Here is a 490,311-nt window from a genome sequence, read left to right on the forward strand (position 1 = left end):
TCATATATCTGCACAGTGTTTCACTAATAACAATAGTGAGTCAAGAGGATCCATGCCTGGCATGGATTACTGAATGAGATTCAAGTGTGAGACATACACATAGGAAAGCTTAATCCAAACCTGTATTTTCTATCTATGTATATAAAAGCCTAATATGCAAATTGTCCCCCCAAAAGTTCTACCAGGAGACCCGGAGTTTGATCGCTTGCTATGATGTGCACTGACCACCAGGGGGGGGATGTGGAACAAAGGAAGGTCCTGGCCGGCAGCCAGAAGACCCTGATTGGCTCTGATTGCCAGCCAGGCCTAGGGACCCTACCTGTGCATGAATTTCATGCACCAGGACTCTAGTACTAAATAATTCTTTTTAATGCCCTGGTGTCATGATGTAGTATTAATGTAATTAAGCCTAAACACCTCCAAATTAGATAATAACATTCACTTTCTTCCTAGGGGTTAAAATTTATCCGAGCCTGCTAGGGTAACCCCTCTACACAATGGGAGACTCAAGTGGTTACAGAACTCTGGTTTTTAGTTCAGGTGTGTCATCTAATTAGGCAGCATCCTTTGTTTTGGCTAAAGCTTTCCATCAGAGGGATGATATTTGGCTCATGAGCTACCTGCTAGATAACTATGATCCAGAATTGCTTCCTTTCTGCACTTTGTGTGTTATTTGCTTCTCTGGTCAGTTCTCCTCTTACTAAATTCTCTGAGCCCTCCCACCCCTTTCCCATTTTATCTGCAGCCATCGTTTAGAGAGAAAAAGAAAGAATTAGATTAATTATATAAAAAATCAGAGGATAGTGGTAACTAGACAACTGATTTTTCCAGTTAACTAAGGATTAATTGGGTTGTTTTGGGTTTTTACTTCTTAATGAAAATGAATTAATCCACTTGTTTTGTTTTGTTTTTACCTTGAAATATATGAAAGTCTTTGAACTTTCCAGGGACCCTCACTTTGCATACCTGTACTTATCAGGTAGAATCTGACAGGATATTATTGAGTCCAGCCTTACCATGTAATTTTTTCTTATCGACTGATATTTTCTGACTTCGTTGATGTTTTCTTTCTCTAAAAATGTCCAATGCTGCAAAAGTAACTAAATGAGAGCTTCTGACTGAATGCTAGCCAGGCTCACCACAGAGCTCTGGCCTGTCCCACAGTTCCTGTTAATGCAGTCCCAGAATGCCAGTTTATGGAATGTGTGCATGATGCAAAACTCTAAGAGCTAACACTTGGATAACAGTCAGCATTATAAAGATTGCAACAAGATGAGAACATGAGCTGAAATGAACAAAATTACAGTTAAAAGGCATGAGAGAATTGAAAGGTATTTAGGTTAAAAATGGTCTGTAATCTCAAAAAAATTTAATAGTTGAAGTAGACAACTACCTCTTCATCAAGAGCAGGTGTTCTTGGAGGCCCTTAAGGGGGCCTGACTTGGGTGAAGAACTCCCTGACTGGAATGGCAAATCCCACAGCCCCTTTTTGGCACACTCCCTTCCCTAAACTAGCCATCCTCATGGGTATCATGACTCAGGCTCAGCTACTTTTTGTGGTATTTCCTTAGCTGTCAAGAATGTCCACTCATCATGACTGGTGTGAAAAATAGGAGGCCATCCCCACCCTGCATCTGATCTCTCTCCTTTCCCACCATCACTGACTCCCCCAGTCAGCCTCTGGCTGCAGAATTTCCCACCTCCCAGGGCCATGGGTCAGGCCTCTCCTGAGCTGCCTCATGATGCTCTACCCTGGTGGCTCCACTGAGATGGGCAGCTCCCTAAAGCATCTTGCCGGAGACTAAGACACTCTCTCCCAATGGTGTTCATCTCCAGGTGTGGTCCCTTGCAGGCTTCTTTCTATGTCTACCAACAATAACAACAACAACATAAAGCCCTGGGCTCTAGTTTTCTGCTAAACGGGGTGAGAGTTGGCGGATTTGTTTGGCCACTTCTTACAACAGTGGAGGCCACATCTGATGGCTCCTTGGTTTCTTTATAGAATGTGGGGTATCACCTGTTGTCCTTGGGGCTTTAGCTGAAATCCTGAAAAAAAGAAGAAAAATCCATTCGCTATCTTGCCATACAAAATATAGGACAGTAAGCAAGATTTTAGAAATGCAAACATACTGTTCCAACTTGAGAGCTTCTCTACTAGTCTCATCTACTATCAATCACTTCTTATTCTCTCTAAGAGTTTCATCTTCTTTGCTTGGTAAGAACTGGTCAGGGCTTTTGATTAGATCAAAAATCCCTAACTTCGAGCCTGCTGATTGCCATGAACTTTCCCGCTGTGCGAGCCAGCTCCAGTGCTCAGCATGTGGGTTGTCCATCAGTGCAGTCTCTTACTTCCTTCTCATAAAGGAGAAAATGTCTTTCTGCAGCATGAGGCTCAAGAAAAACTAGAAAATAAGAGGGCGGAGGGGGGGATAAGGCAACCAAGTGTGATCATTATTATTTAATCATAAGGAATGGTTTTCTTCCTCAAAGCAGAGAGTTTTCTTCATATTATTATACATCCCACCACTGTAGGGATGCTGAGTGTCTTCAGGGAGCAGTTTCCATTCTGAGCATCATTGCTGATTTATTATAAAACTAGATCATTTCTAAGGTCCCTTCTAACACTAGAACTATGCAATTTCATGTGCTCTGTATTTACTGGGAGTTTTAGAAAGTTCCTAACCCATCTTCAATACTTGTCCAGATTTGTAAGAAACTTCGATCCTCCTGTCATTTCCGTCACATGCATCTTGTTCAAGCATAGGTTTTTGAATCTGTGTCAGGGCATCTCGACTGAGCAAGAGCTCAGATTTGAACACGTGTCTGTTGAATTACACAGCTTCCACTGGAGGTCCTAGGTACACTCTACACAGGCAAATGCTTTCAATATCACAGGATGCTCTGGACATTTCCATCGCTGTCTGGGCACATGGCTGATTTGCATGTGGCCTTGGAGGCTCAGGAAGAGACACTTGAGCCTAATTACCACTGACGGATAAGTATGTCTGTTAAGCATGGTGGGCCTACTGAAGTTCAAGGAAAAATGTTTCTCCTCCAGAAAAACCATGTCAGACAAAGGATGTTTGCAGGACAGGCTAGAATTAGAAGATGGGGCACGAGGAAGCAGAGATTCAGGGAACAGTGTGAGGTTGTCCTGGAATCCGCTTCGGCCCCATTTTCCCCCAGGAACATGTTTGCTTTGAGGAGGGCAGAATCCTTAAGGGCCCAGGCCATTCTCCTGGGACCTGCCCTCTTCCAAGGGGGTGTAAGCCTGAGAGAACCATGTCGAGAGGAGTCCTAGACCTTCATTTCTACCTTCCTCTGCCACCTCCAGGAGAGCTGGACTCTAGAGTCTCCAAAAGGAGAGAAAAAGTGAGAACCACAGAAATAGAGAGATAGCAGAAATAGCCAAGCATTTCAAGTGGCTGAGAAAGCAGCCACTAGGGATCTGAGCAGAGTTGCAGCAGCACTGGGGCTGGGCATGGGTGGCCACAGCCCCACTGAGCAGGAGGGCGCAGAGGAGCCACGGGTGGAGCTCAGATGATAAAACCGGCCTCTCTGCTGGGCAGACTCCTAGATAGGCACAAAGTTGGGGTGAGCTGAGGTCCTGGCATTTGCTAAGTGGAGGACGGAAGATCTTGGAAACTAAAGGCCAGTGGTGTTCTTACTGCAACATGAGATGGGCGGGGGACACCCCGGGGACATTCACATAACTCCTGTTTTAATAGAATCTGGAACAGTGTCTAAAAGATTCATACTGTGTGTGTGTGTGTGTGTGTGTGTGTGTGTGTGTGTGTGTGTGTTCTATGATAATTAATACCCGGGCAAAACTCATTGAACATTCAGCCTCCACCATTAGCCACCTTGGAGTTATACCAATATTTCACATTGAACCTTTGAAAGCTGAATCTTTGAAAATTCAGTTAAGTGCGATTTAACCAATATTTACTCAGCAATTATTTTGAGTACTATTGTTATCAATCCTCATTTTATAGATAAGAAAACTGAGGCTGGGAAAGATCAAGTGGATCCCTCGGGACCACACTGCTAGTGAGTGACAAAGGAGGGATTCAAACCCAGGTATCTGTAGCTGACTCCAAAGAAAATGCTCTTAGCTGCTATACAAAGAACTTGAGATGTATAATAGCAAAAATTGAAGATGACAACCTGAAATGGCAATGTTGGTGTCTATCCCTTTGATTGTGAGAATTAAAGTGTTAAAAAGCATGCTGATGGAGCTCAAGTCTCAAAACCTGCTTTGCAACCTCAGGGTTGAGCCTGTAAAAAAATAAAAAGATGTGCAGCTAATTCTGATGAGACGAAAAAAGGTGTCCCTCCCATCCATATCACTTAGATGCCGCTTGCTCAAGCTCCACTTCTACCCTTTGTGAGCCAGTCTTTTGGATTTGAAACCAAGCTCCAAATTCAAACGAAGCAGAACTAAATCCCCCTGCTCGGAGGAGAAGCGAGAATAGTCCTGATAACAGGTAGCCTGCAGGGAGCATTGGTAGGACTGGAGGGAGAAACCCCTGGGTTTCACAGCCCAGTGAATGCTTGCTCTGTGGGCTGCCTGATGACACGGATAACACCAGTGCAATAAAAAAAGGTTACAAGCTGAAGCTTTAACCTGTGAATTCACAAAGGAAACAAATTACATCTCTTTGGGGGGAGGTGGGTGAACAGGGCAGGGCATTTGAGGCTGAATCTGAGCTGAAGGGAGGAGTTGAGTGGTTAAATCTTGTAAGAAGGGGGAGAAACCCCAATTGAAGTGAGAAGGAGCTGAAGAGCACCCAGGTTCACCGGGAATACATGCCAATCTCACCAATTATGCATATGGAAAACAGACCTTTACAGCGCGGGAATGAAAGATAACCCAAGCTCTCCTGAGAGCCTCAGGATTCCTCCAGAAAGCTGATGATTTTTTACCCCACGGAGAAATAAGACTGTCGATGGGGAAAACCAGTTGTTGTTTTTTTCTTTTTTCCCCCCATTATGGAGGCGTGTCAGGACTGTTGCAAAATCGATGAGGAAGCAGGAGGATATGCTCATTACAGTTGAACAACCTCGGAGCCCAAGGAGGGAAGGAGGTGGAGAGGCAGGGTCAGGGCATGGGGGCGGGAAGCTGAATGGGCCAGATGGGCAGGTCACACTGTGGACAAAGAGCCCTCTCCTTCCCCGCTGGGCCACCGCCCTGACCTCCAAACAAATACGCAGGGCACAAATTTGTTCCCCCTTATCAGCTGCTCAGCTCAGCAGCTGCTGCCACGGATTTCTGTTTCTGCATCTTGCCTTTTTCTAACAGTTGCCTTTTTGTCTAACTTTTGTGTGAGGAGGGAGGAGGCCGAGGGGCCAGGAGCAGAGAGGGGGAGGATGGCCTGGTGGCTGCTGGAGGACTGAGTGCTTGGATAGAGTGCTACAAGAGGGGCAGAAAATAGATTTTTAAAAAAAATCTCTGGGAAATCCAGAGGCCTACAAAATATACAAGAAGCGCCGGTCATTCGCTCTCTCTCCGGTCACTCTGATCACGGGCATTTTCCTCTTGGAATTCCTGTTGCAGGGCGGAAGCGGGGGGTGTATGAAATGGATTATACATTATTGGTGCCTAAGCCCGCCGTGAAAATAAGGGCTGGCCCATAGGCCAGGCCAGGGAGGGACGCGGGCCTGCGGAGGATTAGTGCAGAACTAAATGAGAATCAGGCAGGAAGTCTGATGAGAAAGTAATGCAATAGGTTGTATCCTTATTTCTGGAAGCAATTATGTTTGGTACAACAATTACACGAGTAGAGGCCTGAGTGAGTGTATAAACAGATTTCAAAGTGTTTGTGTGACAGCAGTACACAAACTCAGGGATAACTGAGTGTGGTGGCCACCTCTATGAGAAATGTGGTTACTTCAAAGATATGCTTTTGTTGTTCGAATTGGGTATGAAAAAAATTATGGCAACGCAACAGAAGAATAGAGAAATAGAAAGCCATGCAGTAATAAAATGAGAAACATGTTTGTTTGTTTTTTGCTACCCAACACAATTTCTGTTTCATTTCTCTTTGTGGCATTTTCAGAACTCCAGAGAACAGTTTATTCCCACTTAATGGGACGGGGGTGGATGGCAGAGAAGTGGGAAGAGGGATAAGAAGAGAAGGAAAATCTGTTACCCTGGAAACAGCTCCAAAGGAAGGAGGTCAGAGGGACCGATGCAAAGGCTCTGTGGCCCCACTGGCTCCTGCACATCCTTTTCTAACTCAGGCCCCTCTGTGCCACTGTGTCCTTCCCTCGTCAGGAGAATCAAATTCAGTTCAGAGGCACTTACTGAACACAGCCCTGTGCTCAGGGCCAGGTAGGATGCAAGGCTGCGAGTCACAATGAGGATGACGATGGCAGATCAGATAACCACTGAGTGTTTGGTGCTCACCCTGCACCAGCCCTGACTTAGCCCTTCCCAGGGGTAAGGACTCTGGAGCGGCTTGAAGTCCCAGCCCACTTCAGATGAGTTATTTGACTTCTCCATGTTTTGATTCCTCATCTGCAAAATGGGGATAATAATAGTACCAACCTAACAGGCGGGATCCGGTCAAGAAAACCAGGCCATCCCTGACCGGTTTGGCTCAGTGGATAGAGCATCAGCCTGCAAACTCAAGGGTCCCAGGTTTGATTCCGGTCAAGGGCATGTACATTGGTTTCGGGCACATCCCCAGTAGGGGTGTGCTGGAGGCAGCTGATCAGTGTTTCTCTCTCATCGATGTTTCTAACTCTCTATCCCTCTCCCTTCCTCTCTGTAAAAAAATCAATAAAATATATTAGAAAGGAAAAAGAAAACTAGGCCACATTAGGTATATTTCAACAAAAAGAATGTAATAGGAAGAACTGGCTCAGTAGGTGCTAGGGGGCTGAACGAGAAGGGAGTGCTGAGGCAACCTCGGGTAGTGGCGTAGGAAGCAGCTCCCATCTCTCAGGCTGGAGGAACAAAGGGAAGAGGCTGGGACCATCAGAAGCAGGACACATGGAGGAAGAGACCCATTGCTAAGTTTTCGGGGCCTGGTGATGCTGGTTCTGGAATGTAGGAAGCTGGGACCAGAGGCTGATGGTGGGCAAAGGGCTGTGGCTGGGTCCTGGGAATGCTGAAAGGAAATAATAGCAAGCCAATAGAAAGGAGAGAATTTCCCCTCTCCAGCCTTCAATCTCCCTCTAGTGCCCCCTATTGGCAGAAATTAACCGGAAACCTGCTTGGGAAGAACTAGTTTGCAGAGTCCAAGCTCCAGCCATAAACCAGAGAATTGGAAGGTATATCTGGAGCTGAGAGAAATAGCTTACTAACCAGCTCAGTATTTCATAAAAATGTTATGAGATTAAGTGAGTTAATATCTATAACCCCCTAGAATAGTGCCTGGCATGTGGCAAGTGCATTCAAACGCACTTTTAAAAAGCACAAATAAATACATTAATCCACCAAGAACCCATGTGGGAAGTAAATGGAAATCCCAGTTTTATCCATGAAGATGAGGGGGCTTTAAGAGGTCATATAAAATGTCCAAGGTCACACAAGCTCATCACTGGTGAAGTCAGGACTGTCTGAATCCAAAGCTGTTGTTTTAACCTCCAAGAACCCCTTTGAGGCTCAGAGAAAGCCGGCACAACAATAAATCACTCACAGAGAGACAGACTGTGAAAGTGCAACAGGAGAAGTACAAACCACAGCCTCTGGGGAGCGTGTGGGTGGGGGGCAAGCTGCTGCAGGCTGGGGATCTGGAAAGACTTGCTGGAGGATGAGTGGAGTTAGGAGGGAAGGACAGGGCTGCAACTGGCAGGTGCTGCAGCAGAGGAAACAGCTTGAGCCAAGGCCAGAGTGCAGGGCATATAACTGGAGTGGTGAGCATGAGGACAAGGAGGAAATAAATGCTCCCCGCCACTCTCCTTTGGTAGACAAACTATAGAGTTGAAGTATCTCCAGATATTAGTAGTAGCAACGTGAATTAAAGAGTTCTTTGAGGGCAATCATAAAAATACATCTTGTGTAGAATGTTATGCATTTGTGAAGCAATAGGATTAACCAAAATATAATGAATTGTTAATGCACCTCCATTGTTTTTAACCCATATGTAGGGTCATTAAAATATGCTTACAGAAAACAAATAGTCTTGTTTAAAAATAGCCGGCATTAAAACTCTAACTTGAAGCTACTTGATACTGTTTTAACAATGTACAGCATTTGGTTTCAATCAAGTCCACTCCTTGGAAGGTTATATTCAAATTTGATTCATATCCGTTTTATTTATTTCAACAAATTGAGTGCATTCTTGGTTCCAGGCACTGTCCCAGGTACTGGAGATGCATTGACATGTAAATAGGGGTTCCAGTCCTCAAGGAACTCCACCTAGTAGGGAAACAGGTAGATATGCAAATCTCTGTAGTCAGAATTGAAAAGCAAAGGTATTCTATGAGCTGGGAATATGGACGCTCTGGCCAGAGAGGATAGAAATGGGATTCCTTTCCAGCCACCCCAAAAAGCAACACTACAACTATGGCAGAAGTCAGTGAGCGGGATGTGAAGTAAAAGGGGCCAAGAAGAACAATGGAGACTTTTTAGTTCAACACAGTGCTGGGCCAGACCACAGGGCTGACAGCTAAGGACGTTAAAGTTGTCTGGAGTTAGAAAAATTTCTGGAACATTTTCATGGCTCTGAACCTGGCCTCTGTGATCCTACGATCTGTTCTAAAAGTAAGGAAGTTGCCATGAAACCAGAGATAAACCATACAAGCCAACAGTTTCTGAGCATCCACTCCATGCCAAGCACTTTCTTATAAAATGAGCATTATATCTGGATGTGCAGTTCCCCAGGAACCATTCTCTTCTACCTTTTGGTAGGAGGCTACCCACTGAGCTTTAGCAGAGCGCATGCATGCCTTTCCCTCTAGAGACAATAGTTTCCCAGCTCCCTTGTAGCTTGATGTGTCCACGTGACTTAGTTTCCACCAACAGAACTTGAGCAGAAGTAATAATGTGTGCTACTTCCACATCACTTCCCTAAAGAATTATTTGCCCTCCCCTTCCTCTTTCCCTTTTCCCATTGGCTGGGATGCCGATGGGCTTTTAATGCTTCTGTGGAGAGAACAACAGCCTGGAGACAGAGCCTGAGTCCCTGGACAGCTCTGTGGAAGAGCAGTCACCTCCCCTTGCTCCTGCCTTCTGCAGCTGCACCTGAACCTGCCTTTTGCACCTTTCCTCTGCTATGGCCAAAGATCAAACGCACAAAAGAAAAACAATATAGCTAGAATTATGTCTGGGTTAAGAGAATATAAGCCATGGGTTGGGACATGCAAGATGTTCATACGTAAACTGTATGTGCTTTAGTGAACAGACTGTATAAAAATTATCTTGGCTTGTTTGGGAGATTGTGTTGTTCACCTCCTGGTTTCTAGCTGAATTTTAAATGACTTAGGTTACCTATTAAGTGTCCTCCAGGTGAGATGGAGGTCACTGTGTCGAACAAAGGCAGACTCGTTCAACAAATAGTTCTTGACAATTACCAGAGGTACCGAAGACAGAACACACACACACACACACACACACACACACACACACACACACACAATCTACCCCCAGGATGTTTGTCAACTGGTAGGAAGATGTGCAAATATAAAAACAGTGTTGAGAGGAAAGTATCAGTTAATATTCAAGTTGACTCAAACTGGTTTAAGAAGGAAAAAAAATCACTTATGGGCTTATGTAAATATACAGTCCAAGAGTAAGCCTGGCTTCAGGCATTCAAACCCTATTGAATTAGAATCTTCATGGCTAAGCCTAGAAATCTGTGTTTAGCCCCACACCATCCCCCTCCCCCCACAACCAGGTAATTTTGATTCTGTGTCAGAAAGCACTGCTTTATATAGATCATTAGAGCTTCAAATTGGAGATTGGACTGGAAAGGGGAGAGCCTGAAGGAGAGGGTCACTCCTGAGGGACAGGAGGGGATCCCTGAGCACTGTGATATCCGCTTTGCACTTAGAACAGGCCGGGGCGCACATTCTGAAGGCTGCCTGCATGGGGAGCTCCGAAGGGGAGTCAATAGAGGATGATGCCATCTGTCTGGTGGTCAGTTTGAGCGTTCACAACCGCTATGAAAGTGGCTGCCACTTCCCTTCATTCGCCCTTTATTGTGCGACTATGTATCAAGCACTGAGCTAGCTAGGCAAGGAGGATACAGGGCTGACAGGCAAAGAGCCTTGCCTCATGAAGTTCACATTCTAGGGAGAGACAGACAGTTAACAATTAGAAAAATGAGTTAATACTGGCTGTGCTAAGTTCTTTGAAGGGAAAAACTCTTTAGTTTCTAGTGGAGGCCAACATTGGATAAAGCAAAGAAAAGGCCTTTGAGCTGACAACGTAGTGGAGACCTGAGAGTATGAGCATTCCAAGTAGAGGCAATAGCAGGTGCAAAGGCCCTGAGGTGGGAGGGGCCTGAGTGGGGTGGAAGCATGGGATGGAAGAAGGGTAGCTAAAACTCAGTGAGGGGGAGAGTGGAGTGAAATAAATCTGAAAAGTTGGCAGGAGCCAGGCTATGGGTTAACCTGTAAGCACCCAAAAGAGTGGATTTTATTCCACACACAATGAAATGTTTGCTTTAAAATAAATCTTCTGGCTACTGAGCGGACAACGTGTAAAATTAAATTCAGGACTAGATGGACACAAGGTCCCTGTCTGGCCCCAACAGCCCCTGGCAGGCTCCGCGGGGTCCCCAGAAGCCCTCTTAGTAGCTATGGACCCTGTTTCAAGCAGTGTTGCCCAACAGAACTTCCGGCAAAGATGGAATGTTCGTCCCTGTGCCGTCCAACCCCATAGCTGCCATGTGCAAGTGGCTCTTGAGCATGTGAAATGTGGCTAATGTGACTGGGGAACTGGACTTTTCACTTCATTCCATTTCAATTCCTAGAGCCACGTGTGGCTAATGGCCATGGTACTAGATGGCACGATGCAACACTGAGCACTGGATGTCTGAGGCTTTCTATTCCGAATCGCGGAGCCAGGGCCTTCCCCCAGTAGTGGGAGCTTCAGAGGGTATGTGGACCCCTACATGCTAACCCTCTCCAGGCGGTCAGCTTGTTAAGATGGAGAGGGCCAGGGGGGCGGCGTTCTGCGCTTCATTTGATCTCTGGGAAGGCACCCGCAGGCGGTTATGAGGAGCTCCGCGCGCGTTCCCAGGGGAGCCCCCGCACTGCGAACAAGGTCTCTGGGACCACTCTTTCTGGAACGCACCACCTGGCGCTCTTCAGCCGCCAGCCACCGCGCGGTCCAGCCATTGGCAGGAGAAAAACAAGGGCCCGCAGCGCCTCGCCCAGCCTGCCGCGCGGCGGGGGCCGCGGAGACACCGGCTCCAGGCGCAGGACGCGGCTCAGGTGGGCTGGGGACGGAGGGGACCCAGGCGAGCGCGATCGCAGGTTCGGGGACTCCTCGCCGCGCGGTCGCTTCTTCCCGGGAACGAGGGCAGGGGTGACGAGGCCGTCACCCGCACAGATCTGCTTCCTGGGCTTGCTTTCGCTTTGCCCTGCGCCTGGCGAGGCCTGCGCACCGCAACCCGAGAGCGCGCGCAGGTGGCCGCCGAGGAGGGGCGGGGCCGGCGCCTCTCAGCCTCCGGACCCCGGCCCTGCTCCCGAGGACGTGTCCGGGCCCCAGGCACAGCGCCCTGCAGCGCGCGCGGGCCTGCCTGGCCGGAAGGCGCCCCTGACCTTGGTTTCTCCCCGGTGCCAGGTCTGCTCAAGGACCATGGGCACCGCGCTGAGCACGGGCCCCAGGCTGGCTCTCCTGTCCAGTCGGGCCGGCGGCGCCATCCCGCGTTGGGCGCCCTCGGAACCCGCCCGCTGCAGCCACTCCAAGCCCGGCCCGGTGCTCCCTGTGCCCCTGAAGAAGCGAGGATACGATGTCACCAGGAACCCGCATCTCAACAAGGTAACGGTCCTGCAAGGTAGGATGGCTCTAGCGGAGATCCTGCGGCGGCGCCCCGCCTCCTGGGCCTGGGACGGATCCTCCCAGGCGCCCTTCCAGCGACTTAACATTTTTGCCCTGCAGGGGCTTGATTTATCTCGGTTTGGCTCCCCCACCCTTCCCCACCCCCATCCCTCTTCTGCTTAGAAAGAGGTGACCAGTAACGCAGGGAGCCCAGTTTCTTCTGTGAGAACACTATAGACCGGGTTCAGGTCTTCGTGGCCAGTCTGACCTGGTGTCAGATCTCCCCTCAATACAGAATAATTAATTCTGATGATCTTGGGCAGTTGCGAGTCCAAGTTTCCTTATCTGTAAAAGAGAGACAGTTGTCTCCGTGTGGTGAGATTTAAAGAGAAAATGGAGGTAGCGTTCTTTGCATAGTACCTGGCACCCTGTGAGAGGAAATGTCAACTGAGGTTATTATTCTGAGATAAAAATTAACGTGAACCAGGGAAAGTCTAGAGTTATAGACACTTTAGACCTTGAAGAGGAATCAGACATCTTAACTCAAGCCTCTCCTTTTACAGATGAGAAACTAAGACAAAGGGAACGTGCCCAAGGTCACCGACTAGTTAGTTCTGGCAGCTGTGCCACAGGAGTCCAGATCTGGATCTCTGGTACTTTGGTCAAGTTCAGCCCACTGCTAATGTGGTGCTTAAAGCACACACGTTTGTTTCTGGGGATAGAGTTTAGTGCCACTGGTTCAGAGGACTGAGCTGAGGAAGACGGAAGAGTATTAAAACCCAGGAAGCAAGAGGCCTGGATTTTGACGCCTGTCACCCTACACCTTCTCAAATTAAATTTCTCTAAGGTTCAATTTTCTCTGGCTTAGAAGGGATATTATGACAGATTCACCATTTCTACCTCATTTAGTTATTGTGACAATCAAATGAATGGCTGAATTTGATATACTTTAAATTATGTGAAGCCCTTGATAAGTAATTACTGCAAAATAAAAATTGTAATAATTTCTTTTTCTCAGGATTGTGTAATTCAAGTGTGGAAAACGTGTTGTTCAGAAATAGGGACAATTGTGTAGATGCTAAGTCTTGTGATTGTTCCCTGCAGAAATAATAGAAGAAGATAAGAAAAAGTCTTTCTTTCTAAGTCTATATATTATATTATATTATATTATATTATATTATATTATATTATATTATATTATATTATATTATATCCTTTAAATATTCCTACTTGGGAGTATTTAAGATGTTTGGTGAATTTGAGTTACTTTGGTAGCCAGTGTTAGAAAATAAATTAACGTACTCAAGCAAAATGTGCCTTTTAACTAAAAATACCTAGAGGGAGGGTTGCAGGCAAGGCTTGATCCACCAGTCCAGATGGCATTCCCTAAGGACGAAGGTTTTCTCTGGTATTTTGCTCTGCCAATGCAATGTCACCTTCATCTTCAGGTCCCATTCAGTGCAGTCTTTCACCTCGATGCTGCCATAGTCCTGCATCTCCTATTTCACACCATCCAGGGATAGACACTCTCTTCTAGTAGCTCCTATGGAAAAGACATTTACTCTGAAGCCTCAGAAAAATAATCCTTCTGTCTCATTGACTCTGATTGGATCCCCTTCCCATTCCCAAACCAATCACCATAACTTAAGCCAGTCAGGGCCCACATCTGGAGTTAAAGATAGAATTTAAGGTAGGGCCACCCACACTAATGGATTTAGAATAAAGGGGATGTGGTCTCCCTACAGTAAAATTGTGTTCTGTCATCAGAGGGAGAAGGGATGGATGCTGGAAGGCAGTGGCCAGTCTGGAATGAGGAGGGAGTCTAGGGTGGTGCCAGGAGAGTCCATTCGGGTTTCCATTCACCCTTGGGGAGAGAGGGACAGCAATGGAGCAGCAGCACTGCCTGGTAGCTGCTGTGAATCGCCTTCATCCCACTGGAGAGCCACTTTCTTGCTGTCCTGCTTACCTCCGACACTCAGAGTCTCTGAGGAAGGCTTGAAGCTTCGCACTGTCTGTCAATTAACAGAGCACCTGCGTTTACCATTGAGAACATTTTTTTCTGCAAAACTATGAACTCCTGCCCTAACTGGTTTGGCTCAGTGGATGGAGCGTTGGCCTGCGGACTGAAAGGTTCCAGGTTTGATTCTGGTCAAGGGCATGTACCTTGGTTGTGGGCACATTCCCAGTAGGAGGTGTGCAGGAGGCAGCTGATCCATGTTTCTCTCTCATCGATGTTTCTAACTCTCTATCTCTCTCCTTCCCCTCTTTAAAAAAATCAATAAAATGTATTTAAAAAAACAAAAACAAAAACAAAAAACTATGAACTCCTCCAGGGCAGGGACTGGTTTCATGCGTTTGTGTCCAGCAGGAGGTCGCTCCTGAAGCATCTAGCAAGGGCATGGACATAAAAACTAACACTATGGTTTTGGAATATGTTCATTTTTGACAGATCAGGAGAGGCCTTTCATTTGAAGCCTGAGGGCAGAGGGTTGTCAGGAGGTGAAGTTCTCTGAGAAGGAAGGGCCAGTGAGCAGGCCACACCTGGCTGCCCTTGTGCAATGACAGAGTCTGCCACAGCTTTGTCATGTCCTCGCCATGCGATCTAATATTCTTTTTTTCAGCATATTCTTTTTGTAAAATATATTTTTATTGATTTCAGAGAGGAAGGGAGAGGGAGAGAGAAATAGAAAATCAATGATGAGAGAGAATCATTGATCAGCTGCCTCTTGCACACCCTCTACTGGGGCTGGAGCCTGCAACCAGGCATGTGCCCTGACCAGAAATTCAGCCATGACCTCCTGGTTCATAGGTTGAAGCTCAAGCACTGAGTCACACAGGCCGGGCTCAGCATATTCTTTATGACTACAGAATTGGAACTAGATGATTCCAAGTTCCCTCCCGGAGTCTAGATTCTCTGAATGATGCAAATTCACCAGTACATCTACTTCTGTTTCATTTTTATTAATATTTTGCCTTTCTCCTAAAATTTATGTAATGACCTCTTCTATTCTTTATTGAGATTGTAGCAACAGAGTAGATCTTTGATTACATATTACAGGACATCAGCCATATTTTATTTACGTTAAACAGGCAACTACCAACCCTGTTTTACAGGGATATCTTCATCGGCAGGTATCATCCCCATTCTATTAATGTAGGAAGTGGACCCTCAAACGGTTTCTGCCCCCCAGTTCACCTACAGCCTCTTTTGGGCAGGGCTGTTCGATTTCCCACTCCCCAGATTGGATGCGAGTCCCCTCCTGTTCGTCTTACCACTCTGTGTTGATTTCCTTTTGGCGTGAGCACCTGTTATGGCTGAGCACCTTAGGGACAGAGTCCCTATCCTGTCACCTGACACTCTCTCTGACTTGAGATGCTCAATAAATATTTGCTCTTTAAGTGATCCAATCAGCTGATGACCCCTGCTCTCTGAACTTCATTGACCTGACTGCCACTTTTACCGTTGGCCTAATGCTCTCATTGCCCAGAGAAATGATGATAAACAGCCCATTGGAAGAAATGCACCTACTTGCCCCAAATCTTCCCAAACTTCAGGGTGTTTCACTGAAGGGGTGTGTGACTTCCCAGAGTGCATCAGCCTTTCCTTTGGACCCACACGCCAACAATGATTTTCCCGATAAAATTCCATGGACTCTTCCCTTGTCGTTTTTAAATCTCTTGATCTTAAAAGTCTTGGGGAAAAGGAATGAAAAGGGTGCTTAGTCAAGCCCCTTTGATTAAGGACTAGCACATTTCATGCAGTGGGACCCCCAGGAACTGCAAAGCACCGCAGGTGACCACCCTCCCACATGGACTTGATGTGTTTAGATCACTGACCCCGTAAAGGCTTGGTGGCCAGCCCTGCAGCATTGGCTGCCCGTCTGAGGCTGCACTGGCTTCAGCTCACTCCCTTTTAGATCCGGTGGTGATTTATTAGACTCCCACACAGCTAGGATTTGCCTTTGATTAAAGTATATGTTTTTGTTCGGTGCCAGCTTAGAACTTGATCTTGCCTCCTTTTGATGGAGGGCGGGAGGACCTCTGTGATCACACACTTGGCTCACTGATCAATCAGGAGATGATGGCTGGGTTGTGCAGAGAATTAGAAGTTTGTGAATGATGCTTATTCTGCCCTAAAGGCAGATAACATAATATGTCTTCCCAAGACCTGTTTCTGATGTGATGTTGGATTGGGCCTCTGATCGAAAGAGAAGCAATGGATTATTAAGTAAACATTGGGTCCATAACCAGCAGTTTACTCTAGGTTTGAGCCTCTTGTGCAGGCACTCGGGCCACTGGAGCTCAGATACTGTTCACACATTTTAAGAACAAACAAGCAGAGGCAGGTTGGAATGAAATCCTTTCCTGTCAAATACTGTCCTGGATTCATGGAATTGATAGCATTGGTATTAGAGCTTTGTGCTTGGAACAGCTAAAAGAACTTGTGTTGGTTAGGCTAAAGGTTAGGCAACTGTAACAACGTGAACACCAAATACTGAGGCTCAAAAAAATAGAAGTGTCTTTCTATCTTATAAACAAGTCTGGGTAGGCAGTCACAGGTTGGTATGAGGTTGGATTTGTTGCTTTTCCCTCATCAGTGTGCATTTACATTTTTCATGGTCCAAGGTGGCTGCTCTAGCCTCTGCTATTAAAAGCCAGTGGAAAGGAGAAATGTCTTTGAAGGGCACGAATTTGGCATTGCAAATATTATTTCCATTCACATCTGATTGGCTGGAACTTGGTCATATGCCACACCTAGCTGCAAGAGAACCTGGAAAATGTAACCTTTAGCAGGACACTCATGTCTTCAGTGAAAAATTCTACATATTAACAAATGACAGAATGGATATTGAGGAACTGCCACGAAATTTTTGTGAAACTTTAATTTTTTTACTGTGACCTTTAAAATTTTACTCCAACCTTTAAAATCTATCAGTTTCTCTACATCCCCACTACCATCAGCCTTGTTCACTCGGTCATCATCTCGTGTCTCGATTATGCAGGAGCCTTGTCACTGGTCTCTCATCTTCCAGGCTTGTTTCTTTCAACCGCTGCTCTGAGACTGTTAACCACACCTTAAGAGGCTGAAACCTTGCACACATCCCTAACCACTCTCTTTCTTTCAGACCCTATATATCCAATCCTCCAGATAATCCTACTCTATCTTCCTGGTCTATCTTCATACTAGATCTAAAATCCAAGCCCTGGTCACCATGAGCCCCACTCTGACCCAAACTACAAATATTTCTCTGCCGGATGATGGCAGTGGCCTCTGAGCTGGTCTCCTTGCTTCCACTTAGGTTCCTCTAGTTCAGGGGTGGGCAAACTTTTTGACTCGAGGGCCACAATGGGTTCTTAAACTGGACCAGAGGGCCGGAACAAAAGCATGGATGGAGTGTTTGTGTGAACTAATATAAATTCAAAGTAAACATCATTACATAAAAGGGTACGGTCTTTTTTTTCAATAGTTTTATTCATTTCAAATGGGCCGGATCCGGCCCGCGGGCCGCAGTTTGCCCACGGCTGCAGTTTATTCTCCACACTATAGCCAGCACGATCCTTTTAAGATTTTTAAAAAAATATATTTTATTGAGTTTTTACAGTGAAGAAGGGAGAGGGATAGAGAGTCAGAAACATCGATGAGAGAGATCAATCAGCTGCCTCCTGCACACCCCCCACTGGGTATGTGCCCGCAACCAAGATACATGCCCTTGACTGGAATCGAACCTGGGACCCTTCAGTCCGCAGGCCGATGCTCTATCCACTGAGCCAAACCGGTTCGGCAGCACGATCCTTTTAGAACTAAGTTTGATCATGTCACTCTTCAGCTCAGAACCCTGCGAAGTCAACATCCTTACAATGCCTTGTGTGATTTGGCCCTCTCTGACCTCATCTTTGCTACTCCTCAGCCTCACGCACTGCCCAAGCCACTCTGGCCTCCTCACTGTTCCTCAAACACTCTAAGCATACTCCTACCTACAGTTTTTGCACTGACTGTTTCCCCTTCCCGGAACACATATCCCCTAAATAGCCATGTGGTTAACACCCTCATCTTCTTCAAGGCTCCTCACTTTCTCAAGGAGACCTATTCTGCCCACCCCATGTGAAGTTGTAAATAGTCCTTTCCACCTTCTTGGCCACCCTTAACATGGTCTGCTTTCCCCCATGGTATTGGTGCTTACTAACATACCTTTTAAGTTCCTCACTTATTATATCTCTGGTTAATTGTTTGTATTTCCCCACTATACTTAAGCACCTTGATCTTGGACCTCCAACCTACAGAACTGTGAGAAATAAATCCCTGTTGTTTAAGCTGCTCAGTCTATGGTATTTTGTTGTAGAGCCTAAAGTGGACCAAGACACCGTACTCCTCATCTCCCAACGGGTCAGAAAATTGGGGAGTGTAGGATGGGATGCCAGGATCGCAGGAGGGAGATTTGCTACTCTTGGAACCCGAAGTTGATGCTCAGGGAGTATTTTCTCATAAACATGTTGTTATGGACAGTTGAATTGATTCCCAAAGAAAGTATATTAGGTCTTTGATTAGCATCTGTGTGATCATTATGAAGATTTCAGAAAAGCTGCCTTATGTTTATGAATGCTTAATTCAAAATGCAAAATACTAAGTGGAATCTATAACCATGAGTGTTACTGTAAAAGATGTAATTGTAAAAAAAACTCTTGGGAATAAAAGTGTAAATATGATTGTGTTAGGGCAGTGGGATTGTGGGATATCTATTTTCTCTTTATATCATTTTCTTTAATGTTCCATTGTCTTTTCAATGTTAGGTTACAGTTTCTGTTGGGAATTAAGTTTCTAGAACCAAGGTAGTAACATTCAGAGCAACTTTTGCAAGTTGACCCTTCTGTAACACAGGGGTGGCTTTCTTATCAGGTGGAAATGCCTGTAAAATGGTCTTATTTCAAGATTTGCCTGCATGTAACTAGTTATCTTCTAGAGGTGACAGTTTAGATTCACGTAATAGGAATCCTGCTTGTTCTAAAGAGAGTTGTAAACGACAATATCTAGATTATGTAAGCAGCTGCGTGGAGGCAGATCCCATACAGAAGTGCATGCTGTCGGGCGCAGACTTGGGTCAACTGGCACCTACGCCAGGCGGAGTCTGGGCTCTCCATGGAGTCTCTGTGGACACCTTTTCAGGTTCATGTTCAGTTTCCCTGTTTCCAGTTTCTCTTGATCTTCTTGGGCTTTTGTTGACTCTGGGGGTTATGGCTTCATTTTACTGTGCATATTTGTCATTTCTCCCAAAGGTTTCTTATATCATCTACCCTCTTCTTTGCAAATGCCAGTCTCAGAGTGGGGGGGGGGGAGACCTTCTGATTCATACGCCCATTGCAAAGGGGTCACTAATGTGCAGCACTTCTGTTGGCAACCGCATGGATTAAAGTCAGCCTCCGAACCTCCACTTTGATGTGGTAAATCCTTTGGGGTGGTGTCCGGCTGCCTCTCCGGTGCAGAGCACAAAAGATGCTCTATGATGGTGCGATGAAAATCTGAGGGCTATCCTACAATTGGGGATGCAGAGGTCAGCAGTAAAAGCATGCATTCATTCTGCACCCAAATGGTTGCCTAGCAGCCTGGTTAAAACATGACTCTAACCAAAAGGACACAGTAAAGAGAAAAACATACTCAGTCATTTGAGGAGAGGGATTTTTGATGGAAAGATCATCAGCTTTTGAGGAACTTGAATAAGAGAAAATCAAAGCTGCATTTGCTTTTCAAAGTGATATTGAAAGCTAGAAGGACCATGGGGGATTGGGTTGAATGATGAGCAACTTGAGAATATTATTCTTGGAGAGCATTTTGTCTGGGTTCTGTACTGTTTGGTGGTAGATCTATGTGGAACTCATTGCATACTTGAAACACCCCGCATGGTGTGGAACTCTGGAGAAGGCAGACTGTGCTACTCCCTTGGTTTTGTTTTACGTGGTTCTTTCACAAAACAGAAAGGGGGGGCCAACATCTGCTCACAAGGTGGCATCCCTTCTGAGTTACTGAGCTGTCCGGTGACTTCCCCAGTGGGAGAAAGGCTTCAGGTGCCCTCATAACTAAGGTGGAGCTGGGTCTCCTCACCCTGCAGACATCCCCCTTCCTCTGGTATCTGAGGGAGGTTTTGAGGATTCCAACCCAGATTCCCATTTTACTGAATTTCCTTTGGTAGGGAATGCCTTATGGAGCAAATTCAAATGCTAATGATAAGAACTAGCATTTTGTCAGGACATACAATGTGCCAGGAACTGTCCTAAGCACTTTCTATACCTTAACTAAGTTAATACAATACCACCACCTTCTGAAGCATAGTGTCATAGTACAGGTGACAAATCTGAGGCCCAGCGAGGTTAGCTACTTGCCCAAGGTCATGCTACTTGTGACCTTGTGACCAGGCTCATAGTGGCAGCGCTGGGTCTTGAGTCCAGGCCATCTGGCTTTAGGGCCCACATCCTAAACCCCTCTGCTCTGCTGTCACTCCCTGTGTGCAGGTGCCCTCTGGCTCACTACTAGTGCATGGAGTCTGATGTTCTGGGGCCTTGCTAGGTACTGAGAGGGGTGTTCCCTGCCATGGGCCTCTGATAGGCTGTCATCACATCCATGGTCTGTTAGAATCAGAATCTAACAGAATCAGAGTTAAAGGGAACTTTAAAGATCACTGGATGCCTTCTCTTCACCCTTTAAATAAGTGTAATTCTCCCAAGACTCACTGGTTTATTTATTAAATGTATTCGCTAGGCATTTGCTGAGTGCCTGTTACATTGTAGGCAATGGAAACCCAATGGTGAAAGCAACACTGCTTTTGCCTTCAAGGAGTTAACATGTAAGAGGGGCACAAGAAGAAAAAAAAAAAAGAATGAATAAAAAAATAAATAAATAAATAAATAAATAAATAAATAAATAAATAAATAAATAGAGGGGTACAGGTAGAGACCAGTTAGTAAGCAGGCATTTCAGTTCAATAGGTTGGTGTGAGGAGAGAAGCATAGGCCCCAGGGCTATAGAAGCAAGGGAGCAGGTGCAGATACACTCCCTGTGCAGTGTTGTGGGTGCTGACATGGATGGAGGAGGAGGATGTGGCAGATGAAGGTGGTGGAGGAGAAGCCGTCTAGATCACACCACGAAAAACAATGGCTTTTTCTCTGAGAACAGGCACCATTTGTGCCAAATGTGCAGGGGCCCCATTTTCAGAGAACTAAATCTCTCTATATAAAAGGCTAAGCGACGGTCCAACCAGCCAGTAGCTGTGATGCACACTGACCACCAGGGGGAAGACACTCAACACAGGAGCTGCTGAGCTGCAGTCACTTGGCAGCAGTGGTTCTCGGGTGATGCATCCCAGAACCAGAGGGGAGGGAGCCTGATTCTGGGGTGCATCACCAGAGAACCACCCTCTTGCAGTCCGGGACCCCTCAGGGGATATCAGAGAGCTGGTTTCAGCCAGGCCAAGGGACCCCACCTGCCGGAGGGACCCCACTCACTGCAGATGCCCTTTGAGCTGTGTGCCGCCCCAGGTGCAGCTGGCCAGGGAGGGACCGCAGGAGGTTGGCTCCAGGGTGTGTCTGGCCCCTCTAGCCCAGTCCTGCCCCGCCGGTCACATTCTAATTAATTTCCTTTCAATGTGCACGAATCCATGCACCAGGGCACTAGTAACAGTATAAACCCTCATTAACTCAGGTAGAGTTAATGCTGTATCTCCAGTGCTGTGACATGCTCTTTGATTTTGTTCTTTTCCTTGCTTTTGTGTTGCACAACTCCACAGGGTGCCATTGAAATTAGCTCACTTATCAAAAATTTTAGCCTACTCGAGGGTGCAGTTCTCCAGGGACATCACTGCCACGCTGCCTTCCCTGATAATGCCACGTGGAAGTGACTCGTTCATCCTCTGCACTCCTTTGGCAGTTAGCTTGTGTAGTCATGCTCTTTCCACATTGGTCTCAGTGTACATTCACAGTGGGTGTGTGTCTCCATCTTGTCTTCTTCAGAGCCAGGGCTGTCTTAGGCACCACATGGCCAATGCAGTGCCCTCTTCCAAGTAAACCCGCAATGAAAATGAGTTATATGATCCCTTCTGCATTTCCTTCTGGACAGACCAGAAACCATCACGGTGAAGACTATGAATATCCAACCCGATCTGCCATCTCTTCTATTTTCTATAAACTAAATTATATTTAGATCTTTCCATGGAGCCTGGAGAATTTTGAAGCCAAGATACATCTTTTATTTTGATCATATACATTTCAGGAATCTATTTCTTTCTTTTTTTTAAATATATTTTATTGATTTTTTACAGAGAGGAAGGGAGAGAGATAGAGAGTCAGAAACATCGATGAGAGAGAAACATCGATCAGCTGCCTCTTGCACATCTCCTACTGGGGATGTGCCCGCAACCCAAGTACATGCCCTTGACCGGAATCGAACCCGGGACCTTTCAGTCCACAGGCCGACGCTCTATCCACTGAGCCAAACCGGTTTTGGCAGGAATCTATTTCTTTAAGAGAGCTTTCTACTCTGATGCTGTACTTGATCTAAAAAACAGCACCTTTATGATGAGAATATGTATTCTCATCCTTGAGGCTGCTATAAAGACATTAGATTTAGACCTACTACCACTAGCAATAGGTTAAAGGGTTTTGGAGGTGAAGGAAAGTATTTGGCTGAAACCAAATGTGTGACTTCTCTACCTCCCAGTGGCATAGCCCATGACCAGGTGTTAGGCAGCAGAGCATACTGGTATGATCTAGGGATTTAGAGTCAGAAAAGCCCCAGGTTCCCATTCCAGCTCTGCCATCCACTAGATTTGAGATCTTTGGAAGGCCACTTCATTTCTCTAACCTCAGTTTCCTCATCTGTGAGTGGGATTGACAATAAAATATACCTACTTCACAGGGTGCTATAATGATTAATGTACATAAAGCACATTGTAAGTGCTCAATTCTCAACTAACCCACATCTCTAAAGCTTTTGCTGCATTTCTAATACAGTGAGAAGTCCTGCATGGGATCCAAACTCATTCTCCATGAATGTGAACACATCTGATTTTGCAGTGACTTGATAAGAGAAGAGTGAGTCAGGGAAGAAGCAAGTTGGCTGGAGGTTCAGTGATAATTTTTCCATTCCTGATAGAGTTTAAGGCTGATCTAGACTTTTGTCTGAAAGAAACTTAAAAATATCACTAGCTTTGGAAAACTCAAGTGCCATTTGAAGAGCTGGTATTCTGGGAAGTTGAGACTGGTGTTGAAGGGAGTGGCTACCATCACACTCAGCAGGAATCTCAGGATTTTGTTCCAACATTTGAGCACATTCTACCCAAGTTTTTAAAAACTAATGCTGAAAGACATATTCAAATTTAGCTTGATCTGTTCTCTCTCTCTCTCTCTCTCTCTCTCTCTCTCTCTCTCTCTCTCTCTCTCCCCACCTGTCTGTCTATCCATCTGTAATCACTATGACACTCCTAATTTCATGACATTATGATAGCAAAATAGCATGACAAGAGAATATCAGCTATGATAGTTTAGCATAAAAGTTAAAATGTTGCTGTACATCCAGCTAATGAGGGCCTGGCTATGCCCACTTTCCCCAGCAAGGAGTTTAAGATAGTCCTACAATCTCCATGGGTAGTTACTAAATACTTGCATGCACACATTTTAAATGAGCATCTCTCCTCTGGCAGAAGCCAGAATGAACATTCCCCAGGAGACCATTATGAAGTCATCGTGCCCAGCCCTTTGTTTTTGAGCAGATACTATCCTAACAGTTACCACCATTTTATAGATAAGGTTTCTGAGGCCCAGAGAGACCGACTGTCCTGCTCAGGAAGCGAGTTGTGGCCTCCTTTGGGTGGTGTTCATCTCTTAGACCCACTGCCTTTGAAAGGTAGCAAGAACAGCATGGATGGACCTGGAGAGCATTATGCTAAGTGAAATAAGCTAGTCAGAGAAAGATAAATATCACATGATCTCAGTCATTTGCAGAATATAATGAACAACATAAACTGATGAACAAAAATAGAGCCAGAGGAAAAAAAAGTATTTTAGAATATAATAGAAGTAATCCTGTTATTTGCAGATTTTTTAATATTTCCTACAACTTGTGTGGTCTTATACTGTGTTGTACAGTTTTGGTAATATTATTTTAAATTGTTTTTCTTGAAATATTAATGTTTATTGCATATAACATTATTATATTTAAGATCATTTTTCTTGAAATATTAAAAAATTCTCACCTGGAAAATAAAGTAAATAAATAAAATTGGAGATTAAAAAAGAAGAAGAAGAAAAAGAAAAAGAAAGGTAGCAAGTTGCTTGCCATCCTGAAATAGTACCGGAGTCCGCCTCAGTGGACAAGCACAGTGCTTTTGAGTCTCTCCATGGAAGGAGATGCTTTAATATTGAACATTGATGTATGTTGCAAACCTACACATCTGCTAACACAGGGTCCTGCTGTCACTCCTATGTGTCCATTTCTGATGAATGGGCATGCTCCTGACTCCCAGCTCGTTTCAGGTTTTCTATTTTTTCTCTACAGTAACATGATCTTGAAGACAGGTCCACAAACCATTTGACAGAATGCTCAGCCCTCATGTCAGACTCTCCCTTCTTATCTCTTTTATTTTTGGTCTCTTCCAGCCCATAACTACTTGTTTTGACTGGTGAAATCACTTCGGGTCACAGGACAGGGAATAGCCATGCAGTTGCCACCTGATAAAGCAGGAGTAAAGATAGACGGTGTGGAGAAAACACTATTAACAGCCATTTTTAGAAAGAGGCTTTGCAATCTGCCTGTCAGAGCTGAAAGATTTCCTCTGTTCTCGCACTCCATGAGCTGGCAGCCGCTTCTCCTCCTGTCTGAGACGCCTCAGGGTCTGCCTCGCCATGCCTGTGGGAGATGATGGCATGGGTGCTGGCTGGGCAGTGGCCAGGTGGTACCGGGAGGGAGGCCCTGCCAAGCAGAGGGATGGACCTGCTTCTAGTAACCAGCCTCAGCTGCAGGGCTGCAGGCTCAAGTGCTCTCAGCTGTTCTCTAGTTAACCAAGCTGTTCACTTTTCTGTGGCCTTCTAGCAGTCAACTGGACACAGAGTCAGCTGCCTCCTCTGGGACTCATAATTGCTAGAATAATAATAATAATATATATATATATATATATGTAAAGAGCCAGGGGCCATCACATCCGAAACAACCAAATGGACGACCGAACAGCCTGAGTGGGGCGACCAGGCCGGCACGGGGCTTAGTGAGGGCCTACCAAACGACTGAGTAGCAGGCTGTGTGGGGTGACCAGGCCAGCAGGGGGGTTAGTGAGGGACGACCAAACAACTGAGCAGCAGGCTGTGTGGGGTGACCAGGCTGGCGGGGGGGGGGGGGTGTGGGGGGCAATGAGGGGCTACCAGGCCAGAAGGGGGAGCAGTTGGGGGCAACTAGGCCAGCAGGGGGGGCCATGAGGGGCGACCAAGCCGATGAGGGGGGGGCAGTTATGGGCAACTAGGCCGGCAGAGGGGCAGATAGGGGTGATCAGGTCGGCAGGCAGGTGAGCAGTCCTGGATTGTGAGAGGAACATCCCCTGAGGGGTTCCGGATTGGAGAGGGTGCAGGCTGGGCTGAGAGTACCCCCCCCCCGCCCATGCACAAATTTCATGCACTGGGCCTCTAGTATTAGAAATAATAATAATAAAACTTACATAAGACCTACCATGCCAGGTACTCTTACAGGTGCTTTACATATATTATTCCCAAGCAGAGGAAAACCTGTGGAGAAGGTAAACTGCCCACAGCTCTCTCACCTCCTGTTTCCATGGTTTCCTCTTCCTTATAGATTTCTGTACCAGGCATCCTGAGGGTCTTCATAGTAGCCCTAGTCTTCCTAGGGCTGCCAATCTAAGTGGACCTTTTCATCTTACAGAATTATGCTTTGTCCTGGATCTCACCTCTTATTTACTTACTTCCCTGCCTCCAATCCATCCATCCATCCATCCATCCATCCACCCACCCACCCGTCCATCCGTCAGTCTGTTCATTTGTCCATCCATCTGTCCATCCATCTAACCATCAAATATTTGCTGAGCATCTGAACTCTCTACCAGGCACTGTTAGGTGTTGGGAATACCATGGTAAACATGACAGCTATGACCCTTCTCCTTATTGAGCATATAATCTAGTGAAAAAGATAATTTAGTAAGCAAACAAAATTATGCAGATGGTTATTAGTGGTAGAGAAGACATAGACAGGGACAGTGTGAGAGACTAACAGAAGGTCTACTTCAATCATAAGGGAAGACCTCTTAAGAGGTGATACTTGAGAAGAGACCTAAAGGAAGAGCCATCCGTAATAAAGCCGGGCGAAAGTGTTTTGAGTAGAGACAGCAGCACATGTAAGCCTGGGGGCAACAGGCAGCTTAGCATGGCAGGTTCTGGGAACAGACAACAGGCAGCTCAAAAGGAGTTTGATGAGCAAAGGGGGGGGATTGCCTAAAATCAAGGTGCAGAGAGCTCAGGGGTCTCAATCCTGTGTAGTGGGGTCTTGGGGTCTGTGGGATACAAGCTAAGTTATTTCCTCTGAAAAACAGGACACTAAGCCCAGATGCGGTGGCTCAGTGGTTGAAGGTCGACCTATGAACCAGGAGGTCATGGTTCAATTCCCCGTCAGGGCACATGATTGGGGTTGGGAACAATCCCCGGTAGGGGGCATGCAGGAGGCAGCCAATCAATGATGTTTCTCTCTCATCAATGTTTCTATCTCTCTTTCCCTCCCCCTTCCTCTCTGAAATAATAATTTAAAAAATTTTTTATAAAAACAACCAGGGCACTATTAAATGGTTCTAAGCAAGGAAGTGGTCTGATTTATATTAATGAACGGTCTCTCCAGCTGCCATGTGAAGAACAGATTGGAGGGCGAGAGTGGGAGCAGGGGGACCAGTTAGAGCAGCGGTTCTCAACCTGTGGGTCGCGACCCCTTTGGTGGTTGAACGACCTTTTCACAGGGGTCGCCTAAGACCATCCTGCATATCAGATATTTACATTATCATTCATAACAGTAGCAACATTACAGTTATGAAGTAGCAATGAAAATAATTTATGGTTGGGTCACAACATGAGGAACTGTATTTAAAGAGCCAGAAGGTTGAGAACCACTGAGTTAGAGGCTCCAGCAGCCCAGGACATAGGAGGAGGTGGTGGCTGGGGTGTGGAAGGTGTCAGGGCAAAGGAAAGAGGGTTGGATTGGAAATGGAGTTTGAAGGTAGAATGGACAGGGCGCATCTCCCATGTCGTCCTTCAGATTCACTGGGATTTGGTCTGTATTTTCCCCTGTGGTGCCTCGCACCCTTCACACAGGTACAACCAGTGTTTATTGCAATTAATTTCTGTCCTTCCCTCAGCACACCTCATCATAATAAGGAAACAGAATGCGTTTTACCTTTGGCTCTTATGATGTGCTTCCTGATTGGTCATCTCACTTGAGCCCCACAGAAACCTGGTGAAACAGGCGTTATTACCTTTGTTTTATAGGGGACCCTAAGGCCCAGAGAGCCCAAGTTGCCCCAGACAGTAAGGGGCAGCAGCAAGACTCAATCCAGATTCCCTGGGGCCATTCACTGGTTTATCCAACAAACATCTATTAAGCACCTACTATATTCCAAGCACTGTTCTAGGTTTGAAAACTAAAGAGTTGAATCAGTCATGGTCTTTGCTCCCAAGGAAATTAAGAGTTCAGAGGAAGAGACAGACTTGCAAGCATATAAATGTAATGAAGTATAATAGGTTTATATTATATTAAAAGTATGTTATTAATAATGTCCAAGTCATTTTTACCTTGGTGGGGAGAGAAGTGGGTGAGGTTTCTTAAAGTGGGTGACCTTTGATTATTATATTAAATTACATAAATAATATGTTTCATAAAGGAAAAGGGGCTCTAACCAGTTTGGCTCAGTGCATAGAACATCGGCCTGCAGACCGAAGGGTTCCAGGTTTGATTCCAGTCAAGGGCACATGCCTGGGTTGTAGGCTCGATCCCCAGTAGGAGGTGTGCAAGAGGCAGCCGATCCATGATTCTCTCTCATCATGGATGTTTCTATATCTCTCCCTCTCCCTTCCCATCTGAACTCAATAAAAATATATATTAAAAAAAAGAAAAAGGGAAATTTACTTTGACCTTCCTCATGAGATAACGAATTATTTTCTTCAGTGTGTCAGTGCAAAGACCTAAAAGATATACAGGATTCCCTGGGCAGACAAGGTGGGAAAAGATGTTCCAAGCAAATATAGCAAAACTGCATGGTGTGTGAGAAGCCATGAGGATTCTGAAGGAAGATGGAGTGTGTGGAGTGATGGGCTGGAGGGCAAGGTGGGGGTCCCACATGAGTGGGAGTCTAGGGCTGCTCTTTGCCTAGGTGAGGAGTTTGACCTTCGTCCTGAAGGGGAGGGGGTACACTCTGGGATTGAGCTGTAGACAGACCACTCTGGCTCCAGGGCGGGGACAAGATCAGATTCAGGGAAACTAGTTAAGAAGGAATTCAGTTACCATAAGGGAAATGAGGACGATCTGACATGACAGGTGGTGAGGAGGACACAGGTGTGAGAGGTGCTAAGGAAGCTGAAGATTGTGTCCCAGAATTCCTTGGACTCTATCATAGCAGCAATAGGAGTCTAGATTTATTGCCAATATTCCAATAAAAACCCTAATGGAAACCTTATTTTTATTCATCAAAAAAATTTACACAGCTTAACCAGAATATCATATTCCTTTGTCTTTGCCCAGAATTAAACAAAGTAAAACTATTAACACTGTTTCTTTCATGCAAGTATAAGAAGTTCTTCTTGTCAGTTATATGTCTTAAACATTGGGAAATAAATTAATTATTACAAATGCAAGATTTCTCAAAACATGAAATTCTTTAAGGAGTATTTGGGACGGGGGTGGGGGGGAGGGGAATTTGAAGATTTACTGACTAGGGCTGTCTTTATTCGAAGTGTTTTATTGTTAATATTGGTGTCATTGGTCTTTATCTAACTAGCCACCCTTGTTCTGGTTCTGTTTGCACAAAGCAACACGGGTATTAATTTTATCTCTCAAATTGGAGAGAAGGTGCTAACTCCCTGAGTACCTGGTCACGTTAGCTGGCATTTTGTCACAATGGGGACATCACCCAGCCTCCCGTGCAGTACCTGGCCTTACTGCCCCATCATAAAGATGTGCCAAGACTCTGTTTTAACCTATGGGAGCTCCTGAGACTTTCTTCTCCTATGGTTTCCTCAGTCCCCTGGAAAAACAGTAATTCTTTCCATTGAAAATAGAAAAAATATTCATAGGTTGGAAAGGAAATTTTCTAGATGAGAATTTCCTTCCCTTTGGTTATTTTTTTTTTTCTTCCTCTTCTCTCTTCTTATGAGAAGACTTAGGTGGAATAGAAACAAGGATTTAAGGTTCATGCAATATGAGCCTCTCACAAATTTGGCCCACCACAGGCAAGGTGTTGTCACTTTCTCCACTGGATTGAATTTTAGCTTGTCTTTCTCTGCTGAGTCCTGGCTTGTCTTAGGAACCGTGACTCCTGGAGGAGGAAAATAGAAACTCAGAAGCTTGCAGGAATGATTTTCTTGGCTAATTCAACCCAGTATCAGCCACTTTTCTAGGTAAAAAGCTGTCTAAAAAATTTTTTTTTAAAGAGGTGAAGTTTTAATAGAATTAGCAACAAGAATACCATAGTAAGCACACTCTTGTTTTTCATACATTTTTTTGGTGTCATCTGGGCAAGATTATCTTTCACATGATATGATACTAGTCATACGACTACTGACATCATAGAAAGTCTGATGATAAGGAGGACAGGTTTTCCAGAATACAAGTTCTTGGAAAGCTAGGTCTTACTGTTCCTGCAGAAGTGTGAAAGAATCTTTGGTTTTACACAGTGGGTTTCCCAAGTCTTTGATCTTGGGTAACATACTCTGTATAGTAAAACTGCAGTGGTCATCTTTAATTCACATCCTCTTCAAAAGAATGAATTTTCACAATGGGTCTTGACACTAAACATTTCCTAATATTGCAGCTTCAAAGAAGGATGACTGTAAACACATTTGCATCCACTTAGCTGATGGTTTATAGATCTGACGGACTCTTAGGTGTCTATATTCCACGGGGTGAGGGGGCAGGGGCTGTTGCTTTCTCATATTCCTTTACCAAGTGAGTGAGAAGACTTTTCTCCAACTTTCTACTTAGTGTCAGGACATGCTGTTTAGCCCATCAAAATTTCAGAAGGGTTACTAAAAATTGTAATTCACTTACATATAGAGTATGCATTCATTCTTTGGACATATACTAATGTGTGCCTTTCATTGACCCCAATAAAACAGAGACCAGATTGTGTGTGTTTAATTGGCTCCCCAATTGCTGAACATGATGATGTTATCCTCGGGGAGGAGGATCAGAAACACTTTCTCTTCCATTTCTTTCTATCAGGACTTAGTGCTCACTGGGTGATGTGGGGAAAGGGCAACATCCCAGAGACGAGATCCTGGGGGCTGAGATGAAAGGGAGGGGTGTATCCTGGAGTATCAATGGTGGAAACACCAAACCAAGAAGAAGAGAAGAAAACCTGAGTGGGGCAGTGGGCCAGTGATGGAGGTCAAGAATTGGACTGTGTATCGTGTTGGAGAGCATAATTAAAGGTATAGCATGGAAAATAGGAAGAGAAGTGAAGAGACAGAATAGAGATTGAGGTCTGCAATGAGTGAGGTTAGATCATTCAAGGTCAGAGTGAATGACTGCTGGGTACCTATGGAGCATTACTGTTCGGGTGAGTCTCTTAAAGAGGTAATGCTGCTCCTTAAGAGACTCAAACTGGGCTGCATGGCTGCAGCCTGGCCAGTCAGTGAAGAAGCCTGTGTCATTTGAGCACTTGGTAGTCACATGCGAAAGCTGTTGCCTCGAACACTGGGGTCATAGACACTCAGCTCTGCAGACCCTGGATGTTGCCCTGTCTGCTGCAGTTTGAAGGATATCATGGCTCCTGAGGTTCAAGGAAATAGGACCCAGAGGCCTCCTAGCTTGGGAAACTCCATACTCTATTTCCATATTATGGTCACCGTTAGTGCCCGAAGTTAATATGCTCTGTGGATCGCCACCAAGCCCAAACCCCCTGTTGTAGGATCCAATGTAACAGAAGCTGTTCTTGCAGGAATCTGACCTAAGCACCATCGTGCAGTATTGGTTTAGTTGTCTCTTCTTCCTATTTTAAGGACCTCTCAAATGGCTATCATTTAACTGTACCCCCATCTTACTAGTAGGGGAATGGTAGAGGCTGGGGCAGAAAACTACAGGAGGCTAAGGTTTGGCCTTGAGGCCAAACATTGATTCTGGCCTTATGTCTACACTTTCTGCCTAGTAGTAAATGTTCAGGTCTGCCGGAAGCTAATTCCAGTAGGTCATAAATGCAAGAAGTTCATCAAAAGGTTGGTGGAACTTGAGCCTTCAGCAAGGGCTGGAGAATCATACATTATTACCTATTGGAATGGCCAAAGGCATTTCCCCAAACCTGAAAAGGATGCATAAATGATTGCTTGCTGCCAGACAGCTTGAGGGCATTTCAATCTACATGTTATTGCCTCCTGCTGGCCAGACACCTTAACAGCCATGGGCAGCTCCCCCAAGCTGATAATGGATGCTTTATACTAAACCTTGGCCTTTGATATGTATGTCTACCTTGCTTTAGGACAATTGGTGTTAATAAAAAGCAAGGGGTCCAGAGAGACAGCAGAACTCGGTTCCTTTAGCTAAGTCTTCTCTGGCTCCCCAGAATGCCTTCCAAAATTATGTTTCGTCTCTGGACTCTTGATTAATTTAGGCCACAGCCCTCCTCCAGATTCTTGAATCCTTTTAGATGCCGAGGAACACCCCCCCACCCCGCACAGGTCATACACCCAGAGGTGGGTTCTGATTCCCAGCAGCTCCACTCGTTCAGTTCTCTCCCACCTGCATCTAACCACACCTGCCCTCAGTCACCTGCTGATGCCAAGCATAGTGAGAGGACTATGTCCCAATTATCTGCCCATCTTAGAGATCACATGACTCTTAGAGCAACACTACATTTATAGCTTAATTTGGAAGAGCGTTCTGGTTTCTTTCACTTTGAAGTTCTCTGCTTTAATATGGAGCTTCATTTTTATTTCACTTAGCATCTCAGTCTGTAGAAAATAGAGGTTATTTCTGTTCCAGACATCATTGAGATCAGCATAACTGAGTTCATGAATTCTTCTTTTCCTTTAAGAGAAAATTAGTTTGAATCCAAGCCCAATAGAAAGCTCAGGTCCAGGATCCTAGGACAGGAATCACCACCCAAGGGTGTCCTGTGAGCCTTTTTTTATGGACGAGTCCTGTATATACTGAGATGGGTGCCAAGATATATGTTCTGTGCCAGCAGGAATCAGACATAGCAATGGGTGGGGGAGATGTTTATCCTTGGGATAAATATTTGACCAGGAAGTTTGTGTTTCAAAACACTGAGCACAGGTTGTAAATAAAACCATTTCTCTGTGATTTGATCACTTATATTTTCTTGTAGGATCTGGTGGAATCAGATTATGTACATTAGGGAGACCGCTCATTCATTTCTATTGAGTAAATCTGCTAGGAAAAGGTATTAATTAGTCCTCCAGCTCCTCTTTAGACTCAGGTGAGGATAGGAATCTCATTATTGAACAAAAAACAAGAACAACCAACTTTTGCAGGAAACCATGAACGCCTGAGACAGGAAACCTCCGCCTGATATGGTGAAAAGAACATGGGCCAGGGAGAGAGGGAGACCTTAGATATAGACTGAATGGCCCCCCTTCTCAGCTGTGGGACCTGGGGAAGTGACCCACTCCCATCTCCGAGCTTCTGTCTCTGGGCGATTGGAGTTGATGGCTTCCAAGGCTCCCTCCATTCGCACAGTCCCTGGACATAAGAAATGGGCGCTCAGAGAGTGACTTCCTCAGGGGCTCTCCAGCCTGCTATGGTGGTGCATCCATTCACATCTCTATTGGGAGACAAACAAAGGAGTACAGCGGAAGGAGCTCATGCTTTGGAATTCAAGGGACGTGGGTTTGCATCCTGCCCCTGCCCCTTGCTAGCTGTGTGATCTTGGGAAGGCTACTGATCTTTCTTTCCTGCAGTCTCCTGTCTATGTCCTGAGGATAATAATTCCAGCCTCCAAGATTATGTTGAGCATTAAAAGAGATAATGTATGTGTATCTAAAGTGCTTGCTTAACCCGGTATCTGACATTGTAGGCACCCAGTAAGTGCTAGTGAGTGCCCTGACCCTTTTACCAGTGTTGACCTTATGTTAGTAAGAGCTCCAGAAAAATAATGTGTCATCTGCCCTCACCCTATCCTCCACAAGGGCTTCTATCTTTTTTCCAGTACGAGTTTTTATTTTAACAAAAGCACATTAAATATTACTTATTTCCTTCACTGAGTGCTGTGGGTTGTGAATTTTTTTTCATCTGTTTATAAAAATCAACAGTAAATGCTGCTTTCTCTGGCCCTGGGTAGCTGTAATTGCCATGTTAACCTAAAGGCCTGATTGTAGAAACAAATGCAGCTGTGTGCTCCCTATTGGCACAGCCCTGGGTGTGCTGTGTGGGTGTCCAGGCACGCAGCGCTCCCTGCACTCACATCGCTGGGGAGGAAGTTTCCAGCACCACAACCTCACAGGCGGTATTTAATCACCTCAAACTCTGGGTTTGAGGTTAGTCTGGAAATGAAAGGCCATTTGGGTTTACCACAGCGGAGAAGGAAGAGGATAGGGTATATTTGAGGTAACCCCACGGGAGGCAGCCAGGCCTGGGGGCTCCTGTGGGAGCTGGAAGCCAGGTGTTTCAGTAAAGGCAGAAGAGCTAGTTGCGTGTGCATGTGCGTGTGTAGTTGAGTATCACATCTTTTCTCATCTGGATATTCCTGTGTAGCCTCTTTATTGCCTTATCTCCAGTTTCTCCCACCTCCAGTCCAACTTCTACTTCAACCTCCACCAGATGAAATTTTTGAAAACATGGACACTCCCCTTCTCAGAAAGCTGTGTGGCTTCCTCACACCTGTACTACAAAGTTTAGACTACATCACCCCAGGTCCGGGGCCCTTCTCCAGGGGACTCTCAATCTAGCCTCCTTGCCTGTACTCCCCACATGTGGCCCATGCACAGCTACAACCCATTCATCTCAGTTTTCAAGCGCACACCAGGCCGTCTCTCATTACAGGTCCTGGAGCCTGCTCATCCCTTCCTCCTCCAGCCCTGAGGGGGGTCCCTTCCTTTGGAAATCCCCCTGACAGCTCCAGACCAAATGTAGGCTTTGTCCGTTGTATCTCCACATTTATTCCACTGCTGTGGCTCTTACCACAATTTTGTGGTGTGTGTGTGTGTGTGTGTGTGTTACCTTACCTACTGATCCCCCACAGACAGTGCCTGTCCTATTAGTTTTATAGCCTCAAGAGTCTGGTGTGGTGCTTCACATACATGGCAGATGCTGCATAATATTTGTTGATTGAATGAATTTGTGAAGACTCACTAACAGCGCATGAATAGACATTAGTGATGGAGAAGATACAGCCACTGTTACTCCTGAAATCCAAGACTGGATATGGGCACCATTTGTGATTTGCTCACTTTGGGCTTCATTTTATACATCTTTTATTCCTTCTGTAGGTACAAGAACAGTGACGAGCAAACAGCAAGTCCTTTGACACACAGATCTTCTCATTTTCTCTGTCAGTCCACTCCTGTGGTCTCATGGTGTCTGAAAGCCTAGATTTTATACCCCACTCTGCCGTTTGCCAGCTGCTGTGTAACTACAAGAAAGGCACTTAAGAAAAAATGGAAACGAACCTTTTAAGGGGCAACCTTTACATACCTTGCTCATTTAATCCCCACAACACCCTTGGAGGCATTCATTTATCGATTCTTTGTTTCTTTTAGGATGAAGAATATGAGAAGTTAAGTTACTTGCCTAAGATCACATGCACAGCAAACAGAAAAGCCAGGGTCCCCGTGCAGCTCCGATTCTCAGACCTGACTGCTGTACTCTCTCTGAATCTCACTGTCCCCATCTGCAGTCCCTCAGGACTGTTGGGGGGTCAGGGAGCCATGGTGGCTGGGCAGGTTGCCACGTGTCTCTGGCTGTAGGGAGTGTCATCATTCTGGCCTTTCACCTGGACGATGCCCACGCTCCTGAACCAGTGCTGGCTGCAGTGGTCAGGCCGTGCTCAGCCGAAGCTCTCCATCCCAGGCCATGACCTTGATCCCTCTCTTGATGAGTGTTTACTTTATGCCAGGTAGCATCCTAAAACCACTTCACAGTCATTATCTCAGTTTATGCTTCATAAAAACTCTAAGAGCCATATGCTATACCATAATTAGTTCCATTTTATAGGTGAGAAAAACTGAGGCGCCGAGAATTGAATAGACATCCCAAAAGACTTACAGGGAATTAAACCCGAACAGTCTCAGGGCAGATCTCCCCCACCAATGCTCTTAACCCCCACATGACCTGCCTCCTGTTTCTTCAACCCCCTCAGCAGCTTCAGGTTTCTGCCAGGGCCCAGGCTTCCTCCCTCTGATCATGATGGGCTGGTAAGTGGCCTTGGCTGTCTCTGCCTGACACTGTGGGAACTTGAGTCCTGAGCCTTTCTGGGACATGGGGACCAGGTTCAATAAAGCAGCTCCAGAAGAACCAGGGAAGGAGACAATCAATTCAAAAGACCAGGGTTCCACTCCTGGCTCTTCCATTGCACTAGCTTATGTTGGTCCCCCAACCTCTGTGAGTCTGTTTCCTTGTCTTATAAAATGGGGGTGATGACATCACGGGGAAATGACACAAGTTCTCTGTAGTCTGTGAAGTCCTCGTGTTAGTCAGCTCTGGCTGCCACAACAAAACACCATAGATGGGGCCTTAATCAACAGACATTGATTTTCACAGTTCTGGAGGCTGGAAGTCCAGGGCGCCAGCATGGCTGGGTGACAGCATGGCTGGGTCCTGGGCAGAGCCCTCTTCCTAGCTTGCTGGTGGCCTCCTCCTATGTGCTCACATGGCCTTTCCGGGGGAGCATGTGCATGAGGAGAAAAAATGCTCTGCATTCTCTTCCTCATCCTACCAGGACACTAATCCCAGCATGAGAATCCTTCCCTCTTGACCTCATTTAACCTAATAATCTCCCAAAGGCCCACCTCCATGTTGGGGTTAGAGCTTCAACATATATATTTGGGGGGTGAGACACACACATAACGGCCCTCGACCTGCGATTTTCATCATCATGATGTTAATGAGGAAGAGGAGGGGGACTTTCAGACCAGTCACCTCCCAGTTTGGGGGACATATTGAGGTCACCTGCAAAGCTCTCATGCCTCAAGTTCATGAGCAGTTCCTAATTTTTTAACAGTGCCTGGTGACATCCAGGATGGAGCAAAGATACAATTCACCCCTCAAAATTGCCTTGGAGAATTCTGTCTGAATAAACGTTTATTGTTCCTTATCACCAATCACCCTTTCAGTTTGTCCTAAGAGAGCAAGCCAAGGATAGTGTTCAAAGGGACTTGCCAAAAGGTTTCCCAGAGAGACAACAATAGACAAACCAGCTGCTATCTGTGCCCCTCATTTTGTTTTTCAGAATAAAAAGCAAAAACTCAAAACCTAGAACCATTTTCCAGCCCATGAATGGGATCCTCTCTAACCTGAGCCTTCTTGCACAGTAAACAATGCCCCGTCTCAGGTAGGAGACTAAAATGCTAGTGATCAGCCTTTCTTGTTTGGATAATTTACTTTCAAAGACACAATCATTTATTTCAAACCAAAAGCCACAGATTTGCTGAGAGACGTGTCAGCACTGGATCTGATTGTGAGCTAAGAAACCTGGGGAGTCTAACCTTTAAGGGTCGTGCAGTTGATGAGCTGACAGGATGCAGGTGTGAGACGCAGGCTGCTGGGGGGTGGGGTTAGACTAGAGTCAGCAGGAGCTAGCCTGGCAGGGGTGAAGGTGACTCACATGTAGAGGCATGTGCCCCCGGTTTTGGCTCCCATGCTCCCTGGTTCATTTGGGGGATTTAAATCAGAGCCCCCACTTCTGACTAACTAGGTAGAAACTTCCTGAACACCTCTCAGGTCTTCCGCCTCCTTCTCACTTTTCTTCCTCCTCCACCTCTTTCTTCCTCCTTTCCTTCCTCATGTCCAAGATGGCTGTGTATTGGGATGGAAGGAGAGGGGGTGTGTGTTTTGGGTGGGATTGGGAGACTGAGTTAATGGAATGGTTCAGGGTCAATGGAGAATAAGTACGAGAAGGAAATTCTAGCTCCTTTTCATTCCTCCACTTTGGACCCCAAAGGCAGTGAGCCCATGGCCCCGCTGCCATCTCAGCTCTGCCATCACAACTCTTGAAGTCCCAGGTCCCCCATCTAGATGGTGGGATGTCACCTCACAGCATTTCCATGATAACCCAGCGAGGGGACAGATGAATATGGCTTGAAAAACCATAAAGTTTTGTTTATGTTAGCACTTACATTAGTAATAACATCAACTACCAGTCAGATTACTTTCTGCATGCCAAGTACTGATCTCAGCGTTTTGCATATATTAATTCTTTAATCTCTCATAATAACTTTTGGAGGTAAGTACTATTATTATTCCCATTTCACAGATTTTGAAACTGAGGCACAGAGTTAACACACTGGCTTAAGATCACGTAGCTCATGGGTGGTAGAGCTCCAGAGTCTCTGCTCTTAACCTCTCTTCTGTAAACACCAGCCACAGTCTTACCAGCAGAAGGAGGCATGGTCACAGTCCTGGGAGAGGAGACAGTGCTTCACTCCTGTCTCCACTATTCCTTGGCCTCCCTTTGTCCAGTGGCCTCAGTCTTCTCTCCGGGTAGCCACCCAGCCTCCATGCCACCCCCTTTTGTCTGCCACATCATTAAGATCTGCTCCATCTCCAGCATTCTAAACTATCTCAGGTGAAATTCAGCCCTCGCCTACCTCTTCCACCAGACACTCACGGTAGGCATCTCTGAGTTGTTGACTTCTTCTGTCCCTTGACCTCCCCCTCCCATGTCTCTTGTCCCAGAGTCCTGTTGACTGTTCCTTCCCTAACTTTTGGTTCCTGGTGCCACCTTCCCAGTCCAGGTCTCATTGCATATTGCCTGTCTGTCCCAGCACCCTCCTGACTGCTTTCTGTTCTCGCAATTCAGTCAGCCACACACCCTGCCCCAAGACAGCATGTGTGGCCAGCTGCTACCCACTGCCTGACAAATAAGATCCAACCTCCTCAGCCTGTCATTTAAGGTCTCCTGTGATCAGGCCCTTTCAGCCTGGCTTCCCCATTACTGCCTTCACACATGCTGTGACCCAGGAAAACACAACTGCTCACTCTTCCTGAAAGTGCCTTTGTTCAAGCCATTCCACCTCCAGAAAGGACCTCCTCCGATCACCTTCTGTCTTCATTTATGCCTAGGAAACCCCAAGGCCCACGGCAGATACTTCTTATAAAATCATCCATGATGCAGCTGATGGACATACTCTCTGCCTCCTATGGGCGCCTCTAGCACTGTTTTCTGTTGCCCTTTGGCCTGGGGAAGAGCGTGCATTTGGGTTTCAGTTCAATCTGAATTTGTATCCCAGTTGTCTGTGCAGATACCTTCCTCTCCCTCACTTCCACCGCTCCCATGGCAGTGAGGTCAACGCCCTGTCTGGTCCCCTTTTATTTCTTTTATTACATTTCTCCTCCCTGCCCTTATTTTCCAGTTATTTAATGTAAACAGTGGAACATGGCATTTAGCAACAAGGGCTCTAGAGCCAGCATTGTGTGGGCTCATTCTGGCTTTGCCTCTCCTAACTATGTGACTTTGGCCTAATTGTCTAAGCATGCTGTGCTTAGTTTCCTGATCTATCAGATGGAGTTAACAGTGTCCCTCCTGTGGTTGTTATGAGAATGACGTGATTTCACGTCATGAAACTCTCAGAATAGTGCCTGGCACAGGGTAGGTGACTAAATTTCAATCTGTCCTTGGTCATGTCTCTTCTGTGTGTCAACTAAGCCACCTTATACTTTGTAGAGAGGAGTTTCTGTGGCCAAAATATAAGTATCCAAACCCTCAGCCAGGCCACACACGCCTTGATGGTGACTCAGTGGTCATTACTGGAATGCATGCCAGAGGCCCACGGCATTCTTCTGTGGGAGCCCGCGCCATCCGGACTCTGTGTTCCCGGGTGCTGGGGCTTGTGTGGTGCTCCGGTGGAGAGTGACTAAGTGCTGCCATTCGGCTGTGGTGACTGATGCATGAATGAGAGGGTTGAGGGATGGGGGCCTTGAAAGCCCAGGGCTCCTGGTTCATTTCCCATCAGTACATTCTTACTAGTACTCCAGGGCCTGGGACTTTCAATGAGAAGTGATGCTCAAGAGAGGTTCATGTGACCTCACAGCACTGTGGGTTACCCTGAAGGAACACTCCTGCCTTTGCCATCACTCACACCTCCAATGACCCCCATTTCTGCCCTTGATCCCCTCACTACCACCCCTGCAGTTGCCACAGCGAATTGGTGCATGTGGTGCTGGAAAGAGCCTTGGGGTTGGGGCCCATAGAGGCTCCTCATTTTGCAGACACAGAGAGCAATGTCCCAGGGGAAGCAGGGTAGTTAGCAGTACAGTCTGGACTGGAACCCTAAGGACTGATTTCCAAGTCTGTGTTCTTTTCAGGAAACTTCATCAACGTGAATGGATGGGTCTGCTTGACTGTGGTATGAGGAATTGGCAGATGCAGGTACAGGCGAGCAAGTCTCAGGTACACAGCTGAGCAGAGCCCATCCACCCGGCTCCACCGGGCTGCCTGGCTTTGTTTCTTAACTCCTTCACTCACCCTCTCAGCAGAAAGCTGAGGCCCAGGAAACAGCCCTCCTGTGAAGGCACGGTGCTCGAGCTCTGCACCCCTGCCCCGTGTGTCTCTGGGACACATCTTCTGGTCATACCACCATGACCTTGGCATCAGGCAGGCACTGCGGGGCCTGGTCAAGGTGCTCAGAGCCCCTGTTTCTTCTGCAATCTTCCACCTTAAAGATTAAGTGAAATCATGGACAGCCAGCCCTCAGAACAGTGTCTGCATAGAGCAGGCATCCAACATGCAGCCCCTATTATTTTTCATTACCAGTTATTTTTAAGTCTTTCTCTCAGATTGTCTTTATTTGCCAGTGGCCCTGGATAAAACAGAATCACCCAAGGAGCTTTGCAGATGTCGCAGCCTCTCATCTGTTTCATGGAAACCCAGTAGATCTGGGATGGGGCTGGGCACTTTTTAAAAAATGCACCAAGGAATTGCTGAGGTGTATTTGAACTTGGGAGCACAGAGCCCCCTCACGCCCACAGTATCCCTGTCATGAGTGTTGCCCTGGTTCTTTCACATGTTTTCATTCCCTGCAAATTAAAGGCAGTTTTGTAGGTGGGCTGGCCTCAGCTTTGGAAAATTAACTGAGGTCTCTAATTTTTCTGTGCCTCTTAATGACCTACTTCCCACCAAACACTGATGAGCAGAGAAGGAGACTCTGTCCTCACAGGAGGTGGGAGATTGAAAACACTGGACTCTGGCCCAGCCAGTGTGGCTCAGGGGTTGAGCGTCAACCCATGAACCAAGAGGTCACTGGTTCGATTTGTGGTCAGGGCATGTGCCCGGGTTGTGGGCTTGATCCCCAGTAGTGGGTATGCAGAAGGTAGCCAGCCTATGATGCTTCTCGCTATTTATGTTTCCATCTCTCTATCCCTCTCCCTTCCTCTCTCTCTAAAAATCAACTTAAAAAAAATATTTGCTTGGCTGGCATGGCTCAGTGGTTGAGCATCGGTCTATGAACCAGGAGGTCACATGCCCAGGTCGCAGTTTCAATCCCTTGTTCAGTGGTGTGCAGGAGGCAGCCAATCAATGATTCTCTCTTGTCATTGATGTTTCTATCTCTCCCTCTCCCTTCCTCTCTGAAATCAATAAAAATTTTATTTTTAAAAAAAAAGAGAAAAAAAAGAAGAAAACACTGGGCTCTGAATGGGAAATCCCCAGGTTCAAATCCAAGTTCTCTCATTTACTGGCTGGGTGACCTTGAGCAAGTTGCATGATCTCCCCAAGCCACGCCCCAGGACCACCATTTCAACCCCTTGTGGAGCATTTTGTTCTACTCAGCACTTGCAATTCAGTATGTAGCATCCTTCCTCCCTTCTCCCCCCTTCTCAAACCAGCTGTTTTCTGGCCCCCTGTTTCCCAGGGCCTCAGAGACCTGGGCTCATTGGTGGCTTGGTCTGTCCTCCTTAGCATCTTCCCTATTCATGTCCTTCCTGCCATCCCTGCTGCCTTGGTTGGAAAGGAGGCACCCACGGCGCCTTCCAACGTGTAGCCTCTCGCTCTGCCCTTTCCAGGTTCCTGGGGGCCAGAAATCAGTCTCTCTCCGGGGCTCCTGGTTAACGGCCACTCCCTGTCCAAGGTCCCCTGCCTCCCCAGTGCCTACAAACTTGTGCAGCCGTGCACAGCTGCCAACCTCGGCCTGAAAAGTACTGACTCAGGTCTCTGACAGATGAGTCACACTTATTAACATGATTATTCAAGAAATAACAACAGTTCCTGAGGAGAAATGCTGGAGGCTAGTATTCTGAGAAGAGGCCAAGAAGCCTGTTTTCTCCAGGCCATGGGCCCGATTTGATCCAATCTGCTTCATCCTGTTGATTTGTCTTGGCATTTGGACTTGCTGGAGGTAACCACTGCCAGAGATATAGTTTGCACCTAGAACTGTAATGTTGCTTTGTGCTTGAAAGCTTGTGTTTAAAGCACCGAGTTGCCATTGAAACTCTTGTCTGTTTCACAGAATCCCAGGGACAGTGTGATCCATAACATGATGAGGGTCACAGGAGAGTCACTGGGGACAAAATCCATTCAGGTACCCAGCTCAGGCATCTGGGGTGGGAGGCCTGAGCCTGCAGAGTCAGGGTGAATTTGCCAATGCCTTTAAGCAAGTGTTCTCAGTCAGGGGCTCATGATCAGAAATCCATACCTGTGCTGCTTGCTCATGTCTTTTATTAATATCAGAGGTGAGTCAAGGTGGTTCAAGCCTTCCGTTCATGTGCTATTAGCATGGCCTTGAACTCTCTTGTCAAAAGGGCTCTTTTGGGAAACACTAAACAGAAAACAGATAAAAGCAATGAAAGTTTCATCAGGGGATTTGGGTCTTTATGCACGTAAGTCATTGTTTGCAGAACCTTTGAAGTTCCCCAGTTCTGGAGCGCTGAGACAAGTGCCCCCGCGGGCGTAATTCAGACGCAGCTTCCTCTTCTGTGTGCTTCATACAGCCTCATTGTCCTGGTACGGGGTTAGCAGAATTAAACCTTGACAGTTCAAATTTAGATTGTTATTCACCTCCAACTTCAATCACAATCTGTCTCCCCATTAAAGCTGGCGAGGGAGGCGCCTGACAGCAGCAGGCGTCTGGGACGCCCAGCCAGCAGGGTAATTTCTGTGAGCTGCCTTTCTAGGTAAGAATAATTTCTTCTCTCAAAACCTCAGACACCCATGGCCTGTGTGGGGTGGGCCATGTTTGACTTCTGGAAGCAACACTGGCAACGCGGGGCTCAGCAGACACCAGGACACTACGCACTGACCTTAGGGTTGGAAGGCAATGTACACTGACCGACATTTCTTCTGTCTGAGAGGAATCCTAACGCTTAAAGTGGTTTAATTTTATACAGTGCCTAAGGCTCCAAGAGAGATGAGGAAATTGTAACTACTATACCAGTTCCATAGGTAACAAGAAAGCGGGTGGTCTTTATCCATTGCGAGGGAAGGGTCTTGTCTAAAGCTTGATATTTGGTCAACCTCCTTCCTTCGGCTTAAGAGAATACCCCTCAGTTTTTTAAAACTGTTGTGAGGTTAAGGTCTTCTTTAAGAAAACAGATAGATAAGTACAAGCCCTGCATCTTTCTCTTGAAGAGCATTTGGAAACCCCACAGACAAAGCCGTACCTCTGGGAATAGCCCAGCTGCTCTCAATGTTATGACAAAGGAATACAAGCCCAGGGACATGAACTCGCGATGCTAGACATTCTCATGACCCCTGTGAGAAAGATAGTAGGGCTCCAGTTTCCAGGCCTGGGTTTCCTTTCTCCCAAAGACAAATCATCAGGCCATTCCCATTGAATTCTCTGTATCACCAGTCAGCTTTCCCCGGAGCAAGGGGCATGCATGTGGCTCACGGGTTTCTCTCTACAGAGACTGTTCAATTGGGTGTGTTAATGTAGGGCCTCGAGGAAGAAAAGTGGACTGGCTCTGTGCTTGGGGCTAATCAGATGACAACTAGTCCCCTTCTTTGTTTGATTTTTCTATCCCTTCTTTTCCAGTGGGAAATACTAGATCTAGAGGCTTCTCTCCATGTGACATTTCTTTTTTTTTGTTTGTTTTTGTCATAGACCTTACTTTGAGAATATGAAAGTAGGGCCCCATCATTTAATCAAGGCCCACACAGTGGAGGGGTTGCAACACTGGTCTGCATCCATTCAGTCTGTTTTCCCATCTCCTGTCCTGATTACCTAACCCATGACCTAAAAAGGACCTGGGATCCTAGGCAGGCAACCAGAGCAGAATTACGATGAAGAGTTTCCAGATAGGACTGGTCACTGGGTCAAGGACTAGGTCGTATTGTCAAATAGTCTACAAGGTCAGGGGCAGATCCGTTACGGGACACTGGTTCTCAACCTGGACTGCACTTTATAATTATTTGATGAATTCTTAAAAACACGAATGACAGATCCTACCTCCAAATATTCTGATAAGCTATGTCTGGGGTAGGACCTGGGCCTCAGAATTTTTAAAAGCTCCCCAGGTGACTCAAAGGTGCAGCCAAAATTAAGACCCACAGACAAAAATGGTATTTTGGAATGTGAGGCTGGAGCTGCTTAAATATCTGCTGTGCCCAGGGCAGGACCCAGAGGGGTTCCAGTGGTGGGAGGGCTGGAGATGGGGGTGGGCAACAGAGCTCAGCCAAGCCCAGGAACCAAACTCTCACACTTACTCCCCATGGTCATCCCATGGTCATCGCTGTAGGAGCCAAAGGGCGACTCTAGGTTCTGGCTTGTAATTACTTTGTGGCCTTCAACCTGAACTCGCCAAATGGATTATAAATTCCCTGGGAATTTGAGATGCCAGTTCCCAAAAGACTTCCTCACTCAATGCTAATCTCTATAGGGTAGGCCCTATAGGTCTTCTTGCCAATCGCAGGCTGCAAGGCCCAGGGCCTCACATACGGTGACTGCACACAGAGAGGATGGTGGGAATGATCTGGGAACTTCAGCCAGAGGCATGGTCATCCCTGGAAATGGTAACATTCTCATGTTAATTCATCCCAGAGGCCATTCTGCTTTGGTGTCAGAAATTGGGAATGTGCTTAGGCATGATGTAACTGAAGCCGCCCTTTCCCTGCGAGTCCAGGGGCCTCCTGCCAGGAGGGCGGCCTCCGCGCTCTTCCTCAGCAGGTACACAGGCTCCTGCTGCACAGTAAAGGCAGGGCTGGCGAGAGTGGTGTCGGCAAAAGGGGCCTAAGGAGATTCGCTGGGTCTTGGGGGCTGTAATTTTGAGGTTGATACTAAATCCTTCGGAGCGGAGAGAGGGGGGCAGACTTCACAAGTCAGCAGAAAAGCTTCCAAGAACGTGCTTGCCAAATGGCTGATTTGCCAAATGTCCATGGTTCTCAGAATCTTGGTAATTTCACTCTGTGTCTGATTGAAAAATCACACTTGTGGTCTTGGACCAGGCAAGAATAAAAAATAATACCCTTAATATTTGTCTGCATACGGGCCAGGAAACGTTCAGTGTGAACAAGCCATCCTCCCAGAATTAAAAATCACAAAGGGCAAGCAGATCTGGCCACAGTTTTGTCAGAAATCCAGCAAGTCCTTGTAGCCGTGATGCAGAAAGGGAATAGAAGTTGGAAATCGACATTTGTGGTACATCCATTTATACAGGTTGTTTCGTAAAGGATCGATCATTTCATATTTGCCACACTCTCACCCATGAAGATCGTTTCAGAATAAAAACATGAGCCTATAACCCATCTGCTTAAGCGCTTCAGTGGCTTACTTTCCAGAGCTCTTAGAATAGAAAACCTGATCCTTGGTGTGGCCCACCAGGTCTTGCCTGTGTGGGCCGCAGGCTACCCTGGCCTTGATGCTCCAAGCACAGTAGGGCATTCACCCGTGCACTGCCTTCTCCAGAGCACCCCTTTCCCACCCACCCTCTCCCCAGCCTGTTCTTCCTTCTCTTCCTTCAGATCCCAAAGAGTAGCAGCTGGTGTCCAGGCAGGAAGCTGAAACCACATCCATTTGAACTGAGGGGATATAATATAACACATTATTAAATAAGTGCAAAGTGATTAACTAGATAACAAAAGGAGTGAAAAGAAAACTCTAAGCTGGGGTCCGAAACTATGGTCCATGGACCAAATTTAGCTCATGGCCTGCTTTTGTATAAAAAAGATGAGCTAAGAATGGTTTTTACATTTGTTAAGGGTTGTGAGGGGGCAGGGGACAAAAAACAAACAAACAAAAAGATCGCATGTGACCCACAACGTTTGAAATATTTGCTATCTGGCCCTTTACAGAAAAAGTTTGACATCTGTGCTAAGGCCTCACAGCAGTAGCAAATGTAGGAGGCAGCTACGCCTCTGTGGGAACAAAAGTTGGAATTATTAAAACTTAGACACTTAACAAAGAGGCCCAAGGGCCTGAGGCCCAAACCCCAAGGTGGGGGTGATGAAGCTGGTTCCACAGCAGTAGAAACCCTGCACCCTCGTACCCTCTTCGTAGAGCCCAACATAAAGGCAGTTTGCAAAGCAAACGTGTGTTTTGCCCCCAAATCATAACACGGACTGTAGAGGAGCAGGTTTGGAGCAAAGAGATAATGACACAGGAAGCTCTCCCTGACTTTCTGGATGTGCTCGGTGCCCTCTGTCATATCTTGATTGTATCTTTTCTCCATAGCACTTACTACAGTTAGTGGTCCTAATAGCAAACACTAATACAGCACTTAACTATGTGCCAACACAGTTCTAAGTACTTGTCAAGATTTAATCCTCACAAGAGCCCCTATGGAAAGACAGATACTCATAGTATCCCCATTTTATAGATAATGAAACTGAGGCACAGAGAAGCAAAATAACTTACTCCAGGTTATATTCAACTAGCAAGTAGGAATACCAGACTTTGAACTAGTTTTGTTCCAGGGACTGTGTTCTTTACACTGTGCTGCCCCTCAGTTTTAGTGTAATGTTTGTGAACCTTGACTCAATGCGTGTTTCCCTCGTTAGACTGGCTTCATGGGGGCTGGCACTGGGCCTCTTTCTGCTGACCACTGGACCCCCGTGCCTGCCAGAAGGTCTCACACACAGAATGGATGAATAAATGGACGAGGAATCGGAGTCGCAAAAAGTTAAGCCAACAGTTGTCAGAGCTGGAATTCAAACCCAGGTCTGAATCCCGGCCCATATTCTTCCCAGCATGAGCTGGCAGACAAGTGCTTGCCAGCCAGTGATACATGAGGTTCTGCTGATGGCCTGGCGGCACTGTAAATTCATCCCTGCTCTCTGTGTTTTGAACAAATGATAGTGTTCCTTGTGGTCTCAGAGTTATCCAGACTGTGTGACCAGCTGTAATTCCCCGTTCCCTGATCATGCAGCGTGAGAGAACTCACTGTACTCCGTAAGTACAGTCCCCAAGCCCAGGGAGCTGGGGTTTCCAGCAAAGCTCTCTCACATGTACTGTGTTAACTAACCGTACTTATGTCTGGTGAGGAGCTCGGCAATGGGGGAGGGATTCTTGTACTTTTTATTCCATATGCTATGCAAGTGTTTGGATTTCTTTTACAATGAGCATACTAAAGAAAAATATTTTTTAAAAAAAATACTGAACAAATGGTGTTTCTTCTGGCAAATTTGAGCAAACCGGATGGTGCTCATAACGTCAGGACATTTTTGCCCCTTAGCACGTCATCTTTAACTCCTGTCTGCCTCTCTGGTCTTATCTCCTTAGCACATGGTTCAAAGACTCGCTGGGCTCTGTGTGCTGCGTTTTCTCTTCTCTCTGTGCCTTTTGTGTTCGCTGTTTAGTAAAACCAACATCCCCATCACGTGTATGAGCACTCCATGATCTGACCCCAACGCTGCCCATTGGCCCTTCTGTTCCTCTGTCTCATGCCAGGTAGATGCTCAGAGGAATCACAAGGAACTAACAGAGAGAGGCAGAAGAGTGGTAGGTTTTACAAACATTTATTCACTCAGTTAACCTTTTAACCAACTACCTCAGGTCACATTGTTAATGAGAGGCGGAGCCAGAACTTGAATACAAACAGCCTAGCTTCAGAGTCTCTGCTCTCAGAGGGAGTGGATGGGAATAGCTGAAAGGCCCCAAAGACAAAGCCAGGATGATACTCTGTGATGGATCAAGTTGCCACATGAAAAGGAAGGTTTCTCTCTCAGTTGACAATGGCAGCTGGAGCCAGGAACAAGAGAAGCTGCACCAAGAAATGAGATGAGAGATAAGAAAACATTAAAAATATGGACAGAAGGAGTAAGAGACTAGACAGAAAAGGTGGTGTGAGGGTGGCGTAAAGTAGGAAAACCATAGAACAGAACTGGCAGAAAGAAAAGAAACACTATCTCAGTGTTTACCAAACTGTGGTCCATAGACCTCCTTAGCTCTTAAGAAAAAGGCAGTTGTCCTGGCCCCACTCTGGACTGAATCAGAAGTCTATCACATCTACCAGAAAGCCACATGTTTTAACAAACACCGTGAGGCGTTCTCATTTCATGAGAGCACTTGGTGAGCAGCAAACAGCCTTGTGCACCCCACAACCCTGTAGGCACCAAGGGACAGGGCGGGGTCTTCCTCTAATCTATATGCAATGGCAGAGAAGTGGGCAGTACATTGTGTAATGCTTCCCATTGACAGGAGGATCTAAAATGAGAACCCAAAATGCTGCGCTTTAATTCTAGCTCTGTCACAAAACAGCAGTGTGACCATTGGCAGACAATTTCTCTGCAGTCTCAGATTTCTCCTCTATCAAGGGGTTAGGTCAAACCGGATCGGTGAAAGCTATCTGAAACATGTTCTTCCACCCACGTCCTCCACATGTCCTGTGACCTTCCACATCCTCCCATGGCCATGGCAGACATTATTGCTCAATCATGACACTCCTAGCTGCGCTCACCGGTGTTTCACTCAGCTCCTTAAGCATCCATTAACAATTGCTTCAAGTTGGATTCCAGTTGAAACTTACTTACCTCTAGACTGGATGATCGACAAAGTTCCTGTAAGCTCTGAAAATTCATAGCTCTCTAAAGGATAAAAGTAATTTTATGTTTTGCTCTAATGAGTTCATTTTCATTTCTATGAAAATTCATTCAACAAATATTCTAATACTTAATAGTTCAATATTCTGACTTCTTTGTCTCATGCAGAACTTCCCTCTTCCAATTACTCCAATCTAGATTATAATTATGATTTGAATGTTGCTGTCCTAAAAACCCTTTAAATCTCCGTTATTAAATTATGCTAAGAGGTTAGACTTACTTGACCTTAAACTTATGTTTTAGGTCAGCTTGAATTTGAAGATAGCTCTATTCACACATACAAACTTAAAGAAATTTCCCATTTTAAAATAAAAAGTGAGGGAGGGAGGGTGAGTTGTGAAGAAAGCTCTGAATTTAAAATACTTGAGGGAAAAAATAGATAAAAACTTTCTGATGTGATGAAATCAGCCCCAGACTGTTGATTACTCAAAAGAAATTCTCATGCCAACTGTAAACAATTCTAAGTTCTACATTTTAGTTTAAGAATTCTGAGAATCATGCTTACAAATTACTAAGACTAATGGTGGTGGGGGGGGAGCTCTTTAAGATATGATGCAGTTGACCCTTATTGGGTCTCAAGTACCATGAATTCTATGCCAATGAAAACATTGTTTTTCTTTCCATTGAACTGGGTAGAAATTCTTGAAAATGATGATACTGCTTCATTTATTAACCTCAAAAAATGTTGTGTCAGAATGGGAAATGAATATTTCAAGTACGTTAACAATCTTCCCAAAGCAATTATGGAGAAATCTGGAGTTGGTCTGAATAGATGGTTTTGATACCGATCTGGACTTAAAACAGAAACATTTTGGTTCTGGATGCTCTGTTGTGAGGCCTGGAAGACTTCCCTTGACATTAACTGTGCCCTGGACCCAAAGCCAGACCTAACTTCCGAGGAGGCCTAGTCAGGAGTTTGGACTATGTTGCATTATTTTTTTTTTAATTTGTTTTTTCATTTATTTTTTTAAATGTGTTTTTATTTACTTTAGAGAGAGAGAGGAAGAAATAGGGATATAGAGTTAGAAACATCCATGAGAGAGAAACATCAATTGGCTGCCTCCTGCATGCCCTCTACTGGGGTTTGAGCTTGCAACCTGGGCATGTGCCCCAACCAGAAATTGAACCTGTGACCTCTCTGTTCATGGGCCCATGCTCAATCACTGCATGACATTGGCCAACCCCTGTGTTGCATTATTTAACCAATTACAAGGCCTGAGAAATCTCTTACTTTGGTGGGGAGATGTACTGGACTAGTGGCCCTCGATCAGATGCAGCCCATTATGTAAAACCTCAGGAAATTGGACTGAGGCTCTGCCGGGAGCTGGTCCATCCTTGCTGTTTCAAGGGCCTGGCATATATGGAATACTGTTCTTAATATGTTTGCTCACCTTCTTGGCGCTGTGTTTTAACCAAGGTCACCTCTCCGAGAAAGGTTGTTTCCCCAGGTAGGGATTTTCCCCTGAAGTTAGGGAGGGAATAAAACCTTTTAACTAAGTGACAGGCGGGTAGTTAATCAATTTAACTACAAACAATCATGCTTAAGCTACATAATCTTTACTCCCTGGAATGGAGATAAGAAACGCCCTAACCTTTGTAATAGAGATTGACAGGATTAAGATGAACTGGTATAAATACAGATGTAACAAGACAGCAAGAGACAGAACTCAGAACACAGAACTCAGGAGACAGAACTTAGAACACAGAGCCAAGAAGACAGAACCTACACAGAACCTACAGACAGAAGAACTTCGCTGGAGAGAACATGGCAAAAGATCCTGGACTGAACCTGACTACAGAAATTGGCAAGAGAACCTGACTAGAACCTGGTGACTGAACCTGGCTGGAGAACCTGGACAGAACCTGGCTGGAGATCCTAAGCAGAACCTCTCTGGAGATCCAGACCAGAACTTGGCTGGAGATCCTGGCTGGAGATCCTGGCTAGGCTGCTGATCAACTGAACACTGTCTCCGTGTCATTCCTTCTTCGCCGACTCCGTCCACGCCTTTGGGGACCCCTGGACCTGCTGGGGCTGGATCCCGGCAAGGCTCTAGACTCTACAGGATAGAACTAGCAAAATGCCTGAATTATAAAATATTTGACCAGAAAAAGATGTATTTAGATACACAAGTAGCTGAAACTAACTCCTCAAAGTGTATTCCCAGATGAAGGTGCCATAAGGTGACTCCCTTTGTAAGCAGCAGCATCAATGTGCAAATGAATGGTGCGATCAGCTTCCTTAAGTGGGTGTTTCCTTGCATGTGACCAACTCCTGTGACTACATGGCATTGTGCAAAGTGCCTTACAAAAAGCCTGATGTATTAGCAAAGAAAAGACATATATTCTAACATATTAGAAAAGACCCTAAAAGGAGGCAATATGACAACAGCTAACAGTGGTCACTGATGCCTTAAATTTATGCCTAAACTCTCTGATCTTGAGTTGGTTCATCTGTAAAATGAAGCCATGGCTGCTGCCCCATTTACCTCACAAGGAAAACCCATTGGCCTATAAGGCCCTACCTGTTTGTCCTCTCCCAGGCCAGTCTCAGCTCCTCCTGGTCTTTCTCTTGCTCCTGCCACCCTGGTCACACTTGCTGTAACTATGGCCTTCTTGCTTTACCAGCTCTGTTGTGCTTTGCCTTCTGCCTAGAACCTGGTTCCTCCAGTTAGCTGCATGGCAAACTCCCCCACCTCCTTCGAGTCTCACCTGCTCAGAGGCCAACCTTGACCAACCTCTTCAATACCATGACCTGTTCTCCCCCATGTCACACTCCAGATCTTTCATATCCCACTTGACTTTCCTTCCTTAGCACTTACCACTAACACACCTCTTTGCTAACTTATTGTGTTTTTTACTTATTATCTGTCTCCCAAATGGAATATCCTTTAAAGTAGAGATCTTTGTGTCATATTTTATTGATGTTGTATCTAGAACAGTGCCTGGCACTGAAGAAAGGCACTCAATACATATTTTTTAAATGGATAAATGAAAGCTAAGCCTCCAAACAACCAGAAAAGCCTCTGAAACACAACTCATTTGTTTTATTCTGAGGGCAGCCCAAGAGTCCCTTTCCTAAAGTTTATTGGCTCTTATTTTTAGATACCATCCCAACCAAAAGACCCCTGGTTCCCCAGCTCACAACCATGTTAGAAAATAGAACAGCCTAAAAGATGGCAGTATGACAGCAGCTAGCGTGATTGTTGACAGCGTGGCAATAAGGAGGACATTGAAAACTTAAAAACAGCTGGAAAAATGAAAGGTTACATGTCTGAGACCATTTTATGAAGGCAGATAGCTACAGAGGACTTCCGTCACATGAAATGATATGCACTTATTGTGTTTAGATAACCACTGTAGTCATGACGATAAAATTGGATCATGTTGCCTTGGCCAGTATGACTCAGTTGGCTGGAACATCATCCCGTGCACCGAAGGGTCACAGGTTTGATTCCCAGGCAGAGCACGTGCCCAGGCTCAATCCCCAGTAGAGGGCGTCCAGGAAGCAACCGATCAATGTTTCTCTCTTACATCGATGTTTCTGTCTCTCTTTCCCTCTCCCTTCCTCTCTCTGAAACTGAAGGAAAACATGTCCTCAGATGAGGATAAAAGAAAATTGAATCGTGTTCATTAAGCTACTTAGAAGAAGTAGGAATATGTCATACAGTGCAGTGAGTAAAACATTTATTGAACATCTAGTAGGTATCAGGCATTGTGCTAAGTGCTAGAGATTTAAAGAAAGATATGTTTGTACTCTAGGGAGTGAAACATATATTGTAAGCAATTTTATTTTAAAATGTCCAAAAATATTGAAGCCCCAGCACTTCATAGGGGATGATTAATTACACTGGAAAATATACTTATATGGAAGAGCTCATCCCCTGGATCAGTGATTCGTTGCTATGAATTATTATGAATTCCAAACTTGGAAGAGCATTCATCAGCTAATCAAGCCTACACCAAAGGGATAAATTTGCTGCCCGAATTAATGTATGGTATTTAATCCAAACCCTTCCTTCTCTCCACTTCCAAGAGGTAGCATGTTAACAAGTAAGGCCGAATTTGGCAAGCAGAAGGAAACTGACATTAGTTTTAACCATAGTTTTAACACTCAATTTAACACTCTATTATGCAGTTTCAGTGGCATTTTATAATATGAATAGATTTTTCACCAACAAGATTCAAAATTTCTTAACATTAGAAACAAGGTCACATCCAGGTCAGTGTTGTGTGTGTTCGGACTTCAATTCAGCTAATATTTATTCGTTGTCTATTATATGCGAGCTCCGTGCAAGTCATTTTTCAGGTTATATCATTTAATCCTTATATTGTTTCTCAAAGAATCTTGTGATGGAGATATTATTGCCACAATTTGTGTAGTGAGGAAATAGACATTATGCTAAGTAGATTTATGATTTATGTTAAGTAACTTATGAGCCTACATCTTACAGTGGATTTGAATTCAGGTCCTGGACTTTGGGTCCAGTGATGTTGAATAATGGGTTTTAGCCATGCCCATCCTTCTTCTTTTACTGAAGTTAGTTTAATATCATCTCAGAATCTTTTTTAGATTTTGGATTATTTATTTTCTTTTTGTCATTTGGACCCTAACTTGTAGATCAAGTCTCACATCTGTGCTACAGCTTAGCACCTAAAATAGAAATTTTATATGTTTTGATCCAGAGTGTATTTTTCTTTATCCTTTGGTTATTTTTTCTTTCCTACTCACATAGCTTGTGGTGAAATTATTTTCCTTAGATGTTCCTACTAAAATAATTTGCCTTTGGGTAGAGGCCAAGTGCAGACCATTTTCAGTTCTCTACAAGATTGTTTTTCTAAGCAGTGCTAGCAAAGAATTCTTGTGTCTTACAATGGGCATTTGTAAATTAGTTACTTGGGGCAATCAATGCTAGAATATAGTCTCTTTTCAAAACCTTTTATCGTCTACACCTACCCTTAGGAAACAACCCAATAACTAGGCAGAAAACAAGAGCAATGACCCAAAAGCTCACACCTATTACCATTTCCAGATTCATGTAACAGTTTGTTTCCTTTGCGTTGAGTTTGACATTTTCATGAGGCTATTTAATGTTCCACTTTTTACAAAGCTGTGGATAAAAATTGCTTCTTACCTTACAGGCAAATAAGAATTGGAAAGAAGAACCTTCAGACTTAATAAAATAATCATATGGCTTACATCAGTCAAGCACTCACCTTGTGCCAGAAATAATGCAAAGTGCTTTAGCCGCATTATTATGGTTAAGACTTACAACCCCATGTGGCAGATAATTTTCTTCATAAAAAAATAGAAGAGCCAACACTCAAAGAAATAATTTGTCTCTAAGATCACTCAGCTATAATAAATGTCAGATCCAGAACTCAAATCCAAATCAGACTGCCTCCAGAACGCTTGTTCTTCATCTTTTTAAAAATAAACCTTTATTTTAGAATATTTGAAAATTTCAGAAAGGTTACAGAGGTAGTACAGAGCATTCGTGTATACCCCTCATCCAGTTTCTCCCCGTGTTCACACCTTACATTTCCGTGGTATATTTGTCAAAACTAACAAACTGAGGTTGGAAAATGACTATTAACTAAACTCCAGACTTTATGCATATTTCGCCAGTTTTTCTGCTAAGGTCCCTTTTCGGTTCCAGGATCCAATCCAGGGTACCACATGGTATTTGGTTACAATGCCCACCCCCTACCCAAAAATCTGTCTAGTCTGTGGCAGTTTCTCAATCAATCTTTCCTTATTTTTAATGACCTCGACAGTCGTGAAAAGTACTAGCCAGGTATTTTGTAGAATGTCCCCCAGATGTTTTCTCATGGTTAGACTGGGGTTATGAGTTTTTCAAAAGAATATCATAGAGAGGGAACCCTTGCTGGTAACCACTTCCTGACACCGTGTCACCTATATTACAAGTGGGAAGCCTATTTCTATTTACCATTCTATCAAAGAATGAACTATAGCTCTAGTGTGAATTGGAAAAAAGGGGGGGGGCCATTTAAAAAAATAATATAATTAAAAATCTCACGATAACTTCCTTTTTTCCATATTGAAGGTTGACAGTTTAGTAATTAATGTCAGCACTGGGAAGTTCTTAATGAAGTGATGTTTCATGTGAAGAGATGTTCCAATATTTTCATGTTGGAAATATTTCCAAGAGAAGTCATCCTAAATATGGCTAAAGTTTTATTGAGAAAAATGTCTTTAGTGCTATTTATGATAATGAAATATTTAAAAACTAGCATAAATGCCTAACTACAGAGGAATGTTTACCCTCAATTTACAGCATATCTCCATAATGGCATATTATACAATCTTTTAAAATGATGTTTGTAAAAGGTGGGTAAATAGTATAGGTAATATTTAGTGGAAAAAGCAAGCCACAGCATTGCATGTTTGTTACAGTCACAGCTAACAATATGTGCATTGTCCATAAATGTCTGGAAGAAACTATTCCAAAATGTCAGCACTGGTTATCTTTGGGTGGTAGGAGGTATGTTTTCTTGTGTTTAAAAAAAATCTTTTCAAAGGATTATACTCTTAAACAGTGATGGCGAACCTTTTGAGCTCGGCGTGTCAGCATTTTGAAAAACCCTAACTTAACTCTGGTGCCGTGTCACATATAGAAATTTTTTGATATTTGCAACCATAGTAAAACAAAGACTTATATTTTTTATATTCATTTTATATATTTAAATGCCATTTAACAAAGAAAAATCAACCAAAAAAATGAGTTCGCGTGTCACCTCTGACACGTGTGTCATACGTTCGCCATCACTGCTCTTAAACCACTACAAGGACATTTTGTAATTTTAAGAAGTGATTACACAGAAGAATCCTTGAGAGTAAGACACATGAATTAGGCTTCATTCTGTCCCTAACCCAGGGGTGGGCAAACTTTTGACTCGAGGGCCACAATGGGTTCTTAAACTGGACCGGAGGGCCGGAACAAAAGCATGGATGGAGTGTTTGTGTGAACTAAATATAAATTCAAAGTAAACATCATTACATAAAAGGTACAGTCTTTTTTTTTTTTTTTTTTTTTTTAGTTTTATTCATTTCAAACGGGCCGGATCCGGCCTGCGGGCCGTAGTTTGCCCGCGGCTGCCTTAACCCCTAAGTCAAGGTCAGGATGCTAACATTCCCTGGGTGTGGGGAGTTGAGGAGAGGAAGGAGGTACTCCACCGCTTCCCACCATCAACACCCCGCATCTACACACTCCCCACCTCAGTGGCCCTCCAAAGGTAAGGTGCATACCTGCAACAACTTGACTCTAGACCAGTGGTTCTCAACCTTCCTAATGCTGCAACCCTTTAATACAGTTCCTCATGTTGTGGTGATCCCCAACCATAAAATTATTTTCGTTGCTACTTCATAGCTGTAATTTTGCTACTGTTATGAATCATAACGTAAATATCTGATATGCAGGATGTCTTTTCATTGTTACAAATTGAACATAATTAAAGCATAGTGATTAATAACAAAAACAATATGTAATTATATATGTGTTTTCCGGTAGTCTTAGGTGACCCCTGTGAAAGGGTTGTTCGACCCCCAAAGGGGTTGCGACCCACAGGTTGAGAACCGCTGCTCTAGACTGAGACAGAAGTGGGTACTTCCTAGCTCTGTGATCTTGAATCAAGGAGCAGTATAAAGAAGTGGCTAAATGAAGTCCCACTGCCTAGATTTGAACCTGGGCAGTTCATTTAAATCCCTGTGTTTCCATTTCCTCATCTATTAAATGGGAATACTAACAGAATATACCTTATAAGATTTGGGGGAGGACAAAATAAGTTAATATATGCCTGGCACTTGGTAGGTACTCAGTGCATGGTATTGAATATGGTGGCTTATAATTGAACATTGATTTCTATTCAACAGGAATTTGAGAATCCTCTACTAAATGGTTTCTCAGGTAACCTCTAGCTCTGAAATGTTATAATTCCAATTATCCAGAGGCTATAGCTTCTCAGACTATGACTCTGAAAAATATGTGTAGAGTCCAAATGCAGCCAGAATCTAACACCCGTTCGTGGGGGAGAATTGTATATAAATTCCAGCTCTGATTTCTGAAAGTCAGGAAAGCATGTCCCCAAAGGACATCCATCTGAAGGCCATAGCTGTTGATGTCTCATGCTGGACCATAGAAAAGAATAATTTGGTCTTGCCAGCTTGGCGGTATCTTACAGCCAAAAACCCTAAATGTTCTCTTGGGGCCACATGTGACATGATTTAATATTTTAGATATTTTATAAAGAAGTAGCTCATTAAATCATTTGAAGAGGTATGTGCTGTGGAACTGGGAGTGCCAAACCCTTAATATTTAATATAATATTGAAATAATAAGAAAAGTGCCTTGAGCTGTTCATAGGTTAGTGGATACAGAGAAGCTATTGAAAAGCTTCATTTCCAGAGCACTTAATTCAGGGAAGTGTTTGGCAAGCAAAGTGAATACTTGAGTTTGAGGACTTAACTTGGGGAGACTACAAGAAAACATACTTAGGCACTTGGTCGGTGACCATTGCCAAGAAGCTAGGAAGACATGGAACTGAGGTCCAAGGGAAGAGCACCACTCCGAGGATTGGGAGACCTGGGTCTCCCACGGAAGGTTGTTCTTGCTTTGGGAGCCTTTGGTGTCCAACCTGGCCCCCTGAGGACTCAGACAGAAAGGCATATGGGCAAAGAGGGTCTTGAATTCATAGCAAGGACGTGATCCAACCTCTGTGTTTGGGATTTAAACCAGTCCCCAGTCAGGTCAATTTAAGAGAGGATGAGTCTATAACTTCAATGTGAGTAGTTGAAGTAACGTTTACACCGCCTCTGGTGGTGTAATCGTCCATGGAGCTAGGCACACCTGGGTTTGGATTCCAGATCCAGAATTTATAAGCTGGAAGACTGGGGCACATTACTTAAGCTGTCTGTTCCCCAGATCCTTTTTATAGGTGCTGGGAAACCTGTGTGAGACTCAGTTTCGAAGTGCTGCGCACAGTGCTAGGCACATAGTGAAATGGTAGCTATTGGTGTACTATTCTTTTTTCTTTTTTAAAAAATATATTTTATTGATTTTTTACAGAGAGGAAGGGAGAGGGATAGAGAGTTAGAAACATCGATGAGAGAGAAACATTGATCAGCTGCCTCTTGCACACCTCCCACTGGGGATGTGCCCGCAACCAAGGTACATGCCCTTGGCCGGAATCAAACCTGGGACCTTTCAGTCCGCAGGCTGATGCTCTATCCACTGAGCCAAACCGGTCAGGGCTGGTGTACTATTCTTGATCCTGACAGCATCCCTTTGAGGTGGTTGCTGTTAAGTCCCTATTTTAAAGATGAGGAAACTGAGGTTTAGAGAAGCTGAGTAGTTTGTTTAAGATCAGGCCGATAGAAGCAGAGAAAGAGCCAACATTCAAAGCTCCATCTTCAGACATAGCTTCAACGTCTCTGATTGCATGACTAGGCAATGCCTTGTTCTGAATGCAGCACCAACCAGATATTTCTATCAGCCAAACAGCAAGTGTGTTTTGAGTGTGAACTTGGGAAGCCAAGGGGTAACAACTCACCCCAGAGGCTCTGGCAAAGTGGTCTAGGCTCTGAGTTATGCCGTCGCAGGTTCTGATCCAGACCACAAGCAGTTAAGTGGCCAATGAGAATGGGCCAGAAGTGTGGCCAGGCATATGAGTCCCCATAGTTACAGGTCGTAGGGTCAGGGATGAGACTGAGGCCCAAGTTCAGGACAACGTTTGGGAAGTCTGCTTGGCTTGGTGCAGTGCCCGGCGTTTGGGGCAGCCCAGACCCAGCACCACAGCTGCCTGAAACTGGACTGTCTGAGGTCTTCCACGGTGCCCTGGCCTTTCTGACCAACAGTTGGTTCTGTTTTGTTCAGTGAAACATTTATTTCTTATTGTCGGCCCATCACTATCTGGGTTTTGAGTTGTAGAAAGTCCTCATCATTCCCCCAACACTCAAAAGCAGACACACTGTCAGTCAGTATTCACACTTGTGAACACAGATTTCCACATCCCCCCCAATCTGCTTAGAGTAGCAGACAAGTGCCCGTCTCCCATGCAGTCTGAAAGGAACACAGCATGCCAGCTGATTCAAGCATTCCCACCACCTGTGGCCACCCCTGGCAGAGAGGGGCCCAATTTCCCTGCTCAACGGCCACAAAAAGGGGACCAAGTAGATATTGGAGCCACCGAGTCCAAGGTCTGAGTCCCCCAGGCTGGGCCTCCCAGGGACTCTTGGAATGGAAAGTGGCATGTCTTTCTAGCAATCTGAGCTCTGCTGCACCTCCCAGTTTGTGCACTCATCCCTCTCCCAGTACGCACTGTGACCCCCCACACTGGCTAGTCCTACCCCAGATGTTTAGGTCCAATTTAAATGCCCCTTCCCAGAGCAGGATCAAGAGGAACACTTCTTTCCTTTGAGCCTTTAAGGTATTTGGTTTCTGCTTATTAATCACTGTCTTTATTATGAAATATTTCAGACATAGAAAATGTATAAATGTAGAGAATATCTATGCGCCAATCACCCAGCTTGAGAAAGGAGACATTCTAAATACATTTGATGTTCTCTCTGCTCCCCTCCCTGATCATGTACCCTCCCTTTTCACCACCCCAATGTAATCAGTATAATAAAATTGTTTAATTATTCCCATGCTTGCTTTAATACCTTTAATATTCTTAAATTATAGACTTTTGTGTATGTCTAAACAGCTTAGCAATTACATCAAATGTAGGTGTCCTTCTTCAACTTCCTCATTTCTGTGATGGGTTTGGTGCTAGTACCTACACTCAACAGGTTGTTGTGAGGACTAACTGAGTTAACACATACAAAGCACATAAAGTAGTGTCTGATACTCTGTGTTAAATAAATGTTAGCTATTACCGGTATTTTTCCACTTATCCATGTTGTACATTTAGTATCACACCACTTATTTTAACCACTATACTAATATATACATAGCATTCCATTGTACCAGTAAACTTAAATATACTTCTCCATGACTTGGTTGATGAGCATTTAGTTGTTCATTTACGTTTTGCTACGAGGAACAGTTTTGCCATCAACATTCTTGTACATGTCTCAAGTTTTTCTGACTTATGTGAAGAGTGTGGAATTGCTGGTATGTATCTTCAATATATTTAAGTCCCTTTTGACTTGTAATGGTGTGTGTGTGTGTGTGTGTGTGTGTGTGTACACACACATACATGCGTGCATGCGCACAAATCTTTTCTTTCTAGCAGATTGTAAGCTCTTAGAAGACAGGTTTAGTGGCCTTCAATCATTCATTGATTCACTTAGCAAATACATGTTCAGCAGCCAGTACAGGCAGCATAGAGGTCTAGGTGACAGGATGCAAACATTAATGGCATGGATTGTCTCCCAGGGGTCTCTTCTCTGGGAGACACACTCAGGACATGTCGGATTTGTGGTCATTTCAGAGGAGAAGGTTTTCACTGAATATTTGAGCAAGACTCTCAGCCTTACCCTTCATCAATGGATGCCTGGAACTAGTGATTAATCTTGACTCCAGTTTCTGCTGATGAGAAAGCATATTTTATTGTGTTCAAAAGCACCCACCAGAGTACCAGTCCCAGCAACACCATATATGAACTGCGTGAACTTGTACAAAGGATTCGATGTCGCTAAGTTCCTGCTTCCTGGTCTGGAAATGGTGCTAATAATAGTATCTATCTAAAAGGGGCTTGTGAGATTACATGAGAAATTGAATTAAGGTATTTAGCACAGTGCCTGGAACCAAATAAGTGCTGAACAACTGGTGGCTATAATGATCATGTTGAATATGTCATCCATTAACCGAAAGAATCAGCACAGCGGGAAGTCTTTACGGTACTTGTGCTTCCTTCATTGCACTGGGAACCATCAGCCTGTTACCTAATTTGACATTTTAGAATATTACCAGTTACTCCCTCTTCTATATGAATGTGTATGTTCACGATATATTTGATCTCGGCCTTTATTTAGAAGAATGGAGGTACTTCGTTTTGTTTTTTAATTTTTTCATCCCATAAATTTGGCTCTAATTAACAGAAAGAACTGATAACTCCCTGTGTTTCTCTCCACTCCCCCCTCTGCTCCCTCCACCCCCAGGCTGCCAGCCCCCGGAGCTCTGCTGGCAGCTGCACACTTGAACCTCTAGAGGGAGCTTAGTGGTATGTGAGTCAATAGCTCATCCTATGGGTTAAACCTGCCTTTAAACCATAACTGAAAACATGCGAGTGGATCCTCAGAGAAAAATTCCAGCATCATTTCCCAAAATAGATTCCGACACTGCCCAGATAGATTCCATCACATGCATTCTTCATTTTACTGGAACTGGATTTCATTTCAGAGTGGTCTCCAGCTCCCCACAGTGGCCCCTCCTAGGAATTTTTCCTAAATTAAGCAAGCGTGCCTGGACTCTGAGGGACACACAGGCCTTATCTTTTGGCTGCCTCGTTGTCCCTCTGCAAGAAACAGGCATAACATTTCACAAATAATGAGCTGCAGCTGAACTTTAATCTGCTGCATCCATGACAGAAGGCTTAAAACATTTCTTGTCTAAGAAATACCCTCTGTTATTTTTACTTTTTTGCAAGTGTAACCTTATATTTAAGGAGTGTACTGCTTCTGCTAGAATTAATCAGGTCTGAATAACATGTATTTATATTCCCCAAAAACAACAGCTTAGTGCCAAACACTTGGGAAATAACCTGATAGGTGTATTAGGCTTGTAGGTACAGTCATGGCACAGTCCTCTTCCTAGGATGCCAGAAAGAATGATTCTGGGACCCCAGTCCACTGGAGCACAGAAAGGATATGAGAGCCCTTCTCAAGTATTAGAAGGACCATCAGTAGAATGGGGAGTAGATGTATTCTGCATCTTCAGTAGACAGACCAACAGCATATAAGTCGAGTTCATTGCAATATCAACTTTTGCTCAGTGTAAAGAAAAGCTTTTTTAAAAACCCTGACTTTTCCATGTCTAGAAGTGCTTGATTGGAAGCTGAAAAAAAACATCTATCAAGGATTCTGCAGAAGGGGGTGGTGGGAAGGACCAACTCTAAGATGCTGTAAATCTCTTATGGGAATTCGACTTACTTTCCATGTTGCTCTTTTTCTAATGATATTGACTTGACTCTTTGGGGATATTTTTCTTCTGTAGTGAAAGCTGTATCTCTTAACTCACTGATGTTATAGGCTGCTATAGAACCAGAGAGGAAAGAATACCTAACAACGTGTATGGTGGGAAACAAAAGAGAGGAAGGGATTAAGGAAGGTTTCATAGACCTGAGAGCATTGAAGGATGAGAAGAGTTAAGGAAAATTGGGACCTTCCAAGGCAAAGGTCTGAGAAGATAAAAGATCTTGGTTTATTCAAGAGATGTTTTCTGGAGTGTCTTAACTTAGTATCACAAGGGTAATGGTTAACACCATAAGAAGTAGAAGTTAATATGTAGGGGTGATATCCAAAATATTTATTCAACTGTATACTTTGACTCTAAGCCAATCAAAGTGGAGGCCAACCACTTCACAGAGCTGCTAGAATACAGGTAAATGTCAGTTCAACCAATACATCTGACATTTGGACGAGAATATCCCAACTAAGGAGTAGCAAATCACATTTGCAATTTAGAGAGATCACGGTGAGAGGAGAATGGATTGCTGAAATTCTTAATGACTGTGAAAGTGATGAGTTAAATAGGATTTATTCAGCAAGTTTCAAGAAGCAATGCTACATGAAACTATAAACCCAGCCATGGAAAATAAGCCTATCCTTCGGTCCAGAACAGCCACAACAACAAAACTCACAATGTGCCAAAACGAAAATCAAGCTGTTGGTTTACAAGAAATGTAACCCTAACTCCTTCTCTTGTTGTTGGTGCCAGACTGGTTTTCAGGCAAAGCCTGGCTTGGCATGGATTCCTGCGTGAATTTGCTGAAAACAGCAACCTCACATGTTTACACTTCTTTCCCCTGGTGACACATGGATTAGAAAAAGAAGTAGGATGATTAAGACAGGGAGGGGAAGCATCAGATAATCCAAAGCCAGACAAATGACCTCCAAGTCAAAATTAGTCAACCAACCAAAGTCAGCATGTCATTCTACCAAAATTCCCCCACTTTATCTACAGGGACAGTCATCAGCTCTGTGGAATATCAGTCAGTTCCCAGTGGGTAATGGAGAATGTTCTCATCATCCCCATGTGACAACGTGAGCCCTGAGCAGCATTTGGTGAACTTCAGTCACTGGGTTTGCTGGGGATATTTTGGGGGACTGTCAGGCTCTTTTGTTGGAGATATTTGGGGGGACTGTCAAGCTCGTGGGGGCACACAGGGAATCCTGTGTAGTGGAATGTGTGAGCACTAAAAGGAGCCTGGAATAGCTTCCCTAAAGGGCCAGCACTGATGGATTCTTTAGGGTCAAGCCTGGGGTTTCATCTGAGTGGCACTTGTGTGTGTGTGGCTATAAATGGCCAGAGACACTCCTTTCCCTTTGCTGTGTACAAAGAGAACCTTAATGAGGCATGTCCCTGAGATATCTTCCCAAACTCCAGCTCAACCTAGTATGTCAAAGGCCTGAGGAAATAAGCCTTAGTCTCCTCCTCTATAAAATCAATCCTCACTTAACCTATGGGATTGCTGTTGCCTTCTCATAAGATAATAGACAACAACGGATACATTGGTCATTGCTATGTAAGGGTCACATGTTAGTGTTGTCTTTGTTATTCTCAAATGAGCTCAGATAGCAATGGGGAGGGAGGAGAGGTGAAGTCTTCTCTCTGTGACCTGGAGTGGACCCCCAGATCCTTCAATGGGAGGGACATACATGGGCTTCCAAAGCCCTTAGAAAATCAGTGCAGTGAAGAAATATCCTTCTGGGCAGTTGTGGGAGGCCCATGGGACAGGGAGGGGAGGTGAACTCAGGGAAGAGAAAATTATTCAAAGAGTCCTGCAGGAAGAGATTTGAAGTGAAAAATCTGGGCTTTGAAGTCATGCTGCCTGGGTTTGAGCCCCAGCTCGCTCCTTCCTCCCTGGCTGTATGACCACAGAAAGTTACTTGTCCATCCCATCTGTAAAGCAGGCACGATTTTTAAAGGGTTGTTACAGAGATTTAAAATAATGTAGTTAAATAGAACCTAAAATAGTAAGCATCAATAAATAATGACTATTACTAAGGACTACTGACGTCAATGTAATTCAATGAAAAATACTTATTCATGCAAATACTGCTTGTATCACTTATATGTGGAATTTTTAAGAAGTCAAAAACAGAGATTAAAAAAGTGGTTGCCAAGGGCTGGGGTGTGGGGGAAAAATAGATGGTACAAGTCTTCAATTATAAAATGAATAAGGTCTGAGGATCTAATCTATATCAGGTGACTGTAGTTGATAACACTGTATGTATAACTAAAATCTGCTGAGAGTAGAACTTAGGTGTTCTCACACACACAATAAAGAATAAACAAGCGTATGAGGGGAATCTGTATCTGTATATAAAATCACATTGTACATTTTAAATATATTACAGTTTTGTCAATTATACCTCAATAAAGCTGAAAAAAGTACATGTTCATGGTAGAAATGCCAGTCAGGGCTTGAAGGAACTCTGTGTTCACTAATTAACAGATGAGGATGCTGAGGCCTAGAGAGGCTGGCTCAGGGTCACACATCTATGGGTGACAAAGTTGAGCCCCCAACAGAAATCTTCAAAAGTCAGAGTAGTTTCCTCCCCATCACGCCCCTAAGATGCTTCCCAGGATCGACACCTGGTTAGACACCTCAGATCCCTGACCCAGAAGCATATCCAGCGTCTGAGCACTTGTGGAACAGTATGTGCAGATGTTCCAAGGGCAGAGGTGTTGAGGCTACACATGTTCCACAGAGTAGACTTCATGGAGCTGGGAAGGGGTGGGCATGGGGCTGGCAACAGGCCTGTTGTCAGTACATGTCTAGTGGTCCTCCCTCTCTCTCCAGCAGCAAGATCTGTGGCTGCCATGGTTTGGTCTCCACTTCCCCTCATAGTCCTTTAGCCAGAAATAGTCAGATGGCCCCTTTCTAGCTGCAAGGGAAGCTAGGTGATATGTGGAAATACATAGACCATGTTGTCAGCTACTAACTGTTTCTACCACACTGGTCTTGGGGAATTTAAGGAACTCTGGGCCAGTAGTTCATTGCTGCTTCTATCATGACCTTGTAAACTTGTTCCTTAGGACTGAATTCCAGATTCTGCTTCCAGTTCCATGCACTAGCACCCCGTGTTCATATCTCTGCCTTGGAACTATACCTCAAGTCTTATGAATTCAAGTCCTGTCACTGAAAAGGAATATATGAGTCTGGGTCTCTGCTTAACCTAATCTGCTTACTACACCTCTATGTACCTGATATTAAATTCCCTGCTCTACACATACCACCTGGCTGTCTGGGCCTCTGCGTTCTGCTGAACTTGTCAGCCAGACTTGTTGCCAGAACCTTCTGTTGCCTGTTGCCTGTTGCCTGTTGCTCTCTTGCGGTGGCTGTTCTCCACAACCTGATCCATTCTGGTTTGACCTCATCCTTACCCAAGACCTGGTTCTGACAGGGAAAAACATAAAGAAAAGGAAGAGAAGGCCCCATAGAAGGAAAGCAAAAGAGAGAGGCAAAATGATAGAATGAATGAACATTACAGTTAGAATAAGGTTCAAGCCTAATCTCTGTCACTCCCAACCTTCATGACCTCAGCCAAGTCACTGAACCTTTCTGAAACTTCCGTTAGACCAGATGACTGCTTAGGTCCCTTTTAGTATTGTCATCTTATGATTTTACATGTAGGTAAGAAATCTTAAAGTTTCTTAGACATTTGAGAGTGAGGAATAAAGAGGCTGAAGCATAAGCACTAACTGGGAGGTATTATGGGCTACATTGTGAGTGAGACTACTTAGGAGTTTCCAGTCCTTCTGGTTAAACATTTTCCTGGGCTTTGCTAAGTAAAGCCTGAAACCCGGGCCTTCCCAATGGAGAAAGAGGAGAGTTGGCTCTGAATATATTTTATCTGGCTATGATGAAAGTATTAAAATCACATAAGGAGGAAATTTCTAGGGCACTTTATAGCCTGCTCATTTTTGCACTGGTTAGAAGAGACTGGAATTCAGTATGTTCTCAAATTGGCTAAAGAAACCCCATATCAAAGACCCCCTCAATCAATCTGGTTATCATTATTAAAGCATTATGGGGTGGGGTGTGCTTTCCATGGGGGGAAAAATGAATAATCCCTTCAGATATGTAATTGCATAGGTTTTGAAATATGAAGGCAACTGTAAGGGATCTATCAAAGCAGTTCAAGGTACAGTGTGAGTTGTTGGGGTGTGTGTGTGGGGGGGTGAATATAAGAGAATGTTCAATAACTGAAGGTTCAGCTGATTCTGAGGCCAAGGCCTAGGATTGTTAGAATACTTCTTGGAATTCCTGAAGACTGCTGTTCATTAGATGGAGGCATCTGAACCACCTGGACCATATTAGAGTGTCTGGTGCCTAGAGGTGTAGAGAGGGGCCCACCCAGATGTGGTCTCCAACACAGCTGCCCTCCCAAGCACAGCTCGGCTGAGCGCTTCTGTTCCTCTATCCGTGGCATTTCATTTCAAGAGCAGTGGGCTCTGTGGCTGCTTTGCTGCTGAACATAGCAACCCTAACAAGGAAACATCTTTCCATAAGGAAGAGACAGTAGGAACAGCGAGGACGTCAGATGAACCTTGTGCCAGATCCAAATTTCAAGCCCTCTCCCACTCATGTACTCTGTGACCCTGGGCTGACACAGTGCCTGGTTCATAGAAGACACTTGGTAAGTCCCTCGACCTAAACCATTGAACTAGGGCGATTACTTACTTGATCTGATAATCAGTTTCCTCCTTATAAGATAGCGTTTAAGAGCACAGGCTTGGAAGGTGTAGGTAGTAACTGGGATCAGATCCTGACTTTACAAATATTTAACCTCTCTATGCCTCAGTTTCTCCATTTCACAAATGGAGCCAAAAGTGCTTAAAACAGTGCCTGATACATAGTAAGCATAATATATTTATTGATTATAAAGAGAATATTCTGAAAATTTCTTGTACATGATAAACACTCAAAAATATTACATATAATATTTTCATTTTTTTGCTTATACTTTACTTATTTTAAATATATTCTTATTGATTTCAGAGAGGAAGGGAGAGGGAAAGAGAGATAGAAACATCAATGATGAGAGAGAATCATTGATCGGCTGCCTCTTGCATGTCCCCTACTGGGGATATAGCCTGCAACCCGGGCATGTGCCCTTGACCTGACTCAAACTTAAGATCCTTCAGTCCACAGGCCGACACTCTATCCACTGAGCCAACCCGGCTAGAGTTATTTACTTATTTTTATGTATTTCCATATATATTATAAGCCCCTATCACAGTCTTCAACACCTTTCACAGGTCTCCATGAAAAAGAACAAAAGTCTCTTCAGCTGACCAAGTACTTTCATGAAAGAATCTCATTTTATCCTGACTTCAACCCTCACCCCTGCAGGGATCCCACTTTCCCAACTTGTCCTGGTGGATCCCCTAGGAGAGCTGGCATTTAGCTGGAGACACTTGCCACTGACTTCTGTCCCAGACACATCAGGTCATAGTGGGACACAGATTTGTCACCAGCAGTTCTGCTACCTTCAAGGGCTACCTTGCAAAGCATGAGAGGTGATTCCACTGTTGCCATCCCTGGTTTTGGTGGGGGATTGTTGTCTCCCTGGAGATAAGTACAGTGACTTTGAAACTTGCCAATTGGATGAGAATTTAAATGTCTCTGCAATTTACTTGTGTTTTGTTAGTTGGTGAATACATGGGGATAGAGATGGAAGGGGGAAGTCCTTAAGGAGTGCAGCCTCCCCATTAAATGTAATGAAATTACAAAAAAAAAATTAAACCATGACGCTCAGTGCTGGTGACAAGGCAGTGAGATGGCTACTTAGGTACTACACTGGGGGTTGTAGGTTGCTCTGGCCTTTCTGAAAGTGATTTGCCAAGATCCCTAAAGAGCCTTAAAATTATTTATGCAGTAGCTCCTCCCTCATCTGAAGTTTCATTTTCCACAGCTATTTGCAGTCAACCACAGTCCAAAAATATTAAGTGGAAAATTCCAGATAAACAATCCATCTAACTGACTTATTTCACTGAGCATAATACCCTCTAGATCCATCCATGCTGTCAGAAGTGGTAAGATTTCATTCTTTTTTATGGCTGAGTAATAATCCATGGTATATATGAACCACAGCTTTTTTAGACACTCATCTATTGATGAGCACGTTGGTTGCTTCCACATCTTGGCTATTATAAATAACACTTCAGTGAAAATGGGGGTGCACATATTCTTTTAAATGTAGGAAAAAGATATATGTTATAAAATTCATATTGAACTTAGAATCAGATGGAGACCAGGCTTGTGGCCCAGCTCTGCAACCTGCTGGTTGTGTGTTGACATGCCAAAGACCCTGCGGGACTCATATGATATACTAGTATGTGGAGGTGTTGTGTTGTTTTGCAAAATATTAAGCATAAAACCAAACTATGAGATGGTAGCTGTTGTAGCAAGGAGGAACTTGTTGAGAAAGGTGTCCAGAGCGCCATCAGATCCTTTCGTAATGGATGCTAAAATTCCCAACAGGTTGAGAATGACCTTCTCATTTCCTGGAGGGGGCACCCTGTGTGTTTTGGATAGTTTGATGCCTGGCATTTTGCAGGTGCTTACTACCTCTTACTGTGTGAGTAAAGGAGGGTTAAGGAATCGCTGATCTGCTGCCTTAATTTGTCAGAGTACCAGTGAACTGTAACACTGGTGTGCAGAGGTGAGTCATTCTCCTGGCAGTGGACCTAACCCATTATCATTGTCACACAGCTTCTGTGTTCCCTCTGCATAAGGTCACACTGAGTCCTCATAACCCTGTGCAAGGTTTACAGATGAGGAAGCTGAGGCCAATGGAAGATTAAGCAAATTGCCCAAGGTCACATTCTTCAGTACCATTGGAGCCAGGGTTCAAATGAAGGTCTCTTTGGCTCCTGCATTCTGTGCTCTCCCCCGCTCACTGGGCCTCTTTCCATGGGAGCGACTAGGCAGTATATTCTGCAGGTCTTGCTGAATGTGGGGGCTTCCTGGGTGTTCCAGGCAGGACCGCTCTAACCTTTTCTGTTGTTGCTAGCCAGAAACAAAGAAAACGCCACATCTCCCAATCTGGACAGGAGTTGGGCCAAATGCTCCTTTGTGACTGGTTTCACTGGGAACCCTTAGCTAAATGGCTTATCTCAGATGTGGAGACTGAGCCGGCCACATCCAGCAATTGTCCGTGAAAGCCGCGTCTCCCCTTTGGTTACCAGGAGATTCCCTATGTTTGCCTAATTAGGGCTACAGGCCTCACACTTCTTTCTCCTTGGGTTTAGTCATGAAGTAACCACAGCTGGGGAAGTGCTCCCTGACCTCTCCAATAGCCCGTGCCTCTTGAAGATGAATTCCATTTGTATTGTTCTTCCAAGTGGTATTTATTCAACAAAGTTCAATAGCCATTCTGGTACAAGTGGAATATCCTCCCTCCCAACGCCTAAGAAACCAGCTCTGCGCCTGTGCCAGTAGCTAGGTATTGTCAGTTTTGTGAACCAATTGACTGGTTCTTTAGACCAAAGCAGCTGGTAATAACCCAGTGCCATTCTTGTTCAAGCAATTGAATTCCCTGAACTCACATGCCCATCTGTTGCCATGGTGCCCATGGCTGTAATAATGGACTAGGCCAGTGGATAAGCTGGACTGGCTGGAGAAATGAAAAAAAGGGGGAGGGGGATCATGGTTCCAGTTCCCAGCCTTCACTTATCCTGCCCAGGTGGATGCAGGCCGGCTTGAGCTGAGAGAGATTTTGTTTACTAGAGGCGTATTAGTCTACCCGGGTTGCCATAACCACAGACAGGATGGTTTAAACAATAGAAATATATTTCCTCACAGTTCTGAAGGCTAGACATCCAAGATCAAGGTGTCGGCCGACTTGGTTTCTTCAGAGGCCTTTCTTTGGCTTGCGGATGGCCATATTCACTCTGTCTTCATCTAGTCTCTGTGTTGTCTGTGTCCTAATCTCCCCTTTTTTAAGGACATCAGTCACACTGGATTAGGATCCATAGTAATGACCCCATTTTAACGTAATTGCCTCTTTAAAAGCCCTAGCTCCAAATGCGGTCGTATTCTGAGGTACCAGGGGTTAGGATTTCAGCACATGAATTTGGGAGGCCACAATTCAGCCAGTAACAAGGAACCTGCAGAGAATCCGAGAGGAACCATCAGAATCGAACAATCACTGCCACAGTCCAAACCATGAGGGCTCGCGTCAGCAGTTCCTCCCATGCCTGGGGTTTGGGGAGGGCATGTTAATCAACCCCAGGAAAGGACAAGGGTCACCGAGATGGCAGAGATGCCTAAGCAGTGCTGAGGAACAGAAATGGGGACTGGCCCCAGTCTCCCAGGCTTGAGACATCCAAGGCCTGCATATCTTCTACCTTCCCCACATAGGTCAGGATGCAAGGAGGCATCCTGTCTTGCTTTTCTCCCTCTGACTTGTACCTTGAAGCTGTCCCTTCTCTTCCACACTGCCTTGGTATACAGCGTCTCCCTCCTTCACACGGACTGTGGTCACAGCCTATCACACACAGCCTCATAGTCTCCAGCCTCCGCCCTTCCCCAGTCCTCTCAGCTGCCTCTCAGGCTCTTTAATGTGAAGGTTGGACAGTACTTGCCCACTTGCTTACCTTTCCCATTGCCTACAGGATGATTAGCATTCCTTAGCATGGCACATGAGAACATACTTCCAAACCTTCAGTGGCTCCCCAGTGCCTCCAGAGTAATAGAATTAACTTGCAGGGCCCATTTCAACCTGGTCAGCCCTATCCCTGCACCCTGACTGCTTAATGTCCCCCTGCCTCCAAGCCCCACCCCCGTAGGTTCTAGCACCTAAGTCTTCCCTCAGGGGCTCCACACCTGCCCTGTTTGAGGAACTTTCCTGACCCCAGGATTCAAAGTCAAGGTCTAATTTAAATGCCACTTTTCTGCAAGCCTTCCCCACTGCTATTCTCAGCTCTCAAGGAGAATTGCTCTCGCCCTACTCTGTAATCCTATCACTTGATAAACTGCTGTGTCTGCTTAACATCTTGAATTGTTTCATTTTCTTAACTTTGTCTCTTTAATAAAAGAACTTTCTCTCTCCATCTCCGTATCTCCATACTACACACAGCCCCACACCTGTTCAATAGACTGGTGCTAGGTGAGTGAATAGATGAAGTCATGGGGGTCTCTTCAAAACCTTGTTGGTGGTCCGTGCTGTGAGATTGTCTGGTTGTCTGATGATGTCCTTTTCCAATTTGAGTAAGAACTCTTCTTTGATCGTGTCCATTACCAACCTGTGTACAGCAGCATGACCGTCCTCTGTGGGCCCAGTCACCAGTCTGGGACAGTCAGCCAAAGTGCTGTAAAGTGCAGTGTAATTATGTTAAAATTAGACATGAGAAAATAGAGCTGGAGATAGAAGCTAGAAACACCGCTTGCCTCAAGAGTCTTTGCACCTCATCTGTGTGATAGGGGACCTGTAAGGAGAACTACCTCATGCGGAGGCCGAGCACGGCAACTTCGCTGTCCGAGCTCTGGCCCGAGTAGAACACATCGTAGATACTTGGCAAAGCAAATTCCCTTATTTGTGTTATTCCTCCTGCAACCTCCCAAGAATAAGATGCAGAAAAAATGTTCTGACAGTGGTCAAAGCAGAAAAGATACAAATATTTGCCCAGCAAAGCTGGAAGAGACCTAAGGGGGGAAACAAATCTGGCCCAATATTTTTCCAATAGTTATCTTAGCCACAGAACATTTTATTCAAACAAAATCTCAAATAAGGAAGCCTAATGTGTAAAACAGATGCAAAAAACTGGGTTAAACTGTAGTGGGGGAAGCAAGACAAGCCCTATTCCATGACTTTCCCCGCTGGACACCTGTGGAATGAACCGCTGAGGACGCAGTAGAATCTCTAAAATCAAGACTAGCATTCCTAATCTAGTTGCCCAACCTTGAGACCAATATTCACTTATCTATTCCTTCATCTATTCATTTGTTCATTCATTCATTCATTCATTCACTCACTCATATTCTCTCTGTGTCTCCTTCTATCTCTCTCTCTCCCTTTCTCCAAATATTTATTATGCTTCTACTACAAGACAAACACTAAGGTAAAATTAAGTAAGACCCAATACTTGCCATAAAGAAACCTTATTGTCTAAATGGGGAGAGAAACTTATATACAGACATTTGCTGTAAATCTGAGAAATATTTTTAGAGCTCAGGGCTGTGCAGGTGACACTAAGGTAACCAAGAAAGGAGATGGTAATTGATTTTCCAGCCCATGATCAAAATAAGGACGCCTGAATGCCCAAGCCAGTGCTATCTGTTCCCCACTGCACTGCTGCTACAGGAATAACGGAGAAGCTTTTCTGCTAAGAGCCTCCACCCACACTTCCCAGCTCAGCCCTTACTCCCCGCGGTGCTGCGGGCACAGAGCAGGTGGGCCTGGGAGGTGGGGGAGGGCAGGGGGAGGGAATCTCCACATCACTCATGACCTGCAGCTGCTGCCCCACAATGAGCAGGGCCAGGGCCTCAGCCTGATTGATTCTTTTGTCCTAGGCCACTGGGGAGGCAGGAACGTCTTTGTGCCCAGAGATCTTTAAATGGTGTTGTCACTCATGAGTAAACCTTAGGAAAGCCCAGGCTTTCATTCAACAGAAATGAACTGAGCCCATTGGTGGAGGAAGAGTGCTCCCCCGCCCTTCATATTTTAGTGGATGGACGGGCTGTGGAAAGGGCCAGGTCTCCGCACTCAGTAGCCACATCGCCAGGCCCCATTTGAGCCGCTTTTAGAGCCTGAGTCCTGGGACAGTGACTCATCCTGTAGTTTGATGTGTTTGCTCTTTCTGCTCTAGTGAACCAAAGGTTTTGAGATTGAGATAGATGACCTGATGGGGTCATTTTTTACTGAGTCTTCTCTGACTTGGGAGCCTGGAGAGGACATGGACTTAGTCCCTTGCCATGGTTTCCTCAGTGCCCTGCTTGTGTTTGAGTTTGGCCAACTCAGGCCAGAGATAATACCCCCTTTCAATGAGAGCCCCTGAAAACTTCTAAAATATATAATTAGTGTGTACTAGCAAACAGCCCTTGTTACATTACTTTGACTGAAAGAAGTTTCGAAAGGCAGGGAACTAATTAATGTGTAGAGTAAGGGTGCATTCTGAACCAGGCACTGAGCTTGGTGCCTGGCTCCCCAGATTATTATGTTGGCAATTATTGTGATATTATTTTTCATTCTCTCTCTCTCTCTCTCTCTCTCTCTCTCTCTCTCTCTCTCTTTCTTCTTCTTCTTCTTCTTCTTTCTCTCTCTCTCTCTCTCTCTCTCTCTCTCTCTCTCTCTCTCTCTCTCTCCCTTCCTCCCTCCCTCCCTCCCTCCCCTCTCCCTCCCTCCCCTCTCCCTCCTCTGATCCACAAGCTTCAGGAGAGCAAGGACTGTGCCTGTCTTGTGCCCTGCCATACCCCAGCTCCTAACACAATGCTGGCACATAGTAGGGCACACAGTAAATATCCTCTTATGTTCTTCACAGATGATCTTATATGATCTTCTGATGACCTTGTGGACTTGGTATTATTAACCCATTTTACAGATTCATAAATTGAGGTTCTGAGAAGTTGAGGGACTTATTTAAGGCCACACAGCCAGTCATTAACTAAGACAGAATTACCCAGGGCTTTCCAACTGAGTGCTTGTTTATACTTGCACCTGAAGGCACTCCCTGCCCCCCTTTTTTTAATAGTAAAACAGAAAAGAGAAGGAATCCTTTTGCCCAGTGCTCATAAACAACTCTTGTTCTGCCTTCTTTCTAAATGAGAGAGGCAGGTTACTCTCTCATCATTATTAACGTTATGTCCTACAATGCTTGCTAACACAAATGGTGAATGGTGGCCTTTTCCACTGTCTTTATTTTTGGGGGCTGTGATTCTGATTATAAGAATAAAAACTTTTGTGGAAAAGGAAGAGGTGTAAACTGGAGTAGTCATGGGGAACCTTATTCCAGGGCTAAGATTTGAGTTAGGCCTTGCGGATGATTAATATTTACCTAAAACGTTGAGGCTGAACTCTGTAGGGACAGTGAGAGCCAAAGCATGGAGGGGACAGTGAGGGCAAAGAGAACCACATGTCTAGAACAGTCAGGGAATGCCTTGGCCCCTCTTCAAAGCCTGCAGAACTCCCTGAGCCACAAGGCTCCTCAGCAGGACTCCGTGACCAGGGCCCACCAGTCCAAGCCTCTGGCCTTGTCACCCACCACTGCTCTGCCCAGAAGCCTCACTGAAGCAAACTGCACTGGCTTTGAGCTGCATGTTCCCTGGCCTCTGTGTCTTTCTGCATCAGGTCCTGCTACCTGGAATCCCTTGCCCATTGACAGAACTACTGGATGTCGGCTCAGATATGGCCTCCTTTGCAAAACCTTCCTGTCCACCTCCTTTGTAACCTCAAGCAATTAGCCCCTTTCTTCACACTCCCGACTCCTCCTTTACTTGCATCTATTTCTCCATCAAACTTTCATGTATGTACACCCTTTCCCCTGACCCAGCCTTCCATTCTCACCTCAAATCCCACTTGGATTTCAGGAATAACGACCTTTCCTTATATTTTCAATCCCTTCTGGACAGTCTCTCCACCTCCATCTATTAACTAAATCCTACCTCATCATAAGTTGACTGCTTCTTCCAAACCCTTCTAATGTTTCTGTTTACACTCTTCAACCCCCCAAGTCAGGACATAGGTAGGTATCCTTTTACTCCCCAAGGCCACTTTAGAACACTCCCATAAAGTCTGCATCTCTGCCACTTTTCTAAGAGGTGTGCTATTTAGAGATACTGACCTTTTCTCCTTTTCATCACTATCATTTACCACCTTTCATTCATTGAGGACTTTGGCCCAGCTATAGACATTCTCCACCCCAATCCTGTCATCATCTTGGATGACTTCAATATCAATATGGCTGGCTCCTCCAACATCCTGGCCTCTCCCAGCTGGAATACTTCCCTCTGCATTCCCCCTCGGCTACTCCCAGAGTCACACCCTGGACCTTGGCATCGCGTGGAATTCCTCTATGTGAATCATAGAAATCACAGAATCATAGAAATCAGTGATTCTAACACACTCTGGCCAGAGATGCTGCTTGGTCAGCTGTGTCCTACCCATCCATTTCCCTACTCCAGACATCGCTCCCATCCACAAACCTAATCCAATCCAGCTTGGATTCCATGGTCCATCATTCCCACTCTTCCTGACAGTAACCTCAACTTTTTGCTCCTGTATCTTTGTATTGAATTATTTTGAAAAAAGTTACAACCCTGAATAAACCCAGGATTTGCTTTCTCCAGGCAGCCAAGCCATGTTGGAGGATAATATGTGAGAGAAAAAGGTGTACAACTGCACGTTTATGATCACCAACCTCAACTGGAGCTCCTGTCAGTGCCCAGAAACCTCGTGTGTTTCTCCAATCACCTTGCTCTCACACTCCCCATAACTCCCTTTCAAACGTCTCTTCTCTGACCTCTCTGGCCCTCACTCCCAGCAGATAATTTCCCTGTCAAGCTTGTACACACAGCACCTCCAAGTGTTCATTGCCCCTTCCCTCCTGTTACAGAGAGATGGCCTCCTCCGTCTGTCACCAGCCCCTCCACCTGAGCTCTGGCTCCCGTTGTCTCCCTTCTTAAGGAATCGGGCTATCAGCGTTTAAACATGCTCAAGTCTGTCCACCTTAAACCACTCCCCTTTTGTAGCCAAACTTCTTAGAAGAATTTTGTGCATTTGCTGTTTCTAACCTCCTGCTTTCTCTTCAGACCACTCTGGTCTCACGGAGGCAGACATCCGCTGGCTGACAGGGACCCTCCACTTTGCTGAACCCAGTGGACAGTTTTCAGTCCTAGTGGTACCTGACCTTTCAGAGAAATTCAGCAGTGGTGACCACTCCTTCCTTCCGGAAACATTATACTCCTTGGCCATCTCGTGACAACCCATTTTCTGGTTCTTCTTCCATTTCTCAGCTGTCCCTTCTCATTCTCTTCCACCAGCTTATCCTCCTTTATCTAGTCTCTAAATGCTGGAGTTTCTCAGAGCTCAGACCTAGACTCTCTCCTCACTCTAAACCAGTGGTTCTCAATCTTCCCAATGTCGCGACCCTTTAATACAGTTCCTCATGTTGTGGTGACCCCCAATTTCATTGTTACAAATTGAACATAATTAAAGCATAGTGATTAATCACAAAAACAATATGTAATTACATATGTGTTTTCCGATGGTCTTAAGCGACCGCTGTGAAAGGGTCATTCGACCCCCAAAGGGGTCGCGACCCCCAGGTTGAGAACCACTGCTCTAAACTCTCCCCATAGAGCTCTAGTTACCATGTACTTGCTAACATCTTTCAAATTCATTCTCCGGCCCTCTCTGGAAGACCCAGACTTACAGATATCCAACTGCCTACTGACATCTCCAGATGGATGTCTCAAAGGCCATCAAACTCAATGTGAATAAAGCACAACCTGAGATGCAGTTCTCCCATTGCACCCCCTGCCCACAAAATTCTGGTCCCCATTGTGTAGTGTCCCATCTCAGTGATGCCACTACAGCCACCCATCCAGTTATAATGACGGTGACCCTTGACCACTCTCTCTCTCTCTGACCCCCCAGTCTCATACATCCCCAGGTTCTGTGCTTATCTCCTCCATGTATCTCTTATCCTTCTACTTATCTCCACCTTCACTCCACCGTCCTAGACCAAGCTGCCAGGACTTTTACCTGGAAAGTAAGGTACATATTGCAGGAAACTCCTAATGTATCAGCACATTCTTACTGCCCTCCCAACATTCTTCTCACTGTAGTCAAAGTGATCTTTTGAAGCAAACCAACCAACAAACAAACAAAACCACACACAACGTGAATTATGTCCCTACCGTTTAAAACCTTTCAGTGGGTTCCCATTACCCTGAGGCTGAAACCTAAGTCCTTAGCAAAGTCACCCACACGCTGCCCAATCTTGGGCCTGCCTATGCTCCTTCCCCTTTCTGAGCCTTTAAACTTGCCATTTCTTCTGCACTTAGCAGTGCTTCGCTGCTCAACTCTACCCTGGCACTTGGCCTAATTAACTCTGTTTATCTTTCCTATCTCACCTTAAATGTTGCTTCCTTAAGGAAGACTCTCCTAATCACCCTCCCCCCAAAGGAAACCATATCAGGGCTCCCAGTTCCTGCCATGCTCTCATAGCATCCTCTGCGGAGCATTTCTTATCATGAAATAATTACTTAGAAAATTATTTAATAATTGTCTTTCCTACTGGAATGTGAACTTCTTTTTTTCACAGCTATAGCCCCACTACCTTGCACATTACCTTGCACAAAGGTTAGTGCTCAACAAAATTTTGTCAAATGAATGGCATTACCTTGTTTTGTAATGTTGCTTGAATGACAAATAATTTCATCTTATAGCATTGTGTTCATTGCCCCTAGAGCAGTGGTTCTCAACCTTCTGGCCCTTTAAATACAGTTCCTCATGTTGTGACCCAACCATAAAATTATTTTCGTTGCTAGTTCATAACTGTAATGTTGCTACTGTTATGAATTGTAAATATCTGATATGCAGGATGGTCTTAGGCAACCCCTGTGAAAGGGTCGTTTGACCACCAAAGAGGTTGCGACCCACAGGTTGAGGACCGCTGCCCTAGAGGAATATGAGACAGGCTTTTTTCATGTCTCTTTCATTTGCACCTAGAATTAATTATGCATGTCACACCATACTGCTAGTTAAATGAGTGAATGAATGAATGACTAGATTGAGAAAGTAGGGTAGGCCAGATGGTGGACAGCTCAACAGAGACAACTGAGAAAAAAATTCTATGGTCCTTATCTTCAAGCCTTGGGCTATCTGGTTTGCATTAACTTTCAGCCATAAAAATGCTTCAGAGATTTGTTCCCTATAAAAAGCCAGTCTCTGATCTCAACTTCTAACCAAGGTTTAACTGCTCCTAAAGCCCAGCTACTTAACTTGAAGCTTCTGTCCTACCTCCCCCTGCCCCACTTACTATGGAAAATAACGGAGGAATCCCTTTCAGTCTCAATGGGATCTCTTCTTATCTTGTCGATAGGCATGCAGTTGATTCTCTGTTACACACTTACCCAGCGCCAGGACACTCATCAAGGGTTTCCGCAAGGGACAGAGAGAGACCTCACTACCACAGTGTATGATGATTGGTACCATCATTGCGCTTTGGTGGTATGCAGTCTTCCTATTTTAAGGCAATAACATGAATAGATAATTATATTAAATCTATGAAATTAAATAATATTAAATAGCAATATTTTCCCTTCCTATCACTACTGCTCATTTAACAAGATATATCTTTACTAATAAGTCACCCACCCTCCTTAGGAAATTCTGCTAACTGAATTTCTATTGAGACATTTCCCGAAGACAAGATACTCATCTTTACTCCTGAATGTGTGTGTCATGGATTGGAGTTTGGGCACAATTTCTGTCTCCCCGGTGGTGCAATTCCTCCGCATCACCAGGAGTGCAGCCGGGAAGCGCCGGCTGTGCGGCAGGCAGCATTCACAGGTAGAGGCCTAGAACTGGAATTTTAAACCAGCAACCCTGGTGCTCCTGGTGTACACTGGATTTTGAGAATCAGGGTACTTACATGTAAGTTTAAGTCAGAGACCTTTTCCCCCTTCAGTGCACTGGAGTGATTGGCAGACAGGCACAGAAGGGCGTTCTCAGCAGAGGAGCCAGCACCTGCACACTCCGAGGCGCGAGCACACCTGCTTCCCTGGGAATGGTAAAGGCCTTTGCTGTGTTGAAGGCTACCCAGGGAGGCTGGCAGGAGATGAAGCCCAAAGTGATGTACAGCTTATGAAAAGTCTTGGAGGTTCTGAGAAAGATGTTATACGTTAGGAAGTGAAATGATCATATTTGGTTTTTGGAAAATGTCCATCTGGCAGAGGTTTTAAAAGGTGTGTTGCAGGGGCAGGACGATGAGAGTGTGGGGAGGGGGTGGTTAAGACTAGAGTCCAGCTGTTGCAGAACCATTAGTGTATTAGCAGACCAGGGAGGATGTTGGTATTGAAGAGAACAGAATGATGAGAATGAGGAAAATGGATAACGAAGGAAGAAATTAGAATTATTGAGGAACTAGAAAATCATAGCAATGACTGCATGTATGGGTTGAGTTGAAAGGTATCTGGGAGCCTCTTAAGATCCTCCTGGGCTAATGGGTGGTACCATTAGCCCAGGGAGGGAGGTTTGGCACCGGAGATGAATTTGGTTTGGGGCATGTGGTGGTTTCACAGGCCTATGAAACATGTAGATGGGGGTGCCCAGGGAGCAGATAGATATATGCATCTGGGGTTAAAATGATTCTGGGGACATCATGCAAAGCATTGCTCTTGCTTGCCACCAACTTATCACCCAAACTGCTTTATTTAATATAACAGCAGCTGGCATTTAGTTAGTGAGTCCTTACTAAGAGTCAGACACTCTGTTACACACAACACACATGAGTAGGTACTATTGTCATCTGGTTTTATAGAGGAAGAACCTGAAACTTGAAAAGTTAAGTAATGTGTCCCGAGTCAGAGCTGGGAGTCACACTGGCAGTCTGCCTCCATCACTCAATCATTACTCTATGCTTCGGTGTTTCTGAAAATATTTGAACCACAACTTGCAGATGAAAGTACACCTTACATCACAAGACACTATTCATAGGTACACATTTCACGTATGCGCACACACTCACACAGGCAATTTAGCAACAGTTTAGCAGAACAATGCTTACCCTTAGGAATGTGAGGCAGCCTGATATTCTCTACTCAAGTCTATTTCGTTTTTTTAAATATTGATTGCTCCCTATTAAATTGATTTCACTGCCAGAGTTTAATTGGGTTTGACACACACTGCTGTGTTTTATTCTCCTGGACAGAGTATTTCATTTCTGCTCCCAGCCCCTGCTGTTTCCTCAGCTTTGGGGCGAGAACACTGGATGCTTCTCCAAAATTCCTTCTGGAAAAGGTGAAAGGCTGGGTGAGTGGGATAAGGCCACTCCCTTCGGCAGACGGATCATGTCTTGTCTTTGATGTGGCTGAAGAAGATGTTTGGAGGATGTTCAAAATCACAACCAAGAAAGCAATGCAAAACAGTGCGTGCAAAATAGTGATAAGTGTATGGGCTTCAGTGGCACGCAGACCTGGGTTCATTTTCTAGCTCTACAACTTATTAACTGTGTAAACTTGGGCCAATATTTGACTTCAGAGGGATGTTGTGGAAGGATAAAGTTAAAATATTGTGTTGGTTCATTCAGTACCTACCACAAGTCTGCTTCTTAGTAGGCACTAAAGAAATAGTATGCATGTCTTTATAATTTAATGTAAGTTATAAAACATAGACTGATCTACAAATGGACTGTTCATCTGTAAAAGAAAGTTTTCAGACTATTCAATAATGACCCAATCAATTAACCACTGATATAGTTAATCAATATTAATTGTAGAAGAGCTTGGTAGCTAGATGTCACTAAATACAGGCTTTGGCATAGAGTTGTTTATTTTGAGACATTTGGAGGAGAGGTCACCCTGCAGGTCTCTGTGAATGTCAACATCACTTCCTTCAGGGTAGACAGGATCAATCTAGAATAGCCACGTGTGTAGGAATTCCAGTGGCCCTTCAGAAAATTGTCAACAAAAAAGAACTATTTGATTAAGAACATGTAGTTCTGACACGTATAGACCTCAGAGCTAATCATGTTTATGAAATGAGAAGATTTTTAGAAGACTCCAAAATTCATTAAATGCCAGAATTAGATTCTATCTCAGGAGGTAATAAAGAAACAAGCTAAATAAATTAAGCACTGGTAAAGAGAAAAGCTCACATGGTTTGAGTTTCTCTACATTTCCTTTCCCTTTCTTTTAATATAAATCTAATTTTAAAATGCAAATATAGTTCAAAAATACATTCTTAGTACTTGAACTTTTAATATTCAGTCTAGCCCCCTATGAGTTTCCTTCATTAGTTTTAGATTTGCATTAGGTCCCCATTAACGCTTAAAATTTATTGGGCACTTGCCCTTAAGTTTTAAGTAAATGGTGTCCCAACTGTGATTACCAAGGAAGGTGAATAGAATTGACTGAGGATAGACATTGGAGAGGGAGGATGGATAACAGAGGATGAGAAAGTCTAAGGACACTCAGGCTGCTGAGTCTCTTGAATCCTTGTGTTCACTGGTAAGGACCAGTCCCGGCTGTCTGTGTTCACTAAGTGCCTTTGATGTGCCAGCCACTATCTGGGCACACCATGCAAGGGGTGTCAGTTCTCATGACAACCTTTCGAAACAGTATTACACTCTTCATTCCATTGATGAGGAAATCGAAGATCAGAGAAGTTAAGGAAGTTGTCCAGCACCACACAGCTGATGAGGGCAGAGCCACAATTTGAATCCAGATCTCCCTCCTTCATGGCCTGATCTACCTCCTCCATGGCCTCTCATGGGAAAACCTGAACTCCAGCAAAAAATATCATTGGTGTTATTTTGCTGGGCACCCCAGCCTGCCAGGCACTAAACTAGCCTGCAGAATTCCAAATTAACCCCAAAATGTAAAGGAGTGAAAAGAACACTGGTTTGAATAAAAAGATCACTGGATTGAAACTCCATGGAGGCAGGGGCCATGTATATTTGGTCTCTCATTGCATGCTCAGTGGCGGGTATATGGCTGGTCCTCAAGACATACTTATTAAATGAGTGATTATGTAAATGAATTAATGAACCAACAATTTTAAACGGAATTCCGGGTTCAAGTCCCATTTCTGCAACTTGCTAGGGCCTTGATTTTAGATGAATTATTACACTTCCTTAGCTTCAGCATTACTGTCTACAAAATGGGCATGACACTTCCACCGCCTACTTGATAGTGCAGTGATTCCTAAACTTTGCTGTATCTTGCAATCACTTGTAGCCCTTTCAATAAACTCCTCATCCAGGCTTCCATACCCAGAATTCTGACTTAATGGGTACGGGGTATGACCTGGGCATTGGTTTGTAAACTCCCTAAGTGGTTCTAATCGCTAGCAAAGTTTAGGAACCACTATCATAAGGTTATTCTTTTTGTTTTGAGGTAACTGTCAAATACAACAAAAGTAATAAAACTGCCTTCTACCCCTGGCTGGTGTGGCTCTGTCGGTTAGGTGCCATCCCATGCACAAAAAGGTTGCCGGTTCGATTCCCAGTCAAGGCACATGCCTGGGTTGCAGGATTTAGCCTGGTAGGGGATATAGGAGGCAGCTGATCAATGTAACACTTTCACATCAATGTTTCTCTCTTTCCCTCTCCCTTCTTTTCTCTCAAAATCAATTTTAAAAATATGTTAAATAAATAAATCTGCTTTGTAAAACCTAAAAGAAAGCAGTCAAATATAAATAGTTGTTATAAAATCAGTCCAAAATGACTCTGAACCTAGAACGTCTGCCTCCTGATGTCACAACAGAGGAGGAGATTAGTTACTCTTTTCTCCCATGCGCCACATCAGTCATTCTGTCTTCAGGTCAAAATGACCTTCTTCCTGGTTCACCTGATCAGGTGGCAGAGTTGAGGTCCAGACCCAGGAGGAGAAGGATTGGGTTAACATCAGGGCTGGAACAGATTAACAGGGATCTACTGGATAGTTGTCCTGTCGAATGAACTTGTCCTTAGTTGGTCTCACATCCAGTTCTGGCACCCCACCCACTCATTCGCACGCACCAGGCATGCATGTACAACTCCTATTCAGAGACCCTCCCAAATGTGTCTGTTTGTTTTATTCCTACCGGTCATAGTTCACTCTTTGCCCCCCTCCTCCCAGGCTGAGCCCATCAAAGAGCTGTTGTGTTGTTGGAGGAAGGAAGAGGTACTTTCTTGTCCTCAGCAGCTCCCCTGCCCAGCACCTTCCTCTTGCCCTTTGCCCTCTTGAGGTTCAGCTGAGTTAGAGGGGCTTCGCAGGGCCAAGAACAATATCATTAATTTTTAAATAATAGTCTCTTGGGAAGAGAGGTCATGAAGCATTCAAATACCATGGGGAATTTTGCCAGGAAAATGATTCGTAAGCCTTTCAACTATCCACCTCTGTTCCCTTGGTTCGGTCAGGACAAAATCCTGCAGTTGCCAAGTAATTCAGAAGATGCTTTCATTTCTCTTCCATATTGGTCCTTACCCAACAACTGTTCATAAAATGGCAGAACAATGGCAATAGTCTTTTTTTCACATGCTTTTGAGTAGCGTGTACTCGCCACATGCCCCCGCATGTCATTGACTAATCTGAGCCCCAATTTCCGCTTCTCTAAACAGGGATAATAACACCAGCCCTGTCCAGGGTCAAATGACATGAACCATATGAGACCATTTTAGAAACAAGATGTGCTAAGGCAGTGGGTCTCAACCTTCCTAATGCCACGACCCTTTAATACAGATCCTCATGTTGTGGTGACCCCCAATTTCAGTGTTACAAATTGAACATAATTAAAGCATAGTGATTAATCACAAAAACAATATGTAATTATATATGTGTTTTCCGATGGCCTTAGGCGACCCCTGTGAAAGGATCGTTCGACCCCCAAAGGGATCGCGACCCACAGGTTGAGAACCACTGTGCTAAGGAAAAGAGGCACACAGCTCAGGTAGACAGAGTCCCTGCCCTCAAGGAACCTATTGTCTTAAAGGGATGAGAGACAAAAGGAAATCACTACTATAAAGTGCAATTGCTAAATTGCTCTTAGTCCTGAACCTGAGGGATATGACACTGCAATATCCATGTTCTCATTTTATTAACAACCACCCGGTGAAAGCAGCAGCCTCAGAGAGGTGAAGTAACTTCCCTAGAACCACACAGCCTGACAGTGGAGGAACTAATGTAGAACATTGTCTTCCAGTTTCCTTCCCACTGCCCTGTACTGGCTGTGTGAGTGCAGCGCCACCCGTCCTGGCCGTTTTCCCCTGGAAGGGAAATTGAACTGTATCTCATGCTAGTTCAAGAGCTTCTGTGTACACCATAGATGGAAAGATCAGAGGCAGCCTCCATACATTGCAGCCCACAGCCCAAATCTGGTTTAGGGTTGGGTTCTGGACAGTAATGAACAGTCTGTCATCCACTCCCCTTTCGGGAATTTACGATGTGTTTCTGGATCTGTAATTCTGTACCTGATCACAGAAGTATGTCTGGAAGGAAGGCTGTTCTCAGGTCTATGTCTGCCAAGACTTGTGTTTTAAGGCCCCCATATATCCATCCCAGGAGTGTGCTTAGGGACCCTCATAAACCTGGGGTTCAGCGAGAGAACAGCAGCCACAGTAATCCCACTTCCTGTCTCCAGCCGGAGTCCACATCATCCTAACTCATAAAAATCCCAGAGTTGTGAAGTACAATGCAAAAGGGGCAGGAAATGCCTGCCGGTCCCCTAGCAGCTAATCAGCTCTAGTTGTACAGTTTTGGAGCTGATTGCCCACAGCTCGGTCCCAGCCATGGCTACTCTCTGTTGTCACAGCTGATTGATGGAGGAAGCTGCTTACAACACAAGCAGTCAGCTCAGAGCATGACGTAATGATGGAGGAATCGTAAACCTTTCCTAACACATGTGCCTGTTAATCCTCCCAGTAAGGATGCTAGTCAGAGGAAACGTGGCTACACGGGTGCCCTCGACATGCTTGATGTACATCACAGCAGAGGTAAAAGCACACCTCACACCTGTTTGCAGATGGGCTGCCTGCCCTGGCGCTCAGAGGCTGAACCATGAAGGTAACTGGCTGTAGATGGAGACGCAGAATAACTTTTTCTCTACTCAAATCAAAGGCAATTCAGTCAGCAGCCTGTTTAACATGTTAACTCTCAGGAACCATTGTTTAACTCAGAGGAAACAGGGTGAATTTTGGAAGCATGTGGACCTGGGTTCTATTGGTTCTTCCAAGAACTTGCTGTGACCTTGGGAAAGTGTCTTAACCCTCTGGCCTCAGTTTCCTAGCCCATAAAATAGGGACAATAACCACAGCATGGTTAACTCAAGGTTGCTGTGAGGACTAGAAATGGAAAGTGCCTGCCTCAGTGCCTGACCCAGCCCAGTGGGTGCTCAATAAAGGTGATGTTGCTGTTATTGATGATGTTAGTATTATTGTGCTACAACCCTGTTAGCCGCTTCCGAGTGTCTCTACCCCCATCTACCCCAACTCCACTTCCTAGTAATTAATGCTCAGTAAATCAAACAGGAAACACGTTTCATGTGCTAAACTTTATGACACCAAGAGAAGGGGGGAGCTGTGTGAAATGGGGTGTCTTGGGGGAGAGTCCTTGCCTGTGGACTGGAAGACAGTGGAGGGAAGTGGTCAAAGCATGGTGAGCAGAGGTATTGCTGTGAGTCAAAGCATGGCAGCCAGAAAGAGTGTGCCTGGTGGGGCGTGGGGAGAATGCCCGGGGCTGCAGAGGCAGGAGCCTTGCACAGCCTTGGTCAAGCAGTTATGCTGGGTGTGGTGACATCACTTCACCGTTATTCCTCCCACCCCCTTTCCCCAGGCTAGCTCCTGACCACCCTGCAGGGCTTATCTCCAACATCTGCTAATGAGCTCTCTTGTGCCACCTTGCCCTAACGATAAAATAGTAATAAGGAGAACAGCTGACATTCACTGAGTACTTCCTATGTGCCAGGACCTGTGCCACGACATGTGAAATGGGAAACACTCCATTTTATAGGTTGGAGAAGTGGCTTGCCCAAGGCAGAGGCCAGGATCACCTTTGTATGTTAATCCATGTGTCTTGTCTAGTAGACTCTTGAGGGCAGTGACCAGTACCTATCCCTTTTAGGGACTCTCCAGTCCTGACATGGTAGTCCTGGCACACAGTAGGAACTCATAAATGCTTGTGAATGAATGAGAAGATATTGTCATGGGTATAGCAGGCTCTGGATCCAGAGGCACCAGGCAGATCACCAAGCTGAATAGGGGAACCTCCCCTCAGCAAAGCTCAGTCAGGAGAAACGTGGGGCGGGGCGGGGCGGGGGGAGGCACTAAGAAGCCTGGGTTTCTGAACAGCCGGAGGCTGGGGCAGGGGCCCAGCCTGGTGGACTTCCTGTCTCTGAGCCCTGCCACTCTATTCAAATATCTTCTCTCTAATGTCGTAAGATTTATCCTGGGAACTTGGGCAATGCTCAGCCCACCAGTAGAGTTCAGTGACTGGGCCAGAGATGATCACTCAGGGAAGGTGATGAAATAGGTGAAGTCAGGTGACAGCTAAAAGTTTAACACTGGTAGAGCATTAAACCAATTGAACCAGTTCCGGGCCTTTATGCTAGAGGAGGCTCTTGAAGTCACCCACTTTGCCTCTGTGAGGTCTAAAGATTCCCTGGAGAAGCCAGAGCTGGTGGAGAGGGACATTTGGCTGGGGGAGTGGCCAGAGCAATGATTCTGTAACAATAAAAATAGGTCCCTACTGGTATGCTCTGAATACCACCAGGGTATGAGGTTGAAATATAACTAAGAGAATTAGCCATTTTTCAAAAACCACTTGCCCTATTTTGAGATCTTTGTTAAAAATAGATAACGTATGAGTCTGTTTTTGTTTTGTTTGTTTTTAGATTCCATATATATTTGAAACCATATTGTCTTTGCCTGATCTATTTCGCTTAGCATAATACCCTCTAGGCCCATCCAGGTTATTGGAAACAGCAAGATACCATTCCTTTTTATTACTACATAATATTCCATTGGGTATATGTACTGCATCTTCTTTATCCATTCATCTGTCGATGGATACCTAGGTTGCTTCCATATCTTGGCTATTGTAAGTAATGCCGCAATGGACATAGGGATGCATATATCTTTTTTAATTAATGTTTTTGTTTTCTTCAGATAGAAAGGAAGATTATCAGAAGGGAGGGTGTAGGGATGGGTGAAAAGGGAAAGGGGAATATAGTCAATAATATTGTGATATGTTTACACAGTGAAAGGTCATTCCTAGAATTAGTGGGGTAATCACATCGGAAGATATAAAAGGGTCAAATCACTATATTGCACTGAAACTAATGTAACCAATATAAGAATATATACCAACTATATATAAATAAAAAATAAATTTAAAACATTAAGACAAAAGAACATATATGCATAACCCATAGACACAGACCACAGTGTGGTGATGGCCAGAGAGAAGGCGTGGTGGAGGCTGGGTGGCAGTAGCCAAAGTGGGGAGGGGAGTAGGGATATCCGTAATAATGTCAACGATACAAATACAATGTAAATAAATAAATAAACAAACCAGATAATATAATCCATAACTCTATCTAACCAGGCGCACAGAAACTGTAATTTCTCAATGTGGTAAGAATAAGGGCCCCACTGCCAATTCCTCCATGTTGTAAGACTTAGAACCCCTTGTATAGTTATGGGAATTGTGACTGTTGACATACAGACCAAGAGCCTAAGTGTCAATTAGCAAAGTTTTTTCCCTTTGTAGAGAAATGCAAGTTCTAATACTTTCCCCCTACACCCTAGTGAATCTTCCCCTGCCTGTGCTATTTCAGAGGCCAGGGGACAGCTAAAGTGCCTGCATTGCTGTTCTACAAACATGTAAATCTGAAGTGGCCTTAACATTAGCTTCAGGATGAAAAGAAGCTTCTAGTGGTACTTTCTTTAAAAATTCCTGAAATTACCAGTGGCTAAATGGTCATACTTTTTTCCTCAAATACAAAAGAAGCTGATGGCAGCCAGCCAAGAGAAACACTTAGATTTGGAGAGAGAAGCGGACTGCTATTAAAAGCCACAGCAGTCATTAACGAAGATGATGTCATTAGTAAATTCCTGGGCCGCCCTGGGATCCCCAGGGCCAAGGAGACAGGATCACAGTCTTTACTAAGCCAGTGAACACTCACCTGCCGAACGGTGTCTAGTGAAAGCCCTCAGTCTCCAGGGCCAGCTGGTTTCCTGCAGAAGGACAGGGGCCTCTGCTGCACCACTTGCGAAGCTGGTGGCCAGCACAGGGATTTATGAACTGCTGACTTTGGGCTTTGATGAGGAAAAAGGTGGGAATTTTATGTGTGGGGAGTACTTTGAGAAACCTCTGTGAGTCACACGTTCAAACAGAGTCGAGCCTGTCTCAGGATGCTAGATCTTTCTTACAGTTCCAGCAGGCCTTCTGAGAGGAGGACCCATTCTTCAGGATTTTCTTAAGCTAAGTCATCGTCGTCGTTATTTTACGAAAACACAAGAGGAGCCTGGTATTTGTAGCTATAGGGACCCCCAAGTTACCAAACAGAGAGGAAATTGGGAGTAGCCAAGGAGCCTGACTTTTATTCACGTTTCTTCTCTATTTCTGTTTTTTTCCACTCCTTCCTCACCCCCTCCCCTCCCAGCTCCCATTTCTGAGGTCATCTCACCAAGGCCCTGGCAGGGTGCACACTGTAGTGGCAGGAATGCAGCCTGTGATCAATTCCTGGTTCTGCCCCTTAACTCTCGTCAAAGAAATTATTTTGGGGGGGGGGGGGATTATCACATATATAAAATTATCAAATATACTTATTAATTATTAAATAACTAGCATCCTGGTTTAAGAAACAATAAAGTATGGGCAAGAGCTTTGCAACTTCAAGAGCATCACCTAACCTTTCTTGCTTAGCCTTTTCATCTGTCAAATGTGGTTGTAAAACCTCCCCCAATGTGGTTGTAAGAACGTAGAGAGTAAGATTAGATACTCATCAGACTCCCATCCTTAGAGCTGACGATAGCAATGACATTAGGGTGGGGCTGGTTAATATATGGGCTTGATCTCCTTGTCATTATTTAACTCCCTGTAAAAGAGCTGTAATCATTGTAGATGAGATAGTTTTTAGCTGGTGGAGAAATGAAAGGTGTTCTCATGCTCCCTCCCTTTTCAAGCTTCCTCTCCCCAAAGGAGTCTGAGGAAAGCTAGACTCCGGTCAGCATAATTCAGGTCTCACTATCACCTACCCAGCCTTCTTCACTTCTAGGAGGAAAGTCGAATTACTTGGAGCTCATTACCCAGAGTTGCCTTAGGTGTCATCAGCCTTGAATACAATGGGGGTCATATTGACAGTGTTAGTTTAGTTAGTTAGTAGTTAGTTAATTGGTTGGCTGATTAAAAATTTTTCTCAGCCCCCTACACAATATCCCCCCCCCCCCCCAAGGACTGTGGTCCCTACCTTGTTGATGTCCCGACCCAGGGGCCACTCAGGGGTTTGGCACTGTCTCGGTTCAGGGCCTCCGTGAGAAAGCTGAGTAAGCGGAGGCAGTGCCAGACCAGCCCCCACACCAGCAGAGCCACCCGAGTGCTACACAGAAAAGGACTCTTTTTCACCATGTGTGACACCTTCTCATTTTGGGTGGGGCAACTTGTGTGCCCATGTCTCATAGTGACCCTTATGAAGACGGTTCCTGCCATGTCTGCCAGCAGACACTGTCCCCATAGGGCTTAATTGGGTCAGGAAGCAGATTCCATGACATTCTATTCATTCCCCATCTCTCCTGCCAGTGCCCAAAGCAGAAAATGCTGTCCTCTGAAAGACACTGGTAAAAGAATAAAAAGACAAGGCACATAGTCAGAGATATAGTTATACAACACGTGTCTGATACAGGACTTGTATTTAAAACATGCAAAGAATTATTTTAAGACAGGTTTTGTTTTGTTTTTTGTTTTGTTGTTTTGTTTTTGCTTTTCAAAGTTGTTTATTTAACACTCGTTAATATCATTTCCTTTAAACATTATTTTTGTACCAAGATTTCTAACAGTCTGCCCCTCCCCCTCAGGCAGTCATACCTACTACCATACCTATTTCTCAAAAGCAGAAAATGAGATAAGAAATTGAATATGGTGGTTTTTATGCAACAGTGATTCTAGGGAGGACAAGTGACTATCAAGGAGAGTGTGACAGAAGATGAACAATTGAACTATAATTCACTACTACACATGATACCCATTTAAAGTGTACGATTCAGTAGTTTTGAGTATTAAACACACTATTAATTTTTTAAGTTGTGGCAAAGAAAAATATAACAATATTTTCCATTTTAGCCATGTTAAGTGTACAATTAACTGGCATAAGTCCATTCACAATGTTGCACAACCATCACCACTATCCATTCCCAAAACTTTTCATCACCCCAAACAAAACTCTATAGCCATTAAGCAATAGCTCACCAATCCTTCCACCCCCAGACTTTATTATAATCTCTAATCTACTTTCTGTCTCTATGAATTTGCCTATTCTAGTTATTTTATATAAGTGGAATCACATAACATTTGTCCTTTCATAGCTGGCTCATTTCATTTAGCCTAATTTTTCAGGGTTCATCCATATAATAGCATGTATCAAAACGTCATTCCTTTTTTATGTTTGAATAAACTTTCATTGTACGTACATATGTTCTGTTTATCCATTTGTATGTTGGTGGACCCCTGAGTTGATTCCACCTTTTGGCTGTTGTGAATAATACTGCAATGAACATTGGTATCCAAGTATCTGTTCAAGTCCTTGCTTTCAGTTCCTTTGGGTGTAGGCCTAGGAGTAGAATTGCTGGGGTCATAGCTTTTTGAGGAACCACTAAAATATTTTTCCATAGAGGCTGCAACATTACATTCCTGCCAGCAATGTACAAGGATTTCAATTTCTCTACATCATCACCAACACTTGTTATTTACTGTTTTGTTCAATTACAGCCTTCCCAGTGGGTGTGAAATGGTATCTCATTGTAGTGTTGATTTGCATTTTCCTAATGGCTAATGATGCTGAGCATTTTTTCATGTGCTATTGGTCATTTGTGTATCTTCTTTGGAGGAGTGTCTTTTTTGAGTCATTTGCCTGTTTTTTAATTGGGTTGTTTTTCTTGTGTTGAGTTGTAGCAGTTATTTATAGATTCTGGATATTAAAGCCTTATCAAATATATGATCTCCAAATATTTTCTCCCATTCTGTGGGTTGTTTTTTCACTTTCTTGATAGTGTCCTTTTATGCAAAAAAGTTTTTAAATAAAGTCAATTTATCTAACTTTTGCTTTGTAGCTGGTTCTTTTTGTGTCATATCTAAGAATCCATTGCCAAATCCAAGATCACGAAAATTTACCCCATGTTTTCTTCTATGAGTTTTATAATTTTAGCTCTTATAGTTAGGTTGCTGAGTAATCTTAAGTTAATTTTTGTATTTGATGTGAGGCAGGGTCCAACTTTATTTATTTATTTATTTATTTATTTATTTATCTATTTATTTTTGCATGTGGAAATCCAGTTGTCCCAGCACCATCTCTTAAAGAGACTATTCTTCACCTTAACTGCTATTGCTAAATGAAGAAGCCAGTCTATATGATTCTAAATGTATCACTACTGGATCATTAACTCTAACGAATGTACCATGCCAATGTAAAATATTAATAATAGGGAAAACCAGGTGAAGGATCTTTGACAACTCTCCATATTATCTTCTCAAACTTTCTATAAATTTTGAAGTTATTAAAAAATAAAATAGCTTCAACAAAAACAAGCCAAAAAACCCCAACAATGTAGGTATTTTCCCCATTTTTCCAGGAGGAAGCTGAAGCTCAGAAGAGTCAAAGCAACTGGCACAGGCTGCCCGGCCACTCAAATGGTAGAGGTGGGGTTTGAGTCCCGGGCCTGTTCTGTTGGGTCACAGTGAATTGGCCTGTCTGTAGATAACCCTGTTCTGTTCCTTGGTTTCCTGCATATCCATTTATATGTCTGTGTTTCGCTCTTGTTCTCCCCAGGGGATGGCCTTTACACTTGAAGAAAGAATGCAGCTTGGGATCCATGGCCTAATCCCCCCCTGCTTCCTGAGCCAGGACATCCAGCTCCTCCGGGTCATGAAATCCTACGAGCGGCAGCAGAGCGACCTGGACAAGTCAGTGCCTACATCTGCTCTCTCTGCTTAGACCTGGGCTCCACTGTTTCCTATGGTCCAAAGAGTGTCTTCTGTTTACTCTCCAACCAGGAAAGACTGAGAGCCTTTCCAAGAAATTCCAAACCCAGCCCAACCTTCCAAAGGGGTGGTGATCTCCCTAAGGGACAGGGATTGTTATGATGGAGGCATGTCCTGGGAGGACTGGGAAGAGAAACTGAATTCCAACCAGTGGAATTTGGGAGGGCCACTGGGAAGAGGTGGGACCTGAGTCAGCCCCAGAAGCACCGACAGGACTACAGCAGACAGCAGTGGGTTCACGGATGGCATTTCATAGGAGAACAAGTAGAGTAAAGCTATAGGGACAGGTGTGTTAAGTAAGTGGTACATGGCCCAGCTTTCTGGAACAAGAGGAACATGGTAGAAAAGAGGAGAAATGGACAGGGACACCTTGGGAAGGACCTGGTATGTCATATGTTGGCGGCTTATGGGGAGCAGTTAATAATCCTGCCACCCTCCTGGGTTCTCACCAGTGGGATCATAGACATGAGGAGGCAAATGGGAATGACAGGGTCAGCTTTACTAAAGAAGGTTGTGACCACATCGTGACCACAAGTCACATGGAAAAGCCAGGACTTGACCACAAGTAGCTGGCTCCAGAATCTGTGCTGTTGACGACGTCTCTGCTACCCCACAGCTAAGAGTCTCAATTCTAGTGCTAGAATGAATTCAAACCATCATTTTACCTTTAGTAGTGAAAGTTACTTAGCCTCTCTGGGTCACTCCTAACTCAGAAGGCTGTAATGAGGATTAAACACATTAGTATTTGTGATGTGCTTAGAACAGTGCCTTGCATATAGTACATACTATGTAAGAATGTGTTAAATAAACATGTCACCTTGCTGAAGTGTAGGAAGCAGGGAGGGTTCCCCCTACGTATCTATAGAGCTCAATGGCCAAGACTTTGAATCGTTAAGAGTGTGGCTGTCCCCCTAGGGGCAGAGCTCAGCCGCTTGTCAGGGTCATCACACCCATCTGCCTATGTCCCCCCCAACCCTACCATGGCATCCATTGCTTCTAAGCAGCAGTGGATAATCCCCCGACTGCTGAAGCACTAACCTCTATGTGTATTATTCACATTAACTCCAAGGCTATACACTCCAGCACAGGCCAGATATTCTCTTCCTCTGTTCATCCCACTCAGACTGGGTCTAGCCATATCACCCTGGAGAGCAAACCAGAAAGTACACAATGAATCCAACTAACAACCTGAGATGTGTCCTAACTTTGAACAATCTGAACCTCCTTCTTTTGTTAAATTTACAAAGAAGAATTTGTAAATCCCAAAGTGATATCCTCTCTCCTAAAGATATTCAACTCTAAGAATTAAAGTCAGCGGGACGGGCATCATTTATATGCCTGGGAAGACACGCCAGGCTGGGGGTAGGAGATATGTCTGATCCTGGGAGCTCCAGAGGGCTTATTGCACATGCTCTGTTGACTATTCTGACCGCCCCCCCTCGTTCCCAGGGGCCCCCTCATTCCAGCAGGTGCTTGAGGAAATACTAAGGAGGCTCCCAGCTTCTTTTGGATAAGGGCAGTGGTGTGCTGGTAAATGTTTAATAACTTGTTCTGGGGTGGAGGTGGGGAAGCCCTGGTTTCTAGTATTTGCCCATTTTCATGGTGTGAATAATATCACCATGACTGAGATTAAGTTATCAATTTGATATTACTGAATACAGAACTTGGAAGAGATGTGTACAAATGGCTACTGCATAAGAAATTCTTACACTAGAAATGAGTTGAGATCCTCACTATTCTAAGCATAAATCCTCCCTTCCTCAAAATATCTTCTAAAACACAATTTTTCATTCTGGACCAGTGCCTTGGGTCTGGGGCCCCACGATATTACAAGACTTCCCCAAAGTCACATAGTTAGTAAACAGCAGAGCTGGGATTCAAACCCAGGACCCTGACTTCACACCTAGAAGTCATTCCCCTATTGCAGGATCTCACCCGCTTCTAGTCTAGGATCTCAAGTGCCTCCATACTCTCTCCCAAACTGTGGTCAGTGCAGAAAGGTTGTGGTATCAGCAATCACTCACACCTCGTTGTGAATTCTAAGCCCTGAGTGTTTTTGTTTCTCCCAGAGGCTTTTCATTTTTAGGCGTGTGAATGAAAGGCTCTTTTCCTGGGCTTATTGATTTCAGTTTTCAAGGACTAGACAAGAGAGAGATTTTGGAGGAACATGCTTCTTGAGATCAGTTGGTCCTTGGCCACTTGTGAACTCTGGTGTGACAGGAACCAGCCCTGTGTGATAGGAGAGGCCAGTTCTCATAGCACCGGTGTGCCCTACTCCACCCTACTCCACCCTCAGAATGTTACTGTTCTGTTTTATTCACATAATAGTAACATAACTAACCCTCTGGCACAGTGGTTGAGAGCACAGACTTTGGAGTCAGATTGCTTAGGTTCAAATCCCGACTCTGCCACTTGGCGAATCATTTCATTTCTCTGTGCCTTGGTCTCCTTTGTCTCTCAAATAGCAACCATGGCAGTACCTACCTCACAAGTCACTGGAAGTTTTAAATGAATTAATGTAAAGTACTTAGGACAGGACCTACACCATGTATAGTAACAAGCACCATAAGACAGATAATACTCTTCACATTCCATAGATGGTGAGATCGATGTTTGGGGAGATGGGTGACTTGCCTGTGAAGGTAGCTGAGTGGGAGCCCTGGGTCTTTGCATGAGCGGCCTCCCCTGCTGCCACACAGGCTGCTCATGTGAACAGTGTGGTTTCTTGTCTCCCTTTACAAGGTACATCATTCTCATGACACTCCAAGATCGGAATGAGAAGCTCTTCTACCGCGTGCTGACGTCGGACGTGGAGAAATTCATGCCCATTGTGTACACGCCTACCGTGGGGCTGGCCTGTCAGCACTACGGCCTGACCTTCCGCAGGCCCCGGTGAGCCACCTCGGGGCCAGGGCGCAGGGAGGGAATGTCTGCTAGAGAGGAATCAGTTCTTTCTGCTGCCCTTGGTTATTGGGACTCAGGAGGCTACATCCTGATTGGGCAAGCAGCCCAACAAGGAGGCATTTGATTTTAAGCCCTTGCTCAGGAAAATGACCCCGTGAACGGAGATATGAGCTGAGAGAGTATCTAGCAAGAGGATAGCAGAGCTTCTGCACCTCAGAATAAATGCCCGATGTGTTGTCCAGAGTTGGCCTGAGAGGCATTTCAGTTTTTTTCTCTCATTATCAACCTGATATCTCCCCCACTACCCCTGTTTTTCTGGTCCTCTCCAAAGTACCAACAGCTCTATTGCCAGTCCGCACCAATGAATAACGGAGTGTCAGACAGCAAAGAATGAATTCTTTTGCTGACTCAAAGGACCAGTATTCCTTCCTTTGGGATTGACTCAGATTCCACATAAAATGTCATTTTGTTAGGCAAAAAAGGAATTGGCACTACGTTTTCTTTTAGAGCCAAAGAATTTGGGAGCAATTTTCCAAAGAGATTGCTTGGGTGTTTTTGTTTTTCATGGGAGAATTTTCAAAAGGTCTTCAGTGCAAGGTGCCTGGTAATTACCAATATATATATAATTCTAGCACTAATGATATAAGAGCCACCAGGGTTTATCGTACATAATGGAACACAGTTTTAGTCTGTGGTGGAATATGTACATATACAATGTACTGTGCACAGATGTGTAATTCACATTCATAGAGAATTTATAAATCCATTTATAAATTATGTGCCATGTGAGGCACATGCAAGTATGGATCTAGAACAGCAGTCCTCAACCTGTGGGTCGCGACCCCTTTGGCGGTCGAACAACCCTTTCACAGGGGTCACCTAAGACCATCCTGCATATCAGATATTTACATTATGATTCATAACAGTAGCAACATTACAGTTATGAAGTAGCAACGAAAATAATTTTATGGTTGGGTCACAACATTAGGAACTGTATTTAAAGGGCCAGAAGGTTGAGAACCACTGATCTAGAACATCTTGTTAATTTGGAAAAGCAGTCCTCCAGTGCTAAAGCCAACATTTGGGATGAGCACTGAACACCGATCCCTGGCACCCCTGATGCCCGTTCTCATCTTTTCCTGGTCCCACTGTTACCACTGGCAGAGACATCGTATCAGGCCTCATCTTGATGGGGGTGTCCAGCTGTTGAAGCAGACATGTCCTCACCACTCAGAGCAGCCATGCTTCTGCAGTTCTATTGGGGTGAGACACTGAACCATGGTCCCGGAGCAGTCGTGGTGTTTAATCTGCCTCCTTCAACAGGAAAGAGACATGGGGAGCTCGTGGTACATTTCTAAAGGATGCAGGACTCTATTTACCTCCCAGTTCCTACTCAGAAACAGTGCTTCCAGGTCCTCCCTCCTGCACAGTGCAGCTCAGTTCCAGTCATTCTCTCCTCCAAGGCCATCAGCAGCCCCCTAGGCATTCAAGAAACAAGTGCAACACTTTGACAAAATTAAGCCTGTCGTAGCCCAGCTCATAGTCAGAAATCCTATGTTCTAGCTACACTGATCTATATTCTCCATGCCCAGAACACCTGGTGTTTTCCTCCTGCACACCTTTGCAGATGTGGTCCCCTCTGCCTCAAACTCCTGCATTCTCTCCTGTCCTCATTCTCTACCCATCAAAATTCAGGTGATCCCTCAAGGCCCAGGAGTCAGCTTCTCTGTGGAGCTTTCCTTGGTCACCTCACGCTGAGCTGATCACTGCCTTCTCAGCCTCTCCCACGAGCTCTTACACGTACTTCTAGTCCATAGTTTTATTTTTGCACCTTGTGTTTTTAATTATCTGCATATCAGTCTCCTTTCCCGGAACACTCATTTCTTGAGGGGTAGGAAACATGTCAGATCCATTGTGTATTCGAGACCAGTGCTTGGCAGGTAATTGCCTCGCAGATGGGGAAATAGCCTTGTGTGATGGCTGGGAGTTGTATCTCCTTGACCTTGGGCAAGTTTCTTATCCTCTCTCAGCCTTAATTTCCACATTTCTGAAATAGAGCTAATAATACCACCCACCTCAAATGATCATTCTTGGGGTAAGATGTGATCATGGATAAGGTGCCTGGCATAAATGTATGTGTCTGTTTCCTTCAGTAATTATTAAAGAAGGAAGGATTAATAAATGTAGAGTCATGTTATGCATATGCACTTCTAAATTTGTAGAAACAAATCAGAGTCATTGACCATATAATGAACTAACACATTTAACTACAGACATGATTTGGCTCTTTCAAAACCCAGTGTTACCTAGAAAGGTCCTTTAGCCCTTAAGGCATAGATCACTGCCTCCTCTGGCTTACAGCTGAGACCTTATGGAACTGTGAGGCCGTCCCACTTCCACCTCCCACTCCCAGCCTGTGTGGAAGCCCTCCTTCCACAGACTCCATGCACTAGATTGTGGATTCTGATTGAGATCAGTTGGTCCTTGGCCACTTGTGAACTCTGCTGTGACAGGAACCAGCTCTGTGTGATAGGAGAGGCCAGTTCTCATTTTTGAGAACTTGTGCTCAGATTGCTTAGGTTCAAATCCCGACTCTGCCACTTGGTGAATCATTTCATTTCTCTGGAGACAAAGTGCCTTGGTCTCCTTTGTCTCTCAAATAGCACCCATGGCAGTACCTACCTCACAAGTCGTTGGAAGTTTTAAATGAATTAATGTAAAGTACTTAGGACAGGACCTACACCATGTATAGTAACAAGCACCATAAGACAGATAATACTCTTCACATTCCATAGATGGTGAGATCGATGTTTGCGTAGAAAGAAAGCAGAGTCATTGACCTGGTGGATTAATGGGGAGCTGTTTCAGGTTCAGGTGCAGGCCCCACTGGTGGTTCTCAGTGGATCAGAGATGAAGAGGAACATGGCAGAATGGGGGTCCATGTGGGTAGAAATGGGACCTTGCCAACCACTTAAGCTCAGAGGATCTGGTTAGCCTTGAGTGGGTAGAGGGGATGCTGCAAGAGCTGGGCACATAGCATGTTGTTGGTCCCAGGAAAAACCAGTCTAAGGGTCAGAAACCTGAAGAGGCAACAGTCCCATGAAGGTAGAATTTGCCTCCAGAGCCCACTCCACAATCCAGGGAACACACCAGACTAAATTTGAATTAATGAACACTTATGGAGCAACTAGTAGGTGCTGGGCATCGTGTAGACACTGTAAAGTTATCCCAATGAACGAAATCTGTTTTTGACCTCAAGCTATTTACTAGCAGAGTGTGGGCAGGGGGGAGGTAATAATAATATAAGTTAAATGTAATAAGAATTATAAGGCAATAGAGTATATAACAGGGACAAAGAATTACAGGAATACAAGGGAGAGGAAAATTTATTTTCCCTCTAGGCAGCAGGAATGCTTCACAGAAGAGATAATATTTGGGTTGGTCCTTGAAGGTTGACTAGGAATTCCATGTGTAGAGAAGGAGGGAACAGCCATTCCAGGGAAAGGCTTGGTTTTATAGGCTGTGTAGACACCAGGGTAGTCAGCTCACTTGGGTATCTTCCCATCTTCTGCACCTGAAAAGGAGGGTTAGGGGAGGGGAGCTAGGTCTCCACACCCATTGGCTTATAATGGAACCTTCCAATGTCCTGTAAGGTTAGTTCAGTAACAGTATCTCCATTTTACAGATGAGGGTATTGAGGTGGCCAGAGAAGAGGAACTTGTCCAAGATCACCATTGGCAGGCAATTGGTGAAATCAGAATTTGGACTGAATCAGGGAAAGCCACACCAAAGAGGCGATGTTATATCTGGGTCATGAAAAGTGAATCCAAGTACCTTACCTCTCTCTTGCTAAAATGCATGGCTTCCGGGACCTCATGGTGGGTGAAATAGGAGAGTAGAGGGGCTGGGTAGGAGAACTGACCAAGGATTCTGCCCATCCACTTGGGGGTGGATTAATGGGGAGCTGTTTCAGACTCAGGTGCAGGCCCCACTGGTGGTTCTCAGTGGATCAGAGATGAAAAGGAACATGGCAGAATGGGGGTCCATGTGGGTAGAAATGGAGCCTTGCCAACCACTTGAGCTCAGAGAATCTGGTTAGCCTTGTGTAGGTGTAGAGGGGATGCTGCAAGAGCTGGGCACATAGTATGAAAAACAAGGGTGCAAACCCACATGGAACCCAAAATTGAACTGGAACCAGAACAAAAAAAAAGCATACTGATAACTGCTTGCTAAAGGCCAGGTTCTATCCTAAAACCATTAATGTATTAACTCATTTAATTACTACAAGCCCCATAAGTAGTTGGTGCTATAATCATCCCATTTGTAGATGAGAAAACTGAGTCACAGAGAAATAATTTGCCCAAAGTCACAGAGCTCATAAGCTGCAAAGCCAGGACTCAAACCCATGCAGTCTGAGCCAGAGTGGGACAGGTAACCACTCCAGTTAGCTGCCTCCTGTCATTTGGGAATGGGCACCTTTGGTGGGCATTGGGGAAAGGGTGTCCTTGCAGCCCCAGGAATATTTGGCTGCCCAGGGGTCTAAGGTGAGGATTGCTAGATGCCGTTTCCAGAGCCTCTCCTGGGAGGGAAGGCTGCAGCCAGGTCCTGGGCCCAGGCTGGGTGGGGCTGAAGCAGGCTCAGGCAAAAGGAGCCATCCTCTTGAATTCGTCACTCTTGGTACAGACTTCCCTCATGTGTTTTGCGAACCCTTCTTCAGGCGATGTACCCAATTAAGCCATATGACATGTGACATTTTGAGCTGCTCCAGGTTTCCACTTGGCCGCTTTCCAGGTGTTGATTCCACACCTGCCTTGCTCCTGAGGGAAATGAGAGTTTGGGCCCCACCCCAGCCTTGAGCTTCATCTGAGGCCTGGCTGGGAATGGCTTTACAGAGGATTAGCATCTAAAGGGAGGACAGCTCTGAGGCCAAGATGGAGAGAGCCAGCTCCTTCTGAAATGATAGACATGCCTGCCAGCTTCCCAGCAACAATGGAGTCCTCTGTGAAAGGGACTGCCCCTCTACCCCCACGCTAATTAGGTCCAGCTGGTGCTAAAATAGAACCTCCAACCAGCCTGGGGCTCTGCATCGCCTCACGAGGGTGATAGCGGAGTGTCTCTGGGGCACCTAGTATCCCTGCAGAGGAGACATAGCAGAAGGCCCTGGGCTCTGTGGAGCCTCCCCTGCCCATCCTGCTTCTTCCCTGGCAGACCCTCTGCATGGGCCAGGGAGCCTGGCTAGACTAGCGGGAAGGAATGCCCCTGGTGTGTGACTTGGAAGAGATGAAAGCCAGAGGTGAGGCTGGGTGGGAAGCCAGGACGGAACAGGCAGGTTTGCAAGGAGGAAGCCAATGCACTGTAGTTTGCTGTCCAGGGTGAGCAAACACTGTCCCCGTCCCAGGCCGCCTCCCTCTAGACCAGTTCTGACTTCACCCTCCTTGTCCTCTGAGGCTCCCAGCAATAGGCACACACCTGGGACATTTCCCAGCCTCTGTGTGGAGCCCAACCTTCATGGGTGACGAGGGCTGGGTTGCAAGTGGTGGAAAGAGCACAGATTTTGAACCCAGCAGGCTTGGCCTTGAATCCCAGCTCCTGGTGACGTCTGATAATTAACTTAGCACCTCCTCAGTCTCCTCACGTGAAAAATGGGAATAACGCCCATTCAAGTGGCTGCCTGTGAGGATTCTGTGAGATTCCACGTGAAAAGGACCCAGCCCATCTAGGTGCTTAGCAGCTGTGATCTGCCTGACCCGGCACCCCCAAGAGCTGCCATCTGACACAGTCACCCCACCCAAGAATCTAAACCAGTGGTTCTCAACCTTGGCTGCACATTAGAATCACCTGGGAATCTTTTTAAAATCCTGATTTCTGGGCCTCATCCTCCGGAAATTCTGTTTCTTTGTTACTAATGTTGTGGCCCCACCCCATAACAGAGAAACAGAAATTCCGGAGAATGAGGCCCAGAAATCAGGATTTTAAAAAGATTCCCAGGTGATTCTAATGTGCAGCCACGGTTGAGAACCACTGATCTAAACTATAAACCAACAGGGCAACTCAGTCCTCTGAAATGCCTCCAAACTCTGTTGTTTGCTTCATACCTTATGTGATCAGTACTTGTGCTTAACTAGCAAATCCTAGGTACCTGTGAGGACTTAGCTGAGGAGAGTGAGGAAGGTGAGGATAGGACCTGGGACCTGGTTTCACCAGTCAGAGGCTCTGTGGGGCTGCTACCTGAAGGCATATTTGGATTTGGACAAAGCCAGCAGCCGATGGCCCTGAGCCAGGCTGCTGTCTGTCACATGCAGACAGGTGGCTTGCTGCACACAGGCCAGTAACATGCACACAGGATATTAACAGCTGCCATTTAGTGAACATGTATGATGCTCATGGTGGGCCCTAGGCTGCCTACTTCACATATTTATCTCTGAGCCCTACAACAATCTTACCCAGATGAAAACTAAGGCGAATTTATCTGAGACTTTGCAGCTGACCCAGAGCCCTGTGTTTACTGCATTCACGGTCCAGCTTCTTGTGGCCCTGGTCACCATGACACCTCAAAAATCAACATCTGCATTCTTGCCTTCACATAAACTCCCTTGTGTGACCTGTCTGTGCGTTTGAGGGGGGCGTGCATGCACACACACACACACACACAAACACAGCATGCTATGGTAGACAGAGCCCTGGGGCTGGAATCGGAGGGAGCGGGCCAGCTCCCGCTTTAATAGCCATGTGGCCGTGGAGCCCGGCTGCCCCACCTCCCCAAGCCTGGATCACAGGAACTGCCTACCTTGTGCAGTTGTTGTGAAGGTCAGATGAGCTAAATGTGTGCGAACATGCTTCATCACTTGAAAAGTTCCTCACAGGCTTAAAGGGGCATTACTTCTCTTATCTCCTCTCCCTCGCCGTAACCTCCTCAAAAGGTGGGATAAGGCTCCCACTCACTATGTCTGGTGAGCCCTTGCCTCATGTTTGTTTGTTTGTTTGTTTGTTTGTTTGTTTGTTTGTTTGTTTCTGTTTCTACATGGGAACCCTTATATCTTCAACCACCTCCACCACTACCCCCTCTCCCACAAAGGGGCTCCTGGGCACAGGCCCATGCTTCCTAAATGCCCACGAAAGCCATTTCTAGCCACTTACATCACAAACGGGTGCCAACACCTTAACCAAAGCTATTCTGGAAAATGAAGGCAACCTTATCTCAGCAAATGCCAGAAGACCCCTGACATAGGGCACAGTTCCCAGTCTGGACTCCAACACAGCTGTCAGCCCATCAGGAACACCACACACACACACTCGGCATAACTGGGAGGCAGGCAGAAAACAAAGATTAGCCTGTCAGACCAGCCGCCTCCTCCCCATCCTCAGGACCCGAAAGTGCTGATTCCTTTGGCCGAGCCTGCGCCACGTCCAATTACGCCCAGGCTCCTCTGCCAAACTGTTCCAGCTGTGCGCTGGCAGGGCTTCCCGAGCAGAGCGAGCACGAGGTCTGCAGCTGGGCCTGCTTAGCTCCTCATCTGGCCCCTTCTGTCCTCCAGCTGAGGTGTGATGGACAGAGCACTGGGCTAGGAGTCAGGCGACATGGGTTCGAGCCCCTGCATCCCCCTTTCTGACTGTGACTCCGTAGGCAAGTCACTTAGCTCTTTAGTCTCAGTAACAATGATAGGGTGGGAGTCCAGGCCTCGGTGATCTCTTCCAGCTCCCTTTATGATTAATAACCCAAACTCTAGAGCCAAGTTAGAAATGAGATACTTCAGGGAGCCGCAGTCACCTCATGTAACTGAGCCTAAGTTTCCCCACCTGTAAAATTAGGAGGGTCAAGCTAGAGCAGTGGGTCTAGGTTACAGGTGTGTATTAAAAACACTCAGGGGAGGGGGGCTTTAAGTCAGAATCCCTGAGGTGGGGCCCAGGCAGTATTCATTTTAAAAGCTCCCCAGGTCCCTAGCCTGTTTGGCTCAGTGGATACAGTGTCAGCCCACAGACTGAAGGGTCCCAGGTTTGATTCTGGTCAAGGGAACGTTCCTAGGTTGCAGGCTTGACCCCTGGCCCTGGTCGGAGCATGTGCAGGAGGCAACCAATCAATGTGTCTCTCTGTCTCTCCCCCTTCCTTCCACTCTCTGTAAAAATCAATGGACAAAATATCCTCAGGTGAAGATTAACAAAAAATGAATAAATGAAACTCCCCAGGGATTCTCATGAGCAGCCAGGGCTGAGAACCGCTGAGCTGGGTGGTGGCTGAAGTGCCTCCCAGACACAGATATTCTGTGACTTTTAGGGATTTGATAACCTGAAGCCCATATTTCCCAGGTCACCCCAGCCTGGCAGTATAGTGAAGAGTAGGGTCATGTAATATAACACAACCTTCACCTCCAACTCAGCCCTCAGTAAGACAAGCTGGTGCACCCCACTGTCGAGTTCCCTCATGTCTCATTCACAGGGTAGTGGCGGGGGAGTCTCACGTGTGGTTTCATCCTCCCTCCCCCAATTTCCTCCTGAAACCCATATCACTGGGAGCAGGCACAGAAGTCCCCCCTCTCCCAAGTGGCTCACTCATCCTGCCAGTGGTTGGTTAGACGGGAAAAAGCATCAGACCAAAGGTAGGCGGTCATTTGGATGAGCATCTGACCCATGGGGCCAGATGGCACCCTTTGCGGGAATGTGAACTGAGCCATAGGAAAAGCTATATGGAAAAAATGTTCCAGTTAGGAAGGGGAAAAGCAAAAGGATGCAATGGTTCAGACCTCATAGTCGGGTCATGGTAGATCAAAGGCAAATACCAGCTATGGAGGAACAAAAGAGTAGGAAGGAAAGGAATGGATCTGTGGGGGAGAGGAGCCCAGCACAGGTGGGAGAGAATGAGGGGGAAACAGGCAGAGCAGTGACAGTCCCTAGTGCTGCCTCGGTTCATGGTAGCCTTCACTCCAGCGCCTGTCCACAAATTTGCAATAAGCTCTCCTCCTTCGCAGGTAACTAAGGGAACTTCTGCCTTAGGTCTCCAGAAGAGCCAAACTGAAAAAGTTGTGAAACTAGATGGATCTGATCCCTTTGCTAACCGGGTAGGTGGGGCTAACATTAAAGTAGGGCATCTCAAACTGCAGTATGCATTAAAATCCCCTGAGGGGCTGGTGAACACAGATTCAGCAAGTCTGGGATGGGGCCAGAGGACTGACATATCCAGCAAGTTCCCCATGATACTGATGCTGCTGGTGCACAAACACTTTGAAAACCATTAGATTAAAAGCTGGTGAAAAGTTGTTCACTGAAAAATGAATCGAGCCCAGCTGGCATGGCTCAATGGTTAAGGTCGACCTATGAACCAGGAGGTCACAGTTCAATTCCCTGTCAGGGCACAAGCCCGGGTTGCAGGCTCAATCCCCAGTAGGAGGCGTGCAAGAGGTAGCCAATCAATGATTCTCTCTCATCATTGATGTTTCTATCTGTCTCTCCCTCTCCCTTCCTCTCTGAAATCAATAAAAAATATTTTTTTAAAAAGAAAAATGAATAGAGCCCATCTGACTGAAGCAGAAGGAGTAGAAACTTCCAGGCTTCACCGTGCATGAGTAGAAAGAGCTAGGGTCATGAGATAGAGGCCTTATCAGGGTGACCTTCAGTCAATCCCCACCCCCCCCCACCCCCCCACCCCCCGCTTTCTGGGCCTCAATTTTCTCATTTATAAAAAGAAAGGATTTTGCTAGGTGAGCTCAGGGGCTCCTTGCAACCCTTACAGTCTTTAATTTTTTAGCAGATTAGAGAACTGTGCTGTAAATTTGCCTCTAAGGTTTCTGACATTTAAGGGAGGGAAAATTCAGAAGTAGATGAAGACATGTACTTTTCATTTTCTGCCAAGAATAAGCTTGCAGGCTTATCTGCAGAAGTGTCACTTTTGCTGAGAACTCTGACTCACACATGGCACCTGCCCAGGCAGACCAGCTGGGCAGTCCAGGGTCTGTCTAGGACTGCTCGGTGCCATGGCTTGGGAAGTGATGCTGGAATGTATCTGAGGAAGGTGGCACGAGGAGTCCTTCCAAAGTGTGAGGTTGTTCGGCTCTTTGACCCCAATGTCACCATGCCGTGTGGAATAAATTAAATTGTATCTGGATCCCACATCACTGAAACACTTTGGGACAGAGAGATGAAGGAGAAAAGGATCATTTGTTTTTGTGGCTGAATTACATGGGTTTCAATCACTGAAGGAATTGGTTTATTCTTTTTTAGAGGGAGTTTTGAGATTGACATACAAAAAAAAAAAAAAGCATGAGTGATTTTTTATGTAATACATGTGCCCTGCCTGGGACTTGAGCTTCCAGCAGGAGCAGCTTGCTTTGTGGGAAGGTCCAAGGACACACCTCGCCATCCATGGATTGGAGGCTGAGAGTGAAGGTGAGAATGGTTGAGCAGCCCCACACAGATGCAAGGATTATCTTTTCCTGCTCGTTATTTATTAACTAGACTAGACTGTTCTGGGTTTGACTTCCTTTAGCCAAAAGCAGATTTCCCTGACAATTTAAGCAAACTGATTTTTAAAAAATATATTTTATTGATTTTTTACAGAGAGGAAGGGAGAAGGATAGAGAGTTAGAAACATCGATGAGAGAGAAACTTCAATCAGCTGCCTCCTGCACACTCCTTACTGGGGATGTGCCCGCAACCAAGGTACATGCCCTTGACTGGAATCGAACCTGGGACTCTTGAGTCCACAGGCTGATGCTCTATCCACTGAGCCAAACCGATTAAGGCAAGAAAACTGATTTTTGTTTCTTTTTTATCTGACTGAACTTTTCCTCCTTTGTCCCTGGCAGTCCCAGTCATGGTGATCAAAGGAATCTGTGTGGGAGAATTTCCTTACTGAGAAGAAAATACACCCATACAGGCAGGCTTTGGGAAGACCTCTCCTCAAGTGACCTCGCTCTCCCGTTAACCTGTACAGTGCATGAGAGCTTGTGTTTGCTCCCACTAAGTTTAGTCCAGAAAAAGTTGCTTCTTAAGAGATGCTGCAAACAGTGCAAATGTTTTTGAAAGGTTCTGGACGAATAAAGGTAGAGGATGAATAAAAGATCATTGTTGTGGAATTTCTTAAAGAAAAGCAAAGACCATCTTGTCAGAAAAGAACCCCACCAGCTGGCCAACCCCTAAATTCCATTATTAGATTCATGTCCTTGTGTTAGTCCATTGCACCTACAGGAATCCCTTCAGATTTCCCAGGTGCCCTGGACGGGTAGCATTGCAAACTTCATGCATGAACTGATTTCTTAGAGACTCATCTTAAACCAGCATTTCCTGAGACCATAGGGATTGGGGCTTAGGAAGGATAGGCTTTTTGTTTGAACGGATGAGGGATGAGAGGAATGGATCACGAAGATCCTGTCTTAGGTACTTGCGATGGAAACAAGCTCAGGTAGGGCTTCCAATGTGGTGTCCACATGGTCCAGAAGGTGACTGGAGGGGAGCAAGTGGAAAAGCTGAAAGGAAAAAAGGTAATGTAAGTGGTGGAAGATGGACTTCTCCAACTTCTCATGGTTTATCATAGGTGGTCCTCTCTGGATCACAAGCTTCAGGGGGTAATGAGCTATCTTGCTCTCCCCTGGATCTCCCATGGTGCCAAGCACAGTACCTTCAGGCATCTACCAGAGGAAGCACTTAAAGACTTTCTTCTGATTAGGTTCAACAAGCACTGACTAAGCACCATCTTTATGATTGGCCCCCATTAGTGCATGAAAGATCCAAATGGAATCGTTTATTCTTGCTGCTTGTCCTTGAGGAGTTTACAGCCCAGCGTGAAGGTGCCATAAGCCAGTCAGTAAAGTGTGGTGTGCATCGTCTAGTTTACTTTGAAACGATTGAGGTAATTCAATACAGTAAGAAATCTCTCCGCTGAATTGTTGGTTCTTGATCAAAATCTTGAGAGAAAGACTTTGAATTGCATTGGGAAGGTGGCCCAGCACAGTCCCTGGCATCCAAAGTTTTATCGGATGGGTTCCAAGTGGGAGGGACTGCATAAGCAACACGTGTGGGTGGAACAAGCCAGGAATCACAGACTCTCAGGACTGGGGCTGTAGAAGACAATGCTAATTGCCCCTTCCTCCTTTTTAACAAAACCCCAGCTGTATGTGGGGGTTTTTCCAGTTCTCTTCCTTTCCCTAAATGGCCATATGCCCAAGGAAGACTTGGCCCTTCCCAGCACTAAGCAGTTGGTACTAGTAAATCCCAGCCAATGATAGTGTCCCCTTGCAAGTGACAATTCTGGCCACAGAGATGAGAGGGTGATTTGCCAGAGGACTTCTGGGAAGGTTTTTCTTATCACACGAGAGCTTCTTCTTGCCCGACGTTTTCCTGTCTGCCTGGGACGCTGGAACGGGGATGCCCTCCTGCAGTCATGAGGGAAACAGCCCTGGGAACAGGCCTGTAATGCCAAGGATGGCAGTGCTGGGAGCCTGCATCCTTGGTGGCATTGTTGACCCACTCAATAAACAATTCCTGGAGCCACCTTCCCCTGGACTTCTTGTTTTCTGAAGTAAATTTCCTCTTTCCGGCCAGTTGAGTCACAGTTTTCTGTTACCTACAGCTGAAAGCAGTTCCCCTTCCTGAATCACTCTGTCATATAACAATAGCAAACGTTTATTTATTCAGAGCTTCCAGTGCGCCAGGCTGTCTTTAGGTGTTTGGCTCTCTGAGGCCCCTCAGCATCTCTCGTGGTATGTAGTACTCTAGGCCCTGGTCATGAAGAGGAAGCTGAGGTTAAAGTAGCCTGAAAAGGGTTACATATCTAGCGCCCGATAGAGCCACAAGTCAAACCCAGGCTCCACAACACACACCCCGTTGCTGCCTGCCATGTCCTTCCTGGTCCAGACAGAGGACTCCCCACCCCGACGGCCCCAGGCACATAGAGTGTGTGTGAGGAGATAACTCTGCTGACGAGGTGGGAAGGGAAGGCTGATAAGACCGAGTGAGGCGTTTGGCTTACATGAGTCAGGGATCATGGCTCACTTTGGAGAGGGGGGTTGTCTCAAAGCATTTCTTAAAGAGGATAATTCTCAGAAGACTGCAGAGGAGAACTCACTGGAACCTGCTGTATTAACTGAAGCAGGAGGAGGGAAGAGCCTGATTGGTGTGGAGGTGAAGGGTGTAAACGCAGGGTGCTGACAAAGAGGTGTAGACAGCACACGGTCACTGCTTGGATGTGACGGTGAAAGTAAGAGGCAGAATCGTGAGATTTGAACTGTCGTGGTATGATGACAGTCCTAGAACACTGAGTGTGGACTCCAGAAATGAGGTGGATTATAATAACTAGGACCACCTCCTGTCGTTGAGTGGCCAGTACCATGATAGTCATGGGACCTTTAGTATCTTTGAGAAATCAGAATGTATTGTTGTCCCCATGTCACAGAGGAGCAGTTCAGGGTGACGGGAAACTTGCCTGGAGCCAAGTGGCAGGTTCAAACCCAAGTCTGTCCTACTCCAAGGCCTCTCCCTCCTTCCACAGTGGAACTCCCTCTTGTCCTGCAGTGCTCAAACTCAGCATCGTTTCTGAGTCGTGTGTCCACAAATATGTCCTCCAAAACGGCAACAACAAGGCAAACACGGTCCTTAGTGAAAGTGGCAACAGATACCAGCCAGAGTCCCCTGTGCCTCAGTCTCAGCTGCAGTCCCCTGCGGGCACACGGGGTGAGGCGGGGCTGTGATTTGCAGTGCCAAGTGGCAGTGCCCGGTTAGAGTCTCAGGAAGAGAGCCAGGGCTTGCCCTTGGCAGGTCCTTCGCACCTGCACAGACAGAGCTCTTTAGGCATGTAGCAATGACATGCCAAGCACTTCATGGCTCCTGCTCCCATGATACGCCCTTGATTTGGTGTCTGGATATTTCATGTCCTCTCATTTTAAAAGCACCCTATGAGGCCAACACAGATGTTACCTGTATGCCCCCTACAGCTCGCTACCCAAAACTCCCAGACAGCTTCCCACGCTGAGCTCCAAGGCAGGCTGAGGCCTTTCCCACCTTAGAGAACTTTGAGAACAGCCACAGGCCCCTTAGGTGAAACCCTGTCTATAAAGAGATGGAATTAATTAGCTCGACACAGTTCAAATCTCCTTTTAATCTAACTTAATTCATAATTATTACTTATGTTTATTTATATTGCACTTTGAAGTTTTAGAGTGAATTCAAATGCAAACCTGCCAATAGCTCTGTGAAACACACAGGGCAGCCCCTTTTGCATGAGGAAATGCGGGTCCCAGAGGTTAAGTGACTCCCTGAGGTTGTACAAAGAGTAAAAATTAGAATGGGACCTAGAGTTTGGAACTTTCTATTTGCTATCCAGGACGATCTTTCCACTGCTGGACTGGGAACCTCTGATGGGCAGGAACCATATTTGTTTAGCTCACTATTGGATACCTAGCACCCAGCACAGAACCTGGCGTATGTATGGTTCTTATGAGATGGATGGAAGGAAGATGGTTGGAAGGATTGGTAGATAAAAGAATAGGATCAATGGATAGGGGAAACTTGGAGACTTTTTTTCCTGATGACTTCTAATAGAATCTTAGAGGAGTGAGCATCTATCATTAATGGCCACTTACTTAAAGACAAAGAGCTTTAACTCTGTAACTTTGTTTAAAATGCATTGTCTTAAAATTTTCAAATGGTAATGTAAAAGTGGTTTGATCCCTTTAAGACTCTTCAGCAGGAAGACTTGATAGGACCTGGAACACAGTAGGCACTTCAAATGTGTTTCTGGAATGTAATTGTATTTAAAAGCTAGGCTAGAGAGATATAAGTGATAGCAAAGAGTTTCCACCTTACTGCAATAATTAAAGAACAGACTTCATCCATTATTTGCAAAATAACTTTATCCCCAATTCCAGTCCTGTCAGTTGGGAAGAACTCAATAGCTGGAGTGGAATGAGATCATGACCTGCATTTCCAGAATCCTTGCTTCCAGAGCATTAAGAACAATGTTGGGTCCTCATCACAAATAAGGTTGAATAGGTTGCTTTTGCCTGCTGGTGCAGGATGGACCCTGTGTGAGACACTCGATGCTTCTCATGTGCAGCCAAGGGGAGGGACATAGATGTGAAGTTGCCATGGTAACCTTTTTACTGATTGGAAGAATAAATGAAGCTAGAATGAACCTCCTTGAATTGTATGGGGAGGTGTGGGGGTAACCAATAGTGAGGAATAGAGAAATTCTCTCTCTAGACAAAGACAGTACAGGAAATTTGGATTCAAATAATAGTCAAACAAAATCAGGTAAGGCGTTGCATAGAATAATTAAGATAAATAGGTAATTAAATTATTCTGATGATCAAATTGGGAGGTCAGTGTTTGAGAGTAAACCTCTACCTAGGCCAGTGGTTTTAAACTTTCCTAAGAGTCCACTTTTTAAAAAGTACTAACTCCAGTTCCCTTTCCCAAGATTTGGATTTGTTGGGTCAGGAGTGGGGCTCAAGAGTCTCCATTTTAAAACTACCCACAACTTATTTTCCCATGAGAAGTTTATGAACTACACTGATCGCACATGGACCATATTTTCATAAACTCTACTCCAGTAAGCACAGAGCACCAGAAATCAAACTCAAGCTGGAGCTGACTCAACTATTCTCACTTAACGGAAAAACTTAGGGGAAATAAAGGCCGTCTTCTACTGAGTCCTAGTTTAAAAAACAAAACAAATAAAAAAAACAGAGTTTAATTAGTTAGTGATTGATAACAGTTGAGTTTCCAAAACATGTTACTTTAGTTCATACATTGTACTTTCTTTTCATCTTACATTCTACCAAATGCCTTACTAATTGACAGAAACCAGCAGTTGTTCGCTTTGCTTGCTGGCCTTTCTCCACTTACCCACATGACAAACTCCCATTTCCCCCTTCAAATCCAACCCAAAGGTCTTCATCTCGTGCCACCTCCTCAGTCTCTGTCCTCCCTCCCCTACTTGCAGAGTATTTTGCTCCCTCGTTGATGCCTGTCCTCGGTAGCCTCTGCTAATACTCGGAAAGGATTTACTGCATAATAATCCAGTAGTCACACTCTGCCTTAATGGACTGGGAGCTTATCAGACAGCGTGTCTTTTCATCTTTGTATCTTTGTCCTTTCTCTTTCTTTCTTTCTTTCTTCTTTATTTTTTTGTTTTGTTTTGTTTTGTTAATCCTCACCTGAGGATATTTTTCCAATTGATTTTTAGAAAGAGTAGAAGGGGGTAGAGACAGAGAGAGGAATATCAATGTGAGAGAGACACATTGATTGGTTGCCTCCCATACGCACCCCAACCAGGTACATGCCCTTGACTGTAATCAAACCTGGGATGCTTCAGTCCAAGGACCAACGCTCTATCCACTGAGCCAAACTGGCTAGGGCCCTTTCCCTTTCTTTATTGGTATGGCATTTGCCAAATACCAGAATGAATGAATGAATGAATATCAGCTCCATAAGAGTGGGGATTTTTGTCTGTTCACTGAAATAAATATCCCAAGTGCCTAGATATGTGCCCTTGGTCTAATAGACAATTGTTGAAATAATTTATGAATGAGTGTTTTCTATACATAAGCTCATAGAAAAGAAATACCAGACCTACTATGTTTCTCAGCATAACAATAAAAAGTTTTTCATGGTAGCACCCAAATTATGTCAATCTCCTGAACAGATCAAGTCAACTTACTTTTTAGCTTTACTCATCACATTCTAATGGCGAGTCTGGGACGTGAAGGATTCTTTACGGTAGTTTACATGGAAAAATAGCTTCCGTTTATTGAGCACTCACTAAATGTGCCAGGCATTCTATTAACTGCTTTCCATATATTATCTCTTGTCACATACAACTTCATTAGAAACGTTTTACTGTTCTTATCTTACAGATGAAGAAACTGATGTTTAAATGTAGTCATTTGCGAAGGTCACTCAACCAGGAGACCTGAGGTCTGAGACTAAGCTGTCTGAGTCCCTGCTCTGGAGCTTCACAATAACACTGGTGTTTTTAATTGAATGGGTCCATTGGGACTTATTACTGATCAGAGAAGCACACATCTTTCCCCAGTCACTTCAAAGCAAATACTTTCTTAGCCTTGAACAGTCTTGATCTTGAGTTTTCTCAGATTTCTCCCTTTAAAGAGCTATATAGTTTAGACCTAAACCCAGTCGAAAGGACTAAGTCAAATGTGCCCCACACCCCCTTGCTTAACTGCACCTAATGAGTGGCCCTTTCGGACATTTGGTTCTAGGCACTTAGCTGTCTCTTTCTTACGTTTGCTCCCAGGGATCAGGGTCCCTAAAGTTTGCACACATGTTTTCCCCGTGAACTTTTGTCCTCTTTGAAAACTGCATTCTGATCTCCTTTATTAAATTCCAGCTTTTGTGACTAATAGGCAGTGATAAGCTCCAGAAATGTTTATATGATAAATTAAAGTGGGCAGAGCTTTCCGCTTACAAATTGCTTCAAGATAGGACTCAGAGGCCTGCGTGACGAACTGTCTCATAAATGTTAGTATAAAATGCAAGCAAGCTTCTACCATTTCAGCGTGGCCTTGGCGTAGGGGCCTATTGTTTCAGGGACTCTTGATCCGGTTCTGAGCTTCAGCCTATTTCTCAAAATGACGCTATGAGATTTATGAGTCAGTGGGGAAAAGTAGGTGTGACTACTTCTCAAACCTGCTTTGGAAAAACAAACAGGATGTGTTTCTCTCCCTATCTTGCGTGTACCTGTAAACAAGCCACGTGGTGGCTGGGCCTCTGAGCCAGGGGGGTAGTGACTTCAGGTTTGATGATTATTTGCTTTGGATGTTTCAGAAGTTCGTGTTAGAACAGAGCCACGTTCCAAAATCCTTATTGCCCAGAGACCCAGATTAACAAGAGGCACTCTAGACAGCAGGAAGGTGTTTGTTTATTTTATAAAGTGGAGGCATGTGTGGGTCTGGGCCGTGTTCACAGCCATAAAAGAAGAGTGTGAAGTGTGACTTCTCGGGGAAAAGGGGGCCGAAAGCCTTGGTGATTATTATTTTTGGAGGAGTAAATAGTTCAGTAGAAAAAGAAACTCCTTTTGTACCAACTCTCTCTGAGTTTTCTTGGCACATTTTAGTATGTTCAAGTAACAGCTGAAACCCTGGGCTAATGGGAAGCATCTGGGAGTTGCAAAATTAGAAATTTCAGATTCTGGAGCGATTTGCTGTTTGGACAGGGGTGTCAGTTTCAGCTGAAATTTCCCTCCATGGGGTCTTTTTTTTCTTTTCGTGTGATTATAGATTGTTCAGTCAGCTAATGATGTGATAGAGACACAGGGTACCCTTGGTCAGCCCTTCCACATAAGGACACTTTTTTCACGAAAACTGCACTTTCTTCTTCAGCTATTTGTACACCTTATCGGGATTCTTACCCAAGGAGAACAGATGGAAACATTCCCCTAATCCTTGGAATTTGACTCGAACAATTTTCTCCTGCCAAAAAGTATCTCATAATCAAAGACACTAGAGCAATATATGAGATTCACAAATTCCAGGAAGAAAAAAAAAAATACTAAAGACAATTAGAAACCTATTCCAATTTTCCTCTATGTTAATGGAAGCCTGTCTTCTAAAGGGATTCGTGTTTTACAAACATCTCCGACCTAAAACATCCACAAGAGAGACAGGAGGACACTGGCTTCTGACCTGCCGCCTACACTACTTTTGTTACTTCCCATCTCAATGGCATTGTTTCATCTCACCAAGACTTAGTACTCTCAGGTATAAGTGAGAAGGATCCTTGCCTCCCAGACACATGGTCATGAGTGAATGGTGTAATTTTCCCAATGGGAGCTGTTAGTCCGTTTGGGCTGCTATAAAAAATACTGCAGACTAGATGGCTTATAAACAACAGAAATTTATTTCTCACAGTTCTGGAGGCTGGCAGTCTGAGGTCAGGGCACTGGTATGGTTTGGTGAGGACTCTCTTCTGGATGGAAGACTTCTTGCTGCATCTTCACATGACAGAAGGAACTCTTATATACAGGCACCCTCATGACCTAATTACTTCCCAAAGGCCCTACCACCAAATACTATCATACTGGGCATTAGGATTTCAATGTCTGAGTTGGGGGCAGGGGCGTAGTAAGGGATACATTCAAACTATAGCAGGAGCTAAATAAATGTTAGCTTCTTTCTTACTTACTTTTTTATATATGACAACTAAGATAACAACAACATGACTTAACCTGAAGCCAAAGATCAGGCCCTCAAGGAGCCAAGACCAGGCCTGAGGTCTGTGGCCTCACACCCGGAAGGCTCCATTCCTTGTCTGGGTTCAACACCAGTTCTGCAGAGTTTGGCTCAGAGTGGTAGTAGACTGTTGTAAAAAGTCATGGAGAGCAAAAGACTATGGGTGATAGGAGCCACTTCACAGATGCTTTGTGTCATTAGCAGGATTAAAATTAATGACCACAACAGGGAAATGATGCCACCAAAAAGATGAGCTTGACTTTTCATGTAGACACCCAATAAATGTTTGCAGGATTGAATTTAATGGAGTGGCCCTGAAGATCAGAGAATTTTTCAGAGTGAAAAGGAAAACAAATAATTTTGTCAAGATAGAGGTGAACCTGAATATGTAGTCACCCTACCTGTGAACCATGGCATGAAATTCTGTGTCTCATGGAGGGAATCTAGCATCCATTCCTGTGACAAACATTTCTTAGGTTCCAACTTAAGATATATAGGAGGCCTCTTGGTGACTGACATTGTATTACTTTATTTAATGTTCATACCAACTTAGTGAGATGGATTTAATCATTAAATTAATTATTAAAGCTCCACTTTAGTATTAAGCAACTGAGACTCAGTGAGGTTAAGTAATTTGCCACAGTTGCACAGTGAATAAGGGTTAGACCTGGGATTTTAACCCAAGTCTGTCTGGTTCTAGATTCATGCTCTTATATATATTCATGCTCTTGCAGCTATTCCACAGATACCTATGGGTCTTGCTAGATTGTGTCATAGAATCATAGATTTTTAAAGGCTATCTGTCTATATTTTTCTGATGAGGAAACAGGCCCAGAGAGGTCTGGTAACCTTCCCAAATCACAAAGCTAGGTATAGTATGGTAAGACTCCTACTGCCCTGGCCTCACTGCTCTATTCCCACATTCAGGGAGGGAGAGGAAGGAATAGACCATTTATTCTGAAATCTTTTTCTGAAGTGGATATGAGGTTTATAGGGCTGTATTAGGGAATCCAGGGAAATCAATGGAAGTAGAGGATATGGTCACTGCCTATCTGATGCTTCAAGTCTACGTGGGGGAAACCATCCCACAGCAGCAAGAGGGCGGGAAAGTAGGAAGGGAGGGCCCCAAAACCCTGGAATAGGCATTTCCTTCCCAGCTTGTACTCTCCTGCTCTGCCATTATCCATCCTGAGCCTGCTTGTTCTGTGGTTCTCCCCGTCTTCCAATAATGTCTCCTTTATGCCCAGCTGTGCTGTATTTTTTCCTGCTCTGCCTAGATCAGAAAACCATGCTGGATCAGAGGTAAAGTCTTGGCCATTGTTTCCCATGCCCAGCACAGCGCCTGGCACAAAGCAGAGTGCAAGAAGCCTGTGCAGGCTGCAGGGCAGTTGTTCACCTCAAACATGAGAAATCCAGGACGCCCAGCCCACTCAGAGGTCCACCCATAGTCACATGGGCAGACATCACTGTCTGCACCATTACATCTCACTCCAAAGCCTGGAGAATTCAGCACTTGTTATGTGGGAGGGTCAGAAGGAAAGGGGCCTCCAAGGAGGCATGGAGGGGCACATCCCCCTTCTTTTGTAACATTGCACCTCAGAGAGAGACAGAGTGGAAACAGGATGGGCTGTCCATCCGAGGTCCAGGAAATTAACTGTAGTTATTCAGTGGGTTCAAGTAATCGAAGGTTCCTCAAGACAGAAAGCTATACCAAAGAAGGATTGTGAGCCACCTGCCACTCACAGGTCCCCCACTTCAGTCACACTCCCCTGAGGACTTTTCACAGAACCGGGGAAGAAGGTGATTTTTAAGTTCCTCCAAGGCCTGGACAGTTACCTGTCTTCGGCCTGGCTCTGCCTCACCAGGTGCCAGCTGTGGAGGCCCTGGACTTCTCACACCTACTCTCTCCTGCTGTGCTATCTCATCGGGGCTTTAAAAATAGCCTCTTGTGGGTTTTCAGAGGACAGGTTCCCTTTCTGCCAAAAATGTGTGGAATGGTGGTTTCGCAGCCACAATGAGTCTTTGTTTCAGAGTTGAAAGTGCACGTTGCTCCCTCTGCGCCCGGCCTCGGTGGCTTGCCTAATGTCACTGACCCCGTTTTAATTAAGTCCTCCTTTCGGTTGGACTTGGTGCCAAGAAGCCTAAATGAATGTTGTCTGTTTGAGAGAGGGGTGTTTTTTTGCAGGTCTATTTTAGGAAACGTCTAAGGGTCACTCCTCTGCAGGCCGAGATAAGGGTTAAGAGTCTTTTTCTCAAGAAATAACATTCTCCTAAGTGAACATTATCTCTGTTTGTCTTTCTCCCCCATGTAACTGAAGTCTAAAATTCAAGAGGATTTTTCTGGCTGCTGATGGAAACCGGAGATAGCAATGTAATTTATGGGCCTTTGTTAGATGGAGGGAACGTCACCTGCGCTTGCCCTTATGAAATTCCAACAGGCAGAGATTTCAGAAATGGACAGAGAAGGAATTGTGATCGCCACTGCCCATAGCTACTGCAGAACCATCGGATAGCTGGTATATTAGCTTCCTAGGGCTGCTGAAACAAAATATCCCAAAGCGGGTGAAATCTGTAGCAGAGAATCCCTCCTTCCCTCTTCTAGCATCCGTTTGCCGGCAGTCCTTGGCGCTCCTTGGCTTGTAGATGCATTGCTCCAGCCTCTGCCTCCATCGTCAGAGCATCTTCTCCCTGGGTGTTTCCATCTTCCCCTCTTCTTATAAGGACACCAATCATATTGGATTAGGGCCCTTCCCAATGACCTCATCTTGACTCCATTACGTCTGCAAAGACCCTATTTCCAAATAGTCACAGGCACGTGGCTTTAGGATTTTAATATACCTTTTTGGGAGGACACAATTCAATCCATCACAGTTGGCTTGGAATTTTTCTTTCACCCAGAAAATATACGGATACGCTATCACTGCCTAGCATAAGTCACCAATATGAGCTACCACTTAGGGAGCACTTACCTCATGCCAAGCACTACTCCATGTACCTGATACATATTATTTCATTCCACCCTCCCAGACGCACCTTGATATGCCCAGTTTATAACAGAAAAGGAAGGCCTAGGTCTGTCTGATTTCAGCACCCATGTTCTGAACCACTCGGCATACCCAACACATATAGGGAGTGCCTGTTGTGTGCTTGGCCTTATGCTAGGCCCTGGGGCTACTGCAGTGAATAAGACAGCTGTCCTGCCCTCAGAGATCAAGTCTAGTGGGAGGAGATATGCATTAAAGACACAGTTTCCTAAGTGCCAATTGTTAACTTGCAATACCATAGCTCCGTTTCCACTCAGAGGTTCCTTTCCTCTGCTGCCATTGCCCAAAATCTGTTGTAGGAGTAATGACTGCTGAGACAAAAAGTACTGAGAATACCCTCAAAGGAGGGTCCTCCCTTCTACTTTCCTTTTTCAAATATGTTTTTATTGATTTTTTTTTCTTTTGAGAGAGAGAGAGAGAGAGAAACATTGATGAGAAGCATCAGTCGTCTGCCTCCCACATGCCCCCTACTGGGGAATAAGCCTGCATGTGCCCTGCCTGGGTATCAAACTGGCAACCTCTCGGTACATGGGACGATGCTCAACCACTGAGCAACACCGGCCAGGGTCCTCCCCTCTGCTTTAACCAGAGCTTCAACATTTTGTTTTATATCTATGGCATCTCAGGAAGATTTTGTTGAACAGAGTGATGAGGTTATGCTGAGAAACAACCCTAAAATCTCAATGCTTAGAACAAAGGTTATTCTGTGCTTCCGCATCCTGCCCCTTGGGAGGTCAGCGGGGGGCTGTTCTTTGTGTCTTCCTCACTCTGGATCCCGGCTAAAGAAGTTGCCTTATCTGGAACTGTACAGGTTACTATGGCAAGGGAGAAAGAAAAGATGGTGAATCACATGGTGGCCCTTAAATGCTTCCACCCAAAGTGTCACATCAACCTGTTCCAGGGGGAAAGTCATAAAAAAAACATGACTTTCTGGCCAAGCGAGTTAAGTACATGAAAGAAGAGGGTAGGTGCTCAGCGTGGTTGCTGTGAAGCATGAATCTGTGCCTTCTCTCTCCTGCACTCACCCCAGAGCTCCGTGCAGGAGGAGCCGCCCCACAACCTGACCACTCCTCTGCTGTGGTCCGTGGGCCCCAATGACTGTGCATCAGCTCAGAAAGACCTGTGTTCTGTTTCTCGAAACTCAAGTAGGAAAGTCCAAACTTGAGAAAGCCATAAATCAGGTGAGAGATTTATGTTCCAAAAAAAATTTCTCTGTAGGTTCTCTTTGAACAGCAACCTCCCAGGTATACATACAATATAATTTTAGGTTTGGACATTTTATTTACTCATAACTTTTCAGGAATATGCTGTGTGTTGTTGAAAGCAGGGCGTGTATTCATCTAAGCTCTGGATTCCACGGAGTGGCAGCTTACCATGTTCATTATATATACTCTTCTTCTTCCATCAAGTTCTAAAATTGTTTCCCTGAAGTAAACAGGAAAAACTTAGGGGAAGTCATCAGTAGCTAAAATTATTTTTGCCTTTTTCCTGTTCCACTTAATAGCTATTAAGAGCGAGAGACTTATCCCACGAGTGCCCCTATCCCAGATGCCCATCTTCACAGCACCAGGAGCAGTGACAGTGAGGGACGCTCTGTTCTAAACACTCAGAGGAGTCATTAGCCCTGACGGATGCTCAGGTTGCTTTAGCTCACTGCAGGATGCTCAGCGCTCTGGGGTCCCCGGGGGCAGCCTGGAATTCACTCCAAAGCTGGAAGTGTTTCTCCGCCTCAGTGGAGCCAAGCCCAGGACTTCCTGGAGCTTCCCACCTTCCTGCCTCCCTAGGCCCCAGAGAGGATAGCATCATACCAGCTGTCTGAGGCTTTGCCTCACAGGGCATCATTCATGCTGGGGGGTTGGCACCTTCTCAAGGAGAGAAGATTGAAACAGACCCAGCTGTGGACTACAGAGAGCTCCTTGACACCTAAAATACTCCCCCATGCATCCAGAAAGGGCCGCCAGGAAACCAGACGGAGGGGCAGCCTCTCAGAGAGCCTCACTGTAACACCTCCTCTCCGACATACAGCTTTGGGCCAGGTCACGCGAATGTTAAGATTCCCACGTCTACTGAACTTTACAGGGTACAGAGTTTTCATGACTCTGCCCTGATTGATCCTCAGAGTTGCTCCATAGCGGAGAAGGAGCCATTGTTCCCATTCCACTGACGAGAAACCAGGGCATGGAGAGGTGAAGTGTCTTGCCCCAAATCACATACCTAAAGAGGCCACGTTTCTGGGATCCAAGAGACCTGTGTTTGAATCTCACCTCTACCTTCACATCTCCACCACTTAATCTCATCTATAGAATGATAGTGATGCCCGCCTGATAGCGAGGGAATGTACACAAAGGGTCCCCAAAACAGACACTCAAAGCTGCCTATTGGGTTTGTGGGTGGATTGGTGGATCTGTGGATGGATAGGTGATTGACTGGGAGAGTGGGTGAATGACTAAATGAATAAAAAAGTAATTTAGGTAATGAATGAATATTGCCCTTTTGTGACTTACTTTCCCTCTCAGGTTGCCCTTGGTCTTACCTGCATTGAATATTAGCACTTTCAGGGAACATGGAAAAGTTTTAATCCCAGCTCTGCATCACCAAAGTTGCCGCTGAGCACTCAGTGACCCACATAATGGAAGATTTTCTACCAAACTTTGACTGCCTTCCTGTTTCACAGAAAGCACATGTAACTGTCAACAATGGCTCCTGACAAACATGCACATAGACCTGCTATAATTCTAGTTAAAATAGGAATTAATAATTAGCTACTAACATTTACTGAGCACTTATCATGAGCCAGGTACCTCGCTGGGCATTTTGCCAGCATTTTGCCTGGTGGTAAGACTCCAGAACCTGCACCCTTAACCACTACACCAACTCAGCAACACTAAAAGCTGCCAATCACCGAGTGCCAATAGGCACCATAATCAACTCCTTACATATGCATCGTTTTAGTTAATTCTTATAACAAAGGTGCCATGTCCTTCATTTTACAAATGAGGACCCGAAACTTTCAGACGGGGAATGACTGGTCCATAGCTACACAGCTTGGGAGAAGCAGGGGCAGGCTTTGAGCCCAGGTCTGTGATTGCAAAACACAGACATTTCACCCCACGTCTGTGCTACCTTCCATCTGCTTTTTCTCTAAAGCTTCATGTGAGTCCCTCATAGCCTCATCGCTTTCAGTGCTTTGTATTGTTGGAAATCACTGGACAATCCCATTCCAGCCTCAGGAATTCCCATAGGTCAGGAAGTCCCAGGGCGAGACTGAGCAGGTGTAGGTAGGAGCACCTCCCTGAGCACCTAGAGTTCTTCCTGAAGCCACTAAAAAGGGGTGCAGAAGAATGTCAGCATGTCTCACTGGACCAGAACCTCATGGAAGCAGAGATAAGAGCCCCCAAAACAGTGTCCCCTGAGTGAAAAGTGGCTAACCCTGAAAACAGGTTGCTCGGGGCATTTAAGAGGTTGTCTTTCCTGATATCTTCTTTCTGAGCTGGTCCAGATGCAGTTCTGCCAGGAAATGGGCAGCTAGACAAGAGAATCCTGCTGGAACCTGTAATCCATGTGTTTATCATCATAATCCCTCACTCGGCACATTTTACTTCCTCCCCAACACGCATCAAAAATGCATCTGTTCGGTACATTTCACTCCCTCTAGCTTGTTTGTGGGGCACTAGATCCCCAGAGAGAACAGGCAGTCTGGGTCAGTGGAGAGAGCACTGGACTCAGGACCTTGGGTCAGGCAGATTCTGCTGCTTATGAGCTGTGTGACCTTGGACAGATCACTTCACCTCTCTGGACTTCAATGTCCTCATTTATGAAATGAGGTCTTTGGACTAGATTTCTCAACATCCCCACCCAGGGCAATCCTTTTGGGATCATTTGTAGCTGCAATTTAGACAATAGATGGAAAAGCACTTTGAGAAGTGATTAAAATTTTAAATACATTTCAAAAGATGTTGTTTTTGCAGCATGATCTCTGCAAAGCATAAAATTATATATGCAAAAAAGAGGAAAAGGGTCTTTTGAAATTTAGTAGCTCAAATTAAATATAAAAAAAATTTATCTTAAGCATCCCTCCTCCCTCTCCTTATCTTTGACAAAGAGGGCCTATTTTAATGTACCAGATAATTTCTGTAATCACATTTTTCCTGTGTTTAGAATTAACCTCAGCGGAACTTTGCTTCTAAATAGTGCCTGGATCTTACCCTTTAACCTGTGAGCTTTTTGCTAAGTGCCACTAAGCCTCTGTCTGGTAAGGGGAATGTTGAGGACCGGAGCTGTTTAGGTGAGGGGCATTCCCAGAACAGGGCAGTGTTACCGGAAAGGGGTTCAGGAGGCTGGGAATGTGTCATTGGGATTAATTAGTGTGGGTAAATGACTTCCCCAAGGTCACTCGGGTCATCAGTGAGCCTGGGACTGGGCACCTCTTCCTCCAGTTCAAAAGAGTTGGCTTCCTTGTTAGCATTGTTGTTCCATGTGACTAGCTCAGGACGACCTGGGGGAATTGCTTGTGGGTATTAGTGCTACAGCTGTAGGAAATAGAAACTAGAGAAGTAGGCCCCCATCAAGAGCTCCACAGGCTGTGCCTCAGAGCAGCAGCTGGTGTGGAGGTAGAGAAGGTGGTTCTTTAAAAGGCTTATTAGGCTCCATTGGCCAACTACCCTTCTGCTGCCACCAAGGCAAGTACCCTTATCTAAACTTCAGGAAGCTCACATGCCTGCTTTTCTCATCCAAGGCAGTCCTTGAAGTTCATGATTACTGACACAGTGTGATTTTCCCAATTCAAACTGCCTGGCGATGATCCTTAGAAACAAGTTCCAAGAAACCAATGCAATGCTTAGCTTTTGTCTTGGTTGATACAACTGAATGCCCCACAGTCGTTCCCAAATGGCGTGGCAAATGCCTGGAGCCTGCTCGCAAACAGTATGAGTAAGTTCATTCAGACCCCACATTGCCTCCTTCAGTGTGAGGGAGAGAGGCCCACAACCCCCAAGGCTAAAGCTCTGAGGTTTTCCTCCTCCCTGGCCTGTCCCACCTGCCTTCATTTCCCCATTCTAAGCCATGGCCGCAGCCCAGCCCAGCACCACCCAGCCCAACACCATGATCCCTTGGGCATGATACTGCAGAGCACACGTTAAAGTGCCTTCCCTCCAACTTTATCCAACACTTTCCGCCCTCATCCCTCAACCCTCACCCTCAACCATTAGTATCATAGTTCACTTATTCACTTCTCCACTCACTCAAAAATTAGGTATTGAGCATCTATTATTGACTAATCCTGGGTATTCAGTGGTGAACAACAGCAGCATGCAGACCTTGCCCCATGAAGTTTACAGTATAATAAGGGGTGGGGGACTAGATATTGACCTAAGAGCCAGACAAATAAATGTAGTCAGTTTGCGTGTGTAGGGGGGGGGGGGTACTTTAAGAATATGTAACAGGGAGCTTTAGCTTAAGTCATCAGAAGAATGAGTATGAATTAACCAAAGAGTGAGGAAAGGCAGGGTGTGCCAGGCAGAGGGAACAGTATGTGGAGTGGCCCTGGGGTAAGAAAACCATGGCACGTGGAAGAATGGGAAGCAGGCCAGGACGGCTGATGATTGAGAATGAAGTAAGGATGAGTGAAGAAGTTGACAAAGACCAGACCACACAGCGCCTTGTAGGTAGGCCATGTTCAGGACTTTGGCAAGAGATCTAGGACTAGGAAGGTGTTCTGGATGAAGGAAGTGTATGAACGAGGAGCTACTTAGGAAGTAGAATTGAAGGACTGAGCAATGGGTTGTATAAAAGACAAGAAGGGTTTGGAATTGTTACACTAGATGTATGCAGGTAATATTCACTGAGAAAGGAAATAGGCTCAGGTTGTCTTGGGTCTTTGTTTTGTCTTGTCTTTGAGTCATTATGGTAGAAGATTAGATCATGAATTTGGTTTCAGACGGGTTACGTTTGAAGTGCCTGCAAGAAGGCACAAACTACTTGCCATCCTCTGCACCACTCCCCCTCCCCATCTCTAATCCCAGGGAAGAAGACTCGGGTCCACATACATGATCTAAACATTAAAAGTTCTAAGTCAAGCTAATAAACTGTTAAGTAAAATATGTCCCAGCCTCCTGCCTTTACAAATATACCTTCATGATGGTCTGGAAGACCAAGTTTAAGTTTAGAATTCTCGGACTCTAGTGGTGCAGAGAAAACGGGCTCACAGCTGGCAGCCCATGCCTCTTCCCATCCCCAGTGCCATCTCCCACTGCAAGGGACCTCATGCACATGTGTCTGGACACCCCAACACACGTGTCCAAGGTCACAGCCCAGGCCTAGGGGTCCACCCACTGAAATATAGTCTGTACTCAGAAGGAGGGACCCAGAGAAGAGCCCCACACAGTCCCTGAAAGCAGCACTGGGGCCATTTGGGCAGAGAATTCTGGGGTGCTGTATGCCTCGGGGAGGATGGGGGGTACAGGCTCTGTTGGGCACAGCTCCGGTGGGCACATCCCTCAGCCCAATGGACTCCTTGCCCTGCAGAGTGGAGAAACTGGAAGAGGACTGGAGCAGAGCCCGCTAAACTGTTGGGGCTTTGGGCAGGGCGCCCTCTTGCCCAGCCCTATGGGCAAAATTAAGTGATAATGATCCACAGTACTTGCAGTCTTTGCTATGTTCCCAGTCTGACTGCCTGGCTTCTCTGTGTGTCCGTGTTGTGTTTCTCCTAGTGGGCTGTTTATCACCATTCATGACAAGGGCCACCTTGCAACAATGCTGAACTCTTGGCCAGAAGACAATATTAAGGTATGGTTCTGCTTTCTTTGCTGTTGCTCTATTGTTGGGTGAATCCTTTCAGCCTGGACCAGAGTCCTTCCTGGCTACAAAATGAGCCATTGCAACACTGAAGGCAAGACACTGCACGCCTTTCCCAGGCCCAGACAACAGAACTGGCACAGCTCAGCACAATGCACACAGAGCAGAGGCTTGCATTGACCAGGCACCCATGTGAAACGGCCTTTTATTATTATTTTAGTGTATTATTAATATGTTATAATTATTAATATTAGTAGTAGCAGTAGTCAGAAGATGTGCTCGGCATGTATGGAATACCTAGTGAACACACAGTGCCAATTAGAAAATCAGACATAGACCCTCTTCTCAAGTAGCTGACTTTTCATGAGGAAAATAAAACAGAGATGCAAAAACACTAACAAGGTGGATTTGATTAGAAGCAAACAAGACACACAGAAAGAGCTGGTGGTGTTCAAAGAGGCAGAGATTACTTTTAGCTTGAGGGGAATCTAGAAAGACTTCATGGGAGAGGTGACATTAGAGCGGGGTCTTGAATTGAGGGATAGCATTTGCACAGTTAGTCACTGGAGAGAGTAGGATGTGGGGTGAGGATATTTTGCAACAAAAGGAAAAACCTTATGATGAACAAAACTTCACACCTGGTTGCAAACAGCAGTGGGCCGGGGAGAGGACATATATATGCAGAGTAACAACATAACCTGCCACTTCTTCCTGGAATATCAATTTTACTCAAAAAATGTATATGATAAACAGGATATAATATAGAATGCAAAATTTGTGTTAATTTAAAAATATGAAACTTGCAGCTTTGTAGCCTCCTGTTGAGGGGCTCTGGCATCTAAGGTCATTGTCACTTTTACAAAAAAAAATGGGTAAAGCAAAAATGCAAAACATCTGCTGGCTGCTTGGTGAGGGCGTTTCTGGCACAGGAGCTGGAGAGAGGCTGGAGCTGACTGAACGAGCCCAGTGTGAGCACCTCTCAGGGCCAATGCTGGCACCATCCTGCCTCCATTGGGAAGCTGGGACACTCCAGTGCTCCCTCGCCAGCACCTCCCTCCCTCCGTCCCTGCCAGTTCCCTGAGCCACCCCACCTCTCTCCACCAGACCCCATACTAGTAGAGCTTCCCTCTCCCTACCTCTCTTTGTGTCCCACCCTCTTTGGCCCTCTTGGAGGACTGGTGGCATGAATACCAGAGCAAGTAGAGCAGGACCTTAAACTTCAGTCCCACCCCCATGAAGAGCTCATTTCATCCCCTCCGTCTGGCTGTGATCTCAACCTATGCCCCTCCTTCCTGCTTATCTGCTTAGATTCCAGTTACACGCAGGCCTTGGCCCTGCAGGTTTTGGTCCCAGTCCCAGAAGAAGCAGTTTCCAGGGTGTGCCCAAGGTGAATCTATAACAAAGTCTTGAGGACATTGAGGGAAGGCAGCTCACTCGATGGAAAGGTAACTCCAGCTTGCCCTACAGAGACATGCTGCTGAGGTCCTGCAAATAATCTTTCCGCCTTCCTGGACAGCCCACCAGTTGGGCATAGCGGGCACTCAGTAGGTGCTTGCTGAGTTGAATGAACTCAGTTGAATGAACACAGTGCCAGGCACTGTGCCAGGAGAGGCACAGTCTCTACTAACACACACAGTGCCTTTGTGCCAGTTACAAGGAATTAGAAGGAATGACAAAAAGACATCTCCCCTCAACCAGTAAGAAAAAGGCGCTCCTGCCTCCAGGTTCCAATTGTTCCTCCTGTCAGGGCACAAGCTCCAGAACTGCAGCCAGGGCCCTGCGGTGAGGATGAAGAATGAGAAAAACACAGACTCTGGCCCCAAGTTCGTTCACTCCAGTTAAGAAGTCAAGACATAAACTCAAAGCAGAACCTCCGCTGCTAAATATTTGTTGGCTTCAACAGACATATTTTGAGAACCTTGTAAGTTCTGAGCGCTAACTACTAGAGGGATGGAGACAGCACCTGCTGTGATTTTTTAGGCAAAGAGAAACTGGGGCTCTGGAGTCACTTTGGAAGAGGTGGGACTCGAACAGGCCTCAAATAAAGAGAGACACTCAGAGTCTCTAAGGAAAGTGTAAGTTACATGAGCACATCTGGGCCAGTGCAATTTATTCAGTTGCAGTCAACAACCATTTAGTAAATTTCTACTCCGTAAGAGTTCCCAGGGGGTTCGGGGATGAAGATGTACAAGCCCAGCCTCAAGGAGCCAATCTAGGGAGAGAGAACTGGAAACAATTACAGTGAACTGTGTCTATGCTACCTAAGAGAGGAGCCTGGGGACGAGGAGCAGGTGGCGTGGCTGACTGACCACTGGCCCTGTGGTACCCGAGTAGATGAGTGAATGCTAGGGGGCCCCTCCTCCCCTCCATCCTCTATTCCCATCTCACTTTGGAGGAATTTCCAGGTCAGTCCCAGTAACTAGGTTGAAGACTCAGCTCTGCCCTTGCAATCAGACCTGGGTTCTCATCTACCTTCCAGCTACCTGCTGTGGGTGAGAGAACCTCTCCGGTCTTTGTTTTATGTGTTGGGAGGATTAACTACAATAAAGTCTGTACGAGACTGAAGGGCATGTGAGTGGATGGTGTCATCGCTGGAGGAGGAGGAGGTGGCTTTGGCCCACACAGCAGTGCAGGGAAGAGACCAGAGGCTTAAGCACAGCCATGGTGGGGCCCCTTACCTGGGAATCACAGGCCACAGACAGACAGACGTCCAAATTTGGCCCCAGACAAGTTTGACTTGGCCCTCAGTGGTTTTTTAAAATTTTGACCTTATAGGCCACATTCTAAAACCAGGAGACTTCATTTCAAAAACAAAACACTTGTACTTTTTGCTTCTCTGGATAAGCCAGGAACTCTGAATATTGGGCCTACAGTTTGGCATGTGAACAAGTTAATTAAGGCTGATTGGGCTGCTCCTAGCTTATCCCAATCCCTGCCCTGCCCTTTCCACCAGCCATTACTGGTGGATCCTTCCTCCTCACCCAGGGCTGCTCTTTCAAAGGTTCAGACTGTTCTGAGCTGCCGTCTTTCTTGTTAATTGGTGTGTTTTCTCCAGTTGCCTCAAAAAGAGGAAATGAAGGTTTCTCTTACTTACTAGGGAATCTCTACTCGTCATCCCTTTCATGGTACTTTGGATCTGACGCCAACTCCGCCTTCGTTATTTCATTTTATTCCCACAGTCACTGTGGAGCAAGGAGTGCTTCTGAAAACCCCTCATGGGGTCCTAAAGCATGGCAAGTTCCTAAAGTCTGCTCAGAGGAGCAAGCTGAGGTCCAGGGGTTCCTGCAGTCCCAGAGCCCTGCTGTTCAACAGAGGTTTTCAAGGCACAGGTATCCCTGGACCCTGGTGTTACTGGCTACTTGGCTGGAGGAAGGGGTGATTCAGAGGAGCTTCTGAACTGGCTCGGAAGATAAAAGACGATTTTCAGTGGTTTCCCAGCCAGAAAGCAGAGCTGCAGGCTGGGATGTAAGAGAAGTAAGCTGCGAGGGAAGTGAGGCCACAGCCCAAGGCAGGGGACATGAAGTTCTTTAGGCCTCTCTTGTTCAAGGAGGAGGAGGAGGCATGCCTGACCGCCCAGAGCTGCCCAGCATAAATCACAAAGGGGGGTGAGAACTGCTCTTCTGACTCTTTCCCATAGCAGCCATTGCCCGAGCTGGACGAAGGCTGAGCTGAGAAGAGCCCTCCTCCCCAACAGCTTTCCCAAGGCCCCACATCTCTCCCTCCTCCTGGTCCCAGCAGCTTCTGGAAGGAGGTGCTGGATAGTGGAGCCAAGGGAGCATCCTTTCCACTGGACACCAGCCTCTGAGACATTTAAACTTGGACCAGATACAGGTACCAAGTGCCTGCCTATCCTGTATGGGCCGACCACGTGCTAAACCCCACTCTACTCACTATCAGAAGTTGCATTTTCTGGGGAACAGTTTGAGATGGAAATTAGCATATTGCAGTGGTTCTCAACCTTCCTAATGCCGCGACCTTTTAATACAGTTCCTCATGTTGTGGTGACCCCCAACCATAAAATTATTTTCATTGCTACTTCATAACTGTAATTTTGCTACTGTTATGAATCATAATGTAAATATCTGATATGCAGGATGTATTTTCATTGTTACAAATTGAACATAATTAAAGCATAGTGATTAATCACAGAAACAATATGTAATTATATATGTGTTTTCCGATGGTCTTAGGCAACCCCGTGAAAGGGTCATTTGACCCCCAAAGGGGTAGCGACCCACAAGTTGAGAGCTGCTGGCATATTGGGAGCATATTAGGAAATACTTACAGGATCGACACCTCTAGAAAGGCAGGAGGCAGGGTAGAGCAGAAAGAGAAGGTGCGCTGAGTGAGGTGTTGAAGACTCAGCTAAGCCCACGAGGAGGCTCTGAAGCTTGATGGCTCTTCAAAGTCACCCTGAGTTGGGGCCTTTATCTCTTGCATTCATCAGTCATTAGTTGCTGCTCTTGGAAGGAGGTATGACTTTGGTCAAGGTGGCTCTCTTCAGGAAAATCCCAACGTCGGCTAAGGGTACAGTAGGGAGAATAACCCATTTATTTCTGAAAGGGGCTGTCTATAACACATCACCATACCCATCATATAGGGCATTCTGCTCAAGGCTGTACATAGATTAACTCACTGACTTCTTCTAATAACACTCTCAGAGGTAAGGATTATTATCATCCTCATTTTATACCAGGTGTACCGGTTAATGAGTATTTTTTTTCAATAGATGGACTTACACATATGTTGACATATATGCAACTTGATATGTGTGCTATTTTGTTGTATTGACAACAAGCTTCAAAACTTCATATGTGAAATTTTCTGAAGGTGTTACCATCATAGATATTTTTACACTTAAAAATGTCGACTCTCGTGACAAAAAAAGGAGCATTTGCAGGAAGTTTTAATTCATTACTTTATTTTGAAGAAAAGTGCTGCTGAAAGTTATCATATACTGCGGGAAACTTATGGTGAACATGTCCCTTCTCAAGATACTTGTGAAGGCTGATATAAACGCTTTAAAAGTGATGATTTCGATGTGAAAGACAAAGAAAGTCCAGGTCAACTGAAAAAGTTCGAAGATCAACAATTACAAGCATTATTGGATGAAGATGTGTGTCAAGCTCAAAAAAAACTTGCAGAAAGATTAAACGTTGCTCAGCAAACAATTTCTGATTGTTTACAAGCAATGGGAAAGATTTTAAAGGAAGGAAAATGGGTGCCACATCAACTGAACAAAAGACTAATGGAAAACCAAAAAGTCATCAGTAAAATGTTGCTTCAATGGCATGAAAGTCTTTTTTGCATTGACTTGTGACTGGCGATGAAAAGTGAATTTATTTTGAGGATCTTAAACGCACAAAATCATGGGTTGAACCAGGTCAACCATCAACATCAACTGCAAGGCCAAATTGCTTCGGAAAAAGGACAATGCTCTGCGTTTGATGGGATCAGGAAGATGTGGTGTATTATGAGCTTCTAAAACCAGGTGAAACTGTTAATACTGATCACTATCAACAGCAAATAATCCATTTGGACCACACTTTGATCGTAAAACGACCAGAATGGGCCAAAAGACACGGCAAAGTAATTTTGCTTCATGATAACACACCATCACACACTTCAAAACCAGTTAAAGACACATTGAAAGATTTTGCGTGGGAAATATTAACCCACCTGCCATATTCTCCAGACCTTGTTCCTTCAGATGACCACTTGTTCCAATCGATGGCACACGCACTTTCTGAGCAGCACTTCAAAACGTACGAAGAAGTGGAAAATTAGGTCTCTGAATGGTTTGCCTCAAAACAAGAAAATTTCTATTGGGACAGTATCCACAAATTACCTGAAAGATGGGGGAAATGTGTACCTAGTGATGGACATTACTTTGAGTAGAGCACTTTTGATGTTTCTCTTGAAATTATTGTGTTTTCTTTGATTACAAAATCTGCATTATTAACTGGTATAACTGGTAGACAAGGAAGCTGGGAGGTTAGATTTTTTGCTTGTGAGGAATGGAACCAAGATTTGAAACTATGCCATGGAGAGAAAAGAAGAGAAGGAGAAAAGGAAGAATGAGAAGGAGAGGGACGCACACACAGTGCTGTGGGCAGCCCGTGACCATAATGTCCGAGGAAACCAGAGCCAGTGAAAGGAGTCTTGATCCCCAGGTTAGTCTGGGGTTAGCCCCTTTGAGTGGAGGTCCAAGCTGGGTGGACAGAGGAAGAATGTGGCACACCATGCCCCTAGTCATCTGAAATACAGAGGAATTGTGAGTTGTTGAAGCCATCCAAACAAGAAAACTGTGGTCCTGTACTTTACTGATGGTCATTGCTGGGCTCTAAAACGCCACCATGCTACTTGGGTTTGCCCTCAGCCTTTTGACCTCCACAGCATGAAAAATACGATGCAGCCTCTTCTCTCTGAACTTTTCATCTACACCAGGTCTGAGTTCAGTCCCACAGAGAAGACCTTTTGCTGTCTCTGGTAGATCTATCACATTGTCCACTGTTTATTGAATGCATAGCACTTTGCAGGGACCAAGTCAAGTGCTGCAGAATCAAAGATGACAAGGCCTGGTACTTGCTCAAAGAGCTTAGAGCTGCTAAGAAAGACTAGGAAGCAACACAAGATAGCAGCAGGTGTGTGTGTGGGGGGGGGGGGGGCGGTGACGGGAAGTAAAATGCTATGGGAATTCAGAGGAGGGAGTGACAACTTCCAGAAGGAAAGCTTCGTGGAGGGAGGTGCCTTGAAACATAAAGGATGGTAGGATTTGGATCCAGGAGATACAGGGATTGAGAAGTAAAATGGCATGTATTCAAGAGAGTACAAACCCAATAAAAGGTAGGAAATATTTTAGTGTGGATAAAGCATGGAGTGGGTAAAGGGAAAATTCAAAAAGCAGATTGGATGTAGACCATGGAAAGCCTTAAATGCAAGTCTAAGACGTTTGAGTTGTATTTTATAGGCATCTGGAGCCACTGGAGCTTTGGGGGCAAGGAAGTGACAAACCTGGCTGTGCTTTGGAAAGATGGAATGAAAGGGAATAGGGAGACTCTAAGAATATTGACACCAGTCTGGAGATCACAAGTGAGGTGAGGGATGGATGGACTGACCCAAGGCAGGAGCAGTGTGGATGAAGATCATGGACCAGATGAGAAAAGTATAGAGCAGGTCAAAGCAGCAGAAGTTGGTGACCAATTAGCGGTGGTTAACTAATGACAGAGAGGAATCAGAGCAGACTGAGCCGTTTTTGAGCCTGGGAGATAGAGGGTAACAGATGGGGTGAGGACAGCAGAAGTAAAAGGTTTTAAAGACATAAAAGGGAAAGCGAATTCCTTTGATTAAGGATTTGGGGAGTGTGGGGGACTATTGGACATCCCGGTGTCAGTGGCAGCAGACTGTTTGCTTAGAGATGACAAGTAGAAGCCACCGGAATGGGTGCAGAGTCACGATAAGAATGCTGTTGAGCTTCACATGGCCAGACTTAGGCAAAGCTGCGTTTGCCAAGCTCTCCCTCTCATTTCTCTTTCATTTACTCGTTTCACAGATATTGCATGTTTTTTCTGTAGTAATACCAAACTAGAGAGAAATGAAACAATTTAGAATTCTAGTATATGATCTTTGCCCCAATAATCAGTATTATAATTCTAAGCTCAGCACCATTTACTAATCACTTGCTTTATACAAGCCACCGGGTTAAAATAAGATATATTATTTCATTTCATCTTTACCACAACCTGATGAGTTGGGTATTGTTATTACTCCCATTTTATGCAAAATTGAAACTCATAAAAGTTACCTGTTAACCCAAGATTACATGTGGCAACTCATCAAAGGGCCTAAATTCAAATAATAGTTATCAGACTCCAACATTCCTGGCCATTCATCTTTAGGCTATGTGGTGAGATAAAATCTGCATTTTTAAAATTATTAAATAAGAACCCAAATGCTATCACCATCGAATGTTTAAATAGTAAATGTGGGGCTTGGCAAGCAGTAGGTACTTAATAAATATTTGTGGAAGGCAGGCAGGCAGGAAGAGTGAAGAGGCCAGGGATGGGGTAGATATAACAAGTGCTGGGAGAAAGCATATTCAATTGCAATGGGCAGGATTTGCACGGCTGGGAAAGGAGAAGGGCCTTCTAGGACAGGGGGATTTAGAGACTGAGAGGTCAGAGATTATTGGTGAATTCATAGTGTGTCTAGCAGTGAGTGAGAAGGCCAGTTTGGCTGGAGTAGACAATTGTGTGCGGATGAGTAGCAGGAGATATGTTTCAGAAGGTATATTGGATTTAAGTCATTAAAGAGTTAAGCATTTTGAACACTATTTTATGGACAGTTAGAAGTCACTAGAGGTCTTTGAGCTTTGGAATGGCATAAGGAAAATGGGCTTCTGAGACAGTGATTTTGGCATTAGTTGGCAGGAGAGATTGGCAGAAAGATGACTCTGGTTGTGAAGCTGTTGCAATAACCTAACCATTGGTATGGTAGGAGTGAGAGAGATGACAGATCGAGGTGAGCCACTCCCTCTGAGGAGCAGGGATGCAGTCAAGTGTCCTGGGACCTTCCATACTGGGAGCACATCATGGCATCTCTGGTACCATCTTAAAAGGCCCCAGAGTCCTAGAGTTAACGCCATGGAGTAGTAGTTGATTTAACTCCATGTCACTCACTGGCCCTCAGCAGAGAGAAATTCTAAGGGAATGGGAACCAGAGTAAGGAAGCTTTAATTAGAAGAGATGGTAGAGAATTAACCAGAGTTTGGGTACCCTGGGGCAGCATGAGAGCACAGGTTCCACCAGAGGGAGTTGCCAGGGGGAGGTCAGAGGGAGACTGTGGAGAGGGTGGCCCTGAGGCAGGGCAGAGCTTTGCCAAGAGCACAGGTGCTTAACCCAGTTGAAGGGGATGGTAGAAGGAGCCCTGAGCCAGGAACCCAAAGCCTGATTAAAATCACAGCCTTCCACCTATATAAGCAAGGTGCTCTTGGTAAGTCATCTAATCTTTCTGAGATAACTAATGTGGAAACACCAAGTCCAGTGCCTTGTATAGAATATGAAGGTCTATGAGCTTCTGTTTGCTCACCTGTGAAATGAAGATAACAATCTCAGACCTGCCTACCAATGAGGGCCATGGGAGGGTCAGGTGAGTTGTGGGTTGTGAGCACTTTTCATAGAGGCAGCAGAGCAATCTAAGGGGGATGGTCATCTTTGTGGGTCTGTTGCACTCTCCAGAGACCCCTTTTCAGAAGTGGAAGAGTGTTTTTAAGAATCTCTACAGCAATTTCTACAAAAAAGGTAGCACAGCCCTTGTCTGTGCTCACCCCTGGAGACATAGAGAAAATAAGTGAGGAGATGCCATGGACCCTTTTGATATGGATCATAAGTTCTTACAGGACAACGATGGGTCTTCATCTTTTTATCCCCAGTGCTTAGCATTGTACTTTCATTGTACCCGGTGCATGAACATTCATGCACTGGAAGGAGCATCCCTCAGCCCAGCCTGCTCACAGTCCGGGGGCCCTCAGGGGCGGGAGGCTACTGGGCCATCAGGGGAAGGCAACACCCCCATCACACCTCTGCTGCTACCACTGCTGGCAGCGCAAGCCTCAGCCAGCCTGGTTACCTGATTCTCGGGCGGCCCTGGGAGGCTGGGCAGCCACCATCTGAGGCTTGCCCGTGCCTTGGGCATTGGCTGGGCAGCCAACTTCCAAGGCTTACCTACACCTCGGGCCAGCCTTGGGCAGCTGAGGGGCTGAGGGCGGGTCCAGCCACACCGTGCACCTGCCGCACCCCCCCCACCCCCCCCCGGCTGGGCTGGGCTGAAAAGACTGTGGGACTCTGGTGGTAGGCGCGAGGAGCGGCTGGACCTGCCCTCAGGCGGGTATGGTCACACCGCAGGCCTGCCATCCCCAGTGGGGCTGATAGGACTCGGGGACTCTGGTGGGGCTGAGGGGACTGGGTGCCACCATCTTGTGGCTATGGGCGCCGCCATCTTTGTGATGGTGTGATGGTCAATTTGCATATTCTGTCTTTATTAGATAGGGTAGTGCCTATGAGTATCATACTTGGGGCCAGCCAGGATACCCATAGCTCAGAGCTGGTCCTATGTCTGGCCCAAAACCAGTTCCAATGAAAGGATGGGTAGCCCCTAAACTTAACTCATTTAGAGAAGGAGGGAACCAGTGACAGTGAGGAGGTTGGGATGACTTATAAACAACTTCATTGTCACTTGGAAGGGCTCTCCTTGGCCTGACATTCAAGGCCCTGCACTGTTTGATTCTTGCCTGACTTTCCATTCTTTCTTTTCATGCCCTGCACCCCTACACACACAGCCTACATCCCCCCACCTCTACCCTGGATCTTAATTTCCTTTTATATCAAATGCCTTTCTCCCAACCACACCCTTGATGGACAATCTCCACCTGTTCAGTGTCTGGTACATGTGTCCCCTCATCTCTGCTGCCTTTGTCCTGTTCTGCTGTGCTCACACTTTCCTCCCAGAGTCATAATTATAAATGTACATGTTCCATCTTTCTTTGGGCCCCTTCGTTCGTCAGGGCTGGACTCATGCAAACTTGTTTTCACAGATGAGCAACTAAAGCTCCTTCCCCCAGGATCTGGCACTGTGTCTTATGCAAAGTAGGTGCTTCATAAATATGTATTAAAGGGATGAATAAATAAATATCCATCATCATAATATAATGATTTCCATCCTCTGCTTCATCAGCATCTGTTCATTCACAGTAGGTAGGCCTTGAACTAGCACTATGTCTACGACCTGTTATCCCTTCAGTGATTATTTGCCTAAACACAAAGGCAAATCCCAGTACAGCTTGAGAACCATCCTGGTTTCCTGTGAAATAGTGAGCCCAGCAGATGTCACGGGAGCTCTGTCCTTTGCACACTGGATTTATCACACTCCAGAGCAGGGCCAAGAGCAGGGTCTCTAAACCCTAGGGCCGTGGTCGGCAAACTGCAGCTCACAAGCCACATGCTGCTCTTTGGCCCCTTGAGTGTGGCTCTTCCTAAGCCTTAGGAGTACCCTAATAGAGTTAATAACAATGTACCTACCTATATAGTTTAAGTTTAAAAAATTTGGCTCTCAAAAGAAATTTCAATCGTTGTACTGTTGATATTTGGCTCTGTTGACTAATGAGTTTGGCAACCACTGCCCTAGGGTTGTAGCAGCAGCATGAACACTTGTTTTTCATTATCTCCTTTGCTCATGTCCTTCCCTCCCTGCCCCTCAAATCTCAAGCTGAGCCTGTCTGCCTGGTTTCTTTGAGGGAGAGAGTGACTAGATGTGTTTTCCCTCCAGCTGTTTCTGCAGCCCCCACCCCAACCTCTGAATGCAAGACAGGTGTCTTTCTGTCATCTTCTCAGTGGGGTTCCTCACCAGCCTGCCACCTGCAGCTGAAGGGAGCTTTGGCCTCACCCCAGACAAGCTGTTTCATCCCCAGCAGAGGCAGCGGGCATCAGCTGTCAGCCTGACATGCCAGAGCTGTCAAGACCAGCACTTGGTCACAGGAGGCGCTGCCGGTGATTGATGGTGTCCTGCTTTGTTTCTCAGGCCGTGGTGGTGACTGATGGGGAGCGCATCCTGGGCTTAGGAGACCTGGGCTGCTACGGCATGGGCATCCCTGTGGGCAAGCTGGCCCTGTACACGGCGTGCGGAGGGGTCAACCCACAGCAGTGCCTCCCTGTCCTGCTGGACGTCGGCACCAACAACGAGGTAACATGCTACGTGGGCAGGAGATCGGGGGCCAGAAGGCGGCAGCTGGGATGGGGTGGGGAGCACCTTCGTGGGGCAGTTGTATCTACGAAGCATCAGGCCATTTCTTTGCTGGGTCCCCTTTGCCAGGGCTCTGTCTCTACACAGCTGTGGAGTGGAAACCATCCTCCTCCCGGCTTGCCCGCCCCACCCTCCCAGCCCTTCTTCCCTCAGCCACGGCTGGGTCTTCCTGCTCCTCTGCCTCCTGAGACCCTCCATGGTGACCCCTGTTTGGGCTTCCCCTGCTTCCTTTCTCCATGATCCCAGGCAGCCTCCACACCCTCAGGCTTCTCTCTGGTCCATTAGTGAAGAGGCCACTGATGGAAGTGGCTGCAGGCTGGGTGTTTTCAGCATTTTAGAGGCGAGCTTCCTCAGTGAAAGGGTTAAAACTCAACACTTCAGGGCCAAGGCCTGGACCAGATAACTAAGGGTCCTGTAAACCCAGGGGGGAGAAACTGACCCAGCGTGTGGGTGAGAGCCACCTACTGGGCCCCAGGTGGTTTAGGATTTAAGCAGCTGGGAATACCACCACCCCGGGAGTACCACCACCCTGGGATATGGGCTTTGTGCATGCCTGTGGTCTCAGCTCTGTGTCTCTGTCAGTGAACATGAAGAAATATCCAAGAATTCCTTCCTAAGGACATTTATCTCTGAGTTTAAAATGAGGGCATGTTCATATTTTTTAAATTGAGAAAACCCAAAGAAGTATTAAAGTAAAATATCAGTCACGCAGCCAACACCAATCATTGCTTACAGTTTGGTAATTTCCTTCTAACCTTTTCTCCTCAAGACATTTGTAAAAGCAAATTTGGGATTTTGTCACACAGACAGGTCTATATCCCGCTTTTTAAAATGTAATGTCATTCATCAGCTTTCTCCGAGGTCATTAGCCATTCTTCCACAAGGTCATTGGCAGAGCTGCCAGCTATCCCATCATTTGCATAGGAAACCCTCCCCGGTGGGATGCTTAGATGGTTTCTGATCTTCTTGCTGATGTAATTGTGCTCCGATACCCATTTTTGCAGCTCAGTCTGTTTCCATCTCTGAGTTTCTCCTAAAGACAAATTCCTGGAAATGGAAATATTGAAGCAAAGGGAATGGTCACTTTTTAGATTCTTGACTCATATTGTCAAATAGGTTTTATTTATATGCATTCTGCGATGACCTCTCTCAAGAAAACTTGCCTTGACTTTGCATGGCCTCCTCCTCCCTGGACACTACACGTCCCTGCTTCCGAACAGAATGAGCGCTGTAGCTCATGAGGAATGATGCTTATTCAGGCTTCATCCACAGATATCATCCATGAGTGGACAGGGGCAGACGTTGCTTCAGAGCTGGGAAATCATGGGAGCAGGAGGCAGGACAAGGGGAGGGGGAGAAGTACTGAACTGGGAGGCAGGGATGCTGGGCTCAGTACCCCTGGCAGCTGGGTGAGTCCCTGTTCAAATCTAGACTTGATTCCCCTTCTGGTACAAGAAGGAACAGGACCAGGAGGTTTCTGTGTGTTCTTCCACCCCTAAAGCTCCTCTCCATATGTCTCCCCACCAGCCTAGGAGACAGGAGGCGGATGGTGGTGCAAGATTTAGAGTTGCTCGTCAACAACAGCCTTCAAGGTTGGCTCTGCACTGTGGTTCCCTCCCCGGAGCCAGATGCCTGGGTTTTACTGAAATTGTCCCTCAGCCACAAGGAACATGTGTGAAACCATGCATGCATGTAACACACTTTGTTTCAGTGACTATTCGCATCTGACACCTCCTGCTGTGCTTCAGCTGGGTTTAATATAGACCTTCACTCTCTGTTTCCTAAAAGCTAGCTCTTGGCAAAAAAAAAAAAAAAAAAAAGGACCATTGCATTCCCCAGAAGCGTATTGGTGGCCTCTAGCAGATGCATTAAGATCCTTTGTCATTACCCGGCCGGTTTGGCTCAATGCTTGAGCGTCGACCCATGAACCAAAAGGTCACTGGTTCGATTCCAGGTCAAAGCACAGGCCCGGGTTGCAGGCTCTATCCCCAGGAGGGAACATGCAGAAGGCAGCCAATGGTTCTCTCTCATTGATGTTTCTATTCCTCTATCCCTCTTCCTTTCTCTCTCTCTCTCAAATCCGTAAAAACATATTTTAAAAAAAAATCTTTTGGCGTTGAAGGTCCAGCTCCCAGCAATGATGTGCTGAAGTTTAGAGCGGGCCCCAACCTGTAACAAACTCAGCAGAAGAGATAGCAGGACCCCATGAGTAACCGTGGCCGTGCCGTGTGCACAGACCACCCCACTTAAGCCTGACAATAACCCTGTGAGTAGAACATCCATTATTGCCCTCTTTTTACACAGTAGGGGAAACTGAGGCCCAGAGAAGCTCGGCTAAAAGCAGCCAGGCTGGGATCCTCGTCCCCACCACACCACCTGCCTGGGTTTCTGTTGCTTTGTAACTAAAGGTCATTTTTTTTTTATTTTTAGAGTTTTTATTACTAAAGTTGCTTTAAAATCTTTATTTAAAAAAAAAGAAAAGGGAAATGGCATTTCTCCCACAACGCTCCATCTAATCTTTGTCTATGCATATACAGTGGGGCCTTGACTTACGAGTTTAATTCGTTCTGAGACCGGGCTCGTTAAGGAGCTCGTTAACTCAAATTACTCTGTCAACTCAATGCAAAAAATCGGCCCAGAGACAGCTGGTATCTCAAAAAACTCGTAAGTCAAGGCCCCACTGTACTGTACACAGATGTAGTTATTACCTGATTGTAATCATAATGTGCCCATGATTTTGTCCTAGATTTTTCAATGAAGATTATTCTGTGAATACCTTCTCTTTACTGAACAAGTTAAATTTATTTATTGACTTTGACATTTATTTATCTATTAAATGTATTTATTGAGTGTTTAGTCGGTGTCAGGCAGTCTGCTGGGCATGAGGGAGACGGATGAGAGCCAGGCGTGGGTGGAATACCTCCTTGTCAGTGTTTCAACATTGGCACCTAATTGATCATTTTCATAGCTAATGTGCCACATCTGCTCAAAGTGTCTGCTTCTCCCCCTGCGGCTTCAGGCCTCTGAATCACCTCTTCCTGGTTGTGAAGGGAGAGAGCTCCTCCAGGCCTGCTCCCTCCTGTCGGAAGGAACCAGAGTGTTCCCCAGCTGAGAGGAGGAGCACAGCCTGGCCCGCCCTTGCAACACCTAGTGAGAAAGAGCTGTTCCCACCCAGGCCACAGGGACCAACACCAGCACCTGCGGTGCGCCAGGCATAGTTCTAGGGATTATGTATCTTCATCTCTTTTCATTTTTACAACAGCTACAGGAGATACGGTTCTCCCTGTTTTACAGATGAGAAAACTGAGACAAACCTGTTAACTACTCACCCCAGGTCTCACAGCTCCTAATGTCAGAGCTGGGATTTGAACCCAGGTCTCTGGCTGCAGAGCAGCCTTGTCTGCCATGGCATGCTTCTCAGAGAAGCCAGGTTACAGGCTAGGAAGAGAAGACTGGGAGGGTAGGTATTTCACATAGTAGGGGGTCCATAGACCCTCAGGATCAAGTCAGGATGACTCATGCTATTCCCATGGTCTCCTCCCCCCCCCAAAAAAAGGTGAACCCCCATCAAACCTTCTTCGATAAACTCAGGACACAAAAATCCAGAATCACCAAGTGACCACCAAATGGATGTATTGTGTGATCTCTCACACTACAGTTCTTATTTAGGAAATGAATCCATTTGCAAGATTTTCCCACCCAGAAGTCTTGGGGCACATCCCTCCCGCAGAGCAAGCCGGAGCAATATGTCAGTGCGGGGAGGGTGCTGCGTGACGGTGTGTAGTGTCGGAACAACTGGACCATCTGTGTGTGTGTCTCTGTAAAACCTCCTGGGGCCACAGGAGCTCTCGAGTCAGAGAAAACACCCCCGGGCTTCCTGTTGAAGGAAAACATCTGGGTCCGCAGCCCTGAAACTCTGAGTCACTTTTACCTGACACATCCAGAAGGTTTGGAAAAACAAATATGTGAGGCAGTGAGAAGGGACATGTGACTACCGTCCAACCGGGTGGGGGGAGGGAACCCCAGTCAGGCGGTGCACCTGCTCTCGGCTCTCCGGCATGGCTGTGTGCAGACTGGGGTGTACATTTTGCTTCAACCACACACAGCAGGGCCACAGACTGTCCGTGTTAGAAGAGACCTGACATACTTCTAATTCAACCCCATCATTTCATACGGGAAAAGAGGTCCCCGAGCAGAAATGGCTTCCACTGTATTTGAGTCCAAGCCCCCAGTCCTCATCCCACTCTGAGCTAAGGGTTCTATGGGGCAATCTGGGGTGGGGGGGGGGGCAGTGACTTTAAAATGGCCCCTGAGCCCTAGAGGACTTCTCCTGGCAGAAGTCTTGAATTTTGATGGATCCACCTCCCAACAAGATGCTGCGTGAATCTCTGTGGAACTGACTGTTGGGGGGAGGGGAGGGTGGGAAGGGGGAGCAGGCCTGTCGGCTTATGGGGAAACACACATGGAAACAGATTATCAACAGAGCCTGGTAAACGGTGCTTAGGTGTTACTGAATAGCTGGGATCGCCAAACCCCCACCTCTGGAGATGCTCCTTTTGCAGCTAATAAATCATCAGCAATCACCATGCGGTGCCAGTGGAGGCGCTCACTGTCTGCACACCTGTGGCCAATGAGGGGCCCCTCCCAGGATCTGTACAGCTCACCCTTGGGCTTAATGAGCTTCCAGAGAAATGTGCGGTGGGCATGACTGTCTCCCAGGTAGGGGGGGAGGGGAGACAATGAACTGTGTCCGCAGTGGGAACCCAATGCCATGGCCTCCCCAGGCCTCCAGATGCCCTCTGAGTAACACTGTGTGCCTGTCGCTATGCAAGATGAAGATTTTCCCAGACCAGAGGTTCATCTCTTTTCCAGCTTCAATCTAGTACATGGCAGTGAGGAGGGGGAAGCCATTCTATTTTCCTTGCATTTCAGCTGCAAGAAAACCCTTAGGAGTCAGACCTGGGCAGACAGCCACAGAGGGCACCTTCAACTCCCATGGCAGAGGAGGAAGTTCTGGCTCGCCTGCTTAGGAGAAAGGCCTTAACCTAAAGTTACAGGTTTATTTAGTTCTGAACCTTAGTAACTACCTAATAAGGGGAAGCAGCCAGGCTTGAGTTAGTTAGTCCCTCCTGGGAAGACCCCTGATCTGGAAGCTGTCCTTTCCACCCTGCTGATCCCACCTAATTTGCTTTGTGACCTTGGGCAGCTCACCTAACCTTTTCGGGCCTTAAAAACCCATTTACAGGAAGCTGACCCAAGTGATTTCTAAGACCTTCGTAGTCCTTAATCCAGCATCTCCTTAGTCCAGTTCTAGAATTCATGCCACTCAATCAGTAAGCACCTTTCAAGGGCCTGCTATGTGCAAAATCACTGAGAAGATGCAGATGAATACAGGACCTTTCCCTCAAAGAGCTTGCGTTATGCAATAGAGATCATTATTATCCTGATTTCACAGAAGAAAAATGAACCAGGGTGAAGTTAAATACCTTGTCCAAAGTCACAGAGCTAGTTAAGTGACAGAGCCTAAATTCATACCCCACCTATTCCAAAGCCCAGAGCCCTTTCTGATTCTAAAGCCAGGCCATATTGAGGGTGCTCATGGGGGCCATACTGAGGGTGCTCGTGGGGGCCACACTGAGGGTGCTCATGGGGCCATCCTGACCAGGGCCAGCAGACCCAGCAGTGCCTTCTCCACTGCAGTGCCCTGCCTGCCAACTTTAAGATTCCCTCTGCCTCTCTTGATAGGGTTACTGGATTTAGCAAAGAGAAATATAGAACAGCAGTTGAATTTAAATGTTAGGTAAATAGCTAACATTTGTTAGCATAAGTACATTCCATGCAGTACTTGGGGCAAATTTATACTAAAAAATTATTGTCCATCTGAAGTTCAAATCTAACTGGCCCTCCTGTATTTCATCTGGCAATACTGCCTGCTAGAAACTTCTTAACAATTATGTGAGGAAGTCCAGGATGGAGGAGGGCTGCAAGGAGACAGGGTCCAGCCCCTTGCGGGCAGTCATTCTTAGAGACACATTGCTCAGTGGGATGCGGGGCAGAATGTGGACTTCTTGTTCCACGTGGTGCTAAGACAGCTGAGGGAGCTCCACCCCTCCTGCCAAAGGAGACCCAGCTGGCGGAGATGTGGACATGGACTGTGTCCATTCTGGCTCCCGTGCTCCCCAGCCTGGTCTGCAGGGTGACAGCCTGGGCCTTCCCAGCCACTGCTGAACTCTTTCAGGGAGACCAGGCGGAAGGGGAGGAGCCACCTCAGGCTCCCTGGTCACCACGCCATCAAATGATGGGGCCAAAAGGGCACTGTCATGAGACCCAGGCAAAGCAAGACTCGGTTTCAGCTCGACGACTTTCCGGCTGTGTCAGCTTGGGCAATGTATTCAAGCCCTGGAGCTCCACCTTCCTCATCTGTCAAACGGGGATGAGAATGTGTAAGACCAAAGGATCAAATGACTTTTGATTCCGAAGGAGTGAGATTACTCGAAAGTTCTATACGAATATAAGAAGCTATTTTTAATGTCATCTCCATATAGAAACTTTCTTTACAATATTTTTGTATGCTAACCTTTGAAGCATTTCAGGCATAAAACATCTTATAAAATTAAATATAAGGACCTTTTAAAGCTTTGTATTGTCACCCTTATAGGTCAATGGTACCTCATTATGATTGACCGTTTGTGTTAAATGCAGATATGCTGAGAAATGTTTGGAAACTCCTAAAATTCTTCAGTACCACTAGAGAATTTGGCTCACCCCAGAAACCGCATATGCAGCACTAAGAAATTCACTCTGCTGCCTGACCCACCACCAGTCACATCTGTGGCTTGGCAACATTACAAAGTGTAACTTAACATGGACCCTTTCATCTCTATAAGAACTAAAAAAGTGAATATTTTCTGCAAATGCCAAGAGTTTTACTATTTTTATCAGTATTTTTGTATGCCCTTCCAGGCTATATGTGTGTGTTTCAAACGATTGATATTAGGATAGCAATTCTGTATCCTGCTTTTTTCACTTTAAATAATCTCACCTGCATTTGTCCAGGCAGCTGCATAGTCTAAAAAACCACCCATTTGCTCTAGCTGGTTTGGCTCAGTGGATAGAACATCGTACTGCAGACTGAAGGGTCCCAGGTTCGATTCCGATCGAGGGCACATGCCTGGGTTGCGGGCTCAATCTTCTGTAGGGGGCATGCAGGAGGCAGCCAATCAATGATCCTCTCTCATCACTGATGTTTCTATCTCTCTCTCTCTCTCTCTCCCTTCTTCTCTGAAGTCAATAAAAATAAAAATATTTTTTATAAACCATCCATTTTAATGAATGTCTAGCTGTCCATCAAGTAGTTATACCATCATTTACTTTATTGTGCACTCTTACCTGATTGTTTGCTGCCTTCAGTGGCTTTTACATGGTCACTTTGAAAGTGACATGTGCAATGGTAGGCACCATATGTATGCCACTATCATCCTTTAGTCACACACACACACACACACACACACACACCCCTGCCAGAATCCTAAACAATCTCAAGGATGTGTCATCCAGGGGGTGAGGACGTTAAGAAAAGGTAAGGACCCATCCTCTTTCTAAGTTAGACCTTGGTGCCTTGGAAAATGCATTAAACCCACCTCAAGATTCTATGGACTCAGGATTGGGGGTGAGGGGCTGGGAAGGCAGGCATTCCTGTTCTTTCCTGTCCCCTGCACCTTTGCCCAACCACCTCCCATAGCACCATCAAGACAGTATGGAACTAGAGCAGGGTCTTTAACAAAAAATAAGTCAATTCTGGTTAATGTGCAGAAGAGCGACTAAGAGCTTGGTGGTTACACTCATGAAATCTGGAGCCAGGCAGCTGAGTTTGAATCCTGGCTTTTGTGCTTACTAGCCCAAGGTCTGGGCAGGTTGTTTAGTCTCTCTGTGGCTTGTTGCCCCATTTTTTTCATTCAGGTTCTCCAGGAAACAGGTGACAAAGGTGTGTAGAAAGAAGAAAAGGAGGAAGCAGAAGTTGTTGTAGGTGGGCAGGGCCTTAGATGATGATGCAGGTATGGCATCGGTGAAAGGAGAGAAGGAAGGAAGGAAACAGTAAGAAGAGCTCTGTCTGCAACCCAGCCCTGAGAGAAAGTCTCAGGCCAATAGGAATCCCTGAGCAAAGATTAGGAGTGCCAGCTGTGCAGGACTGGCCCACTGTAGCACCCACCATGCTCAGTCACAGGCTGGTAGCAGCCTGGAGAGAATGTGGTGGCTGGAAGCTGTCCACCAACTACCCACCCTCAGCAGTTTGTGAGTTCACTCATCAGCCACCTGCCAGAGACTGAGCAGCTTAAAGGCAGCAACCATTCCTCACTCATCTACAAACCCTGCGAGGCCCAATGTCAGTAACAGATGCTCAGTAACCATGTCATACACAAGTGAGTCCCCTGATTCTATGAGGCGGGCTGGGCAGTATAGAAGAGGTGGGAAGTCAGCCAGTGGGCATGGTCATCACACCAGTGCAGACACAGAAGGTGTCCAAACAGTGTGTGAATGCTCTGACAAAGAGCTACAAGAGGTGGAGTGGGCAGGGGTGGGGGGGATTCACCTAACACAGGCTAGCATTAAGGTAGGCATCTTTCTTGAACTAGAATTTCAGGTTGTATCATTCTATTCTTGTATCCTCAGGGCCTAGCATACAACCAGGCACATGGTAGGTATTCAGTAAGACTTTGGAGGGAGGAAAGGAGGGAAGGAGTTTTTCTAATTTGAGTCCAGATCAGTGGCTTTGGACCAGATCCAATACTCCAGTCCAGATGCTGTCTATGGCAGTTCTCAACCAGTGGCATTTTGCCCCCCCAAAAAAGACATTTGGCAGTATCTACAGACACGTTTTTATTGTCACAGCTGAGAGTGCTACTGACTTATAGTGGCTAGAGATCAGAGACCAGTGCTAAATATCCTGCAGTATGCATTCAGCCCTCACATCAAAGAATTATCCAAGACAAAATGTCAACAGCACCACTGCTGAGAAGCTCTGAAATACACCCAAAGCCACAGCCAGAGGTGGGAAGACTGCTTCAGGGAGAGGCTCACCTGTTCAAAGCAGCCTTGGTTTCTGAAATGGGACCACCTGGGAGTCCACCCTCAGTCAGGGGCTTAGCCTTCAGACCTTTTGGAGGTAATACCTGGGGCTCATCTGGCTTCCTCCTCCCTCTTCCCCTCTCACCCCCTGATCCTTCCCACTAAACCAGGACACTTGAGGATATGGATGCTGTCTGTTCCAGGAGCTGCTCAGAGACCCCCTGTACATCGGCCTGAAGCACCCGCGTGTGCGTGGGGAGAAGTACGATGAGCTGCTGGACGAGTTCATGCAGGCTGTGACAGACAAGTAAGTGGCTCATCTGTCCCTTTTGAAAGAGGGCTCTCAGGAGATAGCATGACTAAAGTCAACATTGGTTTTGGCAGATACACAAAAAAGAGGCGATAGGCGTGTGCTTTTCCAGGTGGTCTGAAAAGTCCAACTGGACCCATGTACTTGGAAGCCTCAACGCCAGATGGGCTCATTGTCTGGAAGAAGGTTTGGGAGCAGAGAGGGGATAGGAGAGGGGTGATGGTTGAAGGCCTATGATCTGGAGATAGTTAAGTATCTGGTGTTTCAGGAGGAAAACCTTCTTAGCCTGAGTTTTTCTGGGTTCTCGGCATAATTAGGGATGTTGTGAGTGGTTGTCACTTTCTACCTCTAAGTGGGGACCAGGCAGCATTAATAAGCCACCATGGGCTAAGCCTGTGAGATTTATGAGGTGTCATCTCTGCATGGGGGTGCACGATATTGGCGCTTCCACCCACTCTTTCCTGCCCCATCTGTCTGCCATCATGGCTACTGGCTCACCCTGCCGAGGCTGGCGTGCTGCTGGGAGGGAGTTCTAGAAATAGCACCCTGCACACCCACACTTAGTCTGACAGGCAAGTCAGTCAAGATAGAGTTTCAGCAGCTCAGCAGGTCCCCGCAGTCCCGGCAGGTCCCCTTCTCACTTGAAAGCCTACAGCTTTGCTTGCTGACCCTGGAGTGCCCAGGCATGACACAGCTGGCCTGGATGTCTTTGGCGAAGTGGTCTCTTACCGAGTTCAGCCATTCAAACCAAGCACTGGCTGGAGAGCTGCTCCATCGTCTGCAGCCCATGAAGTCACATTTGGGTGGGCTTTTGGGGTGGGAAGACTGACACACACACACACACACACCACACACACACACACACACACACCGCTTCTAGGTTTGTGACCTTGGGCAGGTTACTGAACAGCAACATTTTGTTGTTTTGTGTGGTTTTTTTGTTTCCTAAAATGAGAGAAAATGATATTGTCGTTATATAGGATGGGAATGACCTGTAGAAAAAAAAAAGGAAGATAGCAATAGAGTATGGGATGTGGGGGCAAAGTTCCTTATGAAGCAAGAGGGCAAAGTTCTAGTTCTTAGTCTTAGCTGGGAGTACAGACGCCCATCCGCGGGACAGAGGGAGGGCAGAGCAGTGGGATCCAGAGCCTGTGGAATCCCTATTGGGTGAAGGCAGGATCATCTGCTGAGAGTAAAGATGGGAACGGAGGTGGTGGAGGCTTAAGGATGGAGGCGGTATGACCTGGAATGCCCAGACTCGGGAACTAGAGGATGATTACTGGGCAGCTCCATGGGCCCCCTTGAGGTTACTCTTCATGAAGTTAACTGGGGCCAGTTAACCTATTTCTGTGTTTTTCTCTAGCCAGTTTCAACTGTCTGGGTGCTGTGTAGAAGTAGACAGAGAGTAGGATTTAATCAGTGCTGGGATTTTGCTACACAAGAAAGGAAAAGAGAGAGAAAGGAATTGGGAGTGTATTCAAGGGTGTGATTATAGCAATGTGTCGTGAGGTCTAGACTGGGTAAGAAGGGACATGAGGACATGGTGGAGGAGAAAGGTCAGGGACAGCACTATGGTCAATGGATGGGAAGTCCTGGTGAGGCCGAAGAACTATTGACTTGGGTACTGTTGGGAAGCATGGGCCTTGGTTGGAAAGCCTGTAAGGAGGAAATTCCAAAAGGTCTGAACCTCCAGGGGAATTGGCTGAAGGCAACTGCCCCTCCCCTGCTTTGACTTTTCCAAACAAGTCTGAGTCCCCAGGTGTTTACTGGAATCTTTATGCTTAGTCTTTAGACATCCTTGCTTAAAGGGCACTGCAGTTGCATATGTCTTCTCAAGAATGCTTACCCTGCTGATAATAACTAATAGTTAATTTTAGTTCAAGCTAGCCTATATAATAAAAGCCTAGTATGCAAATTGTCCCGTCCACCAGGAGTTTATCCAGAAGTTCAACCAGGGGTGGGGCCAGCCTAGGGAAGGGAGGGAGTACCTGACCGGCAGCAAGCAGCTGCTAGGGACCCTACCAGTGCATGAATAACATGCACTGGGCCTCTAGTTGTTATAATAAAGACCTAAGAAGACAGGTAAATGAGTCTGTTTTGTTTCTCTAGCCAGGCAGTCCCTTAGGCCTCTCTTTCACAGAAACATATGTCAGAGTCATTATTCATCAGTCGCTCAGGGCCTGCTGGTCAGCCCCAGCAGGGTACTAGATGGAATGAGCTGGAAAGAAAGGATATAGTAATCAGAGCATTGGGTATTTGAAGCTGAGATTATGGGGGAAGTGCTGCTAATGAGATGTGGCCACCAAAGCAGCTAATTTAAGGGTCAGCTACATCTATCAATAGAGGCATAGCATCTAGAACAAGGTAGGTGAACATCCACTTAATTCCCCGCCCCCCCCCCCCCCCGCCCTTTCAGACCATCCTGAATACCACATTTGGTTCTGGACAAGATACTTTGAAGATCATAAATTCCCTAAAGTGCCTTTGGAGAACAGCAAGCCTGATGGTGAAGGAAGTTAAAGGCTTAGCCTGGTGGGAGAAGACTTAGGGCTGCTCTGTCTATATCAACAGCATGGTACTTCCTCCAGATATCTGAAAGCTGTTCTTCCAGAAGAGGACTGGACTTGTTTCTGTATCCTCACATGGAGAAAGACCAATTGGTAAAATGCCAAAGGAGGCAGTTTTCAGCTCAAAGCACTGGGCCTTCTGTGAGAATGAGTTCCCTGTCCCAGAAAGAGTTCAAGAATAGGTTTCTAGTGCTCTTATAAGAGGAAATTTAAGCTTCAGATACTCTTTAAGATGCCTTCCCACCCCAGCATTCTATTAGGACTGCTTAAGATCCCTGGCTGGCAGGATAGGTATTATTATTGCCACTTTATAGAATAGGAAACCAAGGCCCTGAGAGGCCAAGGAACTGTATCAGGTCACACAGCATCTGGCAGGGCAGCAAATTGAACCTGGGTCTGCTGACTCCGAGGCCAGACTGCTTTCTACAATGCTGAGTTCCTGTGGATGACAAGAGAAGGGAATGGCATGGGCTGTGAGAGCCTCTCTTCTGCTTCCTGTTTCCAGGGATCACTGCTTATCTAATGAGTAACTACTCATTCCATGATTCCCCACAGGGAAGCCTTGTTATTCGTGTGAGAAGGTTACATAAATTAGGATGTAAGAGGCCCTTCAAATTATCATTAAAGTCAGCTTATGGTCTCACAGACACACAAGCAGTCCAGGGGTCAACCCTTGGGGAGAGCCATGAGTCAGCCAAGAAGAATGTGTCCTTGACAGCGGGTTGTTTTGAGTCTCTAATAAGCTAACGCAGATGTTTGTGGATACTGTAGGTGGGGAAGGAGCTGGTCTCTCCAGGCACTCTGGGGAATATAGTAGCCCCAAGATGGAATGCCCGGCCTTGCGTGAGTCAGCAGCCCCAAAGCCAAATACAATGTATTTTAAGAAAGAACCTTAGGAAACATTGACTCCTACCTTCAACATCCTTGCCTCTCTCCAAACATCCTGCTAATAAAAAGCTCCTCTTCTTGCGGATGTGTTATAAGATTTGGGGGGAAGGGGGGCGGGGGGGCGGTGGTGCTGAAAAAGAGTCAGTATGGCCCTGGCTGGTGTGGCTGAGTGTTTGGACTCACAGCAGTTCTCAACCTGTGGGTCGCGGCCCCTTTGGCTGTTGAACGACCCTTTCACAGGGGTCGCCTAAGACCATCCTGCATATCAGATATTTACATTACGATTCATAACGGTAGCAACATGACAGTTATGAAGTAGCAACGACAATAATTTTATGGTTGGGTCACAACATGAAGAACTGTATTTAAAGGGCCAGAAGGTTGAGAACCACTAGTTTAGAGTGTCAGGCCTCGAACCAAAGGGTCTCAGTTTCTATTCATGTTCAAGGGCATGTATCTGCGTTGCAGGTTTGATCCCTGGCACCAGTTGGGGTATGTGCAGGAGGCAACCAATCTATGTGTCTCTCTCACATCAATGTTTCTCTCTCTCTCTCCCCCACACACACCCTCCCTCCCTCCTTTCCACTCTCTCTAAAAAATCAATGGAAGAAATATCCTTGGGTGAGGATTAACAACAACAACCAAGCGTCAGTATGGTTCAGTTACGATCCTGGAGTTTGGCCACTGGGGAGGACCCACCGGGGCAGGGGCGTCTCCATCTAAAGCTGTGAACCGCAGCAGTGGGTAACTGTGAGTGTCCTGCTCACAGCTGAGACAATGCTTGATGTTTCTGTGGCAAAGACTAGTTGTCCCATTCTTCCTGCTCTTTCTCTGCTATGTGGTGGGACCTGGAGCACTGCACCTGAGGGACAAGTTTCCCGCCATGGTTCCCACGTACATTGTTCATTTCTGTTACTTACAGTAGAATGGATGGGCATGGTCTGTTGGATGTGCTCCTAGAGCTCAGGCCTGTCTGTTACTGGGCCTGGGTTGGACTGAAATTTGATGTCAGCAGCAGCTTCAGCCTTTCAGTAGACCAGAAAGGAAACCACCCCCTTTCTCTCTAGCACCCCAAACCCTAAAGAAAGAAATTGCTAAGCTGCTGAGATAAAAGTGATAAAGAAGAAGGGAAATGATAGTTTTTTTAAAAACTGACTTCTTAAGTCATCTGCTTTTTAACTCCAGGAAAATTTCTTCTTTTTGAGTCTCTTCATCTTTCTACCTCTGGATAAATTATCTCTACTGTGCAGTGATCATGAGGGAGAAGAGTAGGATTTTTTCCCTTCAACTTGCATATATCCCTGTATTTTGCATGAAGGAGAGATTTCCCATATTTCCATCAGAGTAATATAATTGCTTTAATTCTTAAGCATAAATGAACATGATAAAAAAAACACATATGCTGAATTACTTATGAAGAATACATTTAAAGCTATTTTAAATGTGCTGTAATTTGTAAGATATTACTTATTAAGAAATTGCTTGTTACGTTTATTTTTATCATCTGGTGGTAAAGGCTTTCTTAAGAACTTGCAAGTACTTAAGAACTAAATGAGAGAGAACATTGTATAACCATCCTGCCGTTCCTTTAATGCAATATAATAAAACTCTGAAATTAAGACTTATTTTCAATGCATTGTTTTAAAGATTACAAATAGCTATTTCAAAAGCTTGTTTAATCCATAACAAAGACATATTACTGTCAATTTTTTTAAATCAAAATGAGCCCAGCTGGTGTGTGTCAGTGGATTGAGTATTGTTCAATCAGCAAGAGGTTGCTGATTCAATTCCTAGTAGGGTTTCTCTCCCATCAATGTTTCTATCTCTCTTTCTCTCTCCTTTCCTCTCTCTAAAAAAATATTTTAAAAAATCAAAATGGACATTACCAAGCATCTGTTGTATACAAGACACTGTGCCAGGCATAGTCAGCAATCCACGAAGAAATAAACAGTCCCGCCCTCAAGCTTTTCATTTCAAGATGTTGTTATGTATCTAGTGGAGCTGAGAACTGACCTCTAAGCTTTCATAGCCTCTGCGTCTCTACATAAGTCAGGAGCTCAAGACAAGTTCTAGGATGGAAATATATAGTTGGGATTTGCCAGCATAGATGATATTTAGGGTGAAGGCAATGGCGAGTTTGGCTAGGGAGAGAGAGTAGAGCACGAAGAGACTTGTGGCTCCCCACCGTTTGCTTAACCATGCGCTATGGACAATTGCAAGTCAGAGTACTCACATATTTTGGCTCGAATATGAATAAGCAACAGGAGAAAAAACACATTCCATACAGATGATACACCGTGGGAAAAGCAAGAACCCAGGAAAGGCAAGGATTATGCAGAAGACGCTAGGAGACTGGCCCTAATTATCAGAGCTCAAAAGTAGAAAGGGCTCCAGCCATCTAACCCAGGGGTTTGTAAACCAAGCTTCTGCGAGCACCAGGCATTTACAGAGGTGCGTCGGGGGGACTACAAATGAAGTCTTTCCCACCTGCCATATAAGATTGAAACTGCTTGAGAAACATTTTCTTGTTTTTTACTTGCTTTCTGTTTCAGGGTTCTGGTAGGGGGTCTAGTGTTGAGGCCTCTACAAGGCAGGGCATTGGGATTGAGGTTCTTGCAGAAATCTTGGAGCTTCAGACGGTTGCCCTCCCATGAAGAAGAAATAGGCTCTGCTCCCCAACATAGGGAAACGACTAGGAACTTGTGGAGGGAAATGTTTCTTGGACAAAACTAAAACCAAACCTTCACCACATGTAAATTTAAAGTCCACATTTCCCATACACACCTGGTGCAAAAAATCCCAAGTTAAGAAATGCGTATGAACTATTGTCCCCTCCCAGTGCGATGGCTGAAGAACCGGGCAGAAGGAAAAGCATAACTCCCCCGTGGAGGCGCCCCCACACCCGTGCTGTGTGCAATTCCTGGAGGGGAAAAACAGTGCTCCAAGGAAAATAAAGTCATGATTCACGGAAACAGTTCACACGGTGGGAAAAGCAGATACACAGCTAATAGAACAATTAGGACCCCAAGAAAAAGAAATACTCTGAGAAAGATTACAAAGCAGCTATACTTCAATGCGTGAAAGAGATGTTTTTCTAGGAAGTAAGTAATAAGGAAAGCACCCAACACTGTGGAAAGAAAATGTCAGGCAGACTTTAAAAAGAACCAACGGAAACTTCTAAAGTGAGGCATGGGCATGGAGACCCAGCGGGGTGCAGGAGTGGGAGGGCAAGACACCCTCAGAAAACCCAAAACCTCCCGAATTCCCGCCTGCAGGTGTTCCCGGGACACCCTCCGTTCCTGCTCCTGATTATCCAGAAAGGAACTGGGACACCAAGATGTTTCACTAAGAAAGAGCCTTCTGAGCTGCTGTTGACGCAACAGCATTACTTGAGGGAAAGAGAGGTTGGGTAAGACTGGAATCCCCACATCCCAGCATGATCACCCAATGCCGGACAGTCCAGGGCCTGGTATAGTCACGCTCATTTCCTCCGTTTCTCCGTTTCTCCGTATCCTGCGCATTGAAACACACGCATCCGCAGTCTCATCTTATTCAGCATTCATTTTAGTAGGCTTAACCACATTGGGTTTTTTTAAAATATATTTCTTTATTGACTTCAGAGAGGGAGGGAGAGGGAGAGAGAGAGAGAAACATCAATGATGAGAGAGAATCATTGATTGGCTGCCTCCTGAATGCCCCCTACTGGGGATCGAGCCCACAACCCGGGCATGTGCCCTTGGCCGGAACTGAACCTGGGACCCTTCAGTCCGCAGCCAATGCTCTATCCACTGAGCCAAACCGGCTAGGGCAACCACATTGGTTTTTAATAAAGTTGGGTAACTAGAAAAAAATTCCTGAAAACAAATGATTCCATCAAGATAAGTTATGTAAAGAAAGAAATACACCCAACTGTTCACAGTGATTACAGTTGAGGCGTGAGATTGTCAGGGGGTTTTGTTTGCCAAGCCATTCATTTCTATAATGTATGATTGTTGGTGAGCAGGCATTTCTTTTGTAATTAAAAAAAAAAATGGATTTTTTATCATGACTTAAGCAGCAATTCTTTACTAAAGACAATTGTGCCTTGCATTAAAAAATAATAATTAAAAAATAAGCAAGCATTTCACCCTTCACTCTCTGGTGATTGAGTGCTGAGCTGACCTGGGGTCCTACAGACAACAAAGCAACTCACAGGCAGGGACTCATTTAACACAATAATCCTATTAAGTAGATGCAATAATTGTTCTATCTCACAAAATAGAAGTTCCAGAAAGGGATCTTTGTCTACTATTCACTGCTGTTTCATCTCAAGCACCCAGAAAAATGCCTAGTGCAATGTGGATTCTCCACAAACAATGAATGAATGAATGAATGAATGAATGAATGAACACTTTACAGATGAGGAAAGTGAGGTACAGAGAGATTAGGGAACTTGTCCAAGGTCACACCTGTAGCAAATGATGGAGCCAAGCTGTGAGCCCAGGTGGTCTAACTCCAGAAACCACCTTCTATACTCTCTCTTTCTGCTCTTTTAACATGAAAGCAAAGTTCAACATATTCTAGACACCTTCTTGATACAAGGAAGATGAGTGAGAAGGTCTGTGGAAACTGTCCTACTCAGCACACTCCTGTTTTCTCTCTCCAGTTTGCTCTGGGGCAGGCTCAGTGCCCCGCCTGCTTCTCCATAAAAGGGGCTCTGGGGGGACCAGCCATCAACTCCCATTTTTAAAACTCTAGCTACTGGTCGTGAGGAAAGCATCTTCTTTTTTACTTTGTATTTTTAAGATATAATAGACATATGACTTTGTGTAAGTTTAAGGTATACACATGTTAATTTGATACATTAACATATTGCCATATGAGTGCCACCATAACATTAGCTAACACCTCTATCATGTCACATAATTATAATTTCTTTTTTGTGGTGGAAAAAGTCGCCAGCATCTTGGTCAGTTGGCTGGCACTCCTGGCTCCTCCTTTTTAAAAAATATATATATTTGTATTGATTTCAGAGAGGAAGGGAGAGGGAAAGAGGGATAGAAACATCAGTGATGAGAGAGAATCATTGATCAGCTGCCTCTTGCACGCCCCCTCCTGGGGATTGAGTCTGAAACCTGGGCATGTGCCCTGATGGGGATTCAAACCATAACCTCCCAGTTCAGAGGTCAATGCTCAACCACTGAGCCACACCAGCCAGGCATGGTTCTTCCTTCCTAATCACCAAGGTCAGTGGTCCCCTTGACCCTCCATTCACCAGAGTGAGGCACCCCCTGCAGGCCTCTCCACAAACTACAACACGCCCACCCCTCCCTGTATAACCCACTCCCAGGAGGGTGAGGGGGTGTAGCTGAGAGGCTCTTTGGCTCCAAGTTTCTTCTGTTGCATTTAAAATGATATAAACAAAGGAAAACCCCCAACCTATGGCATCCAGACTACAAAGAAAGTTTCAAAATTTTACTCTAAGCCTTGATTGTAAATTTCAAGGGAGCGTTCACATTCTGAGTCCTTCTCAGCAGAGACGGTCACTGGTCAGTATTTTTGAACTTCAGGAATATCTTACCTCATTCCCCACCTGGTCCTCCCTAGGACTCAGATATCACAGTTTTAAAATACCTGAGCAAGAAACCCCTATTCATTTGATCCAACTCCCTCACTTTAGAGGTAAGGAAACTGCGACAGAGAAAATTATTTCCCCACCGTCAGGTGAGAAAAGCACTGGGGAATTAAGGGAACCTGTCCAGTTGTTTGCTCTCCTTCACAAAATTCATGGAACCTTTGTCTGTATTTATCCTGTGCTTTCTCTGTACAACCAGAGTGTGTCCAGTAAAAAGAAAAGATCTGTCCTAAAGAATTCGATTCTCCCTGAAATGGTGATATGAACACAGGAAATAATCAGAAATTGGTTCAAGGCAGCATCGAGTTATCAATTTCTTCTTGTATTCATCATCCATTCATTCATCCAATGGATAGATGTTTGCTGAGCATAGGGATAAGTCAGAAACAGACTTTGTTCTCCAGGAGCTTACAATCGACCAGGAGAAAAAGAGACTTGCTCAAAGATTTACTGCTGGGTCTGTGTAGATTGAACACTCACCTAGTTAACTGCTCTTCCTGTGGTGTCAATCAAGGCTGGTGAGGGTGGAAGGTGGTCAAAGGGACTGGGGCATTTGGTTGTGTTTAAAAGTCATGGTCGTCTGCCCAGGAAAGAGCTAGCAACTCACTTTTACAGAGGCCCTACTCCGTGCTGGGTGCTTTACATCTAATTATCACAGCAGCCCTCAGAGATCAAGCACTGAGGCTCAGAAAGGCTAAGCAACTTGTCCAAAATCACCCAGCTAGAGATTGGAAGATTGGGACTCACCAGAAACCCATCTGACTCCAGAGCCTGAGGTTGTTTACCACGGACCCTCTGCTGCCTGCTCTTCCACCCGGCCCTCCCCACAGTGGCTCATCTGTAATAGCTTGAATCCTTGAGGGTAAAGGAAATGACCCAAGTGGTTGTGAAACAAAGATGCTCTGGCATTGTGGCCTCTGGAAAAGAGAGTGCAGCTCCAACGGGTGAAGTCCTACGGGATGTGCACCACCAGGCACTCCTCTGGTGCGACTATTCTCTGCCATTCATTCATTCATTCATTCATTCATTCATTCATTCATTCCTATGTTCAATATCTAGGGAGCCAGGCGAGGGTAGGGCCTGGGCATAGGGCAGCCTGTCTGCTTGGTGTTTTAACGTGGGTGTCTGAAGCTGACTTGCCCAGAGGGCAGGAAAGGGGCCCGGTAAAGCTCCTTCTTCAGTTGTCCTGCCACCCGTGGTGAGTGAGACACTCCCCCGCCCTCCAAGACATGCGTCCTGCCTGCTTTGATCTAGTCTGTCACCCAACCTGACTCACTCTTCCCCTTTCTTCTCCATCGTGACTTGGGCTCACTTTGGTCCCAAAAGCCCACAAACACAGACTGGGTTTTCCGACTTTATTGTCTTCCACCCCTAGACTCACTGTCATCATTCAAGGTGGGATTTAGCCCATTCTGTGAGCGAGGGGCAGGCTAGACTCTCGGGGGAGGTTGAGGCATGACTGTATGACAGGCTGTATGATGCAAATGCTAGGGTAGTTCAGCTGAATAGAGAGGTCAGAATGGACCAAGCTAATCAGAGAAGCTTCACGGAAGACACCAGGGGCCTCATGACATGCCAAATGCTGGCGCTCCCAAACCAGCTGGTGGGCTGGTGGCTGGGAAACATGCACAGGCTTTATGAGCACAACGTTGAGGAGTGAGTTTGCCGTGCCCTAGAGGAAAAACTCAGCACCGGCCTCTGACCTTTGAGAGGTCAGGGGTCAGCATGTCAGCCACCATCCTCTTCCCAGCACTGGGATTTCTGGCGCCATTTGCGTGCTTGCCCAGGAACTCAGACAAACAGGGAGATTGAGGAGGAAATCCAAATTGTTCCTGAAGTGGTTTCTGTCTCGCCGGGGATTGAGTTAGAACAGTGACTGAGGAATGGCCACATTATTCTGGGGCTTTTGCTTAGAAGTTGCTGCTTCCTGTCAATATCTCATTACGTGATGGGAGTTTTCCCCATTGGGCCAGAATGCCAGTCACAGGAGCCCGCCAGTCTGGCTGCAGGAGCTGTGCTCACAGGGGAATCTCCCAGTGAGGGGCCTGGGAAGGAAGGGCCTCAAGGGTCCACCCTCACTCCCCATCTCCTGCAGGAATCCCTTCCTCCACTTCTTTGCCAAGTGGAGCCTCAGGGACCACAGCATCACTTCCAGGGCCTGGCAGCCCCTTCCCATCCAGTGTCTGAAATCTCTGCCTTATGTGGCACCGAGAGGTGTGTCCTCCTGACGTCCACCTGTTGGCTCTGCTGTTTCCCAGGCCAATAAACAGAGCAGTCCATCAACTTTTTGAAGCTATGATTATACTTCATTCCACTTGATGTTATCTTTTTCGGTCTCAATATTCCCACTGTCTCAAATCCATGGTTTCCGGTTTCTTCACCTACAGAACAGTTTCCCTGTCATCTCTGTGGATCATCTCCAAGCCCCGCCCCCAGCAGCCTGACTCCCTCCCTCATACTTGTCCGGTAGAGCTGGGGCCTGAGGGCTCCACTTCCTTCCCTCCACCAGCCTGGGAGGTCCTAGCGAGAGGGACCATGTCTTCTTCACGTTCTAACTGGACTCTGGCTCCCACCTCCTCCCATCTCCTTAGGCTCACCCCATCCTTATTCATCTCGATCCATACGGGCTCCATTATCTCATATGCACGCTTCCCATCTCAAAAATGAATCAATCCATCCTTCAGTCCCACATCTCCCAGTGGCTGTCACCCTCCCTCTACTTCATAGCAAAGCTTCTTGAAATTCAATGGCATTTCCTCCCCTTCCAGTCACCCTTTAAGCCCCTGCAGAATAACTCCCTCCCCACCACTCCACTTCTAAATGCCAACGCCCATAGACAACTCGAGATCCCTGTTTCTCAGGACATCTCAGCAGCACCTGACACGCCTGCCCTGCCCGCCCACCTTCCACCTGGCCAGTCCTGCTCGCTTTCCCTTGCTGGACTCCCTTCCTCCGCCCCCTCTGCTCTTTGGACGCAGGTGTTCTGTCCTTGGCCCTGCTCCCTGCTCCCCAGGGTTCTGTCCTTGGCCCTGCTCCCAGCTCACTGCACATGTGCAGCCTGAGACCCTCATTCAGGCCCATGACGGGCGGCTCCCAGTGCCCTGAACTCCCCGTTCCTTTTTGGTGAACCCCGTGGAGTCTGCTGCTCATGAGCACATCCCTCGGGCATCTCGGCTCCTCAGGCTCAGCACACGCCAAACCTGTCTTACCAAGTAAGCTTGCCTGCCTTTCCCATCCTCAAGCTCACCGAGCAGTGGATACACCATCCCTCATCCTGGGCTCCTCCTCCTCCTCCTCCTCCATCTTCCACTGGCCATTATGAAAGCCTGTCCTTGATAACCATTGCTCCGTGGACTCAGCGCCTACGGTGCCAGGCTTTTATAGACAGCATCTCATTTTATTCTCACAACAGGACTGCAAGGTACTATTCTCCTATTCTCTTATCAGAGAAAACTGAAATGTGGGTTCATTTAGTAAGTGAGGGAGCCAGACCCTCTGGAGCCCAAAGCTCTCCACACGCTGCCATTCCTCCCTCACATCTTTCCCAGCCCCGCCTCTCCCGCTCCGTGCCCATTGCCTCATACCAGATCTCATGATCTCTCACTGGGGTGGCACACCCGCCTCCTCGTCTCCAGCATGTCCTGCCCACTGTCCATCCCATCAGCCACTCTGCTGCCCGAGTGAACTTCCTAAAACACATGCCACTTTCCTGCCTAAAGCCCCTCAGGGGGTCCCCATTGCCCTCCAGACTATCTAGGCCAGAGGTTCTCAACCTTCCTAATGCCGCAGCCCTTTCATACAGTTCCTCATGTTGTAGTGACCCCCAATTTCATTGATACAAATTGAACATAATTAAAGCATAGTGATTAATCACAAAAACAGTATGTAATTATATATGTGTTTTCTGATGGTCTTAGGCGACCCCTGTGAAAGGGTCGTCCGACCCCCAAAGGGGTCGCGGCCCACAGGTTGAGAACTGCTGATCTAGGCTCTTTACACAGGATGGCCCCAGGCTCCACCAGCCTCATCTCTCCCCACTTCCTTCCCCTTCTTCACACTCCTCTCCCAGCCCTGACTCTATTGATTTTCTTGCAGCTCCAGGAAGGCCCCCTGGTCTCATTCCACATGCATTTGCTGTTCCCTGTGCCTGAGATGCCCTTCTCCTCACCCTCCCCCCCTGCACCTGCGCCCCCCTCCCTCCCTGCCGCACACAGTCTGCCCAGGAGCCTCTGCTCTTTTCAAGCCGCACTTGGGTCTCCTGGGCTGTGAAGCCCTCACTGCCTCCCCTGCAGCAGACCTGCCTGCTGCCTTTGAGGCCTCCCCACACCTAGCACATACCTTGTTATGACCCTTGCCACAGTATGTTGCAGCTGCTTTTGCATTTTCTTGTGCCCCCATCAGACTGTGAGATTCTTGTGTTTGCCTTTGTAATCCCGCCGGTAAGACAGTCCCTCATTCACAGTGGACACTTAGGAATGCTTGCTGAACTGATGTTTTATGTCGCGCCTAAGATAGTTCCCGATACAAAGAGGATCCCCTGCCGTACAAATTTCTTTAATACTTAAAACAGAAATGTCATAAATAATTGTGATGTTGGGCGATTATAGAGATGTGCCCATGAGTAGCATGGCAGCCCAGAGGAGAGAATTGCTGCTACCCTGAGGGTAGAGAGAGTGATGGGTCAGAGAAACCTTCCTAGAAGAGGTGACACTTCAGCTTGGACTTACAGTTGGAGGAGGAGTTGGCCTGGTGAAAGGAGGCCTTCGAGGCACTTGAGGAAACCGTGGAGCTGTGCAAGGGCCCACAGTGGTGGGGGAGCAGCAGCATAAGCCAAGGATGTTGGAAGGCATGGGCAGGGGGTGGGCATTGAGGTTGGAGCCAAAGTGAACACCACCTGAGGAGTTTGGGCATAATCCGAGAGGAAGTGAGAGCCGTGTAAGGACTGTGAGGAATTAAGTGGCCTGAACAAGTTTGTGTTTAGAAAGACAGGGAGGATGGATTGGGGGAGGGGAATAAACCTGGAGGAGGTGAAATCAGTTATTACAAAATCCTGGCCAGAGCGGCGATTGCAGTGTTCCCTGGGAGAGGTGGCCTTGCCCTGGATCCACCCCACCCCACCTGGTAAAGTCCTTTCTGCAGAGGGTCGTGTCTCTCCAAGTTCACTCCAGCTTAGAAAATGCTGGGTTAACTGGTTTCTTAATGCAGGACTTTTCAGAGCCTTTAATATGCATTGCATATACTGTATGTAACATTCAGAGTTTCCCTAATGGAGTTAGCCACGGAAACGCTTTCTGAGAGCATCTAAAGCAGTGGTTCTCAGCCTTCTGGCCCCTTCAATACAGTTCCTCATGTTGTGACCCAACCATAAAATTATTTTTGTTGCTACTTCATAACTGTAATGCGGCTACTGTTATGAATCGTAATGTAAATATCTGATGTGCAGGATGGTCTTAGGCGACCCCTGTGAAAGGGTCGTTTGACCGCCAAAGGGGTCGCGACCCACAGGTTGAGAACCACTGAAAAGAGACTTGTGTTTAATGGACTGTGTAAAATAGAAACAAAGACCAGAGCTGCATGATTCTGTCAGCTCCAGTTCCTGGAAGGAAAGCGTAAATAAATGCAATCGCTTTGCATCGGGTGACGACTGATACTCTCACTGAGCACTCTGCCCTGGGAGTCGTGGATGCGTGTTTTTCGTTGGGGGGACAGAGTGGGCTCCCATGGAAATCCGAGTGGTACTTTTTAGTCATTCTGTTTGGACACAGGCTCCTCTCAGGTCCCTTGTGTTTGTCCAGGCCTGAAAGAGGTCGGGCCCAGGTGTTGGAAAGAATGGCGGGTCCTGACCTATGGAAAGAGAAACCAGGTCAGCAGTCTCTGGAATGCTTTGCTCTCACCCATCCCTCACGCAGCCTCCGGTTGGCTGGCTGGGAGGAAGGACAGGGCAGCCACCTCAGAGTCTCCTCACCCAGGTGGCAGGTGCCCAGGAGGCCTTGTCACAGTGTCACACACAGCTCACCAGGGCTCCCAGGCACGGTGCTGGGGGAAAACATCCACCCACGCGACAGCCTGGAGTCTCTAAGTGAGCCCTGGCCTCGGACTGCTTTCCCTGGCAGCGCCAAGGCCATTTCCCAGCCGAGTCCCCAGGGTGGAGAAATCCGGTCAGCTCAGTGTGTGGCTGGGAGGTGCCTCTTTCTCTGTCGCAGGAATCCTCCCCTGCAGACACATCAGATGTTCCTGAGCCCCTGCCAGGCTCAGAGTGAAGAGTTCAAAAGTGCAGAAGGGGACAGATAAGCAGGAGCCTCCTTTGGCCTTGGGCCAGCAAGGATGTCAGCAGTAGCTGCCAGCACTAAAATCGGGAAACTGCCCACAGCCCTGAGGAGGGGCCTACACAGGGTCCCTTCCGAGGGGCTCCTGCCGCTGCAGCTGCAGCTGCACCACCGGGAGGGTGGCTGCCTTGGCCGGGCCAGGGCATTCAGCCAGTCTGGTGAGTCTCAGCTCAGAAAGGACTCTACAGTACTGACGCAGGCTTTCCCTGTCACGTGCTGCTCTTACTCAGGACCATCAGCAATCCCTACTTTGGACTTGTAGAAATGTCTGCGTGAAGCTCCTAGTATACCTACTCCAACCCTGTCCGAAGTAGCCCACGCTGCTCCACCAACACTATCAGAGCAGGAAACTAAGACCCAGAGAGAGGGGACTCCGCGCTTATGTCAGGGACCAGAGGGAAAACGCAGTTGTCCTCTCTCCCAGGACAGTGTTTTCTTCATCACATGGCACTTCCTTATCTTTTACAAATTTTTTTTTAATTAAATCTTTATTGTTCAGATTATTACATTTGTTCCTCTTTTATTCCCCCCATAACTCCCCCCCTTCCAGTTCCCACCCCACCCTCCGCCCTCACTCCCCACCCACTGTCCTCATCCATAGGTGCACGATTTTTGTCCAGTCTCTTCCCGCCTCTCCCACACCCCTTTCCCCCCCAAGAATAATCAGTCCATTCCCTTTCTATGTCCCTGATTCTATTATAATCACCAGTTCATTCTGTTCATCAGATTATTTATTCACTTGATTCTTAGATTCACTTGTCAATAGATGCATATTTGTTGTTCATAATTTGTATCTTTACCTTTTTCTTCTTCCTCCTCTTCTTAAAGGATACCTTTCAGCATTTCATATAATCCTGGTTTGGTGGTGATGAACTCCTTTAGCTTTTCCTTATCTGTGAAGCTCTTTATCTGACCTTCAATTCTGAATGATAGCTTTGCTGGATAAAGTAATCTTGGTTGTAGGTTCTTGGCATTCATCACTTTGAATATTTCTTGCCACTCCCTTCTGGCCTGCAAAGTTTCAGTTGAGAAATCAGCTGACAGTCGTATGGGTATTCTGAGTTTCTTTCTCTTGCTGCTTTTAAGATTCTCTCTTTGTCTTTTGCTCTTGGCATTTTAATTATGATGTGTCTTGGTGTGGTCCTGTTTGGATTCCTTTTGTTTGGGGTTCTCTGCACTTCCTGGACTTGTAAGTCTATTTCTTTCACCAGGTAGGGGAAGTTTTCTGTCATTATTTCTTTAAATAGGTTTTCAATATCTTGCTCTCACTCTTCTTCTGGTACCCCTATAATTCGGATGTTGGTATGCTTGAAGCTGTCCCAGAGGCTCCTTACACTATCTTTGTATTTTCGGATTCTTTTTTCATTTTGCTTTTCCGGTTGGGTGTTTTTTGCGTCTTCGCATTTCAAATCTTTGACTTGATTCTTGTGCTCCTCTGGTCTGCTGTTGGGAGTCTGTATAGTATTTGTTATTTCAGTCAGTGTATGCTTAATTTCTAGTTGGTTCTTTATCATAACATCGAGGGTCTCATTAGATTTCTTATAGATCTCATTAAGTTTATCGGTGGCTTCTAGACAGTTCTTGAGAGACCTTAAAAGTGTGGTTCTGAACTCTATATCTTCCATTGACAATTTTGTCCTGTTTCTTTGTCTCCGCATTTTTTTATGCTTTTTTGGTGCACCCCCTAGTGGTCTTTGTGCACAGTCTTGTTGTAGTTAAGCCTTGATTGTTGTAGTTAATACTGGGGGGATTTGACCTCCAGGCCAAGTGGCTGTGAGAGTCAGCTGTGTCTGCAGTGGGAAAACTTCTGTCCTCTGGGGAGGTGCTAATCTACATCTTTTACAAATTTACAGCGCCATTAACCCCTAGAGTGCCGGGGAGCATGATCGTGCTCCTCCTGTCTTTCGCCAAAAGTGCCAGGAGCACTATCAAAGCTTCGAAATGGCATCCAGTTCTAAGTCTGCTTTTATTAGTGATGATGATATTGCTAAATATGTCAATGTAGTAAAGGTTTCCTTAAGTTTTTGAATATGTAACTTCATTTACTTGCAGTTCATAATTTTTTCCCTAAACTGCTGTCAAATCAGCAAAAATGCCTTGGCAATTTTAGCATAGTTCCTAGGATATTGGTTGGTACTCAAAGGGTTAAAACTAAACTAAGGTGAGTTCTACACTGGGCTAGAGCCAGCTTCAGATTCCAGCCCCACCACTTTCCAACTGCAATGGAATCAGTAACCCCTGGGCAACAGCTCAGGACTCCTCCAAAATAATGGCTACTTCATAAGGTCACGTGAGGGTTAACTGAGATAACATGCAAAGAGTTCAGGGAGATGCCCCCCAGGTAATCAACACTCAGGGAAGTTTAGCTATTTTTGTTACTATTGTTGTCAGTAGTGACAAGTTAATGAGTCCATGTAAGTCAATTATAATTAACATTTAAATTGGCATTATGCTGAAAGCTCATTACCTGTATTTGGATGTCCATGGATGAATTGAGAAAAGTTTTTTTGTGTTTTTTTTTCACTGAAGCCATTTATATTTTCACTTTGAAATTGTGTTTCTGGTCTTAATTGGCTTTTAGTTAGTTTCACAAGTTGGCAGGCAAACTCACAACACTAAATTTTTACCAGCTTCTTTATGTATACCCTTTTCTAAAGCATCAATAGATGCTTTTGAATGCATGGATGGATGGATGGACAGATGTACACGTGGATAGCTGGATGATGCTAAGAGTGCAATTGAAACAACCACCCTTGATTCAGACTAGTGAGTGGTCTGGCCTAATGAAAAGCTGTAAAGGAGGGGGCAAGAGGCTGGGGGACATTAGTGAAGGGCCAAAGGTCTCCGTGGAGACAAAGAACAGGTGTAGTGGAAGTGAGGGAGGTGGAAAGAGAGGCTGAGTTCAGAGACTGAGATGGGCAGTGTGAGATGCTAGAGCAGGACTGGTTTCTGGTGAGGAAAGGTCATGGAGCAGCCATGGGGAGGGGTGTCCGAGATGAATAGGGTTGTGAAGTCCAAGCAGGTCTAGGAATCCCGTCTAGGTTATTGGATGGGCGATTCACATAGCCTTTGTGCAGTCCCGAGTTAGGGTTAAAGCATCCTGAATTAATGAAGGTTTACTCAATATCTCAGCATATTGCTCCCTGAGAGGTTCTCTTATATAAAACTGAATGTAACATGAAAGAGTAATAACAAAAGCGCTTATTTATAACTCTCGCCTTATTTTTACCTCCAAGTGGTGCTATTTAAAGGTCAAGTGTGTGTGTGTGTGTGTGTGTGTGTGTGTGTGTGTGTGTGTGTGTAAGAGAGAGACAGAGAGGGAGAAAGGAGACCATGTATCACATTCTTTTGCTGTCTGACCTTTTCAGCATTTAGCTCCAGGCCAATTGTGGAGTTACACTAGGATTCTTGTGAGGATTATATATAGCAAAATGTCACCAGCAACCAAAGACATTCTGTTCCCCCTCCCAACTCAAATACTTGAAATTCACACCCTCAACAAAAATTCACAGTAAATTTTGGCTTGGCAAGCATAGCGCTATATTTGTGCACAGGAAATCTTATGTATCCTTTCTCTTCATCCTACAAGAAGGGAGCTGGAGGTGGGTCAGGAGACAGAGTGAGCCCCCACTCCTACCCCATCAGCACTTACTATGCGACTGTGAATAAGAATTGTGGCCAGGATGACACATGTGTTTAGCATTTTATAATTTAAAGCCACCTTCAGGTCTTGAGTTCGATTCCAGTCAAGGCCATGTACCTCGGCTCAATCCCCGGCCCTGGTAGGGGTGTGTGCCGGATGCAACCGATCGATGTGCCTCTCTCACATTGATGTTTCTTTCTCTCTCTGTCTCTCCCCCTCCCTTCCACTCTTTCTAAAAATCAATGGAAAGAATATCCCCGGGTTAGGATTCACAAAATAAAATAAAATAATAAAAGCCACCTTCAGCTTTTAGTCCTCAAAACAACCCACAGAAGTTGTCCAGGCAGATATTATTGTGCCCATTGACAGATGGGGAAACTGAGGCAAAATAGAAAAGTGACATGACTTGTGCAAGATCACTCAATTGTATGTGGCACAGCCAGGTCTAGTCCACAAGCCTCTTAACCTCGGCCCAGAGCTCTTAGCCCTGGACTGCGGCAGGTTACTGCCCTCTGTTTCTGCCTCTGTAACATGAACCTGCCTCCCGATCCCCCAGCAACAGCCCCAAATCACTAAGGTTCTGGAAGGCTCATTGTAGGAGCAATATTTTCATTTCTACTATACAGGGTGTCATGCACAAAAGTATGAGGTTGCAAAAAATGTTTTATGGGCCATTTCCGTGCTACTCAACCCCTCATAGCCACCAGCCTCATCAGAGACAGATGTCCCCCATAGCACAGGGAGCCCACACAGAAGTGTGTGCCCCACCCACCTTTTCAGCAAGGTCATAAATCCTTCTGTCCCAGCTGGTCCCGAGCCTCTAGGCCACACCTGGCTGTGGATGGCAGAACACTTCTATCACCTGCCTCCTGACAATCCTTGCTGATCAATCGGGGCATTTTTTTCTCAATGAACATGACCTCAGATACTATTAGTCACAAATTGACCCATGAGATGAAGTCTTTTTATCTGTTTGGTCCATGGACTGAGTGATTTTTAATAAGTCATATCACTCTTGCTTCCAGAAAGACTCCAATAAGAGACACAATACAACAAAACTACCAAAACCAGGGTCAAAGGGCAAGAATGAGTCAGGGGGAGGTGCGTGCAGAAAGCCCAGGCTGAGGGAACCCACTGTCAAAGAAGAGAAATCTTAGCTCTCACCTTTCTCACAGACAATGTCAACAGCAAAAGTAGGTTATGAGTCTAGTCCAGCTGTGGGCAAACTACGGCCCGCGGGCCGGATCTGGCCCGTTTAAAATGAATAAAACTAAAAAAAAAAAAAAAAGACCGTACCCTTTTATGTAATGATGTTTACTTTGAATTTATATTAGTTCACACAAACACTCCATCCATGCTTTTGTTCCGGCCCTCCGGTCCAGTTTAAGAACCCATTGTGGCCCTCGAGTCAAATAGTTTGCCCACCCCTGGTCTAGTCATTTTTAAAGGAACACAAACTTTAGCCTGACCCCGGAATCTAGGAGGCGGTTCTGGCATAGATGATAAATAAGGCATCTCAGGTGGCTTTGCGGGCGTGTCTTCACCCACCAAGGCAGCGTTTCTCGGAGCTCTCTGCACTGTCAGATCAGAACCATCAGGGTGCTTGCTAAAATTCAGATTCCTGTACAGTGTGGGGACCACAGTTAATAATTAATATGTATCGGATACTTGAAGCTTGCTAAGAGAGGAGATCTTAAATGTTCCCACCATTCAAAAAAAGGGGGTAACTATGTGAGGTGATGGATGTGTCAGCTGGACTGAGCCAGTGGTTTCACGGGGATTTGTGTATCACAATAAAATGCAGTTTCCTGAGCCCCTCCCCAAACTCTCTGAGTGAGAATCCCTGGAAGGAGGGCCTGGTGACCTGCATTTTAGACTGAGTCTTCTGTACTCTGTACCTTCAAGATGGAGAACACCCTCACCAAGGAGTGAGCAGAAGACAGGGCCTAATGCAGTCTCCGGGAACAGTGCCGGACCCAGAAGAGTCTCTGGTGGAGGAACCGGAGGCCTCGGGATGCACCCAGAGAACATGAGGAGGCCACAGAGGCTCCCCAGGCCCTGGTGCTGGAGAAGCCGGGCTCTCTGCATGCACTTGAGTTTAGAATGGGATTTCTATTTGAATTCCAGATGGCCCCATCTCAGCCCTTCTGCCCCACATGGGTCTGCCCATGGGAGACCCATGGGAGCCACCATTAGAGACAGTGATGTGTGCTCTACTGACCACCAAGCCCTCATTAGAGACAGTAATGTGGGCTCTACTGACCACCAAGCCCAGGGCCCTTACTCTTCCCCTTCCCCATCTCATCCATAATGGGGCAGGCAGAGCTGGGAGTCCAGGAGCCAGCTGGGTGGCAAAGACCCCAGTGAATGAGCCATGCCACACTGGAGCCTTCCCACACCCAGTGCAGGCTGGGGAATGCTAGGGATCAGCCTTGGGAGGCAGTCACGAGTTCTTTCCTCTCCCTCCCCACAGGTTTGGCATAAATTGCCTCATCCAGTTTGAAGATTTTGCCAATGCCAACGCCTTCCGCCTGCTCAACAAGTACCGCCATAAGTACTGCATGTTCAACGATGACATCCAAGGTAGGTCTCTACCCCCCCCCCGCCCCCCGACAAAGCCCCCGAGGATGAATGCCTTCTCACAAGGCTCTCCTGGATGCCAAAGAGGGGGCACCTGGTAGCTGGTTTGCTGCCAACAACTGTTGAAGAAAGAGCATTAGACTTGCTTTCAACTCCCACGTGGCTAACTCTTAGCTCTGTGACCTCAAACAAGTCTCTTAAGTGTGCTAAGCCTCAGCTGCCTCATCTATAAAATGGAGATCATCACAACTTCAGAGGAAAGTAAAAATTATATAACGTAATATCTGAGATAAATACTAAGCAACACTGTCATTTCCTAGCTACTTGAACTTGGGCAGATCAAGTCTCTCAGCCACAGTTTCGTCATCTGTTCAATGGGGATAATAACTGCCTTGGAAGATTATTGTGAAAATTTAAAGAGCTAATGTAATGGAAAGTACCAGCGCTTACGACTGTCATAAAAATGGTCTTCCCCGGCCACAATAACTTGCTCTTGGATTTTCCCAAACACAAAATGTATTTCTGTCAGGGAATCAGAACAATCCCTCCTCGTATCTTAGCTGGAATGTATACTACTCAGAATGATGCCCCTGAAAGACATTGGACCCCGGGCCTCAGGCCCCAACGCACTCCAAAAGCCAATGGGAAGCATCTTCTAGTTCAGAGTCAACCTGGCCACCTGTTCTATGGACCAGAAATATATGAAGGCCCTTGCTTCTTGCTGTGGAGATGCCAGTATGTGAACCTGGAGTGGCAGAGGTGGTCCCTCAGGGATCATCTCTCCCGATCTAGGCGTTCCCAGTGAGCCATTCCTAGTACTTTATAAAGCCTCGATGACATGCGGGGTATTTATTTTTTATTGCTTTTGGTGGGGCACAGGTGTTGATCTTTGGGAGTAAAAGGTGGGCCAACCCCTCATTTTGCAGATGAGGCTCAAACATGTCACAGCTTTTCATCAAATGAGCTAAGAGGATCAAACCCAGGTAATAACAGCTAGGGATTAGAGCTAAATATGTATTATACATCAGGCACCATTGTAATAAGCATATTACACATTTACTCCTATAAGATATTATCATCTCTGGCCTATAATTGAAGAAAGGGAGGCACAGAGAGTAACTTACATAGCCAGTAAGCAGAGAGTTGAAATTTGGACTCTAAATTTCAAGTTCATTGACACTGGCTATACTGCTCCCAGATCTCACACTCGCAAAAGCAAATGCCTCTTCCTTCCCAGTGGTCCACATAAAGGGCTAAAGAAATGCGGTCAATTGTTTTTGCATTGGTTATCAAATTTCAAGAGTACAGTTAAGCATCCTATATAATAAAAGGCTAATATGCAAATTGACCAAAAGACAGAACAACCCGTCACTGTGATGCACACTGACCACCAGGGGGCAGACGCTCAACGCAGGAGCTGCCCCTGGTGGTCAGTGTGCTCCCACAGGGGGATCGCTGCTCAGCCAGAAGCTAGGCCAGCTGTGGGCAAACTACGGCCCGTGGGCCCGTTTGAAATGAATAAAACTAAAAAAAAAAAAAAAAAAAAAAGACCGTACCCTTTTATGTAATGATGTTTACTTTGAATTTATATTAGTTCACACAAACACTCCATCCATGCTTTTGTTCCAGCCCTCCGGTCCAGTTTAAGAACCCATTGTGGCCCTCGAGTCAAAAAGTTTGCCCACCCCTGAGCTAGGCTCACGGCTGGTGAGAGCACAGCGGCGGTGGCGGGAACCTCTCCCACCTCCATGGCAGTCAGGCATCCCCCAAGGGCTCCCAGACTGCGAGAGGGTGCAGGGTGGGCTGAATTTCATGCACTGGGCCTCTAGTATTTTAGATAATTAAGATTAATATATATGACTTCAGTGCCTGAAGAGTGGGTGCCCAGAGAGGGCAGACCCAGGAAGGGAAAGCTAACCCATTCAACTTTCCAGCCATTCACACTTTGTGCCCTAGCCCTGATGCAGGGGCCTGGGATGGGCATTGGGGTCCAGCAGCACTGGCTGCAGGAGGGAGCATTCACTCATGCCTGCCCTGGAGGAAACACCTGCCGCCAGCCCCTGACCAGCTCCCCCGTCATGGCAACCACCCGTGAGTCAGCAGCAGGACAGTCATCCCCCTGAGCCCCTGGGCTGCCAAGGCCAGAGGGTGGAAGCGGAAAACAAGGCCCTGTGGGCAGCATACCTGGTGCACTGACTCCAGATGTGCAGACACACACACCATGTGTTGGTACATCCTCATAAACACAGGCAGAGGGACACATCCAGGCCCGGCAGTGCATCGGCCCCTATCCCGCCCCGCCCTCCCCTCTCCCCCCCCCCCCCCCCCACACACACACTGCTGCCAGAGCACCTCGGAGATGAAACTGTGGCTGTCGACACCCTCTTCCTGAGAAAGCTCTCCCTTCCCTCCCTGGAAGGATAAGGCTTGTGCCCCTCTCCACCCCCACTCATCTCTCTCTCTCTGACCTCTGACCCACCCTTACTTTAATCCTCCCACCCCCCCTTCTCAGTCAGTTCTCTCTGCATGTGAAAGTCCTGTTCTTCATCTTGGGATGTGTTCCCCATCACATTTACATGAGTAATGAACTCCTACTCACCCTTCAAGACTCAGCTCAAGGGTCTCCTGTCCCAGGGAAGGTCCCACATCAGCCCCCACTTCCCCAGTCTGGTTTGGATGCACACCAGATGCTCCCACAAACACCTGTGCTCCCCTGACAGTCTCCTTACCACACTGTACCCCAAATGCCTGCATCGGGTTGTTGGTCTCCCCAAGAGAGGCATGAACCATTTCCCAGCTCCCCGCACAGTGCCTGGCACATCGAAGATGTTTCACACATGTTTGAAGAATGAATGAATGAAGTCTACACATGCAAATTGACATTCTCATGAGCACACCCCCCCCCCATGGATGCCACGTGGCTCAGAATCTGCTTCTCAGAGAACCCAAGCTGCGTACGAAGTGGTTTTCATTCACGCTGTCTCATAACTTCCTTGTAAACTGCACCCCCTCCCCCCCGCCCCCTGCTTTGCTGTCTCATGTCATTGATGAGGAAACTGAAGTTCAAGGGTTGAGTTTTTCTCCAGGTCACATAGCCATCCATAGTTATTTCTGGATAATAGTAACTGAACCTAGTTATTTCTGACTCGGAACTCTCCACCCTCTCTCCACGATACCAGGCTGTCTCTTCTTATTTGTGGATGAGGTGGTGCAGTGAGTCTTCTTGCTGAGGATTAAGAGTGGGCATCACTGCTCTCCGGCATCCTGCTGCTCACCTCACCTTCCCCATTCCCTCCTCTTGCTCCCAGAGTTTATAGACTCAAAGATGAAGCTTACAGAAGTCAAGGGTCTCACCCACGTCACCAGCTGGTTAGTGAGGGGCCCGGGGCCAGAAGCCTATGATGAGCACTCTTGTTGCCAAGTGGGCAGTGAGGGGACTGGTGAGGAGCTCCAGGACTAATGGGGCAGCATAGAAGATTAAGCTCATACTAGAAGTGCCTCCAAACACAAAGTTTAAAAAAAAAAACAAGAAATGTAAGACTACACGGCCTTGCTCCAAACTAGGAAAGGAACGCCGGCATGCACAGAACTGAAGAGGGCTGGGAGAAAGGGAGAGCGCAATCACGGGGGTGATCAGAATCCAAAACCATGCCACAGGCGGTGGCTGGGGACAGGACAGGCCACCCCAGCAGGACCAGTGGCCGGAATCCACTAGCCCCCACACAGGGCAGGAGCTGGGATCAGGCTGCCCAGATGACCATGAGACTGGGCCATCCTGCCTGCTCTGCACATCAGCCCCGCCTGGTGTCCTCCGAGGAACAAGGGAAGATGCAACTAAAGGCCTCGGGGTCCCAGCAGACTGAGCCCAGGAGAGCAGGGCCAGGCCTGGTGCTGAACGGGAGCTCGGGCCCAGGACTGGAAGTGTCTCTCAGCCAGTCTTGCTGTAACACACACACCTGGGGTCACCGACCCACAGGGCCAACCAGGGGTGGGGCCTCTGGAGCCCCAGCAGGAGGACGATACTCCCCAGGGCTGCCCCTGCTCCCCTGCCCCCTCCCCATCCCATGGAAAGTCTCTGCGCCCCAGGCTGGTTCCAGGTGCCCAAGGCTGCCGATGGCCCTGACTCATCGCTGGCGGCCTCCTCGGGAATTCTGGAAAAGCCACAGGTGACTTTGTTGTTTCAGCTGGGACCCGGGAGGCCTCCCTGCACTGAGGAGGGGAGAGACCTGGAGGAGGAAGGGCAGGAGCAATGGCCATGCCTGTCCTCCCAAAGGAGCCAGGTCCAGGACACTGCTGACCAGTAACCGCGGGCACCTGGCCTCCCTAATAGCTGCCCACGACATGTGGCTCAGACAGGAAACCCAGCAGCTTGTCAGCCCCAGAGCACCCTCCTACCCACCAGCCTTCTGTGGGCTGTCTTGCCCAAGGCCTGCCTCATCCCCAAGGCCAGTGGTGCCCGTGTGGTATGTCAGGCATCGTCACCTCCTCACACGGTTAAGTTTTTGAGTTTTCCGTTGTGAGCCATAGAGCTTACCTGTCAGGCATTGGAGTGAGACAGGCCTAGGTCAATCTCCACTTTTCTGCATTGTGGCTTTGGCCAAATGGCTTAAATCTGCGCAGCCTTCTTTTCCTTATCTGTAAAATGGACATAAAATAGATGTACTATTAACAGCCACATCTGGTCATCAGCCAGTTCCGCCAGGATGACCCACATGCTTTTGCAAAGCTATGCTTTGTGCTGTTGGCTGCAGCCCATGCCAATTCACTGAGGATTTCTATCATCCCTCTGTCTGTGGCACCAGGTTGTTGTAAGGACTGGAGTGATGTGTAGCAGGAACCTGGCACGAAGACCCCTAGTGCATAGTAGACCCCTGACACTTACGTATGGGAAGGGGAAAGGGTGGAGACCTGAGATAGAGGCTTTGGGGGAGGTGAGGAGAGGACCCCTGTGAGCACAGGACTGGAAGTCCTGAGGAGGAGAGAGGCAGGGCCCCACCTCAGCTCTCTCCTTTCCACACATACCTTCCAGCCCAGTGAATTATTCCATGTCTGTGAATTCTCTGCCAACTCTGAGACTTTTATATACTTTTATTGTTATTGATTTCAGAGAGGAAGGGAGAGGAAGAGAGAAAGAGAAACATCAATGATGAGAATCATTGATTAGCTGCCTCCTGCACTCCCACTACTGGGATCGAGCCCGCAACCGGGGCATGTGCCCTTGACTGGAATCAAACCCAGGACCCTTCAGACTACAGGCCAATGCTCTATCCACTGAGCCAAACCGGCTAGGGCCAACTCTGCGACTTTGAATGTGCTGGCCCCTCTGTCTAGAACTCTCCTCTGCTCTTGGCTCATTTCTCTTTGTCCTTAAGGACTTAAGCCTCGCCACTCCCTGGACACTGCACCCAGGGCCGCGCCTGTCCCCACCTTTCCCCAGGGCCGGAAGGAGGTGACATTAGGCAGTGGTCACCCACCTTGCAGAATGCTTCTCAGTATCAGTACTGCAGGGCTCAGATGCCACAGTAGGAAAGGGGCGGAAGGGGAGGAATGGCCCGGCTCTGAAGACTGTTCAGCCGGTTTGTCCTGTTTATGAGTTATTTCTGGCTGTCAGGGGTCTGCGACAGCCACACAGCCACACAGCCACACACACACACACACACACACACACACACACACACACACACACACACCTTTCTATTCTCTCTCCCCCACAGTGAAACTAGTCCTGTGTTCCGAGGCTGTCCCAGGCCTGAGGTTCTCATGAGTCTCCTGCATCTGATCCTGGCTCCTCTGAGACACCCCCATAACCTGTTGATTCCATTAAATCCCCAAAGAAGCAGAGAAGATGGTAACTATTCCCTCTGGTTCCTTCCAAATTGCAGCAGAATAGGCCTAACCCCACCCTCTCCGTGGGCCAGGAAGCACCTTCTTGAGAGTCCGAGGTCTTCAGAAAAGTTCCCTCATGACACAGAAATAGGGTTGAGGCCTTCGGAGAAGCCCTTTGCTTCATATCCAATAAGGAGAACTTGAATTTTCTGAACCTTTATACTGTGAACTTCCTGTGAACAAAACTGTTCATTCATCCAACATACCCAAGGCCGAGCCCAGTGAGGCCCCAGCACTGCCACTCAGTTGCTAATGAACACGCGAATGGTGGTAGTGCAGTGGCTCGTGGAAGCAAGCCTGGCCTGGGAGTCACCGCCCCAGGGCCCCAGGGCCCCAGGCCTCCCAATCCACCTCGGCCAGATCCCAGGGAGCTTAATTCCCTGTCCTGCTCACAGCCTGGCCTCACCTGAGAAACAGCCATTTCTTTCTCTTTTCTCCAATCATTGGTTGTTTAGCATGGAAGCTCCTTTAACTTTGTGTGACCACTAAAAGCAGAAGAGAAACCACGTTTTCAGCCTGCCCTTGTGCATTTCCTGAACCTGCAGCCTCCAGTTCCCAGCTTGCAGGAAGTGCAATTATGGAAAGCTCCCTCGGAAAAGGCAGATTTGTTTTTCTTTCATCATGAAGGAGGAACAACCAGGCATGCTTTCTACTGCCCATGCCATTTATGGCACAAGCCAAGTTCCAAAACATCCTTGGACCCCGGGGCTATTCCGGGGGTTTCCTCCAGCGAGCTAAGCAGCTTCCTTCCTCTCCGTTTTTAAATCCCTAACATGTTACCCAGGCATCCCCCAAAATGAAAGTTAATAACAGAGATAACTTTATTTGCCAACCTTTATAATATGGGCTTGAAGAACTGCTTTTTTCCTCTTGAGTTTCCGTCTGTAATTAGGATAACTTGCCACTTCAGAGGGTGGACTCAGAGGAAGAGCCCAGAAAGGTGACCATGAGTGTGGGCTCCAGAAACCAAATACCAAGAGTTTCCCAAAGGAAAAATGAGCAACAGTGTCAAATGCTGCTAAGAGAGAGATCAAGGACCAGGAGGGCTGCGGCCCGACCACTAAATTTGGCAAGATGGGCCCTGGCCAGTGTGGCTCAGTTGGTTGGGTGTCCTCCAGTGCACCAAGAAGTTGCCGGTTCAATTCCCGGTCAGGGCACATGCCTGGGTTTCAGCTAGACCCCCAGTAGAGGGTGTGCAGGAGGTAGTCAATCAATATATCATTCACATCAATGTATCTCTCTCCATCTCCCTTCCTCTTTCTCTATAAAAAAAGTAATAAATCAATTTGGTAAGGTGAGGTGCTGGTGGCTTGACAAGAGGTAGTGAGAAGTCACTTGATTGGATTGGGTTTCAGGGAGACCAAAGGAAACAGAGTCAATGAGTAAATTCTGCTCATTAGCAGAGTTTGGATATAAAGGGAAGTAAGAAATAGGGTGGGAACTACAGGGTCAAGAGAAGGCTTTTCTAGGATGGAGCTTTATGGCATATTTGTATGCTAATGGCGGTGATCCAGGAGATAGGGAGGAATAGGGGATGCAGAAACAAGGGGAGGGAGCTACAAGACAGATTCCCTGAGTGGGCAAAAATGATGGGATCCGAACAGACAGACCTGGAGACAGCGTTAGCTAGGAGCCGGGGCAGTTCATCCATTGTAAGACAAGGGATGGCAGGGCATATGGGCTTGGAGGAGGAGGTTTATAGACTTGGTGGTGAGAGGATTCAGAAGTTCTCTCCTGATAGTTGCTCTTTTCTTCGAACTTCACTTTCCACTTTGGAGAGGGACATGGGGGAAAATAGAACCAACTTCACAGAGTTGTTGTGAAGACTCAATGAGCAAATGCAGGTAAGCACATACATCGCATAGAGCCGAGGTCACGGTGAGAGTGGTCATTAAATGACAATTGCCTGGTATCCTGTCGTTGAATTTTTCCCATAGGTTTGTGCTCTCCGCCTCTTCCAGAGTCACAACTGAACATGTATAGCCACTGCCTAAATTCATCTCCCTCTACCTCCCACCCCTCAGTTCTCCTCCAGGGAAACCCCATCAATGCCGCTCCTGCCACCTTCACCTTTAGAGTCAGGAAAGGCTGGCTGAGCTGCCTAGACCCTGAAGCAGCACCCAGGTTTCCCTGCTCTGCTTCCAACTGGGTGACAGATGGGCAGGCCACTGCCTCTCTCTGGCCTCGTTTCCTTTTCTGTACAATTGTTGGATGTCATGCTCTCCAATCCCCATCCAGCACTGTATTTTAGCACTGAAAATTCACCTTTCCATAATAGGCCACTTCTGTATTTCGCAGGTAAGCCATTATTCAACCTGCAGGTTCTAACCACAAAAGATATTTAACACCCAAGAAAAAAAAGACTCATCAAGATGGCAGTGTTTGGGGGATCTTTGGTGATGAAATATCTTTTGGCGCCATCTGGCGGCAGGTGCTTTGTACTTCTCCTTTCCGAAAGCAGAAGGCAGTTCAGAAATAGAATCAGCTGAGCAGGAAACACCCTCTCTGTCCAGTGGAAGGAAACTAGTACTTCACCTAGAGAAGTCATCTAGTTCAGTGAGTCTCAAACTTAAATGGGCACATAAATCATCTGGAGATCTTTTGGATTACAGGCTCTGACTTGGAAGGACAAATGAAAGTGGGTTTTGAGAGGCAAAAAGTAAGACAGATGAAGTTGTTTGCAGGGAGACGGAAAACTGGGGAATAGCCACCACGATAAGTGGACTTTGAGAAAATGATGGACAATGGGGTTTGGGGACTTGGGAGGAGGTTTATACCATGCAAATCTCACAACCTCTGTGAGTGATTTAAATAGCTATCTAAACCACTTTTTTATGCTTTCTTGGATGTCAGATTGGGTGTTCCTTTTAAATGCAGTGCAGTGATCAGCCTGGCCATGACATAGCCCAGCTTAGATAAAAAGTAGACATCAGTGCAGCCCGTGTGGCTCAGTGGTTGAGCATCGACCTATGAACCAGGAGGTCACGATTCAATTCCTGGTCAGTGTTCATGCCTAGGTAGTGGGTTCAATCCCCAGTAAAGGGCATGCAGGAGGCAGCCGATCAATGATTCTCTCTCATCATTGATATTTCTATCTCTCTGTCCCTCTCTCTTCCTCTTTGCAATCAATAAAAATATTTTTTTTAAAATACACATATATATTTTAAAAGTAGATATCAGAGCCCTGGCAGGTGTGCTTAGTGGTTAGAGCATCATCCTGCACACTGAAGAGTCGTGAGTTTGATTCATAGTCAAGCACATACCCAGGTTGAGGATTTGATCCCAGGAAGGGGATCAATCAATGCATGAGGCAACCTATCAATGTTTCTCTCTCATGGAAACAGCAGGGGCAAAACACAAAAGTGGAAAAAATGGATGTGGCCTCTTAGGGAATGGTGAACGATGCAACTGGCACATAGGGTGCATGCAGAGTGATGAAGCTGCAAAGGTGGGCTGATAGTGATAGTATACCTTTCTACATGTAAACTGACAAAAAGAGCATCATGAACAACTCTGTAACAGTCATCACACTTACACTCATTTAGTAGCTTCTTTCTTCCTGAAGCAGGAATGAACCTATCTTGTTACCAATGGTATCCTCAGTACCCTCCAAAGGTTTCCTTAAACCGGCAGTCGCCAACCTTTCGGATACTCACAGACCACTAGTGGTCCGTGCACCACCAGTTGGCGACCGCTGCCCTAGAGTCTGGTAGATAATCTATGCTTAATTGATAAATGAAGAAATGCAATGGTTTGAAACAATGACCTCTGTGTTACAGTTATTTGTATAAACTGGGAGATACCTGAGTGCAGGGACCAGGTTTGATTCATCTGTCTTCCACGGTGGTGCCTTCGCCTGATAGGCCTTCATGAAATGCACACTGGGCTCCTTTGGGACCTTCAGACAGTGTTAGAAAGCCCCTGAGGTCCTCAGCCCTGACTCTGGATCCGGCTGACATTTCAGCAGTCCCTCCAGGCCATAGGTGTGTGAAGGCTGAGAGCCTGGGGAGTATGTTCCTGCCTCGGGTCCTGCCTTCTGCTATCTGCAATGATGAATGTGCATTCATTAGACTCTGAGGGTTTGCTGTGCCCCCTGTCTCAGCCCACCACACAGCCTCTAAGCTAGGCATAAATCCAACCCATGTTCTGGGAGAAGGCTCCACCCTGAGCTAACAAAAACAAACCCCCTGGAAAACAGAAAACGAAAATTCACTCATACTCCCACCCTGCAACCATTAGTATTTTGTAGTTCCTTCCAGATTTTCTGTGTATGTTTTTTATAATTAGAATCATGATATGTAGACTATTTAAGGTTTTCCTCCTTCTTACTAACACAATGAAGTGTAGTTCAGGGATTATGAGCAGAAGCCCTAGAGCCTGATTCCCTCGGTTCAAAGCTTCATTCTGTTATGTGATCTTGAACCACTCAACAAACTGCTCTGTGCCTCATTTTCCTAATCTGTAAAATGGGGACAATAGTGAAAACGGAACCAAGGTCCAACTGCCTGAAGGCCAACCTGGTAAGGCAGGTGCTGGTTAAAAAAGAAAGAGGTTCATTTGCGTGCCAGCCTCTCGAGAAGATGGGAGACTCTTGTCCAAAGCCCATCTCAACATTTCAGGACAGACAGAGCTTTTTATAGGGAGGGAGAGGGAAAGCAGAACGAAGAAATCAATGGGCGGGGATTGTAGAGTTCTCTATGTGCAGGCCAGCATAGTCCATTCCCATAAGGATCTCAAAACTGGCCAAGTGATGGTCTGGTGTGCGTCATCCTGGTCTTTGTCGTTCTGGTTATACATTCTCCTTTACCTTTGAAGGTCAGCAAATCTCCTGGAACTGGGGTGACTGAAGGTCAGAGTCTGTATCTTCTGCAATTAGTTCGTAGGATGCTAATGCAAGTGTGCTGTTTATCTACAAGCTACATATTAGTCAGAGTCAGCATTTACAGAAACAATGTCAAAAGAATGAGGGTGTGGGTTGCAAAAATAGGATTAAATAAATATCTTTACATTAAAATATATAAAGGGGGCTCACCGTCAGAAGCCAAGATGGCAGAGGTGGCCAGTGTACCCTTGAGGCGCCCAGAGTATTCTTGAGGCGCCATTCCCAGCCACAGCCCTTGATGGAGTCTGCCTGCTGAGGGACCCAGACTGTGCAGGCACAGCTCCCCAAATCAAGAAATTTGCCATCTATTGTTGGGACACAGACAAGACTGGAGATAAACCTCATATACAAACTTAGGAGATTGATTTGAATAAATGTGGTCCTGTGGTGCTGAATGTTAAAGAAATTTAAGAATGAGCCCAGCTGGCATGGCTCAGTGGTTGAGCATCGACCTATGAACTAGGAGGTCACAGTTCAATTCCCGGTCAGAGCATATGTTCAGGTTGCGGGCTCAAACCCCAGTGTGGGGCGTGCAGAAGGCAGCCGATCAATTATGTCACTATATCTCTCTCCCTCTCCCTCTCCCTCTCTCTTTCTCCTTTGCAGGTTCAATCCCTGGCCCTTGCCCAGGCATGTGCAGGAGGCAACCAATGCATGTGTCTCCCTCACATCAATGTTTCTCTCTCTCTCTCTCTCTCTCTCTCTCTCTCTCTCTCTCTCCCTCTCTCCCTCTCTCTCACTCACTCTCGTTCTCACACTCTGTCTCTTCCTCACATCCACTCTCTAAAATAAAATGGGGGAAATATCCTCAAGTGAGGATTAACAAAACAAAAACCAAAAATTCTGCAAGTGAGTTATTAGGTGAAATGGTGAGAGGAGCCACTCCCACTTCAACCCCTTGAGTTCCAGAAGCAAGCATTCTGGCTGTGGGAGAAGAAGCACAATACATTGTTTGCTAAGTCAAATTCTATATTGCATTCTGTAAAACAGAACCTTACCTTCTTCATAGAGTGTTACCTGAACTAAGTCTTAAGTAAGTCTTCAGTAGCCCATTCTACTGATCTTTGAGGCCAGCTGCTCCTGGGTGAGAGAGTACATGTCAAGACCACTGAATCCAAGGGTCTGAGCCTATCGCTTCACTTCTGTTACTCTGAAATGAATTCCTTGATTAGAAAGAAGCCTTGTTGTCTGGAATATATCAGGATGGTGAACAGGCATTCCAAACATCCACAGATGATGGCACTGACAGAGCATTATGGACAGGGAAGGAAAATCCATATCCAAAATACAAGTTTATCCCATGAGGACAAATCTCTTTCCTGTCTATAATCAAAGGAGTCCAATGTAATCATTCTGCTGCCAGCTGGATGGTCCTCCCAGGGAATGGTGCCATATCAGGAGCTTGGTCTCTGCCATTGACAGGTTAATCGTTTGGCAGTCACAGTAGTGAGAGGAAGTCCATGCAAAGCCTCCATCCTTGTCACCATGACTACTTTGTACATAAACTTGTTGAACAAACTCTAGGTGACTGGGGAAAGATGCTGACATACACAGGACATGCCATGCTGTCCACCTGATTATTAAGAACCTAGTCTCATTATGCCCTATGGTTACCTTTCATATGGGGCACAAATATCTTCACACTCTGTACCCATTTCAAGAGGTCCATACACCCACACACACACCAGACTTCCTCATCACCAATCTTACTGTTTTGTTCTTTTTTAAATCCCTGACCATCCAGCTAAACCAGGGGTCCTCAAACTTTTTAAACAGGGGTTCAGTTCACTGTCCCTCAGACCGTTAGAGGGCCGGACTATAGTTTAAAAAAAAACAAAACTATGAACAAATTCCTATGCACACTGCACATACCTTATTTTGAAGTAAAAAAAACAAAACTTCAAAAAAAAAAGGCTCCCATAACTTCAAAAAAAAGGCCCTACTAACTGCAAAATAAAAAAAAATAAAAAATAGACCTCCTAACTTCCAAAAAAAATAAATCCTAACTTGTTCTTACCTCAATCCTCAGGCAGCAGCAGGCTCTGCACAGGCAAGCTTGTGACTCGTCTGATCACACCCGAGACTGAGAGGAGGAGTCGAGAGACAGAGAGAAGGAGGGGAGTCGGAGATTGTGGCGCACATTCCACACATGCGCACATTCCACACATGCGCACTGCGGGCCCGGGATGAGTCGGCTGCTAAGCAACAGGCAGAGGCGGCAAAAACACCCAGCAGGCCGGATAAATGTTTTTGGAGGGCCACATGTGGCCTGCGGGCCATAGTTTGAGGACCCCTGAGCTAAACCATTAGCAACTGCCCATGAACTAGTGAGGACCTAGCCAACTCTTGGACCAAAGTGGACAACCAAGTTTGTGATTTGAAGTCATGTGCACAGGAAAGATTTCCTTCACCAATACCCTTAGGGCTACCTTTATATTGGGGCTGTGAAACTACAACCATACACTTGTAGTTGATAGTAGCAGATCATTAAGAATATATACTGCCATCAAGTCCAAGTTATTTTCTCCTTGGTCAGCTGGTCATGAGGAATTCCTTTTGGGGTCTTAGGTGTGGATTGAGAGAGAAGAAGTCACGCAGCAGGAGTAGGTGTTAAGCAAATCTGAGCCACCTGCTCATGGAACTTAAACCTTCTGAGCTGCTCATGCCATTTGATGATGGTATGCTTCTGGGCCCAGCCAACCTTATGACTTGGTGGATAAGATAGACAGCTCAGATCATATGGTCACTTAATGTCTCATAGTTTGCAGCCTTGTTTTTAATATGGTTATTGTTTACCTTAAACAAAGAATTTCTTACACTTTATTGGGGGTTTCATTATATTTGTCCTTGTCATTTCATTTATAAATGATGGTCATAGCAGCACCTGACTCTGATCTTCTCTCCCAGGATTGAGTAACAATCAGGAGAAGATTGTTACAAAATAACAATCATCTGCTGAAGAGGGCATGGATTTGCTTTAAAACCCTTCATCCCTTCAGGCTTAACTTCTAAAAGGGCTTAGAAAAGTGGCTTGTCCCACCACAAATTCTAGGTGTGGGAAACTCTGCCAAGTCTTCTCTTAGGGGTTGAGACCCAGTCGCCAGAGGTTGACCTCAGTCCATTCTGTTGCAGGCACAGCCGCCGTCGCTGTGGCAGGGATCCTGGCTGCTCTGAGAATCACCAAGAACAAGCTCTCCAATCACATGTTCGTTTTCCAAGGTGCAGGTGAGGTAGGTGCCATCAGGGGCTCTCTACTGTTGTTCCAGTCGGAGAATAAGAATGGGTGGTGGTTTGCCCTAGCTGGTTTGGCTCAGTGGATAGAGTGTTGGCCTGTGGACTGAAGGGTCCCAGGTTCGATTCCAGTCAAGGGCACATGCCTGGGTTACCGGCTCAAGTCCCCAGTGTGGGGCATGCAGGAGGCAGCCGATCAATGATTCTCTCTCATCATTGATGTTTCTATCTCTCTCTCCCTCTCTCTTCCTCTCTGAAATCAATAAAAATATATTTAAGGGGGAAAAAAATAGTGGGTGGTGGGGTGTCAAGTCGGGAAGTGCTCTGGGGTTCTGAAAAGAGGAAGAATCACAGGTGCGTTGTGATCATTGCAGCAGCCTGGGCCCCAGCATTTGATGACTCGAGGCAAGGACTTAACTGGGTCTCCTGAAAGTAAGGGGGAAGGAGACAGCATCTTGGTGAAACATCTGGTAAATGCTGAGTAGTTGTTTGCCCTATGTCTGAGCATTCACCCTTTGATACCTCCCAGGCAGCCATGGGCATCGCCCACCTCCTTGTCATGGCCCTAGAGAAAGAAGGCATACCCAAGGCAGAGGCCAAGAAGAAGATCTGGATGGTGGATTCCAAAGGACTTATTGTCAAGGTACTGTCAGTTTGCAGACCTGGAGGCTTCCTGACACCTTCAGCTATTGGAAGTAGACAGGATGAGGTCTCCAAGGGACAAACTGCTCAGACAGAATAGAGGACAAAAGACTCCAAAGCAAAAGACTCATTGTAAAGTAGCCTTAATCGCTTCTGTCCAACAGCTTTGAATGTGTGTGCAAGTGTGTGTATGTGTGCCCCATCCGGCCCTATCTCCCACCACTCCCTGCCTGTACTAACCTCCAGCCATAATGAATCATGTCCAAAAGTAACACACGCTCTGTTCCACATATTTGCATATTTTGTTCCTCTGCTTGAAATGCCCTTCTCTTTTCCCTCACACCCACTCTCAATTCCACACGTCCCATCCATTTCCTCCTTAACCTGCTGGGTTAGCTCAAATGTTACCTCCTCCAAGAAGCTTCCTCTGAGCATCTAGGTCTCAATTTACTACATCTATACTCATTTAGCCCCCTCCCCATAAATTGCACTTAGCACATTATAGGGCAGTTGCCCCTTTACTAGTCTGTCTCCCCACTAGTCTCTGTAGTCTTATGTCAAAGTCTGGCATATGGTAGGTGCATAACTAATGTTTGACGTATGAGTGAAAGAGTGAATGGGAGAGAGACAGTCCAGCTTCTGACGGGGATGTGGTGAGGGGCACAATCAGATGACCTCCTCCCTTGGGACTTCACTCAAGAGTTCCACGTTTTTATTCCCAGAATGTCACTAACACAGAATGTCAGTGAGAGATTAAAAAAAAACACAAACACACACAAAAAAAACAGAGATAGGGACAGGGAAAGTATGTGGGACCACCAACCAAGAATAGCAGAGACCCCTTAGTATAAACTGACCTTCCTATTGTTCCATATAGAGCCAGGTTACTGCTGGAAGGAACTGAGGCCTGGAGACACCTCCTCCCACCCCAGGTCATTCCAAAGCATAATCTAGGCACAGGTAGAGGCTGCCACACTTCCCTCTTGCCCATCTTTCAACATCATTTTGCTAACCCCATTGAGCCACCCCTACTAAAAGATCTCTCAAGCTGATCCCTTCACTCTTCATGAGGAGAGCAACCCAAATGGGTCATCAGAAACGTTTGTACCCATTTACCAGCCTGTCACCCACCGACTCCTGTTAGGTGAAACAGAAGCAATCTGGCTGATCTGGCGGTGTAGCCAGCCATTGTAAGCCTGTTCTGGACCTTGGCCTGGTATTGTTCACAGGGAGGTTAATGGCTCATAAAATGCATGCAGATTCGTTCCCTCAGGCCCCGTCTGTCAATTGGACCTGGGTGCTGGATGCCTTGGGGCCAGGGGTCTTGGTCAGACTCACGCATTTCCTGAGAGCCTCTCTGTTCTGGCCCAGGAAGCCAAGACCCAGCAGTTCCAAGATGGGCTTTAGAGATTCTCCATAGATGGTTTGGGTTAAATAAAAGCACCATACACACACACACACACACACACACACACACACACACACACACACACACACTAAAAATCCTTAAGTTCTACCTTCAGTTCTGCCAGGAAATATGATCAAGAGGGCAGGTCCCAAGGCTCCTGATGGCTCAGACCAAAGCACGGGGCTCAGCGGGAAATGCTCCAAGTCTCCAAATGCATCCATGCCCCTCCCTAGAGGTTCTCACCACAGCTGCTTCGAGTTCTTCCTTTTCCTGCAGGGAAGAAGCCACCTAAACCATGAGAAGGAGATGTTTGCCCAGGACCATCCTGAAGTGAACTCCCTGGAGGAGGTGGTGAGGCTGGTGAAGCCCACGGCCATCATAGGTAGGAGGAGGGAGGCAGCTCACTGCCCAGCCCAGCTAACCCTCTTGATTGCAGGTGGGGACTGAGGCTCAGCAAAGAGGCGTAAGTGGCCCATGGAAACACAGCTCTTTCCCCTATCCCATGTCTAATTCAATACCAAGACTTTTATTGAGCGACTACTGTATAAACACCATAGAACCAAGGCATCAAGGCATCAAGGGGCTTAAAGATGCAGTTGTACAGTACTGTGGAAGAGCGCAGAGCTGGTCTCTCTAACCAGGATGAAATGAGCATTCCTTCTCTCAGGCAGGGACCCTGGCCTCCCTCCCTGTATGGCAGGAGTAGCCTACAATAAAGGACAAGGTCCAGAAATGCCTTCACGGGTGCACCCTACCTGGGTATGGCCCTGAACTAGACCAGTGGTCCTCAGGGATCAACAGGAGGTCTCAGCCAGCTCAACCAGAAGGACCCTTTTCTCTCTGCTCCCCCCACCCCTGTGTCAGATGCCATCCCCAAGACTCATGAGTCTTTCATGTTGCACCTCACTCCCCCACCCTACCACCAGGAGGGGAATGGGCTGTTTATACAGATGGGCATCCCCACTACCCACCTTTTCCCCTGTAGGTGTTGCTGCCATCGCAGGAGCCTTCACGGAGCAGATTCTGAGGGACATGGCCTCCTTCCATGAGCGCCCTATCATCTTTGCCCTGAGCAACCCCACCAGCAAGGCCGAGTGCACAGCTGAGAAGTGCTACCAGGTCACCGAGGTCAGCAAGGAGTCCTTCCCTCCCCAGGCTGAGAGGACATAGTAGCAATAACTATGAGTAACCCTCTGAGGGTGAAAAAAGTCCCCACATTGCTGATGATCAAACTGAGGTTCAGAAAGATGAAGTAACTTGCCCAAGGGCACAGAGACAATAAGGAGCTGGAGCTGACCCTCAAACTCAGGTCTGACTCCAAAGCCCAAGCTCTTCCCATTGAGCTACACTGCTCACGGGTCTTCTAATAACACAGAGCTTTAACCAGACGCAAGGTCACATATGTAACTGTCAGGTCCTGGGTTGGCCCTCCCAGGAAGTGACAGGTGAAAAAGGTACACTTCCACCTCTCAGCAGTTTCTTGGTTCTACCAGGTAACAGTGGGGCTAAGATCATGAATGAGTGCAGTGTGCTCGGCATGATGCTGAGCATTGGGGAGAGGATGAAGGAAGGTCCAGCATTGAGACATAAGACTAGGCCACCACTGCTGCCCGAAACCGATCTCCAGTTCGTCTCTGACTTTCTTCCTGCCTCCAGGGCCGAGGGATCTTTGCCAGCGGAAGTCCTTTTGAGAACGTGACTCTGGAAGACGGCAGGACCTTCATTCCGGGCCAGGGAAACAACGCCTATGTGTTCCCTGGAGTGGCGCTGGGAGTCATCGCCGGCGGGATCCGGCACATCCCAGATGAGATCTTCCTCCTGACAGCAGAGGTATCACTCTCAATCCTCCCCATAGGACCTGTTATCTACCCCAGGTCTTACATGGGGCCCCCAAAGATTCCTCCTCTGGTCTCTTCTGCTCACCTGCTGCCAACTCTGGCAATGGATGGCAAAGGGCCTGGACCTCAAGCTTCTCTCAAAACCACTGTGAGGCTTGAACTTCTCTCAAAACACACACAGGGTTTTTAATGGGGGGAAAGGAAATAGTCAATGGGAGGGGTGCCAACAGGGGGCGCTGGCAGTAAGGAGACATACCTTGTACTGCTCCCTGGCACCCAGCAGTGGCCATCTAGATGCCTAGTACAGAGGAGATGCCACCTAAGACGTCTGAAACTGTGGGCCTGCGAACCATGACAGGCAATGGGTTCTTCCAGTCCCAGGTCTGGGCCACGTCACTGGGGAAACTGCTGGCAGAATAAGCCCCACTAGGGCAGCTGTCTGTAAGGAAGGGGATGGACTGCATGTCTGGTTTGCCTGCTCTGAGTACCGGATCTTGAGCACAGGTCTAGAGGCATGGGATGCCCCTGCTACAGGTATCTCCCTAGAAAAGCTCCCAGAAGCAATCTTTACTAGACACAGTGAAAACAATGAAAGAATTCTTTAAGAATGACAGCACCCTTCATAATAATGCTCACTGATCATTACAGTTACAGTTATTATTTATCAAGTGCTTCCTAAATGGTGGGCACTTCACATTTAACCTGACTCTGAGGCATAGAAATGTCTCTGTTTGTGCCCACAAGCTCCAAAGACTCTACTTGATCTCCGAATCCACTCACACCCCCTCCCCATGGCACTGGAGAGAGACCAAATGCAGCCCTACTTGGCCCCATTCCTGAGTCCCACCAGTTACCACCAGGTTTCTTCTTCCTATGTCTTGGTCTTCGAGTGTCAGCTCTGTGTAGCCATGCAGAGATGTCTCCTAGGGTTTCCAGCCTCCCCCAAACTATGTCAACACTAGCTACAGCTCTGTGCTGTGGTTCTGTCTCCCGTATTCTGTACTTGTGTTTCTTCTCATTGCTACAGTCAGTGGTGGTGGTGTGTCCTATGGCTGTGGGCAGGGCTGTTTGAAACTCCCACTGGTTGGAAATAGTCAGGTCGTGCTTGAAGTCGGCCTGAAAGCAAATCCCCCCATTGTGCAGAAACATGGTTGCTAGAGCCTTCCTGTGTGACCTGGGAGAGGAGTCTTCGGTGTGATGGGTTGGGCTTGTTCTGGGAAGGCGGAAACTGAGCTTCTTCCTCTTGGTTCTCTCTCCCCAGAAAATTGCCCACGAGGTCTCTGAACATCATCTGTCCCAGGGGAGACTGTACCCACCACTCAATACCATCCGAGACGTGTCTCTGAGAATCGCCGTCAAAGTAAGGAGAACCCTACTCCCTACGATACGGGTAGAGAGGCTCATCCACTGTCTCTGTGACTTCAGAAGGACTGAGGGGGTGTGGCGACAACCCGAGCTCCTTGGGCTGGACTGCATACAGCCCAGAGGCTGAGTGACAAACTCCTGCCTGCAGCTCCAGCCCTACCCCCAACACCCACTCAGGCCAGTTCTGGGAATGATCCTGACTTTCCACTCAAACACCAGGCAGAAAGGCCATCAAAGTCCGAAGTTTTGTGGACCGGAATGTGGGTGGAATTTTTTTTAATGAATCATAAGTACCCATTTATACAGAAAGGACAACTTGCATAGCATCATGGAAAGAGCTCAAGCAGTGGGGTCCCAGCTCTTCCAATCAGCAGCAGAATCACCTGGGGCCAATACATCACTTCCCTGAATCTCAGTTTCCTCTTTTTTCCAAAGGCCCAGTAATTCCTCTCTCCCAGAGTTCTGGAAAATTTTAAAACAGAATTCCACACTCAGTGCCTTCCTGGCCAGAGTAGGTGTTCATTCCTTTCCTTTCTCTCAGAATGAGTGGCCATGGGCTGATCAGGTTCATGGAACATTTCAAGGAAAAGTTCCACCCTAGAGACCATGCAGAGATGATAGGTTTTCAAAGAATCAGAACATGGTGCAATGAACACTGACCCAACATTGATAACTGTTGAATCTAGATGATGAATACATGAGGATTATTATACTATTACTTCTATTAGTATATATAATTTACATTTTCTATAATCAGTTTTAAAAATAATTTCAGAAAATGCATTGCACAGTAACGTCACTCCCCATGACTTGTCCAGTGCAGGATCCAGAATCAACCCTCATGACCAACATTCCAACTCAGAGTCCAGCTATCCCATGTCCAGTTTCTTCCTTTGGGGATATTTGGATTAACAATGCATTTAGAAGCAGAGGCAGACTTTAGTGTAAGACTTCTTTAAAAAAAAAAAAAATATATATATATATATATATAGAGAGAGAGAGAGAGAGAGAGAGAGAGAGACAAACATGCAAATTGACCACACCTTCGTTATGCCTTAAGCCACGCCCACCATCCAATCAGAGCGACTATATGCAAATTAACCCAACCAAGATGGTGGCCAGCAGCCACGGAGCTAGAGCAAGCAGGAGTCTTGGTTGCTCCAGTGATGGAGGAAGCCAAGCTTCCCGCCTGCCGCGGCTGGCTCTGAGCTCCACTGAAGGCAACAAAGTTTCAATTATAGAAGATAAATAAACCCCAGATACCTGCTTTCAGCCAGCCGTGGCCACGGAGCTGGAGTAAGCAGGAGGCTTCCCTCCCACCCACCCTGGCCTGCTCTGAGCTCCTCTCAAGGCTACAAAGTTTCAATTATAGGAGGTAAATAAATCCCAGAATTAAAAAAAGAAAAAAAGGAGAGACTGGGAGCTTCCGTCACTGGCGGGCTTGGCCAGCCTGAAAATGGCCCTCAGCCCCTCACCTAGACTGGCCAGGCAACCCAGTGGGGACCCCCCGAACCTAAAGGGGGTGTCGCCAGCCTGAAAACAACCATCAGCCCCTCACCCAGGCTGGCCAAACCTCCATGGGGTGAGGGTCCCCACTGGTGAGGGTTTGACCAGCTCGCAACCTGGGCCTGTGCCCTTGACCAGAATTGAATTGGGGACCCTTCAGTCCGCAGACTGACACTCTAGCCACTGAGCCAAACCAGCTTAATGGTTTGGACAGAAAGCTCAACATCTTTCCTCTCCAGTGGGTCCCAGCTCATGAGCAGCACACACACACCTGGTTCGTTAGGGTATATTCCCTTCCACTGGCCCCCAAAGAAGGGTCCTTAGGCAGGTTTCTCCTTCGATCCAGTTCCTCAGCCAAAGATCTTTTTCCCTAGGTTCTTGACTTCGCGTACAAACACAATTTGGCCTCCTACTACCCGGAGCCCAAGGACAAGGAGGCTTTTATAAGATCCCTGGTCTACACTCCAGACTATGACTCCTTTACACTGGACACCTACACGTGGCCCAAGGAAGCCATGAATGTTCAGACAGTCTGATGCGGTCCCAGAGGCTGGTGTGGAGCTAGATGAAGCCCAGAGTAAAATAACACTGATAATATAAATGGATTCCAAAATGGCCATCCTTGTCACTGTGTTTTTCCTTTGAACTTTGTGGTGTGAGGGGAGATGCCCGGGCATACGGTAAATAGTAAATGAGAGCCTTGTCCCTACAGGCCCTGAGTTCACTTTTCTATAACCTTCCTCTGATCTCTTTCCAAAAAACTTCCTTGTCTATTAATGGCTATATTGGCTAGCCCTGGTGGGAAAGCCAGAATCCTGCTAGAACTTTGCTTTCCAAGATCACAATAAGGCAGGACAGGTACGTGTCTTCAAACAAACAAAACTCAATCAGAATCTTCCTCTGACTTGCGTTTCTCCAGGAGAGGTCTGGGAATCACTTTTTAACATGTGGATATGGTCTACATGTTACTCAGGACCCCAAATTGGACTGTGATCAATCTACCTAATCATCAAAATTGACTAGTTAGAAATAAGGCTGGGAAATCTCTTGCTAATTTTGAGTTGCTATGGATACTTCTGATCACATGAGTTCAATAAATCCTCTTGAATACTTGTGGGGCCCACTCTGCAAATCTCATTTTTCTAACTGTCGTTACCATATCCTTGAGCCTTTCAGAGTTCAAAATCTAGTGAAAGAAATGAGATATGGACACAATTCATTTTGCTGCAAAGCATAAAGTGGTAAGTCCATGAAAGAAGTGCAGGTAATGGTGGAGGGTGTTCAAAGAAGGGAGAGGATACTTCCTATGAGAGCAGAAGAAAAGGCTTTAGAAGGAGCAGTGTTTGCACTAAGTTCCAAGAATGAAGGGTGGTGGGAACAGCCACTGGCCAGAAAGTGTGACCCACCCATCAGGGAGTTCAATCTCAGTTGGAGGAATACACACCCTTCGAGTCGCCAATGGATGCAGAGGCTGACTTGCTGGAGGCAGTTCACTAACTAGTCAGAAATGATCATTGCCCTGTAAGTTGCTGAGTAGTACACATTCCTTTTTGGTTATTACTAAAAGGGAAACCAGAGAAATGTAGGTGCGGAGGGTCAGCAAGCCAAGGAGGCAGAAGGAAGTGAAGTACTGAGGGAGGAGTGCGCACCGTGGGGAGTTCTGGGAAAGACTTGATTTCATTTTCCTGGCTTCGGAACACTCTCTCTTCCACCCTTCATACTCTTAAATAATTCAGCAAACCAAGCAGTTTTCTTTTAGAATGGTGTCAGTCTGTCCTGTGTGTTTCTTAAACTAAATTCAACTATAGCCTTCACTTCCTCATGTTCATCAGAGTCTACCATGGAGTGGGGACAAGCCTGAAGCCCCTGCAATCAGAGACTCTAAATTGCTAAAATCTATTGGGATGGTAATTTCCAACCTCTAGCTTCATTATAGAACAAAGAAAACAATAAACCATGATTAGGGACCTACCACTGCCCACCTCTATGTGTAGAAGATGCCAAAGAATAGAATAGCACTTCTCTCCCTCTCCCAAGCTTTCTCTCTTTTTTTCCTCTCTCATCCCCCTCCAATAAATGAGTTTAGAAAGTTCATAGGATGCAAAGTCAATATACAAAAATCAATTGAATTTCTATATACTAGCAGCAAACAATATAGAAATAAAATTCTATTCACAATAGCATCCAAAAAATACTTTAAAATTTAAGAGTGCAAGCCTTATACACTGAAAACTAGAACTAAGTTGCTCATAGAACTTAAAGAAGATCTAAATAAATGAAGAGTGTACTATGTTCATTGAATTTGAAGACTCAATATTGTCAAGGCTGCAATTCTCTCCAAATTATCTATAAATTCAACCCAGTAACTACCAAAATCCCTGTAGGATTTTTTGTAGAAATTGATAGGCTGATCCTAAAATTTATATGAAAATGCAAAGGACCTAGAATTGCTAGTTTTTAAAAAAGAAAAACAAAGTACACTATCCAGTTTGAAAACCTACTATAAAACTATAATGATCAATACTGTGTGTCATGTAGATCAATAGAACAAAATGGAAAATTTACAAATAAGTCCTTACATTGATGATACTTTGATTTCTCAACAAAGCTACCAAAATAATTCAATGAGGTAAAGAATGGTCTTTTCAACAAATGAAGCTGAAACAACTGGATATTCACATGCAAAAAAAAAAAAGAAAGAAGAAAAAATGAGTTTAGACATTACCTTATACCGTACACAAAAAATTAACTCAAAATTGATCACAGACCTAAATGTAAGCGCTAAAAACCATAAAATTTCAAAAGAAAATATAACAGAAAAATCTTGGTGACTGATTAAAAGTATGATTTATGAAAGAAAAATTGATAAACTTTACTTCATCAAATTTTAAAACTTTTTCACTTTGAAACACACCAATAAGAGAAAAAAAAGCAGCAGAATATATATTCTTTTCAAGTGCACCTGAAACATTTTCTAGGATAGACCACATGTTAGGACACAGAACAAGTCTCAATAAATTTAAAAAGATTGAAATCATATCAAGCGTCTTCTCTGACCATAATGCTATGAAACTTGAAATCAATCACAAGAAAAAAAAAAACTTAAAAACACACAAAGACTTGGAGACTAAACAACATGTTACTAAGCAATGAATGGGTAACAGGAAGATCAAGGAATAAATTAAAAGATACCTTGAAACAAATGAAAATGAGAATACAACAACTCAAAATCTGTGGAACACAGGGAAAGCAATCCTAAGAGGGAAATTCATAGCATTACAGGCCTATCTCAAGAAACAAGAAAAAGCTCAAACAACCTAACTTTATATTTCAATGAACTTGAAAAAGAACAACAAAGCCCAAAGTGAGTAGAAGGAAAGTAGTAATAAAGATCAGAGCAGAAATAATAGTCTAAAAAGAAAAATACAAAAGATCAATGAAATCAAGAGTTGATTCTTTGAAAGGATAAACAAGATTGACAAACCTTTAACCAGACTCATTAAGAAAATGAGAGGACCCAAATAATTAAAATCAAAAATGAAAGAGGAAAAATAAAACTGACACCAAAGAAATACAAAGGATTGTAAAAATATATATATATATATATATATATATATATATATATATATATATATATATTATGAACAACTATATGCCAGTAAATTGGACAATCTGGACAAAATGGATACCTTCCAAGAAACATGCAACCTCCCAAAACTGAATCAAGAAGAATCAGAGGATCTAAATGGACAGACTGCAATTAGTGAAATTGAAGCAGTAATCAAAAAATTCCTAACAAACAAAAGCCCTAAATAAGTTGAGAAAATTGGACAGATACATGCAAAAAAATTAAACTACACCACCTTCTTACACCACACACAAGGATAAACTAAAAATGGATTAAATACTTAAATGCTAGACACAAAACCACACAAAAAAATCACATGAAAAACATAGGCAGTAAAATCTCAGACATTTCTCATAGCAATATTTTTTTCTGATATATCTCCTCAGGTAAGGGCAACAAAAGAAAAAATAAACAATAGGACTAAATCATACTAAAAAGTTATTACACAGCAAAGGAAACCATCAACAAAATGAAAAAATAACCCACTAAATGGGAAAACATATTCTCTGATAAATCTGATGAGGGGTTAATATCCAACATTAGAAAGAACTTATAAAAATCAACACCAAAAAACAAACAATCCAATTAAAAAGTGAACAAAGGACCTGAATAGACACTTCTTCAAAGAGGGCATACAGATGGCCAATAGACACATGAAAAGATGCTCAACATCACTAATCATCAGAGAGATGCAAATTAAAACCACAATGAGATATTACCTCACACCTGTCAGAATGGCAATCATCAATAAATCAGCAAACAGCAAATGCTGGTGAGGATGTGGAGAAAAGGGAACCCTCATGTACTGTTGGTTGGAATGCAGGTTGGTGCAGCCACTGTGGAAAGCAGAATGGAAATACCTCAAAAAAATTAAAAATGGCTGCCCTGATCAGTTTGGCTCAGTGGATAGAACGTCGGCCTGTGGACTCAAGGGTCCCAGGTTCGATTCCGGTCAAGGGCGTGTACCTTGGTTGTGGGCACATCCCCAGTGGGGAGTGTGCAGGAGGCAGCTGATCGATGTTTCTCTTGCATCGATGTTTCTAACTCTCTATCCCTCTCCCTTCCTCTCTGTAAAAAATCAATAAAAAATATTTTAAAAAAAAATTAAAAATGGAACTGCCTTATGACTCAGCAATTCCACTTCTGGAAATTTATCTAAAGAAACGTGAAACACAAATATGAAAAAATACATGCACTTCTTTGTTCATTGCAGTGCTATTTACATTAGCCAAGATCTGGAAGCAGCCCAAGAGTACATCAATAAATGAGTGGATGAAACAGCTGAATACACAACGGAACACTACTCAGCCATAAATAAATGAATAAATAAATAAATAAGAAAAATTTACCCTTTGTGACAGCATGTATGGACCTGGAGAACATTATTCAAAGTGAAATAAGTCAAAGAAAGACAAATATCATATGATTTCACTCATATATTGAATCTAATTAACAAACTGAACTAACATCCAAAATAGGCACAGACTTTAGAGAATAGACTGACACCTGAGGGGGAGGATGCTGGGAGAGTGGAGGGATTGAGCAGGGGGGGAAAGAGAGAACTCATGGATATGGACAACACTGTGGTGATTATGGGAGGTAGGGGATGGGTGAAGGTGAAGGAGGGTATAGGAGGGATAAAAATGGTAATGGGGAAAAATAAACGGGGGGGGAGGGGACGGAGACAAGCAATAGACTAGGAGACATGGTAAGATTGTAACCTCTACTTCTGGCAGGACTTTGTCTCTTAAGCACAATGAGATTAAGGGAGATTTCGTCTGTCTTTTAAGTCTGCATTCTAACTCCCCAGCCTCTCTCGGCCTCAGAATTCAGCAAATGTTGTTTAGAGTGGTGGGTGCTGTGGTTGCACCTCCCGGGTCGCTCTTCTGCTCTGAAACACTCCTTACACCAGCTGTCAGGAGTATCAGCAGCTGAAGGTTCACAGGTGCACCCTCCCTCCCCGAGAATTACACTTGACTAAAGGAAAATGCTTCACCCAAGGTTACGCCCTCATCCCCAGGAGACAGCCTGCATCCAATGACTACTTGATTCAAGTCTAGAGGCCCAGCCCCCTTACCTCAATTGGGGACATCTCTAAATGGCCATCCTAGTTTCAGAGCTCCCTGCAAGACTGGCTGAAGCCATTGCTGCAAAACTACATGTATCTCCACTCAACTTCTTCTGCCGCATGCTGGTACTCTAGCTCTCTCACAGGCATTGCTGAGAGGACTCCCCAGTAAACCTCCAAATGCAAATCTCAGATTCAGTATCTTGTTTTCTGGAGAACTCAACTAGCAACATATGGAGGAAACGGGCCAAGCTTCTCAATGTTCCAGTCTGTTGCAGCCACACACACACGACCACCAAAAGCCTTGCTGGGTTTCTCTTTCCCTCAGTAGAGGAGACCCACTACAAAGATCAAGCCTGTTTTTTAATCCCAGACCAGAATTAGTAAATGCTGCCAGCGACCAAAATGGCCACTTACTTCAGCTCCTTCCTCTGGAATTCCTATTCACCTAGTCTTTGTTGCTTTCACAGTTCCCACTTCTTTAAACATATGATTTAAAATTTTTATCCATATTTTTCTGGTTGTTACAGGGTGGATGCTGGGTTTCCATGACCTACTTCATCCTATCTAGAAATAGAAGTCTCTAAACATAGATTTTTTTAAATTCCAAATGCATGGATATTAACTTTTTTCCTAGCTTAACTGTAGTCAGAAAAGTGTTTGTATTATTCAGTTATTTTTAAATTTACTGAAATTTTTATGTTTGTCTATCATAGTCAAATTCAATAAAATATTTCATGTACTTTGAAAAATATATGGATCTTCGCTGTTGGATGCAATGCCCCTTATGTGTTCATGGGATCAAGCTTGTTGTTTTGTTCAAATCTTTATTCTTACAGATTTCTGAAAGGACAGTAAAATTTCCCACAACTGTGGTAAACTTATCAATTTTCCTTGTAGTTCTGTCCATATTTGCTTTATATATTTTGGACCAATGTTGTTTGATGCATGAAGTTTGGAATTGTTATAACTTCCTGGTGAATTGAAACTTTAAATAATGATTTTCCTTATCTTTAGTAATGCCTTTGTTTCTACTTTTACTAATTGACACAACTATACCATCTTACTTAAATTAAGTCTCTCTCCTGAATTTCATTATTTATTTCGATGCTTAAGCTCTTATATCAGCTGGTGAATGGTGAACAATGACAAATTATTTCTCCTACAGAACTGTGTTTTCAGACAGACTGAATATATGTTTAAACTAACATTAAACATATCACCATTTTAGCAATCCTATATAATAAAAGCTTACTATGCTAAGTGTTCAGTCGGCCATTCAACCAATCAAAGCATAATATGCTAATGATATGCTAAGGCTGCTCAACCACTCGCTATGACGTGCACTGACTGGTAGGTTAGCTTGCTGCTTGCATCCAGCCAATAGGGACTGAGTGAAACAGGCTAGACATGCCCTGGAGCCCTCCCTCCTACAACCCCTCCCTGGCTGGCCAATTTCCCTTGTCTCTCCCCAACCCCAATAATGCACAGGTGGGGTTCCTCAGCCTGGCCTGTGCCCTCTCTCAATCCGGGACCCCTCAGGAGATGTTGGAGAGCCGGTTTCAGCCCAATCCCGCAGGGCAGGCTGAGGGACCCCAATGGTGTATGAATTTGTGCACCAGGCATCTAGTTATATAATAAAATAAAGTATCACGTACCCAAATATTATCTTAACACAGTTCAAAAAGCATGTAAAATGTCTAATCAATTCATTGGTAGAAACCCACTTTTTTGGTTAGGAAGACAAGGAAAAATATCACACTTCAAATAAAAATAATGGTTAATAAGCAGCTTCTAACAGATATGGCAAAGAACTATAAAGATTTTCAGAAATTTTATAATTAAAATTGTTTTAGCTACAAAGCATCTCTACCTTTTAAAAATGTTTATTAAGCCCTGGCCAGTGTGACTCAGTTGGTTGACCATTGTCCTGTACACCAAAAGCTTGCCAGTTCAGTTCCCCGTCGGGCTAATTGGTGCTTCTGATTGGTGCCTCCCTCTCTCTCTCTCTCCCTCCCTCTCTCTCTCTTCTCTTTCTCTCCCTCCCTCTCTTTCTAAAAATCAATAAAGACAATTATTTTTAAGTTTACCAATATGAATTGCTAGACACAGTCAGGCGTGTAGAAAATATTTATTATGACTAAATTATTCATCATATATGAAGGAAAGATACCATGTTTTACACAAAGTCACAGAGGGAGTGGCGAGGCTGAGTCAGCGGAACCCCCACAGCCAGAATAAAGCTGGGTGCCTTCCCCCCTCCAGTGGCAGCAGGGTTCTATGGGACTGGGAGGAAGACAGGAGGGGAGACCCTGTCTTTGTGAATTCGGTAAGCGGTTAAAACGCAAGCTACCCGAAAGCACTGAAACCGCACAATACAATTTTTCAGACATTAAAAAAAAAAGAACTTTGACCAGGAAATGCAGGTCCAAACTCTTGAGTTTCACACAAACAGCCCGGAGCCCTGCAGGTGCTTCTTCAGCGGCCACTGGTGGCTGTGGCCCCCGTTGGAGGTGCTGCGCTGGCACTGTTTGCAGCGCCGGTACTTGTCACACTGGTCCAGGAGGAAGAGCTTGTCCGAGGCCCTGAGGAGAGGTGAGGAAAGGCAGCCATGAGCAGGCGTCCCCAGAGTCCTTGCTGGGGGCCTCGCTAGGAAGCCAGGGCAGTGGAAGGGATACAAAAGGAAAGTCACACCTGGCCCCTGCCCTCCAGGAGCGTACCATCCACTTGTCATCTCCCACCTGCTTTGGCTTTGTTTTCTCTTTCAAACCAACCAGTTCCTTCTTCCTGCCTGCTGCCTGCTGGAGTCCCTGCCCACACCTGGCCTAGGTCTTCGGGACACAGGTCTGCTCTGCTATGCCCTTGGAGCAGCTGTGTTATCCTGCTACTCAAGGTCATTTCTGTGTCTCCTCTATCCTTGGTCACCATGTTGGCCAAGCATGCTTCCAAAATCCAACTCAAATCCCCCTGTGCTTAATCTCACTGCCTTTATCTGCTTGCCCCCAACACTGAGAAAATGGCTTGAAATCTCCAACTCCCCTTTTACTTCCTCTTCCAACCAATCAAACCACCTCACTTCCACTTGGGAACCTATTTTCCATGTCATCCCTCATACTTTCATTGTCACAAAATATGGGTTTTGCACATTACAAAGACAGGCCCAAAAAAAATGCCTTAAAAAAAAATCTAAAATGAAAAGGAGAGTTACAGATCAAGATCCATTATGACAAATTTTGCCCATGATAACAATTAGTTGATAATTGGCAATTTAAAATATTATTTGGGTATGTTCAAATTTTTATAGCATTTGATTGTATAGGCTTGGCCTGTTTTTTCAAGTTTTTAGCATTCTATGAAGTCACACCTTACATTTGTAACGTGTTTTAATTTTTAAGAGTATTACTTCTCCACCTCCTTATCTGAACCCCAAAACTCTTGGGTTAGCAACGCCAGGGAGGTGTTTACTTCCCCATCTCACAAATAAGAACATATTAGCTGCCTCTGCAAAGTGAGTGCTAAATTTTCAAAACCAAGCTTGATTCCCTAACTCTAGAATGTAAAAAGGTAGCTGCAGAGAGGAACAATGATACATTCCAAGAAGATGTTTTTGGTTGATTCCATACTGGGTTTCTCATTTTTCCAGTTGCCAATCTTGCCCACAACCCCTTGACTCTGCTCTTCCATGACCATTCTGTAAGCCTTGCATGTGTTCAGATGGAAACTCAGTCTCCCTATTTCCAACTAGTTATTTCCAAAGACAATTCCCTCCTCCCCCCATACTTCCCCACCCTCCACAAAAAAAGAAAATAGAGCCATCCTGTACAGAGGCAAAGATTAGGGCAGAGATGGCAACTGCATAACACACAACACAATATTCTCCAATCCCATATTCATAGCAGACGTTTCTAATACATTGGAGCCATTTTTCTCACTGAACCAGAATTATTTTCCCCATAAAGTTCACTAGGCAGCCACCACTGATCAACTGGAGTTGGCTCTTGAAATCTATTGGCCATCCCACGATTAGAGGAAAGTAAACGAGGAGCAGAAGGGATTTTCTTTGCAAACCCAGAACTTCTGGTTCCAGTCAGGTATTACCGCTCAAAAGCCTTCTCCTCCCAGTCCCGCTGCCTCTTCATCTCAGCACTCTGCTTCCAGTCCTCCAGTAAGCTTTGGTTCATCTTCTTCACTCTCTCTAGCTCAGCATCTCTATCCGCCAAGTGCCTGGGGAGAGCGGAATAGTCTGATTCTGTTCACAATATCGGGGAGAGAATATACACCAACCTCATGAGCCCCATTCCTTTTATGGTAAATTAAACAAAAACCTTCTGTTTTGTTTCTTTGAAATGTACCGAAAGATATGAACACTGTACAAGAATACCACAGTGAAACTCCTACCTCTCAAATAATGTATGGGTTTAGGACCTTTCATCTTCAATCCTATTTAAGTTAGCAGGATTGAAACCTTTTTCCAATTAGCAAATTCAGCCTTGAAAGCTATTAATTTCCTTTGAGGCTAATTTTTAAAATATAGTTTTAGTATTGGTAGTATTACAGATATCTCCCACTCCCCCTCCTTTACTCCCCTGCCTCCCTGCCCCTACCCACTCCTCCAGGTCTTTACTATCCTATTGCCCAAGTCCATGGGCTATGCATATCTATATATATGAGGCTAATATGCTAAGTGTCCAACTGTCCAACCAGTCACTATGATGCACACTGACCACCAGGAGGCAGATGCTCAATGTAGGGGCTGCCGAGCTGCAGTGTTTCTCAGGTGATACACCCCGGAACCAGAGAGGAGGGAGCCTGATTCCTCACTGCCCGATTCCACCTTTGCTGTGGGTTATGTTGTTGCTGGGGCACTGTCGGCCCCGAATCTGCTTTATGGCACACTTGTGTTTGTGTTCTACACCACATTTTAAATCTCACCTTCCTACCTTGCCATCTTTACTCACTGGAGTAGAGTACAGAATCACTGTATCAGCAACTTTGCAGAGTGCCCTCTCGCACTCCAGGACCCCTCGGGGAATGTCGGAGAGCCGGTTTCGGCCCTATTCCCACAGGCCAGGCCGAGGGACCCCACCTGCCGGAGGGACCCCACTCACTCTGTAGATGCTGGGGAGGGACCACGGAGGTTGGCTCCAGAGCGTGTCTGGTCCATCCTGCCCAGTCCTGCCCCACCGGCCACCTTCTAATTAATTTCCTTTCAATGTGCACGAATCTGTGCACCGGGTCACTAGTAAGTATATAAATTCTTTGGTTTATCTCTTCTCGTAACCCACCCCCACCCCCAATCTGAGGCTAATTTAACTGCTCTGAAGAATCATCTCAAATGGATTTCCAATACTTTATGCTTCTTTCCCTTTATTCCAGCCTCTCAGATGTCAGTAATCAGCCTCCCAGTTGCTGCAGGCATTTTACAAGACAAAGTAGCCAGGTGTGCAAAGGAGAAAAGAGACAGAAGTGACTAGGCAAAAGAAAATGATATTGAGACAATATCTAACATTGTAAAGAAGGTAAAACACACAAAAAAAGGAGTGTTTGATCAAGGTCATATTTTCAAAGTGACGGCTGTATAATGTCTCCTTCAAGAACAATGTTCCAATATTCCTAATGTTAAGTGCTTCTATGACTGATCTCCAAATGCATAGTCATTGCTTGTCATGAATCACCTTAGACCAAATTCTTTATATGCGCCTATTTCTTGCCCAGCTCAAACTCTTACCATCAACTCTCACTAAAGTCTAGAAGAGACTTCACTCTGGTATGTGACAATTGATTTAGCCAGCTCTGAAGGGCTTTGTTATAGGTAGCAACCACCACTAGGTGTCAGGACCCACCAATGAAAGGCAATAATGTGCTGTGCTCATTCATTTCCAAGAGCATTTTCCTCTAACAAGCATAGCAGTCATTATAAAGATTAGATGAAATAATACACAGAAAGTATCAATGCCTATCACATAATGGGAGCTCAGTGACTGAATGGTACCTATCGTACATAATTTATTAACCTTTTTTTCTTTTTATAGTTTTTTTCATTGTAGTCAAAAACACATAACATAAAATTGAGCATCTTGGCCACTTCTAAGTGTACAGATATATGATGTTAAGTATACTAACATCATTGTATAATCAATACCCAGATCTCTTTTCACCTTGTAAAGATGAAACTCTAAACTCATTAAACTACTCCCCATTTCTCCCTCCCTCTGGCCCCTGGCAACCACCTTCTACTTTGTTCCGTGAATCTGACTTCTATGAATACCATACACTGAAATCATATAGTATTTGTCTTTTTGTGACTGACTTATTTCACTTTGCATAATGTCCTCAAGGTTTACCATACTGTAGCATGTGTCAGAATTTCCTTCCTTTGTAAAGCTGAATAATATTCCATTGTATGTATATACCACATTTTGTTTATCTACTCATCTGTGGGTGAACATTTGGGTCGCTTCCATTGCTCAGCTATTGTGAATAATGCTGACATCAGCATGAGTGTGCAAATATCTCTTCAAGATCCTGTGTTCAGCCCTGGCTGGTGTGGCTCAGTGGATGGAGTGTCAACCCATGAAGCAAGAGGTTACTGGTTCAATTCCCAGTCAGGGCACATGCCCGGGTTACAGGCTCAGTCCCCCGTAGGGAGCGTGCAGGAGGCAGCCGATCAATGATTCTCTCTCATCATTGATGTTTCTATTTCTCTCTTCCTCTCTGAAGTCAGCAAAAATGTGTTTTAAAAAAATAAAATAAAACACATTTTAAATCTCACCTTCCTACCTTGCCATCTTTACTCACTGGAGTAAAGAATCACTGTATCTCAGGTTCACATAAGTAAATATTTAATACATCATGAACTATCTCTTATCTTGGAAAGGCAAAATATAATTAAATGCTAAATGACCTCTATTTCAAACAGAGCAAATGATGACAGCTGGTGGTTGAATAAAGCTTACCACACACATTTCACAGAATATGGAAACCATTTGTTAATGGGCAGCTATCTCATTGTGGGTTTCATTTGCATTTCCCTTATAACTAATGATGATGAGCAACTTTTCATGTGCTTTATGGCCATTTTTATATTATCCTTGAAAATATAGATTAAAAATTCAGTTTAATTTAAATGCCTATAAAGTAAGAGAATGAAGTAGGGTTAGAGGGGAGGCAACAAGACTGCTGGTGGAAATGAATTAGGGTATCTTTATAGAAAACAAACTGTCAGCACCTGGTAATATTGAAAATGTTCCATATGCTTGATCTAGCAACTTCAGTTTTAGGAATTTATCCAATAGAAATTTTTTAAAAGTATAAATTATATGTAAAACCAGTATATATTTAAAATGTTTAATGCAGCCCTGGCTGGTGCTCAGTGGTTAGAGCATCAGCCTGTGGACTAAAGGGTCTCGGGTTCAATTCCCAGTCAAGGGCACGTACCTCAGTTGCAAGTTCAATCCCCAGCCCGGTTGGGAACCATGTGGGAGGCAACCAATTGATGTGTCTCTCTCACATTGATGTTTCTCTCTCTCTTTCTCCCCCTCCTCCCTCTTTTCCACTCTCTCTAAAAATCAATGGAAAAAATATCCTCATGTGAGGATTTTGAAAAAAATTGTAATGCAAATTTGTTACAGCAAAATATCTGGAAACAAAGTGAATGTTCATTAATGGTGCGGAAGTTAAATTATAGTAATCCATATTATAGATATTATTATTATTAAATTAGAAGAATGAACATATATATGTACTGACATAAATGTAAATTAATGACACATTAGAAGGTTAAGAAAGGTTGGGCAGTAATGTATAAGAGCTCATAGGTCTTATTTTCATTTACAACAATGAAGGGGAAAATACATGTGCATTGTTTTAATATATTTGTAAAGAATAGGAGAAAATATAAAAGTTTATATATTAACCTTAACACTGACTACTTGGTCAGGGGAGATTATTCATTTTTATTTTAGTCTCTCCACCAATAAACATATTAATCAGCATAAATTGTTACATTTCTTTAAAAACAAAAACAGAATGGCACAAAACACAACACAACAAGGCACAACGTACCAGGCACTGAACACAAATGTAGCCCAGGAAACCAGAGACACCAATCAGAAAGGATATATGCACCCCCGTGTTCATAGCAGCACAGTTCACCATAGACAAGATCTGGAAACAGCCTAAGTGCCCATCAGCAGATGAATGGGTTAGAAAACTGTGGTACATCTACACCATGGAATACCATGCTGCTCTCAAAAGGAAGGAACTCTTACCATTTGCAACGTCATGGATGGAACTGGAGAGCATTATGCTAAGTGAAATAAGCCAGTCAATGAAGGAAAAATACCACATGATCTCACTCATTCAGGGATAATAAAGACCATTATAAACTTATGAACAATAATAGATACAGAGGCAGAGCTGCCTCAAACTGATTGTCAAACTGCAGCGGGAAGGCCAGGGAGGGTTGCGGGGCAGGAGGGAGGGGGGTAAGAGATCAACCGAAGGACTTGTATGCATGCATATAAGCATAACCAATGGACATAAGACACTGGGGGGTAGGGGAGGCCAGGAGATTGTCAAGGGCGGGGGGAAAAAAGGACACATATGTAATACCCTTTGTAATACTTTAAGCAATAAAACAATAAAAAAAAAGAAAAGTTTTTTTTAAGTAAAACAATACTTTAGCAGACCTGTTTGGATTGCACAGGTTAAAGCTATTCCCTCTGAAAGAAAATGACCTTCTATTTGCCACACAAAGACCTGAGATCACATCCTGAGGTGGCCAGGAGGGCGAGGAGTTAAGAAAGATGAGAGAAGTAGGAGAATCTGGAATAACCACTAAAGGATATAGAACCAGAAAACAAGGGTCCGGCCCACACAGAAAACGGGTCTATGACTTTGTGGTCATAGAGATAATCAAATACAGACCACAGTTCGTATTTGTTCAGAGCCTTGCAGTTTCCAACATCCTCCACATACATAATCTCATAGACAGGACAGGAGGGCAAGCAGGGTTGTCCTTTTGCAGGAGGAAAGGAGCTCAAAGACCTCATGTGCAGTTTGGCTCAGGTCATACAGCTTTTCCTCCTAAATCCAAGTTTAGGAGACCAACCAGAGCAGCTGAGGGCTAGCAGCAGAGGAGGAAGCTGCAATAACCTCTACAACAGATGCAAAGGGCCGGAGCTGCCTGGGACAGCAGCATGGGAAGGCGGGGCCACCATGGGACAGCAGGAGGCTGTTTGCTACAAAACAGAACCTCTTTACAAGAATCATTTCATTTAACCCTCAACCACCTTGGAGGAAGATACTGGTGTTATCCCTAACAACCGATAAGGAACCCAATGCCCTCAGCGGTGTGTGACATGCCCAATATGCCACCAGGAAAATGGCAGAGCCACATCGATCAATCAGAATGGACTGGAAGTGGTCTTTCATGGGGGGTGGAGGAGGGGAATCCCAGGGAGGGGCTGGACAGCCTGAGCAGCAGGGGTGCACTTGTGGCGTTTGAGGCAACAGCTAGTTTTCAAGAAATATAAGACTAGTTCAATATTTTAGCAAATATAGACATACAAATATATATTGCCCTGGGAAGATGCAAGACTATCCCACATGTGACTTGGCTCTAAAAGCCAAGCATTTAACTACTCCTACCTCTCTCTCCTAATAACACATCCCCACCCTTATCACAATATACTCCTTCTTCAACCTGCTGTTCTACTCATATTTTCATGTGTGCACCTCCCTGGTGTAGAACATTAACACTTCTTCGCACCATCCCACTGACCATTTATAAAATGTTAATAAAGTAACTTTTTTTATTTCTTAAGTACAACCACCTTCTAAAAAGAGGAGATTCCTTTGAAGAAAAGTCCTTTTGGAACTCCTGAGCACTTTGATGATTTTATAAAACTCCCCACTGGCAGGTTGCCTAAGTCAGGGCTTTTAAAGAACTAGGTGTCTGGTGTTTGAATGTAAAGGTACTTGCATTGCTATGGCATGAAGTCCTTTTCTGACTACCCTGTCACCCTCCAGCAATCATCAGTACAGCTACTACATGCACAGTTCTTTGAAGGAAGGGGTTGATCAGAGGTTGAGAAAGGGCCCGAGTTTCATGCCTGAGTCTATTTGAGCACAACAGCACATTTGTGGCTCCCATTGTATTTCCAATGGCAGTGCTGATGTGGACAAGTCTTTCAAGAAGTTGTACAGGAAAGGGAAAGAAAAATATGAAGAGGTAACCAGAGAGAGAAATAGGATCAAGAGAGTTTAGAGTGTTTTTTTTAAAATTTGATAACTTTTCTTTATAGGGTGAATTGTGAGGACGAAGCATGCAATAAACTTAGGACAATATTTTGCACATAGTATCTCCTCAATGTGATCACTATTCTTACTGCTTTTCTGTTGTTGTATGAGAAAGAGAAAGAGAGAGAGAGGAAGATAGGGGAGAGGAAGTAGGGAGGAGGAAGACGAAGAATGATCTGGGGTCTCTTACTGTTGCTGTGTCTTCTGCAGCATCAGCAAATCCTGCTTTTGGTCCACCAGATGGTTCAGGATGGCTTTCCTCTTGTGGCTAGCAGCTGCCTCCTGCTGCTGTCTCATGCAATTCTGTTCTCGCTTTCGCGTTTCTACCATCAGCTCAGTCTCATCCCTGCCAAAGAGGGGCTCAGAAGAGTCGGGCTCAGATATGGGCAGCTGGGGGAATCTGTTCTTTATCTGAAACAGGGACACACATAATGCAGATTACAGTTACACCAGGGAATAAGCTTCATGCACGAGGCGTCAGCACAGTAGTAACACACCAATTCCTTCAGGAAGGAATGGGGGCCCCCAAACCACCAAATGGATAACACATAAGGGGATTCATAACATCACAGTATTTAGACATATTTTAGAATGCTACGGAAGCACTGTACAATCCTTAAATTAATAACTGTTCCCCTACCTGTGCATCCAAAGCCCTCTTGTAACACTCCTTTTCTTCCATCTTGTCTTGTATATATTTGGCTCGTTGGGCAGCAAGTCTGGCAGTTAAGAATAAGGGAAGGTGGGGGGCAAAGTTTGTTACTGAGTATTTAGTAATACAGATTAGCATCATCAAAACATGTCTAATAACTATTAGGAACAAGAGCCTGGTGAGTAAAAAGTGAGCGTTCCTTTAAGGAGCATTCATTTTAAGGAAGAAAACAGTCATTCAAATCCATAGCCTAGTGGACAATGTCTTGGACAGACAGGACAGGGATAATAAGCAGGTGCTGATCATATTATACAAATGCACTACTACGGGGGCAGGCAGTGCTCCTCACCCCGTACATTAAAAAAATCTAGATAGGAAAGCAAAAAGTGCCTCTACAATCTATAAAATGATTCATCATAAGATTCCTTTCTAAGAAAAGTGATCTTGCCCGGCCTACATGGCTCAGTGGTTGAACCAGAGGTTACAGTTTGATTTCCAGTCAGGGCACATGCCTGGGTTTCAGGCTCAACCCCCAATAGGGGGTGTGCAGGAGGCAACCGACCAATGATTTTCATCACTGATGTTTCTATCTTTCTCTCCCTCTCCCTTCCTCTCTGAAAACAATAAAAATATATTTTTTAAAAATTCCGGCTCTGTTTTCCTGAGCTCATCTAGCTAGACTCACTCCTCTGTGAGTTGCACTTGTTCTAGGCGTTCCATCAACTCTTTGTTTTCTCTTTGCTTTATTTCCTTTTCCCGTCTAGTATTAATTTGTTTCAGGAGACCTTGGATATGTTCCTCTTGCTTTAAAGCCTTTATCTCAGGACTGAATGGCCGTTTATCAAATAGGCAGGATTTCTAGAATGAAAGAGAAGCAATTTATTTATTCTAGAACTAGGGGCCTGGTGCACGAAATTCATGCACTGGGTGTGTGTATGGGGGGGAGTGTCCCTCAGCCCAGCCTGCCCCTTCTCACATACTGGGAGCCCTCAGGCGTTGACCCCCATCACCCTCCAATCGCAGGATCGGCCCCTTGCCCAGGCCTGACCCCTCCGCCAGAGGCGTCAGGCTTGGACAGGGGACCCCCATCTCCCCCTGATCACTGGCTCTGGCCCCCGCCCAGGCCTGAGGCCTCTGGCCCAGGAATCATGCCTGGGCAGGGGACCCCCATCTCCCTCTGATCGCTTGCTCCACCCCCCGCCCAAGCCTGACGCCTCTGACCCAGGCTTCAGGCCTGGGCAAGGGGACCATCATATCCCCCCAATCCCCGGCTCCGCCCCCCACCCAGGCCTGATGCCTCTGACCCAGGCTTCAGGCCTGGGCAAGGGGACCATCATATCCCCCCAATCCCCGGCTCCGCCCCCCACCCAGGCCTGATGCCTTGGCCAGAGGAGTTGACCCTCATCACCCTCCGATCACCAATCACCGGATCGGCCCCTTGACCAGGCCTGAGGCCTCTGGCAGAGGTGTCAGGCCTGGGCAGGGGACCCCCAGCTCCCTGTGGTTGCAGGCTCCGCCCCTGCCCAGGCCTAACACCTCTGGCCTAGGCGTCCGGCCCCGGGCAGCGGGGACCCACAGCTGCAGCAGCCCCGCGATCGTGGGCTCTGCTTTAGGCCCAGGCAAGGGGCCCCTAGCTCCTGGGACTGCCAGCTTCGACCGTGCCCAGCTCCCATTGCTGGCTCCACCCCTACTTCCTGCTATCACTGGCCAGGGTGGCAAAGGCGCCTGATTCTCTGATCATGGCTGGGGGGCAGGGCAAAGGCAGCCCCAGGGCCGCCTTTGCCCTGCCCCCCAGCTCTTAGCTCCCCCCTGGGTTTCCGATCACTGTCAGTGGCAGGGGGCTTCTTCCTGCTTTCCCTTTTGCCTCCCTGCATTGTGCTTACATATGCAAATTAACCGCCATCTTGTTGGCAGTTAACTGCCAATCTTAGTTGGCAGTTAATTTGCATATAGCCCTGATTAGCCAATGAAAAGGGTATCGTCGTACGCCAATTACCATTTTTCTCTTTTATTAGATAGGATACCAAAGAGCAACAAAGAATAAAGGTAATAATTCAGAAAGTTAAAATAAATCAGGAAGTAGTTATTAATTTATAATATTTATAAATCCTCAACACATTGACCAGCTAGTGTTGAGGTAATGCACAGAATAATATGAATATACACAAGGATAAATCTAGCAGCACAGACCAAAGCCCAGTGTCTGAGATAAAACAGGACTTCATGGAGTAGGTCCAGAGCTGGTGCATACACAACACAGAGAAGGAAATAAGAAGGAATTCTGAGAATGCAGAAGCATGAGCAAGGACAGTGAAGAGGTGAACTGCAGGAATCAGGAGAACTGCACCCTTGCTCTGGGTCTGGCTGTTCTAAACACTAATGATTCAACAGTGACCAAGAACTGAGACCCACAAACCACCCTGCTCTCATTGAGCCGGCACCCTGGAGCAGGAGACAGACAGTGAATCAGTAGACAATACAAAGGTCATTTACGGTTGTGGTAAGTGCTATGAAGCCCTTATCATGGCAAGTGGCTGGGTGGAAATAGGATTAAATTGGTTGGTTATTAGGGAACGCTTTTCGGTGGAGACGAGGAGACCGTGTCCCGTACAGTAGGAACAGCGAATGCAAAGACACTATGAAAACAAGATAGGCATGTTTAATAAGCAGAAAAAAGTCCATGTGGCAGAGGCATAGTGAGCAAGGGAAAATAGAAGTAGATGAGCTCAAAGAACAGGGTAGGACCTGACAGGTCAGGGTAAGTTTAAATTTTATTTTAATTCAATGGGAAGCCATTAGATATGTTTTGATTAATCATTCTGAGAGGCTGCTGTGTGGACAATAGATTGTAGAAAGGCAAGCCTAATTAGGGAGGGTGTTACAGAAGTTCGGCCTTATAATGTGGCTTGGACTAGGGTGGTAACATTGAAGATGGAGAGATGCTAGATCAGTGATGGTGAACCTTTTGAGCTCGGCGTGTCAGCATTTTGAAAAACCCTAACTTAACTATAGTGCCGTGTCATATATAGAAATTTTTTGATACTTGCAACCATAGTAAAACAAAGACTTATTGATATTTATTTTATATATTTAAATGCCATTTAACAAAGAAAAATCAACCAAAAAAATGAGTTCGTGTGTCACCTCTGACACGCATGTCATAGGTTCGCCATCACTGTGCTAGATCCATGTTGGAGGTAAAGGCAACTGGACTTGCAGATGGTTGGGTGTGGGAGACAGAGAAGGAGGAATCTGGAATCTGGGTGTGCAACTGTCTGCCTGGTGATGCCACTTACTAAAATGGGAAAGCTGAGAGAACAGGATGAGAAGGGAATCAAAAATTTTGTTCTGGTCTTTTTAAGTTTAAGATGTCTACAGATATATCAAATAGGAGATACCAAGTGGGCAGTAATACATATAATGTGCAACTTATATCTAAGAGGACAGAAAAATCATGCCTAAGTTTCAAAAGCACTGTGCTCTATCACCTTCCCTCCCCACCATCCCTGCCTGGAAGGTTCTTCTTCCATTCAGGTCTTTTCCTAACTCTTATAGGCCAGGAGGTCTTCCCAGATCTCTGGTCTGGGTTAAGTGACTCTCCTCTTTGCCCACATAGTGTGGTATTCTAAGATTATCATAGCATTTAGCATACCACACTCTTGACTCTTTAAATCTGTCTCTCCCACTATCTTCTTCAGACCTCTTTCAAAGGGAACCTTGTCTTATTCATCTTTGTATTCTTAGCCACCAGCAAAGTGGCAAGCACCTAGAAATGCATTAATAAATGTTTGACAATGGACAAAAAATATGTATTTTATTAGATTGATGTCTAGAGGGTCAGTCTACCACTTAGATAGTGAGTGAAAGGGGAAAGATTCAGGCAGAAATAAAGGTAGACATATAATGATTGAAAATATTAAAATCAGCTAGAGGGGAGAACCAAGATGCTACCATCATAGGTTAACGCGGGTTTGCTGCTTTGAACAACTACTTCAAAAGTGAAACCAAAAAATGGAAGGGACATCACCCAGAACCACAGGAACGCTGGCTGAGTGGAAGTCCTACAACTAGGAGGAAAGAGAAACGCATACGGACACTCAGAGGAGGCACAGTGCTGAAGTCAAATTCTGAGGTGCGGAGTGCGCGAAGTGGGCTGGTGGCGGAGGGCGCGGTTGGCGTTTTCAATCGGGAGGGAGTCGCAGACTCTGAGCTCCAGATCCAGGCGAGTCTTTAGGGACCCAGACTCAAACGGGAGAAGCAGGACTGTCTGGCTTCGGTCAGAGCGAGTGCAGCTTTCTCTCCGAGGTTTGCAGCGGGTGCTGGGACTCAGAGAGGCAGAGCCCCTGGGGACAGGACTGAGAGCCGCCATAACTGCTCTCTCCGGCCCACCCTATTGATCCTGTGGGACCCGCTCCGCCCAAGCCCTGCACAGAGGCATTTGCCGGATAGCCTCAGGCAAAGGCTAGATTAGCACCTCCCTAGAGGACAGAAGTTCTCTCACTGCTGACACAGCTGATTCTCAGAGCCACTTGGCCTGGAGGTCAAACCCTCCCTGGAATTAGCTACAACAATCAAGATTTAACTATAAGACTGTGAACAAAGACCACTAGGGGGTGCACCAAGGAAGCATAACAAAATGCGGAGACAAAGAAACAGGACAAAATTGTCAATGGAAGATATAGAGTTCAGAACCACACTTTTAAGGTCTCTCAAGAACTGTTTAGAAGCCGCCGATAAACTTAATGAGATCTACAAGAAAACTAATGAGACCCTCGATCTTATATTGGGGAACCAACTAGAAATTAAGCATACACGGACTGAAATAACGAATATTATACAGACTCCCGACAGCAGACCAGAGGATCCCAAGAATCAAGTCAATGATTTGAAATGCGAGGAAGCAAAAAACACCCAACCGGAAAAGCAAAATGAAAAAAGAATCCAAAAATATGAAGATAGTGTAAGGAGCCTCTGGGACAGCTTCAAGCGTACCAACATCAGAATTATAGGGGTGCCAGAAGATGAGAGAGAGCAAGATATTGAAAACCTATTTGAAGAAATAATGACAGAAAACTTCCCCCACCTGGTGAAAGAAATGGACTTACAGGTCCAAGAAGCGCGGAGAACCCCAAACAAAAGGAATCCAAAGAGGACTACACCAAGACACATCATAATTAAAATGCCAAGAGCAAAAGATAAAGAGAGAATCTTAAAAACAGCAAGAGAAAGAAACTCAGTTACCTACAAGGGAATACCCATACGACTGTCAGCTGATTTCTCAACAGAAACTTTGCAGGCCAGAAGGGAGTGGCAAGAAATATTCAAAGTGATGAATACCAAGAACCTACAACCAAGATTACTTTATCCAGCAAAGCTATCATTCAGAAGTGAAGGTCAGATAAAGAGCTTCACAGATAAGGAAAAGCTAAAGGAGTTCATCACCACCAAACCAGTATTATATGAAATGCTGAAAGGTATCCTTTAAGAAGAGGAAGAGGAAGAAAAAGGTAAAGATACAAATTATGAACAACAAATATGCATCTATGAACAAGTGAATCTAAGAATCAAGTGAATAAATAATCTGATGAACAGAATGAACTGGTGATTATAATAGAATCAGGGACATAGAAAGGGAATGGACTGACTATTCTTGGGGGGGAAAGGGGTGTGGGAGATTCGGGAAGAGACTGGACAAAAATCGTGCACCTATGGATGAGGACAGTGGGTGGGGAGTGAGGGCAGAGGGTGGGGCGGGAACTGGGAGGAGGGGAGTTATGGGGGGGAAAAAAAGAGGAACAAATGTAATAATCTGAACAATAAAGATTTAATTAAAAAAAAAAGAAAATATTAAAATCAGTGACAAAGCAGGTGGCTCACCTCCATTTGAAACAGGGCTTCTCAAACTTTAATGCACCTACAGATCACCTAAGGATCTTATTCAAATGTAGATTCCCATTCTGGAGGTGGAGGGTGGGACCCTAGATTCTGCATTTCTAGCAAGCCCTCAGGTAACGCAGGTTCTCCTTTTCAATCAGCTGTTCCTGGGGCAGGACTTTAGTAGACTGTCCCCTACGACCCACCCCAGCTCCTGGTTGACAATTTCTATCATTAATAAGCACTGTCGTGACAAATAAGGACTGTATGCTGAATGTGAACACTGTGCAGGCACAGCCCACTTTTCACGTCTGCCAGTTAAAAACCAGCACAACCTGCAATACGGTGTGAAAGAAAAGGTGGCCATAAACTAAACCTGACATGCTCAGGGGAGCCACCTGGCAGGTCTTACAGACTCGGTGACCAAAAGTAACCACACAGGATGCTCTGATTATAAACTTCCACCTGGGCAGGTCATCTAGCAGGTGGTCATATCCCAGGCCTATAGCTTCCTTAGCAAAGGTCACCCTTTACCTTGTGAACTCTATTGCTCTTATGCATCTAGGAAATGTCAGAGTAATTTTCTTTTCCTATTCTTCAAAGGCATAACCAACAGCACAAGACCATCAAAACCATTGTCATCGTGTTCCCCACACACCATCTCTATGTGCTGTGCTAATTATTAACTCTCCTTTACCCACAAATCTAAGAAGTATGTGTTTTTCTCTTTTGCATTTTTATCTAATCCCAGAAATTCCCCCACTTTGCTTTTTTTCCTGTCCCCTTAATTTACAACCAATGGATTTCATGTAACTTTCTTTAGGTTCTCTCTCCTTTGATTCTAAAGTGTAAAATAAGCTACAAAATTGCAATTCTCCAGAGCATTTTCTCAATCCTTTCAGATTTTGCTCCTGGGCATATCCTCAAATTTTTGACTCAAACAAACTCCTATGAAACTTTTCTATAGGCCGGACATTCTTTGTTGACAACAGAACCCAAAATTCACAGAGGGGGCAGGTATTCACAATAGAAATTCTAAAAAGACCCTTACATAAAATCCAGGTTTCTCGTTCTTGTGGATTCGCACAGCTTCAGCAACTCCAAGATTATAGGCAGCATTTTTTTGATTCTGTTCTCTATTAGCCAGACTTCTCATCTTTAGAGGAGGGAAAAAACACATTAAAATATAGCCTTTAAAAAATTAATTCAACTACATTAAAATAATCCACCCAAGCCCGGCCCATGTGGCTTAGTGGTTGGACATTGACCTATGAACCAGAAGGTCACCATTTGATTCCTAGTCAGGGGCACATACCCAGGTTGCAGGTTCGATCCCCAATGTGGGGTGTATAGGAGACAGCAATCAATGATTCTTTCTCATCATTGATATTTCTCTCTCTCTCTCCCTCTCCCATCTTCTCTGAAATCAATAAAAAAAAATAATAATAATAATAATCCAACCAAGGTAGAAACCTGCCTTTTGGAGGCAATGGTTGGGGAAAGTTTTTATTCCCTGTTCTTGGGCTTCAGGCAACACCTCTATAGGGTACATAAGAAGGAATGGAAGGTTCCTTACCTTATATCACAAATGCAGGAAAGGGTCAATTATTGGTGACCACACACCAGTTATTGACAGTGCACCTGCACAGGTGCCATTCTGTCTTTGCTTCTTGACATAGGTCATGAATTTGAAGGAAGCATTGACCAGGATTATATTTTACCAGAAATGAACAATAAAGCCATATAAGTCCAGGAATTCCACCTTTAAAACTCAGGCCTTATGGGGGAAGGGGTAGAAATCAGCTGCTTGAATATTCATCCCAGTGTTCTTTATTATTAGTGAAAACTTGGACACAAACCTAAGTTGCAGTCCTGCAGTACGTAAGTGATTAAATGTGTTCCATTACAGGCATGTGATAGGACATTTTAAATGCCTTTTTATAATCATGGTCTACTGTCCCATGTTAAACACTCTTTCATCAAGGCATTGAATTACCTGGTGCTTGAAGAAAGTATCTTGATCTTTCAACATTTGATACTGCTGTATGAGTTGCTCCTCTTCTATCTCTCTCCTCCTCCTCTCTTCACTGTAGTACAATGGGGAATTTTGTTGTGCTCGTTGCAAACATACGTAACACAACTCCTGCAATATCAAGTTTTAGGACAAATTAAGTTTACCTTGTACTTTTTTGCCTTCACAAGCTCTCCAAAGGTTAGGTGTATCAAAAAGCAGACGTTATAAAAGGGATATGTTAATGATAATTAGCAAAATGAGATTTGCAGAGTGGGCCCCACAAATATTCAAGAGGATTTACTCAACTCTCACTTAATAGCAACTGAGAATTAGTAAGAGGTTTCCCAGCCCTATTTCTAACTAGTTGATTGACTAGTAGATAGATTGATGACAGTCCAATTTGGAGTCCTGACTACAGGAGCCATATCCACATGTTAAAGAGTGATTCCCGGAACTCTCACTGAGAAACAGAAGTCAGAAGAAGGTTCTGGCTGAGTTTTGTTTGAAACTCTGTACCTGTCCTGCCTTATTATGATCGTGGCAAGCACTGGCTGGAGGAGTTTTAGGTTTCATTTCATTGTCACTTTTCCGACACCTTGAAGATGATAAGCTATAAAAACAACACAACATTAATCCATGTTTAACACAGTGCGACATTGAGAGCAATGATAATTTTAGAGGCAAGTGTAAATATAAAAGACAGAGTAAATATCTCAGTGGTTTTCTTTAAAGCATCTGTATCTATAGAGGTTAAGAGCCTATGCTTTGTGTCAGATAAACGTGGACTTGACCAGATTTTTTGCTTACAAGCTGACTGGCATTAGCCAAGCTGGGTAGTCTTATAAAATCTCAGTTACCAATTCTGCAAAATGAGGATAAAAGTTATTCATTCTACAAAAAAATGTATTGAGTGCTTACTGTGTACATGGTTCTCGGCATGGAAGATGCAGTGAAGAAAACACACACACAAGATCCCTGTGGAATTAACATTCTGATGGGGACAGGCAGATAGCAAATAAACAAGAAAAATAAGTGAACTATATAGTATTTTAATGTTTATGTAGAGAGAGAGAGGAAGGGAGGGAGAGAGCGAAACATCGATTTGTTGTACCACTTACTTATGCATTCATTGATTGATTCTTATATGTGCCCAGACTGAGGATCGCACCTGCAACCTTGGCATATTGGGACAACGCTCAAATCAATTGAACTACCTGGCCAGGGCAACTATATAGTATATTTTTATGGTGATAAGTGCCACATTGTGCTGGAAGAATGGAGTATTAAACCATAACTAGAATGGCCTGGAAAGTTCTCACCAAGGATACAATTGAGTAAATACCTGAAGGAAATCAGGAAAAAATAATGTGCGTCTCAGTGGTTGAGCATCAGCCTATGAACTGGGAGGTCACAGTTCAATTCCCAGTTGGGGCACACGCTTGGGTTGTGGGCTCGACCCCCCATAGGGGCATGCGGGGGTGGGGGGAAGGCAGCCGACTGGCAATTCTCTCTCATCATTGATGTTTCTATCTCTCTCCCTCTCCCTTCCTCTCTGAAATAAATATATGTGTATGCATGTATACATACACACACACACACACACACACACATATATATTTGTTGTCATCCTTGTGCAGGAGCCATGTTAATCTTCTCTGGATCATTCCAATTTTAGTATATGTGCTGTTGAAGCGAGCACTAAAAATATATTTTTAAAAAGTAATGCCGATGCCCTAACTGGTTTGGCTCAGTGGATAGAGCGTCGACCTGGGGACTCAGGGATCCCAGGTTCGATTCCGGTCAAGGGCATGTACCTTGGTTGCGGGCACATCCCCAGTGGGGAGTGTGCAGGAGGCAGATGATCGATGTTTCTCTCTCATCGATGTTTCTAACCCTCTATCCCTCTCTCTTCCTCTTTGTAAAGAATCAATAAAATATATTTTTTTAAAAAGTAATGCAGGTATCTGATGAAGAGGGCATTCTAGGCAGAGCAAATGTGTGCAAAGTCCTTATAGTGGGAGCATGCCTGTGTTCAGTGCAGCTATAGGGAGGTCAGAGATCAGGCAGGACCTCACAGGCCATAGTAATGCCTTTGGCTTTTGCCCTGGGTGAGAATGGGAAGCCACTAAGGGTACAATGTCCATTATTAGCAAAGCTGTAGAGAAGACAGCAGTCCCTCATGTTACTGCTACTAGGAAGGCAATTGGGTACAATCTTTTTGAGGATAATTAGTAAGTGCAACAAAGGCATAAAAAAATGGTCTCTTTCCTGCTCTCTGAAATTTCACTTTAAAGTTTTTATCCTCAGGTGTGTGCAAGGAATTATGTGTAATTATATTTATCACAACATCATTTAAAAAAATTGAAACTCATCTAAATTATTCAACAAGAGATTGGTTAAACAAAAGGTTTAATCAATGAGATGATGTGCAATCATTTGTTCACGTTTTGTAATATTTAAAGCCATAGGGATCCTCACCACTTATTGTTAAGTATAACAAAGGTTCAGACAATCTCAGTTTTATTTAAAATATGTGTATATGTTGCAAATATAAATATATGTATATATTATATATGAGTTAAAATGAAGAATACACTGGGATTATTGGTAATTTTTATATCTCTTTCTTTTCTCATTCTTTCAAAATTTTTGTGATAAAAATGTATTATTTTAGTAATCAGCACAAAAAACATTTGTTGGTCAATTTCTATAGGAAACCTCTACTAACAATTACTTTCCCCTCTTTGTAACCTTTGTACTTTTTTTTGTTACTTTCATCATATGCATTATTTCTTTAGTGTCAGTCCTCCTACAAGACTACATATTTTATTAAAGCAGGTTTATGTCTTTTATATGTCGTATAGCTCTGTATATTCAGTGTCTAAAAACTTCCTGGCACAGGATGGTGCTCAATGTGTGTTGGATTGAACTAAATTACCAAGTACTAGACATTCAACTCTCAATTATATTTAATAACAGTGAAGTTATCCAAAACAAGCATGCTTAGAGTTTTGAACAGGATTTTAGTAACCCAAAAAGTATACATTGCACTCGTAACAGCTGATACAGTAATAAATTGAAAGTTGACAGCACAGTACAAGGCACATAAAAGTACTCAATAAATACTTGCGTGTGGTTGACTGATTTGTGGTCTTGAAAAGTATCCTACTCAAAGGGAGAAGAAAGTAGAAATTTTTTGACATAACATAACAAGAAAAAGACACAGCCATCATAACTTGCAATACATTCACTCAAAGAACATAATTATTGAGTGTCAGCATGTATGGCAAAACTGCTTTCCAATTTGGTCTCACTATAAAACTGTGTCACGTCATAATATCCAAGCACTCAGAAAACAAAAAGGGAAGTTTTCCCAAATCCACAAGAAAAGTTAGATGTTCCCCCTCTGTGCTATTTTGTTTCCACCTGTGTCATAGCATTTTACCTACTGAATTTGTTGTTCTATGTATATCTGTCTTCCCCACTAGATCGTGAGCTCTGATTGTCCCTACTATCCCTGTCACCTAGTACATAAACTGTACTCAAGAATACTGGATGAAGGAATGAATGAACACTTACTTAAACTCCCTACATCAAGAAATTACTCAAAACTATATTTAGCCTGGTCAATGTGGCTCAGTGATTGAGCATAGACCCATGAACCAGGAGGTCACGGTTCGATTCCTGGTCAGGGCCCATGCCTGGGTTGTGGCCTGGATCCCCAGTAGGGGGAGTGCAGGAGGCAGCTAATCAATGATTCTCTCTCATCTATATTTCTCTCTCACCCTCTCCCTTCCTTTCTGAAGTCAATAAACAAAACAAAAACAATAAAAAACACACAACTATATTTAGTAAAGTGTAACAGAAAAAATACCAATGCATTACCTTTCAGAGCTCATATTCTTCTCCCTATCCCCACTCTGCTCAAACTTGTTTGGCAAGTTGAGGCCTTTTGCTTTGCCAGAGGAGAAAGCTTTTCTGTCTGGACATTTCTTGGGTGATAAGATATCTGTAGAATAAATGAAAGTAAGTGTCCTTTCAACTTTAAATAAGTGGTTTGTACTTAACACAAATTTTTAAACTCATAATTTTACCAGGGAAAATTTTCACATGAGATATATTTTCTTACCTTTAAATTATTGTCCCTTGCCCTAGTGTGGTTTAAAAATACAGGGTAAGGCAAAAGTAGGTTTATAGTTTTAAGTGAAACAGAGTTTATTTTTGTATTATTAACTATTGTCTTATTTTCCATATGAACAACTATAAACCTACTTTTTCCCCACCCTGTATATATTTTTGCTTTCATCATCATTGATGTTACTTTCTCACTCTCACTCTCCTTTCCTCTCTGAAATCAATAAGAATATATTTTTTTAAAAGAAAGAAAAGGAAGGACATTCAAGGCAGGAGGAAAAAAAGTGAACAAATGCATGAGGTCAGGGAAGGGAGGGTAAGACATGTTAGAAGAACATGAATAGACAATTTTGCTCAAAGAAGGAATCTGTAGGGAGCAGTGACATATGAGGCTAAGAATATGAAACATGTGAATTTTAAACTAAAAGTCTATATGTAATCCCATAGGCCACATTACAAAACCAACATGTCCAAGCCAATGTTTACTCATTGATATGTTTTGTTTGGTCCAATCATCCTTTTTTGTATCAATGTCAATTAGCTGTCAATATTTAAAGTCAGTCGATTTCAGGATCTCTGCTTCTCTTAAAATATCAGGAAATGTGATACCACTTGGCTCACATTTACACAAATCAACAATCTGATAGAGGAACAGTCCTCTATAGTCTGGCAACCCCTGGGGATCCCTAAGACCCTTTTGAAAAGTCTTTGAAGTTTTCTAGTTTTCTTTCATATGCTTTAACCAAAACAATGTTATCACAACAGATTAAATGAAGACCCAGATATGAGAATCCACTATCTTCTATAAGCCAGGTATCAAAGATATACACGTACCATTTTTCATAAAAATTATTATTTATGCTAACATGTCTCCCTATCATGTTATAACCATCCCACTTTATGCATGTGTGTTACCTGCCCAGACCCTGTAGGCATCTGAGTTGTTTTTTTCCACATTTTTTTCTGTATTGATTAAGGTATTACATATGGGTCCTTATTCCCCCATTGCCCCCCCCCACACACACACACACACTCATGCCCTCACCACCCCTGGTGTCTGTGTCCATTGGTTAGGCTTATAAGCATTCATACAAGTCATCTGAGTTTTGACCTCTTTAAGCAATGGGGAGCTAGCAAAGAGATCACAATCTAAGTACCTAAGAGTCATAAAAGTAGTAAACTAAGATACAGATTCAGGGAATTGGTGTTTGAGAGAAGAATACAGTGATTATTCGTGAATCTAACTTTATTTGCTTTGGGTAAAGGAGTTCTAAGCAATATGGGTGGGCTCATTAAGCAGTAAAGAGTGACAGATTATACCATTGGCGTACCTCTGACATCTTCTACTTTGTCTGTCCAGTTGTTTAACTTGTGCTTCGCTGGTTTATACCTCTCACCTTCTTCCACAATGGTCTCCATAAGTGGTTTGTTCTCCATCTCCTTGAGCTCAATCCTAGGAATGAGCCAAGATGTTTGTCCTTCTGGACCTGAATAGGTGACTGTGTGAACTTTCAATTCTGAGAAGCAACCCAGCTAGCTTGCTGATTCTGTCATAAGCCCAAGGGGGTGAGTGATTTGCTTTGCTGAGTACAAACTGACTCACACTCTTTGAGGCTAAGTCTGGGAGCTGACCAAAACCTTCCAATTCTATCCTGAGGACTCAAAAGCTGGTCTTATAGAAAATGCTTTAAAGGCCTGAATTTAAGTTTTTATTTTGGTTTTAGTTTGAATTTGTCTGTCTTTTCCAGTTCTGTAACCAGATGCCATAGGGATGCTACAGTAAAAGCTTGAAGGCAAAGGGTTCAGAGCCTGGTAGGCAGAGTATGCCCAGAAATAACCATTATATCCCTTATTCTTTCTCCTCCCCACTTCTCCATCCTTTCCTCAGGCAAAACAGAGGGACTTGCAATGGCACAATGGGAGAAGGGGTCTGTCTGTTCAGTTCATGTGTGTAATTGCAGATTTTCTTTGGTCTCAGGTACAGAGTGTTGGATTAAAATTTGGGTGTCGGGGGTAGGGAACTTCCAGTAAAATCAGGGGCCAAACATCAAGTCAGTAAAACACCTGCAATTGTTTTGAGTATTTGAGTCCTTGTGTCCATTTCTAGAATTTCTAATTTTCCCTGCCTCACTGCAATTATTTCCCTCTTGGAAAATATGTCCAAGGGGGCACCCAAATTTGCCTTCCAAAATATAATCATAAAATTATTTTGAACCCATTGATTGATTTTAATGAGTAAGGCAACATTATGCAATGGGAAGACCACTGGAACGAACAGTCAAGAGCCATAGTTTTATTCCTGGCATAGCCCCTAACTAGTTGTGTGGCCATCTTATCTGGAAGATGATGGGGTTGGACCAACTATTCTCTATGGCCTGTTCTGACCTTCACACTGATTTTGCTGAGATATGTGTCATACAGTCCTTCCAAGAGGAAGCTGTTCCAAACCAACACACAGAAGATGCCCCAGACTCAACAAGTCATAAGAAAATAATATTCTTGGGAGCTGGTTGTGATTCCCCAAACTTCCTTCACCTGAAAGGCATAGTAGTTTATGGCACAGAAATTAAGAACATGATTAAGAGCACACGAGTGAGTGGTAACCAAAATGGAAATAAAACCCAAGTCTTTTACTTACTTCAGTGTTCTCAGCATTGAACCATGTTGCTACACTTGTTTAAAAAATTAAAACTAGGATGGAGGGGGACAATGGAAAAAAGGGGGGACATCTGTAATGCTTTCAATAATAAAGATTAATTTAAAAATTAAAATTTTGCACCCTTATAAAATGGATAAAATTATAATACATATATGAAAGGGTTATAGTGAAGATGAAGTATATTAATATTTAGAAAGTGCTTAATAGTACCTGGAATCCAGTAAGGGCTTCATAGATGATGTCTTATTCATTGTCATCATCATGATTTTAATCATTGTCAGCAGCAGCCACCAGTAACACTGGGGTAAGGCTATTACTAAAAGGAGCATGAGCTACAAAAGGTTGAGGAACACTGCCCAGTTAGGTCAACAGAGCAGCAAGGATTGCTGGTGCCTGGAGGAGCTTGTGGGCCAAAACACTCACCTTGGAAATGCAAGCACAGTGTTAGGCAGCTTCCTGAAGGACTCTCTGCTAGACAACACTGAGTCCACAGTGCCAGGCCTCTGCAAGACAGGGCAGAGAGGGCTTACACCTGAGTTATGGTCCAGGACACAGACAAAGCAAAGCTACAGGGCATCTCAGAGGCAAGGCTACTGTGATCATCTTTATTATTGTTTTTATTTAGTACTCAAAGTCTAGAGCTTAAAATCCAATGAGGAAGGATCTCAGTTATCAAAACTGTCTTCCTGGGTAATCACAAAACAATGTCACACAACAGTCCCAATGATGCTGCCTTTTCTCAAACCACTTCCTCTTTGGAAATTGCCTTTGGAAATGACAGCTTCTTTGACCCATCTTTAAGAGGACAGCCGACTTATTGAAACTGTCAGGAAAATGAGCAAACTGATGAATTCACTCTTGAGCCAGGTCATTCTAAAATCAGGCTCTGGATTTTAAATGAAGGGTTTGGATTCAGGGGGACTCATATTCAAATCCCTATACTGCTGACCACTATGTAGCCTTTAGACCCCAGGTATCTGTGGATAATAATAGGGTCTAATTTATAGGATTTTTATGGGCACTTTATGAAAGTGGCCAGCACATAGTAAGCACACAAGAAACAGCAGCTATTATAATTATCAGTACATTATAAAAGCATCACATTATCACATATACTAATATAGAGTAATATATGCAATTATTCTCTTTGGATTAATGATATAACTCACAAAAGGCTCCAAAGGGAATTCCCAGGAAAAGGTTTTAAAAATGTTTTGAGCAAAAGCAGCATCCCTGACCTGAAGCAAGCAGGCAGCTGCTTCCCAAGGGAATTATGGGCAGGAGAGCACTCAGGTTAAGCAAGGAACATTTGGGGGAGGGGGAGAAGGGATCTTGCCACTTTACAGAAATTTCCCAAAGTGTGTTTTAGAGATGTTAAGTATTGGATTAACCTAAAGTTCCATGATTAGATATGTTCAGACAGGTAAAGTGGCTTCTTTCTGTCCAGACTTCTCAGATCCTTCACCGTACTCTGTCCTTGAGGATGATACAGGCAGCAGTTCCCCATCTGCAGTGGCCTCCAAACCCTTTTCTCAGACATCTCTCAGGACTAGTTCTTTAGAAAATGTCCCTTAAAAATCGTGTCTTAGCGTGCAGCAGGCCAATTACAACATTACCCCCCCCCCCTTTGAAAACATCTATCGAAACCACAAAGTTCTGCAGAATCCCTGAATGTTCAAGATGGGCCAGTGCTTTGGCCTTGCTTCTGATTTTGCAGACCTTGCCTCGCATTTTTATGGAAAAGAGAGGGTTACAGCTGTATATGTTTCCACTTTCCACCCACAGGCCCAGCATCCCTCTTAACAATCCTGTATGGAAGCCAGATTGTGGGAAAGACACTAAAGACACATAATGCAAATGCCATCACCTAAATCCACACCCCAGAGCTCCAGGAGAGGAGAAAGTAGAGGGCAAATTTAGACCATATTGATAGCCTTTCATTTTATAGATTTTTCATTTAAAAGTCAGGCTTTTGCTCTCTAGAGGGACACAGGATTTTATAACATTTGTGATCATCCAATTCATTCACACCAACTATGTTAGTTCACAGAGGGGCCCCTAGAGCACACTGAGTATTCAATGAGTCCTGCAGAATGACTCTTTCATTGCCTCCTTAAACTCTATGTACAACTTTCCCTGAAGGCCACACCAGCTACCTCATGGTGAACAATGGTCACCATAGTGAACAGTGATCAGCTAAAAAATTTCTTCTACAACATGGAAAATTAAAAACTAAAGGTCCACCTCCATGACTTGATTAGATTTTGTTATAGATTTTATGTAGATTTTTTTGTTGTTGTAGAATAGTATAACCAGAAAGAAAGAAAGAAAAAAAAAGAGTGATTAGAAAGTCTGGACTTGAATTTCAGTTCTACCACTTACCAGCACCCCGCCTTCAGGCTTCCCAAGCAACCTCTTTGAGCTCCCATTTTTCTCATTTGTAAAATCAGATGATGATAATGCTGGTTTTATAACATTTCGAGATGCAAATGAAATAATACATGGGAAAGAACTTTATAAGCTACAAGGTACTATAAAGCGTTCAGAATTATAAGAGTTTCTATTACTACCTATATTTTTCCAATGGTATGCACTCAAAACTTGGTTTAAAGTTCCTTTACCCTTCTACCCTTTTTGTCAACGTTATCATCTATAAGTAAGCACTGTTTTGCACGTGAGGTAACTGCTTTTTAAAGTACAGTCAGCCTGAATTTTCCTTAATGACCTATGAGGGGGCGGGGAGAAGGGAGGGGATTAGGAGAAGGAAAACATTAATTTACATTTGCTAGGGCTTTTGCCAAAGTCCCGCTTCCATCCATTTTACAAAGGAATTCCTTCAAAAATCTCATCTTCACTCTGCCGTCTTTGATCATGAGGACTCCGATTCCTTTGAATGTAAACTCCACATTTTGTTTGATTGAAATGGATCGTGATAGAAAAAGCAACGTCTCCTTCACACATCCTTCCACTGTATCCCTGTTAAATGAACCCTCCAGGGATATCATGACAAAATTTAGTGGAATAACTGCGATGTCACCTAGAAGAGAAAAAGACAGTTGGGGTGGGGGAAAGGAAGTGGAAATTACAACAAGGGCATATTATATACACTTACATATAATCATCTGATTCTCAATACTTGAAAATAAAATTGTCACTATGAAGCCTTTAGTTGTACCCAATGTAACACTATTCCTACAACTAACAACTGGTTATTAATAGGTATTAATCAGTACAAATCAATACAATTTCCCTAAAAATGTAGTGTGTGTGTGGGGGGGGGTTGCTCAAAATAAAAATAATTAGCTTTCTAAATAATACTCTAGACACAATTTAGATTTCCTCTTAGAGACATAGTAATAAATGCTTCTCTCATCAGACAGTTTCTGAATTTTTCAGCCCCCTTATCTTTTAGAACATGCTGCAGCAATATTTCTCTCTCCTCCAGTTATCATATAATTTTTTAATGATTGTAAATATCTATAAACATGAAGCATTTTGAAAGATAGTCATCTTCACTAGAAGTTACCTTGCAAATGAAATTGGGTCTTATCAGAGGATAACTTGAAGAAAGCTTTTCCTCTCTAATGAGTCCCACAAATGACTCTGCAAAGGAATATGACTATACCTAGCTGGAAGGAAGAGCAGGGTCCTTTCAACTAGAACGGATATAGAGTTATGCAAGGTCCACAAGTCAGGAAGGGGTAAATAGCAATGATCAACATGACAAACAAAAAAGGTCCACTGATAAAGGAACGGGATAAAGAGGAGATGACATTAGCTCTGGCCAGTGTGGCTCAGTCAGTTGAGTGTTGTCCTGTGTACCGAAAGGTCACTGACCAATTCAATTCTTGGTCAGGGCACAAGTCCAGGTTTTGGGCTCAATACTTGGTTGGAGTGCATGCATAGGAGGCAGCCGATCAATGTTTCTCTCTCACATCAATGTTTCTCTCTCTCCTCTCCCTTCCCCTCTCTCTAAAATCAATTAGAAAAACGTATTTTAAAAAGATGACGACATTCTAAACAACCATTCAGCAAGCATTATCCCCATACTGCTAGATAATGATTAACAAGCTTCCCTAGCCCAGTCAGCGTGGCTCAGTGGTTGAGAGTCAACCTATGAACCAGGAGGTCATGATTCGATTCCCAGTCAGGGCACATGCCCACGTTGTGGGCTCAATTCCCAGTAGGGAGCATGCAGCAGGCAGCCCATTAATGTTTCACGCTCATCATTGATGTTTCTATCTTTCTCTCCCTTTCCCTTCCTCTCTGAAATCAATAAAACTATATTATTTTTTAAAAGTTTCCCTATATTAGCCCACTGTCTCCTGCACAATGTTAATGGTAATTCTATACCATCTCCCACCATTTCATTTTTAAAAATAAATATCTTAAAAGAGGAAGCTATATTGCCTGCCTCTAGATTCCCCCTCCCATTTACCCAGTGGCTCTCTGCAATCAGTCCTCTGGTGGACTTGTCTCAGTAGGGGCACTATGATCTCATGAACAAGCCAGTGGATACACTGCAGATCTTATTGTCATGACCTCTCTTTAACGTCTGTTAACCAAGCCCTCTCTTTTCTAGTATCCATGGTGCCATTCTTGATTTTCCAGTTTCCTCTTTCTGGGTCTCCTTTGCTGGCTTTTTCCCTCTTGTATTTCTTATAAGATGGGGGTTTGTCTACTTTACAGGATTTTGTCCTTTGCTATCTCCTCTTCTTTATATTCTCTCCTGGGTAAACTTATCCAAATGTTGATCTCTAGTCTCCACCCCTCTCCTGAACTCTGGAATCATTTCTACCTAAATATCCCTACAAAAATCTCAATTTCAACATGTCCAAAAGCAAACTCAGTATTATACTTGCCACCACGATCTGCCTTTTCTCCTTGACTCCCTATGGCAATTAATGGCATGAATATTAATCTATTCTCCAAGAAATCTGAGTCATCTTAAATACCTTCCTTTCTCTTACTACCCAATACTCCAATCTGTAACCAAATCCCATCAGTTTTATACCTGAAACGTCTCGTGAATAGATTCCCTCATCTTCCCCTTGACTGCCACTGCCTTCACTCAGGCTTTTACCATATTTTACCGAACTATTAATTACAAGATCCATCTTCTTAAACTAACAACTGGACCAGTACAGAAAATCCCCTGCTCAAACACTTTCAATGGCTACTCGGTGCCTACAGGATGAATTCCAAAGTCCTTATCACACCATTTAAGGCCCCTCACAATTTGAACCCTAGCAACCACTTTTGTTTTACCTCCCTCCACTTGCCTCCACAATCATTTGCCCTGGTCACACAGGCACCTTTAACAGGATTCACTTTTCCCCTTATTCTTGAATTGTCCATACTGTTCCTGAAACATCTTCCACAGCTTCTCTATCAGTAAAGTCCTGTCATCCTTTAAGACCTCCCTCACATGTCATCTTCCTAAACCTTCCCAAGCAGAGTTAGCCAATCCTAGCATCAGATCCAGTTCTGATCAACACTGCTTTTGTAGCACTTACTAGTAACTACTTTGCATCATTTGCTTATATATCCATCTCCAATGCTAGATTCTGAGTTACTCAAAGCATTGACCATGTATTAATCATCCTTAAGAATCAAAAATGTTTTATTAGAAACCCAGCTAATTAATGATGAAGAATCATAACCCAAAAGATAAACTGCAGACAGAATTGTTCTTGTGAACTAATTCAGTCATGTATATTTAATTCTGAAATTCCCTCAACCTTGTGAAAATAATTAAAGACCTAAACTACTTTTGTGGACTGCATTACAAGATAAGACAGAAAATAAACTCCAATTCTAAGACACAGGTGTTTGGGGGTGCGGGGGGAGACTTTATTTTTATTTTCATTTTGTAGGCTTCTGATGAATTAGGATATTTCTTCTGTCATAAAACTGTAGGTAAAAATGGTTGAAGTCTGTCAAACATCATACTGAATATGTGCATAATGAATTCTAAGTATAGTTTGTATTTTTTCAATATATAATTTTTTGGTGGAAAGTTACTCTGAAATTTTTCAGGAAACTAAGTTTCAGTGTTTCACCTGCTGACGCTGCAGGTAGACTGTCTCTCTTCATCTGTATATGAATCTGATGCAGTGGGGATCATAAGAAAGGTCAAAAGAAATAGAGCCAGAAATCAGGGAGAGACCCCCAAAGGTCTCTAAGTGACCAGGGCCAGTGTCACAAAGCCCACCTCCTGAAGCTGGCATGTAAGCAAGCATTCTGGGACAGGCATCATGTCTGTCTTGTTTACCACTAATCTCAAGCACCTGGAACCAGGCCTGACACATAGTTGGCCCTCAGTAAATATTAGCAGAAGGAAGAGAGAATGGAAGGAAGAGAGAAGGGAAGGAAGAGGGGAAGGAAGGAAGGAAGGAAGGAAGGAAGGAAGGAAGGAAGGAAGGAAGGAAGGAAGGAAGGAAGGAAGGAAGGGAGGGAGGAATTTCTTAGGGTCTGAAATATGAATAAAGTCTGTACAGCACAAATGTGGCTTTTATAAAGATTTGCTTTGATGTCACATTAGGTCTTCTCAAGCCTGCCTCTTAAGCTACTGCCCCAGCCAGTTTGGCTCAGTGGCTAGAGTGTTGGCCCACAGACTGAAATGTCCCGGGTTCAATTCCAGTCAAGGGCATGTACCTCAGTTGCAGGCTCCATCCAGCCTTGGTCTGGGGCACATGCAGGAGGCAACCAATTGATGTGTCTCCCTCACATTGATGTTTTTCTCTCTGTGTCTCTTCCCGCCTTCCACTCTCCATAAAAATCAATGGAGCCTAAACCGGTTTGGCTCAGTGGATAGAGCGTCGGCCTGTGGACTGAAGGGTCCCAGGTTCAATTACGGTGAAGGGCATGTACCTGGGTTGCAGGCACATCCCCAGTAGGGGGTGTGCAGGAGGCAGCTGATCGATGTTTCTCTCTCATCGATGTTTCTAACTCTCTATCTCTCTCCCTTCCTCTCTGTAAAAAATCAATAAAATATATTTTTAAAAAATCAATGGAAAAATATCCTCGGTGAGGATTAATAACAAAAAAAAAATATATATATATATAAGGGCCTGCAGGAAGACTGGAAATTATGTTTCTACTTTAGCCCCTCCCCTCTGCCAAAAGGACCATGTGAAAAGTGAACCCCAGCTGACCACATTTTTGCCCTTTCATTTTCATTCACAGGTTAGTCACCCTCTGGAAAAATCTTAAATATTAAATATATTTACCAGGAGTATATACTTTGTTTTGTTTTAGTCCATGGAGCTGTATTAACTTCTTCGCCATGATAAATACGGGCCTCTCAAACAGAATAAGCTTGTTTCCCACATCAAATTTTTGCCTCATGAAAGTGAAAGTTCCAAGTCCTGGAATCTGAACCCCCTGAAAGGAAAAAAAGGATAAAAGATAGCAACAATTTACTGAAGGAGTGAAGAAATATAATCTATAGTATTGTTATTTTAAAAAATGAATAGACTTAACCTTAGCCCTTAAAAATTCAATGATCCTACAATCCTTTACAGCTACAGCATTTTATGATTCTATGTCTTTAAATAAGTTTAGTATAAAATGTAATATAACAACCCATGATGCCTTTCTGACATCAGATCCCTCATCTCCTTATCATTCAGAGGCTGTGAGGACTAAGAAAACTTGCATATGCTACAACTGCTCTTAATCTACTAGTATACCTAAAATTATTCTTGTCCTAAACTGTGGGACATTTTAAATTTTAATCATTTGTCATTGGAAGGAGAGAATTTAAGGGATCCTGAGAATTTCTGCTTTCCCGTTCCTTCTTTGAAATGTTATATCCCGTCCTTAAAATCAGACAACCCAGTGCCCAAGGCATATGGTGCAGTGTGGCAACCTCTGGTTCTTAAACTAGGTCTCTGTCTCTCTGGAAATATTAAACATCGAGGTTTGAATCTAGTCTCGGGAGAACCAAGATGGCGGCATAGGTTAACGCCGGAGTTTGCTGCTTTGAACAACTACTTCAAAAGTGAAACTAAAAGACGGAAGGGACATCACCCAGAACCACAGGAACGCTGGCTGAGTGGAAGTCCTACAACTAGGAGGACAGAGAAACGCACACGGACACTCAGAGGAGGCGCAGTGCTGAAGTCAAATTCTGAGGTGCGGAGTGCGCAGAGCGGGCTGGCGGCGGAGGGCGCGGTTGTTGTTTTCAATCGGGAGGGAGTCGCAGACTCTGAGCACCAGATCCGGGCGAGTCTTTAGGGACCCAGACTCAAACGGGAGAAGCAGGACTGTCTGGCTTCGGTCAGAGCGAGTGCAGCTTTCTCTCCGAGCTTTGCAGCGGGTGCTGGGACTCAGAGAGGCAGAGCCCCTTGGGACAGGACTGAGAGCTGCCATAACTGCTCTCTCCGGCCCACCCTGTTGATCCTGTGCGACCCGCCCTGCCCAAGCCCTGCACAGAGGCATTTGCCGGATAGCCTCAGGCAAAGGCTAGATTAGCACCTCCCTAGAGGACAGAAGTTCTCTCACTGCTGACACAGCTGATTCTCATAGCCACTTGGCCTGGAGGTCAAACCCTCCCTGGAATTAGCTACAACAATCAAGATTTATCTATAAGACTGCGAACAAAGACCACTAGGGGGTGCACCAAGGAAGCATAACAAAATGCGGAGACAAAGAAACAGGACAAAATTGTCAATGGAAGAAATAGAGTTCAGAACCACACTTTTAAGGTCTCTCAAGAACTGTTTAGAAGCTGCCGATAAACTTAATGAGATCTACACGAAAACTAATAAGACCCTCGATCTTATATTGGGGAACCAACTAGAAATTAAGCACACACAGACTGAAATAACGAATATTATACAGACGCCCGACAGCAGACCAGAGGAGCGCAAGAATCAAGTCAATGATTTGAAATGCGAGGAAGCAAAAAACATCCAACCGGAAAAGCAAAATGAAAAAAGAATCCAAAAATGTGAGGATAGTGTAAGGAGCCTCTGGGACAGCTTCAAGCGTACCAACATCAGAATTATAGGGGTGCCAGAAGATGAGAGAGAGCAAGATATTGAAAACCTATTTGAAGAAATAATGACAGAAAACTTCCCCCACCTGGTGAAAGAAATGGACTTACAGGTCCAAGAAGCGCGGAGAACCCCAAACAAAAGGAATCCAAAGAGGACCACACCAAGACATATCATAATTAAAATGCCAAGAGCAAAAGATAAAGAGAGAATCTTAAAAACAGCAAGAGAAAGTAACTCAGTTACCTACAAGGGAATACCCATACGACTGTCAGCTGATTTCTCAACAGAAACTTTGCAGGCCAGAAGGGAGTGGCAAGAAATATTCAAAGTGATGAATACCAAGAACCTACAACCAAGATTACTTTATCCAGCAAAGCTATCATTCAGAATTGAAGGTCAGATAAAGAGCTTCACAGATAAGAAAAAGCTAAAGGAGTTCATCACCACCAAACCAGCATTATATGAAATGCTGAAAGGTATCCTTTAAGAAGAGGAAGAGGAAGAAAAAGGTAAAGATACAAATTATGAACAACAAATATGCATCTATCAACAAGTGAATCTAAGAATCAAGTGAATAAATAATCTGATGAACAGAATGAACTGTTGATTATAATAGAATCAGGGACATAGAAAGGGAATGGACTGACTATTCTTTGGGGGGGAAAGGGGTGTGGGAGATGTGGGAAGAGACTGGACAAAAATCGTGCACCTATGGATGAGGACAGTGGGTGGGGAGTGAGGGCGGAGGGTGGGGCGGGAACTGGGAGGAGGGGAGTTATGGGGGGAAAAAAAAGGAACAAATGTAATAATCTGAACAATAAAGATTTAATTAAAAAAAAAAAAAAACATCGAGGTTTGCAAACTCAGGGGCCAAGAAAGGATGTGAGTGAAGTTATGCAGTCAGAGAATGTGGTGGACAGACAGAGCATGCCCCATCGAAAGGGGAAAGCCCATAGCCAGCTCCAGCCAACTGTCACACACACAAATGAAAATCTGGTATTGTTAAATCTGATTTTTTGAGGAAAAAAAATCCAAAATTTTATATACACTCTCCCAATTTTAAGTGGCGATGACTAATTCAAATTACTAGACCAAACAAAATTAGGTTGAAGGATGACTTCAGCCCAAGCGCTGTCACATAGGGTATAAAAGTTCCACAACCTCGAAGCTCCCTCCAAACTCCCCAAATATCTGTCAGGAAGAATTAGTCCAGCCCTGAGAAAAGTTTCTCATTTTTAGCAAGTTGAGTTCAGTCCCTGTCTTCTTATATTGCAATTAAAATCCAATCTCTACAAGGAGGAAAGACACGAAGCATTATTATATCCTTCTAGATCTAAGCCAGGAACTATCGGATCACAGATAAGCAGAATTCATTTAGTTGCTCTCCACACACACAGGCTGATTAGTGATATACTGTGTATCCTAGAAGAGCAGAACTTTCAAATATTCACAAGTCCCAAGTGTGCGCATCATAAAATCACGAGACCAAAAGTTAAACCGGGTGGCTCTAAAGTCTGCTATCCTGCTCCCAGCAAAATTACATGGGACTAAGGTGGAAAGATTCTTTGGACTCCTACCTTGTGTAGGGATAGCTGCCGTTCCACAAATTCCGATACATGCTCCCAAATAGTAGAGACATCTGTAATTCAAAGGAAACCAAAAATAATTTATTTAGTAGTACCTTAGTGCTAATAAATAAAAATGTAAATATTAAATGCAGATCAAGTAACCATGATTCCCAATTAATTTCAAATTAACAGAAAACAAGATTATTTCCCAAAATTAATTTTCCAGGTAACTAACCCTTTAAAGTTCCAAAAATGAAATTAGAAATATAACAAGTATAATGAAGTTTTAAAGAAAATCTTTCCAGAATGAAGGGAACTCTGTCACATATTTCTATTGATGTGATAAAATTAACCCAGTATAATCTACCCTCTTCTTATTGACCCATTCAACAAACAATTGAGTGTCGACTCTGTGCCATCTGATTCATGTGAACATTCATTCTTATACCATGCTGTAACATAGGAATAAAGCCAAGGGTGTCGTCCGATATGTCAAGATGCCGCCTTCAATCTGCATCATGGATACACAGTATACTATAATTAGGTATTTCCTTTATTCTTCCCATACTATTGTTTTCCCCACTCTTCCCCACACCCATAGACAAAAGAAGTCTACTGCCAGCTTCTAAGAAGTAAGGTCTTTCACCCAGTCCCAACTGTACACTAAATTAAAAATATCATGACCGAAAACATCAATTCATTAATAATACAGAATCTCCGTATCCAGTCTCATGGAGGCCTTTCAAAGTTATTAGGTCAAGCCGGCCAGCACGAATCAGTGGTTGGGCATCAACCTATGAATCAGGAGGTCTCCTTTTGATTCCCAGTCAGGGCACAAGCCCAGCTGCCAGCATGATCCCCGGGGTGGGGCGTGCAAGAGACAGCTGATGGATGATTCTCTCTCATCATTGATGTTTCTATCTCTCTCTCTCCCTCTCCCTTCCTCTCTGAAATCAATTAAAAAATTTTTTAATGTTATTAGGTCAAAACTGTTAAGTCTTTCACCTAGACTCCTGATATGCAGCTCAAATTTCAGGAAAACAATCTACAGCAAAGGGAAATGATTTGATTAGGCTCAGGAAAAACTCTATCGCCTGCAACCAAACCCTAGTGAAAAGACTTGACTGATATTTCAGTCCACCCTTGTTGCTTTACTCTATAACAGTGGTTCTCAACTTTCCTAATGCCACTGTGTAAATTACAGAATAACATATACTAGTATGCTTTAAATGGATATTAATATCAACAATTAAAAGTAAGTTCCTTGACTTTATAAAAGATCATCTTCAATTAAAATACTGGCATGCAAACAGAATAAATTATTACTGAGAAATCTGAACAAAAACCATGTTCCCAGAGCCTAATGCAGTGGAAAGGTCAGTGGGCTGCATGGATTCCTAGCTGTGTAGTCACCAATAGTTTCACCAGCTCACCTCTGTCCTTCTAAGTACTATAACTGCATAACATTAAACGGGTGAAACATACAGAAGCAGCAGGGCTTCATACATACAATGATGAAAAGTTAATTTATGTGTTTTGCTGAAATTGGGGCGGGGCATTTGTGAAAGTTAATAAGTAGTCATTTGACTTTTGCTTCTGTCATTCAACCAATAAAGCTCTTGCTGAAGTCACAAATGGCCTCCTTGTCAACAAACTCAATGGGCATGTTTAATTTTCACCTCTCTGACTCCTGTCATCTCTGACACTGGTTACCACTTGCTGACTGTAAATTTATATTTTTATTTCTGTGAATATTTGATTAATGCATCTTTCTCCAGTAGATTATGAATTCCAAGGTTTCTGTTCACCAGCAGTTCTCTAGTACCCAGCACATAGTATGTTCTAAAAATTACTTGAATGGCCCTAGCTCAGTGGTTCTCAACCTTCCTAATGCTGCGGCCCTTTAATACAGTTCCTCATGTTGTGGTGACCCCAACCATAAAATTATTTTCGTTGCTACTTCATAAATGTAATTTTGCTACTGTTATTAATCGTAATGTAAATATCTGATATGCAGGATGTATTTTCATTGTTACAAATTGAACATAATTAAAGCATAGTGATTAATCACAAAAACAATATGTAATTATATATGTGTTTTCTGATGGTCTTAGGTGACCCCTGTGAAAGGGTCATTCGACCCCCAAAGGGGTCGCAACCCACAGGTTGAGAACCGCTGCCCTAGCTGGTTTGGCTCAGTGGATAGAACATCAGGTCTGTGAACTGAAGGGCTCAATCCCCAGTAGGGGGCGGGTAGTAGGCAGCCCATCAATGGTTCTCATCATTGATGTTTCTATCTCTCCCTTTCCCTTCCTCTCTGAAATCAATACAAATATATATATATTTTTAAAAATAAACAATTAGTTGAGTGAATAAATTATCTATAAATTTATAAATATGGCAAATATTTTTGAAACCATAGTATTTAATGCTTCTTTTAGAATTATTTTAACAGGGAAAAATAGGAGTGAAGCAGAGGAAAGAGTAAGAAGACGCATCTACTTATCTACTTGTCTCCTCAAATGATTTGGTTCAAGCCTAGCCAACATCACTAAGTTACAATGAACTGATAGTAACCCCGAATTCCATTGCTGGAGCACCTTTCTTCCCAAGGGCTCCTATCTCTTACAGAATGATCTCAGTGTCGCTTTGGGGTGACTCTTCTGAGAAACTATGCTTTCAACCAAGCCTAGCACGTTTTCTATGAAAAGCTGCTGGGTCCTCTTGCTAACACCCAGCTCTTATGATCATCTCACTTCCTTCATACAACCCCAAGATATCAAGGGCAACAAAAAAAGTAGCTGTATTTTTGCATGAACTTTGAGGAGCGGGCGTGGGGTGGATGTTATAAGCTAACATTTATTGAGCATTTACTTTGCCCTAGTCCTGGAGCTAAGTGCTGTATAGACATTGTCTTACTCAATCAAAAGCCTTAACTGGCCCCTGTCTCTTATTACGGCAGTCAATACAATTGTTTTTGGGCATCCAGCCTGAGCCTGATATGCCAAGGTGGTTGCCAAGGTGACATGGCCACTTCAGGGGATAGAGAAGGTCTTCCACTTGGTCCCCAACCAGCAGATAAAGGTTTAGCCCCAGGGCCCCCACCTCAAGTCGCTTACCCTCCTGGCTCAGCAAGGGCAGTGTGGGCAACACATTCTTGCCCACATCCTGCAGGCAAGGGAAGATGGTGTCCAGCATCTCCACTCCTCAGTGGGCTCTTGCTGGGTCCTCAACTGGTCTTTTGTCTTCCTTCTGGAACTTATACAAAAGTGATTTTCCCACCCGCCAGTCCTCTCTTCCCAGACCTTTGGATAATCCTTAAACATACAAATTACCAAATATTGAAAATTTTCTCTCTTAAATGTCTTTCCTAGCTGTCCCTCCCCCTGCCCTGGCTCTCCCTTGAGCGGCTTCCACCGCGGGAAAACCAGAGCTGAAAAGCACAGGAATGAGCGCCTGCAAAGCCTTGCTAGCACTGCGCACCACAGAGAGGCAAGAGCCTCAGCCGGGGAGGGACCGGGCCAACCCAGGGGAGGGAGGGGCGCGTTGCTAGGATGTAACAAAGGGTCGCTCCATTGCTAGGGCCTTGGCCCCGCCCCCTAAAATGATCCCCCAGGGTGGCCCAGTGATTTCAGCAGCTCCAGATAGCGAGGTTGGGAATGTATTTTAACGTTGTTTGCTTCCCCTCTTACCCTGGGCAGCAAAGAAACTTGGTCCTTTTTGTAATCACCTTATACAAATCAGGGACTACCTTTTGCCCTAGCGATGGACATTGGAATCTCCGGATCTGTTTGAGGGTTTAAATTTGAGCTGGAATTTGTTTCCCAGTTTGGGTTTTTCCTGGGCTCCCCCTCCGAGGAAAAGGAGTGCTGGAGGATTGAGGAGGGAGTTGAGTATTTTTGAGTCATTTGACTTCAAATTCAAAACAGTTTGTGCACTCAAAACCGTGTTTTAAATACAATACCAAGTAGCAGGAATACTGTAGCTCATATATAGTCATAATAAAAGGGGATAAGTGCCCACTGTGTAAATTATAGAATAACATATATTCTTTAAATGGATATTAATATCAACAATTAAACATAAGTTCCCTGACTTTATAAAAGATCATCTCCAATCAAAATACTGGCATACAAACAGAATAAATTATTACTAAGCATATGAACAAAAGCCATGTTCCCAAAGCCTAATGCAGTGGAAAGGTCAGTGGGCTGCATGTCTGCAGACCGCCCCGCCTCCATGGATTCCTAGCTGTGTAGTCACCAACTTAAAGAATTAGAATGAGTCCTAGCTAGCTTGGCTCAGTGGATAGAGCGTTGGCCTGAGGACTGAAGGGTCCTGGGTTCGATTCCGCTCAAGGGTACATGCCTGTGTTGCAGCCCAATCCCCCGTAGGGGGTGTGCAGTAGGAGCCAATCATTGATTCTCTCTCATCACTGATGTTTCTCTTTTTCCCTCTCCCTTCCTCTCTGAAATCAATAAAAATATATTTTTTAAAAAATAGAACGAGAACATCAAGAAAAGCCCAGAATAAGTAGAAGGAAGGAAATAAAAATTAGAGCAGAAATAAATGACAGAGACTAAAACATCAATACAAAAAAAAAAATCAATGAAACCAAGAGATGGTTCTTTGAAACAAATAAACAAGATTGAGAACTTTTAGCCAAACTCATCAAGAAACAAAGAAAGAGGACCCAAATAAATAAATAAAGTCAAAAACAAAAGTGGTGAAGTAATAACTGACACCACAGAAATACAAAGGATTGTAAGAAAATACTATAAACAACTATATGGCAACAAGCTGGACAATGTGGACGAAATGGACAAATTCCTAAAAAAATACAACCGCCCAAAACTGAATCAGAAAGAATCAGGAAATCTAAATAGGCCAATAACAACTGAGGAAATAGAAGCAGTAATCACAAAATTCCCAGCAAACAAAAGCCCTGGTCCGGATGGCTTCACAGGCAAGTTTTACCAAACATTCAAAGAACTAAAACCTGTATTCCTCAAACTATTCCTAAAAATCCAAGAGGAAGGAACACTTCCAAGCTCTTTGTATGAGGCCAGCATTATCCGAATTCCAAAACCAGATAAAGACACTACAAAGAAAGAGAATTATAGGCCAATATCCCTGATGAACATAAATGCTAAAATCCTCAACAAAATATTAGCAAATCACATCCAGCAATATATGAAAATAATCATACACCAAGACCAAATGGGATTTATTCCAGGGATGTAAGGCTAGTATAATATTTGCAAATCAATAAACATGATATATCACATAAACAAATTAAAAGACAAAAATCACATGATCATATCAATAGATGCAGAAAAAGCATTCAACAAAATCCAACACCCATTTTTAATAAAAACTCTTAGCAAAGTGGGAATAGAGAGAGCGTATCTCACCATAACAAAGGCCATATATGACAAACCTACAATGGGCAAAAACTAAAACCATTTCCCCTAAGAACTGGAACAAGACAGGGATGCCCACTGTCACCATTCTTATTCAACATAGTACCAGGAGTCCTAGCCACAGCAATCAGATAAGAAGAAATAAAAGGCATACAAATTGGAAAGGAGGAAGTAAAACTCTCATTATTTGCAGATGACATGATATTGTACACAGAAAACTCTAAAGACTCCACCAAAAAACTACTACATTTAATAAATGACTTTTGCAACATAGCAGTATACAAAATAAACACCCAAAAAATCAATGGCTTTTTAATATACCAATAATGAATTCTCAATAAGAGAAACTAAACAATCCCATTTACCAATGTAACAAAAAAATTAAGATACTTAGGAATAAATTTAACCAACGAGGTAAAAGACTTGTACTCAGAAAACTACAGGACAAAAGAGATAGAGGAAGAAATAAACAAGTGGAAGAATATACTGTGTTCCTGGATTGATAGAATTAACATCATTAAAATGTCCATACTGCCCAAGGCAATCTATAGACTCAATGCAATCCCTATTAAAATACCAAGAGCATATTTCACAGACCTAGAACAAATACTCCAAAATTTTATATGAAGCCCTAACCGGTTTGGCTCAGTGGATAGAGCGTCGGCCTGCAGACTGAAGGGTCCCAGGTTCGATTCCGGGCAAGGGCATGTACCTTGGTTGCGGGCACATTCCCAGTAGAGGCCTGCAGGAGGTAGCTGATCGATGTTTCTCTCTCATTGATGTTTCTAACTCTCTATCCCTCTCCCTTCCTCTCTGTAAAAAATCAATAAAATATATATAAAAAATTTTATATGGACTTAAAAAAGACCCCCCAAGAGCTGCAGCAATCTTGAGAGAAAAGAACGAAGTTGGAGGAATCATGATACCAGATATCAAGTTATACTACAAAGTCACCATAATCAAAACAGCCTGGCACTGAGATAAGAGCAGGCATAAAGATCAATGGAACAGAACACAGACCCCAGAAATTGACCCAAGCCATTACACTCAAGTAATATTTGACAAAGGAGGCAAAAGCATACAATGGAATCAAGACAGTTTCTTCAATAAATGGTGCTGGGAAAATTGGACAGATACATGCAAAAAAAATGAAACTAGACTACCAACTTACATCATACACAAGAATAAACTCAAAATAGATAAAAGATCTAAATGTAAGTTGGGAAGCCATAAAAATCCTAAAAGAAACCATAGGCAGCAAAATCTCAGACATGTCTTGTAGCAATATGTTTACAGATACATCTCCTAGGGCAAAGGAAACTAAACTGACATTTTCTCCTCTTTTAAGGAGAAAATAAACAAATGGGACTACATCAAAACAAAAAGCTTCTACACAGCAAAAGAAACCATCAATAAAATGAAAAGGGAGCCCACTGTATGGGAGAAGATATTTGGCAATGATACATCTGATAAAGCGTTAATATCCAACATATATAAGGAACTCATGCAACTTAACAAAAGGAAGACCAAAATCCAATTACAAAATGGACAAAGGACCTAAATAGACACTTCTCCATAAGGGACATACAGATGAGCATTATACAGAAATGTTCAAAGTCATTGATCATCAAAGAGATGCAAATTAAAACAACAATGAGGTATTACCTTACACATGTCAGAATGGCTACCATCAACAAATCAACAAATGACAAGTGCTGGCAAGGATGTGGAGAAAGGGAAACCCTAGTACACTGCTGGTGGGAATGCAGATTGGTGCAGCCATTATGGAAAACTGCATGGAGTTTCCTCAAAAAATTATATATGGAACTGCCACTTGACCCAGTGATCCCACTTCTAAGAATATATCCTAAGAAACCCAAAACACCAATCAAAAAATGTATGCACCCCTATGTTCTAGCAGCACAATTTATAATAGCTAAGATCTGGAAACAGGCCAAGTGCCCATCAGTTCATGGGTGGATAAAAAAGCTGTGGTGCATTTGTACCGTAGAATACTATGCAGCAGTAAGAAAGAAGACTCTTGCCCTAACCGGTTTGGCTCAGTGGATAGAGCGTCAGCCTGCGGATCCAAGGGTTCCAGGTTCGATTCTGGTCAACGGCATGTACCTTGGTTGTGGGCACATCCCCGGTAGGGGGTGTGCAGGAGGCAGCTGATCGATGTTTCTCTCTCATCGATGTTTCTAACTCTCTATCCCTCTCCCTTCCTCTCTGTAAAAAAATCAATAAAATATTTATTATTTTTTTTTTAAAGAAAGAAGACTCTCTTACCCTTTGAGACAGCATGGAGGGAACTGGAGAGTATTATACTAAGCAAAATAAGGCAGTCAGAGAAAGACAAGCATCACATGATCTCACTCATATGTGGAATCTAATGAACAAAATAAACTGATGAACAAAATAAATCCAGAGACACAGAAACATGGAACAGACTGCGGAATCTCTGAGGGAAGGTGGGGGAAGATGGGTGGGTTGGAAGTGATCAACCAAAGAACTTGTATGCATATATGCATAACCCATGGACACAGACAATATGGTGGTGAGGCCTGGGGTGGGGGCAGGCTAGAAGGGGTCCATGCAGGGGGAGGGGGGGAGAATATGTAATACTTTCAACAATAAAAAATTTTTAAAAATAAAATAAAATAAAGATTATCAATGCAATGACATCTGGCACACTATGGTTGTGAATATGCTTTATTTTTAAGTAAAAAAATGAATCACAGCCAAAACAAAATGTTTTGTCTCTGAATATTTTAAACTTAAGGGGGAAAAGTCATTAATGAGGAACATATTTTCGTTTTTCAATGTTTTTAACTTTTTATAAAGATTTTAATTAAGCTTCATAGTCACTAAACAGTTTTTAAACTTAGGTTTCATGATCCTTTTGATTTCATGCTTTTAAATGGAGTCATTTATATTCAAAACAGGACAAATTCCAAAATCCATTAAAAATTATTTTATTCAAATTATGTTTTCCAAAAGAGAGGGTTCTGTGCTAGTCGTCTTTGAAAGTTTTCATACCTACAAAAGAAAAGACATATTTACAAGAAATTTAAAATAGAATCTTTCATAATTTGCCAAATGATATTAAAAAACAAACAATTTTACAAGTCATTTCTAGAAAGCTAAGATAAAACACCAAACAGTTAATCTGAAAGTTTAACTATTACTTTATAAAACAATAGTAACCAGCTGTAGCTGGTTTGGCGCAGTGGATAGAGCGTTGGACTGTGGACTGAAGGGTCCCAGGTTTGATTCTGGTCAAGGGCACATGCCCGGATTGTGGGCTCCATCCCCAATTGGGGGACATGCAGGAGGCAGCTGATCAATGATTCTCTCTCATCATTGATGTTTCTCTCTCACCCTCTCCCTTCCTTTCTGAAATCAATAAAAATATATTTTAAAAAAACAACAACAATAGCAACCATAGTGATTCTAAGTATAAATGGCTTAGCCTTGGCTGGTGTGGTTCAGTTAGTTGAGCATTATCCCATGCCCCAAAAGGTCGCCAGTTCAATTACTGGTCAGGGCACATGCCTGGGTTCGTGGCTCAATCCCTAGAAGGGGACATGCAGGAGGCAGCTAATCAATGGTGCTCTCTCATCAATGTTTCTCTCTCTCTCTCTCTCTCTCTCTCTCTCTCTCTCTCTCTCTCTCTCTCTCTCCCCCTCTCTCTCCTCCCCTCCCTCTCCCTCTCCTCTCTCTCTCTCTCTCTCTAAAATCAATTTAAAAAAACGTATTTACGTATAATTGGCTTATATTAAAGAGCACAAATCATAATGAATTTTATTATCTTCTGTAAATCTGAGAGTGAGAAGTGATCTAAGAGGGGAAAAAAATCAAATCTAACTCTTCTTTCCTCATTTCAAAGATAAGTAGATGAGAGTAATTTGTTCAAGATCATATAGCTGCATTATAACAAAGCTCAAATCTAACACATTTCAGTGTTATCCATGCTACACTATGCTACCACTTCTCAGTAAATTCTCCTTAGGCATTCCCCCACTACTGAAATATTCAAAGTGAAAAAAAAATACCCACAAAACAGAAAAAACATGGCAAAGTTGAGGAAATGTATTTATTAATCATTCATATACAGGACATAGTATAAACCACCCTGATGCCTCATATGTACATACTTACTTTAGGTCAAGACTTTCTAAACTTATAAAAAATTTTGCTTGGTATTTTAAGCCTCATACATAGTACTTATAATTCAAAATATTTAAAAAATTACACTCCTTAATTGTGGTTTCTAAAACACAACCAATTGTATTTTCCTGTCTTTATAAATTCAAAATGGATACTATATAAGAATATTTAGGGTAAGAACCATTCCTAATCTGAACTCTATAGTACATACTTTGTAAGGGTATGCAAATGTTCATGTATGATGTCCACAGCAAAAAAATATGTTTAAATGTCAAAGAAGAAATACATTCATGGGCAAAAATATATATGGTTACCAAAATCCTTAATATTAGAGATAAGAAAATGCCCCATACCATTTCAGAACCACATTTGCTGGAATGAACATTTCTGATGGATTTGGGGTCATCTGGGCCTGAGAGATAGCAAATGACGAAGCGAAATTGTAGAAGTTGTCCAACATCTTTTGTGTGAACTGAAAAGTTAATAATGAATAGATTAGTCTATTTTACTAAATACTCCATTTAGACCTTAGTATTTTAAACTTAAAATGTTCCCACATTAACTCAGTTTTAAGGACTGAGTTCTAAGACAGTCTAATGCTGAAAATTAAGGGAGGTCATAAAATTACATTACGGCATAAAATCAAAACAATCTGCCTTCAGTACTTTCTTTATATCGCAAAGAATTTATGTTGTACAATATTTTATGTTCCTAACATTCATTGGGGGGGGGGGGGGGCGGGTGGACAAAAAAAATGTTTTTCCTTCAAAATATCTTCTCTTATCTCCACCTCTATATCAACTGTGCTCATTTCCTCAAACTGGTATCACCCTCCTAAAAGCAACTTATTTTTTCATATAAAGCAGTAGCCATGTCTAAGAAGTCTTTTTCTTGCCAAAAAGATAAAACTTAAATATAATAGCTGGTTATTTGTCATCAACTGTAAAGAAGAGAAAGATAACACTGTACCATTTCCTCCTGGACTGTTTTTTCTCATTGACCCTCAAATGGGCAACTCCACTAACATCCTTCACACCTGGGTTTAAGCCCCAAGAAAATGAACTACAAAACATAACACTACCTTCAATTCACTCAAAAGTAATTTTCCCAACATCACTTTCTCAGAAACACAAAATTAGCCAATAGGCTCCTGCTGTCTCTTTTCTACATAAGAGAAAATATATCATTAGGGTTTTTGTGTGTTTAATAATATCAAGGTAATTTAATCCAAGAGAATCTACCATTATGGTACTTGAATTAATATCAGAGCCCAGTGAGATCACTAAAAGATTGGTATTGGCAGCAGGTGGAGAAGAATCAACAGCAACCCTTCACATTAGCAAAAAAATGTTTAATGTTAACGTTAAAAAAATCCAATTCAGAATAGAATCAGTCTTTAAAATACCTAGAAAAAAGGCTAAAACAAGCTGATAATAACACTTGTGAAAAATATTCCAAGACTCTCTTTAAAAAAATGAAAAGGACCTATATATACCATGTTCAGTGGAAAGATAAAACATGTTCATAGATGGGAAGATAATATAATAATGGCAGCAATTCTCCCCAAAGTAAGCCTATAAATGCAGTGTTATTTCCAACTAAATTCCAACAATATTTTTCATGGAACTCAACAAGATGATACTAAAATTATTATTGTGAAGATTATCTAAGCCTATTTTGATGATTAGAAGGGACTTGACCTACCAAACAATAAGACTTTTACTGGCAAAGGGACAGGCAAATAAACTAATTGGAATATAAGAGAGACCCCAGAACAAACCAAAGCACATGTGACTGTCTATGTGATATATAACAAAGATGCTATTACTTAGAGTTAAAAAAAAAGTGAACTAGCCATTTAATTAATGGAACTAGGTCAACTAGTTTTCCATAGAGGAAAATGAATTTAGGTACCTTCCCAAACCATACACAAATGCAATTCAAAAAGTAAAACATTAAAGCTTCAAGAACTATAAGAGAACCTAATGATAACATTTTCCCATATCAGGGTAACAAAAAATTCTTCAAACACCAAAAAAAAAAAATCACAAATTATAACAGAAACAATTGATAAGCCTGTGTACATAAAAATATATTATGTCTCACCCTGGCTGGTGTGGCTCAGTTGGTTGGAGCATCATCCCATATACAGGTTGTGGGTTTGGTCCCATCTGGGCACATATGGGAGGCAGCCAATCAATGTTTCTCTTTCACATCAATGTTTCTCTCTCTTTCTCCTTTCCTTTCTCTAATATCAATAAACATATCTTCAGGTGAGGATTTTTTAAAAATACATTAAAAAAAAGTAAATCTCTCATTTAAAAAAAATATATATATAGTGTCTATGCAAAAGAAACTATAAACTATATTAAAAGACAAGCAATATACTAGAAGAAACTTTCCTGGCACACAGTGGGTACACAATAAATATTTGTGGAATGAACTTTTCTGTATACTTAATATATATATTGTAATAAAATATCTAATAAAAAATGCATATGCTTTATAAAAAAGTTCAAATACAGTAGTCCTGCCTTACCCACAGGTGCTAAATTCCAAGATCCCCAGTGGATGTCTAAAACGTCAGATAGTATCACGTCCTATATATACTATGATTTTTTCCCTATACATATATACCTGATAAAGTTTAATTTATAAATTAGGCAATTTCATAGATAAAACATTCATTCTTACCACAGATCTTAGCCACCTCAGCATATGATTTCTGTCCTTTATTAAATAAAGAACTTTCACCTTTTCACTTTAAAAGAAGCACTTTATGACTTCTCTTTGGCATATCCAAATTGGCTTCCAAAATTTTTAGGTCTTCTCCTATTTCATTCAACCTACTCCTTTTATTTCTCTTCATCTCTTAAGCTTCACAACTTTGAAATGGCCCTGAGCTCAGTCACTGGCCAACTATTCTATTTACAGTTACTTCTCCAGTGATTGCACCTCTGCAACTATAAATACCATCTCTGTACTGATGACTCCCAAATGTTGATCTCTATCCCAGACCTCTCTCTGAACTCTAGACTTGTCATCTGAAATGGATATCTAACAGACATCCAAATACAGTACGACCAAAATCCAATTCCTGATTCCATTCCCAGCCCCATACTTTTCACAATATTTCTGTGTTCCATTCCTCAAGACAACATCTTTGGAGCAATAATTTAATGTCCCCCTTTATCTTAGACCTCACATGTGATCCCTACCATGAAACACTACTGGCTCCATCTTCAAATAATCTCCAGAAATCAATTACTTTTTACTTCCTATACCCCCCTGGTTCAAGTCATTATCATCTCTCATATAGATTTTTCACAAGAGTTCCCAGAAGATCTTCCTTCTTGCATCTTTGCCCCACTAGTTTCCAAAGATGCAAAAGTGATCCTTTTAAATGTGAGTTATGCCCTAGCTGGTTTGGCTCAGTGGATAGAATGTTGGCCTGAAGACTGAAGGGTCCCAGGTTCGATTATAGTCAAGGGCACATGCTTGGTTTGCAGGCTCAATCCCCAGTAGGCAGGAGGTAGCCAATCAATGATTCTCTCTTATCACTGATGTTTTTATCGCTCTCTCCCTCTCTGAAATCAATAAAAATATACATATTTTTAAAAAGTAAATTAGATCATATTACTCTTCTGCTTAAAACTCTCTTTCCTATATTTTCTCCTGCAAACAGAATATAAGCCAAAGTTCTTACAAAAGACAATGAAGTTCCATATGATTTATCCTGCAACAATCTCACCCATAATCTCCAACCTCATCTCCAAAGTCTCACTTCTGTTCACAGTACTACAGCCACAAAAACCCTCATGTTATTCCTCAAACATAACAGATTTCTACCTCAGGGCCTTTGTACTTGCTAAACCTCTGTCTGGATCCTCCTCCCCTTAAGGCCTTTGTCATACAGAGGTTAAAAATCAACCCTTATAGAATTATACCCCTTTAAGTTCAATGAGGACAGGCATCTTGCTTATCAGGTTCACAAATATATTCTCACAATCTAGCATGCTAATTATGAAAGGAAAAGAGAAAAATGTATAAGTAAACCTATTTTTATCACCATAAAAACATTAAGTCTCATAAAAGCATTTACAAATTGTAAAATACCTATAGAGAAAGAAGGTGAACTGAAAATATCCATGGAAGCCAATAACTTCTGTCATGGGGCAAAAGTAGGTTTATAGTTGTTCTTATGGAAAATAATACAATGAATAACAAATAATATTACAAGAATAAACTGTTTCAGATTGTCAAACTGCAGCGGGAAGGCCGGGGAGGGTTGGGGGGCAGGAGGTAGGGGGGTAAGAGATCAACTAAAGGACTTGTATGCATGCATATAAAGCATAACCAATGGACATAAGACACTGGGTGATAGGGGAGGCTAGGGGACTGTCTAGGGCGGGGGGATAAAATGGATACATATGTAATACCCTTTGTAATACTTTAAGCAATAAAAAAATAAAAAAAATAAAAAAAAAAAGAATAAACTGTTTCACATACTCATAACTGTAAACCTACTTTTGCCCCACCCTGTACGTTTACCTTCATTTTTACATGTTTCCTACCACCAGGCTAATTTTTAAAGTATAAAGTAGAATTTTTTAATTACTTTAGAAAATAATAAAATCTGCATTGCATTACCTGAGTGAATGAGTCAACTGAGGATACAGCAGCATTACCTACAGGAGTCTGCTGAGCCAAAGTGTCCAATAATTCCACTGAAATTCCAATCTGAGCAACAGATGGAGTTCGGACAATATTCATGGCTCCAAAAGGGTGTTGGCTTCCTTCTCCTGAAAGAAATGAACATGTGCCACAAATTTCAAATTTAACTTGTATCCCATACAAATTCCTTTGAAAATATAAAGAACCTCTGATCTACAAGCTCAAAAAAGTTCTGCTACATGAAAGTTTCTCTTTTCAGATAAATGTAAAAAGCTACCTAGTTTTTATCATATTAAAAAACTAAAAATTTCCCTACCAGAAAAATAGCTGTTATCGTTCTAAAATGTATTAAAATTACTGCATCTTATTAAAAATTAGTAAAATTACTTTATTAAAATAAAATATTGAATAATTTCCCATTAAAAATAAACAGAATGAGAGAAAAAATAATGAATGAGCATTAATTAGATAAAAGATTCTCAATGCTAACTTGGAGGAAAGAATATTTTTAGAGTTTTAACATTTTCTGATTTTTCAATTAAACTGCCATTATTACTAATAAATAACATGGCATATTTTATTAAATGTCACGATCATCCCACTCACCACCTGGGATCTGTTATCAAATAGGCAATAAAGGCATGTGCAATTTATTCATGAAAGATATTTAATAAAATGTGTATTCTACTATTGTTAGGTAGAATGTTCTAACAGTAGTCTTTGAGGTCTATTTCCTTGATAATCATCTATCTAGTTGTTCTATGCATTATTGAAAGTAGGATATTGAAGTTTCCAACTATTGATGTTGAACTATTTCTCCCTTCAATTCTGTCAGTTTCCACTTCATGTATTTTGCTGTTGTGTTAAGTGCATACAAGTTTATAATTGCTATATCTTTTATATGGATTGACCCTTTCATCCTATATAATAAAAGTACAATATGCTAAGTCAGTGGTCGGCAAACTGCGGCCCCTTGAGTGTGGCTCTTCCACAAAATATCACGTGCAGGTGCGCACATACAGTGCGACTGAAACTTCGTGGCTACATTCAAGGGACCAAAGAGCCGCATGTGGCTCGTGAGCTGCAGTTTGCCGACCACTGTGCTAAGTATCTGAAAGATCGGCTGACTGTTCAGTCAACTGCTTGACCAGTCGCTATGATGCGCACTGACCACCAGAGGGCATACATTCCAACTGGTAGGTTAGCTTGCTGCTGGGATCTGGCCCACTGGGACTGGGTGAAAGGACCGGACACACTCCGGAGCCCTCCTACAGTCCCTCCCCAGCCAGCAGCCCCAATCAGCCTGATCACTGGCCAGGCCGATGGACCCCACCCATGCACGAATTCATGCACCAGGCCTCTAGTCATTATATAATATCCTTCTTATATCTCCCATAACAATTTTTATCTTAAGTCTATTTAGACTTATTTTAGTACAGACACTCCAGCTCCCTTTTGGTTTCTATTTACATATCTTTTTTTATTCCTTTACTTTCAACAATTTGTATCCGTAAGTCAATAGTTAGAACACATTTATTTATCCAGTCTGCAAATCTCTTTTAATTGGGAAGTTTAATTTTATGTTAAATAGATACTAGTATACTATTTTAATTCACCATCATTTTTTAATTGTATTTATTGGGGTGACATGGATTCATAAAACTATACAGGTTTAGGGTGTACAACTCATCAAAATATCATCTGTACACTGCATCATGTACCCATTAACCAAAGCAAAGTCTCTTTCCATCCCCATTTATCTACCCCCTCTGCCCACCTCTATCTACCTCAACCCCCTTTTCCCTCTGGCTATCACCACACTGTTGTCTGTGTGACTGTGTTATATATATATATGATTTTTTGCTTAATACCCTCACCTTCTTTTATCCAGCCCCTCAATTCCTCTCCCCTCTGACAGCTCAGTCTGTTCCATGAATCCATGCCTCTATTTCTATTTTGTTCATCAGTTCATTTTGTTCATTAGATTCCACATAAGTGAGATCATATAGTATTTGTCTTTCTCTGACTGGCTTATTTCACTTAGCATAATAATCTCTAAGTCCATCTATGCTGTCGCAGATGATAAGATTTCCTTCTTTTTTATTGCTGGGTAGTATTCCACTGTGTTAAGTCAATGGTGGTCAAAGGTCACTTGGTTATTTATAACATCATTATTGGGCCATACAAAAATATCAAGTTAAAAATTAGCTTGCTATATTTGGTCAAACATTTAATTAACTCACCCCTAATGCTTTGGAAGGACCAGACCAAATGATTTTGCAGGCCTTATACAGCCCGAGTGCTGGACATTCCCCACTCCTGGTGTAAATGCACCAAAGCTTTTTTATCAACTCATCTATTGATGGACACTTGGGGTCCTTCCAAATCTTGGCTATTGTAAATAATGCTGCAATGAACATAGGGGTGCATATATCCTATCTATTAGTGTTTCTGGTTTCTTCGGATATATCCCCAAAAGAGGGATCACTGAGTCAAAAGACAGTTCCATTTTTTTTTTTAATACATTTTATTGCTTTCTCTACAGAGAGGAAGGGAGAGGGATAGAGAGCTAGAAACATCGATGGGAGAGAAACATCGATCAGCTGCCTCCTGCACACCTCCCACTGGGGATGTGCCCGCAACCAAGGTACATGCCCTTGGCCGGAATCAAACCTGGGACCTTTCAGTCCTCAGGCCGACGCTCTATCCACTGAGCTAAACCAGCCAGGGCAAGACAGTTCCATTCTTAATTTTGAGGACACACCGTACTGTTTTCCACAGTGACTGCATCAGTCTTCATTCTCACCAACAGTGCATGAGGATTCCCTTTTCCCCACAGCATCATCAGCACTTGTTTATTGATTTATTGATGATAGGCATTCTGACAGGTGTGAAGTGATCTCTCATTATGGTTTTAATTTGTATCTCTCTGATGATTAGTGACATTCAGCATTTTTTCATATGGTTATTGCTTATCTTTAAAAAGTGTCTATTCAGGTCCTTTGCCCAGTTTTTAATTGGGCTGTGAGTCCTCTATATATTTTGGAAATTAACCCCTTATCAGATGTATCATTGGCAAATATGTTCTCCCTTTCAGTGGGTTTCCTTTTAATTTTGCTGATGGTTTCTTTTGCTATGCAAAACTTTTCAATTTGATGTAGTCCCATTTGTTTATTTTTGTTTCCCTTGTCTGAGAAAATATATCAGAACAAATACTGCCAAGAGAAATGTCTGAGATTTTACTGCCTATGGTTTCTTGTAGGATTTTTATGATTTTGAGCCTAACATTTGTCTTTCATCCATTTGGAGTTTATTCTGGTGTATGGGGTAAGTTGGTGGTCTAGTTTCACTTTTTGCATGTATCTATCCAATTTTCCCAACACCATTTATTGAAGAGACTTTTACCTCATTGTTTTTGCTTTGTCAAATATTAACTGACCATAAAAGGGTGGGTTTATTTCTGGGCTCTCTATTCTGTTCCACTGATCTACATGCCTCTTCTTGTGCCAGTACCACGCTGTTTTGATTACTATGGCATTGCAGTATAATCTTTTTAAATGTTTTTATTGACTTTTAGAGAGAGAGGGAAAGGAACAGAGAGATAGAAACATCGATGAGAGAGAAACATCGTCCATTAGCTGCCTCCTACAAGCCCCCTACTGGGGATCGAGCCTGCAACCCAGGAATGTGCCCTGACTGGGAATTGAACCAGTGACCTCTTGGTTCCTGGGTCAATGCTCAACCACTGAGCAAAACGAGCCAGGCTGTAGTATAATTTATTATCAGGTAGTATGATACCTCCAACTTTGCTCAAGATCACAGCAACTACTGGGGTCTTTTGTCATTCCATATAAATATTTAGAATATCTGTTCCAGGTCTGAGATATGCCTTTGGTATTTTAACAGAAAGGGGTTGGTCCCACACCATGTGGCAGGTGAATAAAAATCAGGAGGGATATCTAGGTTGCAGAAGTGTCCTCTGAGGAATGAGAGGTCTCCGCCCCACACCAGACCCCCCATCCCAGGGTTCTAGTACCGGGAAGAGAAGTCCTCATAACTTCTGGCTGTAAAAACCAGGGGGATTGAGGCTGAGTGACACAGAGGACTGCTGAAGACCCAGGCAGTTCCTCTTAAAGAGCCTTCACTCAGACTTACTCAGACTCACTTCCTCTGAGCTCCAGTGCTGGGGCAGCAGCTTGAAAGGCACTAGAGACATATGGGAAGGAACTGAATTATCTGGCATCAGAGTGAGACCTGGGGGGGAGAGGGGAGGGAAGGGGAGGGGGACAAGGGGGGTAACTTTTGCCCAGACAGAAGTGCTAGCAGAGACTATTGCTCCTTTGATGAGCCTTCCCCCCCAAAAGCCAGCAGGTAGGGGCCATATCTGAGACTCCATAAACCTGACTCACACTGCTTGCCCCATCCTGGTGATTCCTTGAGCCTCCGCCTTACCCAACTTTCAGGCCCACCCAAGCTGTTTCCAGTGGGTTTTCCATACAAATGGCCCATCTTGGCTCATGCTTCAGATTTTCCTGAAGTCTCTCAAATAAGCAGCACCTGGCCTCAGCATACCCTGTACCTCTTGCTAAGTAACCCCAGGCCCAGCACTAGCAGCTGCTGGCCTGGTTCCCAACTTGGCTTTGCCTGGGCACCTCCAACTCCAACACAAGTAGCAGCCATGTGCTGATTGCTTTGCAGCTCATGCCAGATGGCCCCGGACAGAACACAGGCAGCAGCTGACCTTCGCATGCACCTCTCGGAAGGCCCCCACGCAAGCACACCAGGTGGACAGTTTCAGACCAGGTTGAAGAATCACCACCCAACCACCTTCACATGCAACACACTCAAGTGGCAGACTCAGCAGACATCAGAGCACCACTGGACCCTACAGGACACCTACTGTATTAGACAACTCTATTAAACCGGGGAAACGTAGCAGCTCTACCCAATACATAGAAACAAACACAGGGAGTCTGCAAGATAACCAAGACAAATAAACATGTCCCAAATGGATTCTAGGGAGGGAGAACCAAGATGGCGGCATAGGTTAACGCCGGAGTTTGCTGCTTTGAACAACTACTTCAAAAGTGAAACCAAAAAACGGAAGGGACATCACCCAGAACCACAGGAACGCTGGCTGAGTGGAAGTCCTACAACTACGAGGAAAGAGAAACGCACACGGACACTCAGAGGAGGCGCAGTGCTGAAGTCAAATTCTGAGGTGCGGAGTGCGCGGAGCGGGCTGGCGGCGGAGGGCGCGGTTGGCGTTTTCAATAGGGAGGGAGTCGCAGACTCTGAGCTCCAGATCCGGGCGAGTCTTTAGGGACCCAGACTCAAACGGGAGAAGCGGGACTGTCTGGCTTCGGTCAGAGCGAGTGCAGCTTTCTCTCCGAGGTTTGCAGCGGGTGCTGGGACTCAGAGAGGCAGAGCCCCTGGGGACAGGACTGAGAGCTGCCATAACTGCTCTCTCCGGCCCACCCTGTTGATCCTGTGCGACCCGCCCTGCCCAAGCCCTGCACAGAGGCCTTTGCCGGATAGCCTCAGGCAAAGGCTAGATTAGCACCTCCCTAGAGGACAGAAGTTCTCTCACTGCTGACACAGCTGATTCTCAGAGCCACTTGGCCTGGAGGTCAAACCCTCCCTGGAATTAGCTACAACAATCAAGATTTATCTATAAGACTGCGAACAAAGACCACTAGGGGGTGCACCAAGGAAGCATAACAAAATGCGGAGACAAAGAAACAGGACAAAATTGTCAAAGGAAGATATAGAGTTCAGAACCACACTTTTAAGGTCTCTCAAGAACCTTTTAGAAGCTGCCGATAAACTTAATGAGATCTACACGAAAACTAATAAGACCCTCGATCTTATATTGGGGAACCAACTAGAAATTAAGCATACACGGACTGAAACAACGAATATTATACAGACTCCCGACAGCAGACCAGAGGAGCGCAAGAATCAAGTCAATGATTTGAAATGCGAGGAAGCAAAAAACACCCAACGGGAAAAGCAAAATGAAAAAAGAATCCAAAAATGCGAGGATAGTGTAAGGAGCCTCTGGGACAGCTTCAAGCGCGCCAACATCAGAATTATAGGGGTGCCAGAAGATGAGAGAGAGCAAGATATTGAAAACCTATTTGAAGAAATAATGACAGAAAACTTCCCCCACCTGGTGAAAGAAATGGACTTACAGGTCCAAGAAGCGCGGAGAACCCCAAACAAAAGGAATCCAAAGAGGACCACACCAAGACACATCATAATTAAAATGCCAAGAGCAAAAGACAAAGAGAGAATCTTAAAAGCAGCAAGAGAAAGAAACCGAGTTACCTACAAGGGAATACCCATACGATTGTCAGCTGATTTCTCAACAGAAACTTTGCAGGCCAGAAGGGAGTGGCAAGAAATATTCAAAGTGATGAATACCAAGAACCTAAAACCAAGATTATTTTATCCAGCAAAGCTATCATTCAGAATTGAAGGTCAGATAAAGAGCTTCACAGATAAGGAAAAGCTAAAGGAGTTCATCACCACCAAACCAGGATTATATGAAATGCTGAAAGGTATCCTTTAAGAAGAGGAAGAGGAAGAAAAAGCTAAAGATACAAATTATGAACAACAAATATGCATCTATCAACAAGTGAATCTAAGAATCAAGTGAATAAATAATCTGATGAACAGAATGAACTGGTGATTATAATAGAATCAGGGACATAGAAAGGGAATGGACTGACTATTCTTGGGGGGGAAAAGAGTGTGGGAGATTCGGGAAGAGACTGGACAAAAATCGTGCACCTATGGATGAGGACAGTGGGTGTGGAGTGAGGGCAGAGGGTGGGGTGGGAACTGGGAGGAGGGGAGTTATGGGGGGGAAAAAAGAGGAACAAATGTAATAATCTGAACAATAAAGATTTAAGAATTCTAGGGGAAAAAAAAAAAAAAAAACATGTCCCAAATGAAAGAACAGAACAAAACTTCAAAAAAAGGAACTAAAAAAATGGAGACAAGCAATCTACTAGATGCAGAGTTCAAAACACTAGTTATAAGGATGTTCAATGAACATATGGTAAGAGTTGTTAAACTTAGAACTTCAACAACATAAAAAAAGGACATGGAAACCATCTCTCTCATCATTGATATTTCTATCTCTCTCCCTTCCTCTCTGAAAAAGCACCCTAGCTGGTTGCTCAGTGGTTAGAGCATCACCCTGTGGACTGAAAGGTTGCAGGTTTGATTCCAGTTAAGGGCACATCTCAGTTGAGACTCAAGCAGGAGGCAACCAATTGATTTGCTGCTCTCAGATCAATCCTCGATCATCAAATTTTTTCTCTCTCTCTCTCCCCTTCCCTTCCACTCTCTCTAAAAATCAATAGAAAAAAATATCCTCAGGCTAGGATTAACAACAACAAAAAGGAAATAAAGGTATAAAAATTGAAAGGAAAGGAGTAAAAAAATCATTTCCACAGACATTATGATTATACTAGGGGCCCGGTGCACGAAATTCGTGCACTGGGTGTGTGTGTGGGGGGGGGGAGTGTCCCTCAGCCCAGCCTGCCCCCTCTCACATAATGGGAGCCCTCAGGCATTGACCCCCATCACCCTCCAATCGCAGGATCGGCCCCTTGCCCAGGCCTGACGCCTCCGCCAGAGGTGTCAGGCTTGGACAGGGGACCCCCATCTCCCCTCGATCACTGGCTCTGGCCCCCGCCCAGGCCTGAGGCCTCTGGCTCAGGAATCATGCCTGGGCAGGGGACCCCCATCTCCCTCTGATCGCTTGCTCCACCCCCCGCCCAAGCCTGACGCCTCTGACCCAGGCTTCAGGCCTGGGCAAGGGGACCATCATCTCCCCCCAATCCCCGGCTCCGCCCCCCACCCAGGCCTGATGCCTCGGCCAGAGGAGTTGACCCTCATCACCCTCCGATCACCAATCACTGGATCGGCCCCTTGACCAGGCCTGAGGCCTCCGGCAGAGGTTTCAGGCCTGGGCAGGGGACCCCCAGCTCCCCGCGGTTGCAGGCTCCGCCCCTGCCCAGGCCTAACACCTCTGGCCGAGGCGTCTGGCTCAAGCAGCGGGGACCCGCAGCTCCAGTGGCCCCGCGATCGTGAGCTCCGCTTTAGGCCCAGGCAAGGGACCCCTAGCTCCCGGGACTGCCAGCTTCGACCGTGCCCAGCTCCCATCGCTGGCTCCACCCCTACTTCCTGCTATCACTGGCCAGGGCGGCAAAGGTGCCTGATTCTCCAATCATGGCTGGGGGGCAGGGCAAAGGCGGCACCAGGGCCGCCTTTGCCCTGCCCCCCAGCTCTTAGCTCCCCCCTGGGTTTCCAATCACTGTCAGTGGCAGGGGGCTTCTTCCTGCTTTCCCTTTTGCCTCCCTGCATTGTGCCTACATATGCAAATTAATCGCCATCTTGTTGGCAGTTAACTGCCAATCTTAGTTGGCAGTTAACTGCCAATCATAGTTGGCAGTTAATTTGCATATAGCCCTGATTAGCCAATGAAAAGGGTATCGTCGTACGCCAATTACCATTTTTCTCTTTTATTAGATAGAAAATCTTAGGAAATTGCTAGAATAAGGGAGATTAGCAAGATATTTTATATGTTACCTTTCCTTCATCCTTCAGGATACAGTCAATATACAAAAATCAATTGACAACACCAAATGCTAGCAAGTATGTGGAGCAACAGGAACTCTCATTCATTGCTGGCAGAAATGCAAAATGGTACCGTCATTCTGGAAAACAGTTTGGCAATTTCTTATAAAACTAAACATACTCTTACCCTATGATCCAGCAATTGTACTCCTTGGTATTTACCCAAAGGAGCTGAAACTTATGTCTAAACAAAAACCTACATGTGGATGTTTATAGGAAATTTATTCAAAACTTGATCTTCCCCAGTAGATGAGTGGATAAATTGTGATAAATCCAGATAATGGAATATTACTCAGCACTAAAAAGAAATGAGCTACCAACATAAAAAGACATGGAAGAAACTTAAATGCACATGACTAAGTGAAAGAAGCCCATGTGAAAAGGCTTAATACTGTATGATGCCAACTGTATGACATTCTGGAAAAGGCAAAACTATGCAGTCAAAGCAAAAAATAAATCAGTGGCTGCTGGGAGTAGGCATAGGGTAGGGCAGTGAATTGGGAGAGCACAGAGGATTTTTTGAGCAGTGAAAATACTCTATGATATAATTATGTATATATGTCACTATATATTTGTCCAAACTCACAGAATATACAACAGCAAGAGTGAACATAAGGTAAACTGTGGACTTTGAGTGATTATGATGTGTCATTGCAAGTTCAACCCTTGGTAAAAAATGTGCCATTCTGGTAAATAATACTGATAATAAGAGAGGTTATACGTGTGGGGGGAAGGGTATTCAGGAAATGTACCCTCCTCTCAATTTTGTTGTAACCTAAAACTGCTCAAAAAAAAATGAAGTCTTAAAATTCTATTATATTTCTATGTACTAGCAACAAACAACTGAAAATATAAAGTATGTTCAGAGATTTGCCCCAGGGGGCTTGGGGGTGGGGGGCCAAAATGCCCAGCAAGGATAGGCAATCAAACCATAATTTATCAACAAAGTACTATACTGGCAGAAAAAAGGTTGGTATTCTCTACATCCGTGCTTATGAAACTCATGTCACCACTTCCTTTTAATAAAAATAAAAATCTATTCTTCTATTCCCACTCTAGTCCATATGAAGATCAGAATGTTTCTGTTACTTGCTTTATTTAGTTAATAGTAAAGAAGGGAAAGAAAATAAGGGAAAACTAAACATTTAACACTTTTGAACACATCAAAATTTCATAGTCCACAGCCCATCGATGTTATGCTCTCACACAGATGTCTCCCTCTTCTCCCTCCCTCTCTCCCTAAAAATCAATAAACTATTCTTTGGGGAAAAAATGATGGCAATTTATTATTTTTAAATGTCAGCCCTAGCCAGTGTGGCTCAGTTGGTTGGGTGTAGTCCTGTGCACCAAAAGGTTGTTAGTTCGATTCCTGGTCAGGACATATGCCTGGCTTGTGGGCTCTCACAATGAAGTTTCTTTCTCTCCCTCTCCCTTACTCTTTTTCTAGAAATCAATTTTAAAATTTTTTAATTTCATAACCCATTATGAAATAATACTAAGTAAAAATGGCAGAAACTAGCAGTTACAAACATATCAACTATATATACACATAAAATAATGAAAAGGAATTTAAATGTAGGTTTCTCCTTAAACTTACTTTGTGTTACTATCACTCTCTCCCTCTCCCTTCCTCTCTCAAATCAATAAATATATAAAAATAAAAAAATGAGTAGCTAGATCAGCCGTGGGCAAACTACAGCCCGCGGGCCGGATCCGGCCCGTTTGAAATGAATAAAACTAAAAAAAAAAAAAAAAGACCGTACCCTTTTATGTAATGATGTTTACTTTGAATTTATATTAGTTCACACAAACACTCTATCCATGCTTTTGTTCCGGCCCTCTGGTCCAGTTTAAGAACCCATTGTGGCCCTCGAGTCAAAAAGTTTACCCACCCCTGAGCTATTTTAAGAACACTCTAAAACTTTCCAGATTTTAAGAGTCTCAACAGTAAAATTAAGGATTATATTAAATTATTCTTCAGGTCTTCCATTCTAATATTCCATGGCTTACTCTGTTAACATCCTTAGCAAGAATATGCTCTATTAGTTTTTGGTTTTTTGTTTGTATGTTTTTTTAATCCTCACCCAAGGACCTACTCAGAGAGGGGAAGGGAGAAGGAGAGATACGCCAATGTGAAAGAGAAACATTGATGGGTTGCCTTCCATATGCACCCCAACCGGGGATCAAAGCCACAACCCAGGTATATGCCCTGACCGGGAATCGAACCAGCAACTCTTCAGTGCACATGATGATGCTCAACCAACAAAGCCACTGCAGCTGGGTTGCTCTATTAGTTTTTTAGGTAGTACTAAGTACACTGTACCTTTATTACGACTTTCTAAAAACTGCCATGACAATCATGATCGAGTATCCACATTCAGTACCCTTTTTCCAGGCCTCCTATACCGTTTGTTTTAAAGGCCATATTAATCCAGGAATTCAGTTCCACTTCTAGGAGTTTCTTCTACAGAAATACAGTGCTAGAAAATATGTACAAAGATATGTGTAAGAATATTTATTGTAGCATTGTTAGTAAAACAATAAAAAAAATGGAAACAGCCCAAATTTCCATCAAGAGGTATTTGTTAAATAAATTATGGTATTACCAAACAATATAAAACGGTTTGAAAAAGGTAGATGTATAGATACTGTGTAAAAGCAGACTTTCTTCTCTGAACAAAATATTCAATTTCTCTGACATCTAACCTCTTAAAAACCAGAGACTTGTAATACCCACCTCTAAATGTTGTTAAAGATTAAATAGATAGTACATGTAAAAGCCTAGCACAGTGCACTGCACAAACAGATATGCCATATGTTACCCTTTGCTTTATCCCTCAATCACTATAAAATCTTCCTAATTGATTTCTCTAGCTCTAATTTCAACAAGACTCCCCAACCCATCCCAATGATTTTCCTAAAACAACATTTGTAATAATATCATTACCTTGCTCAAACACTTGCCTACTAGGAAAAAAAATTAAGCCTCATATTGCATGACCAACACATAACAGCTCCACTTTACCTTTAAAACCTTAAAACCTTATCCCATGCCTTTTACTTCATTTGTGTGTGTTTTTAGTATGTTATTTTAAATTGATTTCAGAGAGAGGAAGGGAGAGGGAGAGAGGGAAAGAAACATCAATAATGAATCATTGATCAATTATCTTCTGCACACCCCCTACTGTGGATTGAGCCTGCAACCCAGGCATGTGCCCTGACCAGAATCGAACTGTGAGCTCCTAGTTCATGGGTCAATGCTCAACCACTGAGCCACACCAGCCGGGTATATCATGCTACCTTTAAAAGTCTCCTCCTCACTGTCACTTGAAGGTACAGTGCACTTTTATGATTTTGATCATCTCCAAATGCAATTCCCATCCTCCCACTTCCATACCATCCAAACCTATTCATACTTCAAGTTCATGTTCCAGTCTAATCTCCCATAGTGCCATTTTCAATGATCTCCATTCTAATCTGTTTCAACACTGTCTTAGAATAATTTTAATGTATACACAAAGATGAATCCTACTGAGGGCAATCATCAGTCTGAAAAGTATGTGCTAAGAAGGAAATAAAGGCCCTGGCCAGGTGTCTTATTTGGTTAGAGCACTATCCACTATGCCAAGGTTGCAGGTTCGATACCCAGTCAGGGAACGTACAAATATCAACCAATAATTAAATGCATAAATAACTGATTTTAGGAAAGGAAGTTATTTCTTGTTTCTTAATACCAAACCCTTCCTTTTATAATTTTTTTTAAATATATATTTTTATTGCTTTCAGAGAGAAAGTGAGAGAGATAAAAACATCAATGATGAGAGTCATTGATTGGCTGCCTCCTGCATGGCCCCTACCAGGGACCTAGCCCGTAACCCAGGCATGTGCCCTTGACCGGAATCGAACCGGAATCTTCAGTCCACAGGCTGATGCTCCATCCACTGAGCCAAACCAGCTAGGGCTCTTCCTTTTATAATTTTAAGTTCAGTCCTATCCATCACCCAGATTGGTCCAGCATCAGCCTACAAATGTATTTATCATAACTCCTTTTCAGAACCCAAGAGTCACAAAGAATTTTCTCTCAATGAAAATAACTCATAGTAACTAGTTTCAAGACCCCATTCCAACTGCAATTCTCCCAACAGAACTCTCTTGACCTTAACCAAAACTGTTCTGTTGAGTTAAGAAATCTGTTCATCATTCATCAGAGAATTGCAAACATTGCCAAAGTTTCTTAACATGAAATCTGCTTCACCTAAACTAACCTTCTACTCTCCCTACTCCAATAAAATTCTGCTAGATTTGTTACTTAATAAATTTTCAGTTCAATCACAACTGCCTAAAGTTAGTTCAGTATGTCTCTCTCTCACCCTGATGCGTTATTTAGCTAGATTTGCTCAATATAATAAAACATATATTTTAACCTTATAAGTCCACCAATTCTTATATTTTAATAGTTCCCTAACACAAATTTTAATAATTCCCTAATACAAATAACAAGTCTAATCTTTTATATAAATTAAGAAGAATTCTAATACTTTAAACATCTAAAAAGTACTATTCCAAAACATACTACAAAAAAAATTTTTTAACAGCATTTTACCATTCGTTTAACGTTGACATGAACTAAGTCTCTCAGTATTTTAAGCTGCTTTATTTTTCTTAAATAAAGCATGTGATTTATCCATTACAAATACTACACTGAAATTGTTTTGTTTTCATAGATAAAACTATCAGTACCCATATTATAATGGAAATGATGAGAAATAATTTATTTTTTAAAAGGCAAGAGAATACAAGAAATAGTAATTATCATAATGGAAATAAATCTATTATCCTGTACTGAATCAAGTATTACTCTGGGATTAGAGTTTGGACTGTTTTATCTAATGCCACAACAGAAAACATTATCTCACTAAGTATTATTGTTAAAGTTTTGGTTAGAGCAATTTGATTAACTCATTTTTTACTGCTCAATTTTTTCCAGATTGGATGAATGCTGAACTTTTTCCAGATTGAATAAATATTCTTATGATCCCAGAATGCACCCAACCCTAACCCCTAATCTTTTCGGTGTCACAAGAAAAAAGGGAAAAGACAAAGACATTGCAAAAAGTATAGGAGAAAGCACTTTTCACAACTACCAAAGTATCTCCTACAGGGAATATAGTGATGATCATAAATAAAAAAGAGATGTTGTATCCCTTTCCCAACTCAAAATGTTGGCAGAGCTGGAGCAAAGAACAGAGAGTGAGGTAGGGACAATTAAATTGACAATTTAATTAGTGTATCTCCAAAAACAACCAATGGGTCCTGGTCTACTGGCTAGTGGCCAATATTAACCTTAATCAGTGCATATGAGTCTGGGTGCCAAATAGAACTACACTTTCCAACTATGCAAAAGGTTAACAGCTGACTACTAGCCTATTGCTACACAAACGAATCAACCACTTAATATTTAAGGCACTGCTATTGTGTTCCACAGGACCCTCCAACCAAAAGCAAAAACATATCTCTCTTCCCCCAAATTAGTTGCTCTGCTTCCTGTATTGCTTATTACTATATATACCAATATCCATCTAATCTACTAGAATGTTTTCAACTAGTGATTTATTGTTCAAAAAAAACAAAACACTATAGCATCTATTTCCATTTCTTTCTTTCCTTTGTAAACCAATACATGAATACTCATATATTCATTTGTGTATGCTTACAGTAAATTCTCATATATTCATTTGCATATGTTCATATTCTACATTAAAATGGAGCAGTTTAAGAGTTCCCAACAGAATGTCAAGTGAACATGCTTATGATGGATGTAGAAAAATGTTGTAACTTCATCTTTTCAACAAATGATATTGGAACAGTTTGATATCCACTTGAAAAATAACAAAATAAAATTGAACTTCAATCCATACCTTGCACTAAAAATTCAAATTGGATCTCAGATATAAATGTAAAATCCAAAACTGAAAAGCGTCTAGGAGAAAACCTTTCTAACCTTGCATTAGGCAAAAATTGCTTACACCAAAAGCACAATCCAGAAAAGAATAAATTTAAGAATGGACTTGATCAAAACTAGACTTCAGCTCTAAAAAAGACACTGTTAAAAGATAAGCCAAAGACCAGGAAAAAAAAAATATATATATATATATATATTTTTTTTTTTTTTCTTTTAAAGATGATTCCTGGGCCCTCCCCTGGAGTATCAGATATAGTGGATTTGGGATGGAGGCCAGGAATATCTGTTAGTTTGTTTTTTTGGGTTTTTTAAACTATATATATTATTGATTTTTTACAGAGAGGAAGAGAGAGGGATAGAGAGTTAGAAACATTGATGAGAGAGAAACATCGATCAGCTGCCTCCTGCACAACCCCTACTGGAGATGTGCCCGCAACCAAGGTACATGCCCTTGACCGGAATCGAACCTGGGACCTTTCAGTCCGCAGGCCAATGCTCTATCCACTGAGCCAAACCGGTTAGGGCAGGAAAAAAATATTTTAAAATCACATATCTTATAAATTTATAACTTGAATCAAGAATATATATTTTTTCTCTCAAAACTGAGTAAGAAGACAACCCAATTTAAAAAAGCAGGCAAAAGATTTGAACAAACACTTCACCAAGGAAGATATATAGATAGCAAATAAGCACATGGGGAAAAAGCTTAACATCATTAGTCATTAGGGAAATGCAAATTTATAAAACACAACGGGAGACCACTATACACGTAGTAAAATGCCTAAAACTAACCATACCAAGTGTTGAAAAGAATGTGGAGGAACTAGAATTTTCATAAATTGCTGGTTGAAATGTAAAATGGAATAACAATGTTGCAAAATACTCTGGCAGTTTCTTGAAAAGTTATACATACAAGTACCATATGATCCAACCAGTGCACTCCTCGGTATTTACTCAAAAGAAATGGAAGCATGTCCATACAAAGATGAACACAAGTGTTTCTAGCAGCTTTATTTTATAAGCCCAAACTGGAAACAATCTAAATGTCCATCAACAGATAAAAGGATAAACAAGTTGTGGTATATCCAATAATGGAACTACCCAACAATAAAAAGGAACAACATGCCCCGCTGGTGTGGCTCAGAGGTTGAGATGAGAAAGAATTATTGATGGGCTGCCTCCTGCATGCCCCCTACTGGGATGGAGCCTGCAACCTGGGTATGTGCCCTGACCAGGAATAGAACCTTGAGCTCCTGGTTCATAGTTTCATGCTCAAACCACTGAACCACACTAGCTGGCTGTCCTTAGCCTTTTTGATATAAAGGTTAATTAGCTTCAAAATATAACTAGGTAACTGCCTCTTTTCCTATTTTCTGACAGTTTATAGAAGACTAGAGACCCGATGCATGAAATTCGTGCAAGGGAAGGCCTTCTTTTCCTTGGCTGCCAGCACCAGCTTCCCTCTGGCACCTGGGACAGGGCTTCCCTCCAGCTGCCAGCAGGCACCTGGGACCTGGGCCGCTCGCAGCCCCAGCTTTGTCTGGAAAGATGTCCAGTCTAACTAGCATATTATGCTTTTATTATTATAGATAAGAACAATTTGTTTCATAAAGGTTTAGTTGAACTTTATAAAACTGTCTGGGCCTGATAGATGCCTGTGGAAGGGAGAATTATATTTTTAAACACTGGTTTTAACTTCTTTATTGGTATTATATCTATTCAGGATTTTTAAATTTATTGTTTAGTCAGTTTTTGGTATATTCTTCTAGAAAATAGCCAATTTCATGCTCCTTTGTCATTCTCAAATTTATTGGCACAAAATTGCTCGTAAACATTCCTCTCTACTATACTTATAGTCATGTCGCCATTTTCACATTTTTAATTACATTATTTGTGCCTTCTTTTTCCTCAATACTATCTTTTCAGTGGCTCATCATAAGTCTCTTCAAAGAATCGAATTTTTTTAAAATTAAGCCCTCTGTTGTTTCTTTACTTTGTCATTAATTTCTATTCTTAGCATTATTATTTTCTACTTTCTTTGAGTTGCTTAAGTTAAATACTTAGTTCATTAATTTCAATCTCTCTTTTTATATATATACATACACAGTATATTTAAGCCTATGAGTCAATCTCTTTAGTACTATCTTACCTGCAATCAAAAGGTTTGATTTGTGATGGGGTTTTTGGTTTGTTTTGGTTTCTGTAAAAGTTTATTTTCCATGATCATTTCTTCTACAACTCATGAATTATTTTTAAATATTTTTAAATTTCTAAACATGATAATGTTTTATCTTTTGATTTGTAATAACATTGCATTGTGGGTTGTATAAATGACTGTCTGCCATTTGCTGCAGTGTGCTTTGTAACTTGATATGTGGTGATATTTCATAAATGTTCTGTGAACTTAAAAATGTATACAGGGTGAAAAAAATGTATACAAAGTAGGTTTATAGTTGTGAGTACATGAAACAGTGTTTATTTTTATATTATTAATTATTGTGTTATCTTCCATACAAACAACTATAAACCTACTTTTGCTTGATCTGTGTGACCTAATTATCAGTTGCAGAGTTCTATAAATATCCATTAGCTCAAGTCTGTTAAGTCTTTTATTCAAATCTTCCTTCTTTACTAATAATCTACTTGATATGTTAATTATCAAGAGGTATATTAAAATATTAAGGCTGTCCATTTATCATGTCAATATTTTTCTTTATATATTTGAAGTTATATTATATATACACACAAATTTATGACATTTACCGTTTCCCAGAAATATTTAAATCTTCCTAGTAAATTATCTCATTCCTAGTGAATAAATCTCTTAATCCTTGATAATGCTTTTGCCTTACTCTAAGTTTTAAGATTAATATACTAATGGCAGCTTTTTTTCTTTTTTGGTTCCCTATGTTACAATGTTTTAGACCCATTACTCATAAGGAGCAATATAATTATTTGTTTGCTGCCTTTTTAAAAAAAAATCCCATCGTATAGTCTTTATGTTTTCTCTGGTATATTTATATTCCAATAATTTACCATGTCTATTTTCATCTAGATTCAAGGAAACTGGAGACTCAATGGGAGTAAATGATATCTAGGTTTACTCTCACATTTCTTCACAACATAACTAAATAGAATCAAAGCAAGGATTATGTCCCCCTAAAGTCTAAAATCTGCAATGCCAATACAACCAAAAGAACACTGAAGGGGTAATCAAATCTAAGAGATCAAACATCTTCATAAAAGAAAAAATGACTCTCGTTTTATTTACTGTATGAGTCTACTTGGTTTATCTGTTCATTTAAAACAAAGATATGCATATTACAAATTATGACAAGATTCTGCTCATTATTTATTAAAACACCCACGGATTCAGGAAAATCCCTTTACAATGGCATATACCATACAAAGAGAACAACAATGAGTGGTTTCTCCAGGGGCAGAGGATGGGAGTGTGAGGAATTAAAGTCTTTCAGTTACTATTTTTCGAATGTTTGAGGATCATCTAATTTTGTTTTAAAAAGTTATGTATTACGTTAGCAACCAGAAAAATATAATGAAATGTTTTAAAAGCCACATTCTATGTTATGCTATTTAAGAACACAGTTTAATTATGAAACTATTTCAATATATTACTCTTACCAGATTTAAGACCTGAAATTTTGAAGATGGCACTTGGTTTTCCATTCGTGACAAATCCTAAGAGTTGCCACACTGGCATTCCACTGGAATCAGGATAGGAAAAATAGACAGATCCTCCCATCCCCTCAGGAAATGGGATTGTTCCCAGCATGAAAACCACAACATGGTTGATATTTTCATAGTCAGGCAAGTCAAAAACGAATTTATCTTCAGCCACTTGCTGTGCAGCTGTTTGCACCTAGAAAATAAGAAACTCATCTTAACTCAATAGTTTGATGAGTTTTTATAATTCTCATAGCAGCGATTTTCAATCTTTGTCATATGGCACACATAAACTAATTACTAAGATTCTGAGGCACCCCAAAATATATTTTTTGCCAAGCTGACAAAAATAAAATAGAATTTTGATTCATTCACACCGGACGGCTATTGTCATTTTTTTTATTTGGCAACCTAAGGGAAGAGAGGTCAGTGCCTCTGACTAAATAGTCAGGTATTGTATGTTTTCAAAATTCTTGTGGCACACCAATTGAAAATCGCTGCCTTATAGTATTGCTATAAGCTATTATCAAGTACAGTCAATTATAGACATTATACCAAGTATAACATTGGGTTAATCTGACTCTAATTATGGAATTACCAACTATATTAGATAGAATGCTAATATTAATAGTGAATCCTGCCGGAACCGGTTTGGCTCAGTGGATAGAACATCGGCCTGCGGACTGAAAGGTCCCGGGTTCGATTCCGGTCAAGGGCATGTACCTGGGTTGTGGGCACTTCCCCAGTGGGGGATGTGCAGGAGGCAGCTGATCGATGTTTCTCTCTCATCGATGTTTCTAACTCTCTATCTCTCTCTCTTCCTCTCTGTAAAAAATCAATAAAATATATATTAAAAAAAAACAACAACAACAAACAATTCAAAAAAAATAGTGAATCCTAGTAAAATATGGGGTGCAAAATATAGCAAAGGGAATATCCTATATAATAAAAGGCTAATATGCAAGTCGACCAAACAGCAGAACAACCGGTCGCTATGATGTGCACTGACCATCAGGGGGCAGACGCTCAACGCAGGAGCTGCCCCCTGGTGGTCAGTGCGCTCCCACAGGGGGAGGGCCGCTCAGCCAGAAGCCGGGCTTATGGCTGGCAAGTGCAGTGGCGGTGGTGGGAGCCTCTCCCACCTCCACAGCAGGCAGACATCCCCCAAGGGGTCCCAGACTGCGAGAGGGCTCAGGCCGGGCTGAGGGACTCCCCCCGCCCAAGTGCAAGAATGTCGTTCACCAGGCCTTTAGTAGTCAATAATATAGTAATAACAATATATGGTGTCACCTTAAACTAATATAATACTGTATGTTAACTGTAATTGCAAACTTAGAAATATTTTGAAAAAGAGAATTCAAAAATACTTAATCTTAAAATGATTTCATTAATGTAATCTTTTAAAAATATAATTTCAGAAGACCCTGGAAGGATTTTACTTACAAAAGTAAATCACTATCGCTTCAGAGTGTTATAAAAATGAAAGGTTATTCAAAACATACCACCAAACCTTGATCTTCTCGTTGAAGGTAAAGAACCTCAGGTAATTAGCCCTGGCTTGGTAGCTCAGTTGGTTAGAGCATCGACTGGCTATGCTAAGGTTGCCGGTTCAATCCATGGTCAGGGCACATGCAAAGATCAACTAATAAATATATAAATAAGTAGAACAAATCAATATTTCTCTCCCTTCCTCTCTCACTAAAATATTAAATAAGTAAAATTTTTAAGAGAACTTCAGGTAATTAAAATGGGCAAGCAATTCGGGAAGTATTTAGTCACTCCTCATTATTTGCAGATTCCATACTTGCTAATTTGCCTACTCACTAAAATATATTTATAACCCCCAAATCATTATTTCTTGCACTTTCAAAGCAGCAAAACGTTCCAAGCTGCAGAACAAAACTACAGTTTCTGTCAGATCCTTGTGCCTTCTGGTTTCAGCTCTCATACTGTAAACAACTGTCCTTTTCATAGTTTATTTAGTGCCATGTTTATATTTTGTTGGTGGCTTGACTGTTTATTATTTTATTTTTTTAAAAATTATTTGATGCCCTAACCGGTTTGGCTCAGTGGATAGAGCGTCGGCCTGCAGACTGAAGGGTCCCAGGTTCGATTCCGGTCAAGGGCATGTACCTTGGTTGCCGGCACATTCCCAGTAAGGGGTGTGCAGGAGGCAGCTCTCTCTCATCAATGTTTCTAACTCTCTATCCCTCTCCCTTTCTCTCTGTAAAAAATCAATAAAATATATATATATATTTTTAATTATTTGATGTGGGAGAGAAATCTCAATTTGTTGTTCCATTTACTTATGCATCCATTGGTTGATTCCTGTATGCTCCCTGACTAGAGATCTAACCCACAACCTTGGCATACTGGAAGGACACTAACCAACTAAGCTACCCAGCCAGGACTACAGTGATTTGCCTGCTTAAAACGGCCAAGCTGAAATAGTGTTCCTAAACCCAAGAAGGCTGTTAGGTGCCTTACTGAGAAAATAGGTATTACATAATTTCATTCTGACGTGAGTTACAGTGCTACTGGCTGAGTCCAATGTTAATGAATCAATACATATTAAATAAGATGTCTTTAAACAGAAACACACATAAACAAATGGATAAAATTGTGATCAGATCCTTACAGGAACCTAACCCTGCATTTCCCCTAAGGGCAATAATTCGATACTTACCAGTTCAGTATTCACAGAGACGTTATAGAACACAATTACTACAAATAATGAGAACAGACTGTAAATAAAATGTAAAAATTCTACCTTGAATGTGCTAGGTGGAAACTTTAAAAAGTTTTCTCGACTCATTTGAAAATCTAATCTACTGTTCTAGAACTGAACATGAATTTATAGAATGAGATCTTATTTTGAAGTCTCAGAAATCTTTCACAAAGAATATTCATTTTACAAAATTTTGTATTTATTTATTTTTTAATCCTCACTCAAGGGCATGTTTGTATTTTTTATTAATTTTAGAGAGAGAAGAAGGGAGAGACAAACAGTCAGACAGAATTAAATGTGAGAGGGAAACATCGATGGGTTGCCTTCTCCACACACCCAACCGGGGATTCAAACCTGCAACCTAGGTATATGCCCTGACCGGGAATCAAACCCGCAACCTTTTGTTGTATGGGACAACCCTCCAAGGAACTGGGCCACCCAGCCATAGCTTTACAAAATTTTCAGAAAATTACTATAATTTCCTATACCACATCCATTAGCAAAAAGTAGTATCCATTTTGAGCAAACTCCAGTCAAATGGCTAAAAAGTTTACCCTCTGTAAGGTTTTTGGTTTTCTTTATAATTGCTATTGCCTTCCTATTCAACAAACCACAAAATCTGAATCTTTATATATATATACATATATATATATATATATATATATATATATATATATATATATATATTTTTTTTTTTTTTTTTTTTTTTAAGAAAGAGCCTTAGCAGGTTTGGCTCAGCGGATAAAGTGTCAGCCTGCAGACCAAAGGATCCCGGTTCAATTCCAGTCAAGGGCATGTATCTTGGTTGCAGGCTCCTCTTTGGGCCCTGCCCTGGTCAGGCCTCTTGCAGGAGGAAACCAATCAATGTGTGTGTTTTTTTTCACATCGATGTTTCTCTCTGTCTTTCCCTAATTCTTCCATTATCCCTAAAAATCAGTGGAAAAATATCCTCGGTGAGGATTAAAAGAAAGAAAGAAAAAGAAAGAGCCCTAGCTGGTTTGGCTCAGTGGATAGAGTGCCAGCCCACGGACTGAAGGGTCCTGGGTTCCATTCCGGCCTAGGGCATGTACCTGGGTTGCAGACTTGATCCCCAACCCCGGCTGATGCGCGTTTGGGAGACAACCAATCCATGTGCCTCTCTCACATCAATGTTTCTCCCTGTCTCTCCCTCTTCTTTCCACTCTCTCTAAAAATCAATGGAAAAATATAAAAACAAGTCACTAACAGAAAAAAGAAAGAAAACACTCTTTTTTTTTTTTTTTCTCAAAGTCACTCATTGATGACACTTTTCATCCGAGTCCAACACTCATCCCAGGCTGGACCTTTCAATTTTCCTATCAAGAGCCAGGGCAATCCAGAGTTATCTCACCGGCATTACCGATTATCACCAGCACCAGAAGAGGCCTCCCAGCCACTCAAGAGATGGACAAAAAAACTTTCTCAGGCCGGTCATCTCCAATTTATCTTTGTGATTCCTTAGGATGTGTACATAATACAATACATTAACATCCAACTAAAGGACTGCATGCAACATGGAACAAATCGGGGAGGGAGGGAAAAAAAGTAAGAAAAAGAACTCCAAGTGAAAGGAGTTAGGTCTGAAAGGAACCTCTAGGTGTTTTCTAAGGAGGCAAGCAACGCACACCTTCCAGACTATATTCCTGAACAATTCCAGGTGCTGGTCTTTCATTCTTACGTTCCCGCAAGGGAAGTTGTTATCTCTTCTGACCGATAAGGAAACTAGCTGCTCAGATCTTTCCAGAGTCATCTCGGATTTGACTCACTCTTCAATTTCAGGCGTTTCTATCAGCCAACTTACAATTCGCTCCGGCATATTTTTATTAGACGCCTTCCAAAAGGAACCAGCAGATCCACCAGCTCCGAGCACCCTCATCTTTGATGAGCAGGACGCCACGGGCTAGATTCAAAGGCCACATGTACATCGCACGCCCTCCGCGAGTTTAGGCGAGTGATCTAGACGGAGCTTCAGCTCCCCAGCTGCAAAAAGGACCGGAGGCCGGCAACCATCTCGCACGCTGCGAGGGTTGGTGAGTCTGAGCTGCCACATCCGCGCTAGACAGAAGGCTAACATGACAGGAATGGACAAAAGGCGTGCGTTCCCCGGCACGTAACGCACATTCCATAAATGGCAGCGTGGCCACTCCGACTAGGAACAGATCCCGGGCAAAACAGAACGAACGCCCAAGCGTCCGCGTCTCCCCTCCCCACCCTCAGCCAGAGAGTGGACAGGAGGGGTTTTCCCCGCAGCCCTCCACCCCGAGCACCTCCCCTTTCCAGCGCTTCGCCCCGGCATCCTGCCCCCTGCCGGATCCCACGCGGCCCCATCCTCACCAGCCTCCCCGCCACCAAGCAGCCAAACATGGCGGCGGCGGCTCTGCTCAGCCACAGGGGCCCAGGCTGGCGACTTAGACGTCCAGGGGCTGCGACGGCAGTGGAGCCCAAGCACCTTCCACAACAACCAGGAGGATACCGGCCCCGCCGCTACATAGCGGCTATGCCAGCGGCGGGCACGCCTTCTGCCCCGCGGGAGACAAGTACTTCCGGGGCGTACACCCACCCGCCCCAATTACGAGAGAAAGGCGAGCAGAGCCAGTGCGAGACTACAAGTCCCAGAGGGCTCTGCGTGGGCTTCCGGGAAGGGTTCTAGGAGTTTTTACCTGTTGGGATTGATGGTGCGGATCCAAATTTGGGACTTCAAGGCCGGAAGCTGTTTCTCACGGTGCGCTTTTACAGTCATTCCTTTTCGAGGTCCTGACAAAAACCCGGTGAGGTAGGCGTTATCATCTCCCTTTTGTAAGCGAGGAAATTGCCCAGAGTGACCAGCCCCAAATCTTGACACAGCACTAACTATTGGAGTCTGAATCCAAGTCCTGATCCAAATCGGGGTTCTTTCTGCTACACCATAGCTCAGTGCTAATTTTTAACCAGCTATTTTGTACTAATTGACAACTTTTTACAGGTGGAATCAGCCTCTCCCTAGTCGAACTCACGGTGGAGGGGACAATTTGCATATTAGCCTTTTATTATATAGGATAATTTGCCTCTCCTGGGGTTGCTGTGAGGATTAAGTAAATTAATACATTCACAAAACACTTAAAATAGAACCTGGCAGTGCTTAATTAATGGGAGTTTTATAGTAAAATATATTTTTTTTCTATACCCATTTTCAGAAAAGGTTCTAAGGAAATAAAAAACAATAGCCCAAACAACCGGCATCAAGTGCCAATTGCCATCAAGATTCATTCTACCCGAGTAGAAGAATAGAACAGACTGAGGAATCTCAGAGGGAAGATGGGGGAGAGTAGGTGGGTGAGACGAGATCAACCAAAGAACTTGTATGCATGTATGCATAACCCATGTGAAGCATCCATCCTATCTAATAAAAGAGAAACATGGTAAGTGGCGAACGACCGCTACCCTTCCCATTGGCTAATCAGTGAGATATGCAAATTAACTACCAGCCAAGATGGCGGCTGGCAGCCAGGCAGCTTGAAACTAACATGAGGCTTGCTTGCTTCAGTGACGGAGGACTCCAACATTCCCCCGCCTGCCTTGCAGGCCTCTGAGCTTGCAGTTTAAGAAACATTGTAACAAATATAGAAGCTAAACAAAACCCCAGAAACCTGCTTTCAGCGAGCTGGGATCTCAGAGCTGGAGTTATACATTGTTTTGATTATAGAACGCAAACAAACCAGATACCTTCTTTTAGCAGCAGAGGCCTCAGAGCTGGAGCCAGAGCTAAACCTGGCCCAGAATTAAAAAAAAGAAAAGAAAAAAACGAGCAGTTGGGAGCTTCAGTCGGCCTTAAAACAGCCCTCAGCCCCTCACCCAGACTGGCCAGGCACCCCAGTGGGGACCCCACCCTGAAGGATGTGTGGCCAGCTGCAAACAGCCATCATCCCTTCACCCAGGCTGGCCAGGCACCCCAGTGGGGACCCCCACCCTGATCCAGGACACCCTTCAGGGCAAACCAGCCAGCCCCCACCCATGCACCAGGCCTCTATCCTATATAGTAAAAGGGTAATATGCCTCCCAGCACCGGGATCAGCGGAGCCGAGAGGCCTTCTGGCACTGGGATCAGTGTGTCGGGGCAGCGCCCAAACCCCCTGATGGACCTGCGGCTCTGTGTGTGACGGGGCAGGGCCACAACCTCCCTATCTGCCCTGCTCTGTTTGTGACAGGGGAAGGTGCCCCAATCCCCTGATCAGCCCTGCTCTGTGCCTGTTAGAGGGGAGCTCCCCAACCCCCTGATTGCCCTGCAGATCTGTGTGTGACAGGGTGCGGCGCCCCCAACCCCCCCACCCCACCCCACGGGCCCTGCTCTGTGTGTGACAGTGGCGGAGCCCCAACCCCCTGATCTGCCCTGCCCTGAGTGTGACAGGGGGTGGTGCCCCAACTCCCCTATCTGCCCTACTCTATGAGTGACAGGGGGGAGCTTCTCAACCCCCTGATCGGCCCTGCTCTGTGGATGACAGGGGGGAGCTCCCCAACCCCCTGACTGACCCTGTTCTGTGCGTGACAGGATACGGAGCCCCAACCCCCCTGATGGGCCCTACTCTGTGCGTGACAGGAGGTGGCGCCGCAACCTCCCCATCGACCCTGCCTTGAGTGTGACAGGGGACGGTGCCCCAACCCCCCAATCGGCCCTACCCTGAGCGTGACTGAGGGTGGCATCGCAACCTCCCAATCTGCCCTGCTCTGTGCATGACAGGGGAAGGTGCCCGAACTCCCCAATCGGCCCTGCTCTGAGCCCAACCAGGGGCTGCACCTAGGGATTGGGCCTGCCCTCTGCCACCTGGGAGCAGGCCTAAGCCAGCAGGTCGTTATCTCCCAAGGGGTCCCAGACTGCGAGAGGGCACAGGCCGGGCTGAGGGACCCCCCTCCCCCCCGAGTGCACAAATTTTTGTGCACCGGGCCTCTAGTCTATACTAATAAAAAAGTAATATGCTAATTAGACTGAACATCTTCTGGACGACCTTCCAGACATCCTTCCACACAAAGCCATGGTGACAGAGCTGAGACAGAGGCGGTTATGGGTGATTAGGCCAGTAGGGGAGAGCAGTTAGTGGGATCAGGCTGGCAGGGGAGAGCAGTTAAGGGGACCAGGCCAACAGGGGAGAGCAGTTAGGGTGATCAGGCAGTCAGGCAGAAGTGATTAGGGGCGATCAAGCAGGCAGGCAGAGCCAGTTAGGGGCAATCAGGCAGGCAGGGGAGCAGTTAGGGGCATCAGGCAGGCTAGCACAGTGGTTAGGGACAATCAGGCAGGCAGGCAGGTGAGCGGTTAGGAGCCAGCGGTCCCGGGTTATGAGAGGGATGGGCCTAAATTGGCAGTCGGACATCCACCGAGGAGTCTCAGATTGGAAAGGGTGCAGGCCGGGCTGAGGGACACCCCTCCCCCACGTGCATGAATTTTGTGCACCGGGCCTCTAGTCTTATATAAAAACTGCTGGTTGAAATTTTAACCCTGATAGTATGGCTTCTGTAAATGCTTGCTGGCTTAAATAATAGGGAAAATAAGACTACTACCATTTCAGAGAGGCCATTAAACCTTCCCCAGACGAAGTTATCTGTGCTGGTGTCAGGCCAAGCCTTTGGTCGAGGTCTCAAAGTGCCAGCACATAGGACCCTTTAAGAACTTGCAAAGGGAACCGGAAAACCCCCATATTTGGGAGACAAAGAGGGTAAGATAGTATAAATACAGGAAACTTCCTATGCGATTTCACCCAGAATTTGAGAGACATTTTCCTCTGGGCCTGTGCGCGTAATAAATGTAACTCCATCTCTCTAGCAATGCTTGGTTCTTCTCCGGTTTGTCTGTAACACATGGACACAGACAATAGGGTGGTGAAGGCCTGGGGTGGGGGCAGGCTAGAAGAAATTACTGTGGGAGTGGGGGGGAAGGGGACATATGTAATACTTTCAACAATAATGATTTTTTTAAAGATCATGTTCCTGGGAGAGGTTGAAACTGCAATTAATAGAAAAAAGAAAAGAAACTGCAATTAGATCATCAGAGGAAGCTCTCTTTAGGTCAAGGTCAAGCAAATGTTTCCTGCAAAAGACCAGAGAGTAAATAGTTTAGGCTTTTTAGGCCATGAGGTCTCTGTCCTGTCATGCCCTTGTAACACCAAGAACTGTGGAACCAACCAGACATGGAGCATACTCTACCTCCATACTTCTGGTTATGCAAGAGAATATATGTATTCCTTTACTGGTTAAGCCAGTTTTAGCTGGATTTGTCACTTACAGATGAAGATATGATTAACACAACCCCATAACAAAAATATAAGCTCCAAGAGGACAGTAAACTTAGTAAGTACATAAATAAAAGAATAAGTGAAGAAGTGGGTATGGCTCTGTTCCAAAAACTTTATGTTCCAAAAACAGCTGGCCAGGTTGGACTAAGCCCTGCTTAGTAGGACATGCTAAAACACTGTTGGCTGGCCCTCACCTGAGTTTCTGATTCAGTACATCAGGACCAAGAATTTTAATTCTAAGAAGTTAGGGGTTGTCAAATAAAATACATAATGCCCCATAGATCTTGAATTTCAAATAAATGGTGAATCATTTTTAATTATAAGTATTCCCAAGCATTTCATTGTTTTATCTGAAATTCAAATTTAAGTTGGCATCTTATATTTTATTTGCTAAGTCTGGCAGCCATAAACAAGTTCCCAGGTGATGCTGATGCTGCTGGTACAGAAACCACACTTTGAGCAACACTGGCCTAGATGTATAATCTCATGTATACAGGAGCTTTGCTAGTTCACAGGTGTTGAGCTAGAGGAGAATAAATAGCCACCACCCCAACTTAAGAATCTGAACACTCAGTCTGTATATGTGAACATGCTCCTACTTCATTCACAAAGGTTTTGTTTTTTGTTTGCCTAAGTTAGATACTTTAAATATGCATTACTTTCCAACAATTATTTATTTATTATACCCCTGTGTGAGCTGTTTTCTAGGCTCCCGAGATAAAGCAAGGAATAAGGATGTTCAGGCTCCTTGCTGTCAGAGCTGGCATTTGATGGTTGTCAGGGGGTAGATACGATTGGGCATTCATCTCAGGAGTTACTGGACTGCATGTTGTCAGGTATTTACTTAAGACACATAAACTGTGTTGGATATTATTATGGTTATAGATATGGACCCTGAAGTTAGAAATTAGTTCAAACCTCAGCCCTGTCCCTTAGGACACTAGACAAGTTATTTTAAAACTTTGGTCCTCAAAAACAAACAAACAAAAAAACCCTTTAGTCCTCAGATTCCTCATCTGTAAAATGGGATAACTGGTACTTCCTGGGGTTGTTGGATAATAAATAAAATAACTTATATAAGGAGCTTAGCACAGTACTGGTACATGGTAGGGAGTAAAACAGTACTTAAGTATAGCTACTACTATTAAAACTTCAGTGGTTCTCAAAGTGTGGTCCCTGGGCCAACAGCACCAAGGGACCTATGAACTTGTTAAAATGCAAATTCTCTGGCCCCACCCCAAACCTACAGAATCAGACACTCTGGAATGGGGCAGAGCAATGTGTGATTTAACGAGCCCTCCTGGTGATTCTAGTACATGTTCAAATGTGGAAAACAGTGCTAAAGAAAATATAAGGGCTAAGCTGTGTGTGCTAGGGCTAAGGCTAAAGGCCAATAAGGTACACATCTTCCCTTTGTTTTCCGCGGACAGCTCTACATAGGGAGTAGGCCTTGTGGTGTTCACCTCTGTGAATACATGTGCACAATCTATACTGCCTGAAATTCATCAGAAATTCATTTAAGCAAAGATTTCTTAGCTAATTTTTTGCTCATTCAACATTTCACTGAATGCCTACTATGAACTAGTGTGTTAAACAGTGAGATTCAAAAACTAAGGAAAGGCTCCCAAAGCCCTTAGCCTGGCACTGATTTTCTGGTGTAGGAAACCACAACAGTGCATTCATTTCCGTGAGGTGCTAAAATGAGCAGGTTCAACCAGACATATTGCAGTGGTTCTCAACCTTCTGGCCCTTTAAATACAGTTCCTCATGTTGTGACCCAACCATAAAATTATTTTCGTTGCTACTTCATAACTGTAATGTTGCTACTGTTATGAATCGTAATGTAAATATCTGATATGCAGGATGGTCTTAGGCGACCCCTGTGAAAGGGTCTTTCGACCGCTAAAGGGGTCGCGACCCACAGGTTGAGAACCGCTGTAAGGGAAGTGGAAGATAGGCAGTAACTCACAAAGGTGGAAACCCTTTCCAGAGACAAACATTTTTTTTTTTTTTTTTTTTTGGAATTACAAAGCTACTTTTAATACTTTGGGGTGAGCCCCACAGGAATAAAAAAACACTGGGAAGTGGTAACCCTCTCACCCCCAGGAGTGGCCCAGGGGGAGAGAGGCTACCTGAGGGGAAGGAAGCACAAAAGGGGCCCGCTGCAGACTCGGGGCAAAGGGAATGCCATCGGTGCTGGGACCTGTGAGCACTACAGGAGGAAACGCGAGCGTGGTGGGACTGGCTCCAGGCACACAGGCGAAGGGCAAGAGGGTTGGACACGAAGCCACAAAGCTACTTGGGTTCCTCCTTCTTCTCGTTTGCCTTTTTCTGCTTCTGCTGCATGATCTCCGAGTCCCTCTGCTTGCGGGCGGCAGCAGAAAGCCCGTCATCTCGGCGCTTTCCCTTCACCGAGTCGCTCTGCTTCTTCATATTCTTCTGGCGTGCGAGCTCGCGCTGGTTACCGCGGGTCATGGCGACGGCAGCAGCGGCTCCGACCTCCAGAGACAAACATTTAATGGAGCCCTAAGATGGGCATACAGAAAGCAGCCTGACTACCTGGAAGGCTGGCCCCAGAGGCAGCCTGGCAGGAGCTAGTCCCAAGACTGGCAAGGCCACCAGAAGGAAAGAGACAGCGCATCAGGCAGTGAGGGGTCCTGGCCAGGAAGAAGGGAGACCTCAGTCTATGTGGGACCTCGAAGAGTCTGTTTGCAGCTCCCTTTCTTGTATATCCTGGTCTTGGTTGTGGCCTAGAAGACTGGAGAGCAAAGCCATAGAAAGGAGCCCTGGCAGGAAGCTGAATCAGGCCCAGATGTGGGACCTGGGATGGAAACAATGCTAAATCCCAGACACTGAGGTGATCCGACAAACAGAACTATTAACAATTCCCCACCATTCCCACCAGTGCCCTTGAACATGAGTTTGAGAGGTACTAGTTAACCACAGTGAGAAAGTTTCAAATGACTGTGGAAAGTTGTGCTGGGCTACGATAAACTTAATCTGTCTTTTGGAATTATCTGGACAAACTTAAAAAGACAAAACAAAACTGAGCTTAGATCTCTGAATCAGGTTGGGACTCAGAGATCTGTCTTATGCTCCCTAAATGATCCTTTTTCCACAGACCAGCATTTGGGACCATTGCATGGCACAGGTTCACACAGGGGCCTAAGTAATGCAATGTTTTGCACACCTGGCCAATGAAATTATAAGTGATTCTCTTTGGGCTACTTGAAGATAACATTTTAACGCACAAATAAATTATTATTTTGGAGCGCCCCTCACAAAGGGTTTTGACCTCTGAGAGTTACAAATAGTGTTGCAGCCAGTTTTATTCCGAGATCTGAGGGAAACAATGCAGAATGCTTACTCAGAACTGGGATTATTAAGCTTGGACTCCCAGTCTTTCAGAAAGATAAACCAAACCTTTTGTAATACAAAATTTTAGCAATTTAAAAAGTAATTTTGGAGAAACCAAGATGGTGGCATAGGTAAACACCGGAGTTTGCTGCCTTGAACAACCACTTCAAAAATACAACTAAAAAACAGAACGGACATCATCCAGAACCACAGGAAGGCTGGCTGAGTGGAAATTCTACAACTAGAAGGAAAGAGAAAAGCATACCTAGACTCAGAGGAGGCGCAGTGCGGAAGTAAAATACTAAGGTGCGGAGGTGCATGCGGAGCGGGCTGGCGGCTGAGGGCGCGGTTGTCGTTTTCGATCGGGAGGGAATCTCAGGCTCTGAGCTCCAGTTCCGGGAGAGTCTCTAGGGACCCAGACTCATACAAGAGAAGCAGGACTGTCTGGCATCAGTTGGAACTCGAGGGCAGCTTTCTCTCCGAGGGGCTTGCAACGATTACTGGGACACTGAGAAGCAGAGCCTCTGAGGGCTGGACTGAGAGCAGCCATAACTGCTAGCCCCGCCCCGCCCAAGCCCTGCAGGGAGGCTTTTGCTAGATAGCCTCAGGCAAAGGCTAGATTAGCACCTCCCTAGAGATCCAGGAGCCAGGAAACCCAGAGGTCAGAGGGGGACCATCCAGTTTGCAGCTCCGTGGAACCATAAAGGACACACTCAGGGCAGACTCAGTGAGCACCAAAGCCCCATTGAAGCAAGTCTTGCCTCAGAGGGCTGTCTCCAGCACAGAAGTTCTCCCATTGCAGACACAGCTGATTCTCACAGCCAATTGGCCTGGAGGTCAATTCCTCCCTGTGATAACTACAACAATCAAGGCTTAACTACAACAAGACTGTGCACAAAGACCACAAGGGGGTGCACCAAGAGTGTCCTCCTCAGGTAATTGGGGAGTCTGAACCACTGGGCCCTAGAGGACACTCAGCAGAGAAAACCACTTTATCAACACAGGAAAGCATAAAAAATGCGGAGACAAAGAAAAAGGACACAAATGATAGAAATGGAGGAAAGCAAACTACTGGATATAGAGTTCAAAACCACACTTTTAAGGTTTTCAAGAATTTTCTAGAAACTGCCGATAAACTTAATAGGATCTACAAGAAATCTTGATGTTGTGATAAAGGACCAACTAGAAATTAAGCATACACTGACTGAAATAAAGAATATTATACAGACTCCCAACAGCAGAATAGAGGATTGCAAGAATCAAGTCAACGATTTGAAATACGAAGAAGCAAAAAACACCCAACCAGAAAAGCAAAATGAAAAAAGAATCTAAAAATACGAAGATAGTGTAAGGAGCCTCTGGGACAGCTTCAAGTGTACCAACATCAGAATTATAGGGGTGCCAGAAGATGAGAGAGAGCAAGATATTGAAAACCTATTTGAAGAAATAATGACAGAAAACTTCCCCTACCTGGTAAAAGAAATAGACTTACAAGTCCAGGAAGCGCAGAGAACCCCAAACAAAAGGAATCCAAACAGGACCACACCAAGACACATCATAATTAAAATGCCAAGAGCAAAAGACAAAGAGAGAATCTTAAAAGCAGCAAGAGAAAGAAACTCAGTTACCTACAAGGGAATACCCATACGACTGTCAGCTGATTTCTCAACAGAAACTTTGCAGGCCAGAAGGGAGTGGCAAGAAATATTGAAAGTGATGAATGCCAAGAACCTACAACCAAGATTACCTTATCCAGCAAAGCTATCATTCGGAATTGAAGGTCAGATAAAGAGCTTCACAGATAAGGAAAAGCTAAAGGAGTTCATCACCACCAAACCAGTATTATATGAAATGCTGAAAGGTATCCTTTAAGAAGAGGAAGAAGAAGAGAAAGGTAAAGATACAAATTATGAACAACAAATACATATCTATCAACAAGTGAATCTGAAAATCAAGTGAATAATCTGATGAACAGAATGAACTGGTGATTATAATAGAATCAGGGACATAGAAAGGGAGTGGACTGGCTATTTTTTTGGGGGGGAGGGGAGGAAGGGGTGAGAGGGATGCGGGAAGAGACTGGACAAAAATCGTTCACCTATGGATGAGGACAGTGGATGGGGAGTGAGGGAGGAGGGTGGGGCGGGAACTGGGAGGAGGGGAGTTATGGGGGGAAAAAAGAGGAACAAATGTAATAATCTGAACAATAAAGATTTAATTAATAAAAAAAAAGAATGCAAAAAAGGGTAATTTTTCCTCAAATTAAAAAACAACAAAAACAACAACAAATAATGGTCAATGCAGTACTGTACATTTCTCACAACCAGTGATTTTCTGACAACTCACAATTGACTAGTTTTAGCATTAAACATAAATACACACTCTTTCACTCATTACATAAAATGTAACAGAAATCACCCAACTTTTTACACTTCACATCATCCTGGGGTAAAAGAAGAAACAGCAGGTGAAATGAGTCTGCTTTCAATCTTACTCTGCATCAGAAAATGACCACAAAATACCAAGAATCTTTTTGAAATCCACTCTCTCAATTTCAGAATGATGGTCATTTTCTATAAATCAAAACAGGGGAAACCCAGAGGTGATAAATGAAAGTAGGCAAAGTTACAAACTTTATAATGTTAGAGCTATGACCTGTGGTTAAAGACACCATGTAGCATTTTCTGTTTGCTTGTATTTCTGACAGCGTGGGTCCTTGATAAAAAGTCATCTAGACTCATTTCCCTTAGATCAGAGTGTTCCAAACTGCTGGTTGAGATCCATTATTCATTGGGTTGTGAAATTAATTTAGTGAGTCACACTGCATTACAAAAACAGAAAATTTCAGATGACATCAAACAAGTGTATTTTGTTTCATGGGACATTTTTTTAGGTATATGTGTGAGATTGGCATATAATACATGTAGTCTATTTCTTACTGTGGATTGCATTTTTTAAGTTTAAAAATTACTGTCCTAGGGTGGGAAGAGATCAACCAAAGAACTTTTATGCATATATTCATAACCCATGGACACAGAGAATAGGCTGGTGGAGGCCTGTGGCTGGGGTTGGGGGCGGGCTGTAAGGGGTCAATGGGAGAAAAAAGGGGACATATATAATACTTTCAACAATAACGATTTTTTAAAAAAATTACTGTCCTAGCCCTAGCTGGTTTGGCTGAGTGGATAGAGTGTTGACCTGGGGACTGAAGTGTCCCAGGTTTGATTCCAGCCAAAGGCACATGCCTGGGTTGTGGGCTTGATTCCCCCCTCCCCATAGAGGGCGTACAGGAGGCAGCTAATCAATGATTCTCTCTCATTGATGTTTCTATCTCTCTATCCCTCTCCCTTCCTCTCTGAAATCAATAAAAATATATATATTTTAAAAATTACTGTCCTAGATGATACCTCATCCAAGCTTGAAGATGCAGTTAAGCCAAATGACTCTCCCCTTTGCCTCAATGAACATTTTACTTCTTTAAGTATTTCTAGTCAAGGTGACCATTAACTCTTTAGACCTCTATCCTTCTTTCACATTAGCTTTTAAGCAACTTTAAAAACATCTAATTTCTATCCAGTCCTTTTCCAAAGCCTATAACTATAAAGCCACATCCCAGTCCTTTCTGAGCCCATCTCTGCAACAGCAACCATCTACATTCTGGTCCCCTGCCCACAGAGCCAATGTGGCTCCCAGCTTCTCCCCTATTTCCTATCGTTGAAACAAACAGTAAATTATATTTCCTCTGGAGAAAAATGTGGGGCAGAATTGTTCTATTCATTTTACTTAAATGGACCAAAGAAACCAAGATAGAGCCAGAAAGAGACTGGTAAGACTAGTTTAGAAAAGAAATGAAAACCTATCAACAGATGTCAGTTGCTAGATGAGAGCTGCTAGGGAAAGGAAAGCACAGGGCCTCAGGCCAGCCTCAGGCAGGGCCAGCGTCATGGGCTCGTGGCATAGTATAGGGCACTGGGCTCAGAAAAACTCCATAGGTGGTTTGACGCTTTGCTGTTTCCAACTTCACATTCTTAATAATTTTATCTTTGAACTTTTATTTTAAATATATTTTTACTAGAGGCCTGGTGCATGGATTCATGCACCGGTGGCATCCCTCGGCCTGGCCTGTGGCGATCAGGCTGAAACCAGCTCTCTGACATCCCCCGAGGGGTCTCAGATTGTGAGAAGGTGGTTCTCGGGTGATGCACCCCGGTATTAGGCTCCCTCCTCTCTGGTTCTGGGTGCATCACCCAAGAACTGCAGCTGCCAAGTCACTGCAGCATGGCACCTCCAGCATTGAGCATCTGCCCTCCTGGTGGTCAGTGCATATCATAGCTACTGGTCGGAGCGTCTGCCCCCTGGTGTTATTGCATGTCATAGCTACCGGTCAGATGGTTAAATGATCGGACGGTCGCCTAGGCTTTTATTTATGGAGATTGATTTCAGAGAGGAAGGGAGAGGGAGATAGAAAAAGGGCTCCATGATGTGGAGTTAAATGGAGAGCTCATGGCTCATCAAAGCACTGGAATACTCGTGGTAAATGACTGGTAGAGGGAGTTTAGCTCAAGCATTAAATCCTGGGGAGACCCATAGTGTAGATGTCAGTCCTTGGTTCCCATTGTTCAAGAAACAAAACCACCCAGGGACTTCCACATCTTGTACTACAATTGTCCTTGTAGGCAGCCTTAAAAATTTATACTGGTGAGCACCTTGCCTCATCACAAAAGGCAATAATACATTATCAGGGTAAAGTTCTGGGTTTCGTAGACTGAAGTAACTTTCATTAGTGGCTATACTGCAATGGAAAGTGGGAGGAGACATGTTAAGGAAGATGCAAGAACCACCACCTAGTTCAGTGATGGGGAACCTATGACATGCGTGTCAGAGGTGACACGCAAACTCATTTTATTGGTTGATTTTTCTTTGTTAAGTGGCATTTAAATATATAAAATAAATATCAAAAATATAAATCTTTTACTATGGTTGCAAATATCAAAAAATTTCTATATGTGACACAGCACCAGAGTTAAGTTAGGGTTTTTCAAAATGCTGACACACCACCGAGCTCAAAAGGTTCGCCATCACTGACCTACTTCTATTATAAATGCCCACATGGTGCTCTTAGTTATCATGATAGCAAGTAAAATAATTCAATATTCTTTTTTCCCTGAATCTCCAAATGTATCATTAGACCTTTTTATCTCTTCCACAGTTATAGCTCCTCCTATTCTCCATTTGATTTTATATGCCATATTCTAAGTACTGCATTTATCCATGTATAAGATGCTATGTTTTTCTAAAATCATTAGACTGAAAATCGAGGGGCATCTTATACACGGAAGTCAGCTGAGGAGGGAGCCAGGCAGGTGCGTAGCTGCCCATACCTTGTCAAACAGGCTTCCTCCAATCAACAAGCCTTATTGTTACTGACATCAGATGATGCCCTAATTGGAGATGGAGGTGGAGAGTGAGCAGATACAACAAGGACTGGAGCATTCTGAGCCCATAAAGATGTCAAAAAATAGGAGAAACCAAGATGGCGGCATAGGTTAATGCCGGAGTTTGCTGCCTAGAACAACCACTTCAAAAATACAACTAAAAGACGGAACGGACAACATCCAGGACCACAGGAAGGCTGGCTGAGTGGAAGTTCTACAACTAGGAAGAAAGAGAATAGCATACCGAGACTCAGAGGAGGCGCAGTGCTGAAGTAAAATACTAAGGTGCGGAGTGCATGCGGAGCTGGCTGGCGGCTGAGGGCGCAGTTGTCTGTTTCAATCGGGAGGGAGTCTCAGGCTCTGAGCTCCAGTTCCGGGCGAGTATCTAGGGACCCAGACTCAAACGGGAGAAGAGGGACTGTCTGGCTTCGGTCGGAACTCGAACGCAGCTTTCTGTCCGAAGTTTGCAGCGGTTGCTAGGACTCTGAGAGGCAGAGCCTCTGGGGACGGGACTGAGAGCAGCCATAACTGCTCGCTCCGCCCACCCTGTAGATCCCCTGGGACCCGCCCCGCCCAAGCCCTGCACAGAGGCAAAGGCTAGATTAGCACCTCTCTAGAGGACAGAAGTTTTCTCACTGCAGACATAGCTGATTCTCACAGCCACTTGGCCTGGAAGTCAAAACCCCCAGTATTACCTATAACAATCAAGGCTTAACTACAACAAGACCGTGCACAAAGACCACTAGGGGGTGCACCAAGAAAACATAAAAAAATGCAGAGACAAAGAAACAGGACACAAATGTCAGAAATGGAAGATATAGAGCTCAAAACCACACTTTTAAGGTCTTTCAATAATTTTCTAGAAACTGCCGATAAATGTAGTGAGCTCCTCAAGAAATCTAATGAGACCCTCGATGTAGTGATAACCAACTAGAAATTAAGCATACACTGACTGAAATAAAGAATATTATACAGACTCCCAACAGCAGACCAGAGGAGTACAAGAATCAAGTCAAAGATTTGAAATGTGAAGAAGCAAAAAACACCCAACCGGAAAAGCAAAATGAAAAAAGAATCCGAAAATACGAAGATAGTGTAAGGAGCCTCTGGGACAGCTTCAAGTGTACCAACATCAGAATTATAGGGGTGCCAGAAGATGAGAGAGAGCAAGACATTGAAAACCTATTTGAAGAAATAATGACAGAAAACTTCCCCTACCTGGTGATAGAAATAGACTTACAGGCCCAGGAAGCGCAGAGAACCCCAAACAAAAGGAATCCAAAGAGGACCACACCAAGACACATCATAATTAAAATGCCAAGAGCAAAAGACAAAGAGAGAATCTTAAAAGCAGCAAGAGAAAGAAACTCAGTTACCTACAAGGGAATATCCATACGACTGTCAGCTGATTTCTCAACAGAAACTTTGCAGGCCAAAAGGGAGTGGCAAGAAATATTGAAAGTGATGAATGCCAAGAACCTACAACCAAGATTACTTTATCCAGCAAAGCTATCATTCGGAATTGAAGGTCAGATAAAGAGCTTCACAGATAAGGAAAAGCTAAAGGAGTTCATCACCACCAAACCAGTATTATATGAAATGCTGAAAGGTATCCTTTAAGAAGAGGAAGAAGAGAAAGGTAAAGATACAAATTATAAACAACAAATATGCATCTATCAACAAGTGAATCTAAGAATCAAGTGATTAAGTAATGTGATGAACAGAATGAACTGGTGATTATAATAGAATCAGGGACATAGAAAGGGAATGGACTGACTATTCTTGGGGGGGAAAGGGGTGTGGGAGATGGGGGAAGTGACTGGACAAAAATCGTGCACCTATGGATGAGGACAGTGGGTGGGGAGTGAGGGCGGAGGGTGGGGTGGGAACTGGGAGGAGGGGAGTTATGGGGGGGGAAAAGAGGAACAAATGTAATAATCTGAACAATGAAGATTTAATTTATAAAAAAAAATGTCAAGAAATAAAAAGATAAATACCGGTAAGTGAACTTTTTAATCTGCAAAATTGAAACTGAATGTAATCAGCTATGCAAAAGAGCATGGAAATAGAGTTGCAGAGACAATTTGGACCACCGTCCACTGAGTGTCTAATCAGACAGTGGAGAAAACAGGAAGAACAACTCCTTAAAGATGCCAAAAAACAAGGCCTTAAAAGGAAAACCAGCAAACTGTTTAACATTGATTTCTTAATCTTGGGTTGGAAAAGTGGGGGGCATCTTATACATGGAAAAAATACAGTAATTTCTTAGGATCTTTTCCAGTTCATTAATTTCTATTCATTATTTCAACAGTTAAACTTTTCATTCCTAAAAGTTGTTTTTTTCAAATCCTTGTTCATCTTGGTAGCCTCTGCTTGCTCATGTTTCTTGCCCATGTTTTATTTAAGTGTTTCATTTAACAAATATTTATTGAGCACCTACTACATGCAAGACAGATCTAGGTGTTGGGAATTATATAGGAAACAACAAAACTACAGCCCGCCTGGCTGGTGATGCTCAGTGGTTAAGTGCCAACCTATATGAACCAGGTCATGGGTTTGATTCCATTATGGCATATGCCTGGGTTGTGGGCTCAATCCCCAGTATGGATTGATGATTCTCTCTCATTATTAATGTTTCTCTTTCTCTTCCTTCCTCTCTGAAATCAGTAAAAATATTTGAAAAAAACACCACCTCATAAAGCCTATATCCCAGTGGAAAAACTGCAACAAATCAAATAAGTACCCTATATAATAAAAGCCTAATATGCTAAGTGCCCAGTTGTCCATTCAACTAATCAAAGCGTAATATGCTAATGATGTGCTAAGGCCACTCAACTGTTAGCTATGACATGCACTGACGACTGGGGGAAGACGCTCTGACTGGTAGGTGAGCTTGCTGCTAGGGTCTGGCTGATTGGGACTGAGCAAGATGGACCAGACACACCCTGGAGCTCTCCTATAGTCCCTCCCCAGCACTGATCATGCACTGGTGGGGTCCCTTGGCCTGGCCTGCACCCTCTTGCAATATGGGACCCCTTGGGGATGTCGGAGAGCCGGTTTTGGCCTAATTCCCCAGACCAGGCTGAGGGACCCCACTGGTGCACGAATTCATACACCAGGCCTCTAGTACAGTGTATTAGGTGACAATTGAAATGGAGAATAAGCAAGGAATGAGGAGAGTACACATATTTTTTTTTTAATTGCTTAAAGTATTACAAAGGGTATTACATATGTATCCATTTTATCCCCCCGCCCTAGAGTCCCCTAGCCTCCCCTATCACCCAGTGTCTTATGTCCATTGGTTATGCTTATATGCATGCATACAAGTCCTTTAGTTGATCGAGAGTACACATATTTAAATGAGGCTTTTATTTCTGATAATTCCAAAATCTGATCTTCGGTGCTCTGTATATTGTGTATTGTTTTAACTGTCAGAGCAGCTTATTTCATTATCTACTTGGTTTTAAAAGCTAGTGTTGGCAACAGGGGGGGAGAACCAAGATGGCGGCATAGGTTAACGCCGGAGTTTGCTGCTTTGAACAACTACTTCAAAAGTGAAACCAAAAAACGGAAGGGACATCACCCAGAACCACAGGAACGCTGGCTGAGTAGAAGTCCTACAACTAGGAGGAAAGAGAAACGCACACGGACACTCAGAGGAGGCGCAGTGCTGAAGTCAAATTCTGAGGTGCGGAGTTGCGGAGCGGGCTGGCGGCGGAGGGCGCGGTTGTTGTTTTCAATCGGGAGGGAGTCGCAGACTCTGAGCACCAGATCCGGGCGAGTCTTTAGGGACCCAGACTCAAACGGGAGAAGCGGGACTGTCTGGCTTCGGTCAGAGCGAGTGCAGCTTTCTCTCCGAGCTTTGCAGCGGGTGCTGGGACTCAGAGAGGCAGAGCCCCTGGGGACAGGACTGAGAGCCGCCGTAACTGCTCTCTCCGGCCTACCCTGTTGATCCTGTGCGACCCGCCCCGCCCAAGCCCTGCACAGAGGCATTTGCCGGATAGCCTCAGGCAAAGGCTAGATTAGCACCTCCCTAGAGGACAGAAGTTCTCTCACTGCTGACACAGCTGATTCTCAGAGCCACTTGGCCTGGAGGTCAAACCCTCCCTGGAATTAGCTACAACAATCAAGATTTAACTATAAGACTGCGAACAAAGACCACTAGGGGGTGCACCAAGGAAGCATAACAAAATGCGGAGACAAAGAAACAGGACAAAATTGTCAATGGAAGATATAGAGTTCAGAACCACACTTTTAAGGTCTCTCAAGAACTGTTTAGAAGCTGCCGATAAGCTTAATGCGATCTACACGAAAACTAATAAGACCCTCGATCTTATATTGGGGAACCAACTAGAAATTAAGCATACACGGATTGAAATAACGAATATTATACAGACGCCCGACAGCAGACCAGAGGAGCGCAAGAATCAAGTCAATGATTTGAAATGCGAGGAAGCAAAAAACATCCAACCGGAAAAGCAAAATGAAAAAAGAATCCGAAAATGCGAGGATAGTGTAAGGAGCCTCTGGGACAGCTTCAAGCGTACCAACATCAGAATTATAGGGGTGCCAGAAGAGGAGAGAGAGCAAGATATTGAAAACCTATTTGAAGAAATAATGACAGAAAACTTCCCCCACCTGGTGAAAGAAATGGACTTACAGGTCCAAGAAGCGCGGAGAACCCCAAACAAAAGGAATCCAAAGAGGACCACACCAAGACACATCATAATTAAAATGCCAAGAGCAAAAGATAAAGAGAGAATCTTAAAAACAGCAAGAGAAAGAAACTCAGTTACCTACAAGGGAATACCCATACGACTGTCAGCGGATTTCTCAACAGAAACTTTGCAGGCCAAAAGGGAGTGGCAAGAAATATTCAAAGTGATGAATACCAAGAACCTACAACCAAGATTACTTTATCCAGCAAAGCTATCATTCAGAATTGAAGGTCAGATAAAGAGCTTCACAGATAAGGAAAAGCTAAAGGAGTTCATCACCACCAAACCAGGATTATATGAAATGCTGAAAGGTATCCTTTAAGAAGAGGAAGAGGAAGAAAAAGATAAAGATACAAATTATGAACAGCAAATGTCCATCTATCAACAGGTGAATCTAAGAATCAAGTGAATAAATAATCTGATGAACAGAATGAACTGTTGATTATGATGGAATCAGGGACATAGAAAGGGAATGGACTGACTATTCTTGGCGGGGAAAGGGGTGTGGGAGATGTGGGAGGAGACTAGACAAAGGTCGTGCACCTATGGATGAGGACAGTGGGTGGGGAGTGGGGGCGGAGGGTGGGGCGGGAACTGGGAGGAGGGGAGTTATGGGGGGAAAAAAAGGAGGAGCAAGTTTAATAATCTGAACAATAAAGATTTAATTTAAAAAATAAATAAAAAATAAAAGCTAGTGTCCTTATTTTTATAATTAGTTTTACTGGACTACAGCCAGGCCCATTCTTTTACATCAAGTATGTCAAATTCAAAGGCTAACACAAGCCAAATAAATGAGGCATGTGGCCTGTGGGCTGCGAGTTTGACATGCTTGCTTTACATATTGTGGCTGCATTCACATTATATATAGCAGCAGAGTTGAGTTGACGTGATAGAGACTGTATAGCTCACAAAACCTAAAATATTTACTATCTGGCTACTTACGAAAAAGTTTGCAGGCCTCTGATCTACACAGAGATATACACAGGAACTAAAAAGAAAAAAACTGAAATGGGCACTAACATATACTGTTGGAGCAAGTGAACTGGTACAACCTTAATAAAAATACACTTTTGCCGAAACCGGTTTGGCTCAGTGGATAGAGCGTCAGCTTGCAGACTGAAAGGTCCCAGGTTTGATTCCGGTCAAGGGCATGTACCTTGGTTGCGGGCACATCCCCAGAAGGAGATGTGCAGGAGGCAGCTGATCGATGTTTCTCTCTCATCTGTGTTTCTAACTCTTTCCCTTCCTCTATGTAAAAAACCAAAAAATATATTTTTTAAAAATACACTTTCATTCAGTAACAAATTCTGACAAATAAGTCTAAGGAAATAATCAGGGAAGTACACAAAAACTTGTGTGGTAGGCTGTTAGTCAAAACATCCTATATAATAAAAGCCTAATATGCTAAGTATCCAGTCATCCAGGAGGCCGTTCAACCAATCAAAGCATAATATGCTAATGATATGCTAAGACCGCTCAACTGCTTGCTATGACATTCACTGACTACCAGGGGGCAGACGCTCTGACTGGTATGTTAGCTTGCTGCTGGGGTCTGGCCAATTGGGACTGAGCGAGACAGGCTGGACACACCCTGTAGCCCTCCTGCAATCCCTCCCCAGCCCCGATCGTGCACTGGTAGGGTCCTTCGGTCTAGCCTGCACCCTCTCGCAATCAGGGACCCCTTGGGGGATGTTGGAGAGCCAGTTTTGGCCTGATCCCGCAGGCCAGGCCGAGGGACCCCACTGGTGCACGAATTCGTGCACTGGGCCTCTAGTTATTTATAATAGCAAAAAGTTAGAAGCGCCTGGCTGGTGAGGCTCAGAGGTTGAGTGTCAACTTATGAACCTGGAGGTCAGTTATGGTCAGGGCATATACCTGGGTTGCGGCTCAATGCCCAGTGGGGTTTGTGCAGGAAGCAGCCAATCAATGATTCTCTCTCATCACTGATGTTTCCATCTCTCTCTCTCCCCCTTTCCCTTCTCTGAAATAAAAAAAAATTTATTTTTATAAAAGTTAGAATTAACATATCCCAAAAGATATTAAATAATGGTATGTTCATGGGATGGTATGGTTTTATAGAAATATGCTCATGAATTTAAAAACTTGGTAAAATTCAGTCTTTTATATTTTACCTTGGCTCCTCTCATTTTACCTCCGACCTCATTCTATAATCACCCAGGTTTTCTTCATTTGCTCTGCTTCAGGTTAAACCCTCCACTTGTCATCTTGGTGCTAACTCTTTGGGGATTTTTCTGGACTTTCATATCTCATTCTCACTCTTGCTGTTTCTTGCCCATAAACATAAGCAAAACACTATGTTTGAGACAAAATAACCAACTACTCTCAACCTTATGACCTTTTTTAAGTGGGACCAAAGTTTATTTAGAGAAGACAGTCTATTTCTTTTAACCAATAACCTTCCAGAAAGGGGGATAGAAGCTCACTATACAAACATATTCCCCATTTCTTCCATTTTTCAACTCACTACACCTAAGCTTCTATACCCTACCCTCCCTTGCTCTAATGATATTTCCACTATAACTAATGACCAAGTTGTAAATTGAATGGCAATATTTTTTAACTGTAAGGATAGGTTATTAGAACATTACTGTTACAACTCTAAAATTTTAAACATAATTACTTACTATTACATTATATAGCCTACTCCAGTTAAGTGAACTACAAGAAATTGATCATTACAAAAAGATAAGGCATAATTTTATTACTTTCAACATTTCTTTTCATCACAATAAAAATAAACTAAAATAACACGTGGCTTTATAAAAATAAATTTTTATTAAAAGCAGTAGAGTCTGAGCAGGAGACAGTACAAAGAGTGTAAACAATGTAAACATCACTACATTCAGCTCAGCCTGATTGAATGCTGAAAGACAACTCTAAATGCTCTATGTGCCCTTACTAGCAAGATACATTAATTCTACTATACACAGAAAACACACTCTAATTTGATTAGGAACAATATTTCATCGAAGTCGGTCCCATCGCCAAATACTGGCATCATCACAAACAGCTATGAGAATGCTGCTATCCCTGCTAAAACTGGTTTGTCGAATAGCAGTAGCACATTTTTGATGAGTCAGTGTTGTACATCTAAGGAGAAAACATGACAACAGGTTAAAATACCATACATACATAATGTTGCCAATATCTAACTTAAAACAATAAAGTAGAAAATGATTAGCTGTCCCAACGCATAGAGAAGGCATCTGAAAACAGAACATACTTTATTAAGAGCTCAATCTCAGATTTTAAAATACCTGGGTATATTTTAAATTCAATAGGCACCATATAACTTATATGAAAAAAATAAGTTGTTATCAGGTACTTATGAAAAACAATCATTAGAATAAAAAATATTTTAAAGTACTCTAAGACATGCAAATATTACAAATGATTTAAAGATGGCATTGTAAGTATAAGTTACTTCCTCTATATTTGGTGTAGCAAAAGACAAGATATGGAAGGTAAAAAAGAGTGAGGGCATGATAGTATACGTTCTCTAATAGCTACAGTTAATCTCTTGAGTTCTTGGTTTTTATTTCTATTACAGCTTGCATAAGATCTGCCTAATGGTACTTTTATTTGTGCACTGATCTGTTCTTTCAAATTATGAAGTATTTGGAAACAAGAAAAAAAAGAATATGAAGGCAGGAATTTCTAAATACTTACTTGGCTTTATGAGGATCTTCTACTTCTAAATCCCAAACATAAAGTTTGCCAACCTGATTGCCCAATGCAAGCATCTGTATAAATATATTAAAAAAAAAACCCACCAAATTATTAAAATAAGCTTTAAAGATTTCAAGCAATCCTAAGAGAGCTTTCTTATTTTGGGAAAACGTCAGCTCCATCCTCTGGTTATGCTCTTGATTACTTCTTTGCATCTTATATTTCTGATTTGTAAATGGGGATAACAGCAACTAATACTTCACAGAGGTGTCTTGAGTAAAAAAGAAGGCATGTCGCAAATTTATGACGAGCTTTACAATTTACACTATAATACATGTACTCTTTATTATGTCTTAAAGAACTGTAGCAGCCCTGGCTGGTTTGGCTCAGTGGATAGAGCGTCAGCCTGGGGACTGAAGGGTCCTGGGTTTAATTCTGGTCAAGGGGACATGCCTGGGGTTTCGGACACAATCCCCAGTAGGGGGCATGCAGGAGGCAGCCAATTGATGATTCTCTCTCATCATTGATGTTTCTATCTCTATCTCCTTCTCCCTTCCTCTCTGAAATAAATAAAAATATATTTTTAAAAAAACTGTAGCTAAAGCTATAGAAAGATCTTCCAAAAATGTTCATATAAATACTCAGATAATTCATTACCAACAAAAACCTAATACCAAATTTCTTCAAAAATTTAGGTAACTACTATTTTGTTTCTAACTTTCATGTTTGTTAAGTTTTTCTGAGGTAAAGACACATAAAAACATTAATTTTAATCACCAAAACATTACATTTTAGTAACAGATGTTGTAGAAAATAAACACCTAACTACCACTCCTGACACCTGTCAATTTCATTTTTAAGCATTGCAGATGGTGTTCAGAGCCACAAGGATAGAATAAATAATATCAAAGGCCCAAACAATTAATACAAACCATCAAGATAGAGTCTCAAAACTACAGATGCATAACAGAGAAAACTAAAATTACCATGGCTTTAAGTAAAATAATTTCAAAATGGAAAAACGTTGCTACCTTTTGCCAGAAATCCATAGAAAATCTCATGTACCAAATGTCACACTGGCTGTAATCAAATCGCCCAAGAATAGTCACATTAGACTCACTGGGCTTAATTTTGTCTATATCATCTTCCATTTTGCCAGGTTTCCAGCACACAATGGCATTTTCACAAGACTTTAAAAGAGAGATGAGAAAAAAAAAATTACTTGTAGAACTGAATTATAAATACTGAAACAAAGCTTTTCTCTATTATCATTTTAGAACTGACAGCTCATAGAACCTGGTTATCCATCTAAGTAAGTGATATACATTCATTTATATTTGTAGAGTTAATGTTCACATTTGAGGATAAGAAGTCTGATTTATTAACAGATTTTGGCAATACAAAGGCATTACACTGTCTGAACTATTTATTTTAAAAGTCACAATTTGTTTTCCAAACCAAACCAAATCCAGCTCTTGATACATTAGCATCCAGAGACTTGAAGTGTTTTATAGCAAAGGTAAAAATTACAGTGTAGTAGAATACATAGCTCTTCAGTATGGCTCCTGCTTTTTACTTCACTAGTTTCATCCTTCCCTATCCAACTGGTTCCCTTTATCTGTTAACTATAAATCCTCATTCATTAGCTTTCCTATGAAATTCACAAAAAGGGATTTAGAGACCAGATTATATGTACAAGGCATAAAAGCAGTGGTTTACTTTTAAGACATTGATATGAGGATGAGATTGAAATAGGCTAAGTTATATCTTTCTTATCGTCTAACTTCAAATCTTTGCATACATTCTACTTAAGCAACAAGTGGTAAACAATATAATGGAAAAATATTTGCAAATCAGTGGGCACTACTCAGATTACTATGTAGGTCTCTGGTTTGCCATTAAGGGACACCTGGCAATCTCTCTGGCCTCTACTGAATACAGGCTACTGAACACCTTACAATGTATTTCAACAGGTGTCAGGACTGAAAATTACTGGTGTAGGTAAAGTTTCACAGGACACAGCCTACATAATTCCATGTGGCAACCCTGTGGGGGTGACCAGCGTTGAAACACTTAGGGTGGGGACAACATTCTTTTTTCCTTCTTTACCTTTTTCAAATTACATAAAATCCCAGGACTATTTATTTACAAGTTCTTTACTGTAAAGTACCTTAGATATCACCTAGTCTGAATGACTCTTCCCTAAGTGCACAGTTGAGTTGATAGCCTGTAGTTTTCTCAATCATCCTGGCCCCCGCCCTAATTAATCAGAATCTTTGGGATAGGAGGCTGAAACAGAAGTGTAAAATAGCTGTTCAAGTGCTTCTTATTGCCTACATTGATAAAGGATCCTAGTAGAGTCCCCTCATGGATAACTAAAGCATAGGGAGGTAAAAAGAATTTATCCACATTAATGGATGGCTGTACTCGAAATCACCTAGAGAGCTTTTTAAAATTACGCATTCCTAGGCCCTTGTGCCAGATTTATAATCTGTGGGGTAAGGTCTACAATGTTCTCCCAATGATTTTGATGCAGAGCCAGATTTGAGACCACCAGTATAGTTTATTCAGTTCAGCTTCTCACTTAAAATGCAGAAATCCTTTCCCACCATCTGATGAAGTTCTAAGAGCAGAAATTTTACAGCCTTTTTACTTCCAAAATGACAGACTAGACAGACATTCCCTTATTTGTCCCACTACATACAACTTTAGAAAGTCTAAAAAATAGAGAGGAGGCAGAATGATTAGGTATCCTGGGACATGCAGGAAATGTAGCTCCCCAATTTTCTTTTCCCTCATTTATGTATCTCAGGCAAGATGCTGGAAAAGTCAGCAACTCAACAATTCTAACGGGTGAAGCTAGACAGACAAAAACAAAACAAAACAAAACAAACCCAACCTCCTAGTCCCCAAAGCCTGCTCTCTACAAGAGACCAGGAAATGGCAACCTAGCAAGAGAGAAAATTTTCAAACAAATTCTCTAACTACAGCCAAATACCAAAAACAAAACAAAACAAAAAGACGCCCCAAACCAACTGTGGACCTGCACCTATATGGTCCAGCAAAAACTCAGTGGGAAACCCTTCCCAGGTAATAACTAAACATCTCAGTACATAATAACCCTGACTCGCTCTGTAATGAGGTGACTCTTCCTTCTCTTTGGCTGGGGTGGGATCAGAGGGTACCATCTACAGTGTCAGTGGAGACCACCCAAGGAGCAGTAATGAGTCCCATCAGCCCCTTCTGCTAGGGTGGTGTCACCTGAGCTGCAGTGGAAAGCCTGAACTCCCATCCCAGCAATAATGAAACACCATCACCCAATCAAGGGAGAATGTGAACTTCCCTTGCTACCTGCCAATCATGAAGCAGTGCTCCCCCTCCCCAGTTGAAGAAAATTTATCAGAGGAAGCCTGATGTAGATCTAAATAAAAGACCCAGAGATTGTAACATAATACCCAAAATATCCAGATCTCAATCTCAGCGCTCTCCTTGGAGCGTGCCCATGCCCTTTTGTAAGGCACCTACTTTTTGTAAGCTCTTGGAGTCCCCATGGGACTTGCAATGAGAGGAAGAGTGGGCAGCAAAACCACTGAACCTGTCCCCAAGGCCCCTTTTCTCTAATTTCAGGGAGCCAATAGCAGCCCCACCTAGGCTCTCCTGTTGCTGCTTCTACTCTAAATCCCCTTTTTTCCACTGTCCCCAGCTTTAATAAATGTACTCTACAAATAAATAAATAAAACATGAAAGTCTCAACTTTAATGAGAAAACAGATGTCAACCCAGAGATGACATAAATGTTAGCACTATCTGACAAGGGTTTTAAAGTAGCCATCATAAAAATGCTTCAATTCAAGGAGTTGAGTGAACCCCAAAAAGATAAACTTAAAGAAATTTGTGTTAAGATTTATCATAGTCAAACTTTTGGAAACTCCACACAAAGAAAACAATATCCTGATTGCATTTAAGACAGAAAGAATAATTCCAATGATGGTAGATTTCTCATCAGAAACCATGGAAACCAGAAAGAGGAGCCACGACATTTTTCAAATATTTAAGAAAAGAATTGCAATACAAAATCCTGTATACAGTGACTATACCTTTAAGGAATGAAGAGGAAATAAGGACATTCTCAGACTATGAAAAATGAAGATAATTTGTCACTAGCAGACCTACCCTAAAAGAATGGCTACAGGAAGTTTTATGAACAGAAAGAAAATGATATTATGAAGGGTTCTTGAAACATCAAACATTAAGAAGGACAAAAAAATGCAAAATGAGTAAATACAATATTCACCATTCCCTCTTGAGTTTTTAAATTACATTTAATGGTTGAAGCAAAAACTGTAATACTGTTTGATGTAGTTCTTCATTCTAAAGGGAATGTTTCAGACAATTTTAAGTAGAGGGAAAAGTGAAGTAAAGGAAAGTTTCTACACCTCACTTGAAGGGTAAAATGTTGATTTACAGTTAAGTAGACTGATATACAGGTGACCCTTGAACAACAGAGGTATGAACTGTGCAGGTCTATTGAAAAAAAGCTATTTTCGATCTGCAGGTGAGACTCAGCATATGCAGAGGATCAACTGCAGTTACACACAGATTTTTGACTGCATGGAGGTCAGCATCTTCTAAACCACCATATTGTCCTAAGGTAGCGGTTCTCAACTTGTGGGTTGCGACCCCTTTGGCGGTCGAACGACCCTTTCACAGGGGTCGCCTAAGACCATCCTGCATATCAGATATTTACATTACGATTCATAACAGTAGCAACATTACAGTTATGAAGTAGCAACGAAAATAATTTTATGGTTGAGTCACAACATGAGGAACTGTAATTAAAGGGCCAGAAGGTTGAGAACCACTGTCCTAACGTCGAATGTATATATATCACAGATATATCGATATATCATATATATAACACATAGGGCAAACCTCAAAAAGGCTAAACAAAGAAATATACTGAAAAATACTACAGGCAAATAAGAGTGTAATTCTAAAACATGTTCACACAACCTACAGGAACTTAGCAGAAAAAAACCCAGAGAAATTAAAAGGCAGAATTATGTAATAATTGATATATTAAGGCTCAAATATAAATGGTCTGAATATATCAACTAAAAGTTGGACAGTGTGGATTTAAAAAACATGACGCAAGTACACTGAGTGTCCAGATTGTTATGACCACCTGACGTTTGTTGGCAAATTAGCTATAGTTTTGCACTGAAGTTGCTATAGGCCCAGACCATTATAAATAAGGAAGCAGGTTGTTTACCACGACAGAAGTGATTTTTTTTTCTGAAGATATGGGTAAACAACGTGATTTAACAACCTTTGAACGTGGGATATATATTATGATGAGTGGCCAGATTATTATGACCACCCCATCAGTACTTTGTTGGGCCACCTTTTGCCTTCAATACTGTGGCAATTCTTCTTGGCATTGACTCCACAAGATGCTGAAAGGTGATGTGAGGAATCTGACACCATGCCTGATGAATAGCACTGTCCAGTTCTGTGAGATTTGATGGTTGTGGAACCAGCTGCCTTATGGCTCTTTTAACTTCGTCCCACAAATGCTCAATTGGATTGAGATCTGGTGATTGTGGGGGCCACCTAAGCAAGGTAAAGTCTCCCTCATGTTCTTGAAACCACTCCTGCACATAAGAGCACCATGGCATGGCGCATGGTCTTGTTGGAAGAAGCCATCTCCATTGGGATACGCCATCAACATGATAGGATGAACTTGATCAGCAACAATACTTAGGTATGTTGTGCTATTCAGACGTTGTTCCACACGAATTAAAGGGCCCAAATCATGCCCCAAACCATAACACTGCCCCCACCAGCTTGAAGGGTTGTACTCATGCACGTGGGGTGCATGCTTTCATGCCGTTTCCGTCAAATTCTCACTCTGCCACCTGCATGATGCAACTGGAAACGTGATTCATCGGACCACATGACTTTTTTCCAATGCTCGACTGTCCAAGCCTTGTGTTCCTGTGCGAATTGGAGATGTTTTATCTTGGTAACTGCAGACAGCAAAGGTGTTCGAACAGGCCTTCAGCTTCCATATCCCATATGATGCAGTGGATGGCTAATTTGCCTACAAACGTCAGGTGGTCATAATAATCTGGCCACTCATGTTCAAAGGCTGTTAAATCGCATTGTTTACCCATATCTTCAGAAAAAAATCACTTCTGTCATGGTAAACAACCTGCTTCCTTATTTATAATGGTCTGGCCCTCTAGCAACTTCAGTGCGAAATTATAGCTAATTTGCCAACAAACGTCAGGTGGTCATAATAATCTGGACACTCAGTGTATATGCCACCTACAAGAAACTCACTTCAGATATAATGATATATGTACATTAAAAGAAAAAAGTTGGGAAAGGATATACCATGCAAACATTGATCAAAAGAAAGCAAAATGGACTAAATTACTCCCCAGATAACAGAGACTTCAAAGCAAATTACTAGAGGTGGACATTACATAATGATAAAAGGTCAAGCCACTAAGGCATAGCAAAGTGTGTAAGCACCAACCAACAGAGCTGCAAGATATAGAACTAAAAAGGAAAAAGCCACAATAATAGCTGGAGACTTCCAAACTCATCTCTCAATAACAACATGAGTAGAAAAATCAACAAAGATATAAATTCAACCACATCATCAACCAATAGGATCTAAATGATATTTACAGAACACTCCACCCAATAGCAGACTATACATTCTTTTCAAGCTCCCATGGAACAAACCAAAAATAGGGTTATGAAACATATCTGAAAAAAATAATCAAAATAATAAACAGTGCGTTCTGACAGTGAAATCAAACTGGAAATGAAGAACAGAAAGGTAACAAAAATGTCTCCCAACACCTAGTAACTACACAATACACTTCTTATCAGAATTTTTGAGATGCAGTTAAAGCAGTACTGGTGGAAATTCATAGCACCAAATGCTTACATTAAAAGAGTCTCAAGTCAATAATCGAATCTCCTACCTTAAAAAACTAGTAAAAGTGCAAAATATACCCACAGCAAGCAAAAATTTTTTTTGAACTGACAAATCCCTAGCAGGACTCATAAAAAGAAAAATTTCCAATTTCAGGAATGAAACAGGCTATCACTAGAGACCATAAAGATATAAAAAGGATAATAAAGGACTACTACAAACAACTCCATACACATAAATTTTACATTAAATGGAATGGACCAATTCCTCATACAAGAAAAATTACCAGTAAAAATTCATTAATATGAAATAGCTAATTTGAATGGCCCTTTAACTATTAAGGAAATTGAATCTGTGTTTTAAAAACTCCCCCTCAAAATTTTCTAGACTCAGATGATTTAACTGGAGAAGTCTATCAACCATTTAAAGAATTAACACCAATTCCGTATCATCTCTTCAAGAAAATAGAAGGGTAGACTTGAAATTCATTTTATGAAGCCAGTATTCTCGATACCAAAACCAGACAAAAACAGCATAAAAAGAAAACTTCAGATCAGCATCATACCTCATGACTACAGGCACAAAAATCTTTAACAAAATATTAGCAAAGAGAATTCAATGCAATCTACTGCATTAACAGACTGAAGAAACCACATGATCATATCAATGGCAGAAAAAGCACTTAATGAAAGTCATCACCCACTCATGGTAAAACTAAAAATATTAGGAAAAGGGGACAGTTCTGAACTTGATAGAGAATATCTACAAAACTATACAGCTAATACACGTAATTGTAAAAGATTAAAAATTTTTCTCCTTTATATCAGAAATAAGTCAAGATGTCTGCTCTTAACACTTCTAATCAACAAAGTACTGGAAGTCTGCCAGTGCAATAAGGCAAGAAAAGGAAATAAAAAGCATCCAGATCAGAAAGGAAGATATAAAACTTATTTTCAAATGACAAGATGGTCCATGCAGAAAATCCCAAGATATTAATAATTCCCTACCAAAATGTCAGATAGGTTTAACACCATTCTGAGCAAAATCTCCCCCACCCCCCTGCAAATAAACTCTGCAAGATTTTTTATAGGTGTAGACAAGATTATTCTAAAATTTATAGGAAAGGCAAAGCAACAGAATAAAATAATTGTAAAAATGAATAATAAAATGGAAGAAATCACTCTACCTACCCATTCCAAGATTTATTACAGAGCTAGAGTAATCAAAACTGTATGTAGTACTGGTGGAGTACTAGAACAAAAAAGAAAAACCAGAAAGAGCCTCACACAAGTATGTCCAAACAATTTGACAAAGGTACAAAAGCAATTAAAAGGAGAAAGAATAGTCTCTCAATAAGTGGTGCTAAAACAATTGGAAACCTATAGGCAAAAAATAAACTTCTACCTAAACCTCATAAAAAAATTAACTTTAAAGGATCATATATTTAATATAAAGCTTTTTGAAGAAAACACAGGAGAAAATCTCTAGGATCTATGACTTAGTAAAGAGCATTTTAAACACATCAAAAGCATGATCCATAAAATAATTTTTAAAAAATCAACAAATTGAATTTCATCAAAATTAGAGACATCTGTTCTGCTAAAGACCTTGTTAAGAGGATGAAAAGACAAGCTACAGACTGGAAGAAAATATTTGCAAACTACACATCTGACACAAGGATTCATATTTAGAATATATTGAGAGTTCTCACAAAACTCAACAGTAAAAATAAAAACAAAAACCAATCCAATTAGAAAATGAGCGAAGACGTGAAGAGACATCATCAAAAAGGATATATTAGATGGTAAATAAGCACATGAAAGATGTTCAAAATCACTAGCCATCAGGGAAATGCAAATTAAGACCACGATGAGATATCACTACACTCCTATCAGAACAGCTAAAATAAAAAATAGTGACAATACCAAATGCCGGCGAAGCTTCCGAGACACTCGATCTTTCATACATTTCTGGTGGGAATGTAAAATGGCACGGCCACTCTGGAAAATAGTTTGGCAGTTTCTTAAAAAACTAAACAAACTTAACCATGACCCAGCAATTGCCCTTCTAGGCATTTATCCCAGAGAAATGAAAACTTAAGTAAGTCCACACAAAACCTATACACAATTGTTCATTAGCAGCTTTATGTTTAATAGCCCCAATCTGGAAAGGACCAAAATGTCCTACAATACATGAATGGCTAGATAAACTGTGGTACATCCCATACCATAGAATACTACTCAGCAATAAAAAGGGAGAAGTACTGACACACAACAACTTGGATGGCATTATAATGAATGGAAAAAAAAATCTTAAAAAGCGCCATACTGTAACATTCTTACAATGACAAAATCACATGTGATAAAATGACACACACACATTGTACAATGTCAAGACTTTATATATTGTATTATAGTTATGTAACCATTGGGGGAAATTGGGTGAAGGGGCCTCTCTGTACTATCTTTCAAACTTCCTGTGAATCTAACTTCAAGATCAAAAGTTTAAATAAGCAAAAAAAAAAAAAAAAAAAAATAATAATAATAATAAAATAAAATAAAACTAGCTGCAAGTCAAGAAAAAAATAGATTAGGCTCTGCCAAGAAAATGTGAAATGACCTGAAATCCACACAAGAAACTAGCAATTTCTCCAAATTTAACAATCCCAAATGTTCAGATGACATCACCAACAACTTCTCTAAATTATCAGTGAAGGATACATATATACATCAACATGCTAGAGAAGGGGCTGGCAAACTACAGCCCATGAGCCAGCTCCAGCTGTCTGTTTCTTTAAATGTAAAAGTGTATTGAAATGAACACAAAACATAAAAAAAAAAAACAACCCTACTACTAGCTTTAGATATTGGTTATTTTATAATAACACTGATTATCACAACAATATCATCTTACAAATGAAAATTTTTCATTTTATTGGAGCACAAATTATAAAATTCATTGGAATGTCTTATGCCTAGAACAAGTTTCCAAACCTATCAAAATATCATGAGACTAAAAAAAAAATTAAAAAAAGAAAGAAAAGAAAAAGCAATTCCCAATTTGCCATCCAATTTACCAAACTGCATTAAAAATCGAGCTCCCTAAAAAAAAAAAAAAAAAATCCAACTCACACAAACAATGGAAGTACAGCTTAACAGCAGTTACCATACCTTGGAAAGTATCAAATCACCTAACCATCGCACACAATCAACATAATTCCTATGTATGTCTCTGGTAGAAAAGTCAGGAAAGTGAATTTTCTGAGAAATAAATGGCCTGAAATGGAAATGTAAAAGTTAAGAGAAAAAAGTATAGTCGAATCACACTAACTTTTATTTTTGGATTTATAAACTTTGAAAAATAAAATGCATGATGATTTTTCTTTGATCCTAGAAAACTGAATACCTTATCTTTCTATTGAGAGCTACAGTCTTACTCCATTTTTGTTTCTATATTTTTTTCCATTATCAGCTCAATTCAATTGTTTTTATCCTATGCAATTTCATTTATAAAAATTGTAGCTTCATACCATACCATGTATATATAGGCCAAATTTAATCAATTCTGGCTATCCTAACCAATGATAAGCAAAGATATCTGATTATAGACCTAGAAGTATTTTTACAGAAAATACCTACTCAATCCTTTAAAATTAAACTATGAGCCCTAGCTGGTTTGACTCAGTGGACAGAGCGTCGGCCTGTGGACCAAAGGGTCCTGGGTTTGATTCCGGTCAAGGGCATGTACCTTGGTTGCAGTCTCCTTGGGCACTGGCCCTGGTCGGGGCTTGTGCAGGAGGCAACCAATCTATGTGTTTCACTCACATCGATGTTTCTCTCTGTCTTTTCTTTCTCTCTCTTCCACTATTCCTAAAAATCAATGGAAAAATATTCGGGTGAGGATTAACAACAAAAATAAATAAAATTAAAGTAGACTATGAAAGTCAACACATCTGGGTTATTTCAACAGATGGTCATTTTATTGGAGCTGATTTGGCTCAGTGGATAGAGCATTGGCCTGCAGACTGAAGAAGAGTCCTGGGTTCGATTCAGATTAAAGGCACATGCCCGGGTTGCGGGCTTGATCCCCAGTGGGGGGGGGGGGGGGGAGAAGGAGGCGTGCAGGAGGCAGCCAATCAATGATTCCCTCTCATCATTGATATTTCTATCTCTCTCCCACTCCCTTCCTCTCTGAAATCAATAAAAATATATTAAAAAAAAAAAAGATGGTCATTTTTCTAGGAACAATGATACATAATTCCAAAGGCTGCTAAAGGTAAGATTACATTAGAGTACTGCCTTGAGCAACAATTTTGAAAATGGTATCTGACAGGAATCTGACATGTATTAGTTAGGACTTTTTTGTATTGAAGAAAGTAAAATATGGTAGCATTTCCCCCCCTTAAAAATGTTTGTGTAAAGACCATAAGCTACAAGTTGCTACCAATCCTACAGTTAATTAAAAGTAAACCTAACATTTCTAATCTAGCGAGTGATTCACTTTCTGTACTGAAATAACTGTATAAGTTTGATATGCCAGAAATTAGTTATGTCTCAGGCAAGTCACAAATCCTCTCTTTACTTTTCCCACAAGAATGCTGGACTGAATCATTTCTAACATCCCTTCCAATACAAATTCTGGGATCTTTTATTAGCCCTGGCTGGTGTGGCTCAGTTGGTTGGGTGTCATCCTGTGCATTGAAAGGTCCCTGGTTTGATTTCCAGTCAGGCACATGCCCAGGTTTCAGGCTAGGTCCCCAGTTGGGGGCAGAAGGAAGGGGGAGGGCGTGCTGGAGGCAGCTAATCAATGTTTTGCTCTCACATCATCAACATTTTCCTTTCTTTCTCTCTAAAAGTGAATACAAAAATCTTTAAAAAAATTAAAATATTATTAATGATCTAATAAATGCTTAATTCTGCTATAATTATGTTATTTGCTTTTAAAAAATATTTTTACTGATTTCAGAGAGAGGAAGAGAGGGATAGAAATATCAATGATGAGAGAAAATCATTGATTGGCTGCCTTCTGCACTCCCCACACTGGGGATTGAGCCTGCAACCTGGGCATATGCCCTGACCAGGAATCGAACCGTGACCTCCTGGGTCATGGGTTAATGCTAAACCAGTGACCACATGGGTTAGGCTATTATTTGCTTTTAAATCAAATACATATTATAAACTATTATTAAATCTTTCAAGGAGAAGACCAGCATAACCCCGTTTTTTGTAAACTGTGAAATATAATTTCTATGTATTCTAGAGCTCCAGAAAATATAAAAACGTAAATTTAGGACTGTATAATCTTTTGGTGTTTTAAAATAGAAATCTGAAAGTTGTGCTAATCATTAGAGGCCACTGAAGTTTGATGAATATAAGTGCAATGAAATATCTACTGATGGCTACAAATTTAACTAATAATCTATTAATAGTCTGATTTGATAACCAGAAAATTCTAGCTTTGCTTAAAACACAAAGTGCAAACAAAGTTAATATACACAAACATGATAACTATGGTCAAAGTATTATATTAATAGGCTAAATAAGATTCTGAAAAGATAGTTATTGAATCAAGAACTGAGGCATTTCAAAAATATATGAAGATAACCATTAAAAACAAACAAACAAAAAACGAACAAACAATAAAAAACTATATGAAGAACATTGCAAAGTTCCCACTTCTTAGTCTCAGGGAGCAAGGCTCCCACTTTTGAAATTTCTCCACTTAATGAAATGAGTAGCAATTAAAAGAAAGCATTATATTAACATGAATTAAAGCTAAGAACCCCATTTAAAAAAAAGGTTTACTGCACTGAATTAAAATTTACACTGAAAGAAACTAAGTAAAATGTGCTGCTAAGTTAGAGAAAATACAATGTAAAGCCGATTTAAAAAAAAAAAAGAAACATAAATATATTAGATTAAAAATAATGGCTTCCGTTGAAAATTTGTGAATTTTATGATATATAAAGTTTTTAAAGTTAACTTCTAAACTCAGTGTTGGGGACTTATATAACAATTTTGGAAAAAGTAAGACCCATCTATATTTCACAGCATGAGATACTTGTTTTAAATGCCACAAATGTTACCTGTTAGTTTTATTTGGGTTATAATCATAGGAGTCCTTAATTGCATTAATCATTCTCTTTGAATTAATCCTCCAAAGTTTAAGAGAGTGATCCATACCACAGGACATTATTTTTTCACCCAAAAGATCATAATCCTGTATGTAAAACAAAAAGCTTAAGTTAAACATTTAAATTATTTTTCCAAACTATACTATTCAGTTTTCACCTATGTACAGTATTGTGAAAAATTTCAAACCACAACACTAACATTTTGGGTTTCATCTATGTAGAAAATAAAACAGTTTTTATTGCTCTCAAAATTTAGTTTTAAGTGATTTGTCACCACCACAGTAGATGATGAGCTTGTAAGCTAAGGAAAGCAAAAAATAGTGTTTAAATTTCATTTATCTTTCAATGAACTTTAAAATATTTTCTTTGCTTGATTTTGAAGATAAACTGAATGCCAAGCCCTAGCCAGTTAAATCACTGGTTAGAGCATCAGCCCTCAGACCTAAGAGTCTTGGGTTCTATTCCCGGTCAAGGGCACGAGCCTCGGTTTGTAGGCTCAATCCCGGCCAGTAGGTCGGGGTGGGTGTTGTAGGCGACCAATCAATGTCTCTTTCTTACAGTGATGTTTCTCTCTCCCCATCCTCTCCCTCCCTTCCCTCCACTCTAAGGGGGGGAAAAAAATCACTGGAAAAAATATCCTATAGTGAGGATTAAAAAAAATTTAAATGCTGATGTATGACATAAAACCTGAATAGTTATATTACTTTTCTTTGTCCAACCCTAATCAAGCAATGAAACTGACATCTGTATGTGCAGCTACTAAACAACTAAAATTTTATCTGTGTTGTAAGTCAAAATCTTCAGTTACACTGGTCTTAAGAGTTCATTTTTTAAATGAATTTTTAAAAATGTCTAAAAAAGGGAAACAATGTAAATTTATCATTTGCTGTTCACTAATTTTTAATAGGCATCTAACAAATATCTATTATAACCACATTATTTCATGGATAAGACACTGTGGTACATGGATGCTATTTAATTTAGCACATGATACATGCGTCATATATTAATTCTTCTACCAGTGAACTCCTGTATTATAGAAAAGAAATACAGACTGGCACCTGTTCTCATTTTAAGAAATAACAGTAGATGGTGATGGACCAAAAATACAATATACAGATGATGTATTATAGAATTGTACAACTCAAACCTATAAAATTTTATTAACCAATGTCAGCCCAATAAATTCTATTTTAAAAATAAAGAAAAATACTCCCATTAAAAATAAAAGGAAATAAGAGTAGGGAGTTCTATTTAAGGAAAATATTTTCCTTACTCACCTAGATAGTATATGTTAATCCAACCTCTGGATTAATTGTGAACACTGTTTCACAAGAGCTTAGGAACTTTAGGTTTGTTGCTTACTGAATTCACCAGTCTGGTGAACAGCAGCAAGGCACTCACTGACTCACTGTTCGTGCCAGTAACTCTAATTTGAAATTCTTAATAAACAATGGTAGTCTTTAAAAGCCAAATGGAGACTGCTACTGCAACTACTAGAAAATCCAAGTTGGCAGGGCATGATTCTCACAAAAGCACACAAACTCCAACCATAGGAACACTTAGTACCTCCAATTAAAATGCTACATGATTCAAAACGTGGTGCCCCTGCCCTAGCTAGTTTGACTCAGTGGATAGAGCATCAGTCTGAGGACTGAAGGGTCCTGGGTTTGATTCCGGTCAAGGGCATATGCCTGGGTTGCAGGCTCAACCAACCAGTGGGGTGTGCAGGAGGCAGCAAATCAATGATTCTCTCTCATCACTGATGTTTCTATCTCTCTCCCTCTCCCTCAGTAAAATCAATACAAATATATTAAAACAAAAACAAAAACATGGTGCCCCTTTACATAGTTTAATGAATAAGGACTGAATAGCTGTAAAACTACTAAGTAAGCTATGAATGAAACATAAGTAAAGCTAAAATAATATAAAAATATGAAACCTAAAACACTTATATTATAAAAGATCAATAAATCTCTCTATATAAAAGCCTAAGCAACCGGCTGACCGGCCAGGAGCTATGACATGCACTGACCACCAGGGAGCAGATGCTCAACGCAGGAGCAGAAACCACAGGCATGTAAACATGGAACAGACTGATAAATATCAGAGAGAAAGGGGGAAGGAAGAGGGCAGGAAGGGATAAATCAAAGATCTTATATGCATACTAGAGGCCCAGTGCACAGATCCATGCACAGGTGAGGTCCCTCAGACTGGTCTGTGCCCTCTCGCAATCCGGGACCCCTCAGGGGATGTCGGAGAGCTGGTTTCAGCCCGATCCCTGCAGGCCAGGCCAAGGGACCCCACCAGTGCACGAATCTGTGCACTGGGCCTCTAGTTATAACATAAAGATAACAATGTGCCATGAGAGAGAAAGCTATCCAAAATTCAGCCTGTGCACAATAAAACACTCCTAAAAATGAATAATTTAGATTTCAACTGCAAATAAAACAAACTTTCTTAATTGCCAACTAGTTATTTTTGTTTGTGTGTTTTTTAAGAGGCATGGTCTCACTATGTTGCCCAGGCTGGAGTGCAGTGACTATTCATAGGTGCGATCCCACTACTGATCAGCATGGGAGCTTTGACCTGCTCCATTTCCAACCTGGGACCATTTACCCCTCCTTAGGCAACCTGGGGGTCCCCAGCTCCCAGGAGGTCACCATATTGATGCCAAACTTACTGTTGTCAGCAGATCGGCATAGTGCACTACAGCCCAGAACTCCTGGGCTCAAGCAATCCTCCTTCCTCAGCTGGGACTACAGGCATGCAGCTCCGTGCCCAGCAATTGCTAACTAGTTTAATCTTTTCCTTTAATAACTGAGAAACAGCAAAACAAAACATAACTTGGTGACTTTTTTGATCAATATAGGAAAAAAAACAAGTTCATAGTTAGTATTCTTTCATGTGAATGAGTACAAATTAAATACAAACAGACTTTCTTGCTTTATTCCTTCATTTATAAGATAAAAACCTTGCATATCACAAGTAAATGAAATGACTGCCTGCCAGGCTATATGAAAAACAACAACAAAATATGGTTTCATGAAAGAGTTCGATGGGGATTGTTCACAACAACGTGCACCTGAAAGTCACTGCCCTGCAGCTTTCAACTTACAGCACTTAGAACTTCATCTCTGTGCCCTTCAACACCTCCAAATATTGCCACCAGAGTGTCCGTTTGGATATTCCATAATCGTAAAGCATGATCTAGTATAGAAATAAAAAAATTAAGATGAATTTTTATCATTCATTTACTGTGAATGTTCAAAACCTCTTTAAAGTAAAACTTACACAAGTGTGGACTTAACTTATGAATACTAAAGACTAATAACGAAACCCGTATCACTTAAAACATTTACATCACATACAGATTTAGGTATGTATCAGCACAAACTTTCAAGAAAAGAAATACTTGTAGTTTTAAAAATATTTTTAACTTATTTACCGAATTTGACAGAGTTTTACATTATGCCACAGAACAAAATATTAGCTCTGCCCTCCACCATATCCATTTATACATTAAAGAGGACTGAGTAGCTGATTTTGTTCAATGGTTAGAGCGTTGGCCCTCAGACTGAAGGGTCAAGGGCACATACCTTGGTTGCAGATTCCCCAGCCCTGGTAGGAGCCAGTGTGGGAGGCAGCCAAACCATGTCTCTCTCTCATGCTGATGCCCCTCCATCTCTCCCCCCCTTCTCCCTCCATTGCATTTTCTCTAGAAATCAATGGAAAAAAATATCCTCAGGTGAGGATAAAAAAAATACGCACACACACACACACATATATATATACATATACATACATATATATAATATATGTATTATATATATATAATTCAAAAAGAGTAAGAAAAGATGACAGTAGAATTATTTTTGGAGTGTTTTTATTAATTTAAGAGAGAGAGAGGAAGGGAGAGGAAAAAGGAGTGAGAGAGAAAAACTTTGATCAGTTGCCTCCTGCATGTGCCCCAACTGGAGAATTGAACCTAAAACCTGGGCATATACTCTGACCGGGAACTGATCTTTTTGTGCATGAGACAATGCTCAACCAACTGCGCCACACTGGCCAGGACAGACTGCGTAGATTTATAAAATTTCTACAGTAAATCTAATAATAGTATTGAAATCTACATACAGTATATATCAGGACAATTTTATAGTATTACAGACCTTTAAGACCTCAAAGGGCTGATGACATGTGCCGGGAGCCGGTCCATCCTTGCTGTTTCAAGGGACCTGGCATATATGGCATACAGTTCTTAATATGTTTGCTCACCTTCTTGGCACTGTGTTTTAACCAAGGTCACCTCTCCGAGAAAGGTTGTTTCTCCAGGTAGGAATTTTTCCCTGAAGTCAGGGAGGGGATGCTTCTCCTAGAAAGGTTGTTTCTCCAGGTAGGAATTTTTCCCTGAAGTCAGGGAGGGGATGCTTCTCCTAGAAAGGTTGTTTCCCCAGGTAGGAATTTTCCCCTGAAGTCAGGGAGGGGATGAAACTCCTTAACTAAGTGCCAGGCGGGTAGTTAATCACTACAAACAATCATGCTTAAGCTACATAATCTTTACTCCCTGGAATGGAGATAAGAAACGCCCTAACCTTTGTAATAGAGATTGATAGGATTGAATCAACTGGTATAAATACAGATGTAACAAGACAGCAAGAGACAGAACTCAGGACACAGAACTAAGGACACAGGGCTTGGAAGACAGGACCAAGAGAGACAGAGCCTAGGCACAGAACCTACACAGAACGTTCTCTAGAGACAGAAGAACTTCGCTGGCGAGAGCATGCCAATAGATCCTGGACTGAACCTGACTATAGAACATGGCAAGAGAACCTGACTAGAACCTGGTGACTGAACCTGGCTGGAGAACCTGGACCGAACCTGGCTGGAGAACCTAGCAAGGGAACATGGCCACAGAACCTGGCTGGAGATCCTAAGCAGAACCTCTCTGGAGATCCAGACCAGAACTTGGCTGGAGATCCTGGCTGGAGATCATGGCTAGGCTGCTGATCAACTGAACGCTGTCACAGTGTCCTTCCTTCTTTGCCGACTCCGTCTACACCTTTGGGGACCCCTGGACCAGCTGGGGCTGGACCCCAGCAGACATGTTAGTTGGCATTCCATTTCTTGTAAATCTAAATAAAGCCTACTGAGCCTGACTGGTGTGGCTCAGAGGTTGAGCATTGACTATGAACCAGGAGGTCACATGCCTGGGTTTTGGGCTTGATCCCCAGTAGGGAGTGTGCAGGAGGCAGCCGATCAATGATTTTCTCTCTCTCTCTTTTTTTAAGTCCTCACCCAAGGTATTTTTACCACTGATTTTAAGGGAGAGTGCAAGAGAGAGGGAAAGACAGAGAGAAACATCGATGTGAGAGAAACACATCAGTTGGTTGCCTTCTGTAGGAGCCCCAACCAGACCCCAAAGAAGAGCCTGCAACCAAGGTATGTGCCCTTAACCAGAACTGAACCCAGGATCCTTTGGTCCACAGGCCAACGCTCTATCCACTGAGCCAAACTGGCTAGGGCTGATTCTCTCGCATCATTGATGTTTCTATCTCCCCCTCCCTTCCTCTCTATGTCAATCAAAATATATTATAAATAAATGAATGAATGAATAAATAAATAAATAAATAAATAAATAAAAAGAAGCATACTGACGGAGAAAATAAAAATTATAACTGTAATTCAAGCAATCTCATTTTCTACTAAATATTAACAAAATAATGTACAGCAATAATATAAATGCCATGTGAAGCTTGAACTGTAACAATGTTCATACTATACATGAATATTAACATACTACACTAATGACAATGTATTTATACTAATTGTAATGTACATATTAGACTAATACATTATGTTAATATGTAGTTGAATAAAACACTGCCATAAAAATAATTCGATTCCAACTATGTACAAATTTTATGTGGACATTTCATTCATCTGGAATACACACACACACACATCCAGGAATGGTAAGTCTATGTTTAACTATAAGGAACTGCCAAACTGTTTTTTGATGTGGCCACATTTTACATTCCCACCAGCTATAGGGGTGAAGAAGGGTATCTCCACATTAGCCAACATGTTACTGTAACTTTGGTTATAGCCATACTAGCAAGTGTGAAGTGGTAGCTCCTGGTGTTTTTAATTAGTATTTCCCTAATTATTAATGATATTGAGTGCCTTTTCATGTGCCCACCAGACATTTGTGCATGTTCTTTGGAAAGATGTCATTCAACCCACTTTTTAATATGGATGTTTTATTACTGTAGAACTATAAGAGCTCTTGATACAAGTCCCTTATTAGATATACTAGGGGCCCGGTGCATGAAATTCGTGCACTGGGTGTGTGTGGGAGCGGGGAGTGTCCCTCAGCCCAGCCTGCCCCCTCTCACATACTGGCAGCCCTCAGGCATAGACCCCCATCACCCTCCGATCGCCTGATCGGCCCCTTGCCCAGGCCTGACGCCTCCACCAGAGGTGTCAGGCTTGGACAGGGGACCCCCGTCTCCCCCTGATCACTGGCTCTGGCCCCCGCCCAGGCCTGAGGCCTCTGGCCCAGGAATCATGCCTGGGCAGGGGACCCCCATCTCCCTCTGATCGCTTGCTCCACCCCCGCCCAAGCCTGACGCCTCTGACCCAGGCTTCAGGCCTGGGCAAGGGGACCATCATATCCCCCCAATCCCCGGCTCCGCCCCCCACCCAGGCCTGATGCCTCGGCCAGAGGAGTTGACCCTCATCACCCTCCGATCACCAATCACTGGATCAGCCCCTTGACCAGGCCTGAGGCCTCTGGCTGAGGCGTCCGGCCCGGGCAGTGGGGACCCGCAGCTGCAGCGGCCCCGCGATCACGGGCTCCGCTTTAGGCCCAGGCAAGGGACCCCTAGCTCCTGGGACTGCCAGCTTCGACCGTGCCCAGCTCCCATTGCTGGCTCCACCCCTACTTCCTGCTATCACTGGCCAGGGCGGCAAAGGCGCCTGATTCTCCGATCATGGCTGGGGGGCAGGGCAAAGGCGGCCCCAGGGCCGCCTTTGCCCTGCCCCCCAGCTCTTAGCTCCCCCCTGGGATTCCGATCACTGTCAGTGGCAGGGGGCTTCTTCCTGCTTTCCCTTTCGCCTCCCTGCATTGTGCCTACATATGCAAATTAGCCGCCATTTTGTTGGCAGTTAACTGCCAATCTTAGTTGGCAGTTAATTTGCATATAGCCCTGATTAGCCAATGAAAAGGGTAGCGTCGTACGCCAATTACCATTTTTCTCTTTTATTAGATAGGATGATTTAGAAATACTTTCTCCTATTCTGTAGGTTGTCTTTTCACTTTCTTAATGATATTGTGTGCAGCAAAATTCTTATTAATTTGAAAAGCTGTTTGATAAAAAACAAACAAAAAACCTCACTGACACAACGGGAAGAAAGAGCAGTGTTACAAAGTTGTAATATATAGAACAAGTAAGGCTTTCTGGCCTCTGTCACTTGGAAAGTAATACCTGAGCCCAACTACTACTGCTATCAAGAAAAAGTCATCAGTTCTTAGGTGTCAATTTCCCAAAATAAACATTTTCTTTTTTTAAAAAATTTATTTTTATTGATTTCAGAGAGGAAGAAAGAGAGACAGAAACATCATTGATGAGAGAAAGTAATTGTCTGCCTCCTACATGCTTCACACTGGGGACTGAGCCCAAGATGGGCATGTGCCCTGAGCAGGAATCGAACCGTGACCTCTGGTTCATAGGTCGACACTCAATCACTGATCCACACCGGCTGGGCAACAGGGAATGCTTTATAAAACAAAAGTTTTTATATATAAAGGCAACATAGATTTTCAGATGCATTATTGCTTATTACATGATTGGATAGAGTGATAGTTGCAAAACTATCTTAAAAATTCTTAAAAATATAATTTTTGAGAAAGATAAATATCATGTGATCTCATTCATTTGTGGAATATAATGAACAACATAAACTGATGAATAAAAACAGATCCAGAATATAGAAGCATCGAACAGACCATCCAATTTCAGAGGGAAGGCGGGGGGGGGGGGGGTTATGAGATCAACCAAAGGACTTGTATGCATGTATATAAGCATAACCCATGGACACAGACAGTAGGGGCGTGTGCTGAGGGGTGGGAGTGGCCGGGGAGAGGTCAATGCGGGAAAAAGGAGACATATGTAATACTTCAAACAATAAAGAATTTAAATTAAAAAAAAAGAATTGGTAATCTGCCACTTAAAATTAATGAAGATGGCCCTGGCCAGTTTGGCTCAATGAATAGAGCACTGACCTGCGGGCTGAAGGGTCCCAGGTTCGATTTTGGTCAAGGGCACATGCTCAGGTTGCAGGCTCAATCCCCAGTGGGGAGCATGCAGGAGGCAGCCAATCAATGATTCTCTCTCATCATTGATGTTTCTCTCTCTCTCCCCCTCTTCCTTCCTCTCTGAAATTAATAAAAATATTTTTAAAAAATGATGATGAACATAATTCAATTGAAAAAAATTTCATTTGAGGATAAAGTTCTAGAATTATCATAATGCAATATGGTAAATAAGGGTAGCATAACTAATCCTCAGTACCAATTATGCTTCTCTCTTAAAAATAATCATTTCTACCCTCGCCAGTGTGGCTCAATTGGCTGGAGCATTGTGCTGTGCACCAAAGGATCTCAGGTTCAATTCCCAGTCAGGGCACATATCCAGATTTCGGAGTATGTGGGTTCAGGGAGAGTTCAGAAGGCAACCAATCTGTTTCTCTCTCACATTGATGTTTCTCTCTCTCTCTCTTTACCTCTTCCTTCTCTCTCTCTGAAATCAATGGGAGGAACATATCCTCGGATTTAAAAAAAATAGTAAAAAATAATTTCCTTCTCTTACCTTTACTGACTGACAGGAGAAGATTTGGGTCTCTTGGGTGGAATTTCAGCTCATTGATAGCATTTCCATGCCCAACATAGTGCTACAATAAATTTAAAACATATCAACTTTCATATACAATAACAAATTCTATTGTAAAATATTTAATCTGTGAATTAATGTTTGCTAAGAAAAATAAATTATTTTTCATTAATTTTAAGAGAATGAAAAACTCGTTTTGCTTAAAGTAGTGGTTTTCAACATTGGCTGCATATTAAAACCATCCAACAAAGAAAAAAATGCATAAAAAAATAAAATAAAATCACCCAACAAATTTGAAGGGAAAAAAATAAAAGATGCTCAAGGCCCACCTGCTGATAATCTGATTTGACTGGAATAGCAGAGGCAAGGCAAAGATGGAAAAGATCCTCATGTGGTTGTATTGTGCTCTCAGGGTTTAAAACTTCTAATTAAATTGATTTGTAAAACTTAATATCAACTTTCAAGGCTTCAAAACCCTAGTTAGGGTGTGTGAGAATGGACTCACTCTTTTGTTATTCTTCATTCAGAGTCTCTCGGAATAAGGCGAGGTAGAAAAAAAGAAAATATTGTAAATAATAAAATTTTCCCACTCATTACTTAATTTGCATTACCCAATTGTAACAAAGCTATCAAAAGACTTGTCTAAAGGATGAAGTAAGCACAGTACAGATCAAATTAGAAATTGTAGACACTGATTCCTTTCGTTTTAAATTTAACCTGACAAATTTTCACAGGTGTTCATTCAAAAGAAAGCAAATCTACAATTTAACAAGAACGCCCACCTTAATGCACTGCATTGTTATGGGATTAATTATCCTGATTATGCCTCTAGATCCAGCCACAGCCAGCAGAGGATGGCTTGTATTGCTATCATATGTCCATGCACAAGTGTAAAAGTTTTCATCAGCCTACAAATGCTGGTTAAGAAATGTAATGTTTTTGAAAAGTAAATACATACATAAACGATTATAATACATGGAAACTTCCAAAATACTGCTAAAGTTTTTGACACAGAAGTTCTTATTCTATCACCAGATTTAAACAATGGAAATTTTTAGGTCTAAAACTTATACAAAATGATAGAACAAAACCAGTCTTTCCACTGCATTTTAATTAACTATTTAGCTATTTATATAACTCAACTTTGTGTTTGAAAGCAGCCAGACAACATGTAAAGGATGTGTATGGCTGTGTCCAAATAAAACTTTATTTACAAAACAGGTGGGTGGACCATTACCTAATAAAAAAAGCAAAAGCAAACAGATGGCAGCCCCAGGGGCTGTACTTTGCAGACTCTTGCCCTACCCCAATAGTTCTCTGTGCCTCTAAAGATGACTTACTATTCATTTTTCCACTTTTTCCTGTGTGAGACCTTTCCAGTATGGCTACAGGTCACTTCTTTCCATATCATATAGGGAAGACTGAAAAGTCCTTGTCTTTTTTTGTTTGCTAAGTTTTTCAAATGGATCTAGAAGAAAAATCTTATCTACAAGCTTTTCTATCTATCCCTTTGGGTTTTTAAGTCTTTATCTTTATGAACCCATGTTTTGCAATATTTTACTTTCTAAACAAACTGGATATGTGTTTTTCCCTGTAGGCTTTATTGATCAAATACTTAGCATGATTTCCAGTCCTAGCTTCTGATCAACTCAAGTTCATCAATATAACTACTTTGAAATGATAAAATTCTAGGCAAGGTAAAAAACAAAACAAAAAACAGGAGGTTTTAACTATTCTAATTTTCTATTACTGGATTTCCAATAAACATCTCCAGTCACCTGCACCATTTTCTCTCATACCCATCCTACAATGGATTTCTAGGGACGAGGAAAACTAGATACCAGAAATCTCTTGGATGGTAGTGAAGGAATAGCATTGGTTAAGGTTAAGAAAGAACAATATAACTTTGGGGAACTAATTAATTTAGAAAAGTTTCAGTGTACTTATGAAAGTCGATTTCTTTAGCCAAAGATATTAAAAACTCAGGAAAGGATACATCAGCATCCACATAGGATTGCAATAGCCGGATTTCTCCCTGTGAGTGACATTCATATAAAGTAACCTAAGGAAAACAAAATACAGTAAATTTTACCTCAAATACAGAAACACATGCTTTTAGCTTTTAAACATATTTTAGTCACAACTGTGTTTTTAAAATATTACAGAAGCTACTGCTTTAAAATAGCTCCTTTGAGGAAGCCATTATAATATTTATGGCATTACATAATTTCCAGAATATATTAAATACTGCAATACTAACTTGCTTATCAAGTTAATTTTGAGGAGAATTGGTGCAAAACTACTAGGCAGTCTGCTGGCTCAAGTCCAATAAATAAATTACCCTAGTTTCAGTGTGCTTATGAAAGACAATTTCTTCAGCCAAACATATTGAAAACTCAGGAAAGGATACATCAGCATCCACACAGGACTGCAATAACCAGATTTCAATATAAATTGTTATATTCTGTTAATTCTCCTTCCTCTTTTGGTCTGAAGATTCCTTCTTGTTACGGTGGCCATTAGATAATAAGAAACTGCATTAAAAATGCACTACAAAGCCCTACCTGGTTTGGTTTAGTGGATAGAGCATCGGCCTGCGGACTGAAGGGTCCCAGGTTTGATTCTGGCCAAGGGCACATACCCAGGTTGCAGGCTCAATCCCCAGTGGGGTCTGTGCAGGAGGCAGCCGATCAATGATTCTTTCTCATCATTGATGTTTCTTTCTCTCTCTCTCCCTCTTCCTCTCTAAAATCAATAAAATATTTTTAAAAAATGCACCACAGGCAATAGAAACTGTGTGCATTAAAAATCATGTTCCTGCCGAAGCCGGTTTGGCTCAGTGGATAGAGCGTCGGCCTGCGGACTGAAAGGTCCCAGGTTCGATTCCGGTCAAGGGCATGTACCTGGGTTGCGGGCATATCCCCAGTAGGAGATGTGCAGGAGGCAGCTGATCGATGTTTCTCTCTCATCGATGTTTCTAACTCTCTATCTCTCTCCCTTCCTCTCTGTAAAAAATCAATAAAATATATTTAAAAAAAAAAAAAAATCACGTTCCTGCCCTAGCTGGTTTGGCTTGGTGGATAGAGCGTCGGCCTGCGGACTGATAGGTCCCAGGTTTGATTCTGGTCAAGGGCACATGCCAGGGTTGCGGTCTTGGTCCCCAGTAGGGGGCTTGCCAATCAATGATTCTCAACATTGATGTTTCTATCTCTCTCTCCTTCCTTCCTCTCTGAAATCAATAATAAATATATATATATATATTTATATATTAAAAAAAATCACGTTCCTTTATTTCTTTAAGAAGCTTATCACAATTAGTTAAACATAAAATTTTATTTTACTCAACTAAAATAACTTATGGAACATTTCTCAGATTCACCTCAATTCCCCTCTTGAGCTGAAGGCAGAGGAAGTGGCTTGTATTTGTTGTCAAACCATATCCAATTAGTCTATTTCCTCCACCTTTCTTTTCCAAATACACCAATCTAGTTTTATGTTATTCCTCCTAACTTCTACTATAGTATTAATGAATACCCAGAATGTTATCTAATAAAAAGAGAACAATTTTTCCCAAAGTGATTTCAATTCAATAGAAAAACTCCAGAGACTCTCTAGAAAGCACTAGGGAATTTCCCCATTCTCCATTTACTTAGAAGCAAATAGAATGAATGAATAAATCTTTATAAGTCACATGTTCAGCCCCTAGTTCAATTAAAAAGTTAAATAATGGTTTATATCAAGCATGTCAAATTCGCGGCATGTGGCCTGCTGGCTGTAACTTTGACATGCTTGGTTTATATTAAAAACGTGCCCAGTACGGTTTTTTCTCAGTTCAAGATACTCTTGGCCTCCTTAAATAAAAACAAATAAAACAAATATTTACTACAAATATTAAAATACTTTCAGTAACTATTATATACATACACTGGATCTATACTTTAGTAAGAGGCATTAATTACATTTATTTTTAAGAAATGGGAGACTTGCCCTAGCTGGTTTGGCTCAGTGGATAGAGCATCAGCCTGTGGACTGAAGGGTCCCAGGTTCGATTCCAGTCAAGGGCACATGCCCGGATTAAGGACTTGATCCGGATCAATCAATGATTCTCCCTTATCAATGATGTTTCTATCTCTCTCTCTCTCCCTTCCTCTCTGATATCAATAAAAATATATTTTAAAAAAAAAAGAAATGAGATTTCTTATTCAAATTAGAATAAAAGAACATGAATTCTTTCAATCACTCAAAACAGATCATTAAGACAAAATATAAACAGAAACCTGTTGTGTGAATGATTTTGAGTAAAATCATCATCATAATAAAAGGCTAATATGCAAATGGTCATCATGCCATGATGCCATAACGGCTGATCAGCAGGAACTTGAGGCTGGGTGGCACGGGCCCAGGGGACCTGAGGCCATGGCCCCCTGCCCCGGCACTGGGCTGGGGACCTGAAGCTGCGCCCCCTGCCTAGCAGGGTTTGATGGGAGTGGGACTGGCCGGATCACTGGGTCTTGTGCGATTTCGAGGCGCACACGCAGGTAGGTGGGAACTTGACTCTGGGTCCCACGGTGCGGCCCAGACTCTGACAGGAGGGAGATTTTCATATATACTTTATTAATTTTCTTTATCTCTGACACTTCTATTATAGAGAAAGGGCAAATAGCAATATTAAAATATTTCCTCTAATTAATTCCCTCTTAATGTGTACGAATTTTGTGTACCAGGCTACTAGTATGAAATAAAGATGTATTTTCAGTCATGAATACTAGGTTTAATTAGACAACTTCTAGAATGCTTCATGTTCACACAAAGGAATAATAATGCCAAACTAGCTACACGAAATTTATCTCAAAATCATTACATTTATTATATTAATACCAGAATCTAATCATCAAACCAAATGCCAAACAGATCCTTAACACTTACTCTGTTGCTTCCTACAGTTGCAAACACTAGTGGATCTCCTTCTTTACTGTGCCAGTTAAACTGAACTCCAAACAATGGCTGATTATGATCTTCCTATAAAATAATCATGAAATAAGAAAAATTAATGTATTTTAGAAACAAAAAAATTATAGTAGACTGACCATCCTCCTTATAACTTTTTTTGAACATGGAAGCCACTATTTTGAAATAGCACACATAAACTGACTTTTGACTCTAAAAAGATATCTACTTGTCCAGTTTTCACATTTTAAAATACTCGTATATGATAAAGTTTTATGATAACCAATGACTTAAACCAGAAGTTAGGTAACAAGCACTTATTTATGAAAATACTTTTATATTTGCCTTCTATGTTCTCACACCCAAGCATATTTTTTGGAATCAAAACAAAACTGGGTAATTATGGCAAATGCATTCATTTCTCAGGACATAAGGACAAAATTTATTTTTCTGAAATTGTAAACTAACAAATGACCTAAGTAAGAGTGGCTTAGCACTAGCTAAACTTTATTAGGTTTAATTTTTCCCTTGTAAACTGAAGCACACCAGACGCAAATCACTGCTTTCTATTATTGCTATAGAAACAATTTTAAATAACCTTGAATTTGAGTCCTAAAAGAAAAACATCCCAAGTTTTGTAATAAACAAGTATGGTAATTGAACAATAGGGGGCAGGGGAAGCCATGGACTATACCTTTAGTTGTTAGTAGGCTGGCTATAAGGACATATATAAAAAACAAGTGTTCACAAAGTTATTCTCAGGATTTTACTGGCAATCTCTTGGCATTTAACATTAATTTTCATATTCACTTCAAGGGACTGTTTTTACTTTTAAAGTCTAACAACTTTTATTTTTTTACCCTTAAAAAGCCATAGATTTAATGCTTTGAAATATTTAATTAAAATATTTAACTGACAGTTAAAACAGCCTTCTAGACATACTATCTAAAAATAGGTTGATATAACTGAATATTAATACGAAACTAATGGGCACTTTCCTTTTATAAAAAATATATAACCAAGATTAATCTCTCTCTTTTAAGAGTATAATTTGACATACACTGAACAAAGAATTTTGCTACAGACAGAAAATAATTTCCACATAGCCCTAGTCGCTTATGCTTTCTGAAGACTTTACCTGAAATACATATTTAGAAAAGATTCTTTCATACATGTATAAGACAATGTAATGCACATTTCTGCTCAGCGAAGGAAAACACCCCCAAATTTAAACCAATAATGAATACATGTAAAGAAAAACATCTTAAATTCCACTAATCCCTTTTATAAATAAAGATACTATTGAGGGAGTAGTCATTTATATAACCTCAACCACTTGTTTTCTACATAATCAAAAATTTTTTAATTTATATCCTTTTCTTTGAAAACAATCAAATAAAACAACAGATAAGAGTTAAATTCTTTTAAACTGCAGAAACTAAGGCATGGGTTTCAATTTATGCTGGCTCAAAATTAATGAGTCACATTCAGTTCTTTTTAGGAATAAGTACCTGAAAGTAGCATATACTTTTAAATTTTATCAAAATACATTTTCCAAAACCTTTTATTTGAATATAAACAATAAAGAAAAACTAGCCTGCAGTACTAGGTATTATCCATTTAAGACAAAACGAAACGCTAAATGAAAGTAGAGTGAATTATAACTATGCAGTCTATACTCTAAAAACAAAACTTCAAAAAGTACTGTAATTTAAAAATATTTTTAACTTGACAGAGTATCTTGAGCATAAAATGTTTACCACTGGTAAATAATTTTGCAGCTTAGCATTCAACTAACAGGATTTGTCTTTCTGCACATACCTTGAGACTATTTACACATTTGAAAGAATATTTGCACTTCTTGGACTTCCATTTCCCCTTCCCCCAGCTTTTCCTTCCAGGTGCATTTGGTGTATTTGTAGGTGTATCAGGGCGTTCAGTGTTTGTTCCACTTTCTATACTGACAGCATCATCCTGTAAGCAGTAAGTTAGAAAAAAATTACATAAAACAGTAATACTACACTCAGGCAGCAAATGACTTTTTACTGGACAGCTACTGAATGACCTAAAAGAAATAATTAATAAATTCTGTAAATAATGGAACATTTTATTCCTATCTCCAAAGGATAAAAAGCAAACCAGCTACACATTAGAACTTGTGGATATTTGATATTTCAGCAAAAATATAAACAAAAAAAGCTAATCAGAAAAACAGTACTAATGCTGCCTTTAAATAGCAACACAATGGTCTCCACACAGGTACTGTTAGATAAGAAGTCTAAGAGAGCCTAAGTAGCAAATAAAAAAAAAAAAATAGAAAGAGAACCAAATTTAAAAGAAAAAAGAAAACAAACAAACAAAAGGAGAGCCTAAGTCGTCTTTTGCATGTTAGGGTTGCTGAAATTCACACCCAAAGCTCTGACTCCTAAATCTGACTTAATGCCCTAGCCCAGTGGTCGGCAAACTGCGGCTCGAGAGCCACATGCGGCTCTTTGGCCCCTTGAGTGTAGACACGAAGTTTCAATCGCACTGTTCATGTGTGCCCGCACGTGGTATTTTGTGGAAGAGCCACACTCAAGGTGCCGCAGTTTGCCGACCACTGCCCTAGCCCAAGCATGTCAAACTTGTGGCCCATGGGCCACATGCCTTGTTTATTTGGCCTGTGTTAGCCTTTGAGTTTGACATGCTTGCCATAGCCAGTTTGGCTCAGTGGACAGAGAGTCAGCCCTCAGGCTGAATGGTCCTGGGATCGATTTCCGTCAAGGGCATGTACCTAGGTTGCAGGTTAGATCCCTGGTCCTTGTCAGGGCGTGTGTGGGAGGCAACCAATGTGTCTCTCTTACATGGATGTTTCTCTCTGTCTCTCCCCCTCCCTCCCAGTCTCTAAAAGAAGTCCCACATATTCTGTACAACTGAAATTTGACTCATAGCTCTAAAATAATGATACTCATAAATACTGGGTGGGGCAAAGTAGGTTTACAGCTGTTCATATGGAAAACAATGAAATAACTAATATAATAAACTGTTCCGTTAACTCACAACTCTTGTTCTACTCTTGCCCCACCCTGTATGTTAGAGTTCCAGATACTCTATAAAGTAATTCCCTTTCAAAGTAGAAATGGCAGCAGAAAACCTTGAAAATTCACCTAATTTTTACCTAATCTCGAGTCCACAAGATATATTGATGACCCTCTAATCTCAGAAGAGGATTTCACCTCCTTTGATTACATATTACAATGTATTTTTAGAAATAGAGATTTATTAAATCTGTAACATTAGGGCAGTAGTGAACCACATTCTAGAGAAAGCCTTTTTTCTTGGAGTGCCTATTAACATCTATGAGAATACAGTCTAGGAACCATTGCGCCTTAGGGGCTGTTTCTAAGTTACTGCTTCCTAAAGATAGCTTTATATTATAAAGGTTAAACTTAACTAGAGGGACAGAAGTATATTAAAATTCATTTAATGGGGGTGGGAGGGAGGATGGGAGTGGGTTAATAGGAGGAAAAGGAGGACCTATGTAATACTTTCAACAATAAAGATTTATAAATTTTAAAAAAGTAATTTTTGGGGGTGGCTTTCAAAGCTGTAAATGGTTCCTACCAAAATGACATGCTAAAAAAACTTGAATTGTAACTTAAACATAATCTGCCTTTAAAGAGATATAAAAATGTAAAATTTTAAAGTTCAGTTCCTAGGCTAAAATCACTGTTTTTCTCTTTCCCAATTTCTCCCCACCTCCCAGTTGTATTTAAACAGTTAAAATCTAGTATAGAAAACAATTTTGGGTTTTGATGGAAAACTATGCATTATCTATGGTACACTCTTCCATGGTATCAGATTATAACCCTCTTAGTTGCCTTTGACTAACCTTACATCTCTTTTTCAAGTTGTGGATAACTAACTAGTAGTGCAAATTCTGTCTCTAAAGGTAGAGGTGCAAAGTGCCTTCCCTTCCACTCTGAAAAAAAAGTGTTTGACCCATTTGCAATTTTATCTCAACATTCCTTTATTCCTTATTAATTTGTACTGTTTGACTTGCCCAGTTCCCTTACATGAGTAAAATAAAAATTTTAACACATATTCACTTGCCTTTTTCTGAAAATTATCTTTTAACACTAGAGAAGTAAAATAATAAAACTATTACATGCATTATTCATGAGCTTCTTTACATTCTAATCCAGAAGCCAACTGGGGGTAGGGGAGGTAGGAGTGGGTAAAGGGTGAATTAATAAATGGTGATGGAAACTGACTTGATTTGGGGTGCACACAATATACAGGTGACACATTATAGAACTATACCCCTGAAACCTATTTAATTTTATTAACCAACATCACTCCAATAAATTAAATTAAACAAGAAGTCATACAAAACATTGTTAATAATACGGCACAGCCCTGACCAATCTGGCTCAGTGGATAGCACATCAGCCTGCGAACTGAAGGATCTCAGGCTCAATTACAGTTAAGGGTATGTACCTTGGTTGCAGGCTCGATCCCCAGTGGGGTTGTGCAGGAGTCAGCTGACCAATGTTTCTCTATCAGGTGTGTTTCTAACTCTCTAACCCTCTAACCCTCTCCCGTCCTCTCTGTAAAATCAATAAAAGTATATTTGAAAATAATAATAGGGCACATTGCATTCTTATCTCCCTTTTTTTTCCAGCTTTTTAGTTTAATACTAGAGGCCTGGTGCATGACATTCATGCACTGGGAGGGGGGCGGGGGTTCCTCAGCCTGGCCTCTGTCCTTTAGCAGGCCAGGAGCCCTTGGGGGATATCTGACTGACATCCTTAGCACTGCTGTGGAGGCGGGAGAGGCTCCTGCCACCGCCACTGCGCTCACCAGCTGTCAGTCTGGCTTGTGGCTGAACTGCACTCCCCCTGTGGGAGCGCACTGACCACCAGGGGGCAGCTCCTGCGTTGAGCATCTGCCCCCTGGTGGTCAGTGTGTATCATAACGACCGGTTGTTCTGCCATTTGGCCAATTTGCATATTAGGCTTTTATTATGCAGGATAGATGACTCTCATATTTAGCTTTATATAGAATACCAAAACCAGGAACACATTTCTTCCCTTAACATCTTTTAAAAAATATTTTTATTGGTTTTTAGAGAGGAAGAGAGAAACATCGATTTGAGAACACATTAATCAGCTGCCTCCTCGCAGTGCTGAAGTCAAATTCTGAGGTGCGGAGGGCACGGAGCGCGCGGTTGTTGTTTTCAATCGGGAGGGAGTCGCAGACTCTGAGCTCCAGATACAGGCGAGTCTTTAGGGACCCAGACTCAAACGGGAGAAGCGGGACTGTCTGGCTTCGGTCAGAGCGAGTGCAGCTTTCTCTCCGAGCTTTGCAGCGGGTGCTGGAACTCAGAGAGGCAGAGCCCCTGGGGACAGGACTGAGAGCCGCCATAACTGCTCTCTCCGGCCCACGCTGTTGATCCTGTTCGACCCGCCCTGCCCAAGCCCTGCACAGAGGCATTTGCCGGATAGCCTCAGGCAAAGGCTAGATTAGCACCTCCCTAGAGGACAGAAGTTCTCTCACTGCTGACACAGCTGATTCTCATAGCCACTTGGCCTGGAGGTCAAACCCTCCCTAGTATTAGCTACAACAATCAAGGTTTAACTATAAGACTGCGAACAAAGACCACTAGGGGGTGCACCAAGGAAGCATAACAAAATGCGGAGACAAAGAAACAGGACAAAATTGTCAATGGAAGATATAGAGTTCAGAACCACACTTTTAAGGTCTCTCAAGAACTGTTTAGAAGCCGCCGATAACAATGAGATCTACAAGAAAACTAATGAGACCCTCGATGTTATGTTGGGGAACAAACTAGAAATTAAGCATACACGGATTGAAATAACGAATATTATACAGACTCCCGACAGCAGACCAGAGGAGCGCAAGAATCAAGTCAATGATTTGAAATGCGAGGAAGCAAAAAACATCCAACCGGAAAAGCAAAATGAAAAAAGAATCCAAAAATGCGAGGATAGTGTAAGGAGCCTCTGGGACAGCTTCAAGCGTACCAACATCAGAATTATAGGGGTGCCAGAAGAGGAGAGAGAGCAAGATATTGAAAACCTATTTGAAGAAATAATGACAGAAAACTTCCCCCACCTGGTGAAAGAAATGGACTTACAGGTCCAAGAACCGCGGAGAACCCCAAACAAAAGGAATCCAAAGAGGACCACACCAAGACACATCATAATTAAAATGCCAAGACCAAAAGATAAAGAGAGAATCTTAAAAACAGCAAGAGAAAGAAACTCAGTTACCTACAAGGGAATACCCATACGACTGTCAGCTGATTTCTCAACAGAAACTTTGCAGGCCAGAAGGGAGTGGCAAGAAATATTCAAAATGATGAATAGCAAGAACCTACAACCAAGATTACTTTATCCAGCAAAGCTATCATTCAGAATTGAAGGTCAGATAAAGAGCTTCACAGATAAGGAAAAGCTAAAGGAGTTCATCACCACCAAACCAGGATTATATGAAATGCTGAAAGGTATCCTTTAAGAAGAGGAAGAGGAAGAAAAAGGTAAAGATACAAATTATGAACAACAAATATGCATCTATCAACAAGTGAATCTAAGAATCAAGTGAATAAATAATCTGATGAACAGAATGAACTGGTGATTATAATAGAATCAGGGACATAGAAAGGGAATGGACTGACTATTCTTGGGGGGGAAAGGGGTGTGGGAGATGCGGGAAGAGACTGGACAAAAATCGTGCACCTATGGATGAGGACAGTGGGTGGGGAGTGAGGGCGGAGGGTGGGGAGGGAACTGGGAGGAGGGGAGTTATGGGGGGGAAAAATGAGGAACAAATGTAATAATCTGAACAATAAAGATTTAATTAAAAAAAAAATCAGCTGCCTCCTGCACACACCCTTTACCGTGTCACCCAAATAAATTCAATTTTTAAAAAAAGGAAATGAGAAATTCCAGCAAAGGCAGATAATATGCTAAATGAAATAAGTTGGGCAGAAAAAGCTATGAACCATATGATTTCACTCATATGTGGGATATAAATCTGAAACTCATGGACACAAACAGCAGTGTGGTGGTTGACAGAGGGAAGGTGTGGAGGTGGGGAGGGGGGAATGAAGGGGACCTAATATATGGTGACAGAAGATGATTTGGCTTTGGGTGATGGGCACACAGTAAAACATACAGATCTTGTAACATAGAAATCCACACCTGAAACCTATATGATACTATTAACCAATGTCACTCCAATAAATTAAAAGAATGCTAACAGTATTCGTGACAAATGTTAGTGTTTTGATTTATAAATAAAAATAAAATACTTTATTAAAACAAATCTCAAAAGTATTTTATAACATAAGTTTATGATTACTTTTATAATCTTTTCACTGTATTTTACACTTTTAAAAATGTTATTCTCTTCACTGATGTTTCTATGTCTCTCTCCCTCTCCCTGAAATCAATAAAAACATATACATAAATATGAAGTCCTCATCCAGATGGAGGAACCAAAACAAAGGCTTCATCCAATCATTTGGTTGTGAACAGTTTTCTAATGCATCAAATATATTCCCTACGAGTCTGCAAAAATAAAATAAGCTTTCAATTTATTTGGCCCCCTGAAGTTTCCTCCGTCTAAATAAATTTCTATTTTCATTACATTTCTGCCTGATTATTTAGTATGTGGAGAGGTCAGAAACATATGATTATACTATGTGATCACAAAATTATAGTAATAGCAATTATATAAAATTTGAATAGTACTTATTATGAGGCAGTCACTTTTTTATTTTTAAATAAACTTTATTGATTTTTTTACAGAGAGGAAGGGAGAGGGATAGAGAGTTAGAAACATCGACCAGCTGACTCCTGCACACCCCCTACTGGGGACGTGCCTGCAACCAAGGTACATGCCTTTGACTGGAATCGAACTTGGGACCTTTCAGTCCGCAGGCCAACGCTCTATCCACTGAGCCAAACCAGTTACGGCGAGGCAGGCATTCTTATTTTAAAATTCTCACCTGAGGATATTTTTCCACTGATTAGAGAGAGTGGAAGAAAGAGGGAAAGACAGAGAGAAATGTTGATATGAAAGAAACACATCGAGTGGTTGCCTTCTTCCAGCACGCCCGAGTCAGGCAGGAGAGGAGCCTGCAACGGAGGTACTTGCCCTAGCCAGAAATCAAACCTGGGACCCTTCAGTCTGCAAGGGACCCTATCCACTGCGCCAGACCGGCTAGGGTAGAGGCAGGCATTCTTGCAAGTACTTCACCTACACTACTTCACTTAATCCTTACAAATGCCCCTCCAGGTAAATGCCATTATTATCTCCATTTGTAAGATAAGAAACTGAGGCAACTAGGTCAAGGATCTTGCCTTGCTCAAGATCAAGCAACCAGTAAGTAGTAGAGGGAAAATGTTAACCTAACATTTGGATCTTGTCTGTGCTCCTATTACTAACCTAATCTGCCCAAAGAAATTTAAGAGAAGGCAAAAGAAAACAGGCTCCAAGGACTGGAATGAAAAAGTGAAAAATGTTACTTTTAAAGTAACTTTCAACACTGAAGCTTTCCAGAAATTTCAAGTCCAAATCCCACAAACTGACAATCACCTAAAAATCTTTCTTCTATCTACAAAGAGTTCTTTTCCCATCCCTTCCGTGAAAATTTTGGTCATGACATTATGTGATTCATATAATATTATGCTCCGATCAGTAATGCAGTGATGTAGAATTTAAGAAATGGGTGTATAAGATGTCCTATTTATTCCTAAAACTAGCCAAAAAAGAAAATGAAGAACTTCTACCACCCTCCTATAACACTTTACAGATTTTAAAAAAGATAGCCATATGTTATTGCCGTATATTATGAAAAGGGGCTCACATTTTGGAGTATTATCTTTACATGAATTGTCAAGACATTTTGCAGAACTTATTGGCCATATTAAAACATGAAACTGGAAGAGCAATGTCAATTCGGTTGTTACTGGCATCTCACCTAAACACAGTTGGGACTAGAAGATGTTGATCATGATCCGTTTTGGTTTTACTGTTATTTTTAAATCTCATTCCCCAAATCAAACACCGCGAGGCCATGAAGCCCACTCCTTAAGGACAGCTACCTATGCCGCCGAGTCCGCCCAGGTCAGCGGTTCTCAACCTGTGGGCCGCGACACCTTTGGTGGGGGGCAACGACCCTTCCACAGGGGTCGCCTAAGACCATCGGAAAACACATATATAATTACATATTGTTTTTGTGATTAATCACTACGCTTTAATTATGTTCCATTTGTAACAATGAAAATACATCCTGCATACCAGATATTTACCTTACGATTCATCACAGTAGCAAAATTACAGCTATGAAGTAGCAACGAAAATAATTTTATGGTCGGGGGTCACCACCACATGAGGAACTGTATTAAAGGGTCGCGGCGTTAGGAAGATTGAGAACCACTGGTCCAGGTGGTGCCCTGTATCTCAGCAACTTTCGAAAGCGGAACCGTCCCTTCTTTCCTTCCTCGCGGGTGGTTTTCCCCTCCAAGTCAGAAGACGACCCTCCCATCGGCTCCTCCTCCAGAAAAGCGGACTGACCTCATTCATCTCCGAGGACAGGGCAGGGGCAGGCACCAGACCTCCTTTCGGGAGAATCACCGAAACCCCTTACGGTCGGCTCTTCCCATCCAGCCGTCCGCGAGGGTCGAGGAGGGACACGGTCCCTAACTCCTTTAAGAGAGTCCCTAACACGCCGGGTTCTCCCTCCCAACTTTCCCAGAACCACCTCTAACTCGCCTTTTAAACGACGGGAATCTCAGCTCCCGCACTCTCCCCAAGTGCCCCCAAGGCCCGAACGCGCCCGTCCACGCGAAAGGATTCGAGCCGCTCCCCCCGCCCCCCGTCCGCCGCCCACGCTCCGCCAAGCCTCTGCTCACTCTCGGCCCCACGTCGACACCCCAGCGACAAGTCCGATTCTCTCTCCCACGCCCGCGTTTTCCAGAGCAGCGAGTGACACCTCGCCCTCCCCCCACAGCCGCCCGGCCGCCCCGCTCCCACAGTTTAAAAAGACTTCAAAACTTTCCCCGGAGTCCCGCCCGCACGACTCGGCGTCCCCACTCACATTCTCGTCTCCGGAGAGGTCCGGGTTGCTGTTCTCGTCGCTGCTCAGCTTCTGCTTCTTGGCCGCAGGCATGTCTGTTCCCGCCGGGGCTGTCGACACTTCCCTCTCGGACATATTCCTCCGCCTCCCTCCAGGTTCCTGCCGCCGAGGGCGGGGCCTCCGCCACACCGCCGTCAAGCAAGCCCGGCCGGAGCCTGCCGCAAAGCTGCCCCCGCCGCCGCCACCGCCGCCGCTCCCCCCACTGTCGCAAACCGCGCCCAGCCGCCGAGGCGGGCGTGCGTGCGACCCCGCCACACTGCTGAAAAAGGGGCGCGCGCGCGCCCTCCCGCGCGGCTTCCCGGCTCCTTCTCGTTTCCCACTCCCGTCCGGCCCTTTTCCCGCCGCCCTCCGGGCAGTTTGCACGGAGAGGGGTGCTCCTTTGGCTGTCGAGGGCAGGACGTCGTACTTCCCCCTTCCCTACCACCGCCTTGGAGACGGAGAGGCGGGACTCAAAGGGATGCTCCCGCACCCCCTTCCTCCTTCCAAAGACGTTTCAGTCGCAATTGGCCCAATTCGTCGGTCTCCGACCCGCTGCAAGGACTCCAAAGTCTGGGGAATGGACTAGACCACCCATGTCCCAGGGGACAGGGAGGATACGAGACGTAACCTCTTGCGTTCGCGGTGTAGGCCAAGTATTCTTCATCCCGAACTCGGAAAATAAGGCTCGCAAGTTATTCACGGTATTGTTCACAATTAAGTTTTTGGTTAAGAATAGGAATTTAAAAACTGTAGCCTGCTTTCCACTCGCCCCCCCCCCCCCATCTAGCAAATGGAAGTTACCGGCTAAGAAGGACGCATGCGTCGGGGCGTGTTCTCGCGCTGGGACGTCCGGGCCCGCCTCTCCCAAGCCCCGCCTCTTGGAAGTCGTGTTTGCTGAGCCAGGTAGTCCTCCTTGGGTTTCCGTAGCTCGGGGTGGGTATCACAGCGCTACCAAATCGTAGTTTTTGGATGCGTGCTAAATTTTTGGTGAATATTTATTGAAATGAATGGTTGTCCTCACCCAATTGGTACCAATACTGGATCAGGTTTAAGTAGGGATAACAATTGTAATGATTTTAGACCCCCCAATGAGTTAGAGTCCAGAGTGTTCTTTCTGTTAAAGAATTATCAAGGCCCCCAAACCAGTGGTTATCGCCCACTGCGGGTAAGGCGGACTGAAAGAACTGACTGTCATTTTGGTACACCAGATACAATAAGTTGTAGGGCAGTGGTTCTCAACCTTTGCCGCGACCCTTTCATACAGTTCCTCATGTTGTGGTGACCCCCAACCATAAAATTATTTTCGTTGCTACTTCATAACTGTAATTTTGCTACTGCTATGAATCGTAATGTGAATATCTGATATGCAGGATGTATTTAGGCGACCCCTGTGAAAGGGGTCGGGACCCACAGGTTGAGAAACGCTGTTGTAGGGGAAGACAGCAAAACTGTTAGACATCACCAAAATGGTTATCCCTGTAAATGTTACCATATCTTTGTGCTTGACAGATGCCAACTACATTGGTGAGCCTGGAGATTTTGTTACGTGGTCATTAAGACACAAAAACGAATGAGCAGCAGGAAAAGGAAAGTGATGATAGCCCCCCCCACACACACACCCTCTTTTTTGTAGAACTTGGTTATCACTCCTTGGTTTTGGGAGCCTCATTGTCTTCATATGTAAAGTGAGATAGGAAGGCACCTAAAATTTCTTGAGCATCTACTTGATATATATATATTTTTTTCTCTCTCTCTTTTAGACCTCTTTACATCACCAGTGAATAACCAATATAGAGTGCCCCATCCGTAAAATTCTAGTGAACAGAATTACTTTTGCAGGATGCCTTAACAGAGAATATCATTATCTCTGTCCGTTTCATTATCAGCAGGTTGCAAGTCACTCTTCCTTTTGGAGATAAGGAGAGAACTCAGTTGAGAATGAGAAAAGGAAGGTAAAGCAAAGACGGGGTAGAATAAGACTTCTTTGCAGTGAAGACTCAAGAAAATTATAGAAGCTGTTTCAGCAGCACATGTATTAAAATTGGAATGATACAGAGAAGATTAACACGGCCTCCAGGCAAGGATGACATGAAAATCTGTGAAGTGTTCCATTTTTTTAAAAAATAAGAAAAAGAAGAAAGGTGACAAAAAAAATTAAAGTTCAGTTCTTAATATTAATTGCAGTTTTTTGTTGAACTCTTCTAATGTGCCAGGCACTGCTAAGCATTCTTCAGTTGGTGACAGATAAGACTAGTATGGCGTCAGTCACAGAGGAAATAAGATGTGCTTTGGTATGACATTTACATGAGCAGAGATGAACCTATTCCCCTTTCTTAATATCCTCACCTGAGAATATTTTTCCATTAATTTTTAGAGAGAGTGGAAGAGAGAAATATTGATGTGAAAGAAACACACCAATTGGTTGCCTCCTGCACGGGCCCGGGCCAGGGAAGAGGCTGCAACAGAGCTACGAGCCCTTGACCGGAATCAAACCTACAACCCTTCAGTGCGAAGGTCAACGCTCTATCCATTGAGCCAAACCAGCTAGGGTTCCCGTTTCTATTGAAAAGTATAATTGTGAATATAGTTAGTCAACTAAAGGATAGTCAACTAAAGTATTTCCAAACCAAATTAATCTACATGTCTCAGATCAGTGGGAGGTAGGAAGTAGGAATCAACTGCTAGTCATAAAATTAGAAAAGTGCTGAACATTTGGTTAAAAGACACATCAAAGTATCATGGCTTTCAGTGTGCATGTACTTCCTAACAAAGCAAAAATATTTTTATTAAAGACTTATTAAAACTCAGAGGGATATTTAAATTTTTTTCTGGTGAGTTAGGGATAATAAATAGATATTAGTTAATCATTAATAATGCTAAAAATTATTCTGGCACTTGTTAAAACAAGAGGGAATTATATTCAAGGCTATTATAATAAACTAGAGGCCCGGTGCACAAAATTTGTGCACTTGGGGGGAAGGGGGGGTCCCTCAGCCCGGCCTGTGCCCTCTCGCAGTCTGGGACCCCTTGTGAGATAACGCCCTGCTGGCTTAGGCCTGCTCCCGGGTGGCAGAGGGCAGGCCCAATCCCTAGGTGCAGCCCCTGGTCGGGCTCAGAGCAGGGCTGATTGGGGAGTTGGGGCACCGCCCCCGTCATGCACAGAGCAGGGCAGATCGGGAGGTTGCAATGCCACCCCCAGTCACGCTCAGGGTAGGACCGATTAGGGGGTTGGGGCACCGCCCCCTGTCACACTCAGGGCAGGGCCGATGGGGAGGTTATGGCTCTACCCCATCACACACAGAGCAGGGCCCGTGGGGGTGGGGGGGTTGTGGCGCCGCACCCTGTCACACATAGAGCAGGGCCGATCAGGGGGTTGGGGCGCCGCCACTCTCACACTCAGGGCAGGGCCGATGGGGAGGTTATGGCTCTACCCTGTCACACACACAGCAGGGCCCGTTGGGGGGGGGGAGGGTTGGGGCGCCGCACCCTGTCACACACAGAGCCGCAGGGCAATCAGAGGTTGGGGAGCTCCTCCGTATCAGGCACAGAGCAGGGCTGATCAGGAGGTTGGGGTGCCTTCCCCTGTCACGAACAGAGCAGGGCGGATAGGGAGGTTGTGGCCCCACCCCCTGTCACACACAGAGCTGCAGGGCGATCATGGGGTTTGGGCACTGCCCCCTGTCACGCTGATCCCCTGTGCCGGTGCTGGGAGGCCTCTCGGCTCCGCTGATCCCGGTGCTGGGAGGCATATTACCCTTTTACTATATAGGATAGAGGCCTGGTGCATGAGTGGGGCTGGCTGGTTTGCCCTGAAGGGTGTCCTGGATCAGGGTGGGGGTCCCCACTGGGGTGCCTGGCCAGCCTGGGTGAGGGGATGATGGCTGTTTTCAGGCTGGCAGGTGACTGAAGCTCCCAACCACTCCTTTTTTTCTTCTTTTTTTTTTTTTAATTCTGGGCCAGCTTTAGCTCTGAGGCTCCAGCTCTTAGGCCTCCGCTGCTGAAAGTAGGTATCTGGTTTGTTTTGGTTCGAAACAATGTATAACTCCAGCTCTGACTACAGCTCTGAGATCCCAGCTCGCTGAAAGCTGGTTTCTGGGTTTTTTTTTTAGCTTCTATGTTTGTTACAATGTTCAAACTGCAGGCTCAGAGGCCTGCAAGGCAGGCGGGGAACGTTGGTTTCCTCTGTCACTGAAGCAAGCAAGCCTCATGTTAGTTTCAAGCTGCCTGGCTGCCGGCCGCCATCTTGGCAGTCAGTTAATTTGCATATCGCCCTGATTAGCCAATGGGAAGGGTAGCGGTCGTACGCCAATTACCATGTTTCTCTTTTATTAGTGTAGATGTTAAGACTTGTAGTAGAGAGATAGGGCTAAACTCTGAAAGCAGCAAGGACAGGAGAGGATTTGTAATCAAGGAGCAGAGTGGAAGTGAAGGAGTTCAGGAAATGCCATCCACAATATGCTGCTATGGAATGTTGATTGTTTTGAGCTGAAAGCACTTGAAAACACATTTTCTATGAACTCCTCTTATCTGCTTAAAGCAGTGGTCTCAACCTTGGCTGTACATTAGAATCACCTGGGAATCTTTTTGAAATCCTGATTCCGCCGAAACCGGTTTGGCTCAGTGGATAGAGTGTCAGCCTGCGGACTGAAAGGTCCCAGGTTCGATTCTGGTCAAGGGCATGTACCTGGGTTGCGGGCACATCCCCAGTAGGAGATGTGCAGGAGGCAGCTGATCGATGTTCCTCTCTCATCGATGTTTCTAACTCTCTATCTCTCTCCCTTCCTCTCTGTAAAAAATCAATAAAATATATATTTTTAAAAAAATCTAGTGATTCATGTTTAAAAAAAAAAAAAAAAATCCTGATTCCTGGGCCTCATCCTCCGGAAATTCTGTTTCCTTGTTATAGGCGGAGGCCACAACATTAGTAATAAAGAAACAGAATTTCCGGAGGATGAGGCTCAGAAATAAGGATTTTAAAAAGATTCCCAGGTGATTCTAATGTTCAGCCAAGGTTGAGAACCACTGACTTAAAGACCGGTCCTCCATGCCCATCCAGCGTGACTCAGTGGTTGAGCATTGGCCTATGAACTAGGCCAGTGGTCGGCAAACTCATTAGTCAACAGAGCCAAATATCAACAGCACAACGATTGAAATGTCTTTTGAGAGCCAAATTTTTTAAACTTAAACTATACAGGTAGGTACATTGTTATTAACTTAATTACTCCTAAGGCTTAGAAGAGCCACACTCAAGGGGCCAAAGAGCTGCATATGGCTCGAGAGCCGCAGTTTGCCAAGCACAGAACCAGGAGGTCAGTGACTCAGTGGTTGAGTGTCAACCTATGAACCAGGAGGTCAGGATTTAATTCCCAGTCATGCCCAGGATGCAGGCTTGATCCCCCCCCAGTGGGGGGTGTGCAGAAGGCAGCTGATTAGTGATTCTCATCATTGATGTTTCTATCTCTCCCTCTCCCTTTTTGAAATCAATAAAAATAAATAAATAAACAAAAAAAAACAGAGCCTCCAAAAGGAACCCATCTGTTATAAATCCCCTTTTCAGGAGTTTCAACAACCAGTGAAGACTGACTCTTACCACAGGAGAGGAGATAGAAGTCCACACCACACTCAAAATTTGTCTCAAACTATTATATCTCCCATCTATTTTAAGTGCCCATTAATCTTTCCAAAATATCTTTTACTCTCCCCTATATGGATATTTTTTCCACTGATTTTTAGAGAGAGTGGAAGGGAGGGAGGGGAAGAGAGAGAGAAAGACATTGATTTGAGAGAGACACTTCAGTTGGTTGCTTCCCAAACACTCCCCAACTGGGGCTGGGGATCAAACCTGCAACCCAGGTACCTGCCCTTGACCAGAAATTGAACCTGAGACCCTTCAGTGTGTGGGCTGATGCTCTAACCACTGAGCACACCAGTCAGGGCTCTTTTTTTGTTTTTTCTTTTTTTTTAATATTTTATTGATTTTTTAAAGAGAGGAAGGAAGAGAGATAGAGAGTTAGAAACATCAATGAGAGAGAAACATCGATCAGCTGCCTCCTGCACACTCCCTACTGGGGATGTGCCCGCAACCCAGGTACATGCCCTTGACCGGAATCGAACCTGGGACCTTTCAGTCCGCAGGCCGACGCTCTATCCACTGAGCCAAACCGGTTTCGGCTGTTTTTTCTTTTTATAAAATAGATCTTTAGATTTTTAGAGAGAGAGAGAGAGAGAGAGAAACATCTATTTCTGTTTTCCACTTATTTATGCATTAATTGGTTGCTTCTTGTATGTGCCCTGGCTGGTGATTGAACCTGCAACCTTGGCATATTGGGACAGTGCTCTAACCAACTGAGCCACCCAGCCAGGTTTGTTTGTTTTTTAATTTTTTATATATATTTCTTTATTGATTTCAGAGAGGAAGGGAGAGGGAGAGAGAGATAGAAACATCAGTGATGAGAGAGAATCATTGATCGGCTGCCTCTTGCACGCCCCCTACTGGGGATCAAGCCTGCAACCCAGGCATGTGCCCTTGGCTGGAATCGAACCTGAAACCCTTCAGTCTGAAGGCCGACGCTCTATCCACTGAGCCAAGCTGGCTAGGGCCCGAGCCAGGTGTGTTTTTTTTTTGTTTTGTTTTTTTCCCTTTTAGTTATTTTATTATATTTTTCTTGCTTCCTTTTCTTTATTATTTTTGGTTTTTTTCCTTTTTTTTATACACTATTTTTAAACAGTAAATTCTTTTTCTAAAAAAAAAATATGTTTTTATTGGTTTTAGAGAGGAAGAGAGAAGGGGAGAGAGAGAGAAAAACATCAATGAGAGAGAACATCAATCAGCTGCCTCTTGCACCCCCTACTAGGGATCGAGCCTGCAACCTGGGCATGTGCCCTGACTGGGAATCCAACTGGCATCCTCCTGGTGCATGGGATGATGCTCAACAAACAGAGCCACACTGGTCAGGCTTTCATACACTTTTGAAGGACAAAATAACATCTCACTTGGGACAGAAACAGGACATAACTGGAGAAACTGGGAACATCCAAATAAAGTCTGCAGATTAGTTAATAGTTATGTATAAAGGGGGTGGGAGCAGCAGGAGAGAGCTCAATGGGGGGAAAAAGGAGACACGTGTAATACTTTCAACAATGAAGAATTTAAATAAAAATAATAGTTATGCGTATATTTCAATTTCTAAATTTTGACAAATGTTCCTAGTAATATAGTAAGATATTAACAGTGAAGAAAATTGGGTATTTTCTGAAGGGTATACAGGAACTCTCTTTACTAGTTTTGAAGCTTTTCTGTAAAATTATCTCCCCTCCACAAATACACCAAAAAAAAAAAAAAAAAAAGTCAAGTCTTTAACGAATTTAGGGAGAAAGGAAGGGGAGGAATAGAGAGATAGAAACATTGACCTCTATGGGCTGCCTCCTGCATGGCCTGGGGATCGAGTCCATTGCCCTGGCCGAGAATCAAACTGTGATTTCTTGGTTCATGGGTCAATGCTCAACTACTGGACTTATTAAAAAATAAAATTGATCTCCTATTTGACTGATGAGAACTCTAGTCAGAAATACCCCTTAGCCTTCAAATAAGTGATTGTTCTATCTGGGAAATTTTTCAAAAGATCATCTACTTAAAAGAAAATTCACAATCTCCCTTGGTACTGTCTTCTGTTATCTTGTAAGCTTCATATAAGGAAATGAGTTTCAAAAGCTAAATTAAATCCTTCCCATTTCAGTTGATGTTGATTTCTTATTCATTCAACATTTTTTTTTTGTCTTTTCAGCTTCATAAATAGCAGCTGTTCATCATCACTCATTCAGTGTGTAATCATATACTTGCAGATCTAGTTTCCTATGAACAGAGCATCATATGGCTTCTTTGAATATTTTTAAATCAATCAGGAGGAATTTACTGAATGCCATGGAGGAAATAAATAGGGAAAATTAGACACTGTCCCTATCTCCAAAAAGCCTAATATTCTTCCAACATTAAAAAATGTCTCATGTATTTAATAAATGTTTCCTGAATACCCACTATGTGACAGGCACTGTTCTGGGAGCTGGGAATCCTTGATAATAAGCAAAACCAGACAGTTTCTTACTGTCATAGAGCTTACTGTCTAGTGGGAAAAACAAATAATCAGGTTAGTAAATCTAAACTTACAATTGTAGTAAATACTATGAAGGGAAGCCTGTGGTCAGGGCTGCTGCTGCCGCCATTGTATCTTTATGCTGTCTTTAGAAAGGTGTCCCCATATAGACAGAACCAACCCAGAGTAGCAGAGCTTGGCAGGCAGACTATGTCTCTGATGAATTAGCCAAAGGCAGCCCAGCTGGTGTGGCTCATTGACTGAGCATCAAACCTATGAACCAGGAGGTCACAGATCCATTCCTGGTAAGGGCACATGCTCCGGTTGCCGGCTTGATTCCCTGTAGTGAGTGTGCAGGAGGCAGCCAGTCAAAGATCCTCTCTCATTGATGTTTCTATTTCTTTCTGCCTCTTCCTTCCTCTCTCTGAAAGTCAACAAAACATTTTAAAAAAAGAAAAAGGCAGCCCAGCCCTGGCTGGTGTGTCTAAGTGGTTAGAGTGTCGAGTGCACTGAAGGGTTACAGGTTCGATTTGGGTAGCAGATTTCATCCTGGCCCTGGTCATAGAGCTTACTGTCTAGTTGGGGAAACAAATAATCACACGAATAAAGATACTGGTCGGGCGCATGTGGAAGGCAACCAATCCATGTGTCTCTCTCATATCAATGTTTCTCTCTGTCTCACACACACTTTCTCTCTCTTTCCCACCCCGCTCCTTGCCTCCTTACCTCCCTTGGATTCTCTCTCTCTCTAAAAAAAAAAAAAAAAAAAAAAAAATCAATGGGAAAAGTATCCTCAGGCGAGAATTAAAAAAAAAAAAGAAAGAAAGGCAGCCCTTCTTCCAGGTTGACACAGTCCTGCTCCATGTGCAAGGCTTTGTAAGTGAAGCACAAATTGAATTTCAGCCTTATCACCTCAGCTAGAACCCTTGTTTAGATTAACAACCTGCATAAGCATACACAGTAGCCCTACAAAGGGTTCCATGGAAACAGACAATAAAGTAAGATTTGGGATGGTTTTCCTTAGGGACAAGCAGAAGAATTAGAACTGAAAGAAGAATGGGAGTTAACTAGGTAGAAGGGAAGAAAGAGGAACATTCTAGGGAGCGGTAACAGCATGAGCAAAGGTCCTGGGGCAGGATGGAAATATGTATCATTGGGGAACTAAAAGCTTAGTGCTGGTCAAGGTATAAAAAGTGATAGGGGTTTGGTAACAGATAATAGGATAGTAGGTAGGGGAGAGCTTGGTAACATAATATTAGAAAAGTAGGTAGGGGGTCATATCATGTAAGATCTTGTAGATAGTTTTAAGATTGCTATGTGCCCTGGCCAGTGTGGCTCAGTTGGTTGCAGCATTGTCCGGTGCTCCAAAGGATAGTGGGTTCAATTCCTGGTCAGGGCACATACCCAGGTTTTGGGTTCCATCCCCAGTTGGGTGCATACAGGAGACAACTGATCAATGTTTCTCTCTTTCCCTTCCTCTCTCTAAAATCAATAAAAAAATAATAATAATAAAAATTAAATAAAGAAAAAGGAAAGGATTGCTATGTAAAACTACACCTAAAAAAAACGTAAGCAGCAAGAATTAGAATGGCATTAATATATTTTATTTTAATTTTTTTTGTTTGTATTTCACTTATATAAAATGCACAGATCTCAAGTATCCAGTTTGATATGTTTTGACTTGGTCATACACTCATGTAATCTACATTCCATCAAGGTTTAGATAAAACTTTCCAACACTTTAGAAAGTTCCCTCATGCCTTTTTCCATTTAAATATCTCCCAACCCCAGGCAACCACTATTGAGGTTTTGAATAATTCATTGTGTGCTCTTTTGTCTCTGACTTCTTTTGCTCAGCATAATATTTTTGAGATTTAGAAAATGTTATTCACTTTTAAAGAAAAATACTGTCTAGATTAGTGGTTCTCAAAGTGTAACAGGCATAAGAATCATCTGAATAGCTCATTAAATTAGTTTGCTCAGCCCCATACCCAGATATACTAAGTTGCATGTGCGTTTCTAACAAACTCAAGGTGATGCACATGCTGCTGATTTAAGGACCACTCTTTGAGAACCGCTGGTGTAGCTGACAAAATCAGAAATGTCTTATTAATTTATTGATTCAATGAACATTTTAAAAAGATTATTAGTTGTTTTTTAGAGAGAGAGGAAGGGAGAGGAAGAGAGAGATAGAAACATTGATGGGCTGCCCCCTGCACGCCCCCTACCAGGTTTGAGGCTGCAACCCAGGCATCTGCCCTGACCAGGGGTCAAACTGTCCTGGTTCATGGGTTTGATGCTCAACTACTAAGCCACACCAGCAGGACAGAAACATTGATTTGTTGTTCCACTTATTTATACACTAGAGGCCCGGTGCACGAATTTGTGCACTAGTGGGGTCCCTCAGCCTGGCCTGCAGGATCAGACTGAAACCAGCTTTCCGAAATACCCTGGGGGGTCCCGGATTGGGAGAGGGCGCAGGCCAGCCTGAGGGACCCCACTGGTGCACGATCAGGGCCGCAGGAGGGCTCCAGGCATGTCCAGCCCATCTTGCTCAGTCCCAATCAGCCAGACCCTAGCAGCAAGCTCACCTACTGGTCGGAGCATCTTCCCCCTGGTGGTCAGTGCACGTTATAGCAAGCGGTTGAGCGGCCTTAGCATATCATTAGCATATTATGCTTTGATTGGTTGAATGGCCGACTGGATGACCAGACACTTAACATATTAGGCTTTTAAATAGGATTCATTGGTTGCTTCTTATATGTTTTGACTGGGAATCAAACCTGAATCCTGGCATGTCGGAATAATGATCTAACAAACTGAATTACCCAGGCAGGGCAAGTATATTGCTGTTTGAAGGAAAAGTTTTATCTGATGCATGGTTCCTATTATGTTCTTAATTCTCTGTAAAACAGACTATAATTATTGCCAGGTTAAGTAACTCTTATTATCTGGGAGTCTGGAATATTATTGGTAAATGCACAATTCTGAAATAAAATGTAGCTATCAAAGCCAAAGAAACAGGAGTTTAAAAAAAAACCCACACATTTGTAATCTGTACATTGTCTGAAAGATTGTTATTCCGCCATGAGAAATTTACTCCTGTCTATGAGTAAAAAGTTCCCAAACAATCCTGCGATCCGATGTTTAACTTAGAACTGTGAGGTCAATCCCTTAAGAGTGTAAAACTGCACTTTAATTTCTTTGTCAATATTTGGTTTTCTTTTTCCCGGTGTTCATATTGGTTTGTTATTGTATGATGTCTCAGGAGTATTCATCTGTTGGATCAGATAATGCTATTTTTGCTAGAATAAGGCAACATCAGGGAAGTTTTTGTGTTGAAAGGGTGATTACATGAATTAAATTACATGGACTTTGCAAAACAACATGAGGCACTTAAAGGGAAACCAGTCTCTAAAAAGGTTGCATTTTGATCAACTGACCTTGACACTAATCCACCACCATGTAACCTTGGTTACATATAACCAAAGCAAGAAAATAAATATATTTAATATATTTTATGCAAAAATTACTTGCTACTTTTGGTTTCAGGCTAGCGGACTGAAGGGTCTGGGGTTTGATTCTAGTCAATGGCAAGTAGCTCTGTTGCAGGCTCGATCCCTGGCCCCTGCCCAGGTGCATACAGGAGGCAACCAGTCAGTGCATCTCTCTCACAACAATGTTTCTCTCTCTGTCTCTCCCCCTCACTTCCACTCTCTCTAAAAAATTGATGGGAAAAAATATCCTAAGGTGAGGATTAACAAAACAATAATAAAAGAAGAAAAAGAAGGAGGAGGAGGAGTAGAAGGGGAAGAAGGAGGAGAAGGAGGAAGGGGGAAGGAAGAAGGAAGAATGAGGAAGGAAGAAAAATGAAGGAAGAAGGAGAAAACAAATCATCTTTCCTGAAAGTTATGCACATATTATTTTCAATTGTGAAGCCTAGGGAACAGTAATATTTTATCATCTGTGTGTTCCACAAGCCTTTAGCATTATACCTGGTATATATAGTATCTCTCACACTTATAGAGGTATAATTTACATACAATAAACTGCATTTATTGAAAGTATACAGTTCAATGAATTTTTTTAAAAATATATTTTTATTCATTTCAGAGAGGAAGGAAAAGGGAGAGAGAGATAGAAACATCAATGATGAGGGAGAATCATCAATCAACTGCCTCCTGCAGGCCCCTACTAGGGGTCGAGCCTGAAACCCAGGCATGTGCCCTGACCAGGAATCAAACCATGACCTCTGTATGTGCCCTGACCAAGAATCGAACCATGACCTCCTGGTTCATAGGTGTACGCTAAACCATTGAGCCACACTTGCTGGGCACGTTCCATGAGTTTTGACAAGAGTGTAACCCCTGTCACCAAGATAGAAGAACATCCCCTAAGTGCCCTTTTACAGTCATGTGGGGTACTCTCCACCTCCGTCCCAGGCAATCACTGATTTACTTTCTGCCACTGTAGGTTACTGTACATTTTTTAGAATCTATATATATAAAAGCCTAAGTGACTGAATGACCAGTCAACCAGTCACTATGGTGCACACTGACCACCAGGGGCCAGATGCTCAACACAGAAGCTGCCGAGTGACAGCAACTTTGCAGAGTGCCTTCTCGCATTCCAGGACCCTTCAGGGGATGTCAGACTGCTGGTTTCGGCCTGATTCCCGCAGACCAGGCTGAGGGACCCCACCTGCTGGAGGGACCCCGCTCGCTCCGCAGACACCCTTTGAGCCCCGGTGCTGCCCCAGCTGTGGCTGGCTGGGGAGGGACCGCAGGTGGTTGGCTCCAGGGTGTGTCCAGCTCGTTTTGCCAGTCCCACCCTGCCGGTCACCTAATTAATTTCCTTTCAATGTGCACAAATCTGTGCACCGGGCCTCTAGTTTTATATAAATGGAATCACACAGTATGTATTTGGTACATACATATGTCTTGAGGTTCATCCATGTTGCATGCACATGTAGTTTGTTCCTTTTTTATGGCTGGGTATTTCATTGTCTAGGTATATAATACTTTGTTTATCTGTTTACCTGTTGATGAACAGTGGGGTTGTTTATAGTTTGGGACTATTATGAATAAAGTTGCTATGGATATTTATGGACAAGTCTTTATGTGGACCTGTTTTAATTTCTCTTGGGTAAATGCCTAGGAGTAGAATTCTAGATTGTATGTCAAGTGTATGTTTAAGTTGATAAGAAGCTATCATGCCCCGGCCAGTGTTGCTCAGTGATTGAGCATTGACCTATGGGCCAGGAGGTCATGGTTCGATTCCCGATCAGGGCACATGCCCGGGGTTGCAGGCTCTATCGCCATTAGGGGACATGTAGGAAGTAGCCAATCAATGATTCTCTCTCATCATTGATGTTTCTCTCCCTCTCCCTTCCTCTCTGAAATCAATAAAAATATATTTAAAAAATTTTAAAGAACAAGAAGCTATCAAACCATTTTCAAATGGTTGTGTGATATTTCTATTACCACCAACAAGGTATGAGACTTCCATTTTTCCTGCATCCTTCTGGGCTTTCTATTCTATTTCATTAATCTCATTAATCTGTATGTCTATCCTTTCATCAATAGAACAGTGTCTTTTTTTTTTTTTAATACACTGGCTTCATTTTCAAAGTGCATCACTTTACTGTCTCATAAGGCAGTCATGCATTATAAACCTTAAGCACATGTCAGTCACATGATTTCTTCAGTAAGCCCAGTGCTTCCATAGCTATCCTGGAGCTCATGGCCAGAGCAGTCCTGAGGAGTCAAACATTAAAGCTTTCTCCACAGCCACATGCTCCTTTGATGTTTGGGTTATTGAACACAACTGCACTGGGTAATTTGTCTTCAACATAGTCCATTTCTGTTCTTACAGTGTTAGCTGTGCTTTCTTTCCCATGAACCCTCTGACCCCAACTTGAACAACTTCATCGGAATCTCCTCTGTCTGTGTATTCTAGGCATATGAAAGGCCATTACAACTCCTGATTCAGCACCAACCAAGAAGTATTTTATCTTGTTTACTGCAGAAGGTGTCAGGGTGAAGGCGGCCCTGGTGGGCTGCAGCTTCCTCTCTTACAGCCTGGACAGGGGCCCAGACTAAGGAAGCAACATCCTCGCTGTCCGGGCACACGGGTGCCTTGGGTGGGAGCTCCACTGCCACAGCCTCTCTCCATGGACACGCGGCCATATTGATACCAAAAGCTCCAGTTAGAAGTGTCTTGTTACTGTAGTTTGATAGGAAATCTTGTAATCAGGTGTTATCCATCCTGAACTTTTGTTCTTTTCTGCATATATTTTCATGTCATTTAAATGTTCATCCTGAAGATGATCCTACTCACCAAGACCAAGCATAATCTTGCTAACTTTTATCTCCCCTGATGCCTTAAAGTATCTGTATAGCTATAAAAAGAAAGAGTCATGACTTTTCTTACTCTGTTACTAGTATTTCTAGTTTCTTCCTCTGCCCCTGAAGACCACTTTATGTTTTGGCCAAGAGATTCTTTGACTTACCAATAGCTAGAACTTGGTATTAACTAGAGATGTGGAGGGTCAAGATGGGCAGTTAGGGTATTTTTATTCATGCTCAGGTGAATTGCAAAAAGATTTCTATACGATATTACAAAAATTATTTGAGGCCCAACTGGGATGGCTCAATGGTTGATGTGGACCTATGAACTAGGAGGTCATGGTTCCATTTCCTGAACATGCCCGAGTTTTCAGGTCTGATCCCCAGTAGTGGGTGTGCAGGAGGCAGCCGATTGATGATTCTCTCTCGTCATTGATGTTTCTAGTATCTCTCCCTCTCCCTTCCTCTTTGAAATTAATAAAATATGTTAAAAATTATTTGGAGATAAAAATTATAATAAATAGATGTCTTATTATTCATAAACTAAGTCTAAACTTCTTTCTGGCATTCTTGTCTCCTAAAGACTTTCTTTTCTTTTTTTTAATCCTCACCCCTGGATATTTTTCCATTGATTTTTAGAGAGAGTGAAAGACAGAGAGAAATATGGATGTGAGAGAAACACATCTATTGGTTGCCTCCTGTATGCGCCCTTACCAGGGCCCGGAAAGGGGAGGAGCCTGCAACCGAGGTATGTGCTGTTGACCAGAATCGAACCTGGGACCCTTTGGTGTGAAGGCCAACACTCTATCCACTGAGCCAAACCGGCTAGGGCCTAAAGCAGTGGTTCTTGACCTTGGCTGCACATTAGAATCACCTGGGAATCTTTTTAAAATCCTGATTTCTGGGCCTCATCATTAGTAACAAACAGAATTTCTGGAGGATTGAGGCCCAGAAATCAGGATTTTAAAAAGTTCCCAACCAGAGAAGAAAATGGCGGAGGTATAGACGGATGTGTCCTGTGCCTTGTCCTGGAGCAGGTAAGGGTAAGCAGCTGAAACAGGTAACATACAGCCCTGATAAGCGGAAGATATTCAGCTGGGAGACAGTGTGCAGCTGGGAAAGACAGAGGACTCCTGGAGAAGGGACAGTTGGAGACAGCAGCTGAAATTTCTCCCGGCGCGCCAGCTCAGCTGTGGAGAACACCATCTTGAGTGGCTGTTATTGGAAGGGTATTCATCCAAAGACCCGGCATCCACGGCATCCAGAGATCTGCTACTAACCCGGAAACAACGGATCCCAAGCAGTGTGACTATGTGAACTTAGAGGAACCCTGCTTCTCCCCACAGAAAGCAGAGAGAGAACTACATAACCAAACATCTGAAGAAGAGAGATCATGGTGAAACAAAGAACCAGCCCGTGTATGAAAGAAAAACAGGCATCACCAGAAAAGGAAGTAAATGAAATGGAGGCAATGGAGGCAAGCAACCTGTCAGAGAAGGAATTCAGAGAAATGGCCATAAGGTGGATGAAAAGAATGGAAGACAAGTTCAACAATATGTGTAAGAACCAAGAAGAAATGAAGAAAAACCAAGAAGAAATGAAACATGACATCACTGCTATAAAGAACTCAATAGAAAGCATCAACAGTAGACTAGAAGAAGCAGAGGACTGCATCAGTGAGCTAGAAGACAAGGTAGGAAAAAATACCCAAGCAGAGCAGCTTCTAGAAAAAAAAATTAAAAAGCAGGAAGAGAGTCTAAGAGAACTCTGGGACAACACAAAGCGAAACAACATCCGAATAATAGGGGTGCCTGAGGGAGAGGAAACTGAGCAAGGAATAGAAAACCTGTTTGAAAAAATGACAGAAAACTTCCCTCATATAGGGAAGAAAAAACTCACATGAATCCAAGAAGCTCACAGAGTCCCAAGCAAAATGAACCCCAAAAGACCAATGCCAAAGCACATTATAATTAAACTAGGGGCCCGGTGCACGAAATTCGTGCACTGGGGGGGGGGGGAGTGTCCCTCAGCCCAGTCTGCCCCCTCTCACATACTGGTAGCCCTCAGGCGTTGACCCCCATCACCCTCCAATCGCAGGATCGGCCCCTTGCCCAGGCCTGACGCCTCTGACAGAGGTGTCAGGCCTGGGCAGGGGACCCTCATTTCCCCCCATCACTGGTTCTGCCCCCAGCCCAGGCCTGATGCCTCTGGCCCAGGCGTCAGGCCTGGGCAGGGGACCCCCAGACCCCTCCGATTGCTGGCTCTGCCCCTTGCCCAGGCCTGATGCCTCGGCCAGAGGCGTAGACCCCCATAACCCTCCGATCGCCTGATCGGCCCCTTGCCCAGGCCTGACGCCTCCGCCAGAGGTGTCAGGCTTGGACAGGGGACCCCCACCTCCCCCCGATCACTGGCTCTGGCCCCCGCCCAGGCCTGAGGCCTCTGGCCCAGGAATCATGCCTGGGCAGGGGACCCCCATCTCCCCCCAATCACTGGCTCTGGCCCCCGCCCAGACCTGAGGCCTCTGGCCCAGGAATCATGCCTGGGCAGGGGACCCCCATCTCCCCCCGATCACTGGCTCTGGCCCCCGCCCAGGCCTGAGGCCTCTGGCCCAGGAATCATGCCTGGGCAGGGGACCCCCATCTCCCTCTGATCGCTTGCTCCACCCCCCGCCCAAGCCTGATGCCTCTGACCCAGGCTTCAGGCCTGGGCAAGGGGACAATCATATCCCCCCAATCCCTGGCTCCGCCCCCCACCCAGGCCTGATGCCTCGGCCAGAGGAGTTGACCCTCATCACCCTCCAATCACCAATCACCAGATCGGCCCCTTGACCAGGCCTGAGGCCTCCGGCAGAGGTGTCAGGCCTGGGCAGGGGACCCCCAGCTCCCCGCGGTTGCAGGCTCCGCCCCTGCCCAGGCCTAACGCCTCTGGCCGAGGCGTCCGGCCCGGGCAGCGGGGACCCGCAGCTGCAGCGGCCCCGCGATCGTGGGCTCCACTTTAGGCCCAGGCAAGGGACCCCTAGCTCCCGGGACTGCCAGCTTCGACCATGTCCAGCTCCCATTGCTGGCTCCACCCCTACTTCCTGCTATCACTGGCCAGGGCGGAAAAGGCACCTGATTCTCCAATCATGGCTGGGGGGCAGGGCAAAGGCAGCCCCAGGGCCGCCTTTGCCCTGCCCCCCAGCTCTTAGCTCCCCCCTGGGTTTCTGATCACTGTCAGTGGCAGGGGGCTTCTTCCTGCTTTCCCTTTCGCCTCCCTGCATTGTGCCTACATATGCAAATTAGCCGCCATCTTGTTGGCAGTTAACTGCCAATCTTAGTTGGCAGTTAATTTGCATATAGCCCTGATTAGCCAATGAAAAGGGTATCGTCGTACGCCAATTACCATTTTTCTCTTTCATTAGATAGGATTGGCAAACACCAATGACAAAGCAAGAATCTTAAAAGCAGCCAGAGAGAGACAGAAAATTACCTACAAAGGATCCCCCATCAGACTAGCGACTGATTTCTCAACAGAAATACATCAGGGATGTGTTTGGGAACACATCAGAAGGGAATGGAGTGAAATATACAAAGTCATCCAAACGAAGGGTCTGAATCCAAGAATACTGTACCCAGCAAGGCTATCAATCAAAATTGAGGGTCAAATCAGGAGCTTCACAGACAAAAAAGGACTACAGGAGTTTATTACCACCAAACCAGCAATGCAAGAAATGCTAAAGGGTCTGCTGTAAAAAGAAAAAATAGGAAACAAAGAAGGAACACAGGGGTAAAGAATGAAAATGGCGACAAACAAGTGTCTATCAATAATAACTTTAAATGTAAATGGATTAAATGCCCCAATCAAAAGACATAGGGTAACTGAGTGGATAAGAAAACATGACCCATATATCTGCTGTCTACAGGAAACCCACCTCAGAAAAAAAGACGCACACAGACTGATGGTGAAGGGATGGAAAAAGGTTTTTTGGGCAAATGGAAACGGAAAAAAAGCCGGGGTAGCAATACTTATATCTGACAAATTAGATCTCAAAGTGAAGGACATAAAAAGAGATAAGGAAGGCCACTTCATAATACTAAAGGGAGCAATCCAACAAGAAGAAATAACTTTGGTAAACATATACGCACCCAATATAGGAGCACCCAAATACATAAGAAATCTTCTGGAGGAGATCAAGGGAGAGATTGACAGCAGCACAATCATAGTAGGGGACTTTAACACCCCGTCATCACCATTGGACAAATCCTCTAAACAAAAAATCAGCAAAGAAACATCAATCCTAAATGACACACTAGATCAGATGGAATTAATTGACATCTTCAGAACATTTCACCCCAAAGCCACAGAATATACATTCTCCTCAAGTGCACATGGGTCATTTTCAAAGATAGACCATATATTGGGTCACAGGCAAAGTCTCTTCAAATTCAAGAAGATTGAAATCATATCAAACATCTTCTCAGACCTCAATGGCATAAAACTGGAAATCAACTACAATAAAAACAATCCAAAAAAATCAAAGACATGGAGACTAAATAGCGTGCTATTAAACAATGACTGGGTTACCAGAGAGATCAAAGAAGAAATAAAAAACATCATGGCAACAAACGACAATGAAAACACAACAATCCAAAACCTATGGGACACAGAGAAAGCCGTCTTGAGAGGGAAGTTCATAGCTCTACAAGCCTACGGCAAGAAACAAGAAACAATGAGAATAAATTACCTAACCCTACAACTCAAAAAGTTAGGAAGAGAGCAACAAGAAAAGCCCAGTGTAAGCAGAAGGAAGGAAATAATAAAGATCAGAGCAGAGATAAACGACATAGAGACCAAAAACACAATACAAAAGATCAACAAAACCAAGAGCTGGTTCTTTGAAAGGATAAACAAGATTGATGAACCTCTAGCCAGGCTCACCAAGAAACAAAGAGAGAGGACCCAAATAAACAAAATCAGAAATGAAAGAGGAGAAATAACAACAGACCCCACAGAAATACAAAGGATTGTTAGAAAATACTATGAACAATTCTACTCCAACAAACTAGACAACCTGGAGGAAATGGACATATTCACAGAAAAATACAACCTTCCAAAACTTAATCAGGAAGAAACTACAAATCTCAATAGGCCAATAACTATGGAAGAAATTGAAGCAGTCATCAAAAAGCTTCCAGCAAACAAAAGCCCAGGACCAGACAGCTTCATAGGGGAGTTTTACCAAACATTCAAGGAAGAACTAAAACCTATCCTCCTCAGACTATTCCAAAAAATTCAAGAAGAAGGAACACTTCCAAGCTCATTCTATGAAGCCAGCATCACCCTAATATCAAAACCAGATAAAGACAACACAATGAAAGAGAATTACAGGCCAATATCCCTCATGAACATAGATGCCAAAATCCTCAACAAAATCCTAGCAAATCAGATCCAGCAGTACATCAGAAAGATCATACACCATGACCAAGTATGATTTATTCCAGGGATGCAGGGATGGTACAATATCCGCAAATCAATAAACGTAATACATCACATAAACAAATTGAGAGAAAAAAAAACACATAATCATATCAATTGATGCAGAAAAAGCTTTTGACAAAATTCAACACCCTTTCTTGATAAAAATTCTCAGCAAGGTAGGAATAGAAGGATCATACCTCAACATAATAAAAGCCATATATGACAAACCCACAGCCAACATCATAATCAATGGGCAAAAACTAAAACCATTCCCCCAAAAAACAGGAACAAGACAGGGATGCCCCCTCTCACCACTCCTGTTCAACATAGTACTGGAAGTACTAACCATTGCAATTAGACAAGAAGAAGAAATAAAAGGGATCCAAATTGGAAAAGAAGAAGTAAAACTGTCCTTATTTGCAGATGACATGATACTGTACATAGAGAACCCTAAAGACTCCATCAAAAAATTATTAGTCTTAATAAATGAATTTGGCAATGTAGCAGGATACAAAATTAATGCCAAGGAGTCCATGGCATTTCTGACAGCTGATTCTCACAGCCAGTTGGCCTGGAGGTCAAATCCCCCCCAGTATTACCTACAACAATCAAGGCTTAACTACAACAAGACTGCGCACAAAGACCACAAGGGGGTGCACCAAGAAAGCATAAAAAATGCAGAGACAAAGAAACAGGACACAACTGACAGAAATGGGGGATATAGAGTTCAAAACCACACTTTTACGGTCTCTCAAGAACTGTCTAGAGGCCACCGATAAACTTAGTAAGGCCCTCGGAAAGACTGGTGAGACCGCCGATAAATATAGTGAGATCCTCAAGAAATCTAATGAGACCCTCGATGTTGTGATAAAGAACCAACTAGAAATTAAGCATACACTGACTGAAATAAAGAATATTATACAGACTCCCAGCAGCAGACCAGAGGAGCACAAGAATCAAGTCAAAGATTTGAAATGCAAAGAAGCAAAAAACACCCAACCGGAAAAGCAAAATGAAAAAAGAATCCGAAAATACGAAGATAGTGTAAGGAGCCTCTGGGACAGCTTTAAGCGTACCAACATCCGAATTATAGGGGTGCCAGAAGATGAGAGAGAGCAACATATTGAAAACCTATTTGAAGAAATAATGACAGAAAACTTCCCCTACCTGGTGAAAGAAATAGACTTACAAGTCCAGGAAGCGCAGAGAACCCCAAACAAAAGGAATCCAAAGAGGACCACACCAAGACACATCATAATTAAAATGCCAAGAGCAAAAGACAAAGAGAGAATCTTAAAAGCAGCAAGAGAAAGAAACTCAGTTACCTACAAGGGAATACCCATACAACTGTCAGCTGATTTCTCAACAGGAACTTTGCAGGCCAGAAGGGAGTGGCAAGAAATATTCAAAGTGATGAATACCAAGAACCTACAACCAAGATTACTTTATCCAGCAAAGCTATCATTCAGAAGTGAAGGCCAGATAAAGAGCTTCAGAGATAAGGAAAAGCTAAAGGAGCTCATCACCACCAAACCAGGATTATATGAAATGCTGAAAGGTATCCTTTAAGAAGAGGAAGAAGAAGACAAAGGTAAAGATACAAACTACGAACAACAAATACATATCTATCAACAAGTGAATCTAAAAATCAAGTGAATAAATAATCTGATGAACAGAATGAACTGGTGATTATAATAGAATCAGGGACATAGAAAGGGAATGGACTGACTATTCTTGGTGGGGGAAGGGGTATGGGAGATGCGAGAAGAGACTGGACAAAAATCGTGCACCTATGGATGAGGACAGTGGGTGGGGAGTGAGGGCCGAGGGTGGTGTGGGAACTGGGAGGAGGGGAGCTATGGGGGGAAAAAGAGGAACAAATGTAATAATCTGAACAATAAAGATTTAATTAAAAAAAGAAAAGAAATCCATGGCATTTCTTTGCACCAATAGTGAACTTACAGAAAGAGAGACTTAAAAAACAATCCCATTTACCATCGCACCAAAAAAAATTAAGATACCTAGGAATAAACTTAACTAAGGAGGTAAAAGACCTCTACTCAGAAAACTACAGGACGTTGAAAAAAGAGATAGAGGACGATATAAACAGATGGAAGAATATACCATGTTCTTGGATTGGTAGAATCAACATCATTAAAATGTCCATACTACCCAAAGCAATCTATAAATTCAGTGCACTTCCCATTAAAATACCAATGGCATATTTCACAGACCTAGAACGAACTCTCCAAAAATTTATCTGGAATAAAAAAAGACCCCAAATAGCTTCAGCGATCCTGAGAAAGAACAAAGTAGGTGGGATCTCAATACCAGATAGCAAGCTGTATTACAAAGCCACTGTTCTCAAAACTGCCTGGTACTGGCACAAGAACAGACATATAGATCAATGGAATAGAATAGAGTGCCCAGAAATCGACCCAATATGCTCAATTAATATTTGACAAAGGAAGTAAGAACATACAATGGAGTCAAGATAGTCTCTTCAATACATGGTGTTGGGAAAATTGGACAGAAACATGCAAAAAATGAAACTAGACCACCAACTTACACCATACACAAAAATAAACTCAAAATGGATAAAGGACTTAAATGTACGACAGGAAACCATAAAAATACTAGAAGAATCCAAAGGCAACAAAATCTCAGACATATTCTGAAGCAATTTCTTCACTGATATAGCTCCTAAGGCACTGGAAACTAAAGAGAAAATAAACAAATGGGACTACATCAAAATAAAAAGCTTCTGCACAGCAAAAGAAACCATCAACAAAACAAGAAAGCCCCCTGCATGGGAGAACATATTTGCCAATGTTATCACTGATAAGGGTTTAATCTCCAACATTTATAGGGAACTCATACAACTTAACAAAAGGAAGATAAACAATTCAATCAAAAAATGGGCAAAGGACCTAAATAGACACTTTTCAAAAGAGGACATTCAGAAAGCCAAGAGACATATGAAAACATGCTCAAAGTCACTAATCATCCGAGAAATGCAAATCAAAACAACAATGAGGTACCATCTCACACCTGTCAGAATGGCTATCATCAACAAATCAACAAACGACAAGTGCTGGAGAGGATGTGGAGAAAAAGGAACCCTCGTGCACTGCTGGTAGGAATGCAGACTGGTGCAGCCACTATGGAAGACAGTATGGAGTTTCCTCAAAAAAACTAAAAATGGAACTCCCATTTGACCCCATGATCCCACTTCTAGGAATATATCCCAAGAAACCAGAAACACCAATCAGAAAGGATATATGCACCCCTATGTTCATAGCAGCACAAGTAACCATAGCTAAGATCTGGAAACAGCCTAAGTGCCCATCAGTAGATGAATGGGTTAGAAAACTGTGGTACATCTACACAGTGGAATACTATGCTGCTGTAAAAAAGAAGGAATTCTTACCATTTGCAACAGCATGTATGGAACTGGGGAGCATTATGCTAAGTGAAATAAGCCAGTCAATGAAGGAAAAATACCACATGATCTCACTCATTTATGGATAATAAAGACCATTATAAACTTATGAACAAAAATAGATACAGTGGCAGAGCAGCCTTGAACAGACTGTCAAACTACAGCAGGAAGGAGAGGGAGGATTGGGGGGCGGGAGGGGAGGGTGGTAAGTGATCAACCGAAGGACTTGTATGCATGCATATAAGCATAACTAATGGACATAAGACACTGGGGGGTAGGTGAGGCCAGTGGATTGTCAAGGGCGGGGAAAAAAAGAAGACATGCAATACTCTTTGTAATACTGTAAGCAATAAAATAATTTAAAAAAATAAAAAATAAATTTTGTTCTATAATGTGTTCTTTAATCTTTTATTATAACAAAATTGGGAACTTTTTGAGGGTAGCTTGTTATATGGAGTTCATTTTATATCCTGTAGGCCCATTTTCACTTTATCTAGTGTCAGACATATCAACAGATACTTAAGAGAAAAAATGAATAAATGTCTCAATCAGTAGATTATGTATGATTTGCTATCTGTTACCCAGACAGCAACAAGTTTGAGCTGGAGTGTCTATAGTGGCAGGCCTGATTTGTTCCCTTAAATTATCAACTTATTTACATTTTGTACTGGAAAGTATCTTTTGATATGTTAAGTTTTTAAGAAGAGGAGGAGCAGTCTCCTGTGGAGCCTAAGATTGTTAAAAGGCATCTACCTTTCTCTTTCTAGAAAAGCTATCACAGTGCCAGAATATTTAATTAGATCACACATTCTCATGAGTGTCTGTAGTGTCTAATTGTCAAATACATGATGCAGAGCAAGATGGTATTGGGGCTAGATGAAGTGAGGAGGGTAGTGCTGTAATTACTGAGTGAAGACCTGCTGATGTTTTTAATTTGCTTACTTATGAAGTTAGTGGGAAATGAAATTCAAGTGTAACTTAAAACATCATTACTTTAAAAACCTGGTTAACAACATTGTTGGCATCATCTTTACAAACTACTTATTAACTATATATTCCCATAAATTTACACCCTTAAATTCATTGCCACCCTATGGTATCATAGAAACATTTGTTTTTGTCTCTGTTCCTGGTTCCTAAAACCCTTGGAATTTCCTGAGTGATAAGGGTAATAGAAAAATTTTTAAACATATATATTTTTTATTGGTTTCAGAGGGGAAGGGAGAGGGAGAGAGAGATAGAAACATCAACGAAGAGAGAATCATTGGCTGCCTGCTGCATGTCCCGTACTGGGGATCGAGCCCACAGCCCAGGCATGTGTCTTTGATTAGAATCGAACCCGGGACCCTTCAGCCTGCAAGCCATCGCTCTACCCACTGAGCCAAACCGCTTATGGTGTGGAATGTCTTTTAATGAGGCCACTTGGGTGAGCCTCTAGATAGCTTCAGGATAGGAACTGGAGGATGCAAAGGTGGAACCTTTATTAGAAGCTTAGAACTTTCAGCCCCACCTTCTGGGAGGGGAAAGGAGATGGAGATTGAGTTTAATCACTGATGGCCAGTGGTATAATCAATGATGCCTACGTAATGAACACGTCCAGAACCCTTCACCCCTAAATGACAGGGTCCAGAGAGCTTCCAGGAAGGTGAACATATTGAGGTCCTGGGAGGATGGCACCCCCTAACCCCATGGGGATTCTTCCAGACCTTGCCCTATGTATCTCTTCATCTGGCTGTTCATTTGTGTTCTTTATAATAAACTAGTAAAGTGCCTTCTTAAGTTCAATATTTTAGCCAAATATTGAACCTGAGAAGGGTGTCTTGGGAATCCTTGATTTATATCTGGTGGGTCAGAATTATGAGTAGCGTGGCACTTGCAATTGGTGTCCAAGTGGGGGAAGTCTTGTGGAGTGAGCCCTTTAACTTGTAGGATCCGATGCTAACTCCAGGTAGATAATGTCAGAATTGAATTGAATTGTTGGATATCCAGTTGGTGTCAGCAAGTTAAGGAAGTAGTGTTGGAAAAGACATCACACATAAAAAGAAAAAAGGCCTGGCCAGTGTGGCGCAGTGGTTGAGCATTGACCCATGAACCAAGAGGCTGCAGTTCAATTCCGGGTCAGGGTACATGCCGGGCGTTTTGGGCTCCATCCCCAGTAGGGGGTGTGCAGGAGGCAGACAATTGATGTTTCTCATTGATGTTTCCATTTCTTTATTCCCTCTCCATTCCTCTTTCTAAAATCAATAAATATGTTTTTTTTTAAAAAAAGAAAGAAAAGACATCACATGTATGGTGTCAGGAGGAAAAAATTCTCTTATACCCTGTTCATTCTGGCGATCCCATCATACTGATCATTAGCAATACTGCTATTCCCTGTAGACCTGTTTCAATTCCCTTTAGCCTATTGCCTTTTATGACACAATATTAATTTGTTCTAAAAATACTGAAACCCCATGATATGCCAGGCTCTGTGCTAGGACCTAGGGTACAGTGGTTAGCAAAACTAGATATGAGTTACTAGATATGGGAGGTATAAATGCTATGATTTTAAAAAAGCAATAAAAAAATAAAATAATTTCTTTCAGCTGTGTTTTATATTTTTCTGTGTACATCTTTTACTTCCTTGGTTGAATTTATTCCTAGGTATTTCATTTTTTTGGATGCTATAGTAAATGGAATAATTTTCTTTAAAAAAAAAAACAGCGACAAAAAATAAAATATGAAAAAAAATGATTGTTCTAATCGGAAAGGGCATGACACACTTTCCTGAGGAAGTTGAAATCTGAAGACCTGTAGGAGGATAAATAACTAAGTGAAGACGTGGGAGTGGGTACACTTAGACCTTGCTTCCTGCAGTCTTCTGAGGGTGAGAATTTTTTATCTCACCCTCCTCTTCTAGATTTCCTCCCCCACAATTCGGTTTCTATGAAATGTCTCTCAGAATATACTCAGAATTGTATCAGAAGAAAGAAAACATTCTGTAAGTTTTTTTAAAAAAACAAATAATAGATTTAGGTGCTCAATAAAAATGGGCCCCTAACGTCTCAGAATTGAGTACTGTTGTCCTAATCAGTTTCCTCCTTTCTCATGCTGATCCCCAAGTGGGTGCACTGGCATTCACCCAGGTAGAGACCCAGTGATTATGAAAGTAATAGAGCTATGAGCAAAGACTGTTGGACACTGGAAGCAACTTACTTTGCTGACTTGAGTCAGGGACGTCTTCTTGAGATTTAAAATAGATTTTGGCCCGGGCAGCGTGGCTCAGTGGTTGAGCATCAACCTATGAACCAGGAAATCATGGTTTGATTCCCAGTTCGATTCCCAGTCAGGGCGCATGCCCAGGTTGTGGGCTGGATCCTCAGAAAGGGACCCGCAGGAAGCAGCTAATTGATGATGTTTCTCTCTCATTGATGTTTCTGTCTCTCTATCCTTGTCCCTTCCTTTCTCTCTAAAAATCAATTAAAAAAAAAAAACATTAAAAAAACCAAAATTGGTTTTGAAGGATGGGGGAGGAGGGGACCACACCCACAAAGGCACAGAGTTGTAAAAGAACACCACATATTTGCAGGGCCAGGAGATAGTTTGGATTCTCTTAAATAAATCAGGAAAACATTATAATAAATAATGCAATTTAATCAGCTTTGTAGAAATAGAAAGAACTAAACTTTAGTGAACTCTAATAGTCCCACAAATAGAACTTATTTGTATAAAATCCTTGATATCAAAGCATTTTATTTTATTATTTAAAAAAATAAGTATGTTTATTAATTTTTAGAGAGTAAGGGAGAGAGAGAGAGAGAGAGAGAGAAACATGGATGAGAAACATTGATTGGCTGCCTCCTGCACAGCCCACTACTGGGGATTGAGCCTGCAACCCAGTGATACTCTGTGACTGGGAAAAGATTTTCAGTCTATTGGGAGATCCAGCCACCTAAAGGTTCTCTAATAAAGTACACATCCAGAGGGGAAGACAAATGTTTCTGCAATATTTATGATTAAACAAGTTGTATAGTTCTCTATTGCCATATTATGAGATAAATATTCCTTTATGCATCCATCCTCAATGGATAAAGGCAAACTCTTCCCTTTCTTAAAATTGAGAATGTTGTGGGTTCTGGCGGGATAGCCCAGTTGGTTCGAGCATCGTCCTGATGTGCCAAGGTTGCAGGTTCTATCCCCGGTCAAGGCGCATACAAGAATCAACCAATGAATGCATGAATATGTGGAACAACAAGTCAATGTTTCTCTTTTTCTCAAAAATCAGATAAATAAATAAATAAATAAATAAATAAATAATTGAGAATGTTGCAAAAACATTTTCATTATGTGTGAATAAAAGAAAGTAACATTTATTTATTATGTTAGGCTCTGTGATAGGTGCCCTATGATGCTATCCTGTTTAATCAGCTATCAGTGTATCTAAATGGAAGATGGGCATACAATTTCAGCATGGTGGTAAACTTCAGACTTTATATAACCCACTGCCTTGGTTCTTTAGGGGATAGTTTAGTTTAGTGGTCATTAGTTCAAACAATGCATAGTGATTCTCAGGACATTTATCTTCTTATCACTTTTCTTCCTCCCATCTCCCCTCTTTCCTTCTTTTTTAACAGTATAGTTATCTCTAGTCTTTGAAAATGGGATGTGTGAAATCATCTTTCAACATCTTAATTCAACATTTATCTAATGATTATCTTATGCAAGCTAGACATGACATACTAGGTATTTGGAAGGACACAGTAAGGTAAATTATATAGAGATAACTAAAATGGATTTGTTTTCCATTTATTCATACATTCATTTGTTGATTCTTGTATATGCCCTGACCTAGGATTGAGCCCACAGCCTTGGTGTATCAGGATGATGCTCTAACCAACTTGAGCTTCTGGACCAGCGTCCTTTCTTTTAAGTCTGAAGTAGCTAAATCTCAAACAGGATGTGAGCCCCAATCAGGTGTCATGGAGGCTGTAGACAGGTCACCTAGAAGCTGACTGGAAATGGGTGAAAGTCAGCAACCGGGTTAACTAATAAGGCTGCTGACAAGATGAACTGGGTGGGAGGAGTCAAGAGCCACAGTCCAGAGACTTTTACGAGGCATGCTCCCACCTCCAGGGGGAGCTCAAGGTTTCTATCCTTCATTCCAAAGAAAAGGGAACTCTGAAGTGAATCTAGAAAATGGATATTTTATATATAGAAGCACTGATTCTGCAGGAAATTCTGTTGGAGGAATGAAGGCATTATACATGGAAGTGGGTTGAGAGATCATTTTCCCTGTCAGTTATCTCTGGAAACTCTTGGCTTTGGTTTGCTCTTGAAAAGTCTTCTTTTTTCACCTCTTCTCTGCTTTATTATTAGTGCCTGGCCTATTCTTCACTCAGAAAGGCAAAAGTACCCTTGGGGAGTCCACATTTTCTGGCCCAGCTTCTGGAGCAAGAGCCCTGATAGGATTCGGGGCCAGCATGAGCTGGCAATAAAAAAAAAATGGGCATTTTCTGGACTGTCCTTTCTTCATGTGATAAGCTTGTGCAGCTACACCCATGATTCGGGACTCTGGTCAGATAGTTTCCTCCTAACTGTGTAATTAGCACCTGCTGTGGTCACAGAGGTGACTAGGATTAAGGACGCAGGCTTTCATGGCTGGGACTGCTGCTGAAAGGGGATCTTGCTCAAAGCTTCAGCTAGTGATTACCAAGAGGCAGAGGTGGAGAACTATTTCTGGCACCAGAAAAGCTACTTTTGGGAGGCTCAAGATTACAAAGGCACCTAGATTCACATGAGTGCAGCTCCATACCTTGTGGAACCGAATCTGCATTTGCTGGCACCCACTTCTTGGACTAGAACAGTCTCATCAGCAGAAGCCTAGAGTTTGAAGAAATGCAATGCCAAATGTGAGGCTCATAACTTCTTTAAAATGAAGCCTGTCTTGTTGAATAGAGCTGGCCAAATGTTTGGCACATGTGTTCATTAAAATGAAGGCTGTCTTATTGAATAGAGCTGGCATTTAATGTGAGAGTGAGGAGCTGGAAGTGCCAAGAGCAATGGCATAACTCTAGGGCTCTGTAAAGGTGTTCAATCTACAGCAAGGAAGAAGACCAGTCAACTTAGAGAAGAGAGATGTTAGTATTGTAAATTCTTAGTTTTGCAAGTTTACAACAGCATTTAGGTACAAGTGTCTGGGAGGGCAGAAAGCCTACGTAGGTGTTGGACTTGCCCTAGCCTTATTTAGTTTTATTAAGTACAGTTTTTTAAAATTAATTTTAGAGAGAGAGGGAGGGAGAGGGAGAGAGAAACATTGATGAAAGAGAAACATTGACCTCTGCCTCCTGCATGCTCCCTACTGGAGATGTAGCCTGCAACCTGGGTATGTGCTGTGACTAGAAATCAAACCAGTGACCTTGGTGCATGGGACAACACTCAACCAACTGAGCGACACCAGCTGGGCACTCTAGCCTAATTTTTTTTTATTTTATTTTTTTTTTATTGCTTAAAGTATTACAAAGGGTATTACATATGTATCCATTTTATCCCCCCGCCCTAGACAGTCCCCTAGCCTCCCCTATCCCCCAGTGTCTTATGTCCATTGGTTATGCTTATATGCATGCATACAAGTCCTTTAGTTGATCTCTTACCCCCCTACCTCCTGCCCCCCAACCCTCCCCGGCCTTCCCGCTGCAGTTTGACAATCTGTTTGAGGCAGCTCTGCCTCTGTATCTATTATTGTTCAAAAGTTTATAATGGTCTCTATTGTCCATGAATGAGTGAGATCATGTGGTATTTTTCCTTTATTGACTGGCTTATTTCACTTAGCATAATGCTCTCCAGTTCCATCCATGCCGTTGCAAATGGTAAGAGTTCCTTCCTTTTTACAGCAGCATAGTATTCCATCGTGTAGATGTACCACAGTTTTCTAATCCATTCATCTACTGATGGGCACTTAGGCTGTTTCCAGATCTTAGCTATGGTGAATTGTGCTGCTATGAACATAGGGGTGCATATATCCTTTCTGATTGGTGTTTCTGGTTTCTTGGGATATATTCCTAGAAGTGGGATCACAGGGTCAAATGGGAGTTCCATTTTCAGTTTTTTAAGGAAACTCCATACTGTCTTCCATAGTGGCTGCACCAGTCTGCATTCCCACCAGCAGTGCACAAGTGTTCCTTTTTCTCCACATCCTCTCCAGCACTTGTCGTTTGTTGATTTGTTGATGATAGCCAGTCTGACAGGTGTGAGATGGTACCTCATTGCTGTTTTGATTTGCATCTCTCGGATGATTAGTGACTTTGAGCATGTTTTCATATGTCTCTTGGCTTTCTGGATGTCCTCTTTTGAAAGGTGTCTATTTAGGTCCTTTGCCCATTTTTTGATTGGATTGTTTATCTTCCTTTTGTTAAGTTGTATGAGTTCCCTATAAATTTTGGAGATTAGGCCCTTATCAGATATGTCATTGGCAAATATGTTTTCCCACACAGTGGGTTTTCTCGTTGTTTTGTTGATGGTTTCTTTTGCTGTGCAGAAGCTTTTTATTTTGATGTAGTCCCATTTGTTCATTTTTTCTTTAGTTTCAAGTGCCCTAGGAGCTGTATCAGTGAAGAAATTGCTTCGGCATATGTCTGAGATTTTGTTGCCTTTGGATTCTTCTAGAATTTTTATGGTTTCCCGTCGTACATTTAAGTCCTTTATCCATTTTGAGTTTATTTTTGTGTATGGTGTAAGTTGGTGGTCTAGTTTCATTTTCTTGCATATATCTGTCCAATTTTCCCAGCACCATTTATTGAAGAGACTATCTTGGCTCCATTGTATGTTCTTGCCTCCTTTGTCAAATATTAATTGAGCATATTGGTTCGGGCCGTCTAGCCTAATTTTTAAAAAATATTTTTTAATTGATTTCAGAGAGGAAGGGGGAGAGAGAGAGAGAGAGAGAGAGAGAGAGAGAGAGAGAGAGAGAAACATCCATGATGAGAGAGAATCATTGATTGGCTGCCTCCTGCACGCCCCTACTGGGAGTTGAGCCAGCAACCCGGGCATGTCCCCTTGACCAGAATTGAACCTGGGACCCTTCAGTCCACAGGTCAACACTCTATCCACTGAGCCAAACCAGCTAGGGCTAGCCTTATTTTTTTCTACATACATTCAGAAAGCATTTTTTTCTCTGCTCCCTTCTATGTTCCAGTCGTCGGAGCCACATTATTATTCTAGCATGCTATCTGATTTTCTAATATGAAGGCCTATGGGTTCCACTCCAAATAATCTCTTATTCTATCATTTATGTACTTCTAAATTTTTAAAATTTATTTAATAATATTTATTTTAAAACCTCATCATAAAATTTATGATTAATGAGAATATTTGGAAACACAAAAAAATACAATGTAAAACAAAAATTAGCCATAGTTCTACTACTTAAAGCAAGTACTATTAACATTTTGGTGTCAAAATGTGCCTTTGCTTTTTCACTGTTTTTTACTATGTATGTGCATATTTTGATGCAAAAATCATAATATTCTGTTTTGTAGCTTATTTTTTTTCATCACCATTTGTCCCCTCTATGCCCTCATTTACCTCCACCCACTCCCCTCCCCAGTCATAGCTTTTTTTTTCCACTTAGTAATCTATTCATGGGACTATTTCAATGTCAATAAATAATCTACATCATGATTTTTCTTTTCTTTTTTTATATTTTATATTTTATTGTATTTTATGAAGCATAATTTATTATTATTATTATTAGTTAAGGTATTGCAAATGTGTCCTCATCCCCCCCATTAGCCCCCAACCTCCCCCCACACACAAATTCATGCTCCCATCCCCCTGTTGTCCATGTCCATTGGTTTGGCTTATATACATGTATACAAGTCCTTCGGTTGATCTCTTCCCCTTACCCCCGCCCTCCCCTACTTTCCTTCTGGGGATTGATAGCCTGATCGCTGTTTCTCAGTCTTTGGGTCTGTCCCTTTTCATCAGTCTATGTTGTTCTCTATAATCCACAAATGAGTGAGATCATGTGGTATTTATCTTTCTCTGACTGGCTTATTTCACTTAGCATAATGCTCTCCAGTTCCATCCATGCTGTTGCAAAAGGCAAGAGTTCCTTTTTTTTTTTACCGCAGCATAGTATTCCATTGTGTATATGTACCACAGTTTTCTAATCCACTCATCTGCTGATGGGCACTTAGGCTGTTTCCAAATCTTAGCTATGGTGAATTGTGCTGCTATGAACATAGGGGTGCATATATCCTTTCTGATTGGCATTTCTGGTTTCTTGGGATATATTCCTAGTAGTGGGATCACTGGGTCAAATGGGAGTTCCATTCTTCTGAGGTAGCTCCATACTGTTCTCCACAGTGGCTGCACCAGTCTGCATTCCCACCAGTAGTGCAGAAGGGTTCCTTTTTCTCCACATCCTCTCCAACACTTGTTGTTTGTTGATTTGTTGATGATAGCCATTCTGACAGGTGTGAGATGATAACGCATTGTCGTTTTGATTTGCATCTCTCGTATAATTAGTGACTTTGAGCAGGTTTTCATATGTCTTTCGGCCTTCTGTATGTCCTCTTTCGAAAAGTATCTATCTAGGTCCGTTGCCCATTTTTTTTTATTGGATTGTTTATCTTCCTTTTGTTAAGTTTCATGAGATCCCTGTAAATGTTGGAAATTAAACCCTTATCGGTGGTATCATTGGCAAATATGTTCTCCCATGTAGTGGGTCTTCTTGTTGTTTTGTTGATGGTTTCCTTTGCTATGATTTTTCTTTATAATTTTATACTATACAAGTATTATCTTTGTTGTGAGCTTAGAAAATGCAGAAAAGTTGTACTGAAGGAAATGTCATCTAGAATTCTATCATCCACATATTAATTGATTTTTAATATTTTTACCTATATCCTAGCAATCTGTTGTTTTTAAGTTTTGCAAATAATAAGTAAATGCATTCTCACTATAAAATTTCAAATAATACAGAAATATTTTAATGTTTTCTTTGCATGTAATAAATAAAAATCATTTTGTTGTTTCTTTTAGAAAAATTTAATATATTCACCTATATTTTAATTAAATACATAAAAGCATAAAAGAAGGTATAAATCACACTAAAACCCACGATCCAGAGGCAACTACTATTAAAATTTTAGTAATTTAGTCAGTTTTCTTTGCTATTACTTTGTTTAAGTTATTTAATTTTTACAACATTACTAAGGGGTAGATACTGTTATTATCTTGAATTTATAGATTAGATACTAAGGCTTAGGGGAATTACATACTATGCCCAAGTTTCCACAGTCAAGAAGTGTCTGAGCCCATAGCATTGAGTACAGGTGTCTGATGCTGAAGTTTTAGCCTTGACCCACTCTATAATACTGCTCCTCATATTTGAGGGCTCATTTGACATAGGTTGCCTTATAACTTTTTATAATTTGACAATATGTTATAGAGATCTTTTCATGTCAGTGAATTATAAAATATTTCATTTTGATAGCTTTATAGTATTTCATTGCATGGTGTCCTAACATTTATTTAATCAATCTCCTACATTTAGATTATTTCTAGTTTTTCCTGTTATAATTAAGACTGTAATGTACATTTCTGTACATTGCTAGTTCTTCTGGATTATTTCCTAAGAATAAATTACAGGGAGTAGTTTTGCCTTTTCCAGAATATCATTTACTTGGAATCATGCATATGTAGTCATTTCAGATTGGTTTCTTTCATTTAACAATATGCATTTAAGATTCCTGCATGTCTTCTTGTGGCTTGGTAGATTATTTGTGCTTATTGCTGAATAATTCATTGTCTGGATGTACCACAGCTTACCCACTCACCCACTGAAGGGCATTTAGGTTGCTTCTAAGTTTTGGCAATTGTGCATAAAAAACTTCCATAAATATTCATAAATATTCCATAAATAGGTTTTTTGTGGAGATATTTGAGTTTTCAATTCATTTGAATAAATATCAAGGAATATGGGTGCTGAATCTTATGGTAAGAGTATGTTTAATTTTATAAGGCATACCTTACCATTTTGATTATAGAATTTATGGTTAAATTTTTTTCTTTTCTTTAAAAATAAATATATTTAAATATATTTTCTTGATTTCAGAGAAGAAGAGAGATATAGAAACATCAATGATGAGATAGAATCATTAATTGGCTGCTTCCTGCACGCCCCCTACTGGGGATCAAGCCCGCAACCCAGGCATGTGCCTTGACCAGGAATTGAAACGTGTTCTCCTGGTTCATATGTTGGCGCTCAACTACTGAGCCACACCTATTAGGACATAATTTTTTTTTTCTATTTTATTAACCAGTTAGCCTAACATCATTATAAGTAATATTTTTTTCCTTTTTCTTTTCTTTTTATTTTACTTTTTAAAAAATCTTTATTGTTCAGATTATTACAGATGTTCCTCTTTTTTCCCCCCATAGCTCCCCTCCACCTGGTTCCTACCCCACTCCAGGCCTTCCCGCCCCCCACTGACCTCATACATTGGTGTAAGCTCTTTGTCCAATCTCTTTCCACACCCCCTACACCCCCTTCCCCCCGAGAATTGTCAGTCTGCTCTCTTTCTATGCCCCTGATTGTATTACATTCACCAGTCTGTTCTATTCATCAGGTTTTTTATTCATTTGATTTTTAGATTCACTTGTTGATAGAAATGTATTTGTTGTCACTTTGTTGTTTATAATTTTTTCTCTTTCCCTTTTTCTTCTTCTTCCTCTTTCTTAGAGAATACCCTTCAGCATTTCATATAATACTGGTTTGGTGGTGATGAACTCCTTAAGCTTTTTCTTGCCTGTAAAGCTCTTTATCTGACCTTCAATTCTAAATGATAGTTTTGCTGGGTAGAGTAATCTTGGTTGTAGGTTCTTGCTATTCATCACTTTGTATATTTCTTGCCACTCCCTTCTGGCCTGCATAGTTTCTGTTGAGAAATCAGCTGACAGTTGTATGGGTACTCCCTTGTAGCTAACTAACTGTTTTTCTCTTGCTGCTTTTAAGATTCTCTCTTTGTCTTTTGCTCTTGGCATTTTAATTATGATGTGTCTTGGTGTGGTCCTCTTTGGATTCCTTTTGTTTGGGGTTCTCTGCGCTTCCTGGACTTGTAAGTCTATTTCTTTCACCAGGTAGGGGCAGTTTTCTGTCATTATTTCTTCAAATAGGTTTTCAATATCTTGCTCTCTCTCTTCTTCTGGCACCCCCATAATTCAGATGTTGGTACACTTGAAGTTGTCCCAGAGGCTCCTTATACTATCTTCATATTTTTGGATTCTTTTTGCTTTTCCAGTTGGGTGTTTTTTGCTTCTTCATATTTCAAATCTTTTGACTTGACTCTTGGGATCCTCTAGTTTGCTGTTGGATCTCTGTATATTATTCTTTATGTCAGTCAGTGTATGCATAATTTCTGATGGGTCCTTTTTCATATCCTTGAGGGTCTCACTAAATTTCTCGGAAGTTTCTAGAAGATTCTTGAGTAACCTTATAACTGTGATTTTGAACTCTATATTCACTATTTTGCTTTCAGCCATTTCTTTCATTTGTGACTTGTTTCTTTGTCTCCGCATTTTGGCTACCTCTCTGTGTTTTTTTCTATGTACTAGGTAGCTGTTAAGTCTCCATGAGTTGATAGAGTGGCCTTGTGTGGTAGGTGTCCTATAGGGCCCAGTGGGTCAGCCTCCCCAGTCACCTGAGGTGGACACTCTTGGTGCACCCCTTTGTGGGTTGTTTGCACAGTCTTGTAGTTAACCCTTGATTGCTGTTGGTATCACTGGGAGGAGTTGACCTCCAGGCCAATTGGCTGTGATGACCAGCTGTGTCTACACTGGAAGATCTGTTGCGCAGGAGACACCCTTATGGGGCAGGACTTGCTTCAGTGGGGGTTTGGTGCTCACTGAGTCTGCCCCTTGAGTGTGTTTCTTATGGATGTGAAGAGTTGTAATCTGATATGGTCTCTATCTGACCACTGGGTACACTGGCTCTTGGATCTCCAAGGAGGTGCAAGGTTAGCCACTGTCTGGGGCTACCCAGCAGGAGCTACAGAGACATGTGCAGATTCCTCCTCTTTGTATGGGTTTGGAAGTGCCCAGACAAGGCCCAGCTGTGAAGCAAGGCAGGCTGTTGCTGCTGGGCCTTGGGCCTTCTTTTGGAAGCTCTGGGGCTCTCTGACCCAGCTGTGCAGTTTGACAGATTTTAGGCAGAGAGAGGACAGGCCATTCATATGCAAAAGCTGATGCACACAGCTTGGGTGGGGTTGTAAATTGGGTGGGGTGGAGTCTCAGGGAATCACCAGGGCAGAGCAAACAGCAATGGCTGCCAGTCAGCCCTGCTCTGGAGAGATCCCTGCATCTCTGCCTCCCATGCCCCCATGCAGGAATAATGATTGCTGCAGCACCTCTGAGAGAAAGCCTTCCTTGCGTTCCAGCCTGATGCCAGACAGTCCAGTTTCTCCCCGTATGTGTCTGGGTCCCCCAGAATCTCACCTGGAACTGGAGTTCAGAGCAAGCAGGAGCTTGTATCTCCCTCCTGATTAAAAGAGCAGTACATCCAGGTGACAGCACCCTCCGTGCCTCCGCACCTCTTAGCAGTCTCAATGCGCTTTCTTCACCTCTCTAGCTGTGGAACTTCCACTCAGCCAGCTATCCTGCGGTTCTGGGTGCTAGTTGTTCTGCCTTTTAGTTGTAATTTTGATGTGTTGTGAGAGGCAACAAGTATAGGTGTTTACCTATGATGCCATCTTGGTTCTCTCAGTAATCTCTTGATAGAAATATTATTTTGGTTCACAGAAGATGAAATCTAAACAACTATGATAGATTGATGGAAAACCTGGAGAAGCCAAGTAAATAAAGACATCCCCATGCCCAGCCAGTGTGGCTCAGTTGGTTGAGCTTTGTACCATGCACTGGAGGTCCCCAGTTCATTCCTGATCCAGGCAGGTGCCTGGGTTGCAGGCTCAATCTCCAGTAGGGGGCATGCAGGAGGCAGCCGATCAGTGATTATCTCATCGTTGATGTTTCTATCTCCCTCTCCCTCTCCTCTCCTCTCTCTCTAAAAAGAAAAAAAAATCAATAAAAGAAGCTTTTTTTTTTTTTTTTTTTTTTTTTTTTTAAAAAAGACACCTCCTTTTCCCTTCTGTTCTCACATCCTACAAAAGCTAGTAAGGTCAGCCCTAGCCGGTTTGGCTCAGTGGATAGAGCATTGGCCTGTGAACTGAAAGGCCCCAGGTTTGATTTCTGGTCGAGGGCACATGCCTGGGTTGTGAGCTCGATCCCCAGTGGAGGACTTGCAGGAGGCAGCCTATCCATGATTCTCTCTCATCATGGATGTTTCTATCTCTCTCTCCCTCTTCCTTCCTCTCTGAAATCAATAAAAATATATTTTTTTTAAAAAGCTAATAAGGTCATGGATAATCAACCCACCTGGGACTTGGGACTTTCGGTGCCATAATTGAGACAGTTGGTCACCCTGTAACCAATAACTGCAATGTGGTTCTAGATTGTAATATATAAGGTAGATCCGATTCTTGAGGTTCAGCTTCTGTTTTGAAAATTTTTTTAGGGAAACCAGGCATTTGTAAGATATTGCAATAGTCCGTGATTTGGTTCTTTGATTTCACCATATTTATGTTTTGTTCTTAAATTTACTGGTGATGTGGGTCTTGTATTTGGAGGTATTCTGATGGGTCCGCCAACCCACTGGATCTTTGGATAACAACAGAGACTTTTTATTTTCCTGAAATTAATTCTCTTGGGTAATCAGTTCATCCTGATTTGCCCAGTTTTTGAACTAAAAGTCCTGCATCTTTGGAAACCCTTCTGTCTTGGGTAAAAAAGAAGGGTGTTGGATCACTTTGTTTTGGCTAGTTATCTTGACTTTTTGCTTAAAGGATCTTTTTTTCTCCTTACAGGATTTTGATCAATGCAGTGGCATACATATAAGGAAGGTTTATCTGGTGGTGGTATACAGAAGGACTGGAATGGAATGAAGTTATGATCAAGGAAACACATCTGCACAAAGGTAATAAAGGCCCGAACCACTTTAAAAATGGAAAAGAAGGGGGAAGGATTTAGAGAATAACCTCTAGAGTACTGGCTTTTGTTATTATGGGATAATTGCTTTTTGAAGTTCAGTAGTAACTCCTTGACCACAATTTTAGCAGCCTCTTTTATAATTATTCTTATTTCACTTCTCTAATTCATTTCACATTGTTAAAAACAAAAAACCCTGCCCTAACTGGTTTGGCTCAGTGGATAGAGCGTCGGCCTGCGGACTCAAGGGTCCCAGGTTTGATTCCGGCCAAGGGCATGTACCTTGGTTGTGGGCACATCCCCAGTAGGGAGTGTGCAAGAGGCAGCTGATCAATGTTTCTCTCTCATAGATGTTTCTAACTCTCCTTCCTGTCTGTAAAAAATCAATAAAATATATATTTTTTAAAAAAACCCAAACACACACATATTCTTCTTGACCTAGCAATCTTCAACATCCTTATTACTAATCTTAATTTACTGAGATTTTTTCCCTTTCTGGTCACAGGCCTCTTCTTGCTTCTTTCCCCTGCATGTCCTAAATGTGTGCATCCTAGACAAACTTGGCGCCCACATGGAATGTCAATCCAGCACACATGACCTTCTGACACCAATGCCCTTTGCCATCATCTTACGGAACCTACTCGAGTCCTGCCTGGGGACCTTGCCATCACCCACAGCGCCAACCCTTACACTATGTCAACTCTTAAACTCCTCTAATCAATCCATTTTTATTCTAGCTTTTTTTATTCCTTGGCTTTTGCTATTACCTTACTAAAATCTCCAGTCCCTTGATCCTCCCATTTCTCCTCAACCTGTCAGCCTCCTGGCTTTAAGACTCTCTCTATGTAGTTTGATGATCTAGATAAGTTTAATGGTTATGCCTTTTCTAAAGATATGGAGAAATGGGTAAATTTAACATTTCTTTCAGTGTCTTAAATTTTTTTTAGGCTTTTGCTAGTCTTAAGGGCATCATTATGAATACCATCACTGTACTGAAGATCTCAGAAGTATTGGTTAATTAATGGCGAGTTTTGGTAGAGAGAGTACCAAATATACTAACTCGTATAATACTTTCTCTTCCATTACTTATTGAGAGAGAGTAAAAGAGAGAAGAAGAGAAAGCATTATCCCAGAAGCCTCAATCTTCTAAAGAACTTTTAGAAAATGTCATATGCTGCTGTTGGCAAAGGTGGCTTCCTTCCTGAAAAAGAGAGAAAGGAGGTGATGGTAATCAGAGTGACTTGAAATTAAGCTGAGCATGCAACAGTGAGTGAAAGGCAGTAGAAGGATGTTTGGGGCATGGCTGTTGTCTTAGTTTCCTGTGGCTACTATAACAAATTACTCCCACAAGCTGGGTGGTTTATCCTCTCACTGTTCTGGTGGCCAGAGCCTGAAATCAGTGTCATTAGGATAAAATCAAAGTGTCAGCAGGGCCAGTCTTCCTCGGGAGAGGGTTCTATGAGAGAATCTGTTCCTTGCCTTTCCCAGCATCTGATGGCTTCCAATATTCCTGAACTTGTGGCCTTGTGGCTCTAAGCTACAAAGCCAAAGCCAGCATCCTCAAGGCCCTCTGTCCTATCTGTCTTCACATCACATTCTCTCGGTGTCAGATCACCCTTTGCCTGGCTTGCGATTGCATTTGGGACCCACCCAGATCATTCAGGGTAATCTTCCCGTCTTAAGACTGTTTTTCCAAATAAGGCAACATTTTTGGATTCCAGACATATTTTGGAGTCATTATTCAGCACATTGCAGCTGCCATCGTTGGGCAGGGACGGAAATTCTGTGAAGCAATTAAAAGAAGAGATAAGGAGAATTTTCCAAGGGCACCAACCCTAAATCAGTTTCATTTCCAAGGGAAAAAAACATGATAGCCAGGGTCAATACATTGGATCAGGGAGAAGAAAAGACAACTACACTGAGGGAATTGAAGTATAGATTTGGACTTCCTGTCAGTTAAGAGTTCAAATGTTTTACTTGATTTTATTTCTTTATTTAAAAAAATACATATATTTTAATTGATTAAAAGAGAGGAAGAGAGAGGGAGAGAGATATAGGAACATCAATGATGAGAGAGAGTTATTGATCAGCTGCTGCCTGCACCCCCCCAATCGAGCCTGCAACCTGGGCATGTGCCCTGACCAGGAATTGAACCGTGACCTCCTGGTTCATAGGTTGATGCTTAACCACTGAGCCACTCTGGCAGGCATAACCTTGTTTTAAGTAGCTTAGCAGGGGCCCGGCCAGTGTGGCTCAGTTGGTTGGGTGTCATCCCATGCACCAGTAAGTTTCTTGTTTGGTTCCTGGTCAGGGCACATGCCCAGGTTGTGGGTGCAATCCCCAGTAGGAGACGTGTAGATGGCAGTTGATTGATGTTTCTCTCTCTCTTCCTCTCTCTGAAATCAATAAAAACTTTTTTTTAAGAAAGTGGCTTAGCAAGGGGTCAAGCCACACCTGCCTGTCTCTTCATATGCTCTTCTCAGGAGTGTGGGAGGGGAAGTAAGCTGATGGGGTGATCATCTTTCTTGGGTGACTGATGACTAGAGGACCTTATGGAAAGAGTACACCAAAAATAACTGTTCCATGCAGAAATAACTGTTCCATGCAAAAATAACTTCTGCAGGTTGAGTCTGTCATTGTCATTCTGATTAGATTGGGGGATTATAGGGATGGCGTATTTTTCTCTGAGGCAGTAGAGCACTTTGGAGAGCTTGAGTCGAGGAGTGTGAAATATTGAGTGTGGGTGGGGACAGTTACATCTGCGACCTCTCCCCACCAAAAGCAACCACAGTGGAAGATCAGGGGCTTCATTCAAAGGTCGTCAGAGATGACTAGGCTGGACTTCCCCAGCCACATACAGAGAAGCCTTGAGTAAGAGCAAGGGTGTCACACTGTGGGTGACACTGAGGCTCTCACCAATGCTCTCTACTGCCCTGGGCATTTCCTCCAGAGAGAGGCCCTGCTCAGAGAGTGAGCAGCTTGGGCTGTGCTTTTGCTGCCCTCAGAGGGGCACAGCTATTTTCTGAGTAAAATGGAGAAAGGTTTGATGACTAAGTGAAACGGAGACAGGTTGTGCTGGACCAGTGATGGGCCCTATGGTGGCACCTTCCAACCAAGGAATAAAGAGCGGGGAGCTGCCCAGCTGGCATGGCGTTGACCTATGAACCAGGAGGTCACAGTTTTGTCTAAAAGGTATAAAAGCCAAAACCGGTTTGGCTCAGTGGATAGAGCGTCGGCCTGCGGACTGGGGGGTCCCAGGTTCGATTCCGGTCAAGGGCATGTACCTGGGTTGCGGGCACATCCCCAGTGGGAGATGTGCAGGAGGCAGCTGATCGATGTTTCTCTCTCATCGATGTTTCTAACTCTCTCTCTCCCTTCCTCTCTGTAAAAAATCAATAAAAGAGGGAGAACCAAGATGGCGGCATAGGTTAACGCCGGAATTTGCTGCTTTGAACAACTACTTCAAAAGTGAAACCAAAAAACGGAAGGGACATCACGCAGAACCACAGGAACGCTGGCTGAGTGGAAGTCCTACAACTAGGAGGAAAGAGAAACGCATACGGACACTCAGAGGAGGCGCAGTGCTGAAGTCAAATTCTGAGGTGCGGAGTGCGCGGAGCAGGCTGGCGGCGGAGGGCGCGGTTGTTGTTTTCAGTCGGGAGGGAGTCGCAGACTCTGAGCTCCAGATCCGGGCGAGTCTTTAGGGACCCAGACTCAAACGGGAGAAGCGGGACTGTCTGGCTTCGGTCAGAGCGAGTGCAGCTTTCTCTCCGAGCTTTGCAGCGGGTGCTGGGACTCAGAGAGGCAGAGCCCCTGGGGACAGGACTGAGAGCCGCCATAACTGCTCTCTCCGGCCCACGCTATTGATCCTGTTCGACCCGCCCCGCCCAAGCCCTGCACAGAGGCATTTGCCAGATAGCCTCAGGCAAAGGCTAGATTAGCACCTCCCTAGAGGACAGAAGTTCTCTCACCGCTGACACAGCTGAATCTCATAGCCACTTGGCCTGGAGGTCAAACCCTCCCTGGAATTAGCTACAACAAAGATTTATCTATAAGACTGCGAACAAAGACCACTAGGGGGTGCACCAAGGAAGCATAACAAAATGCGGAGACAAAGAAACAGGACAAAATTGTCAATGGAAGAAATAGAGTTCAGAACCACACTTTTAAGGTCTCTCAAGAACTGTTTAGAAGCTGCCGATAAACTTAATGAGATCTACACGAAAACTAATAAGACCCTCGATCTTATATTGGGGAACCAACTAGAAATTAAGCACACACGGACTGAAATAACGAATATTATACAGACGCCCGACAGCAGACCAGAGGAGCGCAAGAATCAAGTCAATGATTTGAAATGCGAGGAAGCAAAAAACATCCAACCGGAAAAGCAAAATGAAAAAAGAATCCAAAAATGCGAGGATAGTATAAGGAGCCTCTGGGACAGCTTCAAGCGTACCAACATCAGAATTATAGGGGTGCCAGAAGATGAGAGAGAGCAAGATATTGAAAACCTATTTGAAGAAATAATGACAGAAAACTTCCCCCACCTGGTGAAAGAAATGGACTTACAGGTCCAAGAAGCGCAGAGAACCCCAAACAAAAGGAATCCAAAGAGGACCACACCAAGACACATCATAATTAAAATGCCAAGAGCAAAAGATAAAGAGAGAATCTTAAAAACAGCAAGAGAAAGAAACTCAGTTACCTACAAGGGAATACCCATACGACTGTCAGCTGATTTCTCAACAGAAACTTTGCAGGCCAGAAGGGAGTGGCAAGAAATATTCAAAGTGATGAATACCAAGAACCTACAACCAAGATTACTTTATCCAGCAAAGCTATCATTCAGAATTGAAGGTCAGATAAAGAGCTTCACAGATAAGGAAAAGCTAAAGGAGTTCATCACCACCAAACCAGGATTATATGAAATGCTGAAAGGTATCCTTTAAGAAGAGGAAGAGGAAGAAAAAGGTAAAGATACAAATTATGAACAACAAATATGCATCTATCAACAAGTGAATCTAAGAATCAAGTGAATAAATAATCTGATGAACAGAATGAACTGTTGATTATAATAGAATCAGGGACATAGAAAGGGAATGGACTGACTATTCTTGGGGGGGAAAGGGGTGTGGGAGATGTGGGAAGAGACTGGACAAAAATTGTGCACCTATGGATGAGGACAGTGGGTGGGGAGTGAGGGCGGAGGGTAGGGCGGGAACTGGGAGGAGGGGAGTTATGGGGGGGAAAAAAAAAGGAACAAATGTAATAATCTGAACAATAAAGATTTAATTAAAAAAAAAAAGAAGAAAAAAAAAAGAAAAAAAAAAATCAATAAAAATATATTTTTAAAAAAAGTATAAAAGTTCACTGGTCTGGTCACTTCTCTGAATCTTATGTTTTCACTAGAGGCCCAATGCACAAAATTCGTGTGTGTGGGGGTGTCCCACACCCTGACCTTGCAATCCGGGACCCCTCACTCCTAACCACCCGCCTGTTCGCTCCTAACTGCCCGCCTGCTCACCGCTCCTCAGTACTGCCACGAGGTGGGAGAGGCTCCTGCCACCGTGGCTTGCTTGCTGCTCCTACTGTGGGAGGGCACTGACCACCAGGGGGCAGCTCCTGCATTGAGCATCTGCCCTCTGGTGATTAGTGTACATCATAGCCACCAGTCGTTCAGGTCGTTCCACCACAATGGTCACTGGGCTTTTTTTTTCTCCTGTTAACCCGTGTTCTGTCACTTTAATTATTAGAGAAGCCAAATAACCTAGTATGGAAGAAGGAAACATTTCTCCCCTACATTACACAACACTTCCAGATTCCTATCACCTTCCTACTCTAAACATATCATTTGGTTCTTCTTTGCCCTGGTTAATCAGTAAAATTCTTGAGAAAGGTTTAGATATTTTATATATTTGAATCCCACCCAGACTTACTAAATTAGGTGGGACAGAAGCATGTGTAGATTTTGAAACTACACAGGTGGTTTTACTTCTGGGGCTGATAATCACCAATGTGTAAAGCAAAAGCAGAATACGGATTACTGGAGTATAAAACTGTACCACTTTCATTTTGTTTCCCTAGCTCATAGCACCTTGTAAGCACTCAGGATGAGTTATTTTGAATATATTAAATAAACCAGCAAGCAGATAGAGCTGGAAAGTATGTGATGTGGCAGAGTAAGTTTTAGTGAAAGATTCATTCTGGGAAGGCAAGACAGGTGGTGTGGGTGGGTGGCATTTAATAAAGTATGAGTTCAGAAAGCGAAGCCTAAAATGAATAAAGTCTCAGGGGCACTAAAAGAAAGAAGAGGGTATGAAAGACCAGCTTGGCCTTCCTTTGACAAAAAATTGTCCCACAGTTGGAATGGGATGACATTTGAATAACCTTCTAGTCAGGACAGGGAGACAGGCATTGTATCAGGTGCCCTTAACAGGAAAGGAAATAGATGCTAATACGAAGGAGTTTAAAATCTAGCTAAGACCCAGTTGAAAAACATTCACAGAACAACAGGGCAGTTAAGCTTAATGTTGCCATTGTGAATACTTTGTGTCAGGCTTTACATGAAACCAGTGGTTCTCAACCTTGGCTGCACATTGGAATCACCTGGGAATCTTTTTAAAATCCTGATTTCTGGGCCCCATCCTCCGGAAATTCTGTTTCTTTGTTACTAATGTTGTGGCCCCACCCCATAACAAAGAAACAGAATTTTAAAACAGGATTTTAAAAAGATTCCCAGGTGATTCTAATGTGCAGCCAAGGTTGAGAACCGCTGCATTAAGCATTTTATAATCATGCCTTAATTAAAAACCATTACTGTTGCCCTTGTTGAAGAGATGCAGGCTTGGAGAGGATAATTAACTGGTTCAAGGTTATACAGCTCAATGAGTGTTGGAAATTAGATTTGGACCCAGATTGAGCTGTTTACAGAACCTGTGTTTTTGTGCACTACACCACTAGTCTTCTTCCTCAAACCCACTATCTATATATATAAAAGCCTAAGTGACCATTTGACCATCAAGACTGTTCAACTGTCCGACCATTTGATCCTCAGTCAGTAGCTATGACGTGCACTGACCACCAGGGGGCAGACACTCAACACAGGAGCTGCCGAGCTGTGGTGACTTGGCAGTTGTGGTTCTTGGGTGATGCACCAGAATTAGAGAGGAGGGAGCCTGATTCTGGGGTGCATCACTCGAGAACCGCCCCCTCACAATCCGGAACCCCTTGGGGCAGTGGTTCTCAACCTTCTGGCCCTTTAAATACAGTTCCTCATGTTGTGACCCAACCATAAAATTTTCGTTGCTACTTCATAACTGTAATTTTGCTACTGTTATGAATCGTAATGTAAATATCTGATATGCAGGATGGTCTTAGGCGACCCCTGTGAAAGGGTTGTTCGACTTCCAAAAGGGTTGCTCAACTTCCAAAAGGGTTGCGACCCACAGGTTGAGAACTGCTGCCTTGGGGGATGTCAGAGAGCTGGTTTCTGCCTGATCTCTGCAGGCCAGGCTGAGGGACAAATCTGTGCACTGGGCCTCTAGTATATATAAAAGGCTAAGTGTCCATCCATCTGACCAGTAGCTATGATGCTCACACCACCAGGGGGCAGACGCTCCACACAGAAGCTGCCATGATGAGCACTGGCCATTTAAAAATAAATGGCACTACGGACCTGGTGCCAACAAACCAACACTCAGCTTACCCCAAATGGGATAGAGGCTCCACCACCACCCTGGAGCGACACCCCACCAAATCTCAGCCAATGCTGCCATGAACCCATGGCGCAAAATGTGGCCCTCAGCCCACCCAGCCTGAAAATGGTGGCTGTGAGCACTGGGCAATGACGTCACGTAGCAACGCCCAGCTTCCTCTCCCTAGCGACTAGCCTCCTTGGAGTTTCTTCAACCCAGGAACATGACTTGCTTTATAGCCAGGTGGCAACATTTTACAGTTTAACCAAATGTTTGTGAAGCGTTTTCCTATGCCTCATCTCACTTGATCCTCACAGAAGTCCTGGAGTAGGTAGACAGGAGACTTGGTAGAATCCTATTTTCTTTTCATTAGCAAGACACGAATAGTGATATTAAAATATTTCTTCTAATTAATTTCCTTTCAATGTGCACAAATCCATGCACCAGGACCTAGTCTATAATAGCCTCTGGTTTAAGTGATTACCTAAAATCACATGGCAAATTTTACCATGTTTTCAAGGCTTAATTAAAATAATTCCTTGGCTCTCCATTGCCTTGCAGAGTGTGTTAGAAAATGGAGCATTTGGCAGAACAAAGTAGAGAGGTAACTGAGTGGGAAGGGATGATATTGGTTTCCAAAAGCAGTGAGTTAACTTGGAATTTACTTGAAGGAAGGAAAGAATAGAGGAGAAAGAACAGAGCAACATTAATCTAGACCTGGAATGTTTGAGTACAAAAAATCAGACCCACCTCTGTATCTACTAAAGCCATTATTCTGAACTTCTCATGATACACACACACTCACATACACACATGCAGATAACCTGTGAGATTTTGCTAAATAACTAATTTTTAAACAAAGACAATGGTAACATTTGAAAGATATATTTACATAGGGTGAGCTGTAAAAACAGTACTATAAGTATTGTAATACTTATAACACCAAAATTATGTATTTTTTTTCTCACACCAACCAATTCTCTGGTTCTCCGGACACAAATTGAACGGTCCTTCAATTCAATTCCGTACTGATGCTAATCACCTGGAGGGAGCGTCCGACTCTACAGGTTTAAGGGCTCAGTCCCACAAGACCCCCTCACTTCAGATGCCAGTCACAAATATTAGATCACCTGTACTTTTTTTCTTTTTTAATGATGATTAGGTGCCACGAAGTAGGTGGCAATGCCTTAACTGTGTGCGTGTTGTTAGGCCCAAGAGCCTCTTCCTTCCTTGTCGGGAGGACTGCTAACCATCTCTCTTTTCATACAACACTAGGCCGCCTGTACTTCGATTCAGCCAGCTACAAATCAGGCATTCCCATACCCCTCTCCTTAGGTTCAATACTTTGCTAGAACAGCTCACAGAACTCACTTGTTTATTATAAAGGATACAACTGAACAGCCAGATGAAGAGGTGCACAGTGCAAGGTCTGAGAGGGTCCAGAGCACAGAGCCTCTGTCCCCAAGGAGTTAGAGTGCCAGCACCTCCCTGTGTTCGCCCTCCTGGAAGCCATCTATCCAAACCCATCATTTAGGGGTATTTATGGAGGTTTCATTGCGGAGGTATAATTAATTAAATAATCGGCCATTGGTGATGGAATTAAATCTTTAGCCTCTCTCCCCTGTCTGGAGGTCGCGCGCGCGCGCGTGTGTGTGTGGCGGGGGGCGGGGGGGGGGGGGCGGCAGCGTGAAGCTGAAAGTTCCAAGTTTCTAATCAAGGCCTGGTATTTCTGGCCACCCCCCCCAATCCTGAAGCCATTTATGGGGTCGCCAGTCATCTTATTAGTATACAAAAGACACTCATCACTCCAAGTGTTTTAGGAGCTGTGTGCCAGGAACCTGGGACAAAGACCAAATACTTATTTTTTATTATTATTATTATTATACCATAGGCCTCATCTTTGCAGAAAATTAATGCTGCTTTGTGTTCTCTGGTGATGTGAAGTATGAAGAAACCATCCTGAAATCTGAGGCAGAAAGTTCATATAAATAAATGAAATCCTAATTCAGGTTTAAATGCCTGTTGACTCAACTTATGATGCACATCCAATTTAAGATGTTCGTACATACACCCACAGATTTGATACCTGTACTGTGAAAAACTGGTAATCCAGGGGGCTCTGCAGCTCTTAGCATTTTGTATTTCCTCCCTTGCTTTTTATATTACATGAACTTGTCTCATGATGGCACCATTGTGACATGTGTGCAGGCTGGACACACCCTGTCTAACTGATATTTACTTAGAGAGCCTTCTCTCCTTATGGACAGATCCAAAGCACACATTTCTCCCCAGTTTAAGGATGGCAGGCCAACATGAAGCTTCTGCCCAGAAGACTGTAGCTTCTGCTCTTGCCGTCATGACTTTTAGCCGCCCAACTTCAGTTATGATGGGTGATTCACACACATACACACAAGGTTTGTGAGCAGCATCGCATTGTCTGAACTCATGTTTTACATGATCTCAGCCACTGTTTCTGGGTTACTGTTGTTATGGAGACTTATACCATATGACTGCTAAAATGGTTGTGTTATATTGTTCTTATATTTTAGTTAGTTTTTCTTTGAGGGGTTTATTTTTTATTGTTTTCTTTCTTTTTAAAATATATGTTTTTTTATTGATTTTAGAGAGGGATAGAGAGATAGGCACATCAATTAGCTGTCTCCTACATGCTCCCTACTGGGGATCGAGCCCACAACCCAGGTATGTGCCCTGACTGGGAATCGAACTGTGACCTCCTGGTTCATAGGTCTTTGCTCAGCTATTGAGCCACGCTAGTTGGGCCTGTTTTCTTTCTTAATGCGTATGATTTAAATTTGCATGCCTGAGATACTGTTGAAAAAAGAGGTTAGTGTTACATTTGAATAGCTGGGTAAATAATATAATTTCAGTTGACATTTATTAAAAATAAATAAGAATGAGTTCTTATGTGTTTGTACAAAATTCGTTTTCCCGTGGCATTATGCTCACGTAACATATAAATAGACTAAATAAAAGCATTCTTGTATTTAACAATTAGCAGCAAATTCATATCATTCACTAAATATTTATTGAGGACTCTAGGCCAGATACATGTGGGGGAGGGCTCACAGGACAGGACGAGATGCTGTGGGCCTAGAGTTCAGAAGACAGTGAGAGTCCCTATCACTCTTCTGCGTAAAATCCTTGGAGGGCCTCAGGCCCAAATTGGTTCAGAATATTCTTCTCCCACCCAGAAAACTTGCTGAAGGAGCCCAGAAAGGGGGAAGGAGACTTTCAGAAATCAGACCTCTGATCCTCTGTTTTGACCTCTTTTCTCTTGTCTTTCAGTATATGTTTCATATTCATTATTCCTGATTTTTCTTCTCAACTTTGAATAAATCCTGGGTTTGCCTCTGGGCCGTCACTTTCAAATAATCTTTTTTTTTTTTAATATATTTTATTGATTTTTTACAGAGAGGAAGGGAGAGAGATAGAGAGTCAGAAACATCGATGAGAGAGAAACATCGATCAGCTGCGTCCTGCACATCTCCCACTGGGGATATGCCCGCAACCCAGGTACATGCCCTTGACCGGAATCGAACCTGGGACCTTTCAGTCCGCAGGCCGACGCTCTATCCACTGAGCCAAACCGGTTTTGGCATCAAATAATCTTAATTCCATTCCCTGCACTACATGGGAAAATCTTACCCTATTCATAACCAGACCCAACTTCTAGAACTATAATTTTAGAATGGCATCCTAGATCCCACCAGGGAAGGAATTCAGATATGCGCCATTGCTTTGAAGTTAAAATGCCTTTAGCTTAGTACACAAACCCCTTTCAGATCTGACACCTGCTCATCTTTCTAGCTTCATCTGTCATCCTTCAGCCTGTATGTTATGTTTCAGTCCTATTTACTCTCTTGAGCAGTTCCTAGAGCTTGTATTTTCCCCCCATTTCAGTGTCTTTGCACATGGCACGTTTCCTTCTCATAAAGAGCCTTTGTTTCACCCCAGTTCCCTACCTATCTCTTCTTAACCTCAAAGCGATCCCAGGGTCCTATCTCCCAAGAATTCCCAGTCAGATTTAGATGCTTCTCCTCTGTGCCATAGCACTTATCACATTGTAGCAATTGCTTTCCTAATCGGTCTCCCACCTGCTCTCAGATTTTGAAAGAGGCCATCTTGCCTTATTAGACTTTCTACCCATGTCTAGCTCATAATAGGCACTCATAGGTAATCATTGAATAAATTAGTGAATGAATAAATCAATCAATTTACTGCCTTATATCTATTCAAAGCCCTTTGGGAGGTAGGTGTAGTATGAATAATAAACAAGCAATAATATTACAGTCTAATATGAGAGGTAAAAGGTAGAGAGGTCATCAATAGAAAAATACTGTATATTCCTTTTTTTCCTAGATATGAATGAGAGTTTAATAAGTGCCATTTGCTGAATCAAGATATATCTAATTGTTACCAAAAGCAATAGTCAATTAGGACAAAAATAAGATTCATCAGTGAGTTAACAATTATTGAGTATCTACGATGTGCAAATCACAGCTTAATCTATAGGATGTGAGAGAGCATATGCAAAAATAACCCTGAGACAGAGCAGACTGTGATAATCATATTAGAGATTCAAACAACATTCTGTGGGATACTGATGGGAAAAAATTAATTCTGATCAGAATTAATCAAGTCAACAATTGATGGGATGTACACAAGCTGTGAAAATCAGGGCAACCAACTAATTAATGTCGAACAGAATAAACAGTGGATTGAGTAATATCTATTGCTTGTCAGCTGGTTATTTTGCTCTGGGGTGGCTGTCAACTCTGAGTGATAAGGAAGTGAGAAAGTAGAAGAAGGAAGTGTGACAGGACCTAGAGGGAAGAAATTTGTTATTGAGAAAGAAAGAAGCGGAACTACAGGGAGGACAAAGGGGGGCAAAAAATTGGTTTGATTGCAGGTATAGCATTTTTTTTGAGTCTTTAGTTCCAAGAATAGGGAAAGGAAGGATAAAAGAGAGCAAACCATGGAACCAAAGGAAGGCAGTATCAAAATAAGGAGAAATCTAAAAGAAAAGAAGCTGAAATAACGTGTTCACGTAGGAATTATGCTGTTACCACTGATTATAAAATGCTAATACCAGGAACATTTTAGTGATGATACAGATAAAAGGGTGGAGAAGGCATGGTTGCAGGTAGAAGGAAAAAATTTTGTTATGTGATTGTTGCTAGAACTGTTTACAAATATTCCCACTCTCAACTAATGCGGGAGAACTGCACATCCACTGCTTTCAAATACTGACTTGCTGTGTGACTTCCTTTGCCCAATAAAATGTGCGTGGAAGTGAAAGACATAGAATGAGTGAGAAGTACTTTTCAGCCACTGACATGTTGTGTGCAAGTATAAGCTAATCTATCTTACAAACACAATTATTCAGAGATGAAAAGATAGCTAATATTCATGCCGAGGAGAGAGAGAGAGAGAGATTTGTGAGACAGGCCAAAGGAATACCATTATTTTTTAAAATATATTTTATTGATTTTTAGAGAGGAAGGGAGAGGGATAGAGAGTTAGATACATGGATGAGAGAGAAACATCAATCCGCTGCCTCCTGCACACCCCCTACTGAGGATGTGCCCACAACCAAGGTTGAACCTGGGACCCTTCAGTCTGTAGGCCAATGCTCTATCCACTGAATCGAACCTGGGACCCTTCAGTCTGTAGGCCAATGCTCTATCCACTGAGCCAAACCAGTTAGGGCAATACCATTATTATTATTCCTTTTTTCTTTCAATAATTTACTTGTATGACTTTCTTTTTGTAATATTCTCCTTCAAACATAGTATCCACTTTTATGGTTTTGAATACTGCCTTGGTGACAATGATTAAAAACCCTATATATCTGGTTCTGACAATCATTTCTAACTGCCTACAAAGACTTGCTTATGTTAGAAGACTTCCAGTAAAACTATTCAGACGTGTTCATGTTCAAAAATGAATCTATGAAACTCCCCAACAGACCAACTGTTCCCCAAAGAAATACCCTCCACCCTTGGTTGTGAAATTTGATTGCTTCCTCTTCATTCCCCTCTTTATTCAATCTCTTCTTCAAAATGCCTCTCAGGTTTTCCACTTCCTCTTCACTCACACCTCAGCTCCCTTGCCCAAAATTACATAACTCACACCTGGACTGCTGTCATCTCCCTCCCAACATATTCTTCTCCCCGTCCATCCTGCCCACTATTCCCAGACCCTCTTCCCTCCTCAAGGACCCTCTACTACCCCTCAGTCTTGCACCCAGCATCCTCCATAACCCGCCCACCTACTGCTTCCCTGCTGCTTTGCTCAACAGGTGTGTTTTCTGTGCTGTAAACCACTTTGCTCATTCCTCCCTCCCTACTTGGCTAATGATGTTACCTCCAAGCTGGCAAGTGTTCTCAATATTTTCTGTTAATCCTCACCTGAGGATATTTTTTCCATTGATTATTTTTAGAAAGAGTGGAAGGGAGAGAGGGGGGGAGAGAGAGAGAGAGAGAGAGAGAGAGAGAGAGAGAGAGAGAGAGAGAGATGTGAGAGAGACACACATCAATTGGTTGCCTCCCACACATGCCCCAACTGGGAATTAAACCTGTGACCCTTCCATCCCAAGACCAACACTCTAACCACTGAGCAACTGCCCAAGGAGTGTTCTCAATCTTGTCAATCTTCGGTCAAAAATCCCATCCATCCTTAAGACTTATTTTAAATTCTATTTTGTTTTGTTTCTGGAAGATTTACCCAACAAATGCCACCCAAATGGATCTCTCCCTTTCCCCCCTCACATAGTACTTAGTCACAGAGTTTTAAGTGCTCTTAGAAATCATGTAGAACGATCCCCCAACTTTATAGTAGAGGTTCAGAGACCTGGCCAGTCCTTCAACCAGTTAGTGACTGCTAGAACTGAATCCCAGGTGTCCTGACTTAGTTTTTTCTTTCCATACACTTTCCTGCCTTTTCTTTACCCAACTATTGTATTTTAGAATTTAATTCTGCCTAATCTTGCATTTTGTTTAATGTTTATAAATTTTGCATCCCTGATTAGGTTACGAGCAGCTTAGGAACAATGAGTGCAGTCCATAATAGGTGACAAGCCCTTATTTTTAGGTTTCTGAGGCAGAGGTTCAGAGTAACCTAAAAAGCAGAGCCAAGCCATGAAACCAATAAGTTTTGGAACAACTTGGAATCAGCCAGGGACACAAATAGAGCAGTAGAGAATAAGTAAGGTAGTAATCTAAGGTCAGGAGCTTAGAAGACCAGAGTCAGGAAAATTTAGAGAGATTCCAAAGTACCAACTCTCTGAATAAAATACAGTTGATCAGAGAGAGTTGGATCAAGTGGCAGGACCCTTACTTAATGCCTAAAATAGGGGGAATAAGGAAAAGAAGAGAAAAAAAGACTCACCAGAAGTCCCCACAAATCTCCTCTGTCTGCTTGGAGGTGACCCTAAAAGAGGACACCAGCCCTAGCCAGTTTGGCTCAGTGGATAGAGTGTCGGCCTGCAGAACTGAAGGGTCCTGGGTTCGATTCCTGTCAAGGGAACATGCCAGGGTTGTGGGCTCGATCCCCAGTAAGGGGCGGGCAGGAGGCAGCCAATCCATGATTCTCATCATCGATGTTTCTATCTCCCTCTCTCTTCCTCTCTGAAATCAATAAAAAATATATATATTGGGGGGGGGGGGAGAAAGAGGACACCAACAATGAGAAAGCCTGATTTTTAATTATGGAAGTTCTGCCCAGCCAGAGAGAGGCTGAGCAGGGAGGGCAGAGCTGCTCTGATCCCAAAACCAGTAGGTGTTCTTAGTTGGCTGATGGTGCAACCCCAGCCATGCTTCTCTCCTGCAGCTCCATCCAGCTGCAGGCTCCTGAGTACGGCTCGCCAGATCCCATCCTTCCTGAATACTGGCCCAGACAGCGGAAGCCTGTGCCCCTTTACCCCTGTCCTGGCTGCAGGACAAGGTATCCAGTCTACCAGACTTTGCTGACCTGTGCTTTTATCTTATTAACATAAACTACTTGGCGTGGAGTATACAAGATTTTGCATACCTTTACCCCACTTTTCCTCCCCAATTTTTATTTTCCACTGTATCCCTTGCAGCAACATAGTCAGCCACCATTTTTTAGAAGAATATATACTTAAAAATTTTTTAATTTGTTTATTGATTTGAGAGAAACATCAGTTTATTGTTCCACTTATTTATGCATTCATTGGTGATATCCTGACCAGAAATCAGACTTGCAATCTTGGTGCATTGGGATGACTCTCTTACCAACTGAGCTACCTGCCCAGGGTAGTGTATGTACACTTTCGTGCCTCCAAGTCTTTCCCTATGATATTCCCTCTGCCTAGAGTGCTCTTCCTGTTTAACAGCCACACTATATCTGACTGACAACATTTATGTTTCAAGATCCAACTCACATATTCTTTCTTTTAATATAATTTTTATTGATTTCAGAGAGGAAGGGGAGAGAGTGAAAGAGAGATAGAAACATCAATGATGAGAGAGAATCATTGATTGGCTGCCTCCTGCATGCCCCCCACTGGGGACCAAGCCCACAACCCGGGCATGTACCCTGGACTAGAATTGAACCTGGGACCCTTCAGTCCCCAGGCCGAGGCTCTATCCACTGAGCCAAACTGGCTAGGGGCCAACTCACATATTCTTGCCTCAGTCAAGTATTCTAAGATCTACTAATCAGAACAGAGCAAACTATTCTTTTCTCTGGATTCTCATAACCAGTTCTTTGTGTCTCTATTATAGCACATTAGAACTTACATTTTACAGTATGGTATAGTTTTATATCTTCATCCATTATATTTAAACTCTCTGAGAACAAGAATTATGTTGTTTTATTTATTTATTAATTATGTTTTAATTATCACCAGACCCTCATAGCACCTAGGCCATTGCATTGTGCATAATAAAAATTGAATAAATGTGTTGGGCTGTCTTAAATTGCTGTCATTTCTTTTATTCTCTATTTTTAAAAATAGATGATATTTTTTGAGCAGTTTTAGGTTTACAGAAAAATTGAGTGGAAAGTACACAGAGTTCCTTCTTACCCACCACATAGCCTCCCCCACCACTAACATCCTGCACCAGAGTGGTGCATTTGTTACAGTTGATAAACCTACATCAAAACCCAAAGTCCATAGTTTATACCAGGACTCATCCTTAGTGTTATACATTCTGTGAGTTTTGACAAATATTTAGTGACTGTATTCATCATTACAGTTTCACTGCCTTACAAATCCTCTGTGATCTACCTATTCATTCCTTCTCCCCACTTATTCCTGGCAATCATTGATCTTTTTACAGTCTCCATAGTTTTGCCTTTTCTAGAATGTTATATTTAGAATCATAAAGTGTGTGGTGTTTTCATATTGGTTTCTTTCACTTAGTAATATGCATTTAAGTTTCTTCCATGTCTTACCAGGGATATTTTTTCCATTGATTTTTAGAGGAGTAGAAGGGGGAGAGAGAGAGAGAGAGAGAGAGAGAGAGAGAGAGAGAGAGAGAGAGAGAGAGAGAGAGAGAGAGAGAAACATCGAAATGAAGAGACACATTGGTTGATTGCCTCCCAGATGCACCCCGACTGGGGGCCAAGATGGAACTTGCAACTCAGGTACATGCACTTGACCAGGAATCAAACCCAAGGCCCTTCAGTGGGTGGGCCAATGCTCTACCACTGAGCTACACCGGTCAGGGCTCTTCCATGTCTTTTCATGGCTTGATAGCACACTTCTTTTTTAGCACTGAATAACATGCCATTGTCTAAATGTACAACAGTTTATCAGTTCACCTACTGAGGGAGATCTTTGTTGCTTCCAACTTTTGCAGTTATAAATAAAGCTACTTTATTTTTTAATTTTTTAAAAATATTTTATTTATTCCAGAGAGGAAGGGAGAGGGAGAGAGAGAAACATCAATGAAGAGAGGGAATCATCGATCGGCTGCCTCCTGCATGTCCCCCACTGGGGATCAAGTCCAAACCTGGTCATGTGCCCTGACGGGGAATTGAACTGTGACCTCCTGGTTCATAGATCAACACGCAACCACTGAGCCCTGCTGGCAGGGTTGAATAAAACTACTTTAAACATCAGTGCGCAGGTTTTTGTGTAGAATGAAATTTCAATTTGGGTATAAACCGAGGATTACAATTGCTGGTTCCTGTGGTAAGAGCATATTTAGTTTAGTAAGAAACTGCCAAACTACCTTCCAGAGTGGTGGTGCCACCAGCATTGAATGAGAGTTCCTGTTGCTCCACACCCTCACCAGCATATGGTAGTGTCAGTGTTTTGGGTTTTTGCCATTCTAATAGGTAACGGTATTTCATGATTGTTTTAATTTGCAATTCCCTAATGACTAATATGCTGTGGATCATCTTTACATATGCTTACTTGTTATTTGGATACCTCCTTTGGTGAAATTTTTTTCCCTATTTTGTACATAATAAAAATAACACATGCCAATTGTTCAAACAATACACAAGTTTACAAAGTAATAAGCCAGTGTTGTCTCTGCTCAATCTCATAACCCAAATGTAATCACTGTTAACATTTTCTTTGTCTTCCTTCTAGACTTTAAAAAAATGTTTTTATTGATTACAGACAGAGGTTTGGAGAGGGAAAGAGGTATAGATAGAAACATCAATGATGAGAATCACTGATCAGCTGCCTCCTGCACACTACACACTGGGGATCGAGCCCACAACCCGGGCATGTGCCCTGAGCGGGAGTCGAACCACAATCTCCTGATTCATATGTCAACACTCAACCACTGAGCCATGCTGGACGGGCTAGACATTTCTCTATGCATTTACATACCTACATAAACATATTTACACAACCATACTGTTTTTCCACACAGTTCCTAATAATTGCAACAGAGATTAGAAAAAGAGAATTTACTCTTTTCCAGCCATTATAGAGGAGGCAGACAGATATAAGCAGGTTGGGAGTAGATGTTGGGTGAGCCAGCCACCAGACTCTGTTACCAGGTGCTCGGTGCTCACCCCACTACAGACTAAAGACTAAAAATGCAGTTAGAAATAAGATAGTTCTTACCCTGAAGGTGTTAACAGTTGAAAAAGACATGGAAGTAAACAATTTTATTGCAGTCAACATCAATTTTCAGTTTTTCATTAAAGCTGGAGACCGTGAAACAGGAACGGCTTAGGATAGAAGAAACAACAGGAGAGAGCTAGGCAGGGCTGCTTTGGGTCTCTAGAAATGTTATAGGAAAGAAATGAGCCTAAGTGGGGGCTGCTTTGGCTCACTTAGAAGTCAGAGAAAAGGGGGCCTTGGGAACACGTTCAGGGTGTAAGTCCAAGACGAGCTGCTGCTGCCCATTGCTCCCCCAGTTGCAAGTCTCATGGAGATCCTTGGAATTTAGGAGGTGCGTGCCTGAAAGGGAAGAAAGGCATGGGCATGCTCCTTGGAGGGAGAGCACACTGCAATAAACATTTTTATTGCATAAAATGATACAATAAAAAAGTAAAATTGGTACAAAACTATGGCAAGGAAATGTTAGAGGCCCAAAGGAGAGAATGGTTGATTCTATCTCAAGTGGAGGAGAGGGGGAAGGAGGCTAGGTAACACGTAAGCAGGAAGTGACACTTAAGCAGTCTTAGGAAATGAGTATAGGGCTCATGGGGTACTCAGAGGGTGAAGTGCATTCCAGGAAAAGGGAACAGGGGCAGAGACACAACCCATTGGGTGACTTCCAGGAACTGTAAGCAGATCATTAGGACTGAAGAGGAGGTTTGGGGTAGGTTGTGGCAGGTGAGGCCTGACAATAGATGAAGCTGGAGATTTATGCTTGGCCAGGTCACAGAGGGCCTGTATGTCCCACAACAAGGAATCTGGAAACTCCTGTGATCTGAACTGAGACTGTGTCACCTAAGCTGTCGAGTGAAACCAGAGTGGAACCGTGTGAAAATAGTTTTAAATACTTGCCCCCTATGTTGGATTTCCCTCTTTCACCTGGATGCAGCCACACCTTAATTCCTGAGTGACCTGCACATATACTAGCCCCACTGAGTACTTGTTAGATTAAAACAGGCCACCAACTTCTGAAGGAAGTTACTGCACTGCTCTGGCCTCAGTTTCTTCATAAGATGCATAATTCATGAGCATCAGTCTGGTTTAATTAAGTGGAAAACAACAACAACAAAGACTTTTGCGGCAGAAAGACCTGTGTTTGAATCCTGGTTTCCCTTGTGTTACCAGAATAATGATGTGACAGAATAATGATGAGAACCTTAGTTTTCTCATGTATAAAACAGGGAAAATGCACCTCTCAGTGCATAGTTAGTGACCAATAAGTACCAGTATTTTTTTAAAAAAATATGTTTTTATTGATTTTAGAGAGAGAGACATTGATTGGCTGCCTCCTGTATGCCCCCTACTGGGCATCAACCCCGCAACCAGGGCATGTGTCATGACTGGGAATCACTCAACCAACCGAGCCATGCTGATTGGGGCTAAGTACCAGTGTTTTTATATCTACCCAGTAAGGTAAGTGGACTAGGTCTAACGTTACCCTAAAGTCAGAGATTCAGAGGCTTACAGATAGATGGTGGCTTGCCAAAAGAGCAGCCAGCCAAGTAAGTGATGGAGCTGGGCTCAAAGCCAAGTCGTGACTCTAAAGTTAGCACTCTTTCCACTAGGCTATGCAGCGTCTCTTCTCCAAGTGAAAGGGTGGGCTTCGGGTCTCTGTGGCACCTGTCAAGTGAATGATTTCATGAATACATTAGACAGCCCCACACCCTCCTCAAACGTGTGCTTAAAGAGCACACCAGTTGGAGTGGCTTCATGTTTTACAATAACTCCTGAGTGTGTGACCCGGATGCTCCAGCTCGGTGTCTAGCTTTAGCATGACTATAACCTGCAGGGACAAGTAGCTCATATGGACTCGACCTGTCTATGCTCAAGGTCCAATTTCCTGGTGACCTAAGGACCACAGTACAAGTCATAAAGAGAAGGGCGGAACTTTCCTTGTTATGGGTAACATGCTGTAGCTTTCTGCCAAGTTTGCAGTAATGCAAATTTTAGGAAAATGACTGTCACTCTTTAAAAATAATAAAAAGATGGGATCGTGACACTGAGAGCAATGACTTTTACCACGAGGAAGTAGATGGGAAAAAGGAGAAAGTGGCTAGAGCAGTGGTTCTCAACCTTCTGTCCCTTTAAATACAGTTCCTCGTGTTGTGACCCAACCATAAAATTATTTTCGTTGCTACTTCATAACTGTAATGTTGCTACTGTTATGAATCGTAGTGTAAATATCTGATATGCAGGATGGTCTTAGGCGCCCCCTGTGAAAGGGTCGTTCGACCGCCAAAGGGGTCGCGAACCACAGGTTGAGAACCGCTGGGCTAGAGCAAAGGAAAACCAAAGGAAATTTGGCACAATAGGGTCAGTTTTGTTAATGCTGCATTTGTATTTAAATAGAAGATAGGCACATGAAATACTTTTAGACTGGCATTGAAGGAAGATCAGAATGGAAGGAATGCATTACAGAAATATTCTGAGAAAAGAATTTGCATGTGTCCTCCTAAAAAATTATTTTCCTACTTTGCCTTAATAAATACTAACCTACTGGCACAAACCCTTTGCGAGACACTAGGGATATGGAAGTGGAGGACTGAGTTCTGATCTTAAAGAATGGTCAGCCCAGTAGAAGAGATTTAAAAAGAAACAGACAATTTCAGAAAAGCTGCTACCTTCTATGCACTGGTTGCTAAAGGGCACAGAGGAGGAAGTTCTTATACTGGAGGGGATGGTCAAGGAATATTTAGGATGATAATTATAGGTAATTTGTGAGCAATTACCATCTGTCAGGCAGCCTGCTAAGTGCTTCTCATAGATCATGTCATTTGATTCTTTTTTTTTTTAAATTTTTTTTTAAAATATATTTTATTGATTTTTTACAGAGAGGAAGAGAGAGAGAGATAGAGAGTTAGTAACATCGATGAGAGAGAAACATCGATTAGCTGCCTCTTGCACATCTCCTACTGGGGATGTGCCCGCAACCCAGGTACATGCCCTTGACCGGAATCGAACCCGGGACCTTTCAGTCCGCAGGCCGACGCTCTATCCACTGAGCCAAACCGGTTTCGGCAATGTCATTTGATTCTTACAATAATGTATGTAATATTTTACGAGTTCATTCTTTAAGTACAAAACTGCGACATAGATAAGTGAAATAACATATTCAAGATCACAAGTAAGTGGTGGGCTAAAAGTTTCCCAGAAGAAAACTTGGGCCAAGTGATCAAAAAAAGTACTAGAATTAGTGGGGTGATCACATTGTAAGTTATTAAAAATGTCAAATCACAGCACTATGCACCTAATATAATTAATATAATATTGTATGCCAATTATTCTTTTTTTTTTTTGGCCAATTATTCTTTAAAAAAAAGAATTGAAAGGGAAGAAGGATGTTAAAGAGGGGGAATTGGAAAGTATATCTGTGCAGCCATAACAGTAGGAAAGAACATGGTCAGGAGGTGAGAGCAAGTTGCAGTTAAAAAATTCATACGACAGGTGATTTATGTTACTGGAATGTTCAGTGGCTGGGGGGCAGTAGAACGAGTTGAAGCTAGAAATGTAGGCGTGGGTCAGATCACAATAGGCCAACCCTGTCCTGCAAGAGTTTGGATTTTATCCTGAAACCACTGAAGGATCAAAGAAGGAGAACATTGTCATCATCATCATCAATACATTGTTACTGCAGTAAGCTGAATAATGATTCCCTAAAGATGTTCAAGTCCTAATTCCTGGAATCTGTGAATATGCTACCTTACATGGTAAAAAGGACTTCGCAGATGTGATTAAGTATCTTGAGATGAGATCTTCTGGATTATCTGGGTTCGACCAAGGTAATCATAAGGGTCCTACTGTGAAGAAAGGGGTCAGAGTCAGAGAAGGAAATGTGTCAAGGGAAACAGAGCTCAGAAAGAGAGAGAGATGGAAACATACTACACTGCTGCCTTTGAAGATGAAGGAAGGGGCCATGAGCCAAGGAATGTAGGCAACCTCTAGAAGTCGGGGAAAAACCCCAAGGAAATGGATTCTCCCTTAGAGCCTTCAATAGGAACCTGGCCCTGCTGATATTTTTTTGGTTGCTTGTTGTTAATCTCACCTGAGGATATCTTTCCATTGATTTTTAGAGAGAGTGGAAGGGAGGGGGAGAGACACAAAGAGAGAAACATAAATGTGAGAGAGATACATCAATTGGTTGCCTCCTGCATGCACCTAGGGCTGGGGATTGAGCCTTGACTGGAATCAAACCAGGGACCCTTCAGTCGAGGGCCAACGCTTTATCCACTGAGCCAAACTGACTAGGGCACTGCTGACATTTTGATATTAACCCATAAGACTTTTGACCTACAGAATGGCAAGATAAATTTGTGTTGTTTTAAGACACTGAGTTTATAATAATTTATATAGCAGCAATAGGAAGCTAATAACAATTATTATAGCTACAATTTAATGAGCATCTGTTCTATACAGTGTATTTTATTTATATAGAATGTCCCAAAAATGTGTACACACACTTTGGATAATTATAAAGGTAGTGTTTATTAAAATACATTTCATTTTCAAAATTGAACTATCAACTATGTGGATACTTTTTTTTTGGCCCTGCACATTAACCCTAATTTCAGGGTCACCTTCATGGGTTTTCTGGATCACTCTAGGCCCCATGTTTACTAGTAGAAGGGCCCTGCACTAAGTTTAATGCTCTTCTGTTGCTGTCTTGAAGCTGCTGCTGCTGCTCTCCTTCTCCTTCTCCTTCTCCTTCTCCTTCTCCTTCTCCTTCTCCTTCTCCTTCTCCTTCTCCTTCTCCTTTAAGGAGAAGGCGCAGGAAGCACGTCAAGACGAAAAGAAGACGCAGACGAACCGACTCCTCCTCCTCCCTCCTCCCTCCTCCCCTCTCCTCCTCCCTCCTCCTCTTCCCTCCTCCTCCTCCTCCCTTCTCCTCTTCCCTCCTCCTCCTCCTCCCTCCTCCCCCCTCCCTCCTCCTCCTCCTCCTCCCTCCTCCTCCTTCCTCCTCCTCCTCCTTCTCCTCCTCCTCCCTCCTCCCTCCTCCCTCCTCCCTCCTCCCTCCTCCTCCCTCCTCCTCCCTCCTCCTCCCTCCTCCTCCTCCCTCCTCCTCTTCCCTCCTCCTCCTCCTCGCTCCTCCTCTTCCCTCCTCCTCCTCCTCCCTCCTCCTCTTCCCTCCTCCTCCTCCTCCCTTCTCCTCTTCCCTCCTCCCTCCTCCCTCCTCTTCCCTCCTCCTCTTCCCTCCTCCTCCTCCTCCTCCCTCCTCCTCTTTCCTCCTCCTCCTCCTCCTCCTCCTCCTCCTCCTCCTCCTCCTCCTCCTCCTCCTCCTTCTTTTCCATTTGAACAATAGGGATATTAGTTCCTACCTCACATGGTTACTTAGAGGCATAATTGTTTAGCGGGTTCATTTTCCTGCCTTTTTGGATTGCTTAGGCATGAGGTTAAAAAATGTGGCAATAAAAGTGAGATAAGCCCTGACTGGTGTGCTGTGGTTAGAGCATCTGCCTACGCACCAAAGGGTTGAGGGTTTGATTCCCGGTCAAGGGCATGTTTCCTGGCCTGGGTCAGGGTAAATGTGGGAGGCAACCAACAGATGTGTCTCTTTCAAATCGATTTCTCTCTCTCTCTCTCTCTCTCTCTCTCTCTCTCTCTCTCTCTCTCCCCCCCCCTTCCCTCCCTCTCTCCTTTCCATTCTATCTAAAAATCAATGGAAAGCCAGGCCAGTTTTGCTCAGTGGTTGAGAGGTGACCTATGAACCAGGAGGTCACAATTCGATTTCCAGTCAGGGCACATGTCCAGATTTCGGGCTTGATCCCCAGTGCAGGAGGCAGCTAATCAATGATCCTCTCTCATCATTGATGTTTCTAACTCTCTCTCCCTTCCTTTCTCTGAAGTAAATAAAAAATATTTAAAAATAAATAAATAAAAATCAATGGAAAAAATATCTTCGGGTGAGGATAAACAAAAAAGAGAGTGTGTGTGTGGGGGGTGGGGGGGGTGGGAGGGGGAGTGAGATAACATGTGAAAGGGATTTGAAAGTGAAATCTTCCCTAACAGAATAAGAGAGTCTGGATCCTGATTTCATGCTTGAGGCTTAGGAAACAGCATCAGCATAGCCTCAAACACAAAGGACCCTGTCTTTGTCTGTGTGCCTTGTGAAACGCCTTATAACTGGCTGTGTGAAAATTAAGAAAAGCTTCCCACGTTCTGAAACTGTACTGTAGTTATAAAGGTAATTTGGGGGCGACACAAAGGAGCCAAGGTGTGTTAATGCTGAGTTACCATAGCAACATGTTCTGCAGCTCTATTCTTCCCAATCCTTAGCTACCCCTAGATGAGACGATGAGCCCAGTGAACACCGGAACTAAGCCATTCTACATGAAATGATTTTCTCCATATGCAGATAGGGAAGGCATTCTCACTGCCCCACAAGTAAGGTCTCAGTGGAGAAGCCCCCTGAATTGTTACATAGCAATCTCCTCTCTTTTCTTCAGAATCAGAATCAAGATTTCATACACTCTCCACAATGCCTGGCATGTGATAGGTACTCAGTATATACTAGTAGCTGTATAATGAATGAACTGTCAGAATTTACCTAGAAGTCCAAGGTTGGAATAGAACACCACAGTTTATTAGTAAGAAGAGACTAATAAATTGTATACCAGGAATTTCAGAGAGGAGATCTAAATTTATTCTTCGCATAATTTAGTGTCTGTTACAAGCCACACAGCATTTTCCCATTTGGATCTGCCCCATTTATTATACTGCTTCGGCCTGTAGCAAAATCCCCATCATGCTTACTATCCTGAAAGGACAGAGTGTTACTCCCCCAGTGTTGTTCAACCTGTTATATTGCGGAACAGCAATTCTGAAGGCTGTGCAGGAACAATGTGTGAAAACGGCTGGTTAATGGATGTGCTGTCCTCTACCCTCCTGAGCTCTGCGTCCTGATCTTGTTAGAGAAGGGAGCCTGACCAGGCCTGCGTCTGGGTAAATTGTTTCCTCCTCAGAATGGGCAGAGACAAACCTTCCTAGTGCCATGAGGGTTGTTTTGAAATCATTCTTGTGGGATTGGAAAGCCTTCCTCAACTCCAGGAGGCAGGCCCTTGGTCCTACCATGGAGTCAGGCTTTGGAAGGGGCTCAGATCAAGATATACTTCATATCGACTCCCTCCTCACCCCAGTATGATTCTCAAATTTTCGGCACAATCTGTAGGCCCCTTCTCTCATGGAAGGTATTTTCTTTCTGTGATCTCCCACCACTGGATGAAACCCCTTAGGGTCAAAGGGGAAGAGCGGAGCGGCATCCCCCTCATCACCAGTCTCTCAGAGAACTGCCTCAAACTGGCAGTCAGAGCACCTACCAACCTCCGAGTGATGGCAAAGCTGATCTCCGTTCATCCCCACAACTGCCTTGGAAAGTGTGTACTTTTGATTCTCATTTTACTTTTGAAGAAATTGGGCATCTGTGGCACACAAATCATCATAGCGGTGAGGCTACAGGTGAAATGTCCAACTTTTAAAAAAAATCTATTTTTATTGATTTCATAGAGGAAGGGAAGGGAGAGAGATAGAAACATCAATGATGAGAGAGAATCATTGATCGGCTGCCTCTTGCCCCACACTGGGGATAGAGCCCCCAACCCAGGCATGTGCCCTGACTGGGAATTGAACCTTGATCTCCTGGTCTATAGGTTGATGGTTGATGCTCAACCGCTGAGCCACACAGGCCAGGTTCTGTGTCCTCTTATAAGGACACCAATCATACATATTGCATTGCCCCCCTCCCCCCATGACCTTATCGTAACTTAGTTACATTTACAAAAAGTTCCTATTTCCAAATAAGGGCATACATATTTCACAGGTACCAGGAATTGGACCTTCAATACATCTTCTGGGGACACAATTCAACCCACAAAAATGGTTTTCTTCCTGGGATGCTCTTTCCCCACATGTCTGCATTTCTCACCCTTTTACCTCTTTCTGGTCTTTACTCAAATATCACTCACTTTCTCAGTGAGGACTTGCTTAGCCACCTTATTTGAAATGGCAACATCTATTTCCTAGCATTTCCTAGCCCCCTGTGCTGCTGTATTTTTCTCGCTAGCACCGGTCATTAGCATATTATACTAGTAAGCTGTATTTCACATCATTATATGGTTCATTGTCTGTCTCCCTGGTAGAATGTGAACTCCAGGACAGCAGAGATTTTTGTGGGTTTCATCCACTGCTGCAGCTTCTAGAACAGTGCCTGGCAAGAGATGCTTGCTCAGTGTGCACAAGAGCTCCCTTCGGAATCCGGGCATGGGGTGTGTTCAGAGCTCCAAGACTGCTGCTGCTTCACCAAGGGTCAGAGCCCCAACAGACCTTCTTCTGCAGCCACGGGCTTTATTCCCTCAGCATGAAGCCAAGTGTCTCCGTCCCCCATACAGAGGAGTCAGGAGGGGAATTATCTCAGCCCCAAAGGTCTGGCTGTTAGAACTCTGGCCGACAAGCATATCTGAAGGAAGAGCAAGGCAATGTCTCCTCTGTCTGGTCTTTGGTCTCTGGATTGTCCTCCTTTTCATCTATGAAACAGAACAGTAGGAAAAGGATGAGGGCTAGGGAACCTCTAATTTTCCAAAAGAAAACCCCCTTCTGATGGTCTTTCCTAACTGTAACATTTCTGTCCACCTGAAGGTTTCTCCATCTTTGCCAGGCTTCCTTCCTTCTCCCCTGATGCTGTTTGATTAGGTTCACGAGGACTTTATATCCATGGTTCCCCCATCAACTGACACCCATGTGGCTACTTCAGAAATATATGACTCTTGGGATTGTAAAAATCTCAGCTTATAGGTTTGAGATGGTTAATTTGTGCCAAGATATTTGGTCAAACATTATTCTGGATGTTTCTGTGGAGGTATTTCTGGATGAGGTTGACATTTATTTTTATAATCTTTTAAAAAAATATATTTTTATTGATTTCAGAAAGGAAGAGAGAGGGAGAGAAAAATCAAAACACCAATGATGAGAAAGAATCATTGATTGGGCCCAAAATCCAAGCATGCGGGACTGGGAATCAAATCATGACCTCCTGGTTCATAGGTTGACACTCAACCACTAAGCCACATGGCCAGGGCAAGATTGGCATTTAAATCAGTGGAGTTTGAATAAAGCAGATTGTCCTCTGTAATGTGGATGGGCCTCATCCAATCAATCAAAAGCCTGGATAGACAAAAGACTGACCATTCCCTAGCAAGAGGGAATTCTGCCAGCCAATGAACTGCAGCAGTGGCTCTTCTCTGGGTCTCCAGCCTGCTGGCCTACTCTGAGACTTTGGACTTGGCAGCCTTCATATTGCATGAGTCAATTTCAAAATTCTCTCCTCAACTCCTCTCTCTTTTATTGGTTTTGTTTCTCTGAAGCACACAAACTAATACAAATACTATCAGTATTTCTAACAGCATAAATTTTTTTAAAAAAACATATTTTTATTGATTTCAGAGAGGAAGGGAGAGGGAGAGAGAGATAGAAACATCAATGATGAGAGAGGATCATTGACCAGCTGCCTCCTGCACATCCCCTACTGGGGATGGAGCTCGAAACCCAGGCATGTGCCCTTGACCCGAATCACACCCGGGGCCCCTCAGTCCAGGTCGATGCTCTATCCACTGAGCCAAACCGGCTAGGGCCCTAACAGCATAAATCTTTCAGACAACAGTGAAACAGAACTTCATGCTGTCTTCTGACAGAGTTAACATTCCGCTTCCTGTGAAAAAAATAAAACAGGCCGCATGTTTTTCCTGGTCCTGGAGCTGCGGTTATAAGACTGAGAGCCTCTGTGGGGAAGAGGGTTTACAAAGGACGCAGAAGACAGAGTTCCAGAGAATGAGGAAACTCTGGTTTATTACTAACAGACCGCGCTTAGTTCCAGAAAAGACAGGGTAGGAAAATATTTACTTTCTCCAATAATCAAGAAGCCAAGAAAGAGATTTACTGAGTTGGGACAGAAGGGAAGGAAGATAATGCTTTTTTTTGCTTCCTGGATAACTTCAGATCAGGATCTTAATTGAAAAGTAGAACTATTTTCTTTATCTGGCTTTGCCATGGACTAACTGTGTGACCTTCAGGGAGATACGACCTTTCTCTGGGCCTTCATTTTCTCACTGTTAAAATGAGGCAGTTGAATGAGTCTTTGTGGTCTCTTTCAACCACGCTATTCCGTGTTGCCTTAAACGCTAACCTCCATGAGGGTGGGCTGTCTCCTGTTCGCTTCTGGGTACCCAGAACCTAGCATGGAGCCTAATATGTAGATGCTGCTACATATTAGGCTCCTATAAATCCTATATAATAAAGAGGTACTATGCAAATTGACCATCATGCCCTTGCTCAAGATGGCCACCCCCAAGGGGTCACAAGATGGCCACCACAAAATGGCCTGCAGGGGAGGGCAGTTAGGAGTGACCAGGTTGGCAGGGAGGGCAGTTAGGGGTGACCAGGCCGGCAGGGGAGGGATGTTGGGGGCGATTGGGCCATCAGGCAAGGGCAGTTGGGGGCTATTGGGCCAGCAGACAAGGGAAGTTGGGGGCAATCAGGTCAGCAGGGGAGGGCAGTTGGGGGTGATCACCCAGCAGGGGAGCAGTTAGGCATCTATCAGGCTGGCAGGGGAGTGGTTAGGGGGTAATCAGGCTGGCAGGCAGAAGCGGTTAGTTGCAATCAGGCAGGCAGGTAAGCAGTTGGGATCCAGCAGTCTTGGATCGTGAGAGGGATCACAGATTGGAGAGGGTGCAGGCTGGGCTGAGGGACAGCCCCCGTCCAGTGCATGAATTCCGTGCACCGGGTCTCTAGTGTTAGTATAAATGAGTATGTAAAAAACTAGACAAGTTTAAAAACGTTGTTTTAAAAAATTGATCTTAGAGGAGGGAGGGAGGGAGGGAGGGAAAGAGAGAGAGAGAGAAACATACTTGTGAGAGATAAAGATCAAAAGGCTGCCTTCTGCGTATCCTCTACTGGGGATGAAGCCTGAAACATAGGCATGTACCCTGACCTGGAATTGAACTGGTGATTTTTTGGTGCATGGGATGAGAGCCATATTGGCCAGAGCTTATCTAGCTAACTTTTTAAAAAAATATATTTTATTGATTTTTTACAGAGAGGAAGGGAGAGAGATAGAGAGTTAGAAACATCGATGAGAGAGAAACATCGATCAGCTGCCTCCTGCACATCTCCCACTGGGGATGTGCCCGCAACCCAGGTACATGCCCTTGACTGGAATCGAACCCGGGACCCTTCAGTCCGCAGGCCAATGCTCTATCCACTGAGCCAAACCAGTTTCGGCTCTAGCTAATTTTTGAAGGAGAGGGAATCTCATTTGTGAAGTATTTATATATATATTAAAAATATTTTTATTGATTTTGATCGGGAATCTAACTGTGACCTCCTGGTTCATAGGTCAATGCTCAACCACTGAGCCACGCTGGCCAGGCTTATCTATGAAGTATTTAAAATATATTTTTAAACAAACCTGAAATCTTGATTGTAATCAAAAGGTCATTTCCTGCTCTGGCCATTGTAGCTCAGTTGGTTGAGCATCATCCTGTGCACTGAAAGGTCACCGGTTCGATTCCCAGTCAGGACACATGCCAGTGGTGCGGGCTCGATTTCCTGTCGAGATATAGCAGATCAATGTCTCTTTCTCTCTCTTCCTCTCCCTTCCTCTCTGTCTAAAAATCAATAAAAACATATTTTAAAATTTCCCCCTGAATTATTGTATATATTCAGAGTATTAGACAGTGGGGTAGGAAGTTACTTAAATCACTCTGTGCCCTGAGTGATAGGAAATGCATACCAAAGACACTCAGTGACAATGGGAGGAATCATCTGCAGAGCCTGGCCAGTGGGCTTTTTTGTTGTTGTTTTTTTTAAATTTGTTTTATTTTTGTCCAGTGGTATTTTTATTCTAAGGTCTCACAGTTTCCAAGGTTCATGGATAAATTAAAGGGAGAGGACCAGCTGAGCAACCTCTTGTGGTCCCAGCTCTTCCTCTCCATCTCTTTGACACCTTTCCTCCATCCTACTCGGATCAAGAAGTGCAGCAGCCTGGTACTCACCGGCTGTCCCCTAGGCCCTCTGGGGTCACAGGCAGATAGAAAACAACCCGCTTTCTGCTTTTCTGTCCTGCCCCAGATTCTTTAGTCAAGTCACACTTTTGCCCAGTTCACACCGAGAATTGCTCTGTGTCAGCTACTCCATGCAAGTCAGCTGATTAGCGGTTTTCTATCTTCATTTTTACAACAGCCTAGGACAGTCTTGCGTTTATGGAGAGTCCCTCTGAATCATGACTCAGAACATCCTCTGCAGGGTCATCCTATTTGATTTTGGAAAGGCCTTCAGCTTTCAGACCAGAGGAGCTGTCTCCCAGTTCTTAAATAAAGTTAGTGTGGATATGGACCTTCGACAAGCAGGCCTGCCTTTCAGTTCCAGTGGCACCGCTTAGGGCCAGTCGGTGTTTGACATGTAATTTCTCCTCTCTTAACCATCTCCTTGGTAAAGGAAATACTGTAACACCACAAACATCACTCCTACCCTAATCCCAACTCCTGCCACATGGTTATTCTAAGAATTAAATGAGATCATGTATATGATGATATTCTGCACTATGAAAATATAAGTTCTTTTTAAAAATTTTATCAGATTTCAGCTTTTTCATACTGTCTTTTAAAAAAATATGTTTTGTTTTTATTGATTTCAGAGAGAGGAAGGGAGAGGGAGAGATAGAAATATCAATGATGAGAGAGAATCACTGAATGGCTGCCTCCTGCACGGCCCCCACTGTGGATCGAGCCTGTAACCCAGGCATGTACCCATTCCAGGAATGGAACCATGACCTCCTGTTTCCATAGTTGGATGCTCAACCACTGAGTCACAACGGCCGGCCTAGGCTTTGATAAGTCATTTCAGACATCAGTTCTTGATGTTTGTGTCCTTCACTTAATCCCACCACAAACTATTTTCCCTTATTTTTCTTTCCTTGTTTCCTGGAAAAATTACAAGGTTAGCCCTATGCAGACTCCTGAGAGAGTCTACTCCTACACTTTACCAAACACTTTCCTGGTTCTAGTCTCCCTTCCCAGTGTGGCCTACCAGCTCATACTCCTTACTTCCTGGATAACTTCCTGTCGGTAGTTATCCAGGAAGGTTTCTCCCAGCCCACACTACCACCATGCACACTTGTGTATCTGACATTGGCATATTTAATGTCTGATTTATTTATTGTCATGTAGAAACCTAAGTAATGATGGACTAAAAGTCTAGAGTCCTGTGTTCTAAAACTAGCATATTTTTTTTGTATTTGTTTTTTTTAAAATATATTTTATTGATTTTTTTTTACAAAAAGGAAGAGAGAGGGATAGAGAGTTAGATCGATGAGAGAGAAACATCGATCAGCTGCCTCCTTCACACCCCCCACTGGGTATATGCCCGCAACCAAGGTACATGCCCTTGACTGGAATCGAACCTGGGACCCTTGAGTCCAAAGGCCGACGCTCTATCCACGGAGCCAAACCAGTTAGGGTCAAAATTAGCATTTTTTTAAAAAAATTATCCAGGGAGCTTTGGGGTCATTCAGTTTGATAAAACCTATTCAGGTCAGGGGACAGGATGTTGCCTGTAGTGCTCAAAATTTTGTAGGTCATACAGATAAGTAAACCTACAACTCAGAATGATGTGCTAGCAGTGGCGTGCAACACACGAATAATATGGGTGCATAGAGGAAGGAACAATTTAATCCACCTTCAAAGATTGTAGAGGCACCACATCAGACAGGAGGTAACATCTGAGCTTGGTCTTGAAGGATGACTAAGATTTTACAAGACGAATAAGGAGGCCAGGTAGAAAGAAGAACATTAAGACATGAAAAAAACAGCATGATGAAGAAATGGGAAGAGCTTGGTGTGGCCAGAGTGTAAGATGTGTGATAGGGAGGGCAGAAGATTAGGCTAGAGGAAGATTGGGCTGAAGTTGTGTGGGACCTAGTATGCCAGGCTTAGACATTTGGATCGTAAGCCCTCTTGATTTAAGGCATTCATATGTAAATCAATTCATATCCTGGTTACGTAGAATGTTACCAGGTATATATCGTCCTGGAAAGGACAGAGAAAATAGTCACTCAAATAATTTTCTGTAGGGCTTGATTCTCCCATGGAAGCCCTGTTGTGAAGGCTTCCAGGCAATGGTAAACCATCCAACATTTATGGAAAGCAAGTGATATCTTCACGTATTATGGAAACATCCCTCTGGTGACAATGAGAAGAATGCATTATTACAGGTAGAGGGGGAGAGGTGAACCAAAATTCAGCTGCAATAATTTGTGTGGGTGATGGCCAGGGCTCAGGATGATGACAATAGAAATGGAGGAAAGGAACATTCCAGAGACACTTGGGAGGGAGAATGGATGGAATACTTCAGAGCTGTCTTCCCTGGCTCCCCAGCTATGCTCTGGAGTCACTTGCTCTTTCTAGCTACAGGCTGGAGTCTTCAAAAAAAGAGTGAGGAGTCCTAGCTGGTTTGGCTCAGTAGATAGAGCGTCGGCCTGTGGACTAAAGGGTCCCGTGTTCAATTCCGGTCAAGGGCACATGCCCGGGCCGTGGGCTTCGTCCCCAGTAGGGGGCATGCAGGAGGCAGCTAATCAATGATGCTCTCTCATCACTGATGTTTCTATCTCTCCCTCTCTGAAATCAATAAAAATATATTAAAAATAAATAAATAAGTTGAAAATCTGCACTTAAAAAAAGGGTAAGGAGTGCATCAACAACCACCACCTTGGGGTGGAGTCTGCTGCCACTAATCTGGACTTTGTCGTGCCTCTGGTGAACTCTGCACACCCTGATAGCTTCTGCGCTATAACTTTTCTCTTCATACCCAGTTGCCTGCCTGGACATGTTGGTCCAGTCCTCACAACTGACCTTCAGCCCAATTCCCCTGCCCAGCCCCACATTTCCCGGCTGGCACAGAAGCCCTGCCCTGAACTCCAGACTGCTTGGCTGGGATCCTGACTCTCTGCTTCCCTTTCCCAACCCATTCTTCCAGGAGGCCAGATCTGCTCCCTGTGCCGACCACAATCCCAGTAATCCTGCAGGGGAGTTAGTATTGCCAGCTTCAGTGTGGCTTGATCCCAGCCTCCTCCTCCTGCCTGACAGGCCCTGTTACTGAGGTCCCATCATGCCTCATACCTTATCCTACCCACGTCCAGACATCACCAAATCTTGTCTGGGGCCCGTTTTCTCAATTGTAACACGAGGGGGTTATACTAGGTGACTTCGAAGGTAGCTCCCTTCCAACACTAACATCCTGCATTTCTAAGTAGGCCAACTGTATAAGAAGTCTGCACTGGCACAGAACAATTGAGGCTGGGAGCGAGTGAGTCAGACTCAGCAAAAATGTCAAGCTAACTGTGAGGCCAGGAAATTAGAGTGCAGCATGCCTCTGGGCAGACAGCAGCTAGAGACGCAAGACACAGATTAGCGGGCCCAGACAGCTGTGTGGACAAGATGCCTGATGTCATACCCAGCGTATTAGTCACGTCCATGTTCAAGGAATTAACATCATTATGTTCTCTCTCCCTAAAGGACAACATTTATTTATGAACTAAAACTATTTAGTACTAGTATAGTGAGAGTCATTCTAGCTTTTTTCATGATTTTAGACTCAATATTATTCCATCATCATTATTCCATTATTTTGCCAGATTCCTTAAAATAAGCATACAGTGGGTATTTCCTACGCATCTGACTTTACTCTCAAGATTTCCTAAATTTCTCCCAGGTGCTTCTCAGGGGGTGCGTGAAGAACTCAGGTCTTTGGAGACCAAGGTTTGAACTCCACAGCTACTTACTAGTCATGTGACTCGAAAAAGTTGGTTAATTAATCTCTCTGAGTTTTGGAAATAGGATAACACCTACCTTGCAAAATTATAGCCCAGATTGAAAGTGCCTGTATACAGAAGGTTCTCGAAAAAGTTCTCGCCCTAACCAGTTTGGCTTAGTGGATAGAGCGTTGGCCTGTGGATGGAAGGGTCCCGGGTTCAATTCTGGTCAAGGGCACATATCTCAGTTCTAGGCTCCTCCTTAGGCCCTGGTCAGGGTGTGTGCAGGAGGAAAACAATCAATGTGTTTCTCTCACATCGATATTTCTGTCTTACCCTCTCTCTCTCAAAAAAAAAAAAAAATCAATGGAAAAGTATCCTCTGGTGAGGATTTAAAAAAAAAGGAGTTCTCCTTCACACCAACCCTGCTGCCTTCCACCTCCTTTAAAACATATATTTATTTATTTATTTATTTATTTTCACTGATTTCAGAGAGGAAGGGAGAGGAAAAGAGAGACAGAAACTTCAATGATGAGAGAGAATCATTGATCTGCTGCCTCCTGCACACCCCTACTGGGGACCAAGCCTGCAATCTGGGCATGTGCGGTGACTGGGAATCAAACCCTGAACTCCTGGTTCACAGGTCGATGTTGAACCACTGAGCCACACTGGCCAGGCAGCCTTCCACCTTCCACCTTCTGAAATCTCTTTGGCCTCAGGATTGCTTCTCCTGGGATTACCTGGCTTTTTTCTCTTTCCTACTGGAGACTGCAAGGTCCTTGCTGATCCACACAAGTTCCTGCTCCAATTCTAGACATACAGCATGCTGAGTCAGTACCAGCACTTCCTGAAGCAGGCCTTTAAATATCTATATATCTATATCTATATCTATATCTATATCTATATCTATATCTATATCTATATCTATATCTATATCTATATCTATAATTATTGATTTCAGAGAGGACAGGGGAGGGAGAGAGAGATAGAGACATCAATGATGATGAGAGAATCATTGATCGGCTGTCTTCTGCACTCCCCCAACTGGGGATCAAGCCTGCAACCCAGGCATGTGCCCTGACCAGGAATTGAACTGTGACCTCCTGGTTCCTAGGTGGATGCTCAACCACTGAGCCATGCCGGCTGGGCTAGACTTTTTTGTGTTTTTTGTTCAGAGCTGAGCCAAGAAAAGTCTTGGTCAGTAGATGAGATCATAGCTGAAGGATCTAAGAGCTCCACTGTCTCAGCTCTACGGTCTATTACATTGAAGATGGAAATGCCAGTGCTGTGATTCAGTGCAGGGCTGGTCATGAGATTACAAGAAATGGCGCTGAAGTGATGCAGGCGGGAAAGCAAGGGTGTCCCCATTCTGCTGAGCACGGGACTTAGCTGTGGGACACACATCTTTGGCTGGCTAGGGGTTAACATTCTTGGTTTTCCTCTCAAGGGGATTCTAGTATCAAGAACCAGAATAGACATGGCCTGAAAGAGCCCTAGAGATGATTTAGATCTACCTTCTTTTATGAAGATGGAGAAACTAAGGCCCAGAGGAAGGAAATGAGTTCTCCAAAGCCACAGAGAAAGAAAGGGCCAGAATTGCACCTAAACCTAAGTCTCTAGATCCTATGTCCATAACTGTTCCTTGTGTACTTTGTGAAAAAATAGTGATTGTTAAAATTCAACATGTTGTGGACACTCAGTAAATTCAATCGTTGAATAACAAGTGGAGAAAATGATTGCCAAAAGGATGCCTAAATAAGAGAGTATTCACTAATTCACCAGATATTTGTTGAATCCCAGAAGGTAAGGAAAGGCCAGATTGTGACGGATATTGAATACCATACTTAGGAGCGTGAATTCTATTTTCTCAGCAACACGAAGCCATCAAAGAGTTCAGAGTAGAGGATTGGTATGGCCGGTTTTAGAGAGATCATTCTGTTAGCAGGAAGGTGTCAGGTTAGATACATGAGGATTAAAGGGGGATTTAAGAGTAGTCTTGGCAAGAGATGACTGATGGAGATCTAAAGAAGGGCAGTGAGGACATGGAGGAAGCAAGAGACCCAAAGGCATTTTCTTAAATGTAGCCAGTGAGGCCTATGGACAGTGGAACCACAGGTGGGGCTATGCAGAGCCCTAGGCCTGCTGAACACAACATCTCAAGTCCCTAGACTCCTGCTCAGGGTCCCAGGCTAACCCAGCAGGCTTCACTCATGGCAGCTGTCTGATAGCCACACACTGGCTGCTAACAGTCATTAACAGTCACTGAAATTTTGACTTTGTGATAAACTAAGGGTGTCTGTTTTCCCAGCAAAGTGCATCAAAGATGGTTGGCTGAGACACAGACAGGGAGACCTGTGAGAAGTGTTATCTATTGAGAGGCTTTCAGTAAGGGAGAAAATTATCGAAAATTAAGCCTGTTTTTGTACCTTATCTGGATGATTAATATTTCCTGCTAAAAAGGTTAAGTTTCAACCATGACTAGCTATGGAGGTCAAATCTATAATAATAAAAGTGTAATATGCTAATTAGACCGGATAGCTGAATGACCTTCCAGATGAAGCCAGGGCTGTGAGGGCTGAGGCAAGCCGCTGCAGCTGCGAGGGCCGAGCCCCTTGTACGAATTTTGTGCATCGGGCCTCTAGTATTATAATATATATATATATCACGCTAATATGCAAATAGACCAAATGGCAGAACAACCGAACAACCGATCGCTATGACATGCACTGACCACTAGGGGGCACACATGGAACACAGCGGGTGTCGGCAGCAGGTGGCAGAGTGCTGAACATGGCGGGCATTGGCTGCGGTGGGTTGGTGGAGCAGGTGAGCAGGACGCCAAACCAAGATGGCGCTGGTCGCTGTCATTGGGGCGAGCCTCTGGTGGTTACTGAAAATTCTTTGCTCCCGAGCACCGCAGTACTGCCAGGCACAACATTTGCACCTGCTGTGGGCGCCTGGCACCGGCCCTGATCACTTGGTGCTGTCAGCGGGTGCGAGCAGTGGCTGCCATCCCTGATCACCCCTCAGGGCTTCTACACCTCCCCCTGCTCCTGGGGGACAATCAGGGCCGGAAGCTGCCTCTTGCACCCACTGCCAGCACCGGCCCCACTTGCACCTGCAGCTGGTGCCAGAGCCACCACTCACACCTGCTATCAGCACCGGGCACTGGTCCCAATTGCCCCTGATGGCTTCTCCACCTCCCCCTGCTCCTGAGGGGTGATCAGGGCAGCAGCCGCTGTTCGCACCCACTGGTGGTGCTGGCCCCAATTACTCTGCGCAGTCAGCGGGTGCAAGCGGGGCCGGTGCCATCAGCAGGTGGGAGTGGCGGCGGCAGGAGCGGGGCTGCTGGCAGACAGGGGACCGCGCAAGGGGGGGCTGTGGTGGGAGGGACCAGTCAGGGCCGTGGAGGATTGGCTGAGACCCACCACTGTGCCCACCGCAGCCTTGCAGCCCACAGTTCCTTTCAAGGTGCACAAATTCATGCATTGGGTCCCTATTAGTTAATAACACAGTATTTGGTGTCAGGTGGTCCTGGGTCTGAGTCCAGACTGGTACTCATTAGCTGTGTAACCTTGAGCAAGTTACTAAATCTCTTTAAGTTTCCTTGACCAGAGAATGGGGATAATAGTAGTACCACTGTGAGTGCTATTGTCCTAGCATTTGAGATAAAGCATTTTAAGTGCTCAGCACAATGCTCACCACTGTGCAAGTGCTCAAGCAGTTTCAGCTGCTGCTAATTTTAATATCTCTAGTGAGTTGTTTTGTAGCATGGTGTATTTTTAAAAAGTTCACTTTCTAAGTGAACATAAAAATATTGTGTTCAACATTTTAAAAAGCCTCCTCTTGGGCTATTGTGTTTTAACTAACATTGAAAGATTCATGAGGAAATAGTGGAACGGCAGAACATTGAATACTCCCATAAGCAGATTTTATAATGTGCAATAAAAGCATTGTTTTACTTCCCCAAAACTTTGTGTTCAAAACATGGTTTTACTATTGACTTGCTGGATGATTTTGAGTAAGTCCATTTAACCTTTTTAGCTTTCTTTTTTCCTTTTTGCTTCCTCTGCAAAACAGTAGACTACATGGTTTCTAAAGACCCTACCAATTCTAAAATAAACATAGATTTATTTTATACTCTAGTTACACATTACTTGCATAGCTATAAGAACAAGTCAGACTTCAGTTATTTCTAAAGAAGCTCTAGAACACTTCATGATTATCAATGGTTATTACCAAGAATCTGACTACCATCCCATATGATGTTGCACTTATTTATCTAATGGTATAGCTCACTTGCAACATCTGGAAGGATAATTACAGGCGACAAGCAGAAAACTGGAGCCAGAATTGAGTCCCCTTGCACTTGCAGTTCCTTGGGGGAAAGTGACTTTTCTTTCTTTCTTTCTTTCTTTCTTTCTTTCTTTCTTTCTTTCTTTCTTTCTTTCTTTCTTTCTTTCTTTCTTTCTTTCTTTCTTTTTTTTAACTTTCTCATCTGTTAATTTGTATTGTCAAGGTTTTTGGTGATAAGTTGAATTTGACAAAGTACTGGCAATAGGTTAGTAAGGACCATGAGCAAACCGTTCAGGTCTGTCCCAGCTTGCCCTCCCAGCCCCCACTACTTTGCTTTCTGGTTGTACACGAATACAACCAGACCGATCTCGGCTGTTTCCTTAGATCCTGTGTGTTTACTGCTTCATGTTTTACTAATGCTGCTCTCCATTTGGAAACACCTTGCTCTTTGTCTCTGAATTCACCTTCCATTCTCACCGTCAACATTTGTGTGTTCACATCGTCCCCATCCTTGAAGGCTTAGTGCAAATGTCATCTCTCCACAAAGTGTGGGTAATCTTTCTCCTGGGGTGCAGTGAGGATTCCCTGAGCTGAGCTCCCAGAACACTTTAGATATACACCTCTCAGTCCCTGGCAGGCAGAATTGTGCAGTGGCTAGGCACACAATGTCTGCAGTTGTATCACTGGAGTTTAAATCCCTATTGGTATCTTACTGGTGATCTTGGGCAAGTTATAAACTTCGCCACACCTCAGTTTCCTCATCTGTAAAATGGAGCTACTGGTAGTATGTACCTCATATGCTTTTTTGTTAGATTTAAATGAGCCAATACATGTAAAGCATTTAGAATGGTGCCTTGGCCATAATGAGTATTTAATAAATGCCAGCTATCATTATTATTTCTTCTCTTCTCCCTTACTTTAAGGTATAATACCCCTGTCTTATGTTTCCTCCTAGACTTGATATTCCTTGAGAACAAGAGGATTTGTGCTTGTTCATTTTTTTTTTTTTTTGTAGCTCCCATTGTACCTAGAACTTAGCATACAAAACTAGTTATCTGACAGATTTTGGAAAACTTAAGCCTAAGTCCTTCCTCCTTTTTCATTTCTAATATTCACAAGATGACTTTAATCATGAAAAAAGAGATTGCATGAATTAAAGAAGCTTATGGTAATTAAATGCCAAGTTGGACATTAGACTAAACATTCTGTAGTCAGTTGCATGCTAATGCATGGGGCTTTTAAAAGAACATTCCATGTGGTGTACAGCTATTTGACCCAGGGCCCCAATCCCTAGTCCTCGCCCCATTCCACGACTCCAAGCAGCCAAGATTCTATCACCTCTGTTTCCCATGCAGTGGGTCAGCCTGGCTCCAGCTGGCCATGCACGACAATGACCAAGGCCACCGTAGAGTGCAGTTCACTCTGCAGGGAGTAGCCTCCCCCATGACCCAGGGACAAATCGGTGAACAAATATGTACCAAAGGAAAACATTATGGATTATTTCTGCAGGACAAAGCTCAGTTGTAGACAAAATTTCAGGTCAGACTCAGATCTTTTTCAGAGATATTTTCTACAGATATTTCTCATGTCTTTGCAGAGACATTTCTTGGTCTGTGTTCATGGATTTGTGCCAAACAGCAGTTTACCCATCACTGTGATTCATTTATTTGTTTTCTATACACTATTTGACTTTTCTCATATTTGGCTTTGGCTGAGAATTCTCAGCATATGTTTTGCATGGCTAGTCAGTCGGACTTTTTAGTATTTTTGGATCTTAATACAAAAAAAGAAAAAAGAAAAGTAAAGTTCAGATCACAGGCCAGGATTTTTCTACTAATAAACTAGGGACTACTCTTTTCTTTTTTGTGAGCATTAATTTCAATTTAGGTCTTCTCTTCTGTGAAGTTTCACAGCATTAATGTTAAAACATAATTGAGGTCAAGTATAATATCAGCTCCTGGTGTGTCATTAATAGCTCCTAGTTCATGAATAAGAACCATGCAAAGTAGCACAGGCCCACAGAAATGGGCCTGGAAAAAGTAGGCCAGACAGGGCTCAAAGAATTTAAGGTATAAGCTATCGTCTTCCTGTCTCCAGAGCAGCATTTATCTTTTCTCAACAAACCTTAGACCAGGCAAAGTAGGGACTGTCCTATAGCAGAGAGGCATACAGGTTCCTACACTTGCCATTTCTACCTCTAGAGCAGCGGTTCTCAACCTGTGGGTCGCGACCCCTTTGGGGGTTGAACGACCCTTTCACAGGGTTCACCTAAGACCATCTTGCATATCAGATATTTACATTACGATTCATAATAGTAGCAACATTATAGTTATGAAGTAGCAACGAAAATAATTTTATGTTTGGGTCACAACATGAGGAACTGTATTTAAAGGGGCAGAAGGTTGAGAACCACTACTCTAGACTCTAGAGTCTAGAGTGTCATTCTATTGGCAGAAGTTTGTTCCAGAGACTTCATTCCATTACTTTAGTTATTAATTTATTCAGATGTTTTATTATTGCCACTATGTGGAGGAACTGGGAAGAGAAAAACTGGGTAGGATACAGAACTTTTTGTGTGGAGAGAAGACCACAATAGGGGAGGTGGTTAAAACTCTGTGTGTTTCATAGAGCTTTACCTATGGGGCTGCCAAAGAGGTAGAGAGGTGGCTCCAAAGAACAGGATGCCACTAAAAACTACAAGTGGAAGAATGATGAAGTCATGCACCTCACAGAACAAATAAGATGAGGAAAGAAATGTTGAGAGCAGACACCTCTGACAGAGTAATCCTTTATTTAAGCTGGCCAGTAGTTCTGACCAAAGTAATGTAGTTGTGAACAATGTAAACCTATCTAAAAGCTGGACAGAATTTAATGCCCAAGCTAAGACATGATAGGGAAGTGAGTGAGAATGGACAGAGACTGGGAACCTGGGCCACTGCCTAGGAGGGGCTGAAGTCAGCTCTTGATTGTAGGAGAAACAACTTAGGGCATTGAGGCCAGGAGTGGAAATGCCCTGAGACAGGCAGCACTGAAAGAGGAGGTCAGAAAATGTCAAGCAAACTTTGCTTATTTGGTAATTTTGGGGAAAGTGGGCACTGGCTTAGTCTTGTATAGTGAGGTGCCAGAGGGAAGCCATACATTAAATCTGAATTAATGTGGTTTATGTAATTAAAATAGGCACAGCAAGTGTTTGGCTTCAGGACTAGGAAGACTGTTATATTCTCGAATTCTAGTCACTCTCACCATTGCACTGGAACCCCAAACAGCATCTGCTCTTCCTTCTATTTAGAGTACCTTTGTACCCTCTTCTTTGCCCTTCAGGGCTTGACACAAGTGTCCCCTCCTTCCATGTTTGCTCAGACTGTTGCATATGTCTCTTCAGCTTCCATAGTAATGAGCACACACTTCTCACTGGATTAGCACTCATCATCTTGGATTGTCTGTCTGTTTTTCTGTCTCCCTCTCCATCAGAGGCTGTGAGCTCTCTGATGGCAGAGATCGCCTTTCCTCTCCAGGACTTAGCCAGACTAGAACATAGTAGCTGCCAGTGCATTTCTGTGGATGGATGGATGGATGGTTCCGTGGTTCCGTGGATAGACGGATGAATTGACCAAATGGATGAATGATTGGCCCAAATCAGTAAGGATTTGCATTCTCCTTGGGAGTGCAGACCTCACGGAGTGGACGCTCAGAAAAATGCTTAATGCGGTGGTAAATCATGGATAAAAATCAGGTGCCTCACTCCAGTTCGAACCTAGTTGCAAGTTTGTGTGCTTTATTTTCCTGTCCACATGAGCACTGTAATTTTAGGTCAAGGTTTGCTTAGTAGGCAGGTTTCAAAGATGTGAAAGGAGGAGCAATCTAATCGAAAAAGCTCAAACCAGGAGCCAGGAGGTCTAGCCTCTCTTCCTGGACCCCCACCAACTTCCTGATTATGTAACCCAGATGAGCTTCTTATCTCCATATGCTTCCAGTCTCTGGCCTCCAGTCTTACTCCTTTGCATCCATCCTCCACCCAGTCACCTTTCCCAAAAACAAATTAAATCATTTTGGTTTTTGTTTGTTTTAAAACCCCTTTGTTACCTCCAGAGCAAAGTCCCAACTCCTTAGCAAACAAGCAAGGACTTTTTAGTATCTCTCAAGGCTGACGGCCTTTTACCATGTCTCTTATATCCACTTACTCCATGGTTCCAATTCCCCTAACCAAGCCCTCTCATACCTCCGTGTTTTTTCCACACACTGTCTCCAACATCAGCAGTGACCTTTCACCCCCATTTCACCTACTAAACTTCTGTCTGTTCATCTTTTCAGTGGAACTCAAGAGTTGCTTCCTCAGCAAGGCCTCTTCTAACTCATTCAGAGAATGTAAACACCTCCTCCAGTCTGCTCCCACAGCATTTTAACGTGCTCATCTCAGACCACTTAGAATCTGATAGAAATTATTTGCTTACTCATCCATCTCAGTTCCAGAACTCTGAGTTCCTCTAGGTCAGTGGCCATTGTTCTTACCTCTCCTTCTAGTTGCTTTGGAGGTTCTCTAATATGTGCCGGTTGAAAAAAAAAAAAATCAAAGGAGTTAAATAGAATTTTACATGTGCCATCTCCCTAACTGTGCCTGTCACTCACCTCTCCTCCACCTCCTCATGAGAAAGATTGGGTTTTTGAGCACTGATCAGGCACCAGGCATTTATTTTATACCCTTTATACATGATAACTTTATTTAATTTTCATCTCAGCCCTACAAAGCAGGTATTACTATTACTTTACAGAAAAGAAACTGAAGCCCAAAGAGGAAACGTATCTTTCCTAAGTCATAGTTAGTCAGCGGTGGAGCTGGAATTTAAACCGAAGCCTCTCGAACGTCAAAGCCCATGGCCTTTTCCCAACACCACCTGCTTCCTCAAAGGCTTAACCTGCTAGGTTCTCTTTCGGTTGTTTAATTGTTCTGAGCTGCATTGAATAGGACCGCTCCAATTTGCAGCTGGGGCCAGCCATCTCCACAGCCATCCGTGAAACTCCAGACAGCTCCATCTACATGCTGGCGCACATGGAGACAAAGCCCAGCTCCTCTTCCTGGCGGGAAGCTGTCTTCTAGCACGCGGAACGGGCAGTCCATTTCCTGGGATCAGACGGGGCTCTCGGCACAGAGGCTCTCACAGTCCATTGGTTTGTCCCTGATGTTCAGCCCAGAAACTGTCTGCTCCCTGGGTCCCTGGAGAATGAGAAATCATTGGCTTCTGGGATGTTTTTATGGTCAGTGAGGCCTCAAGGGGAAAGGTCGGTTGCATGGAAGTGAACAGGCCAAGTTTATCCAAACTTTATCAGGGCTGCCAGGCGTCAGGCAGCCCTGAGCCGCATTCCATCAGGACCCACAGAACAGCTGGGGCTTCTTCTCCTCAGCAGGATACCTGCCCTCCAAGGATGGGAGTCTTCCTGCTCCACTGCGCAGCTGACATAAAGCAGAAATCCCACTGTGAGCTCCCTTCAGGCTGGAGACTGCACAGAGCCCTCAGAAATTTCCTCTTCTCCCTCTGCTCTCCATGGCCACTGCTAAGCCGTCAGCTTATGAGGAGAAGCGGGGCTCACAAGAGGATGTGTGCCCCTGTCCTGAAAATGTCCCATAGGAAGACAAGAGAGAACCAGAGGGGAGAAGAGTATTTACATGCTTGCGAATACCCATTACAGCCATTTCACATACATCATCACATGTCCTCATCGTTGCAGTCATTTTCCCCCCCACTTTAAAGAGGTGCAAACTGAAACTGACTCTAAGCACAATAGCACATTTCCTTTCATTGATAAAAGGGATGTTGTGCAACTTTTGACCTTGGGCCAAAGAATTAGTGACTGGAGCTCAGCATGAGGGTGAGGTGGGACATAGCCAGACAGGTAGAATCCTTGCATTAGTCATGCCTTCTCACTGTCTGAGATTGTGTTATCTTGCCCTGTGTGCCACTGCTGGAATCAGGAATTCTGTCTGGAGTCCAAATCCAGCTGATAGGTACTGGGAAAAAGAAGTGGTTTGAGTTTTTTAAAAAGAGCCTTGAACTAGGAGTTTGAATACATTTGCTTGCGTCCCAGCTCTATCACTTAACATAGGTGAGATCTCTACTTGGTTTTCTCATCTGTGAAGTGGGAATAAAAATAACTGATTTCCTATCTTAGGATTTTTATGAGGATTGAATGACATATTGAATGTGGGGTACAGACCTGGCCTGTGTATAAATGAGCTACTTTCTTGTCCCCTTCTATGGAGCTCCATCGTCACTGGGCAGCACCCCATCTCCAGATTAAATTTTCTCCTAGCCCATCTGCCCTCCCACCACCCAAGCTAAATGAAGAGCAGTTTGGTATAGAGAAAGGAGTATAGACTAGGATATGGATTACTTGGGTTTGAGTCCTGATTTTATTAATTACTGGCTATGAGATATTTAAGGAAGTCACCAAGCCTCAGTTTCCTCACCTGTTGAATGGGAATGATATTAGTACTTACAGTCTAGTGTTCCCATGAAGCCTATTTGAGAGAATGAATGCACCAATGCTTTCCCAACTCTAATATGCTGCACAAATCAAGTTATCAATCTAACAAAGGTTTTTGACCATCTACTATGGGCCAGGCATGTGCCAGTTGATGAGGTTACAAAGACAATAAGACAAGATCTCCATTAATCTCACAGTCTGAGGAAGAGACAGAGATGTAAAGGATAATTACAACACAGTGTGGTAAGTGCCATGACAGGAGGAACAGAATGCTTGAAGCACAGAGGAGGGGCACTGTATTAGTTATCTATTGCTGTGAGACAAATATCCCCAAATTTTGTAGCTTAGAACAAGTATTTATTGTCTCACAAATGAACTGAGTCAGGAATTTGGGAATGGCTTAGCCAGGTAGTTCTGTCTCAGGCCCTTTTATGGGGTCAAGCTATTGGCCAGAGCTGTAGTCTCTGAAGACTTGACTGGAGCTGGAGAATCTACTTCCAAGTGTGCTCACATGGCTGTTGGCAGGAGGCTGCAGTCCCTGACATGGGGGCCTCTCCGTGGGTCTGCTGGTTATGACTTTCCCCAAAGCAAGTCATTTCAGAGAGAAAGAGTGTATGTGAGAAAGAGTGCATGAGAGAGAGCACCCAAGATTATAACCCAACCTTAGAAGTGCTATGATAAGTACATGATTGTCTAACCCTGTGGTCGGCAAACTGCGGCTCGCGAGCCATATGCAGCTCTTTGGCCCCTTGAGTGTGGCTCTTCCTAAGCCTTAGGAGTACCCTAATTAAGTTAATAACAATGTACCTACCTATATAGTTTAAGTTTAAAAAATTTGGCTCTCAAAAGAAATTTCAATCGTTGTACTGTTGATATTTGGCTCTGTTGACTAATGAGTTTGCCGACCACTGGTATGCTGCACACCTGAAACTAATACAAAGTAATATTGAACCTAAACTGTAATTGAAAAATAAAATTAAAATAAAGAAAAGAAGTGCCATGACATCACTGCCTGTCCCTATTATCAGTGCACCTCACATTGTACTACAGGCATGTGCTTGCATGTCTGACATTCCTGTAGACTGTCCTGAGCAGGCAGGGAAAATGTCTGCCTGGTACTTGGCTATGTCCAGCTTCTAGCATGGTGCCTGGCACTGTGCCCAACTGTTTGATAAAATTCATGGATACTTAATGTATATAAGATGCACTGTAAATGTAATAGGGTCCATACAGGTAAATAATTATCACAACTGCCCTGCCAGCATGACTCAGTGATTAAGCATCAACCTATGAACCAGGAGGTCACGGTTTGATTCCTGGTCAAGGCAATGCCCAGGTAGTGGGCTTGACCCCCAATGTGGGGCCTGCAGAAGGGAGCTGATCAATGATTCTCTCTTATCATTGATGTTTCTATCTCTCTATCCCTCTCCCTTCCTCTCTGAAATATATTTTTAAAAATAATTATAACAACCTTTAAGGAGCTATGGTGGGTGTTTTCTGAGTGTCCAGCCTTATACTGCACACTTTACATGTATTATTTTATATATACTCATAACAATCACATAGGTGAGGAAATTAAGGTCACATGCCGGGAGCCGGTCCATCCTTGCTGTTTCAAGGGACCTGGCATATATGGCATACGGTTCTTAATATGTTTGCTCACCTTCTTGGCGCTGTGTTTTAACCAAGGTCACCTCTCCGAGAAAGGTTGTTTCCCCAGGTAGGGATTTTCCCCTGAAGTTAGGGAGGGGATGAAACTCCTTAACTAAGTGCCAGGCGGGTATTTAATCAATTTAACTACAAACAATCATGCTTAAACTACATAATCTTTACTCCCTGGAATGGAGATAAGAAACGCCTTAACCTTTGTAATAGAAATTGACAGGATTAGAATCAACTGGTATAAATACAGATGCAACAAGACAACAACAGACAGAACTCAGAACACAGAACTTAGAACACAGAATTCAGAAGACAGAACCTACACGCACCCTAGAGACAGAAGAACTTCACTGGAGAGAGCATGCCGGAGGATCCTGGAGAGGGACTGGCCTCGGAGCCTATAGACAGAGCCTAGCGGGAGAACATGGCAAGGGATCCTGGACTGAACCTGACTACAGAGATTGGCAGGAGAACCTGACTGGAACCTGGACACTGAACCTGACTGGAGAGCCTGGACAGAACCTGGCTGGAGAACCTAGCGAGGGAACATGGCTACAGAACCTCGCTGGAGATCCGAAGCAGAACCTCTCTGGAGATCCGGGCTAGAGATCCTGGCTAGGCTGCTGATCAACTGAACATTTTCTCCATGTCATTCCTTTTTCGCCGACTCCGTCCACACCTTTGGGGACCCCTGGACCCGCTGGGGTTGGACCCCTGCAGTCACACAGTTAGAAAATGGCAGAGCCTGGATTTGACACCATGTCTGACAGACTCCAAAGCCTGTACCACAAATCATATACATCTGATAGCAGATCTTCTCAAACAAACCAAAATTTACAGATCTGAAGGACTTTTGGTGATTAACCAGATAAAAGAAAATCAGACAGCTTTAAGGAACAGTTTAATTAATATCTAAAAATCAGCTGTCTCCCCTTCACACACACACACACACACACACACACACACACACACACACACACACATTATTTTTCCAGGAAGCTCAGCTTAAATCCCACCTCTTCCAGGAAGCTTTCTTGATTCAGTGATGCTTGTTTCCCTTAAGCTCCTGGGGTACTTGTGATAGTGCTGTTCATCTGATACTATATGTAGTCTTTTTTTGTTTTTGTTTTTTTTGTTAATCCTCTTCTGAGGATATTTTTTTTTAAATAGATTTTTATTGATTTCAGAGAGGGAGAGGGAGAGAGAAAGAAATATCAATGATGAGAGAGAATCATTGATTGGCTGCCTCCTACAGGCTCCCTACTGGAGATCAAGCCCACTAACAGGGCATGTGCCTTGACCAGGAATCAAACCGTGACCTCTTGGTTCATAGGTCTATGCTCAACCACTGAAGCACACCTGCCAGGCTCTGAGGATATTTTTTCATTGATTTTTAGAGAAAGTGGAAGGGAGGGAGGGAGGGAGGGAGGGAGGGAGGGAGGGAGGGAGGGGGAGAGAGAGAGAGAGAGAAACACAGATATGAGAGAGAAACATCCATTGGTTGTCTCCTGTATATGCCGCAACCCGGGCCAGGGATCAGACCTGCAACCCAGGTGTGTGCCCTTAACCGGGAATCAAACCCACGACCCTTTGGTGTACATGGGCCAACGCTCTATCCACTGAGCCATACCAGCCAGGGCCCATATGCAGTCTTTTTTTTTCTTTCTTTTTCCATATGCAGTCTTAATTTGCAGTTTATAACTCAGGTTCATGGTGTCCTCTATACAGGAGGGAGCTGGACTACTTCTCAAAGGCCCTTGCTGGATTATACATTGTAGGAGGCATTCCCTGACTCCCCACCGACCAATCACTTCCTTGCAGAGAGAGCCACGTGGTTGCAGGTGAAAGGCCCTCCCTGATAGCAGACCTTTTACCTGATTGTGTTGGAAGAGCCTCTTTCTACTGTCTCCTGACTACGCTGTAAGTACTTGGGAACTCCTTACAGTGCCCCAGCACCTAGCGCAGACCTGGAACACACTAGGCTCTCTGTAAATGTTCCCTGGATAAATATACGAGTGAGCAAATAAATGAGGCAGTGGTGATGACTGTAACCTTAATTGGAATCTCTAACATTATTGGCATTATTAAATTGGCAGTAGTAATTTCTTTTACTTGTTTGGTGCTTTGACCTCCCCCTGGCAGCATCTCCTTCGGGCCCTTCTCCTCCTCCCAAGGCTCTGTGTCCACAGTACCAGGTCGAATACGAAGCAGAGTGGACAGAATGTAGACACATGGACAGACTTGGACTCTGCTTGTTTCAGACTGCCTGCCGATTCATCACCCTTCTGTTTGGACATATTACCACATCCTTTATTGCAAGATCTTTCCATAACACGAGGCAATGCCCCTGCGTACTGCTTTATCTGCACTGTTTGCATATATGATTGGTTAGCTCTCGGATGCCATCACCCATGTCTGGCAGTGGGAAGGGGGTTCTGACTTCATCTCAGCAGTAGCCTTTCCCCCACCTGGGTCTCACTCTCAAATGGGAGCTCTTTAAGAAGCCTCCTACAGCAGCTGCTCTCTCCCAGAGGGAGACAGGATAATAGGAGCCGCCTCCTCATCTCCATTGATGCCTCTGAGAGGGCCTTTGCCTGTTTAACTTTTTTCCTATTTTCTGCCTTACTACTGGGAAGGAATACAGTGCAGTGAAAGAGAGCATGGGTTTTGCAGTTGGAGCTGGATTTTCATGCTGGTTCCGCCTCTTTATTAGCTATGCCTCTTGGGCAAATTATTTAAATTCATTAAGCCTTACCTTTCTCATTTGTAAAGGAAAAATAATATTGTTTACTTCACAGGGTTGTTGTGAGGATTACGCTAATACTATAAAGGATTTAGAACAGAGCCTGCAAATATAAGCCCTCAATAAATGTCAGCGATCACAATCAGCTATTATCTGGTGTCTCCACTGCTCACACAGAGGACAGAGTGGGTAGTAGAGGCTACAGGGGGGTTTCCATCATCACGTCTACATTTTGATGGGAAAAGAAATTCAGATTTCTTCTTCTTCGTTTTAAAATATATTTTTATTGATTTCAGAGAGGAAGGGAGAGGGAGAGAGAGATAGAAACACCAATGATAAGAATCATTGATCTGCTGCCTCCTGCACACCCCCTACTGGGAATCAAACCCACAATCCAGACTTGTGCCCTGACCGAGAATCGAACTGTGATCTCCTGGTTCATAGGTCAGTGCTCACACCTGCTGGGCAAGAAATTCAGATTTCTCGAATGCTGGCCTGAAAGCTTTACTCACCTGAATTCATTTAATGTTTAGAAAAACCTCCAACTCGCAGGTAATGGTCAGGGGGTTAACAACTTACTGGACATGAGGAGCAGGTCTTCTTGACACATGTTCTTTCCCTGTTCCCCAGCAGAACACTCTGGGGCTCACAGGAGCCTTTCATGTTCTCTTTCTCAGTGATGGATCCATGCATTTACCTTGCGCCCTTCCTCACACTTAGAACTAAAACTACTGTGTACATTTAGTTCTTACCTTTCTCCCACTTCCTTCACTGACCCCAAGATGGTCTGTGAGTTCTGCTCCAACTTCTCTTTTCCACTCAGCCTGTTTTCCTGGCAAACTCTTTCCTGTTTCTCTGGGTCTGTCACCCCCCATCCTTTCTGTACACAGCAATTTCATTTCCATGGCTCAGCTTGCTCTGTGCCTGGGACTGTCTGTGCTAGTCTCAGCAGGATTTGTATCAGCGGCCCAGGCAGGGCTGGCTCAGCTGCACCCAAGGTGGGAGGAGGCATAGTGGCGTGTGAGGTGGGTGCAGCTGACCAAGTTGGGGGTGGGGAGGCCAGAAGGGAAGCAGAGGGCTGATGGAGAGTCAGGAAAAAAGCCACCCTCTCAGGCAAGGGCAGGCAGTATGCTTGGGATGCTGCTGAAGCAACTGTGAAGTTCAGAGTACTGCATCAGGGCTCCCCGTAGATCTCAGGGGGAGCAAAGTCTTGGACTTGGGGGAGTTTGAGTAAGATACACTGAATGCTAAGTTTTAAGCTGACATACTATCAAGAGGGGTTCCATTACAACAGGATCCAAAAACAGAGTGGGATTGGGGATTTATAGGCAGGCCCGGTTTCAAATAGTCTATTTGTAATAATAAGCCATCAGAGTGCCCCAGAAATTTCATCATTTTGGCATCCAGATTGGATGTCCCAGGCTGTCTCTCCTCAGAAGTTACATCAAAAACCCTTTGGCAGACACTGGGTTCTGATTTTTAATTTTGAAAATGCAGTCACTGTACCTAAGCATAATCTAAAATATTTGGGGGGATGGTTATATGCTGTAATTGTACCGCATTTTTCTGACTTCCTGGGATAAATCCTTGTGCCTACCATGTTATTTCTTTTTTCAAATTAAAATTTTTTTAACTATACAAGAAAGTAAGCATAAATAAGTGAATATATTCTTTGCAATAATTTAAAAAACACACAGATAACTAGTAAAAAGTAAAAACCTTACTCAAATATCCCCATTTCTTTCTGTAAGTTATTTATCTATCTGGTAAGTACTATAAGTTTCTGCTATAAGTCTTTTAATGCGCTTGGGAAGATTCAGTAGCAGGCAAGGATAGAGGTTGGGGGGAAAGGAGGAATGGGTTGCCCTGGCAGGAAGTAGTATTTTATCACTGACATTGTTTATTTTCACTGTTCATGGTGATAATAAGTAGCAGACCAAGAAGATTTTATTATTATTATTGTTTTCAAGTTAATGTTTAAAATTATCCTCTGTTGGTGAAGCCACTTATTGCCTACACCCTGGGCAGACAGCTCATGATAACCTTTGATACATACTTCCAATGGGCACTCCCACAGAGGTGAGCGTGCCATTCGCCCTGAAACCTTGCTAGTGCTGGGTTTGATCAACTTTACCCATTTTTGGCAACCTGAAGGATAAATAGAGAATGTCTTCATTTTCCTCTCTCATGTGAATGCTAGTTTGGCATTCACATGAGAGAACAGTAATTCTAGGCTCCAAATGAATTTCTTTCAAAATTTGAAGTTATTGCTTCATTGCTGCCCAGCATTCAGAGTTACCTTTCAGAAGTCTGAAAGCCAATCTCGTCTTTTTCCTTGTAGGTAAACTGTTTTTCTTCTCTGACTACTCTTAGGCTTTTCTCTGTGTCCTTTTGGCTCTGAAATATCCCTAGTGTGTGTCTAAGTAAGGATCTCTTAAAATTTACGTTGCCTGACACTTGGCAGGTCCTGTGAAGTCTTGAGTTTTTCTTTGGGTCGGGGAAATTTTCTTTTATTATTTCTTAGTGGATCGCTTTTTCACAATTCTCAGTGCTCTCCTGGCACTTCTTCTGAATGAATGGAGACACTTTTGAATAAACCCTTTGTGTCTCTATATTATTATGCTTGGGTTGTCACAGCAAAATACCATAACTGGGTGGTTCAAACAACAGAAATTTATTTTCTCACAGTTTTGGAGATAAGATCAAAGTGTTGGCCAACTCAGTTTCTAGTGAGGGCTCTCTTCCTGGCTTACAGACAGCTGCCTTCTTGCTGTGTCTTTCTCTTCTTATAAGGGGACCAGCACTATTGAATTCGGGTTTCACCCTTATAGCCCCATTTAAGCTTTCTTTATCACCTTTTCAGAGGCCCTATCTTCAGAAACAGTCTCAATGAAGTGAGGGCTTCAACATATATGGATTTGGGGTGGGCAATGGGGACACAATTCAGTCTGCAGCAGTCTCTTAATTTTTCTCTCAATTCCTGATTTTTTTTGTATATTCAGGGAGATTTCCCCACACTTACTTCTGAATAACATCCCCAATTTTTGTTATATTCATTCTATTATTCATCCCATCTATTGCTTTTTTTAGTTTTACTATCATAATTTTTTTAAATGTATTTTATTGATTTTTTACAGAGAGGAAGGGAGACGGATAGAGATTTAGAAATATCAATGAGAGAGAAACATCCATCAGCTGCCTCCTGCACACCCCCTACTGGGGATGTGCCTGCAACCAAGGTACATGCCCTTGACCGTAATTGAACCCGGGACCCTTCAGTCCACAGGCCGACGCTCTATCCACTGAGCCAAACCGGTCAGGGCATATCATAATTTTTAATTTCCTTTGTGTTAGTTGTTTTTCCTTTGTCATAGTAGTTGTTCCTTTTTCACAGTAGCCTACTACAATATTCTCAAGCAACTTTCTAAGGATGATGTTCCTTAGAATTTTTAGCATGTTCTTTTATCTTCCTTTATCTGTCTTTTCTCTCGGATCAATTTGTAGTTTGTTCATCCTGGACCTTTTCTTTAGAGTTGTTGAATTCCCTCAAGTATCTGGTGATCCTTGGTTTTCTATTCAGATCTATGTTTGAAGGATAGGTTCATTAGTAGCTATTTCATTTAAGTTTTTATTTCATCTGTGAGCGATCTATTTCCCTTACAGGCTCCTTTGGAACTCTGTGAGTGGGAACATTGACTGCAGACTTCCCTGAAAGTAGCTTGGAGGAGGTAGAGAGCAGATTTAGGACTGTTTTCCTCCCCACTCAGGCCTTCGCCCATCCCCAAAAGCCATAATAAGGAAACCTTTACTTCCATACAGCCACAGTTGACAGGTTACTTCCCGCTTGCTTTTCTCACAAGCCATTACATGCCAGCAGGTGCCCTCCCCAGACATAATTTCCTTCCTTAACTATCATAACGTCTGCCTCCTCTCTTGTTTGCCAGGACTGATAAGTGTGTTTTATCCCACCCACTCCCTCCATTCCCTACAGTGCCATAAAGTTGGAGGGAAGAAAGAGGCCTGTTGTTCAGAGGGTAGTTTAAAGATGAATAACTCTTGCCCTGGCCAGTGTTGCTCAGTGGGTTGGGCATAGTCCCATGAACCAAAAGTTTGCTGATTTGATTCCGGGTCAGTGCACATACCCAGATTGTGGGCTCCATCCCTAGTAGGGGGCATGCAGGAGGCAGCCAATTGATGTTTCTCCCTCTCCCTTCCTCTCTTTCTTAAAAAAATGCAATAAAAACATCTTTAAAAAAATTAACCCTGATGACTGCTTCACAACCCCCTACTATTTTTTCTGTTTGCTTCCTCTGAGCTAGGAGATTCTCTGCTCCTACCCTTAAAGTAATTTTCTCTTAAAAGTGTTTGGAGTGTGTTAATACTCTGCTTTGAGTCCTCTGTTAGTCAGATCCCAAGTGCTTTCTATCCATATTTTTATCATAACTTCTGCCTCCTCTCTTGTTTGCCGGTGCTGGTAAGGACTTACTAATTTTTAAAGCTATCTTTCTTGTCTTTTAAAGGATTTATGGTGGAAGGGCAGGCATATGTTTGTGCTTAGTCCTCCATCTTGATTTGCTTCCTCCTTGTCCATATTATCTCTCCTCTTGATAATGAAATTTCTGACAACAAAGTGTGCTGCTGGAATATGGCTTCTTTTTTTTTTTTTTTTTTTTTTAAATATATTTTATTGATTTTTTACAGAGAGGAAGGGAGAGAGATAGAGCGTTAGAAACATCGATGAGAGAGAAACATCGATCAGCTGCCTCCTGCACATCTCCCACTGGGGATGTGCCCGCAACCCAGGTACATGCCCTTGACCGGAATCGAACCTGGGACCTTTCAGTCCGCAAGTATGGCTTCTTTTTTAATTAAAATAATTTCATTTAATAACAAGTGCCAGGCACTTACATATATTATTGATTTGAAACCTCACAACAATCCTGTGACTGAGGCATCAAAATCCACATTCGGTCAATGAGGAAGCCAAAACTCAGGAGATTAATTGAGTTAATTGATGTCATACAGAGAATAAGAAATAGACTTAAAGGCTGACTCCAAAGGCCACTTCATACTTCCATACACTGTTCAAAAATTTCTGTTATATTTGTTTATCTTTACTTCCTCCATTAATATATAAGTTTCTTGAAAGTAGGGGCACTAGCTGTAGTTTTTTTTATTTCATTTTTATTGTGAGGTCCCTGATAATCCTATATAATAAAACCCTAATATGCAAATCGACCAGTAGCTATGACTTACACTGACCACCAGGGTATATAGACACTCAACACAGGAGCTGCCCCCTGGTGGTCAGAACGTTCCCATGGGGGAGCGCCACTCAGCTAGAAGCTAGGCTCACAGCTGGCAAGCGCAGCAGCAGGCAGACATCCTCCGAGGGGTCCCAGACTGTGAGAGGGCGCAGGCCGGGCTGAGGAAACACCCCCCCCCCTCAGTGCACGAATGTCGTGCACTGGGCCTCTAGTGTTCTATAAGCAGCAGTCTGTTTAAATTTTGTAAACCAACTAGGTAAAGAAGTTAATTACAATTATGTTATTATCATGCACATAATTATATATTAGAGTGGCACAAATGCTTTACTTGAGGTCTTTACATGTTTTATTATGTCCACTGAAATGAAAGGTTGGGTTGCAAATCAAAATTAAAACTGGAGGAAAGGTCAAAGTTCAGCTTCTGGCTAGAGTTGTTATGGCAACTCTCTGAGCAATAAGTCCACCTAAACAGAAGGGAGAACAAGAGGAAATACCACTGATCTCTAATATTAGCTCTAGCTAAATGTTTTTCTTTTTATTTCTCCAGTGTTGCAATATCTTGAGATTCCTAGAATTATAATTCTGTCCTGTATTCCACTATATTCACCGTCATATTATTCTCTTTAAGCCTGCCCCAGGAAGAGGCAACTTTCTGGGGGACAGAATTACATCGATATTCCTAAGGATGGGATCACCTGAGTTTGTTCATTTTGAACTCATTTGTTTCATTCAACAAATATTCACTGAGCACCTATGACATTGGCTGCATAATAAAACCAGCTGGGAATTTTTTCAAAATGCTATGACCAGATTTCACTCCGAGAGCAGTGGAGCCTAGGCCCATGTATTTTTAAAGCTCCTCACCTCAAGCAATAATGATGCATATGAAGGTGGAAAAACCACCGATCCATGATATATTACAAACTGTGCTAACCACTGAGGATACAAATAAAAATAATAATTGCTAATATGTATTGAGTGGATATTACATGTCAAGCATTGTACTATGTGCCTTATATGTGTTAACCTATTTAATCCTCTCAACAACCCTGGAAGGTAGGTATTACTCCCATTTATAGATGAAGAAACTGAGGTCCATAGAGGATAAGCAATTTTGTCAAGGTTATGGTATACACTTAGGAGCTGGTGGAGTCTGGCCACGGAGACCATGCACACTGTTCTACAGCCTCTCAGTACCATCACAGTGTAGTAAATAATGAAAAGACAGAAGATATGTACAATAACACCTAAAGTGGGAGGTGGGGGCAGGAGGAAGGGGCAGGAGGGCTTCCTGTAGGAGGTGGTATCTCAATTCAGGTACCACCTCCTACAGGAAGAATGGGACCCAGCAAGGAAAAGGGGGGGAAGAGCTTTTCAGATTCCTGCCTTCTTTGTCTTGCTAGACAACCTGCCTCCTCACCTCCCAGGAGTCCCTTCCCCCACTTCCCAAGTGAAAACATTGGAATGTCCACAATTACCCTTAATACGCCTAACATTTCATCTGGGAAGACTGAGCTCATGCACAATTACTCATGCAATCTTTCCTCCTGACAATAGGTTCTTCTGTGTGCTTCTCACTCAAACATATAAAGCTCCACTCTGTTGTTTTCAAAAAAGCCTTTGTTGTAGGAACAATTCACAAACGTGTCAAACACACATTGGTTCCCCACCCCCCTCTCTTGCCCCCTCACCTGATCCAGAGGCTAGAAAACAACCCCCTGGCTTGCCAGGGACCTGTGTCTGCTTGCCGACTCTGCCCAGATGGAAGCTCACACTGCATTTCACGTTGCTTCTTACCATGTAGGGCTCTAAGTTTTGAGTTTGAGGTTAACCTCCCGGAGCATGTAGCCACACCTGCCACCTCTGCCTGGCCTCAGGAGCGGGAACAGACTTTCTGTTGAGGAAAGGGAAATGCTCTGATGCTGCTAATTAACTGTGAGAGGAAAGGAGGCCCTTTCCAGACACCAAAAATACCAAGGAAGCACATTATAAAAGCAGCCTTTGTACAGCCAGCCCCACCAGTCAGTCGGCCGAGGCCGGGGGTGGAGGGAAAAATAACTCCTGCCGCCCGCAGGTCACTGTATCCCAAGTGGGTATGTCAGGAGGCCAGGCCCTGAGTGAGTGTCAGCTGGGAGACAGGAATCTCAGGAACATGGTTGGAGTCTGGCTACTCTTCCTGGTTTGCGCAGTGGTCAGCAAACTCATTAGTCAACAGAACCAAATATCAACAGTACAACAATTGAAATGTCTTTTGAGAGCCAAATTTTTTAAACTTAAACTATATAGGTAGGTACATTGTTATCAACTTAATTAGGGTGCTCCTAAGGCTTAGGAAGAGCCACACTCAAGGGGCCAAAGAGCTGCATGTGGCTCGCGAGCTCTAGTTTACTGACCACGGGCTTAGGCAAACCACAGGAAGCTTCCTGAAGCTGGCATGCTTTTAGGCGACTTAAGAGTCTTTGCTAAAAAAGCCACAGGAGTACAGATCTGTTGAGGTGTGAGGTGGAGATTGCCTCAGAGTCTGGGTAATCTCACCGTAGCAGGTCCCTTGCCCATCCTGTGCTTATCAAACTGGGGGCTGATCCCCACATTAAGGACAGGACTATCATAAATGTAGAGACGTGTCACTGTCTGCCCTGCCCAATTCCCTTGGGCTTGGCTGCTCCAGGCCTGAATAGAGTCTGCAGTGTCTGGAAGACTCAGGGTCCTGCGGTTGCTGTTGAGAGAAGAGTTGAGTTGCTACGAAAGTTGGATTTGGCCTCTGGCCGGGAATTGGAGGCTTTCCCAAACAGGAAAGCAGTAGGGCCATTTGGCTGGGACCCTAAGCTCAAGAGGCTTCAGAATTTGGCTGGGGATCAGTGTAAGGGAATGAGGTGGAACCTGGGGGTGGCCCCAAGGATTGAGGACCTTTGCATCTGAAAGCTGCCAGAGCCACACTGAGGTTCTTAGAGAGCCTGTTAACACAGTCTGCCTTATTTTACAGGGGCTGGGACAGATTCCCAAGACTTTAAATTGCCAAGACCAGGAAGTCGTGGTACTAGGATTTCATACCAGGCAAGTTTCCCAGTCTCTCACTCTAACATTTTTGCGTCTGGGCAGACAAGGGAAAATTCCTCCATCATTATATCACGTGCTCACGATCCTTGGCAGCCAAGTGTGTGGCGGCACATTGTTCTTTCCTTCCCTGCCTGCTGATACGGGTTCTCCTTAGAGATTCCTCCAGTGTCTGAGCCGAAAAGATTTTAGAAGCCATGCAGACCATTTCTTTGATTTGGCAGAAAAGGAAACAGAACCAGAGAGAAGACCGGCACAAAGGCACACAGCTAGTTAATGAAACCAGGTCTTCTGACAACCAGTCCAGGGCTTTTTCCAGAATACCACGCCCTAGATACCAAATAACATCTGGAGCTCCTGCCCAGTCCATATTCTGTTTCCCATTTCACTCACTTCCATGCCTAGGGCCTTGAACTAGACCTTGTAATGTGGTAAAATGACTTTCTGAAAAGTTTCTAGTATTTGGTATTTTGATGGAAAGGAAACATTAGATTAGAAAGAAAGAGGTTATCGCAGCCAGAGGTTTCTAAAGGGAAATGCAGTTGGGCCAGAGTGGAAGAGCAAATTCCCCGACTGAGACCTGTTGCTCAAAGTTGTCCATGGACCAGCAGAATGGGTGTCACCTGGGAGTCCCGCCCAGACGTGCTGCATCAAAATCTGCATTTGCACAAGATCCCCAGATGACCCGAATACACACTAAAGTAGTCCTGCAAAAAGTCTTCCCCTCCAGTTCCTGCCCAAATGCTTACCTTTCTTCCTCCCACCTCCCTCCGTTCCTGCACTCCGTGGTCCACTCCTAAATGTTGCTCTGTTCATCTAGTCATGCCTTTTCTTGAAATTTAAAGCCATGGAGTGGCGGTGGAGGTGTTATATTTTTAAAGGGGACTCGAATGGAAATTTTTTAGAAAAATAAAATAGAGCCAATGTGAAAGAACTTGTGCAGTTCCAATGTCATGTTATTAATATAGAAGTATAAACATTTACTATGTTTATATTGGCTTGCTTGTAAAATCATCATCTTTGGTTATGGTTAGGAACTTGATGGCCTGGAAATTATCCTGAAAAACTCTGAGAACAAAAATATTTTTCCCCTCAACTCTATGGAAAATAAAAAAAATCTCTTTTAAAAAATCCCAATAACATCTCTTCCCTACATTATTCTCTGCCACTATGCATTTCTTCCTCTTACCTTTCTCTCTTTCATTATTCCTAGCTTAGTTTCCTCATATCATTTTATTTAAAATATAATTTCTCCTATTATTCATTCCTAATAGAAAAATTAAGAAATAAAGAGGAAAAGAAAACACAACTAGAGCCCCATTGATGTAGAAACAACTGTGAACTTTTAATATAAAATTATCTCAAACCTTTTTATGCATATATTTATTTTTTAAAAATGGAATAATTCAGAACATAATAATTAGTACCTTCTTTTTTTCCTCTTTTTGTTACTCCTCACCCAAGGATATTTTTCCATTGATTTTTAGAGAGAGTGGAAGGGAAGGTGTGAGACAGAGTGAGAGAGAAACATCAATGTGAGAGAGAGACATCGATTGGTTGCTTCCTGAGCACACCCCAACCAGGGCCAGGGATCGAGCCTGTAAACCGAGGTATGTGCCCTTGTCAGGAATCGAACCCGGGACCCTTCAGACCCTACTGAGCCAAACTGGCTAGGTCAGTATCTACTTCCTTTTAAATGGAAGTATAAATTACTAATTTACATCTGTGAATATAAAAATGAACAGCATTGTTTTTAATAAACTTTGCCAAATAGATAGTACCAGGATTGATTCTTTTAGACCATCATTTCCAGCCCCAGTTCTCTTCCCACCTTGTCAGAGGTAATTGCTATTACCAGTTTCTATGCATTTAATGCTTCTGTATGTAGCCACAGGAAACAAATCACTGTTCGAGGTTGTCCTCTTGTCATTAGTTATTTTTCACATCAATGATATAATATAATACCTAACATTCTTCAAATTGCCTTACCCACTAAGCAATTAGTCTTGGAGTGCTTTCTGTATTAATGCTTATAATTTTAGCTGTTGCACAGTATCCTGTGTTATGAATATGCTATGGTTTATTTAGCATGTATTGTATTAATTGACTGTTTTTATTTAGGCTGTTTCCATTTTTCCTCTCTTGTAGGAAGAATACGTTTATCCATTGTTCTTTGTGTACATATGTCTCTAGAGTAGATTTAGAGAAGTGGCATTGCTGGATCTTAGGATCACCTGCTTCTTTCTATGAGTGAATGAAAGGAAAAACTCTTTTGAAGATACTGGAGGAAAGGGGATTAAAAGGAATAGATGTTCATTTATTTGGGATTTAGATCCTCAGAACCTGAACTGTAGTCCCAGTTCTACCACTTAGTAGCCTAAAAAATGACCCCTTCTCCCCCATAGTTTGTCTTTGGCTTCCAGTATTATCTTGAGGTTTCCAGCTAAGGTAAGTAGGTGCAACTGAGAAAGAAAAAGACATACCAGGCTTTGGAAGGGACGGATAACACGCAGGTTTGGCTGAGTTTAAGATCTGCCTATTGCCCTGGCCAATGTGGCTCAGTTGGTTGGAGCATAGTCCTGTACACCAAAAAGTGGTGGGTTCAATTCTCTGTCAGGGCACATACCGAGTTTAATCCCCAGTTGGAGAGAGAGAGAGAGAGAGAGAGAGAGAGAGAGAGAGAGAGAAAGAGAGAGAGAGATCTGCCTACTCTCTTATGGGAGGAAGAGTGCCTGTGGTACAGAGTAGAGGGAAAGTCTTCTCCTTCTTCCCCTTTTCAGGACGCCTCACTCCCACTACAGCTGGGTGAATCCAGTTGTCAACTTGACTTTTGATACGTGCACATGGGGTACAGAATATAGAATTTAAGTGCTGTAAGGATTTTAGTAGATGGTCTCTGCTCCTATGAAGGAGAACAGACATCCATTCAGGGAGAGATTCAAGCCAGACACTGTACCACCAAGTGCAACTCAGTGCCAGGCAAACTGAGTACAGTCAGGAGTACTGTTGAATGAATATCAAGTCCTCTTCATCTTTCACGGGGTTACTGCCCCAGGTTTTTACTTCTCACCTATAATCTCTCCCTTTCAGCCCATTCAGTTGACTTCTGATAAACTAATCTCAAGACCACTTTCATGGTATTTTTAATCTTGTTCATTCCCTGGTACACTTCCCCTCATCCTTTAAGACTCAGCTCAATAATGTTATGGTGGTAATCATTTGAATATATAAGTATATCAAATCAACATATGGTACAGTTCATATTCACACATTGTTACATGTCAGTTACATCTCAATAAAGTTGGGGTGGGGGGAAGACTCTGCTTAAACTGTTATTTTTACAACATGTATTGAGCACACACTATGGGGCCAATCGCCTCTTCTAAAAATTTCACCTAACCCTAGGCTCTGTGAGCTAATCCCTTCCTGTAATTCTTCTCTTGTAATATATCCTACTTTATTGTGATTACTTATTTATTCTTCTGGTCTACCTGTACCCCAAACCGTGGGCTCTTAATGTACAGGGCCTCTATCTTAGCCACCTCTGTATCCCCAGCACCCAGTATTTACATGATTGATGCTTGATAAATGTTTGCTCAACTCAAATAATGGATAAACAAACTTTCCAGAAATGTGTACACTGGTTTTCAACGTCCTTTTAAAATTTGGAGGCTAATTCTTGCATAGAGGGAACAGAAACTATATTAGGTGGCTGGAGCAAAGGTGGCTTATCCTAGATCCTGAAAGGAGAAGTGGGCACCTGCCTAAAGCCCTTTGATCACTTCCTGTTGCCCTTAGGATCAAATTCAAATATTTTAACTTGACTTTCATACCAGCATCCTTTCATACCTTTTTTCCTGGAGCCCCTTACACTCCAGGCACACAGTCATTTCTTTATTCCTCAAGGCATCAGACTTCCTCACCAATGATGACCCACACCCATTCCTCCCACCTCACCTAGTTAATTGCCACTCATCCTTCAGATCTCAGTTTAGCTGTCACTGCCTAGGGAGGCCTTCCCTCAGCCACACAGGAGCTTAGCTCAACCTACTGAGTACTTGCATAATGCTCTGTATTCTTCCTTCATAACACTATTACTGCAACTTGATTATTAATTGTGTTTCACTCCTCACCTCCTAAGTCCAGAATACAAGGTCCTTGAGGACAAGATCTGCATAGTTTCTGTTCACTGCTTTATTGAAGGGGCTTTCCCTGCATTATTTTATTGTGTGACAGTCCTGTGAGATACATATCCTCGTTCCCTTATTTGACAAAGGAGATGTGTAATAGAGTCAAGTCTTGAGCATAGTTCAATCTGCACTATTGAAGGATTAAAAAGGTTCATTTATTTGGGATTTAGATCCTCAGGACCTGAACTGGAGTCCTACTTCTACCATTTAGTAGAAGTAGGTTTAGTAGAATTAGGTTTCTAATTCTGGGTGAATGTCCCCATCTGTATAACAGAGATATTATTTACCTTACCTAGCTCATAATTTTCCTTAGAGGAGCAAATGAAATAATATATATGACATGGCTGGTAGACCATAATCCACTCTACAAATATAAGTGAAACAAACAGCATTTTCATCAGGCTCAAGTGGTAACGGCTGCTGCTTATCTGGTCTGCCCACTCTGAGTATCAGTTTTTTGAATAAAGTGGTCAGTTTGGAGATACTGAGTCCAGATGCCCCTGTATGTTATCTAGAGATAGTTGTTAGCCCAGACCTATATTGCCAACTAAAAGATTAATTTAGAAGAACATTCATCTTATAAGATGAGAACTATACATTTAGCTTTTACATAAATATAAGTAAAAAACATTAAATAATGTGCAGTATTTCTGATATTTTACCTCTAAGCTTGCTTACCACGGAACTGATGACATGGTTAGGCAAATGCAGTTAATGATTAGCATTAATGTTTAAGAGCTTAGACTTTGGAGTCAGAGAAACATGGGTTCAATTTTCTCAGCTCTACCTTTATCACCAATGAGGCCTTGGGCAAGTTACTTAAATTCTCTAAGATTCTTTTCTACATCTTTAAAATGTATCTACCCCTCAGACTGTCGTAAGGATGAAAACAAATAATGGAAGTAAGTGCCTGGAACATAGGAAATGCTCTGTAAATGTACAGTGTTATTACCAACTCGGTCTGTTTTCTTTCCTGGCTTACTGATCCCTATACACCCATTTGTTCCATTTTTCTTCCATTCCACTTGGAATGAATACTTTCAGGTATCCCAGTCTTAACTAAGAATGCCAGGAACTCTGCCTCTCAGTCTGCAACTGCGCCCAGGAAGCCAAATTTCTGTAAAGGGGAGAGCTTTCCTCCTGTGCACTCATTACCCTGAGAGAGAATTTTATTCTCTCTGGCTTTGGACAACAAAAGGATATGCAATTTGGAACCAAAGTAAAAAGGGAGTTTTACTGTTTAGTCATTCCATAGCTACTATCACATTGGCTCTACAAGTGATGTGATTCATTATTAACTTTAAAACAGGAGCTTTTCTGTGATTTTGAAGTAGAAGTCAAAAATTCTCGCCATGGCACTGTATTTTGGTTTGTGTAAGTGTTTTCACCTGAACTGCACTTACTGAGGCCTTACTGTGTTCTCTTTTCTGGGAAGAAATACAAAGATGAATAAATTATCTTTCCCTCAGAGGAGCTTAAATACTATGAAGGACATAGACAAGGACACAAACAGTGGAAGGGAGTGAGCAAGTAGGGCAGGAAGGACGACCTGAGTGTGGCGCTCTCTATTCTGGATGGGATTCATGTGTACGGGGTGGTGGGGCAAGGAAGTTAAAAGATCATGGGCACTGGATTGGGCCTTAAGCCTGACACTTGGATCATTAAACTATTCTGAGCAAGCCACTTGCCCTCTCTGAGCCAATTTTCTCATGTGAAAAGGAGAATAATGCTTACCCCAGAAGATTGTTGTGAGGATCAACTGAGAGGCAGTACCTACCAAGTACCATGCTGGGCTAATTGTATATAATAAATATTAGTCACTATACTAGTAAATCTCACTATGATTAATACACCAAGTCATAGATAGTATTAAAAGTCTTGTCAGGCCCTAACCAGTTTGGCTCAGTGGATAGAGCGTTGGCCTGCAGACAGAAGGGTCCCAGGTTCGATTCCGGTCAAGGGCATGTACCTTGGTTGCGGGCACATCCCCAGTAGGGGGTGTGCAGGAGGCAAGCTGATCGATGTTTCTCTCTCATCGATGTTTCTAACTCTATCCTTCTCCCTTCCTCTCTGTAAAAAAATCAATAAAATATATTTTTAAGAAAAAGTCTTGTCAGCATATAGGGTGAGTGGAGGAGGCTTAATGAAAGAGATCTTAAGTTTCAGCAGCAAGGTGGACATGGAGCATCTTCTCAGCTATGCAAACAGGAACATTTGCTGAACATTTGCCACTTTTCTGACACAGATGATGACATCCTGTGGTCATTCCCCTCCCCTGGTGAGATCTTAGGTGGTGGTTTCATGCACACCCCACCCAACATGGTGGATTATCTGACGGTAACAGAGAAACAGGAAGATCAGTGGTTTCAAATTGAGCAAAGATACTATGTGTTTTACAGTAAATAACTCTTCCACTTTTATCAGTTCCTTGACCAAATGCTGAGAAAATTGTGATGTGAAATGATAAGGAAGTCCAGACACCGTTTTTGGAAGAACTGAAAGCCGCCTTGGTGTTGGGAGCCCATCCTGCCATCCCTAGCGTGCTGAATGAAATGACAGCTGAAAAGGACTTGGTGGACAGATGGATGGAAGGAGGAAGGAAGCCGGCACCTTCCTTGATGAAGCTGCTGTTTTGCACGAGAATCTCTCATTTGATTTGACCAAGTTAGGGAAGTAATCCAGATTTAAATAAAGTTACTGTGTAAAAGTTAACTCAGCTCATTTATTATGAAATCCCTTGATTCATGGGAAATATGGGGTTTCTAGGAGGAGGAAATGAGATAATTTGTAATATAATGGTTAGTATTCATAAGAAATACCACTATGGTTTTTCCTCTGTTTCTAAAAGCACATTCTCATAAGGAAATTATAACACTTAAAGGCTTTATGGATATTGACATGGTTGTATCTATGTTAATCATGATGATGATCATAACAGTGGGTATCAATTTTAAGCTTCCAGTTTAGGTTATGGGGATCCCTGGGTTTCAATTCAAACTGTATGACTCTTGAAAAGACACTTATATTCCATCTTTTTAAGCTTTATAAGGGTAGAGGTATTCTCTATCATCTTCAATATGGTATCCTACCCAGAGTCCAGCACAGTGTCCAATACATGATTGATGTTCCATTAATATTGTTGAAATACTTAATTCAACATTCATTATCTCTTTTAATACTCACAACAACCCTGAAAGCTCAATATTATTAGCTCTAGTTTGTGAACAATAAAGTTTACCTGCTTATTTCAAAGCTATTACAGACTTATGTAATGGGATGTTGCAGGGGTGGGAGAAATTTGCTCTATGATCACATGATCTCGGAGCATAACATAGGAAACTCAAAGAGAATAATATTGTTTATGTGAAGATTCTTTTTATGTTTCCACAGAGTGGGAGGGAGTAGTTCTGTTGGCCATTTGACTAGAGAAGGAGCTCAAACCCATGTTTATGGAGAAAGGTGGAATCAAGTGGAGATGTCTGGTCTGGAGAAGAGAATGTTTGGGGAACATCATAACCATTCTCACGTAGCCCACAGCTGACTCAGAGCAGACAAAACTATCTTGACCTATGTGTGCCAAGGGGGCAGAACACATGCAGGTCTTAGGGAAACCAATTTTGGTTCGACATAGGGAAGAACATTCTAATTCCTTCTGCTATTTATAAGTAGAATAGACCACCTTAGACATAGCAAATCCCCTGTTGTTGAAGATGTCCAAAGTAGGATTACATGATCACTTGACAAAGGTCTTGTAAAAGGGATTTACACATTGGCTAAAGGGAGAAAGGCACTGGGCTAAATGGATATATCCTTGATGTCTCATAAAATCTATAATTCTATAATCCTGTATTTAAAATTTGTCAAGATGAGTTCCAGAAATGAATGTTTTTAAAAGGAAACTAAATGATAGATTAGGTCAGATTCCTTAGCCTATAAAATGTCCTTGGGCAGAATACCTGTCTATGTGAAACAGCACTATGATCCCAGCACCCATTACCATGCCTGACCCATAGCATGCATTTATATGAATTATATGAATTCTCTATATGAATTGGTTGGAATCTTGAGTACAATGGGGAACCAACCTACCAAGCTCTGAGCGGCGACGTACCAAGAAGTTATGGAGTGTAATAGGACTGAAAACGCAACCAGATCAACTTTCCTGTTTCCCTTTCCTATGTAGATTATAAATTTGGTCTAGAGGGAAATATTTCCATTTATTTGTGTTTTAAACGTTGGACTTGCATAGAGTCTTTGCCTCGACGTGCATATTTTCTGTTGGCCTCACTAGCTCAGGAGCTGTTTGCGAGGAGATCACATAAAAATCAACTCGTGGAACGCTGGAATGAGAGGACCAGCAGGGGCCTGAGAGATGCCCTCCTCTACTTTCAAGAGTGATGGGGACGTAAATTATCAGGCAAAAAATAACAAACGCCATAACTCAAATGGGGAGCCACCCCCAGAGGTGACACTGGAGAAACCCCAGAGGGAGACAATGATTGTGTCTAGCAGCTATCAGGGTGTCAATGCAATATACCCAATAGAGCAGGCTGGTGTCCAGGAGCAATGCTAGACTTGGGACCAGAAAGCCTGGATTTTCCTCTGGCTCTGCCTGTCCCTCACTGCCTGTGTGACCCTTACATGTTCCTTATCCTCTCTAGCTGTCACCTGGGGCTACATGACATTCAAATAATTCTCCTATTGGGGGATAGCTGTTATAGAGGCAGGAGAGTAGGTTGGTAGCAGTGGAGGGCCATTTTAAAGGAATAGAGTAAGTAGGATTGCATCTATAATGGATGTGGGATGTGAAGGAGGGGAAGTGGTCAAGGACAACTCCTCAATTTCTGACTTAGACAGCTGGGTGGATGGCAGCCATGTTTGCTGATACAGGAACAAGCAAGCAGGAGGGGTTTTGAGAGGAAGTAATGAACCATACCTCGTGGTTCAGAAAGATCCTGGCCCTTTGGCTCTTCCCCTACCTCCTTGAGTGCAAACAGGCCCCTCGAATGAGCGGGTGGGCGATCCAGGCAGCTCAAATGTGACAGAGCCGCCCTGGTTATGCTTCCTGGTGCTGGAATGCTTCAGGAGCCGCTGTAACTCAGACTTAAATCCCTACATCCATCTCTTCTCTTATTGCTAAGGCAGTTCTGGGAACCACAAATCTAAACTTATAAAGAAAAAGAAGAGAACCAGGGGAAGCTTCCAGATTAGAAGCTGGTTTCCTGCCAGTCTTTTGCTTCATTTAATGTGCTCGCCCACACTCTCCCTGGTTTCCGAAGACCTACTGCAGGCTTGACTCCTGCAATCTATGGCAGTGCCTCCAGGCCTTGGTGCTCAATAAGTGAAACTAGAAGGTTAAGAAAATGGAACTCCCCGAGGACTGGGGGTGGCTGGGAACATCCAGCTGGGTGGCAGACTGCGGGAATGGCAGGACAGGGGTCAATATGTAATGGACAGAACAGAGCTCCCACTGAGTGGGCACTGAGCTACCACTGATCTCGGCCTCACTGAAGTGCTGCAGGCCCGGGCACGGTGAGCTGACCCCAGTAAAGCCAAGCTGGAGTATAGAAAACAACCGGCATCCCACGGCATCTTCTGACTATCACTGTGAAGAGAATAAATGTATTATTTTTGTTTCTAATTACAAAGGCAATATGTGTTCATGGTAGAAAATCAAGAAATTCAGAAAAGAAAAATACTCAACTGTAATCCCAATAAGCACTCCTGCCATTTGATGAATTTTTACTGAATGTTGAAGGTACAATTTAAGGCCCACAACAACCCCGAGATTTAGGGAATATTATTATTCCCTTTTAATCAATGAAGGGACTAAGGTTCAAAGAGGTTGAGATTTGCCTAAAGACACACAGCTGACAAGTGGTGGAGTCCAGGTTTGAATCTGGTCCTGTATCCCATTTTCCCACGATATTTCATTTGTCTTGACCCATGGATAATGCTAGAGGGGATGCCACTTTGTCAAATAACCCCAATTTGCAGATGGGAAATACTCCACAGCAAAAAGGTACTGCATGAAGATGATGTGTCTTATCTATCAAGTGTCTTGTCAGACACTTCCTGCAATTTTGTAAACTCACCCATTGCAAAAGTGGTGGTGTTCGGATTCTTTGCCCTTTCTGACAACCAAAACAGAAAGCAACTTTCCTTCCATTACTTGGCTGGAGGCTTCCTTCTGCTTCTGCCCAAGACAGGTTGTGGTTAGCACTCACTGCTTAACCTCTTCCTCCTACAAGCCCCTCTTTGAAGTAGAACATTTTGTTTTGGCCATTTTGACACCATGGACATTCTGTGACCCTAAATACCAAGCCGATCGCTTATAGAAAGTGAACAAATGAACAGCCTTACCCCATTTCTAAGCTTCACTGTCTTCACCACATCTCTGACTCCAGCCCATTCTTGCATCTCCCATCTGATCCTCACTTTACCCTGATGTTAGGGTGCATTTCTTCTGCATAGAGTACTTGATGGTTTTTTTTTAAATTTTGAAGTTCCTTTTTTTAAAAAAAAATCCTCAATGAGGATGTGCTTTTATTGATTTTTAGAGAGAGAGGTGGGAGGAGAGAGAGAGAGAGAGAGAGAGAGAGAGAGAGAGGAGAGGAGAGGAGAGGAGAGGAGAGGAGAGGAGAGGAGAGGAGAGGAGAGGCGAGGAGAGGAGAGGAGAGGAGAGGAGAGGAGAGGAGAGGAGAGGAGAGGAGAGGGGCGAGAAGAGAAAACACTGATCAGTTGCCCTGACCGGGATCGAAGTTGCAACCTTTGATGTATGGGATGACCCTCCAGCCAACTGACCCACCCAGCCAGGGCTTGAAGATGCAAACACACTTAACACTGGGATATCTTCTTAATGAATTAACCTTTTTGTCAGTATGAAATAAACTTATTTATGTCTGGCAATACTCCTTATCTTTTTAAAAAACAATGTATTGAATTTATTGAGGTTATACTGGTTAATAAAATTATATAGGTTTCAAATGTATGATGATTTTTTAAAAATTGAAAATTTAATGCTTTATTTTTTAAAATTTATATTTTGATTTCAGAGAGGGAGGAAGAAAAACATCAATGATGAGAGAGAATAATTGATCAGCTGCCTCCTGCATGCCCCACACTGGGGATCGAGCCCACAACCTGGGCATGTGCCCTTACCAGGAATCTAATCGTGACCTACTATTTCATAAGTTGACACTCAACCACTGAGCCATGCTGGCCAGGCTAATGCTTTATTCTTTAAAGAAATGAATTAACTGTGAATGTCAAAATATCACTAGCATCAAAATGACCTCAACAAAACATCACATACCTAGTACCAAACCCTGACTACCCAGCTTGGTCCCAGCCAGTCTCTTGCTGACAGCGTTATACACTTCCTGTGCATCCTCCACTGTTAACTGGCCCTGACCTTGACAAGTTATGTAGCTCCCATATGTCTCAGTTTCCTTGTTTTTTAAATGGAGGATAATATCTATTTTATAAGGTTGTGTGATCAAATGCTTGTAATACTTACGTTTGTAAAGGTCTTAGAATATGACCGACACATTGGAAGCACTAGTAAATGTTAGCTATTAAGACAAATGGAGTTGTCTGTCTATCTTGTCACCTCAAGAGCCAGTAGTTAAGATGTATTTCTTTTAAAATTATTTAAAATGTCAGTGGTTTTCTTGTTTTATTTATTGGAATCACTGAGTAATTTTTAAAATTGCACATGCATAGTAGTTTGCATACAATTATATGTTGAATAGACTTTTGTGGGCTTGCCTAGAAACTCTAATAACCACTTTGAACATTGTGTGTGTGTGTGTGTGTGTGTGTGCACGCGCGTCTATCTGTTGGCAGCGAAAACAGCACTTGGTGTTAGACTGGTGGAGTCAGACCAGATCTTGGTTGAGTGACCTCAGTACTTGCGTTCTGGCTAAGAAAGAATTCAGAGCCAATAGTCAAACTATAAGAGAAAGTTTATTTAGAAAGTCACAGAAGTAGAAGAGGGGCTCAGGAAACAAGTTACAGAGACAAAAGAAGGGCTTAGGAAAGAGAAAGGTAAAGGCAGGGCACCTGGTGGGGAAGAGGGAGATGAGAAAGGCTCAGGCATGTTCCCAAGAAGGAGAGTGCCCTGGACCCTCCTTCCTAAGGGCTTTTATGGCTGGGGATTTTAGGGGAGGTCCCACGAGAGGATCTCAATAGAATATTCACCAGCTTTCCAGGTGTGTGTCCTTTCAGGGTCATGGTCCCCACTGACTAGTCGGCTCCATGGGGTCATTAGTCATTGCAGCTGGTCCTGATATCAGTCATGCATCACTGGTCTGATTTTGCTGCTTTTCTGGGCCTGAAGCTGAAACACAACTGAGGCCTAGATGTGATCCCTAGAGGTTAATGCTTGAGGGAGGTTGTGCAAGGGCCCGCATGGGAGTCATATGAGGCTGCTCTTTAGCCCCTTGTTCTTCCTCCAAAGGGGTCTACCTCATGACTAGTGACATCCAGGGGAGGAAAGGTTAGGGCAGGGTCTGAAATGCATGACCAGAGATAAGAAAGTCAGGAGATTTAAACCGCATGACCATCAGTATGCTAGGGGAGGAAAGGTCACACTAGGGGAGAGGTCCTTGTTTTCCTAGTTTTGCCCATTGCTAGACACCAGGGACTTTCCAACTTGGTGACCTTCTGTATCTGGCCCATCATCCTTGCTCTGCTCATGCCTGTCTAACTGCCTGTCTACATGTACCTATCTATCTACATGTATATATACATACCCACACAAACATTATTATTATTTTTTAATCCTCACCAAGGACATGCTTCTATTTATTTGAGAGAGAGAGAGAGAGAGAGACATCAATGTGAGAGTGAAATATCAATTGGTTACCTCTAGTACGCACCTTGACTAGGGATCAAACAACCTGGGCCTTGACTGGGAATTGAACCCCAAACCTTTCAGTGTATGGGACTACATGCACTCCAACCAACCGAGCCACGCCAGCCAGGGCCACATTATTTTTGCAGTGAATTTTTGGAGAACAGTTTTCAGGTAATATATCTAGTTTATTTTATAAATTTATTTTCCTTTTATTTATTTTTCATTTCCAAAGGTTGGCTGCTAAAGCATTGTCAAGACTCAACCTGGTCTTGAATAGCATGTGAAGGATGTGTGTTTTATTTCCTGTGTGATGCGGAGCCGCTTGTGGTGTTAGAGGAGAGTCTCAGTCTAACTTGTGGGCTAGGGAGCAGTGCAAAGGCTGGTCTGGTGAGGGGATCTTGCAGCCAGGGAGATCAATTAAGAGGCTGTTAGAATAATCCAGACTGCGAGTTTCAATAAAGATGCCAGACAAGAGGAGATACACATAAGAATAATTTTGGGGTAGAACTGAGAGAACTCAAGAATGGAGTGCTAAGAGAAATGGAGATCATTCTAAAAGTTTTTATTTGGAGAATGGTGAAACCATTCAGAAAGTCAGCCTTCTCTATTGTTTTCTAAATACAAATGGGATCCGCCCAGCCAGTGTGGCTCACTGGTTGAGCATCAACCAATGAACTAGGAGGTCACAGTTCAATTCTCGGTCAGGGCACATGCCCAGATTGCAGGCTCAATCCCTAGTAAGGGGTATTCAGGAGGCAGTCAATCAATAATTCTTTCTTATTGATATTTCTATTTCTCTCTTCCTTTCCTTTCCTCGTGGAGATAAAAAACAACCACCAAAAAACAAATGGAATACAAAATTTTCAAGGAGAGAAAGATAGGCTGTGGAAAATCAGAATACAATGCAAGCCTCTTTTTCAACTAAAAAAAAAAATCTATGTGCACCCAATAATTTTGACATCTAACCTACAACTAAATGAAATGGAATGACTAAAAAAGGAAAGAAAAAAAGAAAAGGAAAGATGAAGAACATATAGGGTTGATAATGATTTTCACTGATGATCCACTTGACAGTGATAATTAAGCACATTAAATGTTACATTCCAGGGAGTGTTGGGCAGATGCTAAGTTTGTGAAACAACACACTCTTTCATCTCTGCAGATGTCGAAGTTTTCCTCTTCCAACAGAGCAGCCAGAAACTTGTTTGGAAAGACCCAAGCAAGGCCACAAGCACCCCAACTACATCCTTTCCAAGATGCTAATAGACTTTCATCCAAGACCCCTGAAGCCTGCGTGTTTAGTGGGCAAAGGACCAGACGAAGGGACTGCCCTTGTCTGAGACCATGTGAGCAGCCAACCATGCAGAAGGGTGTGGCTGAGGCTTCCAGCCCAGAAATTGTGTGGTCTCCACAAAACCACATTCCCTTCCCACCTCCCTCACAAACACTCCAGCTGGCACAGGGAGAGGTTTTGAAAATGAGAGAATGAAGCTTTCCTATGTTGTATATCTGGGTTTTGTTACCATATTTTTAAAGTCAGGACTCCAGATGCATGACATATACAGTTGTGCTAATGGCAACTAAGGGACAGAATATTTTTAAAACACTGAAAATATCTACCAACATGTGGTTGCCATGGTAAAAGCACATCATTTAGAATACTGATTCCACAAATATTTATTTGGCATCTACTAGGGGGCCAGGCATTGTTGTAGGCACGACAGAAGAGTGAACAAAACAAGCATGCTATGTCATGGGAATGTGCACCCTACTGGGCAGTGCAGTGAGATTTAGGATCCGGTCCATTAAGTTAAAGATAATATCCAAAAAGAACATGACTGGGTAATTATATTTTTAACTTCTGCTTGGATCCTTAAAGTTCAAAAGGACCAATTCTCACCCTGCCTGACTAATTAGTGATATAGTCTCCAACCTCCAGTGGGAAGCTCTCTTCTCTGAGCTGCCCTGCACTTCCTTTGATCATCTGAAAAGCACTGGAGCAATGCATCATGTGTTATAATTATTTATGTATATGTCTTTTTTTAACAGCCTCTTGTGTTTATTAAGATAACTCTTGTCCAGCAAAAAGAGGCCCCTCAAATCAACGTTGATGCTTACAAAAATCAAAAACAAAATTTACTGAATGCCACAACCCTATTAAGGCGTTCTAGAAAGTGACTTCCAGAATAATGGGAAAGTTTCAAGCTCTGCACTGCGAAAAAGTGTGTGAATTATAAGCTGCTCATGAAAAGCTGCTCTGTCGGCTAAATGATAGCTTATTTCTCAAAGTTTTAGTTTGATTTAATCAAGACCAACAGGTCTGAGCTTCAAATGATCAAGTTCTGTTATGTCCTATAGCGACAGGCTTCCATGATGAAAAGTAAACAATAATTGAGGAATCCAAACAGTCAGTTTATTAAACCAAGGCTGGTGAAACCATAGCGTGAAAAAAAAAAAAAAAAAGCTAAAATCAAAAGACTTTAAGTCATGGAAAATTTGTAAAGTACGAGGAAATAATAAAACACAAGAGTGACCACAAGAATTACAAATATATTTAAACCTCAGACCCGGGAAATGGACCATACACAGCCTTCTAGGGGAGAAGAGAAACGTCTCATGTTTTGAAAGCATCACACCTTTGGCTTATTTTCGGTGGTTGGTGGAACATGAATGGGAACCACAGTGTTGCTTGGAAACGTCATTTTCACATCTGTCTGACATTCGCTTCTGGGAAACAATGCGACATATCTCCATCAGAATTGTCTGAAAAGCAGCTTCTACATTGGTAGAGACAAGAGCTGATGGCTCAAAGAATGACAAGCCATTCTTTTCTGCAAAAGGTCTTGCTTCATCTGTAGGAACTGTCCTGAGGTAATACAAATCACTCTTATTGCCCACAAGCATGATAACAATGTTACTATCGGCATGACCTTTCAGTTCTTTCAGCCATTGCTCTACATTTTCGTATTTGAGATGTTTAACAATGTCATAAGCCAGCGATTTTCAACCGATGTGCCGCAAGAATTTTTAAAACATTCAATACCTGACTATTTAGTCTGAGGCATTGACCTTTTTCCCTCAGATTGTCAAACAAAAAAGTGACAACAGCCAACATGACAATAGACATCAATTGTGAATGAATAAAAATTATGCCTATTTTTTTTTCCAGATGGGCAAAAAGTATAATATATATTTCGGTGTGCCACAGAACTTTAGTAATTAGTTTATGCGTGCTATGAGACGAAAAAGGATGAAAATCACTGCCATAAACCAATAAGGCACATACAGCCCCACGATAGTATGTTGATGTTCTAGCTCGGTATCCTTTTTGCCCTGCTGTGTCCCATATCTGTAACTTGATTGTTTTCCATCAACCTGGATGCTTCTTGTTGAAAATTTACTCCAGTGGTGCTCTTGGTTTTGAGATTAAACTCATTTCAAGTAAATTGAGGCAGGAGATGACTCTTTTCAACACCAGAATCTTTAATCAGGATAATTTTGAAGAGGTGGTTGTACTTGTGGTTGCTGTATCTATCCATTGGGAAGCCCAGGAATGAAGGGACGGGAGCATCACTGAGTGGTATGGATGGGACCAGGGGGCATTGCTGCAGGTGTAACCCCAGCTTCAGCTGCCAAACTGTGTGAAGGACCCCTCCCATTTGTGCGAATATTTTATCAATTTTTGTAGACTCTTTGGGAGCAGGCTGCTTTTGCTTCTCTCTTTAGATCCCTCACTTGACACTGTCCTGATTCTCCTCCCGTTTCCTCCCTATTCACTATGCATCTGATGTTCCTTCCACGCAGAACTCCTTGCTAGTCCCCACATCTGCCAGGCTCTTTCCAGTCTGTGCCTTTGCACACACAATTTCCTCTGATGGAACACGCTTTCATTCTTTGCTTTGGAAAACTGTGACTCTTTTTGGGAGACTCCACTCAGAAGTGGCTTCCTCAGTTAATCCCTCCTTCACTTACTGGGTATTAAGTGGTCATACCAAAACTCCAGCATATCTGTTAGCTCGAGTTTTGTCACTGTGTGTGTGTGTGTGTGTGTGTGTGTGTGTGTGTGTGTGTGTGTGTATGTCTATAAGCTCTGGGGTAAAGTCCTCATTTTATCTGTCTAGATCAGTGGTTCTCAACTTTCTGGCCCTTTAAGTACAGTTCCTCATGTTGTGACCCAACCATAGAATTATTTTCGTTGCTACTTCATAACTGTAATGTTGCTACTGTTATGAATCATAATGTAAATATCTGATATGCAGGATGGTCTTAGGCAACCCCTGTGAAAGGGTCGTTTGACCGCCAAAGGGGTCGCGACCCACAGGTTGAGAACCACTGGTCTAGATCTTTGGGTCCTTGTATCTTTGCCTTTCATTTCAGTGAAAGTGTATGGGGCGGGGGGATAAAATGGATACATATGTAATACCCTTTGTAATACTTTAAACAATAAAAAAAAAAAAAGAAAGAAAGTGTATGGAATATCTTACTTGCCTTCTGAATGACCAGGGAGAGAGCCATGACTCTAAGGCCCTGCGCGCGCGTTCTCTCTCTCTCTCTCTCTCTCTCTCTCTCTCTCTCTCTCTCTCTCTCACACACACACACACACCTCATTTGTCCTTGCTAGAAATTTCCCCCAGTGCTCACTCCTTGGCTTGAAGGCATTGAGACTTCTGTTAGAAGACAAAAGTTATACAATGGATGAAGGACCAAGAGACTTATATTTTAATTCCAACTCACCTTGCAATTAGTTCTGTGACCTTGGCCAAATCATATCGTCTCTCTAGGTCTGGGTATCTCCATTGATAAAGTGCAAATTGAACTCAATCCAGATGATACATACTGGTCGATTTTTCCCTTCCAGTGATTAACTTCAGTCAAATGGTAGGAGCCTCCCAGAGAGCTTTGTGGAAGATTGTAAAGTTCAGGTCAGGAAAGACACTCACCTAGAAAGAATATAGTGATTGTTTCTGGCCATTTAGCACAGAAGTGGGAAGTGGGGCACCTGTGCCTGTTACTTGCTGACATTGCACTGGATAGGTTTTCAAGTTCCTTTTAGCTCAAACACTCCGTGCTTCATGATCCATGCAAGATTACATGTAAAGCCAGTTCAGTTTTGCTCAGGAGGCATATGTCAAGTGTCTGCTTCATTCTATGTACTGGGCAGTTCGAGATAGAAAGAACAATAATGCACAGTTGTTGCCTGTTAGGGACTTTGGGTGATTAGTAGAGGGCGGTGGTAAGTGTAATCTCCTTTTAGCAGATAACCGAAACTGAGGCTCCACCAATGAGTGGAGGAATGGGGTCTCAGACTAGTTTGATTCAAAGTGCTTTATGCTTTTTCATATCCCTCACTACCCTTCATTTAGAAGGGTGCTTTCATGCCTGGTGCATCATAGCAGAGGCCCAGGATAAAGAGTGGATAGTGTTAGAAACCTGGAGGGATGATTATAAAAGGGAACAGAAGAGTCCAGAAAACAAATTCACCTACTGTATGAGGGTTGGCCATGGCTTCAGCTCAGGAAGCCTTCATCAGGTCACATTTCAGGCAAACACATTTCATCATGTCCCATATGCCTCAATTCCAGGGAAGATCCTGTCCCCTTAACATTAATGGAGTTGGGGAGAGGTAACAACCCTTCTGTGAGGAAAGAGGGCAGGATTTCAATCAAATCCTATTGATAGACATCAGGCCTTATCCTTGTGCCATGAAAGGTGTCTACCAAACACCACCTGAGGGCATGGTCCTATGCATTTGTGAGGTTTGAAGGAGCCTTTTATATCTACTTGGTTTGAAAATGCCATTTTTTCCAAGTAGTGAGATTTTTCTAAGTAAGAGCAGATGGCTCTTTTCTGGGCCATGTGTATACATCTTGATGTAGGTGGGGGGTGACCATAAATCTGGAGTGTGATCTCTGGACTCCACATGTTCAGATTCTTAATGGTGATCAGGCTCTGAGAAAACTGTTCCTGTCACTAGACTCACACAAGGCAGACAGACATGAAGAAAGGAAGTTATTGATTTGTAATAAATTTTCACACTACATGCAATGCACATACTAACATCATATGCTCCAGTAAAGTTAGATAGCAAGGTCATCCATTTCATGATACTGATGGATCTGGGAAACCAACCAACAGTCAGGAGGTTGCTAAGGGAGAACCCAATGTTGGAGAAAAGAAGATTCAATGAACTGAATATGATACTTATTTTTGGCTACAGTAACTTTAATATAAAATGGAGCATGTTGGTCCTAACTGGTTTGGCTCAGTGGATAGAGCATTGGCCCAAGGACTGAAGGGTCCCGAGTTTGAGTCTGGTCAAGGGCATGTACCTTGGTTGCAGGCTCGATCCCCAGTAAGGAGGCAGCTGATCGATGATTCTCTCTCATCAATGTTTCCTCTTTTTAAAAATTCTTTATTGTTTATGTTTATTCTTTATGTTTAAAGTATTACATGAGTCTCCTTTTATCCCCCATGGACCTCTCCCCCACCACCCCTTCCCCCAAGCACAAGCCCTCACTCCCCCCCCCCTACTGTCTGTGTCCATTGGTTTTGCTCATATGCATGCATACAAGTCCTTTGGTTGATCTCTCCACCACCACCCACCCCTCTGCCTTCCCTCATAGGTTATACAATCTGTTCGATGCTTCTATGTCTCTGGTTCTCTTTTTGTTCATCAGTTTATGTTGTTCTCTCATCAATGTTTCTATCTCTCCCTCTCCCTTTCTCTCTAAAAAATCAATACAAATATTTTTAGAAACTAGAACATGTTGGAACTGGAGGAGACCAAGTTCACCTTAGCCTGCTCTCTCATTGCACAAAATGGGAAACTGAGGCCCAAAAAGGAGAACTGACTTGCCCAAGCTCACATCATTTTCCCTTTCATCCTACAAGAATAAAGCATCATTCTAAGCAAAGTGGAGTCTTTCATAAACTCAAAATAGATATGAGCCAGTTCTCATACAGTATGATTACTGCTCTAACATGGGTTGACAAAGTTTTTCTATTAAGGACTGGATGGTAAATTTTTGTTTTGTTTTGTTAATCCTCATCCAAGGATATTTTTCCATTGATTTTTAGGTAGAATAGAAGAGAGAGGGAAAGAGAGAAACATTGATGTGAAAGAAACACATCAATTGATTGCCTCCTGCCTGAGCCCTGACCAGGGCCCAGGCCAGGGAGGAGCCTGCAACCAATGTATGAGCCCTTGACCAGAATCAAACCCGGGACCCTTTAGCCCGCAGGCCGATGCTCTGTCCACTGAGCCAAACAGGCTAGGGTAATATTTTGAGCTCTGTGGGCCATATAGTCTCTGTTGCAACTCCACTGTTGTAGCACAAAAGAATTATAAAAGTGGATGCATTCCAGTAAAATTTTATTTATTGGTATTTAAATTTAATATGATATTCACATGGCATGAAATATTCTTCTTTTGATCCCCCCTCCCCAGCCATTTATTTATTTATTTATTTTAAATATATTTTATTGATTTTTTACAGAGAGGAAGAGAGAGGGATAGAGAGTTAGAAACATGGATGAGAGAGAAACATTGATCAGCTGCCCCCCGCATGCCCCCCACTGGGGATATGCCCGCAACCAAGGTACATGCCCTTGACGGGAATCGAACCTGGGACCCTTGAGTCCGCAGGTGGACGCTCTATCCACTGAGCCAAACTGGTCAGGGCCCTCCCCAGCCATTTAAAAATGTAAAACTATTCTTAACTCACAAGCTTATAAAAACAGGTGGCAGGCTGGATTTAGTCAGCCGGCAGTGGTTTGCTGACCCTTGTCTTAGATGAACAGGGGTTCCAAATGATTTTTCACCACCCGTGAAAGTATGATCTAGTCATTGACCAGAGTTACTCTGTAAAGGCAGGGCCACAGAGGTGGGTTCTATGCAGAGAACAGCAAAAGACAAGAAGAGGCCTGGAAGCCATAGTTCATCCCCACCCCACTTCTATTTCCAATTAAACACCAAAAGCTTCTGCAATCTTGAGCCAACTTTCATTTATTTACTTTGCTCATTACAGAGAATCTCAACTCTGTGCTGTTTAACATGTAGATTCCTCTGCAGAACAGCTGGCCCTTTCCAAAGTTCCCACATAGCCATGGTTAGAGGGAGTCAAATGGCTACACGGGACTCAGTCCCTCTAGGGTACGGGAATTTTTTGTGACAGCATTAGGGTGCCCTGCGAGTGGCTTTGGGGGAGACTGACCACCTTCCCCTAGTATATGTGAGCAGACAGGCAGGGTCATTAATCTTGGTATGCCAGCCATTCAGAAAAGAGTTTGACACTTCAGTGTCACTAGGCTTTGTCATGGGCAGTTTCCCTGATGAAAAGATATATGTGCTCTTTCACCTTACAGGAGACTTCTCTGGGTCTCAGTTTCCTCACCAGTAAAATGGACATAATATCACCTACATGATGGGCTTTTATGAGATTATATGTGTGATAGAATTCTGTAAACTGTCCAACTTTATATAAATGATCTTATAACCTTCCACCACTTGCTTGCATCCCTACACTCAACAAACCCCCTTTATCTTTGAGTCTCATTTTCCTTATCTCAAAAGCCAGAAGAGAGGATTTAGTGCTTCTAAATTCCCTCCCAATTCTGCCATGCTGGCCCTGTGCCTCATAAGAAAAGGAGTTTTTCACCATATGGAGAGGAGTTTTGCGTTATGATCGAAGGTGAAAGGCAGGAACAAAGAGGTCAGGTATGGGAAAACAACAATAATAAGAGAGGGGAACCTTAGCCCTAGACAAGGAGTAACCCAAATGCCCTCATTTGGTGTCCAGGATAAAATGTCTGTTTCCTTACAAAGTAAAAAAGCCATGTTCGTTGCCATAGTCCAAATTTGTTTTACGTGATGAGTTTAAGGATCTCAACCTTTCTTTTTCCTCCTTATTAGAATCAATCAATTCATGGAAATGTTAAGATTTTCTATTCATCCAGCAATTTTTAGCAAGGGGCTCTCTGCCCAAACACTTCAATGTGGAATACACACTGCTGTCTCATGTTTTTTAAATCTCTGCCGGGAGTGATGGCTTCCACAAAGCTAAGTCATGTCCCATAACATCAGGGTCCTGCACAGATTTCCCCCTTCTTCCTCTCACTTTCATAAAGGAAGAATGTGCAAGTCCATTGACCAGTAGGTGAAATGCTATCTTAAGAAAGTGACCTTGTTTTTAAGGAGCCAGTGTGGGATAGGAGTGGGCACAGGGCTGGCCCGGCAAATGGGGACAGGTGAGGCAAGCGGGAAGATTAGAGAAACCTGTTTCTCTCCCTCCTCCACACTCCTGGCTTGAGATGTTTAAGGAGGGGTAATGGGATCCTAACCCAGGACCAATCCCGTGGCTCAAAAAGGTTGTTTTCTACAAAGGAGAATGGATCTTAATAGGGCTGTCTGGTGAACTAGACATCTCTGGTGTCTAAGAAATGAGTCTCGCCCTGGCTTGTTTGGCTCAGTGGTTGGAGCGTTGGCCTGAGGACTGACGGATCTCAAGTTCCATTTCAGTCAAGGCATGTACCTCAGTTGCAGGCTGGATCCTCGGCCCCAGTCAGGGTGCATTCGGGAGGCAACCAATCCATGTGACATCAATGTTTCTCTCCTTCTGTCTCTCCCCCTCCCTTCCACTCTCTCTAAAAATCAACCGGGAATAAATATATCCTCAGTAAGGATTAACAATAACAACAAAATAATAATAGGAGATGGGTCTAAGCCTCTAACGACAAGCAAATTGGAAACGCTATAAATTCTCTTGTGCCCTATGTATTAATGGTCCACAGAGATAAGCTGCTTTTCAAAAGAATGATTGTATAGTGGGTCACCATTTCCCACAACTACAGGGGCCTAAGAAACACTTTTCAAGACATCTGAATATTCAGTACATATTATCAAAAACTAGAAATGTCCCAACAAAATATCTTGTGTTAGCCCTAATTATCTCTGAAATGAAAACCTTAACAGTCCTTTGGATATACCCCAAGTTTTCCCATCCCTGTGTATTTATTCATACTATTCCCTCTACTTTAAAGACCCTTCCCTATCAAACATTCTTTCTACCACAGAGCACTACTGGTCCAAACCCTACCATGGTTCCATTTCAAGCACTGACTTCCTGATGAAGAGTTCTCTCATTTATTTGGCTCTTGTTATATTTACATTTTTATGAGTTCATATTTTTTTTTATGAGTTTATGTTTTGCCGCCCCAATGACAGTATACGTTCCTTGAGGCCTCAAACCTATCTTTATATTTCCTCATGTTCAAAATGATGCTTAGTTCAGGTCCTTCAAAAAAGTAGGCATAAAAAAAAATCTATTGATTGTTTACCCAGAACACAATATCCAAGATCCTCGTCTATAAGTGGAATTGTTTGCTCTATTTGAAGTCTGAGCCACAAAGAAATTGTTAAAGATTTCAATTCAAAACAACAGCAAACTTCTAGAAAATTTCCTGAGTTCAACACATTCCAACAGTTTGCACCTTCTGCATGTTTATCCAAGCAGGTGAATACTTTGAATTCAGATTCTGAATAATAAGCCTGAGGCATGCCAAGGTCTTTAATCACCAAGAAAGATTCAATTATATTCAGAATTCAGACGCTGTGGTTTCCAAAAGGAGAAGCATAGACTTATATTTTGAAAAGGCTTTCAACAAGAGGGGTTGAACTAAAATGTTTTCCTGAATACATATTACTTATACAGAAAATGAAGCCATCACATGCCTTATCCTCATCCTGGTTCATGAACTCTTTGCTGTAATTCCTTATCTCCCCAAGTAATAAAGAAGGAGGGAGATGTAAAACATGAGATGGAATGTGCTATGGACTGAATGTTTGTATCTTTCCCAAATTCACGTTAAAATGCTAACCCCCCACTGTAATAGTATTAGGAGGTGGGGCCTTTGAGAGATAACTAGGTAATGAGGGCAGAGCGCTCATGAATGGGATTAGTGCCCTTATAAGAAGAGGCCAACCACTCCTCCCTGTAAAGGCATGATAATGAGAAAAGACATATGCAGAAGAAATAAGCAATAATTAGAGGCAGAGGAGCACATGGTCTCTCTGGGGGGAAAGGTTGTACAGTGAATAAAAGTTGAGATCACAAGAGACTTGACTTAGGTTATATAATATGGCATAAAATAAAACCTCAAGCCTGGGTGGTATTGGGAAAACTGTATGTTCACATGCAAAAGAATGAGATTGAATCCTTATCTTACACCACACAAAGCAACTCAAAATGGACTAAGGGCTTAGATGTAAGACCTGAAGCCATAAAACTTTTAGACAAAAAGGGAGGGTAAAAGGGCCCTGACATGAATCTTGGCAATGCATTTTTGTTACTGTTATTTTTTATGACACCCAAAGTACAAGCACAAAACCCCCAAAGTAAAGGGGAAAAAATCAACAAAACGAAAAATCAATCTATGGAATAAAAGAAAAGACTTGCAAACCATCTATCTGATAAGAGGTTACTATCCAAAATGTATAAGGAACTTCTACCATTCAATAGCAGAAAGCCATTTGATTTAAAAATGGGCAAAGGAACAGAACAGACTTTCCAAAGTAGATATAAAAATGAGCAATAGGTTTATGAAAAGATGCTCAACATCACTAAACATTAGGGAAATGCAAATCAAAATCATAATAAGATATCACTTCATACCTGTTAGGATGGCTATTATCAAAAAAGCTAAATATAACAAATGTTGGCGAGGATGTGAAGAAAAAAAGAACCCTGTGCACTGTTGGTAGGAATGTTAATTAATACATAAAATAGCCATTTTGGAAATCCAAATGGAGGTTCCTCAAAAAATTAATACTAGCATATGATCCAGCAATCCTACTTCTGGGTATATATCCAAAGGAATTGAAATTAGGATCTCGAAGAGATATCTGTACTCCCATGTTCATTGCAGCACTTAACAAAAGCCAGGTATGGAAGTAACCTAAGTGTCCTGTGGCAGACGAATGGATAAAGAAAAGGATATATATATATATTTCTTCTTCAGCCTTAGAACCAGAGGCATGGGTACATGGCACAGACTGACAGATTTCAGAGGGGAGGCGGGTGGGATGGACTGGATGAAAGAAGGTGAAGAGAATACCAAAGAACATATATGCATAGCCCATGGATACAGACATCAGTGCAGTGAGGGCCAGAGGGAGGGGAAGGGCAGGGTCTGGGTGGAGGTGGACAAAAGGGGTAGAAATGAGGGACATTTAATAGTGTCAACAATAAGAGTAAAATAAAATAAAAAGAAGGAAGTCCATATGGAAAGTGGCAACTACTTTTATATGCTAAAGTATTTCATATCTTTCTGTGAAACCTTATTTAGATACAAAATGGTCATCTTATTATTTTTCAGAAAGGAGTATTTTAATACTCTTACAATACATATGCAGTTTGTGACCAGAATTTGAAAGTTGTTGGTATCATATCAAAGATCTTTAAATTATACCACCACAGGATGTATAATTTCACGTTTATTTTGCACAGTAAAGAGTAGCGATAGATGCTAATTAGCATAATAATGACATGTTCATATACACTGTATTTAACTAAAACCTAACACATGTTAAAACCATATCATACTTACCCAGTTTCTCTATTAATTTCAAATTGGGTACTTATAAAAATAACTTAAAATTGCACTGGGAACCCAAAAAAATAAAATAAAAAGAAGAGGCCAAGACCCAGGTAGCCTTTTTTTCTGTCATCTGCAAACCAAGAAGCAGGCTCTCAACAGACACCAGATCAAGATGCCTTCATTTTATATTTCTCAGCTTCCCAAGCTGAGAATAAATTTCTTTTGTCTAAGCCACCCAGTCCATGGTGTTCTGTTATAGCTGCCCGAAAGGACTAAGACAAAATATTGGTACCTAGTATGGCCATGATGCCTTGTAGATACAGTCTCAATCTGATCAGCAACCCTAGGAGACAGGCATTATATACACCCGTCTTACAGATGATGAAACTGGCTGAGAAGGGGTTAGTAACTGCTGCCAGGTCACAAAGCTGAAAGTAGACCTAGATCTAAGCCTAGGTCTCATTGGCTTCAAAGTTTATAATTTTTTCGTGGCACAATGCTGCCTTCTTACAGTGTTTTTACAGCAATCCAAATAGATGAGGAAAATGGTTTGAGGTAAAAAAAAAAAAATTTTATGGAAATGCATTGTGGTATAATGAAACCAAACAAAACACTGGACCAGGTGATAGAAAATGTGGTTCCCTCTCTGTCATGAACCACCTAACTGCATGACCTCAGCCTTCCAAATCCCAAAGTCAGACTGTAAGTGCTGAAAGATGCATCCTGAAGTTCACTTATCCCTCCCCAATCTCCTCCCCTTGCAGAAGAGAAACCAGAGGCCCAGATGAAGCCACCTGCCTATAGTTACACAAAAGCAGAATTCAGGTTTATCATACCCATCTAGGGCTCCTTCCACTGGGTCGTGTCTCTCCTCCCTTAGTCTCCTCTTTTATAAAACAAATCTCCAAGACTCAGTGTGTCATCTCAGTCAGTTCAGGCTGTTATAACAGAATATCATAGACTGACTGGGTGGCTTAAACAACAAACGTTTATTTCTCACAGTTCTGGAGGCCAGAAATCCAAGATCAAGGCCCCTGCAGGTCTGGTGTCTGCTGAGGGAACTCCTCCTTGTCACAGATGGCTCCGTTCTCCTTGTCTCCTCACTTGGCTGAGAGAGATCATCACTCGTGTTTCTGCATATAAAGGCACTCATTTCATTCTTGAGGGCTCCACTCTCATGACCGAATTGTCTCCCAAAGACCCCGCTTCCTAATACCATCACATTGAAGGGTAGGATTTCAATATAAAAATTTTACAGAAACACAGACATTTAGTCCATAGCATGGGTGCTCCACTTTGATGATGGTATGCAAATGTAGAGGATTTTATTATGATTTCTTAGTGCATAACGGTAAAAAGTGAGAGGTCTCAGAGACACTAGAGAGAAAAACCATCCAGCCTCTGAACCTGTGTGGGGTGTGTGTGTGTGTATGAGAGAGAGGGAGAGAAAGAGAGGAGGAGAGGGGGAGGGAAAAGGGGAAGCAGAGGGAGAGGGAGAGGGAGGAGAGAAAGGAAAAATGTATCCTAGAGAGAAACCTGTTCTTAGAGTTTTCTCAGATTCCAATAATATGCCTGAGTTTCTGTTCCTTAAAACAAAAGCAAAAGCATAAAAGACCTAACCAGAAAATAGAGAAAAAAATATTTATCTAAATGAACTCCTTCCAGAGCATCAAGTACACTGGTAGAGTATATATGTGCAGAAACATCCAAATGCTAGTATGCTGAAAAAAGTTACATAATTCACACACACACACACACACACACACACACACACACACACACGAACATTTACACCCTGGGTCTCGGACTTTTATTCTCACTCCTCAAAAAAAAAAAAAAAAAAAAAAAAAAACCAACAAAAAAACATTACTAAGGCAAAAAGACTAAAAACTGCCAGCGTGTGAGCTTTGGCTCATTGAGCAATGGTGGAACATGTAAAAGGCTTTACGTTATTAATATAAAAAGGCTGAAAACTGCCTTTTTTATATTACATTTGGCTCGATGAGGCGGCGGTGGGACAGCCCTCCTTTCTTTCTCCCTGCATTTGGCACACTGCGCTTCCTGCAGGTATAGTTTTTGGCCTGGGTCATCAGGGCAGTGTTTGGTTTAGCAACTGCTGGGCTTTTACTAAAATTACCTCTCTACTTGGAGGGAGAAGACCTGCCTATCTGCCTTAAAAGTTAATATATTATACCACAATGGAGCGTAGCTAGGAGACTATGAACAGTATTTTCCAAAAAGTTTTCCTTAGCACTCTCGTCCTGGGAGATGCTATGTGACAAAAGGTTCAAGGTCAAATTAGCCTGGGAAGTGCCTCTTAGGGAGTCATTAATGCACGCTAACATGTTAAAAGTCTTCTCTGCTGACTCCTCCTCTGTACCAGATTGCTACTCTTGAAGTGCCGCGGGGCTTGGCTTGGGGCCTCAGCTTTTCTGTACACTCTCCCTAGGAGATGTCATCCAGTTCTGTGACTTTAAATGCCATTTATGTGCTAATGATTTCCCAATTTATACTCAAACCTTTCTCCTGAGCTCCAGCCTCATAGATATATAAGATCTGTCTACTTGATAGCACCTCTTACATGTGTAATAGGTACCTTGAACTTCACCTGGATAAAATGATCTCTTGAATTTCCTCACCCCTTCGAGACTTTGCTTCCCTAGTCTCTCCCAGCTCAGTCAATAACACCCCCATGTAATTAACTGCTCAAGCCCACAGCTAGACGTCATCACTGTCTTCTCTCTGATCCCCATTTCCCACATTCACCCATCAGGAAGCCCTGTTGCTCTACTTCTCAATACCAGGCTGACGCCATCCTCTTCTGTCTATCACATTGACAACCCCATCATTATCGCTCAGATGGACTACTGCAAGAGCCTCCTAACTGGTTTCCACTTGTAATCTTGACCTTTAAATTCCATTCTCTACACAACAGCCAAGGAGATTACTTTTCCTTCTAATTGTATAGCTTGTGCCAAGGCTTAAAACCCTTCAAATTGTTTTCCATTGCATCAACAATCAAGTCTTTCTTCTTACTGAGGCCTTTAAGATCATACCTCGTCACATGCACTTTCCTCCTCAGTTTCTCAGCTATTTTCTCTTCCTCCAACATGCTAAGCTTTTCCTGCCAGGTCTGAGGATTCCCTGTTCTCCCTGCCCCGTGGGTTTCCCCACTTTCAGTTTCCCCCTATAACATTTCCTCTTAAGGTCTTCAGTCCTTACCATTATTTGAAATCTTACTTGTTTGCTTGTTCACTTTTGGGGGGGGGGGGGGCGGAGGAGGGAACCACACCTAGAAAATAAATTCTATGAAGGCAGGGCAGGGAACTTAACCATTTTGTTCACTATTCACTGGGGTTTTCTCAGTGCCTACAGCAGTTACTGGAACATAATAAATATTTGTTAATGACATGAAAAGGTTTGAGAAATTATACAGTGGAGAGAACTGGGAAACTTAGTTTAACCGAATATTCTTCCAATTTATTTGACCACAGAACCCTACCTTCCATTGTAAAGAATATTCATTATCCCAGGGAACATCCGCTATTCTGGTTTATGCTGGCTTAATATCAGTATTGAGAGGAGCCAATGTTTGAAAGCCAGTGGATCTTCAATGCCAAAACTTGAAAATCTCTTATAAGCAGGTATTTTGGCAGGTCTTTGGAAGTCTGGGATATTTTTATTGGGAGAATGATAGTTTTAAAAGTTAATTTGTGTTTTTTTTCTTTGAAATATGGGTTCAAAACATCAAGGAAGCAGCTCAATATTACAGGGCTCAGAAATAGATGAGGTGTTGGAGGTGGGAGAGAAGCAGTCCAGACAGGATATAACAACATTAAGGGATGCGGTTGAGTAAGGGTAAATGCGGCTGAGGCCCAGTAAAGCTTTCCTACTTCTGATGGAATTTTTAGAAACAGAAACCTGCAGTTGGAAACTTGGCTAATTTTATACCGTGTATGTTTTCTGTAATTAGTTCTTCTCTGTTTTCCCTCATGTTTAGTAAAGCTGTCTTGAAAATACCAGCCTGTCTCAGTTATGCCGAGGGAAAACATTTTTTGTCCACACTGAAGTTTTTAAAGGGGAACCACACAGCCTGGTGTGAGGCATGAACAGGTGCTGTGGTGACAGAGAGAATCTGGAAAACAGAAACCCAAAGTAAAGATGCAGGTCAAGCCACAGAGTCAGGGGGTGTTGTTTGTCCCCTTCCAGCCTAGGGACACTCTTTCAAGAGTCTGATTTGGTTCAGTTCTTTTTAAACTTTGGAGTGGTTTGTGCTGTGTCTTAATTAGACAAAGCTAATTCTTTGTACAAAGTCACACATATATAATATTAAGTATAAAAGACAGTTGATAAGGGAATTGTCTTGTTTAGCAATTTTCAATCAGTGTGCTGCAGGAGTTTTTAAAACATGCAATACCTGACTACTTATTTAATCAAGGGCACTGACCTCTTTTCCACTAGGTTGTCAAATAAAAAAAATGACAAGAATCAACACAACAATAGCCATTTGGTGTGAATGAATGACAATTATACCTATTTTGTGTGTGTGTGTGTGTGTGAGATAGGCAATATATACATTTTTTTTTTGGTGTGCTGCAGATTTTCAGTCATTAGTTTATGTGTGCCATGAGATTTAAAAAAAGATTGAAAATCACTGGTTTAGTTGCATGAAAAGGCCTAAAGGAAATCAGATAAGGAGAACTTGAGAAAGTCCTCAACGACTTATAATGTTTGCAAAGAAGATGTGAGAAGTTTTGTGAACATAGCACAGAGTTCTGGTTAGGGCCTCAGAATTTCTCAGTTCTAAGATTAGCAGCTGAATTTTGTATTTGGAGGCAGGCCTTTGCTTTTTTCTTGGAGAGATCAATGGGAGAGCATTTTCAGTCATAAAGATGACTGAAAACCAGGTGAGTAACCCATATGTAAAGCTTAGGATTAGGAGAGTTGGGTATTTAGTAAGATAAAGGGCTGGCTCTGTGACAGATAGGTTGCAATCCTGAAGGGATACTTACGTTGTTTGTGATTTTTCTTCATTAGGTAGGACCTGGTCCTAGGGAGTGTATCAGGGTTCTCCAGAGAAACAGAACCAATATTGTGTACTTGTGCCTGTGTATGTATGTATGTGTGTTTACACATTTTGCGGAGCCTTAAAGCTGGAAGCGGCTGTAGAACTAGGAAGAGCTGCTGTGACAGGTCCAAGGCCATCAGGCAGGAAGAGTTGATGTTCCAGTTTGGGGGCTGTCAGGCAGGAGAACTCTGACTCAGGGGAGAGTTAGCTATGTTTTCTATTCAGGCCTGAAAATGATTGGGAGGGGCACCCATATTATGGAGGGCAATCTGCTTTACAGAGTCTACTGATTTAAATGTTAATCTCACCCAAAAACACTCTCACAGAAACACTCAGAATAATGGTTGACCAAATATCTGGGCACCCGGTAGCCCAGTCAAATTGAGACATAAAATTAACTGTCACAGGGAGTGAAAGTTGTGTATAACCCTATTTCTATTCAGGATGGTAAGCAGGCCCCAGAAACATGGTAGCAGATTGGACATAAGGAGGGAGAGAATCAGCTCCTATACCAACCAATGGATTCCATGACAATGACACTTGAGATTCAGTTTGTTTTTCTTTTCTATTCTGCATTTTCCATGTGTTATCTTTAAGCCTTAGTATTACAGGTTGGATTATGTTGAGTCCTAAAAAAGATATGTTGAGTCCTAACATCTAGTATCTCAGAATGTCACTTTATTTGGAAACAGGGTCTTTACAGAAGTATTCAAGTTAAAATGAGATCATTAGAGTGGGCCCTAATCCAATATGTTTTGTGTCCTTGTAAGAGGGGCAATTTGCACTCAGAGACATACATAAAGGGAAGACCATATTAAGAGACACAGAAAGAATACTGCCATCTACAAGTCAAGGAGAAAAGCCTGAAACAGATTCCTCCCTTGTAGCTCACAGAAAAACCAACCCTGCCAACATCTGGATTTCAGATTTCTAGCTTCCAGAACTTTCAGACAATATTTTGTTGTTTAAGCCACTGAGTTTGTGGTACTTCGTTATGGCAGTCTTAGGATAACACAATAGCCTGTATTAACTATACTTGGGAGAATGAAGGAAGGAGCTGATGCATAGACAGAATATGAAGCTCCAGGGAGAGGGAGAGCAGCACATGAAGGAGAAGTCAAGAGATGTAGAGGCAATTAGGGAAGAAGCCTGGATTGGTGAGCAGTGGCCCAAGGTGAATCTCAAATGAGGTATTGAGGATGACATTACTTTGTTGTTGTTCTTTTTAAATCTTTGCTGTTGAAAGTATTACATATGTTCGCCTTTTCTCTCCATGGACCCCCTCCAGCCCACCCCCCACCCCCCAGGACAATAGTACTTTGTATACAAAAAAAATGCTAAGAATAATGGTAGATATCATTATGACTGCTGACAATATCATCACCAAAAAAATGTTACTGGCTACCTACTGGAAAAACTACAGACACAACTAGTTCATAGTGCTCATTCCTGTGTTTGGTCAACTGAGAAACATTAATGCAGTTTATATTAACTTTTAAAATGTTAAAAATTAAAAGGTTTGTATTAACACTGACAATGTTGAAAAGTAAAGGGTATATATTAACTTTGACAATGTTAAATATTAAAAGGATAATCTTTGACTATAACTGTTTTAACAACTGAGGCACAAAGATCTTCATAAAGGATGTATGGGAGCCATAGCGACTACAGCATCAGGCCTCACAAATACATCTCTTTGTCGGACCACACAGCATGTTAGCACACTGTTTCCTGAGGGTCCCCTTCCACTGAAATGTTGTCGTAGACATAAAGAGCACCATAAGGCCATATGAGTGGGGAAAAGGAAGGGTAAATAGAAGGAAGAAAGGACGGAAGGGGGAAAGTAGAAAGGGAGGGAAGAAGGGAGAGACATAGAACCTTTACTTATTAATATGGGATAAAGATGTTGATTCAACAGCAATCTGCAAAAAATTAATGCTTCTTTAGTGTCCTGATTTCATGGTTTACTTCTAAAATTTTTGAAGCAGCATCTAATTTGAGAAAATGGAATGAAGATTCCTTAGAGGTCTAAGAACTAGGTAGAAGGGAGAGAAATCTGATGACAGTGTCTTGGCATCTTTAATAGTAAGTAATACTAATACATAACAACAAACTATTCCTTTATCCTTCCATTTTAAAGAATTGCTGTTATTCATTTTCCTTGCTTAGCTTCTTATTAATCATAATGTTTAGGACTACGTGAATGACTTGAATTTTAATACATATCAAATGACTTCCCACGTATCTAAGTTTGGAATCTCTCTCTTTTAATAAACAGAAATTACTCTCCCCCAGAAGAGTGATACAGTAACAATGTCCAGAGAGTCAAAATGGATGTCATCATTCTTCTTCCTTAATGAGGAATGACTTCTGATGCTCCTAGTTCTAGCTACAACTAGGGATGAAAATGATAATGCCTAACAGACAATAGGTTTCCTGGGGTAGGGGGTGGGAGGATGGATTGAATACCCATCTATCTTGGGGATCTCAGTGGATGCACAAGAAAAGTACTTGTGGTTTTTAAGAAAATGTTTCATAAATTTTTCTGGCTTGATCCATATATAGGCTATTCTGTCTTAATGTCTCTAAATATTCTGCAAAAGAGTCTGATATCCACAGTATTCTGAAGTCATTTTTGTAAAGAATGCCTAAATGAAATGAATGGCTGTGGCAATGACTTTGGGAGGGTCTGAACCAGTTCTGACGTAATGCATCCTCCAGGAAAATCCCAGGACTTTTGGGGGTGCTTGTTTCTGGTTCCACTGCAAATCATGACAGTCGTGGGTAGACTTAATGCACGTGGACATGATTATACAGTGCAGTTCCACATCATTAGTGGAAGTCTCTGCCAGAATTCTGCCAACAGTTTCTAGCCAGACATCCATTAGTAAACACTGCAGTCTTAAAATACTGGTTGGCTTCTGTGGCTGGCTTACATGCATAATGGAAACAAGGTCCAAATTTTTTAAAGTATCAACATGGGTAAGCATCAAATGCTATTCTCTAAGAGATGAAGTTAAAAATTTGGAGTATCCAGAGTAGAATTTGGGATAAAGATCTGCTTAATTTCTTTTTATAAACAAATATTTTTATTGACTTCAGAGAGGAAGCGAGAGGGAGATATAGAAACATCAATGATAAGGGAGAATAATTGATCTGCTGCCTCCTGCATGCCCCATACTGAGGATTGAGCCCAAAACCCAGGCAGGTGCCCTGACAAGGAATCAAAAACTGTAACTTCCTGGTTCATAGGTTGATGCTCAGTGACTGAACCATGCCAGCCATGATAATTTCTTTTTTTAAGAAAATTTAAATGTTCTTAATTGAAAACATAAAAATACTTTCTGTTTTGTGATAAATGTCAATTAAGTAGGTAATTCTCTAGTTTTTACTGTGCCTTGCTCAGTTGCCCCTTGACTTTCTTCATGGAAATCAGCATAAATTGAAACATCTTTCTTCAACTTGAGTAGGTGATTAGTCCAAGTGGGTATTTCTAACAAGTTGAGAAGAAGTAGTTGAAATACACATCCTATATTATAAGAGAGGACTATGCTAATTATCCATTACACCATAATGTCACAACCAATCTACAAGTGGTGGAGAGCTACAGGAGGAAAGGGCAGTGAGCTACAAGCGGAGAGAGCTACAGGAGGGTGGGGCAGTAAGCTATGAGCCTAGAGAGCTACAGGAGGGCAGGCCATTAGGCAAAGGGCTGTAGGAGAGTGCGGCAGCGAGCTATGAGCAGCGGAGAGCTACCAGTGGCGGTGGTAGCAGTGGGTGGCCAGCTGAGGCAAGCGGCAGCGAGCTACTTGTGCACAGATTCGTGCACAGGGCTACTAGTTATAAATAATTGTAGTATTTTACACATTTCTAAAAATAACAGTTCTTTTAGTTAGCATACACTTCACAGTTTTAAAAACATGCCACCCACCCTGTGTTCTCTTTTTGATTCCTGACAGCCCTGTGAGGTAGAAAGGGAAGGCAACTATCTGCCTTTTACAAGTGAGAGATAGCTCAGAGAGGTAAAGAACCTGGTCAAAGTCACAAGACCGCTTACAAGATCAGCCTGAAGGTCATGGGAGTGTTTTCTCAGTATTCCTTGTCGAAGGAAGAGAAACCTCCAGTTAGGTGGGAGGATCCCAACTCTGAAACCTGCACATAAGTCCTTTGATTTCATCTGGCTCAGGGCTCCCCAGGCTTGCTGGAATCCGATAGTGATAACTTATCTAGAATGAAAAGCATTTAACCTTATAAGATTTACTTTCCACATGCAGGTAGTAAGAAATCACAAAAGTTTATCAGAAAACCAATGTGATAAGAAGTTTTTAAGGCTATTACATAAACAGGTAGTACTTGATATGGTTACAAAAATAAAGTGCATTGCCCTCTTAAATAAGGAACAAGAAACAAACAAGGGTGATAAATTACAGAGATCACCTTAGAAGCAATGACATACTTGGTAGGCACTTGTAAGTAATAAGATAATGAACTGGCTGAGTCTCCTTCCCTGGAAGAACCCTGTGAAACTCCACCTGTTCTCTTTTACAGTCATCGCAACAACTCCACTGAGAGTTGCCTACACAGGAATTATCATCCCATTTTACCTGTGATAAAGCTGAGGGTCCAGAGACCAATGGATTGATCCAACATCACATAGTGAGTCATCAGGAGCGACTAATTTCTCCTTGATTATTTGATGGTCACTAGTAAGTGACTTGTCTGAGGTAATTAAAGAAAAACATTTAAAGAATGACAAAATATTTGGAAAGATTGATGGCATGCTTATCAAATACGCAGGGGACTAGGCCTGAGGGCTCATCCTAGCTCTGCTCCTAATTATGAGATTTCAACAAGTTCCTTAACCAGACTGGACCTCCATATCCTTCTTGAAGAAATGAAATAGTTGAACTAGATTAGGGGTTTTCATACACTCTTCTTCTTTTCCAAGGAAGAAGTACATTGTAATGCTATAAATTTAATTGATAAAAGATGAACTGCATACAATTCCAACCTCCTGCTTGGCTCTCCCTATCTCCTACTAGATTCCCTGGACACAGTGAGAAACCATAGTGTTAGGTAATCTGAAAGCTCCATCCTATTCTGAAAATTCAATGTTTTTATGACTGGAAGCAACTAGCTTTTTTATTTTTTTTTATTTTTATTGATTTCAGAGAAGAAGGGAGAGGGAGAAAGAGATTGAAACATTAATAATGAGAGAGATTCATTGATCAGCTGCCTCCTGCAGGCCCCACACTGGGGATCAAGACTATAATCTGGGCATGTGCCCTTGACAGGAATTGAACCTGGGACCCTTCAGTCTGCAGGCTCTATCCACTGAGCCAAACCAGCTAGGGTGAGAAATATCAATTTTAGAGATAAGAACATCGATCAGTTGCCTCCCAGACATGCCCTGACCAGGGATCAAATCGGAAACCTAGGTATGCGGCCTGACCGGCAATCTTTTGATACATGTGAAGACACTCCAACTAACTGAGCTACCCTGCCAGGGCAGGAGCAACTAGCTTTTTAATCTGCTACCTATTCACATCCCCTGCAACACCTTATAAAAGAGCTCCCGACTTGGAGTCAGGGGAGCTGGGTGTGGTTCCCTGCTCCACCAAGGAATTATCTATGTCATCTTAATCAAGTTGCTTCACTTCTTTAAGTCTCTGTTTCCTCATCTGTAAAATAAAGACAGTAGCTCTTCCCAGGTAAGAGCTACTTTGTAAACTGTAAAAGACTGAATACTGTACAGTGTTATTAGCTTTATTTTCCACAGGGAGGTGGCTGTATCCTCAGAATGATATGGAGCATCAACATGGATTGAGTTGCTATTTGGCAAGTTTGCCTAAGAGTAAAAGTAGTATCTATTATTTTGGGCTCATCTTCCCTGTAAGCTGAAGCCAAATCAGCAGTCAGGGTGTGAGATATCAACACAGCAAATGATTAAACCAAGGAGGCATTATTGTTAAGTTTAAAGGGAAGAACTGTCCCCACAATCTGACATAGATGAGAAAGACCCAAAATATTCCCCCTCACACAAAGCTATGACCCGATAATAATTACTGTCATTAATGGAGTACTTACTACATGGTAGGCACTGTTTTTACATGAGTTATTTCATTCAATTTTCACAAGAACCCTTTGCAATGGTGTTATCCCTATTATACAGTGAAAAGAGCCCAATAAAATAGGGCATTATTCTTACTTTGTAGCTTAGAAAGGCTAATTTGCTCAGGTTCATACAGTTGGCAAGTGGCAGAGCCTTAACTCACAATTCAAAACTCTGAACTGCTCAGCTCTGCATCCCCCAGTTCAGTGGTCGGCAAACTGCGGCCCGTGAGCCACATGCGGCTCTTTGGCCCCTTGAGTGTGGCCACGAAGTTTCAATCGCACTGTACGTGCGCACCCACACGTGGTATTTTGTGGAAGAGCCACACTCAAGGGGCTGCAGTTTGCCGACCACTGCCCCAGTTGGAAGAAATGATTTTCCTCACTCAGCATGAGGGCCAAGAACCTCCAATCCTCTTCATCTTTGTAGTGCCTTAGTCAGCTCCATTTCCCCATTTTTATTTCTTCCGCCATTCAAAAGTGGATCATTTATCTTCATAAAACTCAGAGGTGGAAAGCGCCTATTAGTCATTAATGTCCCCTCTGTCTCCCGCTTGCCCTCTATAGCATGTTTTCTGTGTGGGCGTTAGGGAATGGAGCCACATCTCTTCCCTTGGGGAGTTAGTCCTATAACTAATTCATCTCTGTCAGGAAGATTTTCCTCTTACACTTATCCTCCTCTTCAGTTTTGCATTTTACCTATTTCTCTCTGTGGGCTGCACACAGAATACACTACCAAAGCCTGCCCAGGCCCTCAGCAGCGATGTTACTGAGCTGCCTCTTCCCTTCACCCTATGGCCAGAGTCGCTTTTTTATTAGCACCTGGCGGATGCTTAGATTAGCAGACAGAGGTAGAGGTGAGCTGCAGGGGAATGCTGGGAAAGAAAGTGAGTGGGGAGAGATTCAGCGAACACCAGGCATGAAACCTGCTTAGTCAGCAAACCTTGGACCCAGTTGGGTTTGGACACTTCACTGAGGTCGCCCCTCCACGGCAGCAGAAGCATTTATTGTCCAGCTAGGCATAATTCCATTAGGAAGCTATGCCAGGCCCTAAACTTAGTGCCAGGAATCACAGACATAAATGGTGTATATCATCACAAGGAAGACAGTGTGTGCAGTGGAAAGCATGTCAGCTTTGGAATTTGAAAAAATCTAAGCAATTGCTCTACTTTTATTTTTATTATTTTTTAAGAATTAGTTTCTTTTTTTAAATATTTTTTTATTGATTTCAAAGAGGAAAGGAGAAGGAGAGAGAGATAGAAACATCAATGATGAGAGAGAATCATTGATCGGCTGCCTCCTGCAGGTTCCACACTGAGGATCGAGCCTGCCGGGCATGTGCCCTAACTGGGAATTGAACTGTGACCTCCTGGTTCATAGGTCGATGCTCAACCACTGAGCCATGCTGGCTGGGCAATAATTAGTTTCTTAAAAAAAAAAAAAAGTTTATTGATTTTTAGAGAGAGAAGGAGCACGAAGGCGAGTGAGAGAAACAGTGATGTGAGAGCGCATGCCCCCTATTGGGGATCCAGCCAGCAACTTAGCTATGTGCCCCGACCAGGAATTGACCTGGCAACTTTTTGGTGCACGGGATGATGCCAAACCAACTGAGCCACACAGGCTAGGGCAAGGGTGGGCAAACTTTTTGACTCGAGGGCCACAATGGGTTCTTAAACTGGACCGGACGGCCGGAACAAAAGCATGGATGGAGTGTTTGTGTGAACTAATATAAATTCAAAGTAAACATCATTACATAAAAGGGTACGGTCTTTTTTTTTTTTAGTTTTATTCATTTCAAATGGGCCGTAGTTTGCCCACGGCTGGGCTAGGGCCATTGCTATACTTTTTACACAGCTGTGTGCCTTTGGCAAATCATTTAGCCCACTGATCTTCAGTTTACTCATTTGTAAAATGGGGAAACAATACCTATGTGAATTGTTTCTGTAAGGATTATAGACAATGGCCTGACACATAGTAGGCACCTAATCAATGAGAGATCTTATTTTTCAAAGCCCTAATTCTAAATCACTTGCCCTAACCACTTCCTCGTATTTTCATAACCAATTGTCCTTGCCTCTTGTTCTTCCATTTTAACTGTGCTGTGAACCAGTCTAGGGCATTCTGATATTCTGGTTTCACCCCCAGCATCAGAAATTCCACACAGTTCACCGCTGCCTAGAAAGCAGAAAGCAGGTATTAGCTGTCAGAACTGAATCAACATTGCTTTTCAATTTTCACTTCGATAGGAACCTCACCATTGACGTGCTGAAATGAATAAAGATACTATTTGCCACATTTGTTATAAGCGCTATATGTTGACAATTTCTCAGTTATATCAAAGAACCATTCCATGTGCACAGGTATTAATATGCAAACAATTTGAACAAAATATTTCATTAAAACATTCTTTCTAAATGAATTCATGTGACCATTCTCAGCCAAAAGGAAACTACTGCTCTCTTAGGTGAATGAAATCTATTCAATTAACAAATATTTGTTGAGAGTCTACAATGTACGAAAGACCTTGTAAGTACCTGTTGCCATGGCAGATATAGGGTCATTGAAACAAATACCCCCTCTCATGGAGTTTACACTGTAGTGGGAAACACACAATACACAAACTCATAAATAAATAAAATTAATTTGAGATAATGATGCTTGCAACAAAGAAAACAAAGTGATATAATAGTGACTAGGCTATTAAATGTAGATTTTTTTTACCTTAATTAAAAAATCAAAGTAAGAGATGCATATAGTTAAAAAATTCAAATTCCGAAATAAATCTAATGAATAGTGAGAGGAGAGGTGGGAAGGCTTCTCTGAGGAGCTAGTAACTGAGCTGAGACCCGAATTATGAGGAGATAGCCATAAGAAGGCCTGGGGGAAAGCATATCAATCAGAGGGAACAGCAACCCAAAGGCACTGAGTATAGAGGAGTTTGGTGTACAGGTTCGTGAGACAACAGGAAAAGGACACTGTATTTAAGGTGAATTGAACAAAGGGCTGATAGGTAGGAGTTGATACTGTAGAGGTAGGCAGTGGCCAGATCATGTAGGAACTTATAGGATATTGTAAGACTACTGGCTATATTGTAGTTATAGGGGGAAGCCTTAGATGGGGTTGAAATAAGAAGGAAGAGATATGGACTGATTTGTGTTTTTACAGGATGATTCTATCTTCTGGCTACAGGATGGAGTATAGAAGAACAAGAGTGAAAACAGTTAGAAAGCTTTTATAGTAGTCCAGATGAGCAAGGATGGTGGCTTGGAGTAGGATAGTAATAGTAATGATAGTAAAATTCAGGATTTGCCTCGGAAAATTGTGTTCATGATTTCTTTTTTTTTAAATATATTTTTATTGATTTCAGAGAGGAAGGGAGAGGGAGAGAGAGATGGAAACATAAACATCAATGCTGAGAGATTCTTTGAACGGCTGCCTCCTGCATGCCCTGTACTGGGGATCAAGCTCAAAACCTGGGCATGTGCCCTTGACCAGAATCGAACCTGGGACCCTTCAGTCCACTGGCCGACGCTCTATCCACTGAGCAAAACTGGCTAGGGCCAAAATTTCTAAAATTTGTTGATAAATTGGATTTGGGGAGTGAGGTAAAGCAGAAACTAGAATGAGTCCTATATTTGGACTTGAACTCCTGTGCATATGGTGGTACCATTTACTGAGACAGGCAAGACGAGGTAGAACACGTTGTAGGGATTTGGTTTTCATTTGGTTTTAAGTATGATGGACCTATGACACAGTCATATGGAGATGTCTAAAAAGCAAACTTGCTTGTCTATTACAGGATGCATTCCACAGTGCACAACCAAATGGTTGGCTAGCTTAGAGATCTACAAGAAAAAGGGGCAGGCACCAGTGCCAGTCCCAGATGCCTTTGTAATCAATTTACAGTTTTTCCTAAGAGTTCATTTAGGGCCTCAGGGGACCATGCTGGGTATTCCTTGGACACCTAATCTACATTCTAAAATGTGTCTGAATAGCTGTGGTTGGTAGAGGAAGTTTTCCAGAATGGAGTTATAATTGACCACCAAAACATTTCCAAGTACATTTTTCATTTGGCACATAGATAAAATATGGCATGGCATGAAGATATAGTATAATCTAGTTGGAAATGTTTCTTAGACATAGACATACTAAAGAGAAAAGGTTTTATTTTTCTTCCCCTTCAGATTCTGGTTCATAGATTTATAGCTTTTAGAATTGGGAGGATCTCAAAGGATCTCAAAGAACAATGAAACGTTTGATCTCAGGCATGCAAGGCATCCAGGCTGCGAACACCTAGAAGAATCACACTTTCTAATACGGAGTTCTCAGCTTTTGAGTACAGGGCCTTTTTAAGATTCTTAACTTACAGATTCAGGTCTTCAAACCTGTTTTTAGTTAAAACATTAAGTGTAAATGAAATAAATTCAATATACACAAAACATTAAAATAATAATCAGTAGGATGCTTCCTCATATGCAAACTGTGCTTTGGAAGTCAAAACTACTCTCCCTATTTAAATATCTCCCCTGTGATATTATTTAGCTTTTCTAACACAAAGCTCTTAGATTAATTTCTAGCTTATCATCTATAATAATAAAAGTGTAATATGCTAATTAGACTGGACAGCCGAACGACCTTCCAGACAAAGCCGGGGCTGCGAGGGCCGAGGCAAGCCACCGCAGCTGCTAGGGTTGAGCTCCTTGCACGAATTTCGTGCACTGGGCTTCTAGTATCTACATAAGAAGGACATGGGAGAAACTAAGATGGCGGCATAGATAAACACCGGGAAATTGCCGCCTCCCACAACAATTGAAAAATACCGCAAAGGACAGAGCAGACATCATCCAGAACAACAGGAAGGCTGGCTGAGTGTAAATTCTACAACTAGAAGGAAAGAAAAGCACGCTGAGAGCCAGAGGAGCTGCGGAGGTGAAGTGCAGAGGTACGGCAGCTCGCGTGCGCGCGCGCGGAAAGGGGGTGGCACCTGAGGACGCGGCTGTCTTTTTGAATCACAAGCTCCTGACTGCGCTGAACTCCGGTTCCGGGAAGTCTCTGGGGACCCAGGACTCATACGGGGAGAAGCTGCACTGTCAGGCAGCGGGCGAACTTGAGGGCGGCTTTCCCTCGGAGGTGCTTGCAGCAATTATCGGATCACTGAGATGCGGGACTCCTTAGGGCTGGGCGGAGAATCAGCCATAGCGGCTTGCTCCGCCCTTTGATTCCCTGAGACCCCGCCCCACCCAGGCTGCGGCAGAGGCTTTTGCATGTGAATGTACTGGCCCTTTGCAAACTGATAATTACCTAACTGCAGCTGAGCCAGGCAGACCCTGAACTTCCAAGAGAAGGCCCAAGGCCCCTCAGCGGCTTGCATTGCTTCACAGCTGAGCCTCTTCGTGGCTCCTGCTGTGTGGCCTCAGGCAGAGGCTGAATTAGCACCTCCTTAGATCCAGGAGCCACTGCACCCAGTGGTCAGAGGGGGACCATCCAGATTGCAACTCCTCAGATCTATAAGGGACACACTCAGGGCGCAGACTCAGTGAGCACCAAAGCCCCACTGAAGCAAGTCTTGCCCCAGAAGGGTGTCTTCAGCACAGAAGTTCTCCCACTTCAGACACAGCTGATTCTCACAGCCAATTGGCCTGGAGGTCAATTCCTCCCAGTGATCCTACAACAACCAAGGCATAACTCACCAAGAGTGTCCACCTCAGGTAACTGGGGAGGCTGAGCCACTGGGCCCTACAGGACACCTAGCACACAAACCACCCTATCAACACAGGGAAGCATAAAAAATGCAGAGACAAAGAAACAGGTCACAAATGAAAGAAATGGAGGAAAGCAAACGACTGGATATAGAGTTCAAGGCCACGTTTATAAGGTTTTTCAAGAATTTTATGGAAACCGCCGATAAATTTAATGAATCCCTCAATAAGTATAGTGAGACCATGGAGGACATGAAAAAGGACCAACTAGAAATTAAGCATACACTGACTGAAATAAAGAATAATTTACAGAGACCCAACAGCAGACAAGAGGATCCCAAGAATCAAGTCAAAGATTTGAAATACAAAGAAACAAAAAATACCCAACTGAAAAAGAAAAAAGAAAAAAGATTCCAAAAATATGAAGATAGTGTAAGGAGCCTTTGGGACAACTTCAAGCGTACCAACATCAGAATTATAGGGATACCAGAAGAAGAGAGAGGGTAAGATATTGAAAACCTATTTGAAGAAATAATGACAGAAAACTTCCCCTACCTGGTGAAAGAAATAGACTTACAAGTCCAGGAAGCGCAGAGAACCCCAAACAAAAGGAACCCAAAGAGGACCACACCAAGACACATCATAATTAAAATGCCAAGAGCAAAAGACAAAGAGAGAATCTTAAAAGCAGCAAGAGAAAGACAGTCAGTTACCTACAAGGGAGTACCCATACGACTGTCAGCTGATTTCTCAACAGAAACCATGCAGGCCAGAAGAGAGTGGCAAGAAATATTCAAAGTGATGAATAGCCAGAACCTGCAACCAAGATTACTTTATCCAGCAAAGCTATCATTCAGAATAGAAGGTCAGATAAAGAGCTTCACGGATAAGAAAAAGCTAAAGGAGTTCATCACCACCAAACCAGCATTATATGAAATGCTGAAAGGTATTCTTTAAGAAGAGGAAGAAGAAAAAGGAACTCTTACCATTTGCCACAGCATGGATGGAACTGGAGAGCGGATAAATACCACAGGATCTCACTCATTTGTGGAATATAATGAACAACATCAACTGATGAACAAGGGCTGATCCAGAGACGGAGAGGCATTGATTGGTCTGTCGGGCCTTGGAGGGGAGGATGGGGGTAAGGGGGAAAGATCAACCAAAGGACTTTTATGCAAGCATATAGGCCTAACCAATGGACACGGACAATGGGGGGGTGAGGGCATGAGCGGGGGGGGGGGGGGGGTTAGAGGGTAACGTGGGGACAAGGACACATATGTAATATCTTAATCAATAAAAAATATATTTTAAAAAAAAAAGGACATGGTTTTTGATGCTGCTTTGTAGCCTGGCCCTGTCAGTCTATCAGATTTCTTTATAATGGCCTTCTCATTATACAGACTCATTTCTTTAACTGTCCTCTTACTGGTTGATGGGTCGAATACCTCTTTGGAAGCTCCCCTGAGCTAAGTTTATTACCAAACTGTGGTCTCTCCTAAGCTATAAATTTCCCCCCCCACCCCTTCCCCACACCCACACTAGTCTATTTCCAGGATCACCTCTCCTAACTGTGAAGCAGAAATATTATGACATATTGATACAAGGAAAACAAGGAAGTAGGATTATTCTGAAAGCCAAGGAAGCAGCCACATCCTAAAACAAACCGAAAATAATCACTATTGTCTACATTTGGACCAACACCACAAATTAAAAGCAAGAGAACATTCATTTCAACAAAAACTTGCTGACATATTCCACCCTTTCCTGTCATGGCCTATCCCATTTCTGCACCAAAAGCCTGAAGGTTGTGTTTGCTGGGCTTTTCCAGGGAACATTAGAGATTGCACAAAAATTAGTTCAACTCAGCTTGTGTTCTCTAAAAAAGTTAGTTCAACTCAGGTCAATTATTCTTACATTTGTATAAGACAACCTGATTCTTACAACTAGGCCTGCTTATCATGAGTTTTTGAAGAATCTCCCTTCCCTTCCCAGCATAGTTAATGCAGAACAAAGGTTGGAGGTACAGACTGTGCATTTCTTTTGTCTTGCTTCCTTCAGTCAGAATTAAGAGTTGCACCCATCAAAAGAATGCTCTCCTTATAGTTTAAATTGCCAACTTCAGAGCAACAATTCACCAGATCCCCTCAAATATTGTGATATACTAGTATTTACTCTTTCCTCTACTTCCTCAACCAAAAGGGTCTCTATATTTTCTATCAAAATAACATTAATATAGAAATCCACTATAATCTTCCATCTATTTTATGATCATCTATTCCCTTTGGTCTTCCCCTGGGACTTCTACATGATTCTTATGAACAATTATACATCTCAACTAGAAAATTTAAAGACAGATTTAACTTTTAAACTTGCTGTATATGTCAATAATAGCTTGAAAAACTGAGGTGTACTTGCTAAAATCCCGCCTCCCCCCCCCCCCCCCCCCCCCCCGCCTTTCCTTTTCTGACACACAGGATTTGGCAATGTGCAGAAGCAATTAGAGACTGCCTGGCAGAGCCTTTGGAGACAGGTGGACCTGGTTTTGTGGTATTGTTCCAGTTATTCAACCTTTCAGAGTTTGATTCCTGGAAAGGGTAATACACTCTCTATTTTATGGAATCTTGCGAAGACCAAAAGAGGTGTGGAAAGCCTTGAGCCCAGTGCCTGACAGACTGATTGTACAAGTAAAGTTAGTACCTTCCAAGTTCCTCTGGGGTACAGGAATTGGGTACTGTTCACAGAAAATCCTGTTTCCTAAATTTCTCTAATAATAAGAATTTCATATGGCATTGGTGAAAAAGACAATTTCCCTGGTCTCATCCCAGGTCTGATAAATCAAAAACTCCAAGGCTTGGGAGCTAAGAGATTGTATTTTTAATTAACATTCCTTGTGATTTGTATAATCAGAAAAGCTATAGAAGCACTGATAAAGACTCAATATCTGTTATATTCTGTAATTACAAGCAAAATTCAAAATAAGTTAATATTGTTTTAATAGTTTGATTTTTTTAAATGTGTGGAGCTTCACTAGGCTCCTACTTAAATTATACAGCTGAGTGTTTTAACTGAAACTTACAGCATATATTTCAACTTTTAGTCCATTTTTTTTCTCTGTAGGCTCTACAAAGCAGCCAAACTTCATTCTCAATAGTGAAAATGATACTGCTTCTGGCTTTAACTGATTTTATTTTTTATTATTTACCTGTTGGTGTGGAATCTTCCCAACTTGCTTTTATGCATCTATACATTTTCCCATAAAAGTGAGTGTATACTTATATTGTGCTGTGATTGACTATCAGTATAGTATCTTTTTATAAAGATGCTCATTTTTGAATGAAAAGGTGGCTGATGAGGGCAAGGAGTAGAGACGGGTGCAATGTCTGCAGAGAGACAACATCTGATCAGGGACTTGGAATATTTCTTCAATTTCATAAATAAGATGTCTCTGCTGTCCACCTTGGTTTAAATCTATTCTAAGGTATAGATCATATCCTTTACATCGGTATTTCTCAGACTTTAGAATACTTCATAATTATCTGGAAGTTTGTCTTAAAAATGTAGAAAATCCCCAGCCCAACCCTCAAAGGTTCTGATCTGTTAGGTAACAGGCATTTGTCAGTTTTGACTAGCCAGCATTTAACTCTACTTCCCATTTTCATTTTCATTTTCCGTTAGAGGAATCTACCTCTGTGTCCAATGTTAGGAAGAGTAATCTAACATCTGAAAGCTCTTTTTCAGAACTTTCCATCTAAGCAGAGATGCAGTGATAAAGTTAGAACTGGGGATAGTTATAGTGTCATTTCTGTACATGTTTTTGTGGTTTTACTAAAACTTCCTTGTTTCTAATCTCTGGTCAATTCTGAGAACCCCTGATATCCTTCCAGACAGTGCCTTCTTTGTCTAAGGAAGGCCAAATTGTTTTCTGTTACTTGCAACAGGAATTATAACCACTATGGGAGACATATGCTATGAGATATAAGAACATACGTTTTCAGCAAGTTCTGCAGGTGATTAAGATGCAGGTGGGTCCTCACACTACTCGTTGAGAAATTATTCTGCTTAGCATATGATATCATGGTATTCATGTAGAAGGCACTCAATAAATGCTTGCTGATAAATGGATGGATAGATGATAGATTCCTTATAGAGTAGCCTGACCTCAGTCTACTAATGCCAGACTTTTGTCAAGTAAATGTAAGGGTGCTGAGGTTGTTCACTAAAGTTTTCTTGTTAGGTGTATGTGCTGTTAAAAACTATAAATTTTAAAGCACTTTAGAAAAGTCCCAAGTAGAAAGGAATTGATAAGAAAGAATTCATGTTAGAATCTTTCCAATAATGAAGACATGAAATTTTATAGGCATGGCCATAGGTTTTTGTTTGGCTTTTTTTTTTCTTTATTAGATGATGGCAAAATATTTGAAATCTTGTATATTTCATCAGTATTTTATATGCCAAAGAAAAATAATAAACCCATAAAATAGCTAATTAAAATCACCTTTTCTTGCTTAAGTAGGTTGGAAAATATGCCAGTAACTAATGGAATTTTTCATGATTTCGACCTTGATGGTGATATCTTCAAAAATTGGAGCAAAGACCATGTTATGATTAGTTTTCTTTTGTAGGACCTTCCCATTCATGGTTTCATCAGTGTTCTAAGAAGTATTTATAAGAATCAGTGATAGATCTTTGTAAGAGTTTTCTTTCCTGTAAGGATAAAGTCCTTTTTATTACTGATACGTCCTCAAGAAATGTGGCTAAGTACTTGTGCACCCCAAGGACCTAGGCTTAGTTGCCATTAATAATCTTTGGAGCAGTTTGGCTCCCCAGTACTAATTTCTCAAGATTTTCAGTTTGAGAGGCAGTATGACACTGGCTAAGAACTTGGGCACAGAACGTGAGTCCTCTTTCTGTATCCATCTAGCTACACTTGTGGTTTTATTTGTCATCTTCTCACACTACTTGGATAGGGATCATGCTTTATTTGCCTTTTTTTCCCCCCATATTCCATCTTTATTAGATAGGATTTTTTTTGTTGCTTAAAGTATTACAAAGAGTATTACATATGTATCCTACCCCCCTCCCCGCCACCCCCCTACCACCACCACCGTTTAACATTCCCCCGGCCTCCCCTACCTCCCAGTGTCTTATGTCCATTGGTTATGCTTATATGCATGCATACAAGTCCTTTGGTTGACCTCTTACTCCCCCCTCCCATCTCCCAACCCTCCCCCAGCCTTCCCACTGTAGTTTGACAATCTGTTTGAGGCAGCTCTGCCTCTGTATCTATTTTTTGTTCATCAGTTTATAATGGTCTTTATTATCCATAAATGAGTGAGATCATGTGGTATTTTTCTTTCATTGACTGGCTTATTTCACTTAGCATAATGCTCTCCAGTTCCATCCATGCCGTTGCAAATGGTAAGAGTTCCTTCTTTTTTACAGCAGCATAGTATTCCATTGTGTAGATGTACCACGGTTTTCTAATCCATTCATCTACAGATGGGCACTTAGGCTGTTTCCAGATCTTTGCTATGGTAAATTGTGCTGCTATGAACATAGGGGTGCATATATCCTTTCTGATTGGTGTTTCTGGTTTCTTGGGATATATTCCTAGAAGTGGGATCACTGGGTCAAATGGGAGTTCCATTTTTAGTTTTTTGAGGAAACGCCATACTGTCTTCCATAGTGGCTGCACCAGTCTGCATTCCCACCAGCAGTGCACGAGTGTTCCTTTTTCTCTACATCCTCTCCAGCACTTGTCGTTTGTTGATTTGTTGATGATAGCCATTCTGACCGGTGTGTGATGGTACCTCATTGTTGTTTTGATTTGCATCTCTCGGATGATTAGTGACTTTATTTGCCTTCTTATCCTTACCACCTGGCACATACTTACTATTCACTCTTATGTTTAGTTAATGAAGCTTGAATGAATTCCTAACCTTGAGCAGTCTTCTGGATTTCAGATTTGTCACCTGTAAAATAGACTGGTTATTCTCTGACATTATTTCCAGGTCTGACATTCTGTGATTACATGAACTGTGTACCCTGAAACCAACTTCCCTAAGCATCTCTCTTGTTTGGGGCATTGAGAAATGGCATTGCATTACTTGCTTTGTTGTAAGTGGCTTCCTCATCTCTGAGTCATTCTTACTGAAAACAGTTTCAAAGAGCCTGCAGTATTGCTGTATATTTAGTGGAGAACAACTTGGAGAATTGCCCATTCAATATTTACTTTTATAGTCTGGGGCAGAGTTCTCTGCTCCATGAAGACTGTGAGACATTTCATGTAGCTTCCTAAAGACATCTTCCATATCAAGGAGTTTGGCACTTATCTGGTTAGATTGACTTGACTACATTTCTGCAAATTTGTTGGTAAGAGTTCAGATGCCAAGGTATCTAACCATACTCCAGCTTTCCTTTATCCCTTTCTAGCATAGAGTTTTGTTTGAAGAACCATAAGGGTTGGAACCATAACATCAGTATTAGAGAAGGTTAGAGTGGGAAGCACCTGAGGCTTGTTGTGGCTGCCTAAGTGGGGTATAGTAGGAAGGGACGGGAGTCTAATTAGGCAAGTCTTCAAGTTATTCTCATTCCAACTTCAACCATCTCAAGAGCAAACCTGCTTTTGTCCATTTTACATGGTGATTGTCTGAATAAGCTTATTTAAAAAAAGTTTTCTGCTTTTAAATAAACCTTTGACCTATCAATCTAGTACAACTTGTCATTTACAGATAAAGAGGCTCAGAGAATAAGGGATTTGCTTTTAAGAGGTCACTGAAAGATCTAGCCTGGCTACAAATTTTCAAAAAGATTGTCACAAGTAGATCTGAAGATATAGGAAAGACCTGCAGTAAGAGAAAGCTTACCTTTATATGTACAAAGCACTAATACATACATGTCATTTGATCTTCACAGCAGATTTGTGAGGCAAGTAGTGCTGGTATTATCAACCCCAATTTACAGACGAGGAAACTGACACTGGACAAGGTCAAGTGGCATGCGCAAGGTCGAAAGTGTTAGAGCCTGGTCTAGGGCTCAAGCCTTCAGAGCTTGAACCCAGTGCTTTTTGTATTACAGCACATGCAGACTAAAGAAAGACTCGTGACAAATAAATGTGTCAACATATCTTAGAGACATGAGACGGTAGTGGGTAGCGGACCAGCACATATTCTGGTGCCCGAGGATATGATTTGGCAATTGTGTGCATTTCCCCAATGTCATCCTGTGCTGCCATTGCTCACAGTCTGAGTCATCCACATTGTTTCCATTGGGGGAACATCTGAGCATACTTTTCCATGTGCTATTTTAGCAATATCAATTTGCTAATTATGAAGACAAAATTCTCCTATTAGATCATAAGGAAACCTGCCTTTTGGTTTTGTTAGGCTTTTGTTCCTGCTGGCTAAAAATCTTTTGGCATTCCTTATAAGAATGTACTTAGCCAAAATGCTTAATGTGAACTTAGGTAAGTTTTCCTACGTGTTGAAGTCTAACTTTTTTTTTTTTCTCTTCCCATTTTCTACTTTTACCTACCTCACTAATAATTATACACTATTGAAAATGTGACATATCTTTTCAAGGGTAGAAAGAAAAGTTAAAAAGAAATGAGCTCATAATCTTACAACATTGGACTCAATATATAATTATAGATTGAAACATTTTAGAAAATAGATTATGAAAATGAGGAAGCATTTGAAAAGAAAAACCAGGCTTTCTGGGGAAGCAGCTGTGGTACTTTTAACTGTAATGTATAAACCAGTTTGAAGTTTGAGGGTAAAAGTCACCTTTGGTGAGTATTCTAGGAAAGGTTCTAGGGCCCGTAAAGTCATAAAAATTAATGAGCTATTTGAAATGCAGGGAAATAATTTAAACTAATTTCTTAGTACAGAAAACCCAGGATATTTAGTCCATCTTAGAAGAATATAACCCTATTTTTTGAAAAATTGCTACTGTATTCAAAAGCTAGTGTTAATTAACAAGTTTCCTCTTCTGGAAGAAGTTGCTTAGGTATCTTTGGTTTCTTGGGTCAGGATGAAAATAGAATAATATTTGGGGTGGGGAATAGAAAAAGAAGATGACCATGGAGCTAAGGCTAGATCCTTCTCTTTACTTTGCCCAATATAAAACAATATCTGAGGGCTTTAATAGATCGTTTTGTCTCTTGGGAGTGGGTATAGATGAGAAAGACGGAAAGGCTTCTACCTAGTGGCCCAGAAACATTGCTGGAGCTTCAACCATTATGTTTTATTTTCAGTTAAAATGAAGGAGATAGGAATAAGGAAGGCTGCATGACCTCTCTCTAATAAGTCTTCCAGGAAATCCCAAAGGACAATTCTGCTAACATCTCATTGATCGGAATTAGTCACATGTATATACCTAACTGCAGACAAAGCTCTTTTTTTTTCTGTTTCTCTTTTTGAGCAGCTATAAACCCAGCTAAAATCAAGGTTCCATCACCTAGCAAGGGTGGGGGAGCTGATATTTGAGGGTGTGTCTGACACACGTCTTTTTCCACCACCATTTTGGTTAGCAGTTGCCAACCACTTGGGCTTATGCTATACCAGTTTGCTTGAAATCCCCCTTTTTCCCCAATCTGGACTAAAGTGTAAATAAATAGCTGCTGCTTCTGGTCCAGTAGAAGAGAGACAAATCTGAAGGGGTTTATTTTTTCCCCTAAACTTGCTGGGTACTGCATCTTAAGAAGTTCAGTTCTAGATGTGGTTGTACCTTGTGGAACTCCGAAAGAACTAAAACTCAAAATAAAATTCTATGGTATCATCACTATATCCCTAAATATACAAACTTAAATTTAAATGTTATTTAAAATAACATATGGGCCAAATAACCACATGCCAAGCTGGTATGAACCTGTGTACCTGAGATTTTTCTGAGAAAAAAAAAAAAAAAAAAGCTCAATGGAGTTCAAATCTAAACAAGGCAAACATCTCCAAACATCCTATAATTGTTTTCTAGGAAGGATCATGGGAATAATAGTGGAAGCCAGAAAATTTCTGATTAAACCCATTTTTCATTTTAAAAAGATTCACGGGAGAATCAAGGTCCATATGCCACTGTTAACAATGTCAAAACTGAGGGTATAGAGAGATGACTAAACTTAAAAAATTATCTAATCATATAAAATTTATTACATGAAGTAGAGGGAGTATTGTAGTTTTATTATTGAACCTATTTTAGACTGTCGATTCACAAAATATTATGTTCTTAATTTTCCTAGCCTCTTGCTGGCTCCAGATTAATCATCATTGGTTTGACAAACATTTATTGAGTGTTATTGTGTTCCAGGCATTGTACTAAGAGCTGGATAAAACAATGGCTACCCTCAAGGAGCTCCAAGCTTGGTGATGACAAGTTACTTGTAATTTTCATTCTTTTACAAATAACAGTACCATTATACTCTGTGATCTCAGAACTAAGAATTTAGAATTAAGAGACATGGGTGGCTAACCAAGAACTAAGTAAACAGAGCATAGGCTTAGGACTCAGAAAACATTCATATGAAGTTCAGCCCTGTCAGTTACTTGCTTGTGCCCTTGAACAGATTACATAACCGGTCTTAATTTCAGTTTCTTCCAGGGAGATCACATGAGCTGTATACTATATTTCAAAACAAACAAAATACCATCCCTCTGTCTCCTTCCTCTCCCACAGTAGGGCTATAAAGGTTCCTACTGTTATCTAGTCCCTTTAAAAAAAATAAATAAATGAGGGAACTGTTATGTGTGTGTCTATGGGGGGGGGGGGTGTGTACGTATGTGTGAATGTCATTAAATAGCACTTTCTTCTACCTGACTTCGGAATCAGCTGAGAGACAGATAGAGGAGTCAGATAACTGGAGATTAAAATAGCAGCTTTATTAGTTGTAAAAAGCTAAATTGAAAGATATGGCTTTGATATGTGGTCACATTTCACCCCCAAATTGGATAGTCTTACTCATCTAGACATGGGTCCATTGGACACCCCCACACCTCCCTAATCAGGTGCAGGCCTCCTACTACTTAGCAGAGAGCAGAACAGATATAGGACTCTGCAGTCAGGGAGATCCAACCAGGTGTAGGCTATGTACAGAACTGGAGCTAGGATGAGGTGAATGCGGCACCTGGGGAGACCCTGAGAGTGCGGGGCTGCTTAAACTTTGTTCCAGATGCCTCACTAGGCCAGGCCCTGGTCAACCACGTCCCTTTCTTTTTCCTGAACTCATCAATCAAGTAAATCCCCCCTCCTCCACTGGGAGAGTGAGTATGGAGGCAAAGAAAGCCCAGGGGTATTACTCTAGACCAGTGATGGCGAACCTATGACACGCGTGTCAGAGGTGACACGCGAACTCATTTTTTTGGTTGAGTTTTCTTTGTTAAATGGCATTTAAATATATAAAATAAATATCAAAAATATAAATCTTTGTTTTACGATGGCTGCAAATATGAAAAAATTTCTATATGTGACACGGCACCAGAGTTAAGTTAGGGTTTTTCAAAATGCTGACACGCCGAGCTCAAAAGGTTCGCCATCACTGCTCTAGTCTCTAGTGGATGTCTCTGCGCATGGAAAGAGGCTGGGGGAAAAGAACCTTCCCCCTACAAGTGGTCATAGAAGTGAAGTTTCTTGCCAAGGCTACACAACCAGTGGAGGCTACACCTCAGGACCCCTGATTCCTGTTTATAAAAAAAGATGATATCATGCAGCTTTGAGTAATTAAACCCATTCACTAGGACACTCAACCAGGTCTTTTGTTATTACTGTTATCATGTTATTATTATTTGCCTTCATGACTCTTCTAGATGATTTAAGCAGATTACATATTAAATTATATGTAAACTCACACCACATGTAGTAAGATGAACAATGGCCTTCCCAGTGATATGTCCACATCTTGGGACCTGTGAATGTGGCCTTATTTGGATAAAGCAGGTGTAATTAAATTAGGTATCTGAAAAAAAATTAAGGATCTGGACATGAGATCATCCTTGATTATCTGGGTAGGCTCTATCTCCAAGGTAAATTTCCTTATAAGCGACACACACACACACACACACACACACACACACACACACACACACACACACGCCCCAGGCACGTGGAGAAAAGGAGAAAATAGAGAATGGAGTTATGCAGCCAAGGCACACCTGGAGTTACCAGAAGCTGAAAGAGACAAGGAAGGATCTTCCCCAGAACCTTCAGAGGGAGTGCAGCCCTGCCCACACCTTGATTTTAGACTTCTGGCCTCCAGAGCTGTGAGAGAATAAATTTCTATTGTTTTAAAGCCACATTTGTAGTAATTTGTTATAGCGGTCCTAGGAAACTAATTAAGTAAATATAAAAATATCTATATCTGTATATTTACATACAGATATGTATCACGCTGTATTATCTATTATTACAAAACTTAGTGGCTTAAAACAGCATCTCACACAGTTTCTGTGAATTAGGAATTTGGGAACAGTTTAGCTGGGTAGTTTTGGCTCTGGGTCTTTCCTGGGGTTGCAATCAAGCTATCCGTCAGGGCTTCCGATGACTTGGCTGTGGTACCTGAGGACCTGCTGCCGAGATGGCCTACTTACAAGGCGGCAAGTTAATGCAGGCTGATGGCAGGAGGCCCAGGTTCTCTGCCACGTGGCCCTCTCCATCGAACTGTCTGAGTGTTCTCAAAACATGGCGGCTGACTTCTGCCAGAGTCAGTGAGCCAAGAGAGAGCAAAGTGGAAGCTGCAATACTTTTTATGATTTAGCCCGAGGAATCATACACCATCGTTTCCTCAACATTTCATTGGCCATAAAGGTCATTCTTATTCATTGTGAGAGGGGACTATACAAGGGCATGAATACCAGTAGGTGAGGATCATCACTGATGTCTATCTTGGAGGCTAAACAGCACGGCTCCCAAAGTCTTCAGGTTATTTATGGAGCCAGAATATTTTCTATACTGTCATTTGGACTATGATATGTGGAGACATAATGCTAAACTATATGATACTCTTTGAAGTTATGAACTTGAGTTTTTATGAGTTATTGAAATATTTAGTTTACTTTTCATATTTTCGGTTGAACCACATGAAATTTGCTGTTTTTGTGGGTAAATAATTCTCTAAGATCAGCAATTTCATATTTTCAACCTGATACTTATAAGGATGGAACTATAAGCTAAGATACCTTAGGTCAATTTAAAAAAAATTTTTAAATATATTTTATTGATTTTAGAGAGGAAGGGAGAGGGGGAGAGAGATAGAAACATCAATGATGAGAGAGAATCACTCATTGGCTGCCTCCTGCACACCGCCTACTGGGGATCGAGCCTGAAACCCAGGCATGTGCCCTTGGCCGGAATCGAACCTGGGACCCTTCAGTCCGCAGGCCAATGCTCTAGCCATTGAGCTAAACCAGCTAGGGCACCTTAGGTCAATTTTTGATGTTATAAATATAAAAACACGTTTCTCTCTAAAGAATAAACTATTTTTCAAGCACTCTAGTTATTTGAAATGTTACTGTAACTTTGATGCTCCCATAAAGATTTCAGTTCATGAGCCAAAGAATCTGTGAGGACAATGTATCAGGGTGACCTTATGAAAGTAACCTGAACATCCCTGGGACCAATTTTCCTCATCCACAAATAAAGGAATTGGACTAGATGACATCAAAGCAGATTTTCTGTGCAAAATTTTGTAACATGTATTTATATGCTGTGTATAAGCCACTACCAGTTCCTTTTTTAAATAAGATAATGCATCTTTAATTGAGTTGTAAGAAAATGTCTTTAAATAGGTTTATTCATTGACATGTAGTATTAACAGTTAAACTCAACATTCCTATTGTATGTTAGTAGTCCAGAGAGTCTTCCTTCCTCCTTTGTTCGCTAGAAAGCATAGACTGCCCTTCAGTAAATCAATTCTCTTCATTTGACTTGCTGTATTTGACAGCATATTCTGGGTTCACATATTTTTTCATGTGCCAAGTACTGCATTTTTCATTTCACACAGAATCAGGACAAACTGTACATCCCCTGCTGTGTCCAGGGCAGATCTGGCCACATGTCAAGTATGTTAATTGGCATATAGAAAACAGCAGCCCTATTTTTATCTGATTGAAAATCCCCACAAACATTCTCCTCTAAAGTAAAGCTATGTCAGTACAAAGTGATTTACTTACAATAAAAAGTTTGGCAGATGTGTCTCTCCTGCCTTCATGTCACTGTGGCATGCAGAAATGCCACTGTTTCCTGGCATCTTTCAGTATCTCAAATTTTAATCCCACTTTTGGAGGTTTAGAATTTGGTACTCAAAACTTTCTGTGGACTGTCAATGGGAATAAAATATCTTCATTTTAAAGTGATATTTTCAAACAAAAGATTTACAGAACTATCTATAGAACCTTATTTAAAAGGTAGACTGGAATATTTTATTCTACTTTAAAAAAAGTCTCCATGTTAAAAATTGCTTTGGGATGAGTGGATTATGTAATAGAATTGCTTTAGTTAATTGGGGTGTGGGAGGTGCTGGTATAAAGGAAGAAAAGGTAATGAACTTTGATAAATTTATATGAGCAATAGCAAGGTACTAGGGAAAACTTAATTTTATCAGAGAGTGACTATATCTTTAGTGCTCCTTCAAAATTGTATGCTGTCTCTTTAATGTTGGAATTCCCCAGGACTCTGTGCTGCTCCTGGGAGCTCACTCCCCGGTTAACTTCATACACTCCGTGATTGTACCAACTGCTTATATGCTCATGTTGTTTGGGCCTATACCTCCAGCTTACTGAGAGCCACATTAATATTCTATGATGTACTGGACAGCTCCATTTGGGTGTCTATTGAGCACCTCAAAATCAATATGTTCAGCCTTCCAGTTTCTTTTTTTTTTTTAATTTTGTTTTATTGCTTAAAGTATTACAAAGAGTATTACATATGTCTCCCCCCACCCCTATTGACATTTCCCCAGCCTCCCCTACCCCCCAATGTCTTGTGTCCATTGGTTATGCTTATATGCATGCATACAAGTCCTTCGGTTGATCTCTTACCCCCCCTCCCACCCCCCAACCCTCCCCAGCCTTCCCGCTGTAGTTTGACAATCTGTTTGAGGCAGCTCTGCCTCTGTATCTATTTTTTGTTCATCAGTTATATTATAATGGTCTTTATTATCCATAAATGTGTGAGATCATGTGGTATTTTTCTTTCATTGACTGGCTTATTTCACTTAGCATAATGCTCTCCAGTTCCATCCATGCTGTTGCAAATGGTAAGAGTTCCTTCTTTTTTACAGCAGCATAGTATTCCATTGTGTAGATGTACCACGGTTTTCTAATCCATTCATCTGCTGATGGGCACTTAGGCTGTTTCCAGATCTTCACTATGGTAAATTGTGCTGCAAGGAACATAGGGATGCATATAGCCTTTCTGATTGGTGTTTCTGGTTTCTTGGGATATATTACTAGAAGTGGGATCACTGGGTCAAATGGGAGTTCCATTTTTAACTTTTTGAGGAAACTCCATACTGTCTTCCATAGTGGCTGCACTAGTCTGCATTCCCACCAGCAGTGCACGAGTATTCCCTTTTCTCCACATTCTATCCAGCACTTGTGGTTTGTTGATTTGTTGATGATAGCCATTCTGACAGGTGTAAGATGATACCTCATTGTTGTTTTGATTTGCATCTCTTGGATGATTAGTGACTTTGAGCATGTTTTCCAGTTTCTGATTTGCATATAAGAAGCATAGAAGTTACTACTCTGTTGTAACAAGTAAAAAGATGAATAAACTGAAAAAATCAACTCTTCTTATATCTGTCAGAGAAGTGAGGTCACGAGGTTTACAAACCACTACCTTCAAAATTGGAGACATACAGATGAACACAAAAAATCTCAACTTACCAGAACTGAAACCCCCAAGCAGAAATGAGTGCAAGGAAAAGAAAACCTAAAATGTAATTAATAAATTGCTGGAGACTCAAGCCCTTATGTGGACAAGCCTGAGAGCTAAGAACTATAGGAGAACTCAGGCATAGCCTCCCTCACCCCCACTTTTGTGAATTTTACCTCCAGGCGCTCTACCAGGCCCTCACACCAAGTGAATACCATAGAAAATTCTCTTGGTGTTTCCATCAGGAGAAGGGGAAAAGGAACCATTTTGAAATATGCCTGAGCATCCTGTTTTTAATAAGGTCTACTTGCAGGGAAGCTATTTACCAGAGTCTAAGATGTTGTGGTTTTATCAGAGCCTAACCTACCCAGGGGAAGGGAAATACACAAATCCAGCTCCCTCTGGTCATCCTGTCTCACCTAAGGGGTGTGTGCATGTTTGTGGGGGGACTGAATGGCATGGGTAGGGTTCACAATACATGGGCACAGGCTCACCAAAGGACTGAGACCCAGTCATAGGGCTAGAGAACACTTCTTCCCTGATATCTTATCACCACACCATGAAAGGCCTATTTACTGGAGTTCCTTTTACCCAGTACATTATTTCTGGATTTCAATATAAAATCATAATAAATACTAAAAGTCAAAAACATAATTTGAAGAGACTGAACAAGCATCAGACCAGAGTTAGAAATGGCAGGGATGCTGAAATTATCAGACTGGGAATTTAAAACAACTGATTAATATGAGAAGGGGTCTAATAGAAAAAGTAGACAACATACAAGAATAGATGGGTAATATTAGCAGAGAGATGTAAATTCAAAAGCACTGTAACAGAAATAAAGAATGCCTTTCATGGGCTCATTAATATACTACACATGGCTGAGGAAAATCTATCACTAGACTGTGAACTTGCGGATATGACAACAGAAACTTCCAAAACTGAAAAGGAAAGAGAAAAAAGACTAAAGGAACAAAACAGAATGTCTAAGAACTGTAGAACAACTACAGAAACTATAACATATGTATAATGAGGACACCAGAAGGAAAAGAAAGAAAGAGAAGCAATATTTGAAGCACTAATAATTGAGAATTTCCCCCAAATTAATGTCAGACACCAAACTACAAATCCAGGAATCTCAGAAAACACCAAGGAGGATATATGCCTTAAAAAATTTACACCACCCTAGCCGGCTTGGCTCAGTGGATAGAGCATCGACCTGTGGACTGAAGGGTCCCAGGTTTGATTCCAGTCAAGGGCACATGCCCGGGTTTTGGGCTTGATCCCCCGTAAGGGGTGTGCAGAAGGCAGTCAATCAGTGATTCTCCCATCATTGATATTTCTATCTCTCTCTCCCTCTCCCTTCCTCTCTGAAATCAATATATATATATATATAAAATAAAAGCATAATATGCTAATTAGAATGGACATCCTTCCAGATGTCCTTCCGGACGACCTTCCAGATAAAGCTGGGGCTCTGAGGGAAGCCTGGGTCCCTGGTGCCAGAGGGAAGCCGGTGCCAGCAGCTGGGGAAAGAAAGGCCTACTTTTGCATGAATTTCGTGCATCAGGCCTCTAGTATATATATATAAATTTGCACCAAGGCATATCATATTCAAACTTCAGAAAATCAAATAAAATTTTAAAAAATCTTAAAACAAGCCAGAGGTTAAAAAAACAAACAAAACAACAACATTAAAAAAAACACCTTACCCACTGAGAACCAAAGATAAGGATTACATCTGACTTCTTCTTAGAAACCATGCACGCCAAGAATGAAGTAAAATATTTATAGTGTGGAGAGAAAAAAAAACTTACTAACTTAGCTAGTGAAATAAGACAAGAAATGGTATACAGACAGGGAAGGAAAAATAACACTATCTCTGTTTGCAGATGACATGATTGTCTATGAGGAAAATATGAAAGAATTGGGGGGGAAAATCCTCCTGGAACTAAAAAATGATTATAGTATGTCAATAAATAAAAATCAACTACTTTTCTATATTCCAGCAATAAACAAGTGGAATTTGAAATTAAAAAACAATGATCATTGGTACTCAAAAAGTGAAATACTTTGGTGTAAATCTAATAAATATGTGTAAGATCTATACGAGGAAAACTACAACATTCTGGTGAAGGATATTAAAAAAACAAAAAACTTAAATAAATGGAGAGATAGTACATGTTCATGGATAGGAAGACTCAAAATTGTCAAGATTTCAGTTCTTCCTAATTGATCTATAGATTCATTGCAATTCCAGTCAAAATCCCAGCAAGTTATTTTATGGATATCAACAAACTCATTCTAAGTTTATCTAGAGAGGCAAAAACCCAGAAGAGTCAACTACACATTGAAGAAGAACAAAGTTGAAAGACTGACATTACCAACCTTTAGGACTTGCTGTAAAACTATAGTAATCAAATTGGTGAGGTATTGGCAAAAGAATAGACAAATAGAACAATGGAACAAAATGGACAGGCAAGAGAGAGAGAGCCACATAAAAATAAGTCAACTGACCTTTAATGGAAAAACAAAGGCAATACAATGGAGCAAAGATAGTCTTTTGTACAAATGGTATTGGAAAACTGGACATCCACATGCAAAAACAAGGAAGCAAACAAACAAACAAACAAAAAATATAGACATGAATCTTACACCCTTTGCAAAAATTAACTCAAAAAAGTATATTAGCCCTAGCTGGTTTGGCTCAATGGATAGAGCATTGGCCTACAGACGGACAGAAGGGTCCCAGGTTTGATTCTGGTCAAGGGCACCTGAGATTCTCTCTCATCATTGATGTTTCTATCTCCCTCTCCCTCTCCCTCTCCCTTCCTCTCTGAAATCAATAAAAATACATTTTTTAAAAAAAGGATATTAGACCTAAATGTAAAATGCAAAAGTATAAAATTCATAGTAGATAATATAGAAAAACTTAGGAGAAAGCCTAGATGACTTTGGGTATGGCAATGACTTAAAAAAAAAAAATCCTCATCCAAAGACATGCTTAGAGAGAGGAAGAGAGAGAGAGAGAAGAGAGAGAAGAGAGAAGAGAGAAACATGGATTGGTTTGCCTTCCATACATTCCCCTTTTGGGGATCAAACCTGCAATCCAGGTATGCACCCTGACCAGACTGAACCAGCAACCTTTTGGTGCACTGGATGGCACTCTACCAACTGCACCACTCTGAGTGGGTGGCAATGACTTTTTAAATACAGCACCGAAGACATGATCCATCAAAGAAAAAATTGATTAGCTGGACTTAGTTAAAATAAAAACCTTCTGCTCTGCAAAAGACAATGTCAAGAGAAAGAAAAGACAAACCATAGACTGGGGGAAAATATTTGCAAAAGACATATCTGATAAAGGACTTACCCAAAGTATACAAGGAACTCTAAAAATTTAACAATAAGAAAACGAATAGCCCAATTAAAAATGGGCAAAACATCTCATCAAACAAGATATACAGATGGAAAGTAAGTATATGAAAATATGCTCAACATCATATGGCATTAGGGAATCCAGAACACTGAAAATACCAAATGCTGGTGAAGATGTGGAATAATAGAAACTCCCATTCATTGCTGATGGAATGTAAAATTGTATAGCCACTTTGGAAGACAATTTGGCATTTTCTTACAAAACTTACAAAACAATCCAGCAGTCTTGCCCCTTGGTATTACCCAAATGAATTGAAAACTTAAGTCTAGAAATAAAGAATAATATACAGAGATCCAACAGCAGACAAGAGGATCCCAAGAATCAAGTCAAAGATTTGAAATACAAAGAAACAAAAACATACCCAACCGAAAAAGAAAAAAGAAAAAAGATTCCAAAAATATGAAGATAGTGTAAGGAGCCTTTGGGACAACTTCAAGCGTACCAACATCAGAATTATAGGGATACCAGAAGAAGAGAGAGGGTAAGATATTGAAAACCTATTTGAAGAAATAATGACAGAAAACTTCCCCTACCTGGTGAAAGAAATAGACTTACAAGTCCAGGAAGCGCAGAGAACCCCAAACAAAAGGAACCCAAAGAGGACCACACCAAGACACATCATAATTAAAATGCCAAGAGCAAAAGACAAAGAGAGAATCTTAAAAGCAGCAAGAGAAAGACAGTCAGTTACCTACAAGGGAGTACCCATACGACTGTCAGCTGATTTCTCAACAGAAACCATGCAGGCCAGAAGAGAGTGGCAAGAAATATTCAAAGTGATGAGTAGCAAGAACCTACAACCAAGATTACTTTATCCAGCAAAGCTATCATTCAGAATAGAAGGTCAGATAAAGAGCTTCACGGATAAGAAAAAGCTAAAGGAGTTCATCACCACCAAACCAGCATTATATGAACTGCTGAAAGGTATTCTTTAAGAAGAGGAAGAAGAAAAAGGAACTCTTACCATTTGCCACGGCATGGATGGAACTGGAGAGCGGATAAATACCACATGATCTCACTCATTGTGGAATATAATGAACAACATAAACTGATGAACAAGGACTGATCCAGAGACGGGGAGGCATTGATTGGTCTGTCGGGCCTTGGAGGGAAGGTAGGGGAGGGTGGGGGGAAGGGGGAAAGATCAACCAAAGGACTTATATGCAAGCATATCGGCCTAACCAATGGACACGGACAACGGGGGGGAGGGGGGGCAGGTGAGGGCATGAGGGGGGGTAGGGGGTCATGTGGGGATAAGGACACACATGTAATATCTTAATCAATAAAAAATATATTTAAAAAAAACAACAACAAAAAAACTTGTCTATATTAAAACCTGCACTTACATGTATTTGCAAAGATATATACGCCCCTATGTTCATTGCAGCATTACTGATGGTGGCCAAGATATGGAAACAACCAAAGTGTCCTGCGATAGAGGACTGGATAAAGAAGAGGTGGTACATATACACAGTGGAATACTACTCAGCCACAAGAAAGGATGAAATACTGTCATTTGCAATAACATGAACGCACCTTGAGAATATTATGCTAAATGAAATAAGTCAGTCAGAAAAAGCTAAGAACCATATGATATCACTCATATGTGAGATATAAAATTAAAACTTTTGGACACAAACAGTAGTGTGGTGATTGCCAGAGGGAAGGGGGTGGAGGGGTGAAGGGGATCCTAAAATATAGTGACAGGAGAAGATTTGACTTTGGGTGGTGGGTACACAGTACAATATACAGATTTTGTAACATAGAAACCTGAAATCTGTATAATCATATTAATCAACGTTACCCCAATAAATTTAATTTTAAAAACCTGCGCAAAGATGTCTATAGCAGCTTTATTCATAATTGCCACACCTTGGAAGCAACCAAGATGTCCTTCAGTAGGTGAATGGATAAATACATTGTGGTTCATCCAAACAATGGAATATTATTCAGCGCTATAATGAAATGAACTATCAAGCCCTGAAAAGACAATGGAGGAAACAATTGCATATTACTAAGTGAAAAGGCTACATACTGTATAATTCCAGCTATATGACATTCTGGAAAAGGTAAACTATGGAGATGGTAAAAAGATCAAAGGATGTTAGGGTTGAGAGGGAGGGATGGATAAAGAGGCAGAGCACAGAGGATTTTTTAGGGCAGTGAAACTATTCTGTATGAGAAAACAATGGTGGATATATGTCATTATATGTTTGTTGAAACCCACAGAATGTGCAACACCTAGAGTGAACCATAATGTAAACTATGGACTTGGGTGACAATAATGTATCAATGTAGGTTCATTAATTGTAATAAATGTACCACCGTGGATGCTAATAGTGGGGAAGGCTGTGCATGTGTGGGGACAGGTAATATGAGGACTCTCTGTACTTTCCACTCAGTTTTGCTGCGAACCTAAAACTGCAATTAAAATATAAATTTTATGCCCTGGCTGGTGTGGCTCTGTTGGAGTGTCATCCTGTACACTAAAAGGTCGAAGTTTGATTCCCAGTCAGGGCACATACTCAGGTTTCAGGTTCAGTCCCAGTCGGGGTACATGTGGAAGGCAACTGATATCTCTCTCTCTCTCTCCCCCTCTCCCATCCTCTCTTTCTCAAATCATATATCTTCACTGATTTTAAAGAGAGAGGAAGGGAAAGGGAGAGAGGGAGAGAAACATTGATGCCAGAGAGAAACACTGATCCGTGGATTGTGGTAACTGTAGGACACAGAGCTTGGGAATACCATGAGTAAAAAGCAAGGGTGTCTATTAAAAACCTAGTGCCTTGCCAAAACCAGTTTGGCTCAGTGGATAGAGCGTCGGCCTGCGGACTGAAAGGTCCCAGGTTCAATTCCGGTCAAGGGCATGTACCTGGGTTGCGGGCACATCCCCAGTAGGAGATGTGCAGGAGGCGGCTGATCGATGTTTCTCTCTCATCGATGTTTCTAACTCTCTATCTCTCTCCCTTCCTCTCTGTAAAAAATCAATAAAATATATTAAAAAAACACACACACACACAAAAAAACCTAGTACCTTAATCCAGACGAGGGGGAAGAAAATAGCCAAGAAGATAAAAAAGCAAAACCAAGGGGATACACATACAAAGAAGAATATGGCAATCTGTGGGGTCTTGATGGAAACAGCCTATTTCATGCAGTCAATAGCTTGTTCCTAGGATATACGGCTTGCTGTCTATTTGCAGGGGCATCCAGTTCTGGATATTATCTAGACTCTCCAATGTGCTTTAAAGTCATATCTGAGGTCATCTCCAAAGTCTCTTTCACTTCTTCACTCATTTCTCTTGCAACACTGGTCTTGGTGTCCTGCAAACAAGTTAACCTAGTTCCTGCCTGAGAACCACCATCCTACCTATTGTTTCCTTCATGCAAAATGATCTTCTTCCCATATTTGCATTGCTGATACCCACATTCCATTCAAGTCACATGTCACCTCCTTAGAAAGGCTTTCCCTTGTCATCTACTTTAAAGTCCCGCTCCCCTGTATTCTTGATTCTTTTACCCTGCTTAATTTTTCTTCACTGCACTCATCACTCCCTGTATTTGTTTCATTTTTATTTATTTATTGCTTGTTACATGCCCTGTTTGAGTAGAGGCACCATTCAAGAGGCACCATTTCTATTTTATTCACTTATACGTTTTTAGGACCCAAAACACTAGCACACACAGGTACTCAATAACTACTCGCTGATTGAATTAATAAATGAAAACCTCACACACACACTGTATAAGCCATATAAAACTGAGTTCTCAAATGGCTTCTTTTGCATAAATGGTTTTCCTCTGCCTGGAATAACTTCCCCTTGATCCCTTCACAATTCCCAATCATCCTTCAGGACTCAGCTTACCTGTCACTGTCCCTGAGAAACCTTCATTCCTCCAGGAGAACAAGATGTCCTTTTTCTCTTAAAGAACTCTATGCATACCTTGGTCATATTACTTAATACATTGTTAACATTTTGTCTAATTAATCTTTGTATTCTGAGAATTTATCAGAGTGCTTTGCCCATAGTAAATTCTGAGTAAATATTTGTTAAGTGATTTATTGACAACTGGGTGTCAAATATTGTACTAGTATTTCACGTACATTATTTTAATGCTGACAATTTAATGCTTAAAGCATTAAATCATGGATCTGCTGCCTCTTGCACGCCCTGCACTGAGGATTGAGCCTGCAACCCAGGCATGTGCCCTGACCAGGAATCAAACCAGTGACCACACTGGCTGGGCTCATCCACTTTACATATAAGAAATCTGAATAACTTGCATAGAATTTTGAACCTAAGTGTGAATGGCTCCAGATCTGGTACTTCTCCCATTACTTCAAATGAAGTAATAAATCTCCTTCATTTGGTTGATACTTATTGGTCAAAATTCAATATCCTAATTTTAATATTGACATTAAAATTCTGATCTTATTTTAGTTCAATGTTGCATGTCCTAATACTTGATTTGATTGAGTCAGCCTCTACAGGTTACAGAAAAGAATGGATGCTAGATATCTTAATGGCTCAGGTATCCTACTTTTATTCTGCTTCATAATTACAGAGTTTTTGATGATGATTCACGGTCAAGATTTGGTTAATCTTCTCTTTCAAGGTAAGGGTTATATTTAACAACTCATCTACACATAATCTCTAAACAGGTATAAAAGGTCCAAATATATATTGAAATCATAAAATCAAAAGTCATTGAAATTGCAAAATTAATATACCTGAAAGAAAGGAGAGTGTGGCAAGGGTGAGTTTGTTGTAATGTACCCCGTGAATCACAGAAGGACGCCTCAAGAAGTCGAATTAAAGAGTCACATTTATTGCAATCTGGGAGTATGAGGGGCCATTCCCCAAATCTCATAGTTATAAGATGGTCGCAAAAACAGACTTATATAGACAAAGATCACAAAGGTATTGACTACATCCCAAGGTTTGGAATGAGGAACCTGATTTGCAAAAAGCAGTTTACAGAAGCAGAAGCAGCACGTTATCTAAATTACAGTTTGGGGTCTCCGGATCACTGAATTGACAGAAACACATTATCTAGAGCCCTCGGGTCTGGAATGAGGAACCTGGTCAGACTTAAGCATGTTATCTAAATTACAATTTTTGTTTTGGGTCTCCAGAACACTGCGTCAACAGGGACACGTTAACTGGAGCCCTCAGACCTTGGGATAATTGTGCTGTCCTTCCCAGGTAAGGAAAAATGTGCTTTCTAAGACTAGTATAACCACAACCCATGGGATATTCACATAATCAATAGGGTATTTAATAGAATGGGATGATTTATATAATTCAGAAAATCAAAATAACCTGTCTATTGTTAAACAAAGCAAATAGGTACATAAGCCAAACAGCAGGGTTAAAGGTAAACTATAGTTTCTACCTGAGATGATTGCTACCATACTTAAAGGACAGTAAGAGAGCTTCATTTCTGTGAGAGACAAGTTGGAGGTTACCCTGATGATTGTTACCCTTCAGCATGCTAGGTGAAGCAGTGTATATTAAAGGCCATATGGAAGTTTATGACAATGTAGATGTATACGAACTTTGTCATGAGTCACTCAAGCAGTGAGAGCCCAGACTCTAAAGTCAGAGAGATCTGAGATCTAATTCTAGCTCCCCTAATAGCTGAGCATTTTAAGCAAGTCACTAAACTTTTCTTAGTCCTCAGTTTCTCCATTAGTAAAATGGAGCGAAAAGAAGTGTATAATTTCAGAGGCACAATTTAATAAAACAAGTCAAATCCAACACAGGTTTTCCTGGTCTTACATTTCTCCTGGGCAGCAATCCTCCAAGGATTAATTTGGGGCCTCAGGGATCTTCCATTTTGTGGTTTTGAACTCCTCTAAATTCTTTGAAGTCTTCATTCACAGGGTAGATAGGAGGGAAAAAGAGAATGTGGAGCATGTGTTGGGGTGTGTGTGTGTGTGTGTGTGTGTGTGTGTTTATGTGTAGGTGTTTTTAGAGGTTTTTGGGCTCAGCTTTAAGTGGCTTTTTTTAACTCTGTTCACATTCTATTGGAGAGAAATCAGTCATATGACCCCAATTAATTACAAAGGAGGCTGGGAAATGAAGTTTGTGTGCTCAGGAGAAAAGGAAACAGAGTTTGGTCAACACAAACTTAAGGTCATGAAGTAGTTTGAGGGTTTAACTGAGATAATGCATGTAATGTGTTTAGGACACAAGGTCAGGAATCAACAAAGTTACATAAAGGGTGTCCCAAAATTCACGCAAGAAGTAATTTTGATAGAAAACACAGGTTTATAATGAAAAATTGTAAATTTTTTATTGATTCATAAAGTATACAATATATGGTTGTGTATGGAATAGCATACATAAAAACTGGATTATCATTAGCGAGCACCATTAACTGTTATTGCCTGAGCAGACGCATTTTCGAAGAAGAATGGTCCGATGATGCCTCCAGCCCCAAATCCGCACCAAACAGTGACACGTTGTGGATGCATTTGTTTCTCAACAATCACTCGTGGATTTTCTGAACCCCAAATGTGACAATTTTGTCGATTAACCAAGCCATCAAGATGAAAATGAGCCTCATCGAAATTCAGCCACATTTATGCAAAACAGTCATGGAAAATTTCAACAAAAGAGTGCGTATGTGCCAGCAAAGTCGTGGAGGCCATTTACCCGATATGCTATTCTATACATAACCCTATACCGTATACTTTATGAATCAATTAAAAAAAATACAATTTTTCATTATAAACCTGTGTTTCCTATCAAAATTACTTCTTGCGCGAATTTTGGGACACCCTTTATTATTATCACCATTATGGAAGCTGAGAGCCTGAATAAGTATCCCACAATTGGAAGTAGAGAATTTACTTCGAGGTTCTGGCAAGAGAACTCAGCTACATTCAAGGAAATGTCCTTACTTTTGGTAAGGTTATATAAGATTATGATCTTTAACTGATGTGGCAGCATCAGGAAGTATAAATATAGAAAGGTGAGGGAGGAAGGGTTTGCCAGGTGTTCATATTAGCTTAGCTAACAGAATGTCAAAAGATTATAATTTAGATAATCCTAATGTCTAAGAGTGGGAATAGGGAGCTATAGGCTTGCTAGATTTTGGAAAGTGTTTGAGTGAAGAAATAAGGAATAAAAATTTTGGTTAATCCTCTCTTTCATACTCTTTTTCTTGCTCACTTTCTTACTTTTAAGTCATAGACATTACCAAGTTGCTTGAGGTGCAGCATATTACCTTTTCATCTGTTGCCAACTAAAATATAAGAAGTTGAGAACAGAGACCATGTTTGTCTGACACATTATTATATTTTAGCATCTAGCAATGCCTAGCATAGAGTATGCAGGCAAGAAATATTTGTTGAATAAATTTAACCTGTATTGGCAGTTGTACAAGTTTTGTCTAAAGCAGTGGTTGTCAACCTTCCTAATGCCGCGACCCTTTTATACAGTTCCTCATGTTGTGGTGACCCCCAACCATAAAATTATTTTCGTTGCTACTTCATAACTGTAATTTTTCTACTGTTATGAATCATAATGTAAATATCTGATATGCAGGATGTATTGTCATTGTTACAAATTGAACATAATTAAAGCATAGTGTAGCGATGGCAAACCTTTTGAGCTCGGCGTGTCAGCATTTTGAAAAACCCTAACTTAACTCTGGTGCCGTGTCACATATAGAAATTTTTTGATATATGCAACCATAGTATAACAAAAATTTATATTTTGATATTTATTTTATATATTTAAATGCCATTTAACAAAGAAAAATCAACCAAAAAAATGAGCTCGCGTGTCACCTCTGACACGCCTGTCATAGGTTTGCCATTACTGGCATAGTGATTAATCACAAAAACAATATGTAATTATATATGTGTTTTCCGATGGTCTTAGGCGACCCCTGTGAAAGGGTCGTTTGGCCCCCAAAGGGGTCCGACCCACAGGTTGAGAACTGATGGTCTAAAGGGTTTTAGGTAAGGTTATGGAAAGACAATGAGTTTTTAAATCTTGCTTCTGCCACTTTAATATCTGTGGGATTCTAGGACTTCGAAGACTTAACTTTTAGGAGGCCAATGCCTTATCCATTAGGCTACTGGGGTTTCTTCGAAGACTTAACTTTTAAAACTTATTTTTTCTCATATTAAATAGGCATAATACTTTCAGAATTATAGTAATGAGAAAATTAAATATGTTATTATTTGTTTTTATTGACTTTAGAGAGGAAGGGAGAGGGAGAGAGAGAGATAGAAACATCAATGAAGAGGAAGAATCATTGACGGGCTGCCTCCTGCATGCCCCACACTGGGGATCTACCTGGCAACCTGGGCATATGCCCTGACTGGGAATCAAACCGTGATCTCTTGGTTCAAGGGTTGACCCTCAACCACTGAGCCACACAAGCCAGGTGATAAAATTAAATGAAAAACTTTATGTATGTAGTGTTCCT

The 490,311-nt window shown here is 43.0% G+C and overlaps 5 protein-coding genes, 1 long non-coding RNA gene, 3 other non-coding genes and 2 pseudogenes across 15 annotated transcripts; 3 read left to right on the plus strand and 8 right to left on the minus strand.

The window, feature by feature from the left end:
• The first annotated feature begins 11,241 nt into the window (after nt 1–11,241).
• ME3 (malic enzyme 3) lies at nt 11,242–187,475 on the plus strand. Its single transcript, XM_059708202.1, has 15 exons — nt 11,242–11,388; nt 11,741–11,938; nt 91,187–91,320; nt 94,141–94,290; nt 123,226–123,301; nt 134,885–135,046; nt 144,376–144,479; nt 165,994–166,103; nt 180,001–180,098; nt 180,629–180,742; nt 182,426–182,531; nt 183,135–183,277; nt 183,806–183,979; nt 185,249–185,347; nt 187,233–187,475. Exons 2-15 carry the CDS (start codon nt 11,756–11,758, stop codon nt 187,392–187,394), a joined length of 1,815 nt encoding a protein of 604 aa, XP_059564185.1. The 5' UTR covers nt 11,242–11,388; nt 11,741–11,755; the 3' UTR covers nt 187,395–187,475.
• Nucleotides 187,476–194,666: 7,191 nt separating this feature from the next.
• On the minus strand, nt 194,667–232,073 carry CCDC81 (coiled-coil domain containing 81). The gene is made up of 15 exons (XM_059708204.1): nt 231,882–232,073; nt 228,772–228,833; nt 225,422–225,575; nt 220,970–221,226; nt 218,613–218,692; nt 216,862–216,983; nt 215,282–215,405; nt 211,913–212,006; nt 211,379–211,525; nt 210,434–210,538; nt 204,194–204,366; nt 203,497–203,575; nt 203,047–203,267; nt 196,653–196,778; nt 194,667–195,139 (listed from the first exon to the last, which is right to left on the minus strand). Exons 1-15 carry the CDS (start codon nt 231,958–231,960, stop codon nt 194,998–195,000), a joined length of 1,965 nt encoding a protein of 654 aa, XP_059564187.1. The 5' UTR covers nt 231,961–232,073; the 3' UTR covers nt 194,667–194,997.
• LOC132242373 (U6 spliceosomal RNA) lies at nt 212,988–213,095 on the minus strand. Its single transcript, XR_009454578.1, has one exon. It is a non-coding gene; the product is annotated as a U6 spliceosomal RNA (small nuclear RNA).
• A 5,071-nt stretch (nt 232,074–237,144) lies between the features above and the next one.
• On the minus strand, nt 237,145–266,613 carry HIKESHI (heat shock protein nuclear import factor hikeshi). Of its 2 annotated transcripts, XM_059708205.1 has the most exons (6): nt 266,408–266,613; nt 265,875–266,053; nt 261,286–261,523; nt 243,006–243,157; nt 238,709–238,827; nt 237,145–237,224 (listed from the first exon to the last, which is right to left on the minus strand). In XM_059708205.1, exons 2-6 carry the CDS (start codon nt 265,947–265,949, stop codon nt 237,170–237,172), a joined length of 639 nt encoding a protein of 212 aa, XP_059564188.1. In that variant the 5' UTR covers nt 265,950–266,053; nt 266,408–266,613; the 3' UTR covers nt 237,145–237,169. The 2 variants fall into 2 exon arrangements, with proteins under 2 accessions (XP_059564188.1, XP_059564189.1); XM_059708206.1 differs by lacking the exon at nt 265,875–266,053.
• A 5,851-nt stretch (nt 266,614–272,464) lies between these two features.
• On the minus strand, nt 272,465–272,828 carry LOC132240705 (small EDRK-rich factor 2). The gene has a single exon (XM_059708207.1). The coding sequence runs from the start codon at nt 272,806–272,808 to the stop codon at nt 272,629–272,631; it is 180 nt and encodes a 59-aa protein (XP_059564190.1). The 5' UTR covers nt 272,809–272,828; the 3' UTR covers nt 272,465–272,628.
• A 13,788-nt stretch (nt 272,829–286,616) lies between these two features.
• EED (embryonic ectoderm development) lies at nt 286,617–324,945 on the minus strand. Of its 4 annotated transcripts, XM_059708224.1 has the most exons (13): nt 324,570–324,945; nt 316,283–316,435; nt 314,441–314,533; nt 311,511–311,576; nt 310,297–310,422; nt 309,494–309,575; nt 303,736–303,827; nt 300,570–300,703; nt 297,655–297,760; nt 296,410–296,484; nt 288,565–288,723; nt 287,534–287,607; nt 286,617–286,954 (listed from the first exon to the last, which is right to left on the minus strand). In XM_059708224.1, the coding sequence occupies exons 1-13, from the start codon at nt 324,681–324,683 to the stop codon at nt 286,828–286,830; spliced, it is 1,401 nt and encodes a 466-aa protein (XP_059564207.1). In that variant the 5' UTR covers nt 324,684–324,945; the 3' UTR covers nt 286,617–286,827. The 4 variants fall into 4 exon arrangements, with proteins under 4 accessions (XP_059564207.1, XP_059564209.1, XP_059564206.1 ...); XM_059708226.1 differs by lacking the exon at nt 296,410–296,484; XM_059708223.1 differs by lacking the exon at nt 287,534–287,607 and having other exon boundaries at nt 324,570–324,822.
• Nucleotides 324,946–325,024: 79 nt separating this feature from the next.
• Nucleotides 325,025–428,460, plus strand: LOC132240710 (uncharacterized). 3 transcript variants are annotated; one of them, XR_009454386.1, is made up of 3 exons: nt 325,025–325,490; nt 362,818–362,927; nt 427,652–428,460. It is a non-coding gene; the product is annotated as an uncharacterized LOC132240710 (long non-coding RNA). The 3 variants fall into 3 exon arrangements; XR_009454388.1 differs by lacking the exon at nt 427,652–428,460 and adding an exon at nt 420,967–422,335; XR_009454387.1 differs by lacking the exon at nt 427,652–428,460 and adding an exon at nt 380,866–380,965.
• Nucleotides 326,601–326,705, plus strand: LOC132242370 (U6 spliceosomal RNA). The gene has a single exon (XR_009454575.1). It is a non-coding gene; the product is annotated as a U6 spliceosomal RNA (small nuclear RNA).
• Nucleotides 338,442–340,704, minus strand: LOC132242063 (iron-sulfur cluster assembly 1 homolog, mitochondrial-like; annotated as a pseudogene).
• Nucleotides 371,782–371,907, minus strand: LOC132242468 (U6atac minor spliceosomal RNA). Its single transcript, XR_009454653.1, has one exon. It is a non-coding gene; the product is annotated as a U6atac minor spliceosomal RNA (small nuclear RNA).
• An 8,079-nt stretch (nt 428,461–436,539) lies between the features above and the next one.
• LOC132240707 (ras-related protein Rab-11A-like) lies at nt 436,540–438,065 on the minus strand (annotated as a pseudogene).
• Nucleotides 438,066–490,311: the final 52,246 nt, after the last annotated feature.

The sequence above is a fragment of the Myotis daubentonii genome, chromosome 9 (genome assembly GCF_963259705.1).
Source record: "Myotis daubentonii chromosome 9, mMyoDau2.1, whole genome shotgun sequence".
Lineage (NCBI taxonomy): Eukaryota > Metazoa > Chordata > Mammalia > Chiroptera > Vespertilionidae > Myotis > Myotis daubentonii.

What these genes read in the sequence shown, in the direction of transcription:
- ME3 (XM_059708202.1), top strand. Translation starts at nt 11,756, where the DNA reads ATGGGCACCGCGCTGAGCACGGGCCCCAGGCTGGCTCTCCTGTCCAGT. An exon ending in ACGTCGGCACCAACAACGAG is followed by an intron (nt 135,047 to 144,375) that starts GTAACATGCTAC and finishes TGTCTGTTCCAG; the next exon opens with GAGCTGCTCAGAGACCCCCT. An exon ending in TCTTCCTCCTGACAGCAGAG is followed by an intron (nt 183,980 to 185,248) that starts GTATCACTCTCA and finishes CTCTCTCCCCAG; the next exon opens with AAAATTGCCCACGAGGTCTC.
- CCDC81 (XM_059708204.1), bottom strand. Translation starts at nt 231,960, where the DNA reads ATGCTGGACACCATCTTCCCTTGCCTGCAGGATGTGGGCAAGAATGTG. An exon ending in CAAAGTAGAAGATGTCAGAG is followed by an intron (nt 215,406 to 216,861) that starts GTACGCCAATGG and finishes TTTATTCTACAG; the next exon opens with ATATCTTATCACCCAAGAAA. An exon ending in ACGAGAAACCTGGATTTTAT is followed by an intron (nt 204,367 to 210,433) that starts GTAAGGGTCTTT and finishes CTTTCATTCTAG; the next exon opens with AAATCCTGCCTATTTGATAA.
- HIKESHI (XM_059708205.1), bottom strand. Translation starts at nt 265,949, where the DNA reads ATGAGGGTGCTCGGAGCTGGTGGATCTGCTGGTTCCTTTTGGAAGGCG. An exon ending in AAAATATGCCGGAGCGAATT is followed by an intron (nt 261,524 to 265,874) that starts GTAAGTTGGCTG and finishes CTTATTTTCTAG; the next exon opens with GTGCAAACAGCTGCACAGCA. An exon ending in AATTTCAGGTCTTAAATCTG is followed by an intron (nt 243,158 to 261,285) that starts GTAAGAGTAATA and finishes CATTTCTTTCAG; the next exon opens with GAGAAGGAAGCCAACACCCT.
- LOC132240705 (XM_059708207.1), bottom strand. Translation starts at nt 272,808, where the DNA reads ATGACCCGCGGTAACCAGCGCGAGCTCGCACGCCAGAAGAATATGAAG.
- EED (XM_059708224.1), bottom strand. Translation starts at nt 324,683, where the DNA reads ATGTCCGAGAGGGAAGTGTCGACAGCCCCGGCGGGAACAGACATGCCT. An exon ending in AACCCAAATAAAACTAACAG is followed by an intron (nt 297,761 to 300,569) that starts GTAACATTTGTG and finishes TTTCCATTTCAG; the next exon opens with GCCATTTATTTCTCAGAAAA. An exon ending in CTATGGATTTCTGGCAAAAG is followed by an intron (nt 287,608 to 288,564) that starts GTAGCAACGTTT and finishes ATATTTATACAG; the next exon opens with ATGCTTGCATTGGGCAATCA.